The sequence below is a fragment of the Eumetopias jubatus genome, unplaced genomic scaffold (assembly GCF_037043125.1).
Source record: "Eumetopias jubatus isolate StellerSeaLion01/CBP00866 unplaced genomic scaffold, mEumJub1_p1.0 scaffold_7, whole genome shotgun sequence".
Classification (NCBI taxonomy): domain Eukaryota; kingdom Metazoa; phylum Chordata; class Mammalia; order Carnivora; family Otariidae; genus Eumetopias; species Eumetopias jubatus.
This window is the reverse complement of record NW_028274813.1, coordinates 76763167-77339882: the sequence shown is the minus strand read 5'-3', so window position 1 is coordinate 77339882 and position 576716 is coordinate 76763167. Positions and strand designations below refer to the sequence as shown.

Sequence of the window (576716 nt, the reverse complement as noted above, 5' to 3'; positions counted from 1 at the left end):
AACATTATCCACTTGGCAATTAGGAGCTGTCATAAGAAATAATTTATTTTATTTGATGAGCTACTTTTATTAGTTAATTGTAATTCTTCTTCTTCTTCTTCTTCTTCTTCTTCTTCTTCTTCTTCTTCTTCTTCTTCTTCTCCTTCTTTTGAGAGAGGAAGATAGACCACGAGGAGTGGGTGAGAGGCAGAGGGAAAGGGAGAGAGAATCTTAAGCAGGCTTCACGCCCAGTGCAGAGCCCAACTCAGGGGGCTCAATCTCATGACCCTGAGATCATGACCTGAGCCAAAATCAAGAGTCCGATGCTTAACCAACTGAACCACCCAGGAACCCCTTTTATTACTTAATTGTGATGAAATATTCAGGTTCTGAACTCTGTAAGGTCTTGGAGAGCCAATAACCTAAGCCAAAGAATAGTTGATTGCTAGGTAGTTACTAGATTCGCAGTTGATTGCTAGGTACTTACTAGATTCACAGTTGATGGCTAGGTATTTACTAGAGTCACAGACTCCCACTCTCAGCTTTTGTTTTTATTTTTATTTTTTATTTTTAAATTTTTAATTGAAGTATAGTTGACATATATTAGTTTAAGGTGTGCAACATAGTGATTTGACAATTATAAACATTACTTAATGCTCATCACGGTAAGTGTAGTTACCATCTGTCCCCATATAACATTATTACAATATTACTGACCATATTGCCTATGCTCTACTTTCATCCCTGTGACTTATTTATTTTACAAGTGGAAATTTGTCCCTCTTAATCCCTTTCACCTATTTCACCTAACTCCCCATCGCCTCCCCTCTGGCAACCACCAGTTCTCTGTATTTATGAGTCTCTTTCTATTTTTTGTTGTTGTGGTTGTTATTTTTTGGGGGGGGGTCTTTAGATTCCACAGAAGTGAAATCATACGGTATTTGTCTTTCTCCATCTGACTTATTTTAATTAGCATGATATGATACACTCTAGGTCTACCCATGTTGTCACACTTTTTTTTTAAGATTTTATTTATTTATTTGACAGAGAGAGAGACACAGCGAGAGAGGGAACACAAGCAGGGGGAGTGGGAGAGGGAGAAGCAGGCTTCCCGCCGAAAAGGGAGCCCGATGTGGGGCTCAATCCCAGGACCCCAGGATCATGACCGGAGCCGAAGGCAGACGTTTAACGACTGAGCCACCCAGATGACCCCCCCATGTTGTCACACTTGACACGATCTCATTCTTTTTTATGTCTGAGTAATATTCCATTATATATACCATCACTTCTTTATCCATTCATCTATCGATGGACACTTGGGCTACTTCCATATCTTGGCTACTGTAAATAATATCACAATAAACATAGAGGTGCATATATATTTTCACATTAGCGTTTTTGCCTTCTTTGGGTAGATACCCAAAAGTGGAGTTACTGGGTCTTGTGATACTTCTACTTTTAGGTTTCTAAGGAACTTCCATACTGTTTTACAGAGTGGTTGCACCAATTTACATTTTCACCAACAGTGCATAAGGGTTCCTTTTTCTCCGCATCCTTGCCAACACTCGTACTTCTTGTCTTTTTGATACCAGCCATTCTGACCAATTTGAGGTGATGTCTTATTGTGGTTTTGATTTGTACTTCCCTGATGATTAGTGATGTTGCCACTCTTATCTGCCTGACAGAAGTGGGGAAGACATAGGAGATACAGGGTCCTGGGTAAGAGAGTGTTCTGGAAACTCTTGTTCCTAGTTCAGCTCTTGATGTCTCAAATAAGGAGGCAAGCTCCCATCTCCAGACCTTCCATAACTTGCACTCACTATACGGTTTTTAGTTGAGAAACCAAGGGTTACAAATATTAAAAGTATTATCTGGCCTTAGTTTTGCTTTCTTCCTATGCCCTCAGAAGCCAGTTCTTTAGCCCAGCTCTGAAGGAAATGCCCAAAACCTGTTTTTCAAGGGAGGCTAGTGTGGTTGCCATGTGTTTATTTAGAAAATATCTTCACAAGAGTGGAATGGCTGTTCAAGAGCCGAGCTGCCCAGTTCAATTTTTCAGATGACTCATGTGGTAAAAGCTGAACTGACCCGTGGGCGCCAGCAACCCAGAGCAAGCCTGGTAGGTGAGGTGCTACCCTGGCATTGGTTTGGATGGGTGAATCAATGCTGTCACATCCCTTTTTTTAGGAGCCATGGAAAAGGAAAGAAATGTGGCTTCCAGAGCCACTGAACAGCATTCCTTAGGAAGTGGGGGACAATTCTATGATGGGATCATTTGGAGTCCGGCAACACAAATTGAAAAGGAAGGTCTGAGACTCATGAACTATGAAGATGCTGATAGATTGTTTTGTTGTCCTTGTTGTTAACATGTTTTGGAAATAACACTTTTTCCTTTTCTACCAATTCAAAGTAAAGTGCAGAAAAAAAGAGCAATTACAACTTACTTAGAGAAAGTGTGTGTTTATGGGGAGGAAGAAGGGGAATTAATGGCCCATTATTTTAGAGGCATATCTTATAGGGACATTATTATTTTTTAAAAATCCTGTAAATGTGAAGCCAAGTTCAAAATAACCAAATGAGAAACACCCAGTTCTTCGGGGAGACAGTCTGGTAGTGGCGATTTCTTGCGTAAATTAAAATAGATCTTAATGAATCTCAGCCACAGGGACTGGGCTATTGTTTTGTCTGAGCAATTCTGTAGAAGTTTGACATATGCTGTGGGAAATCATGATTGATGCATTTTCCCAGGTGAATTAGTGCCTGTCAAGGAATGGTACCTTTTTCTCCAGGACAGGATAATGAAAGACGTCTCCAGGATAGGAATTTTCCTCCTCAGAAGCATAATAGTCGGGATGCTGTGTTTTATGGAAAGGAGTTCACCCAATGAGGCCTTCTGTTCCCATTCATCAGGCTCCTAATATTAAGTAGCTGCTCTCTACAAGCCACTGTACTTACTGTTATGATGTGTGTCTTGGTTGAAAACCATTTTCATGGAGTCCCCTGTGATGCAACTCGTGGAGCCCAGGTCAGCCTCTGTCCTTCTGTGTGATTCAAGAACCTCTTCCACTTCTCTCTCTCAGTGCCCCCTTGTCTGCCATGACGGTGCTATTTGTCTCCCTCTCTCAGGGATATTGTTGGGAGGGAGGGAAGGAAGGCTGAGGCTAGGACACGAAGGCCCTCCAAGACGGTGACATGGGTTGCCAGGAGAAAGTCCCTTTGGCTGGAAGGCATGGCCATCGCTTTCATCCCACCTAGACAGCCTCTTCTCAGGCAGGAGGGATCAAGCAGCCTGGCATTGGGTGTGGTGCAGAAATGGTCCTGTTCTCACACAAGCTGTATTGCTGGTGTATTTACCCCCGCGTTGTTTTTTTCATCACTGGGTTTCCAGTCCCCTGGAGGTGTTCAACGAGTACTTGGTAAATAATTGAATGACTGGCTGAATGAAAATACCCTTTTGTGGACTTTAAGTGCAGGGTCCTAGATTCAGTGGCCACTCAATAAGTGGTTGATTGGTGATGTTCTATTTCAACTCATTTTACGTACAGAGCTTAGAGCCTGGTGTTGCCTGCTTTGGCATTGCATCATCTTTAAGATGAATGAGGGGTGGTGCTCAAGGCTCTCCACGTTGCCATGCTACCAGCAGCAAGGGTACAGATGTCTATGCAATGAAAGGCAGTGACATTCTGTGGGTTCACTTGGGAAGAGTGAAAGCCTGGTTATGGGTCTTCCTTCCACGTTTCTCTGGTGTAAGTGTTGAGCTTTGCAGTGAAGAGCTCTGTTGAAAAGCTAGTAACTAGGAGACAGTAGGACTTAATAAGTCCTGTTGAAATCTTCGAGGATTCTGCATCATAATGACCATGTTCATATGATGACAAAGAAGCCCCCTTAGATAAAAGCTAATGACTGAGCAAATGAGTTAATTACTGAGTAAGCAGCACAGCTGGAGGAGAGATGGGAAAGTCTGACGCCTAGTGGTCATCAGGGAGGGCCTGGCACTAACCACACATGATTCCAGAGGAAAATGTCTGAACAGCAACCCTGAATCCTAGGTCCAGAAGGGACTTAAAGAGAACCATTTCCAGCTTTAAAAAAAAAATCTTTTTAAGACACCAGATGCGAAAGCCTGTCTGGACTCTGACCACTGGGGTTGGTTAAAGCTGTGATGGAAGGGAATGATTACCAGAAAAATACAGATACATGAAAGAAATTCTAGAGCTTATAACATCACAGGCAGTACAGCTCTCTATCAGGTTGCAGACACCATCCTCCAATTTGAAGAAAGACTGAGGAGAGAGGCCCTTGAGTTCAGAAATCGCACACCTTCCTTCCTCAATTTGTCTATAAAAATAATGGACTTTGGATGGACTGATTTTAATGGGTCTCTCTATATCTAAAACATCTCAATTAACAGACGGATATGTAGGCACCTCAGTGAGTAAATGAATTATCTTCAGGGAGCCATTGAATTTTTCTATGCTGTGATCCATGGAAAAGTGAAAAGTAATTCTATTTCCCGAAGACCTTTCTGGAAGGTAATTTAGCTATAGTTGACAAAGGAGTTTAAAAGTTCAAAAACCTTTTAATCCAGAGTCTAAAAATACATCCTAAGAAAATAACCAAACAAATACTGAAAGATATACAGGGAATTGTTCATTGTAAAAAATCTTAATAACAATCTGAATGTCTATCAATAAGGAACTGATTAAATAGATCAAGTACTCCATCTAACGGAATACTATGGAGGAGTTTTTTAAGGTTTAAAGTAGGTCTGTATGTTTTAACATTATGAGATGTTAAGAATATCCTGACAAAAGCAGGCTATAAGACATGGTCATTTTTTTTTTTGCAGTATATGTTAAAATGTACAGTGAATTGTCTGAAAATCTCAGCACTGCATAGTGGGATCATTGGTGTGATCTTTTACTTTTCATGCTTTTTTGTATTGTCTGATTTATTTTTAGCAATGAGTCTATGTAACTTCACAATAAAATGATCAACAATAAAACATCTGAAAATATTCATTCCTATCATTCGATCACCAAGAAGAGGAAAAGATAAAAGGAAATAAAATATATGAAAGTGTTAAGCTTATGCTAAGGCACATGACCTCCTGACTGATAAGGTACTTTTACTTATTTGTGTTATTTGTTCTTCCCCCTGAAGTGCTTTAAAATTTGAAACTATTTGGGGCGCCTGGGTGGCTCAGTCAGTTAGGCGTCTGCCTTCGGCTCGGGTCATGATCCCGGGGTCCTGGGATCGAGCCCCACATCGGGCTCCCTGCTCCGCGGGAAGCCTGCTTCTCCCTCTCCCACGCCCCCTGCTCGTGTTCCCTCTCTCGCTGTCGCTCTGTCAAATAAATAAATAAAATCTTTAAAAAATAAATAAATAAATTTTGAAAATACCTTACCAAGGTAAGCAAGGCAAACCACAAGATTTGTCTTCCTGGGATAGAAGAATAGGAGCAAGACTGTCCCCTCTTGCTTCTGCTGTTCTGTCTTCTCGGGAGCTGTGATCCTGTTCCGGGCTACAGAGCGTGACCAGAGGCCAGCTATGAGTTCTTGGAAAAGGAAATAGGAAAACACCACCCACTGAAAATAAGTGGACTCCATTCCCGCTTCTCTATCCATCTTTCAATTAGATGCTACAACTATAGATAAAGCAGTTCCTATAGTTCTGCTCTGTCCAATAGGACAAAGGACAGCTTTTATTTATACTTTTAGTGCCAGCTACTGGGTATTTACCCCAAAGATACAAATGTAGGGATCCGAAGGGGCATGTGGACCCCAATGTTTATAGCAGCAATGTCCACAATAGCCAAACTGTGGAAAGAGCCAAGAGCCAAGATGTGCATCGACAGATGAATGGATAAAGAAGATGTGGTGTATATGTATGTATATATATATATATATATATATATATATATATATATATAATGGAATATTATGCAGCCATCAAAAAGTGAAATCTTGCCATTTGCAACGACGTGGATAGAACTAGAGGGTATTATGCTAAGTGAAATAAGTCAATCAGAGAAAGACAAGTATCATATGATCTCACTGATATGAGGAATTTGAGAAACAAGACAGAGGATCATAGGGGAGGGAAAAATGAAACAAGACAGAACCAGAGAGGGAGACAAACCATAAGAGACTCTTAATCTCAGGAAACAAACTGAGGGTTGCTGGAGTGGAGGGGGTTGGGAGGGATGGGGTGGCTGGGTGATGGACAGTGGAGAGGGTAAGTACTATGGTGAATTGTGTAAGACTGATGAATCACAGACCTGTACCCCTGAAACAAATAATACATTACATGTTAATAAAAAAATTAAATATATATATATATATTTTTTTTTTTTTTTTCTGGTGCCAGGCAGAACTTTGGTCCCTGAGTCCCAGGAGATGGCAGTTGGGTGGAAGTGGTAAGAAATAGAGAAGAGGACCCCCTCCTCACTATGAGGAGAGGAGTCTATGTGTCGATGTGATCCCTGGAAAGATGGGGTGAGTGAGATCATGACATGGAAAGTGATGACCCTGGCGGGAAGTGGGGAGGTGGAGAAATAGCCAAAGCCCAATACAGACCATCTCAAGGAGATAGAAACAAGAGGATAAAAATGACCATATAGATCACATGTGGGGAGGATCAAGGCCCATTGAGCTCTTTGCCTAGAAAGAACTGTACAGGTGAACAAAGGTGGTCTTCTGTTGTTCAACAGCTCTTTTGTGCTGGAACCTGCCCTTCCCAGGTACTTTCTTAGAAGCCCTATGTGCCACATCCTTTTCAGGGCTGTAGGGCACAGAGGAAGGACAAACACTCATGTGCAGTTCCCCTGTCTTTGCTTTTGAAGCTCTTCCTGAGCGATCTTGCTTGCTCTTAGGAGGCAGCTAATAAATAGAATCACAGGTTGCCAGGGTTGTTTTTTTTTTTTATCTCCTCTTGGTTTCTTTTTCTTTTATTTGTTTAAACATGAAGACAAGATCTGTTCACCAAAAAAAGATCACTAAGGAAAACCAAATTCTGTGAGCATTTGCAAACTTTGAGCCACAATCTACCTGTTTTTATAGGCAATGTTGGGAAAAATATTAATAATAATAATGATGATGATCCCCAGGCAGCTTGGTGAGTGCTTTTCGTAATGATGTGTTTTAACCCTTACTAAAACCTAGGACATAGGTAAATCCATTTTACAGACGAGGAAACCAAGGTCCAGAGAGTTTACCATAAGTTCTCCAAAATAACATTTGTCTCTTCTCACCCAACTCCACTCCTGACTATATTATAAACTCCTCGAGAGAAGGGCCTACATCCTATACATCTTTGAAACTTTGGACCCAACTGCTTCAAAATCACTACTTCAGTCTAAGTCAGCTGCTTTTGAACTTATGGCACCACCTCAGCAGCTAATAGTTGTTGGACAAAATGAGAGGCAATCTATAATGAGCTGGGCTTCTGAAACAAGGATTCTGGCTCCAGCACTTACTAGTTATCCAGATTTGTGCAGATTATTTAACCTCCCTGCCTCTCAATTTCCTCAGCTGAAAAATGAGGAATGGAACCCCTACCACATGAAGTTGTTATGAGGAGTCAGTGAGTTAATATCCATGAAGTACCCAACACATCCATAAACATGGACCATCCTTATTATTGTCACTACTGTGTTCTTTCTTAATTCTTAGCATTTTGCATGCATCATCTCACTGAACCCTCGCAATAAATCTATTCCAATAAGGAAGCTAAGGCTCAAGCGATTAAAACAACCAGTCAAGCAGAAGGACTAACCTGTGGGAGGGCTGGAATTCCAACTCAGGTCTGACTCCAGATCCCACCCTCTGTGGCTTTCTCAAGGTTGCTTACGTGACCAAGACAATAACAAAATACCATGGATTAGGGCAGACTATGGAATTTTCTCTCTGTGTTGTAACAGGAAGATTTGTGTTTCAGCATACGTTCTTACATGAAAATACTCAAGCTTGTTCTTGAGGCTAGCATTATGTGGTATATTTTTAAAATGCTGTCTAAGTCGGAACTTTTTTAATCTGAGTGACAGCATCCACTTTGTTGGCTCAAATGAATGAAATTAAGTGGAATGTCCAAGGAGAGACCTCCCCTACCTTCAAATGTGACTTGATTTAGGTGTTCAAGTGATACCACCATGAATATTTCTCTCTCCATTTATGAGCCATCTTTCCATCTCTGTTGACTTCTTTTTCTTTCAGGCTTTACTTTCTTAGGGGCAGGATGGCCATCAGGAGCTCTGAACATATATCTTGATAGTCACTTGTATTGAACAAGGGCTTTGTCTCCCAACTCTTCTGCCAAAAGTCCTGGATGGCATCTCATTGACTTGGAATCCAATGCCTCTCCTTGAATCAGACCTCATGGTCAGGGTGGCTGATTGCCCAGGCTTGAGTTAAGTGATACCCCCTCCAACTGCAAAAATAAAGCTGAGACACGTGGACTAAGTGTGGGGGTTGGGTGGCTCTGCAAAGGAAACATTAAGTTGTTATTACCAGAAGAAAGAGGAACGGATGCTGTGTAGGCAGAAAGGATCCATGTCCACTACCAGCTGTTCACTTGCAGAACATGGTGCCTTGCACTGGAGCGAGGAGACTGGATTCCACTGCCATCTAGCTGAGGAAACTTACACAAATCTCTTAACTCCTCACAGCTTCGGTTCTCCCATTTGTAATAACATCTGACATTTATATATGGTCCCATTGACTTGTCACAATAACCCAATACTGTAAAGACTTTCATTAGCCTGTACTTTCACCTTAGAGTTCAGAAAACAGAAGTACTGACAAATAAATCTCTTCTCCAAGTGATTCTCAAGGCCACACAGCTGGAAAGTGGCCGAGTCAGCGTTTGAACTGAGCCGGGCTGACTCCTGAGCCTCCACTCTTAACCACTAAGCACTACCGCCATGTATCTGTATAATCATGAGACTAGCCTAATTTTTTGCCTCAATATTCTGTATTTGGAAAAGGAGAAAGAGAAGGGGAGAATAATTAATAATAGGATGGAAAACCTTGAAAGCTCTACTTTACGATAAATGCTAATTTGGAGGAATAATGTAGACCCGGTCTCCTTGGTTTCTCGTGTTCTTATCTTGAGTGGATGGTCTCTGAATCCACTAACAGGCAAAGTGTTGCTCTGTGATTTCCAAATGAATTTTGAGTCTGTCTTTTATAAGAGCCAGTCCACCGAGGTCTTTATGCACTGTCAGTTTTGTTGCAGAAATATAATGATTTCCTAATGCAATTGCATAAAACACACTTACTTAATGAAAACGTAATAGTCGAATATGACTGTGAAGAAGATATTCTTCTGCCTAACAGTCACTTCTTTTTCATTGTTTCTTTGTAATGAATTATTGAGCAAACATCAAGCTGACTTAAATATTCTCCTGCTTTAAGCTGCTTATATTCAAAATCTACATCTGGAACTGTGCTTTGTCACCAGGTTACTTAAGGTAAAAGCAGTCTATAAATTAGTAACTTATATCAAAGTGAAAAGTAGCTCCTTAATGTTGAATAATGAATAAGGCAAAGCCTTTTCAGGTTGATAGTTCATGGTTAGATAAATAAAAATAGTCCTGTAATGTGGAAAGTTAACTTATGGTAGATGGTTCAATAATATCAAAGATTAAGCTATAACCTTTAGTATAAAAATGTCAACATTAAGTGTATACTATATTCATTTTTTTAACTTGTCCAACAAAAAAGGAGTCAGTGAGTTAATATCCATGGAAAGTGATGACCCTGGTGGGAAGTGGGGAGGTGGAGATATAGCCAAAGCCCAATACAGACCATCTCAAGGAGATAGAAACAGCATTAAACTTCTTGACGTCTTGAAGACATTTTCAAGTTTGAGATTGCTCTGGTGGAGGGGTGCATGCTTCAAATCATCCTCGTCTTGTTTGAGATTATTTTTTTGTTCACCAACATAACATATTATTTTTTTCTCACCAACGTAACATATTAAGATTTTTGAAAAGGTTACAACTGGTAACATGATTCTAATGAACTATATGATACTCACGTGACTTGGTCAGTACCAAGAATTTAGCAATCATGCTAATAATGTTTTTCTACTGAGTTCCCTTCCTAAAAACCCAAGTGGTAGCTGTAATAACAGCTACAAATACAATAACTGCTATTTATGTAGCATTTTCGTTGGGCCAGGCTTTGTGCTAAGTATTTTACTTACATTTAGTCATGTAATTCTAACAAGTCTATAAAGTGGATATTATTATACCTTTTTTTTTTTTAACAGTTAGGGTCAGAAAAGTTAACTAAAATTCCTCAGATCACACAGCTACTGAGTGGTAGATTTCCTCTGAGGCTAACATTTAGGATTTAGACATTGTTAAAGTCCTATTCTGAGGCTAACATCTTCCTCTCAAGTTCAGATAAATTTGAATTCTAAACACTGACACATGTACAAAGTATCCCCTTGCCACCCTGTTAAGAGCTAAAGTGTTCCTGAACAGAGAAGAATTTCTCTTTCATTGCTTCCCAAGAACTGGATCTAAAAACTACTCTGTGGAAATAATCTTGAGGGTGATAAAGGTGACCACGAATGGGGGCCCACACAGATCCTATGTCATACTGACACTGAGCTCGGATCACTGGCAAGTTTTTCTCTTTAAGCCATTGGCACTGACTTTTTTAGCACAAAACACCACATGTATTATGCTGTCATCAGAGCCATCCTCGGTGATAATTGCAACATGCCAACAATGAAAACACCCAGCCCTGGATCCCATGGCCTACTTCTGAAAGGAACTGCATGGCCTTACAATTATCACTCAGACTGGCAGGGAGAAGGGGAGGGTGGCAGAGCAGCAGGAGAAGAAATCTTTTCAATCTGGATGAACAGATCAGCTGCCTGGGACACCATGCTGTTCTGGCCAAGCCAGGGTCCCTGTGACATCATGCCCTACTCTCATACTGTCAGCAGAATCCCCTGAGGACAGCAGCTGCTGCTGCCTACAAACGACTCTCTGCTCGCTCCACTTGGGAACGCGCGCACGCCGCTTCTTCATTCCTTCTTTTCTGTGAGGCTGCTCGTGTCCTTTCTACTCACCCAAGGTGCTGAGTTCCGGGAGGATAAGGATGCTGGGAGATCATGCGTTCGTGATAGCTAGGGGACACCACAAGTGTATTATTATTACTGCTATTGTTCTTTCCTATTTATGCCAGGATGTGAAAGAGTTTGGGAAGTGCAGATAATATGATTGGAAGACACTCAAATAGTATTTCATTTATCATTAATAAAACAAAGTTAAAGTACAAAGAACTCAAGGATAGCTAAATTCTTATTTCCTGGAAAATAGGGAAAGTATGTCAGGTATCTAAATTCTGCCCCCTAATTATTCATTTTGTGATCTATGATAAGACTGTAATTATGTCCAAATAACCAGAAAATTCAAATGTCCTGGTTTTCAGGTGTCCGGGGTTTCGTGGTTCAAAGTAAAGCTCCTTAACACTAGAGTCCTGTGGGATTCTGAAGGGCCTCTGCATCATTGAAGGCTAAAATGTTCCTTGTCATTATTGGGTATTTGATTGCAATCTAATTCATCATGAAATTGCAATCCATTTATGATGTGGCATTAGAATGTTTTACAGTTTTATCACCGTAAATTTAGCTCTCCAGAGGTACTTTGACTGAGATTAAGCTAATTTACTAAATCCTCAGTAAACGAACAGGGATTGTGCCTTGGTTATGGAGTTGTAACCATAGCACCCAGATTTTTTAACTTTGTTACTTTGTCAACCAGGTTGATGGAGAGACTTGTCTTGGTGTTCTACTCATGGTCATTATCTTTCTTAAAATTAAGTGTGACACATTTCAAGATGCTATATTTTTAAGAACGATACATAAGAAGAAAGATTTAAAGAAATCAAGTCTTATACTTTCTGATAATCCTTGACTTCTACCCATTTGAGCTCCAGTCAATCTGTGTCTCTAGACCACAGTGGATTGTTTGTGTCCTTCACTCTAAAACAGATTGTTCCTGGGACTTTGTCAATAGAATCCCAGGACTCCAGACCAAGTTGGCATCAAAAGTCTCTGAGTTCACTTTCCCAGACAACAAAGCAACCCACCACCATATGTGTTTGACTCCTGGTCCTAAACCAACACTCTTGCCATTCCCTTGGTGGCCACCTTCCTTTTTTTTTTTTTTTTTTTAACCTAACTGCAAGTGTCATGACAGACTGACTTGTTAGTATGCTCTAGATATGCAATATTCTCTGATATTATCTTTTTTTGATCCAGATTTCTTCTGCTCAATTTTCAAATCCAGTTTGTTCTACTCCTTCTTTTTGCTTTCCAGAATCTAGTTGTTAAGTTGTATTTACTGGTAAAATCTGTATGTGATCATGTCCTAGCAACCAAACCTTGCCTGCGACAAAATGCTAGGCTAACAAAATCTTAAGCTACTTTGGAAGCTGTTTTCTAAAGGTGCTAGTGTTTTAAAAAATTGCTAAATAAGGATTTTAAAGCACCTCGCACATGTGGATGCTCAACAAATATTAATTTACATGTATCCAATTTATTTGACATTTCCTTTCCTGTCAATCAATAAAAAATTATTAAACTGCAGCAGCCTGCACGGAAGTCTGGGGCGAAAAGACAAAGTATTAAGTATTGTCTCTGCCCTGTTGAGTTGGCAATGAGTTGAGATTAAAGACCAACACTTGGCCAAGAGTAAAGAATACAAAAGAGTTTATGTTCAGCTACTTAAATTGTGGCAGAATGTACATATGGCAGAATGAGGAAGCATGGCTGATTTCTTGAGACGTGGGGCCGTCAAGTGTGGCCTTCTGAAGGCAGATAGCTGGGCCTGGGAGAATCTCAAACATAAGAAGTGCAGGCATTGGGACAGGAGCGCACACACAAAACACCCCAGAGATTAACCCTCTCAATACATTTGAGCTAAATTAATTTAATTCAACTAAAAAGAAAAAGACATGATTACTTTATTAGGAAGACCTTTGAAAGTCTGACTAGTGCAGCTTCTCATCTCCCAGTATGTCATCTCTTCACCCCTCCAAGCAAATACAAATTGGGGCTATTTTTAAAGACCTGCAGGCAGATTTCACAACCTTCTTAGGTGACTCGGCCTATTACCAGCCCTTGCTAAGAAGCAAGCTTACCTGTGGAGATAATGGTAATAGTCCTACCCTCCTCTAAGCCCTGCTTTCTTCCTTGTTCTGTCCTCTGTGATTTTATACAGAGTGCTGGTTACTCTTCTTTGGGTTAGAGGCCTTTTGAGTAATTAAGTCTTTGGTTTTCTCTTCTTTGTTCCCAAACTATTTCTATATTCAAACATTCTTGTTTCCCTTCCTGCAGGGTTTTTCTTTGTTCATTCTGGCCTTCTGGCAGTGAGAGGCCTGTGTCCCTTCCATTCCCTGCAGGCCTGAGGAGGAGTGGTGACCCACTTGGGTGAGGACAGCCCTCCCCCAGAGCCCCTCAGCCCACACTGTGCCAGCCTCCGTGGGCACCCAGGAAATGCAGCAGGGGAAGAGGCTAGTCTGGTTCTAGTGATGGCTATGAGGTGAATAGATTATAGCTGCATCTCATTAGCAGCCTCTGGAACATCCAGCAAACCACCTCATCGTGATCTGAGAGATGAGGGTTACAGAGAAATAAGAACTGTGAAAGGAGAGAGAACTGCTTTGCATTCCTGTTTCTGAGCTACACATCTAGCCTCAGGGATGTTCATTTTCACTACATTGTGTGTATAATGGGAGAGACGTTTCACCTTCACTAGCGATGACCACTGGTTTCTCACCCTAAAGACACGATGTTCTTCCTAGCGTTCCCCAGCTCAAGATCATGACAATGGCTTTATTTTTATTTTATTTTATTTTATTTTCCATAGCACCAACTTGGAATTCCTCTGCCTGATTTTCAAGGCATCCAGTAACCTGGCCCAGTCTACCCAACCAACCACATTTTTTCATGATTTTCTGGAGTGTTCCCTTTGCTCTATTAGAGAGATCTATTCATCCACTCCAGCATAAGCCACTCCTGTTCCTACCACTATCCTTCACTTAACATGATATGGAAAGCTATCCCTCCCTGTCTCCTCTCTACAAAAGCCAATGAATTCTTCTAGGCCCCCTTCAATTTTCTCTTAGAATTAGAGATTCTCAAAATTGGAAGGGAGCTTTAAGGTTACCCAATCCAGCACCTAGCTTATAACAGAATCCTATGGCTTGAAGAGAGGGGCATCTAGAACAATCCCAAGATATGACAATATGGAGGGGAAAATCAAACTTATTTTTATAAAGTGATGGCCAAAAGCCTGAGATGGAGTCTTCACAGTGACCACTGGATGGGCCCAGAGTAAATGTCTAACCTTCCTGAAAGTAGTACATAGCCGAGATGGGGCAAGGGAATATGTCTTGAAGGCAGATGAAGGAGGCATGTAGTTGGGAGGCTGGGGCAACTCCATGGGTTTAGGGAACTGAGCTATGGTATTGTTCTTCTGTTGAGGTTCAATGTTTAGAAAATGGTGTCTTAAGGAAGAAGGGGCCCCAAGGAAGACCACTGTTGGAAGCATTTGCCTGCCTACTTTATAGAAAGTGTTCCTCCTGGGGCATGCTCTAGGCAGCTCCAGGAGTGCTGGACAAGGCATATATGCCTAAGTTCATGTTTGGTTGTGCACATTCTGAAGTCTGTGACACCTATTGATCTATCTTTGCCCTTGAGAAAAGATTTTGCTTTGCATGCACTCCCTGAGAAGCCAGAAGATCAACGGGCATCTATGTTCGCTCCTTGAGAGAGGTCACTCTGCTTGGTGAGAGCCGATAAGTAAAAATAGACGCCCCAGTGGAGCCTCTTGGACAAATGACTTATTCATGGGTTCTAAATTATTGAGGTCATTGAAGAGAGTGCTATTTTTAATCTTTAGGAGAGGAGAAAATGGGGTGAACTGGGCTTTAGGGAAGGCTATATCTTCTTAGGACAAAAGGTGGGTGGTGTAAACAGTGACTGAAAAGAAGAGGGTGGACGCATGCACCTCGTGATGGGCACGTGCTCAGTGGTCGACCCTCGGAAGCCTTGTGTCTGTAGACAAGTCTGCTTCATTTGCAGCCACTAAGCATGAGGAAGGGCCCTTTGCAGAGCTGGGTTGGCATTGCAGGCAGGTGCTTTAGCAAGAGTGATTTTACAGGAAGAGCTCTCTGCCACATAATACTCTCCCCACCTTTTATCACTTTTCCAGAGTTTGAAGGCTTTGTTTTTCCCTTGAAATGTAAATGCTCCCTGGGAAGCTTCACACATTGAAGGTATATCAGTTGCCACCTCAATTTTTGGTGAATGCTTCTGCAAGAAAATGAATCAATAGTTGATTGAGAGAAAAATGGGATGCAAAACAGTCCTTGCAGAGAGGGTAGGGAAGGAGGGTTGCAGGAGATGAAGGGCCTGGGATGTAGAATCATAGACATGAGGACTTCGAAAGAAAGAATGGAAAAACTGACAAAGGCAATCACATATTTGAAGACCAAGTACTTTCCCTGCACTGTCCCTGAGCTCCTTAAGTCATCCTGGAAGATTTTCTCTTCTACCCATTTTTCATCTCCTTAGAACAGCTTCTTATCCAGATTTGATCAATAAGTATTTGTAGATAGCCTACAATATGTTCAGGCTTCTGTGTGGATTGCTGGTTTTTTCACTTAATATTCCTTTTTTTATTAATTTTTTTTTCGAGAGAGAGTACACAGGCAAGTGAGCAAGGGGGAGGAGCAGAGAGAGAGGGAGAGAAAGAGAATCTTAAGGAGGCTGCATGCCCAGTGAGGAGCCCATCACAGGGCTCAATCCCCCAACCCTGAGATCATGATCTGAGCTGAAATCACGAGGCGGGTGCTTAACCAACCAAGCCACCCAGGTGCCCCTTAATATTCCTTTAACCTTTATTTCTTGGTGCCCTTTACCCATTTAACATTCTTTTTGACTTCTCAGTGTCTTCCATTTCTAACACTGGGAATTCCTCAAATTTGTGAAGTTGTGCTTACCTCCAACTTGATAAGCTTCCTTGCAATTATGACATGAGCTCTAATCTACCCCAGCCCGGACATGAGCCTTCACCTGCCCCAAACATGGAAGTGGAAGCTGGTGGCCCAGGCAGACAGGGGTGCTACAGAATTCCTTCTGGGGAGAAGCAAAGTGGCATTAGCAAACTGCAGTATCTGTGCTGTCTTCATGGAACCAGCTCCGTGGACTGCCCATCCATTCCTCCTAAAAATTCAATGGGCTAACCAATATCTTCTGCTTAAATTCACAAAGGTTGATACCTGTGGTGTCAAACTTAGAGTTTTGATTTTTAAAATTTATAAGTTTTTTAATGTACCAGCACTTTACACACATTAACTCATTTCATTCTAATCACTAAGTCTCTGAAGTAGGAACGATTATTATCCCCTTTTTATAAACAGGGAAACCAAGTTACCAAGAAGATATGTAATTGGCTTTAGATGACTCTGTTGGTCAGGGGCAGACCTGGGATTCCAACCCAGGTTCTTAATCCTTCCGTTCCCCTGCCTCCCAGACAGGTCTTGCCCCATGTCTTACCCTGCAACTCTCGCCACTACCCGTATCTGCCCTTGTGCTTGGATATTCTTCCTCGGGTAATGAACCATAATGGCCAGTGTCTAGACTGACCTGGTTACTTTGCCAAACTAAGTCATTGAAACCAAGGATAGGTATTTTCCTTCTGAGACCTACAAATACTTCATGACAATTATGAGAAACAATTGTTTGTGAAAAAATATAGTGAGTGCCTCAACTAGGTAGCTGTGTGAATTCCTAATACTTTTTAGATATTAAGGAGGAAATATTGCTGTCAGGGAGCAGCAAGGCCAAAACAAATATTGATATTAATTCAAGCCAATTTATGAGACCATTCCTGGTGGGCAATAGGCTATGTTTGAAATTTTGGATAAAGCAGGCTATTTCTGTGTTGGATATTGAGAAGAAATCTGTGATAAATACCATTGCTGGTTCTGATGGGTTTTATGGTTTTTGTTTCTCACTGTCTTTGTCTTTCTCATTTCAAGCCTGCTGTCTTCATATTAATTGGTTCATGATCCTGAGCAAAGCAGTAACCGGCATCTAAAAATACATGCCTCTCACTCTTTCCCTGCAGCCGCCGAGTCGCGCGGAGGCGGAGGGTCGCGCACAGTCAAGATTCGGCTACACTTGTAATCCACCGCCATGGCCGAGGAAGGCATTGTTGCTGGAGGTGTAATGGACGTTAATACTGCTTTACAAGAGGTGCCGAAGACCGCCCTCATCCACGATGGCCTACCACGTGGAATTGGCAAAGCTGCCAAAGCCTTAGACAAGCGCCAAGCCCATCTTTGTGTGCTTGCCTCCAACTGTGATGAGCCTATGCATGTCAAGTTGGTGGAGGTCCTTTGTGCTGAACACCAAATCAACCTAATCAAGGTTCATGACAACAAGAAACTAGGGGAATGGGTAGGCCTCCGTAAAATTGACAGAGAGGGAAAACCCCATAAAGTGGTTGGTTGCAGTTGTGTGGTGGTTAAGGACTATGGCAAAGAGTCTCAGGCGAAGGATGTCATCAAGGAATACTTCAAATGCAAAAAATGAACAAATAAACTTGGTTCGTGTTTCATAAATAAAATAAATAATAAAAATACATGCCTCTCAGTGGGCAGGGAACCGAGCAAGAACTGTAGTTCCAAAGACCCATCAGTGCCATTTATTCCTTCTGAATCTGTCACAGCCTCCTCCTTCTGCTGGCTATTGCTAAGTGTCCAGGATCCCCTCTGAAGAGTATTTTAAAAAACAATGCAATTGCATCCCACTTATGTCACATATATACTTGAGAGATTTGCCGGAGGATTCTGGTATGTGAAAGGATTTTTTTTTTTTTAAATACATGAAAGGCAATAGTTGAGGATTGGTGAGAGAACAGTGGACATACACATTGGCAGTGGGGATCTGGGTAAAAAGTAGGAAGGAATGCTCAGGTGGTGAGAGTAGAAAGGCATAAATACTATAGCAAGGAGAAGTATGGAGTCTCCTTCTTGGCTTAAAGAAAAAGGAAAGTGCAGGCAATTGGAGGTTAGAACTGAGAGAGTAGCCCTGCCTCAAAGCAGGAGTGTATACATGCCATCAGGCCACCAGTGGGCTCTGACAGGCTGAGAATATAGAGGAAGCATCGAGAGGACCAGGAGGGAAGAGAAAAAGAGAAGAGAATGAAATTAGGCATATCTGTGATACCATACTCTTCAAAATTCCAAGACCTTTACAGAGTGTGTGTTTGGACTAACAAAAATGCCAATAAAGGGTAGCCAATGTGTAAGTAAACAAAAATTATAGGTTCAGGTATTCTGCAAAACGAAGAAGTATATTCTTTGACCCTAAGGATGCTTGCAGCCCACAGAAGAGGACTCTGGGTGGCATAATTAGGAGTCTCTCCATTTATCTTCCCCAGTCACATGAAACATTATTCCCTGTTTTCTCAAATCTCACTCATTCTTTAGGACCTGACCCAAACCCTGTCTCTTCCACAAAGGGGTCAATGGTAACTCTAATCTTGCTGACCAGACTTCCCTCTAAAATCCTATTACATTCAGAGTCTGTGCCACAGAGTGTAAAAAAAAAACCAGGTACTTCTAATCTGTATTGGATTGTTTCCTTGTTTGCTGTGAGTTAGTCTCTTCTATTCAGGAGCTGAGCTTCTGAAGAGGCTAATTTATCACATACTTTTATATTGAATGCTTTTATGTCTTCCAAACTCCTGGCAGAGAAGGAAGCGACTCAACTTTCAGCTGCAAATAAACAAAAACTCCAGCTCAAGCTAACTTAAACAAGAAGGACATTTCTTATCTCATGTAGTGAGAGGATCAGCAACAGGGTGAGCTCTAGGCTTTGGCATGTTGAGGTCCCAGCTCCATCTCTCTCTGTGATGCTCTACCTTCTTTTATGAGTTGATTTCACCTTCAAGCCAGTAGGAAAATGGCTGTACCCATTCCTGAGCCCCTTCAGTCATGACAATATCTGGAGAGAGAAAATGCCTACGAGAATGTGGAGACTTCTTCTATAACCTCTCCAGTAGACTCTACCTCACACCTATTAGCCAGAATTGAGTTACATGATATTTCTTCAACTATGTGAGGAGGTGGGATTACCATGATGGGCTGCAAATTGCCCCAGAACTAAGGACAAGGTCATCTTCCTCCAAGTCATGTGTGGTAAAGGAGGTGAGATATTGGAAGAGAAAGGAAAAAGGGAGGATGAGCATTGGATAGACAACAAGTGGTAGACTGGGGCTGCCTCATACAGGCCTGTAGGAGTCAACTGTTAGATTTAGTAAATTTGAACATTAGTGGTTCGACACAGTCACTATGAAAAATTAAGTTATATAAGCTTCCAATGTAAGAATATTAAAGCAGAGGTAACAAATACTCAAAAGTCATCACTTCCTAATTATTTTTACTACATCACACTATTATCTATGCTTTTGCTGTTATTTGCAGTTGCATCTGCACGGTGGAAATACCGTGTAACAGAAAGCTACTGTGCATTCTCAACCCTGCATTCAGTGACATCACACTGACCATTTGAAAAAAGCCATGGTGTGAGTATTTACACCATGGAGATAGTCGAATGATACAAACCAGGGCTTGATTATTGCTTTGCTGATTGTCTAGATTTAATGTGGTGATGGAGAAAATGTTACCAATGCAAATTAAACTTAAAAGTGTGTTATGTCTGTAGCTATTATATTATGAATAGCACAAAATGTGGAAGAAGTATTCCTCCAGGTTTCAAAAGCCGTTATTTGAATCAGTGAAGTCATTTGCGTCACTGAAAAATATCTTCCTTGTTTCACTTTCATATTACTCATTAACATAAATGAGCATATGAACCAACATTCAGATCAGAGTTACACTCATTTGTTACCTACACAGAATAATTATGGAGACAAGAGTTCAGAAAAAAATCAACAAAAGCATTCTGTGAGAATCAATTGGCTTTATGAAATTTACAATAAAAAGTATTGTATATTTTATTATTATTTATAAGCTATATGTTGCACACACTTTATATTAGTAAAATCTATAACATAAAGAAGTAATACATATAGTACATATACTATATACAGCATGTATCATTTTATATGTAAATATATATTTCGCCCCCCTGGAGAGCCTGTGATTTAGCATTTATCAGCACAACACTGGGACCACCAGTGTATTTACTAGACCACAACATCCTCAATGACCAACCAACTATAGTTAATTTTGTTTGGGTGTCACTTAGAAAATATATTGATCTGATTTTAGATTTCCTTACTAGGTCGAAAGGTAGATTCAGAATTGTTCACTAAGTTTATTTTCATGGGGATTGGGGTTTGAGTGGACACTTTCCTTTGGTTTCGTTTGCTGGAGATTTCAGCAAATCAGTGAGGTTTATTTCCCTACTGAGTCCATCGTTTGAATCCATTCAAGTTCCTGGTAATATTAAGCTGCACTGATGAAGAGATTTACCATAATCACATTATTCCCTCTGATCGTGATGAATCCCCCTGGACTTGGCACAGCCAGACATTCTGACCCCTGCTGAGGGGAAGGTGCTCAGCTCTGAGCTTATACCAAAGGAAATGAAGAACCGCATTCATAGAATGTTTCTGCCTCCTTTTTGACTTGCTTTTTCCTGAAAAACAGATCACCAGTCATCAGGGGTTCTATACCTCTATCATGTCACCCAGTGGTAGGACAAAAGAAAAGTTTTTGGCCCCTGGAAATGCATGTTAAAATTTGACTCTCTTCCTGGGCCAGATGTGATTTGGAGACGTGCCTTCCTTCTGGAAGTTGCTCTTTGGGCTTTATTCCCAAATGATGGTTTCTCTTCTCAGTAAATGTGATATATGTTGAAATGGAAAATGAAGGAAACCCAGTCATTATGGTTTCCTCCATAATCTTGTATCTCTTTATTGCTTATTTCAATCGTGCTTCTCTTTTAGGTTCTCAGTATGGTTAAACAAATTTGACCCTCATCTAAGGTTGTTTATTATTATTATTACTATTAACATAAGGGCAATGGTAGTTATTTATCGATCCTCAGCTATGTGTCAGGCAGTGGCCAAATACTTATCTACATCTTCTCTAATCCCCATAACAACTATCCAGATAGAGATAAGTATTTTTCTTTTTACAAATAAGGACACTGAAACCCAAGGAGATTTATTTTTTTTATTTTTTTAAAGATTTTATTTATTTATTTGAGACAGAGAGAATGAGAGAGAGAGAGCACATGAGAGGGGGGAGGGTCAGAGGGAGAAGCAGACTCCCCGCTGAGCAGGGAGCCTGATGTGGGACTTGATCCGGGGACTCCAGGATCATGACCTGAGCCGAAGGCAGTTGCTTAACCAACTGAGCCACCCAGGCGCCCAACCCAAGGAGATTTAATAACCAAGGTTGGAACAAGAGTCTGTCTGACACCAAAGCTCCCATGTTTTTCAGTATACCAGGACTTCTTTCCCCCCTCAATAACTCATTAGGACTTAATCCTATTGGAGAAACATATTGAATGATGACAAATTTCAAAAGTTGCATGTGGGTAGTATTAGGCAATAATCCACATTGGACATTCTGACCTCAAGCCTGACCATCTGCTAACGGATCCATTAATGGTATTGATTTGTTTAAGAATGCACTTGTGGTCTCATTACAAGTCTACAAAGTTCAAGTGGAGTCATGGCAATAAGACCTCAGAGACACATCCTGAAAACCTAGTGACAATCCGGGCACGATGAGGCATAAAGTCCTCTGTTTTGTGGGTTTTATAAACCTCTTGGTATTTGGCTCTCAGAAAGTAGGCTGACTTCAATCTCTTCAAATAGACCACGCAGAACTTTTTCAGGTTTCATTGTGTAGGTGGCATGCCATAGAGGTCCAGCAGTTCCAGAAATGAAATGTGCCCTGTCTAAAGGGACTGTTGTTTTCCTGGTGGAATCCTAGCCAGAAAAGGGCTGCATTCGGTGTAAAGCCAACCAGGTAGGAAACAAAAAGCCTTTTAGTAAAGTGATCCTTCACTGTTACAGAACATCTTTATTCTAAACCTCACATGGCACCATCAGAAGAAATAAAAGGGGGCCAAAGCATAAACATAGAACCGCAGCCATTCCTGGCATCCACAACCCAAGTGGACTCATACCTAGAGAGAGAAAGGCTATCACTGGCATCCTTTTAATACCCTGGATTGCTTCTACATATCAAAATCAAAAACAGATGGAGATGCTTTATATCACAACAGTGGAGATGCTTCATGTCATTCTAGGTCAGGATAGGTTTGTCCAAGTTTGTAAGCTCAACCCAGTCCTGAGATACACAACTCAGTTCAGCCTCACCCAAGAAAATTGTCCCTTTATCAGATCATTGGCATGATGCTCCCTTTATCAGATCATTGACATGAGCAATGAGAACAGCCTTGGAATAAAGGAAGTATCTCTAAAAGACAACATAGTCTATGGCAATGCATTCAAAATGTTTTCCTCCTGTACTTACTTAAAGAATTATGAAAAACTATATACCCCTGACATATTTTAAGTTTACAAGTTTTGCCATACATTTTTAGAGTCACAAAGGATGTAGTTTCTGACATACAGTATGTTGTATATGTGCATTCAAGATCTTTTCAACAAAACCTTCAAGTTACAGATTTAGGGAACAGCCTGGGTGGCTCAGTCAGTTAAGCAACCTACTCGTGACTTCGGTTCAGGTCATGATCTCAGGGTCGTGAGATGGAGCCGCACCTCGGGCTCCGTACTCAGTGGGGAGTCTGCTTCGCTTCTCTTCTCCCTCTAGCCCCTCCACCCTCTCTCTCTTTAAAAAAAGAAAAAAGAATTTCAGCTAAGTTATTTAATATGCACGCCCCCTTGACAACCTTCTCCTAAGCGTGAGAGAGACAATGAGAGAGAATAGAGTGTGTCACCTGGATGACATAAAGCCACTGGGCTCTTCAATATTTCTCATTCAACCCTGTTGGCTTTCTTTCAGGGGACTGTCCCTCTGGAGTGATGTGTTCCTGGTTTGACCATTTGCTTTTACTCCCAGAGCAATGGACTTGGTAAGATTAAAGATGGTTAGTGTGTCTTTCTGTTCAAACGGGAGAGCATCTCATGAAGTTGGAGGTAGCAAAGAAGAAGCTGTGGCAGCAGAGAAGTTCTAAGACAAAGTATTTAAGGAAGGATTATAGGGAAGTCAAGAGCCTGAAAGATCATCCTCTCAAAGCTTTCAATACATGTATGGCTTGGAGAGTCTTCCTTTATCCCCAGTAGTAAGCAAACCAATTTTTGAGAAAAGCCACTGTTTAAGCCATGTGCATGGAAATAGATAGGGTTTTGTGTCAGGACTCTGTGTTTATGGGTTTCTGGGTCCTTTTTCCTTCTTCCCTCCTTCCTCCCTCTCTTCCTTCATGATCTGATAGGAGCAGGGAGCACCTGTTTCTCCTCTGCTATCTGGTTCTCCTTCAGCCATTAAAAGGCCCCCATACTCAAAGGGTAGAAGTCACTCCCTATTTGCCATACCTTCGGGCTGACAAAAAGGTTTCCTCCTTATGCTGAGACATGACACAGAGAGAATTTCCCATTAAGCTCATTAAGCTGAAGTGTCAGAATCCCTTTCTTTCACAGTCTTTTCCAAGCTGTTGGGAGGGTACTTAACGTGTGTTTACAATGTCATATATACTTTTAAATTTCTCAAATAAAGTACTTTGGTGTTCTCTTACTTAAAGAGCACACTGTCCCTCAAAATGTATAAGCTTCCCACCCCATTAAGGTTTCCAGACTTAGGTGATAAAATTTCAGGATACCCAGTTACATTTAAAGTTCAGATAAACAATTAACATGTTTTATTATTCTAAATATTGAATGAGACATATACTGAAAAAAAATTTCTTGTTAATCTAAAATGTTGGCTAGCAGCAAATTTTGTTTATCCACTGCCCTACATGCCTCCAAACTTTGATCCTCCCTTGTTTGGACATTCAACGACAAGATAAGTTTTGCTGTTCTCAAATCAGTTAAATATATCTTTAGCTTTGTATTTCTAAACTCTTCTCAGACTATAATTTGAGACTTTGAAAGTCAGTCCTGACTGATCTTATGCAGCCTTATTTTTTGGCACATTTTTGCTATGGAAACACAGGTCAAAATAATTTCCCAACTCTGTGGGAAAATAAGAAACTCTGTTTCTTCTCTAGTGACAGACAAGAAAATTCTGAAATCACTGTTGGGCTTTTTTTTTTTTTTTTTTTAAAGATTTTATTTATTTATTTGAGAGAGAGAGAATGAGAGATAGAGAGCACAAGAGGGAAGAGGGTCAGAGGGAGAAGCAGACTTCCCGCTGAGCAGGGAGCCCGATGTGGGACTCGATCCCAGGACTGTTGGGCTTTATGTTGGGATCTAGCATGGAACATTTGTGTTCGTAAAGGAAACTCCTTAAGTGGCTACAGAGAAGCAACAGGCTGAGCAAGGGAGGGGAGAACTTGGCTCAAGAAGATTTTGCTGCAATAGGAAGTATTAGAGCAGTGTTTCTCAAATGTTTTGGACCCTGACCTACAGTGAGAAATACATTTTTCATAGTGACCCACAAACACACCTCCGTATATATGTGATTGAAACAAAAGTTTCATGGAACATTCACCATCACTACATGTACAAGTGTTATGTATAAGGCACACTGATATTTTCTACTCGGATTTCCCCCCCTCTCTCTCTATCAGAGCTGATTGCACTCAAATGATTTCACAACCAACTGATGGACCATGATTTGTGGTTTAGAAACCACTGCACAGAACTGCTTGGGGTGGTCTCCACCAGAAAAGGGATTTGCATCACAGTGTAAATCAATGAGCTGCTTCCTTCATTGAGAAGATCTTGCCTGGGGGCGGGGGGTGGGTGGGCCAGGGGACAATGTCAGCTGAAGGGCTCACTTAGCAACAACAGTTGGCTTATGTTTGGTGTGAGTTCCTTATCCTGTCACAAGAGGGAATATACAGTACCCAAGTGAGCACCAGTCCCTCAGATGACACTTTGAGAAGCAGTTGAAAGCTAGGGTCTGACACAGAAAAGATAAGAGAAGCCCATGGAACAGGGGTCCAGAGGAGCAGAGAGGGGCTACAGAGTATGAAGAGGATGGAAGAGCGAATGGTAAGTGCCTCTTGGAAAGCCCACGAATACACATCACTGAGACCAAGGGGCCTGACTTGGAGAAGGTATACATACTTTTCCAGGGATCCCATCTAACTGGAGGAGAAAGTCTCTTTCAGACAATTTCAGAAATTTAATCCCTCCATGCGGAGTAATGGTCGGAGGAAATGGGAAGATTTTACTGCAAAGAACTCGACTGCTTATCACCTTCTCCTGAAAAAAGTAAACTCCATCTCTCACTCTCTAGCGCCTCTGTCAGACCCTTTCCTTTCTCTCAGAGTCACCAATTCTTTCATCTGGTCCCCTCCATCTCAGCTAATGACCTTATCTTACACTTTTTAGAGAAAATAAAAGCTCTCAGAAGGGAATTCCTTCACTTTTTCTCTACTAAACCTACCAGCCTACCAGCACTGCCCTCAGTCTCCCATCCCAAAGAATGTGTTGTGTGTCAACATGAGGAATTAAGAGAACTTCCATTACCCCATGACAAGCCGGGCATACAAACCCTAGATTATATTGCTGGGTTCTACTGAAATAGGAAAACAGGGAAGAGACAGGTAAGTAACACTTAACAAAACAGATCCATCTGGCTGCCAAACAGCTTTATTCTAATTGCACTCTAAATCTCTGACTTTGAGAAGAAAATAACATGGATTATCAGGCTCTCATCTCTCTTTGGGTATAATAAATAGTTTAGCCACTCCTTCGGAAAATAGTCTCTAAGTCATACTGGTTGGCAGAAAGCTATCAACTGCCCATCCTTCCACGTGTGATCAGTTCCTGTCCCACTTGATCTTTCCGGCATTCACACTGTCAAATACCTTCTCTCTTCTGCATCTTCCATCCTTCCCTCTCTACCAGATTCTTTCCCAAACATCCAGATATGTCACAGTATATCCTGTCTTTAAAAACGTGCCTCTGTTTATTCCATGTCCTCCTCCAGGGACCGCGCTCTCTATCAGGTCCCCTTCAAAGAGAAGTTTCTCTAAGGAGTTGCCATCTGCATTTATTCTCTTTGGCTAGTCTGCCTTCAGCACCTACCACTCCACCAAAAATACTCTTGTTATAAAAGTCACCAGTGAGTTCTATATTGCTAATGCTAACAGAGACTTTTCATTTCTCACCTTCCTCAACATTTTAGCAGCCTTAGAAACAGTTCTCTCTCCCTTTTCCTTAAAAAACTGTGATCTTGGCATTCCTGATAACACACCTACTCTCTTCGCTTTTCCTCCTATTTTTCAGCCATCCCTCCTTTAGTCTTTACTGGCTTATCCATCTTGAATTGTTATTTGCCTGTTGGGATATCTCCCTCCCTTCAAGAAAAAGATACTCCCTTAATATTCCTCACTCGGGTAAATGGCAACTCCATTCATTTGATTGCTCCCAGATCAAGTCCTGTTGACTCCACCTCCAATACATATGGCAAGTCTGTTCACTTTACTCGGTCTCCATTGCTACTACCCTAGGCCAAGCCGCCATTACACTTCACCTCTACTCTTGCCCTAGTTTCCTTATTGGTTTCCCCATTTCTAATTTCATCCCTGCCTCCCCCCCCACCTAGCAACCTATTTCTCATATAGTAATCATACTAATATCTCTAAAACATAAATCAAATTATGTCACTCCCTTGTTTGAAAATAAGAAATCGTTTCCCTTTGAGCTTAAAATAAAAGTGAAGTGTTTAAAGGGTCAACAATCTTCCTCTATTATTCAGATTTAAGTTTTGCTAAGTAACTTTCCCTTGAAGCCATGAACATCCTCCCAATCACATCTCCAACCTGCTGGATGATCTGGCAAGATGCTTTGCTTCCCCGATCTTGGCCCTCAGTTTCCTTATCTGTGGAAAGAATTGGTCCAACTTGATTGTCCATAACGTTCTTTATTTTTTTTTAAGATTTTAAAAATTTATTTTATTTGAGAGAGAGAGAGAGAGAGCATGAGTGGGGTGAAGGGCAGAGGGAGAAGCAGACTCCCCGCCGAGCAAGGAGTCCGATGTGGTGCATGATCCTGGACTCCGGGATCATGACCTGAGCCGAAGGCAGACGCTTAACTGACTGAGCCATCCAGGTGCCCCTGTAATGTTCTTTAGAGAGCTCAGAAAAATCGCATGGTTCTAAATGGTTATGCATGTGAACCACATTTCTAAGTGAGTCTAAGAAGAAGGCCAGGAAAACATCATTCTAATACTTCCTTTCCTATGATTAAAGGACTCCCAGGAATTCTATTTGGGCACAAAAGGGTGAAGTAAAATGACCCTTTTGCTACAGAGTTAAGTCAGTTTTCTTTTAACCAAGGAAGGGATTTGGCATCTGAGGTTAACAGGAGACCTCATGGGTTCTCCACATGTACACCATTAGGGAAATCCAGTAACCACTTCACAGGGAAATAAGGTCACTGTTTTTAAATCAATAGGAAAAGAGCAGAACAGCAAGAGAGATGGATGATTTATCCTGTGACCAGAGTGCACAAAATTGACTGGAGAAACTAATCAAATCAGACTTGATAAAGCTGATGCTGCCTTATATCCCCTGTGCCTGGAAGCGCTGTCAGAGCTGGTCTGCCATAGATCCTGATTTAAAATACAGACTGACTCCTCCACCCCTTCCGAGTAGCAATCCAGCTGTATGCATTTCAATTATTGTTTTCTAATCATTGTTATTAAATATAATGTGAAGCTTGATGATGCTAAGTAATGGCAAATGGTGTCTCTTGACACCTGGCACCTAAGGAACCCCCAGGTAGGGCTGGTTCTGGCCTCTCAAGGGCCTCTTTCCCCTCTCCTCTTCTGCCCCTCCTCAGCCCCAAAGGCAGGAACAGCTGCTGCCAGGTTGGCTTGTTCAGCCCACTCATCGCAAGCTCCCCTGAAGCTGCAAGGCAGCAGGAAGCCAGCCTGGTGTGCTTTCTCCATTCGGCACAGCCCAGTGGGGGCTCTGCTGTGCTGCGGGCAGCCATGTTGGCATCGGGCTCAGGGAGAGGCAAGGCTGACGTCGTCCAAGTCCGGAGTGACTCGGCCCAGCTGGCTGTGGCCATGGCAGAAAATGAGGGTCAGAGCCGGGCCACCCCAGAGGGCAACTAGACGTTTGTTTGGGCCTGAACCTTTTGCTCTTTCCAGTTGGAGAATGAAGACAGTAAAGACTGGTGCTCAGAATGGTTGAATCCACCATGGATTTAATAAGTGCCTGCACCAAGGGTAGAAAGGTAAGTATGTTGGGCCAAGGGGAATAAAGACACAGTTTCTGTATTTGAAGAGTTCACAGTCTAATGTGTGAGATTTTACATGAACAACAAAACAGGATAAGTGGTAATATAAATATATGCACAGGTTGCTATGGGAGCCCAGAGGGGAAATCTTAGACCAAAAGAAGCCAGCGCATGAGCTGTGTTGTGAAGGAGGAGGAAGAGTCAGATGAAGCAGTTTAGAAAGGGAGTTGTAGGCAGAGTGATGTGCACAGAGCATCAACAATCTGGCGCAGTGGGGAAGCCCAAGCAGTTTGGTGTAGGAAGGGTGCAAAGTTGGAGACTCAGCTACAGAGGGAGGCAGCAGGGCAAGCGAGGGAGGGATTTGAAAGCCTTGGAAAGGAAACTGACTTCTGTTCTGCAGGAGTTTGGGAGCCACCAAAGGGTGCTGAGTAAGGAAATTATATGATTAATTTGCATAGATAGATCCCTCTGGTGCAGAGAGAGGGTGGGTTTAAAGAGAGTAAGACTAAAGGCAGGCAGATCCATTAAGTTTGTGCCAAGATATCAGTACTCCAAGGCAGTGGTGGTAGAGACAGAAAGGAGGGGGCGAGTCTGAGAAGTATTTAGGAGGTAAGATCAAAAGAACTAGAAGTACTTGATGATGGACTGAATACAGGAGGTGGGTTGTTGAGGGAGAAGGATTTGCCTGGGAAGGATGCCAGGTTTCTAGCCTGGGTGCAGTGGATAGAGTTGCATTTTGCAAAATATGTGCCTTGTAACACCAGCTCTACTGGATGTGTGATGGTATTGTGTCAAAACTGGCTATATCCTCAGATAAGTTTGTGAAAAGTCAACTTAAAACTAGGCCAGATATCTCTGCTGCAGGACTTCTCAGAGCCTTTAATATGTTGCAGCTGCTGCTAACAATAATAACTATCATTGTTAAGCATGTAGAGAAGTTGTACTTATTATGTGTGCTTTGAGCAATTTGGAAAGAAATAAAGTCCCTGAGAAAAGTGTTCTGAAACTTGAAAATAATCTGTGAGGAAATACACAAATATGAACCAACAATGTAGTAATATGGGTCCTGAATCGAGAAGTTCCTAGTGCAAGTGATATGAGCCAAAGGCATTGTGGGACATGGCCAGATGCAAGACTAAATATTTGATACACATTATTTTAGGTTCCCATAACAACACTGTGAGGTATGTATTTAGTACCTATCTTACACGTGGGGAAATTGGGAGTCATAAAGATTAACTAATCAAGGATTCCACACATCTAGCAAGGAATAGAATCTCACCCTTAATAATTACACCATATCATTTCCACGTGCTAATGAATATGGTGAATCTGCAAGGAAGGGAAGGCATAGCATGCCATGTCTCCCAAACTTAAGTGACCACAGAACTCTGCGTTTGTGGAGCATTACACAGGATTAGTGGTACTTGGAGTGTATTTTGTGGAGAATAATGCTATTAACTAAGATCAGGAGTACAGATTGATAAAAAGGAAATTATATCTATGCATATCATTTTCATATAAGATTGAAGCTTGCCATAATAGAAATACAGCTAACATGTTATAGAAATCCAAAGTGGGCAGAGATCATTTCCAGTATTGATGTCCAGGGAAAATACTATTTAATGTTATCAGCTGTAAGTAACAGAAAGCCCAACAAAAAAATGGCTAACCATAGAGATTTATTAAAGCACATAACAAAACCCAGAGATAGGACAATCCCATTGTTGGTTAATTCAGTGGCTCAACATCAGCATCAGGAATGCAAGATTTTTTCTGTTTTTCTCCTTTGCCATTTTCAATATGTTACCTTGTCCTCTGAGGCCTCAAGGTAGCGGGCACAGTGCCAGATGTCAGCTGCAGACAGGTGCCCTGACATGAGCATTAAGATGGCACATGGGCCTCTCACTGCGCTTTCGGCCAAGAAGGGTGAAGAAGGGAAGTATAAAGTGATGTGACTAAGAAAACATCTCTTTCTACTCCAGAAAAAAAGTGACACTTCCTGCTAAAAGCATTTCAAACATTTCTTGGGTCCATTCCCACATCGGGATTGAACCGGGCCGAGTGAACACAGACACAGAGCACTTAGCTGGGTTGAGAGGGATGAGCAGCCGTGAGCAAGCAGGCAGCTGGTGCTCAGCTGAGCACGCTCGAGGGAAGCCAAACCTCTGGGTCCTGAAAGCCCACACCACGATGACTGATAACATCGAAATAAGGGCCATCCCAGCACAAGACATGTCCTCTGCAGATGGCATAGACCAGGAGCAATGTGAGCCCAGAGACACAGAGATGATGAAGGTTTATTATTGGGGTGCCCAGGTGGCTCAGTCGGTTAAGCATCTGCCTTCGGCCTAGGTCATGATCCCAGGATCCTGGGATGGAGTCCTGCATCGGGCTCCCTGCCTCAGTGGGGAGCTTGCTTCTTTTTCTCCCTCTCCCCCTGCTCATGCTTGCTTACTCTCTCTCTCGTTCTCAAATAAATAAATAATTTTTTTAAAAAAGGAAGTTTATTATCAATTTCCTGGTGGAATTCCCTGTCACAGGCCTCAACCAGGTGGGGTGCCGAGAGTGTGCATTCCGTCAATTCTCAAAAATCCTATTGTTATCCTTATAACTGAGTGATCAAGACACTTCAGAATTTGTTATTTAGAGGTGTCTGAACTAGGCGAGACCTATCTCTGGCTCAAATTGATTCCAAGAATCAAAGTGAACAGAATTTAAGAATTCTGGTCAAAAGCACTAGGTAAAGTGTATGCCCCCAAGCAAATGGTGGCACCTATTATTCGGAAACACATTGAGTGAGATCTTGGCATGTACTTTGGAGGGAAAGAAAACAGAAAGGAAGGAAGGAAGGAGAGAAGGAAAGGGAAGGGGGATTGAAAATAGAGGAAATTTAAGAGAAAGTAAATGTGGAATAATTTAAATAATAGAAAACAGGACAATCTGACAAAGAGTATCTCTGGCGTCAGTTTTCCTGGAGATTAATTCTGTTTTTTAACAGCATCAGAGAGGGTGTAGAGCTGACATGTTCTCATTTGATGATAGGCTAGCACGCTCCAATGTAAAGGGGTATCAGGGTGCAAACGGTCAGAAGGCATCTTGCACAGCAACGTCTGGAACGGCTGTGGAGTCTAGCAGTTTGGAGTTTCAGATTTTGTGGCAGCAGATGACAGCAAAATTGCACCGAGTTCAGGCTTCATCTGCAAGTGTTGAAAGGCTGGTGGGAAAAAAATGTTATGTGGACGAGCAAAGTATTCAAGACCAGAGCAGCTCAACCTACAAAATGACGTGGGAAGGAAGTTGCAGAGAGGCAGGGGAAGGCCAAGGACCTAAAAAGAGAAAGCAGGCATGGGAGAATGGGGCTGGAGGGGCAACAAACGTGTAGGGGCCTGCAGCCGCTCTGGGAAGTGCTTTGACATGTCAAATCATTTAATCGGGAATGTTTACTTGCAAGCCCATACTTAATCTGGGGATACAAGAAGTTATTAAAAGTCTACCTTTACCAAAAAAAATCAAATAACATTTAGATTTATAAAATACAATTTATGTCGCAGGCTAAAAGTAGTATCAAGTTCTAGAGGAAACGACTCGATGGGCTCCCAAGAGACAGTGGTGGGCAGAAGGGCCATAGTAACAGTTGGTGTGACTCCCGCGAACCAGTCATTGGCCAAGTTTCAACGGGAAGGCAGTGGCTATTGGGGGTTGGGAGGAAAAGTTTATTTGGGGCCTTAAAAACAGGTTTTTGTGGGGCCTGGGGGACTCCTTCCCTGGTTTCATGGTACAAGTAGAGGAGGCTACATCTTCTTATTTCACCAATCCTTCCCTCCTCTCTCCAAGAAAGGAAGGATAGCTTATATATGATGGATGAGCTTGGGAGAAGCAAAAGGGGTCTTCTCAGCTCTTTTCGTCTTCCTCTTTGGGGATTGGCCACCCCTCAAAGAGCACACACCCCACTGTACTCCTTCATGGCACCCACAGGGGAGACCAAGAGACCTGGCACTGCCATGAACAATGGGGGCACTAAGTCTGATTCGGGGATGCCTGTTTAGGAATCATTGCTGCCACCCTCCAAATCCAACCCATGTTGCGGCAGAAATACAGGTGATATTTGTATAATCACCTGCCTGACTCCTACAGCTCTATCTCAATAGTTTCTTTCTTTTTTTTTTTTAAGATTTTATTTATTTATTTGATAGTGAGAAAGTGATCGAGAGAAACAGCATGAGCAGGGGGGGCAGAGGGAAAGGGAGAAGCGGACTCACTGCTGAACTGGGAGCCCATCACAGGGCTGAATCCCTGGACTCTGAGATCATGACTTGTGCCGAAGGCAGATGCTTAACCGACTGAGCCACCCAGGCGCCCCATCTCAATTGTTTCTAAGCTCAAGGGCACTGGCAGGGGTACTATTTCTGACCCCTTCAAACCCCAACATCAGGAAGGGAGGAAGAAAAACCAGAATCAAAACTTTTAAGAATATAAGCAAAAGGAGTGGGTTTAAACTTACTTTACCAAATAAATTCCTGATTCTATTGCCTGGCATTCAAGGCTCTTTATGATCTGAAAACCATATATCCTTGCGTGTGATCTGACACCACTTCCCCGTGGGGGTACCACCATCTAATGCACCAGACAGAAACACACTCAGCACGCCACTGTCTCTGTGCCTTCACTCAGGTTTTCCCTCCAAATGGGAAGCTCTTTCCCCCATTTTTTCCATGTCTAGATCTGACCTATTCTTCAAGGACTAGCCTAAGTGTCACCAAATCTATATGTGCCTCTGTAGCAGGTTCTCTCCAGAGGTTTCCTGCCCAAGTCACCCCAATTTCTCCTCCCCCAATTTTCTTTCATTCTCAGGTGGCCATGAACTTCAGGGGCAGCAGCACTCCTGGGAACCTAGATTATCTTAACCAAACCTGGAAGTGCTATTCCCCTTGCCAATGATTGGTTTAGGAATAAATATGTGACTAGGTTTTCATCATTCAGAAAGAAATTCAAAGCTGGGGAAACATTTTCCCCTGACTTTTGATACTCTGAAAACATTAAATAAAAATTTCCTCAACACCAGAAATTTCTCTTTTCACAGCATTTGAACGTTACTCTTTTTTCTCTCTTTAAGTTCACTACCACCCTTTCTTCTTTCCTTTTCTTGCATTTTTAAGGACATTTTATTTCATTCTTCCTTGCCCTTCTCATTTCTTTTCTCATTACCTCGACTTATAACTTTGTATCTTTCTTTTTTGTTTTGCCTTTTTTTTTTTCATCAGTGTATTTCAGTGTATTCCTCACCCAGCCAGGAATGTCTATGTTGGTCTGTAAATCCTTTGGCTCTACTCTCTTCCTTGAGAGATTTTATATACCACTTGTTCACTTGTTCCGTCTCTTGAATACCCTTTATTTCTTTTCCTATTCTAGTAGAAATGCGCTGCTGATTTCTGACAGTCTCTAACGTATCTTACATAAATATCAGATCTTGCATCAGTTCACCTAGCTCGCTCTCTTTTAATGTAAAGTACAAATGGCCAAACCACAATAAATAAGTAACCTTTCATCTTGTTGTTGACATTCTGACTCTAAATATTTGGTTCCATGGATCACTTCATTAGGTCATGTCCTTTCACTTTTGCCCAAGGATATGGTTAACAGTTTTGTTCTAAAACCACCTTCTTGATGGAAGTGGGAACAGTTCCCAAACTTCAAGTACTTGAAATCACTTTTTCAGATTTCCTTGTGGGTTGTTCATACAGATGTTGCCTCCTAATTCTCATTGCAATCCCTTATTCACAGAGGTGGGGAAAGAACAGATTTATTAATATGCGTATGTTCTCAGCTTCCCCGTGCCCTTCTCCCCTCTCCTGCTAGGACTAGGTAAAGGGGAACACACAAGCTTTCGTTAACTAAGATGGAGAATATTTAGAGATGGGAGCCTCTAGTCAAAGCTGGAGGAAAAGACAAGGACAAAGCAGAGAAGCTAAGTGATTCATAGAAGAAAGAGGTGGGTGAGAAGGAGACAAGAGTTGAAGAAAAAGCCAAACAGGAGGGAAAGAGAGAGAGAGACTGGTTTGGTGCAAGGGGTTCCAGAACACCCTCCCTCAGATGGAGAGGAGTAGCTGCGGAGAAGTTTCTGTGAGGAAATTGTCAGTAGTATAAGCACAAAGGAACTACAGAAAGTCAATAGTTAGGTGACACTTACATCAAGTCTCCGAATCAGGTCTTAATACCTAACCTAAATGCAGTTTCAACTTTCCTCAGAAATGTTGTCTTAGCTGGTCAGGAATTTTCCAGTCAGCACCAGTGAGGCAATGTGTCACGTGGGCCCTTTCTATCCCCCAAGGGAAGATGAGGTAATAGGCATGATAAGGCCCTCTGCTCTTCCTCCTGAGGGAAAGTGACCTTGCCTGGAACAATCCTTTCTTCCTTTTGCCAATAACTTCCTCACCCCACCACTCTAACTATAAAAGCCTTCCATTCTGTACAGCTCTCCCGAGTTCCCCTCTGCTTGCTAGGGGAGAGGCTGCCCCATTCATGAATCACTTAACCAAGCCAATTAGATCTTCTAATGTACTCAGTTGAATTTTTGTCCTTTAATAGATTTCTTCATCAGCCTCACTTAAAAGTAAAACACAATGGAGATATCATCAAAGCTGAAGCACTTGCCCCCCCCCCCAAATCCTCAATTTGAAAGAATTTGTGAGATTTGCATTCATTATTTTTAAATAATGAACCTTGTCCTAAGTGTGTAACATACCTTTGGGTATTCGCTAATAGTGATATAAAGTCGTCATGGCTATCTCAGTATTAAAAATATTTCTTTCATCTTTAACTCATCCCCTTGATGTGTTTGATGTAAAATGAGTGGAATATATTAATGCAAGAAAACATGTATATGACTTATAATGAAAATACAAATACACTTTGAGGGAAGTGCCCCAAATTTTGATTGATGGGGTGGGTTTGGTGCCAGGTGAACTGGAGAGATCCCAGGCCCCGGATCCTTGACCCAGCCCGTCCCAAAAGTGTCGCTGAAGGTTCCTCGGTCTTGTCTCGAGAAAGAATTCAAGGACAGGCACACAACAGAGCAGATGAGTGACGCAAGTGGGAAAGTTTATTAAAGCAAAAAGTAGGGGCGCCTGGGTGGCTCAGTTGGTTAAGCGACTGCCTTCAGCTCAGGTCATGATCCTGGAGTCCCGGGATCGAGTCCCATATCAGGCTTCCTGCTCAGCAGGGAGTCTGCTTCTCCCTCTGACCCTCTTCCCTCTCGTGCTTTCTATCTCTCATTCTCTCTCTCAAATAAATAAATAAAATCTTTAAAAAAAAAAAGCAAAAAGTATACTCGAGAGATATGAAAGCGAGCAAGCTAGAGAGAGAGCTGTGTGTCATGGAGGTTGCGTTTCTACCTTTTATTGACAGTTGTTAACTAAGGGGCAGGATATTCATTACTTGGGGGTGGGAAACAGGGTTTCCCACTTTTTCTTCCTAATGTAGTCAGGGATTTTCTGTCCTGGCACCCACCATCTTGGGCCTGTACGGTTTTGAATAAGGAAAGTGTTAAGGTATAGACAGGGAGAGGTAGGGGGCCCCTGGCTGGGCTCTGAAACTATTCCTGGCAGGCAGAAACTCTAGGACAGATTGAACAAGAGATAAGGAGGCAGACCACCTGGCCTTGGATGGTTGGGAGTATTTTTCTTTGCGGCTACAGTGTATCGTGGAAAATGGCCAAACCTCAAATAATTAAGTCATTAAGGAGGTTATCAATAGTCCATGCTCAAGCCAAGATGGCACAAGAAACTCAAGGCCACAAGTTTCCCAGTCAGTTCTCAATAAAAGACTGCCACTAGAAGCCCTCAGTGACAACCCATTTGGGACCGCTCTCCTTCCAGAGAGTTTCTTCTTTCCTTTCTGCTCTCACCTTCACTTAATAAACTTTCACTTCACTTCACCCTTTTGTGTCCGCGAGATTCATTCTTCAACTCTGTGAAACAAGAACACTGTAATCCTGTAACGGTTTGATCTGGCTTCTTGTGGAGTGCTGCCAGGACAGACCTCTGACTTTGCCGATAGGTGGCCATGACTTTGTTGCTGGCCACCAGCTATCCCATTAGAACCTAACTGACTCCCTATTCTAACAGTATCACCCTCATTGGGCAGCTGACTTGGTGGCAACCTTGACTCTCAGAGGTGTGCGGATCATCTTCCTGCTGCTCCTCAGTCTCCAGGAACGGCTGATTTGAGAAATGGGCTGATGATAATCCATAGGCATTGGAGGGACCGTGCTTTCCCTCTGGTGAGTCTTTGAATGAAGGGCTTGACTCTGAGATGCAGCTTTTTCCTGCCCTGGATGGTTGGTGTCAACAGAGGCAGAGAAAGAAGCTCTCACTGTGATTCCTTCTGCTCTAGTTGGTACTGTGTGTTGTAGACACTAACTGGGAGAGAACATGGTGCTCCCTAGTTCAGTCTTATGGGGTAAGGCATTCAAAATCTCCACATGCCTGAAAACCAGAGACTTGGTTCCTAAATAAAGTAACAGATGTTGCTTCTTTCTTTTCTGTCCGTGTCTCCTAATGTGGGTGATGGTAACCAAGTGTGACAGGTTTCAGCTTTTTATTTATAGCAATGGAAAATGGTTTTCATGTCTTTGCAGAGTTCTGGGCCTCTGAGCCTGTCTTTCTACAGCCTCAGCTCAAACTCCTGAAGGTGGAGAGTGCAAGAAACTTGAAAGTTCTAGAGGTTGGGAGCTTCATCCAAAGGAGAGAAGACAGCATGACGAATCTGACGGAACTTGCTCAGCCTTTTCACTTAAGGTAAGATACATAATGGCTTAGCTGGAAATGTGGGGCTTATTACAAAAATCTTTATCGTCATCATTTAAAGACCTCTTATTTGACACTATCAAAACTTCTAGCAAGACTGAAAACTTTCTTAAATTGGGGAGTCAAAATGAGGCTTACCTTAAACATTTTATTTTAGGTCATAGGATATATATATTCATTGACCAATCATTCGATGTAGAGTGAATGCCTTTTACTTTGAGGTGGGTCTGCTGACTATAGTTCTATTATTACCTCTCTTAAATAAATCATGTCTATAATGCATTCTCTCATTTATAATCATTTTTTTCCTCAAGTGGAAAAATAATTTTAAAACACTTGCACAGCTAAGTATGTCTTCCTTCTGGATTTTTATAAATTCTGCCCATCTACTATCATTACACATGGCCGATCTTTAATATTTGTTTCTCCTGCACCTAAATTGATAAGATTTTTTAAATAAAAATATATTTTATTAGATTATTACAAAGCAATCAACTACATTTTTATAAGATCAACATCCCTTTCTTTTTAAAAATTCCTTTTTGAAAACAATGAAGTATAACTGGCATACAATAAACTGCACATATTTAAATTGTACAAGCTAGTAAGTTTTAATATAGGTATATAACTGTGAAACCAATACCACAATCAAGATAACAAGCGTATCGATCACCTGAAAGGTTTCTTTGTGCCCCTTTGTAATTTCTCCACTCTTCCTCCCAAACCATCACCTTCTCCCCTTTCCCTAAAACCACTGATCTGCCTTCTAACACTTTAGATTAGTTTGAATTTCCTAGAGTTCTATATGAATCAAATCATACAGTATGTACTTTTTATTTTTTTTTGACTGGTTTCTCTCATTTGGCACAATTTTTTTTGAAATTTATAATGTATCAATAGTTAATTCCTTTATTACTTAGTATTTCATTTTATGAACGTACCACAATTTATTTATCCATTCATCTGATGAATATTTGGGTTGTCTCTTAGTTTGTTCAAGATGCTTTAACAAAATACTGCAGATCGGGCAACTTCTAAACACAGAATTTATTTCTCACAGTTCTGGAAGCTGGAAAGTTCCAGCATGGTTGCATCCTGGTGAGATCCCACTTTGTGGTTCATAGCCAGTACCTTCTTGCTGTGTTCTCAGATGGTGGAAGGGGCGAGAGATCTCTGCTGAGTCTCTTTTATAAGAACACTTATCCCATTCATGAAGGCTTTGCTCTCATAGGCTAAGCATTTCCCAAAAGCCACACCTCCTAATAACATCAACTTTGGAGGTTAGAATTTCAACATATGAATTGGGGGTGTGGGGGTCACAAACATTCAGACCAAAGCAGGCAGTTTTCATTTGGGGGCTATTACAAATAAAGCTGCTATGAACATTCATGTTCAAGTATTTTATAAAGATCTGCTTTAATTTCTCTTGGATAAATACCTAGGAATAGAATGATTGAGTCAAATTCTAAAAATATGCTCAACTTAAAAAAAAGGTCAAAATATTTTCCAAAGTGGATATACCATTTTACACTTCCTCCAGCACTGTATGAGTGTCCCATTTCTTCTGTATCCTCATCAACACTTGGTATGGTTAGTCTTTCTAATCTGGGCTATTCTAATAGGTGTGTAGTAGTATCTCATTGGATTTTAATTTGCATTTCCCTGATGACTAATGATGTTGAGCATCTTTGCATGCTTTTTTTTTTTGGCCATCTATATATGTCTGGGTGAAGTGTCTGTTAAAATGTTTTCCCCGGGGCACCTGGGTAGCTGAGTCGGTTAAGCATCTGCCTTCAGCTCAGGTCATGACCCCAGGGTCCTGGGATCGAGCCCCGTATTGGGCTCCTTGCTCAGGGAGAGTCTGCTTCTCCCTCTCCCTCTGCGGCTCCTCCTGCTTGTGCTCTCTCTCTGTCTCTCTCTCTGTCAAATAAATAAATTTAAAAAAATGTTTTAATGTTTTGCCCATTTGTAATTAGGTTGTTTGTTTTCTTAATATTGAGTTTTGATAACTCTTTATATATTCTGGGTATAATTCCTTTACCAGATATATGATTTGCAAATATTTTCTCCCAATCTGTGGCTTGTCTTTTTTCTAATGCAATTTTTATTAAGATAGTTGTAGACACACATGCAGTTGTAGAAATAATGCAGACAGATCTCTTGTGCACTTTACTCATTTTTCCCCAATGATAACATTTTGCAAAACTATAATACAGTATCACAATCAGGGCAGAAATCTTGGTATAATCCACCCACCTTATTCAGATTTCCTGTTCTACTTGTACACATTCATGTATGTGTGTATTAAATTCTATACAATTTTATCCTTTATGTAGATTCCTGTATCCACCACCTATCATGATATTAAACAGTTCCAACACCACAATGATCCCTCAAGTTGCCCTTTTATAACACACCCAACTCCCTCAAGCAATCCCACCCCATCTCTAATCCCTGGCAATCATTAATCTGCTCTCTATTTCTAAAGTTTTGCCATTTCAAAAATGTCCTGTAAATGGTATCATACACTATATACCCTTTTGGGATTTGCTTTTTTTATTATTCAGTATAATTCTCTGAAGATTTGTCCAGTTGTTGTGTGTATCAACAGTTAATTTCTTTTTATTGCTTTGTAATATTGCATGGTGTGTGTATACCACAATTTGTTCAAACATTCACCTGTTGAAGGATATTTGAGCCGATTCTAGTTTTTGGCTATTACAAATAAAGCTACTCTGAACATTCATTCATAAAATTTTTATGTGAACATAAGTTTCCATTTTTCTGGGATAAAGACCTCAGAGTACAATTGCTGGGTCATATGGCAATTATAGGTTTAGTTTTTTGGGGTTTTTTAAAAGATTTTATTTATTTATTCATGAGAGACAGAGGGAGAGAGAGAGAGAGAGAGAGAAGCAGAGGGAGAAGCAGGCTCCCAAGGAGCAGGGAGCCCGATGTGGGACTCAATCCCAGGACCCTGGGACCATGACCCGAGCCGAAGGCAGATGCTTAACCATCTGAGCCACCCAGGTGCCCTAGGTTTAGTTTTATTAAAAAAATTTCCACTTGTTTTCCAGAGTGGCTGCACCATTGTATGTTCCCATCTGCAATGTATGAGTGATGTATTTCCTCTGCATCCTTACCAGTATTTGGTGTTATCACTACATATTTTATTAATCTCAGCCATTTTGATAAGTGTGTGCTGATAGCTCATTGTGGTTTTAATTTGCATTTCCACAATAGCTAATAATGTTGAACATCTTTTCATGTGTTTATTTGCCATCTGTATATCAACTTCAATGAAATGTTTATTCATATCTTTTGCCCATTTTCTTTTTTTTTAAGATTATTTATTTGAGAGAGAAAGAATGAGAGAGAGAGAGAGCACACGAGATGGGGGAGGGTCAGAGGGAGAAGCAGACTCCCTGTTGAGCAGGGAGCCCGATGCGGGACTTGATCCTGGGACTCCAGGATCATGACCTGAGCCGAAGGCACCCTCTTTTGCCCATTTTCTAATTGCATTGTTTAACCTTTTTTTTTTTCATTGTTGAATTTTGAGAGTTCTTTATGTAGTCTAGATACTAGTTCTTTGTTGGGTATATGGAGTACAAATATTGTCTCCCAGTCTGTAGCTTGTCTCTTCGTCCTCTGCACATGGACTTCCTGAGAGCAAAAGTTTTTCATCTTGATGAGGTCCAATTTATCAAATTTCCTTTTCATAGATTGTGTTTTTGGTGTCATGCCTAATAACTCTCTGCCTAGCCCTAGATCCTGAAGATTTTCTCCTATGTTTTATCCTAAAAATGTTTGTATTTTTATATTTTACTTTTAAGACTGTGATCCATTTTGAATCAACTTTTATATCCCGGGGGAGGTTGAGGTTGAGGTTTATTGATCAGTCCTCCAAATGCTTCCTGTGCTCTTATCATACAGAATCACTTATAATTCTCTGGCAGGAGATAAGTCTTCCTCTAGGCCTGTGTGCATGTTTCCTCCTCCTTCCTTCTCCCCAGTTGGTTCCCTATCCATTAAGACACTACTCACTCAGGTAGCATCACCGTTATTCTGAGGAGAGAACAGTCGATAGAGGGGTGCAAAAATGCAGAGCAATAAAACCTTTAACTTGGAGAAGCAAAACCATACTCCAAGGAAGCATCATCAGCATCACCATCAGCAATACCAGCTGCCACCACCACCAATACCTGCAAATGGGCAACAAGCCAGCAACCAAAATGAAGGCTTGACTATTGACCTGAAGAATTTTAGGAAACCAGGAGAGAAGACCTTCACCCAATGTAGCCAGCTCTTTGTGGACAATCTTCCTCCTGACATCACTAGGAGGAGTAGAGGAAACCATTTGAGAAATATGGGAAGGCAGGCGAAGTCTTCATTCATAAGGATAAGGGCTTTGGCTTTATCCGCTTGGAAACACGAACCCTAGCGGAGATTGCCAAAGTAGAACTGGACAACATGCCACTCCGTGGAAAGCAGCTGTGTGTGCGCTTTGCCTGCCATAGTGCATCCCTTACAGTCCGAAACCTTCCTCAGTATGTTTCCAATGAGCTGCTGGAGGAAGCCTTTTCGGTGTTTGGCCAGGTGGAAAGGGCTGTAGTCATCGTGGATGATTGAGGAAGGCCCTAAGGAAAAGGCACTGCTGAATTCTCAGGGGAGCCAGCTGCTCAGAAAGTTCTGGACAGGTGCAGTGAAGGCTTCTTCCTGCTAACCACATTTCCTTGGCCTGTGATGGTGGAGCCCATGGACCAGTTGGATGATGAAGAGGGACTTCCAAAGAAGCTGGTTATAAAGAACCAGCAATTTCACAAGGAGTGAGAGCAGCCACCCAGATTTGCACAGCCTGGATCCTTTGAGTATGAGTATACCATGCGCTGGAAGGCACTCATTGAGATGGAGAAGCAGCAGCAGGACCAAGTGGACCGCAACATCAAGGAAGCTCGTGAGAAGCCGGAGATGGAGATGGAGGCTGCTCGCCATGAGCACCAGGTCATGCTAATGAGACAGGATTTGATGAGACGTCAAGAAGAACTCCGGAGGATGGAAGGGCTGCACAACCAAGAAGTGCAAAAACGAAAGCAACTGGAGCTCAGGCAGGAGGAGGAACGCAGGCGCCATGAGGAAGAGATGCGGCAGCAACAGGAAGAAATGATGCGGCGACAGCAGGAAGGATTCAAGGGAACATGCCCTGATGTGAGAGAACAGGAGATATGGATGGGCCAGATGGCTATGGGAGGTGCTATGGGCATCAACAACAGAGGCGCAATGTCCCCTGCTCCAGTACCAGCTGGTACCCCAGCTCCTCCAGGAACTGCTACTATGATGCCAGATAGAACCTTGGGATTGACCCCACCAACAACTGAACGCTTTGGCCAAGCTGCTACAATGGAAGGAATTGGGGCAATTGGTGGAACCCCTCCTGCATTCAACTGTGCAGCTCCTGGAGCTGAATTTGCTCCAAACAAATGTTGCTGATACTAATAAAAATTTCAATGTCTAGTTTCCCAAAAACCCTTAAAAGAAGGACCCTTTTTGGATTAGCCAGAACTCTGCCCTGGAAAAGTGTTAGGGATTCCTCCCAATAGTTAGGTTTCCCTTGCCTGAACTACTCTGAGAGAGTTTGCTGGAGGCTGAGGGCAAGGGAGGGGCAATATTTAACCATCAGTTCTGTGTGGTATATCGTTTAACTAATTGATTTGGTGTGGCGCATTCCTGAAGTCTCATGTGATTGTTGAGGGCCTGTTGGGGGGTGGGGGGAACCATGGCAAAATGGATCCAGTTAGAGCACCCATTAATCTTGATCATTTGATTCTTTGTTCTATTTGGTTTCTCATTTTACCCTCCAAACCCCTGCCACATACACCACAAAAACAAGCAACCCCCAATGACCTTAGCCCCATTGTTCCATTCACTTGCAGCTGGGAATTCAGGCAAATGTCCACAGAGGTCACAGACAACATACATACAGTTCTGTTATATCCCATATATTACCCCTTCATGTCCTAAGGAAGACATTTTCTCTTAGAGATTTTCATTTTAGTGTATCTTTAAAAAAAAAACCCTTGTGTTAATTTGCCTCCATCTTTTTTCTTGGGTTAGGACAACCCAGGACCGGCCCTTTTGTGTCTATGATGTTGCTGTTCACAGCTTTTCTTGACAGGCCTAGTACAATCTTGGGAACAGCGTTGCTGTATGCTGAAGGTCGGACAGTAGCTCTTAGCCTTGACTATCTTTGGTAGTTATGCTGTGCATTTTTTTTTATTGGTGTACCATGTTTGATTTGTCCCTGATATCTTTGGAGTTTTTCTGAGAAATGGAGCAGTAATAGAGCATCAACTTAATAAAATACGTTTTAAGCCTTTAAAAAAAAAAAAAGAAGACTCTACTCACTCTACCTGCACTCAGGACCCTACTCCTCTTGCTTCCTCAAGAACTTTGCTTTTTTAGTTGTCCCCATCTCTCTTCCTTTGCTAACTTCTCCTTTTCCTGGACCATTCCCATGACTGTACAAACATGCTTTTATATTATGCTTTAAAATGATAATAATCATCCTTCCTTGATTTCATAACTTCTTCTAGCCATCTGTCCTATTTCACTGTATTTTTCATAGTCAAACTTACTGAAAAGAATTATCTATACCTTCACTACGCCAAGCGTAATCTGTGGATTGGCAGACTACATTGGCATCCCTGGGGGCTCCAGTTGTTAGAAATGCAGAATCATGGGCCCCAACCCAGGGCTACTAGGAAATTTACATGCACTTTAAAGTTTGAGAGGCATTCAATCTATATTAAGGGTTCTCAAACTTGGCACATTGGAATCAATGGAGGAATTTTAGAAAACACTAATGCCTGGGACCTACCAACAAAGATTCTGATTTAGTTGATATTGGGTGCTGCCTGAAGCATTGGGATTTTAAAAAACTTCCCAGGTATTTTCAAATTCAGCCAGGTTTGGGAACCGTAAATCTCAATGACATACTTCCTTACTTGTTAGCCTTTTAATACATTACAATCCTGCTTTTGCCTCCACCAACAGAAATGTCTCTTCTCGAGTTTACTGACTGTGGTGGTTAATTTTATGTGTCAACTTGGCTTGGCCACAATACCCAGATATTTGTTCAAACATTATTCTAGATGTTTCATCCAGCATTTCCTCTATGAATCCTTCCCTGACTCCTCCCTCCTGGTCCACGTTAGGGGCATGTCCCATGTGTTTTCATGGTACTTTGTTTTCATAAGTAGCTTAGTACTTATTATACTATATTATAATTTGACATATTTACTTGTTTGTCCATCCTGGTAGACTAAATATTCCATAAGAGCAGCAAAAGTGTTTTTTTTATATCTTTATTCCTGGTGTTTAGCATGGTGTGTGGCACAGAATACATATTCTACAAGTAGTTGTTGAAAGTTTAGTGAATGAGGTGTGCCTGGGTGGCTCAGTCGGTTAAGTGTCTGCCTTCGGCTCAGGTCATGATTCCAGGGTCCTGGCATCGAGCCCTACATCTGGCTCCCTGCTCAAGGGGGAATCTGCTTCTCCCTCTCCTTCTGTCCCTCCCCCCTGCTCATGCTCTCTTTCTCTCTCTCTTATAAATAAATAAAATATTTTTAAAAACACACACATATTTGCAGTAGACAGCCAGTAGCTTTTGAGAAAAAAGAGTGTCTGAAAACTGAAAGGCCCTTTAGGAATGCTGACATCTCAGAACTCTTCAACACAAATTAGAGATGAAAAAGTGAAGTTGATGCTAAGTGGAAGTAGCTTCTGTACTTCAGGTCTCCAGTGTTTAATTCATACGCTCTCTGGGGCAGCTTCTGGTTCTGATCTGTCTAATTGCTTCCCCACAGAACATGCTGGCTCAGCAATGAGCTCAACCAGCAGCTGCAATAGAGCCCTCCACCCTCCAGTCAGATGGTGGGGGTGTACCTGGGGTTCGCAAGCAGATTCTACAAGATGTCTGCCCCTGTGCAAGGATTGAGAACGTCAATAAGCATCTTATGGAACTAAGCATGGAAGGTTTAGTCCCACTAAACAGGAGAATTCTGCCCTTCTTGCCCGGGTGGGAAGGCTGACTTTCTTTTAGTCCCCATATATTATACGTGATAATATAAAAGGAATTCTTTTTTTTTTCCTGATAAAAGAGGCTTTTATGCCTTTATGAGAGGATCATAATTTAACTCTTAATAAAAAATATAAATTCAAATATATATATATGAATTCAGCCTGTTTTCATTACACATGTTTGGATCTGTGTTAAGTGAAAGAAGCCATGAGGAAAAGGTGAGCACCATTCTAACCCTAGCACCTAGCAGGAATTCTACCTTGTGAATGAGGAAAAGCACCCTCTTCAGGAAGACACATTGTAAAGAGGCGCCGCCACGGGCTGTGGCGATGAGACACAGGCAGCCCTCAGATCAGTGAGACAACAGTGGCCCTTCCCGTGGGCTGCCAGGGCTTGTGGCCGGGCCCCAAGAGCAGAGGCAGAATTCAACTCCTTCCTTTTTACCTACCAGAGGGACTCAAACCTCACACTTTATCCCTCTGTGCAAAACAGTCTATTTCTTAGAACCCAACCTTCAGAGGTTAAGAATAGGAGACAGAGGGGCACCTGGGTGGCTCAGTCGGTTAAGCATCTGACTCTTGGTTTTGGCTCAGGTCTTGATCTCAGGGTCGTGCCCAAACTGGGCAACCACTGAAACACCCAGGGAACTTCTACCAGCATAGCTCCTGGGTCCTCAGATGCTCCTTGCTGTCAGCCAGGCTGAGCAACCATTAAGTTAACCAACACAGGGAAGGGAAGAAAACAGAACTGGAGATGGGGGGTCGGGGGAGCTTCCCTAAAAGGGCAGTGGGAGCCTGTTGACCTCAGGCTCTGAGAACATTGTCCTCTCTATGCACTCCCTCTACACGTCTCAGGTCTGTGTATCACCTAACATTGACGCAGCAGCAGTACCTGGGCTACTTCAGGTCGACAACCTTCAGGATGGCAGCATCATGTCAGCTGTCACTTTGGATTCACTGTAGGTCATCAGAGTAATTATCTGTGCAGAAAGGCAGCAGAATGCTCAGGACCCAGCCCCTCGTAAGGTGCCAGTTTCCAACCTCTCCTATTCGAATACAGCTTCTAAGACGAATCCCTATTTCCCCCCATCTCCCACCCCCACCCACCATCCCTGTCCTCACCCTTTGAAAATCCTCCTTCTTCCAAAAGTGCATGATTATTATAGGGTATTTCCAGGTCACAGGGATCATATCCCCCAAATTTCCTTGCTGAATAGTTTTTTGGAATAGTTTCCCAGAGAGATAATGCTTGACAGATTCTTAGATCACCCATGAAGTTCTTTTTTTTTAAAGATTTTATTTATTTATTTATTTATTTGACAGCGAGAGAGCACAAGCAGGGGGAGCAGCAGAGGGAGAGAGAGAAGCAGACTTCCCCTTGAGCAAGGAGCCCGATGCGGGGCTCGATCCCAGGACCCTGAGATCATGACCTGAGCTGAAGGCAGACGCTTAACCGACTAAGCCACCCAGGTGCCCCTAACTTCACCCATAAAGTTCTATTTAATATATAGTTAAATTAATTCATAACATTTTACTCTCTTTAGCTGCTCCTTTAACTGATGGGCAAACCCAGGCCCAGTGGAAGTGAGTTGCCAGTGAAGTGATTTGCCCTACCAAAGGCTCTCAAGAAGGATGGACTGAGGGCAAGGAGTGCTTGCTGGTTGTGTGGCAGACACAAAACGTGGCTCCAATGGACTGGAGCTCAAGCAGTGTGAACAGATTGGACACAGCTCTAAAAGGCATCAAGGGAAAAGGACAGGGTGGCCACATGGCCTATTAGCCAGAGTGCTACTTGCACAGTGTGGGAACAATCCCTCTTCCTCCCCCATCTCTCCTCTCCCCTATATTTATAAGAACAGATCATTATGTAAGCCAGCTTATACTTACTCAGAGTTCCCATTGTGTCCAGCCCTGTGCATATATACTCACAACTCCAGGAAGTTGCTACCCCTACTTTACAGATGAAGAAAGTTGAAGATGAAGAAGGCATAGAGAAGATCAATAAATAACCCAAGACTGTAGCTGATGGCTGATGGTGCCAAAATTCTTAGCTGATACACAGTACTACCCTTTTGTGTGTAGCTGATCTGGATTAATCTGCCACTACACAGCTCTCCTTAAAGATCTGGAGAGCTGCTGACAAAATGCACTGCCAGAGGCATTTAAAAAAAAACAAAAAACAAACAAGGGAAAACCCTTTTCAGTGATCCAGTAGAAGGCATTCTTCTCAGCCTGGAAACCTGGGGTTTGTCACTAATTATGTAACTAGAACAAACCATTCCACTTCTCTGGGTGCCTGTTTCTTCACCTATTAAAGGTGCCTCTTGGATGAGACGGGCACCTTCCACCTCTAAATGCTGTGTTTCTAATTTACAGGAAAAATAGGGTGTAGACAGGCTCTTGTGCCCGTCTGAATATAAATACTGCATCTACCTCTTTGTAGCCATGAGACTTCTCTAAGCCTCAGCTTACCCTCTGGAAATGGGAATAACAGTATCTACCTCTTAGGGTTACTGAGAAGATAAAACGAGAGAATAAATGTAAAGCCTTTCCTATGTGATTTGGTTTTAGCTATGTGATTAGCACATAGTACGCATTCAAGAAATGCTCCCCCCTCCTCCTCATCACCTGTATGTAGGTGCTACCTATCAAGGTGCTCCAATTCTCAAGCTCTGCATACTGCAGAAGCAATAAAGAGTTGGCAGATTTTCAGAGTTGGCAAATCTGGAACCAAGTATACTGTGTCTGCCTTCTTTTTACACTAAAAAGAAATGTATTTTTATTTGGCCTGCTCTTTTAGAACAGACATTTTGAAGACTTTGGGGAGAGTCATCACTCGCGATCAATTCCCTCGAATTAGCCCTACACACACCTGTGGCACAGTCAACGGAAGAGGAAATAATTCATTAATATCTCTAGGAATGTCCATCATAATCCTCAGCCTCCAGCACCAGACAATAGCATGCAACTCTTCAGCAGTAATTAAAGGAAGGCAGGCCCTCTTTTCTGCTTTTTGAGAAAATCTACTATGCTATATGGTGTTCCTATCATGTGTCATCTAGAAAGGCACCGAACTGGAAATGGAGTCAAGAGACTCGATTTTAATCCTCTGTTTGCCACCAAGTAGCTCTGTGACCTTGGGCAGGTCACTTCCCCTTTCCGTGTTCACTCTCCATCTGTGGAATGCTGCACCTGAGCTAGTTAGTTTTTCTGATCGCTTCCAAAGCCAAGATTTTGTGGTTGATTTTTAATCAGCTGATTCTGTTTTTCTTATGACAGACTGTCCTCTCTTCCTCTCTTTCCCCCAGCTCAAGGAACACCCAAACGCCTGAATCCGTGCCCAGAGCCCCATTCATATAGCCACCATGGGCCATCAACAAGAGGGGTGTCCTGCTCCTGCAATGGGAGCAAGGATGTCGATGTCATTGGAGCCGGAATCGCTGACCTAGAGAGTCTGTAAGAATGGATAGAATTTCAAAGCAAAATATCACAGGCTTCATTCCGCATAAGGCCATAAAAAGACCCAAAGAGTGCGGATCTAGTATGTGTAAATTGTCATGGCAACTCACATCAGGGTCATAGTATCACTGGAAAGCAAGCATCTGAGAATCGTATTGCCCGTCCTCTTGTTCTCTGGGAGGGAGCTGAGTGAGTCCTTCAGGAGAATGAGAAGGCAGCCACCCGTACAGTCACTCCAAATGTCTCCCACCCACACCACCTCCCCAGGAGTTGAAAATATCTCTTGGCTGGGCCATCTGTGACTGGACATAACCTTCCTTTGAGGGTGGAGGGGGTGTTTCTCATTTTGCCCTGATTCATGCCTAGCGTGTAGGTGTCCAGAGAGCCACGAGCCCCCTGCACTTGCAGACACACTCCCTGTGGGCCCAGGGACGACTCAGACAATGGGCGGCCAGGGCGGCCAGAGAATGTCTTCAAGTGTGCTCAGGAGGAGGTGTTGTGGGGAACATGGGATAGCCACTGTGCCATAACAGTTCTTTAATTCAGGTGGATATTCAACATGAAATGAGCCCCATGATGGGCCACGTATTTCCCCATGTTGTTTCCTTCAATGTCCTTGAAGTGTGCTTTAATTTGATTCTACCTATACGAGAGTAACTGAATCGTGGGGAGAGTGGGAGGAATAGCACGCAACTCTTGCTATCAAGAGTTGCAATGATGGGCTCCCTCCCACCATTACCTTTATAAGTGGGTATTTATTTTACCATTTTCATGTCATAAGTATATAAAGAAAGCCTGCTTTGTGCAAAACATTGTGATAAATTGTATGTTGTGGCAAGAAGCAGGAAAGCCTGCAAATATAAAAATAGTCCTTCAAAAGAGTTTGCAATTTCCATGGGGAATCAAATGTGCCTCAGTCATAAGGGGAAGTCAGGCAGAGGAATGCTGGCTATGGAAGGAGGATACAAATGGTCAGCCTTAATATCACACATTGGAATTCTGCCCCTTGGAAAGCATTTCCCCTTTCTCTCAGCCCTTCAGGTCCCATCCCCAGATGCAACCACATTTAGTTTCTTATACAGCCTTCTGTATTCTGCCAGGGTATTCTGCATATTTACTTATGTCTTTGTATTTCTTTTCCTCCTTGGTTTATTTTGCATAATGACATATCTTTGGACTCTTTCTACAGCAGTATATATAGACTTGCCTCATTCATTTAAATCAGGCTGGGCAAACTACAGCCCACAGGTCTGCACCTGTTTTTGTAAATAAAGTTTTATTGCAACACAGTCGTGCCCATTCACGTATTCACTGTCTGTGGCTACTTTTGTCCGACAATGGCAGAGTTGAGTAATTGTAACAGAGAATGGATGATCTGCAGTACTTAAGATCTTACTGTATGGCCCTTTACAGAAAAAGTTTGCTGACCCCTGCTTTAAAAGACTGCCTAATAGTCTATGTGTAAAGTGTCATAGTTTAATAGTCCCCTATTAAAGGCTATTATCAGTTATTTCTAATCTTTCATTAAAAATACTGCTGAAATTGATAATACATGTATGTCATTCTCAAATCTGTGAGAATATCTGTAGAAGTACCTAGGAGTGGGATTACTGAACAAGCAATGTCATGGGCTTTTCGTGGATGTATTTGTTAATCTGGTTCTACCAGCATTGATGATGTAATGGATGGCCACGGCCAGACGTTAGACCAATAGCAAGAATTAATTGAGAACTCCGTGCTGTGGGAGAGGAAATGAAGAACACTGTCTCAAAGGAGAGTGAGTGGTGGCTGTTTTCAGCCATAGCCCCGGAATGGGATCGTGGGAAGCTGACAGATGGTAAGTTTGTTCTGCCATTCAAATAAATTGACTGGTGTATCAGGACTGTAGAAACCAATGCAAGAGCATTCACTCCTGTTAAGGTCACACTTTGTCCTAGTTGCAAACTCCTCCCCACCTCCCTCCCTGTTCTCATTCTCTAAAAAGAGCTATCTCGCAGCCTTGGAGGCAAACATGTGTGACTGTTGGAGCTGCTGTTTTGGGGACAGCTGTGGAGATCACAGAGGTCACAGACAGTTTGACTTTGCCGGGACAGATTTGCTTGACTCTGACTTTGCTAGAATGAACAGGTCTTGGTGATGGGGCTCTGGGTTCCCCAGTCCTTGGAGGCCAGTTTGAGCTCATCTTTAGGAAGGGGGGGGGGTCTGAAATCAACAAGCTCTGGGAAGAAAGTCACCCTTAGAAGACTCAGAAGAGTTCAGATCTCTGTAGAGAATGAGAGGTGGAACCAAGAACCAGGAACAACTCAGACCTCTCCTTTCACCCACTGTGTGCTTATGGGCCAAGCCCTATGCCAAGGGTGAGTATATGGGGATGAATAAGAGAATATGGCAGCCGATCAAATGGCTACAGCCTAGTGGAAAGAAACAGATAGACTTGCAGTTCCCCAACAGTGAGCACCTTTTATATTTTCAAGAAAAGCACAGCAAGACTTGACATCTGTCAGATATGGCACAAACAACTCACTCAAAGCAGTTCATTCATAGCTTCAACATTAGATTGAAACACTCCTTTTGATAGCATTGTATCTTTTCAAAGCTAGGTCTTTGGAAGTTGCTGAGCTAAAAAGCAAGTAACACGCAAAACTCAACATGGAACAGAAAATGAGGCTGGTGGTGTCCAATTCCAAGTTCGAGAAGCCGTGCTTGTCAAACAGGTACACCCATTCCACTAGTAAGGGGTAGGGTTTCTTTAGGAATGAAATAAAATACGTTATTTTTTTCTTCCAGTTTATGTGTATTGTTTCCTCAAAATGACTACTAAGTTGTTGGGACAGAAATATTTATAAAGTTGTTTGCACCAAACTACATAATAAATGAAACTGTTGGGTGTTTCTCTCTTGGTCCAGGTGCACTGGGAAAATAGTACCGAAACACTAAGCACATTATGAACCAAAAAAGTCCGGGAACTTCTGAGATAGATACGTAGCACTACTTACCAGCATTGTGGCCTTGGGAGGTTTTAAACTTTAAGCTCCAAGAGAAGTTCCTCTATTATAAAATAGGGATAATAAGACTAACTGCTCTGAGGGCTATTGCGGAGGTTAATGAGAGAATGCAAGTCAGGCGCCCAGCGCAGGGGTAGCACTCAGTAATCCATAAACACTGGCAAATGTAGATCCACAGAATTCTGGGCACCATGGGAGAAGTAGTATTTAGTCCCTACCCTAACTACCTCAACCTCGATGCATTTGTAAGCCTACGGCTTTTCAAATGAAGTGCTGTTGCCATGGGTGATTTTTGTACTAACTGTAATATCTGGTGTCAACTAAGTCATTCTGAAAACAGAAAATTAACAGTCCCCCTGAGGTTTGTCATGGTCCCATATGAATGATTTCATTGTCAGTCTGTTAGAGCTTTCCTCCTTACACTAGTTCACAGATTGCTTATCCTGTGTGATATAAAAAATAGGGTTTTAGTAAATCTAGTGATATTTTAAGAAGTAAATTTAGGACAAATGCATCAAAACTATTCTCTGGTATCTCTGAAATATGTCTGTGTTTCAAAAAGTCATCTTGGTTTGACTAGAGTACAATTGTTTTGTGGTTTGTATTTTTTAAAAACTAATTTTGGATCTCAGGTCTTCTCCTCCAAAAGATTAATCTATAGTAAGATTCATGACTCCATATTAAAAACAAACAATAAAAACCCCTTTCATTTTGGATGCTACCTTAATTCCAAAGCATCCATGAAGATGGCAATCTTCATCATTAAACAGAGCCTTCCTGGCCTTTCTGCAAAGCTGGTAAATTTTCAGCCAGTACCAGATGGGTTTTAAGAACTTATTAGACTTGCTAATTTTAGGGAAGATAAAGCAGATTTAGATAAAGAAGAAGGAAAAAGCCACACTCTGATTGTCTAGATCAGTGCTTCTCAAATGCAAGTTGGGGGTACACACCAGGAGACATTTGGCAATGCCTACAGACATTTTTGGTTGTCCCACCTGAGGGAAGATCGGTAGTGCATACTTAAGGAGTAGAAGCCAGGGATGCTGCTAAACATCTTACAATGCACAGAACAGTTCCCCATAACCAAGAATTATCTGACCTAAAATGTTAAGATTAGTGAGGTTGTAAAGTCCATGCTGGCTTCGATGTTATTGTTTTTCTTCACTGAATCACACATCTTCTTGATTCTTCTTTCTAATACCTCTTTCTCCTGACCTAACAGGTTCTTTTGAATGATTAGCTTCTGAAATTAGCTTACCAGCAGCTGAAGAAAAATATCAAGTTTTTGTCCGAATCAGTGGTCCTTAACATTTCTACACATTAGTATCGCCCAGAGGAACTTTTAAACCATGTCAGTGCCTGGACTCCACCCTTGGACCAATTAAATCCAAATCTTCAGGGATGGGACCAGATCACAGCATGTTTTAAAATTTTCCCAAGTTGGGCGCCTGGGTGGCTCAGATGGTTAAGCGTCTGCCTTCGGCTCAGGTCATGATCCCAGGGTCCTGGGATCGAGTCCCGCATTGGGCTCCCTGCTCCTTGGGAGCCTGCTTCTCCCTCTGCTTCTCTCTCTCTCCCCCTCTGTCTCTCATGAATAAATAAATAAATAAATAAATAAATAAAATCTTTAAAAAAATAAAATAAAATTTTCCCAAGTTTAGAGTGCCTGGGTGGCTCAGTTGGTTAAGTGTCCACCTTCGGCTCAGGTCATAATCCCAGGGTCCTGGAATGGAGCCCTGCATCTGGGTCCCTGCTCTGTGGGGAGTCTGCCTCTCCCTCTCCCTCTGCACCCCACCTCCCACTCATGCTTTCTCTCTCACTCACTCTCTCAAATAAATAAATCTTTTTTAAAAAGGGAGGGGGGGTGCCTGGGTGGATCAGTTGGTTGAGCATCCGACTCTTGAGTTTCAGCTCAGCTCTTGATCTCAAGGTCCTGGGATTGAGCTCCACACTGGGCTCCATGCTCAGCGGGGAGTCGGCTTGAGGATTCTCAATCTCTCTCTCTCTCTCTCTCTCCCTCTGCTTCTTTTTCTCTCTCTCTAAAATAAATAAATAAATCTTTAAAAAAAAAAACTCAAAAAAGGGCGTCTGGGTGGCTCAGATGGTTAAGCATCTGGCTTCGGCTCGGGTCATGATCACAGGGTTCTGGGTTCGAGTCCCGCACCGGGCTCCCTGCTCAGCAAGGAGCCTGCTTCTCCCTCTCCTACTTCCCCTGCTTGTGCTCTCTCTCTGTATGTCAAATAAACAAATAAGATCTTTAAAAATAATAAAAAATAAAAATTAAAAAAAATTGTCTCCAAAAAAAACCCCGAGAAACCTTCCCAAGTGACCTTTATGTATACCCCGGCTTGGGCACCATGAATCTAAGCACACAGAAAGGTTATTTTCTGGGGTGGAGCAAGATGGCAGAGGAGTAGGAGACCTGGATTTCGTCTGGTCTCAGGAATTCAGCTGAATAGGGATCAAACCATTCTCAACACCTACGAACTCAACAGGAGACCAAAGAAGAGAGTAGCACCAATTCTCTGAACAGAGAAGCGACCACTTACTGGAAGGTAGGACGTGCAGAGAAGTGAATCCGAGGCAATATTCAGGAGGATAGACGGCGGGGGAGGGGGCCTCCGTCGGCCGCTTCTGGCAAGTGATAGAGCCGCGGAGCACAAAATCCGAACTTTTAGAAGTCGGCTCCTCTGAGGGACGTCACTCCAGTGGCTAAGCGGGAGGTGGAAACCTCGCGGGACAGTGTGGTCTCAGGACCCTCGGGGTCACAGAAAGACCAGGGGTGCCTGAGTGCAGCAGAGCTCCCAGGTATCGGAGCAGGGAAGCCGGCTGCCGAGAGGGAGCCGAGGCTCGGGCTCTCAACTTGGGGTTGCCATAAACTGTGATCCGCGGCCCACTCGGGCTACTGCTCCTCCAGCAGGGACCCAACAAGCGGCAGATCTGGGGAGACTCCCCTTCCTCCCCTGGGAGGAGCGGTGCGGGAGCGCACCACAGGGATCTGCTGGGTTTGGAGACTCGGGGTCGGGTGCCAGAGATAGAAACGCTCGGTCACAGGCCAGGTGAGCACGGAGTGCGGCCGGAGACCAGGGAGACGGGAGTGACTGCTTTTCTCTGGGGGCGCACTGAGGAGCGGGGCCCCGAGTTCTCAGCTCCTCCGGGCAGAGATTGGGAGGCCACCATTTTTGCCCTGGTCCTCCAAAGCTGTACCAAGAGCTTGCAGGGAACAAAAGCTCCTGAGAGCAAACCCGAGCAGCTTGCTTAGCCCAGACTGACAAGGGTGGGGCAATTCCGCCTCTGGCAAAGACATTTGAGAACCACAGCAACAGGCCCCTCCCCCAGAAGATCAGCACGAACAGCCAGCCAAGACCAAGTTTACCGATCAAGGAGAACGGGAGAACTCCACCGCTAGGGGAATACTGCACATAGAATTCATGGCTTTTTTACCATGATTCATTAGTTTTTCAAAGTTAATTTTTTTAACTGTTTTTTTTTTGAATTTTTCTTTTTCCCTTTTTCAACCAACATCTTATCAATCCCTTTTTTTAAAAAACATTTTTTATTTTTCATTTTTAGAATCATATTTTTTAAATTTTTTTTAAGATTTTATTTATTTCCTTGAGAGAGAGAGAGAATGAGAGATAGAAAGCACGAGAGGGAAGAGGGTCAGAGCGAGAAGCAGACTCCGTGCTGAGCAGGGAGCCCGATGTGGGACTCGATCCCGGGACTCCAGGATCATAACCTGAGCTGAAGGCAGTTGCTTAACCAACTGAGCCACCCAGGCGCCCTTAGAGTCATATTTTATCCCTCTATAGTAGTTACCCTTATTTTGGGCATATATATATATACATAAGTAGTTCTCTCTTTAAAATTTTGAGATACAGTTTCTTCTAACAGATCAAAATATACCCTAAATCACTAGTGAATGGCTTTGTTCTAGTCTCCTGCCTGATCACATTCTCTCCCTTTTTCTTTTCTTTTTTTTTAATCTTCTTTCTTTTTTCAAACAACTTCTTATCAATTCCTTTTATAAAATCTTTTATAATTTTCATCTTTACAGTCATCTTCCATCCCTTCATTGTATCAAACCTTATTTTGTACATATATAAGTCTTTCTTCCTTTAAAATTTTAGGAGGCACTTTCTTCTAACAGACCAAAATATGCCCAAAATCTATTGTGTGGCACTGATCTATGCACTAGCCTGATCATATTTGATCATATTCTGTTTTTTTGTTTTGTTCTGTTTTTGTTTGTTTTTATCTTTTTCTTTTTCTCTTTTTTTTTTTTCTCTTTCTTTTTCTTTCTTTCCCTTTCTTTTCCCCTGGCTTCAGGTCTTTTCTGAGTTGTATAGAGTATATTTGCTGGGGACGTTGTTAACCTGTTAGCATTTTGTTCTCTCATTCATCTATTCTCCTCTGGACAAAATGACAAGATGAAAAAAATCACCTCAGCAAAAAGAACAAGAGGTAGTACCGTCTGCCAGGGACCTACTCAATACAGACATTAGCATGATGTCGGACCTAGAGTTCAGAATCATGACTTTAAAGATACTAGCTGGGCTTGAAAAAAGCGTGGAAGTTATTAGAGAAACCCTTTCTGGAGAAATACAAGAACTAAAATCTAACCAAGTCGAAATCAAAAAGGCTATTGATGAGATGCAATCAAAAACTGGGGCACTAACTGCTAGGATAAATGAGGCAGAAGAGAGAATCAGCGATATAGAAGACCAAATGATGGAAAATAAAGAGGCTGAGAAAAAGAGAGAGAAACAACTACAGGATCACGAGGGCAGAATTCGAGAGATAAGCGATACGATAAGACGAAACAACATTAGAATAATTGGGATCCCAGAAGAAGAAGAAAGAGAGGGAGGGGCAGAAGGTATATTGGAGCAACTTATAGCAGAGAACTTCCCTAATGTGGGGAAGGAAACAGGCATCAAAATCCAGGAGGCACAGAGAACCCCTCTCAAAATCAATAAAAATAGGTCAACACCCCGACATCTAATAGTAAAACTTAGGAGTCTCAGAGACAAAGAGAAAATCCTGAAAGCAGCTCGGGAGAAGAGATATGTAACCTACAATGGTAGAAACATTAGATTGGCAACAGACCTATCCACAGAGACCTGGCAGGCCAGAAAGCACTGGCATGATATCTTCAGAGCACTAAACGAAAAAAAATATGCAGCCAAGAATACTATATCCAGCTAGGCTGTCATTGAAAATTGAAGGAGAGATAAAAAGCTTCCAGGACAAACAAAAACTAAAGGAATTTGCAAACACGAAACCAGCCCTCCAAGAAATATTGAAAGGGGTCCTCTAAGCAAAGAAAGAGCCTAAAAGCAGCATAGACCAGAAAGGAACACAGACAATATACAGTCACAGTCACCTTAGAGGCAATACAATGGCACTAAATTCATACCTTTCAATAGTTACCCTGAATGTAAATGGGCTAAATGCCCCAATCAAAAGACACAGGCTATCAGATTGAATTAAAAAATAAGACTCATCAACATGCTGTCTGCAAGAGACTCATTTTAGACCCAAAGACACCCCCAGATTGAAAGTGAGGGGGTGGGAAACCATTTACCATGCTAATGGACACCAAAAGAAAGCTGGGTGGCAATCCTTATATCACACAAATTAGATTTTAAAACAAAGACTGTATTAAGAGATGAGGAAGGACACTATATCCTACTTAAAGGGTCTATCCAACAAGAAGATCTAACAATTGTAAATATCTATGCCCCGAACATGGGAGCAGCCAATTATATAAGGCAATTAATAACCAAAGCAAACAACCACATCGACAACAATACAGTAATAGTGGGGGACTTTAACACCCCCCTGACTGAAATGGACAGATCATCTAAGCAAAAGATCAACAAGGAAATAAAGACTTTATATGACACACTGGACCAAATGGACTACACAGACATATTCAGAACATTCCATCCCAAGGCAACAGAATACACATTCTTCTCTAGTGCCCATGGAACATTCTCCAGAATTGATCACATCCTAGGTCACAAATCAGGTCTCAACAGGTACCAAAAGATTGGGATTATTCCCTGCATATTTTCAGACCACAATGCTTTGAAACTAGAACTCAATCACAAGAGGAAAGTCGGAAAGAACTCAAATACATGGAGGCTAAAGAGCATCCTACTAAAGAATGAATGGGTCAACCAGGGAATTAAAGAAGATTTAAAAAAAATCATGGAAATCAATGAAAATGAAGATATAACTGTTCAAAATCTTTGGGATACAGCAAAGGCAGTCCTAAGAGGAAAGTATATAGCAATACAAGCCTTTCTCAAGAAACAAGAAAGGTCTCAAATACACAACCTAACCCTACACCTAAAGGAGCTAGAGATAAAACAGCAAATAAAGCCTAAACCCAGCAGGAGAAGAGAAATAATAAAGATCAGAGCAGAAATCAATGAAATAGAAACCAAAAGAACAGTAGAACAGATCAACGAAACTAGGAGCTGGTTCTGTGAAAGAATTAACAAGATTGATAAACCCCTGGCCAGACTTATCAAAAAGAAAAGAGAAATGACCCAAATCAACAAAATCATGAATGAAAGAGGAGAGATCCCAAACAACACCAAAGAAATACAAACAATTATAAGAACATATTAGGAGTAACTCTATGCCAGCAAATTAGATAACCTGGAAGAAATGGGTGCATTCCTAGAAATGTATCAACTACCAAAATTGAACCAGGAAGAAATAGAAAACCTGAACAGACCTATAACCACTAAGGAAATTGAAGCAGTCATCAAAAGTCTCCCAAAAACAAAAGCCCAGGGCCAGACGGCTTCCCAGGGGAATTCTATCAAACATTTAAAGAAAAATCAATACCTATTCTCCTGAAACTGTTCCAAAAAATAAAAATGGAAGGAAAACTTCTAAACTCATTTTATGAGGCCACCATTACCTTGATCCCAAAACCAGACAAAGACCCCATCAAAAAGGAGAATTACAGACCAATATCCTTGATGAACATGGATGCAAAAATTCTCAACAAAATACTAGCCAATAGGATTCAACAGTACATTAAAAGGATTATTCATCATGACCAAGTGGGATTTATCCCTGGGCTGCAAGGTTGGTTCAACATCCACAAATCAATCAACGTGATACAATACATTAACAAAAGAAAGAACAAGAATCATATGATCCTCTCAGTAGATGCAGAAAAAGCATTTGACAAAGTACAGCATCCTTTCTTGATCAAAACTCTTCAGAGTATAGGGATAGAGGGTACACACCTCAATATCATAAAAGCCATCTATGAAAAACCTACAGCGAATATCATTCTCAATGGGGAAAAGCTGAGAGCTTTTCCCCTAAGGTCAGGAACGCGGCAGGGATGTCCACTATCACCACTGCTATTCAACATAGTATTAGAAGTCCTAGCCACAGCAATCAGACAACAAAAAGAAATCAAAGGCATCCAAATCGGCAAAGAGGAAGTCAAACTCTCACTCTTTGCAGATGATATGATACTGTTTGTGGAAAACCCAAAAGACTCCACCCCAAAACTGCTAGAATGCATCCAGGAATTCAGTGAAGTAGCAGGATATAAAATCAATGCACAGAAATCAGTGGCATTCCTATACACCAACAACAAGGCAGAAGAGAGACAAATCAAGGAGTCGATCCCATTTACAATTGCACCCAAAACCATAAGATACCTAGGAATAAATTTAACCAAAGAGGCAAAGGATCTGTACTCAGAAAACTATAAAATACTCATGAAAGAAATTGAGGAAGACACAAAGAAATGGAAAAACGTTCCGTGCTCATGGATTGGAAGAACAAACAGTGTGAAGATGTCCATGCTACCTAGAGCAATCTACACATTCAATGCAATCCCCATCAAAATACCATCCACTTTTTTCAAAGAAATGGAACAAAGAATCCTAAAATTTGTATGGAACCAGAAGAGACCCCGAATAGCCAGAGGAATCTTGAAAAAGAAAAGCAAAGCTGGCGGCATCACAATTCCGGACTTCCAGCTCTATTACAAAGCTGTCATCATCAAGACAGTATGGTCCTGGCACAAAAACAGACACATAGATCAATGGAATAGAATCGAGAGCCCAGAAATGGACCCTCAACTCTATGGTCAACTCATCTTGGACAAAGCAGGAAAGAATGTCCAATGGCAAAAAGACAGTCTCTTCAACAAATGGTGTTGGGAAAATTGGACAGCCACATGCAGAAGAATGAAACTGGACCATTTCCTTACACCACACACAAAAATAGACTCCAAATGGTTGAAAGACCTAAACATGAGACAGGAGTCCATCAAAATCCTAAAGGAGAACACAGGCAGCAACCTCTTCGACCTCAGCCGCAGCAACTTCTTCCTATAAACATCGCCAAAGGCAAGGGAAGCAAGGGCAAAGATGAAATATTGGGACTTCATCAAGATAAAAAGCTTTTGCACAGCAAAAGAAACAGTCCAGAAAACCAAAAGACAACTGACAGAATGGGAGAAAATATTTGCAAATGACATATCAGATAAAGGGCTAGTATCCAAAATCTATAAAGAACTTATCAAACTCAACACCCAAAGAACAAATAATCCAATCAAGAAATGGGCAGAAGACATGAACAGACATTTTTCCAAAGAAGACATCCAAATGGCCAACAGACACATGAAAAAGTGCTCAACATCGCTTGTCATCAGGGAAATCCAAATCAAAACCTCAATGAGATACCACCTCACACCAGTCAGAATGGCTAAAATTAACAAGTCAGGAGACGAGAGATGTTGGCGGGGATGCAGAGAAAGGGGAACCCTCCTACACTGTTGGTGGGAATGCAAGCTGGTGCAACCACTCTGGAAAACAGTATGGAGGTTCCTCAAACAGTTGAAAATAGAGCTACCATACGATCCAGCAATTGCAGTACGGGGTATTTACCACAAAGATACAAATGTAGGGATCCGAAGGGGTACATGCACCCCAATGTTTATAGCAGCAATGTCCACAATAGCCAAACTGTGGAAAGAGCCAAGATGTCCATCGACAGATGAATGGATAAAGAAGATGTGGTATATATACACAATGGCATATTATGCAGCCATCAAAAGGAATGAGATCTTGCCATTTGCAATGAGGTGGATGGAACTAGAGGGTGTTATGCTGAGTGAAATAAGTCAATCAGAGAAAGACATGTATCATATGACCTCACTGATATGAGGAATTCTTAATCTCAGGAAACAAACTGAGGGTTGCTGGAGTGGTGGGGGGTGGGAGGGATGGGGTGGCTGGGTGATAGACATTGGGGAGGGTATGTGCTATGGTGAGCGCTGTGAATTGTGCAAGACTGTTGAATCACGGATCTGTACCTCTGAAACAAATAATGCAATATATGTTAAGAAAAAAAAGAAGAAGAAGATAGCAGGAGGGGAAGAATGAAGGGGAGTAAGTTGGAGGGGGAGAGGAACCATGAGAGACGATGGACTCTGAAAAACAAACTGAGGGTTGGCCTGGTGATGGGTATTAAAGAGGGCACATTCTGCGTGGAGCACTGGGTGTTATGCACAAACAATGAATCATGGAACACTACATCAAAAACTAATGATGTAATGTATGGTGATTAAGATAACAATAAAAATTTAAAAAAAAAAGAAAGGTTATTTTCTATGCTAACCATGTACCTATAGACAGAGAACTCCGTTATGGGAGGGAGAGAGTGATTTCTATCAATGCAAATTAGTAATGACTTTTTTTTTCCTCGGGGTCATGTTCACTATTCAAATCAAGAGTTAATTGAGGTATTCCATTCATGTGGCTTGATCACTTGAGATATTTCACTTTTCGTGACTGATCCATGCATGTATAGATAAAATTTTACATATCTGCAAGTTCTCAAGGGTTTTCTTATTCTTTTCAAAAAATTATAAGGAAAGAGAATTTTATTCTGGTGCCCCAAGTCTTGACTTTCAGCCTTGCTTACATCTAAAGAGGACAGGAATGTTTTTTTCTATGGTTCTCATGTATCAGTTGAATCTGGATACCTCTCAGCACCCTGAAAGGCCAAAAGAAAGTTTCCCAATTTATTCTTTCTCTGTCCCTTTCACCCCTACTCCCAATCCCCCTAGCAAATACTGGTAAAGCAGATGGTTTTGGTGTGATGCCCCAGAGGTTAACAGATGTGAATTCTGATGGAGTAACAAGAGGACAGATCTTTGCCATTGCTGCATTCAGACCAAGCACATGGTCTGTCCCCCAACAAATAAATTGTGCTTTGTATGGCTGATTTTAAATACTCTGAGCCAGGGTCCGACTTTTCAGAATAAGGGGAAAAGTAAAAGTCAGTAATAAAGAACTAATTTCAACATCACAGGAAATGAACATTTTTTAGTCATTTCCCAATGGTTAGGTATTAACACGATAAGACTGGGAGCTCAGGAAATAAAAGGCTCAGCACCCAACCCTGCAGAGTAGAGGACATTTAGTGTCACCTTCTGGCCCTGCCCAGTGCCTTCCTTGAAAGACCCCGGATGTTTGGGGAACTAGGCCTCTTTCTCTTGATAGTCTTCGGTAAACTTATAAAAGTGTCTTTATCAAAATGGGGTCCAGGCCCATAGATATATCCTCAGGGGTCCAAGGGTTTTTCTTTAATAAATATTTTTAATATTACATTGTCACTTTATTCTGGACGGTATGTTTAACACAATTCCAATCATCTGAATAACTACCTTATGATTAAGATTCCACTCACTGCTGGTGCCTGAAGTTGGATTGTGTTTATACTCAAACCCTGCAAAGGGTCACTGATGTTGGAGTCCATACTGGATACCTGGTTTAATAGAAATATTTGATTATTAGTATTAGAATTCTCTGCCTTAATGTTTTTATTTTGATATATAAAAATGTATTGTTGGGCGCCTGGGTGCCTCAGATGGTTGAGCATCTGCCTTCGGCTCCGGTCATGATCCCAGGGTCCTGGGTTTGAGCCCTGCATCAGGCTCCCTGCTCAGTGGGAAGCCTGCTTCTCCCTCTCCCACTCCCCCTGCTTCCGTTCCCTCTCTCGCTGTGTCTCTTTCTGTCAAATAAATAAAGAAAATCTTAAAAAAAAAAAAATGTATTGCACTAGGGTGCCTGGGTGGCTCAGTCGGTTAAGCGTCTGCCTTCGGCTCAGGTCATGATCCCAGGGTCCTGGGATGGAGCCCTGCATCGGGCTCCCTGCTCAGCAGGGGCCCTGCTTCACCCTCTCCCTCTCCCTCTGCTTGTGCTCTCTCTCTCTCTTTCTGTCAAATAAATAAAATAATATCCTAAAAAAAATGTATCACACTAGAGGCAAATTCTTTCTAACACTAAACCCAGTATCAGCTGTTCTGCTTCTGCAAATCATTATTTGTTTTGGTTTTTATTTATCTGAGCCACAAGCATATTAATGTTTATACATAGATAACATAAAAAATGTTGGTTTGTTCAAGCACTTATTTTTTTCATTTAAAAACAATTCACCCATTGGTCACTTTGGGAAAAGCAGGACCAGATTTCTTTTAAAACCAGGCTGGTTGAAACCTCAGATTTTGACTAGATGTGAGCTGAGAGCCTGGCTGAGCCGACATAGACTTAGATTTTCCACCCCAAAGCCAGGATGAGGAGGCAGATTTTACCTGACTTCCCCTGCTTCCACCAGAAGGCTACTGGCCATATTTCTTTCCCATTGTCCCCGGTAGACTTGCTGAATACTTGCAAATAAAAACATCTGAAAATAACATTACAAATAAGAAGAATACAGATCATAAACTTTAGTTAATATTGGTATAATTTCAGAACTAATGCTCATAAACCTTTTATCTGAAATCTGCTGGGGGTGCCTGGGTGGTTCAGTTAAGCCTCTGCCTTCAGCTCAGGTTATGATCCCAGGATCATGGAATTGAGCCCCGCATTCAGCTCCTTGCTCAGCGGGAAGCCTGCTTCTCCCTCTCCCTCTGCCGTTCCCCCTGCTTGTGCTCTCTCTGGCTCTCACTCTCCAAATAAATAAATAAAATCTTTTTTAAAATAAATAAATAATAAAATCTGCTGTAACCTGTTTCACTGCATGACCCCAGCCCCCTGCAAAGTCCTCCTAACCAAATACTTTGGGGTGTATTCAGTCTCACAGTTGCTCACAAAGATGCCTGATCAGATATCATCTGTCGTTTACTGCTTCTTTCTCTGGGCCTCCTGGTAGCTCTGTAGAAACTGGTCCTCCCAGCACTGCTATCACTTTGCTGGACACTGTCCCTGACGCTCTGGCCTCTTGAGTTCCAGGCAGTGAAGTACAAGAATTGTCGTCTACCCCTTTTTTATGTAACATTGTGTTAACAAGATACCAAAAATCTTGTGCTTTAGCGTCTTACGGATTTTCTTTTTAAAGGAAAAGGAGGGAAAAAAACAGTTTTTACCTACAGTTCTCTTTCCCTTGGATCAAAAAGTAGAATTGTGGGAGCCTGGCTGGCTCAGTCAATAGAACATGAGATTCCTAATCTTGGAGTCATGAGTTCAAGCCCCACATTGGGCATAAGAGATTACTTTTTAAAAACTTTTTTTTTGTTCTCAGGCTGCCCTTTTTTTGTTGTTGTTGTTCTCATAAAAACTTTTTAAAAAAGTAGAATTGCTAGCTCAAAGGGAGGAGGGAGAAGACAGTCATCCACAAGGCAGGGAGAGGAGCCTCAGAAGATGTTGACTCTGCTCACCCTTGATCTTGGACATCTGGCCTCCGGAACTGTGAGAAAACAAATGTGTATTGTTTAAGCCACCCAATCTGTGGTACTTTGTTATGGCAGTCCTAGCAAACTAATACAGGGCAAAAGAGCTTGAGACTTTGGAAAACTGTAAGTAGTACTGAGAGTCCCATTAGGTGGTGTCAGTCTTACATTTCTTCAAAATTCTATGTGTAACCAAGTGATTCATCAACAGATTGACTTAGTAGGTAGCGAAACATTAATTCTTGCCATTTCTGCCCCACGGTCTCTGTGTTCTTGGAGTTCCCACCGGCTCCTACTTGTACTTAGGTTATAAAACTATGTCCAGCCTGTCTCTCCACCACTAGACTATGAGCCCCTCAAACGCAGGGACGAGGGAGGTATTTCAGTCTCCTTTGTACATCTGGCACCTAGCACATAGTAGGTGCTCAACAAATGTTTATGGAATAAAGGATTTAATAAATAAATAAATTGGTAGAAAAAATATAAATAATTTTTTTAAGATTTTATTTATTTATTTGTCAGAGAAAGAGAGAGCATAAGCAGGAAGAGCAGCAGGCAGAGGAGAAGCAGTCTTCCCGCGGAGCAGGCAGCCCGATGCGGGACTCGATCCCAGGACCCTATCCCAGGACCCTCGGACCATGACCCGAGCCGAAGGCAGACACCCAACGACTGAGCCACCCAGGCGCCCTGAGAAAAAATATAAATACTTTAAACCAAAAGATAACATGAGGGAGTTTTTTTTCCTAGGGGATTTACTATTTACTCATCCGTTCAGTCAACATTGAGGGGGCAGCTAGGCATCGGAGCAGAGCACCTCTGCCAACCATGAGTGAGGTAACTAACCGGTACCCTACCTCAGCAAGCATTTTGGAGGGATGAGCCAAGGTCCTGGGAAATCTTCTATGGCCTTCTATCCCTGGGATGAGCCTACTGATTAATGCCAGCAAGGAAGATGGTAACTGAAGTAAAAGCTTAGCCTATTCAGACACATTGGGTGTTAAAAGGATACATCTCTCCCTTTCCAAATCGCTTTCTCCTTAGGAGCCACTTGCCTGCTGTATAAACAGTTTACCCTAAAGGGGGCAGCAAGCGTTTTCTGTAAAGGGCCAGGTAGTAAATACTTCAGGCTTCATGGGCCCTGCGGTCAGCAGTGTGCAACTATTGAACTTTGCCCTCGTAGTGCAAAAGCAACCACAGATTTTGTGTAATGAGCGTGGCTGTGTTCTAATAAAACTGCGGACCCTGCGATTAGAATTTCATATAATTTTCACATGTCACAAAATACCCTTTTTTTTTTCCGTACCATTTAAAAACTGTAAAAAAAAAATCATTGTTGGCTCATGGGCTGTAGGAAAACAGGTGTCAGGCCAGATGTGGCCCCCCCAGGCTAAAGCTGGCCTCCTGCTGGCCCTGAACCAGTATCTTCCCCTCAACCATGTCTGTTTCCCTCTCTTGTTTATTTCCTTCCTTGTCTGCTTCCTTTTGCTCCAGTTAAACAATGATATTCAAATGTGACTATTTCTAGAAAGCAATGGACTCTCTGATCTGTCATTTACAGCTCAGTGTGAAGGAGTAAATATCAAGGGCTTGCCTCAGAGCCTGGGGAGATAGTGAAGATTAAGGATACTCCAAAAGAAGACGAAACCAAGTTTAACCCAACAAAGCCTTGTTTACAAAACAGAACTCATTTTGGTTGCTGCTCAGGAAAAGGTGATTTCCCATTGAAAAAGAATGGGTGTCTTTCTCTCATCAGAGTAGAGGCCCTTGTTTCAGATAAATCAAGGAAATTGATGATGCTGTCTTGGCTTCACACTTCTACATGTGTGATTTGCTGACCTCAAGTTGTGAAGGGCTGGTCTGGGCCATGGTGCGAGGGAAAGAGGACTCAACGACTGACATGATCTGGTGTTGTGCCAGTATGCACAGAATTAGAAGATGGATTATTGTGGATTTGTTTTCCTTTAGGAATTAGGGCTGGCACTGGCTTAGCTTCGGTGCAGCCGAGGTATTAACTGAAATGCATTTCTATCTTAACAGCCGCATCCCATTTAGCCACAGTGACTTTGGAGTGACTTCCAAAGCAATCTCAGAATGAGTCGGCAGATTAAGGCTACCTTTCATGTCAGAACTGTAGGCAAGGAGAAATGAAATGCACCACATAGGTCTTCCCGCTACAAAAAAAAAAGCCAGGTTGTGTCAGGTAGGCTAACGAATATTGGTTGAACTTTCCAATGGATCTCTTTTAGTCAACTAGCTTCAGGAAGATGCAAAGCAATATAAAACATTCAAGGCAGGTAAACACACTGCCTCTGTTGCTGGTCATGCACCATGTTGGAGGCAAGGCTAATTTGAAGTCTTTCCCCCTGTCGCCTTCCCTGTTTGCTAAGTTCACTAAGCTCGATCGGAGCAAACACGTGCACTGAGGATGGCTCCCATTATGACCCTCCTCTTCACTGAGAAGTCACCTAACCTATGGGAACCTCAGCTTCCTCATCTGCAAAATGGGGCTCAGGCTCCATATCCCAGGATTGCCATAAGGATTACACAAAGATAACACATGTGAGTTTGCCTTATAAACTCTGTACATATTGACTTCTGTTTTACCCTCTCTCCTTGCCTTGAACCCACACAGGAATGTGTCCTGGTCAGCTGCAGGGAAACTGAGGAACAGACACCCGAGTCAGCTACCTAGGCAGTCTTTTTCCCTCTTGCCCCATCAATAAGCACTTGCCAAAAGGATGTGTGACTGGGGCAGGAGACATCTGATTTACGGAAACATGAATTTCTTAAAGAGCGAGGACTGGAAATATTTTTTTTCCGATGCAATTCAATTTGTTAGGAGCCTTTCATTTTTACCTGCCGTATCCCTGCCTGGCCAATTCTGTACAGGTCACCTGTCTTTCTATCCTTCAAATACACAGAGGAAATCCCCAACATACCACCATGCAAATAGGCACCACACACATGCAGATCAGCCTTACAGATAGACAACTAGGTGGTCACCCGTATTCTGTAGTTTAAGAGTACCACTGAGGTTTCTCTGCTATAAAATGCCTCCCTATGAACTTGTGAAGCCCATGGGTCTGATAAGTCCCCTAAAGTAGGAGGCAATGGGACCTCAGCGTTCAACTCTTCCCCCTTATCATTCATGCATTCACTTAAAATGTTAATGAAGTTCCCACTGCTAACAGAGCCCTACACTAGATTCTATGGGGGTATCAGAAGTAATACAAAATGAAGCATCACCCTAAAGGAAATTACAGTTGAATGGAGGAGACAAGGCATGAAGGCAAGTCAACAAGTGTCTATTAACTGTGTATTGTGTTCCCAGAGCCTAGAGAGTAATTACAAAGCCCTATGTGTCACCGTATGATAGCACTGCATGGCTAAATGTTAAGGAGGTCCAAAATGAAGGAAAAGAGGGTATTGGGTGAGATAAATTTAGAGACTACGTCCTGGAGAAACTGATTCTTAAGCTGGGCCTTAAAAGAAACACAGGATACAGATTCTTCAGGGGAGGGAAAAGGAGGACTCTCCCAAGATCGGGGAACCTCCAGAGCAAAGACACTGAGGCAGAGGCAAACAGGCAGTGGACAAGGGACAGTTCTGAGACTGGCTTCACTCTAATTGGGGGGAAGGGGGCTCCACAATAGAGTAGCGAGAGATGAGGGTGGGGAGCACAGGGGACCCAGCATGAAGAACTCCAAGTATCAGGCTGAGGGGGTTCTGATGTAACCCCACTGAGGGTTCCTATGTGGTTGAATCACATGTCAGAGTGATATTCAGAATGATATTCAAAGGAGGCTAATCAAGGGATTGATTTGCAGTATGGCCCAGGACAAGAAGAACCCAGGATCTAACCCCTCAGGGAATGGGTAGTCATTTGGGCATGAGTGACCAAGGGCCTGGAAAAGAGCAATGGGTGTGGAATGAAGAGAAAAAAGTCAAACCACAAGAGCATATTGAAGGAAGAGTGAGGAATCCTGATAGGGTGCGGATCCAGAGGTAGAATCAAGAAAATTCTAAGACCTCCAGGAACCTGGAGAATGGTAATATGTCTGACAATCATGGAGAAAAACAAAGAAATGCCAGTCTGGGTGAAGGGGGAAGACTGGGCAGGTCAGACTTTGAAACAACCTACGTGGAAATCACAGACACCTCTTCTGTGTGACCTGCACGCCTCACCTCTGAGGACTGTAGGTGGTTCTATTCTAACTGTGAGGAGAGAAGGCGTGTTTTATGGAGAAAAGAATAATAACAGCATCTTCAGGCTCACACATTCAAAGATGAAGCCCTAAAATACTTAGGCTTCGTGCCTCAACCTGCACACTAGCCCATCGTTTCATATTAATCTCTGCCATTTGTGACCCACTTTATATTTTTCCAGAAGATTCCCCCCATATTATTTCCTGTGAGTTTATGAAACAAACCAGGCAGGCACATCTGCTGGAGACTGAGGTATAGGAAGATGAAGCTGGTCCCAAATCACATAGCTAAGACCACTGGTCTACTGATGTCTGTGGTATATTTGTGCCACGAACGTGGTTGTTGTCCCTGTACAGTGTGGTGAAACTCATCATCACCTTCCTATAGCGTTACCGAGAGCCTTGTATGGGCTGTTGCCATGCTAAACCCTTTACGTATGTCACCTCATTTAATTCTCCCACCTACTCTGCAATGTAGAGTTTATTTTTATAAAAAAACTGAAATTCAAAGGGTTTGGGTAACTTACCCAATGTCATATGCCTGGAAAATGGCAGAGGCAGGGTTGGAACCTGGCCTGACTCCAGAGTCTACGTCCTTCATCCCACACCATCCCCCAATACACCTCATCTAATAAGGTGACAGTATTCTTGTCTATATTACGGTCCCTCTTTAGCCTTCTTTCCTTGGCCAGATAAATCAAATTACTTTAGGTTTCCTCATAAATTTTGTAATACTATCCTTTAATACTACTACTTCCTGCCCTCTGAATCTTGAGATCAAGAACTCAGAAAGAACAGACCTGTACCCCTGAAACAAATAATACATTATATGTTAAAAAAAAAAGAAAAAACATTTTGTCCAATGTTCAAAAATAAAAGAACTCAGAACAAACTGTGCTAGGTTGTTAGTGAATAAGCATTGCATATATATGTATATATTTGTTTTTTATTATAGGTATATACATATATTGTTCTAGAAACTTAAAATTTCAAAATAAACAACAGATCAATAGAGGCATTTTCTTTTGTTCCTTTCATGTATGGGCCTTTATGAAGGTTAAACTTTACTGATATGTTTTAGATTGTGTGTACATTAAAATAAGCTAAGGGGCGTCTGCGTGGCTCAGATGGTTAAGCGTCTGCCTTTGGCTCAGGTCATGATCCCAGGGTACTGGGATCAAGCCCCACGTCTGGCTCCTGGCTTGGCTGGGAGCCTGCTTCTCCCTCTCCCTCTGCCTCTCTCCTGCTTATGCTCTCTCTCTCTCTATCTCTCTGTCTCAAATGAATAAATAAAATATTTTTAAAAAATAAAATAAGCTTAAAGAAGGAAAGAAAGAGAAAGAAGGTGTTAATGATGGAATAGCAGCACTGAGCTAGTCATTTTAGAAACATTACTCCATTTAATCTTTACAACAACCCTCTGACGTAGATACTGTGCTCCCCATTTTATATCGTTCCAATTTTAGTATATGTGCTGCCGAAGGGAGCACATGCTCCCCATTTTATAGATGAGGAAACCAAGGCTCATAGAAATTCAGTCATATGTACAATGACACCACCTTCAAATTAGTAACTAAAAGATGATTTTTAAAATCAGTCTGCATGACATAGTGTTATATTGTTAAATGGAGCTGGGTTCCAGAGGCCGTGCTTGGTGTACTCTATAACAAAGGTGCTCATGACTTTGGGGGATTTTTTTTTTTTTGTGATGGAGATAATGATTTTAGTTTTCCTCTTCCACAGATCAGTCCATGATACTCCCTATTGTTCTCTGTCACACTTTCCTACTCTTTCTACTACCTTCCCCAAGGTAAAGCAAAAATGTTCACCTTCAATGATTCTATCTTCTAAATTTAAAAAGGAAGGGGAGCAAAAAAAAGGTCATAGATAACTTCCTTGGCCATATGTAACTGGCATCCAAGATTCATATTCCATGAGAGGATCCGAAAAGGAAATAAAGGGTCCTCATAAGCCTGAGGGCTTTTTTTTTTTTTAAGATTTTATTTATTTATTTGACAGAGAGACAGCAAGAGAGGGAACACAGCAGGGGGAATGTGAGAGGGGAAGCAGGCTTCCTGCAGAGCAGGGAGCCCCATGCGGGGCTCGATCCCAGGACCCTGGGATCATGACCTGAGCCGAAGGTGGGGCTTAATGACTGAGCCACCCAGGCGCCCCAAGCCTGAGAACTCTTCTGATACTATAGATCTTGTTGTAATAATGACCCCCCTCCAGAATCTTTATTTCAGGCGCTTAACCGACTCAGCCACCCAGGCGTCCCAAGATTTTATTTGTTTATTTGTCAGAGAGAGAGAGAGAGAGAGAGAGAGAGCAAAGCAGGGGGAGAAACAGGCAGAAGGAGAAGCAGGCTCATCACTACAGAATCTTTATTTCTAGAATCCATCTGTCACAATTACATCCCATCTTGTGAATGGGAGCCTTCACAGGGCCCATCCTCTGACTTTTCTGTCTCTTTACACAAAAGCCTAACTAGCATATAGAACTGACTAGATGAGCCTTCCTATGATAGTGTGATGGCCTCTCTGGCTCTGCTGCTAATTGGACAAGTTGCCTTACCTCACTAAGCTTCCAAATGGGTATTATAATCCTTAGCACAGGGCCAACCACTAGGAAGCTTTCAATAAATGATCCTTACCCGGGATGCCTGGGTGGCTCAGTCGGTTAAGCGTCCGCCTTCCGCCCTGGGATTGAGTCCCACATCAGGCTCCCTGCTCAGCAGGAGGCCTGCTTCTCCCTCTGCCTGCCACTCCCCCTGCTTGTGCTCTCACTCTCTCTCTCTCTCTCTCTCTGGCAAATAAATAAATAAAATCTTTAAAAAATAAGTAAATAAATGATCCTTACCCTAAGAAAACATTAGAAAGTGGTCCCTGGGACATGGGACAAATAGCTTCAGGAACCCCCTCTCCTAATGCAGATGCCTGTTCTAAGTAGGCTTCTAGGAGTTGGGACCAGCTAGATCTGTGACAAGTAGTCCCCGTGTGGGTGCTGGTGAAGCAAATATCCCAGGGGGCTGAGTTCACATGCATAGCACAGCCTGACCCCCTTTTCTTGGAGCACAGCACAGTCAGCCCTTCCAGAGCAGGCCTGGCGACAGACTCGAGCAAGAAGCCCAAGGGCACAGTAGCTCTGTGACACCAGCCCACTTAGGGAGCTCAGGCTGCAGGAGGGCTAACACCAAACACTTCCATCATGGCTTCTGCTGAGATGAGTGGATTGAAGCCTGATCATGAATGGAGGCAACAGAGAAGCGTTTGATTTTTTAGTCAGGTTAGAAAAACCCCAGAGCTGGGGCGCCTGGGTGCCTCAGTTGGTTGGGCGACTGCCTTCGGCTCAGGTCATGATCCTGGAGTCCCAGAATCGTCTCGCATCGGGCTCCCTGCTGAGCAAGGAGTTTGCTTCTCCCTCTGACCCTCCCCCCTCTCATGCTCTCACTCTCTCATTCTCTCTCTCAAATAAATAAATAAAATCTTAAAAAAAAACAAACAAACAAACAAACAAAAAACCCCAGAGCATAAGTTGACTTTTTTAAAAAGAATTTTGAGGGTGCCTGGGTGGCTCAGCTGGTTAGGCATCTGCCTTTGGCTCAGGTCATGATCCCGGGGTGCTGGGATCGAGTCCCACATCAGGCTCCCTGCTCCTTGGGGAGTCTGCTTCTCCCTCTGCCTCTTCCTCTCTCTGTGTGTGTGTCTCTCATGAATAAATAAATAAAATTAAAAAAAAGAATTTTGAAATATCTTGCAGCTGTATCGTGGATAGAGTTAACAGAGGGCCTCCATCCCTGCGGACAGACAAACTCCAGCACAGGATTGGTACCTTTCCCACAAGGCCTGACTCAGCCCGGGGAAGCAGTCCCAGCACTTCGCTGGGGCCGGTGAGGAGACACCACCTACAGGGGCTGGGGGGGGGGGGGAGGGTGATAGCTGTCCGCCAATGTTGGGCAGTCTGGCACGTGGAAGACAGAGCGTGGCTCCAAAAGGTCAGAACCAGGATCCATGTGTTAAAATTACAGGAGGAATTTTTTTTTTTTTACTTAACCTAAGAAAGACCTTTGCGAAAGGTCTCTGGTTGCAAAAAATCCTGATTCCTTTCCAGTTTCCACTCTTTCCATCACCCTACCTGCCTTATTTACCAAGCAAAGCAGCAGCGGAACTAGGAAATGAGGATGAAAGAGTCAGCCTATCAGTACAATCTTTGCCCCAATTCAGAGATGTTTGTCTTCACAAATCCTTCTCCTTGGGAAGCCTAGGCATCTTAAGACATCTCATTTCATGGATTCCTCAGCTTAACTCGCCTTCTGGCACCAAGGCTATCTCTCCTGTCTTCCCCAGTGCCCAACTTGAACATATCAGACAAATGCAAACTTTACATAAATGCTAAATATTAACCAGGCAGAAGCTAAAAGCTGTGTTCTAAGAAAAAAGAAACAAAATCAGAACAGTTTGCTTTGTGGAGTAAGTAAGGAAACGCAGACTGGTACAGGGATGTAAATGTGCTTAATGCCAGAGAACAAAAGGGAAGAAGCGTTAACCGAAAGCCTTAGTTCCAGTCTTGTCAGCCGAATTGAGGAGCCCAATGGAGACCTCAGTCCCTTGTAGAGCATCCAAAACAAGCCCATTGTTTGTTATGGATCGGCGATTTGCCTCCAGATTCCTGGGAATTCATGAAGGCTCTTTTTGTCTAGAACAGAAGAAAACTCAAGTGGCCGGTTCCTTGACTCCTTTCCTCTGAGTCTGTTGTGGGTCTGTTCTCTCAGTCTCTCTACTCCGTGGGCCTCAGGTGCTGAGTTTCTCTTTAAGAACAGGCCACAAAGGCTCCCTTTTTCCTGGACCCCACCCTGGTCCTGCTAGGCCTCCCAGGATGGAGGGCAGGATTCCCCTACAGGGGCACAGTTGAACCTCTGTAATAGTTTCCATTAATTGAGTACTTGTCGGGCGCCTGGGTGGCTCAGTTGGTTAAGCGACTGCCTTCGGCTCAGGTCATGATCCAGGAGTCCCTGGATCGAGTCCTGCATCGGGCTCCCTGCTCGGCAGAGAGTCTGCTTCTCCCTCTGACCCTCCCCCCTCTCATGTGCTCTCTCTCTCTCTCTCTCTCTCTCATTCTCTCTGTCTCTAATAAAAAAAAAAAAATCTTAATTGAGTACTTGTCATATGCCAGACACTGTTCTTGATAGCTTTGAGACAGGGAAACTAAAGGGACCCCATGAAGAACTGCTTCTTTCTCTGCATCTATTCTGGCTAGGACCTACACCCCCGCCTTACATGCACCTGATAATGTATGTCCTCCTTATAAAGCTCAGGATTTAACGATTTCTTTGGAGTCTTTCAGCACTAAGGCCTGACAGGGAAGGTCTTCATAAAAGTTTTCCAAGACCACTGACTCATCAAGGCCCCTGGCTCCAGGGCATAAGTGACTTACAGAGGACAGGTAAACTTTCGTCTTTGTTCCTGGATTACTGAGAAGACATTGCACCAGACCACCATCCTTAATAAAAACCTCAGACCCCAAGCAAAGATGAGATTCATTCCCCTTTCCTTTCTGAGTCTCCTGCATGGTCTATATCTACACTATGTCTTTAATAAGCTCTGCTTTCACTTCCTCTCAGCTCATGTTTGATTTTCATCCTGTGCGAAGCCAAGAACCCTTTTGGCTGATCCTGAGGGGCCTTCTCTGGGGTCCTCAGACCCAGCCAGCCTGCACCGGCTTTATGTGCTTGGATTCATTTAATTCTCACATCTATCTTATGAGCCAAATACTATAATAACCAACACTTCACACATTAGTAAACTGAAGCCCACAATTAAATCACTTGTGCAAATTTAGAAAACCGGTAACTGGGAAAACTGAAACCTAAACCTTACAATCTGAATTCAGCGGCCATATTCATCTGCAACTTGGGGAAGAGAAAGAAAAGAAGATAGTGATCCCAAAATGTTTGCTCCTTAGCTCCATAGCCCATATAGGTGTGGCCAAGGATACCATGGTGTCCACATCCTGGAGTAAAACTCCTCTTCCCTCAGGTCGGCAGTGGTCTCCATACTGGGATCTGGGTGCCCTTAGGTATATGCAGAGGCTTTCCAAGACTTATGTGGGTAGTGTCAGTTTTAAGGGGACCGATTTCCAAGTCCTCACCCTCCATATGTATTTCCCTAAAATGGATCTTCTTGTGAATTTACCAGTGATAGACTGGCAGACTCTCCCTCCCACCTCACTTCCACACTAGCCCTTCTTCTCATTTACAACAGAAAAGTCCACTTGTAATCCTTCCCACAGGTTGATAAGGTGCATTGCCCCAGGTTGTAAACCTCCAGGGCACAAACAAAGGCACAGTTGGAAATTCTGGAGCTGAGAAAGTAAATAAGTCTAATGACTGCATAACATGTTCTTTTGGAAATCAAATGTTTCCAACTTTGCTTTCAAACTCAGTGACATTGCTATAATAAAACTCTTCAGATATTTGTGCAAACAAGATTATTCAGTGCTTACATCTATTACAATAGAAATAGTGTGGAACTAAATAAAGGAAGCCTCATTTAAAATGGAGTGAGGTGGGGTGGGGTTCCTGGGTGGCTCAGTCAGTTAAGCGACCAACTCTTGATTTTGGCTCTGGTCATGATCTAAGTGTCATGAGATCAAGTCTTGTGCCCTGTGTGGAACCTGCTTAAGTTTCTCTCCTTCCCCCTTCCTCTGCCCCTCCCCACTGCACAAGTGCTGTCTCTCTCTCCCTCTTGAAAAAAAAAAAAAAAAAAAAAAAATGGAGTGGGGAGGCCAGGAGGGGGAGCCCTCACACCCCACCACTCCTTGTCAATTGCAGACCCAGCAGGAAGAAAGTACCAGCAACAAGCTTAGCCAATAAGAAAATATCACAACTCAGCCTATAGGAAACCTTCACGGTCTGAACTCTGGCCTCAGCCCCTCCCAACTTTTTTTTTTTTTTCTACAAAGTGACTCTATAAAGCTCCTCTCCTTTGACTTCAGGACTTGCCTGTGGTTTGTCATAGCTTGCACTTCCTGAATTACAATTCCTCTGCTATTCCCGAATAAACCCATCTCCCTGGAAAAATAACTGGCTCTTTTACTTTTAAGTTCAACAATAGGAATATAATTTGACATTCATTTGTAGTATTCATCCATGGATACATAATACTGTTCATCCACAGGTATGTGATTAATGGGGGGGGAGGGACATTAACTAGAGATGCATTTCCAACATTTTTTACTTTTTATCCTTAGTAACTATCAAAATTAATAATATTATTAATAGTCATTGTGCTAATACATCAACCCAGAAGACTGTTTAATAACACTTACACAGAGGTTCCCAAATTTTCTTTTACAGCTCCCTTAATGAATCTGTAAATTTCCACTATGTCCCCAAACCGAAAGAAATACCTATCCATTCCATCTAGTAAGTGCTTCAGTTCAAACAATAAGTATGTATATCCTAACATAGTAGCCATGAAAGAGGACTTCAAGTCCCTCCGTGTTGACCTCAAACTTTTCTAATTAAGTTCCTCTTTTCTCCTTATCTCTTAACTCAGGCAAAGGACCCTGTGGGCAAAGCATCCCGTGGTAGGAGCAGAAACTACCCCTCAAGCAATAGGGACTGCGCTGAGTCAGCAAGACCCCGTGGAATTGACCCCAAGACAATGATCCACAGACCTTTACTGCCCACCTACAGGTACCCACCCCTCTTCATCCTACAATTTCCTTACATAAACCTCGAAGTATTTTCAGCACGTTGGAGACAGTCTTTGAGACACTAGTCTGCTGTCACTGGGCATTGGCATACTGAAATAAATTTCTTCTTTCACCAGAACACATCTCTCCGCCTTTAGATTTTGTCAGTGGCGAGTGGCCAAACCTGGTCTGTTTGGGACCCCCAGAGTCAGGTGCTCCTGCGCCCCTGTACCTCAGTTATAGCCATTTTAAAAAAAAAGAAAAACCTAAAGTGAAAGAATACATAATATTTTTGTTTCATTCTTAAATAACCACAGTTACTAATGGGATATGTGTCCCCATTGTATGCTGCGCAACTTCTCAATCCTGGGAATCAGATTCGGCCCCACCACCCTCATTTCCTCTTCCAAGCTGACTTGCTTTTTGATCATGGCAACTGCCAAAAAAAACAGCTTTGCAAAAATAAAACATCATCCAAGGAATGTAGTTCGATCTAATATGGAAGCTGTGAATGACTTCCAAACTGGTGGTTCATACTGTGTTACCTTGGAAAATTTAAAATTCCCTACAGTGCCCACTTCACTGAAGAGCCTCTGAAACATCTGCGTAAATAGTTTGGGAGTTACAGACTTAGAACCTTAGGGTCACAGGAAATATTTTTAAATTTATATATAGTTGTCATTGTTGTAGAGCAAAAGGTTGTTTAATTATAAGATTTAAAAGTATAAACTATATTACATTGGAATAGTATTCCTTGGAGGAAGTGGAATGGAAATATACTTTGTTCATGTATCTCTTATTTAAAAGGATGATGTTAGATATCAATTTGATATGGTGTGTAAATATTACTGAATACATTTAAAAGAATGATACGACTTAAATATCAGTATTCATGATATACATTACATCCTTTGCTACTGTTTAAACTTATGATGAAACATTTACATGTCCACCTAAATATGCATGAAGTGATCATCACTTTTCAAGAGTCTTTTAGGGCAAGGCTTTTCAGCCTTGGCAGCACTGGCATTTGGGGCTGGATAAGTCTGCTGTGAGAGACTGCACTATGCATGGTAGGATGTTTAGCCGCCTCCCTGTTATCTTCCCAATAATGCCAGTAGCATTTTCCCCCCAGTTGTGACAACCAAAAGTGTCTTCAGAGATTGCCAAATGTCCCTGGAGGGCAAAATCACCCCCCAGGTGAGAACCACTGTTTTAGGGGTGTTTGAGCAGAAAAGACATAAAGACCACAAGCTAGACTTATATGAGAAGCAATAAAGCATAATCCTTAGGAACTTGGCTCTTAGTACTTCTGGCTCTAGTCTTACTTGCCTTGGGCAAGATAGCTAATTTCTCCAAGCTTATCTGTTCATTGGTAAATGGGAATACATTTTATTAGCGCCTCGGAGAATAGTTGTGAGCTTAGGTAAGAATATCCATGAGAGAGCCTTAGTAGAGCCTGAAACATAGAAATCTGTTAATAAAGCTTAAGCATTATGAAAATAGATATTCCTAACACTTCAGTGTGTACTTCCTGGCAGAGGCTTCTTGTCTATTGCATCAGTTGCCTGAACTTCTCTGACCAATATTCAGATCTTTTGTAATCTGTCCTCCCACTACCTACCTAACCTTCTGTTCCAGTAAGAAAGACGCCAGACTTACAATTACGTGATCTAATTTGTTGTCTGAGTCTAGTTCCATGTTCTGTCACCAAAGAACTGTGAGTGGTGAGCCACTCTGCTATCTCCTGGTGTGTGTGGGGGGTGGGGGGGTGGGGGGGTGGGGGTGTGGGTGTGTGTGTGTGTGTGTGTGTGGGTGTGGGTGTGGGTGTAGGGGTGTGTGTGTGTGTGTGTGTGTGTGTGTGTTGAGGGAAGATGTAGTGAGACTTGGTAATCTCAATCGTCTCTTACACTCCAGAAAAAGGAGAAGGAGAAAAGGACAATGAAGAAGGAAGGATTATTCTGTAGACCTTGGCATGAAATTCTTTTCTAGGGAGACAGGACTCTCTTGCAGGCCATCCTCCCCCTGCTTTTCTGCCCCCTGTCCACCTCTCCTCCTCAACCCGCTCCGTTCACCCAGCCCACGCAGCTGTCTCTCACTTTTCTAAACCTTAGTACTTAGGGTCTATGCCATGCAGTTTAGCAGTTATGTCAACTAAAAACAGAACAGCCAGTTATTTTACCAGCGAAATGTGTCCATTCCAGAATAGTTGAGGAATTGCGAGGGAGGACATGCAAGTCTGAGGAAACAAAGGGAAGGTCAGCTTTTATCAAGTTTTAGGAGGAAATTGGAGAGGATTGTTTTGAACAAACGTTGTTTAATTTTTTTTAAAGATTTTATTTATTTGAGAGGGAGAGCAAGAGAGAGCATGAGAGTGAGAGCAGCGTGAGGGGAGAGGGAGAAGCAGACTCCCCGCCGAGCAGGGAGCTCCATGTGGGGCTCCACTGAGTCCCAGGATCATGACCTGAGCTGAAGGCAGACATTTAACCAATTGAGCTACCAAGGCGCCCTGAACAAAAGTTTTTTAGAGGACATGTTTGAGGTTGGGGTGGTTTCTCATTGGCTACAAGTGGGGCTTAGTGCAATGTTTCTTTCTTTTTTAAAAAAAATATTTTTATTTATTTATGTAATCTATACACCCAACGTGGGGCTCCAACTCATGACCCTGAGAACAAGAATCTCATGTTCTACTGACTGAGCCAGCAGGGGCACTGCCTTCTTTTTCTTAAAAGCAGGAAATAAAATCCCTATCTGAAAACTGTCTGTCCTTGTCAAGAGAAGAATTCTCTTCCTTCTTCCTGCTGGTTATAGAGGCTGAGAGGAATGGTATGAGCGTGAGTGCTCTCCCTTCAGCTCTTCCTGGCTCCATTTTAAGTGAGGTATCCTTTCCTCATTTTCACAATTATGTATTATCAGGGCACACTGGTCTCTCCACTCATTTCTTCTGTCCCTCGTGTGGTCCCATTGAGATAATGACTTCTTTAGGGCAGAGGGTCCCTCGCATCCCGTTTCAGGATGTATGTGTGACACTCGAACTACATCACACAACGTTGAACAAATACTGGCTAAACAGTTAGTTGTCCAGGTCATTATATTTTAGTGTGCTCCATATTAGGTGTGTGTCCTAGAAAAGTTTCTCTGGAAATGATGGGGTTCAAGAATAAATAGCCCCTCCAAGTTATACAAGCGTAATTAGGCAGGGCTATGTCCTGGAAATTCCCCCAGTCATTTCATCTCTAATGTGCCCTTCTGTGATGAAGAGTGATGGGAAGGACTGGGAACATTCGATACCCGAACTACTCTTGTTCATGTACTTTTATAGACTCTAAGAGTGCTCTCCTAGGTAATTCCCTCAATTGTGGTTCATTAACAGCCGTTAACAATCCCCTTCTGGCCTTAATTAATTACCTTGCCTTGGCATTGAAGAGGGAGAATGGCTGTCAAGGGCATTATTTGCTCAATTACCCAACAGCCATAGATGATGTGTGGTAATGAATTGGAAGACAGAACACCCAGCCCTTCTCCAATCCCATAGCTGTAAAACCTTGTTCTGCCCTTCAGGGTATATAACATCAGCCCTTTGAAAGAGCTTGCATTCAGGACAACCCTAAATGCAGTAAGAGGATGTAATATCTTCATTTTCCCTCCAGCAGAAACACTAAAATTCCCCCATTAATGATAAGGCTCAGCTTTCTAGATAAATCAAGGACCAGACGCTGAGGCCTCTTGCTTTTCTTTCATTGTCTACTCTTCCTCATTGCCGGCTTTTAAATCGGTCATTTCATAGCTACTTCATAGCTGACTTCGTTCTTAGATCAGTTATACCCTCTATGGTATAATTAGACTTCCAATTAGAGGGGCTTCTGTTGTAAAACTAGGTTTTACTTTTGTTTGCTTTAAAAATCATGTTCTGTTAGGCTTGGGTTTATAACTATAAAAGGAATGCTTTCTTCTTTTTTTAAAGAAAGAAGTAATCTTCATCAGGAAAGAGATAAAGCTGACCCTATTTGAGATCGTTGCTAAGGAGATACTTGGCGTCATGTCGGAAATAACAAATCTTCAGGGGGTAAAGAGCTAAGGCGAAGAGAAGCTAGAGGCCAAGTGTCTCTTCTCTAATAGGAAAAAAGAGATCATGGCCTTTCCTGTTGATACGCTTGTTTATATGCCAGAGATCTTTCTCTTTTTACTTGAACAAAGAAAATGTAAAGCAAATCTTTTTTTTTTATTAAATCACAAGTTGTCCATAGTTTGTGACTTCCTTCTACCCACCTATAACAGGTTTTGAACTGACATTGGTTTGGGGTCCCAAAATTATTTCAGTTCTAGGGTCAGTAGGGGTGGGAGGGTGGGGTTGGATTCAGCAGTGGTTGATAGCCCACTTTAAAATTCACTCTACTTGAGGGGTTCCTGGCTGGCTCAGTCAGTGAAGCATTCCATTCTTGATCTCAGGTTCTCCACCTAAGGGTCGTGAGTGCAAGCTCCATGTTGGGTGTGGAGATTACATAAAAATAAAATCTTAAAAAAACAAACAAACAAAAAGAAAAAGAAAAGAAATGCACACTACCTGAAATGTTCTGAGTATACGGGCACCTGGGTGGCTCAGTTGTTAAGCGTCTGCCTTCAGCTCGGGTCATGATCCCAGGGTCCTGGGATCGAGCCCTGCATTGGGCTCCCTGCTCAGCTGGAAGCCTGCTTCTCCCTCTCCCACTCCCCCTGCTTGTGTTCCCTCTCTCTCACTGTGTCTGTCTCTGTCGAATAAATAAATAAAATCATTAAAAAAAATGTTCTGGGTATAATTTCTTATTATAAAGAAATATTATAATATATAATATAAATATTATAAGGAGATTGTATAAGGAAATTGTTTAAAATTGTATGTTATGGGGCGCCTGGGTGGTTCAGTTGGTTAAGCGACTGCCTTCGGCTCAGGTCATGATCCTGGAGTCTCGGGATCGAGTCCCGCATCAGGCTCCCTGCCTGGCAGGGAGTCTGCTTCTCCCTCTGACCCTCTTCCCTCTCGTGCTCTCTCTCTCTCTCATTCTCTCTCTCTCAAATAAATAAATAAATAAATAAATAAAATCTTTAAAATAAAAAAGATAAAATAAAATTGTATGTTATGTATAAGAGTAGAGACATATCAACCTGCATTGCGAGTAAAAGGTCCTCAGCTTTGGCGGGGGGGTGTCGGGGGGTGGCCCGCATGGGTGTGTGGTTGGTGTGGGAGCACGTGGTACCTGTAAGTATATGTATGTGTGTGGTGTGTGTACGTGTGTGGTGGCGGTGGAGGCCGTGGCGTGTGTGTGTATGCGCACCAAAGCTTTACTGAGAAAGTAACTCCTGTACTGTCTTGAGGAATGAGTGCTCCAGGTGGGTAAGAAGGGTGAGGACCTTGAAGTGGAGTGAATCGCACTTGGGCAGTAGCGAGGCACTGAGGCCGGAGAAGCTGGATCCTGCTGAAGCGCGGTGCAGGCTGGGAGATGTCAGCGGGCTAGCAGATGCCTTGTCTACCCAGACCCGGGGAAAATTAACTGAGAGTTGAGAAAAAGGCAGCTACTTTGATCAGCGATCAGGCAACTATTAAACTGGCAATGTGGAACTTGTCCTTCTGTGCTGAGGCTTGGGAAATTGTCCCTGGATATGTCTGCTCCCTGCCCATTGCCTGAGTTTCCCTGACCCTCAGATGCTCACCTTAATTAATTTATTGAGACGCACCAGAGTCAAACTTTGGTCCGTTTCGTTGGTCTGCCTGTTTTCCCCTTTCGGCTCTGACTCCAGCTTGCTGACTCTGAATCTGTTTCTTTTCAGCTCGAAGGCACGTCTGGATCTCTCCTCAAAATGGAGATTTCCAGATCATTCCCTTTGGACATACCTCATTTCTGTATCTTTCATATATACCTCTCCAAGCAAGTGTATATTGTGGACTTTTTTTTTTTTCAGCCCATGACACAAACTTCAAATGCCTTTCCTTACCTATTCGAATGAAAGGTTTTTTTGTTTATTTTTATTTTGTCTCAAAATGCAATTGAATGAAAAATTATGTGCCCTTCCTTCCCCACTGTGGTATAAGAGGAAATATATATATATATTTTTAAAGATTTTATTTATTTATTTGAGAGAGAGAATGAGAGACAGAGAGCATGAGAGGGAGGAGGGTGAGAAGGAGAAGCAGACTCTCTGCTGAGCAGGGAGCCCGATGTGGGACTCGATCCCGGGACTCCAGGATCATGACCTGAGCCGAAGGCAGTCGCTTAACCAACTGAGCCACCCAGGCGCCCTAAGAGGAAATATATTTGGTCTTTGTCCCTGGTTCCTGGCACAAATATCCTAAAACTCCTGGGATTTCCTCAGCCATAGGAGTGTCTTTTGTCATTTACAAGGAGGCCACCCACCTGACTTTATGCTAATGAGATGACTTTGGGTGGGGCCCCTGGTGACCTCAGGATAGCGCTGGTCACCAGAAAGAGTGAATGATTCTGGAGCTAGAGCTTTTGGCCTCACTCACCTACATCTGGGAAGGGGAAGGGGGTGACTATAGACAAAGCTCTATAAAATCTCATGAACAAGAGTTGATGAGCTTCCATGTTGGTGAATTCACCCACATGTGGGAGGGTGGCACACCCCACTTCCCCAGGATTAGAAATTCCTGCACTTGGGAGCCCTCCAGTGCTTTCCCTTTGTACCTCTTCATTTGGCCGTTTATCTGTATTTTTTATAATATCCTTTATAATAAACTGGTAAAAGTAAGAAGCACAGATAGCAACCTAGGCTTGTGAATGGCATTCGAAGTGGGGACAGTCTTGTGGGGCCAAGCTCTTAACCTGTGGTATCTGATGCTATCTCTAGGTAGTAGGGTCAGAATTGAGTTAAATTATAAGACACCCAGTCAATGTCTGCTGAGAATTGGAAAATTGCTCGGTATTGAAAAACACGCACCTGACCCGCCAATCAATCCCATTTGGCCATTTAGGCCAAAAGAGCTCATCATAAGGGTTCCCCCATCCTTCCTCAGTCATGGTTTGGCACAGTCCTTCCTGAAGATCTTTCTAGATGAATTTGGAACCTATCAAAGTTCCTGCAGTTCTGATGACATCATGGTTTCATCCCTTCATTTAATTATCTGCAGCCCATAAATGCTAACAATGAAAGCTAAGTAATACCTTTTGCATTACTTCTTTTCAAATTTCTGATCCCTGTAGATCACTTTTCAGTTGATCTGATCAGAGGAAACCACGTTGACGCTCTCACGGAAAGAATGAAATGTCACCAGGAGCTCCCCAGCTGCCACCCCGTGAGGAGAATGAGTGCTGATCCACTGGCTGGCATCAAGGCATCAGCCTGGAAGGCTTGCATGGGTCTCCCTCATTCGAGGCTGTAATGAAAACAGACAGATTTTCTGACTTCAGTAAGCATTTGACATCCAAGCAACTTGACTGTAGTATTTTGAAGTGATTTCAGTCTCCCAGTTCATATTTTATTATAGCTCAGCACGTGGCTTGGTTCTGACACAATTCTGTGTCCACCTCATCCAGATTTTCCCTGTAAATCCACCTATTTGCAACTTACAAAATGATCAGATCCTGTCTTACTGTGTTCGGGCTACTATAACAAAAATATCATAAAAATATTCACTGACATTTATTTCTCACAGTCTGGAGGCTGGGAAATCCAAGATCAAGGTGCTGGCAGAGTGGGTGTCCGGTGAGTCCAATTCTTGGTTCATAAATGACTGCCTTCTTGCTCTGTCCTCACATGACAGAGAGCTGGATGGGGAAGCAGCAGTATTATGGACTGAATTGTTTCTCCCCAAAATTCATATGTTGAAGCCCTAAACCCTAGGGCCTCGGAATGTGACTGTTTCTGGAGATAAGGCCTTTAAAGAGGTAAGGAGATTAAGAGGAGGACTTTACGGTGGGCCCTAATCCAATCTGACTGGTGTCCTTACAGGACACAGAGATTACGACACAGAGAGACACTAGGGTTGCACGCGCCCAAAGGAATGACCTTGTGAGGATGCAGTGAGCAGGAGGTTATCTCAGAACAAGGAGAGAAGACTCACAGGAGACAACCCTGCTGACACATTGATCTTGGACATCCACCCTCGAGAACTGTGAGAAAATACATTTCTGTGGTTTGAGCCACCCTGCCCGTGGTACTTTGAGATGGTGGCCCTGGCACACTCATGCAGACGGTAATAAACAATTGTTAATAAAGCAGTTGAACAAGCAAAATAAGAGACTTCTTTCTGAGGCTACAGTGTGAACCAGAAATAGAATTGCCCAATGATTTTGCAGTCTCACCCTTGTTTGCAGGGTCTTTGGAGGGAAAGAGCATCCCCCCCTCCCCGAGAAACTGAAGTGGGCCGCTTCCTGATCTGGATTACTGACGATACCCAGGGGCCTAGTGGTGAATTACTGCCCATACGTCCTGGTTTTCAACAGTTGTAGATCAATTACTGTCCATTAATTCTTCTGACTTACCAATTCGACTCTGAAATGCGTCTTGGTTTATGTGAGAAGTTACATGTCATCATTTATAGGTAAAATTGGGGTACTGTGCCTCTCTACAAGAAATCTCTTTCAGGTGGGATCAGAAGACCAAGCAACAGTTTCCCAGGATGATTTGCTGAGGGAGAAAAGGAGTCAAATGTTAGTGGCTCTGTGGCAGGCTCATACCAAAAAACAAAGAAGCAAGCAAGCAAGCATGCAAATAAAAAGCAAGATTTAACATATTATTATAGTCTTTGTACCACACACACCATCAGCCTAGAAACCCTCCACAGCCTCACATCTCTTCCTCCATATTCTTTCAGAGTTTCTAAAGGATTTTAGCTTTTGTGAGTTCTCCCATTAAGCCTGCTTTTTAAAGGAATTCACTTTTATGTAGTGCCATCTGCATAAATACATATGGGCCTAGGGAGGCAGTCCCACAGTATAATAGACCTTCTCCCCTCCATTTCCTGCCTCTGCACAGAGTGAAGAAGGGTATTTCCCCTTTTCCCAAGTAAACTTGCCTTCTATCTCTCATTCTCTCTCTCTCTAATAAATAAATTTAAAAAAATTAAAAACAAACAAACAAACAAAAAAGGGCGCCTGGGTGGCTCAGTTGGTTGAGCGACTGCCTTCGGCTCAGGTCATGATCCTGGAGTCCCGGAATCGAGTCCCACATCGGGCTCCCTGCTCAGCAGGGAGTCTGCTTCTCCCTCTGACCCTCTTCCCTCTCATGCTTTCTATCTCTCATTCTCTCTAATAAATAAATTTAAAAAATTAAAAAAAAACAAGTAAACTTGCTGACAGGCAGAGCTAGATGCAAAATCAAATTTTAAAAGAACAGCTGTAAAGAGAGTAGTTCCTAAGCAGTGTTCTTAACACACACACACACAGAGTAATTATGTGAGGTGATAGATGCGTTAACTAACCTTAGTGTTGGTAATCATTCCGCAGTATAGACATGCATCAAATCATCACAGTGTTCACACCTCACACAATGTTATATGTCAATTATGTCACAATAAAGCTGGACAAATAAAAGAACAGTTCTAATGAGGAAATGGTCAGCAAGCAATAGTAGCTCAAGGAAAAATACAATCTTTATATGAAATAACAGGAATCTAGGGAAGTGGCCTCCTAGATGCTATTTTTATTTTCAGCATTTCAGGTTAACACAGATTGAGTTAATGATGTTTTTCTATAGCTCCCAGGCAACTCAGAAATGGCAGGGCTCAGACTAACAGAGAAGCACTTCCTGCAGATTTGGAAGGGATGAGAAGCCAGGCCTGCCTGGTGTTTGTGCTGCATCCCCAAGCTGCAGATATAGAGGAAAGGAGTGTTATATCAGGGATTTTTCTCTTGCACCCTAGGCACATGGCAATTTTCACAGGTCCCCTCCTTATCAGTTTCACCAGTTTGAATCAACTGCTTCAATTTCAGTGGCTAACAGGTTTTTGGTTTTTTTTTAATTGAAGTAACCCCAGAGGTTCAATGATGGAAAATGAGCCACATTAGAGTAGGGAATCATTTAAGAATCCTGAATTCCATTTTAACCCTGTTGTTTATGTTTTCCATGGGAGAGATAAAAAAATGTATAGGTTCAGAAAAAGGAAATTTCTGAAACCCTAAAGGGAATGTGTAAGATGTTTCCTGCTGTTAAAGGATCATTAAAGACCAAAAACTCCACTCAAAGGGAGGTCCACTTTTTGGACGACTGGTGATTGCTCTTTGTAGATGTCACATCAGCCTTTTTAAGTCAATAAAGATCAGTAGAGACATTTTGAAGTTCCTGCTTTACCTTCTTCTTTAGAAACAGTTTCTCAACGTAGGCCTCTTAGGGAAATATGTATTTTCTCAACATTACTTAATTATTCAAAAACCTGACTCATGAATGCGTCATGAGCTTTAACAAGTGGGGTGTGCGTCTGTGCACATACGCATGCTCATGTGCATGTGTGTATATTTTCACATGCACCCTTTGGTCAACTGTCTAAGCTTTCTAGGTAATTGCATTGGGTCATAGCATTCAGACTATAAGCTCTAAGAGAACTACTACTAGATCTGTCAGTGTTGAACTCCATCACTACGTGGTACTCAAAACATAAGCATAATGGAGGTGGTGAAAGGGTAGAGCACCTTACCTGAGAAAGGAAATGGAATTTTTTCATTATTCATACCATATTATAATCCATTCAAGCCCATTCACATTGTCATGTTTTGTTACTATATTCAAATATTATGCTGTTTATATTATAGAATTTTTTTACAAAGAAAAGCATTAAGGTAAATAATATAAATACTTTTAGGCTGATATGACCTATAAAAGCAGAAGTCATAAATGTTTAGTCTTCCTATCAAGCCCTTGGCCTCCAGACAGTATCTGTTCCATTCCAAGTATATTGTGTACTGTGCTTTTACTGATTTTTTTATATGACAAAAGCACATAACATAAAATTTACCATGTTAACTATTTTTAAGTGTACAGGTTAGTAGTGTTAAGTATATTTGCATTGATCTCCAGAACTTTTTCATATTACAGAACTGAAACTCTATATCCATTAAACAACTCCCCCTTTTCTCCTTTTCTTAGTTCCTGGTAATCACCATTCTTCTTTCTGTTTCTTTTTTTTGGTAAAGATTTTATTTATTTATTTGTCAGAGAGAGAGCGCGCACAAGCAGGGGGAGCGGCAGGCAGAGTGGGAGGGAGAAGCAGGCTCTCCACTGAGCAAGGAGCCCAATGCGGGGCTCCATCCCAGGACCCTGGGATCATTACCTGACGTGAAGGCAGACACTTAACTGACAGAGCCACCCAGGTGTTCCTCTTCTTTCTGTTTCTAAGAATTTGACTAAGAATTGATATATGTCATATGAGTAGAATAACGCAATATTTATTTTTTTGTTATTGGCTTCTTTCACTTAGCATAATGTCCTCAAATTTCATCCATATTGTAGCATGACAGGATTTCCTTCTTTTTTGAAGGCTGGATAATATCCCATTATATGTGTAAGTCATGTTTTCTTTATCCATTCATCTGTTGATGGACATTTGCCTTGCTTTCACTTCTTGGCTATTGTGAACAATGCTGCTATGAATATGGGTGTACAGATATCTCTTCAAGACCCTGCTTTCAATCTTTTTGGATATATATACCCAGAAGTGGGATTGCTGGTAGTTGTACTTTTATTTTTTTTTTAAAAAACACCATACTGTTTTCCATAGTGGTTGAGCCTTTTTGAGGTCCCACCAGTAGTGCACAAGGGTTTCGATTTCTCCACATTCTCACCAACACTTACTAGTTTCTGTTTTTCTGATAGCTGTCCTAATAGATGTGAATCTTATTGATTTTTCTTTTTTTTTAAGATTTTATTTATTTATTTATTTATTTATTTATTTATTTATTTACAGGTGGGGGTCAGAGAGAGAGGGAGAGAGAGATCGGAAGCAGACTCTGTGCTGAGCACAGAGCTTGACACAGGATCAATCCCATGAAGCTGAGATAATGACCTGAGCAAAAATCAAGACTCAGATGCTCAGCCAACTGAGCCACCCAGACACCCCAAATCTTACTGATTTTTAACTAACAGGCTACACAACTTCTATTAGGGTCTGTTTCCCTGTCCTCTAATATTCACTATTGAAATAATTTATGTTTGTTCATTCATTCACTCAATCTTTGTTTAGCACCTATATTGTGCTAGGGATAAGGGGATATAAAGACTTTTTAAAAAGGCTTCTTGCATGCCATCAGAGAGCTAACAGTTTCATCGACAGACCTGTAAATACATAATCAGTACATTACATTTACATCACATAAGTGAGTGATAAGTGTCAAAATACATTCAGGTAAAATGTGAGAGAGCACTAAGGAGGAAGTACTTAAGTACTGCCTGGGGAGAGAACCCCAAGGAGGTGATGGTTGAGCTGATTCTTAAAGCATAATGTTCTTAAGGCAGAGAAGGAGAAAGGGGAGGTCCAGGGTTTTGCATGTGTAAAGGTACAAAGGGATGGAAGAACGGTCAAGTTTAGGAAACCACAGGATATTTCTCATGGAGATGGTCAGAGCATAGAATGTGTAGTGGAATGTGATAAAGGCACAAAGGAGTGTGACAAAGCAAATAGCAGAGTTGATGCTAACATGTAGGCAAAAGCAAAATATGAAGGATTGGTATGCCATGTTCTAGAAGAAGGTGTTAATTCCTTAATGATCAGGGAAGTGAGATGGATGGGCCGGGGGGAGAGGTGGAGAGGACGAGACTGATGATAAGGAGGGCAACTGGGAAATTTAAATTGTCCTGAATACAGGTTGAATGAAATAGGGATGTTAGTGTAGGCCAGATTAAAAAGATACTTAAGAGTTGAACATGAACTCTGGTGAATGTGAACTTGGGAGGGGAATATGGGCTCTGATGAGTTGCTTGATGTGGCGCATAAGGGAAGGGAAGGCATCTGGGAATACTCAGTTCTGATTTGGGAAACTGTGTGGATGTGATGGCGTTAACTGAAATGAGACAAAAGGGTGGGAGCAAGCAGGCTGTTGGTGCTATTGAGGTAGGGGCACTAGGAGATCAAGGAGATACAGAGAGATATTTATACGGGTAGCTAGACATGAGCCTGGAGCTCCAGAATGAGGTCTGAGCCAGAACAACATAGATCTGGAAGTCACCACAGATGATTAGTGAAGCCCACAGGAGGGGATGACATCACTCAGCAGACCACAGAGCATAGGGGGAGAAGACTGAGGGTATAACTCAAGGAAGCCCAGCATTGACAGGATGAGAGAGACATGCGGAAAGGCCAGAAGAGCCAGAAGGAAAGAGTTCTCAGGTTGGCCAGAGAAGTGAGACATTGACTGAAAATTGTCCAGTGAATTTGGCAACCAGATTATTGTCACCGGGGTGAGAGCATTCTCAGTGGATTAAGGGCCGTAGGACTCAGATTGCCATGCGAGGGAGGTGAGGAGCTGAAAACCATCAATGTGGAAAGCTCGTCAGGGTTTTTGTCAAAAGGGGAGGAAAAGGGTGGGAGCGTAACTGGAGAGTTGAAAGAAAGTTTTTACTTTTTACTTTTTTTTGTTTGTTTTTTTCTGAGATGAGTATGTTTTTAGGCTGGAAATAAAAATTGGAAATAGAAGAGAAGAGGGAGAAATTGATTAAACAGAATCCTGAAGTAAAAAACTTGCAGGGCTTAGAAGTCCAAGTGGAGACATTAGCCCTGGGCAAGAGGAGGTAAGGACAGCTGTTCTGGGCACACAGCTCTCCTGTATGAGGGGAAATCATTCCTTCTCATACTTCGTAGCAAGTCTCTTAGTACTCAGCCAAGAATGAAAATCGATCAACACCTTTCTCCATTACTAAAACAACAGAAATACAAATCCTACCATCTATATTTCTAATCCTGAGTCATTTGAACTCCAATGAAATATTTTGTAAAAAAATCACCAAAAACAATAGATGGACTCTCCTAGATATTGCTTCTTATGATTTCCCAGTAAAACAGGAATCCTGAGTTTGTCGATGACAGGGTTGCTAAGCGACCATGTCACTATCTAACATTATCTACCAAAATGGCCTGACACACAAAATAACCTTATTCTAAGGGCAAACTTAACTTCATACTTCATTTTGCTCTCCCCTTCTCCCCCATAAATTTGGCGGTCTTTATGAAAGGGAAAATTTGCCATCAAACGCAGGGATAATTGTTTCCTTAACAGTGAAATTCATTTTAAGGCGTTTAGCCCACAGTGCAAAAATAGTACCTGTGTGCATTCCAGAACAGAAGCCGGGGAAATGCTTGAGTTGTTAGAGTGATTTCATTTAGAAACATTCCCACCCATTGTACATTTGCATCACGTCTGTTGCTGGAGAAAAATAGAAAAGATTTGCCTTAAAGAATTATTGATAGAATTTAAGTGTGAACATTTTTTATGAGCTTCAAGGGACTATTTTCTTGAGCACGGAACACAAGAGGGTGATAGAGAAATACAATATTTATTATTTATGTTTATATTTATTATTAAAATTCTTGATGATAATGCGCTTTGTGTAACACACTGAGATTTATAACATTTAACGCTTACCAACTGCCATTTTCTTGGAGAGTAGTATTTCTAGGATGGATTTTGATGACCGGAGAGTGGAAAGGAAGTTAATATTGGTTAGGTACCCACTGGAGCCTGGGAGACTTGCATACATATTCTCATTTATTTCCCAAACTGTGAAACAGTTATTATCCTTAGCCATTCAATACATCTACCTTTATTAATTTAGGGAGAGAGAGAAACCTACTGGAGTCACTCCCATGTGCATGTGTTAGACCCAAAACAGTGTCCTATCTTTTCTCCATGTTTTCTGGTAGGGCATCCCTTCAACTCTGGAAGACTAAGGAATCTCCACTACTTGAACCCTGCCATTACTCATCATTCCTTATAACTCATCAGGTACTGTCTAATATAGAACTGTGTTCTTATTAAGCTCTTTCTCCTACCTGGATTGCCTTTTTACTCCCCTTTTAATGCTCCTATTCTTTCCTTATCTTTGAAGCCCAGCTAACATTCCATTTTTTCATCATTCCCCAGCAGTCCTAGAATTCCTTAATTGACTGGTGTGCTGAGCTCTAAAACCCTCATCAAGACCGGGAACAAATCAAGCCTATCTTAGCAAATGACAACACATTCTGGAACCGTGGTGGGTCCATGGATGATATTATTAAGTCTTTCTATCAACACTTGATGTGCTGGGACTGGAAAACATCATATGAATAGAAGGCCTTCAAACCTGCTAAACCAGGTAAATAACATATACAGTATATTCATTAAGACAAAGAGGATGATATGACTCCTAGATCCTGTCTACAAAGCCAATGAAGACGAAACTGATGAGTGGACATTTCATGAAGTGAAATCTAAAGCTGACATTTTCCTTCTCTGGCCTAGCAGATTGGAACTCTCGGTAAGAGCACAAAACTCTTGTTACCGCTGCTAAATTAATTAGATAAAGAGACCACTGGACTGACGTGGCTCTCATGTCTTGGCAGCCTATGTAAGCGAACCCAAATCCAAGCCTGTAAATGCCTCAGGGTTACAAAATCAAAACCCAAGGACAACCAATCACAAACAGCCACCTAGGCTTTAAGCTATAGCCAATCAACAACTTCCTTCCTCTGTTTTCACCTTTTCTTTACTGAAAGTCTCTCCCGATCTCCCATCCAAGGAGCACACCTAACCATTTCCAGTTTGGCACTGCAGGATTCCAACAGATTTTTGTTCAAATACACTCTTACTTTTTTTTTTTTTAACATGTCTCAGTTTATCTTTTAACACCGCTCTAGGAGAACTATGGAATGAATGAAAAGGAAGGAGAAATTTGGTGAATAGTACCTTGGTTAAATATCAGGATCCTCATTTATTGGTGACTGGCCTTCTGTTTCCTACAAGAGACATCTCATTGCAAAATAGACTCTCATCTGTCTCTTCAACTTGTTTGCAATGGCCTCTTCAATATCTTTTTGTCTCTAATGCAGCGCAAGAATCACTTACCAGGCATTTCAGGTTGTTGACAATGAATGTGCAATCTATTCCTTCTAGGTAAGGGTTCATAATTCTAATCCACAAAGTTTCCTTCTTTCAAGATATAGGGCAAGAAAGAGGGTTTGGAACATTAACTAGCATTCATCTAGAGATTCACCTCTAGATGAGGTGAGAACTGGCTTCTCAAAGGTTGTGTGTGTGCATGTGTGTGCGCACACGCACTTCTGGTATATTTTGAATTGGCATCAGATCGTGTTCCCCCATCCACTCTTTGTCTAAGTAAAGGCTGCATATGTCTGAGGTAAAGTTTGAGCAAGTCATATTTCCATCCACCATGATATAGAGTGGTCTTAAAAAAATGCATCTCACTGGAATTTCCTTCTAAATGAATATTCCAAAATAGGCATCATGCAAAATTAAGAAAAATTTTGATTTGAGTATAGTACAATTGATTTCACTACAGCTTCAAGTGACTTGGAAAATAAAACTTCATACTTGGCAAACTTGGCCATAAACATGCACTAAAAGAGTCCATTCTTCTCATCTCTTACACCTTCCAATCAAAAAGGTCAATGCCTTTATGACCTACAGATCTGTTTGTTTGCCTCCATTACAGACTGAGATGTTCATAAAATTTAATGTATTCACGTGGATCCACTGGCTAATAAAAAGGCATGGGTTTGCCGACTTTGCTATCCTGTTTATGCACAAAACTGATCCTAAACTGAAAGGTGTTTTATGTTCCTTTACTCCCCTCTGCTGGTAAATTCTAATATAGCACTTTAAAAAAAAAGATTGCAAGTTTTTAATATAGGAGAAAATAATGTTGAAAATCACAAAAATGTATTCAATCTTTTCCTAGAAGGCAATTCTGTCAGTTTGCAATATTGACCTTATTTTCTACAACAAATCTGGTCTCATAATTTGGTCTATATAATGTGTTTCTAGTGTCCAGATACTTTTATCCCCACTTATATTTGATGAATGGTTAAGAGAATGGAGCCATGTGGAATAGGAAGAGTGAATTTGGCCACAAAAAAATGAATTCATTTACAAATTGAACTAGCACCACACCACACCTTCTTTATATTGATTCATTTACATTTCAGAGCTTTCTCCCAAACACATGTCCCTTGTCCTACAATACCATGAAATAGGTATGTACATTCTAAAATATAGTACCTACTCTTCCTAAAAAGCAAAAAAGATCACTGAGGTCAGCCTCAGGTAAAATTTTGAAACAGATTCATGTATTTGACACCTCCAACTGTTCCCTTTTTGCCATTTCCTCCATAAACCCCTCTGTCTCCTCCCCGGGTGATCCATGGTCTAATGCTATCAAGATTGCCCTTTAGAAAATAAAGTATCTGGGGGCACCTGGGTGGCTCAGTCAGTTAAGTATCCAATTCTTGATTTGGGCTTAGGTCATGATCTAGGGGTGTGAGATTGAGCCTCTCCTTGGGCTCTGTGCTGAGTGTGGAGCCTGCTTAAGATTCTCTCTTTCCCTCTCCCTCTGCCCTTCCACCCCTCTTTCTTCTCTAAAAAAAAAAGAAAAGAAAGGAAAGAAAATAAAGTATCTGAAAGATTTATTCACAGGAAGTGTCTCATCTCTCTGGATAATTTGCATTTTAAAAGAAAACCAGAACTAAAGTAACCAGCCCCTCACAGGAAATTACAGAGATTAGAGAGACATGTTTAGAAAGACAGGTTTTTAGTTGCCACTCAAATCAAAAGGTGGTGGCTTTTGAGTCAAGGCTGCTCCCAAGCTTGCTGTGTCCCCCACAGGGAAGTTGTTGCAATCAGTTTTGTGTGTGTGTTATACTGGGCATGGATTTTGGAGCCAGGCAGATCCAGATTGGAATCTCAGCTCTGCCAATTAACAGTTTAGGGTTTTGTACAATTTTCTTAACCTCTCTCAGCCTCAGCTTTCTCATCTGTAAAATAGGGATAATACCTACTTCCATAGGGCTGCTGTGAGGATTAATGTCTGGCATGTTGTATATAATCAATGCTGGTTCCCTCTGCCTCATTCCTTGATGGTGCCTCTCACATGGCAGAATAATCCGAGTTTTTCAAAGGGTTACACACTAACACCTGATAACTTCAGTGATAAGGTTGTGTGGCTGAATAAGCTCTTTCCTAGGTAATAGAAAACATTTCCTAGAACTATTTCTAAATCAGGTCCCATTCGCTGCTTCATCCAGAATTCCTTTAGGTAGTAAGGACTCTCTTCTGGATGTGAAATATCCACGTAGCTTCGTGTTTCTGTCCACTGTCTTCCTGGGCTGTGAAGCCACTATCTTTAGTTAACAACCACTTCTGCTTGGTGTGGTGCAGAGGAACAGAATCTGTGGAGAGCTGTCCCTGCTGCATGGCCAATGGAAGGACAGGTCATGCATTTGAGCCAGTCAACATCTCATGGACCCTGGGGGTCGGGTGCCCAATATCCTTGAGAAACCATCAGCACTCCCTTCACCATCGGCCTGGTCTCAAATGTGTGAGGATGTCTCATGAGCTGGTTCTATGATCACCCATCTTTTTTTCTCTCCTTTCTCTTCAAGGAAGGTGCCAAAGCAATAACTACTCCCCAAAACATTGAGTTCCATATAGACAGACTTCTATGAACACAGAAGGCAGTTCAATGAATTTAAGGCTGCTAGCAGGGGTTAAGTGAAGCCACCCTTGTTTTAATTTCGGCCATAAAAATGTAGTAAGGTAGTACATTCTGCTCATCCATAAATTCTAATCAGAAGTCTAGGCATTAAGATTTTAATGCCTCATATATTCTGTGCATTATAGTGATGATGTACTTTATTGCCATGACCTTTTCAATATTCTGTAATTTGCTTGACTGAGCCAAGAGCTCTCCTCTGTTTACAGCATTATTGACCTCCTTAAGAGATACACAAGATAAATAGATAAACACACTAAACTCTTCAAGGGAAACTTGCCAGGATGGGATGTGGGAGGATCCCACACCATCCCTGTGAATCTAGCAGGGAAATGGGAATGCTATCCTTTTCTCTTATAGTAAGCATTTGGAAGTAGAGTTCAGCAGGGACAGTCTTTGTTTCTGAGAAGCCCGGGAAAAAGGATCCCATTTGAAAGATGCTGGAGAAGAGTTCCACACACAGTGTAAAGACTTCCTCTCACCTTTTAGCATTTCATCCAGTTGTCAGAACTCCCTGACGGCTGAGACTTTTTTTTTTTTAAGATCTTATTTATTTATTTATTTATTTTGAGAGAGAGAGAGCGGCAAGCATGGGAGAGAAAGCACAATCACAGGGGAGGGGCAGAGGGAGAAGTGGACTCTTCTCTGAGTAGAGAGCCCAACGTGGGACTCGATCCTAGGACCCTGGGATCATAACGCCAGCTGAAGGCAGATGCTTAACTGACTGAGCCACCCAGGCACCCAGGGCTGAGACTTCTGACTTTGTGCCAGCTATAAGTACCTGTAATCATAATAGTTCATATTTACTGAGGTCTTCAGTGTGTCAGGCAAAATGCTAAAATTTTTAGAGTCTTGTTATTCTCATAACAACTTTCTGAGATAGATACTTTAATAATTTCCATTTTGCAGATGAGGAATTTGGAGCTCAGACAAGTTAGATAACTTTCCTATAATTAAGCGGTAGAGCTGGAATTCAAACCTTGGTCATCTGACTTCACTCCCCTTGGGGACCATAAACATTCACCCCTCAGCTTTCCCGCTGCAGGAAACATAGTTGGTGGATAGTCCCAGCTGCTGGCCCTCTGGATCCACCACGGTATTTGCACTATGGGCCACTCCCAGCCAATGACTTAGGGTTACAAGTGCTAACCCATTCCTATGGGGTATTGGATTCCTCTAACATGTGACTTTACGTGAGGAACACCCCAGCAGCCTGGCCAAAATTTCTTAGAACTGCTCTGTAGTTGGAGATTCTTCCCACCCAAACTCCCTTCCCTCTCCCTGTAGATGTGAGACCTGCATCATGATGTAAGGCTATCCCCTCACTCCTGCTTCCTCTTTTATCCTTCACAAGCTTTGCCCCCAATAAATCTCTTGCACATCTAATCATGTCTTTGTGTCTCTTTCTGGAGGGCCAAAAAAACACACTACCCCTGCCTTATTCTGACATAAACCTAGCCTTATCTGCTCACTCCAAGGGTCATGCAAGCATTGTCAGTCACATTTTATTTTATTTTTTTAAAGATATCAGTCACATTTTAGATCTATGGAATGTCTGTCTTTGAAAGACCTTTGATGATTTCAAAATATTACTTCCCTCATTCTATATTCTTTAATAAAAAAATATACATGATCTACAATTATGGTGAAATTTCTTAGATCTGAGGGACCACAAAAACATTTGGCTAAAGCTTGGAGACACAGTGTGAGTGCAGAGATAGGTAAGTGAGAAGAGCACTGAAGGGTGCTCTCAACGGGTTTATCTGAACATGGTGCAGAGTGCACCAAGGCTAATTCCCCAAACACCAGCCACCCCCCAGGCACTTTGAAATGACAGAAAAAAAAATTCAGCAAATACTGGGATATGCAGCTTAATTCCCTCCTCTTATTGGAAAGTCCCAATACACAATGGTGTGTTAAAGACCCCTAGAGATTCCCACGGCAAAGAAACTGGCTTCAATCCCCACATTCATTTGATAAGTGATCTGCTTTTTAACATTCCACAGAACTAGGGATCTGGTCTATGTATGTGTATAGGTTCCCCTGCCTTCCTCTCATCCCAAATCTAGTCTTAATTTTCAGCCTCAAGGTGTTTTCTTGCTTTTGTGTGTTAGTTTGTTTACTCTACTCTATAAGAGTGGCAGCTGAAAGATTTTCTTACTAAGAGGAATTCCTCATCCATCCATTTATCCATCTGTCCATCCATCCAAAAAGCATTCACTGAGAACTTCATTCAAAGTTGTGGGCTACACTTTGTGGGAAGTAAACATGAACCTGGCCCCTGACTTCTTGAGAGATTTAGATCTAGAGAAGGAAAGGTAAGGCATGCAAATAGATTATTCAACAGGAGCTCCTCCTGACAAGGGCTCTAGGGTTGCTCCTTGGGACTAACAAGAAACGTTTTGTGAGAAAAGTCATCTTTGTGCTGGCCTTCAAGGTTCATCTTCCTTCATATGGATTATAACTCCTAACCAACTGAGCCACCCAGGCGCCCCTAGGGAGAAGCAGGCTTCCTGCAGAACAGGAAGCCCAATGCGGGGCTCGATCCCAGGACACTGGGATCATGACCTGAGCTGAAGTCTCCAATTAATTTTCAAAATGGAAATAACTTTTAATGATTATAAAGTAACACGTGTATATTAGTTTCCTAGGGCTACCATAACAAAGTGTCACAAAACGAGTGGCTTTAAACAACAGAGATTTATTCTCTCACAATTCTGGGTACTACAAGTCTGGAATCAAGGTGTTGATTTCACTTTACCTCTTCCTAGCTTCTGGTGGGAGGCATCAAGCATCCTTTGGTGATTCCTTTTTTTTTTTTTTTAATATTTTATTTATTTGAGAGAAAGAGCACAAGCAAGGGGAGCTGCAGAGGGAGAGGGAGAAGCAGGATCCCTGCTCAGGGAGCCCAATACGGGAATTGATCCCAGGACCCAGGATCATGACCTGAGCCGAAGGCAAATGCTTAACAAACTGAGCCACCCAGGTGCCCAAATCCTTGGTGGTTCTTAGACAAAACACTCCAATCTCTTTCTCCACCATCACATGGCATTCTCACCTCACATGGCTGTGTCTTCTCTTCTTATGAGGATACTAACTTATGTTGAATTAAGGATCCACGCTATTCTAGTATGGTCTCATCTTAACTAAGTGTGTATGTCAATAAGGTCACATTTTGAAAAGCTGAGGGTTGGGACTTCAATATATCTTTTGGGGGGACAGAATTCAACCTCATATACTCATTATTAAAAAATTCAGATGATAACAGCAGAAAAGCACAAAGAAGGATGCAAAAGTCACTGCAATGATACCACTGAGAAATAAGCACTTAATAATTTTCCATTTTTCTTTGCAAACACATGTATAAAGAACAATTATATTATATATACAATTTTGTGACTTGCTTTTTCTTAAATTATATCCTGAATACTTCCAAATCAGTAAATATATATGACCCAGGTAATTGGTACACAATAATTTATCTAATCAAATCTACACTGTGATTGAAAGCACAATCATAAACTGCCCATTGTTTAGCTTCATAAAAGACCAAAAACTTCCTAAGGCTTTATATTCTTAGTTTTTATTTAGTCATTTTGGTGTATCTATCATTATCCTTTTCTGTCTCATTTTTCCTATACCTTAAAAAAAAAATTTAAAAAAGCATTCATATTTCTTGCTCCAGAACACTTATATAGTCTTGGAAAGCTATTATTCTGTTTGACATTTTCTATCAGTCATTTCAGAGTTGGGCTATGAGCCGTCAGTGGCTAACCCTCTTGCAAGTAGGGGAGCAAGGACCTCAGCTCTACAGGGGAATCTAGGTGAAGCACCAGTGTCCACTATCCTGGTGAGAGCTCCAGTGACCTGAGGAAATCATTGTATTATTTTCCACCTAGGTCAAGTCCAAATTTAAGACAGATGTTTCCTCAAATCGTTCTGTTTTATTAATAACTGAGTCATGTGCCTGTGCCATGTGTCAGGCCTCAGAGGCAGTGATTTCAAGGACAACCATTTTGGCTTTACAGAGAAAAGCTCTGCGTCTGATTTGAGAAGCTATACAAGTCACCTTTTTCGAAGCAAGGATATAGGAAGAAGTTTCAGGGAGGCAGTTTAACAGACATTTGATTGACTTCACAGAAAAGAGAGCTAAATGGGGTACTGGATAAAGAAAATGGTGTGTGCCACTAACTAAAACCAAAGTCTAATGTTTCAATAAAGATGATATCCCTTGAGCCAGTCAATGTACAGATTTTCTTCAACTTACAATGAGGTTACATTAGAATAAATTCATCAGTTAAAAATATTAAGTCAAAAATGCATTTAATACACCTAACCTACCGAACATCATAGCTTAGCCTACCTTAAGCATGCCCAGAGCCCTTATGTTAGCCTATGGTTGGGCAAAATCATCGAACACGAAGCCTATTTTATAATAAAGTGTTAAATATCTCATGTAATTTATTGAATATTGTCCTGAAAGTGAAAAACAGAATGGTTGTATGAGTACAGAATGGTAGTAGGTGTATGGGTTGTTTACGCTCATCACGGCGTGGCTGAAGGCTGCAGCTTGCTACCACTGCCCAGCATCAGGAGAGAATATCTCCCTGCGTAGTTCTAGCCCCAGGAGAGATCAAAATTCAAAATTCGAAGAATGATTTCTATCAAATGCATATGCCTTTCATATCATCATAAAATAAAAAAATTTAAGTTGAACAGTCGTAAGTTGGGGACCATCTGTACTCTATGGGGCTTTCAGCAGTAGTGTTTTGCTACTTTTGGAGGTAGGTGTGGGAGTTTGCTGAAGTAAGATAAAATAAAAATTTCTACGGTTGGGTAGCCGTATGGAAAAAGAGTAAATTCCATTCTTTATTCTACACTGGATAAATCCCAAATGGATTAGAGATATCAATACTTTTTTTAAAAAAAGAAAACCATACCAGTACTAAAAAAATAAAATGAGTGAAATCCTTTATAACCTGAGAGTTGGGTAAACATTTCTACCTATGACTCAGAACATGGAGCATTAAGGGAAGAGAATGATTACAGTTTAAACAAAAATGCAAAGCAAAAAGGTCAATAAAAGCCATTAGAAGAGTTCAACGTATTTCACATTGGGCTAATATGTAAAATGTTTCTAAAATTTTTTAGAGATCATCCCATAGAAAATAGGCCTTGCTCTCCCTCTATTGGTTACAATTTTTATTAGATTTTGGTTTACCTATTATATTTACTTTGAAAATATAAACAAGTGTCTATTTGTGTATGTATTTCTAAGCCCCCCCAACATACACAAAAAGTAGCAAACTAGACACCTTCTTTGGGGCCTAGCTTGTTCCACTTCATTTCATAGCTGTGTATCTCCCACATTCCTTAAGACTCATCATACTTCATTGTATGCACATGTCATTTGAAAAGATGCTCCACCTCACTTATAAGAAGATAAATGCAAAACTTTAATCAGATACCATTTGCCACCCATCAAATTAGCAAAAATCCACTCTGTGGAGGGGCTGTGGGGAAACAGGGGCTCTCTTACATTGCAAGTGTGAATACAAAACCATGCAACCCCTATGAAGGTGAATTTGGCAATATTAAACAAAATAACATGTTCTTTTGCCTAGCAATCCCATTTGCAGTACTCTATGCTAATAAGCCATTAGCAAAAGCATGTTGTATCATGCACAGGGAACGTTTTGTAATAGCAAAAGACTGGAAATATCCCATGTAGCAATCCATAGAGGCCTGGTTGAACAAACATCTACATATAACCAAAGAGAAGAATTACATCCAGTTCATTTAAAACACAGTACTTTGGGGGTGCCTGGGTGGCTTAGTCATTAAGCGTCTGCCTTCCGCTCAGGTCATGATCCCAGGTCCTGGGATCGAGTCCCACATTGGGCTCCCTGCTCTGCAGGAAGCCTGCTTCTCCCTCTCTCACTCCCCCTGCTGCTTCTCCCTCTCCCACTCCCCCCTGCTCTCGCTGTCTCTCTCTCTCTCTCTCTCTCTCTCTCTCTGTCAAATAAATAAATAAAATCTTAAAACAAAACAAAATAAGGTACTTTGTTAGTACATCCCTAATGGGACACAGCATGAGGACAAAAAGAAACACACTAAACTTCACTCAGCAATCTTATTTAGCATATTGTTAGTATTACTGTTTTATATATATGTATGTGTATTTACTTACGTATACATGGATAAGGCACATAAGTAATTATATTAACATCATTAAGCACCAATAATTTCATCTTAAAAGGAAGGAGACAAAAGATACAAAATCAAAGGGCCCAGCTTTGAAAAAAGGATTATGACACAGAAAAGGCACTTAATGTTCAAGAGCAGTGTCACGTCTTTAAGAAAAGGAAATCTAAAAGCCAAACAATGTGAAATTTGGGAGAGGGAGGAGGCTAAAGACAACATAAGTAATTTTTTTAACGTTAAGTAATTTTTAAAAGTTATTTCTGAAGCAAAAAGAAACGAGTAGGAGTGGGTTCAGTTTAGTCTCTGATGCACTGGTTCCTGTTAAAAATCGATGGCTTTTCTGCAGTGCTTTTGTCTCCTGAATGCTGGTCCCATTCCACCATCCCACCTTCACTTTTTACCAATTTCTACTGATTCTTCAGATTAATCATTGGTATGTTGACTCTCCGCGCATCAAGGACCTTTTATTATACCCTATCATAGAATAGTATTCCCTGCCTTCCTATACTTCTCTCAGTTGATAATTATGCCCCCCATTAATATAATTGTTTAATATTCTCCTCCCCTCCTCCCCCAATCTGTCTGGCTTTGCTCTTCATCTTATGCCATTTTGCATAGTAGGCGCTCAATAAATAGTTGTTACAATACAGCAAAACGTTTCACTTCCATTTTGCTCCCGTTTCTTCAGAGAATCTTCTTTAGATTGGCAAAGGTAGAATATCTAAGGACTGAACTCCAAAGGGGGCAAAATGATTCTAAGAAAACGTTCCCTATTTAAATTCGTTCATTTGGCAAATACTGCTAGGCGATAGGAACAGTGGAGAAGGCAGGCAAAGTTCTGTCGCTACTCTCACCGTCTACATGCGAATGAGGCGGAGTGATAGTAAATGTTCGCTCTGTTGCCTGTATTTAAATTGAGTCCAGGGCGCCTGGGTGGCTCAGTTGGTTAAGCAACTGCCTTCGGCTCAGGTCACGATCCCGGAGTCCTGGGATCGAGTCCCACATCGGGCTCCCGGCTCAGCGGGGAGCCTGCTTCTCCCTCTGACCTTCTCCCCTCTCATACTGTTTCTCTCTCTCTCTCGCTCTCAAATAAATAAATAAAATCTTTAAAAAAAAAAATTGAGTCCAAGTCTCCTGCCCTAAATGAGTTACATCCCAGAAAAAAAGAGAACATCCTGACGGGACCACTGCTGTTTGAGAATGGAAAAGCAGCCCAGGCACAAGCGTTAGGGATGTTCCGTTCTGTTCATCAACAGGATCACCAACAATTTAGCAACGGTGTGGGCATGGAGCCAAGCTCCCGACTCCAAATCCCAGTAAGTGCAGCTTCTGCAGCTGTCGCCTCCCGCGGACTTCGCAGTCCTCCCGCACTCAAGTCTCCCATGACAGGTGTTCTTTGGATATTTAACACCCTATGCGCTAAGATTTGAGCGTCACTATCAGTTCCCCAAATACGGACCGGTTTCTATAGCCGAAGTAACCTCCAAAAATCCTGCTTTAGGGCTACCAAAATCAGCGTTAATGAACCCTGACTCATGTTGTCTCACCTCGGGTTCCGTAGAACCGGTTTCTCCGTTAGGGGGCCTTCAGCCTCCACCAAGGGCTGAAAAATGAGAATGGGGTGTCTATTACATTTCCCCGAACGTATTGTCTCATTCGAAGGCCAGGTGTATTAAAATACTCTCTAAGAAGTATTTTCCTCCAAAAATATGGCTATGAAGGAGCAAGTGGAACTTAACCTTTTTTTTTTATTTCTTAGTTTTGCCCACCACGCCCTTCGTGAGCGCCTTCTTTGCCCTGGTCTCACTAGACAGGCAGCTCCTGGCCACTCTCTGAGGTCCTGATTTTGAAAAGACAAGCGGGCCAATCAGAGCGCGGAGCGCTGTTTGGCGCTGCCATTTGAGCCTGGGCTGGAAGTGAGGGTGGGACGGTCGCGGCTCCAGGGCTGGTGAGACGGTGGAGGCGGAGGCATGAGGAGAGCTGCGTCGCTTCAGTGAGCACACCGAGATGTGCAGGCCGGGGGCCGCAGGCCGGCTGCTGGGGGAGGGCAGGAGCAGCCTGTGAAACGGGGTGACGGTGGCGACCAGCCCGGGCGGGGACCGGGACTGGAAAAGGCGCCTGAGCAGCCGGCTGGTCCGGCGGCTGGGCTAGGGCTGGGGGCACCGGGACTTGAGAGACGAACGCCCGGCTGAGCCTGCCGGGGCAGGAGGGCCAAGGAGAAGGGTCTTTACCGTTGGGAAGGCACGAGGGCGAAGTGAGGTTTGGAGGAAACGGGATCTTAGGAAGTGGCCGGAAGTGGTGGTGAGAAGCTGGTAACAGGCGTCTGTACACGGAACCGAAAGAATCCGGGAGAAAGAAGGGAGGTCTGTGTAAGTAGCTGAAAGGATCAGGTGACGAGAAAGAAGGTCGGTGTAAGTGAGAGAAAGGTGAGGTGTGGCTAGATCAGAGGGAAGTAGGAGAAGGTCAGTGGAAGTGGCTAGAGGACCAAGGGAAAAGCCGTGGAAGTGGCTGGGGTCCGGAGCCGGAAAAGTGCCAGACTTGGCCAGAAGGCAGCGGAGCAGAGTGCAAACCTCAGAGTGTTTGGAAATTGGAAGACCTGGTGGCGGACGAGGGTCAGGACGCAGATCCTGCCTCGGAGAGTGGGCGACGTGTCCGGGATGTGGGATCGGAGGCTGGTAAGGTTGGCCTTGTTGCAGCAGCTTCGGGCGGTCTATGGCATTAAGGTCAAGAGTGGCCGTGGACAGTGCGATCGCAGGAGACATGAAACAGCAACCACGGAAATAGTGGTAAGTTCTGGGGAAAGAGGTTTCGGTTTAAAAAAAAAAAAAAAAAAGAGCCCACCCTGTACCATCACTTATTACAGTTCATGCTAAAATGCTCATTATGTGTGGATCCCAAAGAGAATGTGGCTCAGCGTGACTAATTCAATCCAGATGGTCGACTGCTGAAATTTAAAGAATGACATTGTTGATTCTTTACAGGGATTTTTGATCACTGAGAAAGTTGCAGGGTTTTCAACCTCACGACGTTGATATTTTGAACTAGATAATTCTTTGAGGTGGGACGTGGGGGCTGTCCTGTGCATTGTAGGATGTCTAGCAGCATCTCTGGCTTCTACCCACTAGATGCCAGTAGCATTTCCCAGTTTTGACAATTAAAAATATCTCCAGATATTATCAATTTATTGTATTTTGAGCAAGTAGCATGTGGGAAGGGAGGCAGACACTACCCACCACCACCACAGTTTTAGAATAAAATTTGTAGAGGGACAAGGGGGATCAGTAAATTTTCTAAATGAGTCAGTAGATAAAGTGTGAAAGAGCATTAGAAATAGGCTTCAGATAATACCTCTGTGTTCACTAATTTGAAAAAAACAAGCTTGCCGCTTGGTTATTTTTGAGATATAAAGCTATTTTTTTAAAGTGAGTAAATTAAGACGGCAGAGTGGAATAATTAAAAAGCCGTTGACGATCTGAGGGTGGTCGAAGTAAGGGGATTTTGAATGAAATTTTATTATCTACTGCGTCCTCAAGAATTTCATTGTGAGGGGCGCCTGGGTGGCTCAGTTGGTTAAGCGACTGCCTTCGGCTCAGGTCATGATCCCAGAGTCCTGGGATCGAGTCCCACATCGGGCTCCCGGCTCAGCGGGGAGCCTGCTTCTCCCTCTGACCTTCTCCCCTCTCATGCTGTTTCTCTCTCTCTCTCTCAAATAAATAAATAAAATCTTAAAAAAAAAAAAGAATTTCATTGTGAAAAATACAGTAAACTGAATATAAAACATTTTATTTTAAATTTATTTGCCTAATTCTATGGTATTTTTATGTATTTAGAGACGAAAACTAATAAAATGCATAGCTCTTAATTTATAATTTGTGAAAGAAAATAAGTACTTGGATAAATAAGCTACTAACAAAATTAATTTGTATACCTCTTAATACCTTATACATTCTGGAGAAAATAGTTTTTGTTGTTTGCAGCTTAATGGCAACGTATATGTTTATATTTAAAAACTAGAGTGATTTCTTCTGATTGAAAAACTGGTTTTCCAAGATCTCAAATATAGTTGGTTTTGTAAGTGTATGAAAGAATTTGAATCTGGATTTTTTTTTTTTTCACCCCTTAAGAAAATCGTTACTGGGGCACCTGGCTGGTTCAGTCAGTTAAACCTCTGCCTTTTTGGCTCAGGTCATGATCCCAGAGTCCTGGGATCAAGCCCCAAGTCACACTCCCTGCTCAGCGGGGAGCCTGCTTCTCCCTCTCCCCCTCCCCAACCCCTGCTCAGGCTCTCTCTCACTCTCTCTCTCTCTCAAATAAACAGAATCTTTAAAAAAAAACTGATACCTACTTTTAGAGTCAGACAGACCTGAGTTTGAATCCTGCTTTACTCCTACTATAGATGTGTGATCTTGGACTGTTTAATTTTCCTACGCTTCAGTTTCCTACTCTATAAAAGTGAGAATAATGGTATCTCTCCTTGGGTTATTTAGGGGATTTAAAAATGATAAGATCTGTAGATAGGACTAGCACAGTACCTGTCACATGTCACTTATTCAGCTAATGATAGTCGTTATGGTAATCAATGGTTGACATCCTCATTGGTAGTCAGGCTAGAAATCATAATAGAAATACTCAAATACAGAAGATCTTTGTGTTATGAGAATGGGAACAGGATAAGTAACTTTATTTGAAAACTAGATTTCTTTGGCTCTTTGGTGTTTGTTAGCTAATAATAGTTTTGAGTTTTTAAAGAACAGTGCTAGAAGTCTTTTGAAGATAACGTGATATTCCAGTACATAAAATTTAAAAAGCATGTTATTAGTTTTATTTTATGAGATTATGTTATTGTGAGGCCATTATTGAGAATAATACACTTGAGGAAAAACCCCTGAGTTCTAGGTATGTAAGACCTCTGTAGACTTATAATCAGCTTCAGCAACTGATTTTTGCATTTTGTTTGGTTGTACAATATCAAGAAAATTCTGATTTACCAAAAAAGGGGGTTTCCCACACTAACACATTTTTTTAACAGCTCACCTTGAAATGGCAGTCATAACAGCAACAAATATTCTTTGAATGCTTTACTCTATGTCAGAAACTAATATAAATGCTTTACATCTTTTAATTTATTTAATTTTCTCTACAACTCTGTGACTTAGGACCTACGTGAAGGTGCTGAGGCATAAAGAATTAATTTGATCAAGGTCATTCAGCTAATAAGTAGAAGAGCCAGGATTTAAAACCTGGCAACCCTATCACTAGGAGCTTGCTACCTTAAGCACTATACTGTACTGTCTTCTATATTCATCAATTAAGTGGAGCCAGATGCTTGAAAAGGACTACTAAGATTTTGTTACTCTGTTGAATAATTGTGAATGATTTCTTAACAAGTGCTTCAAGAGCATTCATGGAGAGCAGATGCATTTAAGCTAAATTAATGTTTATGAGATTAGGTATACCCACTTATTTAATTTTACATAAGCGGATATATATATATGTGTGTGTGTGAGTATATATATATATATATATGTATGTATGTATATAGGCTTGTGTTTAAGTCCAGTGCAAAACTACAACCTTCTTAATCAGTGACATGTTTTTAAGAAGTTGGAATGCATGCACAAAGATAGTGGCAGATTCTTTATTAAGAAGTGTGTAACATACAGATTTACTCTTGGGATTTTCGTTGTATTAAATTTGAGCATGAGAAATACATTTTAATAGCACCTTTTAAAAATATATTTCAAAGTAGTTAAAGAAATTTGAATTAAATGTTTGCGGAATCCCTGCCTTGGTTACCTCAGAACATAGTTTGAATAACGGTTTTCCAGAGTGTGGAAAAGAAAATCAGGTCTAAAAACCACTTCAATGTAATTTTAGGAAGTACTCAATGAATGGCATTACCAATCAACTTAGCCTTTTGTTCACGTTAGTATTTATAAGGTGACAGAAGGAAAGTATAAGGTCAATGTTTATAAGGTTACTGAAAGAAACATAGTATTTTTAGAAAAATGTTAGTGTTTTGGCCAAATTTTTTTTAAGAATTTCCTGACTAAGCACTAACTGGATTGATTTTTCATTATGGGATTGGAAACTGATGGAATGTGTTACATTGCTTTAGGGCAATGACTTTATTTAATTCCAGTACAATTAATATGCAGTGTTACATTAGTTTCAGATATACTAGTGATTCAGCAATTCTGTACTTTACTCAGTGCTCATCATGGTAAGTGTAGTCTTAATCCCCTTCACCTATCTCACCCATCCCCCCCACCCACAATGACTTTATCTTGGCCATTTTTGTGCTCCCAGTACCTAAAGGAATGTTTAGCATATAGTAGTTACTTTTTAACCAAGGTTACTTGTAATAATTATTTTCGTTGTCTTGATTATTTCTATTTTTTTAATTTCCTAAGGTTTTTAATTTGCTTAATACTTAAGAAAACTTACATTATGCCTAATATTTGTGTTGGAATAATTGAATTTGCAATTTTAGGGTAAAATATTTGGAGTACCTTTTAGTGCATTGCCCCATTCTGTTGTACCAGAATATGGACACATTCCAAGGTAAGCTAAGTTTGGGATGAAGAAAAATATTTCAAACCAGTGTCTGGGCTGTTTAAAAATAAATAGTTGAGAGGCACCTGGGTGGCTTAATTGGTTACGTGTCTGACTTTTGCTCAAGTCATGGTCTCGGGTCCTGGGACAGATTCCCACTTTGGGCTCCCTGCTCAGCGGATAGTCTGTTTGTCTCTCTCCCTCTGCCCCTCCCCCTGCTTGCTCATGCTCAGGCAATCTCTAATAAATAAATAAAATCTTTAAAAAGAATAAATTAAAAAATAGCTGATTGACTTACGCATTTGTTTTGAACTAGCAGTTTTTTCTCTAGTTAAGAGTCTGCTGTCCCCCCTCCCCCACCACCCTCTTTTTCCTTTGTGGATAAAAGACCATTTAAGCTAAGATTAAATAAAGTATTTGTAGATATAAATTATGTTAACACTCGAGCTTTACTGTGTCACTTACTATTTGAAAGTAACCTTTTGGACTAACTGCATCAGAAATTAGCAGAGAAGTTTACATCTTAAATAGTTTAAAGAAGCATGCAAAGAAACTATCTTACCTGTTACTAATTCATTTCCCCTCTATCCAAAGTTGGGTTCATTACGGCTACTCTAGTTCAGTAACCTAGGTTTTTAACTGATGCATTGTTCAAAAGCATTTATTGAATACCTTGCAACCTTAGAACAGTTTTCCCTCATTCAGCATATAGGTGTTGATTCACAATCTCCATAAGGTAAGCACTTACTATTTTGCTTTTCAAATGACCTATGAAAGGTTTGTTTATAATGATTTTCTCCCTTTAGAATTGCAAAGTTATATCTGCAGTAAAGATGACTAAATCTTTGTTGTAATTTCTTTGCCTGTTAAACAAACAAACATTAAATTCTGTCAGTTACCCCCTGTGACATTCAGTCATCGTGCATGCTATCAGTTGCTTGCTGCTGACATCCATTCTAATTTGTGGTATCAGTTGTTAACTATTAAAGCCAACATTGATGGTTAAAAGTTGTTCAATATAAAGAAATTAAGCACACACCTCTAAGTATGAGAAGGGTTGTAAGAATTAGGATATATCGGACTTTTCTGAGAGGCCGTGTTAGAGTGAGAAAAGCACAGTGCTTTATTTTTGGGCAAATGTAACAGATGGTAGATATTTAAAGCTATGGGGGCGCCTGGGTGGCTCAGTCGGTTAAGCGTCTGCCTTCAGCTCAGGTCATGATCCCAGGGTCCTGGGATTGAGTCCCGCATCGGGCTCCCTGCTCCGCGGGAGCCTGCTTCTCCCTCTTCCTTTCCCTCTGCCTGCCGCTCCCCCTGCTTGTGCGAGCACTCTCTCTCTCTCTCTCTCTCTGTCAAATAAATAAATAAAATCTTAAAAAGAGAAAAGAAAAGAAGAAGGTCTCAGGGCCCGGGGTCATACTAACATGTAGAGGTCTGACAGAAAAAGGGGAGCCAGAAAAGGAGTTTGAGAAGGAATAGTTAGGGGGACAGCAGGAAGTGTCATGAAAAAGAATATTTTCAAGAAAAGCAGGGAATGCTGCTCAGATGCTGGCAGGACAAGCGAAATGAAGACCATTGGCCATGGATTGATGACCTTAATATCTACTTAAATATCGACATGATATTTAAGATGAGAACTGTTTTGTTGTAGTAATAGGGGTGCAGGTCTGATTGGAAAGGGTTGAGGAGAGACTGGAATATGAAGTGGAGGCAGTAAAAATGACACATCTTGTGCTCTGAGTAGAAGCAGAGAAATGAAGTAGGATTGAGAAGGATGTTGGATTAAAGCAAGGTCATTGAAATTGTCATGGATAAAAAGCTGAGCCGGACAGAAGAATTTAGGAAGCAAGAAAAACAACTAGAATTAACCTTTTATCACAAAGACTGAAGAGATTTGTGATATCAGAGCTTCTGAAGGGGCTTAGTGCTTGGTCCATGTACTTTGGTAGAAGAATAGGATTTAGTAAGATGTGCATCTGGCCACCTGAAAAGATTTCTCTCTTTCAGTTTTCTTGTTGATGCTTGCACATCTTTAGAAGAGCATATTCATACAGAAGGGCTTTTTAGGAAATCAGGATCTGTTATTCGTCTAAGAGCCCTAAAGGTAAGCGTATTCTTGAACTATAATTTTTCATTTGTACTACTTTTTTATTTGGTTTTTAGAATTGAAATATTTAAACTATTGCATGAATTAACAGAAACTGAATTGCAAATAGCCTTTTCCGTGGCAGAAGAACCTTTTTTTTCTAAAAGGAGTTATACAGGGGTTCCCCTGGTGGATCTTTTTTTTAAAATGATGTATTTATTTATTTATTTGACAGAGCAAGGAAGCACAAGCAGGGGGGGCTGCAGAGGGAGAAGGAGAAGCAGGCTCCCCACTGAGCAGGGAGCCCGATGTGGGGCTCGATCCCAGGACCCAAGGATCATGACCTGAGCCAAAGACAGAAGCTTAACTGACTGAACCACCCAGGCACCCCAAGTGTCTGACTCTTGATTTCGGCTCAGGTCATGATCTCGGGGTCACGAGATCCAGCCCTGCATCCAGCCCCACATCCAGCCCCATGCTGGCTGTGGAGCCTGCTTAAGATTCTCTCTCCCTCTCCCTGTCCCCCCCCCACCACCATGCCCGAACGTGCGCTCGCTCTCTCACTCTCTCTCAAAAGAAAAAAAAGAATTATGCATTATTTAATGCTTTTTTTTCAGTTTTGAGAGATAATTGACAAATACTGTATAATTTGATGTTTTAATATATGTATATATTGTGAAATGATTGCCACAATCTATATAATGCTTTAAAAGTTAAGAGTACTTTCAAATTTGTGGTCCTTTGTTCCTATAAAGTACTATAGGAAATGAAGAAATGCTTTTTGTTTTTGTTTTTAGCCTTTTAAAATGGCATGAGGTATATTAAAACAAGAGTTAAGAAAAATTTATTAAAGCTCTCTAGAGTACAGAAAAGGGTAGCTTATTTGCAGTAAACTCTTAAGCCCTCAAATGCTCAAGATTATTATATTTATTTCAGAATAAACTGGATCATGGTGAAAGTTGCCTATCTTCTGCACCTCCTTGTGATGTTGCAGGACTTCTTAAGCAGTTTTTTAGGGAATTGCCAGAGCCCATCCTTCCAGCTGATTTGCATGAAGCACTCTTCAAAGCTCAACAGTTAGGAACAGAGGAGAAGAATAAAGCTACATTGTTACTCTCCTGTCTTATGGCTGACCACACAATTGATGTATTAAGATACTTCTTTAACTTTCTCAGGAATGTTTCACTTAGGTAAGTAATTGAAGTCTCAGGAAATGACAGGTTGTTAATTAGCTAGATGTACCTGTATAGATAATAACTTAAAATTAAATTTGGAATGGAAATTTTTCTTAATTATTTCCTTACTGTAAGAAGTGTACCCTGTATAATTTAAGGAACAGTATGCCAGATGATTTGGATTTTCTTACTGCCTTAAGGTCATCATTATGATGGCTTATTGGTGTTGATAGTATTCTTTGTCCATTGAATGACTTCGGATTACTGTGTTTTTGATATATTTGTGTTTTGCTTCTCAAATTTGTCCCCTCTCTCTGCTTGCTGTCAGTGAGCCTGCTTGTTCTAGACATACTTGCAGCCTTTTAATACAGTTTTTCTGTGTGTGGGTTTGAAAATCAAATATCCATTTGTGTGGAAAAACAAAGTGTAGGCTCTATAGTTAGTGTGGTTTTTATGATACATATTTAAACACACAGAAGCTCTTTCTGGTTCTGTCTTATTTCAAGCCAATCGTATAGATGGGTAGACAAAGGGTAGCTATTTTGACTTGTGTTTGATAAAATAAGTCTTCAGAGTGTGCTGAATATGTTATTTTACCTCTCTGTTTCTCTTTGGCTCAATCTAAGAGAACTTTGTTTCATTTAAGGTCCAGTGAGAATAAGATGGATAGCAGCAATCTTGCTGTAATATTTGCACCAAACCTTCTTCAGACAAGTGAAGGACATGAAAAGATGTCTGCTAACACAGAAAAAAAGCTACGATTACAGGCTGCTGTGGTGCAAACTCTTATTGACTATGCATCAGATATTGGTAAGATGTAGAAACATTATAAAGTAACAGGATTAGTTTAAATGAAGGAGATCCCAGCTTCCTCCAAGTGTACTATGAAGACAACTATTAGAAATATATACTATTTGAACATTTTGGTATATACTATTTGAACACTTTGAGGGAGAATAGAGGAAAAATTTTAACTCTGAACATTTTTTTAGGGCATATTCCAGATTTTATCCAGGAAAAGGTACCAGCTATGTTGGGTCTTGATGGTCTCTGTGCTACTCCATCATTAGAAGGCTTTGAAGAAGGTGAATGTGAAACTCCTGGTGATTATAAGAGAAAGCGAAGACAAAGTGTAGGAGGTAAGTGGCAATGGCAGTCTCATTTTGTGGAATTACAGCAATTTGCTTTCATCTAAAATGTGTTTAAACGTAATGAAGCATAAGCTCTGGTCTGTGCCTTTTTGGTGCTTACGGCGTAGTTGGAGAAACATGACACATGCATGTGAAAAGCAAAAATGACAATACAATCTAATATTAAATGCTAAATCTTTAGCATAAATGTGAAATGTGTTCAAAGGGGAAAAAATGTTCCCTGGGTTATGGTGATCAGGGACTCCAAAGAAGAAGTCAAACTGAACCTTCTTGAAAAATGGGTAGACTCTAGGGGACTTGGGTAGAGCGTCAGAATAGTTGTATCCTATTGTAGATAAGAGGGATACTCTAAAGAAAGATTTGTGTAGGGAAGAAATAATCTATGACTATTAGTAAATAGACTAACATGACTTGGGTGAGGGGTTTATCCTAAGGATTAGGAGGATATTATGGTGAACTGAATGTCAGGCTGAAACACTATAGCATGAAGCTGGATATTGGGTATTGGTATTGAAGGTTTACGAGTAGAGGCATAACAGGATTATAATGTTTTCAAAAATTGTCTGGTGTAAAGAATTGAGATTTGGGAATACGGAGAACAGTCAGGCATGAGATCATGATTTGAAATAGTGACATGAACTATTTAGAAGTATGAACTAACTAAAGAAGGAAACATTACCAAGGAAGAAAAAAAAGACCTAAAGCTGGTGGAATCAGTCATAAGATTTATCTTCTTCTTGATCAAGAAGACTGAGGCCATTCTTCTTCCAGTTGCCTTAGGAAATTTCTCATCTTCGGGGCATCTGGGTGGCTCAGTCATTAAGTGTCTGCCTTTGGCTCAGGTCATGATCCCAGGGTCCTGGGATGGAGCCCCGCATCGGGCTCCCTGCTCGGCAGGAAGCCTGCTTCTCCCTCTCCCACTCCCCCCTGCTTGCATTCCTGCTCTCGCTGTCTCTCTCTCTGTCAAATAAATAAATAAAATCTTAAAAAAAAAAAAAATTTCTCATTTTTTGAGTATGAGAACTAATTGTTATTTTTTTTTAATTTTATTTTATTATGCTATGTTAGTCACCGTACGTTACATCATTAGTTTTTGATGTAGTGTTCCATGATTCATTGTTTTCGTATAACACCCAGTGCTCCATGCAGAACATGCCCTCCTTAATACCCATCACCAGGCTAACCCATCCCCCCACCCCCCTCCCCTCCAGAACCCTCAGTTTGTTTCTTAGAGTCCGTAGTCTCTCATGGTTCATCTCTCCCTCCGATTTCCCCCCCTTTATTTTTCCCTTCCTTCTCCTAATGTCCTCCATGTATTCCTTATGTTCCACAAATAAGTGAAACCACATGATAATTGACTTTCTCTGCTTGACTTATTTCCCTTAGCATAATCTCCTCCAGTCCCATCCATGTTGATGTAAAAGTTGGGTATTCATCCTTTCTGATGGCTGAGTAATATTCCATTGTATATATGGACCACATCTTCTTTATCCATTCATCTGTTGAAGGGCATCTCGGCTCTTTCCACAGTTTGCCTATTGTAGACATTGCTGCTATGAACATTGGGGTGCACATGGCCCTTCTTTTCACTACATCTGTGTCTTTGGGGTAAATATCCAGTAGTGCAATTGCTGGGTCATAGGGTAGCTCTATTTTTAATTTTTTGAGGCACCTCCACACTGTTTTCCAAAGTGGCTGTACCAGCTTGTGTTCCCACCAACAGTGTAAGATGATTCCCCTTTCCCCACAACCTCTCCAGCATTTGTTGTTTCTTGCCTTGTCAATTTTTGCCATTCTGACTGGTGTAAGGTGGTATCTCAATGTGGTTTTGATTTGAATTTCCCTGATGGCTAATGATGATGAAATTTTTCCATGTGTCTGTTAGCCATTTGTATGTCTTCTTTGGAGAAGTGTCTGTTCAAGTCTTCTGCCCATTTTTTAGAACTAATTGTTATTAACTCTCTTCATTCTTGTTTGAATCTTGGCTTATATGATACAGCCTTATGTTTCTTCTTTGCCTCATTTGTAGATTCCCCTATGCCTTCTGTGTTAGTTTCCTAGGGCCACTGTAACAAAGTACCACAAATTGGGTGGCTTAAAACAACAAAAATTTATTGTCTCATAGTTCTGGAGGCTAGAAGCTAAAATCAAGCTGTTGTCTGAGCCATGTTCCCCGTGAAACTTGTAGGGGAGAATCTTGTTTTTTTCTAGCTTCTGGTGGTGATTGTTGATTGTTGGCATTCTTTGGTTTGCAGCTGCATCCGATCTCTGCCTCTGTTGTCACATGGCCTTCTCCCTGGGTGTGTCTCTGTCCAAGTTTTCATCTTCTAGTGACACCAGTTACATTGAATTAGGGCCTACCCTAATGACCTCTTCTTAAATTGAGTACATCTACAAAGACCCTAATTTCAAGTAAGGTCACATTCACAAGTATTTGGAGTTAGGACTTAAACATGTATTTTTGGAGCACATAATTCATCCCATAAACTTCCTACCCCAGATACAGATATTCTCAGACACATCTTTTTTTTTTTTTTTTTTTTTTAAGATTTTATTTATTTGAAAGAGAGAGACACAGCAAAAGAAGGAACACGAGCAGGGGGAGTGGGAGAGGGAGAAGCAGGCCTCCGGCCAAGCAGGGAACCCGATGCAGGGCTCGATCCCAGGACCCTGGGACCATGACCCAAGCCGAAGACAGACGCCTAACTGACTGAGCCACCCAGCCACCCCACAGATCCTCTTTATTACCCTCTTTTCCTTTGTGATTTCATTCATTCCTAGAGTTTCATTTATAGCATCTAAATAGGTGAACACAGGGGGAGCCTGGTGGCTCAGTCGTTGAGCGTCTGCCTTTGGCTCAGGTCATGATCCCAGGGTCCTGGGATCAAGCCCATGTCGGGCTCCCTGCTCAGCAGGAAGCCTGCTTCTCCCTCTTCCACTCCCTCTGCTTGTGTTCCCTCTCTCGCTGTGTCTCTCTCTGTCAAATAAATAAATAAAATCTTTAAAAAAAAAATAGGTAAACACTGGATCTGGATCTCTACCACTATTGTCTCGCAAATATCAGTTCCACTTTAGTAACAGCTTACTAGGCAGATATCTTCACTTCTGCCTATTTTTGATGCTTTAAGCTCAGCATTTTGAAATGATCATCTTCACCCTCTTTAAACTAGTTCTTGAATTCCTTTTTTTGTTAACAGCACCATCATTTTCTAGTCACTTGGGCTTAAATTGTGGGTGCCTAACTCTTACTGTACCATTTATATTCACAGTTTTCAGGTTCTCTAAGGCTCTCTGTGGTATTTACTGCATCATCTTTACTCTAAGAATCTCCTTATTGATCTTCATGCCTCTTTGATTCTTTTTTTTTTTAAGATTTTATTTATTTATTTGACAGAGAGAGAGACAGCAAGAGCAGGAACACAAGCAGGGGGAGTGGGAGAGGGAGAAGCAGGCTCCCCACAGAGCAGGGAGCCTGATGCGGGGCTCGATCCCAGGACCCTGGGATCATGACCTGAGCCGAAGGCAGACGCTTAACGACTGAGCCACCCAGGCACCCCATGCCTCTTTGAATCTGCCCGGCTTATTGCAGTCAAGACTGATGTTCTTCCTGTATAACTCCAATCATGTCTCCCACATACTCATCAGAAACTTTCACTGATAAAACTGATATTTATAACCTGATATTAAAGGTCTTTCATAGGATTGTTTTAGCGTGCCTTTCTACTGTTTCCTCTCTCTAATTTATGCAATGTATACTATACTTTAGTTCAATTCCATTTTTTATTTATTGTTTTTTAGACACTTTGGGCTTTTTTGCTTATCCTATTTATTGATAGAATGTTTTTACTTCCATCTACCCTTGTTCAAATTATATCCAGTTGTCAAAATTCAGTTTAAGTGTTTTGTCAGGCACGCTTCACCCTGCTGTGTTTTTAGTGGGAAAATAATCTCTTTTCTGCGCTGGCCTTCTATAATATTCTAGACTCTAACAGTTTTTATATGTTTTTATATTTACTCCTCATACATGACTCTCTTACCTATTATATTTAATGCTCTTTGGAGGTTGAGGCCATGTTTTATACATTGTATCCAGCCCAGTGTTTTTTACTTAATGGGCATAAACTGCAGAATGAATACATTAAGTCGAGTTACTAATATTTGGCTTAAACCCAGAGGTACTTTATCTGTTCAAACAGGTTAAAATAGTGTTTGTCAAGCGTCATTAAAATGCATCAATTTCAGGGGCACCTGGGTGGCTCAGTCGTTAAGCGTCTGCCTTCGGCTCGGGTCATGGTCCCTGCATCGGGCTCCCTGCTTGGCCAGAGGCCTGCTTCTCCCTCTCCCATTCCCCCTGCTCGTGTTCCTTCTCTCGCTGTTTCTCTCTCTTTCAAATAAATAAATAAATAAAATCTTAAAAAAAAAATGCATCAATTTCATTAGCAATTTGAAATTGTTGCAGAGTTCTAGACCATTAGTGTTTATCTTTTGTGTGTTATAGCTAGCCCTTTTTTTAATTTAAATTCAATTAGCCAACATATAGTACATCATTAGTTTCAGATGTAGTGTTCAGTAATTTATAAGTTGTGTATAACACCCAGTGCTCATCGCATCACATGCCCTCCTTAATGCCCATAGCCCTTTTTTGTCTTTTTTCTTCTTTTTTTTCCATTTCACTCTGAAATGCTACAAGCATCCATGTGATCTGATTACATTTGCTTTGAAGAATCTTTTGACTTTTAAATTGTAGAAAAATAGGTAACATAAAATTTATTTTAACCAGTTTTAAGTGTACAGTTCAGTACTGTTAAGTGTATTAACTTTGTTGTGCTACCATTCTCCGGGAACTTTTACTTTTATTTTTGATATTTATTCTATGACTTAGTCTAACGTAGTTTTATGCTGGGTATGGCAATTCTCAATAATTGTTTTACCCCAGAATCTATATAGTATTTTATGGGCAAACTCTTGTAATGAAAGTAATGTTTTTACCTATGTTTACAAATTTGTGTGCCCTTCTGTATTGTTATTGTGCTAAACAAATGTCTTTCATGGTCAGTGGTACAGTGTTGAGCTGATTTGACTAATATGCCCTTAATAGTCTGATACTTCCTGAAATACATATGTCATGAGACATAATTTTTCCATTTCTCTAGAAAGATGGTCTGTACTTGGGGCACCTGGGTGGCTCAGTTGGTTAAGCTGCCTTCAGCTCAGGTCATGATCCGAGGGTCCTGGGATGGAGCCCCCATCGGTCTCCCTGCTTGGCGGGAAGCCTGCTTCTCCCTTTCCCACTCCCCCTGCTTGTGTTCTTTGTCTAGCTGCCTCTCTCTCTCTGTCAGTTTATTAAAAAAAAAAAAAAAAGTTGGTCTGTACTTGCAGTGTGGCCCATGATGCCGTGATACAGTCAGGATGGTTTCAGATTATGGAGGGAATAGTTTGTCTTTCCATGCTTCTGATTTTGTTCGCAGGACCCTGGGATCATGACCTGAGCTGAAGGCAGATGCTTAACCGACTGAGCCACCCAGGCATCTCCTTTCCTGTGCTATTCTAATTGTGTGGGGTTTTTTGCTGTGGCTGAGTCTGTTGCTCAGTTGTTTCTTCTCTCTTCAGCTCTGGCTTTTGTTTTTCTTCTTTCCTTTTTTTCTCTTTTTCCTCTCCCATATTAACTTTGTCTGTCTGCTCAGGTGCCATGAAGGTTGGCTTTATAAGCCATTACCTGCCATTTAGAGCATAGCCTATTTTTGGCTCTTCATTAAGGTTTTCAGTCTTCTCTGGTTTGTACCTTTTTCACTTGAAAGGTGAAAGATTCTCAGTAATACACAAGTGGGCTATAGCTGAACTTTATTTTGAGTGATGTTTGGTGATTAATCAGGTAAACAGACATATTTAAAGAACTTTTATATTACATTGTGGCTAAAAATTAGGGGTATATTTTTGCATGAAACTAGTTGAAGTCACAGTTTCCTAATCACTAAATCCAGTGGGTACTTTTTTAGGCCTGTATCATTCAGAATCTCTTTGGCCACTTAACTATTTCCTTCCTGATTTTTTTTTTTTTAATTTACTTGGTTTTTATAACACTATGCTTTTGTTTCCCTACATCTTTAGCCACTTGTTCTGTCTTTTCTTTTAATGTTTTATTTGTTTATGAGAGAGAGAGAGCGAGCAAGCACAAGCAGGTGGAAGGGCAGAGGGTGGAGAAACAGACTCACTGCTGAGCAGGGAGCCTGACGCAGGGCTTGATCCCAGGACTCTGGGACCATGACCTGAGCCGAAGGTAGACACTTAACCGACAGAGACACCCAGGCACCTCTCCACTTGTTCTGTCTTTATGTTTTGGATTTTCTTTTTCTACCACCTCTTAATTGCTCCATTCTTCCATACTTGACTTTTCTTTTTACACTTTGCCCTCTTCCTAAATGACCTCATTCATTCTCACTTTTTAAAACCTACCATTGCTGAGCTGATGACTCTCAAACTACTTCTCCAACCCTGATCTTTCCACAAACTGATTCATATCCATTTCAGTGTTCCATAGGCATGTCTAACTTTTCCCTGCATAATTTCCTTTTCTTTGGGTGGCACCATTGTCTTTGCAATCATCAAAATCAGAATTCTAGATACTCTTATCTACTCTTTTCTCATTCCTACATCTCACTGATCACTAAATCTTGTCACTTTGAGCTCCTAAATACCTTTTTTCTACTTCCATTTGCACTCTTCCTGCCTTAGTTCAGATCTTCACCTTTTGCTTGGCTAATTGCCACTCTTCCTTTTAGATCTCAAATATCACTGCCTCAGGAGCACCTGTAACTCCCCAGTCTAAATCTGTTGTTAAATTTGTACTTCAGACTACGAATCCCATTTGTCATTATATTTCCTTGGTATTTTCATGTTTTTTTTTTCTCTGTTAGAGTAAGTTTTATAAAGGCAAGGACCATGTCTGTTTTGATCACTTTTGTATCTTCAGTGGTAGCACTGTGCTTGACACATAGTAGGCACAAAATAAATCTTTGTTGAATGACTAAATAACATACTTAGAAGAACCTTCAGCTAGTTAGCCAGCCCCCTAACTCTGTCATACTGCTCCCAGTTATTTTTTCAAAAATGCAGATCTGACAATTTTGCCCCCCCCTTTTGCCTTTGGAGAAGTTCAAGTTCTTCAAAATGATATAGAGGCCTTTTTCCATCTAATGCACAAGACTTATCTCTTACCATATCCACTGCTCTCTGTTTGCTCTAGCAGTATCAAACTACTGGTTTCTAGCATACATAAATCGTGTCGTTTCACCTACATGCTTTTGCGTATGCTATTCACCTTGCCCAAGTGCTACCTTCCTACTAAATCAACACCTACTAATGCTTCAGAACACTGTCCAGGTTTTGCTTCCCCTGCCAAGCTTTCTCTTTTCTTGCCATTTCTTCTCTTCCTCAATAGGTAGTAGGTAATGATTTTCTTTCCCATTCTCTTTCTGTACATTATACACATTTGTTTTACACACATTCTTTATTGTATGTCTTTTTTTTTGAGAGAGAAGAGATGGGCATATAAGTTGGGAATGTAATCAAAATACATCTTTTAGTTTTTTTCCTATTTTGAAATAATTTCTTCTAAATAACCTTAAGTGACTTAAAATGTAGGGCTGCCTGGGTGGCTCAGTTGGTTAAGCATCTGCCTTTGGCTCAGGTCATGATCTCAGGGTCCTGGGATTGAGCCCTGTGTTGGGCTCCCTGCTCAGCAGGGAGTCCGATTCTCCCTCTCCCTCTGCCCACCAACCCCCACTCATATTCTCTCTCAAATAAATAAAATCTTTAAAAAATAAAAATAAATGTATAAGCTGACATAAACTTAGATGCTGGAAAACCACAAACATCAATATGAATTATTGGTGAAAGATAGGTAAATGTTAAATTATAATTGATTATATGATTATATGTGTTTTGCATTTCAGATTTTGTTAGTGGAGCATTGAATAAACTTAAATCTAACAGAACACCCTCCGTTACACCTCAACAAGAAAAAATTGGTAGGTATTATATGTTTTGTATTTAAGTGAAAATTTCTGTATATTATACAGAGTAACCATTACCTAACTTATTTTGGTTTAATCAAATCCAGATATTATTTTAAATGGAGATATGGTACTATAATTGTGTTGTGACATTGCTAATTACATTGGGTATAATGAACCCAAAATTGTAGGTAAGAATTTCTTTTAGTTTGTTGTTACATCTTTAGTCTTTTAAATCATGCTTTTCTGTTGAATGTAAGTTGGATGCTGTTGAATATGTGAAAATAACTCAAATTTCCTTTTTGTTTTAGAACCAGAATTTTATTAGTGTATGTTCCCATTTTTATCTTGGTTTGCTTGTGGCTGAAATTAGTCAGGCCAATAACATAATAACAGACAATATGATCATTTGTTTTGTTTTTCAGATTGAAGAAATTAAGTGGTTAATATTTAGTTATGATGAAAAGCAAAACTTTTATGTAGATCAGTTTGTTTGATCTCCTTGATTATTATTTTATTCCATATATTAGTATTCTTTACTGTGGATTATATGCATCTTTCAGTCTATTTGGTTTAAGTCACTATTGTTAATCTTACCTCTTTGTGACTTCCCTGTTATCATTTTAAATAATTGCATGGTGTTAATTTAGTTATAACATATATTTGATAATGTAAACATATTCTTCATTCTTTGGTTAGCGCTAAGTAACAACTTTATAAGAAGAAATTACATAAAGCTTTTGTTTTTCCCACAGAGTTGATAAAATAAAACATTTTTTTTTCAGCCCAGGTATCCATGTCACCCACGATTCTTACACCAAATGCTAAGCGTAAACTGCCAGTGGATTCCTCTCATGGTTTCTCAAGTAAGAAGAGGAAGTCCATCAAGCACAATTTTAACTTTGAGTTGTTACCAACTAATCTCTTCAGTAGCAGTTCTACACCAGTATCAGGTAGCAAATAGAATTTATATAATTGGGTTGTAAACATTAACATGAAAGTGTCTATTCTGAGCAAAGTGCTATTTCGTATTAATGTCACCCCTTTTAGGAGGTATGGCTTTATTCAGTTTATCAAATCTTTTAATTTTTATAAAGTCCCCTCACTTTTAAAATAGACACTGACTCTCTATAATTAATGTGTATGTGTGTATGTTGACTGACGCTGCCTATTGAAAGTTATGATAAGTAACTTAGAATGAGAGTTTGGGCTCCTGTGTGTAGCACAGGTTTTAGGTGATTGGACATCCTGAATTCTACTTCATTACTTCCTGATCTAGAGCTAGGACTGTATTGTTATCTCCTGTTGAGGTTGCCAAAATTTGATTTTCCCTAAATGCAGAGTGGTGGGGTACTGCCATAGAGGAACCATTGTGCAGTTAAAGGGGGGGGTATTTTTTAGTTTTATACTCAAGTAGATTTTATAAAAGCTTTAATAACTTGGTTTACGCTGTTCCTTATGACACGGTTTCCAGATTCTTTACCAGCCCAGCCATTTTCTTCCAAATGACATATAAGTTCCTAATATAGCCACCCAGAGCCGCCAGAGAAAAATATAATTTTGCTAATTTGAGTACCAGATTTTTGTTAGTATGGTCTTAGATGGAGTTGGCTCCTTTAGCATGTACAGAATACAAGTTGGCCCATGGTTGATCTTACAAGTTAACGTTAGGATCAATGCAAAATGAGATGAAATCCTAACTGAGCCCAGAGTCCTCTATCTATTTGTCTCACATTTCATCAAAAGTGAGTGATCTCTAATTCTTTTAGGTTTTTATTGATTTCAGACAGTGTTGAGAGTGTTACTTTAAATTTGTTAGCTAGGTTAAGAAAAGTCTAGATTTTCCTTGTTTGTTTTATCAGAAAGTTGAACTTGTTTTTTATGGTCCTTCACAGGATCTCTCTGTGTGGTTTGCTAAATGTAATGATAAGACATATCGTTGTAATGATAAGACAAATACAGATATATTTGAAGCTATGTGTGTATTTCTTTCAGTATTCAGAGGTTGGAGACTTGAATTCTTTTAAACTAACTTAGTGTTTTCTCTCTTTCTCCTTTTTTTTTTTAGAGAGAGAGAGAAAGTGCGAGCAGAGGGGGAGGGGCAGAGGGAGATGGAGAGAGAGAATTTCGAACAGATTCAGTGTAGAGTCCGAGGCTGGGCTTGATCTCATGACCCTGAGATCATGACCTGAGCTGAAATCAAGAGCCTGAGGCTGAACCAACTGAGCCCTCCAGACGCCCCTAACTTAGTGTTTTCTTATTTTTTTCGACCTTGGAGGACTGTTTCCAAATGGCCAGTGTGAACTGTAATTCTATCTGCCTTTGTTTATTAGCATTTAATATCTGCTTCAAGAAGCGAACCTACTGATTCCTTCTCTCCAAGCTCCCAAAAAGTAGTTTAAACATTCTTGTGTTACTGGAACATTACTATGAGCCTGCTGAATCAATGATTTTTTTTTAATAAAAAAATCAGGTTCAGGGGCACCTGGGTGGCTCAGTTGGTTAGGCGTCTGCCTTCGGCTCAGGCCATGATCACAGGGTCCTAGGATCGAGCCCCACATCGGGCTCCCTGCTCGCAGGAGGCCTGCTTCTCCCTCTCCCACTCCCCGTGCTTGTGTTTCCTCTCTCATTCTCTCTCTCTCTGTCAAATAAATAAATAAAATCTTTTTAAAAAAATTTAAAAATCAAGTTCGATAACAATAATCCTGTTATTTTAACTCACCATTTTCTTTCTTTCTCTTTTCCTTCTTTCCCTCCTTCCTTCCTTCCTCTCTTCTTCTCTTTCTCCCTCTCTTTCTTTTTTTTTTTTTTTAAAGATTTTATTTATTAGAGAGAGAGAGAGAGTATGAGCAGGAGGAGGGGCAGAGGGACAAGCAGATTCCCCGCTGAGCGCAGAGCCTGGTGCATGGCTCCATCTTAGGACCCTGAGATCATGACCTGAGCCAAAGTTAGACACTTAACTGACTGAGCCACCCAGGCACTCCTGAAAAGATTCATTTTCTATATTTGTCTAATTTAATTACAAAAATTATATTTTAATATCTTAGGGAACAATAACACATAAGTCTTTATTACCAAACACTGCGTTTATATTATTAAGAAAAATAATAATATAGTTTACATTTACTGATATTTTTATCAGACCTGTGAAAAATGGGTGAGACTGGAGCCATCTTAAAACAGAGCTAGAGTGGCCATTGCAGAGAAACTGCCTTACCCACTTTTTTTTTGCTGTTTGTTTTTTTTTCCTTTTTTGTGGGTTTTTTTTTTCATTTTTAAAAAGTTTAAATTCAGTTAATTAACATATATTATTGGTTTTAAAGACAGAGGTCTTAACTTACCATTTTTCTTTGGCCTTACTTTCTCAGCCACAATTCAGTAAATTCCATCGCAAAATTGAAAATGGATTGGTTTCTAATTTTGGATAATAACAGATATGCGCTTTTTTTAATATATAAAGGCAGCTATATTAATCTACAGTTCACAGGGTACCTATTTATAATTTTTTTCCTGTATTAATCTACACTCCTTATTGAGTTTAAAGCAAAACTTTAATATAAAAATCATGTTTAATCTGACCCTTAATTGGCAGCTAAAAAGTAAGAAATTGATACTTTTTTTAAAAGGTGAATTGGGTTTATTTGGCTTCTGAAGTTGATTACCAGAAATTATGTGATTTTGTTATTGCATAGGGTTGGAAATTAAGATTTTAAGTCTAAATGCTATTAATATTTTATACTTTGGAAAGGAAGTGTGGGTGGTATATCACATGTGGTTATATTTTTATAGTTCCCTTTGATACAAGCCCAGAAGGATCATCTCAGAGTTCAGTCTCTCCTATAACCATCAGTGGAAACCGTTTGATTAGTACAGGTGTGCTAAGGCGAAGTAAGAGGATTGCAGGCAAAAAAGTTTGCAGGTAATAAATCCAGGACATTTCATTTCACTGGTATATATCGTTAATAAAATACTTCGTTTGTCTTTCTGCTGAGAATCATATTTGAGTCATAATTTTTTTTTATTTTTATTTTTTAAAGATTTTTATTTATTTATTTGACAGAGACACAGTGAAAGAGGGAACACAAGCAGGGGGAGTGGGGGAGGGAGAAGCAGGCTTCTTGCTGAGCTGGGAGCCCAATGCAGGGCTCGATCCCAGGACCCCAGGATCATGACCTGAGCCACAGACGCTTAACGACTGAGCCACCCAGGCACCCCTTGAGTCATAATTTTTAAAAATTCCCCCTGCCTTTATTATCTTATCAATCAGCTGCCCTTTATATATCCTCCAGAGAATGACTTCTAATTTGAGTCCACTTTGCTTGCTTAAAATCCTATTGTATGTCGATATGTGTAATTTTTTAATTTCCCGTTAATTTGTAGGCTAGTCTGTTCTTCTTAAAAAAAAATTTTACTGGAGGGGAGGGGGAGGGGCAGGGTGAGAGGGAGAGAAAGAATCCTCAAGCAGACTCCCTGCTGAGTGTGGAGCCAGGCATGGGACTCAATCCCAGGACCCTGAGATCATGACCTGAGCCAAAATCAAGACTGAGCCAACCCAGGCGCCCCAAGGCTAGTCTGTTCTAATGATTCTGTTTTATAAGTGACTAAGTAACTCTTGTGATAAACAGGAGAGGCCATTTTATATACAAATATAATGTATACATTAAAGCTTAACTGATTTTAGAAAATTATTACTCTGTTTAATTACTAGCAATATAATTTGCTCTGGACTTTCAAATTGCATTTTGCAAGAATGCCTCCAGTTTTTATGCTAACATTTTTTTTTTTTTTTTTGATGCTGACATTTTTAATCCCATGCTTTTTTAGAGTGGAATCAGGAAAAGCAGGCTGCTTCTCTCCTAAGATCAGTCGTAAAGAAAAGGTCCGAAGATCTCTTCGTTTGAAATTTAGTCTGGGGAAAAGTAGCAAAGACATAGTAAGTGTCTTTCACCATTTCATTGATGTTCATATTAGCATAAAGCTGTAGACTTGATGGTAAAAGACACTCTCAACCCTGCCTCTCCAGCTACTGTCTCGTTCTCTCGTTTATACCAAACTCTTACACATGAATTGATATCTACTGTTCCGTCCTCTTCTGTTCTGCTTAAATTGATTCTGATGAGGCTTTCATCCCCAACACTCAATGCAGCTGCTTTCAAGATCACTCATGAATTCAGTGATGCTCAAACCAGTGGACAAATAACAGTCCTTATTAGACTTGTCAACGGCATTTGACCTGGCTAATCACTTGCTCCTCTTTGGCATACTTTCCTTCTTTGCTTCAGGGGCACTTTACTCATGATTCTTCCTTCTTCATTGGTTACTTTCCTAATTCCTTTACATTGGAGTGCCCAAAGAGTTCCCATTTCTCTTTCTACTCACTCAAGGTGCTCATTAGCTTTAAACATCATATATTTACTTAAGACTTCCAAGTTTATATCTCTAGCCCAAAATGCTTTCCTGAACAACTTGACTATTTCTTAACATCTGCCTACTTCTTTAGTTGATGTCCATCCAATAGACATCTCAAGTGTAACCTGTCCCAAATAGAGCTCGCAAGATGCATTTCTTCACTGCTGCTATTTCTCCACTCCTCCCCCTCTCCACCAACGATATCCCCACCTATAGTCATCACCATCTCAGCTATGGCAACTCATTCTCCCAGTCACTTAGGCTAAAAACCATGTAGGCAGGGGCGCCTGGGTGGCTCAGTCGGTTAAGCGGCTGCCTTCGGCTCAGGTCATGATCCCAGGGTCCTGGGATGGAGTCCCACATCGGGCTCCCTGCTCAGCGGGGAGCCTGCTTCTCCCTCTCCCTCTGTCTGCCACTCTGCCTACTTAAGCGCTCGCTCTCTCTCTCTCTCTCTCTCTCTCTGTTAAATAAATAAATAAAAAATCTTAAAAAAAATAAAGGCCTTGTTGACAGAGAGAAACACAGCAAGAGAGGGAACACAAGCAGGGGGCGTGGGAGAGGGAGATGCAGGCTTCCCGCCGAGCAGGGAGCCCGATGTGGGGCTTGATCCCAGGACCCTGGGATCATGACCTGAGCCAAAGGCAGACCCTTAATGACTGAGCCACCCAGGCGCCCCCCCACGTAGGCATTCTTGACTCCTCACTTTCTCACACGTCCTGTGTAAACCATTAGGGAACCTTGTGTCTCCTCTGCTTTTAGAATATATCCAGACTGAACAATTCTCACTGGTACTACAGTTCTAATATTCTATAAATTCTGTCATCTCCAACTTGGTTTACTGCAATAAGCTCCTACTAGTAGGTCTACCTCTACCTTGCTGTAATACTACAGCCAAACTGATCCTTTTAAATCCCAAGTAAAGTCCTGTCACTCCTCTGCTCAGAATCCTCCAGTGACTCCTCATTTCACTCTGAAAAAAAAGACAAAGTTCTCATGTTTACATGCACCTCTCCACAGGACTGGAGCCAGCCTGCCTTTCTGAGTCCTCCTCTCACCGCCCCCTCGAGCTCACTCAGCTTCTTGCCTCCGGGCTGTTTGTCAAATGTGCCAGACCTGGTTTCAGCCTTGGACACTGCCCTGGCCTTTCTTCTCCCTGCGATAATGTTCTTTCCCCCTTTATCTTCATGGCTCCCACACATTTTTCTTTACTCACACATCATCTTCTGACCACTCTGTGTAAAATGACAGCCCACCATAGCCTTCTTACCCTGCTCTGCTTTTCTCCACAGCATTTCTCACCTTGTGTGTTGTATAATATACAGTATAATTTATGGGTGTTCTTGTCCTGCTCCAGATCTCCCCATCTAGAATGTAAATTCTGAGGGTAAGATTTTGGTCTGTTTTGTTTTGTTCACTCACTGTTGTGAGCAGGTCCTAGCATAGAGTCATCACAAAAGAAATTATTTCAGTTAATATGTGAGGTTGTTTTTACTTTAAATCATAAAATACCAAGTAATAGCCAAGTAAAATGCTTACAGTTTTCCTCAGCATGCATGCAAGTACATTTGTATTTGGTATGAAATTGTTTACTTTTATATACCTTTTTCACTCAGCTGTAGAGGATTTTGATAACTAAAAAATTTACTTTGTCTTAGTATTTGAATTAACTAGGCTTATTTCTTAACCAAAACATTTTCAATTTCTCTTTTCTGTACAGACTGGGTGTTCTGGTGTCGACAGACATGAAAATGTTGGTCGACGACTTGCAAATCAACAAAGTTTAAAAAATGGGATTGAGTCTGTAAAAACAGGTCTGCTTTTTAGCCCAGATATTGATGAAAGATTAACAAAGAAAGGTACAGTTACATGATATTTTTAGTTTTACCCAAAAAGCCTACTTTCATTGCTTTTCTGAAAAAGTTTTTCTGGCTTTCTTGAGATATAATTAGATACAATTGACATATAAGCTTCAGTTATTTTATCATAAAATATATTAATTTACTGTTCTAGAAATTAAAAATTCATGTCTGAATAGTGAAAATATTTGAATTGGCATCGTATTTTTGTCTGAACAACTGGAAGATGCTTTATAATATAAATACAAAAATGACATTTTTATATTAAAAATTATTTCTTTTAACACAAATCCTTAATTTATTGAAATTTAATGTTTAATACCTTTATCTGCCATGTGTTTGAATAATATTTCAAATATGTTTCAAATATAAATGATTAAAAAGACTGAACTGTTTTATTTTAGGTTCAAAAAAGATCCATAAATCTGACGAAAACTTATTAACTCCAGAGCGTCTAGATGGAACAAGTTACCGGATGTCTTGGACAGGACCTAGTAATTCCAGTTTTCAAGAAATTGCTGCAAATGAAGTTTCTCCGATCAAAGGAAATCTTGAGGTGAAAAGCTCTTTGGAGCGTGATACTACGGTTGAAAAGTCCCCTGTTCGTTCATGTGAACTTACCCCTTCTAACGTACACGATAAGCATAACAACAATGTAACTGGAAGCTCTCTTAGTGGGTATGAAAATAACTTGACCACAGAGACTTTGGTGAAAATTCAGAAAGCATTTTCTGAGTCTGGAAGTAATCTTCATGCATTGATAAATCACAGGCAGTCATCAATAACTAATGTGGGGAAAGTAAAGCTAAATGAAACATCCTCTACAGAATATAGCCCGGAGAAAAATCTATTTGAAACTAGTGATTTGACTGTGATAGAATCAGATGAACATCAAACTAAAACAGATGAAAATAGTTTTTCAGAACAAGACATCTCACTACATCAAACTCAAAAATCAGATGGAGAAGCAACTATAACATTTTACTCAACTCATATGAAGACTGAACATGAGAAAAGCATCCATTCAGATATACCTAGAGATCATTCAGTCAAGCCAGAATTGCCTAGTGATGAACACATAAAGAAACAGCAGTCCCCAAGGGATAAACTAAATACTCAATTAAAGGAGAATGAGAATATGATTGAAGAGAACTTCTTACTGAAATGTGCAGCTTCTAGGGAGGATGCAGCTGACCTCTCTTCCTCAGAGCAGATTACATGTAATATAACAAACTTACCAGAACCGAGGCCTGTGAGAATCATTCAGCAGCAGTCACTGGGGGGAACCTGCCATACAACCAGCCCCGAAAGCTCACAAATGACAGAACACGGGAGGGTGTCAGACCACATACAGTGGTTTAACAAGCTTTCTCTCAACGAACCAAATAGGACCAAAGTTAGGTCACCTCTTAAGTTTCAGCGTACACCTGTCCGTCAGTCTGTCAGAAGGATTAACTCCTTGTTGGAGTATAGCAGACAACCTGTAAGGCACAAATCGGCAAGTCTCGGTGATGCCGCTTCTCCTCTGGTTAAATCAGTGAGCTGTGACAGTGCCCTTTCCTCTGGTACAGAAAGTACATCAAAAGATTCGTTGATTTCAAGTACCAAATCAGGTCCTAAAGAACAGAAGTTTACAGCATGTGAACAGCCAAATGTTGATGCAATTTCAAAATCCGGCATGGAGTTAACTTACAAGTCTTTTTCAAGGATGAAGAGGTACCCAGACTCCAAGAATGCTTCTCTTGGGTCTACCAGAATTTGTAAACAGGAAGTAGTATCTGATGATCAAATTAAGGTTCCCTTGGATGACCTGACAAATCATGACATATTAAAATCTGTTGTAAATAATAATATGGGCTTTTCTCCTGGGATAAATACCAGAGTCCTTAGGAAACCGTCAGAAAAAGAAAGGGTCTGGTATAAAGGTTCTCCAAAAAATCCTATTGGCAAAGCTCAGCTACTACCAACGAGTAAACCTGTAGACTTGTAATTGATAAATGTTAATACTTGTTAATGTAAATAAAATTAGCGGTTGGTGATACGACTGGCAGGATAATCTACATGTTAGTTTGTTAGCTCAGGAAGATGAAGTGATAGATTTTAATTTCACTGCACAAGCAACTTGAATTCTTATGCTTGTATAAATGACTATTTTGTTTTTCTTAATTATGGCAGTATTTAAACTTGTGATCTCTTAAAGCAGAATTTACACTTTTTGAAAAATTGTTGGCTGGGTTTGTGAGAAATTAATTTTTGAAAATTGTATGAATTTTATATTAAGTGTGATAGGAAGAGTGGAACGAGTTACCTATTTCCTGTTATTCCTCCTAAGTCAGGTTTCTACAAGAAATTTCTTACATGTAAAGGGAAGAGATAAGCCTTATAAATCTTATTTCTTTAATTACACTGATATTTATGGCTTTTGCCAAAAATCCCTAAAAATTAACTTGTTTCAATAGCATCTTAATCCTTTACTCCTATTTGGGGCAGAGTAGTTAGGCTTATATTGTCTGTAGTTGTGTACAGTTATGTTCCCTGGGACTAAGAATTACGGCTAAAGCAGAAAAATGACTCAAGTGTCCTCTTATAGAATGATGCTGCAGAAATAATTGATGACTTTTGAGCCATACTGTTTTTAAAGTTAATTTGCACAGATACATTTGTAGCTGTTTTGTCTGATACAGAATTTAAAATTATTTAAGGAGGAATAATTAAGCTTGGAAATTTTTAATCAAGGTGATTTCTTAATATGCACACACTTGATTTTATAATTTAAAATAGTTGATGTACCTCTGTCCATTTAACTTGGATTCTTAACTTTTGATTCTTATAAAAGCCTATGATGGTTTTGTCTGGTGTGTAAATGTTATTTATTTAGCATAGACATTAAAGGTAACCTTCTGGAAAATGACTTGTCTGAATCTCTGATGAAATTCAAAGTACCTCTTAGAATTTGACCCAAATTGTCAAGCACATCTGTCTAAATTTATATTTTAAATTATTAAAAGTTACAAGTGCTTAAGGAAAGAATAATGTCAACAATGGTGGATATTCTCGAGGTTTTAGAGGAAGGAGTGTTGCAGGCAGAACGAACCACTAAAGACAGTTTTGCAGGGCAGTTATTAGAACGCCACATTCAGATAGTGGAGCAGAATGGAACAGCATTGCACATCTACTCAGAGCAGCCCATATTTACAGAGAAATTTAAAGTCATCAGATGTGTCTGCTTTACCAAGTTCTACTTGTTAGCAATACATCTGTTTTATTTCAAAGCTATTTCCTGTTTCTGTGTTACCTAGGAATCAACCGTTTCTCACTACTAGTAAGAATTTTTTTTTTAAAGAGTTTATTTATTTATTTGACAGAGAGATAGCGAGAGCACGAACACAAGCAGGGGGAGTGGGAGAGGGAGAAGCAGGCTTCCCGCAGAGCAGGGAGCCCGATGTGGGGCTGTATCCCAGGACCCTGGGATCATGACCTGAGCTGAAGGCAGACGCTTAAAAACTGAACCACCCAGGCACCCTCTCACTACTAGTAAGAATTTGACTTATATAAAGACTGAAAACCTGTAGCTATAAATATCATGTTTTATGACATCAAAACAGGTTTGTGATATAAACTGGATATGCATTTCAGGTGTTTATGATATTTCTGATAGTAAGTGGAGATAGAAAACACTCATAAACTCTGAAATATATGTTGTCTGATTCAAAGCAATTGTTTAAACTTCACCTACCCTCTGGATAAACTTAAAAATGTACTAATGTTATTTTATACCCATGGGTATGGGTGAAGTCCAGTAAGAAGGCACAGGAGATAAACTGTACAATTACCTGAATTAGTGGCTTTTCTGAGATTGATAATAATGAAAGATATTCATTAAAAAAAACAAACAGGCGCTTGGGTGGCTCAGTCGTTAAGCGTCTGCCTTCAGCTCGGGTTGTGATCCCAGGGTGCTGGGATTGAGTCCCACATCGAGCTCCTTGCACAGCAGGGAACCTGCTTCCTCTGCCTGCCGCTCCCCCTGCTTGTGCTTGCTCTTTCTCTCTGATAAACAAATAAATAAAATATTAAAAATAAATTTAAAAAAACACCCACATGTCACTCCCACTTTTGTTAGCTGAAAGCTAACAGTATAGGAGGACTATGAAGGTGAGTAGCTTGGACAGTCAGGAAAGTTAAATTTTAGAATTAATCTATTTTATATAAAAGATAATATTGCTCATGAGAGTATCTGGTCAAATGTTAGGTGAACATACTTAACACAGTTAAAAGTATGGTACATAGTCACTAACTTAAAGGATTACTTTCACTTTGGTCTTGCAAGTGTGACTAAAGATCTCATACAAATTTGTTTACCACAAGCAACAAAAAATACAATTACATAGGACTTAAGTTAGCAGGCTGGCAACATTTTATAATCACTAAGAATTTAATATTGGTGTTTGATCATCATCAAGTCCAGGATATATATGTTTTTAAAATACCAAATTTCATATGAAGCAAACCTTTTGGTGTATCTCAATTTCCTTTCAACACAAAAGCTGTAAATTGTAATGGCTTCTCCATTTTTCCAAGCACAAAACGAAGATAACAGTAAACAATGTTAAGATAAAATTCTGAATTGAAAAACTTCAGTATGTGTAAATAATATTAAACCCCAGCATGGTCTTTGAGCCTAAAACCAGTAATAGTCCGCATTTGTCCTGTTGATTTGCAAGCACTGAAACAAAAAGCTGGAAACGAGCATCCATGGAAGAAAAGACACTAGAAAGGAGGCTTGGCTTTAAGCCAAAAGGCCATGTGTCTTGGGAATGAATTTTGTGGGCCCCTCTAATTTGTACAAGATGCTACAGCTGAGCAGGATTTGCAGCATGGAGCTAGGGTAAAGAGATCTGGATTCTAGCCTCATCAAGATAGTTATTCTCTGGCCCCCAGGGTACTTTACTCATCCCCAGTTTTGAAAGAAATGTGCCATGCTCTATTTTATGGTTTTACATCTCAACTTTGTATTTGGACTAAATTCACATGTTCAAGATTGTTCCGTAAGTACTCAACAAAAAATTCTGGGTCTACCTGGATAAATTTCTGCAATGCGCAGGAAGTTCAATTTCTCTTCAGGCTAAAGAAATCTTACTTGATAGTTGGTCTGGAAGTTTAGAAATAGAACTAATGTTCCTAGAGGTTTTCATGCTTTTTGGTGTATCGCTTCTAAGAGAAGTTTCTAACACCTCGTATTAAAAATCCCCAGTTTTTCTGCTCAGTGAAAGGGCTCCTGAAACACCCTTATGATGGATACACCATCATTAAAAGTTCTTAGGACCTCTTCATCTTTTGTCTCTCCTATCATTGCCCCTTCTTCAACCTAGAAGACTTAAAAAGAAAAAAAAAAAAGATGGGAGGTGGCAAAATTAAAGATGTGGCATTGCGGGTGAAGGGCAAAAGTGGCGTGCTGACACATTGTTCAGATAATTGCTTGAGAAAAAGTGAATTACTTCCGCAAGGGTCTATAGATAAGAGTCTCCAGGACATGTGTACCTGGAATGCGTGGGTTGAACCCTGCGTGGCTCAGGGCAGGAGGCGCCAGCATCTGGGTCGCGCTCTGGGGCCTCGGAGCGGGGCGGCCTCCACCTGCTGGAGGAGCGGTGGGGGCGGAGCTAAGATGAGGAGGGAGGTGACGCACGCGCGATACGGCTCACCCGGCCCGCAGCTCGACCCCCGCCGAGGCCCAGACCGCAGCAGAATCCTCTGGCTGCCGCTCGGTGAGTCCTGCGTTGATGCCTGCTCGACCCCCTGAAGCCCACCCGAGACGCGCGGGTTTTACGGGATGGGGAGGGGAGGGAGCGTCCTGCTGAAATCCTTGAGCTGGAGGCTGGGGACAGACAAAGAGTGGGTGGGGATTAGAAGGTTTGGTTATAAATACGAGGGAAAGAGTATCGAGGGAGGAAATGGGGTAGTTCATCAAATCAGAACGGTGTTGGCCAGGGGTTTCAACGAAACAAAGACATCCTGCATTCACAGCGGGCCAGGGGAAGATGGAGATGGCTGGAGAGGTTGGTGTCTGCCTCTGGCCTTTTACGTCAGAATCGCAGCTTTTCTGTTTCAGCAATTTGGGGAACAAGGTTTCATATATAGGGGTGGCTTGGAAAAAACCTTGCCTTTACAGAGGAAAAAAAATGGGGGTTATGAATATTGCAGTTTCAAGGAAGAAAATGAATCCCCCAGTCCCCTCCGTAGAAGAATGGTCAAAAGGAGGGTTTGCACAGCCATTGCCTGAAGCGTCCATCTTAAACAGGTTCAACAGCTGCAGGGGGAAGCTGCATGAATATTTGTCCCCTTGTTCTGCAGGCTTCTGGTTCCAGAGAAGCCAACATTTAAGACAGGTTGACTCCCTGCAGCAGTTTTCTCCCTCTCCTCTCATCATGACCAGGTCTTCAAGTTCTAACCTCTAGAACCATGAGACAATATTGCCAGCATCATATTGACAGTATGGGGGCTCTGCCTGGCATTGTGCTGATGCCCACAACAACCCTATAACACAGATGCTTTCCTCATGCCCGTTTTGCAGAAGAAGCGGGGGCATTTGCCCAGGATCACTCAGCCAGTATGTGGCTGAGCAAGCTTGCCTCTTCTCCCCTAGCAGGGCAGGCCTGAGCTGGCTGTATTTTCATCCCCTTCAGGATCTCACATGTACTGGATGTCTGCTGAGCTAAGATGTTCCCTTCCACTGCTCCTAACCTTTCTGTGCTTCTTTACCATTTGTGTCTTCCTGACTCCTTCCTCGGGACCTCTTTTTTCCCCTGAGACTGGGAAAACTCCCGATGACCCTCTCCCTTTCTCTAATTTGAAGCTGGTTCTTGTTGTTGGTTTGCTTGCTTTGCTAAGAGAGGAGAGGTTGGTGGGGTTAGGGGTAATGAAGCAATTTCAGGGAGCTGCAAGGAGAAGAAAAGGAGTGAGAACGGCCATTCCTGGCTAGTCTTCCCAAGGCTGCCATGTGCAGAGGGAATTGGCTATCTTGGGTTGTTTTGTTTCTTTAATACCATTCCACAGCAGGTGTTCCACCTAGACTGGACACTTAAGGCAAGAGCAAACCCCTAAGGCTTTTTCATTGCAGCCCCCATTGGGTGGGTGGTCCTTGAATCACTCACTTGTGTGATTGATCATCACAGTCGCTGATTGTCGCCAATCGATACATGTTTGGTCTTTTTTCTGCAGGTGAAAAATGGTCTCCGTGATGGTTTCTACCATGCTCTCTGGCCTAGTGTTTTCGCTGACATTTGGATGGACTCCAACATCTGCATATAGCCCGAGGAGCCCTGACCGGGTCTCGGAAACAGATATCCAGAGACTGCTCCATGGCGTTATGGAGCAGTTGGGCATTGCCAGACCGCGGGTAGAGTATCCAGCACACCAGGCCATGAATCTTGTGGGCCCACAGAGCATCGAAGGTATTTACTGTATTCTCCCAGTTGGAAGTTTCCAGTAGTACTTAAAATAATATGTGCTGAAGAAACTTTATTTCCTCCCTCTGTTTCCCATTTCTTACTCTTCACGGTATATACATGCATGCCTCCACATAAGAATGTAACTATCAAGAGAACAGGGACCTTATCTATCTAACTCACAGCTGTAGCCCTAGCACCTCACACAAAGTCTGGTACATTAATATTTGAGTGAATAAAGGAGCATCTAGCATTGTCCCCAAAGAAAGATTAGAACCCAGACCCCGCATCTTCTCCCATACTGATCTTTAGGAAATTGTGTCCCCAGCTGGCTCCCTCTTTGAGTCACTGCCAACCAGTATTTGTAAAAAAATCCTTAAAATGTAGGACCTTTAGGATCTGACTTGATTCTTAGGGATTATGTTGTATAAACGCAAAGGAAGCTGAAAGAGGTACTGACATTGAGTTTGTGTCAAAAAATGTTTTTGGAATATTTTTAATTATTACAAATGTTAATTAAATTCTTTTAGTGTGGCAAGACCATTGCCTCCCAGAATTTTTTGAAGTTTCTGGCAATGTCATTGTAATATTTTTATTAAAAAGCAGTACTTTGTTGTTTAATGATTTATCTATAGAGAGAATCTGAATCTAGTTCTTATGAGTTGGTGACAAGCAGGTGCCTTATTTCCATGCCTTGCTTTGTATCCTCTCTGATTCTGAAACAATCTTTTTCTCCAGTGACGGGGAATCCTACAGCAGTAGCATGGTTAATTTAGGTTAGCTACAAGGGAGAACTCCAGACTTTTGCCCGTGTGAGGGGGTTCTGAGGAAAAAACATGAATTCTTTCTGAGTTTTGTCAAAATACATAACCAGCAAATGCTATTCTGTATGGATTGATGATGCATCATTTTGCCTGAGTCTGTGATTTCCTAAAAATGCTGTCTGCGCTGGAGGCCTGTAAATGCCATGGATGTGGGCAAAAAATGATTCTCATTTCTGTCTTGTTATCCACGGTTGCAAGCCATTGAGTAAAACTAACTGTGGGATTGTTGTCTGTTTAGGTTGGCATCGCATGTCAGGAATGGATTAACAGATAATTTGAATTGGCAAGCATGCAAACCTAGCACAGGGCTTAAATCAGAGCGAATCATGTCACCCCTTTAGGAAGAATCTCTGTCCTTCCCGGCACCTGCTGCCTGTCGCTCCTAGCACACCTAGCCAGTTCAGACCAGCTTTTTCGGGACAGTAAATATCTGCCCTTTTAGCGCAGTAAGTGCTTGATTAGCCACCCAGCTGTTGTCATGGAGAAGGCTTTCCGAGTTTCCGTGAATACCTGATGCCTGATCATCTGTGTGGAAGAGAAATAGCAGCTCCCTGGGCATGCGAGGCTTGTGTTTTTCCAGAGCCTCATTTTCTTTACTCGGGATCCAATTATTTAGCACCCACTCCACGCCAGCCCCGGTGCAGGGACTGGGGCAGCTGTGTCCTAAAAGAAAGATTACCACAATGCAGCCTGCATGGCAGGGTTTTGGGGAGATGTCCAGACAAGCTGCTATCATGGAAGCAAAGAATAGGAGTAATTTGTTGTGCTTGGGAGTGGATGGGCATGACTATAAGGAAATTCTTCTTTGGAGGAGCAACATTTGACTTGGGTTTGGAAGCCTGAATTGGAATTCAGCAGGAAATAATACCAAGGGAAAAGGCAAGGAAGTCTGAAAGAGCAGGACAATTAGGACAATTCAGAATGAAAAATTCTGTTTCCATTATGATCCCCTGGGATGATGTGAGGTCATGGCGATGTTAAGTCACCTCTCAAAGTGTCTGTGTAAGGGATGAAGATTGGCTTGTGTTTTAGTTTTCTATTACGCTATAACAAATTACCACAAATTTAGCATCTTGCCATAATGCCCATTTATTATCTCACGGTTTCTTTTGGTCAGGCATCTGGCTTGGGTTTGGTGGACCCTCTGCTCAGTCTCATCAGGCTGAAATTGAGGTGTTGGCAGGAGCTTGGGGTCCTTTCAAACTCATTAAGGTTGTTGGCAGAGTTCAGTTTCTTGCTGCTGTAGGACTGGGGTCCTTTCTTGCTGGCTCTCAGCCAGGGTCCCTCTCAGCTCTTAGAGGCTACCCCAGGTCGTAAGCCACAGGGCCCCAGCGCAACAGGGCAGCTTGCTTCTTCAAAGCCAGAGGGAGAATATCCCTTTAGTCTCCTAATTGTAATGATGTGAGTGGCCATTCCCATCACCTTTGTCATTTAACAAGGGACTGATACCCCATTGTATTGACAGGTCACACCCACACTCAGAAGCAGAGGATTATGCAGGGTGGCAATCCTGGGGGTCACTTCAGGATTCTGCCTTTTACAGCTTGGATGAAAGCTAATAGAAAATAGTCCAAAGACTTTGGGGGAGAAAAGAAGCAAAATAAGAAGGCTGGCTTTTTCCCAGTCCTGGACCTTGGCACTTAATTTGTTAGGTGATCTCATATTTATTTATGTGAGTGTAGCATTGTCTCAGTTCATCCATTTATTTGCATTGTCTCTGCTCATTTACTCCTGCTAATCCCCAGGCTTCTGACACATATGTGTGGTATCTTTTATATCCCTTCCAACATTTATTGTAGGATTTTATTATGAAGGACCAAGTTAGAAAAGGGTTTTTTTTTTTCCTGATTTTTATAGAAAGAATAGACATAAAGCGTGTATTCTGGTGTGAATATTAACACATGTTTAACGTAGACTATTGGCAAAGACACCTGAGTTTCAATGCCAGCAAATTACTTAACTTCTCTAAGCTTCTGTTTAGCTTGGGGATAGGATTTGAATTTACTGCCCGAATTTGAATTTATTACCTGCAAGCAGGTAATATTCCAGTTCAGAAAAAAAGGTGTTCACAGGTATAATTGCACTACTGTGAAATCATTTTTGAATGAATCATCATCACACTTTAGATGACTATTACTGGACTCTCAGTCCCTTGCAGGAAGGGCTGTTTATTACCTAATAAATGGCACATTGAAGATAATTTTCCCTTATATTGTCTCTTCTGATTAATTAATCTTGTGATCCTCAGATTAATCTCCTTAGTGAAGATATAGATTAGGTCTCAAACATAGGATTATAAGCTAGGCTTTTAGTAGAGGATATAGGATCAGTGTAAATTACCCATATATCCCATTAGAAAACTTAGCCCCTCCTTTGATCTCATACCCCTATTGTACCGTTTTTTGTGGTTTTTTTTTTGCTGCCCTTCCCAGCATCTGTTCACCGTGTACTGATGGCGCTTCCCCACCTCCCATTCTCTCCTCGTCCATGGTTCCTGCCCCTTATTTGTCAGGTCAACAAGTATTTCTTGAATGCCAGGCACTGTTTTAGATACCGGGGAAAGAAACATGCACATCAAAGATTGGCAAGACAGGAGAGATACAGTCCCTAAACAAACAGATACGTAAAATATATAATAAGTCAAATGGTTATAAGTGCTCTAAAAATATAAAGCAGAGGAGGGGGTTGGAGGAAACAACTTAAAATAGGGGAGGGGTCCCCCTCCCTGGGAAGAGAAGCCAAGCTCTGAGAGTTGGAGAGTAAGCTGTGTGGTACGTAGAGAAAGACATCCCAGGCAGAGAGCTGCCCGTGCAAAAGCAAGGAGGCTAGTGTGGCGGGAGCCCAAGACTCGGGAGCATGGTTGGAAGGAGCCTGGGTGAGGGCAGGAAGGGGAGGGTGGAGGCTGGGTGCGTGGGGACAGAGCTCCTCACAGGGTCTTCGGCTTGTCCTCTGAGTGCGTATCCTTGAAAAGGATCACTCCAGCTGCTGTACTGAAAATCATCCTGTGGGGAGAGAGGACTGGAATGGGGGAGCTCATTTAGGAGGCCTCTACAATAATCTGGGGGGGAGATATACTAGCACGATAGGTAGAGAGGTAGCGAGACATGGGCAGATTGTGGGTGTATTTTGAAGCTAGAGCCAACAGGATTTGCTGGTGGGTTGGAGGCAGGAACTGAAAGAAAGAGGAGTCAGGGGTGACACCAAGATTTTGGCCTGAGGAACTGAAAAGGAACACTTTTCTCCAAGAGGTACACACTGAGCCTCTCCAGGGGAAGAGTTCAAGTTCAGTTTTCCACAGGTTAATTTTGAGATGCCTTGGACGGGTTCTTGTCTTGCCAAATCCACCGATGTTCTGTCTTCATCCTGTTCAACCTTGGCAGCATTCGACACACTTGACTTTCTTAAAACCCTTTTCTTTCTTGGTTTTTGCACCAAGATGGCACACCGTTGGCTTTCCTCCTTTCCCTTTTCCCCGTTAACCGTTTTCTTCCCGGTCTCCCTGGCAGCTTTCTCCTTCTCCAGGGTTAAGTTCTCCAGGACTCAGTGCTGGCTCTACTTTTATTCTTCTCAATTCTCTATCTAGAGGATTTCATTTCTTCCCTTGACTCCAAATGCCATTTCTTTGCTGATGACGCCAACATTCGTATTTTCAACCCAAACTGGTTTCTTGTATATCTAGAGGCTTCTGTGAATTGCTAAATTACCATATGTCAATCCTGATCTCTCTGCCACCACCTTCCTCAACCTGATTATGTCAGTTTTTTCTGTCTAAATGAATAGTGCCACCACTTAGTCATGCATGCAGGCTAAAAACCTGGAATAATCCTTCCATTTTCTCCATTCCATGTCATACCCAAATTATTAGCAATTTATTTCATTTCTGTTTCTAAAGTACATCTGTGTTTGCCTGCCCTCTCTTTTCTCTGGCTCTGCTCCAAACAGCCTGGTTCAAGATACCATTGTGCCTGGCATGAATTTATGAAATTGTCTGTTAGAAACCACATCACTTCGACTTTCTGTTTCTTTCAAATTTTTCTCCACAGGAAAGGCAGGGTTAAACTTTAAAAATACAAGTTTAAATCCCATCAGTGTCACTCTCCAGGGTTAAAATTCAATCCGTGCCTTCCCATTGCACCTGGGTTAAAAATAACACTTCCTGCCACATCCTGCAAGGATCCACACCTGCTGCACACCCTCCTCCCTGACCTTGCTCTACCGCCCACTCCCCCCCCCCACCTCCTTTCAGCCCTGGTCATACCAGTGGGCTTACTCCACCTTCACACCATCTGTTCTTCCCACTCTGCGTGGCGTACCTTCCTCTTCAGTCTCAGTTTTAGAGTCACCTGCTCAGAGAGGGCTGCCCTGACCACACCGCTCTGAGTAGCCCCCGTTCTCCATCACGGTGTCCTTTTTTTTTTAACCCCCATAGCATCTTTTATAAGTTATCATTAGTGTTTGTTTCCTTGCTCATTTTCTGTCTGTCTCCCCACTTGGGATGTAAGCTCCATGAGATGGTTTTATTTACTACTTTGCGCCCAGACACAGAGTAGGCACACAGTAAATATTTGAAGAATGAATATATACATACTATTGGGGGGGGGAATACATATATTTAGCAGCAACAGGTAAGTAAATACTGTTTGACATCTGGATCTGTTGAGACTTCTTTCATTTCGAGGCAGATATTTCATTTCTAATCTGAGTTTAAAAAAAATCTGCCTAGAAGTTTTTGCCCAGAGCTCAGTGATATGAGCAAAAAGTCTTTACTTTGGTGGTGACTGATGAACGCCGTACAAGTTTGGTGCCCTTTGTATTCCTGCCTGTTGAGACACAGAAAGGACGTTTTGCAGTTCCAGCACTGAACCAGCAGGGGGCCAACTAGACTCTCCGTGTATCAGAGGATTCCCGGAACTTGGTAAGCAGCCTCCTGGTTAACTGCCGATTGTTAAGTCGTCAATAGGGAGGAAGCATTTGCCAAAGCCATCCGAGAGCATTGGTAGTTATTTTTTATTTCTTCATAGGCACCTTAAACTTGACTTGGTAAGGAGCATCTCTCAAATGCAGGCATTGTTAGCCCAGAGCAAAATGGAAACATAAAGATAAACGAGGATCAACTTGTGGTTTTATAGAGAAGAAAACATGGGGGTTGAGGCTTGGCCATACTGTTCACGAGCTCTCTGTGACCCTGGTAACTTCTCTGAGCCTTCGTTTTCTCCTGTGTCACCTGAGGCTTTGAGCCTGCTCGCCGGCAGTTGGCTGGTGCTGTTGGTAGCTGCACGGCAGGCCTGCCTCATCTCACTCGGTGGACTACGAACACATTTTCAGGCTTTCTGATTTCCGATGACCCATCCGGTTAGGGTACCATTCAGACGGGCTTCGGTGCATTTCAGCAGTGGCCATCCAGCCCAAAGTTGCTCACGGGTCCCTGTGACCTACCCGAATGGCTACTGTTGTTCTCTTGGCCCCGGAAACAAGTGAAGCCACCAGCCGGCCAAGGTGATTCAGAGAGCCATTTGCCAGGGGACAGAGACTCTTGGGAGTCAGGAGTGGCTCTTCCAGCTGACACTAATGTTGGCCTCGGAAGAACCCAACCAGAAAATGTGCTTTGGTTTTCAGAATGTTAATGGCCTCAGGTAAAAGAGGATCTCCTCGGCGCCACCAGTTTATTTTCCCCACAGTTCTAGGCCACCGGATGCCTAGCTCTCTGATAACACCAGATAACAAACCACTGGATAGAAATTTATGAACATGGGCATTTGATGGTTTCAGATAATTTTAAAGCCATATTGCCGAGCATAAAAATGCCAAAATTCTTTTTTACAACACTCACTTTTGGACCTCAGTTTTTTTATTTCAAAATAAAGAGAACCAAGATTGTTTTCTTTTTTTTTTTTTAAAGATTTTATTTATTTGAGAGAGAGAGAGTGAGAGAGAGAGAGCACGTGAGAGGGGAGAGGGTCAGAGGGAGAAGCAGACTCCCCGCTGAGCAAGGAGCCCGATGCGGGACTCGATCCCGGGACTCCAGGATCATGACCTGAGCCGAAGGCAGTCGCCTAACCAACTGAGCCACCCAGGCGCCCCCAAGATTGTTTTCTTAATAAATATCAAGGGGAGAAAGAGTCCTTTGTAAGGTAAAGCCTATTTGAAGGGGCCGATTCTAAGCGGCCTTAGCCAGCCTTTGGCCTCTGTGGCCAAAGGACTGCAGTGCCTCCATCTTGCCATAGGGGGCAGCAGTTGCTTCCCATTTGAAGGTTGGAGGGGAGAGCGACTTCAGCATTGAACAGCACTGGGGCCTCAGGTTCTGGCTAGCCTCTGCAGTTGGAGGAAAGAATGGGGCTGACTCTTGACCCAGATATCCTGACTAAAGTCCTTCTAGGCTTCCCCCCTTCCTGGGGGAACCAGTGAGAGCAATGGGTTGGCTCTTCGAGAGGCCAGGGCCTCCAGTTTGGCCCATGTCCTTTGGGGTTCCATTCAGCCCACCCTTAACTCAGATCCTTAAAAAAGTCCCTGGATGATTTCCAGTTTCTCATCTTGGTCAATTGCACGGATAGTGAAAAATTCAAAAGGAGAAGGGGGAGATTTGGAGTTTTGGGGGGGACGTGGAGGCAGGACAGGAAGATGAAAATAGTGGGTGTTTTTTTGTGTTGTGTTTAAGTTGCCCTGGGGCGTCCAGGGGCAGGCGTCCAGGAGGCATGTAGCTGTATATGAGGCGGGAGAGTTGCTGGGGCAAAGGGAGAGATGTCATGGTTGTCCCCATGGTCACAGTGGCTGATGCTATGGGGATGGGGGAGGTGACCCTGGGCAAGGGGCAGGGAGGAAGAGCAGAGCACCTGAGAAAAAGGCCTGAAAGACTCCCACAGGAGTGCCAGGTAGAAGAGCCTACAGGGGAAACAGAATGATTGGCCAGAAAACACCGAATGATGACGTGCACAGAAAATAAGGAAGGACTGTCTCAGGAATGGGCAGTAATCCCCATGGTAAAAATCTGCAGAGAGGTCACCTGAAACCAGGGCCACCGGGGGTAAAGGGTTCACTGGTGGAGCGGGGCATCGGGCAGAAACCATCGGGCAGGAGACAGGGAAGATGACCCAGGAGGTCAGGTAAGGGGGAGAAGACTGAGTAATCCTTATGGAGGGAATGGGGCGGGGAGTGGCATAGCTCTGAAGAAGGTTTTTGTTTAGGTTAGTTTGTCAGGATGAGAGAGATCTGAACTTGTTTAAGTGCCAATTGGCCAGAACCAGTGGAGAGGGGGTGCAGAAGACGTGGCACGAAGGGCAGATAACCGAGGGGTGAAAGCTCCTGAGCACGTGGGAGGGGATGAGAACTGGAGCACGGCTGGCCCGAGTCCAGCCCTTCCTCCGCTGGGAAGAAAGGGAAGAGGCAGAGGGGCGTCGCAGTGCGGCGAAGTTTGGAGGTTTGGGTCTCAGTATCTGCACAGTCTGTACTGTTTCAAGCCACGTGCTCAGAATTAAAATAAGAATACAAGAAGGAAATGCAGTCGGCTTCCCAAATCTCTGTTCTTTGCCATCTTATATATCTCATACACCTTGCCTATATGGTTTTTGATGTTTTAAAATATCAGATAACTTTAACTCTTTATGAATTGTATTAGAAAAACTCAGTTTTCCTACCGTGTCTCCCCTTTACTGTCCCACTGACTGATACCATACTCACGACATATCCGATCCCACATGTGATTTCCTATAGCAGGCAAGTCGGCCACACCAGCTGGATAGTCTACAATTTAACTCAATTCTGACACTACCTCCCTGGAGATACCTCCCTGCTTCTGACTGCCTGGCTTTAAATCTGAGCTCCCGCTACCCCCACCCCACCGCTTGTTTGTTGGACTGGTTTGGTAGAGCCGCTCACAGAATTCAGGGAAATACTTATATTCACTAGTTTATTAAAGGATATGTTATGGAGAGAGATGAACAGCCAGATGAAGAGATACCTAGGGCTCGGTCGGGGAGAGTCCCAAGTGAAGGAGCTTCTGTCCCCGTGGAGTTGGGGTGCATCACCCTCCCGTGTGGCTGTGTTTACTAACCTGGAAGTTCCCTGAACCCTGTACTTTTGGGGTTTTATGGAGGCTTCATTACATAGGCAGGATCAATCATTAACTCTATTTTCAGCCCCCACCCCTCTCAAGAGAATAGGGGTGGTACTGAAAATCCCAAGCTTCTAATCACGCCTTGGTCTTTCCGGTGACCATCCCTCATCTAAGAGCCACCCAGGAACCCTCCCAAAGTCATTTCATTAGAACAAAATACATTCCTGTCACCCAGGAAATTATAAGGATTTCCAGAGCCCTGTGTCAGAAACCAGAGTCAAAGACCAAACACTAGAACAAAAGATGTTCCTAGTACTCTTTATCACTCAAGAAATTACAAGGATTTCGGGAGCTCTGTGCCAGGAATGAGGGCAAAGACTAGTATATATTTTCTATTACCTTGCATGAGTATATAATCCAACTCTTAGTTATTTACTAATTATGTTACAGCATTTTTGTACTTACATTATAAAATCCCTCTGTAACTTGTAAAATATAATTCAAGATGAGAAGAGTATTGTCTTTGTTTACTTTCTTTTTTGATTGATATGATAAATGTTTCAGGGGCACCTGGGTGATGCAGTCCGTTGAGCAACCAACTCTTGGTTTCGGCTCAGGTTGTGATCTCAGGGTCATGAGATTGAGCCTCTCATTGGGCTCTGCGCTCTGTGCAGAGTCTGCTTAAGGTTCGCTCTCCTTCTCCCTTTGCCCCTCCCCCTGCATGCATGCCTGCTCTCTCTCTAAAATAAATAAATCTTTAAAAATATATAATAAATGTTGGGGTGCCTGGGTGGCTCAGTGGGTTAGGTAGCTACCTTCGGCTAGGGTTGTGATCCCAGGGCCCAGGGATCAGCCCATGTTAGCCTCCCTGCTAGTGGGGGATCTGCTTCGTCCTCTCCCTCTGCCTCTACCCACCCCCCACAACCCGTGCTCTCTCTGTCTCAAATAAATAAATAAAAACTTAAAATATATATATATATATATATATATATAATAAATGTTTCAGTGAGGCATTAACCAAAAGAATAGAAATCAATATTTCCCAGTAGGAATATTGAGCTGTTGGGGAATGTTGTGTGTGCATTTTATGCGACTTTGAAACAGTGCAGTACAAAAAATTAGTATGTGCTCACTGCCTATATACCATGAGAAGTGATGTGAATCCCCCCAAGGTAACAATTTGTCAAGGGTCACGATTTCAAAGTAGTAGGCTTAGTCATTGTACACAGTGCTTATTGCATTTTAGCTGATTTTAGCAGAAAGAGTCCTCGTCCTTGATTAGGATTGTTCTTGAGTTCTGTGAATTTTGACTCATGTTGACATGTTCAGTTCATCCCTTAAGTAAAATGTGACTGTCTTCTAATGGCAGAGAGGGACACAGAATCCGAGGTTCCGTTTACTGGATGACGACTGCTAAATGCCGTGCTGGACGTCTGACTCCAGGACCCTTGCTGTGAAGTGCTCACTTCCATACAGGCCAGAAACTGCAAGAGTCTGAGCCTCCATATATTTTCATGGAATTCAGTGGAAGTCAGATGTGTTAGGGTTTTCCAGAGAATCAGAACAAATGGTGTGTGTGCACACATGTGTATGTGTGTGTATTTATAAATAAATTATAAATTATGGATAGATACCTGTGTGTGTGTGTGTGTGTGTGTGTGTGTGTGTGTGTGTGTAGAGAGAGACAGATTTATTTCAAGGGGTTGGCTTCTGCAGTTGGGGCTGGCAAGTCTGAAATCCACAGGACTGACCTGCATGCTGGAGACCCAGGGAAGAATTGATGTTGGACCTTGAGTCTGAAGGCATCCGGAGGCAGAATTCTCTCCTCTTCAGGGGACCTTGGTCTTTTAAGGCCTTTGACTGACTGGATGAGTCCCTTCCACATTATGGAAGATGGTCTGCTTTACACAATGTCGACTGATTTCAGTGCCAACCACATCTAAAAAAGACCTTCACAATACCATGCATCTAACATCTATCTTGGTGTTTGTCCACGCAACTGGGCATATAGCCTAGCCAAGCTAACACGTTAAATTAACCACCACACCAGTGTGGAGATTAACACGGTAACACAGTTGCATCAAGCTGCTGGTTCCTAAGGAAAATGATTATAATCCACACACAATACCGTGCTTTTGGATGCCTCTATTAGATTCTGGATCTCAGATTATCTTCACGTGCGGTCTTGTGCTTACCCCTCACAATCTCTTGTTTGAGATTGGGGGGGCACATATTTCTTTTCACATTTTATGAACGTAGAAAGAGAAACTCCAAGAAGTGACTTATCTGGGGATGCAGCTACTATTTGCATGTGGATTCACAGCTTGAGCACGATCCTGGTGTTCTGTTCTGTGCAGCACAGTGGGAAGCTTCTCAGGCTACTGGATTAAAGGTTTAGATGTGGACAAGGTTGATCTTAGACCTGATGGTGAAATAAGTTTATCTTTAAAGATGATCCTTGCTCGTGGCTCCCTGTGGATCTTTCTTTGAATTTGGTGCTTATGGACTCCCCATGAACTGGCATTTATGATGGTGCGCTTCTCACCTTCCCCAGGCTGTAAGATCTGCAAGAGCAGACATGATGTCTGCCTGCTTTTCGTATCTGCAGGGCCTGAATGGGGCCTGGCACATAACAGACACCCACCCACCGAATATTTGCTAAAATCACCTTGCTTTGTTTGCTCCTTTGAAACAACGCTGACCTCCGAGACTCCAGCAAATGAAACTACTGTTATTTTAGTCAAGATCGTCCTGTAATACAACCTGTGAATACACTTGGAGCCACCCTCAGAATCCTAAATTCACTGGCTTTTCTCATACCTCCTCAGTCAGGACCCCAGCTCCCTGCAAAATGCCTCAGATATTTCTTGAGATCCCAGAGCCCGGAGCATGCATGATCCAGAACATAACGAATTGATGCACTGCCTCGGGACAGTTACCCATTTCCCCTTCTTCTCTTTGTCTCCTTCAGCTGGGCACCACCACGGCCTCCAGCCTCCAGCGGCCTCCAGCAGTCACAGCCTCAGGGAGTTCTGTTGGCATGTATTGGGCGGCAAGGCAGGGGGAGATCCCTCAGTGTACCTCGTGCCCCTAAATCCCAGAGACTTTTCAGGAAAATGGCTTTCCCTTTTATTCCTCACTGTTCTGTGCTTTTCATAGGATTCACCCGAGAGGCTGGGCGTGGAGAGAAATCTAAGCATTAGACAGCATGGGGGCTAAGAACCTTCCCTTCCTGCTGACCGCAGAGGCATGACTTATTCCTGCCTTGGCCTGGGCAGGCAGACCCGTCCTTCCTTCAGTAGGATCTGGTCCTCAGGAGGCTTCTCAGGTCCTCGTACAGATCGGCTTCTGGCAGGTGTCCTCCTAGATGTGCTGTTCTATCTGAAGTGCAGAGTAGGTTCAAGCCAGGCCCTTGTTTCCCATCACCTGGGCAAAGGGTGAGACTACAAGAAGCTTGCTGAGTCCCCAGGGAAGCCAAGTGAGCAATGTTCCAGAGATAATTGACCAAAGTGGATCACGCACATGGAGGAAATGGAGTAGTAACAGCTAATACTTTATGGTTTGCAAAAATACTTTCCTGTACTCTGTCTCCTCTGAGAGAACCTTTACAGCGGTGAAAAAGGTTTAAAGTTGCCCACAAGCACACAGCCTAATCTTTACGAGTTGGTTGGCAAGCCAACTGTGTTAGGTTTGAATGCATCTCTCCCAGCAGCACTATCCTGGTGTTCTGTCTTCTATCCCTGTAGACTTGTATAATCCTGTGATACTTAGCTGACAAGCTATAATGATGCTGGGAGTCGTGGTAAACCACATGCGGATTTAGGCGGATGGTATTTCAGGAACATGAAGCTTCAGGAAGCAAATTTTCGGACAGACTGCCCTCTTGGAACAAATTGGTGCAGATACCTTGGACACCATGGTTTGGAGAGAAAGCTATTGAAGCAGGCTGGAAGGGTTTAGCAGACCCCGGCTTGGTACCGCAGTTAAAACTAAGTGTGCATTTTTGAGCGTGGCGTGCCACAGGATTGGAGTAGTGGAAGGGGCACATGGTGTGTGTGTGTGTGGTGGGGGGAAGGTGGGCGTGTGTAACGTAGCAGGAAGCTCACCGAGGCAGGAAGCCCAGGGCTTGGTCCTGGCGGGGACCCGCTGGGTGGCACTGAGCAAGTCCCTTTAAACTCTATGAAGTTTATTTTCCCAGTCTGCCCACGGAGATAAGTGATCCAGTCCATCTTACGGGGTTGAGGCAATGGTCAAGTTAAAGAATGGATAGAAAAGTGTTTTGGACCATAGAAAGCATTACACAGATGCAAAGCATCATTCTCATGGTAGCTGCTGCTTTCATCCTCCCACGTATTTCTCCAAGTGCACCTGGCTTCGGGGGTGGAAGATGGTCCTGACGGTGGTCATAGCCTGTGTTCTCTCTTCCTTACATCCTTCTCCTAAGCGTGGCCTGGGAAAACTGCTGTCAAAAGTTGTGAATCTTTGGAGGAATGGGCTTCCTTCTGGTCTTACGAAGTGCTCTGCCCCCTCAGTGTTCACCTTAGGAGCTAGGGCCACATGACTATAGTGAGGCTGGATGGTTTCCAGAAACCCCGGTAAAGCGCAACTTCTTCATGTTCAACCACACTCTGTTCCATCTCTTGTTCTTGTGGCTGTTTAAATATTGTCTTTTGCCATGAAATAGGCTATAGAAGCATCTTTGTTTTTTTTTAAAGATTTTTTATTTAGGGCGCCTGGGTGGCTCAGTTGGTTAAGCGACTGCCTTCGGCTCAGGTCATGATCCTGGAGTCCTGGGCTCGAGTCCCGCATCGGGCTCCCTGCTCAGCGGGGAGTCTGCTTCTCCCTCTGACCCTCTTCCCTCTCGTGCTCTCTATCTCTCATTCTCTCTCTCTCAAACAAATAAATAAAATCTTTTAAAAAAAAGATTTTTTATTTATTTGTCAGAGGGAGAGAGAGAGAGAGAGCACAAGCAGGGAGAGTGGCAGGCAGAGGGAGAAGCAGGCTCCCCACTGAGCAGGGAGCCCGATGCGGGACTTGATCCCAGGACCCTGGGATCATGACCCGAGCCAAAGGCAGATGCCTAACGAACTGAGCCACCCAGGTGTTCCTAGAAGCATCTTTAAAGTCAAGAAACATATTTGGTCAGCTGCTAAGCTAAGAGCGAAGCATGCTCCTGGAGAGGTCAGAGATGTTAGCGTAAGGAAGGTGTACAGGGGAGCTGGAAATCGTGCCCTCCATGGCTGTCCACGTGTTGGCATGGCTGGGAGACAGTGATCAGTGCTTCCTCCAACCCATGGATTCTATCAAAATGTCATCTAACACCTTTCCAGTTTTGTTTATTCAATAAGTAATTATTAAGCTCCTACTACATTGCCAGGAGTTGTTGCCTTCATGCATTTTTAAAACCAGTAAGCACACCATCTAATTCATTACACGGGATCTTCATAAAATAGGCAGGAGTCAGGCATTATCTTCTTTTAACCTGTTAGTAAAGGTTAAACTCTGACTGGAGTAATTGAGTCATTTTACAGATCACCAGGATTGGAGCAGGATTAGGCTACTTTTTGCCTTATTCCTCCATCATTCCCCGGCTGCGTTTCCCATTGGTGTGTCAGTCTAAAGGCATCCAGATGTGCAGAGTGACAACACAAGAGAGATCAGGAAGGACGAGCTATGTTTCACATACCGTCTCACCCCAGTGAGGGGGCCAGCTAAATGGGCATCAGAAAAACTGGTGTCCAGGGAGCGGCAGAGAGGAGTGGCCGGGCCCATTGTCCCTTCCTGTGACTTACAGTCCTTGTTTAAGGCACCTGAAGTCTAGGTGAGGGAAAGGGACATTAAAAATTGAAAGTCCTATCTGCAATACGCTGGGACAGAAGCTGAGAGCCCAGGATACGGTCAGCACTGAGGAGCTCTGTAGAAAGGTCAGGTGTTGGCCCCCAGAAAAGACATCGCAGATGAGTTGAACTTGAGCTGGCCTTCCTTTTGGAGGCTAGGTGGTGGATCATGGGGACTCAGGTTCAGGCAGGAAGAGTAGGAAGAAATAGACTGCTTAGCTCGTATGTGTTGAATGTAGGGCAGTGATGGGGAGAGGTGGCGGCCACAGGGAAGACTGGACTCTTGTAAGAGTGTCACCGAATTTCTCTACTTAAGAGCATCTGGGGAGTAGGGGCATATGGTCAGTATTTTTCAGAGCCCTAAGATGCCCCAAGGAAGCTCTGGCCTCCCATCGCCTATCCCCTTGCCTATAGAATGTCCTGTAAGGCCTCTCTCTTTGCAGATAGAAAGGCCCCCCAAATCTGGAGAGGCTATTGGGTGGGCGCGGGGATTGGACATTTATCTTTGTGTTGGACAAATCCGTGTGCCTTTGGCGCCAACACCATTGGGGGTTCTTCCGTCACTTGGCACTTAGGGATGTCAGAAAGACGATAAAGGGAATGTGCTTTCTGCGGTGCACAGCACATGCTGAACAATCTATAAAACGGACCTTTGCCGTAACCGCCCCACCTTTTCCGTGCGGTTTTTCACTGGGACACATCTGATTATAAGGTCTCAGCAGGTCAGACTTTAGGGACTACTTGGTCCCCAGTGGGCAGTGGCACGGCGTGCGGTGGGAAGGGAAGGGTCCGATGGCGTGTGGCCTAGGTCAAGATGGGGCGAGACTTACGCAGAGCCTGGAATGACTATGGCCTTGACAGTTCATGGCACCACCGGCCGTTTCCCCCTGGTAGCCTGTCAGAGTTTGTCTTTGCACAAGACAGATTGTGGCTTAGGGGACGCTCCATCCTGGCAACTGGCCCAGGGGACCGTCCCAGTGCCACGGTCTGGTACGACAGCTCAGCAGGACTGGGCCAGCAAGCCCTACGTGGTGTGGACCCGAAGTAGGTGACTAACATTTTCCTCTCAAAACGACAGGAACGGGTGGGCCTGCTGGGAAGAATTCCTCGGCTGTCAACAATCGAGGATGCCTGTTTCCCGAACTGAATGAGCGAGTCTCTTGTCCTGTCTCTTAGTTTATTTCCGTCTAGTCGTCTTCTTTCCAGTCCTTCCCTGGATGATGGGAGGGACCATTTGTTGAGGTTGTGCAGATGCTGAATAGTCTCTGCTCACTGGAGTGTGCAAAAATATGGCAGCAGCACAGGTGCTATTGTCTGAAAGTGTTTCCAAAGGGCAGGGGAAGAGAGTTATCTGAGAGTAAGTGATGCGTTATACTAATATCACAGGGATTTTTCTTTTCTTTTTTTTTTTTTGCATGTGTGGTCAGTGAAGAGAATTTTTGGCAGTTGGCTCTCGCTAAACTAGATCTGTATACAGCACGCTGGAGCCTGGTAAGTGCCTCTGGTTTTTTTTACAGGCAGAGGTTTGGTGCCTAGGGGTCTGGGCTGTGGACAAGCAAGACGTGCCTGCAGGCAGGGAGTGCTCAGCTTGCTCCCAGCTTGCCAGAGCCAGGGCTGTGATGCTTCAGGCTGTTCACCCGGGCTCCGGGGGAGGTCACATCACCTCTCAGCCCCTCCAGGACAGCCTGGAGGGGCGTGCGTGAGTGACTGCCTTGCTCCAGTTTAGGCTAAGGAGCGAGAGACAACGGCGGGATGTCCCGTAGCTCTCCCAGACGGTGCCGACACTGTGCTGATGTAGAAGTAGTAGGAGTGAGGGTGTCTTGGGTCTAGACTTTTGGTCTCCTTAGGCTATTTTTTATTTCAATGAGCAGACTTATAAATAGAGCTGAATCATTCAGTGCAGAGGAAAAGTACAAGAAACCCAAATGGATGGATGAGAGCCAATCATTGATGTGTAGCTCTGGCTGATAATGAGAGATACACACAGGACCCCTGTGTATGTGCCCTTTGGTGCTCCACAAGCCCAGCCTTTCGATCACAGGACGGACCCAGCTGGGCAGGGTTGGACCCAGAGATCAGCTTTTCACCTATGTTAGCCCCAGAATTTAGAACATTTGCCTCCATGAGTTTTTGGTAATCGCTATTGTAGACCCAAGAATTTATTTTTTTTAATCCTCTCAACTTGAATATTGAAGCTCTAAAATCCAGGGAGAGCACCATCTATGTTTTAAATGGGTAATTGAGAAGGATTAAAAGGTTATAGGAACTTTTTTTTTTAAGATTTTATTTATTTATTTGACAGAGAGAGACACAGTGAGAGAGGGAACACAAGTAGGGGGACTGGGAGAGGGAGAAGCAGGCTTCCCGCCGAGCAGGGAGCCCAATGTGGGGCTTGATCCCAGGACCCTGGGACCATGACCTGAGCTGAAGGCAGATGCTTCATGACCAAGCCATCCAGGCACCCTGGAACTTTTTTTTTAAAATAAGTACCTAACAAAAGGAAACACTGCATTGAATAAGAGTGCTATTTCTTTAAATGTGGTTCCAGGGGGAAGAGAACTCATCCTTATATTTTATCTATTATTTGCCTGACACTTCATATATTGTTATTTAAAAATCCTCAAAAGTCGTAAGTGATGATCCCCTTTTATAAGGGCAAGTTGGGGTATAGAGGTGTGAGTGGTTGACTCAGCATTGACCAGCTATGGGAGATAGGATCTGGATTCAAATCCTGTGAGTCAGTCTCTAAAGCAAGGTTTTCACTCCCAACACTCCTGATGTTGGGCCAGAGAATTCTCTGTTATGGGGGCTGCATCCCTGGCCTCTGCCCAGAAATGGCTCCCCGATACTGTCCTCTGCCAGTGAACAACGGGGGACCGCTGCTCTAGAGGCTTAATTTTTCCTGCCATTGCACATTCAGAAAGAAGTTTGGGGGTACCCTTAAAGACTAGATGCTACGGTTCACTGATGTTTAGAGTGATTTTTCTTACTACAACCATAAAGAGTCCACTTGTGGATGATTTGGAAAAGAAATTGTTTATAGTCCCACCACGTAGAGAGACCCACTTTCAACATTTGGTGTATTTCCTTCCGGCACCTTTCTCTATGCATATATATATATGTAGTTTTAAAAAATCATACTTTAAAAAAAAGATATTTATTTACTTGAGAAAGAGAGAGAGCAGGGGGAGGGGAAGAGGGAGAGAGAGAGAATCTCAAGCAGACTGTGTGCTGAGTGCAGAGCCCAATGTGGGGCTCGATCTCACAACCCTGAGATCATGACCTGAGCCGAAACCAAGAGTCAGAGCTTAACCGACTGAGCCAGCCAGGTGTACCCAAAATCATACTTTTTTTATCTGAATGTTTATACTTAATATTTTTATCTGAATTTTATACTTTATATTATATCAAGAACTTTTTGGATTTCATTAAATAATCACTGTAATTATTTTTAGTAACTGCATTATATCCTCTTATGTTTATACCATAATTCAGGTAAGCATTACCCAAATGTTGGACATTTAGAGTTTTTCCAGTTTGTCTGCACCATAAATATTGCCTCAGTGAACATATTAGCACAGAAGTCTTTGTGTAGTTCTCTAGGCTATATATTTCTATGAAAAGAGAAATTGGGTCAAGCTCCATGCCTATTTTTAGGCTCCATTTCCTCCATATTGTTACATTGCTTTCTGTAAATGCCGGACTAACCTGGCTGTCTTCTCTTCATCTGTTCATGGAATCTTGTCTTGCTTCTTAACTATGAGTATTACCTTTTTCAATCTTTTCATTTAACAGGCAAAAATAACATTCATTGTTTTAATTTGCATTCATTTGATTACCAACAAAACGGACCGTCTTGGAGGACCTGGGTGGCGCAGTCAGTTGAGCCCCGTCTCTTGGTTTCAGCTCAGGTCGTGAGCTGGGGGTCCTGGGATGGAGCCCTGAGTTGGGCTCTGTGCTCAGTACGGTGTCTGCTAGAGATCTCTCTCTCCCTCTCCCTCTGCCCCGCCCACTCATGTGTGCTTTCCTTCTCTCTAAAACAAAGACATCGATCTTAAAAAAAAAAAACCTGAGCGTCTTCCCTTCTATTATATAGCTATTTACTTTTCTTATTCTCCAAAAATATTTGTCGATGAGATGCGTTGTTGGTTTAGTAAATCCAAATGTGTCTCACTACTTCAAGATTTGCTACTTTCTTCCTAGTTCAGACTTAACCGCTGAAGCTCCTTAAACTTTCCAAGTAGCAAGAGAGGGAGACACAGGGCAGGGGTTGGGAGAAGAGATGGAAGGGAATGCTTGTGTATAAACTGTAGATCACCTAGCTAGAATTAACTGAGCCCTGAACTTGGAAGAAGAAAAAAGGGGAGAATGGCTTGCGCCTGAGGTTCCGCAGACAGTGAATGAAGTGGTGCAGTAGTACCTGGTTGGGGAGTTCCTGTGGTGGCCACCAGGTGGTGCCATTGGCCCGGGACGATTTGGTTTCTCTGGTGTGGGAGGGCTAGGGAAGCGTATTACTAAGTGGTCACAAGGTGAGTGCGGTGATAAGGAGGCTGAGTGCCAATCACACACATAGGACATTGGCTAGTTAGGTGTTTGTAACTAACCTGCTGGTGATCACCGGTTGGCATGATGCACCTGCGTGTGTGTGTGTGTGTGTGTGTGTGTGTGTGTGTTGTGTGTGTGTGTGTGGTTTTTATCACTCTGAAAAGAAATTCCATTCCTGTGGCCATCATTCCCCCAATTTCCCCACCCCTCCCTAGCCCATCCTCCCTCCCCCTTCCCCCAGACCCTGGCAACCACTAAGCCAATTTCCGTCTCCAAGAATTTGCCTACTTTGGACATTTCATATAAATGTACAAATTTATATGCATTATAATACATGCAAGAGGTGGTCTTCTGTGATAGGGCTGTTTTCTATTACTACTTGCCCCGACCAACACTACCCCAGTTTACTTTGTGGCACGAGGCATCAGGGTAGTGAGATAGACTGATTATTTCAAGTGTTATAGCATTTTCAATCCTGTTAGGACAGAGGGAAGTACCTAGAACAGCAGTTTTCTGACCTGGGAAGCTTTTAGAAGTAATAATTCCTGGCCCCCAATATCTCCAGGAATTTAAATTTAGTGGTTCTGGGAAGTTGGGCTGCTTAGGATTTTGGGAAGGTGCGGGGCTCCAGGTGATTCTACTGAGAGTTTAGCCATCAGCAATGAGCAATGGGTGATCAAGTAGTGGAGCAAAGGAAACCTGGGTTTGAATAGAGACAGGGAATGACATGGCCCTTCGCTGCAGACTGGCTCTCTTTAGCAGCTGCAGCTTTAACTCCAGTGCCTCCTGGGAAAGCAGCTGCACCCTCATCATCTGCCACGTCGCATGCTACAGCACTGGTTCATGTCAGTGTCATCTTTGACTCAGCATGACAACAGTGCATATTTGAAGGCCAGCAAAACCAATGACATCAGCCTTATTTACTGTTCAGCTGGCAAATATGTACAATGTGGTATAGCAGAAAGAACACTGAATTAGAAGTCTGAGGCTCGCCAGAACATTGTACTGAATGCCGCCGAGGGCCGTGGTGACATCCGGTGAGAGTAGGGCATGAGATGTGGCACAGGGCATGAAGTGGGGTATTGAACCCCAGGTCAGCATGGGGCTTTAGAGAGCATCTTGTCTACCTGCTCGTTTCATAGTAGAGAAGATTGTGGCCTTGAGAGGGGAGTTCCTCGCTGCAGGTCATATACCAGCTGTTATTACAGTTGGGACTAGGGCTAGGGTCAGATCCTTTGCCTCTTTCTCTTTTCCCACTTTGCCTTACTTCTCCACATCTCTCTCTTTGGGAATCTGAAGAATCATACCCAACCACTTTTCATTTTCAGAAGTGAGGAAACCCAGGCCTAATTTGTCCAGTGTTACAGAGCTAATTGATTTAGATTTGCTTTGGATGAGTGGAAGTTGCAATGATGACAGATGAAAAATCCAGGATGGCGTTCATGGATGGCTTTTCAGAACAGCCCAGAGCAGATCCAAGTTTTGTGAGGCCTGAAGCTTATGCAGTTGAGAAACTCTCTTTAAGAAAAATAATACAAAGTTACAAATGCAAAATTAGGTCCAAGGCTTTGGAAGCCATCTGGGCAAAGGAGGGGCCCTAAATATTTTTTTAAATTTTATTTTATTATGTAAATCACGATACATTACATCATTAGTTTTTGATGTAGTGGTCCATGATTCATTGTTTGCATATAACACCCAGTGCTCCAGGCAGTACGTGCCCTCTTTAATACCCATCACCAGGCTAACCCACCCCCCTACCCCTCTCCCCTCTAGAATCCTCAGTTTGTTTCTCAGAGTCCATAGTCTCTCATGGTTCGTCTCCCCCTCTGATTTCCCCCCCTTCATTCTTCCCCTCCTGCTTTCTTCTTTTTTTTAAACATATAATGTATTATTTGTTTCAGAGGTACAGGTCTGTGATTCATCAGTCTTATACAATTCACAGTGCTCACCATAGCACATACCTTCCCCAATGTCTATCACCCAGGCACCCCATCCCTCCCACCCCCCCACCACTCAGCAACCCTCAGTTTGTTTCCTGAGATTAAGAATTCCTCATATCAGTGAGATCATATGATACATGTCTTTCTCTGATTGACTTATTTCGCTTAGCATAATACCCTCTAGTTCCATCCTCATCGTTGCAAATGGCAAGATTTCGGGGGTTTTTTGATGGCTGCATAATATTCCATTGTATATATATACCACATCTTCTTTATCCATTCATCTGTTGATGGACATCTTGGTTCTTTCCATAGTTTGGCTATTGTGGACATTGCTGCTATAAACACTGGGGTACACGTACCCCTTCGGATCACTACATTTGTATCTTTGGGGTAAATACCCAGTAGTGCAATTGCTGGGTCATACAGTAGCTCTATTTTCAACTTTTTGAGGAACCTCCATACTGTTTTCCAGAGTGGCTGCACCAGCTTGCATTCCCACCAACAGTGTAGGAGGATTAGGGGCCCTGAATCTTACACCTCATTCACCGCACTGTAAATCCACCTCTAGGAGCAGTCCTAGCAAGATCCCTGGTCATATGTGTTCTGCCAGGTTCTTTTATGTATATAAATAATGTGTATCCTGCTGAGAACCAGTTAGTTGCCTCCAGTTGTATGGAATGGAGGCCATCCTGTCAACAAATACGTGTTGAGGGTCCATTTTACATAAAGCATGCTTCAGGGGACAGAGAGAGGCTTGAACACACAGTGACCACTGGTACCAATCCTCCTCACCGGCTGTAGCACTGTGGTCTGGCCCAGGGGCACCTCACGGATCCCAGCCTCTGTTTTTGTCCCTGGTTTTGGTCTCAGAGAGTCTTCTTCCTCGGACATTCTTCTCCCTTTATCGGATGGGGAATGGACCTCAACATGAGTACAACCCTTGGGGGTTTCTGGGTGGAAACGTTGTCCAGGTTTAAATGACATTGCTATGGCTGGGCACTGCCCCCGCCCAAGTCCCTTAAATATCAAATCACCACCTTGAAATGAATTCATCAGGGCTACTTTTACCCAAAATGTACCTAATGCCATTGAAACAACTAGAACAGCATGACTATCCCGAATAACCTCTGTGCATATTCTTGAGATATTTATTTTATTTCCATTTTGGTAAGACATCTGTACACAATTCTGTTTATTTAACTGATCACATTAGCATTAGCTCCTATATTTTAAAAAACAATCCTGGTTTCTGCTACTTTCTGAGAGATACAACATGACGATAGAAATAAATCCAGCGTCAGGAGTGGAACGAGTTTAGTAGAAGGTGTTTTTGTTATGTTTGCTTTATTTCATGTTTCACAGTTAACGTTTCGTGTTTATTGAATTCCTGTGGATGAATGAAGTGCCAAAGCTGCGAGGTCGTAAGTCCCTTTCGGGAAAGCCAAGGATTGTTTGTGTCTTGCCAATATTTCCCTTTCCGTTGGTGGGAGCAATGGATGAGGCCCTCAGGATCACCCAGAACTCACTTTTGTTTTTCATGGCCATCTTACCGTCATTTGGAAACAAACCTTCTGGGACGTTAAAGCACGAAGGGGCATTAAAGCCTTAGGAGGGTTTACGACATCTTCTTGAAGGACAGTGTGGAGGGTTCCCAGCCTCGTCGAGGAGTGGCCCATCACTGCTGATGTCACAACCAATCCCGTCACCCTCAGGTCCCTCCCTGCTTTGAATCACGGATTTCAAACATCCTCAAAAGCTCTTCCCCAGTAATTCCAAAACTCTTAACAAATCAATCCTAAGGAAAAAGAAATAAACAAATATGCAAAAGAGCAGAAGGATAATTAGGGTATGGTTTTAATTAAAATTTTTAAGTGTTCCTTCTCAAAATCTTGTTTAAGCTGCTAAATATGCAAAAGCAAACTTCTGAGTGGAAAAGCAGTCAAGGCCATTACCATTAGAGATTTTGAATTCTGTAATAAACAAATAGTTTATTTCTTCTTCTCCTTCTCCTTCTTTTTCTTAACATCAAGGGAGTCGAGTCATGGCTTAAGATTTTAAACTACAGAATGGCTATCTACGGCATTAGGTGTACACAGGGATAGGTCACATAAGAGGCAGATACAGCCTCCATTGGCCTGTGGGTTGGTGAACCTGCTTCCTGTTCTGTAGCTTCTAGTAAAGGGACTACCAAAGAAACACATCTAGTGGGTACACTCAAACTGCCCGAGGTAGGTTGGAGCCATCTGGATGCTTGCTGCAACATGGTTACCTCATGACTCTGTACTTTGCCAGTTATCTGGGCCCATTTACCTCTGTTCCCGCTCCACTGGCCCTTTGGGTATTTTTCTGTTTATTGACATCTGAATCCAAGGGGAAAGAAGTGAACATTTATTAAGTGCTATGTTTGTACCAGTTAATCTTCTCAATGAAGTATTATTATCACCCGTGTTTTACAGAGAAGGAAAACAAATATTCAAATAGGTAAGACACTTTGCCCAGGATCACATAAGTTTTTAATCGTGCATTGTAAAAGGACAACCTCTTGGTATTTGCCAGACTCCATGCAAGGAGCCTTACAAGGACTATTTTATTTTATTTTATCCTCATGCCACCCCCTTAAGATTGGCATTCCTTATGTCCTCATGTTACAGACGAGGTCATGCAGCTAGGGGGAGGGAGCCAAGATTCAAACTCAGGCAGATGGATCGCAGAGCCTGTACTTCTGCCCACCAAGCCTCCTCTGTGTACCTGAGCTGTCCTGGGACACCAGCCATGTGGGGCTACTAAGCCCTTGAAATGGGACTGGTTTGAATGGTCATGTGCCCTAAGTATAAACTACACACCAGACTTTGGAAATAGTTCAACAAAAATGCACAATATCTCATCACTCATTTTTTTTAAATTACATGTTGAAATGATAATAATTTGCATGTATTGAGATAAAGTAAGTTATTAAATTTAATTTCACCCGTTTCTTTTTACTTTTTTTTTTTAAAGATTTTATTTATTTATTCATGAGAGATGGAGAGAGAGAGAGAGAGAAGCAGATGGAGAAGCAGGCTCCCAAGGAGCAGGGAGCCCGATGTGGGACTCGATCCCAGGACCCTGGGATCATGACCTGAGCCGAAGGCAGATGCCTAACCACCTGAGCCACCCAGGCACCCCTCTTTTTACTTTTTGATATGAGGGCACTAGACCATTTAAGCTCACCTGTGTGGCTCACATTATATTTTCACCTGACAGCGCCCCTTATGTACTATTCCAAGTAACAAGGGACTATGAAATTTACCCAAGCCAACAGTGTTTCTCGCCAGTAGTTCTAGTTAAAATTTTAGTTGAGAGTGAAGGTGGAGAGCTTGAAGCCATTTAAAAAATTTTTAATTATTTTTTAAAGCTATTTTTTAAAAATGTGTTAAAACATTAAGCCTTTTTTATTTGTGAATTTGAATTATGCTTTCTTTACCCCCATGACCATTTGTGGGTAAAAAAGATGGCCATTTTTAGGGTTTAAAAGAAGCATGTGAGTTACCATTTCAGAGTCTACCACATGGAGTGCTCTGCCTATCTGAGTGTGTGCTCCTGGATGCCCCTCTTCTAGATTCCGTCGAGGGGAGTTGCCTGCCACTTTCCACACAGCCTTGTGGCCGACCACCTTTGTGTCTCCTTCAACATGGCTTTGGGCCCTCAGCCCAGGTATGGTGCCTGGCACTGAGCGGACGCTCAGTGAGGAGCTTAGCGGTTTTCATTATTTTTGATGTTTTTTTATTCATAATGACTAATACCTGGCAGAGATTACATGGATACAAAAGGAAGAAGTTGGGAATATTTGTGTGCAGTGGGAAAACTACAGGCCAGAAAAACTATACCAGAGGTTTGTAGAAGTTGTCATCGGAGGGAACTCCCCACCCCCGCCCCCCACCCCCGACACACACACCACCTGCTCTCCCTTTCCGGGGCTGGAATTAAAAAAAAGAAGAAGAAGAAGAAGAAAGAAGAAGGTAATAACTACTAGAAAATCGGAAACAGAAAAGAATGTCCTATAAGGAGATCACTGTCCAAAACAAACGTTTACACTAGCTATTTATAAAAGACACTTACTTACTTATTTACAGCAGCTTTGGATGGAGAAAGGGAGGTTGGGGATCAATAATTAATGCAGGCACCAATTTGTTAGGCCAAGTAAGACCTTCTTCGTCGTGGTCCAGAAGGCCTTCCCTGACTCAACTCAAGTCCCCTCATCTTAATTTACAGAGGAGTAGAAGGAACTGCCATATGAAATAAACACGTCCCTGAGCCACGTGCCCAGCCCGGGCCAGCCCAGAACCTCGGAAAGGAGACTCTTGACAGCAAGCAGCTGACAGAAGGGGGCGCTGGGCTGGCCATCCCATCCAGCATGGGCCTGTCTCAGTGTCTGCCATGCCTTACTCACACCTTCTTCTCAGCCCTGGGTCCCCAGTGTCGTGCTTCCCTGTAAAGCCCGAGCTGGCTGAGAAAGTCCAGCCTCAGATGAAACCATAAAAGAGCTGTGAGTCGGGCCGAGGATCACTCCCGCTGCCACGCGGCTTGGTGTTGATGTCACCTATTGGCCCTCCCAGGCTTCTGCAGACCTCCTTCAACCTTTCCCTGTGTGTTGGAAGCTAGCTCCTTGCACACCCCATCACTAATTATAAACGTCCTGGCCATTTACTTGGCTCTGATCTGGCCACTGATGTTCTACTTGCGTTGATTTCTGCCTGCCTCCGGGGACCAACCCAATACTGCCCTCTCTCCTCACCCAAGAACACGTACTGTCCCGCTTGTCTCTTGAGCTGCTACACTAGGGGGCCTGGGACTCCTGTGAGGAAGTTACTGCTTTAAGTTACAGTGATTGCCCCAGAAATTGTCTAAGATGCAAATATATTACACAGGAACAGAGGACCACATAGTACTCATTACCCTGTTAGTGGAGAACCTTACCCAAAGGAATGGCACATGGGATTCAGCACATCTTCAAGAACAGAGATGTGGGGCTCTTGCTCTGGGCAAAGGACATCATCAGTAAGTGGAGTTTCGGAAAGGAAGATGAAGTCGGGAGATTTCAATAACTAGAGACAGTAGGACTCTAGACAGGACCAGGTGCTGAAGGGCCCACCCAAGTGTATATCCTTTTTTATTGTTATGTTAATCACCATACATTACATCATTAGTTTTTGATGTAGTGTTCCATGATTCATTGTTTGTGCATAACACCCAGTGCTCCACGCAGAACGTGCCCTCTTTAATACCCATCACCAGGCTAACCCATCCCCCCACCCCCCTCCCCTCTAGAACCCTCAGTTTGTTTTTCAGAGTCCATAGTCTCTCATGGTTCGTCTCCCCCTCCGGTTTACTCCCCTTCATTCTTCCCCTCCTGCTATCTTCTTCTTCTTCTTTTTCTTAACATATGTTGTATTATTTGTTTCAGAAGTACAGATCTGTGATTCAACAGTCTTGCACAATTCACAGTGCTCACCATAGCACATACCCTCCCCAATGTCTATCACCCAGCCACCCCATCCCTCCCACCCCCACCACTCCAGCAACCCTCAGTTTGTTTCCTGAGATTAAGAATTCCTCATATCAGTGAGGTCATGTGATACACGTCTTTCTCTGATTGACTTATTTCACTCAGCAGAACACCCTCCAGTTCCATCCATGTCGTTGCAAATGGCAAGATCTCATTCCTTTTTTTTTTTATGGTTTTCCCCATGTCCTCACTCAATCGAAACCCCTACAACAATTTTGTTTAAATGTCACATTATTTTTTTCAACAATAAGTGATACCTCAACTTAAACTCTACTCTGACTCCCAGTTAAGTCATATAATTTCAGCAAGAATCATAGAATAAAGGTTTTAAAGGACCCCCAATGGGCCTTAACCTCAGTACAGAAACGTACTTGGCCTCCATACAAATTGCCAGATAGAGACTTCACTTCAGGCAGCAAATAAATTTATATGAAGGGATTAAAAGTGCTGCTGCAAATTACCTGTTAAAGTGGCTTTTTTGAAAACCTACAAAATTCACAGCTATCCTCCAAGTGCCTCATTTTCAAATTAATGTATTTTATTCTAATTTTGGGTTTTGTGCAGATGCGTTGGGGAGGGGTGGGGCTTGTGGTGGCTGTAGGAGAATTAGTTAAATTTGCAGAATAAAATTTGAACTTTTGCAAATAAGCAAACAGCCAAAACAAACACCACTTTGGAAAAAAATACACATTTTCTTCTTTTGAAAAGCAAGCAATGCCTAAGCAAAATACCTTAAAAGTGAACTAAAAAGCTTTTCTAAAATAAACAACTCTGCTTGTGATCCTAAATTGGGACCATATGTAGATGTGAAAACCACAGATGCAGTGGTTCGCCTCCGAGTTTCTGCCTGCACTGTTTGCGTGCCTTCGAGTAGATGATGATAATGTTGCCTTTGGTCCCAAAGGAGCCTGAGTTTTTTAGATCCTAGTATGGGGCGGGGGCGGGGGGGGGTGTGAAGCAGAAGAGGAAAGAAAAGGAATGAAAACAAATGCCTTTCAAGACAGACTATCTGAACAATTTTATTTTGCCTATCTGCCAGGAGATTCAGCTCAGCTCAGATCTCTCCTGCACCTTTAGGGTGGTGCCAAGCGACGGGCGTGGCGTTTGCTGAGGACGCAGGCTGTGTGGGGAAGTCCCTGTGAGAGACCAGGCTGGCACTCTGAGCATTCGATGGCTCCTGCGAACTGCCTGGACCAGCCCCCTGCCCTGGGGCAAATCAATGAATAAGCCAATTCAGCAGAGATAGAATCATTTCTTTGTTTTTCTCAATTACCGAATGCTGTGTGCTTTGGGGTCACTTGTCATGGGTTTAGAGAATGTGGATGTTGCAACAGAAGTCCTCACCATTCTAAACAGCTTCAGCTGAGCTCCGTTACCAAGGAGGAGAGTTGAGGCCCCAACACCCATCTCTAACTGTAAATGATTCTGCATTCATCATCTCCTTCTAGGACACGTTTATGTGGACGTGTTTTGCCCCCTTTAACTCTGATGACAAATCCTTCAGGGAAGGAGTTCTGTCACCTGGGCAAGAATGGAGGATGCCTGCCCTGAGAAAACCGAGTAGGTTGAGTCCAGGTATTAACTTACTTAGTTTTAAGTGGGTGAAGGAGGCACTGCTGTGAAGAAAAAGCCTGGCTGTTCTGAGCCCCTTTTGCTTGCTGCCCCCAATACAGGGCTGGGATCATCAGAATGAGGAATACATAGGATTGCTAGTCTGGGCTCTGTTAATTGTGCTGTTAGGAAATACTGATGAGATAATAAAAGGAGCAAACATTTATTGAGTGCTTACTACATACCTACCAGGCAGTGAGCTAAGCATTTTGAATATAATCCCTTATTTGATCCCCCCACAAGCACACTATCCCCAAATTCAGAAGAAGGAAATTGAGATCCAGAGAGATTGGGATGTTCTCAGAAGTGTGGCAGAATGTGGACTCGAACCCAGCGTCTTAACAACAGGAAGCTATAAAAGGTTTTTTGCATAAAAGGTGCTCTCTTTTCTGTGGGTCCTCAGTAAATGAAAATCAGTTGCTTTTCCAATAATATGTTTGAATTTTGGGACTCTCACTTCTTACCAGGAATCAAGGCAAAAATGCCTTCATATATAGTTAATTTTGAGGATGGACATGTATAGAAATGACTATTTTTTTCTTCTTTTTAGCTCACTTAAATTATTTGGCCTGAGGGAAGCAGAAACATGAATATTAGACATCTAACATTTTAAAATCCCACCCTTAAGCTGGCCACTTTTTTCAGGTGTTTCCTCCCCCCTCCCCCCTCCCCACCCCCCCATAAGGGCTAAATCGTGTGTCTTTCTCTGGCCTTTTCTCCATGCTTCTGTCTTCTGTGCTCCAGTGTGAACAGTAACGTGTAGCCCAACTACCTGAGTGCTGCACCAAGGAGAAAGCTGAGGTGTGGCCTGGACAGCAGGTGACAGATCCGTCCTCCCACCTGTGAGAAGTGGTAGTACTTTGTATAACAGTGTGTGTGTTTACCTCAAGGTGGGGGGCGGGGAGAGACAAAACTTGTGGGGCCAGCCAGAGCTTCCTCAGGTTGGCCCTCAGGACTTCCTGGGATGTGGGCTCCTCTTCATCCGCTCGGGGTCAGGCCGGTGCTGCACGCTGTCTGTGTCCTGCTCATCTCCATCGGTGCCTGCTCGGCAGCCTCTGAGTCCACAGACTGCCGCCTCCTCTGTTCCAGTTTCCTTGCCCTCCTCCAGCTCCGCTCTGGCTCAGGAGTGTGAGGGGGCAAACCAAAGCAGGGCAGCGTTCATCTGAATCACCTCTCCGATGCCTCAGTGTCCCAGGCCATGAACAGCAGAGAAGCCGGTGGTGCCTCTGTAAATGATGCATGGGGACGCGCAGGAGGAACGAAGGCCCAGACTGCAGGGTATTTTTAGCGCCGGCTGTTTGTGGTGACCTAAGTGAAAACTGCTGGCTCCTGTCCCTTCAGCTGAATGGCTGGTATTCAGGAGAGTGTGCCCACTCCCTGCCAGACTCTGCCCACGGAGCTGCCTTTTTACGAGGTGGCTGACTGGCTCCTTGGCACCAGGCAGCCCTGCCACAATTCTCCTTTATTGCCCAGCGCCGGTGCCCGGTCGTGTGGGCCCATGGGCAGCCCCGGCGTGGTGCTGCGGCCGGGCGGGGGCCCGGGGGAGACTGCTGGCTGCGAGCTTGTCAGGGTTGTTACTGAATTGTGAGGCAGCGTCCGCAGGGCCGGGGCTGTGTCTGGAGGCTTGGAACCTCTGGCGTGAGGCTGGCACGCAGACACTGTGTAACCACGGTGGCGGGGACCACCGCCGGCTCCCCATCCCAGAGTCATTCTGCTGGGGCCCGGCTGTGGGGGGGAAGCTGTCCCTCCTGGTCGCAGACACTTTGGGGGCCTCAGAGGGAGCTGGAAAATATGAGAGGCCCCTGTTATTCTGACAGGTCATTCTACCAACGACTGCTCTGGAGCTAGAGCTGATCTTTGGAGGACGACTCCCCCCCACCCCCGCCCTGTAAAGGGAGTGGATGGGCTGCATAGAGCCTTTTGGGGGCTCCCCTGGTGCCACTGTGGAATGGAAACAGTGCTGGGGTCCCGGTCTCCAAATAACACTAACTGGCTGAGTGATTTCAGGCAAGTAACAATCTCCTAGGACTCCCTTTCTCACTTATGAGTAGTCACGCTTGCCTTACTGAACTCACGGAACATTTTTAATGAGGGTATAAAAGTACTTGGAAACGAACTGAAATAGTAAGAGTACAAAAGGGCGATAGGGGTGCCGGGCCCCATTTATCTTCTTCATTTCTGGCCAACCTTGACTTTTACCAAATCTGTCCCCACCAGTCCCGGCCAGGAGGGACTCTGCATTAGATGGTGTGAGGTCATCAGGCTCTGTGAAGGACGTCGCCTGTATGTGAGAACTTAACCTTCAAGATGGAGGTATTTCTAATTCTCACACAGAATTTGTTTGAATGAAAAAGGGTGCAGCGCGATCCTTTCCTTGTGAAATGTGAGCACATGCCTCTATAATTAGAATAAATCTAAATCCTTAAATAAAAGGATGTCAACGGTAGCCACAGCTCCTTTCTCTGAAACCTCAAGTGAATTTTAGAAAGCCTCTCAGCAGCCACCCTGGGATGTTGCAGGCCCACGAACCAAGATCATTACCCCAAGGTCTCTCTCAGAGATAATTTAATCTTATTTCATATATAATTTGAATAAGTCCGGCCCTCTCGTTTCTTAGCCCCTTGCTACTGAAAGTGTGGTATATGGATTGACAGCATCACCATTACCTGAGAACTTGTCAGAAAGGCAGAGTCTCAGGCCCCGCCCCTCACTTGTTAATCAGAACCCGCATTTTGACAGGATCCTCATGTGATTTATGGGTGTAGTAAAGCACATTTAGAAGAGGGGATTTGCAAGGCCTAGGCCCACTCTTTATTTATGTAAGTCCTTCATTATGAAAAGGACCTGGAGTGACTAAGATTAACAGCTGACAAGGAGGGAGGAGACGAAGAACTGTAAAAGCCATAGTAGCCGGGACCGTGTCACCGGGTGATACCACTGTGCGCCCGTCCCTGCACTGAGAACACGCTGCTGCAACACTATGTGGTCATTGATACGGCCAATAACAGTCCCAAATTATCAAGAGGAGGGAAAGTCATATTCCCAAGCTGCTGATCAAAGTCTTTACCTAAAATTCATAGTGAAACTTTTCCTTTAAAATGGTTAAATAAATGAATCTTGATGTTAAAGTGGTTGCTTCAGTGATGTGCGTACTATATGGAAAACCACATTCTCCAGGAAAAGAGGTACATGAAATGTCACTCTAACTGGAAACTTCATTCGTTTTTGTTTTTTTAATGCACTACATTTAGGAGAGTCAAATGACATCAAGATAAGGCGTGATACCAGAGGTTTACTCTACTATATAACTAAACAACTAAACAACTCAGCTGATACCACAAAAAAAAAAAAAAAAAAAAAAAACCATGACTGTTGGAAGCCAAGTAAAATTTTTTGGGTCAGTAGGTATTAAACTTTCATATTTTCATTTACTAGATACTGGCAACTGATCTTCAAAATTCTCAGGCAAGAAAATGGATTTGAAACTAAAGGGAGTTTTAAATTAACCAGAAAAGCTAGTGCCCTTTCCTGGATAAATGAGCATTGGAGGTGCAGGGCCCAGCTGGTGGTCCTTAGGAGTCTTGCTGGGAGCTGCCATGTTGAGACTGCACAAGCCTACGGGTGGCAAAGCGGGAATTGAGGTTGCCCAGATTAGCCAACTGAAACAACAGCATTGCCAATCTAAAAGGGTCTTGCAGAGGAGGGAGAATCCAAGCACAAGGCAGGGGATGGGAATGCAGAAAAGAGCTGAACGCTGTTAGAGAAATCCCCTAAGACATGGAAAAGTGCCTCAACAGGTTTTTTACGGAGGGTTTCAGTGCAGGCCAAGGAGATTTAAGAGCTCTGGCCTGGATCAGACCAATCTGGGTCTTCTTCCCCTTCTTCCCCACTCCCTGCTTCCATTGCCTCTGAACACAACTAACTGACACCTTACTGCTGTCATAATGCGAAGAAAACCTACCAGTGGCCTGGAGCTTGAGAATAAACAGCTGCACGGTACCAACTATATTAAAGAAAGCAAAGTTTATACAAACAAAACTGAGCTCGAAACCTATTTGGCAAGAATTAAATATTTTCTCTTTATTCTAGAGACATTTGTGGAGTGCTAGGGCTGTGATGGAAACAGATAATAAAGCATCATCACAGGATAGAATTAATTAATTGCCTGAAATAATTTTACAGCTGTAGTGAAAGATTCTGTCTTTACCAATGGTATTATTTTCCCTAATCAGGGGGCCTCTACACTTTGGAAACCTCATGGGCTTTGACTCATCTTCCCTTTGTGCACTGTTTGGAATCTCCTTTCTACTCATGTTGTGGCTACCCTAACCCCAATCCTCCTTTCTCCACCCCTGAGTTTCAACATTAGCCTCATAGCAGGACTTCTTAAACTTTCTTCCAATCTACCTTCATACGCGGTCTTTCGAAGGGCACTTGGATACAGTGGCTCTGGAGTAGAGGGCATTGGAATTCTTTTAAAATGCCACAAGTGAGGTGTGCCTACGTGGCTCAGTCATTAAGCGTCTGCCTTTGGCTCAGCTCAGGTCATGATCCCAGGGTCCTGGGATCGAGCCCCGCATCGGCCTGCCTGCTCAGCGGGAAGCCTGCTTCGCCCTCTCCCACTCCCCCTGCTTCTGTTCCCTCTCTCACTGTGTCTCTCTCTGTCTTATAATAAATAAATAAATCTTAAAAAAAAAGCCATAAGTGATTCTGATATGCATCTTTTGTTGGGAATAAGAGCTTTCAATTGTTGCTAAGTTAACATTCTGTGTAAAAAACATCCAATTATTACATTGCTCTCCTGCCCAGAAAGTTTGGTTGCCATTTATTCCTATGTTAATTCATACTTTTCTGCCTGGCATTGGCCTTCTCCCCTTCCATCCAGCTCCCCCCCTTCCCCAACAGTGCTCATTACGGATGCTCAAAACTTCCCTGCTTTATACCTGCCTCTGCGCTCTCACTTGTGGTTCTTCCTTTGCTACCTGTAAAGATGGATCCTGTCTTTGATGATGATTCCAACTCAAGGGTCATCTCTTTCACGGGTATTTTCTTGGCAGGTTCTCTGTTCCCTGAATTTCTACATCATTTACAATCTATACCAGAATGAATTATGTCAGGGGATGTATCTTATCATATACCACTGGCTTATTGTGTTAACCTTGAAGAACCATCTAGAATAAAGAACGAGTTAGAGAGTAGGAACCATGTCTTTTACATTTGTCTTCTGCAGCACCTAACGTAATCACTGGTATGTTGCTTCCTGCAAGAAGTCCTCCATGTCCCACATTTGGGTTAGATGTTTCTCCCCTCATGCCTGTGACATCGTGCTGTATCCCAGTTACATTAGAAGTGCATTCCAACTCTGCATTGCAAGTGTGTTCTTATCTGTGCATCTTTTGCAGACTGTAAACTGTGAAAGCAGGGCCCCCGTTTACCTGGTTCTAGCACTTAGTCCAGGTCTTGGTATGTAGTATGTAGTATGTGCTCAATACATATTTTTTAAACTGACTAATTAACGATTTTAAACTCTTTGTTTGGTTGAGACTGTGACAAATAGATGCTCTTTAGCATCCATTGCATCATAACATTTTGATTGACTTGGTTTCAGGTATAAGAAATTAACATAATCTAAACATAATGAACCCGATAACTAGCATTTGGTTGCATACTCAACTATATCATTTTCTAATTATTACCTAAATGTGGTTTCTTGTCTACAAAATTCAAGCTCCTCGAGAGAGAAGGATAGCATTTGTTACTTCCATGTATCTCCCACAGTTCTTACCTCAGTGTCTCTTGATTTGAGGTCATTAAATGTAGTTTTTAAAAGAGCCTGTGTTATAATGTATCTGCCTGGTAAGAAACATCTGCTACTCCCTAACAAGTGCTGCATTCATTTTAATGGCCCTGGTGCACAGAGGTAAACAGAGCCTTGGCAGGCCTCCGTAAAGGAAACTGTGTTTGCTTCCTTCATTAATTACTAATGGAGCATTAAGAAGACATGCATTCTCCCCTAAGCCAAGTTGGATAATTCCTGGCACTTAAGGCTAGGGTGCTTTCAAAAGTTGAGACATGTATTGACACACCAGAGAGCATGCCCTATAGCAAACGCAGTGGTGAATGCATTGCCAAGATTACACAAAGTTTCAAATGTATCAATACCATGGGCGCTGATCTGTTTAACCTTTTGCACGTCTTGGGTTAATGTGGGGTAATAAATAGGAATCCCTTGAACTTCTCTGAAAGCAGGCACCACAGGAGGAATTGGAAAATCCATCAGAAAGACACAGAAGGTTACAAATAGAAGGATGATCAAAGATTTACCCAGCAAAACAACAGAATGAAGAGCAGCAAGGCTAATGGGAGAAATATGATTTGTCAATTACAAATCATATTTGTAATCATAATTGTTTTTACTCAATAGCCAATTAATAGCACAATTAAAATGAAGAATTTATACTCTCGAACATGGCAACTCTCATATTATCAAAATGCTAAAGCAAAAACATCGAGGAATAAGAGGTTGAGAGACTTATTAGTAGTAATAGATTTTAACACATAACCATCAAATTAAGATAGGATTAAACCATCAGACTGTGATAGATACAAAATTACATCTTATTTTAAATGTTCACATGGACATTTTCCAAAAATAATACTTTTATTTTTTTTTAAGATTTTATTTATTTATTTATTTGAGAGAGCGAGAATGAGAAAGAGAGAGAGAGCACATGAGAGGGGGAAGGGTCAGAGGGAGAAGCAGACTCTCTGCTGAGCAGGGAGCCTGATGTGGGACTTGATCTGGGGACTCCAGGATCATGACCTGAGCTTAATGGCATGGCAGTCGCTTAACTGACTGAGCCACCCAGGTGCCCCCAAATAATACCTATTTTAATGCAGAAATTTTGCAGGCTACTCACTCCCATCACAAAGCAATGAAATATAATATAAATGTAAATGAAACAACCCAGCTACTTGATGATATCTATGTTTTGGGGGCTAGAGAAATTTGAAATTGAAGGAGGTACAATTATCCTTTTAAAGATCAACTTTAATCTGACGTAATAAATTAAGACAGGATGATACAAGGTCATTTCAAAGACAGTGTGAATCCCAGGACACTAAGATCTAACCATGATCCTACTGAATATATTAATATTTCCAAAGGAAAAAAATGTGTTGCTCCAAAGGGGAGCTGGTTCAGTCAAAAACGCCAAAAAAGCAGGTGTCACAGCAATAACCTTGACACATCTCATCCAGGGGAGAAGGGTGCCTCATCCAGCTGGGCTTAAATAATATAACCTATTGGCAAGATGTCCTGTGGAGGTGGACGTGTGGCTATTGTGCGAGACGAGTGCTCTAACCCTTGAGCTATGGAGCCTTCTCCTGGAAGTGTGGCTATCATAGCCTGATTTTGACTCTAAATTCATGCACACCAACCAAGGCACCTTTTGATTTTGATTTGACCCTTCATGTGTAAGATATACCTTTTGCATTAAGAGAGCTATGTCCCAATACAATTACTAGATAGGAATTCATTCCAAGAAATAGTCTGCTATAGTGCTGGTAGAGTAAGCTTCCTGAACAGGAAAGATAGGATTACTTCACTAATGCTGGTGGGATAATTGGTTAATTATTTTACATGCACTAAAAAGAAAGGAAGGAAGGAAGGAAGGAAGGAAGGAAGAAGAAAGAAAGAAAGAAAGAAAAAGAAAGAAAGAAAGAAGAGAAAGAAAGAGAAAGAGAGAGAGAAAGAAAGAAAGAAAGAAAGAAAGAAAGAAAGAAAGAAAGAAAGAAAGAAAGAAAGAAAGAAAAATAGAAAAACTAAAATATCCAAATATTGGTAGTACTCCTGAAAAGGCAACAATTTTATAAATTTATTTTTTTAATTTTTTATTTTTATAAAGATTTTGTTTATTTATTTGACAGAGAGAGAGACACAGCGAGAGAGGGAACACAAGCAGGGGGAGTGGGAGAGGGAGAAGCAGGCTTCCCGCAGAGCAGGGAGCCCGATGTGGGGCTCGATCCCAGGACCCTGGGATCATGACCTGAGCCAAAAGCAGATGCTTAACGACTGAGCCACCCAGGTGCCACCCAATTTTATAAATTTAAAAAGACAAGAAGAAATCACAAAGGAGAATAACAAGAGCATATCTGACTACATAAATATTAAAAACTTACGGTTGCAAAATATTGCTATAATAACCAGAATTCGGAATCAGAGGAAATGGGAACGTGGTTGCAGGAGATGTAACAGCCAAAGTCTTGTTATCTTTACTATGTAAACTGTTCATGCAACTTGATAAGAGAAATGATTAAAATTCCAAGAGCATAAACAGACAATTTGCATAAAGAAATTAAAGCTGGTACGGGGCACCTGGGTGATTCAGTCGGTTAAGCATCTACCTTCGGCTCAGGTCATGATCCCCGACTCCTGGGATTGAGCCCTACGTCAGGCTCCCCGCTCAGCAGGGAGTCTGCTTCTCCCTGTCACTCTCCCTCTGTGCTTTCCCTCTCTCTCAAATAAATAAATAAAATCTTAAAAAAAAAAATTAAAGCTAGTAAATAAACACATGGAAGTATATTTGACTGAGCTGGTAATCAAGGACTTTAAAAATAAGAGAGTAATTTTTCCAAACACCTTTTAAATTAGCAAGGAAAACAAAAATTATTTTTATAAAACCCAATGCTGGTAGAGATATTATAAAAATGGTATTCTCATATTTTGTTGACCTTATTTTATAAATTGGTACCTCCTTTTCCAGGTTGGAAAACAGCGTGGCAATATAATATAAAGACCTATAAAAATATTTATGGCCTTTGACCCAGTAATTTGACTTCTGGGAATCTATCCTGAGAAATATTAATCCAAAATATGGAAAAAATTAAATTCCTAAGAGTAAATTGGGAAACACTAAATGCCCCACAATAGGGGAATGATTAATAAGTTGTGGTACAGCCACTGGATAGAAAAACAACATAGCCATTTGTAATTATGTGAGGAGAGACCACGCAGCCACATGGGCAGATGCTTGTGCTTTAATATTAAATGAACATGAATAAACACTTAAGTATAAAGAGATACGCAGAAGAGAAAGGACTGAAGAAAATATACCAAATTTTAAGTTGTTCTAAGTGGCGGAGGACAGTGACTTTTTTCTTTCTTTCTTTCTTTCTTTTAAGATTTTATTTATTTATCTGACAGAGAGAGAGAGAGAGAGAGCACAAGTAGGGGGAATGGGAGAGGGAGAAGCAGGCTTCCCGCTGAACGGGGAGCCCGATGTGGGGCTCAATGGGGGGCTTGATGCGGGGCTCGATCCCAGGACACTGGGACCATGACCTGAGCTGAAGGCAGACGGTTAATGACTGAGCCATCCAGGTGCCCCTTTTCTTTCTTTTTCTGGAAATGTGTTGTCTTTCAGCCTGTTCCCATGCCTGGCAGCAGTTGCCTCCCTGTCTCTTCCTCTACCCTTCCCCCAAGTGCCACGCAAGTTCCAGCTCGTCCCGGAAGCCCTCCCCATCCTATCAGCCAAATGAAACTCTCCCTTCACCATGCTCCCATGATGCTGTATTAACATTTCTATTAGGTCTTGTATCTAATGCCTTGTGTGGAAATGGTACCTGTGGGGGCATGTGTCTGTTTCCACAACTAAAGTTTTAAGCCCTAAAGGGCAGGAACTATTCGATTTCTTATTCTCTTTCCACAGTATAGATCACAGTGCTTTGCCTGAGTACATATTAGTTGAAATGAATTTAATTGCACTGAAGTGAACTACTCTGATTCCCTGGCAGGTGGAGCCCATGAAGGTCTTCAGCACTTGGGTCCTTTTGGCAACATCCCAAACATTGTGGCAGAGTTGACTGGTGACAACATTCCTAAGGACTTTAGTGAAGATCAGGGCTACCCGGACCCTCCAAATCCCTGTCCGGCTGGAAAAACAGGTAATGGGCATGCCCTTGGGTTCTCATGGATGGTAGAGTCTTTGGGAGGAAATCTGCTACAAGTATTCTGAGAAATAGTATTTTTATCCTAATGACCCCCCCTATGTTTTGTAGGTAGATCTAATTTATTATAGAACCCTTGGTGTGTTCTGGCAGTCAGATACACCCACATAAGATTCCCTTGCCGAAGCTTTACCTTCAGTCTTTCTCCCTCTTTAGGAATTGATGCTTTTTTCTGCACTTGCTACTCTTTTAATAAAAACGGGGAAAGATTTTCTTCTTTTTGCCTTTTCTGTGATACAGCTGCTGCCCACTTTTAGTGTCTTTGGAACTTACTAGTTTGTGGATTATCCATGTCCACTGTTTTTCTTTACTTCCTTTGACAATTGACATTTTACCCATGTCACAAACAACATCAATCCTGAGATATTTCCTTGGGGTCAGGAGGTGGCATGAGAGACAGTGGGTCCAGGAAGATAAGAAGTTGGTTAAGGGAGAAGCTTGAAACTTTCCTTTGCTTCTCGTATCTCCCTTCCATTTTCCTACTCCCTGATGCCAAAGAGAATGAATGGTGAGTGGACTACCCTTATGGTGGGCCTTGAGCAGCTAACCTTGGTGGTTAAGAGTAGTGGCTTTCAACTCAGACTACCTGAATTCAAAACCAAGGTCAAGATATGTGACCTTGCACAAGCTAATTAACCAGTTTGCACCTCAGTTTCCTCATTGGCAAAATGGGAGTTGTTGTGGGAATTAAATGAAATTATCCACGTTAAGCACTCAGTGCAATGCCTTGCACAAAGTAAAGATTCATTAAATGGCATCCTGATTAGAATTAGTTTTTGCCGCTAGTAAATAACGCATCACTCTCGTTGGGCTTGTGTTAACTTCTAGCACCAGAATAATCTTTTTCCCCAAGCCTACAATAACAATAGTTGGTATTTATTACCCCTACTTTGCATGTATGGAAACTGAAGCTTAGGCCATAGCTTGTCCAAGCTTATCTTCTTAGCAAGTAGCGGAGCCAAGACTCAAACCCAGGTCTACCTGATTCAGGACGGTGTGCTCAACCACCGTGATGTCTTGCTCTGAAAATTGTGACAGTATTGGCCCCTCAGATTTTTTTTTTAAAGATTTTATTTATTTGATAGAGAGAGACACAGCAAGAGAGGGAACACAAGCAGGGGGAGTGGGAGAGGGAGAAGCAGGCTTCCTGCTGAGCAGGGAGCCCGATGCAGGGCTCGATCCCAGGACCCTGGGATCATGACCTGAGCCAAAAGCAGACGCTTAACGACTGAGCCACCCAGGCGCTCCGGCCCCTCAGATTTTCTTAAACACAATGCAGGCTTTCTCTGAAAGAAGCTTTCCCTGAAAGATACTCCTCCTTTCATTTAGGGTAGGTGTCTGTTTTCTATGGGGCACAGAGCCTCTGGAGCAACCAGAGTAGTTGGATGTAACCTAGTCAATGGAGAAATACTGGGCCGGCTGCTGGAAAACCTGAATCACTACACAGAGCCAATCACTGCAGCCACATTTTATGTGCTTGTAGGGTTTTGAATGGGTGGGAGGAAAGACCAGTCCAGAATTTGAAGAGCAACAGTCTCCATGGGGAGTTGGTTAAACTGATTAGATATAATACGATATAGTAGTTCTTAAAGTGTCGTCCCAGGTTGGTCCCAGGTTTCCGGCAGCATCAGTATCACCTGGAAACTTGTGGGAAATGCAAATTTTCAGGCTCTCCCCTAGACCCACTGAGTCATAAACTCCTGGGGTAGGTCCCAGAAACCTGCCTTCCATGCGATCTGGCACGTACTGAAGTTTGAGAACCACTGTTGTAGGAGATTGGACGGAGTTTGAGCCAAGAGATCTGAGGTCTATTCCTAACTATAGTATGTCAGTCTACTTCCCTGTGCCTCAGTTTCTTCATCAGTAAAATGAAGACATAGTCAGTGCCTTCAAAAACATAAATGCAGTTCTAGACTGTCCTAGGAAAGGAAAGAGTCCAGATCCGTGTAATCAAGCACTAGTTTTATGCACACAGGAGTTCTGAGACAGGGCAGTCCAGGAGGGCTGATACAGCTGGGTCAAATGACAACTCCCAGACTCTTCCTTGTCACACACTGTCTGCCATTTTTCTTTGCTATCCGGACACTAAGCAAACATGTTTCTCACTCTATGTTCTACCATTATTTTCACTCTAGAAAGGAAATCGTTGGCAAAATTTAGACATTATTTGTTTAGAGATTGCTTGAGATATGCCTCAATGAGAATCATGACACCGCACAGTTGAGCAATCCAAGAATAAAACCTTGGCTTCCCCCTCCCCTGCCATGCTCTCTTCTGAATTGTGGTCCAGCCACCCTGGATAGAGCAGCGGATCACAGAGAGCACATCCTCAGGCATAGGATGCGAATCCCAGGGCACGTTTTCAGGCCCTGAGATACTGCCATTCCCAGAGCAGGGCTGTATCTCTACATTGCAGTCCGGGCCCACTCGGAAGTCCTGGAGAAACAATTATGAACAGGTTGTTAAGCTGCCCTATGCAGACTGCCTGAACTCTCTGGATTGGCTGTCTCTTTCTTACATGGTAATTGCTGTAGATGAAGAAATTAGATAAGCAGTTCCGTGAAAAGTGGGGAGCCACGTTAGGGGTTTGGTCAAACCTAATGACTCCACACGAGCTTCCTCCTGTGAAGACACTGGATGCTTCAGGCTGCTGGAAGGCTTCAGAGCAGGCTCAAGAGACCGAACTATCTGGCTGGTTCTTGTGGACTCCTTTTAGCATTGACTTTGAGGCCTCATTATCCCTTTGCAAAAGGACTCTCTTTCCTCCCTCCCCAGCCCCATGCAAAATTCACACCCCCTCCTCTGCCGCCCACCCTTTGAAGCTATTGTCTAAAAGCACATTAGAGACAGAAAAAAGGGACTTAATTTCAGAGCCTCACCTCCTGTAATGATAGGGCTTAGGTCAAAGCAACAGCCAAGTGGGATAACCATTCTTGGGTTTGACTGAAAGACAAGCTTATTTCAAAGAGCTGTCAGAGTATCAATTGTCATTTAAAAAGAGATGCTGGGAAAGGAACTAAAGCAGAGTGAACCTATTATGTGCAAGGTGTTCTGTGTGTGATCATCTCTTTCTCACCGCTACCCAGTCAGGTAAGTCCTTGATTCTGCCCCTCTCGTAGATGAATGGGTTTAGAGAGACAGAGTTAATCTTCCCGAGGAATTAAGACCATCTGTCACTTACGAGCTAGGACGGGAACCGAGTGCTGGTCCGTCTGACTCCAAGCTGCCGCCATCACCACGATAACACACCTCAATATTGTCTGGTGATGTTGTCATTCTTATATAAGGGGCCTTCTCCAAGAAGCTGAAATTGTTTCTATGGAGCTCACCTAAGAGAAAACACCATGAGTCATGTGGAATTGAAGTATACTAGTTAAGGAACGATTTGCTCTTAAAACAGATAAAAATGATAGTGGTAACACAATATAAGGTTATTTATCGCTCACGTGAGGTCCTGCCAGAGGTGGGTGAGGGTGTGGCAGGGGCGGGTGGTTCAGCCACCCAAAGTGCCATCTTTCCTCTTGACCTGCGACAGTCCCAGTTGCCCTGATTGGCAGCATGTAGCAGGCAGAGCAGCCGATGAGGTGGAGGGTGGGTGGGAGCGGGGATCATATCAGAGGTTTCTATGGGCCAGGCCTGGAAATGGAATACATCACTTGTGCCCACATTCCACTGGCACACACTCAGCCATATGACTCCACCTGATTGCAGGGCAAGGCTGGGAAATTAGCTGTGTACCGAGGGGGCAAGGGAAGTGGGTTTGGCGAGTAGCCAGCCAGTCTCTGCCACAGGTGCGAGGAGGAGTGAGAGCTTGGGACTAGCAGATTCCAGAGTGACTGATGTGGACAGATGCTTACCTTGGGATTTCCGGTTGTTTTGGAATAAATTCACTCTTAGAATAACAATAGATGCCTGGGCCATTCCTCAAAAGCCTTTTGCTGTTTGCAGTAGATGACGGATGTCTAGAGAACACCCCCGACACAGCAGAGTTCAGTCGAGAATTCCAGTTGCACCAGCACCTCTTTGATCCAGAACATGACTATCCAGGCTTGGGCAAGTGGGTAAGTCCAATCTGAATGACTAGTAGATCTTACACTCTGATACTCTGAAGGTACTGATGGCAGGGATGAGCAATGCGGGTGGGGTGAGAGAAGAAAAATTGCTTGGAAGCTGATTTTTCAGGAATCTCTGGTTGAGAGGGAATTCAAGTAATTACCAAACCACATGCATGTCTAGGATGCAAGATACCAACCCATCCCAAGAGTCAGTGACCTAAACCCATCTCAGCAACTGAAGTCTCCAAAGACTTCGATTCTGATCTCCTCCACAGCCTGTGTTATAACACATACTAAAGTCTTGCCAGGGTTTCACAAAGGTCATATAGGAAGTATATGGGCTGTTTTTGTTGTTGTTGTTGTTGTTGTTTTTATTTTTTGGTAAAAAAGGATACTGAAAAAATTTGGAAATTATCTCTCTAGACTAAGGGAGATGATCTCTGTGGGACCAAGGAAAAATGATGTCAGAAACTTAGAAATGGGTGCCTGGGTGGCTCAGTCCATTGAGCGTCTGACTCTTGGTTTTGGCTCAGGTCTCAGGGTGGTAAGATTGAGCCCTGCATCAGGCTCTGCACTCAGCGTGGAGTCTGCTTGAGATTCTCTGCCTCTCCCACTCATGCTCTCTCTTTCTCTCTCTAAAATATGTAAATCTTAAAAAAAAAAAGTTTAGAAACAGACATATGTAATTCTGCTCCATGGAAAGAGAAGCAAAATTCCAAACTGTGGAGCAGTGAACTTGCTGTCAGTACAAGGCAAGAATCTCTGTCCGTTAAAGAAATTGTAGGCACTTGGAAAGAGAAATCACCACCATTTGGCATATGTTTGTTAAAAACAAGTTTTGTCAATCTGACTATACTCTTCTACTTGCCGGTATTATTCATTTACTTGTCACCTTGATGAGGGAAATGGAGTGACAATTGGTGCATTTGGACCTCAGCAAAATACTTGATGAGCTCTTTCATGATCTCCTCTTGGAATAAGTGGGGAGATGCAGCCTCGGCAAGAGAACCTCACCAAAAGGGAGCTTGTGAAAAAGTCCATGTCCATAGGGAGAGAGACCTCACATGGTATTCTGCAAGGCTTGGCGCTATCCCACTCCACATCTTTAGAAATGTTTGTAATAGAAAATATAGGACACGTACTTATCAGCTTCTCAAAAGATGACACAAAGTTAGAAGGGAGAGCACTGAATGACAAGAGTCAGGACTCAAGAAGATCCCAACAGGCTCGGACAGTGAGTCAAAGAAGATCAAACTGAATGGACACATCTATGCCCCTGTGGTCGGCCCTATGTAATCAAATGCAAAAGCCCCATGAGAAAAGTGAGAAAGTACTAAGAAGTGTTAATTCATGTGTAAGTAGCTGGTCAGTACATCTGTGGCATGAGTGAATGAGCGGATATTCCTGCCTAAGCCTTTCTAGAGTTATCGGTCCCTGCTCGGTTCATTGCTGGCAGCTGACGTTGCTTCCATCATTACTAGGGCCATCGTAGTCTTAGGACTAAAATCTCTCCCTTTCTTTTAGACTGTTTTAGAGAGAGATGCCTCTCCTCATGAGTCACCACTTTCATTTTTCCATTACCTTGCTTTAACATTGCATTGAATTGATTCCCTCTACCCTTGACGTGGACACATTTCCCATCTTCAAACACCACAGCAGCTTTAATTGTGCTTCCTCCAAAATGCATTAATTCTATTTCTCTTCTTTTTCCTAAGTGGTTCTGTTAGGAAGACTTGGTTTATGGAGCCATTCTGAAGCCTCTAGCAGAATTTAAACATGTTGAATTCCATAGGCAAACATCTATAGGTTCTGGAATAGGAGACTGAACTCATGAAAGTCTTCTGTAAAAGAGGTTATTCTGGTGGCATATGGAAGGACGGGATAGAGAAAGAACAGACTAAGGGCAAGAAAAAAATATTTGAAGTAATTCCAGTTATGAAGGCCACGAATATAGTGGATTCATGTGAGCCTCACCAATGTGATGAGAACCTATGACATTTCAAAGGCAGCTGGGGAGCTGACTAGAACTGGTATATGGAGTAAATATAGCATGAGGAGGAAAGAAGAGCTATGCCAAGTTTACGGGAAACGGCATAACTTTTCCTCTGAGGGAAGTTTTTAAAGGATGGAGTGAAGAAGGGAGGGAGGTAGGAGGGAAAAAGGGGAGCAGAGAAGGTGGGACAGAGTAGGAGGTTACAGAGGAGCCCTGGGAAGGACTCCACAACAGAGGGGCAAAGTGTTGCCGAAGAAAAGCAAAGGCCAGGGTCAGCAAAGAACAAGGGGAAGATACGGAGCCTGCTTTGTTCCAGGCGCTGTGCTCGGTGCTTGATTTACAATTGTCTTCCCGACATGGGACTGGTCATGAGCTTACCACTTCGTGGTTGAGATGAAATGCATGAAAACACAATGAATCCAACGTAGCGCTGTCCAGCTTCATAGTCTAGCTATCCCGTGAGCACCACGGCAAAGAGGGAAGAGAAGGGGAGAAGAATACCCAAGATGGAGGCCTTGCACCACCAACTGAACAACGGCCCTCGAGGAAGTGGAAGGTACCCTGAAGAACTGGTAGGCTGGAAACGACCAGAAGGAAGCAGGAGAGAGACTGAGGGCAGAGAGCCCTTTTGAGGAAGCAAGAAAGATGGAAACTTCTCTCTTGGGAACTTTCCTTGCCTCCTCTTGAAAACCTGGACAGATTACTATTACAGATCAATGACCAGGAACAATGTGTACACACCTTTTATCATTTGTAATTATGTGTTTATTTAAACTTAAGTTTCTCTCGTTTATTTTCCCATTACCGCCTGGCAGTGAAACATGATTTGCTTGATCTTTTTTTTTTTTTAAGAATTTATTTATTTGTCAGGGAGAGAGAGCGCGAGAGAGCACAAGCAGGGGGAGCAGCAGAGGGAGAGGGAGAAGCAGGCTCCCAGCTGAGCAAGGAGCCCGATGCAGACCTCGATCCCAGGACCCTGGGATCATGACCTGAGCCGAAGGCAGACGCTTAACCGACTAGGTGCCCCGATTTGCTTGATCTTCACATGGAAGTGTGAATTGAGTACAGTAGTCTTCCTTATCTGAGGGGAATTTGTTCCAAGACCCCCCGTGATTCCTGAAATTGCAGATAGTACCAAACCCTATGTATACTGTTTTTTCCTATACATACATGATAAAGTTGAATTTATAAATTAGGCACAGTAGGAAATTAACAACAGTAATTAATAATAAAATAGAGCAATTATCACAAGATACTGTAATAAAAGTTATATGAATGTGGTCTCTCTCTCTCAAAATATCTTTATTGCACCCATACTACCCTTCTTATGATGAGATGAAGTGAGGTGAATAATGTAGGCATTGTGATGTAACAGTAAGTGACCATATGTCAGAAGGAGGATCATCTGCTTCCAGACTGTGGTTGACCACCAGTAACTTAAAACCGTGGAAAACAGAATCTCGGATAAAGGGGAATTGCTGTATGTCTTGCTTTTCTATGCTGGGGTTGAGAGGCCTTCCTCCCTGTTTATAGAGAATGATCGTCTCAAGCCTCTCCTAAGCTCAGCCGGATTGTAAGTTAACAAAGTAATGGTCTTGCACAAGAGAATGGCACACAACACCGTGATTCCTTATATGCTAATAACATTTGCCTGTTTTTGACATTAGCTGGAGCTCAGCTAGGTCTTTAGCAGTGATTCATATATTATAAATATCAGCGTCTGTCTTGTTTCCTGCATTACTTTCTCTTTGTTAATGCATCAAGAGACATTTGTTAAATGCACATCACATGCCCTCCAGGCCTTCTGTTAGATGACGGGAATGAAGATGAAGAGTAATAGTCATTGTATTTTATTATATGGTAGTAAATAGTAATATTTATTGAGCACCTACTGTGTGCTAGACATTATGCTAAAAACTGTACGTGAATTATCTGATTCGATCTGCCCATCCCGATCACTCCCATTTTACAGATGAGAAAATCCAGACTTAGGGGGTGTTGGGTAGCCTACCCAACACCACAGAGCTGATGATCAGCAGAGCTGGGATTTGAACTGGACCATCTGACTCCAGGAGTTCTTTAAAAACAGATTCCTTATTGTTTTGTGGCTCATGGCTCATAATGCATCCTATACAGGGGTCTCATCGAGTCCTGTCTAGGACTGGCTGCCTTTTGGACAGTGTGTGTGCTCCCAGCGTCAAGTGGCTATACGCACAGGCTGGCCACTGTAGGTATCAGTCGCCCCCTCCTTCACACAGTAATTGCTCACTGCTACTCAGGAAAAAGTTCTCTCGAAAAGCAAATGTTTCTCTTTTCCAAGTGCTTTTCATATCTTTTCATCAGCCCGTTGGGGTGAGTAGGGTCTCTTTCTTCCCCGGAAGCAGCTGATGACAGCCAGAGCCTGAGCCAAGAAAGAAATGGGGCAACAAGGACCCTCTCTGCCTTTCTTTGTCTTTCAGGACCTCAACCCTGCTAAAGAGTCACTTGGGGTTTGCCTCATGTTTCCATGTGATTAGCCTTGAGTTATGCCTTTCTGAGATGTTCCTCTTACTGTTGACATCAGGACACATGTGATGCCACTTTGTCCCAGATTTGGTAGTGACCTGGTCTAAGTGATGTCGCCAGGTTTCTCAAGTGTAAAATTACTGTTTTTTTCCCTTTGAAAGTAATAATCCGTGGGGAGATACTTTCAGACTGTATACATGTTCTGTCCCCACTGAACTTGAGCCAACAATTTTAGTCTCCTTTGATGATACTCTCCAGAATCAATGATAACTATGGTAGTTGTCAAATGGTGATTTTCAACTCTCTTACTCATTCTACATTTATTGACTGGCATTCTACTCTAAGCAAGGGTCTCCCCTCTTCCCCCACTTATTCATTTATGTATTTAAAAACTGGTTTATTTCTTATAACTATGGATTTGTAGATTCCTATTATTACTTATTTTGGTGTTCAGACTGTCCTAGATTTAGCCAGTGGGAGTCTCCAAGCTGCCTTCTCTGTCCTTTTGACATGACTCACCACTTTCTGAGCACGTTCCTGCTTTATGGCACAATTAGATATTCCAGCTTCATTGATCCTCGTACTTTCCCTGCCCTGGCCCTGGAATCAGACATTCTCCGAGAAGTCTCCCTGGTTCCATTTAGGAATGGAATTTGAAACCAAGATCTGGGCAGTTGTCCAAAATCTTGATGGCACAATGGAAAGCCCTTTTTGTGAACTTGAACCTGCTACTCACATGGAAAACAGGCTCACCACTCCCCCATCCCCACCCCATCTACAGGGAATGGGTGTCAGGGGAGGGGGTTGCTTTCTTCTGGTTCCTTCCGTATACTTCTCTTACCCACCCGGTACCTAACAATCCTTGCCTTTAAATCCATTCAATAGCAGAGCTAGTCAGGAATGCCCCAGCCCCTTTCATGAAGGTGTGGGAAAGCATCATCCGGCTAATCCTAACCCTGGGTCTTAGACAAACCCAGGGACCATCTCTGAGAGGAAGACTTGCTAGACTTTTTGCACTTCTTTTTGAATGAAGGCTGTTCATTGGTATCATCTGCCCCACAACCTTCTAAAGGAGATGAAGGACAATGATGCTGCCTTCACCCTGCTGGTGGCACAGTGGAGCTCTGCCGTGGCGGAGGGGCTGCCCCACCCATCCTTCAGGCTCCAGGCCCCGTGCCCTCCCACCCACTCAGGCGGCAGATCCTGACGATGCACATGAAGAGCCTCTGTCCTGGCCCCCCATCTCCCAACCCCCTTCCCCGGCGTCGGCACAAGCTCCCAGACGTTCTCTGCCCAACAAGAGTTGTTACATCCATGGAGAGGCAACTACAGATGACAAGAATGAGCCTCACGGCGATGTGCTCATTCTTCTAGGGTGTGATCTGCACGTCTGCCTTTCCTCCCTTACAATATTAGAATGACCAGTTCCCCAAGTGAGCGGAGGGCTGAGGCTGCGGCCAGTACTGGCCTTTGCGGCAGTGGAGGCCCCTTCACTCCCCGGCGCCGGTCTCCCTGCATAGTTGAGGTTGGGCAAGAGATACACATTGTAAATTGTGGGTGGGGTAGATTTTAATGAACATGAAAATTATGAAGCTCATTCTTGGCATTTGTCATTTTCATTTCCAAATCTACCATTAAAAAAAAAAAAAGTCTCTAATCCAAACAGTTCAGAGGATAAAAGCGTTGTATAAACTTGTTTCTTAACAGAACTGTCATCTCTTAAAAAAAAAAACAACAGTGTCAGTATATTTTATTTAGAGTAAGATGAATCATCTCTTTTATACATTATTTCCCTTCTGATAAAAAAAAAAACAACACAAATATGTCCCCCCAATGCCCCTTCTCCCGTTCTGCCTTCAGATTAAGTGTTCTGTCTTTTATAATCTCAGTAGAAGAGAAATCTGCAGAGCATGTGTCTGATATTCTAGAGCTCATTTAAGTCCACTATGTGTTTGAAATACAGCAATATGTGGAAACACTTATACAAACTGTGGTAACAGAGCCCGTTTTTTTTTCCCCCAACATAGCTTTCCTTCTGCCAAGAAGTTTTTGGCAGTTTTTAAAAGGTTCACTCTATTAAAAATGTTACAGACCAAATGGTTTTCCGATTGTCTTGACTGGGGGCACACACTGACTGAAGCCACAGGAGGAAAGGTCGCATAAGTCAGAAGGTCTCGTTTATTGACATAGAGGATTGTTATTAATAGTCAGACACTCCTCTAGAGAACAGTTTATGTGTAAAGCTCATAAAAAGGGAGTTGGGTACAAAAGTAAAACGAGATAAAACTGTTTGTTTTAAACAAAGGCTGTTCAAAGTGAGGAGCCGAGTTTCCAGTGCCCTGTGTGTTTTAGAATGCCGTATTTTCCTGTTTATATGATTGTTGGTGACACTGGGGTGCCTCGGGGCATTGCAGAGAACTTTATTAAAAGCTACACAACCACCAGCTTTTCTCTTGTGGTCTATCTTTCTGACACGACATTCCTTTCATCTAGCTTTGTTTCCAAAATATGCGTATGCAAATATCCAGGGGGACACACCAAGTATTGCTTCTAAAATAGACGCTCACCAAATTTGATCCATACTTGTGCATTTGTGTTTTCTTTTTCTCCCCATTCTAGAACAAGAAACTCCTTTATGAGAAGATGAAGGGAGGACAGACACGAAGGCGGAGGGTAACGTGTGGTGGGCTGGGCTGTTGGTGGGACGTCTGGAGCTTTCTGAGTGTAACTCACCCTCCGTGGTCGGAAAATAGCTGAAGCCTCTCTTGTGCCATCCTGGGAGGGCACGACTGGGGTCTTGGGGAACGAGGGCCATGCCGTTGGTTCCTGCTATGGCTTGTCCACGATTTAGCGCATGGCTCTTAGCGGAGCCCCCCTTTGTGGAGATCCAGCCACCTCCACTGCGTTCGCGAAATGTGGATTGCATTCCTGCTCTGGGTGTGGGAATTCAGGGAGCACATTAGGGTGTCTTTCCTCAGAGGGGCTCTAGGCCACTGGGGGCAACTGCTCACACATTTGCACCAATTATATAAAAACACAAGACAGGAACAAGGAAGTGCTTGCTGAACTGCAAGCTCCAGGCAGTAATTTTGAAGGAATGTAGGGGTAAAAGATGAGATGACCAAACCTCATTCCTCCTACATACCTTTTTCTTCGCCTAGCCAACATGATGTACAGTCCACTAGATCTGTTATATTTGTCTGCTGGCGGGTGAATTTGCTGGCAGGCTTAGGTATTTACCATCTCAGGGCGGCCCCGGGTGGCACATTGGTCTGGGAGTCGTGCATGGAGCCGCTGTGGTGTTGCCTCTTAGAAAGCTGAATGTCAAGTTTGCTCTGAGTTTCCAGTGCATTTTATGGCCCCGAGGCTGAATCAGTGATCAGTGTCTGTTCTGATAATCCATGGGTGCCCTCGTGGACAGAGTGCCTGGCCCCCTGCCTTCTTTTTCTGATCAGGTGGAGGAGAAAGTTCAAGTCCTGTTCTTCCGCAGCATAGTGCTGCCAGAGAGTAACCACATTAGTTAGATATACAAACCAAACCGTATACCCAAAGCCACTGACTTTATTTAGAACGGCAAGTTCCTGGATCCTGGCAACATCTGGGAATCTGGACAGTGGTAGTTGCGGCCGGCCTGCATGGTTCTGCCAAATCCGGTCAGGGTGCTTGAGGAGGTGTCGATTTTCTGGATGCAGCATTAATTGACGGCCCCCGCAACAGAAAGTTCCAAGCCCCTGTGCTGCCTAACAAGATACAAATGACGCGTGGCCAGTTTTCTATTGAGAAGCAAAGTTGTCTGGAAACAGATCTTCTTCCAGAGAGTTCACAGGGTTATTAGGGTTTTAATACAGTTTCCAGTGGCAAATGGTGGCAGAAAGGGTCCGAAGGGTATAATGTGGTCTTGAGAGAACATCAAGAAATTCTATTTCAGGAGCTCAGAATACACATAATTTACCAGTAAGATCGCTTGAATATCTCCCCGTGGCACAACAAGAACATTTCCAAATAAGACCAATGACCGACCCCAGATGAATAACTTAGCACGAAGCTTTAGTTTATTTCCTGGCTCACCATTCCTTCTGCCCTGACTTGGTTAATGACCGTGGGTCAGGCTTCAGGTCATTTTTCCATGAGACCCGTGATTACCAAAACTAAGAATTCTGGCTAGGACACATGTTATAAAGGATTGTACTTTGGCCTCAACTTCCTCCACATAGGAAAGGCTTAGAATTTATGAAAATAAGGGTCATTTTGACCCAGTGGTATCAAGTTCTTCTTATTCTCAGACAGCTACAAAAACTCATGGTCATGCCATAAATCCTGGCCTTCTCAGGACTGATGGGGAAACAGAACTTGCTTCAGGTGATGCTTCCACTTAATTGAAAGCCTCAGGTGAAGTTTCCACTTAATTGAAGACTTTACTCACCTCCTCAAGTGCGCCAATCACCAAGGCTGTCTCCAGCGAAGCTCAGTATCTGCTGTGGATTTCTAAAGGACGTCAAAAGCAGGAATCTGATCCCAGTGTTTCTTCTAGTTATGAAATGGAAAAAATGTTCTCTCTGTAACCTAGCCAGTCTCTCTCACTCGGGAGAGAAGAGAAATATATAAGTGCCTTGAGTTTTTCAGAGGATAATTAAAACCAAGTATCATACTATTATTCCTCTTATGTATAGGATTCAATACTAATGAACATTTATCAAAAAAAGTTCAAGTGATTGTTCCCTCTGCTTCCTCATTAATTTACTTCCCCTGCCCTCCAATATTTGTCATTTTCTGGGTCTGGGCAGAAGGACTTGCTCCTGTGAAAATCCCTTTACGAAGACGGATCCTCCCTGGAGTTACAACAGACTCCTAGGTGGTTTTTATGTAACTTTCTGTATTCGATCAAATCCAGTTGAATTCTGAGTTGCTTCATGAGTAAAAGGTCAATTTCCCATTAAATGATCACCTTTGCAAACTATAACTGTTAAGATGTATCTTGTTAATATTTGAAATCTACTATTTATTTTATTTAAAGGGTTTATCAACTTTTTATTCCCATACATTGTTAAGTATGAAAATATCATGCCCTTTTTAATATCTCAGAATTTTCAGAATAAATATTATTACTAAAAAACAACGAAGATATTTATGGTATTGAGTACACTATTTCAGTCTACACTTGCTTCACTTACCTGGAGATTCTAACATGACTCTCTGGAGTAAGCCAGGCCATTCTAGTGGACAATCTCTGATATAAAAAGTATTTTCGTTATTCTAAGTATTTTAAGGATGCCTTCCCAGCAAAGTACTGTGTTTTTCTGACATGTCCCTTTTCAGATATGAAGGCATTGCACACTTTGTAATTCTCAGCTTGTTTGTAATGCATTTTTGCTGGATGAGTAGGGCCTTTCATGATTCATGCTTTCAGCTGTGAGAATGTGGAAGGACATTTACAAATACTAAAGTCAGGGTCCATTTCTTTTGGAGAATGACCTGCTCACCCTTCAAAAGAGCCAAGGCAGACAGTGTCTCCTTGGCGAGAGAGACCCACCTGTGAACTGCCACCCTTCATTCACGGGGCCTTGGAATTGCTGATCATTTGTAACTATAGCTTCTTCCTTATATTTTTGTTCAGTTACCGGAAGGTGACTTCAATAAACAAATATCTTCCAAAACTTTTGAAATTTTTTCTGCTTGCTAAATACTATGTTGTAAAGCTCCAATTACTAGTTCAAATCCAAACCTCAAAAAATAGAAATGTATTAGAGAAGGACTGGAAAAACCTTGACTCATTCAGAGGAGCAACAGGTAAAAGATTTCAGACTATGACGTCTTGAGTCAAGAATAAAGGCACCTTGTGTATAGCTTAGTTCTTTTCTTTAGCTTTTGAACTTGACTGAGGGAAGAATTCTAGGGACGCTGATGAATCCTCTTGAGGTAGAACACTGGCATAGAACCAGTACAGCACCGGGATGTCCTATGACCAGTCTGCAGATGCTAATTCCCTCTTGGTCCTGCTCTGTTGTCTTCTTTAGAACATTCTTATAATTTAATGCATTTCCTATGCTCTCTCCCACTAAATAAGGCCATAGAATAATAATGTTATTTTGTATGGGGCTTGGTATCTAAGTAGTGAGAACTTATTAGCTGGTTCACTCTAAATCTTTGTACCAGAAAGCAGGAGGGAGACATAGTGCATCTGATAAAGAACTCTTTGGTTGCGTGAAAGACACAATTAGACACATCTGTCAGTCAGACACCGAGGTATTGAAGATGCAGTGGAGTAATCATTTGGTAGGTGGTAAGTACCACTGTTACCTTGTTTTTATTTTTTTATTTATTTTTTTTAAAGATTTTATTTATTTGACAGAGAGAGACACAGTGAGAGAGGGAACACAAGCAGGCAGAGTGGGAGAGGGAGAAGCAGGCTTCCCGCAGAGCAGGAAGCCCGATGTGGGACTCAATCCCAGGACCCTGGGATCATGACCTGAGCCGAAGGCAGATGTTTAATGACTGAGCCACCCAGGCGCCCCTTGTTTTTAAACCCATTAGGCCAGAAGCAATTCTCACTCACGTCTTTTGTGAGATGTCTGTATCTGATGTTCAGGTATAATACCAAACTATATTTTTTTCAGAGTGTCAATCCGTATCTACAAGGACAGAGACTGGACAATGTGGTTGCCAAGAAGTCGGTCCCCCATTTTTCAGATGAGGATAAGGACCCAGAATAAAGTGAAGAACCCACATCACCCGTTAGGCCTCAGTACTGCTTATGCGCACGTGTGATTAGAGCCCCTGTGAATGGCAGCATGTTTCTAATTTAGACGAGTACGGATGAAAAGCAGCTGTATTTTAATACTGCATTGTCCTTCACACTGACAGCTCTGCTCTCTACTACTTTTTTCTTTTTAAATGTGGATCTGCGATGAACATTAAAATTAAAGTGTATATATCAACAACAGCAAAAAGCAAGACTATGAATGAAATGTCCTCAGATATCTTGCAGTTTAAAATGGTGTTTCGGGCTGCACTCTTTTGGCAAAGTCTGTAAAAAGCTGGCATTTGATTTTGATTATGTAGTTCACCCAGCCCTTGGGCGTTGTTACACATCAGTAAAGAAGATTTTACTCAAGAGGAGGAACGGACACATTTCACTTGGCTACATCTTAATAAATGTGTATGCAAGCACTGGTGTGTGAAGCTTTTTATTTAGAGCATTATAAAAACAATTTATTTGCTTACTAGAACAGACTCACAAATATGATCTTATCTGATCTTAACACTAATACAGTGAAGTAAATGGGGGCTGGCACCATATCTCCATTTTAAAATGGCAGGACCGAGACCCCTGGCTTCCATGAAAAGCTGGAACTGGTACCATCAGTACCTGGTGATTGAAGTCTTTGACTTTGAGTTATTGTGTTTATTCAGCAAATATCGGGTTTCTGCCCCATGCCAGGCACAGGGCTGGGCTCTGTGGGCACATCGGGGACTCAGGCTGATACCACAAATGTCCCCAGGCCACAGAGCCTACAATCCAGGTCACAAAGCAGCTCTTGGGGAGCAGAGAGTAGGTCAGTCAGCTCCCCTCTGCTTTTAAAGGGTGGAGCAGCAGGTGCAGGCGTGCGCTCCCCAGACTGTTTTTTGTTTTTTAAAGATTATTTATTTATTTATTTGAGAGAGAGAGAGAGCACAAGCAGAAGCAGGCTCCCCGCTGAGCAGGGAGCCCGAAGCGGGGCTCGATCCCAGGACCCTGAGATCATGACCTGAGCCGAAGGCAGACGCTTAACGACTGAGCCACCCAGGCGCCCCTAGAGTGTTCTGTTTTCCTGATTGGACCTTGCCTGATAGAGTCATCCATCGGGGGAATCAAGAATCAAGTACTGTGAGAAAAATTTAGAACGACCAAGGTGGAGAACAGATAGGATGGTACTTCTTGATCGTTCATGTGAATATGATTCACTTGGGGATATTGTTAAAAATGCACACTCTGATGCAGTAGATCCAGGATAGGCCTTAGATTTTGCATTTATTTTAAGTTTCTAGGTGATGCTGATGCTACTGGTCCATGAACAACATCTGAGTAGCACAGAAATAGGGGAGTAGGGAAAGATAAATGGAAGTGGGTGAACTGCACCGAGAGACCAGCTTAACTTAGTCTGAATTTATAAGGACGCTGTCAGCATTGCCACTCTGAGCACCTTTGGAAGAAAAGCAGAAGGCAGACAAGAGAGTGAGCCCTGTGGTAGAACATGAACAAGTCAAAGATCCTAAATCCCCAGAGAAAGCAACACTGAGATGCCCCGGTATAGATTTGAGACTTTGTTATGGATCGGGCTGAGACCAGTGATTTGAGAAGTCAAAAGAATGTAGGAAATGAGGTGGGCCAAAATAAAGTCAAGGAGTTGGCAGTTGGGGGCGGGGGGAAGCTGAGTTTGGATTCTTTTTTTTTTTTTTAAAGATTTTATTTATGGGGTGCCTGGGTGGCTCACTCGTTGGGCATCTGCCTTCGGCTCAGGTCATGATCCCAGTGTCCTGGGATGGAGCCCCGCATCAGGCTCCCTGCTCAGCAGGGGGCCTGCTTCTCTCTCTCCCTCTTCCACTCCCCCTGCTTGTGTTCCCTCTCTCGCTGTGTCTCTCTCTGTCAAAGAAATGAATAAAATCTTAAAAAAAAAAAAAAGATTTTTAGTTATTTGTCAGAGAGCACCAGCAGGGGGAGAGGCAGAGGGAGAAGCAGGCTCCCCACTGAGCAGGAAGCCTGACGTGGGACTCGATCCCAGGACCCTGGGATCATGACCTGAGCCAAAGGCAGACGCTTAACCGACTGAGCCACCCAGGCATCCCTGAGTTTGGATTCTTGACAAAGGAAAATTTTCAAGTGACAGTAAATGATGTCTCAGTTGGGACAACTACAAAAAAGTAGAATTGAGTGGAGTTAAAGACCAGTGGTCTTGAAGAAGTAGAAAAACCATGAGGTCAGGAAACAAAAGAATCATCAATGTGAGAGGTAAAGTCTTCAAGTTAGGGGAAGGTCAGGGTTACCAAGGTTCTGTACAAAGTCAAAGCTGCACCACAAGCTTGTAGAGTGCAGAGTTAACCTGAGATCCAGGATATTCTGACACTAACTGGAATTCCAAGTGCTGATACATATATGTTTTTTTCTTCTTCTTATAAAGTTCTAGATTCTCAAAGGGATCTGTGACCCTCAAAAGGTTAGAAATCACTATCAAGAGTGGTGGTGTGAGCCACGTTGGCAGTCACTGAAGAATATAAAAGTTTGTCATGAGGGGGGCCCTTGAGAAAGAGAGGATGGAATAACTTCTCTCATGTAGATTTCAAAAAGAGATCATCATGGTCAATCATTATCAATGGCTTCTACAACAGTGGATGAAAAACCAAGGAGTCAATTCCTAATGGATAGATCAGGCCAGCAGCATCTGAACCCACTGGTAAATCAGATAAAAAAAGATGGATATTATGTGCTTCCTGCTATGACTAATAAGAAACAATGTCAACAAAATATTCTTTTTTTTTAATGTTACATTAATCACCATACATTACATCATTAGTTTTTGATGTAGTGTTCCATGAGTCATTGTTTGTGTATAACACTCAGTGCTCCACGCAGAACGTGCCCTCCTTAATACCCATCACCAGGCTAACCCATCCCCCCACCTCTCTCCCCTCTAGAACCCTCAGTCTGTTTTTCAGAGTCCATCGTCTCTCATGGTTCATCTCCCCCTCCGATTTCCCCCCTTTATTCTTCTCCTCCTGCTATCTTCTTCTTTTTCTTCTTCTTCTTCTTCTTTTAACATATAATGTATTATTTGTTTCAGAGGTACAGGTCTGTGATTCAACAGACTTACACAATTCACAGCACTCACCATAGCACATACCCTCCCCAATGTCTATCACCCAGCCACCCCATCCCTTCCACCCCCCACCACTCCAGCAATCCTCAGTTTGTTTCCTGAGATTAAGAATTTCTCATATCAGTGAGGTCATATGATACATGTCTTTCTCTGATTGACTTATTTCGCTCAGCATAATACCCTCCAGTTCCATCCACGTCATTGCAAATGGCAAGATTTCATTCCTTTTAATGGCTGCATAATATTCCATTGTATATATATACCACATCTTCTTTATTCCATTCATCTGTCGATGGACATCTTGGCTCTTTCCACAGTTTGGCTATTGTGGACATTGCTGTATAAACATCGGGGTGCATGTACCCCTTCGGATCCCTACATTTGTATCTTTGGGGTAAATAGCCAGTAGTGCAATTGCTGAGTCATATGGTAGTTCTATTTTCAACTTTTTGAGGAACCTCCATAGTGTTTTCCAGAGTGGCTGTACCAGCTTGCCTTCCCACCAACAATGTAGGAGGGTTCCCCTTTCTCCGCATCCCCGCCAACATCTGTCGTTTCCTGACTTGTTAATTTTAGCCATTCTGACTGGTGTGAGGTGGTATCTCATTGAGGTTTTGATTTGGATTTCCCTGATGCCAAGCAATGTTGAGCACTTTTTCATGTGTCTCTTGGCCATTTGGATGTCTTCTTTGGAAAAATGTCTGTTCATGTCTTCTGCCCATTTCTTGATGGGATCATTTGTTCTTTGGGTGTTCAGTTTAATAAGTTCTTCATAGATTTTGGATACTAGCCCTTTATCTGTTATGTCATTTGCAAATATCTTTTGCAAATATCTCCCAGTCTTTCAGTTGTCTTTTGGTTTTGTTGACTTGATGAAGTCCCAATAGTTCATTTGCGCCCTTGCTTTCCTTGCCTTTGGCAATGTTTCTAGGAAGAAGTTGCTGGAGCTGAGGTTGAAGAGGTTGCTGCCTGTGTTCTCCTTTAGGATTTTGATGGACTCCTGTCTCACATTGGGTCTTTCAACCATTTGGAGTCTATTTTTGTGTGTGCTGTAAGGAAATGGTCCAGTTTCATTCTTCTGCATGTGGCTGTCCAATTTTCCCAACACCATTTGTTGAAGAGACTGTCTTTTTTCCATTGGACATTCTTTCCTGCTTTGTCAAAGATTAGTTGAGCATAAAGTTGAGGGTCCATTTCTGGGCTCTCTATTCTGTTCCACTGATCTTTGTGTCAGTTTTTGTGCCAGTACCATACTGTCTTGATGACAGCTTTGTGTTTTTTGTTTTTTTGTTTGTTTTTAAAGATTTTATTTATTTATTTATTTGAGAGAGAGAAAGAGAGAGAGAGCATGAGGGGGGGAGGGTCAGAGGAAGAAGCAGACTCCCCACTGAGCAGGGAGCCCGATGTGGGACTCGATCCCGGGACTCCAGGATCATGACCTGAGCCGAAGGCAGTCGCTTAACCAACAGAGCCACCCAGGCGCCCGATGATGACAGCTTTGTAATAGAGCTTGAAGTCCGGAATTTTGATGCCACCAGCTTTGCTTTTCTTTTTCAACATTCCTCTGGCTATTTGGGGTCTTTTCTGGTTCCATACGAATTTTAGGATTATTTGTTCCATTTATTTGAAAAAAGTGGATGGTATTTTGATAGGGGTTGCATTGAATGTGTAGATTGCTCTAGGTAGCATTGACATCTTCACAATATTTGTTCTTCCAATCCATAAGCATGAAACTTTTTTCCATTTCTTTGTATCTTCCTCAATTTCTTTCATGAGTATTTTATAGTTTTCTGAGTACAGATTCTTTGCCTCTTTGGTTAGATTTATTCCTAGGTATCTTATGGTTTTGGGTGCGATTGTAAACGGGATTGACTCCTTAATTTCTCTTTCTTTTGTCTTGTTGTTGGTGTATAGGAATGCCTCAACAAAATATTCTTGCCATAACAATTTAACCTGAACCTCTAGATTTAACTCTCTGCCAATAGCAAGCACAAGGAGTAGAGAAACATGTTAAACACACTGCTGAGAAGCAATCACCAAAATCTAGAATGGGGGAGACTATAGGACAAGCGACCTAGCTTTTATCAATGAATAAATGGCAGGAATTGAAACAAAAAGGGGGGCGGAGCTATTATAAATTTTAAAAGACTTAAGAGACATAACAAACCAAATAAAAGGAGTCTTATTTGTATCCTGACTCAAATCAAATTAAAAAGATATTGATGAGACAATTGACTAGTGACAGACTGGATATTGGGTGATATTTAAGTGTTACATGGTATTATGGCTATATTTTTTTAAAAAGAGCTCTCATTTCTTGGGGTAAATTCTGAATTATTTATAGATGATAAACTGTCTTGGAGTGCCTTTAAAATAATCCATTGGTAGTGATGGCGGGAGGGTTATTGGAGGTAGATCAATCAAGATTGGCCATAAATTGATCATTGTTGAGGTTGGGTCATGGTACATGGGGATTTATTGTACTTCTATCTCTACATTTGTGATTATTTGAAGTTTCTACAATACAATAACAATTAATGGTTTAAATGTAAGAGTAGGTTATGTATGGTAAGCATTGACCTAGAAATAACAATGTAGGACAAGGTATAAAGCTTTACTGGCTAGGGCTATGGAAAAGGTGAGGAACCAAACAGCAAGATTAATGAAGAGGAAATTCTGTGCAGAGACATAGCAGAGGCTTCCCAGAAGAGAAAATCTGGTGGTGGTAATGGTGAGGGGTCAGAGTCCCTGAGAGGAGATGGGATTCTCATAGAAAGAGGAAGGTGATTTGAAGCAGTAAAGGAGGGAGACCTTCATCAGACTGATAGACTCAAAAGGGCCGTTTCTTTCTGGGGGAGTCTGGGCTGCATCTACAGAAGAAACCCATCAATTCTCCTGGGAGCTGGGTCATTAACTCACCTCTGGGATCTATCAGTTTTTCTGCAATGCTCCAGCCAAGGATCTTAGAAACCAGGAAGGTTGTTTATATTTCTTCCCACCACCTACTCCCAACATACATAAGCAGTGAACTAAAGAAGACGAAAGAAAGAAGAAAAAAGAGTACTTAACACAGTGGCCATAATGTAAGGCGTAAGTGCTAGCACCATCGGCCAGAAATCCTGATTGAACTCCCATGTTCAATCTCCAGCTGCCCTGGGGAGCAGTTAATACAGCATGAGGAGGACACACAGCCCTAGCACTGGAGGAGTTTACAATGGGAACATTCTAGAAGGGAATGGCCTCCATTCTGGCTGCCAAGAGAAAGAGAGAGGACCTTTCCTATTTACTCAGGTAGACACAAAAGGCAGCAGAACCATCCTTTCCTCCACCCCCTTCCTTTGAAACCTCTCAGAGATACCAAGCTTCACTGAGAAATGTCACAGATAAGAGCCATAGCCAGAGGCATGGGGCCCCGGGACCAGAAGTCTCCAGTTCTTCTGTATCTGCCACAGCATCACACGGTGATCACTAAGGTGCCACTGCCTTGGCCCGGGGGACAAGGGAGCCAAGAAAACAGAAACGTTTATTTAAAATAGCAAATGTCAGGTAGATTGCTAGAGGAAGTCAGTCCTCCTGGGAGGACTTCGGGGCAGATGTCAGAATCCTTAGGGGGTGGTGGGTGAGGGAAGGGTGTGGTTCACCATTATACTTACGGCTTGGCTCAGGGGCATGCACAGAAAGGAAAGAAAAAATAGTAGGGGGTGTGGGTGGAAAATGGTTGAGAAGCACTCTTCCTGGGGGTTCTTCATTAAATGACTTGTAGAAAATACCGATGTAGGTATAAGGTAAGTGTGAAGGGAGAAGAGATGGTAAGACAGCGGCAGTAAAGCTAGAGCAAGGAAGCCAGTGCAGTGTGCAAAGGTGCCTGTCTCGGGGGTGGCATCACGGTATTCGATGGAGTGGTAAATACGGACGATGGAGGCAGAGGATGCCCAGCCGGCTAGGGCTGGGCAGGATGTTGTAGCAGCTCGGGTTCAAAGCCTAGTTAATTCCACATCTGTGGAAAGCCCCCATCTCTAGACCCAGTGATCTCATTATTACCACAGAACTAAAGCAAAACAAAACAGTTACTGCTCTTCCTCTGACACCCAAGAACTGCACCTGTCTAGCCAGACCTCACCTGTAGCCCTTTTCTAGGGATGGTGCTGGGAGTCAGCAAACACCTTTTTTAAGCAGAAGAAAGACCATTCATGAGAGCATCCAAACCGCAAGGAGCACCTGGTGGGCAACTGGGTTCCTCGGCACTGTGCAATCAATAAGAACACTCCATAAACCTAGTGGTCTTCTATGTTTTCAGTAATCATTCAAGCATATACCTGGCAGGTGATCCAGAATCTCCTTCCTTAGGGCTCCTCCAAACAATTGCCTAAGGACCTCAGGGTACATCATCAGTCTGGAATGGGGGAGCGGGGATTGCTCGAGCATCGTCAGCCACCGCAGGAATTTCTTTCTCTAGCGTTACTGGTGAAACTTGGCCTTGCCTAATGTCTAGACAGTTTTCTAGTGAGATGCCAGACTCAGGCCCTGGGATGGCTGACGTGGGGCTCCAGAACTGGGCTGTGAAGTTAAAACATGCTGAATGCCCAGTCACAGCTGCTTTCTAGAGTACAATCCAGTTCCAGGAGCACGCAGAACTGCTCTGGTATGTACCACCTTACCAGCTTCTTCCGTTGCCCTCCCTCCAAGGACACCTCAAAAACAGACTAGGTCTAGTTATGCCCTCTCTCAGAACACTGGGATCCGCCATACTAGAGAAGCTGGCATTGGAAATAGCCCTTCCATTAGGCACCCGGTTGACTCTCTGCAGAGGGCATTTCTGCACGTACAAGTAGAGGATAGCTGAGATTCTTTCTGAGGTTCTGTGATTCATTCACAAATACCTCATGCATCATGGCTGTGCCAGGTGGGGAGACAAAAATGACTTATGAGCCCAAGGAACCCACAATGCTGAGAGCATGATGGGGTGGCATGAGGCACGGCAGGATCTGTGCAGGTATAACAAGGACCCACAAAAGGGGCAGCTAACCCAGAATGGGTAGATCAGGAAAGGAAGCCAGAAGGTCACACCCAAGCTGAGTCTCAAAGAGTTTTTCAAAACCAAGAGGGAGAATGGAAGGCAGAACGCTTCAGGCAAAGAAACGCATGAGTGAATGTGCAAAACTATAGACAAGGGCTCATGGGGGAGTTTAGTCTGGTGGTCACCTAAAGGGTAACAGGTAGGGCAAAGCTAAGCCGGGTGACAGAGGCAGAGACTACATCGTGAGAGCCCTATGGGCCACACTGAAGGGTGTGGACTTTATCACGAAGGATGGGAGTCCCGAGAGGATTTTATAAGGGGTAGGGGCATGATCAAGTTCATATTTTAGAAAGATCACTAGGGACAGTGTGCAGACAAGGCCAAAGGCTGTTCAAGTTTGTAATCTAGACAAGAAAGAAGAGAAGGGTGAGAGCAAGGGAACTAGAAATGCTGACATTTCAGGGCATGGAGAAATTCCAGGTCTTATGAGCCCTGGAAGCTACTTGTAAGGCAGACAAACTCAATGTTGGGTGTGTGTACCATCTTTGTCTCACTGTGCCAAAATATTGAAGCTTAATTCTCGGAGGATATGAACTCCAATGCAATGGGTAGCTCTTCTTCCCAGCAGCTTTCACCTAGATATACAGTCAGGTCAGAGGTCATTCTTTCCCCCAAATCAGGTAGTGCTGACTCTCTTAGCACTCTCCTCTGTGTTCCTGTGAGACCTGATACACACTTCCACACACTCTCTGTAACAGGGCATAATAAGAAGTGTTACTATATATGCAGAGCAGGTCTTACATATGTGGTTCATTTAATCCTCCCTCCTCACATTTTTTCCATGAAGCAGGTGAGGCTGAGGGGTGACCCGACCTAACCAAGACTCCACAATTAGTAAGTGACAGAGCTGGAACTTGCCCTTAGGTGTCCCGGACACTCTTCTCCCTGTGCTCACTGCTACTCGATACTTATTTGCTTATTATGCATCTGCCTCACTCTACCAGATCATAAGCTCCTTGAGGCCATGGATTGTGCCTCATTCTTCTTTCTTTTCTGGTACCTTACTTAGGGCCTGACAAAGGCAGCAACTGCTGAATGAATGAACTCTCTGGGATGTTTTAAAGAAGTCGTAAAATGTTGATCATCTAGACTAGGTATAAAGAAGGAAGGGTGGTATTATCACCTCTTACTTTGGTAGGGTTGACAGATGAGCATGAAGTTGTGTATACGATTCTCAAGTCCTTTTAAAACCAGCCAGTAGAACTTCTCCCTTCTTTCCTGAGTCACTGCCCAATGGCAGCAGTTAAGAAGCGTCAGGGCACAGAATTCTAGCCAAATATCTCAAGTTGCTGCACTTCGGGGAGAGCTGTGCATGACCTATTTATTAGCGAATGGGACCAGATCACTGTAGTGGTCCTGCTTACCATGAGGGTGAATCCGTGGGTAGACTCTGCATTGGGTTACACCACAGGCTTTCATCTGCTGGTGAGCCTCTGACCCTGGGAATATCTGGGAACCATGTAGGCAGCAAATGGGGCATACACCGCCTTGAACTATATCAAGTGCTCCGGCAACAGCTTTGGGAATTAGAACAAAGAGACTTTGGGAAATGTTGGCCAGTCGATGGGGAACTTGCCTAGAGCCCTGGAAGAGAGCCCCAAGGAGGAGTCAGTGAAAGGAGTCTGTTCCATCCCTCCTCAAAAGAACGCCCAGGACATTCACGAGATCCACTGAAAGCCAGACCTATTTGAAGAGGCGTATATCTTGAAAAAGTAACATTCCCCGAAGCCTGGGTTTTACCAACAGCCTAAACATGGCAAGATTCGAGATGCTGGCTCTTTACATATTTAACTTCCTATTTCTAAAGGAAAAGAGACACTCTACCGAGACTTTGTGGCTGTCGGGCTGTTCTCTCCAAACAGTCTGGTGACTTCACTGTGGATGAATCAGAAACATATGGATCAAATTTCCTTCTAAAATACACTTCGGTTTGGCAATTAAAAGAAAATGTGGACAAATATAGCAGATTTGGTGGCCATGAGCCCTGCAAGAAGGGGGTGGCCCAAATTATCATAACTATTTACTGAAAGAAAACTTGATTGCTAATGGGCGCAGGAGAAACCATGGTGAAAACTGGCGAGAGATTTGTGGATGGTGCACCTTGGCTTCTAAAGCTTGTAAGCAAAGACAGGGTGTTTATAAAGATTCTAGTAGAAATAGGTCCTTGAATTTGAGTTTCGAAACATTGACTTAAAAGTTATAAAGAGAGATTCTTTTAGGAAAAGGGTGCTGGAGATTGGAATGAGATAGACCTAAGAGCTCATCCTAACAGACTGAATGTTCTATTGTTTGATGAATGTAATCATATGGCAGGAGAGCTTGTTGAGAAGCAGAAACCAACAGAAACCAAAAATGTATACACAGGAAACATAAAAATGTTTGCAATAGCTCTTAGCAGAGGCAAATGAGCACATGAAGAGTGAGAAACGTCTTAATGAAATAAATTTGGCAATTACAGTGATTTGTCCACAAGCAGGTCATCATATGAATTTTTCATTTTTTAGTGTCATTTTCCTTAGTAGGATTCATCACAATACCATTCATTTATTCATTCATTTATTCTTTCAGTAGTAACTTACCAAGGACCTATTCTAGGTGCCAAATACTGAGCTATGCTCTGGCATTTGGGAATCTTATTCAAAGATAATACAAGATACACTCTTCCCTACTGTAGTTTGTAGCAAAATACAGAAATACCTCTTTAGCTATTTGTATGCAAATCATTATGAACTTGATCCTGTACCATCACAGTTTAGCAGAGTCCTTAGGCACAAACACTTTGTAATTGTGATTTGCATTTGACCTTGGGTCCTGCTATATACAAGTTGTGTGGCCTTGAATAAGTTATTTCATCTCACTGAATTTTAGTTCTCCATTTGACAACTGGAAAAAACATAATCCCTACCTCATCAAACTGATGTGAGGATAACTTCCCTGCAATACATGCAATTTCTGAACTTGTTGAGTTTGAGATTTATTCACTACTTATGAGAGACTCAAGAAGAAATAACTAATGGGAACTTAAATAATCCAAATGTGAAATGGAGGACAATGGTCAGACCTGCATTCTAGTTTATTTATTTTTTAAAAAGAAACTTTTTTTTTTTAAAGATTTTATTTATTTATTTGACAGCACAAGTAGGTAGAGAGGCAGGCAGAGGGAGAGGGAGAAGCAGTCTCTCCACTGAGCAGGGAGCCCGACGTGGGGCTTGATCCCAGGACTCTGGGATCATGACCTGAGCCGAAGGCAGCCGCTTAACCGACTGAGCCACCCAGGCAGCCCCCTGCATTCTAGTTTAAAATATAAGATGAAGTGAGTCTAGAACATAGAAAAAATGTGTAAGAACACCCTTTCTGTTTTTTCTTCAATTTCAATACTATGATAGCTACCTAATATTAATGTCTTAAATTGTTTGATATATTTTTAATTATTAATTCAAAACTGAAGATTTTAACAACAACAACAAAAAAAACCTGAAGATTTTATGGCCATAGGTGAAAGTATGCTAGGACAAGGGTAACTCGTATTTTTTGTTGTTGTTTATATGTAAAAATAATTAAGGGGTAAACAAAGAAAACCCCAAAAAACAAACAACAACAACAAATTCCCTGCAATATAGCACCTGTATTAAACCTTGATTTGGATGCCAAATTCAGAATTAGTCAGATGTCAATGCAAGAAACAGAGACTTTACTCCAGATATCCAGGTCAAGGTGATCTAATGCAAGGAATTCGGTGCTTACAAAATTATCTGAAGATGCGGAGAGGCAAGGGGCGGGGATCCACAGCTGGGCTTACCTGGTCACCAACATAGCCAGGACCCAGAGATCAGGGAGTGCTGGCTGTTCTCACTGCAATGACTGACTGATGTATGACACCCCCCAAAGCCATTGTCTTGACTCAGGAATGCTGAGTTTGCCTGCAGCTACTGCTTCTCATAGCAGAAATAGCAGCAGAAAGAGTTTCTCTCTCTTGTCTTCCATCTTCAAAATCTTGTGGGAGTGTATGTATTTGGTGTTCTAGTTTGTTCCCAGAATCCTAGCTGCCGGGGAATCAGCTAATGTCATTTTTAGCTTTCTAGCCCTTGTAACACAAAAAGGAATATATAAGTTGATGGAAGTAAATATTGTGTGTCAGCTGACCATATCCAATATTTAAAGTATTATCACAGTGTTAACATACGGTAAGGTCTTAAATGTTAACTATGATTATAATAGATTCACAAGTGTAAGCCAGCGTTCATAAACTATTCTGAGAATTGAAGGTAGTCTATACCATATTTTCCTTCTCTACTTTGTCTAAAGTATATAATCAGGAAATCTATATTTTCCATATAGGAGTGACTGAAGCCCAAGTAAACTGAATGCTCAGTCAAAGGTCTAGCCTAGTTATTTGCATCTTAGTTCACGAATTCACCATTTTATAATAGCTCCTAAGGAGAAAGTGTGGCCAAATGGTAGACAGTGGCATTTCAGAGATTACTCTCTTTTATTTATTTATTTTTTTGGGGGGGTGGGTTTTTTTGTGGGTTTTGTTTTTGTTTTTGTTTTGTTTTGCTTTTAGCCAGGAAATGGCCTCTTTTTTTCTCTTTTCCCATAGATTGTTCTACTGCTTTCATTTGTTTGAGGTGATTCCACTTTTTTTTAAAGATTTTATTTATTAATTTGAGGTAGAGCAAGAGTGAGAGAGAGAGAGTGCAAGCATGGGGAGCAGTAGAGGGAGAGGAAGAAGCAGGCTCCCCGCTGAGCAGGGAGCTGGACGTGGGGCTCCATCCCAGGACCCTGGAATCATGACCTGAGCCAAAGGCAGATGCTTAGCATACTGACCCACCCAGGCGCCCCTGATTTCACTTATTGATTATTGAATTTGTTGCCAGTATTTCTTTTTCTTTTTTTTTTAAGATTTTATTTATTTATTTGACAGAAAGAGAGCATAAGCAGGGGGAGTGGCAGGCAGAGGGGAGGGAGAAGCAGGCTCCTTGCTGAGCAGGAGCCTAGTCTGGGGCTCGATCCCAGGACCTGAGCTGAAGGCAGAAGCTTAACCGACTGAGCTACCCAGGCGCCCCGAGATTACTCTCTTTTAAAACAATAAACCAACCTTCTTATTTGATGCAATAAAGTATGCTCTAAAGAAAATGAATAATTATAGAAAGGATGTAAATAAAACTCAAGCTTTATCACTAGTATTGACATGGGAATCACTTTCCCCCCTAGTGTAAAATGGCATGAACAAAGCAGAAGACGGAAGTTTTTCTTTTTCGTTTTTTCACTATACTTTGGCTTTTTTTGTTCTTGGGTTTTGAACTGGGCTGTTAGCTGATTTGTCCTGCGCAGCTTTTGGAAACTTTCAGATTGGAGGATGCTATTTTAGAGTGTCTGATAGGGACTAATGCATCATATTTAGATGGCAGCAGTTATTCAATGAGGTCAGATTACTTTGCAACTAGTCAATCATTTCCCAGAGAACTCTGAGAGAAGTTGGCGGGGGGTGGGGGTGGGATTTTATTGTAACAGCAGACAAACTTAGTGAAAGGTGTCAGTGAAGAGCTGGAAAGACAATGGGCAGATGCCCCAACAGTCTATTCCTTCCCATCCCCCACCAACAACCCATGAAAATTTTTCCAAATCACTTTTTACATATGCCTTGACTGTTGATTCATCAAAGATGTCTTCAATGGATTCACAACTCAAACCACATTGCCGTATTTTTTTTAATAGAGAAAAGGACTGAAAATGTGAATATAGTATTTCTTCTATTTTTACAAATGGATGTTCAATACAAAACACTGTCAGCAGCTAATACTATGTTTGTTGATATGCTCAAATCAACCGGGTACACAAGCAAAACTGTAACATTCCCAAATGAAATATGATCAAATGCTTTGACATGCAGTTTGCCTTCTTCCTTCACTTCTTAACAGAAAGAGCTTTTTTGGATACATCTTGTCAACATTGAACAGAGTAAACTGCTTTTTCAAGAGACCAGAGTGTTTTCCTTCTGATTCACTGTGGATGTCTACAAGAGTATTTCCTTTTGTTAAAGCATTTTACAAATTCTTCCTACTGAATCAATTTACATACTTTTATCACCACTATTTTTAATAAGTAACTTTTCTTACTGAAAATTCATTTCACCGTGTCCCAGACTTTCTGTGATGCTTGGAGAAAAGAAGCAGAGTTCATTTAAAACACTCTTGTTTATGATGGATGAAACCACAAACTTTTTGTGATGTTAACCCGCTCACAGAAAGAGAATCTGAACTTCAGAGTATTCTGTGTTTGGAGAGAAGGCACACCAAGGAAAATGGGCTCATTTCAATTCAATATATTATAAGAAGGAAAAGATCAAGGAAGAGCTGGTCTTAAAACTGTCAAAATATGAGAATTTGATGGGAAGAAAGAAGGAAAACAGAGCAGTTGGAAATGCAAAGATAAAAGAGTTGGATCCAGACATGTCTATGTAATTTCCCAGAAATGGAAACTATACTGGCAATTTGGAAAGAGATATCAAGAAACAATATGCATTAAATGTTGAGCGTTTCTTGTAGCAATGAACTTGGAAGGCTCTTAGAACACATAGCATCATGGGCTTATGATTCATCTACATATGGCTTTATGCTTGGTGACTGACAAAGGGAGAAACCAAGTCTTATAAGGAATTAAACGCTGAAGAGGAAGCTAAACACGATTTCAGGAAAAGACTCTGGGAAGCTTCTAGGTCATCAGCGGAGTATTAACTAGCTCAGTCTATGAAATACACATAGGGAGAGATCCCATATGTAATTCCATTTAATTCTGCAACAACTCTATTATATACGTGTCATTTCTTCTGTTTTCCTGATGGTCCAAGAGTTGACCTGTCTAAAGTTGCTTAAGTAGTTGGTGGTTGAGTTCAGGTGCATATAGAATTCTTTCCACTACACCAGTGATTCCCAATCCTGGCTACCTGTCAGAATCATCTTAAGGGTTTTGTAAAAATACAGATTCTTGGGCCCAAGCCCAAGAAATTCTGATGCAGTAGTCTACAGCAAGCTCTGAGAATCAAGTACTTTTTTAAGTTCTTCCAGTGATTCTGATACATGGTTGTCTGGGGGGAAACAATGGCTGCAGTTGCAACCAGAGAGCATGAGAATGGGTGAAGATGAGGGGCCAGGAGAGAAGGGGGTGGAATTGAGGAACAGAGGAACAAAGCTGCTGTGGGACCAGCTTGCAAAACTACACCAGCCACAAGGAGTCTCTGAAAATCCTCCTAGATCAGAAAAACAGGCTTTGGCATCACCTGCATTTATTTCTAAGACCCCAGGCCCTCCTAATCAGCCCACCTCCTCTCAGATGGCTATCAGATACTCCTGTGGTTTGAAACTATGCTTTCAGAAGCCACAACAACCACGATAAAATGCTTTTGCCACGCTGTGGATTCCCCAAGATGAATTATGATGAGATACTCAGGTCTCCATCAATAAATAGTAAAAAAAAAAAAAAAAAAAAAAAGGCATTTGAAACTATGGATGCCTTGAGTAATTACTTAGCTAGTTATGTGACCCTGTTCAAAAAGAAAACACTTAACAATAAAATCAGTAGCAAAATGTGCATCAATCCTGGCCGCATGCACAAATGTTCTTTCTTTTATTTAATATCGTCTGTCTTTTGTGCTCTATTTGATCAGGTTGTGAAAACCAAAAGATCTGCATACAAGTCTTTAAGATCTCCCAGAAACACAAGGGGAATAGTGCATTATTAATTTCTCACAAAACTTGATCGTGATATCTGTAGCAGAGTGGATACCATCTCATCTGGCAGGCCATGACATTTATTCACATCTCTGGGGTCTTTGGAATGTTGTCTCATGATTGGTTTTTACAAGAGACGTTTCTAGGGCTGCAGTAGAAGTTCCAAGAGCAAGTCTGTGCCATGATTGCTGGCTGATCCTCGATGGGTGGGGTGCACACAGAGCACAGGGATGTGCTCTCTGATTCCACAGCAGAACTAAAGACAGTGGTTCTGCTGGAGGCCTCGGATCCAGAGCCATGCCATGTTCATTTTTCCAGTGAGTTCTAGTCAAAATGTGGAAACATGAAGCAGGGACAAGGAAAGTGGGAGGTGGAGCAAGGCTTATAGCACGAAGGAGAATGATAACAACTCTGTATTTTTATGGCTTTACTCGACAAAGTTTTGTGAGCATCTAGTATGTTCCAAGCCCCCCACTAGAGGCCAGGGGGACAGCACACCAAACAGAGATGGTTCTTGCCCCACGGAACTTGCAGGCATGTGGGGGAGCCAGATGAAAACGAAGCCAACTAACAAACCAAATAATTCCGAAGTTTCATAAGAGTCAGGGAGAAAGGGTTTTAGGCAAGGGAAGGGCATGATCTGCAACGTGATTTAAGAGGGTGAGTCCACAAGCTGTGCGCCCGCATCAGTGGGACTGAAGAGAGCAGTAGAGAGGTAACTGCAGCCGTCCCGATGACACATGCCGATGGCCGGGCCCAGGGGCGGGGGCGCGGCAGTGAAGGCATGACACCCACCCAAGTACCTGAACAGCCACCACTAGAAACCACATTGTGGATGGACTCTCGCACTTCGTACTTCCGAGACAGCTCCCGCAGGTGATGCGATCAACAGGACCCTGAAGTGGAAATCATGAGCAGATTTTGAGCACTTTCATTATGATTCAACTCAGCCTCCTTTAGTTTAAGGGAAATCCTTGCTTCCAGTTCAACGAACATCTACCGAGGGAGCATCTTCTCTGTTCTGGGCACTGCGCTAGACCCTTGGGGAGCTCAAGGATGAGGGAAGAAATGGTACCAGCACTCACGCAGTCTATCTTCCACTCAAGAAGAAATGTCTAAAAGATTGTAAAAAAAAAAAAAAAAAATGACAAAAATCAAAGAAAATGCCACAGGGTCTTGAAGTAAGAGGACGAATTCAACAGGAAGAGAGGAAATCCTAAGTGGAGTAAAGCCCAGTCAAAGGCGTGGAAGTGGGGATCTGGGGGCATGTGTTCAGGGACCAGTGTGTTTGGTTCGAGTGTTGGATTTGCAGAGAGTGAGCCTGAGGGTACCCCCGGGGTAGGAGCAGACACTGACGGCTCCTTTGACATCCTTCCCAGTATTTGTGCAGCTTTGTATCTGTATCATATGTTTATATGAAAAGCAAACTCTCACTTTGAAATTCTTCTTCCCGGTGGCAGGATTCTTTCCCCTAGGTTGATAGCACAGGGCTCACATAGTACTAACTGCTATTAAAATAGATGCTCAGAACTACAGAGCTAAAGCATAGGTACCTATTAAGAGAAGCTGCTGCTTTCTGAAATAATTTGTCTCCCTTATTTGAAAGGATTGATGTCTTCCCATCCCTTCTCTCCCGCTGCCTTCCTTCTCTCCCTCCCTTTCTTCCTTTCGAGGAAGACTGGAAACATATCAAGGAGCTCAGGCTAATGTCCTGAAATTTTGGCTAGACAGGCTTTTTGAGGTTGCTGGTGCTGAGATGGGGCCACAGAGATTTGTCTAGGGCAAGTACATCCTAATCTGTCCACAGACATTCATGGATTGCTCTGCTTAGCAGAGTAGCTGCTGCAAGAATTGTTATGATTTATTTTCAGAAAGATTTTTTCTTTGGCTCTGTCACTGTGACTAAGAACCATGCTTTACAGTGTGCAGGCAGTGCTCAGCCCTGCACTTCCCGACAACAGGGTTGGCTGGTGGGCAGACAGGTGCATGCCTGTGGGACATCCTGAGATCCCCTCCCCACTCAGACGGCTGGGGAAGGCAATCATCAGGAGCCCTGTGCTGCACCTGAGTGACCCCTGGGAGATCATCTGGAAGCCAGTATCTGGGGTCACACTGCCATTTTGCCCTGTCCAAAGTATGTCCTTTTTATTTTTCTCTTTCTTGTCACACAGGTGAGTAACATAGAGTATAGAAATGTGCATTACAGACAAGGCTCCCCATCTCTGGAAATATTTCCCTCCTGCTGCGATAGCCTTCAATGTAGGGGACAATTCAGCTCTGTGCTCATCCTAGTGACTTCTGTCCGCATTCTGGAATTTCTCTTACCATTGGTCTCTGTTCTCTGATCCTCTTTCCAAAGACATATTTCTCTAGAGAGTGTGTCTCAAATGCTATATGTCTACGAAGCTCTTTACAAACATTGATAGACAAATGGTTAGTTTATATAAAGCACTCATGTATTACTCTGACGTAAGCAGTGAGGAGCCCATGGTTTACATTTTTTTTCATCTTTCTTTTAAGATGAATGAGAAATTATATTCCAGATGATCCAACCTTTCAAACCAGGGAAGGAAGGGGTGAAGAAGGAACCAAGATTTTAAAAAAGATTTAAATTTGGACCCTGGGTAAGGTCAGTGCAAATCGGCATAGGGGCTCATGTTGATCTTTAAAAGGGAAAGCAGGTCTTGAGTTTACTTTCTACGTTCAGATTCATGCTTCTCTGCTCTGAGCAGACCCCAAAATACTGAACTTCTATATGAGCTCCTAATTTAAAAAAATATACTTCTAGTGTCACTAATAACAATGATAATGGAAGTAAGGCGGGGTTTGTACAAAAGACCCAAGAAGACAGGCCATATCTGAGTTGTCAATGGCCGTGTGTTCAGAATTCTTTATAAATACAGTCATGTAGAATCCAAACTCGTAGTCCTCATATATATGTCAATATTTTATACAATCAAGTATCTTGACAGTATCAGCTATTAAATTATTAAATCACTTGACATTTCGTGTACTTTTTTTGGTGGAGTAATAATGGTGTCTGAATATGAGTTCTAACGCAGTGTATGGTGTAGACTCTAACTACGTTGTGATTGGAGTTGAAAGTAAGTGAAGGGAGCATAGGTACCAGCTGGCCACGAATTCCTCTTCTGCCTTATACACTGTGTGCCCTGGAGGGAGTGACACAACCCCCTGGACATCAGTTTCCTCACCTTTAGATAGAACAAATAATAATAGTACCTTCATAGGATTGGTGTGAGGATTCAGTTAGATAATGTAGGTAAAGCCTAGTGTTTAGTACATATTAAGTAGTGAATCAAAGCCAACTTTAACACACACACATATATGCTTCATACAGCTGGAAGGAAATCTATATGTGTATGCATATATCATATGTGTGTGTTGTATATGTGTAAACAGTGGTTATTTAGGGGGTGTACATATGTGTACTGTGTGTACATATGTATCATATGTGTACATATGTATCGTGTGTGTTGTATATGTGTAAACAGTGGTTATTTGGGGGTGTGAGATTATAGGACATTTTAATTTTCTTTGATATTCTCTATTTTCCAAGTTTCCTAGGAGTTTGTAATATATTTATAATGTCATCAAAACTTTTAAAAGATGTAATGCAGGACAAGTGACTTATTAGGACAGTTATGGCAAGAGCAAAATGACACGTAAGCTTCCATGCCTTAGAAAAGGACAAAGAAAAGTGAAAAGGTAAATCTTACAACATGGCTCCTAATGAAGAGCAGAGATCTCAAGGGAACAAAAGCTGGAAATGAGTTGAATAAGCCAAAAGTAAAAGAAGGGGCAGGGCAGCCAAAGACAATGGGGTAAAGCCCAGAGACCTTCAGTTTAATAAGCACTTCCAGCAGATCTTCTGCAAGGCACTGGCCTTTTAAGATTGTAGCAGAATGAGCTTTTCTTGGAAAGTGTACCTCAAAAGATTTAGAAAATGAAGAACCACAGCCGTTCAAGCGCCAAGGAAAAGCAGGGAATCAATAACCGATTAAAGTTCCATTTTTTTTCTAAGAGTGAAGCGGCATCAAAGAGCTCAAAACAAATAGAAACTTCCCAGACTTGGGGCGCCTGGGTGGCTCAGTTGGTTAAGCGACTGCCTTCAGCTCAGGTCATGATCTCAGGGTCCTGGGATCGAGCCCCGCATCGGGCTCCCTGCTCCGCGGGAGCCTGCTTCTCCCTCTGACCCTCCCCCTGCTTGTGTTCCCTCTCTCGCTGTCTCTCTCTCTGTGTCAATTAAATAAATAAATAAAATCTTTAAAAAAAAAAAAAAGAAACTTCCCAGACTTAAGGAGTCACCCAGCCTGCAGACAAAGGTGGGAGCCTCATTTCCAGCAGGTTCTGTTATATTTGGGCACCAGGTCTGTGAATTTTTGCTGAGAAATCCATTTACGTCTGCCTTTCTGTCTTGTTGCATTCCCACGTCTCTGCCCGGCAGCCTTCGGCATGGGAAGCCCAGCCTCTCTTGCTTCACGTTCAGGCATCTTCTGGATTCTTCCTCAGATTCTGCCCCTGCAGTGAACACGTTCTGAGAACTCTTAACTTTTGGTTAAAGTGATTCTTATGACGCAGGCAAAAGAGAGCCAGAAGGGTTTGCTGTTCTGCCTGTGCCCCTCTCTGGGGTATTTACACCATTTGCTGGTCTTACCAAAAATAGAAGTTGCTGCGCCATTTACTCGAAGGGTATCACTCCTTCCCTTCCCTCCCCACCGCTCCACTCCCGCGCCCCACCCCTCCCTTTCCTCTCTTGTCTTCCTCCCTCCCTGCCTCCTTTCCTTTCTTTCCTTCCTACATTCCTTCATCCTTTCCCTCCCTCTGTCACTGTCAGTCACTTCCTTTCCCCTAGGCATGTACTCCTTTAGTAACTTTATCAACTACCTATTATGTGCCATCCAATGCATTATGCACTGTGAGTATAAAGGTACCCAAGGCATGACCCGTGCTGATACTACATTTTCATTGTCTTTGTCTTAGCTCCCAATTACACTCTAGTATCCATGCAGTCACTCCTGTTTATTAAGCGTCTGTTGCGTGTCTGGAATTTTCACGGAACTTATTGTACTTAATTCCATCATCTACCCAGAAGTAGGTATTATTACCACCCCTATAAAACAGATGATTGAGTTTAGGCTCAGAGGGTTTAAATATCTAACCCAGGGTCACTCATTTCCTATGAGGAGGCGTCAGAAATGTATTCTGATTTTGTTTTGCCGAAAATTCCGTGCTTTTTCTGCTGGCCCTACGTATTGACTGTGAAGGACCACGTCCAGATTTTTATGGTTTTATCTTCTTCATGGGGCACTGGACATGTAGTGTAGACAATAAATACTTGTATGGAGTTAGGTCCCAATTGTATTAAAATGGTCTGCCCGATTTATTCGTTCATGTGCCTGTCTTTGGCAGCATTGTTCAGAATTTTCACATGGACATGCATCGTTCAACTGGTCAACGTTTTACTGCTTATGCACAGAAAGCAAGGGTCATAGCCAGGAGTCGACGCTGAGCTGAGACAAACAAAGGATACTGCAATGGAAGTGCTCACACAATTCTAGGCCTCATACATGTGCGCAAGTTCTTGTAAGGTGCTTCCCTGGGATTAGAATGGCTGAGAGGTATACTAGGGGCATGCTGGATTTTATCACATGTTGACAAAGTGCCTGCTTCTCCACACCCTTTTCAACACTGGATAGTGGCAGACTGCGAACTCAGCAAGGGCATCTTCTTATTTCAGTTTGCATTTTCTTGATTTATTAGTATAATCTAGGGGCTCTTCATGTTTATCGGCCCTTTGGGTTTCTTCCTTTGTGAAGTGCCCAGTCATGTGCTTTGCCAACTCCTATTGGGTGATTTGGGGAGTTTTTTTCTTATTAATGTATAAGAGAAATTCATTCTGGATATGAATCATTTAGCTGTTATTTGACCGTTGCAGTATCTTTTTCTTTAACCATTGTCAAGTTCATCATCACATTTCTTTTTTCCTTTAGGAAGGGCATACAAGGTCAGTTCCAAATGGGGAAGGGGTTTTTTTTTTCCTTAATCCAATGCAAGATAACATACATAATCTCTGCTATTAGGTGAACAGCTTTTGCAGATTTGAGCAAAAACTTCCCTACAAAGGCCTTCACGGTTCTTCCCTTGAGCCTAAACTCAAGGTTCTTCTTCAAATCTGAAGAGTAACCCCCTCTTAGCATTTTGGGAGTTAGATGGAGACAAACACACGCTACAGATAGGTGAGCAAAACAAGAGAAATAGATTCTCCTTTAATAAAACAGTAGCTGAGCAGGATCTACACTTCTCAAAACAGCCTCAGAGTAATTTGCAAGTAGTTTCTGTAAGTGACATTTATCACTTAGTGATCACTAAGTTTAGGCATCCCAGATTTAAAATTTTAACTTTGACTCCATGGAGTCCTTCTACTTCTTCCCCCTCTTACTAAGAGCAGGTTTCAATTATGTAATTATGGTTAAAGAGGCCTGAAGAGTTTTTACTCTTACGCCTTCACCCTGATTGGATAATGGTTTGCAATGACTGGTTGAGAGCTGTGGAAACACAAATATGAGGCCAAAAGCTTGGATATCTATATAAATATTTACAAATATGCTCGACTATAAACTCTGTGAGGTGAGGGCCCATGTTTACCATACTCATGATGGTTATAGCCTCAGCGTTCAGCTCAGTTGCTAATCCTAGTTAGTGGGCATGTGCTGAACATTCCCAGTTCACAACTATTTGTTGAATCCTAAGTCTGTCTTAGGCACTTTGTATTCTATGAGCTTGGTGTAATCTGAGTGACCACTATAGGCAAAGTCCCCACCATCATGAAGCCTCCATTGTAGTGGCAGGGAGAGTGAGTGAAACTAAAGAGACAGGACTCAATGAAATGGGACAGAGTTGTGGAGTGGTGGGGTGGGGGCGGGAGTGTTTCTATTGTAGAGACTGTGGTCTGAGAAGCCTCCCAAGGAGGGGTCATAGTGCTATCAACAACATTTACTAGACAGATGATAGAAACAGTCACAGAGATAGATTGAGATATATCAAACTACAGTCTCAGGGTTCCAAAACAGTTACTTCCAATTCAGAAGGTAAGCTCTGTCAATGTATTTTTATTTGGGGCCGTTTATATGAGTTTTGAAAGGGAAAAAAAAAAGGTGACCAAAACATTGATTTTAAATCAGAAGGAGTTAATGCATTTGTAAAATATGTTCCTTTCTCTTGGGGGGCATAGTTGACCCCCAGAGACAAAACTGGCTTCTACAGAAAGGTGGTGGGCTTTGGCTGGACTGTTGTCTAAGCATTCTGTGTACTTCTGACCACCCCTCATGTCCTACAGCCCACTCCACCAGCTTCAACCTTTAAGCCCTATTGAATGTTCACCTTCTGCAAGCAACTACAAACTACATGGGACGATTTAACAAAAAAATATTGGAAACGAAATTTAAAGCGGAGCACCCAGTTTACGGGTAGAAACTACAGATTGCACAAACAACGCATTCCGGTGATGAAGATTCTCTAGCTATTCATTTAATGCAGACTTCCCCCTTGTTTCATTTATTTTGAAAAATTGATTTCAAGTTCTTAAGAATATCTACTAGGTGTTCAGTGTTTCTTGCCGCCTCCCCACAATGACTGCCTCGAGAAAAAAAATCATGCTATTCTGGGGTTTTGTTTTGTTTTCTTAGCCAAATGCTTAAATCAGGACTGTTTCCTAAAGACCTTTTGTTGGGTTTCATTGTTTTGTTTATTTTGCTTTAGTGAGTACAGGCACCTTCAAATTTCCTTCCCCCCCCCCCCCCACAAGTCATCATCTGACCTGGCTGGTGGAGCCGGTCTGCAGACCTTGCAGCCGGGTTGATTTTTGCACGGGCTATAACTTCGACACACAGAATTTACGGCTTCTTTGAGGAACCAATTTTCGAGCTAAGAGAACAAATGAAAGTGTTCGCTCATCTTTCGAAAAATATTTATGCGCTTAGTATGTTCGCCACTATCCATTGGGTTCTCGGTAATAAATACAGAATGTGACGCCGGCTTTTCACGAACGGGGGGGGGGGGGTTTGTCTTCTATTGCTGGGAAGTTACTTCCTCGCCTGACGTTTTATTTTCCTGATTTATTCATCTTGAACATGCTACGGAAAGCCTCTTCTCTCATAGCTATTGTTCTCTCCCGTTTAAAGATGGCTTAGAAATGGAAACCTGGACTTCTGAGGGTCCTTTTAGGTTTATTCTCCGCTCCGTTACTCCCTTCCGTACACTCTCGGCCGAGGCCGTCAGCATCTGAGCTGAAAGAAACGGCGGCGGGCGAGGAGAGGAGGGTGTCATGTTGGAGACAGGCTCCTGCTGGCGGCCGGCGAGCCCGCCGGGGTTAACGGGGGCGCGGGGGTCAGCGCCCTCGAAGTTGGGGGCCTCTGGCCGAGCCGCGCCGGAGCCGCGGCGACCGCTCAACGAGAGCATCCTGCCGTCCCGCTCCCGCCACGGGGCAAGAATCGCCTCGTCTGTCGAGATCCCACGGAGATCTTGCTCTTTCCAGGGCAGCCTCTGCGACCGAGCGCGTTGCGGGGCCAACGCAGGCGAAGCGGGGCTGGTGAGAGGAAAAGCCCAGGCCTGGGGCGGAGGAGGAATGAGGGGCCGGGAGCCGGGGGGATTTCCTCCCGCGCTTCCCCCTCCAACGGGAGCGGAAAATGTGATTTGCTGTGCATTCCAGGCGCGGTTCCCTGGGGTGACCTCTCCCAGCCGGCCTGGGCGGGGGGAGCAGACAAAGAGGCGAGGCAGGCGGAGAGGGGGACCCCGCGGGAGGCAGGAGGGGTGCGGGGGGCGGGGGCAGTACCGGGAAAGGGGGCGGATAGCGGGTCCGGCGGCGGCGGCGGCGCCTGGCCAATCGAGAGGCGCGGCCCCGGGCGTCCGGCTCGGCTGCCGGCATTTAAACGGGAGACGGCGCGATGCCCCGCACTCGGTGCGCCCTCCGCGGACCGGGCGACCCAGTGTGCAGCGAGAGCCGTGCTCTCTGTCCGGCTGACCCCGCGCCAAGCCGGGGCGGCTCGGGCCGCGGTCGCACACCGCGCCCCGTGTCGAGAGCGCAAGCCCCGAAGACCCGCCGCACTGACAGGTGAGTGCAGAGGCTCCCGTCAGAGTGAGTGAGAGAATGAGAAAGAGAGAGAGCGCGCGCTCAGGGGTTCCCCTGCAAAAGACTCCCGCGTCCCGCTCGGTGCAGACACGCGGTAGCCCTCCAGGCGCGCAGATCGAGGCCCCGGTTCCCTAGGGTGAATTATGCCGAAAAATCCAGGGTCCTTCCCACAAGGTCTTGACTGCCGTAACCTCACCTTGCGCGGTCCTCCGGGAAAGCCTGGGAAGGAGGATGTCAAGAGCGAGAGCTACTGCCCCGCATCCCATTTCCATCTCTGGGAGGCCAGCTAACGCGCTCCTGGTGCGTGTGCCAGCCGCGCCGGCAGCTCGGAGGCGCGGAGTCCTGGTGGGCGCGTCGCGGGAGCGGTGGGGAGCAGCCGGGACCTGCGGCTCCACCCCGGACCTCCCGGCAAGCCGCACTGAGAGGGTGCCACGTGTCTGAAGCGGGGCGCTGGGGCTCGGGACGTCTGGGGGCTCCCGTCGGAGTCCCAAGAGTGATCCTGCGGTGGGCTGCAGTGTCCGGAGAATGAGCCGTGGGTCCACTGGCTCGCCCTCAAGGTGAGATGGAGACTCGGGTTTCCCCGCGGAGTTCGGCCGCGGTGGAAACCCGAGCGTCGGGTAACGGGTCAGCTGAAGGGCTGTGCGCGGTCGGGGCCTCAGAGTCCAGCGAGCCCGCAGTGCTCACACCACAAACACCGCACACATCCACCGGTTGGCTGCGCACGCGTGGGCGCTCGGTGCAGTCTTCTAGACTTCTCCCCGCCCCACGCGCGCCTCGGCTGAAGCGCCGACGGCCAGGGGCCAGGCAGCGCCAAGCCTCCGGGTCCCGTTTCCCTGGTACTCGTTAATTCGTGTCCTAGAGGCCCCCGCCCCCCTCGCTGAGTCTCGCTAGCGACGAACAACGCGGGACTGGCGGCTCAGACGCCCCGGTCGTCCCGCGTTCTCTCTCTCCGTCTCGCTGAGGCCCGGGGTCGGAGGGGCTATCACCTTGCCGGCCAGAGCGATAAGAACGGACGCGCCACTGCTCTGGCTTGGCATTGCCTTCGGATCCCAGCTCCGCCTTGGGGGCAGCCCCAGCCGGGTGTTTCCCCGCGGGGGGCTCTGGAGACAGTCCCGGGCGAGGCGGGGGCAGACAGGCGATGACCCGGCCTCTGCCGTGAAGCCCTTCCCGCGCTCCCGGAGATGGCCCGAATGGGTCTCCGGGTTGAATCCGGCTGCCGCCTTCTCCTCCTCTGTCGACTTAGAATCGCATCACTTTTACATAGAAATAAAGCCTCGACGTTAGGGGTTAAAATCTCTCCTTAAATGATACAAGGGCAGAGAGCCGACCACTGGTAGGTAATTGGATCTCCCGCTGGAAAAAGCAGATCCGAGCGGTGTGCGCGTCTGTTTATGTTCCCCCTTCGAGATGGTGCCAGGACACGAGTTGATTAAAACAATCTATTGTGTTAAGTGGGTCACGGGGATTTAAGCTGTCCCAGGGACCCCAGAGTGGTGGCTTCCTTTTGGCTGTACACACAACTTAAATAAATAGCAGAGAAGAGGTTAAAATAACCCCGATTCCAGGGTGAGGAGTCTTCTTTCACCCCAGGGCTTTTCAGCCCCGACCCCTTCCTTTCTTTTCTTTACTTTTCTCTTTTCTTTTCTTTTCCTTTCCTTTCTTTCTTTCTCTTTCTTTCTTTCTTTCTTTCTTTCTTTCTTTCTTTCTTTCTTTCTTCTTTCTTTCTTTCTTCTTTTTTTTTGGAAGCGGGGCCTAGGGGCCTTGAAGAGATGGGCATTTCAAAGCAACAAGGGAAAGATCTTAAACTACAGTCTCATCTCCCTGGCCCATGCAAGTCTACAACAGTAGGTGATTTGATTGCTATCACTGGATAAATTGCATTCCCAAGTTGTAGTATTAACTAATTATCGAACAGTTCTTTAGAACCACAGTTGCTCTCTGTGTGTGTGTTTAATGCTTAGGTCATTGTAGGAATTAAAGTCTTTTGTAAACTTCGTAATTTTACAGGTTTCCTAGTTTCTTAAAAGTCCATTTTGAGTGAAACGTTTTGGGAACCCACGATCTATAGGAAATCCTAGTTGGCTGACACAGTCTTTATGTGAATGATTAGACAGAGAAGAGTAGAAACCTACTGTGTCCTCACATCTTTGAATCAGAGCTGCCTGCCTTGTCTTCTAAACTGAAGCCCTCGGTCTTAATGTTTAAGTATCACAAGTGAAATAAGGCCAAGAAATTTTATGCCACAGACCCCTTTCCAAAGAAATGCTTGTCAACAGCGAAGCTGTGGAGCATGTCCTAGAAGAGAGAGTTAAGGACTGGTGGGAAAACCTAACCCTTTTATGTAAAGAAAAGTAGGGGGTGGGTGTTGGGGAGGTAACTGTAGCATCCAACTGAAAGGCACAGATCAGGCAAGTGTTACCAGCCCATGCCTTACATCTGCAAGGAATTTACTTTAGTTTTAACATATGCTCTTAGAAATGCAAAGTACAACAGTAATTCCTGGGACAACAGAAGTTTTTTTTTTCACATGTGAACATCAAGATACAAACTAGATAATTATTTGTCTTACAATATTCTTCAAACTGTATTGCATTAGAAACAAGTCCACGCATCCCTTGTTAAGTACTGTGCCGGGTGTCCATAGAAGAGTGGTTAAAGACACGTTTGGGGGCTAGGTAGAATGGGTCTCCAACCCTGACTCTCCAACTGAAGAGCTGTTTGACCTTGGGCAGATTCCTAACTTTTCTGACTCTGGATTCCCTGATTGATAAAAGGAAGACAATATTATCTACCTCATGTTCTATCGTGAAAAAGAAATGATAAAATATGGTCTGATTTATGCACAATGCCATGCATGCTAAGGGTTCAAAAATATAGATAACTCTTATTATTGGTGGTGGTATTGGAAGAGGCAGTAACATTATACAGCACCAGATATATTACAAGGTGGTTCTGAAATTAAATCCCAAATTCAGACTAGCACACATCTTGCATCACAATATAGAACCTATCGATTGACTCTCAATAGCGCTGCTCAGTGAATATTTATGACTTTCTAACTTGTTTCCTGTTGACCTCAAAAATTGTATACAATCATTCACTTCAGCAAAAAATCTTCCAGTGAGCATAGAGCTCCTGAGATACTTCACTGCCTGGTGGTTTCCTTTCTGTACTGTGCGATGTGGGAGGCCAGCCAGATTTAGCTTGAATGGTCTTCTGAATAAGGTGGCTGTAGTTAGGGTCTTGGAACTCATACAGGTTGAGACTTTATCCTCTACTAGTTTGCAAGCAAGTAATTCTTATCTTCTTGGTTCAACTTGTCTGGAAAAAAAAAATCGACCCCGTATATTCTTATGAAATTATCTACTTAACTTCTAAAAGTTATCTTTTTGGTGGCTCAGTCATTAAGCATCTGCCTTTGGCCCAGGTCATGATCCCAGAGTCCTGGGATTGAGCCCCCGCATTGGGCTCCTTGCTCAGCGGGAAGCCTGCTTCTCCCTCTCCCACTCCCCCTGCTTGTGTTCCTGCTCTCACTGTGTCTCTCTCTCTGTCAAATAAATAAAATCTTTAAAAAAAAAAAAGCTATCTTTTTAAAAATTCAAGATCAAGATAAAAATAACCTTTCTCTTCTCAAAGATTTAGTTCTGAGGAAAAGGAAGAAATTATTCTAAAATCTGGCCTGCATTTAGAGCATTTGCTGTCACTTTAATTATTTTCTTCTACTAGGAGAATAATTTGATGTCATGCCTGTTGAACGTCTTTCTAAAACTTAATTGATCAGGAGGAGTCGATCAGATGTTCAGGCATAGACATCTGGCTTGCTGACCATTGTCAATTCACTGTAATTCCCACTCAGCACTCCATTCAACTGATTATAAGCAGGTTGGTTAGCTAAAATGAGAAATACAGCAAGAAGAGTGCCAAAAGGAGCTGACCTAAACTTGCCCAAAGACGTTGAGAATATTGGATACTGGTCACACAGAGCATTTTTATTTCTGATTCCCTAGAGTTAGATGATTGTGTTCGTAGAGCCTTGTGAAGATTGGAATAAATCACCATGACCTACCCAGGACAGAGGTGTGGGATAAGCCACATCTCTTGATCACTATGGGAAACCAGCAGGTAGAGGAAAGCATCAGGTAGAAAAGAACTGCTTTGAGAGTATCTATGTGCTCTGGGACAAGTGGATTGGAGGGCAGGACAGTAGTGAAGGGAGAACAGGTGGGGTGGGTGGGTCTTGCTGATGGAGAGCAGTTGCAGAGAAAGCTCACCACGAAAATATCACATTACTTGGAGAAGCAGAAATGCATTAAGGAGAAGTTGAGGCAAATTTTGAAAAGAAGAATGTTGTCTGCAATGAGTGTAAAGGGAGGTCTTTTTGGGTGTCCTGATGCGCTCTGGTCCCACAAAATGCAGCTCATCCTCAATGATGTGAGTGGGTCATTTCATGAATGCAAATTACCAAAAATGTTTGCAGCTCATGGTTGGGCATGAGGGATAATTTATAGGAACCTGAGGTTTGATTAAGATTTGGATTGATTTTTGATAATGGGGCATTCTGTGAGGTGCTGATATGGAGAAGAATTGTCTCAAGAAATTTACATCTTCATGATTTCCTGCACGTTTGTGATATTTACAAAGTGCAGATTATTTGGTGGCAATACAATTGGGATTTCAAGAACAAAACAGTCCCTTTTTCTTCACTGAGTAATCATGACCAGTCTGTGGTGTGTGTGTTTGTGGGGGGAGGTTGGGTGATTGACCACAATGACTTGACAGAGCCCTGGTTCTAGAACTATTAGGGTTCTTAACCTTCTAACTCTTACTCATGTGGAATATGCAGAGTCCTTCAGAGTACCACTGTTCTTTAAGCTGAGGTCTGTGTTGATTGAGATTCCTTAAGTTGGTTTTTACTTTTCTCCAAATAACTAGTTACAAGTTTTAAAGAGTCAAAAGCCTCACAATAAGCACTAAAGATCTTAAAAAGTAGGCTTTTCTAAAAAATGAAAAAACATTTTATAACATTTTCCACACCTAATAAACCTTATTTTGAGAAAAATGTACTTTTCTTAAAAAACAAAAAAATAAGAAAACAGCCTGTCATTCCAGACCCCTTGGGCTTACAGGGTTCACACGCTCCCATAGGAACAGGAAGTCTGTCCAAATTAAAACTGAAAACCACAGTTGACTAATTTTGAATTTACTGCTTGCTTTATTGTTGGTTTCTGCCATAGTGAATACAGTGGCTTCAATTAGAAAATGAAACCCACAGCATTGTGCATGGGACCAGGTAAAAAATAGTGGCTATCTGAAGTTTCCCTAGAAAAAGAAAGACAAATATTAAGGTACTTCTAGGCTAAGAGTTTGCTATACTGTAAGTCAGAAATTAAGACGATTGTGTTAGGGGATGCCTGGGTGGCTCAATCAGCTAAGCGTCTGCCTTCTGCTCAGGTCATGATCCCAGGGTCCTAGGATGGAGCCTCGCATCGGGCTCCCTGCTCAGTGGGGAGCCTGCTTCTCCCCCTTCTTGTGCTCCCTCTCTGACATAAATAAATAAAATCTTAAAAAAAAAAGATTGTCAGGCTCGGCTGCTCATTGGCACATGTGAAGGCATTTTAAAAATGAAAACGGAGACTCTGTAAATCAGTGTGGTCCATAACAAGCATTTATTTAACAGAAGAGCACCTATTCTGCACCAGGCACTGAGGATAAGGTGATGAATAAGTCCTCATGACTCTCAGACTAGGTATTTATTTAATGACAGATGTGAAGATGCCAGGAAGGAAAAGGTGAGCATAAAAAGAATCCCATGTTGGTCTGGAGAAAGGAAATTGCCATTTTTTGGACAGATGTTTGTGGGAGGGGATGGCTTTATGACGTGAACTGTCCTATGCACACAACGTACATTCCCAGTCAGTTTCAGACTGGCCTCTGTGATGTTGGACTCAGAGGGTCTTGCTCTGGGAGGGCTGAATTGTCCTTGGGGCCATTTTCAGTAGGGAGGAGGGAAGACTGTTGGGTGTAGGCCTACGGCTATCTCATGTTCCTCTTTGAAATGGGCAGAGACTGAATTTTAGTTTAGATCCTGGCCCCCAATGGAATAAATAGCAGAAATTTGTAAAAGCGTCTCAAATTCACAATATATTTGCCTAGGAGACTGAACTGTCATGGCTCAAGTTATCCTGGTCTCTGGAGAAAATCAGCACTGTTTTATAACTGGACTTTTCTCATGAGTGATTTTTCTAAAGACAAAACAAGGAAATTAATTTTTTTGTTGTTGAGGCAAAAAAGGCTCTGTTTAAAGAACAGGGATGTTGTAACATAAACTGACAAAAGCCAGGGAGTCTACAGTCCAAAGAACAGGAGCTAAATGTCACATTATCAGTTCCAAACTTGAACTTGCCCCAAAGTATTAGGTTAATGTTGGAAAAATGGTGCCATTTAAGGATATTTTAAATTTAATATTTAATTATCTTAATTTGACATTATCCTTAGGGTTGCATAGTCTTTACTTACAGGGACTGTTGCTTAGAGAATGTAGATTCCACAGGGCCTTTGTCTTTGAAAGGTAATTGCTTTAGCTGATCATGCCAACTTGTATAGTTCCTTGGGGGGACGTGATAAGGTTACTATTAAATTGTACATTATTATATGTAATGCTGGCGTACAAAAGAGAGGAGGGAAATGGGTACTTCCCAGCGGTGCCCTTAGGTTCAGAACCATGGTGGGCATGGGGGCTGGGGGATAGGGGAAGCCTCAAGATTCAGGTCAGATTTGGTAAGATGGCCTGAGAGGGAGGCTGTGAATTTGCAATTGCACTCTTTGAAAAGAAAATCCTTCCACATTTTAATAACTCTTTTCTGTGCCTCAGGGTTGCAAGTGCTACAGGCCTTGCTACTCAAAGCTTGTTAGGAAGGCAGACCTACTGAATTAGAATGTGCAATTTAACAATACCCCCAGGCGATCATCTGCTCATTGAGGTTTGAGAGGCACTGTGTCAGGAGAATCTCAATAGCGTGATGCTTGCACTCTTCAAAAATATGCTCAGGCTTCTCCTTTTCCTCCTCTGTCCTACCTTTCCTTAACACTCTGCCTCTAGATGAGCCCTCCTTTCTCTGATTTACATTCTTCTTTCTCTCCATCTTTGCTTTCCTCTTTGTTTGTTTTGTTAGTTTTCCCTCTGCTTCCCCACTTATCTAATTTTTTTTGCCATTGTTTGTTGCCCTTCCGACCCATGTCTAACTCCAGGCCTATCCACAGTAATTCACTATCACTGATTTATTCTACATGTCCATGGCATTTATTAGTGTAAATATTTGCACATGCCTGTTTTCCTGTGCCATTTTCTACCTCCTAGATGTTACATACACAGATACACACACACACAGGTGAATGACCTATTTCACCATTTAAAAGTAGAAAAATGTATATCATGATATCATGAATGATACAAAAAATAGCTATGCCCATTTAGAAATGAGAACAGGTGAGAGGTCCAGGAGTCTTAGGAGTTAATGTGATCTTTCTGGAAAGGTAATTCATTCTGTCTGCAATCCTGCCATAGATTTGGTTAGTTCTAAAATTGCTTTCCTTTGTACCTCAAATTTGATCTGAACAGCCTATCTGGGGAGATGAGGTCTTTGTACCCGTGCTTACATGAAGTCATTTCTTGAGAAACAAAGTGATTTTCTCAAGGTCAGATAGCAAGTTGTTGCCCCAAGACTTGGACTGGAAACTCAGTCTTGATTTTGCACCCAGTGCTGCTCCTGCTAAGTGCTCTCCCTCCCTCGGCTGCTTGCCTGTCTCCTCCAGAGGTTTCCTTGCAATGCACGCTATCAGCAAACATCTCCTAAGCATCCAACCAACCGAACAAGGCACAACTCAGGAAGGGCTCAGGCCAGTTGGGGAGAAAAAGAGACTGGGAGCCTTTCCTGGCAGATGAAGCCTGGACAGTGAGGCAGATTTGTCTTGCTGTAAAACTAAATAGAAAACTGGGTTTCCCCAGAGAGGTGCAAAGGTAATTTGGCCTAATACAAGAACGAATACAATTAAGTGACCATGAGACAACTTCAGATGTGATTGGTGTCAGCAGCCAGGAAGGAATTCCGGTGGGAGGACATGCCGTGAAGAGATAGGGCCTGGCTGAGTTCAGACCTTGGCTTATTCGCAGGTGACCCTGGGCAAGGCACTTCGTGGCTTGACGGGGGGTGGGGGGGTGGGGGGTATGAGAATAATAACACCTGATTCATAGAGATATTGTGAGAAGAAAATGAAATATCTCACATAGTGTTTAACAAGTGCCTGATAAAATGTTAGCTGCTATTAATTTTCGAATTGACCTGTCCGTCTTCTGTGTTTCCCCTCTCTGTGCTTCCCTCCGATAGCATGAGCCGCACCGCCTACACTGTGGGAGCCCTGCTTCTCCTCTTGGGGACCCTGCTGCCCACCGCCGAAGGGAAAAAGAAGGGGTCCCAAGGTGCCATCCCCCCACCAGACAAGGCCCAGCACAATGACTCGGAGCAGACTCAGTCTCCGCAGCAGCCGGGCTCCAGGAACCGGGGGCGTGGCCAAGGGCGTGGCACGGCCGTGCCCGGGGAGGAGGTGCTGGAGTCCAGCCAGGAGGCCCTGCATGTGACCGAGCGCAAATACCTGAAGCGAGACTGGTGCAAAACCCAGCCGCTGAAGCAGACCATCCACGAGGAGGGCTGCAACAGCCGCACCATCATCAACCGCTTCTGCTACGGCCAGTGCAACTCCTTCTACATCCCCAGGCACATCCGGAAGGAGGAAGGCTCCTTTCAGTCCTGCTCCTTCTGCAAGCCCAAGAAGTTCACCACCATGATGGTCACACTCAACTGCCCCGAACTGCAGCCGCCCACCAAGAAGAAGAGGGTCACGCGAGTCAAGCAGTGTCGATGCATATCCATCGATTTGGATTAAGCTGGGCACACCCAGCCTGTCCTAGGGATGCAGCCCCGGGCGGGCCCAGAGCCAGACCTAAAACGACCTGATTCTTACTTGGCTTCAACCTACAGGCAAGAAGAACCGCCAGAGCTGCCTTCTGACAGGAGCCTGCTAGTGCGTAGTTTGTGTGCATGAGTGTGCATGGGTGTCTGGGGGGTTGCAGACGCCAGAGGAGGGCACTTCCTATTATGCAAACGTATCCGCTTCCATGGGGCTGGCACAGAAAGCCTACACTGGGGAGGTGGGGGGAGGCACATGAAAAGGGGCAGGGCTGCAGTCAGGTTCTGCCGGTGTATTCCATGTGCCCTTCCAGGGACCAGAATCTCCCTTCTGAATGAATGTTAACGCAAGAGGCTACTCTGAGGGCAAGAGACCTGTTTTAGTGCTGCATTCTACTTGGAAAGGGTATTTCCACCTGTGATTGCTTCTTCCCCTCCTCCTCCTCTCTTCCACAACCCATCCCTTCTTAGAATCTCAGTGACTATTTCGGTCTAATTCCCCCTCTGCCAGGGACTCGAAATTAGCTCACTTGACCATAGATGTGACTGTTTCTTATTTTGGGAAGGGTCTCCCGACTCCGGGAGCCTGGTGGGCGCGCAAAGGGCAAGAAGGACACAGGAGGGGGTGGAGGGAGGGACGGAGGGGGAGGACCAGCTGGGCACAGCACAAGTTCTGTAGGGAGACCTGCAGAGTTGTGAAAGGCCAACCCCAAAACACAGGGCGACCCATGCTTCAGCGAGTTTTTCCCTGGTATTAACCAAAACCAAGTGAACAGAGGAGAAATGAAATTGCCAAAAAATCACTAACTTTGGCTGTCACTGTGATCTGCTGAAATTGGCTGTAACCCAACACCAAACTTAAAACATAAACATCGACCACTCCTATTTTCAGAACCCCATGAGTGAGCAAAACCAAGGCGACCCCCACCCCCCGCTTCGCCCCTCAGACAGAAAATAGATGTAGTTCAGAGCACTCTATGCAGGGATAGGAAGAAAACAAACACCTCATAAGCAGAAGGTCCTCATACCTTTCCTTTTGCTTGGTTGTAATCACCTCTTTCCCAGTTCATGATTTCTGTGTAATGCTTCTGAGAGCCACAACCCTTATTATAAAGATTCTGCCTCTGCTAAGTGTCCCTGGCAGTGAAGAACCAGGCTAAGATGGGGGAGATGAGGGACTGCTTTAGTTGAGCTAGAAGTATATTGGGGGTCCTTTTGTTTTAGCTGTTGGTAGGAGATTGAGCTGGGGAGTAGAGGAGAAGAAAGAAAGAAAGGTGATTGCCTCTGGCTAAGGAGTAGTTTAATGCCTGGGAGGAGGTATAAAGGATGTGTCCTCCCCTTCTTCCTTTGCCTTCTCAGGGTCTAATGAGAAATCCCAGTTAAGAAATCAGAGCATTTGGGGAAAAAAAAAAATCCAGGCATTTGGGTGCATTAGCTGTCTCTCTACTGGTGGTGGGATTCAGGTAACATTGTAATTGTTCAGAACCTACTGGTAGACCCCTCCTCTGATTAAACTCAGGCTCCTCCCCATCCCTGCTTAGGATTTATCTAACAGTCAAAGTGCAGGGCAGGTGGACCTTACTGCATTTTGGATTTGGCTCACCTGTTCTCTTCAAGCCTGAGGTTTTCTATGTAAACCCATCCCCACGCCCCAAACACTTTTTTTTTTTTTTGCCTTGTACCTTCTCATCCTCGATAGCCAAGTCACGTGTGATATGGGAAACAAGCACCATCGACTAGCATTTTAGTTGCCCATCCAGGCGCCAGCATTGCACTAAAGAAGCTGCTTTTATTGTTTTTGTTTTTGTTTTTGTTTTTGGTGCAGCGCTCTCTCATCTAACAGCTAAGCCAGAACCATGCTTTGAGGCAGAAGTTATCTTGAACACCCAAAATATTGGGCCGAGTTTTGAAACTTTTGAACTCACTACTGATGATTCCACACGAGACAAATTTGTCCGAACACACAGTCCGTGTATTTCGTGTACACTGTATGCCCCTGCCCTAAATCTTTCTATCATCCACATCCTCCAACAATAAAGCACAGAATGGATTTAATTAAGCACACAAATACTAAGCCAGAATTTTGAGGGTGGGGGAGAGGAAAAGAAAGGGGAAGGAGCTGAACATGTGAAACCACACTAGAAGAGGAAAAATGACATTTAGAACCAGCAGACACTGTATTTCTCTTGTTGTTTTAACTCTGCCACAAGCATGCAGTTTTGTTAAAAAGAGATGACTTAAGTTGGCAGCAGTAATCTTCTTTTAGTAGCTTGTACCACAGTCTTGCATGTAAGTCAGATTTGGCTTAAGTAAAGAGAATTTCCTCAAAATTAACTTCACTGGGATAATCAACAGCCTAACTACCCTGAAAAAAAAAAAAAAAACAAAAACAAAAAACCAGCGCTAACCAAAGAGGGAAATGTCTGCTTTTCTTACTGTGCCTAAATTAAGACTAGCAAAGTATGGTGTGTCTTCCAACATTTATTGAAAGTGCCATATCTATTACATGTTGTATTGGAGTCACTGATGAAGAAGTATGTTTTTTTCATTACTATAGTAGAATTTTTTTATGGCAAGATATTTGTGATCTCAATTTTTCCTGTTAAAATAATGCCAAACACCAAATATGAATTTTATGATGTACACTTTGTGCTTGGCATTAAAAGAGAAAAACACACATCCTGCAAGTCTGTAAGTTGTTTTTTTTGTTATTGTAGTTCTTCAAAGTTAAAAATGTAAGTGAAAAATCTGGAGGAAACAATAATTTCCACTGTGTGGAATGTGAATAGTTAAACAAAAAGTTATGGTTATTTAATGTAATTATTAATTCAAATCCTTTGGTCACTGTGATTTTGAGCATTTGTTTTTTCTCCTTTATCTGACTTCCTCTGAGTTGAGCAAAGAAGAAAGTGGCACATTGTATGTTGTTGGAGGCTTTTATCAGGTCAGAGGGAAATAATAAAATCTCGACACATCTGAACATGTGTTACAAGAGTCAGGATCTGAGCTTTTGCTTTTTTTTAATCGAATGTTCCTTAAAGGTTAACATTTCTGAAGCAATATGAAGAGATATTTTAAATGTTATTTTGGAAGACTTATGACGTGTGTATACAAATAGCAGATAATAATGAATAGTTCACAAGTCCTTTTAAGGAGAAAATCTAAAATGAAAAGTGTATGTACAGAACATGTCTAAATGACCAGTTAATGCTTAAGAGTGGAAGGAGTTCTATTGATTTGTCATTCTCAAGATATTTAATATCAACTGCATTATGTATTATGTGTGCTTTAATCATTGAAAACCAACAGAGGATTATATAGACTATGATTGAGTTACTTTGTTATGTATGAGGATGAGAGGCGATTTAATAGTCTCATAAAAGTTAATTTGGTTTAAAGCAAAGTTTTATGAATTTGTAACTAGAATTTGATTTTAATCCTGATTATGTTCTATATCATCTTCCCCAAAGAGCAACCAATAAATTGCAACTTTTCTCTCTGTGTGTGTGTGTATGCATGTGTGTGTTTAACTGGTTGTGTTCACAGAACAGGGATTCACTTGTCATGGGAAGGGAGGTAGAAAAGAGATAAATAGATCTCTTGTATATCACAGGGAACTTATTTCTTCCAACTAGGCCCAGGCAGTGGCAGCTAGAGGTGGGGGGAAAGTTGGTGTACGATGGAAAGTACCAGCCTCTTCCCCAGAGCTAGAAAGAAGAGCTGGAAAGGTGTTTTGCAAACCCTTCAGTAATGGAAGAGTTGTCATGCAAAAATGATAATAGCTCAATTTTGAAGTGTTCAAGGGAAAAATGGAAGAAAGACTTGGGGCTCGCTAGAAGGAAGAAAACAATGAGGGTGATTCATCAGCACAATGAGCTGCCTTTGAGATGGTGAACTCCCTGTGCTTAGAAGTATGAAAACACATGCTGGACCTCATTTAATAGGGATGTGAGGTAAAGCCAGTTACTGTCCTGGATTTGCAATTGAATTGGCAGATTTCTGAGGTCCCTTCTTACTTGGACATAAGATACGGGATTTCTACTAGGCATTGGTGCTCTGACCATGGTGATGAAAATCCTAGCAACTATGTATGGAGTGCTTAGGCCAGACTGTGCTGAAGATTTTATTTGAATTGTTACCCACAATCTTCATAGATTGTATATATGCCATTATTATCACTGCTAGGAGGTAGTGAACTTATATAGTTTCACTGCAACACCCGTACCCTTAAGCACTAGGCAAAATTGTGATATTCTCAACTTTATCAGTTATTCTTTTAAGGACAGAACACAGCAGTTTAAAAATACGTCCAACTCTTGATTATTCACATGTAATGACTACAATCACCCTGAGGGTGTAGTTGACATCATCAGGAGCCCTAGCTGTAAAGCATTTAAAGCCTCTTTGCTACCTCTCTTTTTGTTACGGCCTCCTTGGACTTAGAGGGGAAAGATGGCAGCAAGGAGCAAGGAGAGTGTCCTCAGAAAAGCCACACCCACATCTAGGAGGCAACATCTGAACAGGGTAGTGGGACTGGATATAGAAAGGCATTTTAGATTAAAAAAACAAAGAGTACATGGTAGAATATCAGCAAAAATGTTGGAGTGAGGAGCTCTGAAAATTCTCCATAAAATCAATGAGAAATTGGCAAAAATAACCAGAACCAACATTTTAGAACTTTGAAAATTAACTAAGGGCTTGCCCCACTCTGGGGAGCGTTTATTCTAGAAAAAGGCTGAATCTCTGTAAGAACAACAAACATTGTGATATTGTAACTTGCCCTGTTCTCATCCTCCCTCTTCAGTTCTATAGAAGACTTAAAAACCAACAGCCTGCAACTACAGTGAAAACCAGCCACCTAGCAGTCCCTGGAGGGGGGTAGAAGGGGATTGGAGTTCTTTCACAGCCAAATACCCAGAGAAATGTCATTATTTGACTTGTCTGTCAGACTCTGGAGACCCCCACTTGCAAGGCTATCTTTATTTGACCTGATTGGAAGCTGCCCAGAGTGAAGAGCCTTGTTGAAAACAGTTAGAGGCAATTGATTATTTTTGTGGCTGCGTGAAGTAGAGGATAGCAGTTGGGGCAAGCAAAATGTTGAACAACACAGGGGAATGAGATTTTCTTTGGGCTTTGAAAAGCTCCAACATAGTACAGGGAATCTAGAAGGCCAAAAGCATGCATAGGGCTGTGTACATGCCCAGGGCTTTCTACCTGCCCAGGAAGAATCTGAGAAGACTGTACGCTCTTACCTCAGGCTGATCATCAGCCTCTGCATAAGCAGGAAGGGAAGGCTAAGGCCCAGTTGTCAACTGCTTGAGTATTGAAGGTGTGCTCCAAGATTTATAGAGAACCCCTTGGCAAAGACTGATAGACTTATTGGTTCCAAGCGTTTAAGGAAATCACTGTTCAGCTATTAGCTGACCACTAAACTAACCAAGCAGGGATTTCAGTGGCAACACACAACAAAAAATACAGACTTTATTGAATTAGTTCATAAAAGTTACTGTTAAACAAAGAAACAACAAACACCAACAACAATGAATCCTGGGGAGTGGGAGAGAGTCTGATTTCAAGAGTTACTACATTCTATTACTTACAATCACTTATATTTTCAGATGATATGATCGTGTACATAGAAATCCTAAGGAATCCACAAAAGAAATAATAGAGCTATCTTAGTCCATTCAGGCTATTATAACAAAAATACCATAGACAGGTAGTTTATGGAAGACAACAACAACAACAATTATTCCTCACAGTTTGGAGACTGGAAGTCTGAGATCAGGTTGCCAGCATGGTCAGGTGAAGGCATGCTTCTGGGTCCCAGATTTCTTGTTGTATCCTTACCTGGTGAAAGGGGCTAGAGATCTCTCTGGAGGCTCTTTTGTAAGGGTTCCACCCTCATGACTTAAGGACATCCCAAAGATGCCCACCTCTAAATATCATCACCTTGGGGGTTAGGATTTCAACATGAATTTTGGGGTGGATGCAACAATTCAGACCATAGCAAGAGCTTGGTAAATGAGTATATCAAGATTGCAGGACACAAGATCAATATACAAAAATTAATTGTATTCTATACACTAGCAAAGAGCAAGTCTGAAAATGAAATTAGGAAAATAATTCCTTTGCTATAGCATCAAAAATAGGAATAAATATAACAAAGGAAGTGCAAGACTTGTATATGGGAAACTATAAGACGGGTGCCTGGGTGGCTCAGTTGGTTAAGCGACTGCCTTCGGCTCAGGTCATGATCCTGGAGTCCCAGGATCGAGTCCTGAATTGGGCTCCCTGCTCAGCAGGGAGTCTGCTTCTCCCTCTGACCCTGCCCCCTCTCGTGTGCTCTCTCTCTCTCTCATTCTGTTTCTCAAATAAATAAATAAAATCTTTAAAAAAAAGAAACTATAAGACATTGTTTAAAGCAATGAAAAAAAACCAAAACAAATGGAAAGACATTCCATGTCCATGGATTAGAATTCTATTGCAGATTCAATGGAATCCCTATCAAAATCCCAACTGGCTTCTTTACCGAAATGGACAAAATCTAATCCTAAAATTTATATGAAAATGCAAGGGACCCAAAATAGCCAAAACCATCTTGAAAAAGAAGACGGAGTTGAAGCACTGACACCTCCTGATTTCAAAACTTACAGCAAAGAATTGTTGTAAGGCAGATACCCTTATAACTACCATTAGGTTAAGAAATGTATTTTTTCCCCCAGCTTTTCCAGAAGTTTTCCTAAGCCCCACCTCAATCTTAACCCTTTCCCATACCACAATTATCACACTCTCAAATTTTATAGTAATTTCTTCTTTGCATATCTTGATAGTTTCATCACCAAAGTGTGCATCTCTAACTCCATATGGTTGTCAACAGCTTAAGTGGGAAAAGATAAAGCCTTGAAGTAAGGCAGCTCTAGCCCTCCTCCTATGAACTTGATGGTGATTACCAAGTAGAGGATTACCGGTGTCCATTTCCTCCTATTGCACCAAGAAATTCAGGTTTTAAAATCACTGTTTCAAGGTATTTTATTTTATTTTATTTTATTTTATTTTATTTTATTTTACAGAGAGACATAGCAAGAGAGGGAACACAAGCAGGGGGAGTGGGAGAGGGAGAAGCAGGCTTCCTGCCGAGCAGGGAGCCCGATGAGGGGCTCGATCCCAGGACCCTGGGATCATGACCTGAGCCGAAGGCAGAAACTTAATGACTGAGCCACCCAGGAGCCCCTATTTCAAGGTATTTTAGATAATTATCCTTACTGCCACTGTTCCCCATTATCATAAAAACAAAGACTTCGATACTGATGCTCACAGAACAATTCTACTGTCTCTTATGTTTATGGCTGAAACCACTTTCTCTATCCTGTGTATTTATCATTAAACAATGTAGCAAGAGTCCATTAGAAATGGGCTTCCTGGCCTTCCAGACATTCCATTCCACCAGTGCCAATACTGACACTTTGAATGAAGAAGCTTATTATTATACCATAATGACAGCAGAGGTTATATTTGGGATGGGCTTTAAAGTAGATATGTATTGTTTTTTTACTTTTTGCATTTTCTTATCCTTAAAACTTTTATTTTTGGTGGGGAGGGGGCCCCTGGGTGGCTCAGTTGGTTAAGTGTCTGCCTTGGGCTCAGGTCATGATTCCAGAGTCCTGGGATCGAGTCCCACATTGGGATCCCTGCTGCTAGGGGAGCCTGCTTCTCCTCCCTCTGGTCCTCCATCCCCGCTTCTGTGCTCTCTTGCTCTCGTTCTGCTTTCTCTCTCCAATAAATAAATGAAATCTTTAAAAAAAGTTTTAATTTTTTTTGGATCCACCCTTCCCTCGTTCCTTGTGGTGTCACTGAGGCTTCTTACCACTGTGTGTTTTATTCCTATCCCCTCTGTAGGCATAGGGGTGACATTTGACCATATTAGAAAATCAGAATACTCATTCCACTTGACCACCATGGTTGGTTTTAAAAACAAGCTTGAAACCCAAACTGAGTCCATAATCATCTTCCTTCAGATTTGAATATGGAGGCTGGGAGAAACAAGATTTTTTCCCTCCTCTAGTATCTTAAGCCTGTAGACCAAAATCTGTTGATAGTCATCTTTTCCAGGTATATTGGATGAAGCTGTCTGAAGAACAAAGCCTCTACACACAGAAAAGCAGAGCCAAAAGATGGACTGAGTATCTTGATGAAAGAATTTTTCATACTGAATTGAGATAATGCCAGAAGTCTGGCCAACATATGAATCACCTTGTATTTGTTAGAGATTGCTCTGTAACAAATTATGCCAAAACTCAGTAGTTTAAAACAACAAACAATTATAATCTCATATATTTTTAAAAGATTTTATTTATTTATTTATGAGAGAGAGAGAGAGAGAGAATGACCAGGGGGAGAGGGGCAGCGGGAGAGGGAGAAGCAAACTTCCTGCTTCCCTGCTGAGCAGGGAGCCCTACGCCTGGCTCCGTCCATCCCAGGACCCTGAGATCCTGACCTGAGCCGAAGGCAGATGCTCAATCGACTGAGCCACCTAGGCGCCCCAATCTCACATATTTTCTGATAGGGATCTGGGAATGACTCTACTGGGTAGTTCTGGCTCAGAATTTCTCAGGAGTTTGCAGGCAAGGTGTCAGCAGGGGTTTCAGACCTCTAAAGACTTGATGGACTGGAGAACCCACTTCCATCACGGTTCACTCACATGGCTATTGGCTGGAGGCCTCAGCTCCTCACAGGGTGGACGTCTCTTCATAACACAGTAATTGGCTTCCTCCAGAGTGAATAATCCAAGAGAGAGCAAGGAAGAAGCCACAGCACCTTTCATGACTTAGCCTCCAAAGCCACAGGCCTTACTTTTGCTTTCTCTCATTTGTCAAAAGCAAGTCACTAAATTTGTCTGGAAGGTACGAGTGTTTAGCTTTCTATGCTCTATAGTTTAGGAGACAATCCAGAAGGATACTGGATTAGGAGCCGAGAGGGCAAGATGCCACATCGAAGTAATTCATGAATACAGGGGTGAAAGAAAGCAGCGTTTAAAGGCTTACAATGAAAAACATCAGTCTCTTGTCCCAGCAACTCTACTCGACTCCTTCAGTCTCATTTCTCAGAGTTGACCGCTGAAAATGTCTGTTTCTTCTGCCCTTGCATCCATCTTTCTACTCCTTACTTTTAAGTTTACATATTGTCTGCCAACATTGTGTTATGATAAAGAAGACAGGTAGTTCATTCTCCGTTTCACTCACTCCACCCTATACAATTTGTGCCACAAATTTTGATTACATCAACAATCAGAGTTTACATTGTTATGACCATCAATTACTATTGACTGCTGAATTTAGGTTTCCTTTGTCGTTCAGCTGATCCTGGAGGTAGCTATTTGATCTTTTCTCATTTAGTTATTTAAAAATATATATATATTCAAATATATACATGTACACACACACTTATCCTTATTTCCATGATGTTTTAAGTGATTTCCCCAAGAATACTATTTCCTGGTATTCATATCTTTGCACGATACCCTTCTCTGTAGTGTGGCTGGGACCTGGAAATTGCTTCTAATAAATGGAATGTGGCACAGGGGATAGGATGCATGTGATCATCATGGGAACACGATTGCATAAAAGTGTAGTTCCCATCTTGCCAGGGTCTGGCATTGCTCCATTGCTGGCTTTGAAGAAGCAAGCTGCCATGGATCTATGGCTGCAAGGAAATGAATTTTGCAAATAACTTAAAGGAGCTTAGAGGTCTTTCCCTACTCTAGCTTCTGTGAGAACCTAGTCCTGGCTGATATATTGATCATTGCCTTGTGAGACTGTGAACAGAAACCCAGCTAAGCTGTGCCCAGACTCCTGACCCACAGAAACTGTAAGATGATACATGTGTGTTGTTTTAAGCCACGAATTTGTGATAGTCTGTTTTACAGCATAGTAAACTAATGTATCTTCCCATGAATTTTAAATTTGGGCAGTCACGTTTGTTGTTGTTTCTAGAGAGTCTCTGCTTGTTGTCCTTCCCCCTCTCTGTTTTAAAATAATATTCTGAGGTGCCTGGCTGGCTCAGTTGGTAGAGCATGTGACTCTTGATCTCGAGGTCATAAGCTTGAACCCCATATTGGGCGCAGAGCCTACTTGAAAAAAAATAAGATAATATTCTGCTTTTGTTTCATGGATGTAATCTTTTTTTCCTTGTTAGTTTTTGCCCCTATTCTCTATATTGTCTCTGTTTAACTCTGGCTCTCTTAGGTGTGTATGTGTGCATTGATTTCTGGCTCTCCTAAGATATTGGTGATTCTTAGTGGTGCGTTATATTTAAGAGCTCTAACAAGCCAGTTGAGAAGATCTGTGTGCGAGAAGGTTATTAAGCTGGTATCCTTCACTGCAAGCTAATCTGGTGGTGAGGCAACCTTTTAATTGGGGGAATTCCCAAATGTCAATATTTAATGATCTTTTCTCTGGGGCTATTAAGTTTCCCAAGAGAAGAATCCACTATACATTTTTTGGGGGGAAAGCTACTAGTCTTCTATGAGGGTGAAAAATGCTGGGTGAGCTCTTTGTTCAGTATGAAGATTTTCATTTATTAGCACCATGCCTCATTTCTGTCTTTATTTGGCCTGGTTGTCCTGAAATTCAAAGATTTCTGGATTTAATTTCTTTTTCTTCCTTTCTTTCTTTCTTTCTTTCTTTCTTTCTTTCTTTCTTTCTTTCTTTTTTTTTTTTAAGATTTTATTTATTTATTCATGAGAGACAGAGAGAGAGAGAGAGAGAGGCAGAGGGAGAAGCAGGCTCCCAAGGAGCAGGGACCCCGATGCGGGACTCGATCCCAGGACCCTGGGATCATGACCTGAGCCGAAGGCAGACGCTTAACCATCTGAGCCACCCAGGCGTCCATCTTTCTTTCTTTCTTTCTTCTTTCTTTCTTTCTTTCCTTCCTTCCTTCCTTCCTTCCTTCCTTCCTTCCTTCCTTCCTTCTTTCCTTCTTTCCTTCTTTCCTTCTTCCTTTCCTAGAAATACTTGGTTCTTTGTAATCGGCTATTGATGGTATAATAAAATAAATTTAAGTGTCACCTAATTTTAACATTTAAAATAGTCCATTGAAGGATCTATAATACAGTATGTTAAGCCTAATAGTCAAAATTTTGGGCTTAATTTCGTGAAAGAATAAACTTTTTCAGTGGTCAAGTTAGGTCAGATGAGGTTAAGGTTGCCTGGTTTAACCTGGTGTTCTAGTTGTCTATTGTTGCATGAAAAACTATTCCAAAACTGAGTAGCTTAATCTTTTATTATTATTACTACCTCTCATGGTTCTGTGAGTTGACTGAACTCAGCTGAGTGGTTCTTCCTTGGCTAGAGGTTTCTCATGCTGTTGCAGTTAGACAGCACTGGGGCTGGGATCACTGGATGCTCAACAGGAGGAAATGCCCCTGATGACTCACACACAAGGTTGGTAGTCAATGCTGGCTACAGCTGGAAGCTGAGCTTCAAATACTCTCTTCATGTGTCTTAAGCTTCTGAGCCTAGTGGTTGGGTTTCAAAAACAAGTGGTCTAAGATAAAGCTGGGCCTGAAAATCTATAGTGTCAGTTGTACCATATTCAGTTGGTCAAAGGAGTCTAGACCTGCCCAGATTCAAGAAGGAGATATCCCCACCTCTTGATGAGAGAAGTGTCATGTAAGTGGCCATCTTTAACCTACCACAAAGGACATCACAGGCTGGGAGCAAGGATAGGAGGGCTCAGCTCTTCTGTAGATAAACTTTGACTCAGTCTCCTTAGGGTCAGTTTTGCAGCTCACTGTGACACCCATCTTCTGCCACACCTTACCTCTGAAACTTGATTCTCTTAGGATTTTTAAGTCAGTTTGAAACTTCCATTACACTGCCAATCCCACTCTCCACTTGTCTGCCTCCCATCTCCTAAAACATTTACTGAAATCACTCAATTGCTAGTGTCTCTTTTCCTTATTCTTTGTCCTGTATGTTCATACCTTTTAAATTCTTGACTTTGCCTTTTAGTGGAGTTCCACAAGAAAGAAACAAGAAATCCATACGGTGTATTTATCTGAGTCCAACACAAATTTATACCCATCGTAACTTGGTAACAACTTGATTTCGTAAAGTGCTTTAAAAGAGAAAAACACGCACTTTTGCAGACATCATTTTATTTGATCCTCATTAATTTTGAAAGAAAGGCAGGGCATATTTAAATGATTTCCATTTTAGAGGTGAAGAAGGTGAAAGTGGAGACAAAGTGATTTGCACAATATTGCATGAGTAATTTTCTTTCTTTTAAGTCTTCTAGGGAAATGTTCTGGAATTAAGCCTAAAGGTGATAAGGACAAGTCAAAGTAAATAAAACTTGTCTTTCTTTTTGAGGCAGAGGAGCAATGCATGGAGTTCAGAAAAACTAGCTTTGGAGCAGCCAGTTTGGAATCTGTGTGGGTTATATGTATATATGTGTGTGTGTGTGTGTGTGTGTATATATATATATATATATATATATATATATATATAATGAGCAGTTGTTGTGGTCAGGTGAGTCAGGAACCTATTTAGTGACAAACTAGGAACACTTTGGTGATCTAGCTCGGCTTCCTACTTCAGGCCACCCTGCTCATTCTGTTCACTTGATCCACATGATGGGATGTGAGACTTTTTTCCCACATCCCTTTGCAGAAGCCCGTTTTGGCCGTTCTTATGGTAGTGACTGAGTTTCAAAGAGGAAGACCCTCTAATGTCTCCCAGGCATACTACAAAGGAAATGTAAGTCATCAGATAGTAGGATCTGGATCTGCGCCAGGATAACTCAACTCTTCTTGTAGAAGGTGCCATGGGATGGAAGAAGTGGGTCCCCTCAGTTTTATGTCTGGTCTGAAATATGATAACCATGCTAATAAATTTAGTGCCACACTCTTTACAGTGTGCTCATCGGACCCCTCGAAGAAGGCAATAAACCATAATAAGGTCCATGATGCTTTCAGTTATTAGACGTTCATTTCTGCTCTACATTTTTCCTTTTCTGCCAAAGTTTGGCTTTATTGATGTGCTTTCTGGAGGCACGGGAGAGGGTAGGGGCAGAACAAAAAGGCCTACTTGTCAGAAATCTGAGAAAAAGTATATGTCTATCAAAGTAAAACCTAGGCTCCCTAATGGAGGAAGACATAACATTTCTGTCATTGTATCCCCAGTAAATACATGGACCTATCATAATGAACAAAGCCTGTTTGGAGGCACTCCTGGGTCTTTTCAGAGCCATAGGTTATTTTATGTTCTCAACACTGTAATTAAGAGAAGCATTAAGTTTTTCTTTTAGTGGTTAGTAGTTAGGGTATGTATAACCCCTACCTCTCAGGCTTTTTTGAGAGCAGGAAGGCATCTAGAAAAGTTTATGGGACATGGCAGTGAGCTCCAGAGAGAGGGGCTGTGTTTGTAAAGAAAAAACAAGAGAAAAAATAGAAGTTGGTGTAAAAGAAAATAATGGTATTTACTTTTCTTGTCCTGATAGCTGATGCTGAAAATTCACCCTTCCAGGTATTCACAGCAAGGCTGGAAAGGTTAGTTTCTTCCCTTTTGGCCTCTCCCTCTATATTTTACAAAACATTTCAAATCTCACTTCCTTTCCAGACATGCTGTCAGAACTGGAATGCCAGACTCAAACCAAAATTTCACTTCTGATGTTCACCCAGGATTCAGAACAAACTGGGCACTACTCGCCAAACAGAATTAAGGCCAGTAATTCCACTACTGGGTATTTACCCAAAGAAAAACAAAAACACCAATTCAAAAACATACATGCACCCCTATGCTTATTGTGGCCTTATTTACAATAGCCAAAATATGAAAGCCACCCAAGGGTCCATCGATAGACGAATGGATAAAGATGTGGTTATACATACAATGGAATATTTCTCAGCCGTAAAAAAAGGATAAAATCTTGCCATTTGCAACAATATGGATGGGCCCACGGGATATTATGCTCAGTGAAATGAAAAAGACAACATCATATGATTTCACTTATATGGGGAATCTAAAAAAATAAATGAAGAAACAAACAAAAAACAGAAACAGATTCACAAATACAGAAAACTGGTGGTTGCCAGAGGAAGAGTGTGAGGGGATGGGAGAAATAAGTGAAGGGGATTAAGAGGCACAAACTTCCAGTTATAAAATAAATACGTCATTGGGATGAAAAGTACAGCATGGGGAATATAGTCAATAATATTGTAATAATGCTGTATGTTGACAGATAGCGACTATGCTCATTGTGGTGAGCACTGTATCATGTTTAGAATTGTCACATCACTATGTTGTACACCTGAAACTGATATAACATTGTATGTCAACTATTCTGTGGGAAAAAAATGGAATTAAAGAGCCATTAATGTTGATGAGATGCTACATTGAAAAATCTTAATTCCAATTCCCTCCAGAAACTGAAAACCCTCAAATATCCTTCTACTCTGAGACTCTGTCATGTAATAAAATTAAAATTTCCCCATTCATTCTTACCTCTCACCAAAGATTCTTTGTATTTTGAATGACAGCCTTTCATCAGCAACAAAATGGCAATCTTAGTGATTATGGAAAAGAATCATGTCTCTTAGAGAAGATTATCAGGCTAGGATCATGCCAAATCTCTTGGTGATTTTTTCTTTCTAACTTTTGGTTGGCAGAGAACCTTTCCCCTGAAAGATTGGGGTAAGTGAGAATGGGTGAGAAGAGAAGGCTTAGGTGATAAGTAAAGAGAAGATTTTGGTTTCTTTGTAAGTTTCTGGAAGGCCTTTAATGCAGGGAGAAAACTGGAATCAGTAAAAGAAAACTGTGGGGAAACGGAAATATACAAGTGGAGCTGAGCGATGGCAAGCAATTTCTGGTGATCCTTCATTGTCCATTATATTGGAAACCTTCTCCATTATATTGGAAAGTGAGTGAACCGTATCACTGAAAGAAGAATGAGGCTGGGAGCTTTATGTGATGTCCCCAAGACAGAATTCATATTGCCATTGTCTGCATTCCTCTCTAGGCTTCTGGGGGTGAGGAATTGGTAAGGAAAGAGAGGGTTGTGTTGAGACACTGATTTACTGGAAGATGTTCTTAAATGTGGTGCTTACTTCTTTGTTCCCCTCTGAAACACTCTGAAAAACAAAACAAAACAAAAACCATATCCTGCATTTGTGCTCTTTGCTCATGAGAACAAATGAAATCAGAGCTAAGCACTGACTAAAGAGTTCCTGGTTTGGGATCTTAATAATGGCCTTTAAATTGCTACAATTCCCTCATCTATGCTACAAGGAAGATCTTATTCATGTAATTTAGAACTGGATCATGCATAGAATTTGTACAGACACTAAGTGAATTGCTAGACAAAGAGCGCAACTGACCCTTCTTTCAAAGCTGTTATTATGAAAAATTTATGGTAAGACAAATCTATCCTTTTATTACCAAAATGGAGGCAAAGCAGCACATAAGTTTTCAACTACACATTCTGTGACTCAGTTCCGAACTGTGATTTGGGCAAAACAGATTCAAATAATCACATGTGGATGTGCATTCTCAATTATGAAGTTAGATTCGCAAATCAGAAAGTTCTAGCTTTGGGGGTGGGGGTAGAGAAAAGTGGTGACAACATGGCCGTAGCTTTGAGCTCCTGAAGGCCTCACACATGACCAGAGAGGCACAGGGCAGAACTTAGGAGAACACGTTTATATAATCCTGTGGAGCTTGTTTTATTTTCAAAAGTTATCAGGAGGTCTGACTGATTCCCCTACTATGCTTCACTGGGAGCTAAAAAAGCCATATTCTCTAGACCCCCAAATTGAGAGAGTGGATGAATCTAGGGATTGGTAGGTAACGTGATCTGCCTTTTGTAGCAAGCCAGAAGCCAGATGTCCCCTCCCCTTTGATCTGAATAACACTTTAGGCTGCAGACAATAAGATTGGTTTTAAATTTATTGTCTCTTTGATTTCTGCATCCTAATGCTTTTTAAATTCTTTACACAAGACAGGGCTATATATAGGCAACTGGGGTAGTTCAATGGAGGCCAAAAAAAATGCCAGTAGCTTTTGAGAAGTGCTGGGCAGAGTCTCATGCACATTTTTCTCAAGGAAACAAAGACGACTCGGGGGCAGGAACTTTTCCCTTTCCAGTCGTTTTACTCCAAAATGAAGTTTCCGCCTCCTGGTCCTGGCCAGATTTGTGAAAAAGATTCTTTCAGAACACCCTTCTTAGCAAAATATTAAAGCAGGAAAGTCTGGTTTAAATGCAGGAACCCACCTCAGAATGTCTTCCTTCTCTACAGCCTGTAGAGCCTTCAGCCCCTTCATGTTTTCTTCTTGTCCTTGACGCAGCTCGCGTGAGGCAGCCGCTGGGGGCCAAGTGTTTGCTTTCACCAGCCCTGTTGATGGTGGAGATACAATGTCTGAATCCAACCTCACCCCCGTGAGAAGAGGTAAATGGCATCTGGGAATGTCCTTCAATTAATATGAAGGGGGCGATATTGACTGGACCCTCAGCTGAATGGGTTAAAAACATGTGGCCTAGTTCCTGCCCTCCCGGGGATCAAATCATGCACAATTGCCCCAAGAAGTCAGCCTGTTCTGGGCAGAACACTGGAAAGAAGGTAAGGAAAAGGGGTTCAAGTCTCAAACTATTTTCATTGTACCCGTGGGACCTTGAGTGAGTCATGGCTTCTCTTCATCTCCATTTCCTCTTCTGGAATCAGGCGAACTCGTCCGGACCTAGCCCTTTATTACACTGAAAAGCCTTTTCCTAGACGGAATCTTATTTGAGCCCAGTAATCACCCTGGGAGGTCGCCAGGCAGCACTGCACACATTTTAGGATGAGAAAGTTGAGCTAAGGGGTGAAGGCATTCCTGGAAGCCTCCTTACCAGTGGGAGAAAAAGGCAAGACTGGCACTCAGATCTCCTGATACCTTCTCCAGCGCTCTGGCTCATTAAGCCCCACCCTGCCTCTCTGCCTGTGAGTCGTGAAGACCCGAGTGGGGTTTTGTCTGTAAGAAGGCTTTGCAAATGGACACAGTGATTGATGAGCAGAATTCTGATCCTTCTCCCTAAGAATCCCCTGTAAACTCCCAGGAGAGGGGCTGCACCATGAAACAGCAAGGAATAAGAAACCAGTAAAAGCTGCTCTTCTCTGCATTCTGTCGTGCCACTCACCTTGGCAGCAGGCTCAGTCCCAGGGGCTGCCCTTTGTGGACACACCTCTAGCTGCTTTTCCAGCCCGTTTTCCGTCCGTTCCTCGGATATCAGGTAGTAGGCTGTAAAGCACTTTTTACGTTATGGTTATGAAATATGAATGATGGCCCAGCGGAAGCTTTTAAGTCAGATGGGGATGGCTCCCAAGAGAGGCTCTTAGAAACCTGAAGGATAGTCGGGAGAGGCTCTGGATTTAGGAGCAAAAGCAGATGCTCACCGCACCGAGTAGCCAGGTGTCCCTAATACAATTCAGCAGCGGTCACAGAGCCCCGTCCTAGAAGTTTCAAAGAAATATGAAGGAAATAGAAGACCCAGTCTATAGACCCGTTACGTTACAGATTAATTGTTAGCAGAAGCACTTGTTTTAAACGGAGGTCTCTGAAAGTGACTGCCTCAAGTCCTCTCAGACTTGGGCCCACCTGCCTCTTCTCTACTCTTTCATCCTTTTCCAAAAGACTTAGAATCCATCCCATCTGAATGGAGACTTCCAATGTGTTGAGTGAATGCCCAAGAGGTACTAATTACATGATCAAAATTACTTGAGATGGCCCGAGAAAGAACCGTATAGGGACTGTGGGATTTTATCCCAAAGGACCAGAACCTCAATTTATACTCCATTCTTGAGAATGAGCACCAGTTCTTTGTTCAGACATGCAGGCTCTCCCTGTGGCTCCCAGATGCCACTGGGTGCTGTCAAGTAGGAGGACTGGTCTGCAGGTGACCCAGTGCTTTGGGCAGGGAAGCGGGCGGCCACATCTTGGGTCCTGCATGAGGGAGAGGGCACTGCTAAGAATTGAGATTTATATTTGAGTCTGGCCTTTCCAATCCAAGAGCCCAAATGCACACAAGACTGTAGAGAAGCCTGGAAATTCCACTGTTGTCCCTTGGGCCTCGCCTGAACCAAAACATGAAGAAGGGAGCCAGGGGACACCATTTAAATATAAATCACCTGGGGTCCCTAGCCCGGGGATATTTAAACATGGCATTTAAAGAGTAAAGAATAATCCTGTCTTACAGTGGATATCTACTTTTTCTTTCTAAAGCTACTATCTGATATCATTTGATTCTCATAACTTGGTGAGGTAGGGAGGTGAATGCACATTTGGCAGATTGAGAAATCTCGATTCTGAAAGGTCCAGTGAACTTGCCTCAAGTCATAGAGCACAATTGTGACAAGAATCTGGCCTCCTGATGCCTAATTTGGTGCTTTTAAAATTATTTATTTTTTGCCACGTAGTCTGATCGGCATTAGCCTTCAAGGCTCCCTGGATTGGAATGAAATTGTGGCTCGGTATTTTGGTCCTTCTGAAGACCTCCTTTCTTTATCATGCTTTGACATATATGTACAGAAAAATACACAGTCAAGCTGATTCAATTATTAGAAAACCAGGACTCTAGATCGTTGCCAGCCGCGTGGAGGCCTTTTGTGTGCACTACCCAGGGCGGCTTCATGGATGTGCTTAGGATCCCGTGCCTAGGAGGGCTCCACATTTGGTTTAATGTTCTGTCACTCTTTTTGAAATTCTTAATAGTCTGTGAACAAGGAACCCTGTATTTTAGTTTTGCGCCGGGCCTATCAATTATGCAATTGTGCCCCTTCCCCAGATAACCATGATCCTAACTGATTTTATGATAGTCCTTCTCTTCCCTACAGTGTTATCACCTCAGTATGCATATAGAAACATTATTGTTTATTTCACTCTTTTTTGAACTTCATATACATGGAAGCATGTGGCATATGATTTTGTGTGCATCGTTTTTATGGTCTCGTTCGTGACACTTATCCACATAGTCCTTTGTAGCTCTCATTCAGTCTCCTTGCTGTATAATATTCTAATATGCAAATATATGTCACAATTTCTTTATTTGGTCTACCCTTGATGAAGATTTGAGTTGTTTCCCATTCTGATGACTATGAATAAGGCTGCTACAAACATCGGTGGATGTGCCTCTTTGTACAAAAGTGCATGCACTTCTACACTTGATCTTAGACAAAAGGCCGAGAAGCGATAAAAAGGGCAGGCACTTCTGTTGAGCATTTATTTACCTAAGAGTGAAATTGCTAGGTCATAAAGTGTGTGTTTGCTCAGTGGTAGCCGATAATGAGAAACTGTTTCTAAAGTAGCTGTCTCCATCTACATGATCTCCAACAGCGTAAGAGAGTTTCCTTGCTCTTCATCCTCACCAACACTGGGTATTGTCTGTCTTTTTAAATTTAGCCATTCTGGTGGGGATATTAAATCACAGTGATATCTTTTTGTAATTTTAATTTGGACTTCCCTGAGCAGTAATGAGAGTGAGCATCTTTTTTTGAAAATGTACTGGCCATTTGGGTGTCTTTTCCTGTCTAGTTTCTTGCTGATTTTTAAATTGTACTATTTGGGGTCTTTTCATATGAATTTATAGGGGTTCTTTCTTTTTCTTAAATATTTTTACTTATTTATTTGAGAGAGAGAGAGAGAACGTTGTGCAGGGAAAGGCAGAAGGAGAGGGAAAAGCAGTCTCCCCGCTGAGCAGGAAGCCCAATGCAGGGCTCGATCCCAGAACCTGAACCAAAGGCAGACGTCCAACTGAGTGAGCCACCCAGGTGCCCCTCTAGGGGGTCTCTATGTACATGGATGGGAATCCTTTATCAAAAACATATATTGCATACATCTTCTCCCAGGCTGTGCCTTAAAGATATCCTTCGATGAAGAGAAGCTCTTAGCTTTAAATGTAGTAAAATTTATCAATCTTTAGGTTTGGTAATTCTTTGTGTATTGTTTAAAAATCTTTCCCTTTCCCCAAATCATGAAGATAGTCTTCTAAAACCTGGATTGCTTTGCTTTTTACATTTAGATCTACAAAGTACCTGGACTGATACTTGCATATAATATTAGCGAGAGGTTGAGTTTTGCTTTTACTATATAAATATCCCATTATCCCAGCACAACTTATTGCAAACATCCTCTCCCCACTTCTCTGGAGTGCTACAGATCTGTGTCCTAGGTCATGTGTCCATATCTGAGTCTGTTTTGGGGGGCTCTCTATTCTATTCATGTTTGCCTATCCTTGCACCAATAACCACACTGCTATAATATCTATAGTTTCAAAAAATGTTTTTGCTATCTGGTAGAACATCTTTTAATTTTATTTTTTACCTTGTTCTCTTTCTCAAAAGTGTGTTGGCTATTCTTAACATTTTGCCTTCACGTTCAAATATTAGAATCAGCTTGTCAGCTTTCACAGTGAGATCTATTGGGATTTTGAATGGGATTGTACTGAATGTATTTATCAGTGAGGACTGAATTAACACCCTGAAATACTCAATGCATAAATATGCTTATGTATCTCTCTGCTTAAGGTCTTTAATCATAATGGTGATTTATAATTTTCTGTGTAGAGGTTGTGCACATATTTTGTTGTATTTGTTCTTTGGTACTTGGTATTTTGTTATGCTATTGCAAATTTTAAAAAAGTATGTGTGTATCAGCAACAGATTTTATATAAAATATGTCTTGTATTATATCCAACAGCTCTTTTATATGCTTATCAATTCTAATAATTTGTCTATAGATTGTTTCAGATTATACGTGTATGTAATATTATCTGTAAATACTAAGTTTTATATATTCCTAATTCCTACAATTTTTATATTTTTCAAAAAGATTTATTTATTTTAGAGACAGAGAGAGGCAGAGGGAGAGGGAGGAAGAAAATTAAGCAGACTCTGCACTGAGTGCAGAGCCAGACATGGGGCTCGATGTCACGAGCCTGAGATCATGACTTGAGCCGAAACCAAGTCAGACGCTTAACCAACTGTGCCACCCAGGTGCCCCAGCAATTTTTACATTTTTACTTCTTTTTCTTACGTTAATGCACTGCTTAGGACCTTTATCCAGTATAAACACGATTGGTGATGATGACGGTAGCATTCTTGTTCTCAATTTCAGAGGAAAAGCATTTTACCATTATGTATAATTCTTGCTTAGGTGTACACCATCCCCCCCCGCCCCCAGCAAAACACACATCCATCTTGATCAGATTTAGGGAGTTCTATTGTATTCCAGTTAAGAGTTTTTTTTTTCATTATTAATATATGATGCATGTCATCAAATGAGATGATCATTTTTCTCTATTCTGCTACTGTGATGGATTAAATTGCTTGATTATCCAATATTAAATAGCTACATTCTTGGAATAATAACCCCAATTTAGTCATGGTATATTATCCTTTTATACATTATTTGAATTCTGGTTGCTAATATTTTGTTTAGGGCTTTTAGATCTAAGGTTATGACTGAGTTAACCTATACTTTTCCTTTATTATATGCCTCTATTAGATTTTAGTATCAAATTCATTTTGTCATCTACCTTTTTTATTCCGTTAGAGCGTGTGAGATTGGTGTTATCTTTTCCTTAAATTGTTGATCGATTTTGCTACTGAAGGCAGTGGTTTAAAGATTCAATTATCTTCAATTTATTTAATATTTTAATAATATTCAGATATCCTATTTCTTGTTAGTTTTGGTTTATTGGATATTTTTAAAAAGAATTTTTCTATTTCATCAGAGTTTTAAAATATATTGGTATAAAGTTTTAAGATAATAAATATTCTTTTTACCTTCTACAGCCTCTGTAGTTATGTTCTGTCTTTCATTTTTTATTTTTTTATTTTTATTTTTTTTTAATTTTTTTATTGTTGTCTTTCATTTTTTATATTGGTTATTTGTCTCTCTCTGATTTGATCTAGTCAAAGTTTTAAGAAGTTTACTAGACTTTTTAAAGAATCAACTTTTGGCTTTGTTAATCCAATTTTAATTTTCTCTTCCTTCTATGTTCTTTAGATCTTATTCATCATTATTTTTCTAATTTCTTGAGATGGGTATTAGCTCATTAGTATTTACCCTTCTTTTCTGTTTATGCATTTAAGATTATAGGTTTCCTTTTAAACACTGATTTTGCTACATTCCACAAGTTTCTTCATGAATAATATTATTGTTCAGCTCAAAATATTTTCTAAATTTTTACCCACTAGTTATTTAGAAGTGTATTTTTTAATTTCCATAAATATAGAAATTTTCCAGATTAAAAAAACTTTGTTTTTAGTTTAATTGCATTCTTTTCACAGAGCATATTCAATGGATTCAGTTCCTTTAAATTTGTTGAGACTTGCTTTATGGCCCAATACATGATAAGGTTTTGAAAATGTTTTGTACCTGCTTAAAGAGCTGTCAGGTGCTGTGTTCTAATATATATCAATTAGGTCTATTTCTCAATCGTGCTATTCAAATCTCTATTTTCTTCTGTGTGTTCTATCAGTTATTCCCACAATGTTTGTCAATCTATTTCTCCATATGGTTCCCTTTTTCCTTTAAATATTCTGAGGCTATGTCATGAGGAGAATAAAATTTCAAATTGCTTTATTTTTTTTTTTTGGTAAATTATGCCTTTTCTCATTGGAAAGTGTTCCTTTAAATCCAAAGTAATGTTTTTTGCCTTAAAGTATCTTTTAAATGATATTAATGTACCTACACGGATCTTAGGGTACGGGTTCTAGTGAGAAATTCACTTTTGTGTGTTGTTTGAACACTGAACAATGCACGTCATTATCTCCCGGGATTCACTGTTTCATTTGAGCAATCAGCTGTCAATGCAATGTTTGCTATTTTAGAGGATATATGTACACTTTTCCATCCTTTTACTTTCACCCTTTTGGGATCCTTATATATCTTGTCAGTAGCTAAAGGGTTGTTTGTTTTTTTCTCAAGAAATTCTCAAGTTTGCCTTTTAATTGCCTTTTACTTTCAATGTCATGACTGAATTACCTGTGTGAGTTTAAATTTACCATTCTACTATAATGATCCTTTAATTTTAATATCTTTTTTTCTGGATGCTTTTATTTTTGTCTGAATTCCTTAAGTTTAATTATGATATGTTTAGGAGGGAATTACTTTTCATTTATACTGTGGCCGTTTCTTAACTGCTTCTTGAATCTGTTGATTCATGTCTGTCTTTAGTTTTGGGAAATTCTGTCATTAACTGTGCTAATGCTTTAAGAATTTTGTTCTCACTAGATCATCGACTTTTCTTCCCTTCTCTTCAGTGTTTCACCTGTCTGAGTTTCATTTTGGATATTTTCTTCTGATTTGTCTTCCAGTTTACCAAGTCTCTTTTGAATTATTTCTAATGTGCTGTTACACAATCCATTGCATCCTTAATTGGAATTACTGTATTTTTCAGTTCTAGAATTTTTCTTTCTCTCAAATCTGCTCTGCAATTATTTTGTGATTTTTCCTTTCTTTGTCAACATTTCCAATCTTTTATTTTTACTCCTTGAACATAGTAAGCTGATATTTCTGATATCTAGAGCCTGTTTGCTTTTATTGAACATTGTCACTACTGATTCTTTCATGATTGTTCTTTCCTTATGCTTGTTTGTCCTTGATTGTGTGACATTTTATTTGAAACACTGGTTTGTTTCTACAGATCTAGGATGATATTATATTCCTCCAGAAAGAATGTGTATGTGTATGTGTGTGTATGTGTCCAGAAAGAATTTTTGTTGTTCCTGAGAGCACTAGTATGCTGATATTATCGTATCTTGGCCCTATTGACATTTCAGGCAGGATAATTCTTTATTGTGGGGATGTTCCCTGTCTCACAGGATGTTTAGTAGTATCTCAGACTCCTTCTACTAGATATCAAGAGTACCTCTTCCCACTTCTGATAACAAAAAATGTCTTCAGATATTGTCAAATGCCCCTTGGTACTTGAGAACCCCTGTCTTAACTCCAAAACAAGGGGATTTTGATCAGCTTTTAATACGGTGGGCCCTAACTTTCACTTCTGTCCCTCTAGGACACCAAGGCTGCCCAAAGCCTAGCCTAACCTTTCAGTTATCTCCTACAGAATCCCCAGATGGAAAGCAACACCAAATACCATGTTTATCTCTCCAGTTTTTTATTTCCTCTCAAATATTATTCAGTAATTTTTACTTTGTGAGGACTTTTCTAGTCTTTCAAGTAAATTAAAAAAATTTATCCTGTTTTTCTAGTTGTCCACAGTAAACACTAGATCCAAAATTTGACATAGAGATGTATATGTACACACATTCCTGATGCTTGGAGAACACCCTGTCATGTCCTATGAATTATCTGCAACCGTGGATATAGAAATTCTATCTATATTGCCTGCTTCTCACATGGGCCATTCTACCACCTGGTAGAGGCTCTCTCTTTTCCTTTGCCATGCCAGGCTTTTTGCTATTAAAACATTCTTCAAGACAAATGTCTTCAGAACAGTCTTCAACTTTCAACTTCAATGACCCAAGCTCAGCTATTAATATGTACTCACTGCAAATGCCCATCCATTTTCATTCGTGGTGTGTTTCCTGCTTAGTATATTGTATAAGATAAGGGGTGATTTCTGTAACAGCTGCTCAGAGAGAAATCAGGGGTCCTAAAAATCCTCTAATCCAAACAGTTGTGGAAATTGAAGTGTAGTAAGTCTGTATAAATAATATATTGTCGTGGATAACTGGAACTGAAAGAATATGTTACCTCTAAGAGCCAGAATGAACCAATTCACATGCAAACCAGGTAATAAAGTGATAAAGCTTGGATTGAGGAGATGGGCAACCCTTTCCCATTGTGACTGAGAGGAGATGGTCTCGAGCAATCCTGACTGTTCCTATATGAGAGAAAGAAATGATGTTTACTGTTTTGTATTAGGAATTTCTGCTTTATTTCTTTTTACCCTTGACAACCTTATGCAATCTGTTTGAGATCTTTTTTATCTCCATGTTGAATGAGGAATCAGAGGTTTAGCATGCTGTAACGTGCTTCAAGTCACCAGGCTAGTAAATGGCCGAGCTGGAATATAAGATTGGCTCTAACCTCTAAGTCCTTAACTTTTTTTTCTTACATTTTTCTGCCACTACAGTTCTCTTAGGGTCATGACTTCTCAGTTGAGGGCATGTATTTAAAATGTGTATTTCAGAAGACCACCTTTCTCTGAGTTACCATTCAGTCTTAGGTGGGAATCCAGTGAAAAGAGGGAGTCATATCAGAAAGGGCCTCTTTGAAGAGCTGTGAGGTGGTCACTGGGAGAGTGTGGTGGGGTCAGTGTTCTCGTACCTGTCACACAAAACCAGAAGCAGAAGCTAAAGAACAGAGGGGCCTGAGTTTCTAGATTAGCACCCTCTCTCCACTTCTTAGCCCCACATTATTCTGTGCAACAAATCCCCCTAAATGCAATAGTTTCTCAAAAATGGCCAAACCATTCTGGTCTCAGGATCTAGGATGGAAATCTTTGAAGATCAGGCAAAGTATTGTACAATTTGGTAATTCTTCATGTCTTCTAGAACTTGAAGTATAAGCGAGGGCATTTTCTTTCTTGAAGGGATTTTCTCTTCTAGTTCTGGCCAGCATGAGAAAACTGAGAACGACTATCTATTCATTTGTGGTTCTTTCACTAACAATAAAATACTCTCCCAACAGAAGGATTTAATTTCAGCAGCAAATAACTTCAAAATGACTCTAAATGAGGTCCAAACGGGTCTCAATTTGACCTCAAATCAAGCAATGGACATACTACAATATTGATAGGAGACTCTGGGAAATTCTAGCACCACACAATCCAGTTTTGTTCAAACATTCTCTTTGTTGATAGGATATTGTTTTACCTTGTCAAATATATTTCCAGATTTATTCATTATGAGGTAGATTAGGTGGCAGCTTCTCTTAGTCTCACCATATTCCTCATTTGGTTCTCACCAATTCCTATTCATTTTTTGCCTTGTGTTATACTCTACTTCATGTCATGTACAGAAAGAAGAAAATTCTGGAAGGTGCATATTAGCTGTCCCTTGAAGGATACACACACACACACACACACACACACACACACACACACACAGAACTCCATGCTGTTAGTTTCTTTGGCTTTTACAGAAGTGTTGGTGACTTCAATACTCTTGGGCTAGATATTTGATAAAAAAAACTACACTAAGGTTTGAATAGGCAGCATCACATGAAAAAGAAGGATCTGTTAGAAGAACAATGTTTTTACCATATCTCAAAAATAAGATTGTAATTGCATGGGAAAGTTACCAACTTCTCTAAGCATTAGTTTTCTTATCTGCAAAATGGGGATACTAGTCATCTTTACTTCATATTAATTATTATCATGAGGATTAAACAAAGTAATGAATATAAAATGCTTAATGTAGCACCTGGCATGTAGGAAGTCCTTAATACATATACACTTTTTTTTACCATGTAAAATATACATAAAGTTTACCATTTTAACCACTTTTAAGTGTACAGTTCTGTACATTAAATACATTCTCATTGTTGTGCGACTATCATCACTGTTCATCTCCAGAATGTTTCCAGCTTCCCAAACTAAAACTGCATACTCATTGAACAAGTCCATTCCCTCTCCCCCTGACCTCCTAGAGACCATCATTCTACTTTCTATCTCTATGAATTTGACTTGGGTATTAATTTCATGTAAGTAGAATCAAACAATATTTGTTTTTTTGTGACTGAGTTATTTCACTGAGTATCATGTCTTCAAGGTTCATGCGGCTTGTAGCATGGGTCAGAATTTCCTTCCTGTTTAAGCCTGAATAATATTCCATTGTATTAATACCTATACAGTATTGTAATAGTCAGAGTTTTATTCTAGCCACCGAAAAATGTGATTTCATTTACTTACTGGCCAAAACACAGCTTCAGTGGGGATCAATATTGCTCCTAGTCAAATGATAAGAAATGCAGGCTTATGACTGAGGAGTAAAATTCTAAGGTCACCTTTAAGTTCTTTTCTCCACCAGTGTTTATAAAGTCTCAGTTAGGTCATATCTCACTTTCTTCATGGTAAAGAATGCCTATATCCAGAGGAAGAAGACAGGTATTTCTGTACTCAGATATGCAGGTAGAGGGACAATATTTGGAGAAAAAGAATAGGGAAAATTTTGAAAAAAACATCTGATGTTTAGTTTCAGAACAAAACTAAGAACAAGAGAAGGAAGAGGAAGGCCAGATAGAAAGAACAGGGCAAGCTACTTGGACAGATAATCCAAAGATGGTTGTACCAATATATCTCCCAATCTCACATTCTTTTCTTACAATGTGGTGTTTACATTCCTTCAACAAGAGGTAGGGTCTAAAAAAAAAAAAAGAGGTGGGGTCTATTTTCCTACCCCCTCAACCTGGGCAGACGTTTGTAAATGTCTCATCCAGTAGACTAAGATGAAGGTGACTGGGTGTGACTTCTGAGCTTTGGTCAAAAAAGTGTTATATGTTTTGCTTTGGATCCCTCAAGCCTGCCCTTATGGAGACACTGAGCCTAGAGCCAGCACCAGCCTGCCAGCCAAGTGAGTTGGCCATCTTGGAAATGCATGTTCCAGCCCCACTCAAGCTTTCTAGTTTTCGGAGGACTGAGAACCCAGCAGACATAGTACTACAACCTGTGAGACTCTAAAGTGCGAACTACCCAGTTGAGCTATTTCCAAACTAACAAAAACCATAAAAAATGAGAAGTGATTATTGTTGACTTTATCCACTGTTTGGGGGCATTTTTAATGCATCAATTGATAAATTATATAGTTACCTTCTCTTACCATTCAGTATCACACAATGATGGGCATGAAGTAGCTCTCTTTTGAGAAGACTTAAAGGCATCCAAAGTGATGCAGGCATCCATCGCAGGCAGGGCCAGTGCAGGCCAACTGTCAAGTCTTTTATTTCCATGAATACATCACAGGCAGGTAGAAGTGGGCAGCTGGAGTCTGAAGTGGAATATTTAGCCTCAGGAATTTATGGCCTGTTAGTTGGGCCATCAGCATACGTGGACTATTTAAAGAATAGGCAAAAAGTATACTTATAAACTCAACAGCTATCACTCAGCAAGGGAGAATAAACCTTGATTAAAATGGAGAGGAGATTCTTCCTAAGGTAGACTGATATTTTTCTTAGGTTCCTTGATACTCAGGCCTTTGCCCTCTGCTAGGTGCTCTAATTCAGAACACAACTTTATTTTTAGTTTTTTAAAAAAGCAATATTTATTTTAGAGAGAGGGAGAGTGAGCAGGGGGAGGGGCAGAGAGAGAGAGGGGGAGAGAGAATCTCAAGCAGATCCCTGCTGAGCATGGAGCCTGACACAGGGCTCAATCCTATGACCCTGAGACGTGACCTGAGCTGAAATCAAGAGTTTAACTGACTGAGTCACTCAGGCACCCCAGAACACAACTTTAATAATGGCTTCAACAAACCTTTAGGAGCATTTGGACCCTTTCTTTCAAACAACGGTTCTAGAATATTTCTCCATAATGGTGTACAGGTATCCCCCACTTTCTGAAAGTTCCTGTTACTTCCCTTTGCTTTTCACAAAAGACCTACAGTAGTACTTGGTTTCGCTTCAGAAAAAATCTGAAGATTTTCACTTTTACAAAAAAGAAAGCAAAAAGCAAAAATGGCATTTAGCATTTGTTTTGCAGTGAGCCTTACAGAGGCAGCATGTACGCAAGCGAGCTGAGAAGGGCCCCGCCAAGCTCCTTCCCCAGGAACTACACTCAGCAACTCAGCATCAAGCCATTACAGCTTTTTGAACCGTGTCTGTGAGTGTCTGTGCTTTATCTTGATTGATTTTGTGGCTCCGTTAGCAAGATGTGTCCTGAGGTATCAGAAGAGTCTGAGAGAGGTTGTTTTGGGGGTCTGGGAATGCTCAGATAATTTTCCATATAAATTTATGGTAATTGCTTCTTTGCATTATGCCATTTGGGCCTATGAAAATTTCATGAGCATACTCCATTGTCAGATAGCAGGGGGAGACCTGCATTTTGAAGAGAACAGTTTAACATGATGAAAGAGTTAAGCAGTGGGAAGGGCTTTGGCCTTGGGGTCAAGAGATTTGGATTCTAGTCTTAATGTGTTCACCAACACTAACTGTGATTTTCAGCAAGTCCCTTGGACTTCAGTTGTTTTTACTCGGTGAAATAGGAGATTTCATCCGATGTCTGAAGATTTTTGCAACTCTATGACTCTAGGATTCAGAAGATTTCCCAATGATGAAATGTCTCCCCAGACAGTAACTGTGTCTGTTCATGAAATGTATCTCTATAAATTGGGGCATATTTCAGCAAACTTCTAGACCTTAAGAGCACATGGCATTTAGGAACACCGAGTAAATAAATTTAAAAACACACAAGCACACTTTTATTGAAATTGAAGAGTGTTTTGCCCAAAGTCTTTTGGTTCTTGATCATAAATACTTGCATGTGTCCTATCATTGCTTGAAAAGGATTTGTATCTTGTGCTTAGTGCTAGAACACAATAGTTATATTTCTGTTTGGTTTCCCTGGTATATAGTTTACTAACCCATAGCTTGAAGTCATCAATACTTGTGGTCCTGCCCATACGCCCCCACCTTGGGCAATTTATCTTCAGGCAGCATTGTTTTGGTCGGCCTAGCTGAGCCAATGCCTGGCTGGGCTTGTCTGTTCCGTGTTAGCCTTGAACACCTAGCCAGATGGCTCACTGTTGGTGGGATGGAAAGGGGAGAAAGAAGGAAACAGGATGGACTTACCAAGACCCAGCTCTTGCAGCTCAGTAATAACACTGCACTTGATCAGTAAGGAACGTTTCAGATGACTGGTATTCTCCATATGAAAGTACTGTTGGGAGACAGTCCGAAGTTCTCCTGAAAACAAATCTGCACCACACACCAGCAGGCATGAAACCAAGATTTATTAAAATATTCTCATCATATTTACATTTGGAAGCCATGAGTGCAGTTCTCTGCAAATTCCAAAAAATAGAGTTCTATCTCTTTAAACAAATTACAGAAGTATCAACAGATTAGGATAAATATAATCTATCACAGAGATAGAATTCTTTGAATAGACAATCTACATTTCTTAACCAATATGTTATGTACAAAAATACACTTGATGTGGTGACCAAATAATGTCAAGGAGGAAAAAATATATATATATATATAGATACACACATATATTTTCATTATGTACAAGTCAATATTGGTTCCTTCACCCTTTCTTTTTAAAAATAAATACTTCATTTGGATGCAAATGACATTTACAAATCCAACTAATGAACATTTCTCAGCTTTGACAAAATTAAATATGCAAACAAATTAGAAATACATATTTTTAAAAATTTAAAGGGAAAAATACCTGAATCCAATTAGCTTATTATATTAAAAAAAGTCCAAGAGCATGTAATGTAAGGTTTCATGTCTTTAAAGTGCCTTCTCATTTCCCAAACTTTCTTCATTATTGCTGAAAATTTAAGATTACATCTACAGATTGATCTAATATTTAACAGAGAAGCCAAATTTTTCCAGGTCCAAAGACTGATTACTTAGGACATGCTTACCCTTTCTTTCTAAGCACTTTCAAGAGTGTAACAGTTACTGTTGATCTGAAAATAACCACAAATTGTCAACATCCTGATCCAGATTCATGTAGATGTTTGGATCATGAGTAGTAGTAAGAATGGGGTGGCAATAAAAAGCCTGTGATTCAAACTGTTTGCACAGAATTAAGACAATTTGTCCAGCAGCACAGAAAATTTCCTTCAGATTCAAAACTTTAGTCTTACGCATCCTAGATGGTGAGACTGGACTGATTTATAACTTATCAAAGGATGGTCCCTAATTAGACCTAAGGCTTAAAGTACAATCTAGAGAAATTTAAATGGCCTAGAACCCTCCCTTCAACCTTCCTAAAATAGACAATAAGATGAAAAAAGAAATGTATTTTCCATCTCTTTTATGGATTTTTCCCTCTTTGCCTAAGTGATGAGGTGATGCTGACGTTAACAGGAGGCAGTCACAGTGCTGTGTCTCACTTGGTGACAGCACAGCACCCCGTCCAAAGGGCTGGGGAATGGCGCATTGGGCTTGAGGGGAGGAAGGGAGGGGGTAATTAAGGCTGGATTCTGGAGAAACTATAAAGGTAAAGTGAGGGGAAAAGCCGTGGGCTGTGAAGGAAGGGGAGGCCGAAGCACAAATACTGAAGCGAGAAAAGTGACGTGAAGTCGGTGCCACAATGAGTTTTGGACAGGCGTAGACAAAACAGGAAGACCCATGCACAACCAGCCCCATGGGAATGAATCTGAACACAGGCCAATTTCACTAGGTACCTGCTTTTCCAGCACATTGTCAGACACTGACCAATAAGAGATACTGAACACTCTCATTTGCCTGATGAGATTCCTGGAGCTGCCACTGAAAGGTCATCCATGATATAAGCAAGGCAAAAATCAGCAGCCTCCCAACAGTGGATCAGCAAAACATGCACCCTGGCCACCGTGTTCAAAATTTCCTTCTCCCCGTCTCCTGCTCTACTCCCACATCCCATCGCTTACAATCTCCCAAGACCCTATGGAGACATCACCACATGGATCAAATGCATTTTAGGAAGCCGCGTCTGGGGTCCCTGGTGTCACTGAGAAAATTAAGCCCTAAAGGACTTGAAGTAATTTACATTTGTTAGGCCTGATTCCTATTAGGATGCTGACTGATTTCACTTAGGTTCTGGGCATGCAGCTCAGTGCTGATTTTCCAGGCCAAAGCACGATCCCCTAAATCAAAGTCCAGGGGCACCCTGCTTCCCACGCTAGTCTAAATTAAAACTCAATGAAAGGAAAAAACTATGATGAATCAATGACATGTTTTCTCTAAAAAAAAATTGCTCAATTTCAAATTTTATAAGTTTCTGCCTTTTTAGGAGGGTTTTAGACTCCTTTAAAGGGAAGTCCTTTTTTCATAATGCTTATATTCTTTGAAGATTATACATTTTACTAACAGTAGGGTCACATTATTTGTGTCTTGAGGAATTGAAACATTACAGAATTGTAAAATTAGTGATTTGGGATAGACCTATCCTTTTGGTGGACCCCCAAACCCTACATATGTCACTCTGGACAGACAGGAGAATTACACTGCTTTCCCCTCACTCACAGATTTGTTTCCAAAGGAAATGGATGTCTTTGGAAGAGTGCAGTCCCAGTGAGGCTGAAACAACCTTCTTTATGTGTTGGGGGTCAGATATGAAAAAGTAAGGTTATAGCCAGGGACAAGTTGCCAAGAAGAAAGGGAAAAAAAAATGAGCTACTTAGAGTTCACTCAAACCTATCTAAGATGTAAAGATTTTGAATCTCCTCTAGTCTCTTATTCGGAAGAATAGTACAATTTTTGTATGCTATATACCCATTTTCTTGCTTCTCATAGAACCCTGGAATTCAAAATCATCCCAAGAGTTCCCAGAGAGTTGTTCATTCCTGAACACATTTATTGTCCATGCCATGGGGAGGTAGAGAATAATTTCCTTGTATACTCAGGTGTCTTTGGAACTAGCCTTTCATTTTGGAAAGCTGGCCCAGTTCAATAAATGAAAATACATTTGTTTCATGAGACAAGAATAGAAGCAAGCTCTGGAAGAGGACAATGAAGGAAAGGAAGTACAATTTTGCCAAAGATGTTGACAAACCACAGTGAATGCATGCCTAAGAATGAATGCAGGAAAAGTACAAGATAACATATTGGGGGCTCCCACTATATATGTGCGGAGAAATACTCATTCTCTCGTAAGACCTCCTTACAGTTTCAAAGACAGAGAGCCCCTTGGTGTCTGTATAGGTGTAATTTAGGGAAATGCTCAGCCTACAAAATGGCCTAAATATAGCAGAAGTTGTTTACTCCATGGAAAAGAATGACAAATTTTTGGGAGGTGAATTTCTGCTGGAAACTATGGGCTCATTTGCATTTTTCTAGCCCAATGCTATCAAATTTCACACAAAGCATAAAAAAATAGCTCCCAGAACTATTTGGGTTAGCTTTCAGAAAAGGAGGCAGACTGGTGTTTCTTAGTACATTTAAGAGAAGATTAAAAAACAGAAAGTTATATGAGCATAGATGGAATACAGAAGGATAAGTTAGTGGTGTTAGCTACCACTTTCCTATTAAAAAAAAAATGAGATTAAGTTGGTCTTCTCCAGATCATAGAATGCAGACAAAATTCATGAACAAGTACTTCATAGATGTAATATGCAATAAAGTCTGGAGTTCATTTGAGCTCCTGACTGAAGTGAACCATCATACCAGAGAAGAGAAGGATGAAAAGGAGAAGGTTTTTTTGTGTTACTGGTTATCACCAGGCTGGTTGAGAGAGGGGCTGGAGTAGAGGGGAAGCGAACCTAGTAAGCTCTCCTTGAGGACAGTTGGTCTCCTGACTGAGGCTTGATTTGCTTCCTTAACATCTCTGCTGGTAGAAGCTGCACGAGGGTTTGAAGAGACAGAGTTAGATGGCTGCCATTTTAATATCTTCACGTTTCCAATTAAGTTGTCAACTACACAAATTTCCCAAATGCTAGGTTTATATCACAGTGTTGATTAAGAGTCTTGGCACAACTAAGGCTACTGAATTGGCTTCAACCCTGCATGTTAAAATGCTCTTGAATTCACTCCTTTGCAGCAAAGAGTCGATTTGGGTGGGTTTGGTAGATTGCCCACTCCCTGGAAGGGGAAATGAAGAATTGTGAAACTAGCATTCAGTGCTCTAACAAGGTGTCAACAACTGATGTGTGTGTAGAAATGACACAAAATGGGCCTCTTGGTCACATACAGCTGTGAGTAAGAGCCTAGTGATGCCTGGATTCAATTGCTAATGGGGTTATAAATACTGTGATGCGTGTCTGCAAGCAGCCAGCCATGCGGAGGCCAGTTTCCAAAGGTGCTTTTCTTTAAGTGACTTTTGCACCAGTAAAAGGGAAGCTTCCAAGCAGCTGGATTGTTTTTCTCTGTAGCTAGAAGGTGGAAACATAACCAAGAAGTTACTTGCATTGTGGCAAGGCTAAAAATGACTCATACTTTTCAAATATTAAATACTATTAGTTTGGCCTCATAGCCTTGTTTCTCTTGTGTTACCAATTTCTTCCTGATGACAAAGTAGCTGACGTGAAAGAAAGTTCATTCCTTCATTCGGTCCACTTTCTTCAGCTGAATTGTTCCTAAAGGTACAATAGGTGATATATGAAATGTGGTTTTGATGGCCTTCCAGATGTTCCACACATTTATCAACTGTTCTTAAGAGAATGCAGAGTAAGGATGGTGTAATGGTCTGGCCACTTCTTCCATTATATCACACCACCCTTCCTTGTATGTGGCTTTTTAAAAAGTATACTATTCAGGGAAATCTTCAACTCTTTTGAATCCAAACTCTAAAAATTGCCTGGTTGAGGCTAAAGTCTCAAGCAGGCCACAGACAGCTCTTACTTTGTCCATGCTCATCAGCCCGCACAGCTGTTCCAATTTTTCTGTGCTCAGGATTTCCACAACATTGGATTTCACAGTATGTCCATGTTTTGTGTGGTTTAGAAATTAATAAACTAATTTGCAAATTACTAAATCTGATGCTTTTTCTTTCCCTTCCAGCTTTTGGTCATTTTTTTTTTTTAAATTAGAACAGGCAGAATCAAAGAAAAATAATGCACAAATCTACTTTATAAAATGATATATTTGATATTTGGACCAGATATTTTTGGGGAAAAAAGCTATATATTTTGGACTTCTTTCTCCTCCCTGACACAGAAAGCCCCAAGTTGGTTTTATCTTTATTTGAGGAGGGGAGAGTACTACAAAATAAGCTGATTTAGGAAGTCAGGGAATGAAGAGGTTTCCCTGTTAAGGTTATAGTCTGATTACTGGGAAAGAGGCTGCAGGTCTGCATTGCTAATTCCCCTTGATACTTGGACTAGGCGCTGTCTTAGGCTATACTGCTGCATGCAATGTTGTGTGCAGTGATCTGTGTCTATGATGTCAGGCAAGGGAGAAGCAGAAACAGGAATGAGAAGATACAACATCCGAGAAAGCAAGAATATAATTAAAATGAAAATGCCCCATTGTGCACAGTATAATCTACAGAGAGATGTACAATCCCAGGCCAACAGGCAAATCTTTACCAAAAATAACATGACTCTTCTGCTCCATCCAATCCCAGTCCTTGGAAGAACCGTAGCAAGGAGGTTTCCAATACCACCCCCAGAGTTTCATTCCTTCCTTCAGTTTCTCCACCAGCATCATATAAGCTGTTCATTTAGGAAATGCCTTTCCTTATGGTGCTTAGGAAAAAAAAGAGGTGCCTAAGGGGGGCTCAGTAGCTTACTGGGGGCTAAGAGGGGTCCAAGACTAGCACCCAATCTGGCAATTGATTCCTCAACTATACTGCCATATTTGTTTTGGCTAGAACATTTAAAGATGGGTTCATTCACACAGATGGGTTTCTTTATTCTACTTCCCAGATTTCAGAAATTGTTTTTCCATTATTCCTAGGTACTTTTGGTGGGCATTTGAAGAGACATGTCAACTCAAGGATTCAAAAGGCAGCAGGTCCATCGTCATCATGATCATCTATTTCTGCTTGGCCACACTTTTCTCTTTCTGTGCCCTCCCCCCGTACCCCCACCGTTAAGCTGCCTTTTGTGTTAAAAGCCATACAGTACACCTCCTTCTAACCTCATCTTTGACGCCTCACAGCCTTGATGCTTTTTACCTAACATGTTTATATCATGTTTTAGTGTAATATATGATATACTTGCATGCTTGATGATGATTGCAGGTTACTCATGCAAGAGTCTAAACTGCTATCCAACCAACTATGTCCTCAGATGTAATGACTCCCGGCTAGGAAGAGATGATGTTGCTTCTAAGTCAAGGTTTTTCAGAGTCTGACTAGTAAAGTTGGGTGTGAGTGTCTGGTTAAACACAGAGTAGCAATACTGGCCACTCTCTCTCTTAGTTTGGGGAAGGCTGTTCTTAGAAAAGCCACTTGAACCCCGCTTGCCAAAAATGCTCAAGCTGCTTAAGTGGTACACTAACTACTTCCTCTCCATGAAACCTTTAGAGACATCTGTTGCATTTACCATAATCTCAATTGCATCTTAGAGCAGTAATTTCAAGGGGCTCCAGGTTGTTTTAGATGGCCCACCTTGAACAAGCTCTTGTGAAATTTCAGAGCATCGACTTCTGTTAGAAACAAAGGCCGTGCCAACACTGCAGTAAGTGTATGGAGGGGGCATCCAGATACACAACGCAGGACTGAAAATGGGTGAGAATAATGGAGATTCTGCCCTAGTGTCTTAATACACTAACTTATTATATTTGACTAGTCTGACAAAATCGCCAGGTTTACCAACAGAGCAGCCAAAGTATAGTCTTTAGAAATAGGCATTTTACTGCCAGTTGCTAGTCTGTCCATGTGAATGGAATCCAACTTGGGCTGCCTTTGTCTAATTCTCACATTAAATATTTCCACTCATTCTTCTTCAGCATTGGTTCCCTGAGAGCATGTTCTTGCAGGGTTATGTGGCCATAGTGACAGGCCTGTTTACTGTCAGTGATTTTCTTGTGAGTATCCTCTTTAGAGACCTGAAGTGGACCGGTGACTCCACTGAAAGCACATGCTGCGCTCGCCCATCAAGTCTGTGGGGACCAATGAGGATCTAGACATATGCTGATCTCACTGAACTCAGAGTTGGTCCCCCGAGCATGGACAAGACGGGCACTTTTTTCTGCATGATAAAATTAGAAGGAATGTCCCAGAGCACAGGATGAATGTAAGTGGAATTTGTTTTAAATCGATGAATTTCTTAGGTTTTCTTCACAGTTGAGTGAAAATGAAGAGAAACAATATAAGAAAGCAGTATGGAAAGTTTCTGGCTCACGAGCAACTTCTTTTAGTAATGTCAGCTCCTTTTGTTTTGCTTGTCTCATCTCTTAATATGAATTGGGGGGGAAAAAAAAAGACCCAACCATGCTACCATATTCCTTTCTTTTGAATTATTAGAGAAGGCAGTTAGCACCTGCACAAATATGGCTTCTGTGATTTGATGTGATCCTGACTGCATTATATTAGGATACAGGGCTGCTTTAATTAGCTGACTCTATTAGGGAGTCCCGGAGGGGACTGATGATTAGCAGGCAATCCTGGGGGGACACTCAGGTACCTGGCAAATTGAGAGGTTCTGGGAAGAGGCTGGGGCCAGGGGCAAGGCCACACATGGCAGCCCAATCAGGAAGGGTTTTAAGGTTCTTACCCACCTCCAGACTGTCGTCCACCAACTGGAGAAGGCTTGGACCTCTTTCCCTTCAAGGCCGAAAATGGATAGTCTTTGATCCTCTTCTCAATCCAACCCCAGTCCTCTCTCTTCTCCTCTCACAAGACAGATTAGAAGAGAGGTGACTTAAGGAAAAAAATGTCAGGGGAGAGGTCCAAGGTGGTTTCCCTTGTGATTCAAGGGGCAGCAATCATGTGGGCTCCCAGGGTCAGAAAAGCTGCCTGTCCATGATTTTCCACTCAAAGCTTTATATTAATGTAATCACCTTCTTTTCATTTTGATGTAAAGAATCTTTTTTGTGCTCTTAATTTTTTCAACATCAAAGACTCCTGCTTCACCCTAGGTCACATGCCTGTCAGTGTCATGATGAAAGGCTGTGAGTAGCATTTGCTCTCTTGTCTGGAAATTGCCTCCTGAGGTTGGTGGGAGAGGTACAGACACACACAGTTCCAGAACATGATGCAGAGCTCAGCTGAATGCCAACATGGCCTTACCCATTCGCAAACATTCTGAAATGTGAAATGCGCTGGGACTGGGTCACTTGCCCAAGCAGGTACTTTGACCTCCAAGCCTATGTTGGCTTGGGTATCACTGTTTCTTCCAAGAATTAAGGGTACGGAATTTCGGCTGGGCAAGGAAACCACAATGAACTCACATAAAAACAAAAGAATGGGTCTTGCTTAACAGCTGATGTCAACTCCCTGTACAGTAATTTCTTCTCCAGGATGAAGTTTATGGCTATTTAACTCCCTCTCTACCCATGTATAATTCCATTTTCTGTCCTTTCCATTATATGAACAACAACAACAACAACAACAACATAACCATTTCTCTCATCTGGAAAATCCATAGTCTTGGATGTCTTAAAAAATAATTTTGGTAAGTTTCAACATTTTTGGTGAGAAAGATACTGTAGGATCTTGCCACAACAGGATCAAAATTAAGATCAATAGTCACACCAGCAGTGTGGAAAGATCAAGGCTCGAATCCTCTCAAGGCAATTGTCATAAAAGATCCTTCTCTTTTTCTGTCACAAGTTTATATATATCAAGCTTGGATTAGAAAGCTTGAAATCTCCACTTTTAAAAACATTTGGAAAATCTTGGTATTTCTTCTGGTCTTATAATGGCATGACTTTGGACCTCTACAAGAAACAATAATCAAATATCCCTACAATGTTCCCTTAAACAGTTTCTCATTGTTCCTGTGGCTTAACAAGGGTCTCCCTTAAGAAGGCACGAGGTGCTTACTGCAATGACCTCAGAAAGAGATGAGCAACACAAACATTTGGTGACGTATCTTTCAAGAACATCCTGCAGCCCTAGTGTTGCAAAAGACGATGCAAGAAAATGCATCTTGCTGCCGTCATTCTCACATGGCTCTGTATTAGTTAGTGGTCACGCTGGCTTCCTTCTGACGCAGTCTTTCTTTCTGTTGTTTGAGGAAAAAATAGGAGTTTATTATCATTCTTTGTTCTTAATTTTCATCTTCCTCAAACTTTGATAAATTTCTCCAAGTTTTGGTCTAGAATGATGAATAGAGTGGTACTCAATGCCCTAGAAATGAGAGTAAGTCTATCCTTCTTTCCTGAAATCCTGTTCCCTGCTCCTCCCAACCTGTTCCCTTTACTTTCCAAAAACAATGAATAACCAGCTAATCAATCAACGATATCCATCTAAAAGACTGACCTTTACCATGCGAGGCTGGTCTGTTCTCTTCCTCTGTGACAAAGGTCCTAACTTTGCAGTTACTCAAAGACTCCACCTACCCCCATGCTCAGTCTACTAATGGAATTAGGGAATGCTTAAGAAATAGTTTCTGGGGAGTCCAGATAGGAAAAATCACTGTTTCCAAGCTGAATACATCTGCGTATGGTCAAGAGGGTGGAACTGAACAAAGGCTATGCAAAATGGAAGAGGAGCAGATTTAATCCATCCATGTAGCATGGAGGAAACTTCCATTTTACCATGGACGTTCGGCTCTGCTCTCCCTGAGCTTCCTGCCCAGGGATAGCCTTCTAAAGACAAAGGACATGAAAGGCCGCTGGCAAGTTATAAATACAGACAAGAAAATACAAAATAGAAGCATGGATCCTCACCATTTCTAGAACTTTAGAGAAATAAAATATTAAGCATAGTGAGAATGGGTGTATCCACTCTTTGAGTGAGCACATAAAAGGCTTTTAAAAAAGAAATGGAAGAGGTATACTCCTTTGCATGGAGCGGCCCCTTGTGAACAGAGCCTCAGCTGCTTGTGATCTCTGAGATATGATGTACTGAGTTACTAAAGTGGCCTACATATAAACTCAAGCTGGTGATTTCTAAATATTTTTTAAAAATTCTATTTATTTGACAGAGAGAGACACAGTGAGAGAGGGAACACAAGTAGGGGGAGTGGGAGAGGGAGAAGCAGGCTTCTCGCGGAGCAGGGAGCCCGATGCGGGGCTCGATCCCAGGACCCTGGGATCATGACCTGAGCCGAAGGCAGATGCTTAACAACTGAGCCACCCAGGCGCCCCTCAAGCTGGTGATTTCTAAACACCTGAGTTTGGATCCCATCTCTGAGTTGTGAACTTGAATGAGGAATCAGTTTACGAGCTCTTCCTGAATTCCCACCCAAATAAACAACAACAAAAGAAACAACCCTATCAATTGAGGACTGCAACCGGGAGCTAGCTCACAGTGGAGGTCACCTATAAAAAATGCCACAGTAGGGGCGCCTGGGTGGTTCCGTCTTTAAGCATCTGCCTTCGGCTCAGGTCATGATCCCAGCGTCCTGGGATCGAGCCCCGCATCGGGCTCCCTGCTCGGCGGGAAGCCTGCTTCTCCCTCTCCCACTCCCCCTGCATGTGTTCCCTCTCTCGCTGTGTCTCTCTCTGTCAAATCTTAAAAAAAATAAATAAAAAATGCCACAGTAAATAAACCCACTGTTTCCCCTTTGTCTCCAGGGCTGAATCCATTCTGCGTCCCTGGAAATAAGATTTGGCCATAAAAGTTAGGATAGAGGCCCAAATAAGGCGGCTGGGGAAAGGGGTGTAGGCTGACCAACAAGGAAGACAAAAGTCAGGTTTGAACCCATTGCTACCAAAAATCATACAAGTGAATGTACTGAATACACCACTGAAGGGGCACAGAGGATGTGTCCCTTCAGGAGCTACGTGCACTAACTGCAGCTTTTCCTGCTCAAGCGGTAGTACCCCGACTTCTCCACATCTCACTCAACATTCGTTTAGCTGCTGATGGGGCTGTTATGAGAGACACCCTAACCAATCAACAGAAAAAAAAAAAAAACAACTCACTTCACAACTTAAACCTCACTCAGATGGTCAAAAAGTTTAAAGAGCTGGCCAATGGTCCTTGTAACTCAAAAAGATAAAAATAAGTAGCTGTGGGATACCAGGGCACAGGGGAGGTAGGGTCTGAAAATCAAACTCAGGAGAGTGATACTCCCACTTACCACTCACTGCTGTTCTCTAGGGAAGTGCCAACCAATGCTGCCAAAATTTGTAATAACAAGAAAAACAGCCAACATTTTTAAGCTCTTATTATACGCCAGACACTTTCTATGTCTCTCCATTTCCTCAAAATCATCCTAAAGCAAAGGTAGTATTATTTTTCTCTTTTCCCAAAAGAAGCAAAGTAATTTCATGAAGGTTTTACAACTAGTAAGTGGCTAAGCTGGGATTTGAACCCCAACACTTTGGGTTCCTAGCCATTTAGCTATTCCGACTACTGTCTCTAACATATAGGTAGAGCTTCATTGTGAACCTTCCTGAATGGGACTATGGACTTCCCACAGCTGGGAAGACCAGCTAGCCTCCAAGTTTCTATCCTGGAGAGACGTCAGGGGATCAAGAGTCTGGGCTGGTTTCTGTCATTCATTTGTGAAGTGATCCTAGGTAGGCTGTATCTTTCTGCATCTCGGTTTTCCCAATTATCTAAAGAGTATAATCTCTACCCCTTTCTCAAATGCTCAACTATTTCGGGAGAAATATGCTTTGACATAAGGGGATGCTGGCCTGGGGAGTGGAAGGGTGTGAGATGGCAAGTGACTAAATTTGCTTGATCAGGAAATGATCTGTGTTGGGTTCGCTGGGAGAACACAGTAAGTCGTGTTTTGTTCCTCACTCCCTTCTTACTTAGGCTACTCTGGGATGGGAACTGAGAATCTGGATACTACTCATTCCTCTCAGTTTTATCCTTTAAATTCAGACACACTCCCGGATGCACCTCAGTTATAATGAAAAATCTTGAGGTTATGCTGAAACATGCATCTCACCAGACTAGCCGTCGGATTGATTTTCTTTGTCTCCACTTTCTTCTCTGATGTCAGTTTGCTGACTGATTCCTGAGCCATTTTTAATCTGAAATCGAAACAGGGAGTGGGTAGGGGAGAGGAGCAGGAGGGAGAGAGGGAGGGGCGGGGGAAGAGAGAGAGAGAGACCAGGTTAAACAGTATCCAAATGCTTTTGAATTAACCAACTGGCAGTTTGGAAATAAGGAATGGGTTCTCAGTGCCTTTAAATGATCAAATTTGAACTCTAATCAGATGTGAAGGCATGTTTTCTAGATGATCAAAACTGAATTTCCTTTGTTGGCCAAGGGGTTCACCTAGACAACCCCAGGTGACCAATGCAGGAGCTTCTTCGGATCTATGGAATGCTAGGTGCACTCACTTTACTCTCAGTGAACACTTCAAGGCTCTCTGGCTTGTGATCCACTCAGTAGATAATATAGAGACAATTTTGAAAACTGAAGTTTTGAGGAAACATATGAAAACTACAAATATTAAAATATACCGATTCATGTCAATAAAGTAAAAAGGCAACCCACAAGATGGGAGACAATCTTTGTAAATCATACATCCAATATGGGACTTGTATTCAGAATATATGAAGAACCCTCATAACTCAAATAAAAAGACAAACTGCCCAGTGAGAAAACAGGCCAGAGATGACATACAGAAGGCTAATAAGCCTATGAAAAGATGCTCAACATCATTAGTCATCAGGGCAATACTAATCAAAGCCACAAGATAACACTGCATAGGATGGCTGGAATTAAAAAGAAAGATAGTAACAAGTAGGTACAGAGGTGGATGAAATTGGAGCCTTCATACATTGCTGAGGGGATTATAAAATGGTGTAGTCACTTTGGCAGTGTCTCAAAATGTTAAGCATAGTTATGATATGACCCAGCAATTCCCAGCTAGGTATATAAATATATAGGCATATCCAAGAAAATGAGAATATATGTTCATACAAAAATTTTCATATGAATGTTTATAGCAACAATATTCATAATTGCCAAGAGAAGAAACAACAGAAATGGATAAACAAAATGTGGTTTATCCACACAGTGGAATATTACTGGGCCACGAAAAAGAATGAAGTGCTGATACACGCTACAGCATGGAAGAACCTCGAAAATCCACATATCATATGATTGCATTTATAGGAAATGTTGAGAATAGGCAAATCTACAGAGATTGAAACTGGATGAACAACCAGAGGTTGGGGTGGGGGACAGGAGGGACTGACTGCTAAAGGGTAAAGGGGTTTCTCCTAGAATTAGGTAGTGGTGATGGTGGCACATCCTGATGAATATACTAAAAACCACGAAATTGCACACTTTAAATGGGCAAACTTTACAGTATATGAATTATAGCATCATATTTGCACATCCAATAGTTAGACAATATCAACTCTCATTGAGGACATGGGGAAATGGGAAGCGCCAAACAGTTCATTAGGGAGGAGTGTAGATTGGCAGAGCTGGCTTGGCAATATCAGGTGAAACTGAGAACATGCACACCCTATGAGCCATCAGTTCCTTCTAGAGAGAGAACAAGAAGAAACCTACGTATGTAGACACAGGGCTTTCTCTGGGGCAATATATGCAATAATGACAAATTGGAAACAACCTAATGATTATGATCCTTAGAATAACAGATAGATGTTAATAGCCAATAATACCAGCTAACATTTATTGGGTGCTTACTCAGTGCCAGGTACCGTTCTATCTGCTTTATTGGAATTCAACCATTTAATTCTCACCTGGCCTAGTGAGATGGAAATTTCCGATATTGCTATTTTATAGGTCCTAACCACCTTATAATGCTGCTTATATACTATGCTCATTTAATGGAATATGGTATAACTGTGAAAAGGAATGAACTAGATTTACAAACTCAACAATTACAGATATCAGAAACATGGTACTGAGAGAGTGAAGAATTCTGTAGAGTGATACACTGAGGAGGCCATCTAGCATGATGGTCAAGAGCTTGGGCTCCACCATTAATGGTGGGATTAATTGTTGGCCAGGCTGTGTGACCCTGGGCAAGTAACCTCTAATAATAATAGTGCTGCTCCATAGAGTCATTGAAAGGACTGAGACTATCTCTACTGCAGCTCCAGGCACAGCGTAATCACTCACTATATAGGTTTCCTACTGTTGTTACTGTGTATGTGGTACATATACAAACAGTATTCACAAAACAATATTGTTCATGGATGTGTGCATGTGCGTATAAACACACATACAAACACCTACCTATATTTATATTTATACAGAGACTGGAAAGATACTCACTAGTTTTGTGATAGAGCTTATCACTAGAAAAAATGGAAGAAGAGATGGCATTGGGTCAAATAGAATTTCACTTTTATCTATAATACTTTGTTTTTTTTATTATAAAATATTGAATATGTAGCAAAATGTTAACAGTTAATTCTAAGTGGTGGGAATATGGATGTGTTCTATTACCCTTTGTGTTTCTTTATTTTCAAATTTTTTTCAAAAATACTTTTTAAATATTAAATAAAGATTTAGCAACCCAGACATTTAGAGAAAACACACATGCTTTTGCTTCAGGATCTCAAATGAAAATCTTTTGCTCAATATCAATCACATACTTGCTTAATATCAAAGAAGTAGCTGAGTGCCTTACTTCTTCACTTAGCTAATTTTACACAATTTACTTAAAATCCATGTTTAGTAATCTAATCTCCCTGCCCACATGCACAAGTTACAACGAATTCAACGTGCTGACTTGCGTATCAGAAACAAAATAAAAATGAGACAAAGATGAGTAATGATTTATATAACCTAAGAAATACATCTTCAGAGCTGCCTGGAGAATGGGCGCTTCTCAACACTGACATAGGTCTGAGAGGATACACCACTGAATGTTTCTAAACGTTTCTGTTTGCAGCAATCACTATGACTATACCCACACAAGAAGAGAATGCACCCAAAGGATCAAATCCAGGTCAGACTACATCGGACCCTCTGACTCTTAAGGGATCTGCAAACCAAGATGATGGTGCTCTGGATGAGGTCACAGTTTGTAGAATTGTCTCTTCTTGGCTTCTCTCTAGCAAGATGTGTTTTCAAAGAGCACATTTTATCAGTGACTGTTTAATCCCAATTCCAGTGAAATGGTTTGGAGTTACTATTGCCCCCCAGGCCTCCTTACTTTTAGGGAGCTTTTGGTGGGGGTCATCTTTTGCTTTAGTAGTTCCTTCCCCCTGAGGATTCTGGTCTCTTGTTTCGGAGTTGGTTTTGGACCATGCTCCTGCTCAGCACTGCCTTTCCCCAATTCCCACATCCCTTGGCAGCCCTGGAGGCACTCTCCATGTTCTCAGCACGTCAGAGTGATGCCAGTGGTTGGGGATGCGGAGACAGAGGGGAGGGGAGCCAACCTAAGGTCTTGTCCCCACAGCAAACATTTTGCTACTGGTCAGTGATGGCTCTGAAGGCTACAGGCAGTCACATACACACCCCAGACTTGCCAGGACACCTCTGATCCCAGTGACTCCACCCTACTCTTCCCCAAACATTCTCCTTCCATTTTATTATCTCCCTTTCACAAGGCGCTCTTAGAAGTAACAACAGGGTGGGGATAACGCACAGCTTGGTGGCACTGAACTTCGGCATCGGCGAGACTTGATTCTACCTCTCGCCAGTTATTAGAAGACTTGGAGCCACTTAATCAACATTTCTAAATTTCAGTTTCCTTATCTATAAAATGGAGGTTAATGTCAACCACACGGTATTACTGTGAAGATTAAATGAATTAATATATGCAAAACAGTTAGTATACCAGGTGTATAGCAAGTCGTCAATAAGGGGTAACCGTTATGGAATCTTCCATCACAGAGGTAAAGGAATTTCTTTAGAATGCATGACAAGAGTTTCTGACTACAAATGAAGTAAGTGGCACTATTAGCAAAGTATTATCTTGCAGGAATATCATTAAGCAAACCATTTGAAAGCAAACCAAAGAATTCATTTTAACTTTTCAGACCTGAACACAGATTCTTAAAGTCGTATCTAGGGATGCCTGGGTGGCTCAGTCAGTTAAGTGTCTGCCTTCGGCTCAGGTCATGATCCCAGGGTCCTGGGATCTAGTCCTACATTGGGCTCCTTGCTCAGCGGGGAGCCCGCTTCTCCCTCTGCCTGCCACTCTCCCTTCTTGTACTCTCTCTCTCTCTTTAAAAAATAAAAAGAATTAAAAGCCATTATCTAGAAGCTGAACTTTGGTGTAGGTATGGCAAAAATTTCTCAACCAAATAAAATAAGAGAAGCTACAGGCATACCTTGGAGATATTGTGGGTTTAGTTCCAGACCACTGCAGTAAAGCCAGTATTGTAATAGAGTCAAATCAATTTTTTGGTTTCACAGTGCATATAAAAGTTATATTTACACTATACTTTCGCCTATTGAGTGATAACATTATGTCTAAAAAATGTACATACCTTAATTAAAAAATACGTTATTGCTAAAACATGCTAACCGTTATCTGAGCTTTCAGAGAGTTGGAATCTTTGTGCTGGTGGAGGGTGTTGCCTTGATGTTGATGGCCACTGAGGGTTGGGATGGCTGTGTCAATTTCTTAAAATAAGACAACAGTAAAGCTTGGCAAATCAGTTGACTCTTCCTTTCACGAATAGTTTCTCACCAGCATGAGCTGCTGTTTGATAGCATTTGCCCACAGTAGAATTTCTTCCAAAATTAAAGTCAATCCTCCCAAACCCTGCTGCTGCTTTATCAACTAAGGTTATGTAATTTTCTAAATCCTTAGTTGTCATTTCATCAATCTTCACATAATTTTCTCCAAAAGTAGATTCCATCTCAAAAAACACTTTCTTTGCTCATCAGTAAGAAGCAACTCCTCTATCAAAACTTCATCATAAGATTGCGGCAATTCAGTGACATCTTCAGGCACCATTTCTAATTCTTGTTCTCTTGCTTTTTCTACCATATCTGCACTTACTTCCTCCACTGAAGTCTTTTTTTTTTTTTTTAAAGATTTTATTTATTTGACAGAGAGAGACACAGCGAGAGCGGGAACACAAGCAGGGGGCGTGGGAGAGGGAAAGCAGGCTTCCCGTGGAGCAGGGAGCCCGATGTGGGGCTCGATCCCAGGACCCTGGGATCAAGACCTGAGCCGAAGGCAGATGTTTAATGACTGAGCCACCCAGGCGCCCCTCCTCCACTGAAGTCTTGAACCCTCAAAGTCATCCATGAAGGTTGGAATCAACTTCTTCCAAACTCCTGTTAATGTTGGTATTTTGATCTCTTCCCATGAATCACATATATTCCTAATGGGATCTAGAATGGTGAATCCTTTCCAGAAGGTTTTCAACTCACTTTGCCCAGATCCATCAGAGGAATCACTGTCTATGGCAGCTATAGTCTTATGAAATGTATTTCTTAAATAACAAGACTTGCAAATCAAAATTACTCCTTGATCCATGGGTTGCAGAGTGGATACTGCATTAGCAGGAGTGAAAACAACATTCATCTCATTGTATAGCTCCAACAGAGTTCTTGGGTGACCAGATGCATTGTCAATGAGCAGTCATATTTTGAAAGGAATCTTTTTCCTGAACAATAGGTCTCAACAGCAGGCATAAAATATTCATTAAACCCTGTTGTAAACAGATGTGCCATCATCCAGGCTTTGTTGTTCCATTTATAGAGTACAGGTGGAGTAGATACAGCATAATTCTTAAAGGTCCTAGGGCTTTCAGAATGTTAAGTGAACAGTGGCTTTAACTTCAAGTCACCAGTGGCATTAGCCCCCAACAAGAGAGTCAGTTTCTCCTTTGAAGCTTTGAAGCCAGGCATTGGCTTTCCCTCTCAAGCTATGAAAGTCCTAGATGGCATGTTTTTCCAACAGAAGACTGTTTTATCTACAATGAAAATTTGTTGTTTAGTGTAGCCACCTTTATTAATGATCTTAGCTAGCTCTTCTAGATAACTTGCTATCCCTTCCACATCAGCACTTGCTGCTTCACCTTATCCTTTTATGTTATGGAAATGGTTTCTTTCCTGAAACCTCATGAACCAACCTCTGCCAGCTTCCAAATTTTCTTCTGTAGATCCCTCACCTCTTTCAGCCCTCATAGAATTGAAGAGAGTTAGGGTCTTGCCCTGGATTAGACTTTGACTTAGGGAGTGTTGTGACTGGTTTGGTCTTCTGTCCATACCACTCAGACTTTCTCCATATCAGCAATAAGGCTATTTCACTTTCTTATCATTCATGTGTTCACTGGAGTAGCATTTTAAATTTCCTACAAGAGCTTTTCCTTTGCATTCACAGCTTGGCTATTTGGTGCAAGAGGCCTAGCTTTTGGCCTATCTTGGCTTTTGACATGCCTTCTTCGCTAAGCTTAATCATTTCTAGCTTTTGATTTAAAGTGAGAGATGTGTGTGTGTGACTCTTCCTTTCGCTTGAACATCTAGAGGTCATGGTAGGGTTATTAATTAGCCTACTTTCAATATTGTTGCATCTCAGGGAATAGGGAGGCCTGAGGAGAGAGAGGGAGATGAGGGAACAGCTGTTTGGTAGAGTAATCAGAACACACACAACATTTATTAAGTTCACCATCTAATATGGGCATGGTCTGTGGCACCCAGAACAGTTACAATAGTAACATCAAAGATCACTGATCACAGATTACCATAACAAATATAATAGAAATGAAAAAGTTCAAAATGTGAGAAATACCAAAATGTGACACAGAGACGTGAAGTGAGCAAATGCTGTTGGAAAAATGGCACCCACAGACTTGTTATTATGATGCAAGGTTGTCAGGAGCCCTCGATTTGTAAAAACACGGTGTCTGTGAGGTGAAATAAATTATAATAAAACAAGGTGTTCCTGTATTAAAACTTCAAGACAAAGGCTGCATTTGTTCCCTCACATTTCTCTTCTTTACTTCCTGGAGGTAATAAGTATACATAAAATTTAAATTTCAAATATTAAAGAACTTCTGAGTAAGCATATTTTTTCACATTAACTTTCTTTTTCTGATCACCAGAATATTTGTTCCTTATAGAAAAATACATTCAAAAACTGTATTTTCAATTTACCATATATTTAAAAATATAAAGTTAGGCTCACTGGAAAGTTTAATATTTTTCTAAGATATTTAATATGCCAAGACCTAATTGGGCCAGATAATGAAAATTGTCACAGGCAAAGCTCTCAGCAAGGTTGTAGGTCCACGAGGGTAGAGATGATAGCTATATTTCACTGCAGAACCCCCAGCCCTTGATATGGTACCTGGCATGGATATAAGTGCCATAAATGAATGGAAACCCATAGAACAAAGCTGGGGGGAAAATCCTTTACTTTCCCCAAATACTGCTCCCTTGATCTTCTTGAAAATGCAGAGCCCATGATATGTTGCAAGGGCATTGCAGTGACATGGGGCCAACAGCTCTGCTGTCACTGGCTTGAAATTCTGAGTTTTTCAACAAGGGGCTCCACATATTAAGTAGTTGGTCCTGCCTAAGACTTTCTAGGACATTTAAAGTCATTTTATTAACGAAGTGGAATATTTTTCAACCTTTTTTTCCCCCAGGGCACACTATTACATAAAGAAAGGTAAATTTGGTTGGAGAGGGTTGGTACCTCCCCTAGAGGGATCACTCATCTCACTGAGCTGTGATCATTTTCATGCCCCACCTTGCCCTTTTACACTGGATTGGAGCTTCTCTAAAGCTTTTCTAAAGCTCCAGTCGGATGTCACTGCCTGTCTTTCCTTGGCATTTTGCACAGTGCCTGGCATATAGTAGGTGACCAACAAATACTGAATAAATGCATGACTAAGTGATTACTCTCTAAACTGTAAAAGCTCCGGCAGCAGGAAAGGTTTGAGGAAAATATTCAAGTCCATTAGGGCCCACTCAAGTAGAAAGTCCCTTCATGTCACCTGAAAAAAACATCGCCAAAGCTTAAGACTGATCCTGCAAGATATCAACCAGCAAATTCTCACTAGACTTGCTATAGGTCTTTGGCGTTAAAGCTCACCTCACTTTTAGAGGGCAAGGTGTTTGTCAGCCGCTTTTGTATCATACCTCTGATAAGAAATAAGCACTTCAATATCCCGACAATCTGGCCATGTTATGTACTATGGGACGACAGAGCATATAGGTAGGTCTTCAAAGCTGCTTTGGCCTGGTGAGTCAGTCCATCTGTCTTTCAGACGGTCTCCAAAACCTGTGGGCACCGTGTCATACTCCTACTGAAGGAGCCACAGGAGCCGCTGCCATGGAGCCTATGAAATGGACTCCGAATCGGCGTTTTGGAAATTACGTGGGCAGAGACTGCAACGCAGAGGTCTGCACTGTGATCAACTTCAGAGGGCTTTAAATAAATTTAGATGCAGTTTTCAGTCAGCCTCAGGAGGCTTAAGTAAGTTTGAATTCAGTCACTGCCGTTTGTACACGCAGAGACTTCACATACGAAGTCAGCGTTCTGACCTCTCTCACACGATTGGAAGGTATGGCAACATCGAGTGACATTTCGACACAGCTACCTCTGTTTGTGGCACTTCCTGTCACTCCCTGGCGTCCGGCAGTCCTGGGGGTCAGGCAGGGCCATCGATCAGCTTGTCCGCACAGATGGCTTTCTCACACCCAGGGCACTCCACTCACCGTTGCTGCCTGCCCGAACTCTCGAAGCTTCAAAGTTTTGGCTGGGAGACTTGCTGGAAGGCTAGTGTGACAGTCCCGGAGTAAAGGGATGAGAGCCCAGACTACTGAAATAGTCTTCTAATCGATCTAGTTCCTTCCCTCCATCCCACTGAGGAGTGGGGTCTCAATCAGTAATGCATGATCCTGAGTATGCTACTTCCCTTCTAGAAAACTTTCAGTGAGTCTCCATCAACTAGAGCCAGGGTTAGCAAAGGGTTTCTGCAGTGTGCCACATAGTAAATATTTGAAGTGTGTGTGTGTGTGTGTGTGTGTGTGTGTGTGTGTGTTGTTTTTTGTTTTTTGTTTTTTTTGGTAAGACAAGTTACTCTATTTTTCTTTAATATCTGAATTGCAGCTGTATCCCAGACAATTCCAATATAGATGATTTGGGCTACACAGGTTCTACATTTAAGATCTATAAATATCATCAAATTGCTGATTTTAAGGGTATATTGCCTTAAAAGCAGAGGTCATCCAGTTTTAAGGTTGATCTATAAAATGGAAAATAATGCAGAGCAGTTAAGATCCTTTTAAAGATTGTGAACAGGAATTAGTACTGATTTTCTATAGTTTTTTTCTAAGCATTTTCATTATTTTATTATTATTTTTATTATGCTACATGAATTTCAGGTGTACAACACAGTGTTCCAACATCTCTATTAATTACACTGTGCTCCCCACAAGTGTAGCTATCATCTGTCACCATAGGACGCTATTATAATATCATTGACTATATTCCTTATGCTGTGCCTTTTATTGCTGTGACCTATTCACTTCATAAGTGGAAGCCTGTATCTCCCCCTCCCCTTAACGCATTTTGCCCATCCCCCCATTCCCTCTCCCCTTTTGGGCTATATGATCTCTGCGACTACTCAACTCTGCTGTTGTAGTGTGGAAGGAACCATTAAAAAAAAATAGATGAATGAACAGCAGTGCAATGCTGTGTTCTCACAAACCTTACTTACAAAAACTGGTAGTGAGCCAAATTTGGCCCATAGGCCATAGTGTGCTAACCCCTGAACTACTGTATAGGATTCAAATTCCCTACCCTGGCAATCAAAGTTCCCCCTGTTCTAAACTAAGTTGCCTTGTCTATCTTACTTTTTCAGACACAGATCTGGTTTTATATTTTCCTTGGACAAATCACTTAACCCTCTGAGCCTCAACTCTGTTAAAAGCAGGAGTAATACCACACCTGCTTAACACCACTGCTGTGAACAGTGCAGAACGTATTGTATATGATTACTTATCAAATACCCTTTCCTTCCCCTCCCTCATGGGCTCCTGGTCCCAGGCAAACTATTCGCTGCTCCTTGCAGCAAGCTTTTCTCGCCTTGGCATGTTGCTCTTACTGGTCCCTCAATGACTTTCTTATTCATTTCCATGAGTTCAAATTCTTCCCATTCTTTTGCTCTCAGCTTAAGTGCCGAAGTCATGAAAGCTTCCTTCATCTCTCTTAGCCAGAAGTAATTGCTCTTTTCTCAAGTGAAAGAGCACTTTGCATCTCTCTTCAGGCACTTAAGAACTTTTCATCTTAGGACGGATAGGTGTCTGATTTCCCTTAAACCACGGGAACCACTTGAGGACAATGGTCATGCTTTGTGCTTATCTGGGTCTCCTCCCTGTTCTGACATTAAGCGCTGTGCCATGCACAAGTCAGTTGTTAGCAAATATCTACGTGACAAATGATTGGCCCACCTTAACAAGTCTAAATGTTTAGTAAATACCCAGAGTTGTAGAATAATTAGCTTTTATGTTTATCCTTTGCGGGGGGTGGGGGGTGGGGGGGTGTGGGAGTGGGGGGGTGGGTGTGGGGGGGTGGAGTAAAAACGTTGACAAATCTAGTTCTAGTTACTGATGAGCTGATAGAGTCCTGAACAAGCAAAAAGAAAGGGCGTTCAAGGCCACCCAAATGTGCTAAAATTTATACATGTAAACTTATGTATACATTCCAGGATTCCTAAAAGTACCCACATGACATCCTCCAAAAGAAGACTGAGGCTCAGAGAGGTTAATACAACTTTCTCTGAGTCTGGAATTTGCTTCTCTCACTTAGGAGGTAAGAGCTTTTCTGTTTAGTTAAAGAGAACTGGTTAGATAGTTGCTAGCCACCTACATGCTCTATCTCCCCCTTAGCTCCATTGTGTATGGACCTGGTTTTTGGTTCTGGCCTAGGTGTTGGTTCTACTTTTGTTTTTGGTCTAAATATTTACTCTAGAAAATCATACCTAGTTCCTCATGATTACCCACAGGCAAATACCTAGACTTGATCTCAAAGTTCCATGGCACTCCCTCCAAAAAACAAAAAAAAAAAACCCCAAAAAACCCTGAAATATAGGGGAAAAAATCAGACAAAGAAGTTACAGAAGGAAAATAACTATTCTTAATTCATAAATGCCTCAGTAAAATTGACTATTAAAACCCTTATCTTTTTTCTTTCTTATTATAATGAATCCCCAAAGAGTTATTGAGGGTCCTGGTAAATTTCAAATGCTGCCAAAAACTACTGAGGAAAGATGCAACTATGAAATGGGACCAGGACCCATGTCTTCTGAGGTTCCTGCTTTGTCCTTACTCTATGGATGTGATCTGCAACCTTGGTTTCATATTAGAACTATCTGGGGAGGGAAGTCTGCTTCTGCTTAGAATGTAGAAGTGTCACAGAACATCATTCCCTTCTATCACTGAAAAGAGATGGATAATCTACAAAATCATACTATTTTTTTCACCCATCAGAAATCTGGGCTCACAAGGCAGCTAAGTGCAATACAAAGAGTGACATGCCTTTCCATTCACAGGCTTGGGTTCCCCACTATCGCAAACGCATTTTCTGGGAGAGTTTAAAACTGGGTATATATGTTGGGCTTTCTACAGGCTGGTTTGTATGCCCACAGCTAAATCAAACGAAGTCAGGACCCAGCCATCGATGAGACTGAAGGAGGACAATGTCTTTATTCTTTTGACATCCAGCATTTCATTGGTTCATAGTATACAAGGCAGAAAATATTGAAATCATCATGCAGTTTATAATAACAGAAGTGCTTTCATTTATGGCCACAGGAATTGAGCACACCAGCCAATCAGGAGCTAAGTGAGAAATCCAGGAGGTGGGCTGTTTTATACTCCTTTCACTATGGGAAGACCAATACTTTAGAGCAGTGTTTTCAAACTGTCTTCCAAAAAGCCTTAACATTTAGCAAAGGTGCCTCAGGGAGAGGAGGAAGATTTAGGGGATCCTCTAGATCCCAACATCTGCAAACTCTGCTTCATCTAGAAAAGCTTCATTTTTTGTTTTGTATATGGGGGTTTCATGTGTGTTTTCATATGGACAAAAAGAGCTCAATCTAAAAAAATAGAAAACCCCAGTGTACGACTTCAACAGAACCTATCAAAGCCTCTCGGGGGAAAGAGAAAAAAAAAAAAAAGAACAACCTTCTCTCTAGAAGAATGAGCTAACAGAAGTCTTCTTCCTAAAGAACTGTCCAGGAACATGCTTGTTACTTTCCAGCTATGTTCTAAGGTGGTGCGATCAACAGTATCTGACAAATACTCACAGATAGGAACTGTGGGGAAAGATCCAGATGAGCTGAAATGCGGGGAAAAATAAGAGCCACTGGGCCACCCACTGAGTTCTTTTTCATAAAGGTAGGAGTTACCTCACATTTCAGTATGGTTCATCTTTTTTAATGGTCTTGCTTACAATTTTGCTTGATCTTCCTGATTTCAGTTCTATTCTACTCTCTAATTTCTATTTGCTTTCTTTGCTTTTAAAACCCAGAATGAAAATGAAATGGATCCATCTAATTACACCCTGCCTAATGTTCCTCCCAGTTTAATTCTGTGACTACAATTAATGTTTTATTTTTTTTTAATTTTTTTTTTTTTGGTCATCTGCTCTTTCCTGTTCCAAATAACTGTCTGAATTGTAACAAGACTGTCAACTTATTAACTTTTGAATAGCAAGTATGAGGCTAGGGTAGATGTATATATATGTATATATATATATATATATATTTTACTTGAAAGATGATTTTATCATTTTGTTTTATACTTTCAGGCATAGAATTTAATGATTCATCCCTTACATATAACACCCAGTGCTCATCACAACTGCCCTCCTTAATCCCCATCACCTATTTAACCCATCTCCCACTCACCTCCCCTCTGGTAACCATCAGTTTGTTCTCAATAGTGAAGTGAAGTCTTCTTCAAGACTTGAAGAAACAAGTCTGTTTCTTGGTTTGCCTCTCTTTTTTCCCATGTTCATTTGTTTTGTTTCTTAAATTCCACATATAAGTGAAATCATATGGTGTCTGTCTTTCTCTGGCTGACTTATTTTGCTTAGCATAATACTCTCTAGCTTCATCCACATCATTGCAAATGTCAAGATTTCATTCTTTTTATATGGCTGAGTTATATTCCACTTTATCCACTCATCAGTCATTGGGCACTTGGGCTCTTTCCATAATTTGGCTATTGTTGGTAATGCTGCTATAAACATTGCGGTGCATGTATTCCTTTGTAAAATACCTAGTAGTGCAATTGATAGATCAGAGGGTAGTTTTCTTTTTAATTTTTTGAGGAAACTTCATACTGTTCCAGAGTGGCTGCACCAGGTTTGCATTCCCACCAGCAGTGCAAGACGGGTCCTTTTCGTCCTCAGTCTCACCAACACTTGCTGTTTCCTATGTTGTTAATTTTAGTCATTTTGACAGGTGTGAGGTGATATCACATTGTAGTTTTGATTTGTATTTCCCTGATGATGAGTGACATTGAGCATCCTTTCATGTGTCTATTGGCTATCTATGTGTCTTCTTTGGGAAAATGGCTACTCATGTCTTCTGCCCTTTTTTTTAACTGGAATATTTGTTTTTTGGGCTAGGTCATATATTTTTTAAAAGATTTTATTTATTTATTTGAGAGCGAGCGAGGGCATGAGCAGGGGAGAGAGGGAGAAACAGACTCTCCCGTGGAGCAGGGAGCCTGACTCGGGGCTCGATCCCAGGGTCCTGGGATCACGACCTGAGCTGAAGGCAGATGCCCAACTGACTGACTCACCTAGGCACTTTTTTAAATGAAAAAAGTCATGCAGGCATTTAATTGGTATCTGGATATGATTGATCTCAAATCATGGCTCAGCTTGTGGTCTGTACTCTAAACAATGGGGTTAATTTTAGAGTTTAAAAATGAGGAAATGTTGGGGCACCTGGGTGGCTCAGCTGGTTAAGAATCCAACTCTTGATTTCAGCTCAGATCATGATCTCAGGGTTCCATGCTTAGTGTGGAGTCTGCTGGAGACTCTCTCTCCCTTTCCCTCTGCCCCTCCCACTCATGCTCTCTCTCAAATAAATAAATCTTTTACAAAAATGAGTAAATGTTCTGGAAAAGCAAAACTATAGAAATAGTAAAAGGCTCAGTGGTTGCCGGGTTTTGCGGGGGGAGGATGAATAGATGGAGCACAGATTTTTAGGGCAGTAAAATACTCTGTATGATATTATAATGAAGGATATATGTCATTATACATTTATCCAAATCTAGAGAAAGTACACCAACAGTGAACCCTATAGTAAACAATGGACTTTGGGTGATTATAATGTGTCAATATAGGTTCATCAGATGTAAAAATGGACCATCTGGTGAGGAACATTGATAAAGGGAGAGGCTGAGCATGTGTGGATGTAGGGGGATTATGGGAAATCTCTGTACTTCCAATTCGGCTGTGAATATAAAAGTGTTCTAAAAAAAAGTCTTAAAGGCGGAGCAAGATGGCGGAGGAGTAAGAGACCTGGATTTCATCTGGACGCAGGAATTCAGCTGAATAGGGATCAAACCATTCTCAACACCTACGAACTCAACAGGAGACCGAAAAAGAGAGTAGTAACAACTCTCTGAACAGAGAAGCGACCACTTACTGGAAGGTAGGACATGCGGAGAAGTAGATCGGAGGCGATATTCGGGAGGATAGACGGCGGGAGAGGGGGCCTCTGTCAGCCGCTACTGGCAGGTGATAGAGCCGCGGAGCACAAAATTGGAACTTTTAAAAGCCGGCTCCGCTGAGGGACGTCACTCCACTGGCTAAGCAGGGGGTGGAACCCTCACAGGACAGTGTGGTCTCAGGACCCTTGGAGTCAAGAAAGACCGGGGGTGCCCGAGTGCAGCAGAGCTCCCAGGTATCGGAGCGGGGAAGCCGGCTGCAGAGATGGAGCCGAGGCGCGGGCTCTCAGCTCGGGGTTGCCATAAACTGTGATCCGCGGCACAGTCGGGCCACTGCTCCTCCAGCAGGGACCCAACAAGCGGCAGATGCGGGGAGACTCCCCTTCCTCCCCCAGGAAGGAGCGGTGCGGGAGCACACCGCAGGGATCTGCTCGGTTTGGAGACTCCACACGGGGTCGGGAGCCAGAGATAGAAACGCTCGGTCACAGGCTGGGTGAGCACGGAGTGCGGCCAGAGACTAGGGAGACGGGAGTGACTGCTTTTCTCTGGGGGCGCACTAAGGAGCGGGGCCTGGAGTTCTCGGCTCCTCTGGGCGGAGATTGGGAGGCCACCATTTTCACTCTGGTCCTCCAAAGCTGTACCGAGAGCTTGCAGGGAACAAAAGCTCCCAAGAGCAAACCCGAGCAGACTGCTTACCCCGGACCAACAAGGGCGGGGCAATTCCGCCTCCGGCAAAGACATTTGGGAACCACAGCAACAGGCCCCTCCCCAGAAGATCAGCACGAACAGCCAGCAAGCCAAGACCAAGTTTACCGATCCCGGAGAACAGGAGAACTCCAGCGCAAGGGGAATACCGCACACAGAATTCATGGCTTTTTTACCATGATTCATTAGTTTTTCAAAGTTAATTTTTTTAATTGTTTTTTTTTTGAATTTTTCTTTTTCCCTTTTTCAACCAACATCTTATCAATCCCTTTTTTAAAAATTTTTTTTTATTTTTCTTTTTTAGAGTCATATTTTATCCCTTCATAGTAGTTACCCTTATTTTTGGCATATATATAAGTTGTTCTCTCTAAAATTTTGAGATACAGTTTCTTCTAACAGATCAAAATATACCCTAAATCACTAGTGTATGGCTTTATTCTAGTGTCCTGCCTGATCACATTCTCTCCCCCTTTTTTTTTAAATCTTCATTCTTTTTTCAAACAACTTATCTTATCAATTCCTTTTATAAAATCTTTTATAATTTTCATCTTTACAGTCATCTTGCATCCCTTCATTGTATCAACCCTTATTTTGTACATATATAAGTCTTTCTTCCTTTAAAATTTTAGGAGGCACTTTCTTCTAACAGACCAAAATATGCCCAAAATTCAGTGTGTGGCACTGATCTATGCACTAGCCTGATCATATTTGATCATATTCTGTTTTTTTCTTTTGTTCTGTTTTTGTTGGTTTTTATCTTTTTCTTTTTCTTTTTTACCTCTTTCTTTTTTCTTTCTTTCCCTTTCTTTTCCCCTGGTTTCAGGTCTTTTCTGAATTGTATACAGTATATTTGCTGGGGACGTTGTTAACCTGTTAGCATTTTGGTCTCTCATTCATCTATTCTCCTCTGGACAAAATGGCAAGACGAAAAAAATCACCTCAGCAAAAAGAACAAGGGGTAGTACCGTCTGCCAGGGACCTACTCATTACGGATATTAGTACGATGTCGGACCTAGAGTTCAGAATCATGACTTTAAAGATACTAGCTGGGCTTGAAAAAAGCGTGGAAGTTATTAGAGAAACCCTTTCTGGAGAAATACAAGAACTAAAATCTAACCAAGTTGAAATCAAAAAGGCTATTGAGGTGCAATCAAAAATGGGGGCACTAACTGCTAGGATAAATGAGGCAGAAGAGAGAATCAGCGATATAGAAGACCAAATGATGGAAAATAAAGAGGCTGAGAAAAAGAGAGATAAACAACTACAGAATCACGAGGGCAGAATTCGAGAGATAAGCGATACGATAAGACGAAACAACATTAGAATAATTGGGATCCCAGAAGAAGAAGAAAGAGAGGGAGGGGCAGAAGGTATATTGGAGCAAATAATAGCAGAGAACTTCCCTAATGTGGGGAAGGAAACAGGCATCAAAATCCAGAAGGCGCAGAGAACCCCTCTCAAAATCAATAATAATAGGTCAACACCCCGACATCTAATAGTAAAACTTACGAGTCACAGAGACAAAGAGAAAATCCTGAAAGCAGCTCGGGAGAAGAGATATGTAACTTACAATGGAACAAATATTAGATTGGCAACAGACCTATCCACAGAGACCTGGCAGGCCAGAAAGGACTGGCATGATATCTTCAGAGCACTAAACGAGAAAAATATGCAGCCAAGAATACTATATCCAGCTAGGCGGTCATTGAAAACAGAAGAAGAGATAAAAAGCTTCCAGAACAAACAGAAACTAAAGGAATTTGCAAACATGAAACAAGCCCTCCAAGAAATATTGAAAGGGGTCCTCTAAGCAAAGAGAGAGCCTAAAAGCAGCATAGATCAGAAAGGAACAGAGACAATATACAGTAACAGTCACCTTACAGGCAATACAATGGCACTAAATTCATATCTTTCAATAGTTACTCTGAATGTAAATAGGCTAAATGCCCCAATCAAAAGACACAGGCTATCAGATTGGATTAACAGACAAGACCCATCAATTTGCTGTCTGCAAGAGACTCATTTCAGAACCAAAGACACCCCTAGATTGAAAGTGAGGGGGTGGAAAACCATTTACCATGCTAATGGACACCAAAAGAAAGCTGGGGTGGCAATCATTATATCAGACAAATTAGATTTTAAACCAAAGACTGTAATAAGAGATGAAGAAGGACACTATATCCTACTTAAAGGGTCTATCCAACAAGAAGATCTAACAATTGTAAATATCTATGCCCCTAACATGGGAGCAGCCAATTTTATAAGGCAATTAATAACAAAAGCAAAGAAACACATTGACAACAATACAATAATAGTGGGGGACTTTAACACCCCCCCGACTGAAATGGACAGATCATCTAAGCAAAAGATCAAAAAGGAAATAAAGACTTTAAATGACACACTGGACCAAATGGACTTCACAGACATATTCAGAACATTCCATCCCAAAGCAATGGAATACACATTCTTCTCTAGTGCCCATGGAACATTCTCCAGAATAGATCCCATCCTAGGTCACAAATCAGGTCTCAACCGGCACCAAAAGATTGGGATCATTCCCTGCATATTTTCAGACCACACTGCTTCGAAACTAGAACTCAGTCGCAAGAGGAAAGTCGGAAAGAACTCAAATACATGGAGGCTAAAGAGCATCCTAATAAAGAATAAATGGGTCAACCAGGAAATTAAAGAAGAATTAAAAAAAATCACGGAAACCAATGAAAATGAAAACACAACTGTTCAAAATCTTTGGGATACAGCAAAGGCAGTCCTGAGAGGAAAGTGTATAGCAATACAAGCCTTTCTCAAGAAACAAGAAGGGTCTCAAAAACACAACCTAACCCTACACCTAAAGGAGCTAGAGAAAAAATAGCAAATAATGCCTAAACCCAGCAGAAGAGAAATAATAAAGACCAGAGCAGAAATCAATGAAATAGAAACCAAAAGAACAGTAGAACAAATCAACGAAACGAGGAGCTGGTTCTTTGAAAGAATTAACAAGATTGATAAACCCCTGGCCAGACTTATCAAAAAGAGAAGAGAAATGACCCAAATCAACAAAATCATGAATGAAAGAGGAGAGATCACAACCAACACCAAAGAAATAAAACAATTATAAGAACATATTATGAGCAACTCTATGCCAGCAAATTAGATAACCTGGAAGAAATGGGTGCATTCCTAGAGATGTATCAACTACCAAAATTGAACCAGGAAGAAATAGAAAACCTGAACAGACCTATAGCCACTAAGGAAATTGAAGCAGTCATCAAAAATCTCCAACAAACAAAATCCCAGGGCCAGATGGCTTCCCAGGGGAATTCTACCAGACATTTAAAGAAGAATTAATACCTATTCTCCTGAAACTGTTCCAAAAAATAGAAATGGAAGGAAAACTTCCAAACTCATTTTATGAGGCCACCATTACCTTGATCCCAAAACCAGACAAAGACCCCATCAAAAAGGAGAATTACAGACCAATATCCTTGACGAACATGGATGCAAAAATTCTCACCAAAATACTAGCCAATAGGATCCAACAGTACATTAAAAGGATTATTCACCATGACCAAGTGGGATTTATCCCTGGGCTGCAAGGATGGTTCAACATCCACAAATCAATCAACGTGATACAATCCATTAACAAAAGAAAGAACAAGAATCATATGATCCTCTCAATAGATGCAGAGAAAGCATTTGACAAAGTACAGCATCCTTTCTTGATCAAAACTCTTCAGAGTATAGGGATAGGGGGTACATACCTCAATATCATAAAAGCCATCTATGAAAAACCCACAGCGAATATCATTCTCAACGGGGAAAAGCTGAGAGCTTTTCCCCTAAGGTCAGGAATGCGGCAGGGATGTCCACTATCACCACTGCTATTCAACATAGTATTAGAAGTCCTAGCCACAGCAATCAGACAACAAAAAGAAATCAAAGGCATCCAAATCGGCAAAGAGGAAGTCAAACTCCCACTCTTTGCAGATGATATGATACTGTATGTGGAACACCCAAAAGACTCCACCCCAAAACTGCTAGAACTCATCCAGGAATTCAGTAAAGTAGCAGGATATAAAATCAATGCACAGAAATCAGTGGCATTCCTGTACACCAACAACAAGACAGAAGAGAGACAAATCAAGGAGTCTATCCCATTTACAACTGCACCCAAAACCATAAGATACCTAGGAATAAATTTAACCAAAGAGGCAAAGTATCTGTACTCAGAAAACTATAAAATACTCATGAAAGAAATTGAAGAAGACACAAAGAAATGGAAAAACGTTCCATGCTCATGGATTGGGAGAACCAACATTGTGAAGATGTCAATGCTACCTAGAGCAATCTACACATTCAATGCAATCCCTATCAAAATACCATCCACTTTTTTCCAAGAAATGGAACAAATAATCCTAAAATTTGTATGGAACCAGAAGAGACCTCGAACAGCCAGAGGAATGTTGAAAAAGAAAAGCAAAGCTGGTGGCATCACAATTCCGGACTTCCAGCTCTATTACAAAGCTGTCATCATCAAGACAGTATGGTACTGGCACAAAAACAGACACATAGATCAATGGAACAGAATAGAGAGCCCAGAAATGGACCCTCAACTCTATGGTCAACTAATCCTGACAAAGCAGGAAAGAATGTCCAATGGCAAAAAGACAGTCTCTTCAAGAAATGGTGTTGGGAAAATTGGACAGCCACATGCAGAAGAATGAAACCGGACCATTTCCTTACAGCACACACAAAAATAGACTCCAAATGGTTGAAAGACCTAAACGTGAGACAGGAGTCCATCAAAATCCTAAAGGAGAACACAGGCAGCAACCTCTTCGACCTCAGCCGCAGCAACTTCTTCCTAGAAACATCGCCAAGGGCAAGGGAAGCAAGGGCAAAAATGAACTATTGGGATTTCATCAAGATAAAAAGCTTTTGCACAGCAAAAGAAACAGTCCACAAAACCAAAAGACAACCGACTGAATGGGAGAAAATATTTGCAAATGATATATCAGATAAAGGGCTAGTATCCAAAATCTATAAAGAACTTATCAAACTCAACACCCAAAGAACAAATAATCCAGTCAAGAAATGGGCAGAAGACATGAACAGACATTTTTCCAAAGAAGACATCCAAATGGCCAACAGACACAGGAAAAAGTGCTCAACATCACTCGGCATCAGGGAAATCCAAATCAAAACCTCAATGAGATACCACCTCACACTAGTTAGAATGGCTAAAATTAACAAGTCAGGAAACGACAGATGTTGGCGGGGATGCGGAGAAAGGGGAACCGTCCTACACTGTTGGTGGGAATGCAAGCTGGTGCAGCCCCTCTGGGAAAACAGTATGGAGGTTCCTCAAACAGTTGAAAATAGAGCTACCACACAATCCAGCAATTGCACTACTGGGTATTTACCCCAAAGATCCAAATGTAGGGATCCGAAGGGGTACGTGCACCCCAATGTTTATAGTAGCAATGTCCACAATAACCAAACTGTGGAAAGAGTCATGATGTCCATCGACAGATCAATGGATAAAGAAGCAGTGGTATATATACACAATGGAATATTATGCAGCTGTCAAAAGGAATGAGATCTTGCCATTTGCAACGAAGTGGATGGAACTGGAGGGTGTTATGCTGAGTGAAATAAGTCAATCAGAGAAAGACATGTATCATATGACCTCACTGATATGAGGAATTCTTAATCTCAGGAAACAAACTGAGGGTTGCTGGAGTGGTGGGAGGTGGGAGGGAGGGGGTGGCTGGGTGATAGACATTGGGGAGGGTATGTGCTATGGTGAGAACTGTGAATTGTGCAAGACTGTTGAATCACAGATCTGTACCTCTGAAACAATGCAATATATGTTAAGAAAAAAAAAGAAGAAGAAGATAGCAGGAGGGGAAGAATGAAGGGGAGTAAGTTGGAGGGGGAGATGAACCATGAGAGACTATGGACTCTGAAAAACAAACTGAGGGTTCTAGAGGGGAGGGGGCTGGGGGGATGGGTTAGCCTGGTGATGGGTATTAAAGAGGGCACATTCTGTGTGGAGCACTGGGTGTTATGCACAAACAATGAATCATGGAACACTACATCAAAAGCTAATGATGTAATGTATGGTGATTAACATAATAATAAAAAATTTAAAAAAATAGTCTTAAAAAATCAATGACTTTGCTTAAATACAGGTTAACATTTACATGATTTGACTGATACCTGTGATTCCTTTTGGATTACGATGGGCGATCCTTGGTTAAAAAAATCTTTAGTTAAAAAAGAAGTGCCATTCTGATGAGTGATGTTGATAATGGGGGTACTATGCCTGAGTAGGGACAAGGGATATATGGAAAATCTCCGTACCTCTCAATTTTGCTGTAAATCTAAAACTGTCCTAAAAATAGAAAGTCTTTGAAAAAATGAAAACAAAAGGGTAAATGACCCCACAAAATATCATTCTGTTTTAAGTACCTATTGGTGATATTTTTTAGAAGTTCTCTTAAATGACATTGACTAATTCATTTCAGCAAATGGAAAATATATAATCTAGTAATATTACCAGGGCATACTTGTTAATACGTCACTCGCTTTTGTCGTGTAGATGACAGGACCAAGGAAGTGACTTCAGGAGTACGGAAGTAGAGTTTTTGCCTATAGTGCCACTAGCTTCAAAGAGGAAACTTTTTTAGCCATCTGGTACGGTGTGACCTAAAACATTAATCACTGCATGCAAGCACACGCCTTCAGTGAAGGCATTCAAAATCAATGGCATTGGAAGCATCGGTAGATATAGGGAAAGAAAAAAGAGGCATTGCAGGGAATACAGTTAATGAAATTCATATTGGTAAAAACACGAAATCTGACCCGCTGTAATGTGAACCTGTTTAAGGAAGACTTACTATCACTCATCACTAAAGACAGAAGGTCAAAACAGTCCAGAAAGGGAACAAGGCAGGCTCCATGCACCAGCGTGTATAGAAATGTGCCTCTACGTCAGCATGGCATAGGGAATACTCAAGTTCCCTAAAAAACTGGATTAGTAAAAGCTGAAGGTCCAAACCACTATCTAACTCGACTTACCCTAAAATTTAAGGCCATGTGAACCAGAATCTTTCTAACAAGTACAAGAACTCTTCATTCTGGTGGCTCTTCTGGAATACATGGAAGGACATGATCAATACAGGAACTTGAGAAAAACATGCCTTTGTCAGTGGCCTAGTAAATTCTGGCCTAGGAACCTCTGAATAGTGGATAAAGTTTTTGTGGGATGAAGAAGGTAGGTTTTGGCACCTACTGAAGATCACACTTATAAAATAAGTAACTTGCCAGTCTGGCTACCCAATGTGGGTTGACTTTACCAATAATTATTAGGAACAGCTTCTTCTATAAGCAAAGGATGGTATTTTTATGGTCTCCCTTTAGGAGAAAAAGTCAGGGAAAGGGTATAAGAAGCTACAAAGATGAAATACCAACTGGTGATTCACTCCTGTGCCATGATCTCCTTGCAGCCTTGAATGAAGCAGTATCAGGCCAAGGAACAAAAGAATACTACATGGTCTTTGGGGAGGTGTGGAAGTGGCTTTGTTGCTTAAGAAAGCTCAATACCACAGGGTTTATGGCACTTTGGATAGAAAAGGCACTATCTTGGTATTTTCCTCATTAGGATTACCTGCAGGATAGACAGCATTAACAGCACAGGGGTTGTTTTTAATGTGCTTTTAGAAGGACACAGCTATCAGGTTAGCCTTCCAGTCAGTGCCCAATAGCCTGGCCATCAGCAGTCAGGCTCTGTGCACTCTGTGGAGTTTGCGCAGATCTCGTGATATTCTGATATTTCTCAAGTCTCTAAAAAGTACTGTCCTCAGGTTGTTTCTCAACAACCAGGGGAAAAGGGGTTAATGACCAGCTTTGGTTCTAAATAAGTAAGGGTAATTGTGAAGACCTGCCAGGGGCTGTGGAAAGCTCCCTCATTTCTATCCGTTTTGACAATACTCCCTCACTAAGTGTTACTGAATTCTTGGTATAACTATCACACATGGGTAATATTTATGAAAGTCAATGAAATAAGTGAAGTCACTCTTCACCCTTGAAGTAAAAAACAAACGACACCAAGACCAAACTCATTAAATCCTCAACGTAAAGGGAAATTTCTTCCTCACAGCAGTAGCTGATGAAAACACCACTGACTAGTGTATGTGGAATGTTTCCAAAGGGTAAGAAAATAAAACTCAGAGAAGAGAGCAATAGACAGTATGAAATAATGAGTAACCCGCAAATCATTTATCTCAGGCAGGCCGACAGGCCAATATACTTGGACAGACCCACACTTCTCTATGCTCATTCTCTCTTCAGAGTCTGACCCTTGACCATGACTACCCCTTCACCCCCAGGGTCCCCAGGTCATTCTCACCAGTGGCCATGGTAAGACAGACCAGCAGGGAAGTAATACAGGTCTTTGACTTAAAAGATTGAGCTCCTTACACATGGGAATCTAGTCTCTAAAAGTTATCCTGCGATAAATTAGCCCATCACTTGTCCTTCCTAGGTTTGACAATTTTTCCCTACCTCCCTCCTAAGATATTTTTCTATTCATGATGAAGGAAGTCCTTTTCCAGACGGAATTTCACCAGCTACACAATCAGCCACTTCATAGTGTTTGTGGGCTATCACTTGTAGTACCCAAACATACTTTGACTTCAAATGATTAATTGCAGAACAAAGGCCTCTTCCGCTTTGCAGAGCTTCTCCCCCAGGCCACAGGGGAGTGGAAGTGGAGGGGGGAGGTGGTCCCTGGACTTGCCCTGGAATGCATGAGCAGTTAAAGCCAATCACTCTGCACTTGGTAGACGAAGCACCCTGAGCCGCCCCAGAGATGTAGGTGCAGAGTGAAAGGTAACAGCACAGTTTCCTCATTCAGGGAGGGGCATCTGGGAGACAGCTTGCAAACCGAAGCCGGCCCTGTGTCATTAATCTGCAAGTTTAATTGCAATGCACAGCTAGTCTTTGGAAGACCTTTCCAATCCTGATAATGAAGACATGCATGTGCTTGTAGACACCAACTCCCCCACTTTTTGGTTTTGGAACTATACCACTTACTAAGTTTCACAAAAACCTAGAACTGATTAGAACCTGTTGGCACAGGGTGACCGAAACAAAAAGGGTAAGGAAATAGGGAGATTGTGTGGAGCAGGGTAGCCTTTCTGGCGCCCCTCAAATCATACTACCCAGGCAGGCCCCTATTCCGTCTAGTCTCTGCCCAAGGCAGGAGCCGTCAGGAGTCCCACAGATAAGCAATTTAGATACATTCTAGCTGAATGAAGGAGACTTACTGCGGCTTTCCATTGCTGTCTGCCAAGCCAAGGAAATAGAGTGCGGACAGACGCTCTCTCAGGTTCTTATTTGAGCTCCAAAAAGGTTGGAGGCTTGGCACAGCCATGTATCCCAAGGATCTTCACTTCCTTGTTTTTTCCAGTTTTTTTTTTTTAAGATAAATTGAAAGTCATATAGTCAAGAACAGAGAAGGTGATTGTTTTACCCCATTGACTAATCTTTCTTGTTCTAAACATGTCTATCTTCTTTAACAAAGCTATTAAGATATTAGATGCTTGGGCATAAGCAACCCATATAGGATATATTTCGGGAATTCTATTACTAAAATCCAAATAAATAAGATATCTCATCTATCAATAGCAGACAGCAAATCCTGTAATCAATTTCAACAGCAAATCCTGTAATCAAATCCCGTAATCAATTTCAATTTCAAAATCAAGGCAAAGAAAACACAGGGATCATTTATTTCTTTAACAAATAGTCATTGAGGGGCGGAGCAAGATGGCGGAGGAGTAGGAGACCTAGATTTCATCTGGTCTCAGGAATTCAGCTGAATAGGGATCAAACCATTCTGAACACCTACGAATTCAACAGGAGATCGAAGAGGAGAGTAGCAACAACTCTCTGAACAGAGAAGCGACCACTTACTGGAAGGTAGGACGTGCAGAGAAGTGAATCCGAGGCGATATTCGGGAGGATAGATGGCGGGAGAGGGAGCCTCTGTCGGCCGCTTCTGGCAAGTGATAGAGCCGCGGAGCACAAAATCGGACCTTTTAGAAGTTGGCTCCGCTGAGGGACGTCGCTGCAGTGGCTAAGCGGGGGGTGGAATCCTCCCGGGAGAGTGTGGTCTCAGGACCCTTGGGGTCACAGAAAGACTGGGGGTGCCTGAGTGCAGCAGAGCTCCCAGGTATCGGAGCGGGGAAGCCGGCTGCAGAGACAGAGCCGAGGAGCGGGCTCTTGGCTCGGGGTTGCCATAAACTGTGATCCGCGGCCCAGTCGGGTCACTGCTCCTCCAGCAGGGACCCAACAAGCGGCAGATGCGGGGAGACTCCCCTTCATCCCCCGGGAGGAGCGGCGTGGGAGCGCACCGCAGGGATCTGCTGGGTTTGGAGACTCCACACGGGGTTGGGTAACAGAGATAGAATTGCTCGGTCACAGGCCGGGTGAGCACGGAGTGCGGCCGGAGACCAGGGAGACGGGAGTGACTGCTTTTCTCTGGGGGCGCACTGAGCAGCGGGGCCCCGAGTTCTCAGCTCCTCCGGGTGGAGATTGGGAGGCCACCATTTTCGCCCTGGTCCTCCTAAGCTGTACTGAGAGCTTGCAGGGAACAAAAGCTCCCGAGAGCAAACCCGAACAGCTTGCTTAGCCCCGACCGACAAGGGTGGGGCAATTCTGCCTCCGGCAAAGACATTTGGGAACCACGGCAACAGGCCCCTCCCCCAGAAGATCAGCACGAACAGCCAGCAAGCCAAGACCAAGTTTACCGATCAAGGAGAATGGGAGAACTCCAGCGCTAGGGGAATACTGCACAAAGAATTCATGGCTTTTTTTTTTTACCATGATTCATTAGTTCATCAACGTTAATTTTTTTTAACTTTTTTTTAATTTTACTTTTTCCCTTTTTCAACCAACAGCTTATCAATCCCTTTTTAAAAAAAAAACATTTTTTATTTTTCATTTTTAGAGTCATATTTTATCCCTTCATAGTAGTTACCCTTATTTTTGGCATATATATATATAAGTTGTTCTCTCTTTAAAATTTTGAGATACAGTTTCTTCTAACAGATCAAAATATACCCTAAATCACTAGTGTATGGCTCTGTTCTAGTCTCCTGCCTGATCACATTCTCTCCCTTTTATTTTTTTTAAATCTTCTTTTTTCAAACAACTTACCTTATCAATTCCTTTTATAAAATCTTTTATAATTTTCATCTTTACAGTCATCTTCCATCCTTTCATTGTATCAACCCTTGTTTTGTACATATATGTCTTTCTTCCTTTAAAATTTTAGGAGGCACTTTTTTCTAACAGACCAAAATACGCCCCAAATCTAGTGTGTGGCACTGATCTATGCACTAGCCTGATCATATTTGATCATATTCTGCTTTTTTTGTATTTTTCTGTTTTTGTTTTTATCTTTTTTTTTTTCTCTTTCTTTTTTCTTTCCCCTTCTTTTCCCCTGGTTTCAGGTCTTTTCTGATTTGTATACAGTATATTTGCTGGGGACGTTGTTAACCTGTTAGCATTTTGGTCTCTCATTCATCTATTCTCCTCTGGACAAAAAGACAAGACGAAAAAAATCACCTTAGCAAAAAGAACAAGGGGTAGTACTGTCAGCCAGGGACCTACTCAATACGGACATTAGTATGATGTCGGACCTAGAGTTCAGAATCATGACTTTAAAGATACTAGCTGGGCTTGAAAAAAGCGTGGAAGTTATTAGAGAAACCCTTTCTGGAGAAATACAAGAACTAAAATCTAACCAAGTTGAAATCAAAAAGGCTATTGATGAGGTGCAATAAAAAATGGGGGCATTAACTGCTAGGATAAATGAGGCAGAAGAGAGAATCAGCGATATAGAAGACCAAATGATGGAAAATAAAGAGGCTGAGAAAAAGAGAGATAAACAACTACAGGATCACGAGGGCAGAATTCGAGAGATAAGTGATACGATAAGACGAAACAACATTAGAATAATTGGGATCCCAGAAGAAGAAGAAAGAGAGGGAGGGGCAGAAGGTATATTGGAGCAAATTATAGCAGAGAACTTCCCTAATGTGAGGAAGGAAACAGACATCAAATCCAGGAGGCACAGAGAACCCCTCTCAAAATCAATAATAATAGGTCAACACCCCGACATCTAATAGTAAAACTTACGAGTCTCAGAGACAAAGAGAAAATCCTGAAAGCAGCTCGGGAGAAGAGATATGTAACCTACAATGGTAGAAATATTAGATTGGCAACAGACCTATCCACAGAGACCTGGCAGGCCAGAAAGCACTGGCATGATATCTTCAGAGCACTAAACGAGAAAAATATGCAGCCAAGAATATTATATCCAGCTAGGCGGTCATTGAAAATAGAAGGAGAGATAAAAGGCTTCCAGAACAAACAAACACTAAAGGAATTTGCAAACACGAAACCAGCCCTCCAAGAAATATTGAAAGGGGTCCTCTAAGCAAAGAGAGAGCCTAAAAGCAGCATAGATCAGAAAGGAACAGAGGCAATATATAGTAACAGTCACCTTACAGGCAATACAATGGCACTAAATTCATACCTTTCAATAGTTACCCTGAATGTAAATGGGCTCAATGCCCCAATCAAAAGACAGAGGCTATCAGATTAGATTAAAAAACAAGACCCATCAATTTGCTGTCTGCAAGAGACTCGTTTTAGAACCAAAGACACCCCCAGATTGAAAGTGAGGGGGTGGAAAACCATTTACCATGCTAATGGACACCAAAAGAAAGCTGGGGTGGCAATCATTATATCAGACAAATTAGATTTTAAACCAAAGACTGTAATAAGAGATGAGGAAGGACACTATATCCTACTTAAAGGGTCTATCTAACAAGATCTAACAATTGTAAATATCTATGCCCCTAACATGGGAGCAGCCAATTATATAAGGCAATTAATAACAGAAGCAAAGAAACACATTGACAACAATACAATAATAGTGGGGGACTTTAACACCCCCCTGACTGAAATGGACAGATCATCTAAGCAAAAGATCAACAAGGAAATAAAGACTTTATATGACACACTGGACCAAATGGACTTCACAGACATATTCAGAACATTCCATCCCAAAGCAACGGAATAAACGTTCTTCTCTAGTGCCCATGGAACATTGTCCAGAATTGATCACATCCAGGGTCACAAATCAGGTCTCAACCGGTACCAAAAGACTGGGATCATTCCCTGCATATTTTCAGACCACACTGCTTCGAAACTAGAACTCAGTCACAAGAGGAAAGTCGGAAAGAACTCAAATACATGGAGGCTAAAGAGCATCCTAATAAAGAATAAATGGGTCAACCAGGAAATTAAAGAAGAATTAAAAAAATTCATGGAAACCAATGAAAATGAAAACACAACTGTTCAAAATCTTTGGGATACAGCAAAGGCAGTCCTGAGAGGAAAGTGTATAGCAATACAAGCCTTTCTCAAGAAACAAGAAAGGTCTCAAAAACACAACCTAACCCTACACCTAAAGGAGCTAGAGAAAAAAGCCAGAGAAAAAACCCTACACCTAAAGGAGCTAGAGAAAAGCAAATAATGCCTAAACCCAGCAGGAGAAGAGAAATAATAAAGACCAGAGCAGAAATCAATGAAATAGAAACCAAAAGAACAGTAGAACAAATCAACGAAACGAGGAGCTGGTTCTTTGAAAGAATTAACAAGATTGATAAACCCCTGGCCAGACTTATCAAAAAGAGAAGAGAAATGACCCAAATCAACAAAATCATGAATGAAAGAGGAGAGATCACAACCAACACCAAAGAAATAAAACAATTATAAGAACATATTATGAGCAACTCTATGCCAGCAAATTAGATAACCTGGAAGAAATGGGTGCACTCCTAGAGATGTATCAACTACCAAAATTGAACCAGGAAGAAATAGAAAACCTGAACAGACCTATAGCCACTAAGGAAATTGAAGCAGTCATCAAAAATCTCCAACAAACAAAATCCCAGGGCCAGATGGCTTCCCAGGGGAATTCTACCAGACATTTAAAGAAGAATTAATACCTATTCTCCTGAAACTGTTCCAAAAAATAGAAATGGAAGGAAAACTTCCAAACTCATTTTATGAGGCCACCATTACCTTGATCCCAAAACCAGACAAAGACCCCATCAAAAAGGAGAATTACAGACCAATATCCTTGACGAACATGGATGCAAAAATTCTCACCAAAATACTAGCCAATAGGATCCAACAGTACATTAAAAGGATTATTCACCATGACCAAGTGGGATTTATCCCTGGGCTGCAAGGATGGTTCAACATCCACAAATCAATCAACGTGATACAATCCATTAACAAAAGAAAGAACAAGAATCATATGATCCTCTCAATAGATGCAGAGAAAGCATTTGACAAAGTACAGCATCCTTTCTTGATCAAAACTCTTCAGAGTATAGGGATAGGGGGTACATACCTCAATATCATAAAAGCCATCTATGAAAAACCCACAGCGAATATCATTCTCAACGGGGAAAAGCTGAGAGCTTTTCCCCTAAGGTCAGGAATGCGGCAGGGATGTCCACTATCACCACTGCTATTCAACATAGTATTAGAAGTCCTAGCCACAGCAATCAGACAACAAAAAGAAATCAAAGGCATCCAAATCGGCAAAGAGGAAGTCAAACTCCCACTCTTTGCAGATGATATGATACTGTATGTGGAACACCCAAAAGACTCCACCCCAAAACTGCTAGAACTCATCCAGGAATTCAGTAAAGTAGCAGGATATAAAATCAATGCACAGAAATCAGTGGCATTCCTGTACACCAACAACAAGACAGAAGAGAGACAAATCAAGGAGTCTATCCCATTTACAACTGCACCCAAAACCATAAGATACCTAGGAATAAATTTAACCAAAGAGGCAAAGTATCTGTACTCAGAAAACTATAAAATACTCATGAAAGAAATTGAAGAAGACACAAAGAAATGGAAAAACGTTCCATGCTCATGGATTGGGAGAACCAACATTGTGAAGATGTCAATGCTACCTAGAGCAATCTACACATTCAATGCAATCCCTATCAAAATACCATCCACTTTTTTCCAAGAAATGGAACAAATAATCCTAAAATTTGTATGGAACCAGAAGAGACCTCGAACAGCCAGAGGAATGTTGAAAAAGAAAAGCAAAGCTGGTGGCATCACAATTCCGGACTTCCAGCTCTATTACAAAGCTGTCATCATCAAGACAGTATGGTACTGGCACAAAAACAGACACATAGATCAATGGAACAGAATAGAGAGCCCAGAAATGGACCCTCAACTCTATGGTCAACTAATCCTGACAAAGCAGGAAAGAATGTCCAATGGCAAAAAGACAGTCTCTTCAAGAAATGGTGTTGGGAAAATTGGACAGCCACATGCAGAAGAATGAAACCGGACCATTTCCTTACAGCACACACAAAAATAGACTCCAAATGGTTGAAAGACCTAAACGTGAGACAGGAGTCCATCAAAATCCTAAAGGAGAACACAGGCAGCAACCTCTTCGACCTCAGCCGCAGCAACTTCTTCCTAGAAACATCGCCAAGGGCAAGGGAAGCAAGGGCAAAAATGAACTATTGGGATTTCATCAAGATAAAAAGCTTTTGCACAGCAAAAGAAACAGTCCACAAAACCAAAAGACAACCGACTGAATGGGAGAAAATATTTGCAAATGATATATCAGATAAAGGGCTAGTATCCAAAATCTATAAAGAACTTATCAAACTCAACACCCAAAGAACAAATAATCCAGTCAAGAAATGGGCAGAAGACATGAACAGACATTTTTCCAAAGAAGACATCCAAATGGCCAACAGACACAGGAAAAAGTGCTCAACATCGCTCGGCATCAGGGAAATCCAAATCAAAGCCTGAATGAGATACCACCTCACAGCAGTCAGAATGGCTAAAATTAACAAGTCAGGAAACGACAGATGTTGGCGGGGATGCGGAGAAAGGGGAACCGTCCTACACTGTTGGTGGGAATGCAAGCTGGTGCAACCCCTCTGGAAAACAGTATGGAGGTTCCTCAAACAGTTGAAAATAGAGCTATCATTCGATCCAGCAATTGCACTACTGGGTATTTACCCCAAAGATCCAAATGTAGGGATCCGAAGGGGTACGTGCACCCCAATGTTTATAGCAGCAATGTCCACAATAGCCAAACTGTGGAAAGAGCCAAGAAGTCCATCAACAGATGAATGGATAAAGAAGCAGTGGTATATATACACAATGGAATAGTATGCAGCCGTCAAAAGGAATGAGATCCTGCCATTTGCAACGACGTGGATGGAACTGGAGGGTGTTATGCTGAGGGAAATAAGTCCATCAGAGAAAGACATGTATCATATGACCTCACTGATATGAGGAATTCTTAATCTCAGGAAACAAACTGAGGGTTGCTGGAGTGGTGGGGGATGGGAGGGATGGGGTGGCTGGGTGATAGACACTGGGTAGGGTATGTGCTATGGTGAGCGCTGTGAATTGTGCAAGACTGTTGAATCACAGATCTGTACTTCTGCAACCAATAATGCAACATATGTTAAGAAAAAAGAAAAAGAAGAAGATGGCAGGAGGGGAAGAATGAGGGGGAGTAAGTCAGAGGGGAAGATGAACCATGAGAGACGATGGACTCTGAAAAACAAACTGAGGGTTCTAGAGGGGAGGGGGGTGGGGGGATGCATTAACCTGGTGATGGGTATTAAAGAGGGCACATTCTGCATGGAGCACTGGGTGTTATGCACAAACAATGAATCATGGAACACTACATCAAAAACTAATGATGTAATATATGATGAGTAACATAACAATAAAAAAAACCCAAAAAACAAATAGTCATTGAGCACCTACTATGTATAAGGAAACACCAGGTGCAAGAGAGAAAACAAAGAAGCATAAGACACTGCACTTGTCTTCTAGGGCTCACGATTCATTTAAGGGAGAAAATGTCTATAACTAAATGAATGTAAAAGAAATCACTAATGACAAAACTGAAGGGACGGTAGGTAACCCCTCCAGAGTTGTGGTGAAAAGATAACTCACAGAGATTGGGGAATACTTCATGAAGGAGGCAATATGTGATCAGTAGATTAAATCCTTTCAGAATAGGGTCACATAAGTTGTATAGCATTAAAGACGTAATAGATATTTTAAAAGTACATGTTAAAATCAAGCTGATTATATGCTATAATTCTGTACTATGAGAGACAGATGTGGACTAAGTACCCAGAGAAGGACACGCAGGAAAGATGGCACTTAGGCTGGCCCCAGAAATCACGCTGTGTGATTCCTCCAAAATGGGTCCTAAGACTCCCAAGTCCAGGTCTTTGCCATGTGATTCCCAGAATGTCCTTACCCCTTTCCTCTCTAAGCATCTTAATTCATCTGCTCTGTCAATGCCCAGCTCATTTTCTACCTAACATCACAGGACGTCAGGGTTGGAGCATACCTTCAAGATCTCCTAAGTCTAGCAGTTCCTAAACTTGGCTGAACATAGTAAAAACCAACACAGAACAATGTAAGGGAGCAGTCCTCTCTCCCACTTCCAAAGCTCACCGCATATATTTAAGCAAGGGATGGGTGAAGCCAAGGCATTTATTGAAGCAACCAAATACAGAATGAGTTCCTGCTCTGCCCTCACTGTAGGGAGCTCACTGAAACTGCAGATTGCTGGGTTCCACCCCACTTGGATTCTGATGTGGTTGATCTATTTCCTTTTTGACAAAGCTCTCCAGGTGATTTGAAAGATCTAGCAGATTTAGGAGCAGCTGATCTCCAACCTTCTTCTACCGGTTTCTGAATCCCCTCTACAATTTTCTGCTCAGTGTGGTCCTGACATCTTCCTAAAGTCCTCCCTAACTTCCACATTTCTTGGGGAGTACTTCCTCCCCCCAAATTCTTACACCACCCCAGATCTTCAATTTCCACTTACTATCATGTTGTACAATGTTGTGAAGTCCCTTCTAGGCCAATAAACAATTTTTCGGCTCTGTGCTGGAGAGTGCACCATAGAACATATACAAGGAATGGGTTTATGTCCTAGAGGTGGGAAAAGACGCATAAACTGCTAAAATAAAAGTTGGAATGAATTAGGTTCTAAAGGATGTTAAAAAACAAAAACCAAAAATAAAAACATGGGGTCAGAGACAAGAGGAAGAAGTAGTTTTTTTACTTAGAGGCATTTCAGAAACTTTCTAGAGAAGCTGGTTTTGAAGGTAGTCTTTAACAAATGACTACATTTTGAGCCCCCATTTAACCAGTAGGAAATAACTGGGGACAATACAGTGTAAAGAAATTATCCAATGAGAACACAAGGCAAGAATGTGCAGGTGCGAGAAACAGTGAGTCGTCAGGGTGGGGACATGCGGGATGAGGCTACAGGAAATGAGGTTGGAAAGTGAATTAAAGGCAAGTGGTTTGAAGACTCATGCTCTAATTTGGGAGAGAATATGGAATACTTGAAAGAGCTCAAGCTTAGGGTGCCTGGGCAGCTCAGTCAGCTGAGCCTACGATTCTTGATTTCGGCTCAGGTCATGATCTCAGGGTTGTGAGATCAAGGCCCACATCGGGCTGCACACTCAGCGGGGTGTCTGCTTGAGATTTTCTCTCTCCCTCTCCCACTGCCCCTTTCCCACCCATGTGCACATGCACACTCTCTCTTTCTCTCTCTCTCTCAAATAAATCTTTTTTTAAAAAAAGAGCTCAAGCTTTAGTGCCAAAGAAGACCTCCATCTTTTATTCACATTCTGTTGCTTCCTAGTGAAACTGTGATGCTGGCAATTGATTTACTCTCTTCTGTGTTCCTGTATGGAATAGTAATATACCCTCTTCTCCGGGCTGTTATAAGGACACAACAAGTTAATGAATATAAGTGCCAACTATGGCCAATTCTCTTCCCTTTATTTTGTCAGTAATAGAAAACCACAGACTATGTTTAAACAAATAGATGTAATCTAACTTCTGTTTTAGGAAGAGAACTGGATATAATATTAAGGGACATTAGAGAGGAAACAGAAAACACATAGGTAGAGAGAACAGAAGGCTGTTCCAATAATCCAGGTGACAGCTGAGGTCCTGAACGAGGGCAGAGCCACTGTGAAAACAAGGTACAGAAGATTAACCACTGAAGAGGCAAAACGGAGAGGTCAGCAACAGGTGGAAAATGACCACGTGGAGTTGAGGATGAATCAGGTTTTCATCCTGCTTTTGGCTGCTAAGAAGGAGGACAGTGATGCAGACAAAAGTGTTGGGAACCCGACAGGAGCAGGCCTCAGGTGAGAGAGAATACATTCCAACGGGGACTTACTGAATTGCAGGTGGAGGCTGGGCATCCTGTGGGAATGGTTGGTGTGCAGCAGATTTGGGTCTGAGACTTGGAAGTCAGAGTTTGGGTCTGGGGAAGAAGACTTGGGAGGGGCTGGCAGAGCCGGTAGGGGAAGCTATGAAAATAGATGGGACTAGCTAGGGAGAGGGTGCCAAGCAGAACAGAGGAACACTGACATGTGGACCTCGGGAAAGGTTCGCTCCTGAGGAATAAAAGAAAATGAGGAGCTAATGAAGGAGATGGAGGAAGAGTGGTTGCTCTCATAGATTTTTATGCAAAAGGAAAATAAGTTTTTCTTGTTTAAGCAACCATTATTTTGGCCTTTGCTATGGCAGCTGAGGCTCTACCCTTACTGATACAGGAAGAAGGCAGTGTGTGCCAACAAAAAAGAAGTAAGAATAAACAAAAAACTCCTCGTTTAAGAAGCTAGAAGGGAAAGGAAAGAGATGGAATGGTAGTTTCCAGAAGGCAGAGGGTCAAAAGAGGTGTGTTAGTTTTTTTCAAATCAATGCTCCTATACTTGTTACTATTTTTAAGTCTCCCATCTCCTCTCTTTATTCATGGAATATTCTGCCGAAGTAGTTTTAAATTTATTGCTTGGGCAATAAGCAGGTTTTATTCTTCGTGGTTATGATAATTCTGTTTATAAGTCAGCTCTTTGGGACATTTACTGTTTGTATATTTGTACAGAACTGTCTCCCAATGTGACTTATGAATAGAAAAATGCAAAGTTTTGCCAATTTACTAGGGGGTGATTATTTGTATTATTGCAGCGGTCCTTCAAAATACGAAGCTTCTTAGCAGGTAAGTGTACACAGACCCTTTGACCATACAACAGAGGGCTAGGGAAGAGAATGTTAACTTGTTACAAGTTACTGTAATGACCATGTATGCATGTCAGTAGGAAAGCAGAATTCAATAAATAAAAATTTTTGTTTATGGAACTTTTTCCAGGAAAAACTTTATCATATAAAGAGAGGAATTTCTGCAACATCTACACTGTGATCAATGGCTCCTTTGTGGGCTGAGTGACGGTCTAAGTTTCCAACTCCTGGTCCTAAAGTGACCTGAGCAGTAGGGAGCTGTGAGGACAGCTTTTGGGATAACCCCACAACAGCTCTGAACTATCTGCTGTCAAGAGTATGCCAACTGCATAATCAACCATAATCACGGCAAGTAATATACTTAGAACAGAAACCCCGTTGGTATTTAGCTGAACTAAAAATGAGAAAGTAACCATCCATTCCCCCATAGTGTAAATTTTAGCTATGTGTATAATGAGATTTCTTATTTGCATTTTTCATAAAACTCACCAAACTCCTTATTCACTCATTACTTACCCATTATGGGTTTTTTAAATGGCACTTTGAAGGTTTGCTTTGGCTCAGAGTGAATTATTTGCCAAGATTTTATTCCTGGAGTCATGAATCCCCTGAGACTTCTTCACCTTTTGCAAATTCATAGCTCATTTTGTGGGTCCTAGTGGTTTGTGGTCTCTATGCGTGCATGTGTGGGCATGTGTGGGGAGCCGTCTTAAGATACCCTAAGTAGTGAAACATTTCATAAGAAAGGGTCCTATATCCTGGAGTAATTAAACAAAAAAAAATGAAAAAGCAGAAAATGAGTAAAGAGTAGTTTATAAAAGTAGCAAACATTAGGTTACCTCCTTGTCTTATGCATATGCTTGGATAATCTATTGATTTAATAGGTGGAAGAAATGTGTGCTACAAAAATTCATTGAGTGTTTGGATATCAAGAAGTACAAATACAAAAGTACATGAAAAGGTAAAATGAGGCAAAGCTGCCTCTGAGAGTAAAAATTTTAATGAACTTTAATAAACCACTAAATGCAATGTTAGATACACATGAGAAGAGGAAAACATTTTTGTGTGCATACTTAAAAAAAAAAAATGTTTTCTCCAAGACCAACATTACTATTGCAGGGGAAGAACTTGGGGCACAAGGCAAGTTGGCTACAGACATTTACCAATCAAGAGGGCAAGGAAAATTCTCCCTGCTCCCAGATCTCTTTGTAGCTTACTGCCAGACCTTGGCTAGAAATGTCTTCCAATACAGTCCCTAATGAGCTGAAGAGTAAAGGTGGGAGACATTATCTCAGAAATGAAATATATTGCTTCTAGGAATATTAGAAAAGTAGTTTTTAGATTCATAGAGATTACTAGCTAGAAGAGATCATCCCAATACATATATTTAACAGATGTGACAATTATGTCCCCTACACAATAAGCAACTGGCCCAAGATCACATAGCAAATTATTGGTATAAAAATGTTGATTTTCAACTCTCCACCTAGAGGTTTTCTTTTTGCACTACTGAGCATTCCCTGTAATCAGAAGGGGTAAAAGAGAAGCCTGGTACATTTCACTGCAGGGATAAGTTCCAGTATTTGGGACAGCATGAGAAGAGGGTGGGCCATAGACCGAAGGTCTAGGGACTGGGGCATTCTGGATTTGTGCCTGGACACAGAAGTTGCTATTTTGCCTAATACTGGCTTAAATGCCAAGGACAATTTAATGACATTAATATACCATCATATAGTAGCTTGCTCTTCTACTGATATACTTACTCTGCAGGTAAATCATATCTCTAGTGAAATACTATGTCTCCTCTACTCAAAAACAGAATTGCATCCCGACCCCAGCTTAATACTACAGCTTATCATTCACTCACAAGGTACAAAAACATTGGATGTTTTTATAAGATAGTCATTTGTGTGTTTAGATATTATTCTGGGTTTTATGAGGGGGCAATTGTCACCCTGTTATGAAGCTGCATCCATTTCAATTTTGCATCAAGCTAATGTGTATTGATGGAAACCATGTTAAGCAGAACAAGAAGTAAATATTCTCTACCACCACAAATTGATTACAAGTGGCCTAAAGTAGTTCTCAACACTTCCATTTCATTTGGAAGTGAATTTACACCTTTGAAAATATTACTTCTCCTTAATTTGTCCCAGTGATTTTTGGGATTTTAATTGGCCTTCGAATATATTTAAAAATCAAATAGGTGAAATTTCTTCTGAAGGAATCCCAAACTACAGCTTTTTTTTTTTCCTAATAATTACAAGCTCTCAGGTTTTCATTTGGTTTTGAATTTCCTTTTTGAGGATGTCTTTGTATTATGTGATGTTACCTCCTGATGTTTAGTTTTATTGGGATTTCTTGGAAAAGTATAATAAAAATTAATAATAATGGACATGATTAAATGGGTGTCAAGACAAAGCGATCATGTTGTTTCTCATGTAATTATAATGGAAGAATTCAAGTTAATTTGCTTATTTTAGCATAATGAATATGTGATTCCAACAGTTTAAAAGCTAAAATCTTTAGCAGGTAGAGGACAATGAAAAAAAAATCATCACATCACAAGAAAACCCTGGATATTAATCAGTTTGTTTAACCGGATGAACAGTTGTATACATAATGTGCTAACATTTCTTAACAAGTAGATTTCTGTAAACAAACTGCTTCCAAAAATATTTTATGAGCTGTCATTAACTTCGGAGATGTTTTTCTAGTTTGGCAACCTTGGTGATCCATCTCGCAAAAGCACGGCTGGAATGGAGAGACCCCTGAAATTGCTAAGTGAGGAGAACTGAGAAGGGTCCTGCGAAGTCATGACCCTTGAAAGGTGTTGGTTTACAGAGTGTGAAGCAGGCAATTCCCTAGCTGCACCCAGGAAGCAGCGCTGGACGGGCCGGTGGCTAGCAGGGAGCAGCACTTTGAAGGACGGGAGGATCCCACCGCCACATCAGACTCACAGTTTGCTTTAACTTCTATGATGGGGGAAAACTCCTTAATTTGGACAACAGTTCAATATTTCAACAGAAGATTCTTAAACTAAAAAGCAATTAATTACCCCCCCTTTTTTTTTCTGGGACTGTTTCTTTAGGGCTCCAACTAGAAGGACAAATTCACTAAGGATGATGCTCAGAATCTGAGGCACAAGATCTTATGCAAAGGCTGTCCATTCTGGACGCCCTGCTGGACTACCTGGCTTTCGGGTGTGGGCGCGGAGAGCTGCCTGCTGAGCAGCTGCTGCAGGAACTTGGCTCTATCACTTTCCTATGGGGCTCACAGCACAGAATTTGTGCCACAGGAGCTTAGGTAAGCTGAAAAGGCCAAATAAGCAACTGCGGGGCAAGAGCAAGAAGTCAGACTCCAAGAGTTTTAGGGTTTTTTCTTCCACATCATTATTATTGTTGTTGTTGTCATTATTATTATTTTAAAGATTTTATTTATTTGACAGAGAGCGCACAAGCAGGGGGAGCGGCAGGCAGAGGCAGAGGGAGAAGCAGGCTCCCCGCTGAGCTGCGAGCCCAGTGCTGGGCTTGATCCCAGCGCTCTGGGATCAAGACCGGAGCCGAAGGCAGATGCTTAACCGACCCAGGCATCCCTCCTCCACATTATTATTAACAATCTATTTTCTTAACAATGTCACAACTATTTTTTTGCTTCACTTTATCTATATAATGGATCTACTCACTTTAATTCCCATGTTTTCAAAGAAGTAATGGTGGAAGAGAAATGCTGATAAGCATTTTTAAAGGTCTTTGGCTTCCTCAGAAAAAAAAAAACCCTGAGGAAAATATTTAGATACTCAGGAATACTGGGTCAAAGATCTCTAAACCTTCATCCCTTTAAAAATAGCTTTTTAAGGTGAAACATATTAGTGTATTGTATGTGTGAGTGTGCACGTGTAGATATATCATGTATATGCCTTTTCTCTGATCACGAAGTAAAGAACAAAAATACTGAATTACGGAATTCGAGGTCTCAATGTTTAGTGAGATATGGATGCTATAGATAAGCCATTTCCCTTAATTCGTAGTTTTTTTTTTTGTCTCCTACTCCGCTTTGAATGACACTCTCATACATCTGTTCTGCAGCAGTAGTACAGCAAGACCTTTTTGAAGTTTAAATGCATGACACCCTTTGTAGAACAGTGGTGACCTGATCAAAACAGTGATCAAGCAGAAATGCTTTTTTTTTTTTTTTTCTGATAAGCAGGGCAAAAGTTAGTCTCTTTCTAAGCAGAATGAACTCCCTCTCTCTCTCTCCCTCTTTCCCCTTGTATTCAGAGTGGAGATTTTTCTTCTACCCCCAGCTAATAAAATCAGGAGGCTGCAATGAGGCTGAGCGGCAAGCAGTTTGATGTCCTCAGCAGGATACGAGGAGTCAGAAGTGGCGCTGTAAATCCAGAGCGGGGCTTCAACACTGTGTTAAGTGTGGCCTGAGTCTCAGAGATTTCCTTTTGATGCAAGTTCAGTATATTAATGGGAAAAGCATTCACTTTTATTTGTCTGTACTGTCTGCGACAGCAAGGCTGCCTCATTTAGCCTGGGCCAACGTGAAAATACACAGAGAAGCAATCTGTTGCAAATTAGCACAGCTCCGCTTTCATTTACTAGCTAGTAATTGGAAGGGGTTAAGAAAGTGTAACTTATCAGACCACGTGAGCTATCTGCTTGTGTGGATTTCCCCGTGAGCCCCCAGGCAATAATCTTTTCTCAATGTCCACTTGATCTGAAAGAAAATCCTGATGCATGTAAAATGCGCTCCCTCGGTGAGGTTTGACAAGGCAGTTTCCCCTACTCCTGAAAGGGGTATTCATATGACTCCATTAGAACCTTACCTTTCTTTAGATATAGTTTTACTCTCCCGCTTCCAAATGGTCTTGAAGTCACTGCAGAATTCGTACCATACCATAAACACATAGTTGGGTGTGATTTCCTTCTCACCGGACTTTGGCTTCATCCCAAAATATCCTACTGTTGTTTCAAAACTGCAACAGGTAGGGGGAAAAAACAGAGTGAGGTGGGGGGTGAGAAACTGTCTATACCCTCAGGGTGGGATTGCTGGGGGGGGGGGCATTTCCTATATATTCATTCTCTAAGACAGAAGCCCAGCCTCATAGTGACTGTGGCTTATCCAGAGCCTCAGAAAACCTATTTACTTAAACCACTTCTCCAAGAAATTCAATCTGATACTCCCGGTCACATCTTATGTGTATAAAAGTGATCAAGTCTGATTCCAGGGGGTATGCAAGTAAAGCTACGAGTTTGCTCTTCATCTCAAATCCACATCATTTACCAGCTCTTCATATTACGTTTAATGAGTACATGGACATATAATGATGACATATTGATTCTGCAGCCTTAGCAGTGGTCAGTTAGACAGCCCATGAGGAATAATTAATCTGCTGAGCACTTCATGGAAAATCCAGAGACTATGCTATCCTTATTCTGCCATCCGCTGGCTTTGGGATCTTGGGTCAATCACTCAGCATCAGACTCTCCATTTTCTCAAGGGTAAAATAAGACTTAGAATAGATGATCTCTAAGAAGGTTACATTTTAAAGCTTGATATGCTATAAGAATACAAACCACCGAGGCATAAAAAGAGATATAACCGAAGGCATGGCAAGGTTTGGGTGAAAAACCATCTTTGATCCAGGAAAGACGATCTCTAATCTGATCAGGAAAGGATCCAGGTTTTCCAAAGTCGATTCTCAGGCATTGCTCCGAATCTCCTGACCTACCCCATGGAGGCTCACTGCACACCAGACTGCTCAGGCCTCCCAAGCAGCCCTTCTTGGAGGCTCTAGCTTTGTAGCGATTTATAGCTCTGCACTTAGTCCCCCACCCCCAACCTTCACCCACCCAAAGACTCACAAGCTCATTTGCCATGAGCAAGAACACTTAAATAAATGGCCCCTTTTTCTAGGGTGTTGGAAACTAATCAAAGCAGGAATGGCTGGCCACGTTTACTACTCAGTGCTCTATCATCTGTTCAGACACAGCGTTTTTTTTTTTTTTTTTTTTTTTGTGGCCATCCTGAATCCTGAGTTTCTAATGGAGCTCCATTCAATGGCAATTGTAAAACCCTGAAGCCCCGTCACTATTATGGAGAATACTTTCATCTCGTTCTCAGTTATTGGGCAATATGTATCTCATAAGATTTTATCACATTTCACAGATGAACTGTTAATTGATTCCATGGCTATGATTAGGTGAGATCCAAGCTGGAGCTGCAGCTCTGAGTCCCATAAATTCTTTGTGCTTCTGTAAATAATAAATCTGTTTTTAATGCAAATTAAAACTACTGGCCAGGGAATTTTGGCTCCCAGTTATTAAAAGATTGGAAGTGCATAAGTGGAGAAAGGCAATAACTGCACTCATTTCTTAAGGGACTCTCTTCTAATTCCAAACATACATAATTTGGAACAAAACCAGTAATGGAAGAAAGTCGCAATGTCAGGCAACGCCTAACTGTGGCAGTCAAAATACCGATAAAACCAAATGTATGCTCTATGGCATATACTTTTATTTCATTCAAAATGAAAATTATATTGACTGTGGTGTGGAAATACACAAGTAGAGGGTTCTGTGACCCATGGGAAGAGGCCATGAATTTCTTAGAGAGTCATGGGGCTTTCAAACTGGAAGGGATGTAAGAGGTCAACTCATTCAAGGTTCTCATTTTAGAGATGAGAAAACAGAGACCTGGAAAGACTGAATGACTTTATTCATTGGCAGCGTTGGGCCTACCTCTTGGGTCCCCCAGTTCTCATTGAAATGATTTTTCCACCCTTCTGTTGCTTGTGCTCATTGACACAGGCATTTTTTTTTTTTTTTTTCTGTTTCCACTTTAGACACAGTTGCCCCCCAGGAGCACCGCCCCCCAGCAGAGCACATCATCATCGTTTTTCTCTTCCTTATGGTCACCTTCGATACAGAAACATACTTATTTGTGCATTAATAGAGAAGAGAAAGTCCTTCCCTCTTAGTGTTCAGAGGAGCAAATGATTTCCCAGCAGGATATAGTGAAGAGGACAGAAACTCCAGTCCCTGTGCCTCACGGATCACCCCAGCAGCCCTCGCAATATCTGGAGTCTAGATCCTGAGACCCAGATGCTGCAAATACCAGTGACTGTTCACAGAATGCCAGTGTTGTTCAGTGGCTTATCACAGAGCTTCAGAAAAGCACATCATCATCCTGGAGGCCTCACTTTTCCCAATCTACACTGGAGCTAACCATGTACCCTCACCACCTCTCACCCTGGGGGTTTGTGAGGCCTTGCTTGCGAACCCTCGAAGGGGACAGAGACTAAAGGAAATACTGAATTTCAGCATTCCCTCCCCCCCCCCCCGTGTGTTTTAGAAACTAAGAAAGCAAGTGAACCTCTTCAGAAGAACCAGAGCAAAAACAAAGTCCCAGGGGATGGCCTGGCTTTGGCACTCTGCAACTTCGACAAAGAGGAAGTTGCTCTGAGGATGTGCCTTATTTGACTTTGGGGTTATCCCTTCATTCAAGGAGAAGCTAAAGGGCTAGAATATGAGCCTACGATTACTTCATAAGGTTAGACTACTGTCCTCCTGAAAACTGCTGATATTTAACAGCCAGGCTAATATTCTCCAACGGACAAAGGGGCCATCGTGCTTTCTGAAATTTCTATTTGTCAGCAGATAACTCTCAAATAGCTTTCAACTTTCAAAAGACTGATTTCTAATCATATGTTACGTTTCGTAAAACTTGTTTCCTTCATTCTATTCCCTTTTTTTCTCTCTGCTCCAATTCCTTATCTGATTCCTATCTTTATAATTCGGCTAAATACCTTTAAAGCACAGACAACAATGACACTATCAAAGAGCTGGTAACAACGTGAGCAGTTTTACTTTTTAGTGTGGAGGAGCCAAAGCGGGACATGTCCCCTCACTGTTTCACATGCATGCCTTTAGAAACTGCTTAAGAAAAGCAAACATGTCGTGGCCTCAGAGTAAATTGTTTCTCTTGAGAATAAAACAGAAGAATTTACCAAATCTCACACGAATATTGCAACACTGACCAACAACCTCCTTAAAAAGTGCAAGCAAACAACTGTGGTTTCTACATTAAAGATGGGATCTAACATATTTCATGTATGACATGAAAGCTACACTACCTTCACCACAAAGTCACGGAAAACGCTGACAACCAAAATTTATAACCCCCCTCAGCATAGCTAATGCACAGCAGCAGCTTCGACCCCTCGAAGGTGGGCCCCCTTTTCCTTCAGCAAGAATCTTGAAGAAATATTAGAAATTTGACATCCACCCTGGAAACCCAAATTTCTGTTTGACCTGACATCAAGGGGTGGATGTCTCTTCAGAACGTAACATAGACATACTTGTTTTATACACAGAGGGAGGGAAAAACTTAATATAGGGATAAGGCCAATCAAGGGGCACAAAAATCTTTAAAAACATCATCATGGGATTGCTTTGGTTTTTAAAGATGATCATGCTTACTTGATAATCCTGACTCAAGAACATGCCTGCAATTAGAAAAATGCAGGATTTGCCTCAACTTCACTTTCATCTGCATTTTAATTTGATTGGCAGTTGGAAGCAGGGCAAGATGTTGGCACCCGCCGAAGCAGAGCTGACAGCACTGTCTGTAGGCTTTAAGAACTCTTGGAAATTGTAGCTAGACAGAAGGAAATGGTTTGTTTCTAGAGTTTGTTCAGTTGCATTTAATGAACTCCTCTCCTCACACATTTGTAAAGCTCGTTATCCTTATAGGCTACTTCCTACCCCTACCTCTCATTTAACTTTCTAGTCCTTCTAGAATTAGCACCAGCAAAATGTATCTCAGTTCTCTGGGCTGAAAATGAGAATGCCTCAGTATATTCTCACTCACCCTTTTAAGAGCAGAGGCCTAGCCAAGCTGACTAACCTGGTCAGCTGACAAAAATAAAATCCTCTATCAGGGACCAGAGCCACTGATTACTGGGTGAACTGGATGGTTCCGTTCTTCTGTCTATTAAGAGAGAGAAGACCAAAGAAGAGGCCTGAAGTGGGTGACAGGTAGAACAGAAGACTTCCGAGGTCTCTTCCAATTTCAGAGGCACTTTTTATATATAGGGGTCAGTCCCTCCTCCCCACTTGCCCCTTGTTTACCGTATCCTCTCAGATCTGAGGAAAGACATAATAAGTCTCTTAGATATTTGCCATAATTCGTTTAATCTAGTTGTAATGCTAAGAAGGATCACATTGTTCCTAACTTCCATAAAGTGGCTCAGGAGCAGAGAAATGGAGGAGAGGCAGAGAGTGTCATGACGTGATGCTTGTGAATCACTTCTGAATGGTTCTGTGCTCTTTGAGGAGAAATGTTTCCAAGTCGTATCATAGTGTCTCCCTTCACCTCCCAATAGAATCTTACTGCTCACGGATGTATAGTCTCAACAAATGGGACCAAAAGAATGGCTAGTCAGACATTATGCTAAGTAAAATAAGCCAGTCATAAAATGAAAAATGCTGTATTGATTCCACTTATATGAGGTATCTAGAGTAGTCAAAGTCACAGAGACAGGAAGTAGAATAATGGTTGCCAGGAGCCGGGGTAAGGGAGGAGAACAGGGGAGTTACGGTTTAATGGGTACAGAGTTCCATTTGGAGATGAGTTCGTTCTGAAGACAGATGGTGGTGATGGTTGCAGAGCAAAATGACTGCCCTTAATAATAACACTCATAAAAACGAACAGCTAGCCAAAGAAAGGACTAAGGCCAAGTCAGAGCCACTTACCTTTTCTGTGCATTCTCCAAGTGACTTTCTTCCATTTTATGCTCATTTTTGGCTGTGAACGAGAAATAATTATTATTAAAACAGTGTTTTCTTCCATCATATCTTTTGGGTAATCTTCTAACTTTGATTACACCCATGGGTTATCAAAATAATTCTGAATGCAGGGGTTGGCAGCCCCTACCACATGTCCTGGAGATAGTTCTCAACTGGCTACATCTCCCACCCTTGCTTTCTTGAGAATAGCTAGAGCTAATGGTGGCCATATAATTTACTGTTCTCACTGGGACACTCTTGAGAGTGAAAGAAGGTGATAACTAATAATTACATAATTGGAGCAATCCACAATTGGACAGATTGGTACATGTGGTCACCCCAGCTACGGCTGGCCTCTTTGTGAGCTTTGGCACATACTTGGTTGGCACTCTCCCCACCCTTCCCCAAACATCAGAAACCCAGAACCATGTACAGCAGTTCTACTTGGGTTCACACAAATTCACTGGAACACTTGCACACACTATCTCTACACCCAGAGGCTCCTTTGGCAGTCTGGGGAAGCCTATGGTCTCCTTTCTCAAAATACTGTTTTTAAATGCTTTCAAAAATAAATACTTAAGACTACTAAGGAAATCCATGATACTGAGATACAACTCTGAATTTACAGATCAAGAACCAGTGTTCTGTAGGAACTATTTATTTAGGAGGTTTCATTTTTGGGTGGTGCTTTTACATATCATTCTCTCTAATCAGAAGATATTATTATGCATGATAATAACACTTCTTCACTTTAAAAATGTCTAGAAAAATAGGCAAGTCATAATCTACATAAGCCTTAAGGTTCCTTCCATTTAAGGCTAGAGTGATATAAAATGAACAAGAAAAGAAAATCAGTCTTATCTACTAAGGCCTATGATGTGATACTTCATGAAAGACATTAAAGGATTTTTTAAAAAGATTTTATTTATTTATCTGAGAGAGAGAGAAAGTGCACGAGCAGGGGGGAGGGGCAGAGGGAGACAGAGAAGCAGACTCCCTGCTGACCAGGGAGCCCGATGTGGGACTCAATCCCAGGACCCTGGGATCATGACCTGAGCCGAAGGCAGATGCTTGACCTACTAAGCCACCCAGGCACCTGATATTAAAGGATTTTAAAATACCACTATTTTACTAAGCTTAGCTCTGCCATGTACTACCTGTGTGACTGTGGTCAATTTACTCATGACCAACTGCATAGTTATTGACTCATCTGTCCTATACGAATAGCCACAGTGACTACCGTCATACTACACCATACAAGATTAAATTAGATAATATATATCAAGTGCTTGGCACACAATATATGATCAATAAACAACATGAAAGGTATCATTAGTACCTCACCATCAATTTCATCATTGATTTTAAAATGTCAATTTTATCAAGTTACTCCCCAACTCAAAACCTTCCAAAGGCTTATCATCACCTTTAATACAACCTTTAATATCTTCATAATGTCCCATGAGGCCCTGCAGGTCTGCTCACTGGCTCCTCTGTGACATCACTTCCTCGCTCCCATGCTCATTTCTTTCCAGTCTCTCTGCCAGCTTGCTGGTGCTTGAGCACACTGAGCATGCGCATTGTGGGGTCTCTGCACTTGCTGCACCCTGCCCACAGTCTGTGCATGACTGGCTCCCTTACTGTTTTCAGGTTTCAGCTCAGATATTACCCTCTCTGACTTCACTTAATAAAAGATCACCCCTTGCTACATATCCCTGTCCCCTCCCTCAATTCTCTCAGCCTCCACACATTACCTTTTTTCCTGCCCAGCCTCTATCTACCTGGCAGACTATTCATTTTCTCATGTGTTTATTATATGACAATTGAAGGTAAGCTCAAGGAGAGAAGCAACTTCAGCTGGCTTGTTTTCTGCTGAGCCTTAAACACAGGAAGAGTGCCTATATATTAAACAACTTATTTTAGTTGAAAAATGCATATGCTGGACAAATATTGCTTAAAAAGAAAGCTACTAGGTTTCCTAAAAAGAAAACTTGATATTTTATTTATTTATTTATTTACTTACTTATTTACTTACTTATCAGAGAGAGAGAGAAAGAACACAAGCAGGGGGAGGGCAGGCAGAGGGAGAAGCAGACTCCCCACTGAGCAAGGAGCCCAATGTGGGACTCGATCCCAGGACCCTGGGATCATGACCTGAGCCCAAGGCAGACACTTAACCGACTGAGCCACTCAGGCGTCCCAAAACGTGATATTTATTTATTTTTTTTTAAAGATTTTATTTATTTGTTTGAGAGAGAGAATGAGAGAGAGAGAGAGAGAGCATGAGAGGGGGGAGGGTCAGAGGGAGAAGCAGACTCCCTGCTGAGCAGGGAGCCCGATGCGGGACTCGATCCTGGGACTCCAGGATCATGACCTGAGCCGAAGGCAGTTGCTTAACCAACTGAGGCACCCAGGCGCCCCCAAAACGTGATATTTAGAATACAAACATAGACTCAATAAGAATGTCAGGCTAAAGTTATATACTATTACCTCAAAGTCCAATAATTGTCAATTAACAAAAATGATTTTTTTTTATGTTAAAATAATTCTGCTTTGGGTGCCTGGGTGGCTCAGTCGTTAAGCGTCTGCCTTCGGCTCAGGTCGTGATCCCAGGGTCCTGGGATGGAGCCCCACATCGGGCTCTCTGCTCCGCGGGAAGCCTGCTTCTCCCTCTCCCACTCCCCCTGCTTATGTTCCCTCTCTCACTGTCTCTCTCTCTCTGTCAAATAAATAAATAAAATCTTTAAAAAAATAATTCTGCTTTGATAACGACACCATTTTAGGTAAAATCATAGTTATGGTCATCTTTTGCAGTATGATTTCCCCCATCCTCCTCGTGGGAGTCTCTGTGAATTAGTCTCATTCTTAGCCAGTCAGACACAGAGAAGTGACCTATGTCTCTCCTACTACCAAGTCCTCCAAAATGTGAAACAAACAAGTAGTTTGTTCTTAGCCAGTGATTCTTAATTATGTGCATGGCCAAACACAAGGAAAAATTCCTTTGAGGCCTGATTGATCTTCCTGGAGCACCTTTGCTGTTCTCCCTCACCAGGTAGTTTCTAACCGGCTACTTCAGGCGGTGAGTAGAACTATAGTCAAGCGGTCGTTGCATATAAATTCACTGATGAGAAATACCCTTTCCACAAGGAATTAAGCATTCAGTAAGATTTTGGAATGGCCCTCTAAATATGGGTATTTGGAAAAAAAAAAAAAGCATCCAAAATGTAAAAAGAGGTGTTACTAAGAGGCCCAATGCATACTGTAGAACTTCTGAGGGTTTGGGAGGAAAGAGCCTTCAGGAAAATGAGAAGAACCTAGAGATCTTAATTTTTCCTAAGCAGAGGGCCTGTGTACAGATAGAAAAGGCAGCCACTTCCATGGTGTGATGTGGAAGCTCTACCAGCCTAAAATATTTCTCCCATCAAAATGTGTGACATTTCTGACCATGTCATTATACATTTTCATTCTTCAAAGTGCTCTAAGCAAAACAAAAACACATTACCTGGAAGGAAAATGTTTAAAGACTGGAGTCACAAACTCAAATTCTAGTATCAGCAGCAAATAAGGCAACTGTAGGCCAAGTAGAAGAATCCTAACATTCTCAAATTCTATCCCTTGCTTCTCAATACTGGAACTGACAGTCTCAGTGTAGGTAAGCCAACAGGCCGTGGTAGGAAAATGGGAAGGCCATGCCCCATGTAAGGGAGGGAAGGCACTTGCCATTGTTACCAGATCTTCCACCTTTTTCAGAGATGCTAAGATTTTTAAATGAATGGTCCCGGCTTAAAAAAAAATTTCTTTTTTCAAATACTCTGTAGGACAAAGGGACTATTCCTGTTGGCCATATCTGGTTCTGCAAGCTCTGACTTAAGCCATTAGTAGCAACTGACATAATGACATAGGTAGATTTGTTCTTTTGTTCTATGTGCCAGACCCTATTCTAGGTGTTTGGGATCCCCCAGTGAAGAAAGCAAAGATCCTTATAGAACTTCCATTCTAGTTGGGGAAGACAGGCAATTAAACCTGAGCAAATAAGATCCAGTATAAGTGATTTCTGATAAGGGGTAGCAACAAATATTTCCAGAGCATGGCTTGTTGTCTGTAGGACACTTTATATGGATTATTGAATTAAGGTGCCTGGGCCAGCCACAGCATGTCACACAGGTAACTAGGTACCCCAAAGGGAAACGATGTCTAAATGGAAGATGGTAAGTCTTAGGTGCAAATTGTCTTTACCCTACAGCTTTGACTAGCAGTGGCCTTGAAAATATGTGTGGGATTTACTTAGTCTTCTATTCTACAAAGCCCCATGGACATTAGCTTTTAGGTGCTTCCTTTTAGTTTACATTTCCTACTACATGTGTGGTGGGGGTTAGGTAGGCTTCTTAGAAGAGTTAAGTTTGGAGGAGTTGTCAGATACTGACACGGCCCAGGGAGGTAGAGAAATAACAGGCATCCCCAAACTTGCTCTTCTCTCTTCTCTTTCTGCCACAAGAGGCTGTCTCACTGTCTCCAATGAATTAAATATGATGATTTTACAAATCAGAGGAATAAAGTAGTTGCTTAAGATGATGACAGTCTCACATTTTAAGATAATACAAGCAATAAGGAAAACAAATCAGAGTACTAAAAATGAGAAGCTTCACTCCACATCAACTCTGTCTTCCAAACTTCTTTATCTAGGCTGTGGACACACTGTAATGATGTGAATTTCTGGAAGTCCTTGGAGAAGAGTGAGTGGCAAGTTTGCTTGGCGACCTACCTACACATACTATAATTTTTCTGTCATCGGTAGAACTGTGTTGCTTTTCTTAAACTCCAACTCTCTCCTTTAAAGAACAGTATTTTTCATAATTCTATGTCATGGAGAGAAAGCAACATGACTTCTTTGGAAGACATTTTGTTTGTTTGTTTGTTTAAGAGATATGAGGATTTTATTTAATGCAGGCTTTACTGAATAAAGACCATTTGCTTTTGTGTAAAGCTTTACTACCTTGGAATTTTGTTTCCTGGAATTTTGTTTTCACTGATAGCCATTGTCTCATTAGTTATCATAAAGTCACGCCATATAATAACCACTGTGAAACTCCTCAGTACTGTGGCCAACTAAGTGAGGCAGAACTCAGCATAAATTCCAACTTTTAAGCCCAGCTCTGCCACTTAAGTGTCATGGACAAGTCTCACGTTTCAGTTCCCATCTCTGCAAAATAAAGATGATGATGCCTAGGTGCACCAATATATGAAAGCTACATGAAAAGGGGCCGAAGCTTGCTTGAATCAGAATCTCTCCAAGTCAGACCTCTGATGGCTCCATGTCCTGTTGAGACTTCTGGGGGTTCAAGCTTCCAGTGGGATGGCTGTTTTGACCATGTTAAACGCAGATGTAGCATAGTGGAAAGAAGTTGGGCTTTGTGTCAGGTAGGTCTGGGTTGAATTTGTGCCCTGTCACTTATTAACCGAAAGACCCTGGGGAAGTCACTTAACTCCTCTGAGCCTTACTCATAAAACTGGAATGATAAGATCTACGCCGTAAGGTGGTTGTGACCCTTGGAGGTACTGAACACAAGAGGTTAACATAGCGACTAATGTACTCTAGGCACTCAAAAATGGTAGCCATTTATTATTTGATTGGCTAGAAGGAAATGTTAGTAGTCATTATTCCAGCTGTCTGACTTTGGAATGAGTAATACAAAATTTCAAGCAAATGTTCCTTTCTTTCTTAAGAATGTCTACAACCACCCTCAGTAGAGGATAATTTTGCTTGTGATCATTTCCGTGTCAGATCCTCACTATTCTCCCATTTTACTCACAAAGCTGATGTCCTTACCACGGTGCCTAAGGCTTGTCTTCAGGAGGGTGTTTCCTATGTTGGACCTAAAGTCATTTTATTTGCTGTTTCAGCCCATTTTGGTTTTATTTAATCCTCAGGAAAGAAAGACAGAAACTGATATATAATTTTGCAAATTTACCTGGGAGTCAGGTGGGTAGGGGTGAGGTGCTTATGATTTTTTCCCTTTCGTCATTGTTGAGTTCTCAAACTTTGACCTGATTAACTCTACCACCTCTCATATACTAAGTGCAAGATAATGATGTTGGGGTCTACTTTAAAAAGGTAGTTTTCTGAGAGCAAAGATACCTTCTTTAACCTCTAGGCTCTTTGATCTATAACAGGTTCCTTGCATGGCACAGGAAACCCGGTTCTCTGCATTGCATCTGAACTGCCAACTTAAAAGGCAAACTGAACTATGCCACTGCTGTGCTTATGTGCTCATCAGCTTCCCCTCTGTCCAGGATGAAGTACGCTCACGTTGCACAGTAAGCCCTTCACAACCTGGCTCCTTCTACTTCCCACAACACGTGCTATGCTCCTGGCAAGTGGGACTCCTTGCTGTTCCCGCCAGTCAACCTGTTTTTTTTTTTTTTTGGTGTACCTTTATTTTTAGGGACACTGTTTCTTCTGCTCTGAATTCCTCCTCCTCCCTGCCTTCTCCTTCCTAAACACTCCCACTGTAAACATCTTTTCTTCCTTCAAAAACTAAGCTTTAAAAAGTTATGTCTTTCATGAAGACCTCCACGGGGGCCTTTCCTTCACTGAGTGGTGAGTGGCTCTTTCTGTGCAGCTCCCACAAAACCATGTTCACATATGCGGGGCACAGTACTGACATCATTTGCTGGCAGTCTGCTTTTCTGATTAGACTCGGTGCTTCTTGAGGGCAGCAACCAAAATCTATTTCATAATGGAATTTCAAAATCTGTGTCTCTCAACTTTAATGCCTTTCAGGTACTCCACTTATTTGACAGGTGAATAAAGTGACAGCAAGGGACCCACACCAGCAGATCACAGCCCCTGCTCATTACCTCCCCACTGGGGGATCAGAGCCCATTTCCTGCCACACAATTTCTAATCTTTGTTTTCTTTTTTCAACAAAGTAGAAGAGAGTCCAATAGAATCAACCAGTGAGAGAGTACTGATTTTCATCCAGATCTTATTTAGGATGATCGATTGCAGATACAAAGAACACTGACCCTTGAGTTTTGTCTGTATCAGACTTACAATTTTAAAATAGAGTAATTACGAAAAATGTAAAGTTTCTATAAATGCCACTTCCAGAAAGCATTCTGGCCATGAACAACACTTATCATCTAAATGTACCAAAATATTCAAGGTTTAATCCTCAAGAGGGTGGTATTCATGCACAGAAAGTGGCTGAAGAAGGACGTCACTCTTCAAAGAAAGTGGGGGTTTTATGCCAAACATAATTAAGTCATATTTATGGATACCCATCTGGGAGGTAGTAAAGTGTGGAATGAGGGCAAGGGATAAAGGTTGGAATATCTTCCCAGTATTCTTTACACAGTCTATTACACTTTAATATACCATGGTTTATGGACCTGACATGGTTGGTATAAACCAACAGGACGCACAGTAAAGAAGCTGTTTTTATTGCAGCTCTACAAATAGAGGAACCAGGTGATGCTAACAAGGAAACAAAGGGACCGCACTTCACTTCATGTGCTATCCATCTGATGCGAACAGGGCAGTCAGATTTTCTTAGAAAATCACCCTGTCATGCACTTTCCAGGAGAAAAGAATGCTTTCACCAACAGAGGTAACAGCACGTGGACACTGGAAAGAGGGAAGACTTTTTAACATTTGAGAGGAGGGGGAAATTATTTGGATATGGAACCACTGAGTTATGGGGGAAGTGGTCTTATACTGACATATTTCCCCTCAGTATGCTTGCTCATGAAGGATGCTATCCTCCTATCCAAACTTCTTGTTTTATTAACTTTTCCTGGTTGTGGTTAAATTAGACGGAGGATCATTTCTGGTCTGTCATAGACTTTACATTTGCAAATAACGAGTTGGGTGGTAAAGTTGAGGAGCATAAAGGGTCATCTGTGAGAATTTCTGTCTAAATTGGTGTGGGACTGGGTGAAGGCATGCTATCAAGGATCCCAGGATCTGGGTATCATTTGATTTCCAGGTCACCTGTCTAGGGCTAAAGTGGAGTAGAAAACTCACACTTTTGATGAAAGCACTAAGCAAAAGCCATTGTATTAGAAGACTTTGAAGAGGTCTTTCGAGTCATAAAATCAAAGGAACCCAGATACAAGGAGTCTTAAACGTCATTTAGTCCAACCCTTGGGCTGATGTTTGAGTCGGGATCCTCCTGTGTTCAATCAGACTTTGTAGATCTCATCTTCTTCACCATTTTTATCTGCCATTTTTAGTTGCCTTTATAACTGAACTGAATATTTTTATGGACATCAAAGAAAAACTAAATGCTGGTATCATCTAACTTGGGCACCTGAGGCTTTTCTCAGCCAAGTTTCTTCATCTGAACTGTAGAATGTGAAAGGTGATTTGACCAACTATTCTCTCGGTCTTCCTCATCTTGTGAACAGAAGTAGCACCATTCTAGATGGTAGGGAGATGTCCATTCATTACACTCAACAATGGCCTTAGGGTAACAGGGCTTGATTCTCTCATAAATGGTTGAAAAGCCCTGAGTCTTGATGCAATCAAGCTTACAAATGACTTATGATCTTATGTCATTTATATTTTTATATTTTGAAACCTAGGCATAATATTCAATACCTCAGAAAATATCTTATTGGTATAATAATTTGGATTAGAAAAATCTCCCTGGCTCTATAATGAAAAGAACTAAATGATTCTTTTATATTCTGGGATGACTAGTAATTATTTGTGTAGGTGAGGAGTGTAGTTTAAGAGATCACAGTATAATTCTAAGTGCTCATCAGATTATGCCTCTGGTTTGTTCTCTATAGTAATTATTACAAAAGTAAATATTTTATCCATTTACAATTCTAGAAGGTAATCAGACTAAGAGTGTAATTGGGATCTAAATGAAATAAATTTATCCACCATTCATAAGTCAACCCACTGTAAAACTTTACAACTTTTTTTTTCTCCAATATAGCTTCACCTTAGATGAGACTTTTGCCCCCACAGGTAAGTTTTTAACCACTCACAATATGGACATAACATTCAATCTTTAGACTGTCTGAGGAATTCTGCTCAATCTTCTTAAAGGCAACCATTTATTTACTGTTAATAGTCTATGGTCTTTTTTCCTGTTTCTGTATAGCCCAGTGAAGTCCTTCAATTCTGTACAACTATCTGTACACAGTAATTTTTTTTTGGCATCAAGATGATACAGATACAATTACTTGAGAAAGTTCATCAGACAATATTATCTATAACCTAACTATAACCTAGTCCAACAGTTTAATGTTATAGAAATGAGAAAGTGAACACCCAAGTTGATGAAATGACTTTCCTGCATCCAGGTCTCTTGACTCATAATCCAGTATTTCCAATGCCCCCTGCTGCTCCCCAACAGGCTATATTTCTCTCTAGAATTCTCAAATACTTAGGTGGTATCTTGAAGCTGCACTATACTGCACATTTTTCATAGGAGTATATACATCAGAGAGAAAGTGCCAAGATGGAATTTCAGCTTTCATTCTAAATTTCCTGACTCTTGATGCTTTAAACCAGACCATGGGGGTAAAATTTTAGAATGATCCAGTGAGAGGCTCATTAACATTAATGGGAGTCAGGTGGTTGCATTCTCAAATAGGGCCTGAAATTCTCCATGTTATCTCATCTCGTAGGCCCATATATACCTTTAACTTATCAGCATTAATAGAAATGACATCTCTTTTGAAAAAAAAAATGCTTTTACTTGGAATTATTTCTTCACAAATACTTCTAAACAAACATAAAATATAATTTTCATTTAGAGAACTTACATAACTCCTGTTTCCTGTAGTGTCTACCCTGTCTCCCTGGCATCTCATTCCCAGTGGGAAGGCTCATCCCTTCCACAATGCTTTAGAATTTTTTCAAGGGTCATGTAGGGGTAATGAATTCTGTAGTCTCATCATTCAGGGATAAGTCACCAAATGAATCATCATTTAGAAAATCTTAGGAATTACAAAGAAGCTAGATTTACGAGAGGGCTGTCCCCATTTTGTTTCATCAAGAACCTTGATGACATTTCAAAGACAATGGGGTTCAGAGTCGCAAGGCTCTAAATAATCATTTGGTGATAAGTTGCAGGTATATTAACAATGGAAGAAGTTCTCCTTTACCAAACAACTCTGTCCTATCTTGATATTAGCACTAGCCTAAAGGTGTATAATTTCTGGAAGGCATGGACTGTGCTTTTTAAAAAAATTTATATTCAAAATGTTTAGCATTTGAGACTACAAACTTAGTGTTTATAAATAAGTAATTTGTTGCTTCATGGATTGGTGAGAATTAACCACAAAAGCAGCTGCTAGTTTGAATCTGTAAGCAAGTTCATAAGCAATGTGGTAATAGGCTCCATGCTCATTTTTCTCTCCGATTTAAAGTGGTGCTCTTCAAAAGCAAGGGCCTCTTTTTTTATTTCATAGCATTTTAGTACTTGATTTTCAACAGATATTTCTTTAAGCACTTCATTAACAAATGGAAAAAATTGGTACCAAGTGGCTTCTTGGGGTTTCCCATAACTGCCTCTGATGACTGTCTGTTATTGAGAGCCGTCACTTGATTCTTCATATCTCAACCTGTCCATCTGTACATTGGATAAAATGAAACCTTACAGCTGAGAACTAGCTAGGAGAAACTTAAGAAATTAGCCAGTGTAAACCTCTCATGCTACAGTTTATAAGTGAGTGAAGTTAAATAGTAGGGTACTGAATAAATGTTGATTTTATGATACTAGGACAGTGTACTGAACTGTGACCCCTTCACCCCACCAGTCACAGCTAATGGGATCCGAGGGCAGTCAGGCCACTTGCTGATCAGTTGCTGATGAAGCAGTTTAATACAGTCGGCTGGAATAATCAGACTGATGGTCGTGGTGGCGGTGATGAAGATGAGGATGAGTATGAAAATTCACTGAGTACTCAGTGTGTGTCAGGTAATATGCTAAGGGTTTTACATAGATCATTTAACCTTCCCAACTCATATCAGAGTTCTACATGGTGGATAATAGTGGAAGCAAAGCTTCAAATTGCTCCATTACTTTCCAGCTGGTGGCCTTGGGCAAGTTGTTTCACTTGGCTAACGCTGAGTTTTCTAATCTATAAATGGAGGTAGTAATAGGACCTATATTAGACAGTTGTAATAATTAAATGAGATGTTTGTGAAGGTGCTCAGCCATTGTACTTGGCGCATTAACTCAGTAAATGCCAATTATTGCAATCATTACAACCACCACCACAACAATTCTCAGTTGTCCAGTGATGTTTGCTTGTTTAAGTTGTCCCGGGCTCCCATGAGACTAGTCTTGAGTAGTTGAGCATCCTGTTCTTTTAGTAACGTGTCTATCCCTACAATGAACTCCCTGAGACCTGAAGCAAATGCACTAGATCCAAATATCCCACAAATTGGGTTTTCAAAGGATATCATAGGGAAATGCTGTGACAGTTATAAGTGATAAAACTCAGAATACAAAGCAGGAAATATGGTGTGACTGAAATTATGTTAAAATGTATATCACAGAAATAAATTATGTATCTATTAAAAATACCAGAAAGTAATATATCAAAATATCACAGTTGCTGTTTCTGCCTCTCTGGTCGATAGGCTTTTTGTTTTTAACACGCTTTTAACTGTTTTTTGAAGAGTTAGCATCATTCAATATAATCAGAGAAAGAAACCACTGATGGTATTTGGAAGTAGCAGTTGAGCACACTGAAAGTGAGTGACTTGCGTAAGGTCATATTACTAGTTTGGGGGCAAAAAGAACTTGTGCCCTTATTCAGTACAGGTGTCACTAAACTGCATTGTTATTCTTTACGTGTTCCTGCTTAAAAACTATAAAACTGTCATATCATCATAGACCAGAAAATTAGAGAAGTCATACGTGGAGAAGGAAGCATTTGAATAAGTTAAATTTAAAGGCCTAGCCACCTACATTAAAGTCCTAAAGCCCTTTATATATATCTTATACACACATACAAATGTAAATTTTACAATTTCTATAAAGTAACCATCCCACATATTTTTATGAATTGTCCAGAAATATATACAATATGAAGAGTGGTTTTAATCACATTATAAAGATGAAAATGCAGATAAAAGCCGTTATGCATGGTCAGAGAGCTTAACAGATTAAGGCTGATTTTAAGTAATCAAAAATGAAGAGAGGAAAAAAAAGCCATACTGAGAGATCAGATAAAATAATACATGGCCCCCATACCTTTACAAAGGAGATTTCCTCTTCATCTAGATTTATTTATACTAAACCTCTTACATCTTTGTGGCATAAGACATTTGTTAAATAACTGAAACCCTCCCTTTGGAAAAATAAGCATTCAGATATTTAATGATGAAAAGAAATGCACCACAAGAAGGCCCATAAGTAATCACAGAATGCCCATTGCTATCCTTAGGTCAGTCTTCTTTTAGAACCCTGGCAAAGGCTAAGTGTACTTGGGAAACCAGATTTCCAGGGCGACTGAAAAACTGAAAAAATTCTAACCATCCTGATAGCTGTTACTGCTTTGAACATCAAAATACTTTATCTCATTTTCTTTCTCAGGGTCAAGAATTTGTCATAGTTGGGGATTTAAATTGGTCCGCTAGAAGTGGTACCAGAGAATTACCCTAACTTCAATAGTTGTGATGCTACCAAGAATCTAGGCGCAAGGAAGGCAGTGATAGTGTGTTTCTCTAGAGATGTGTCCAAGAAAGAAAAGTACTGGAGAACTGGGATTCCCAAAGAAGACACTGTAGGAGATATTTCCCACATGAAAGCACATTTAATTTGCTCTGTCAGTACAAGTTATGCAGAAAGACTATTAGCACAAGTGATTGTTATTGGAGTCGGTAAAAGGGGACCAAGAAATGAGGTCTGGTTTTAAAATTGACCACACCGTGCTTCTAAGTGTGCTGATGGTGAGTTTAATAGAATTTGAGGTGGTACCTCTGGAGTCACCTTTCAACAATAATTGTCATCTTCCTCCTCCTCCCCTTTTATTGAATCTTTATAATTTCCCCCAGATTAAAAATAACTCCTCACTGTAGGACACATGGATAACTGAGGGGGAAAAAAAAGAAAAAAACATAAACATAGTGCAGAAGGCTTTCTTATGTAATGGCCTCTGCTAATATTTTGACTCATTTCCATAAATGTAGGTGTATGTTTATAATCACAAAGCCATTTGTGTTTTATATAGTCGAGGTCATACTGAATATATAACCTACTTTCTTGCTTTTTCATTTAATGTGTTGAAGCAGAGGTCAACTTTTAAATGAATCCTTTAAAGACAATTTATCATTTATCATTTAATTGGTAATGACTGAAAATAATTGTTGAAAAACAAGCCTTTCTTTCAAAGTGGGTATGAAACCTATTCAAATAAAATAATTTTCTAGAAACCCAAGAAAACATTTCCAAAATAATTTCTGACAACGTTTCTTCAATAAGATCTTGTAGGGGAAAAATGTTTGGTTATGAAGGACTATTAAAGTATTATCAAATATAATTAAAGCAGAGTTTTACTTTTTGATTCAACTTGGAAATAATCTGTTGCTTTACCGCTTCAGTCTTCTGCTTTCTGTAGGTTAGAAATGTTTTAGATGGCCACAAGTATTAAAATCATGTCCTATGACACAAAATAAGCTAAAATTTCTTTCCACTATGGTTAAACCCAATATATCTGTTCTGTATTTGGAAAATACAAAATAAAGAAAATATCCTCAATAGGAAAAAATATTGAGGGTCAGTATATGCTTGGAAGCAAGTGTGAGGTCTCTGACTATAGAAGACACACACACACACACACACACACGTGCGCGCACGCACGCACCCTCAGTAGGAAACAGACCTCCCTTAAAATCTGAGAGAGGAGGAAACGTTCAAATATTAGGTAAATTGGAGAAGTGCCACTGTGTCCTTTAGGCAGGAAGCTAATTGCACAAGTGGCAAAAGCTGATTTCAGAAAGGAGAAAGAAAAAAAAAGAAAAAAGAAAAGAAGAAAGAAAGAAAGAAAAGAAAAGAAAAGAAGAAAAAGAAAGAGAAAGAAAGAGAGAGAGGAAAGAAAAGAAAGGAAGAAAGGGAAGGAAGAAAGGGAAGGAAGGAAGGAAGGAAAGAAGGAAGGAAGAAAGAAAAGAAAGAAAAGCTCCTGAAACCAGAGGCTTGAAATGTTTTACTGGAGAAAAACCATAGCATTACCTCCTCCTGTGGGATGATAACAATGATTTATGAAGCTGAAGTCATTTCTTGTGATTGTGCTTCGGGGAGATTGGTTTCACATGATCTGCGAAGCCAGGCAATGCAAGCTCAAGAACCACCCCACATGTTCAACTCAGGCTCGGATCTGCCCTCTTCAAGGGGATTCCAGAGCTCCGCGGAGGGGGAGGAAAAGCTATTGCTTTCTGATCCATGAACCACCCTCTCCCCTCCCACAAGCTCATTAGGTGTACACACGGCTCTCTTATTCTCTCTCCTTTTAAAAGTATTACTACTCCTGCATTGTAAATGCGCAGCAGGATAGTAGCAAAGCTGAGATTAATTCCCTATGGATTTATATGGCTCGTTCTCACCCACGATGACTTGCACCTTTTCAAAGGTGCTTATGCTGCTGTTTTTATGGCTGGTCACTAACTTTACTCTGGCATATGGCTGTTGGCGCCATGACACGGAGTGAACATTTTATACCTGAATTAAAGTGGATATTTGACAGTTTCTGTCAGAAAGTTCAGAGCAAAGAATTTGTGGGACAAGATTTATTGCATATTTTATATGGGATACATCTGTTTCTTTGCTAGCTTTGGTCCTTCCCTTAAAAAAATTTAAAGAAGTTTCCTAAAGAAATATAATGACTGACAGGAAAAAGAAAAGCCAAAGCAGAAGAAAAATATGGTCAAAAGTTGGGTATTTAGAACATCGCTTTAAAAAACAAACCAAAAAAACAAACCAAAAAATACCACTTCTCATTCTGAGGAGGAAAAATGACTCAGAGTCATGAATAAAAGCTCAGGGAAACAATGCTGTTATCATTGGCAATTATTTTATGGCTGGTTTAATGCCACTTATATAATGAAGTTAAAAGTTTAAGTGCATAACCTACCATTTTCTGCAGGCCTGAAACAGGACTGGAAAAAATAATCTGCCTTTGATGTACTTCTTAAGATTTCACCATCCCAAATGGTGAGCTAAATTAAGTCCAACCACATCAGCGTTAAACAACAACAAAATTACAGATATTTAAACATTTAAAATTGATATGCCTAAAGATAAATGCAGATAATTTCCAACCAAAATCCATCACGACCATGTCAAGGATGTATATAAACTTCATCTTCATCTAAAAACCTTTCCTAGGTAGCAAGTGAGCACCGTGACAGAGATTCATAATTACATAAACACGGGGCTCAACCTGGAATCCCGTAAGACAAGACAAGCTACTTTTTCTTGTAACTGCTGTGGGAGAGCCTTTGATTCTGAATACTGCAAAACTGAAAATAAAACTTCCCCTCTTAAGGGTTTTGAAAAGTTAATTTTTAATTACTTTAGGTAACATGCATTCTTCTTGTAAAACTATGAAACATTACAGAGAAAGCCTTTGTCAGTGGCCCTCTGCACCCCACCCCCTGCCTCCCCCAACACACATTCTTGTCCTCTCCCAAGACTCAATTACTATTACCGGTTTATCCTTCCAGAACTTCTCCTGAGTGTCCTGTGCAAATGCGCAAGGTTCTTCTCAGACATATGGAAGTAGGCGTGCTTGCTCATCAAGGATGCATGGCTTGAATTTTAGTTGACACTGTCAAATATTCCTCACAGCCAATAACTGATAATACCAAACTCTGTAATTTTTGCAAATCACCTAGATTTTGATATAAATCCTTACTGCCTATATTTAACTTTCCCCATGGTTTTGCTTGTCTTTTGACTCAGTTTACAATATCTTTCATTTATAAATTTCATTTTGAAGTAGTCAGTAAATACTTCATATATATACGTATCTACACATGCATACATACATTTTTTTCTCTTTGCCTTTTGCCTTTTTATATTTAGGTCACGAATCATTTGGCATTGTGTGGGGTAGGAGTCTTTTTTTTTTCGGAAATGGATAAGACGGTTCAAAACAGCATTGATGTTCTAAAAGATAATCAGAGTATGCAAATAATGGCAGTTTTGTCTTGTCTGTCATATTTAAACATGTTATTTCTTTTCCCTTCATGTTGCCCTGGCTAGGGCTTTCTGTCTCTGCATCAAGTTGACACATTCATGTTTATCATGATTACAAATGTATTTGTATATATCTCCATCGTATTTACTTTTTCACTTTTATTTACCAGGCTTTGCAGCTATTTCCCATTCCCCCTTTCCTCAATTTTATTGGCTTCAAATCGCCTTTGCTTCATTTTTCCTTCTTGGTTTGAAAATGATCATTTTAACTTTCTGATCAGTGAATACGTTTAAGTTTCAACATCCATGACACAAATATCTGCGATGCTAAGAGTATCTAGAGTTAGTTATAGCTCTACACCCTAACTCTGAGCGACCTAAGAATGCTCAGCTTCTCCTCTCCCCCGGCCAAATCTCAGGGCCACATTCCATGCCACATCCTGGGTTGCTATCATCTGCAACTTTACGTCCAGATTACAAAAAAAAAAAAAAAGTTCTTGTGACTACTACTTAAGCATCTTTTTATGAATTTATTTGTTCATTACACATTTTGCTACTCCCATTCTTCCTGTATTCATTTTCTTATTGGAGGAGTACAACCTTGAGAGAGGATTTATGAATAATCAACTTCCTACGCTCTGTGCATCGCAAAAGAATTCACTTGTCCCTTTCATTTTCATGATGGTTTGACTAAACGTAGAATTCCAGCTTGGAAAATATTTTTCTTTGGAATTTTCCATCTAATGCGCCATTGTTCTCTTGCATCCAGTGTTGCTGCTGAGAAGTTTGTTATTTCGCCCCCAGAATTTTTCCAAATCCTTGTTTCTCAAATTTGACTATAAAGAGTTAATAGTATGTACACTTGTGCATTTATCATTTGGTACCTGAGAGACTCTTTCAATAAAAGATGCAATGTCGTTCTCTTCATTTCTAGGAAGTAATCTCATATGGTTTGAATATTTCTTCCTCTCTTGTATTAAGTAGATATTGGGTTAAATAGACTAAGTTTCTAAATACAGTTTTTATATCTCAGCATTTCTCTATGCTTTTGGTATATTTCTCTCTTCATTGGGAATCTAGAAGATTCCCTTGACTTGATCTATCTTTGAATTCACTAATTTGTTTTCAGTGATGTCTACTTTACTATTCTGTGCATTCACTGATTTTTTTTTTAATTACCAACCCCAATTTTCATTTCTGTTCTCTACTGGATTCTTTTATGTGGAGTGGTGGCCTCTTGTAATTCCCTGGGATTATAAAACACATGTTCTGAAGACCTGCTCGGCCTACAAGTGTATTTTCTCAGGTGTAAGCTCTGCTTGTTGTGTTTGTTGACTTTCCTCAATTGTTGATCCTGGATAGTGAGCCAGTCTTTGTAGCTGAATCTCACCATTAGATAGAGGAGTGGGATATTATGCTGCAGCTTATATTCTAGTTGTTCGGGGGAACAGAGAGGAGGGGCAGAATATTTCATGAGGCAGGGTACTCTGTCATATCCCGAGACAGTATCAGCTACCCAAGATAGTACTCTGTCTCTCCCACCCAGGAGCCCTTTCGTGGCCCTGTCTCAGAAGTAGATACTTCCTATTTTAGTTGTCCACTCCAGGGTGTGGCCAAAGGTGCTGCTCTGCAAAATAAGGCTTCCCCAAGGGTTGTAATTCTAAGGGACTGCTTAAATGTCAAAATTCAAAGTTCTGCATTTCTCTCCCCACAGATTTATGATGATAAGAGAGATCACGCACATTTTTCTAGGTTTAAAACCAAATAATACGAAAAAAGCCAAGATGTCCATCAACAGATGAATCGATAAAAAAGATGTGATATATATATACAATGGAATATTATGCAGCCATCAAAAAAACCCCGAAATCTTGCCATTTGCAATGACGTGGATGGAACTAGAGGGTATTATGCTAAGTGAAATAAGTCAAGCAGAGAAAGACATGTATCATATGATCTCACTGATATGAGGAATTCTTAACCTCAGGAAACAAACTGAGGGTTGCTGGAGTGGAGAGGGGTAGGAGGGATGGGGTGGCTGGGTGATAGACACTGGGGAAGTTATGTGCCATGGTGAGAACTGTGAATTGTGTAAGACTGTTGAATCAGAGACCTGTACCTCTGAAACAAATAATACATTATATGTTTAAAAAAAAAAAAGATAGTAGGACTCTGAGAAACAAACTGAGGGTTCTAGAGGGGAAGGGGGTGGGGGGATGGGTTAGCCCGGTGATGGGTATTAAAGAGGGCACATTCTGCATGGAACACTGGGTGTTATACACAAACAATGAATCATGGAACACTACATCAAAAACTAATGATGTAATGTGTGGTGATTAACATAACATAATAAAATAAAATTTAAAAAACAATCAAACAAAAAAACCAGATAAAATGCCAAAGTAGAAATCTCGCTATTATTATCACAAGTAATGATGTGGGGACATAAAAAAAATCATAATTAACCACTCGAGCATGAAGATCTATTTTAAAGCAGCTACGTGGAAAGAAAGCCACACAGATGGTACACAGAAGTCTAGCCACACAGATGGTACAGAATGCTTTACAGGTAACTTTCCCATTTTCAGAGTTTTCTTCACAGAGTGAAGTTCTCTGAACTTACAAGGGAGAGGCACAGTGCCTGGAGCTGTAACCTCCTACTGCAAAAATAGTGGAAGGCCATGTTGGATCTGCGTGCCCCCGCCAGAAGCCAAGTGCTTCCTTTTTTACAGTTCTATAAAATGGCATCTGCGAATAAATAAGATTTCATTTAAGTGCTAGAAGCCACACACAGTTGGAGAACAAGGGCTCGGGGATGGCAGCACATACTATATTGCAGTCATGGGGAGGACCGGGGGTAGGAGTATGAGCATGAGTGGGTAAGGAAGGAATTGTTAAAAATCCTGGGTCACTTTATTATTGATCATATTAAATACATTTGAACATCATTTGAAAAGGGACATCTCCCATTTCCTTCATGTCACGAAATGCAAGTCAACTTGGGCAGGATGTGGAGTCTTACAGTGATTTGCAGAGGCTCAGATTCTTACGTAGTTTCCTTACTTCCAATATATCATACATTACTGATGTATTAGTTACATATAGGTAATGCTCTGTATTTAATCACACATTTTCAGAAACAGTGAGTGTTATCATGAAAGACAAAGTATTTATCAGTGGCAAGCCAGACAATATTGTCCATGTTCCATATTGGTCAATACCTCAACCGTTCTGATCACTTTCTCCATCTCTTCCATTGGCTCTTGTTCTTCTTCTCCCTCTTGCACTCTGAATATATCCAGCTCCCAAGGGTGTCCTGTGGCTCTCCTCACTTCTCTCTTAATATAATTAGCTAGACACACAGCTACCGTTCTTCTGCTGATGAATCTCGGGTTTCTATTGTCAGCTCCAAACTACGTTCTCAACGGCCAGATTTGCATTTCTCTTGCTCTGCTGGACACCATGACGCGAACAGCTGTCCAGGAATTCAAATTATCCCTGAGTCCCACCCCCTGCCCCATAACACAAACCTATTCCTTTCATAGTCTTTTTTGTTTTGTTTCAAAATTTTATTTAAACTCTAGTTAGTTAACATATAGTGTAATATTGGTTTCAGGAGTAGAATTAAGGGATTCATCACTTATATATAACACCCAGTGCTCATCACAAGTGCCCTCCTTAAAACCCATCACCCATCTAGCCTTTCATAGTCTTCCACAACTCCGTAAATAACATCACCAGTCACTTAGATGATCAAAACCCGGAAATTATTTTTGGTCCCTCCTTTGCTTCAACGCCAAGGTCGAAATCATTACCAAATCCCTGTCTTTTCTACTTCCCAAATCTACCACATTTTCTATCTCAACATCCATCACTCTGGCCCAAAGTGCTATTGTTTTTCACCTGAGTTACTTCAATAACCTCCTTAAATCTACTCTTGCCCACTTCCATTTATTTTCTACAGAGCAATCAGAATAATCTTTTAAAACACAAATGCAGTCTTTTTACTTTCATTTTACAAACTCTTCTAAGGCTTCCCACTGAATCGTGAATGAAATCCCAATCCCTTTTCATGGTCATCAGGACTCTGCATGTACAGCATGTGTCAGTCCCCGTGGTTCTAGCCCATTCTGGTTTCTTTGTATGCCAAGCTCTCACCCACCTCAGGTCTGCCACCCGTGATATTCCTTCTGCCTGTGGTGTTTTTCTTCCTACATTTCCCATGATTAGATCCTGCCCTGGCTGAAATGTCACCATGGAAGAGAGCTGTTTCCACTCTTTTAAAGCAGATTTCTTAAAGCTCTGCCCCGCCCCCAACCAAACCTAAACATCCCACAATCTATAAAACACAATATTACAATGTAATATACATTGGGCTAGTTATTTGCTTTTTTATTTATTTCTCTTCTTAATCATAAGTTGATCTATTCTGTTCATGACTATATATATAAACTGTGCCTGGCACAGAACCTGACTCAGTGTAGGCATTCAACGTTGGTTGAATGAATTTTTTCTACTATTCTATGCATGGTAATTGCCCTCCCATAGTCACATCTGTTTAGGATTGGCTCTCTAGCCTATGCTGTGAGAGCCAGGGAACTGTCTCTTGCCTTTGCTTGGCACAATATCCAACACGTGGGCCTATACATAATGAATGAATGGTTATGATTAGGCACTCAGTAATCTTTTTTTCAAATCATATTAGACCTGACACACAAAATCAACTTGGAAGATGTTGTTTAGAGTAAGTAGTCTTGAGAGGTTAAAAAAAATTGGTAATAATCAGAGGCCAAGGAAATCATGGATAAGGTCTTTTTGGATAACAAACTTGAATGATGGAAAATGATGGAAAGTTTGAAATAGTAGTCAGAAATAACTCCAAGAGAGACCCAAGGGAGCTAATTCTCTGTTTGGATGTCTAAATTTATCACTGATGTGGCAGTGTGATCCCTGGAAAAGGAGCATCTCTCGAGGATCCTTTCCCTCAGCTGTCAAGAGGGCCTGATGTTTGCTTCTTTCACAAGGATAGAAGGACAGAGGAGGTGGCATAATGTCAAATGCCCTGCAGTCCACTGGAGATAAAGCACTCTATGAGTGGAAGACAGTCTGGGGACCCTGCTTACTGCAGCCTGAGAGGCTATAGGCCAATGGCAAAGGTGTTGAACAAGGCTGAGGTTGAATTCCCTAGGGAAAAAAAAAAATTGTTTCCCTGATATTAAGAAAAAGAAAAACAGACCAACAGGGTATGCTCAGAAACTGATGGAAAGAGTTGATGCCATCAAATCAAGCTGTAGGAAGATTTCATGAAAACAGAGCAAAAACAGAATCAAAGGATTCTAGGGAAGGATATGCCAATTTCATAAGAAATAGGGAAGGTGTAAGAGAAACAAGGGTGGTTTCCTTGACATCCTTCCTCATCCACTGTTGAGTCCAGTCTGAGTCCAGTCGAAGACGGGACTGCTTTGTTCCATGTCTAACTCATGCCCAACCTATGAGTTTACTTTTGTGTAGGAACCAAGAGAGATCTACCTTATATTAGAATACTAGGTGTATCCCATAGAAGAGTTTCATTAAAATGTTCCAGGTAGTTTCCAAATAGCAACAAAGTTGTGAAAATACTATTCTGTATGCCCTTCCCAGTTTTCTTAGTTCTGGCTCTTTCCAGAGTTATTCATTCTTATCTTTTTCAACTACTTTCTGAATAAACAAGTTCAGAAAACATAAATGTCTGCCTACGACTGATGCCTTCACCGTGTCCTGAAACTAAATAAAGCTACAAGGGAATTAAAAGAGAGGCTGAAGGGATGGCATTTCCCTCAGGCTTGTTGCCATGTCTCCATTAGGTTCTGGGGGTATGTGCTTATTTTTATAGCTCTTTTGTGAATAGATGGTGTGAGACAGAAGTCCTATTTCCAACGCTCATTTTACTGAGCAGCCCACAGTCAGACTTTCCAAGAAGAAAGATGGAAAATTATGGTCCAAGCAGCATTACTGTCCATCGAGGGACCAAGGAGAATCCTGGACCTCATCCACTACAGCAGCTTAAACTATCATTTATGAGCAGCAAAATGACTGTTTCTGGGTCTCAGCAACATTATTTTGGGCTGAGTTTGTGGCATTGAGGCCCAGTTAACCATAAATGATTTATTTTTACATTCCCATCACTTTCACATATGGATGATCACCATTGCATTATTTACAAAAAAAAAAAAAAAAAAAGAATGCTTGAGGACTCCTGTCCTTCTAGAATGGAAAGCACAATGTGTAAGAAAGTAGAATTAGTTTTAATTCTTGTCCTACTTCATAACAAAAGGGTTCTAGTCATTTCATGTTATTGTCTTGTTTAGCTTTCCAAAGTCCCAGTGAAGAAGAGAGGATATACTGATTACTGGCTCTTCTCTCGAGTGGACTTCCAGACAGATGTAACTGACTTAATGACAGAAAGGGAAAGGGGTATTGGAGAAAGAAAAATATGGCCTACTCAAGCAATGGAAAAATCTATAGCAGTTAAAAGAATTAGATCCATACATACCAATATGGGCAGGTTTTCAAGCAACCTTGAGTGAAAAATTGGGATGCAGAATGGTAAACCCAGTAAGGATCCATCCTTTCTATTGTACTTTCACTGCCTTCCTAAAGAAAGTCTGGATTTCTGATTCTTAATTTGGTAAATTTTGATCACTGAAAGCCATCCAAGAGGAATTTCAATTCTCTAAATTAATAGCACTAATAAAAATAAAAGCGATGCCTTAATTTCTTATCATTTAAAATTTTCTTTCCACACCGGGTTTTTGTAACAGTGAATGGAGTTTAGTCTGGCTGTAAGCTCTAACAATTTGGATACTAGCTCTGCATAGCATCTACTGTATTCTGCCGAGGATGATCCAAAGAGGCTACCCGTCTCCAATGAGAATGAAAGATAAATATTTGTGGTTACAATGGTGTCATGATTCTCAGATAAAAGGAGGGAGTTAGGTCTACCACTTGGCTCATGCTCCCTCCTAAGCAAACCACGAAAGTTTAGTGACCTAAAAATTATTGGGGAGACAAAGCATGCTCTCTCTGCAGTCTCTGACTACTAGGAATATTGACACAATAAACACTTTGGGAGTTTCAGCGTCTTTTGTTTAAGGATTTCAGAATTCCTCCCTCTGCAACTTTATGGCATTTCCAATGAACAGGGAGACAGACAGGTAAAATACAGTATTTCTTGGGAGATGACCCAAGGCAAATCTCGTTATTTGCTGGCACCTTTACACATGTGCTACACGTCAAATGCTTTGTCACCCCTTAAAGGAAAGGCCCTGGTAGATGGCAAGCATGCCAATAATTGCTTTCTTGTAGGAAGAGCTACCTGGTTGCAAACTCAAGATACAATTTGTAAGAACACAGAATTGGACAGGAAAACACCAGCCAATGGAAGAAAACTTCCCACTCTGCTTCCTCAAGGTCTACTCTAACTTAATATTGATGTAAATAGCTAAATATCCAAGAACAAAAATTTGTTATGCAATATCTAATCTATGGCGATGCACCAATTAATGAGACTCACTAAATCTTCCCACTAAGTCAAAAACAGACATCTAGGCAAACGTTCTGTCCATGCTATGGGTCTTCTGAGTCAGGAGCCAGGAGGACTGGACAAACCACCTTCTGCTTTCTAGCTGCTAGTGTTTCCAGCTGGTAAATAACACCTGAGCTGAAGGCAGACGCTTAACGACTGAGCCACCCAGGCGGCCCACCAAGACACTTTATTTGGCATTGTTATGGACTGGACCTACTGTCTCAGCTTACAAAAACAGTAAGGATCTTCAGACCCCTGCCAGTCTGTGGAAATCACCCTTTCATCTGGGTAAAGACTAGGGTCCACGAGTGGTGAAAATAGTTAACACTGTTCTGTTGCCAGCATATAAAACCAGGTTCTACATCTAGGTACAACTCCCCAAGGTCTGGGACCTCAGTGGTGGAAGGGAGGAGAGATTTAGACCAATACTCCCGTGGAAATGAAGGGGGGGGCACGTTTCTCCCATGTGACAAAGTTAGGGGGTACCAAATCCAAATTCTGTACCTGTGGAGGTATCTTGTATTGACCGAAGAGAGATAACTAGATAAGAATTACTTTCATCTGCAACTCATTTTAGTGTTTCCTTTCCATTGGACAAGTGAAGGGAGCTTCTGCATTTCTCTAGGTAACACGGGATCCTATACTCAGGTTACCCAAAGTTTGGGGGAAGCTGTAAGGCGAAAGACTAGCTCCAAAGTTATTAGACACGGACTGTCTAACAAATGACAAGAGATATGAAAATCTCATAATCCTTGTATCTGACTAGTTTCTGGTCTTTAGAAAAAGATTGATTTTTTTTAAAGATTTTTATTTATCTATTTGACAAAGACAGAGAGAGACACAGCAAGAGAGGGAACACAAGTAAGGGGAGTGGGAGAGGGAGAAGCAGGCTTCCCGCTGAGCAGGAAGCCCGATGCAGAGCTCCATCTCAGGACCCCAGGATCATGACCGAAGGCAGACGCTTAATGATTGAGCTACCCAGGAGCCCAGACTTTTTTTTTTTTAATCACCCTGGCTAAGTGTTCATTGCAGACACTCCTGGCTCAGTGTCTTCCATTCTGCTTAAGTTTGTTGTTTTCTTCCCCGATCATATTTTTGACCTTGCTCTTTTGGTTAGATACGTAGGAAGAGTTTTTAGATCTTGTTTTTAAGATCTTATAAAATCTCATTTTCATCTCTAAAGGCATTCCATTCCATTTATGATTTAAATGAGGAGGAACAGTTTTAAATGCTCCTTTACTTTTTTGGACAAATTCTATCTGTATTCCTGAGCACCCACTTCATGCTAAGTGGTGGAGATTCTAAGATGAGCAAAATAGACACCTGCCCTCTCTTATTAGCCATGTAATTTCTCAAATATTTAAAAATTTCTCAAACCCTTGCAAAGTGACATGGAGGAAATGATGACAATTGCATTAATAATAACAGAGAGGATCTTATTCTCACAGGGGTGTGTCTAAGGAAAGCCCTTCCTCTCTTGAGGAGTGGCTTCTACCATCCAAATACCTCTCCTTTTGAGCCCCCTCTCTACTTTTCCGCCCACTCCAATCCAAGCCACCAGAATCCCACAATGAATTCTTAACTTGTTCTCATTGGAGTCTTCCTTTTACATCAGACAGGACTAGTCTTGAGTTCAGTTTCCACAGTTGCCAAATGGAGGTGAAACAGTGCTTTCCTAAGGGTTTTTAAAATGAGAACTGAATGAGACTATGCTTAGTATCAGGCTCAGAGTATTAAATAAATGCTAGCTAATGCTATTTTTATTACTCTTAATAATAAATCATAAATATTATAGGAACTTGGGAAATCCTACACAAGTGGGACTTGAGGACAGTTTTGAGGGCGGGTGTTACCTTGGCTAGAAAAAAAGGAAGTAGAGCTTGGCCCCCAGGCTCAAGCTGAAACTTCTATTTCCTCAATGTGAGCAAGAGCCTAAGCAGGGCTGGAGGGGAAGAGTGGCGGGTGGTGGTGGGGGGTGTTTGTGTGTTGAGGGGTGTTGCAGGGGTCAGGGAGTCAATAACAGAACTCACTAGACTGGGGGAAAAATCTTTTGTGGGAGCAGTAAGCCTGGACAACTAGAATAGAGACCAGGAATAGAACCTCTCATGGCGCCTGGGTGGCTCAGTCGTTAAGCGTCCGCCTTCGGCTCAGGTCAAGCCCTGCATCGGGCTCCCTGCTCGGTGGGAGGCCTGCTTCTCCCTCTCCCACCTCCCCTGCTTGTGTTCCCTCTCTCGCTGTGTCTCTCGCTGTCAAATAAATAAATAAATGAATAAATCTTAAAAAAAGAAAAAAAAGGAATAGAACCTCTCAGAGAGTGACGCAAACAATCCACTCATGCAAATAATCTCCAAGAATGTAGCATTCTTTTTAGGAACTTCTGATCCCACTGGTGAAGAAGAGGGGCAGAGAAGGAATGCTTGTTCCTGGTGTCAGTAAATAGAATCTTCTGGCAAGGAAGTACTTTGAATATATTTGCAAGAGAAGTTCAATGCTTTCCAAAGTTGGAAAAACTAAGCACCAGGGATTTCCATGTATCTGCCTAGAAAATACTGGGCTTCAATCTATGGCCAATTGGAATTTTTGCAACTCTCAAAAACATCATCATTCCTGAGGGAGTTCAGGCTCTGTTGAAAAGCTTTTCTGTTCCATAGGTTAGCACCAGGCTAACAATACAGAGTTCCTGAGACCACTTAGGATTTAAAACACAAACTCAGCTTTTGCATGTTTTTAAAACATCCCTTTAACTATGGGTTGTTTAAAAATAGCTATACCCCAAAGAGTTTATTTCCAACATCTGACATGATTGCATTTTGCAGTCATTTGTTATATAAATAATGGTAGCAGAGGAGAAATATGAAAAAACATTGCCCCTTCTCAAAGCCCGATGGATTTAATGCTTTTGTTAACTCTGGATTCCAAATCTGGAGGTTGTTTGTCTGTTTGCGGTGTGTAAAATAAAATACTCTAAGCCTGCCTCAGCTTTTCTTCTGATGTAGCAGCAATTTGCAAAGGAGCTATTGTTCCTGTAAGGCTTCTGCGACTTTTCTTCACTGACAACTGTGCATCGGTGTGGAGAGGGGTTTCAGTGTGGTGGCTGCTGAGATGATGTGAATATTTTCAGAGCAAAGGGAATTGCTTTTTGAGATGATGACTCAAGCAGTGGTTCAAACTGCCGATAATTCAAGGCTTGGTAATATGTAAGGCATTTGCTGGGGCTCCTATTTCTCCATCTCTTCGGCTCTGATCCAGAGTTACCTGAATAGAGTACTCTTGGCGTGTGCGCGCACACACGCGCGTGTGTGTAAGACAGCAGGCAAGGCAATTTATTATGCTTAGAATGGGCAGTGAGAGAAAAGCAAGGAACAGATTATTTTGCCCCAATTCTGTTTTACTTCTAGAACATTATCTTCCCCTTCTCCATTTTACTACCTCTCCTGTCTCCTCTCCCCTGCCCCCCATCATATATTGAATGTTTACTATATGCTATCTTTCTAATTTCCTCATCTCTAATGGTCGCATTTTAAGATGTGGTCCTTCTAATGGCTGCTACCTCTTCTAAAGCAATCCCACTCTGTAATTCTTCACTTAGAGTAGAAGTAGGAAAGACATCGTAAGGGGAAAGAAAAGGATTTTGGTCTTTAGTTCATGAAACTGATGGGGAGGTAAGGCTTGGGTTATGGGAATGTCTTTTGAAACAATGGTTGTTTTGTAAGGGTCTCATCTGGAAAAGTAGGATGTATGCCATATTGATGAAGGAAAAGACCCACAGAAAGCCAACTGTCACCAAAACAGTCTTGAAAGCCAAGGGCCAAGTGAGCCTTCTGACTAAGCTCATCCAATATGCCCGAAATTAGCCCATAGAAGAGATGGAACAACAGCCTAGGGAATGGTTTGCCACCCGTATCACTGACCCTAAAGTGTAATGGACTTGGCAATGTGATGAACTGACTACCCCAAGCCCTTAAACTCTTAGCAAATAACCTTAAATTTTAAACATATTAAAGACCTAACTCAAGTTCAAGATCAACCTCTGAAATCCACGGAGAAAAGGAATGTGGGCATCTCATTTAATTAAATATGAATTTTCTTACTCCATTCTCACTTTCTTGGGCTCCTTCATAAGCTCATATTTTATACTAAGAGGCAGATACCTCTCACTCCATAGAGGGATTTTGAGAGTGATAGCCCTGTATAATTTCTACCCTGACCTTCCTCCTTTCTTTCTAGTTCTTAGAAACTCCTGAGATTTATTTCCAACCCAGTTCTATTTGTTCTCAACTATCTCTAGTTAGTTGAGACCAGCCCCCAACATGCCCATTTTGCCAGATCCTGCTGAAAACCAAATTAAATCCTTGCATGGTGAACTGCTTTTTTTTTTTTTTTTTTAGGTTTTATTCATTTATTTGGGTGGGGGGCTTGGGTGAGTGGGGGGTGAGGGGCAGAGGGGTAAGGACAGGGACAAGCAGACCCCATACTGAGCACAGAGCCCGATACAGGGTTCGATCTCATGACCCTGAGATCATGACCTGAACTGAAACCAAGAATCGTTTACTTAACCCACTGAGCCACCCAGGCGCCCCTGAACCACTCTTCTTAAACTTTTTTTTTTCCTTCAGAAACATTAGAAAAATTATATTTGTACCATGTCAACATGGTATTGAGCCCAGCTCAGGATCCTCTGTCCCTTGACTACCAAGCTGATGAGATTGCCTAGCTCATTTGAGTCAATCGCCTTCTCTCACACAGCTTCTGGAATCGGGCTTTGGTAGTGGCAAATTGAGGAACTGAAACCTTTAATCATAGACAGATATGTTTCTCACTCTAAGCTAACTCACTCTAAGGCCCCCTGCCCTTTCTTTTCAGGATGCCTCAAAGGGAAAAAATAGAGACACAAAACACAAAGGCCCAAGTCAAGACTCAATATTTGTTTCCCCAAAGAAAGAAACCACAGAGCCACTGCCTAGGCTTTACTCGGCTGGTTGCTCCTCTCCCCCAAGTGTGGACAAAACTCACCTCCCTGCCAGCCTCTCTCATTCCCACCATTATTACTTTCAGTCATTTTCCCCCCTCCAAGAAAAGCCAGCATCATGAAAAGTGAGCAGATAAAGGTAATCCAGGTACCACCTTTCTCTGAACATTCATCTTTTTCTTATGCCTGTTGATCCTGAAAATGGAATCACTCTTCAAAGGGGGACCCCTCACCATCGCTGATCACCTTGGTTAATTCCAGAGCAGGTGCTCCACAGTCATTGACTTCCTAGGCAGAAGCTTTCTTTTAAAGCCCTTCACAATGCTAACATCATACTACCAAAACGTTCGACCAAAATATGGCACTGTGGCTTTGGGACATTCTCAGGGGAATGGCATTACCTCTGTTACAGTTTGTGAATTTGAATTATGTAGGGTTGGTCTGGAAGCAGAGTAGCATCTGGGAATCCAATCCCTTTCTTCCTAAAAGTACCCAGCTGCTGGAGAGCCCACAAGGAAGGGCTGGAGGAGAGGGCAGAGGGCATGCATGTCGCCCAACCTGCCTGGCTGCATGTCCGGTCCTGACCACATACTCATAGATACTCATGTATAAGGGATAGCAAATCATTCAGATACAATTAAAATGGACCGACTGTAAATACAAGGCATCCCTTATTTTAGTCAATTTTTTTTCTAAACCATGACCTTAAAACATAAACCTAGAGTTATTTTCCTCTTCCAAACTGGAATATCACTTTCCTTTCCAGCCCAGAAACTAGGTTTCTGCCACTGGAAGTAGGGAAAGTACTAGATATTCTGTGAGGAAGCCTGCCCTAGTCTTCCAATTTCCAAGCCAAAGACACAGATGGCAGGCATATTTTTCCCCCACGGTCTAAGTTACAACCTTAAACAATTTGGCAGCTTTTTCATTCTGGACTGTGATTTAAATGATGTGAAGGTTCACAAGGGTTTTGTTTTCAAACAGATATTATGGGTAATTCCATGGGCATCCCATCTCAATCCCCTTGAATTGATACCTTCCCCTCCTGAGTGTGACCTTGGTGTTCAGATAACCTTGGGACACAGACAAGGAGGAGTCCCGGGAAATGTCCATCCGATGCATGGATAGAGGAAGCACGGGGAGGAAGTGAACCTTGTGAACTGATGAATAAAACACACAGGGTTCTTGTGCAGTCCTGCTCACTGCTCCTCATTTTACTTTTATTTAGGAGTATGGTAATGTTCACATCCCTATTTCATTGGTTCTATTTATTGTAACTTACAGCAACAGTAATGCATACTTTCTAAAAAAATTTTTTTAAAGATTTTTATTTGAGAAAAAGTGAATGAGAGAGAGAGAGAGAGAGAGAGAGAGAGAGAGTGCATGAGCAGGGTGAGAGGCAGGCAGAGGGAGAAGCAGGCTCCCTTTTGAGTAGGGAGCCCAATGTGGGGCTTAGATCCCAGGACCCTGGGACCATGACCTGAGCAGAAGGTAAATGCTTAACTGATTGAGCCACTCAGGCACCCCGGCTCCCCTAGTAATTCATATTCTAATTCAGCTTTACTTTAGCCACTCCTTTCCCCTCAGATGTTGGGTTTCAACATTATATATAAATGCCCCAATGCTTTCTCCCCAGAACCAATCCCTTCACATTTTTCTACCTAAACTGTATACATCACACAAACTTTGCACTTAATGAATACAAAACTGTCCCCCTCATTTGGTGAAGAAAATGACATACCCATTGTTTGAGTGCATGTCTTGCTGGTCTCTTCATTGTACACTTAATCAAGAAGGAAATCTCAAGCTTTTATATACCTCAGAAATCCTGACAATGAGTGCAAAAGGGCTTCCATTAAGCAACACGAGGAAAATAAGAACTGTATGGGTTTGCTGTGATAGGGCGTTTTAGGGACAGGGTGAGTAATGACAGGGTGCAGCTGGTGCCCATGCCACAGGGCTATGTGCCAGAACACTCCTGGCTTTTCCAGCTCCTCTCCTAAGCCCCTCCTAATTGTGCACTCACATGACAGAATCAGAATGGTAGCCTTGTCTGTTTTTCCAGGCTTGGTAATAATGTAACAGTAGACAAATGCTTTATCATTGTAAAAAGTCTGTGTTGAGATGGGCAAGCTTGGGTCTGAGATCCAAATACGTGGTTGACCAAGGTATACGGGGATGGCTATGGGACTATTAAAGAATGATGTGATTTGGACATTGCCTCCTGGAGCCACTTTCAGTATTGCACCATGGCAAGTCTGTCACCTCGTGGTCCCTTCTGATCACTGGACTCCATTCTCTTCATGCATGGTTTGACTTTTTTGGCCTTTCGATACTCAACCCCTTCAGCCTCTTTATAAGAGTTAACATCAGCTCCTTGGAATTCTCTTCCCTTAGCTTGAGTGCTGTGTACTATCAGGGCTTCTCCTATTTCTTCAGATTTTTTTTCCTTCTGTCTATCTCTATGGTATGTTGCCCTCCGCCCCCCCCGCCACCCAATTCTCTCCATTGCTTGCTTTTCCCTCTACTTTCTCTCCATTTTCTTTTTTTTTTTTAAGATTTTATTTATTTATTTGAGAGAGAGAGAATGAGAGAGAGAGCACATGAGAGTGGGGAGGGTCAGAGGGAGAAGCAGACTCCCCGTTGAGCAGGGAGCCCGATGCGGGACTCGATCCCGAGACTCCAGGATCATGACCTGAGCTGAAGGCAGTCGCTTAACCAACTGAGCCACCCAGGCGCCCTCCATTTTCTATCTCTTTACAGTTTTATCAATTGCTGCTTTGTGGCTATTTCCCAGCTATGAGTGCTTAGACTCAAATCTCCATCCCCTGCTGGACACATCATTCAGGTTTACACCCCATATGTTCTAGGGTGAAGTCTAGGTCTTCAGGACATGTTCACCTTGCAGTGTTCACTTCCTGTAAGGGCACTCTCTTCTTTCTGTCACTTAAGCTCTGGGTCTCACTGTCATCTTAAATTTCTACTCTTCCACTTCCAATTACTCAGATTTATCCACCAGCAAATATTTAGGGTGCACCCATTATGTGCTGGGTCCTGGGGACTGAGCAGTGAACACAACTGAGGTGGTCTCTGCTTTCATGGCGCTTATATTCTATCAGCTGCCTAAATCCTGGAGACCCGGCTTAGGTAATGTCATCCATATTTAACTTCTCATATCTTTTCCCATAAAATACCCCCTAGTTCAGATCCTTATCACTTCTCCCTTCTGTTACCACATTGCTTCTTAAATGGTCACCTCTAGTTCCTGTCCCCCTGCCTCCGGTTCACTGTATACATTGTAGACAGAATCACCTTTTTATTCCACAGCTCTTAATCACATCACTTTGATGCTCAAATCCTCAACCCAATGTAAAATGGGGCACTCGGGTGGCATTTACAGAGGGTAGAACTTAGGTGAATGGAAAGCTCCTGATCAATCCAGATATAGCATATCATTTTTTTAAATTTTTCGTCTTTAGAAGTGTATCTGTGTGACTACCAACCATCTCTGCCCACTGATTCAATCTCCACTGCCTCTTTATATCTCTAACTTCCTTGCACTCTCCCCAAAGAGATTCTGCAGGTGATTGTGCCAGGAACACCTCCCAGTTCTATCAGCAGCCCCTCCTCCCCAACCCTGCTACCTTCCTTTGGTCTAGTACTGGCTGGTCAGAAATCTGATCTACATAAGATAGGTACACCTAGTCAGAGTGGTCAGGAGCATGGTTAGAATTACCTGGCATCCTGATCGCTCCTGGGCAACTGGGACATTATATTTATCACTCAACCTTACAATGGATATATTTACTATAGCTGTTATATGTTTCATGGAGTCAATTCAATTCCCTTGGAATATTCTTCACATTCCATACATCAATGCTTGGCTCATAACCTACCTTCTTTCTCTTCCCTCTGAGCTACATGGTGGCTTTTACGCATATCCTTGAAAAGACGTCTTCTGTTCATTAATTCAAAAATATTGATAGCATGCCTACCGGTATTGTAAGCAGTGAGTAGAACAGAATCTCTGACCTCAAGAAGCATACTTCTTATGGAAGCAGACAGAAAACAATGAACACATGATATTTCAAGTATAGATGAAGTGCTACGAAGCTCTATAAAGCAGAGAAATGAGAGGAGACAATAACAGAGTCTGAGGCAGGTGTTATTTGGCAGGGTGTTCTCTGATATTGGAGCAAGGGCCAGAATGAAGTAAAGGAGCCTGCCATGCAGATATCTGGGGAAAGCACATTCCGACCAGAGGAAGAGCCACTATGCTTCCCACAGCGGAAGTATGTTGGCCAGCCCCACAGCTTGGCAGGAAGGCTGTAGGGACCAGAGAGAACAAGGCAGGGAATGATAACAATTGAGAACAGTGAGGTGGTGAGAGTCAGATCACACAGAGCCTTGTAGGTTCGGTAAAGACTTTGAATTTCATGATGAATGAAATGGAAAGTCTCTGGAGGGTTTTAAGAAAATGAGTGGCCTAATCTTACATTCACTTTATTTTTATTTATTTATTTCTTTTAAAGATTTTATTTATTTATTTGACAGAGAGAGACACGGCGAGAGAGGGAACACAAGCAGGGGCAGTGGGAGAGGGAGAAGCAGCCTTCCCGCGGAGCGGGGAGCCCGATGCGGGACTCGATCCCAGCACCCTGGGATCAGGACCTGAGCCGAAGGCAGACACTTAACGACTGAGCCACTCAGGCGCCCCTCTTACATTCACTTTAAAAGGATCTGAGGGGTAAGGCTGGAAGCAGGAAGAGCGCTTGGAAGCTATTACAATAGTCCAGGTGAGAAATGATGACAGCTTGAACCAATGTAGTAGCAGGAGAAGTGGAAAGGAGTTGTCAGATCCTGGATATATTCTGAAGGAAGAGCTGATGGAATTTGCTGATGGCCAGGTTGCTCAGTGAGAGAGAAGACAGGAGGTAAGTTTCCAAGATTTTTGGCTTGAGCACCTTGAAGCAGGGTGGTTCCATTTGCTGGTGGAAAGCACATGTGTGAGGATGATGGGGGTAAAGTGGGGAAATCAAAGTCTGGTGTGGGACACCAAGTTGAGATCCACCCAAGTGAAGACATTGAACCAGCAGCTGGACATACAAATTTGGAATGCAGGGGAGAGGTACGGGCTAGAGGTAAAAATTTGGGAGTCATCAGAATATAGATGGCTATTTAAAGCCTTGATGAGATCACAGCTGGTAAGTGAGCAGAGCTAGAGAGGGAGAAAGCCATGGGCTGAGTCCTGAAGCCTCCCCAAGTAGAGATCAGGAGGGTGAGGAACCGGCGTAGAAGACATCATGGAGTGTCCATGAAGTAGAGAGAGGACAAAAGAGAATGCTGCCTAAAGCCAAGAGAAGGAATTTTCTAAAGGATGGGTTAATCAACTCCATCAGAGGCTGCTGAAAGGTGGAGTGAGATTTCTGTCAGAGCTATAGGGTCCCTGAGGCTAGGATTCATATCTTATTCGTCATTCTTTCTCAGGGCCTCACACAGAGCTGATAGCCCATAAATGCTGAAGAAATGCCTAACAAAGAACAGTTGTGATTGGACACAGAGAACAGGGTGTGCTCCATCAGCAGATGCCTGTCCTGGGGCAAAATGGGGAAAAGATGTCCACTCTACAGATGTCACACTGAAAGGATCCCTGAGTGCTCTTGCCTCATCTCTGTGGCTCGACGTGGAGACACTCCCAGTCTGAAGAACTTCCAAGGTTGTAGGAGGTAGAGGTGGAGGGCTGGGAAAGGAATGAATGCAAGAGGGAAAGTGGTAAGGAAGAAGCAAAAAGACCAGAATGGTCGGAATGACACTGGGCAAAGATAGCGATGTGTGAATCAGAAAGAATCTGAAGAGCATATTCTAAGAAATCAAAAAGATAAAGGGGGGGGAGGGGGAGGCAGAGGGAAAACAGAAAGCTACAGAAGAAAGGCAGAGAAAACTGAGGTAGGAGGGCAAAGACAATCAAAAGCATAAGGAGACAAAGTAAAAACCCGAGGAGGGGATGCCAGTGTCCAGAGAAGGAACAAAGAGAACAATGCGGTGGGCTTATGCTGAGACTGGCCTGGGGACTGGGGGACTGGTGTCTGATTTCTGTGTGCCTCAAGAAAAGATAAATGGTAAATTCGGGGGAGCCCTCCCCAAAGCCTCTGGGTGTTTGAATCCAAGAAGAAACACGCTGGCCAGGGTGAAGTGCTCAAGTAGACACAAACTACAATAGCCCTGGGGTGACAAGTGACTTGACTGCGAGCTTGACAAGGCCACGGGCGGCTGAGCAGCCCAGGAGGTTCCAGCCTGTTCCTGGCTTCCAGTCGGTGTGTACAACACACATGGCCATTTCAAGGGGAGAAGGAAAAAAAAAACAAAAAACTGCGTTCAACTGGGTGACCTCTCTTGTCAGCATTTGGCTAATTAAGGAAAGATATTACCTACAGATCTCTAGGTCTCAGTCCTATTTCCTGCTCATTAAAAAATGGTTTAATGAGAAAAAAAAAATCAAGGGAGGAGAATTGAAATTATTTTCTTTTCCCCAAATGCGCTGAGTGGCCGTGGTAGCTTTGCCAAAAATGCTTGAATAATAGGATTTTGACCCAAAGCCTGAAATCTAAACAGCATGAAGAAATCTCGAAAGCCAAGCAGTCCCCATTATCTCATGCTTGCACGACTACAGTCCAAAAGATGAGTGATGATTCTACGTTTGTGCAAGCGGAGTGGTGGGCCAAGGCCCTGACACAGCCACTAATTGTCCATCTGCTTGTTTACACAGACCAGGGATGGTGGCCGGCCGGACAAACAGCTCATTTCCCTTGAAACTGGACCAAACTGGGGGGAGCCTGTCATATGTGACAGAGGAGGAGCCAGCAGAACTCTCATGGGAGCACGATTCTGAATCAAAGCCAGCAACCAGTGAGCTGAACAAAGACTGGTTCGAGTAGCTGGCTTTCCTAGGTAGTGTTCAGCCCACCAGCTGCCGCATCCTATCCACCCACACCAGCGCGCCCTGAGGTCAGGCAATTCTGAGATACTTAGATCCAAGAATCAACCAGAGTGTCACCACCAAGCTCTGAGGCGAGGTTCTGCCGGGAAGAGGACTCTCCCAGTGAGCTACTTTGCCCTTTCAGGCTTCACTTGACACTTAGTATGTAACATGCTATATAACTGCTTACTACTGGGTTGTCCTCCTTGTCTCCTCGGCTAGACTGTGAGCCACTTGAGGATGAGAACCGGAAGCCCCTGGATCCCACAGCAGGACACTTTACATGTGAAGAGCCATTAGCCAGAAAATGCCTATGGTTGTTAATGATGATTAGCAGCTCTTGACACAGTTTTCGTTCATTTACATCAGAAGATAGGTTTTCTTGAGACAAGAGGTCCAGACCTCCTGGTGATGCCATCAGCTGACTATAGACATCAGTAATGCTTGGCTTATATCAGACTTCTGGAAATAAGACCGAGAAGACTGTCTTAAGGACCTAGTTCTCCTCAAAATGAGAATGGGCTTAAAAAAAAATCTATGTCTCTACTGCTCATACATAGTGAGAGCTAATGTGCAGCAATATGGCCATGAAGTAGGAATTATCCAGAACTTACTAGAGGTACACCAAAGACTATATACTTAAAGGGAGGGAGACTGACATTAGTAAGTCAACCAAACAAATTTCAGATTTGGCCCTCTGAGCATTTAGAGTACCACATGTTGGAAACTTAATAAAACTCGTGTTGAATAAACCTGAGAAGGGACCAATCCTCCCGAGGAGGACAGCAGCCCCGGGATCCCCAGTGACGGGTCTGTGGGCCAAGCTCAGCAGTCCCACCACAGTGCACCACTCACCCATGACCTCAGCTTTCTGCCTATCAATGCTGTGTCCCAGCCCTTGGTGAGCACCGGTGTGGCTCAGGCTCTACCATTGGAGCTGCTGTGTCAGTGGCAGGGCAGAGAAAAGCCAGAAGAAGCAGAGCCATCTTTTTCCCAAAAAGGGCTGAGAACAGCTCACCTTTAGGATGCTTGTATTCTCAAGAGGAGCTAGGATACTGTTCGAATATCTGGCTGGTGACAGTTCTATTTTTCCCAGATCAGTAAGAGAAGAGTGGCAACATTTGGTATCAGCACATTAAAAATACTCCTAAGGAGCTTACAGCATGGTTAAAAATACTACTAAGGAGTTAATCTCCACGGATAACTGCATGCAAGTGACTAAAACCGTTTTGCTTGAAAAGCAGAGTAGGTATGTGGAAGGCGTTCTAGATGATGGGGGATCCCATGTGTAGGCAAATTACCGGGATCCTGGCGGCTTGGGTATATCATCGGGCATCAGAGCAGAGGTGGCTGCTTGGGGAAAAAGCTATCCTCTGGGCAGTGGAGCAATCTTTGGGGTGACTAGGACAGCCACCTAAGAGGGAGGCAGAACATGTGAGAATGGTACAAACACAGGAAAAATTGTACCAGAGGATCTGCATGTCCCATTCGTACAATAAGTGGACTGTAACTTTGGACAACTGGGGTCCTGGAAAAAGCATGCCTACAACTGGTTAATTCTGCAAGAGTGGGAGAAAGAGTTGTTTAAAGAAGAAAAGAGGACTTCCTCACCCCACCCTCCCACTCTCTGGAAGATACACGCAGATGAGTGTCGCACAGCACAAAAGGTTTGTATTACACACTGAAACTGTTGCTCAAAGAGGGACTTACACATAGGAACAAAATTTAAAAACAAACAAACCACCACCATTTATCACAGTTTATCCAGCCAGTGGTTTTCCTGATCCCTTTGGCTATTACTTTAGATATTTTTGCTTGGAATTTGTTTGTTTTTTTTTTTTCCTTTTTCCTGACAGCTCATTGATCTTGGTTGCGTTTGGATGATCACAGTTTGAGAGAAACAATCTAGGCTACTTTCCTAGATTATTTCCTCCTTAGATGCTTCTTGGATGTTGTTCATTTAATATTTTTGAGAAATCTGTCTGTCTCTCTGTTTCTGTTTCCCCCTCTATATATAGACACACACAGGGTATTTTAGTCCCAGAGTATGTGAAGTGTGCCCCTGGAGAAGAAGTTACATAAATCCAAGGAAACAATGCCATTATTTTAAATTAAGACAGGCAGAGTTTCAAATTGATCTACCTGGAAGATGTAATCAAAACCTAAGAACTTTAATATAAATTCCATATTCTGGTTTCTTACCTACATTCTTACCTAGCAATTGAAAAAAATATTATTTTCAATGTGATTTAGAAGTGGCTTAAATTTATACATTCTATACATTGTTATCAGCCACTCCCTCGGCCCCAACCCTATCACAAAGCATTTTAAAGCCTATCTATTCATGGTACAATTGGTCAGATCTATTTGCTCCATTATTCAGTAGCTCATAATTAAGACTGTCATCTATAACCACCTCGACAAGTACAACAAGAACTCATACATGTACAAAGGACATATCCTGATCTCATGTGACTACACTGTCTGCTGTAGCTAACAAGAGTCTCCACGAGTCTTTAAAACATACTTCTTGGGAAAAAAACTCAACTCTGTGGATTCACATAAGATTCAAATATGCCAGCAAATGCTTTTCTGGCAGGAGAATACCACTTGATCTTCAGCAGTATCAGAGTGAGCCTAACTAACCTGGACACAGAGGGACCAGAGAGCAAATCATGATCCACTAGAAAGGCATGCAGAACTTATAACCAGGCTTCAGAGTAAGCAGTTTCACTGAAGGTAAGAATACAGGAAAAGAAACACTCATGTTCCTAATTCTTTTTTTTTCTTTTTTTTAAAGATTTTATTTATTTATTTGTCAGAGAGAGAGAGCACACACAAGCAGGCTCCCTGCAAGGAGCCCGATGTGGGACTCGATCACAGGGCCCTGGGATCATGACCTGAGCCGAAGGCAGACGCTTAACAGACTGAGTCACACAGGCATCCCCCGTGTTTCCAGTTCTGTCACTTTTTTGAGAAGTTATCCCTTTGAAAGGTATAAAAATAGTTAAATCCACGCCTTAAATTGAGCATTTATATTGACAGTAAGAATGTGGCAGCTTAAACTTTCTCTTCTCTCTTACAGCTTGTGCTGGAAAAGCAAGTGACTTTCGTGCTTTTTGATTTTTCAAGGCACTGCACCATAATTAAAATAAGATGAAGAGAAGATTGTAGAAGGGCCCAGGAGAGGAAGTTCAAGGCCATCTGTCCCTGGGAAAAGGAAGGAGGAAAGGCTTTAACGTGTCAAGTGCACAAAGTATTTAGTTCTCAGAGGGCTAATTTGTTAGGCTCCAACTCCAAGGACAAAAAATCTCAAAAGAAGTGGAGTAGAAACTGTAGCAAATGGGACTTTATATTGAGTCCCAGGAAATCTGATGGTGATGGTTCTCATGTGCTAAAATAGGCATGTAACATGTGAGTCCTATGGTAGAGTGACTGTATTTGTGAGGCTACTACTTATGAGGCTGTGTATTTCTTCCCATGTAGTAACACACAGAAATAAAGAGTTTTCTTTAGAGGGACATTGTAGAGAATGACAAAACCTCATCCCCTGGAAACACCATCTGTCATTCATTCATTCATTCATTCATTCATTTATTTATCTGAGAGACAGCGCGCACATGAGAGGGGGAAGGGTCAGAGGGCGAAGCAGACTCCCTGCTGAGCAGGGAGCCCGATGGGGGACTCGATCCCGGGACTCCAGGATCATGACCTGAGCTGAAGGCAGTCGCTTAACCGACTGAGCCAACCAGGCGCCCCGAAACACCATCTGTCTTAAAGAAGTCATAAGGACCAGAGCAAACACGTCTATAGTTGTCTAAAGGCAACAAAGATGCCTTTTCCTAGGGCAAGCACCGATGGTCAGCTTTGCAAATCCCGATGGACTAAGTCAAATAAAAGCCCACATCTACTAGTTAAGAGTCTAGATATCAAGGGCCATGAAACTGAGGAACCATCAATTAAACATAGCAGTAGCTTGTCTTCAGGATGGCCACCATCAATTTTTTCCTTCCTTGACTATCAGCATTGTTCTCCACTGAGAGCTGGTGTCTATTGTTCCACTCCCTTGAAACTGGGCTGGCTTGTGACTTCTTTGACCAAAAGTGACACGATGCCTTATCCCTAGACTTTAAGAGGATTGGAAGTTTCTGCTTCCCTTTTCTTGGAACGTTTTCCCTGGAAAGAGCTAGCCACTACAGAAGTCAGTCTAACTACCCGGAAACCACCGGGCCGTGAAGAAGCCCAAGCCATGTGGAGAGGTCGCATGGATTCAGATATCCAGCCAACCCCCACCTGTACCATCCATCCCAGCCCAGGATCTAGACATGTGCATGAAGAAGTCATCAGATGCTTCCAAAACCAGCCACCTCTGACTCCAACCTTATGGAAACCCAGAATAAGAACTACTCAGTTCAGTCCAAACAACCCACAGAACTGTGGGAGACAGCAATACATTGTCGATCTAAGCTACCAAATTTTGAAGTGGTTGGTTATAAAGCAAGACGTAACCAGAATACACCCTATGGATTTCTAATGCCACCAGGCTATAATCTCCATTAGTAAATATAAATTTCAGAGGCAAGGTTGTGTTCATCTTGCTCATCCTGCATCAGTAGCAAGTAGCACAGTGCCTAGAACAGAATAAGAGCTGAATTAAATTGATATTTAATGAACAGTTTGAACAGCTGTATCTTTGTTAGTATGGTAAAAGAAAGACCATGGTCAACAAAGTATCTTAGATGAAACTAAATCTGACTTGGCTTAAGAAATAAAAATCACAGCAAAGCACAAGGGAACATAAGGAGAGGGTAAAGGGAAGGCAGAGAATATTTATACATATGATTATGCTGGATATTGTACTGGATGGCTGACATCTGGTAACTGTTGATTTGATTTTCCCAGTAACCTTACAGTATTGGTGTTATCATCTGTCTTTGAGATGAGAGAACTCGGCCTTGTTTCGATAAAATAAGTTTCCCAAGGTCAGATAGTTAGAGAAGAGATTTGAATACAAGTTTGTGTAGTTCTAAAGCCAGCCCTCTTTTCACTACAGTCTCCCTGGAGATTATAAAATAGAAACAATAAGAAAACAGTTTGAAAGAGATGCAAAACCCATCCCTTGAATCTTACCCAGGACTATCTGCTCCATTAATTGCTGGCAACATGTTGGAACCGACTTCACCACATGAAGCTCAGACCAATTACAATTAATGCCACAGCCCTGAGTACAAGCTGGGAACCATGCCAGAGGAAACTTAAGTTTAAGAAAGCAGATGATCATGCACACATATTATGTAGCAATGAAGCTTAATCCTAGAATCATGAAACCGAAGGGAAGATGGTAAGGGAAGGAGAGTGCCCTCCTGGGAAGAGTAGCAATCCCGATTTCTTCGGGGATTCCTACATTACCTACTTGAATATATGCCACTTCCCTAGAATGATTACAATTGCTCCATATTTCATTTATTTCAACAAGGACCTGGGATGGTGGGATGAGCTCAGTAGGCAAATGGTTTCAATGAATAATGTGAATGTCAACAAGTTGGTAGACGCTAGGGGGAGAGAGGAAATGGTAAATAACAAAGGTTCTGGTGCCAGACTTAGAAGTGGAGAAAGGGTGTGCTATCAAGGATCAGCACTTCAAGAAGCTAAGCACTTGAGTTTTGCTGACTTTATGAAGAGACATGAACTGACACTGCATATTTCCTATAGTGAAAAAACCATTGTTTATCCCTGTTGATCTACTCAAATGCACATTTTTAACTTTCAGAAGAAAAAGAGTAGAAACCAATCAAAACTGAAATATAAAAACCGGTAGAGAAAGGTAGATATATTTCTTCTCAATTCAAAAGAGTAATAAAAGGATTAAAAAATTAAATGATCACATTCTCTAGCCTCAGCTCGTAACCTTTCAAAGTCTCACAATTCTCCCATCTGCTATAAAACAGAGTTTGAATGTTCCAGTAATTAACAGTTATCAAAGATAAAGTCGTTTACTCTAGCGGTGTTTACTCTCATCTTCAATTTCAGCCACTGAGACAAGGCACTCGGACTCTGTGGGTCTCAAGGATCATGTGTTTGCAGTGCAGCTCAGTGGCCACTAGGTGGTAATGTTGTTGATTGGGGTAGCCATGACATGAGATCCATAAGGCATGCCATCTTCAGTGGAATTATTTGAATACTTTCCACCAATAAGATGTAACTATAGAAATTACATTTACACTTAAAAAATATTTTAATGGTGAAAGAATACAATCCCGTAGAAAACCATTGCTTTTGACTTACTTTTAGAGGAGATGGACAAGATGCATGTGATCTTCCCTCTAGTACTTAAGACTTCACTGGAATTATTTATCATTTGCCGCTTGAATTCGGAACTGTAGCTATTCACACCACTGAGGGAGTAAAACTTTTGTGATTGACTTTCCTTGCTCCCCTCTCTGAACCATCTGATAAGACTGTGATAAAATGACTGAAAATGCAACAGTAGCAGCAGGTACTGACAAATAGAGTGCCAGGCTCTGTGCTAAATGCTCCCCACACATTATCGCATTCAGTCCTGAGCTCCTACTAGCGCTCCACCATTCTTCTACGGCAAAACGGACTCAGCAGAAGAAACAGACCTGTATTATTTGAAAGAATGAAGAGATCTTTCCAGAGTCATACATTATCTGCAGAATCACTTATTATATGATACGTATTCAGCAAAACAACTCTCAGAAGGCAGTGTAGGTGTCAAGTTGTTCCGGCATGAAGACGACACTGAGTAATTCAAAGAGAAGTCACATGATGGCAATTGCAATCAATCACTGATTAAAACCTTGCTGATAGTTGTCAAGAATCCAGAGAGGAAGTCGTGGCGGTGCCAACAATTACATGAAGCAATTTATCATGAAAACAACTATTATGCAAGAATGCAGAGCTCAAGACTGATTCCATAAAATACTTAACTACTTGTCACCACAATTCTTTCCAAAGCACAGATGACACTTCTTGTTGCTGCTGGGGAAGGTAGAATGAGGGCTTTCTATTAGGACTCCAGGAACAGGAGTCCCTCGGGGGTAGGCTGTGGCAGGCAAGTCTGCTCCTCTCATGTTTTTCTCATTTAGATGGTGAGAGAAAATAGTTATTTCTAGTTACCTGCAAGGGTCTTGGGACCCAGAGAAAATGAGTGATTTTCCAAATTATTAGGAGGGCACAGTATAAACAGTGGGACTGAGATCACACTGACATTGAGTAAGCTACTGAAATCCTCACAGTGTCCTTATCTGGAAAGTCAGTAATAACAAAATCAGCTTCAAAGAACTGCCATGGGGATTAAGTTGAAGCACTGTGCTTCAACTGTCGAAGTCAAGAAGCATCCTCCCAACTCCCTGTCTGAACTGAACCCTTGAGGGTAACTTTCAACCGACTGGTGTTTCTCACAGGAGGCAGGGGTGGGATAATAATTATGCTCTAAAAATAACATTGTATTTATTAATGCCCTATAGTCATATGACCCAGCAGCTTGGTCTCCTAAGTTTGGAGCTGTTGCAGCCGGCGGCACATGTGCGCACACGCATGCGCACGTCTGTCTAAATAGCTGCAGCTCTAGAGAAGACCCAGGAAGAGTTAATAATACTCATCCTACACTTCGCTCCAAACCACCACCCACCTCTCTCCCACTAACACGTAGTTCCGAGACACTGCTTAAAAACAGCAGACAAAGCTATTCTTTCAAAAATTACAGATAAAGCTTAAAATACATGCATCCATGGAAGAGGTCCGATCCTGAAAATCATCTTAAGATATAAATGAATGAGAACTGGTGCTACCCTGTGGTTTAGAAGGTGGCCTGTTTCAGGGTAATCTGAAATGTAGATCCTTACACTCTCACTGTATGTTCAGGAAAGAGTTCATCGAAAGACTTAAGATATCTATATAATGGTGAGGTAAGAGGACCCAAATATAATAGAAAACAGGACTATGGAAACAGAAAACAAAAGATGAGAGAAAAGTAAAACGCCCTACATATCCGAGCAAAGAGGCCTCTTCATGGACATTTCAGTTAGAGCCATCCTAAGAGTGTGACTGAACCGTGAGCGAAATGAGTGATGGCAATCTAAGTCCAGAAGAAAGCACTTGAGGGACGTGTGTGTGTGTGTGTGTGTGTGTGTGTGTGTATGTGTGTGTCTGCACACATATAGGCTAGGAGGACTCCACTGTCCAGAGCTGCTGTGCAAGGGTGTTGAGGAGGAGACGGTTAGGAAAGAAAGCCAAGGTATTAGCTCATAGATCTGCCTCTCCTTTCATGAGAGAGGGAAAATACAAAAAGGCCCTCCTCAAATTTCCCCCTTCTAAGTGGTCCAGTCCAGTCTTCAGTGGAGGGAAAGAGGCTGTGAATCAGAGCATTTAATTTCTAATTCCTTGGAAAATGAACGTGAAGGGCTAGGTGCAGCAGGCTAAGGGGCCCCAATTCATACCACAGTGGGAAAACCTAAGAGGAGAAGCAGTCTTGAAAGAAAAAAATGTAAGTGCAAAGTACCAAAGATGTTTGTTTTAAAAAATTAGTTGTTTAATTTTTTGAAGAGGTACACATTGATTAAAAGATTTATGAAAAGTCTGCATGTCATTTCTGAACCCCATCCATCCATTTTCTACCTTCTCCATAATGAACCCATCTGGTCATTTTCAGGGGTAATATTTTAACTATTTAACAACAGCCTGGGTACCAACTAAACAGGACGGACAACCTGCATGGCTGATACGGTAAGAACCAGCTAAATATCAGTCCCAGATTAGATTCCTATTTATCCTCAGAGATTTCTGTCAAGTAGTATCCATTTTTCTTCTTCTTCTTTACTTATAATGGTAATATGCCTACTCTTCTCACCCTTGTTTTCCACTTAAAACTTGCCCTAGAGATTCTTCCATGTCAATGCATAAAGACTTCCTCATTTTTTTTTAAGCAGATGCTTAGTATTCCATCATATGGAACTATAACTTGACATTTTCCTCATTGAGGTTGTCACCAATCTTTTTTGCTGCTACCAACAATGTCTCAATAAGTAGCATGGTACAGAAATCAGTTTGCATGTGTAAGCATCTGAGGGTTTGTATCCAGAAGTAGAACTGACAAGTCAAAAGGCACAGTGCATATGTAACTTTAATAGATACTACTAAATAGACCTCCACACGGATTGTAACAGTTTACACTTCTACAAACAATGGAGGACAGGGGTTTACTGTACCACACCACCAATGGAGTTTGTTATCAAACTTTTGTAATTTTGCCAATCCTGTAAATGGAAAATGGAATTTCAATGCAAATTCTTTTGTACTTCTTTTATTTTGAGAGTGGCATCTTCTCATACGTTTGAAGAACAGTTTCTGTCACTATTCATATTATTTGCCTGTGTATTGAATGTTGGTCTTATTTCTTAACAATGTCTCAGACCTCTTATATATTAGGTACACTGATCTTTTGTTTATGATATAAGTTGCGAATCTGAGGCTGACACGTTAAATTTTATTATAATAAGGAAGGCTATGGTACTTAATGTTTTATCCAGCTTTAAATAAAGAATGGATGTTGAATTTTGTCAAGTGCCTTTTTTAGCTTCTAAAGAGATGATCATAGGTGTTTTCTTGTTAGAGCTATTAACAGTGGTGAGTTATGTTAATAGACTTCCCAATATCCTATCATCTTTACATTGTGGGAATAAACTCCATTTGGTCATGAAATGTGCCGTTGTATTTAAAAATTTAAAACTAAGTAAGATTGGCCTGTAGTTTTCTTTCTTTTGGGGGAGTGGGTATAATCTTTTCCAGTATTTCTATCAGTTTTATACACACACAAAATTAATTTAGACATTTTTCTTCTTCTTGTGAAATTTTCATTGGAGAGAAAGGAAAAGAAAAAGAGAACTAGAGTTTTGGGAAAGACAATTGGATGTTTGGCCAAAAAAAGAAAAATTGAGTAAATTAAAGACATAAAGCGGGGGCGTGAGTAGGGAGGAAAGAGAGAGAGAAGGAAGGGGAGAGAGGAAGAGAGAATCTAACTTTGAGATGCGGGGGGATTGTGCTCTTTGTAGAAATTTCTGGGAAGGAAAAAAACCAAAATAAACGGATTCAAACTAACCCTTTCAGAAAAGACTCTACTTAATAAATTTTTGATAAAAAATTTATCAAAATTTTGGAAAATCACTTTCCAAAGATTACTACTGTGTTACTTCAGTGACCCAGAAATCACAACGGACTGTCTTAATTCTTGACCATCTGGTGTTATTTGGAGCCAGCCCTGCTGGTCTTTTTTGAACGTGAGGTGTACAGGAAGACGGTTTGTCCCACAGAGAGTGCACGTTCCCCCAGTCAGAGTTCTTCCTTCCATAAGCTCTGTAAAGGATGTAAGAATTATTGCTTCTCACAGGTTACACCGTCCAGATCATTGGTTCTTCCTCTTCTCTGTAAGCTTAACGCTTGAATAGGCTGGGGGTTGAAGAGATTAGTCTAGAGTTTGAGGTTCAGTTATGGACTTTGTCAAACTAATCTAAGTATTTATTAAGAAGGGACTGTATGCATATTTGTGACATAGAAAGATGTTTTGATATCCAGGAGGTTTGACAACCACAGATGTGCATTATAGACCAAAAGTGCACCTCACCAAATTCTGGCATGATTTACTAGTTCTGAAAGAATTTAAACAGGAAACTCACAGAGAAAAAAAAAAAAAAAGCCTCCAGGCACCTTATAAGATTCAGGCTGTTTGTTCATTAATTCCACAAGTAATTATTAACACTGAATATGGGCCAGGCTGAGCCTCCATTATGTCGGGATGAGAGAGTGAATAGGACCAGTCTCAGCTGTCATGGGGTAGTTAGCTATTTAGGTAATCCTTTCTGCATTCAGTGCGGGAAATCAGAGTTGTTGTTTTGTCTGTTTTTTAGTTTTGTAAATTTATCTATTTACTTTCTACTGGAAAAGTTTCTTGACATAAAGAACATGTCTAATCTCATCTGCTCAAAGAACCTTGGAGGATCGTTCGAGGAAGGAGAACTAGCATGGCTCATTCAGATTCACTGTGATCTGGTTCCACTCATGGATGCCGAGTAAAACTGATGCAGAATGAGATGGGGCCAAGTGTGGGAGCGTGCTGGTCTTAGCACCAGTTTAGGTTCCAGCCCTCCCTGCCAAAGCTATAAATACAAATGACCAATTTAACAGCATGCAAAGACCACCTACAAGATCTATACCTGGGATCTAATCAGTTGCTCTGCGCCTTCTTTCAATTACAGGATCCCTGCCATGTTTACGGGGACTTTTAATGTGAGCATCACATTTTTGAAGGCCATATCATTATGACTATGTTTGATCTGAGGGTGGGAAAACATGAGCTCAAATAATGCCTGCACAAGGTTACTCTGAACTGAGCTGTAAATTGGAATCAACAAGAGCCTACTGTGGGAAAGAAAAACCACGTAAGGAAAAAGGCTCAGAACCATGGATTGTAACTCTGAAAGATGGAGCCATTAAAATTACTTTCTATTCTGCCCAGGAAATGAAATTAGTTAAGAACATGCCCCAAAGTTTGGTCAAGTAACTATTTAAGGGCATTCTGAGAAGGGAAGGATGACACAAGGACAAACACATCATCTCCACTTGAGTGTGGCAACAGGATATGATTTAGAAAAGAAAAATTAAATCGTCATGACTGTTAGAAGAACTGAATTGTAGCTCATACAAAAATTAGCCTATGAATCAACTGAGTCACCATGCATGTATGTGACTTCTCAGGAATAAAGAACTCAATTGCTTAAGACTTTATGAGTGATAAGACATCTAATAGATAATTGGCTTTCCCGCCAAATACTCAAATATTATGAAAGTATGGAAGTACCTTTTCTCAATTATGGTTATTATATTATGTCCTGTGCTTAGAAACTCCAATACTACTGGAAGTTCTCATTTTACCCTTTCTTTGGGCTCTCTCATTCATTCCTCTGACTTGAACTTCTACCCTCTGTGAGACTGTAGTCTCATCCAGTGCTCTCCCATGAACCCAACGTCTCTCCCAGGGTATCTCATTCGTATGTCAAATCAACATGTTCAAAGTTTACTGTGTTGCTTTCCGTCCCAAATCTGGTTCTCCTCATCAGTATCAAGACAGTTACCCAAGCAAGAAAAAGGGGGAGTGATCCTTTGCTCCTATTTCTGTACTTCAACTGGGTTATCTAGTCTTGTAACTCCTAAAAGCTTCATAAATATGTCCCTTCCTTTGTTATTTTTCTGTGATTGCTTTTGTTCTTACCATCATTTGCCTGGACTACTGCAGAAAAACTCGATAGACTACCTCCTGGTCTTTTGCTATCCCAACTCTTCTTCATATTGCTCTTGGTTATAATGTGTATTTCTTAACAACAAAAAGCAAAGGATCCCATGCACCAAAACAAAACAAACCCAATGTGACCATGTCACTCCCATACATGGTACTTTTCAAAGGCTCCCTGTTGCCTATAAGACTAAGTTCAGATTGCTTAGCAAGTCTTATTGTGACTCTCCTCCCCGTTTTGGTCTTGTGTTCTTCCCATATGCCCTGTGATCTAGCCACGCCAGGTCTCTTGCCATTCCCCAAATACTTCATGTCTTTCATCCTGAGATTTGCAGTGTTTTCCTCTGCTTGGAATGCCCTTCATAACCTGTCTGCTGAGAATTTCTAATCCTCAATTTCCTTGTCTGTACAACAGGGTGATAATAGTGATGATTCCAGAGGGTTGTCACGAGGACTAAACAAGAAAGAAGATCTTCTCCCCACAGTGTCTGGGGTACGGCAGCACTCTGCAAATGTGAGCTCTCATCCACTGATCTGCTGTCACCGCCATCATTATCAGTAGCTTGGCTTTTTTTTTTTTTTTTTTGGTCCAATCTGACCAAAAACATCTTTGTTCAAAGTCTTTCCTGACTTACCTGGAAGTGTTAGGCATTCCTCCTCCCTAATACTATATGCCTCATTATGGTACCGTATTACATCAACTTCAAACTTGATGTAATTTTCATATTTTAGCACCTGCTTTTGAGGTACATCTTATCATCTATGACACATCATGGCTTAACTGCCAACAGTTTTTCTTTCTTAGTAGTGCTTGTAATAATGATGTTTCTTACAATGAATGGCACATTTAGATGAGATCCTATACTTAACACTGTATAATTGCCATATTATACTGCATATGTATGGTGGAAGGAAAATCCTTCCTTCAGTGAAACACCTACATAAAAAAGATCCTACTGTTTAGAACTCCATAGTAGCCAAGAGATGTTCCATTTGTATATTCTGCAACATGGCAGAGTCCCACCTGTTGCGCCACAGGGGAGCAGCTTGATGAAGTAGCACGCTGTCATCTCCTTCAGTTAAGCAACCTCCCCCCCAACCTGTGAGCCAAACAATGGTCAGCACCGGAGCAGAAGTGGGGAAGGCTAGCTCTGGAAACTGCATTCCAGTAACCCAGGCTTCAAGCTGAGCGAGAACATGAAGAGGGGAGTGAAGGAATAACACGCAAAAGGCCAAGGGACCAGGTGTCTAGACTAGTATTGATCAATAGAAGTATATTGTGAACCACATATATCATTTTAAATTTTCTAGTAGCCATGCTTAAAACCTAAAACAGGTAAGTTAATCTTAATAATAATCTCTTATTTTAAAACCCAGCATATTCAAAATAGCATTTTACTGTGTAATCAATGTAAAAAATCAGAAATATTTTGTGTTTTTTTTTCACTACGTCTTCAAAATCCGCTGTGTGATCTCATCCTGGATCAGCCACATTTCAATTGCTCCACAGCTTCATATGGGTAGTGCCTGCCATTTACATTGGACAGTACAATTCTAGATTGATTTTTGACCAACTCTGTTAAGTAGTAAGATGACAGTGACAGGCTATTTCAACAGTGGCTCTTTTCACCACACAATATTAGGAATGTTTAAGATTCCAATGATATTACATTTTATTTTTATATTTAAAAATTCTGTACAAATGGTAGCTTTCCTTTAAATTCTTTCTGTGCTTTGCTTTAGCTGTTTTTGTTTTAAGCATGATTGGAGGTTATTTCTAATGTCCTTCCCATCTTCCTTTCACTATGTTGGTTCAGGGAGAACTGACTCCTTTATTCAGTTGGAGATCTTTTTCCAGTAAGACAGTCCCTGAGAGAGGAACAAGGAGTGCCTGAGGTACAGCAGACTCTTGAATAAATACTTTTTTTAAGTTTAAGTAGCCTCCATGCCTAATGTGGGGCTTGAACTCACAACCCTGAGAGTAAGAGTCATGCTCCACCGACGAAGCCAGTCAGGTGCCCTGAATAAACATCTTTGAAGACATACTGAATGGTGACCTAAGCTGGACCACAGAGGTTCTCAACCTGAACTACACACTGGAATCACCTGGGGAGTAAATTAATAATGCTAATGCCTGGTCCCACCCCCAGAGATGCTGACAGGAGGTCTGGAGTTCGGTCTGGGTATCAAAATGTTTAAAAAATCTCCCCCCAGGTGATTCTAGTCTACAGCCAAGGTTGAGAATTACTGCTGTAGGGTTTTCCTAGAACATCTTACTGTGGCCACACCCTTGCCTCGCTGACATATGGTCCAGACAGCCTCAACTCAATTTCCTCTATCAGAACAGACCAGAAGTTTCTTGAGAAACCTAACAGAGAAGAAGCAAACACATAACCCCAAACAGTGGTTTGCAAATTCCTTTTCTAAGGCACTGAAGATTTTCAAGGTTCTAAATCTATTTGTACTTTCTCTTTTTCCAACAACAACAAAAATTAAGATTTGCAATATAAGTTTTAAGACACTAGCTGGTTCCAAGAGAAAGGAGGGAGGGCCATCATAGCATACAGGCTGGTAATACCTACATATATACAGTGCGGAATTTTGCAGATATAGAATAATAACAATTAAAAATAAAAACAGAATCTAAGTACATATAAGCTTCATATCAAGTTAGTTCTACATATGTCAAAAACAGAAATGATTAATTGGGGATCTGCAAAAGGAAATCCTTCGCGCTTTTTCTTCAGGCCATTTAGGTTACATTTACATGGCATGATCCTAAAGCAATGCATCTACTTTGAAAAATCACATATAAAGCATACCTAATTTTAGTCACATAACACATAAGGGGTAGGATCACTGCTCTTTAGATGGCACTTTGTCGGATGACATTGTTTCCGTCATATATGAGGTTCAGCAGTGGCCAAGAGAGAACGCCTGACTTCCGCTTCAACACAAACAAGCCCTCATCAAGGAGGAGGGAACAATGATCTCTGCACCAAAGGAATAGCTGGAACAGAGTTCGTCTGACTCATGGACTGAGAATCTTCCTGCCAATTCCCAAGGTGGTTTGGCCATACTTTATGGATTCACCCTGCTTAAATGGTCTTTTGTTGATGATGTGGTATCATATGGCCTTATTAATAAATAGAAAGAGCATGTTGATACCTCCCCAAAGGTTCCTACATGTAGTTCCTCTTTCTAGCAAAAACAAAAGCTCCCTCTAACTACCCCATGCTTTTTTTATTGATATAATTGACACATAACATATTAGTTTCAGATGTACAACATGATCATTTATGTATATATTGCAAAATGATCATCATAGTAAGTCTAGTTAACATCCATCACCACACAGTTACAACATTTTTTTCTTGTGATGAGAACTTTTAAGATCTACTCTCTTCTCAACTTTCAAATATACCATGTTGTATATTTAACTAGGGTCACCATGCTGTACATTACATCCCCATGACTTACTTATTTTATAACAGCAAGTTTGTCCCTCACACTTATTTTTGTTTCACATCGTAAACTGGATTTGACAAATTAGAATAGGGAATATCCAAAGGCATTAAATGTCTATGTTCAATAATAGAGATCAACCAAAGTTCCCTACCCCTGCCAAAATCATGGAGGAAGGAACATAGCCTCATAAGATTTCTAAATAAGTGTGTCAGTGCACAAAGTGGTCTCATGCATATCACTTCCATCTACCAACCCCAAAAGGCTAACGAGTGCCAAATGATTGGATGTGTGACATTCACCTGGCCCCAATTTCCCATTCAGAAAAGGAATAAAAAATACTATACAAGTTTCCAAGATGCTACACTGATAAACCAGGGTTAGGATCACCATCCACCTGTTCGGGCTGACCACAAATCTGAAAGGCATGACTATATAAACTCTGAACCTACATCGTTTGTCAGGGAACATGTACTGAGGATCCTCTTGGGCTCCATGAAGAGACAGAGAAAAAGTCTTCCCTCAAAAGGTTTATAAGAACAGGAGTAATGGAGGGCGCCTGGGTGGCTCAGATGGTTAAGCATCTGCCTTCGGCTCAGGTCATGATCCCAGGGTCCTGGGATCGAGTCCCGCATCGGGCCTCCTGCTCCTTGGGAGCCTGCTTCTCTCTCTCTCTCTCCCTCTCTCTCTCATGAATCAATAAAGAAAATCTTTAAAAAAAAAAAAAAAAAGAATCTCTTATGACTTGCCTCCTTCTCTTAAAAAAAAAAAAAAAAAAGAACAGGAGTAATGGATTACTCCTATTTTTAGGAGATTTAGATTAAAGGATTTGATATTAAAAAGGGTTTGAAAGGTGATATGAAAAGTGGCAGAAAATGCTATCTGCACTGAGTACGTTATCATGATGGGACGGTAGGCTGGTGGAATCCTTGGAGCTGCCGGTGGTTGGCAGGGATGCAAGGGGTTGTGGGCCTTAGGGAAAGATCCAGTGAGTGGGGGATGTGGCAGAGTTTTGTGTATGCGCAGCTGACACCGTTCCCTACCTTTCTGGAAGAACTCTTCTAGTTTGTCCTTGAAAGGCTGGAGATACTCCTTTGGTGACTCCTTGCATACCACGATCATCTGTTTCTCACTTGCTGTGAAGGAAAGTTTGGAATTAGATTTCCTTAAGAACATGTATTTGCTAAGCTTACACTCTCTGCTACGCTCTTCAGTATTAATTGTGCAAAATCCTTATCAATCACGGTTTATCTAAATTTCAGGGGAAAAAAAGAAAACAGAAACAACACACACAGACATAGTTAGCTCACTCCACACCTTTCTTCAGGAACAAAGAAACGTATCACCTTCAACTTTCCTTTTAGAGATGCAGAAAAACCTCTGGCTTGGGATAAGAAAAGAATTAAAAACTACCAAATTCCCAGGGAATTAAAGGCCCTGATCCTCTTCAGATTCATACTCCAGAAAGAGAGCTTGAAATAGATTTTGCAGCAATTCCCAGGCATCCGAGTTGCCTGGAGCCACCCACATGCCAGCAGGAGGGGCAAGCCCAGTTCAGGGAGGTCTGCATCTCTCCCTTCCTGCTTCCCATTCACCCACCCTTCCTGTTAATACTCCCCTAACACACGGTGAAATTGTTCTCCATGTGATTTACTTCAGATAGAATTTACAGACAGATTGATAATTTCTCATATATAATAGGTAACTTATAATAGAGTGCTTTTTTGACAAACATGCCCCCCTCAAATCAGAGAGTTCTGATTTGGTGATATGGAAACCACCCAAAACCCAGAGTTCGCCATCCCAGGGGGAATGGCTGGAAGTGCCATTTACCGAGATGGGAAGAGTGGAAAGTGTGATCTTTTTGTTGTTCTAAGGGAGAGAAGATCAAGGGTGAACTCTGAGGCTTGTTAAGTTTTCTTTGGTCCATGTGAATTACAAGGCAAAATCGTTCAGTAAAAACAAAGTAGAGGAGATACAAGACAAGATAAAACCATGAGTGGGTGCTCTTTGCTAATTAAATTCAAACTCCAGGTCATTTCCATCACGGTACCATTTCTACCTTTCAGCTCTATTTCCCACCTAGATTTGACCAACCAAACCAAAATTCTGCAGTGTTTCTAAATGACATCAGCCAACATTCCCACTTCCATGTCTGTGTTCGTGTGGTTCTCTGCCCAATCTGTTCACGTCTCATACATACTTACCACTGCATTTGACAGAGTCCCGCTCATGCTAAAAAGTCTGACATGCTGCCACTACCATAAAGCTCTTTCCAATCCAAAGTTTTTGCAGCCTTCAAATTTCTCTAGTACCTTCTGTATGACATTTATGCTTTACCTTTAATCATATTTATTTGTGTACTCGTATTAATCCCTGTGAAGCCATCATGCAGGTTTCATTAACTTGTCCCCAAACTTCTCTAGAGAGTTCCATGCATATCTGGCCAAAATCTGGCCAAAAGTATGATTTCCTCATCTTAACTACATTCTTATGTGAAGGAAGGTTAAAAAAAATTAGCAATGTTGACCCAAACTCAGAGTGGGCTTTCCAGGAGTGCAGTGTGACTTCCTCATCTTTTCCCTCCTTCCTCCCTTTCTAGGACAGGTATACCAAGGGTCCCTTGGTGTCCCTTGGTACTCTGAAACACTGTGATTGTCCCAAGCTGATTTGAAAGGGCTCAGTGTCTTCTAAAGACCTCCCAAAACATCTACTACTTAATGGCGCAAGGCGCAGGCAAAGTCGCCAGGATGACCCTCCAGACTGGGTCGTTCTGAAGGTAGGCCTAGAAGCAGGAGACTGGTCTGAGAAACTTTGGAAGATGTCTGCTTTCAAGAATTGGCATTTTTTCCAGGAACTTTCATGGCCACATGAACTTTCCTGATGATATCCAGCTACGATTCTGGGAACACAGGTAGCCATGTTTAAAAGAAACCTGGAATCTCTTACAGTATAAATTGGGAGAATCTTCTAAATCCTTTAACTAGGGATGCTTGGGTGGCTCAGTCATTAAGCATCTGCCTTCGGCTCAAGTCATGATCCCAGAGTCCTGGGATCGAGCCCCGCGTCGGGGTCCCTGCTCCGCGGGAAGCCTGCCTCTCCCTCTCCAACTCCCACTGCTTGTGTTCCCTCTCTCGCTGTGTCTCTCTCTGTCAAATAAATAAATAAAATATAAAAAATAAATAAATCCTTTAACTAGCCCTCTACTACATTCAAATCCCAACAATTCCATTTAGAGAGAACTATTTTTCACAAACAGAAATAATACATGGTAAGGCATGCCTGTACTTTGGTAATAGGACATAATTGAACCCAAGACAATAATTTTTTGAAGTTTGCTTCTCCCTAGCCAAAGCAAAGCCAAAGGCAGAGCTTATCTTCCCAATAAACAAAACTTCCACTTCTACCTGAATTAAAAAGATTGATCATTGTGGCTCTCCCTTTGTCCTGGCTGTGGTGACAGAGCCCACGGGGTCCATCAAATAGTTCAGATGTTATGAGGTCCTAGGGTGATGTTGTAAAGGGCTTGTGCTTGGATCAAGAGTCCTACCCGGGCTCAGGTAGACTGTGGCTTGTTTCTCTCATCTGCAAAATGGGGACCCCCTGACTGATATGAAATCAGAATTAAGTGAGATAACACACATAAAATGGTGTGCACAATGCCTGGCACTGGCAAGGGGCCTCACAAAGATTATTTGTTATTTTTATGATTTAGCAAAATTGGTTAGGAAACACGTCACAACCAGAATGGCAAGGGAGTCATGGCTGAGAATCAGTGACTACAAAGGCCCCACACTATATTTATAGAAACGTGGCCCCGTGCGAGTCTCCTGTTTAGAACACAGGGATAATAATTTCTGTTGCCCTGCTGAACTTGTACCACCCACTGTTAGGATTCACTGAAGAAACTCCTGAGAAAGATAAAGCAAATATGAAGCAAGAGCCCTAGGCAGCTGAGCCTCACGGTTCTGAAATCAGAACCTGAAGCCAGCCCGCACAAGAGCAGCTCCCCTGCTGTGGAGCTGGGAGGTCCTCCCTGCACCCTGACAGGCCCAGCCTCCCACGGGGCCTGTTGGAAGGAAACTTCTCTCCGTGATCAGAGCAGGGGTCTGCCCTCTGACCAACGCACCGGACGGTCTCGGCACAGTGGCACGTTCCAGTGGCCAGGCAGCTCGCCTGCTCCCACTTATTCACATGGTGTAGCCGAGAGACTTTCTGGCAGACAAATGGGAGACCTGAAGACTAATTAACAATGACACCAGAGACCGGCGGTGCACAAAGGAGAGAGGTCACTGGCAAATCCACAAATGTCGTTTATTGTCCAACCGGAGGGCACATATTCAATGTTGTTAGACCACCAAGGTTGCCTTGGACGCAGGCTGTACCCAGAGTTCCAATGTTTAAAGGCAAAGTCAGCCTACATTCACTTTCTTGTTACCTATTACATTTTTGGCAGAATTGAAAATATATTTATACCTGAAGTTAGCTACTAAATGGTCATCGTGAGAGATAGATTAAATATGGAAAACCAAAACATAATGGAATAATAGATACTAGAGTTGAGAGAGTTATTTTAACTCATTGAAAAGTTAAGTGCTTGTGAAGCATTTTAGTGAAAGATAGGGCCTTGAGTGTTTTAAGATTTCAGGTATTAGACTGCTAAGGCCATAGGTGGCTGTCTGCATTTTTGTTTTTAACACCTAAGAACAAGGAATAAAGTTTGCTGGAGCCCCTCAAAAAGCACGGGTAGGTTACAAGGATAAAGAGGCAAGCCCCAGATATAATTAATCAAAACCTAAGACATATTGAATTGCTCAAAAGTACGTGGGCAGTTTTTAGAACCTAGAGCATGTTTCTCTCTGTGAGTTGAAGGACCTGTGGGCTTAGTGGAGTCAGAATACATTTTTAGAGGAAAGGAGAGATTTATCTGGACTCTGCTTTCTCAGCCTGGAATTCTCTCTTCTCTGCTTACCTAATTCCTACCTCACGCCCTCCATGGTTCTGGGCCAGTTCTACCTCTCCCTCAGTTTTATGAGATGCCCATCCTTTTCCAAAAGCCCCAAGCTTCAAGGCCCATGATAGAGGATTGTTGTAGCAACATACAGAACTGTGACTAGAGCAAATTTTTAAGTTTATCACTGGGGTTTACGTGAGAGATACTAATCAGAATCAGATATGAAGGGCACAGAATGCTGGGTTGAGGAGTTTATCCTCAAGGAATTCACTCAACAAATACATCAATTCGCCAAATATCCCCGTGTGTGCCAATTATGCACCACAACTTGTACTTGATACTGAGGATGTATCAGTGACAAAAAACAGACTAAAATCTCTGCCCTCAGACATCATAGTGAATAGGTCAGCAACAACGGTTTGTTAATGGGTAGGGCACATAGCAATTTCTGTTTCTAGTAATTTGGACCGCATGCAAACAATGTGAATCATTACCTTCCATATTAACATACTGTACTGCAGTGTCTCTTTTTAGTAAAACCAGGACAGTATAGTGTCCTTCCTAGTGCTTTCCATGTGAAACACACATGTGTACACACACAGATACAAACACAAACACACACATAGAGCTTTTAGTTTTCTACCCCAAAACACACTTTTATCAAAAGAAACTAAAGACAAAATTCAGAAATCAAAAGCACAATATTGGCACAATAAACCTACACAGTTCTTTTTCATGGTGTTGGCCTTGGACTGAATGGCTAGGGAGTTATATTAAATTCAATGCATTAAAATAGTAAAATAAAAACAGCTTTTGCCCAGCTACAATTCAGGGATTTCTATGGAAGGGGAAATTTATATATACAGCTAATAAAATATTAAGAATTTTTAAACTTTGGTTAGTAAAGGTAGGCACAAAAGAGAATGTACTATTTTGTGGTTATTTTCCATACATTTTGTTTTTTAAAGCTACAGGAAGGAAGACTTCATGTTGATTTAAGTCAAACACAAATGATAAAAGATTGAAATTTAAAAAATGCATATTTCAAGTTCCTGAGCTCTGATGCTAAATGCAGAGGGGGGACATTTTAAGGCTTAGCATGGTGAGTGGTGAGTGGTATCAGAGGAAAATCCTGGGCGGGGGAGGGGGGGAATAGAAAATCTACTCTAGAAGAGACCTACATAGATTATATTCCATAGGGGACTGCCAGACACATTCTGCTAAAGAACCCCACTACAGCCAGGTATCTGGGCTTGAATCAGACAACTATACATATATGACCCTGGTGTGGACAACCTATATATATGTAATCAAAGGTGTTTTCATTCTTTACCCTTTGTTTGGGAATTCAACTGATATAATTATTACGTCTAAATCATTCCTCTTAGCGACTGTATTCGTCCAAAGGAAAAAGTCTGTACCCAGAATGGTCAAAAAACTTGGCTGGGCAACTGGGTATTAGGAACAAAACCATAGGCCTTACATACCTCGTACTTGGGTCAGAATGTTACCTCAGAATAATGTAGATCACAGGTGGACTGACACACACCAGTGCTGGTTTGCATCTGGACATACACAGGGTTTATCCCTCCAAAGCCAATTAGAACATTATGCTGAGTGAAGGAAGCCCATCACAAAGAACTGCATATTGTATAATTCCATTTACATGAAATGACCAGAATAAGCAAATCGAGAGAGACAGAAAGTAGATCATGGTTGCCTAGGGCTGGGGGAGGGAAGGATGGAGAGATTGAGGGGGTGATGAGGTTTCTTTTTGGGGTAATGAAAATTGTTTGTGGTGATGGTTGCACGACTGTGAACACACCAAAAATCATTAAGTTGTACCTTTTAAATGGGTGAATTATGTGGAATGTGATTATATCTCAATAAAGCCACTTTTAAAAAAACTAATTAGAAACTCTTGAGTCTCAAACTGGAACTATAATGATCAAATAAGTGAAGAATGTCCTACTTGTGCTTTTTTTTGTAGGGTAGAGCGATTTTTCAACTCTTAGATGTGACTATGTCTTCAACAGTCATCTTTATTAAACCATGGATCTGAATTGGGAAATGAGTTTGAAACATACCTGTACTTGAGAAATCAAACACATTCAGCTTCAAAAGGTACCAATAAATGTTATCAAAATAAAAAACCCATTAAATAAATAATTAGACTTAAGACAAATACTAGCAAGACACTTAAGAATTTGCTAACTTTCAAAAAAATTTCAAACAAAAGCTTTCGTATTTTCTTATAGTATAATGCTTACATATATGAGTGTATCTACAGTGTCTACATACATATCAACAAACAATACTTCAGAAAATCGTCTTCCTTGAAGTACTCTTAATCTGAAGATACATTTATTTCTTCATTTTCCATACCCTTTATTAACTGGGAAAGTTATTAAATACCTCTCTGACTCTTAGTTTCTTGACATATAAAATTTATGAGGACTAAACAAAATGCACACAAAAAGCCCTTTGTATATTGAACAGTAAAATGCTATCTGCCATATTCTTTACCTGTTTGAAATATTCAAACACTGCTAAGCCCAGCTAGATAGCATATTGTACACGGCTTTCCTCTTTTCATTTCCAGTAACAAGGGAACAATAACAACCACCCCACAAACTCTTTGAATTACATGGACATTCCTAATATTTATATGTTTAGTAAATAAATCATTATGCTCTAAATACCCTAATCCCTTTCACAGTCAAACCATCTTTTACAAATTGGTTCAGCTCACTTTTTCTATTTCTCACTCACTGCACACTTCCAGACCCATTGAAATTCACCTCATCCCTATGATGACAAGGAGAAAATGCTCTCAAGTCACCAAGGAACCCATCCTACCCACACTACCTTTTTTTTTTTTTTTTTTTTTGCTTTTTAATCTCATCCTGGCTCACTGTGCAGCAGGATTCCACTGTGTGGAACACTTGCTCTTTCTGAAATACTTTGTCCCCTAGCTCTGTGCCCCCACTCCTGGCTTTCCTCCTACCTCTGACCATCTTGGCTCCTTTGCAGCCTCATCCTTCTGTATTCAACCATTAAACGGGAAAGTTCTTTACCATTTCTTTTCTTCTCATGCTGTGCTCTCTACTTCAAGAAAATCTCATGCAGCTCAACGCTGCAATAACCATCACTAGAGCTGCGACTCCCCAGGTGACAAGTCTAGACCATTGTTTCACCTCCAAAAGAGCTCTTGAATCTGTCACTCCCCGCCAGGCTGCCTTACTACCTTCTTACCTGGTCTTCCCACATCTACCCTTGCCTCCTTCTGATTTGTTCCTCACAGTGAAGTCAGTGATCTTTATAAAATATACATCAGATTATACCAATCCCCTGTTTGAACCTGCCAGTGGCTTCCATTACTCCTACAGATTGGCCCTTCCAATGTCCTGCACGGGCTGGCTCATTCTACTGTCCTGGCCACACTCTGTGCTCTAACCACATGGTCCTCTCCCAGTTCCTCAGACATGATCAATTCCCTCCTACCGTCAGTGTGTTCCTTCGCCAGTGACATTCTCCTCTACCCCTAGTAACCAGGCCTAGTGAGTGGCTAGTCATTGTTTTGATCTCAGCTCAAAGGTCACTTCATCAGTATTTCTTTTCAACCCTCCACTCTACACTAACGAGGTCTCCTTTGTTACAGTCTCCTAGCACAGTATATTTCTCCTTGGTAATTATAACTTTCATGACTGACCATCTCTCTTGTTAGGCAGAAAGAGATACTATTCTATCCCCAGCATCTACTATAATGTCTAGCCCATAGAAGATACTCAGTGAGCATTTGCTAAATAAATGAATACATTATCAAAGGAGTAGAGGGAGATCTTATACACTACACACGCAGTACAAATCTTAGTGCCTTGATAGCTTTTGGCTCTAGTATCACACACACATACACAGACATGTATATATACACAGATACATGAAAAATATATGTCTTTATGTGTATATGTATAATCCATGTAGATAGATGTAGGGGCTGGAGAAAACACAAGTAGACTAGATATCATGCCATTTTCATTCACATTCATTCATTCAGATATGAGATACCAGGTTTTTTTTTTTTAAATCTCAAAAGCTAAATTCAGAATTCTTAGACAGGAAATAGTTATTATTGGAAACACAAATCTTTAATTCTTGGGGTCAAGCACCCCACCATCCCCAGATGAGGGCTTGGGTGGGTGTTATCTAAGACTCTGGCTTCAGGGATGCTGTCTTTCATAAGAGAGGAAGAAGAGTTTGGGTCTCTTTCAGAAGGACAGATGGATACAGAGAAAGGATAGCAAGAGAGAAATAAATGAATTGGTGATGTCTGGCCTCTGGGGCACCCCCACAGTTTCAGTAAAGCTCCTGAACTCACGGTGCTTGCTGTGGGCATGGGCTATGAATACTAAAGAAAGGGCTGAGTTTTACACCAACTTTGGACCTCGCACAGAGCAAAGACCCCTTACGAGGAGGTAGAGGTGCTCCCATGCACCCCTCCGATCCTCTTTCTGTCAAATGTTACAGATAGCTTTGTTTTTCTACAGAGATGGGATTTTGGAGTAAATTGTTCTTAGATCATAGGAGACAGGGTGGTTTCTAGCACTAATATGCCTTTACATGGGTTATACAAATATTCATGCATTCAAAATATTGAGTACCTACACTAGGGCACTATGTTAAATGTTGAGGGGCAAACTATTTAACCAGACCTATTAGTCATCTCTCTTCTAAAAATTTTCATAAGAATCTAGAAGCAGAGACAGACAAGGAAACCAACAAATTGTAATATAGTGCAGTGTCACGGGACTCTGGGTAGGGGCTTCCAACTCAGATTGGGGTTGGGAGGTGGTGGCCAGGGAAAGTTCTCCAACATAGATAAGTCATGAGTTCAATTACAAAGGTCAGGAGGAGTTAGCTAGCCAGCCAAGGAGGAATGAAGGAAGAGGGAAATAGTTTCAGAAAGAGGAAATTCGATGAGTAAAAGTAAAGCATGATAGGAATGCATAGGTCTCCCGGGATAAGTTAAGTGGTAAGAGATAGTTATTGACTGTACATCAGGGACATAGAGCTGTTCTTCTTCCCAGATCTTCAATGTCCTGTGGCTAGATCGTGATTCAAAGGAACTAGATTCAAGGAACTTGATTCAAAGGAGCTGGAACCACCCTGATTGGGGGAAAGGAGGTCACAAAGTGCCAGAGAAGCAGGAGGCTTGTCATTTTAAATACAGTGGTCAGGAAAAGTCTCACTGTGAGGATATTTGGCTAGAGACAAGACCAGAGTAAGGGAGAGAGTCATGAGTAAGTTTGAGGGAAATCAAGAGGGTTATTTAGGGCATGTTAAGTCTGAGATGTCAATTAGGTACTCCCGTTTTATATCAAAGCCTGCAGTTTCAGCTGCATGGTTGGGATAGAAGAATGTAGCCAGAGAAGGGGTTGCAGGACAAACCCTGGGGCACACAGGCAATGGAGGAGAAGCCAGCAAGGGATGGAGGTGAGCAGCTGGATAGAAAAGTAGGGGTATGGAGTGACATGATCTGAGAGGATCCCAGCACTGCAAGAAAAAAAAAAGAGCAGTCAGCTCTGTGCAGTACTGTTGAAAGGTCAAGTAGAAGACAGAGAAGTGACCGCTGATTCTAGCAACATGGAGGTCTCTGTTCTTCTCAAAAGCAGTTTCAGGACCCAGAGGATGGAAGGAGGAAGCCAAATTGGGGAGGGGTGAGGTAAATACAGACAGATTCTGTAGCCACTTGTTTAAGAAGTGAAGCTAGAGAAAAAATAGCACAATGAAGAAAATCCTTCCATCCAAGAAGATATTGTCTACAGATACTCTGATCAAGACTGGGCACCCCTTTCCCCAGAGGAATGTTGTGTAAAAATAAACCCACCAGGAAGCTTTAGCCCAGGGGAATCCCATGATGCTGATTCACTTCACAGAGGGAGGCTGCCCAAGATCAAATTCACCTTAATGTCCCATGATCATGAGTATTCTCCATGAAAAAATTTAAGCAGAAGTGACAGGGCCAAGTGAGGACATGCCAACATGCTTTAGGACTTTTGGAAAGCCTCTGCGAAGCTGGGCCACTGACCACAGCCTTTGCATGGAATTGTCTAAAGCACATTCAAAAGTCCCTCCTGTCAAACATCACAGCTGAGTCAGAATTTGCACTGTGATGATTATGTGGTTATAGACACAGACTTGGTCTGTGAGACATTAGTATGAAAAATATTCATTAATCACCTACCCATGACCAGGCTTAAATATAGATGGATTGGGCATGACTTGATTTATAGGGTGTTAAGTGATCCATTCGTTTATTTAAAAATATCCCTTCGCATGGTTCCCCATGAAAAGCATCACCACCAGAAGCTTTCCCTTGAACTGAAGATGCTAACTCTCAGAAGTTCTGAAGAGCTCTTCAGACATGAATATTTATTAGTTAAAAAAGAAAACACTATCAAAGAAGAATTCATTAACACTTTAGTATAAATTTATTTCTTAGACTGGATTGAAAAGGCTAGGGATTTCAAGCAGTAGATGGAGAAGTTGTGTTATATGGGGAAAAAAGGCACATTCAGCAAGGTTCTGATCTCAGGTAGACTGTATTATTGAGAAGCCTTAGGCAGGGAGCCCCAAACACAAAGTTCCTGAGCATCTGAAGGACAAGGGAACTCATCTTGGGGAGGAGAGCAGCAAGTCCCTTCCAAAATGTATTACAAAGCTAACACACATATAAAGAAATGTGAAAAATATTTACCAAAAAAAAAAAAGTAGGAAAAAAGTCATTCCTGATACCATGAACAAGAACAGTCACCATTTAATACTTGGGTACATTTTTTTAAGTGTCTTGGCCTCTATATCACACACCCCTGTCCATAATTTTACAAGGGCTGCCTCTATATATTATTATATTATTTTTATACACTTTTATTTGATACAGAAATTTATGTACCTTTATCCTATTAAAGAAAGTATGTGTGATCACATACTTTCTCATATTATTTCACAAAATTCACAGGCACTGTGTTTAACAGCCATATCAAATCTCATCGAGTGAATGTCCCCCAGTTTATCTATTAGTGCCCCTGCAGTGGAACAGTAAAGTCCCTTCTACCTTATTCTTATAGTCACTCAGGCTTTAAGTCACATCTGTGCCCATAAAAACTTACTCCATTTAAGATTGCTTCTTTAGGGTAGATTTGAGAAGTGGAATTCCAGGTGAAACAGGAAAAATGTTAGGGTTCTTGATACATATGGTACCAAACTGCTTTTGGTACAACATGGATTATACCAAAATGGGAAAGATGAAAGAGAGAGATTTTTGAAAATAAAATTGTGCCTTCTCTACTATTTTGCAGAAGTGGCTGGCTACCCGTAAGCGAGAATTGTGCCCATCATTGTGATACGGTGGCTATGGTCCCTGCAGTGGAAGTGATTACACTCTAGAATGGAAAACAGTGAGATGACCATCCATGCTTTGAAGGAGTTTACTCAAAGGTGACAGTAACTGGTGACATACAAAAGTTGGTACAAAATAATCTGGGATTAACCACAATATAAGGTGAGGTTTGGGGCCTGTGCATGAAAGCAGCATTTTTGAAAAGGCTTTCAAATGGTCTGGACATGTGATTAAAATCCAAGCCATTTGTGGAGAAGAGAGAGAACTTACATTTTCGGACAAACCAACGAGTATTGCATTAAGGAGTGTCTTCAGTGAAAATTAAGAGGTTGCTGGTGGAATCAGAGCAAAGCCCCGTTGGATAGTATGCCTCATTCTCACAGAAATTATATGTGTGGCCAAGCAATACATCCTGCCCATTGCTCAAATCAGGAAAATGGTTTCCCCATAGAAATGCTTAAATTAAAACAAAACAAAACAAAACAAAAAAACCCACCTCAGGAGCCAAAATGCTTATTACATGGTAGTTTTTACTAAAATTACGGGACAGATTCTCTCATACATATAAATCTTGAAGGCAACAGGTCTGCCTCTTTCTGATTCAAGGAATCAGTTAAGGGGAAGAGGGAACAATGCTGATCTTAGGACTATTTCCTCCCAGCAGTGCAATCGTTGGCTACAAAGAGACCAGTGATTAAGATTAGCAGAAAGCAACCTGTTTCCACATGGCTCTCCCAGGACAGCTGCAAGCCTTCCTCAATGTCTCTGACCCCTTGGGCCCACGTTCCCTCTTCGGCCTCTCTGCGTTAGTCACATTAACCGTAATTTTCTACTCTGGAGAGTGTTTACATCTAGATAAACCATGAAGAAATAATAATAATAAAAAAAAAGATGGAAAGGCATACGAAGAAGAAAGAAAAGGATGGAAAGTTATTTTAAAAACACACAACCTAAACTGGCGGTTGGATTCTGGTATCTATTCTTGGCTACAGGAATCACTGGCAAAGCATGAAGCTGGCAACGACTGCTAATCAGTTTGCCACTGTTTTCAGATTTAATGCAATATTTGGCTCAGACGTTTAAAGAAAAAAATCCCCTATTCCAGCTAAAATATTTACACAGTCCTATGTGTCTCACTTAATGCCTGTTAAGCAATCGTCTTTTAAAACTCCACAGACACTTGTAAATCTGTCGGGAGAATTGTGGCCTATAAACAAGGCTTCATATAAAGAGGGCTGCATTGTCAGTTTGCTGGGAGTCAGGATTCCTTAGGATGTGTTTGAAAATGAAGTTGAAGATCAGAAATAGCTTAGAGTGGGTAACAGAGTGGCCGATAGGCTGCCTGGTGGGATGCTGTTCGTGGTATTAACGGGAAGCCACCAGACACGGACCTCAGCTATTTAAAGTCCTGCTCTCCTGTAAACCTGTCATTGATCCTACCTCTCTGTTGAGTTATGGCGCAGGGAAAGTTCCTAGCCCAGCAGTCCCTGTGGTCTGCATCCCAGGGCCTGGCGGGTTAGAGAGGTGAGCTGGTGAGGTCTCTAACGGGGCTGTTACTCAGTTACACGTCTACGTAGGAGTGCATCAGGAAGGATGGGGACTCTTAGAGGAAAAGGGGAAATTCTGGGCAGGGCTGAAATGGTGGGGGGGGGGGGAGGAGAGAGCAGAAATCGTGAGGAAGAAGCATTATCCCCTGGGAGAGGCTAGGTATAACAGATTCTGAAATGCCTATTAGACTCCCTGAAGTCTTCAGCGCTGATGTCATGGAAAGGCGAAGGGAGGCCTACGTGAAGCCAGCTCCTGCCAGCCTGGGGGGCCCCGGGAACTTGTCTGTGTCTTCCCGATGAGTCAGGTACTTGTGACAGGGCTGTGTTCAACTGTTTAATTATTCCTATTAGCTTAGCTGCCTTTTTAGTTTTACTCCGCGTCACTGACTTCAACATGCCGTTGATTGTGATTCACAATCAACTTTATAATAGCTTTAAAGAAGAGAAAAGAATACATTAAATGTATATACCAGTTTAACAACTCAGCCCCGGCTTAAATCACTCAATTTGAGGTGGGGAGAGCAGGTCATTAGGGGAAAGATGTGTCCTGGAATGAGAAAACAAATGAGGTATTTGTAGCTCCCAGGTCTCGGGCCTTGAACAGGAGGTGGCAAGGCTCTGTTGATTCTCTTTATGATATCACAATCAGGAAGGGCTTTGCAAATGCTTTCCTGAATCTGCGGAACAGCTCGCTGGAGGGAAAACTCTGCTCACCTTCTCCACCCCTGTCAGACAGCAAGTTTTAATCACTGTTCTTAGGGACAGATTCCTGTGCGTGAGAGAAGAGAAATCAGAAGACTGAGTAGGGATACATCTCTCCCCTCAGAAAATGAGGGTAACACTTGCTCTTAAAATGTGTTTATAAATGATTTGATATTTCAGTTAGTTTATTTAAAATTAGCAGCTAACTCAGGGCTTCGAATAAATATTTGCTAAACAAATGAACTGATTGAAAAGGTCAAACAAGGCCCGCCTCATATTTTGGAGGTTTTTTTTTTTTTTTTCTTTTTTTGATACCTGGAAATTTGCTAGTGTTTTTCAAGTTTGCCAAAACAGTCAAGAAAAACATTGTAAAAACAACAGTCAAATTAGCAGTTTTAGCACATTAGCCATTATAGATTTTCCTTGGGCTTTCTTCTTTCTGTAAGTTTTGGCACAGGGGAAGTTACTGGTTTAATGGTGCCTGGTTGTCTACACAGAGTTGGACATAATGCTTTTTATCTCTGTACCCAATAATTCCCTGAAAATTAGATCAAGTTCTCGAAGTCTATGACTGATAACAAATGGCCCTCAATGGCCAAAGGTGTCTTGGACCTTAGTCTGCCTTATGTGTCTCATTTTATTCCTTACAAGAATTCTATGAGCTCAGTCCCGCTATTATCCCCTTTGTTAGGTAAGGATGAGTAAAGTTTCACAGATATTGTGGCTGAGTCAGACTCTGAACCCAGGAATGTCAGACCCGCTGGCCTTGTGCTCTCCAGCCTCTGACACCAACCATTTACAGGGAAGTTCTAGAAACAATGTGAAATAACCATGAAAGTTAAGGAATAAGGCAATGAAAGCTGAAAATCACCCAGTGCCACCAGTGGGACCCCTTCATATTAAATGGAGAAACAGAAGCCCAGGGGAGGTTAGCTGGAAGTTATGTTATTAAATGGCACAGAGGAGACCCAGAGCAGGGCTGGGGCTCCCAGGCAGGTCACTGATCTCTCCATGGGTACCTAAAGAGTAGAGTCACAGTCCATGACCTCTATCTATTCTTAGACATGTGCTAAGGCCAAGAAATCTGGGAAGAAATCTGGAAGAGATAAGGACATTGGCAAAAACTCCAGTCCCCTTCACTGGGGCTGAAGAGGTCTCCCTCCAACCTCACTCGTTTCACTGTCTGACATGAAAAGAATCCATTTGTGGATTGTGAATCTTCCACAGGGTCCAAGATACACAATTTACTTGGGCAGGAAAATATTTTGATATTCACAAAACCACCCACAAATCTCTTTCTGTGAAGAAATGTTTTGACCTGACACAAGTTTTTGATTAATGTAGCATCAGCTCTGGCTCAGTAATCAAAAGACCCAAGTTCTAGGCCAGCCATTCTGCTTGCTATCTTGGAGACTCATCTTCTCCGCTATGTTGGCCTGCCCTAACTGCTTCAAAGGATGAAGCTACCTACACAGGTGGGGTATTACCATTATAACTACACCAATACCTCTTTCTTTTTTCAAATGGGAATGTAAAAGGCACTTCATTAATGGACTTGCCAAATCAATGCTACTTTCTGTTCCTCCTGCCTGGTTCCCACAGCACGCTGAAAGCTTGCAGCTGAAAGGCCACTCTCTGGCTTCCCCGAGCAATTCTCCCCACTGTTGAGTAGAATCCCAATCAAGAACAGTTGTGTTTTTTTTCCAAACCTGTTTATGCAAGTTGTTCTTTTTAACAACACAGTTTAAAAAAAAATTTTTTTTTTAAGATTTCATTTTTAAGTAATCTCTACACCCAACGTGAGGCTTGAGCTCACAACCTCGAGATCAAGCGTCGCATTGCTCTCCCGACTGAGCCAGTCAGGCGCCCCTGTAATTACATAATTTAATGCTTGATGGTGCACTGTAGCAATATGAGTGTGAAAAAGCATTTTTTCTGCAAATTTAAGTAGAAGCAGCTAAAATATTGCTGTTAACTGTAGCTATGAGAGAACACTGGAGTCAAGGGAAACATGGCAACTCAGTGCAATGTGGTACTTGGGTTTGGGTCCTGGAACAGAAAGAGGACATTAGTGGAAAAAACTGGTGAAATCCAAAGAGATACTAGAATTTAGTTAATTGAAATGTATCAGTGCCAGTTTCTTCCTTTTGATGAATACATCACAACAACGTAAGATGTTGTTAACATAACAATAACACTGGGGAAACCGGATAAGGGCTCTATGAGCACTCTCTACTATTGCTGCAACTTTTCTGTAAACCTAACACGGTTCCAAACTAAAAATAAAAAGTTCAGTCTTAAAAAGGTATGGGAATGATGCTATATTTAACTTGTTTTAAATTAAAGATTAACGGACCCAAGTATCATTTTCTATGATTCTTGAATTGGGCCAACTTTTTTCATGAACTGACCACATTGGATAGGAGTTCTACTCTATAATGATTACTTCTAGGTGCTATCAATGCCAGGATTTTTGAGGCATGGGTTAATTCAAGAGCAGATCCTTGAGAGCCATTTAGAAAGAGAATACCCGAGATCCAAACCTGATATAATTTTACAGCTGACTTTTATATCCTATATCCTGTCAGTGGCCAGAATTCCAGGGATTCTTAGCTGTTCAATTAACAAAGTCTAGGGGAGAAACCAGTAACCCTTACTGAATAAGAACTGTAGAAGACACTGAAATAGCATAGTAATAATCGTCTTAGAAACTCAGAGTTGAAATTCACTTTCAGCATCATCTAGCACAAATCCCCTTCCTTAATGGCACCATGCCACCCTACCCACTTACTGTAACACAATCTTCCAATCAGAAGACAGGAAGGCGCCCACTACTCTCATGGCCATGAGTTCTCCCTTTGTACAGTTTTAAAATACATCTCCCTAAAGTTTCTATCTATTTATGCACATGTGACATCTTTGCCCATAAGGAAATAATCTAATTGCTCACTAATAGCAAGAAGTTGAGTGTTTTCTACCATTTTTTAATTTGCTCGTTCATCCACTCAACTCTGTGGCAGGTACTGACGGACACAGTAGGTAGAAATACTAAAAAGGTCATTAGATCTCTGCCTTCATGGAGCAGGGGCCGAGGGAGGGCAGGGAAACATTTACAAATAAAATAGAAAATAATAGCCCTATCAAAATGGGGAGTCCTAATGCAGAGTCACCGTTCACAGTGGCTGCCATAGTTTGGGTGAACAGGGAAGGCCCAAGGCATGGGAATATTTAATATAAGGGCATTCTGGGCCGAGGGTCCTAAAGCAGAAACAAGCTTATTGGTTTGGAACACACAGGCCTGTGAGGCTGGGGTTTAGTGGCCAGGAGGGGGTGGGGTACCATGAGCCGAGACAGCAGAGGTAGAAGTAGTCAAACCATGGAGAAACTTGGAAGGCATGGTGACGGGTTTTGAGGCTGGATTTTATTCCAAGAGCTATGAATATGAAACAGGTGGCCTGACTTGTCTGATGAGCAGAGACTGGATTAAAGGGAAGGCAAGCATGGAAGCAGGGACCCCGGTGAGAAAAGGTGCTAGTTTGGACTAGAAATGTGCCGTGGATATGGAGAGCACCGAATGGACGCAAGGCCCGTCTTGGAGAACGGATCAACAAGATTTGCTCTTGGACTAGATATCAGAAATGAGGGCATAAAGGGAATCAGGGAAAAGTATTATACATTTTGCTGATTTTCTTGTTTTGTTAAAGATTTTATTTATTTGTGAGAGAGAGAGATAACGAAAGCATCAGCAGGAGGTGGAGTGGGGTGGATGGGGGCAGAAGAAGAGGGAGAAGCAGGCTCCCCGCTGAGCAGGGAGCCCGATGTGGGACTCGATCCCAGGACCCAGAGATCATGACTTGAGCCGAAAGCAGACACTTCACCGACTGAGACATCCAGGCACCCCACATTTTGCTGATATCCTGCGAAGGGATCTCCTTCATATGACCCCGGCCCCTCCTCTAAATCAGCAAGACAGACAGTGACACCTGCCTTTCTACACGAGGACACGGAGCTGTGGAGGGATGACACGATGAGCCAGGGTCTCATGGCTTGTGGAGCAAGGATCTGAACTCAGGGCCTGTGACTCAGCCTGTTTCATGACAGTAGCTTTCATTTCAGTGTTTTACGTTTCTTGTCAGAGAAAAGAAAAACAAATTCTATTAACTGTGTTGATTTATAAACAAAGGGTAGAAGCAGAGGGAGAGCTGAGAGGACCTCCGTGGGACATAACTCATCCTTCCCACCTAGAGATGTCACAACCGCGGCTTCAAAGGAAAACACAAACTTCTTTTCCATTAATTAAACGAATGAATCAGGTTTCAGTTTCCGTATCCTCTCTCCTTTCTGTACGACTCGTCTTTGAAGGCATTCCGTTTGGGAAACGGGTGACCTTTACCCACCACGCCGCACTTAATTGAATGCTTTGCATCAGAAGTCACCGTGCTGATCAACATTTTACACCCACTGACTTCCTGAAGTACTTACCCCAGGCCCTCATGTCTGTTTGGTTGAAATCGCTTTACAAAAATAAATCGAAGCAAAAGTTTTTCTTTTATTATTTCTAAAACTTCGCTTGCAAAACTAAATATTTTTAACACCATGGCAACACGGTCAGGACTCTGGCTAATGTATCCAGCCCCCTTCCAGAGTTCAGGCTTAGTAAAACTATTGCCTCGGACAAATGGGCCGCGAAGGAGGAAAGAGCTAATAAATTAGGCATGGTCAATAGTCATTCAAGTCATGTCTTCTGGAGCTTCCTTAAAGGTGATAAATTAGCCACGCAGTCCTAATGGCTGATTCCTGCACTGCCCCCCCCTCCTTCTTCTTGGGCATACCAAGACATGTGGAGCAAACTGTGGATTGCATGGCTTCTGAATGTGTTTAAAGAAAACCTCCCACACTTCCCCAAGTACTTCCTCCGACTTTTGCTCCTCTGACCCAGACAGCATCCCTGGAGTGGGGCAGGCTAGGATGATCAACCGCAGCATCTCACCTGAGGCACACAGAGCTTAACTGACCTGTCAGAGTTGCAATGGCTTCTCACGTGGTGTGTAAGATGCAGAACTAAGTGTTTAAACTGCATCTCCTGAATCCCAAGCTAAGACTACTTTCCATACGCCAGCTTCTGACCCTGAGAACTTACAAATGCTTTGGTGTGTTGTTGTTGTTGTGTTGGTGTATTTATCAAAGTTGCACCTGTGCAGAGTTCAAAGCACCCATGCATCCTATGTGCTCCAGGAAAAGCAGTTCCCCGTTTCCATCCACAAATTTCACCCAGTTCCTTCCTCCCCAGAGGCAGTGACTTGTGCCAATTTGACCTGATTAGCTTAACTGCATGTCTCTAACAAGCTCCTATAAGCACTCTTGGATTTTATTTTTCTTTCTGCAGTATAGATGATGTAGTTCTCTGTCCTTCCCCCACACCCAGCACACATGAGCCCCCTCCCAGTATAGCATACCATGGTTGGACCACACTAGCATCCTGTGTGAACACCAACCAGTAGGACTTTGCAAAAACCAGCTCCCAGTCCCAGCTGATTCATAAATTCTAATTCGCCTTTCCTAAACGTCCTCCTCAAACTCCCTCAGTCTCACCCTCATAATATTTTTTTTTCCTAATTCCCTGTTTTCTATGTGCTTATCACTAAATGAACTCCAAACTTGTCGCTAGTTGTGAAACTCTTGTCAAAACATTCACGATACATCAGATACATGAACTGCATATCCCTCAGGGATCTTCTCCATGATTCTTTTGACCTAACCCAATCTGGACTGTTTGCTCTCTGTGCCTGGCTATCATCCTAGGCTGTCTATCCTGGAGTAACTCTTCACCTCCTTTCTCCACTGGATCTGTAATTTCCTGTCATCTTTGTCTTCCCATTTCATGATAAAGCACATTCTCTTGTAGCATCCTGAAGACGGTTGCATGGGAGGTAAATTTTTTGATAACTTACATGTTTGCAAACAACTTTTCATTTGCCTTCATATTTGATTGATAATTTGGTGAATATAAAATTCTGGATTGGGAATAATTTTCCTTCAGAATTCTGATCCATTTCTAGCTTCTAGTGCTGCTGTTAAAAAGTCTGAAGCCATTCTGCTTCCTGATTCTGGGTAATTTGTTTCCACATCTCACCCCATCTCCTTCTAGAAGCATACAAGCTTTTCTTTTTGACCTGAGTATTCTGAAATGTTCTAACAATGGTGTGGATCTATTCTATTCCACTGTGCTGGAATCTCTTTGGACCTTTTATTTATTTTATTTATTTTTTAAAGATTTTATTTATTTGAGAGAGAGAGAATGGCATGAATGGGGCGGGGTGGGGGAGGAGAGGCAGAGAGAAGCAGACTCCCCACTGAGCAGGGAGCCTGACATGGGGCTCGATCTCAGGACCTGGAGACCATGACCTGAGCCGAAAGCAGCCACTTAACTGACTGAGCCACACAGGTGCCCCTCTTTGGGCCTTTTAAAATTAGAAACTTGCGTCCATCATTTTGAGAAATTTTCTTGAATGATTTCATTGATTTACTTATGTATGACTATATATGAATGTTGATGTATATGTATGAATTTGCATATGAATTTGTGGTATGTATGAATCGCGTGGTAAAAATCAGATTGCTTCTCACCTTTCTCCACTCCTGGATTAGAATTCCACTTTATCGTTTGGTGGATTCATTTACCACTTGTCCATCTATTTTGTAAGCTTCTGAAATTTTGTGGTTATGGTTTTCTCTTTCATTCTGTGCTCTTGACTTTATGCTTCCAAAGAATTCTCTTTACTATCTTTAAAATAATTTTCAGGAGGAACTGAAATCCTACCTGAGTGTTCAATACAAATGAGCTTTCTACTGGACATCTTTCTCAGAAGTCCTCCAAAAGTCTTTGGAAGTCTTCCTTCTCTCCTCACTAGAGCCATACTGTTTATAGACCATGCTCAGTGAGTAATTAAAGAAAACATTCATGGGCCCCTGGGTGGCTCAGTCAGTTGGGTGTCTGATTCTTGATTTAGGCTCAGGTCATGATCTCAGGGTTGTGAGACAGAGCCCCATGTTGAGCTCCGCGCTGGGCATGGAGCCTGCTTAAGATTCTCTCTCCCTCTTCTTCTGCCCCTCCCCACCGCCCTCCTCTCTTTCCCTTCCTTCTCTAAAAAAAACAAAAGCAAAAACAAAAAAGAACATTCATTCTCATGGTGAGATCTAGTTTTTTCTTTTCTTTTCTTTCTCTCTTAAAGTACACTTACACTCTTGTGAAGAGAAAGCTACTTGATAGAAGTCTTTTATGCTGCACAGTCAGGGCTGGTCCAGAGCACAGAAACAACAGTCTGCTCTGCTGTGTGACTTGACAGGTTCCCTTAATTTCTCATCTATGCCAGAACCACATTACATGTAATTTCCACAAACCGATAACAAAGGAGTCAAAACCACGCGGGTTGCCTTGGGTGGCCGTTGCTATTCATCTGGCTACCCACATCACACCAGTGTGCTCACCTTCTGAGTCATAAAGGAATAGAACACGGTCTAGGCAATTTTCAGAGAGAAACTGAGAAAGAGAGTGTCAGAGAGACCAAAATAAACTGATAGAGAAGTGGTAGGAGGATAGAGATTGCGACAGGTAGATTAGTTTGAGTAGTTATGGGTAGACACCAAAAAAGCTTAAAGCCAATCCAATTATTACATGTAATGCCTTTAGAAGATGAACTAGAAAAATAAGTGGGGCTTACTCTTCAAGCTTTCTCATTTTAGATCATATTGTTAGTGTCTGAGGGGTGGGTCCATAAACAGTCGAAGAATAAAGCATGGTGTTGTGTAACGAATATGAGCTTTGTAATCAGATAAACCTGCATCTGATCTCAGCTTCATCATAGCAAAGCTGCTTCAACTTCCTTACAGTTAAAATGCAGGTAGTACTTACTTGGAGGTAGTTTTAAGAAACAGAAATGATGTGAGCAAATTTGCAGGTATTTAGTAAGCGCTCATTAAACAGCAACCACAGTCATTAGCGATGGTGGAAATGGATATGCCCTGTACCTTGGAACATACCATGCCTGGGTCCACCATCCATCCTTGAAGGGAAAATTTAATCCCTGAGATTGTTTAGAATTGCCAGTGCTTAGCAGTAATAAAAAGGAAAACAACTTTTAGTTGCCTTTCTTATTGCTTTTAAATTTTCTATAGACATACTAGATAAAAGAACACCAAGTTAAATTTGAGATAAACAAGGAATCTTTTTTTTAGTCTAAGTGTATCCTGTGCGATATTTGAGAACTACTCCTGCTAAAAAAAAAAAAAAAAAAAAAAAAGTCTTATTGATCTGAAATTCAGATTTAACTGGGCCTCCTGCATTTTATTTAATCAATCTGGCAACTCTAAGGATACCCCCATATTGCCACACTGGGGACAGAACTGTAGCCATTATAGCCTCCTACCCCCTGACTGTGTCTATTGCAAATTCAAAGGAATAGTCATTACAGACCTTCTTTAAATCATCTTCTTTGCTTCCTGCGATAAGCTCAGTAGGTAATCACTTTTCTTAAATTCTGCTTTGGGCTCAGTAGTACTAACTGACTCGGTGTGTGAAAGGCCCTACTTTCATTTAAGCAGGGGACAGATATGTAGATTCCTGGCTGAGGAGAAACCAACATGCTTGTGAGAAAGATGGAGTCAGAGAGGATCGTGGTGACTGAAAGTGGCACTGCAGAACTGGACAGTGGTGTCTGGACAGGATCCTTCCCAATGCCCCCAATAATGCAAAATTCTTTGTCCACCAGTAGATCCACAACACCAGTTATTAGCATTTCTCCTTACTTTTCATAGCCAAATCTTAATTAACTACAGTATTAAGAAGAGGAAAGGACACTCCACACCACCCCAAATCCACATGTGAAAAATAAAAAATCTCGGTCAAGGGCAAGATTAAGGGCAGTTCTGCTGATTAGCCCTCCTGCCTTCTTCTCTCCTGACATCTCTCACTCCATTACTGGGGACGCCAGCTCTCCTGCAGGCAGCTTCCCTTCCTGATGCCATCAGTGCTCAGAGCCTCAAACCCCGCCTCACACACCTCACCCTCCAGCACCTCACAAATACTAGCTCATCAACGTATTTGCCCAAACAGTTAATTTGTTCATTATATTAAATGAGCTAAATGGCAAAGAATAGGACTGTTTCTACCTTGCAGGAGAAATAATAGGTAGTCTATTGCTTACCATGTAGTTTCCAGCATGCAAATAGTATAGCTGACTCATTGATTGTTAAAAATAATATATTAACTTTGAAAGAAAAAACTATGGCTAATCCTTAACCTTACTAATCTACCTATCACTGAGAGTTGACTATAACTTATGTTTTTAAATCTAGTTTTAATTGTAAAAAATGTCATGTACATATCCAAATAGCTAAACAATTTTGCCTCTACATCAGGCTCTGCCTAGGGCCATGAGAAACTGCCGGGTGAAAATGTTCTCATTGCCTGCTTTTATGGGTAGATGTGTGTGGTTCCCTCCTTAATTCCTCTTCTTTTAGCTGATTATACTGGTATTGACTGTATGCCTCTAAAAAACTTGAGTATTAATTTTGGGGTGGACTTTTAACAGGGATTGGAGCTAAATGAGTGAATTCAATCTGCCTTCTATATCTGGAAGACATATTGACTCTAGTTTGGGAAATCTATAAACAACAACAACAACAAAAGCCTACAATAAAAAGCCTTGAACTGTTACTTTCATGTATGTATGAATTAATTTTCTCCTGTACTTTATATTTTGAAGTAGAATGTTCAGGTCCTAGTGTTGTATAAAACAGAGGTTCATCAAGATGGCTCTGAGCTAATTTGGTCACTCCATCAGAATAAGGACGCCGGGATTGAAAATGCCTAAAGATGTGACGGAGGTACTTTAACGTAAAGTTAGTTTGGAAATACTGCTACTATTCAAACTTAGAATGAAGATTTTTAGCAGTTACTGAATGCCCGGACTATGCATTTTACACAGCATCTCATTTAGAGAAAGCTTAAAAAAAGTTAACATTTTAGGATAAATATTTATAGGATAAACATTTATAGAGTGATAACAGATATCAAAAAGTCAACAGAGGCTCTTGCCTTTCCTAAACTGCTGTATTCCCAAATATTTCTAAATGGTTCAAAACAAAGGACATGTTCAAATACATATTCTTAAATATTTAGAGAAGAGGACATCATGAGAGTTATCTTAAAACACACACACACTTGCATCTCAACCAACATTCTCAAACAAGTTTGAATATCTTACACTGAGGGCTAACTACCAATTACATTTTCCCTATTTATGGGGTAACAGGGCTAATAATGCATCATTTTCAAGGCAAGACTAAGTATATATCTAGTTGATGAAATAGCCTACTTTCAATGATAGGGGCTACTGAGTAACTACTGTTAGCTAATAAGAGTGACTTAATTTTGTTCTTCAACTCTTCCGAACATGCTGACTTCTCAACAGCTATCTGAAGAGTTCCTGTCTCATTTTCCAGCAACCAAAAATTAATTCAGCTTTCCTACTTTCATAGCCACAGTGAACTTTTCATAATAAAATACTACCAGAGGGTCATATCAAATCAATATGGATTTGGGGTTGGTGATGCCAGAGTAATTTTGAATGACACTAAGGTTATTCCTTTTGGCTTCCAGGCATCAAGACATCAGAGAGGATTTGGCCCATTCTATTTGTGTCCATGGAGAACAAATTCGGGGTGGGGGACAGTGTAGCCAGGATAACGGAGAGCAGTACTAAAGGGCATAGGTCATAATTGTGCATCGCAGCTCCTCCTATTGTTACCCTATAGTGACCACTGAACCAACAACGGCATTCTTTATATTAAAAATGTGATAGTAATATCAACATCCTTTCTTATACTGTATCTCACAGACTGCATGTTCTGCAACACATTACTAAGTACTCAGTGAAAGAGTACTAAAGAAAAACCAATGTATTAGGTTTTAAGTTGAGAAATGCTTTGAACAGAGTTGAACCATTTTTGTTTTTTTCACCTCAGGACTTCCCAGAGCCTTTAAATAAGCTCATGTGCACCGTGAATCTCTAGGACATGATTTTAGTAGAGAGCAGCTCTGGGTTTATTTGACTATAGACTCTTTGTCAGAGAGCACCAATTCACATTCCATGCCACACTGGGGAGTGCCCCTACTTGAGAAATCGTACATCTTATGGCATCAGCAATGGGGTGTGTGTGTGTATGCGTGTGTGTGTGTGTGTGTGTGTGTGTGTGTGTGTGTGTCTCACTGGCTTGACTGATACAATCAGGACGGATACATTGCACAGTACATTTGTTCTTATTGCTACTCTAACAAATCATCACAGACTTAAGTGGCTTCAAACAACACAAATGTAATAACCTCATAGTTCTATGTGTTAGAAGTCTAACAGGGGTTTGTTGGGCTGAAATCAAGGTGTGTTGACAGGGCTGCATTCCCTGCTGGGGGCTCCAGGGGAGAATCTGCTCCTTGCCTTTTCTAGTTTTAGAGGTTTCCCACATTCCTTGGTCTGTTGCCCACTTCCTCCATCTGCAAAGCCCACAACATTGCATCTCTCTGATCATTCTACTGTACTATCTCCTGCTGGCCACAGACAAGGAAAATTCTCAGGTTTTAAAGATTCATTTTAAAGATCCATGTGATTAGATTAGACCCACTTGGATAGTCCAAGATAATCTCCCCATCTCTACGTTGGCAAAGTTCCCTTTTGCCATGTAAGGTAATATATTTCAGGGATTAGGGTCTGGACATTTTGGGGAGCCATTATTCTGCCTACCACATATGGGTTGGTAAGAATATCTTGAGAGTTCTGGCCAGCAAACAAGGTCAACAAATAAGAAGGAGAGCAACTCTTCCTATCAGTTGTTTTTTCCTAATTATTACTATCACGGTATTAGGGGAGTTAATATTATTATCTCATTAAGGGATATAGAACAGTAAACAAAATACGGAACATGTTCCCAAGCACCAAGAATTTGGTTCTGTCTCCACAAGGTAGAGAAGAGAGCACAAGTGCTCTGGGAATCAGATTCTCCACAAACTCATCCAGCAGGCCTCTCAGCGATATGGGCCTGATTCGACAAGGTGTACATTTTCCAGGAAAAGGTACATACCCCTAATCAGCTTTGCTGAAGTTTTCTTTACTAGCAGGCCATGCATTCATTACCTCCTCTGACATAGGCACTCTAATTGTCTCATTTAACCCTCTTTATGGTTTTGTTACCTGACAAGACCTTGCTTCTACCAAACCGGTAAAAAGTACATCAGCTGATACCAAAGCCCGAGTTCTTAACCCTACACAATAACTTTGTTCACTTTTGCGTGTGTATGTGTCTATTCATTTTTATGACCCATCTCTCCCATATGTCTTCCCTTCCCCATCCCCAGCCCGAAGTAAATTCTTTCCTCTCTCTCTCTCTGATCTGAGGGTCTACAAGTGTGGCTCTAAGGGTGTGTGCATGTGCATATGCATGCACTCAGGAACTCTCTTTCTGTCCCTGGTACCTTCATGAGGCTTTATGCCTTGAATACCTAACCTTCTGTTTTGATCTGTGATCGGATACGGAGACCTCTGGGTCACAGGCAGGATGCATCACAAGTACATGCCTTAGAGTCCTATCTAGCTTCAAAATGTGGCTAGGTCATCACCTGGAACTTGGCAAATTATGTGAGCACCATGAACTTTAGTTGCCTCCTCCTGTGAGAGACTGATAAAATAGCTTCAGAGGGTCATTGTAAAGATTAAAAGAGATGATTATGTAAAACATCTGATAGATAATAGTCGCACAATAAACTGTAGCTGATACTATTATCAACTACCTGTTCTGTTTGCTTACATAAAAGTGCTCTGCAAAGGTCTTGTTGCTATGAAAGGTGCTTACTGGCCACATCTGTCTTTATCAGTGATATTTGCACAACCAACAAACTCTTGTTTAATTGACACCCTATTGCTAAGGTGGGGTTCAAACCAGTTTTCTTTTCAAGGGCTGTGCCTGCCTGGAGAAAGGGGGCCTGAGATGTCTTGAAATTTGCTAATCACATCTGGTTTAGCTTTAGACATTTTCTGGGGTTTTGCCAGCAGCCACGACATTTTAATGGCTACAATAAACCTCAAAGCCTCATCAAATCTTTGCTGTATGTGTGAAAATTATGTCCTCTTCAATTAAACATTCAATCTAGGCTCACACCAAGGCCTTATGGAAAAGTACGTGGAACCTGAATGGGAAAGGAGATGAAACGGACCGCCACGACTCTGGCCATCTTGCCAGATGGCATTTAGGAGAAAAAGAAATTCATTAGAGAACCAACAGTCTGTATTTTCTTTAAATATTTACTAGGTACCTTTCATGTGTTAAAAACACTGGCATCTCTAAAGATTAGCAGGGCGTTTTTGTTTAAGTATCCAGTGTGGGGGCGGGGGCCGGGTCCCACTTCTCCCTCTTCCCTTGTGGTACCTCACATCTTCTGGTGTAGTCCAATCCAAAGAAGAAAAAACTGTTGAGGCAATGTTTGGTTTTCCCTCATTTTAAGGGAGGTCCTCCAGCTTCAGAAGTTTTTTCAGTCCCTTAAAATTGACTAAGGACAAGGCTCAGTGGAGCACCGAGAGCTGTGGAATGGCACGTGGGATCCCCCTTCAGTGCACCAAAGCGGGGGCCTTTGTGGGAACACCTGCCTCTCTACTGTCCTCCCAATTCACGCTTGCCATCCCCTTGGTTATGAACCGCCAAACACTTGCAGATGTCAAAGGGAGGTCGGCCCAGTCCGGGTGCCCGAGACAGGCAGCCCCAGGAAGGAAGGCAGGAGAAGAGGAAAGATCCCGCGTACATCAGGTTTCTTCTCGAAAAAGTCCACAGGACGGCAAAGGGCCGGGAGACCAGTGGGGATGTGTATTCAGGGGCGGCCGCAGCGTGAACCAGCATGACTTTTCTTGGCTGCAGTGAACCTTGCAGCCAGACTGAGGGCCCGCCTGCGCGCTAATGCTGCCCCTGGAGAGCGCCAGGAAAAACTGCCACAGGGATGGCTCACACGGTTTCATGACAGTAAGAATCAAGCCCCTCGTCTTAGGCAAGGATACAATTGGCGGTGTTTTAGGAGAGGGAAAAGAATAACCGCAGGTTCATATATCACACTCCTAAACGAAACATCCACTCGGTTGAATGCATGCTCTTAACCACATCAACGGGAGGGGAAAAGAAAGGCAACATGTTCCTTTAAAAACAATTTACAAGGTAGAAATATTCACTTGTAACCCCTCTCCTTATTTAAGTGAGTTTTATGCCCAGAGTAAAAACTAAATGGCTCTCTCCCTGCCACCAGGAGATCTGTCCCACTTCACTTCCCTTTCCAGGCTGCTCTGTCTGTCTCAGACTTGGGTCTCTGAGCACTCTTTCACAATAAACATTTTAAAAATGTTTATTTTATGTCTTAGTGTAAAAATATTCCTGGTTCAAGCTCTTCATTTCCTCAAACTCTCCTTTTGGCACTCTGCGCTCCATTTCCACATTAGCACGCTCCCTAAATCCTCTGTGCAGCTCTGCATTTGGAGTTACATAAGGTCCAATGCACGTATTTATATACTTGGATAAAGAGATGTCTCCACAGTGAAAACACAGGACTCGAGCAATGCCAAAGGAAAATTCCTGCTCAAGAGAGACATAGTTTCACCTTTTACAAAAAGCCAGAAAGGGCTGTCAGCATTTTGTTGTGAATAATTAAAAATGTAAATTCAACTAAAATAGACTGCTTACGATGGGTCCTGCCATCTTTATTAGACTCGTACACATAAACCAAGTATTTGGGGGGGGGGGGTGTGCACGGGTGAGTATGTGTGTGCATATGTCGGATACGTATAAGGCAGCATAGTCAACTAGCTTAGAATCTGCATGAGTTCTAATCAGATAGGCCTGATGAGAGCCCAGTAAATGGGCCTCCCATGGGCTGTGTGAACCTACCTTCCCTAAACCTCATTTTTCTCATCTGCAAAATGGAGTTAGTATAGTTCCTGCTTATTAGGGTTGTTGTAATAATTATATGAGACAACAGTAAGCATTCAGTGAAAAGGGTTGCTGCTATTATTATTAAGATGACTATGTTGGAAAATGTAGATGTAAAAGATGTCGATATAAAAAGCACAAAATAACACTAATCAAAGAAAGGGATATGCAAATACAGTGCCTCCAAATAGAGCCTAAGAGATGGAAAGTTTCACGGGGGCTGCGGTGTTACCATAGCTGAGCTCTGCACCAATTTCATCCTGTGAACCAGACATAAATAATCCTCTTCAATCATTTAAAAAAAAAAAAAAGCTTAGCTATTATCATAATAACAGAACAGTTCCTGTTACCTTCTAGTTGTCTCTTCAGTTTTCTCAAATCTTTTATGAGGTCTTCAAACTTGACTTGGGAAGCCAGAAAGAAATCTTGTGGTTCAGGCAGAGGGAAAATACTCTTTTCTGTTCCTGCTTCCTAAAAGACACGGTTAACAAAAGTACATTATACTTCCCAACTGTCACTTTCAATTGCAATTCCAAAGCATCTTTTATTGGATGTGCAAATAAGAATCAGAGAAATTCTCTTCTGCTATTCCTAAATTTGGACTGGTTACTCTGAAATGCTTTTGTGTCTTCTACAATATCACTTTGGTCTTACTGCCACTGAGGTTGGCTCTGGCTGTGGCATGGGTTTCGCTCTATTTTGCCTCATGAATCAAAGAGAAAGTTGTCAGGTATGTCCCGATCTTGGACACCCTACTGCCATGGAAAAAGGCACAGGAGGAACACATGAAAGTACTTAAATTTCAAGTCCTTGTTGGAGTTTCACATGGTAGCAATTAGCTAACTCATCTTTGGGGTGTGCCAATGGGTGTGAATCGGAAGGTTCTGGACAAGACAGCACTGCAATGGAAGAATCACCCTCCCTCCCTTATGCTGTTACCTACCGGCCACTGCAGCTGAAAGCTCCAGAGGGGTGTCTGTGTGACAGCAAATTCTTCACGTATTTGTAAAGACTTTCCAAATGTTGTTTGGCTTCTCTTAGTAGACACTTGCTGAGGGCATGGTTGGCCATAGTTTTGGACAAGCTCCCCAACTATGCCTAGTAGAGGATCTAAGCTGGGAAATCACTTGAGAGACACAAGCTTCGGGCACACTGAAAGATAAGCTGGGCCTCAAATATCTTTTCCAGCCTGCTTTCTCCCTGAGTTGTTTAACATAAGCTCTGCATCTTGCATATCTCAGGCAGTCTTCGGTTCTTCCTCTCTCCACACAGGCTACTTTGCCAGCCCTCCTTCACATTCCATCTTTCCTACTGCCATTAGGACTCATTCCAAACTCTGAAACTGCTTTATAAGGCACTTTATGATCTGGCCTCTGTCTACACCCTCAGCCTTCTTCCATCTTCCCCTATCTCTACGTCCCTCCCCTAAACGTTCATAAAGGAACAGAACAGGCCACAATCTCTTGTGTCTGGACTTTTGTCTATAAAACTGTCCCTTTGTAACTCTTCTACACGAACTCTTCATGCTTCCTTGTTCATATCGTTCTTCAAGTCTCGAGACAGCTATCACTTCCTCAAAGATTGCCCCTAACCCCCCAGCACACGGGTGTTTCCAAGAGCCCCTGGTGTGTACTGTTATCCCCAGCACTTACCAACATTCATTTCAAAATTGCAGAGTTAGCTTATGTGTTTCCTCCGCTAGACTACAAACACTGTGAAGGCAGGAAGTGTGTCTTATTCTTGGTACAGCATGCAACATCTGGCACATCAAACTTTGCTCGGCACCCTTGCATAGAACCCATAAAAGGCCATTCTGAAAAGTGTGTACCTTTAGCAGGAGACATCTACCTTACTGTCCTTTCTTGTGGTTTCATGAATGCGCTGGACCCATCCCCTTCCTTTAGGATCTTTAGCTTCACTTGAGATGCTAAGGAAGGGTGGTTTTTCCTCATTTTATTGAAACCTTTTACACACTCAGTGTACTTTCCCTCTATCTCCCTATAATTATTTTACTACTTTCAAAACAGTGGAAGCAGTACTGGAGTCTGAGCACCAAGGTGGAACACCATCTAAGATGCTTATCACAGAACTCCACAGCAACCTACATTGGAAGAACTCATGTATATTACCTCCTACTCTTTTCTAAAGCTTTATCACATTCAGTCCTGGCTTCGATTTTCTTTTTGTTTTTAAGCTAGAAAATGAGAAAATGCTGCTGAGCAAATGAGCCTGGTAGCAGCTCTTGAGAAAGCTGCTCAATTGGAATTCAAAAGACATGGCTTTAGATGGATTTCTGTAAACTTCGCAGACTTAGACTTGGACCAAAACCCAGCATGCGTGGAAGGAGGCTTGGAACAGGAGTCACCTTTCTTCAGCTAATTGCTCATCACCACTAACCACAAAAATCATCACTTATGCTCCTACGGGGAGGGGATAGCTTAATAAATCACATAATTCTATACTCTTGCTGAGTGAAATGAATTTTTGCACTGTGAAAACCGGGAGAGCACCACACAAACGTTGATTCCTGATTTTTCCCAAACTGGGCCATCCCAGGCTTGAAGCTATTCTTACTGTGAGATTTTTCCTAGGTGAAGTCGATTCTACTGCGCTCAGTTCTCTTCAAGAGTCACGTTTCACTGGCAAATTTCAGCCCTCCGACACAATGCACTGGACTTGGTTGAGGTAGGCACTACAAGATACATCTGCTTATGCTAATCCTAGATTAGAAATGTGACCTCTCGAGATTCTTTGGGATAATTCTTCTGTCACACTGGTACCTGCTGTCAGAACTTCTGGGTATCTACCTATCACCTGAAGCCCACCCCATTCTACTGGATAAAAGCTCTCACCTCTTTGCACCTAGTTATCTACAGATACCACTCACTGCACTCTTGTAGATATTTACAGTAGATTCAACCTAGTAAGTATCTGTCAGACACCTAAATTACAGACACTAAAAAACAGACAACGATGAGTTCTGGACCTCAAGGAGCAATGCCAAGCTAACGGGTAATTGCTCACTGATTATCTACATGCAAGGTGGGATAAGGCATATCACGACAGAGGTTCAACCCAAGTGCTCCCAGGCCTCAAAGGAGCACAAGATGAGGAAGTAAACAAAGGCTTCATGGAAGAAGGGCCACGTAAGACTGCACTAGTTTTTTTTTTAATTTTATTTTTATTTATTTATTTATTTATTTTCCCTTTTACAAGGTGACTCAGGCTCCTTATGTCTAATTGAAAGACAGAAGAAAGTAAAAATCTCTTCCAGTCCTACCACCCAGAGATAATCAAACATTTTTACATATATCTGATATTCCAGGTTTTTCTGTGTGTTTATGTATATTTATATTTATATATTTGAAATTGGATTATATATTATTTTAAACACGTTTGTAATATAAAAGCAGATCAAGAGTATTTTTCAATGTCACTAAATTTTCTGCTATATACTTTCCATGGCAGTATATTATTCCACTTCAGAACACCAGCATAACTTGTTTGACCTTGGTCTCTACCTTTGGACATCTACCAAAAATTTTGCTATACTTTGTTATTACAAATGATTTTAAGTAAAATAGTGATACATGTCCTTATTTATTTCCTTAGGATAAAATTTCCTAGAAAGAGTATACATATTTCTAGGGCTTCTGATCTAGAAAGGTCAAAGTCTTGCTAACCCATACTGCCCATTTGCATGAATGAGGAAAGGGTGTCCCCTATAAATAGGCACAGCACCCTGGGGAGACAGCTTGACAAGCACATGACCCCTTCACGTGAATTTTTTTGAAGGTATCCTTTATAGAACACAGTTTGGTGAGTCAAGGGCAGTCAAGATACGGGTCCCATTATACCTAGAGATCTTAAACAGAGAATAACTCAGTCAGCCATTCGTGATAGTCCTGAGAAAGATTTGATCCATTTATATTGCTAGCTCTATATATCTAGTTGGCAATTTATGCCTTCTATTTGGTTTTGTTGTTGCTGCTGCTGTTGTTGCTGTTGTTTTGGTAAATTACCTGCAGTCTCTTATGCCACTTTTTTTTTTTTTTTTAAATGAAAGGAGACCAGTTGTCCTTTCCATGTTGATTCTGAAAAGCATGTCACCTATTATGTTGCAAATATATATATGTTGCTACTGGGAGCTTTTCCCAAAAGGCCTTTTAATTGATTATTTCAAGAGAGTATTAATAACACAAAACAAAAGATCTATAAAAAGGCTAGTGACAAAGATAGTTCCAGTTAGAATGAACATCAGATGAAAAAAACACATCAGTGAGAAAACCACAGGGTGTGTTTGGAAAACACTGGGTCTTGAGATGGATCACAGAGTATGTGTAGGGGGAAGGTCATAAAAGCATGGTTGTAAAAGACTGGAATTAAATTGGTTTGAGTTTAATTCACTTTTTGAAAATGGGGATCCATTTCTGTTTTTGCATAAAACAGTGATGCAATATGGCCAGAACTATAAAAACTGGTGGGGCCTCGGGTGTGGGATGGACTGGAGGGGGAGTGATGGACGAGAGGTGGGGAGACCGGCTGGGAAGCAACAGGAATACTCCAGGTGAGTTACCTTAAGGTCTGGATTAGTGGGGCATAGGGATGAAAAACAGGGAAGAAACACAAGAAACAATCTAGCTGAAGAACAGAGAGACGCCAAAGAAGAGGATGAGCTTCATGCCTGAATGACCAAAACGGTAATGTCCTCAGCAGAAACAGAAGTTTGAGGAGGGGGTGGGGGATGATTCATTGCAGATACACTGAGAAGGGTTAGATGAGAAGGGGAGGAGACAAGGTGGTAGACTTCATCAGTGCTTCGCTTGTCTTCTGGAGGGAATTATAGGCCTTTGGAGAACAAGGCCCTGGAACCTTTACTTTTCTTCCCGTGCTGCCTAGGAAAAACCCTGCTCGCATGGACAGCTACGCAGGAGTCCTGACAACAGTTTCCTGAGACTTTTCCCCTTCATATTGATTGCTAGATTTCCCAACACCTTACAACAGTACCTCTTTCTTTGCAAAGTTAGGACTCCTTGTTCTCAATTTAATGAGAAGGAATAAAACATAGAAATTTCTGCTCAGGTGGACTCCCACCGAAATTTTTATTTCTCATTGCAAATGTAACTGAAGCAGAGAGGATGGATTTCAAATTCCATTTCTTCGACTTGTTCACAGATGAGCACTACTGATAAGGTATTTGGGTATTACTGCCTCTTAATTTCCTAAATTTTGGTCTGCAGCCCAGAACTAATTTCAAATACAACCAATTACTGAATGGATATAGATTTCACAGAGACCCTCACGATCTGGTCAGAAGGCACCCAGACAACTGAGGGTCTCTCTAAAACTGCATTATATAGCAAATTAAGAGGCAGTAGATTGAGAGGCAATGAATAATGCTTCTCTTTACAAGAGTCAACTAAACTTTCTTGGCTTCAGCATTCCCATCTGTAAACCAAGGAGGCTGGAGAGCTCTCAAATTCTATGTTGGACTTGAAATCCATCCATCCATCCATCATCCAATTTCTGAATGCCAACAACGTGTAAGAGTTGAAACCCCATTAGTGTAGTTTTCCACATAATTCCATTTCTTACCTGATCATAGTAACGCAGGTAATATTTCACGACATAGTCCACCAGATTAATCCCATTATCCTAGGTTTAAAAGAGAAGCTTAAATGAAAATCATTCACATGAGACTGCCATATTATATAGTTGAGTACTGAAATCTCAGTTTGTGACCCTAATACTTTTCATTTGTGATACCTGGTCCTGATTCTGTTTGTGACTGGCAAGATTTTTTTCTCTCCTCTTTGTCCCATCATTTTTTTAAAAATGGCATCTATACAAAGAAATGATACTCCGCTATTCTTTGTGGGGGGAGAAAAGCCAAACAGATAATCCATGAGACCTCTGAGGTAATGGCTAAAACAAACAAACAAATACACACACTGTCTCATTATTTTCTGGCAGAAAGCCAAGACAGGAGGGAGTGGGGGAGTGCCAAAGGGAACCAGGGACTAGAACAGAAAACCATCCCTCCCTTCCCACCTTTCAAAAAAATGTGTGTTCTTAATGGCGTGAAAAACAATCAGGACAGCTTAAAAGGAACGCCATGCCACTTTATGACCCTAGGAGGCCAGGGGCAAGCAGGCCCTCCCACAAGGCAGCCTTTGTGTCTTGTTCACATGGGTCTAATTCTAATTTGCCTGTGTGTTTCCCCTCCCTTCGCTCCCCCTGCTCCCCGTGGGACGCCTAGATATGGGCTGGTTGTTTCCAAAGAGGGAGCTCTGCAGGGGTGTGGAGCCAAATGATAATCAGGCTCAGAGAGTTTGACAGTAGACCCCCAGCCCAATTGTTGTGGGCAAAAGAATAATTCAAATGCTCAGCTCAACTGGTGATTCAACATTGCTCCCTACTCATGAATGAGTAAATTACAAGTAGCCAACACTAAATTCAAACAGACGCCCAAGCCTTGTGCTCTGATACTGCGTGCTATTTTCTTCCCTCATTACAGTTCAACATCCAACTGTGTTCTTTTAGAGCAAACCAATATTGGGGATTTTGTCATCTCAGTAAGATCAAACATGAAAAACCTATCTTTATTCAAAAATCAAAAGAAAGCAAAGAAAAAATGTATTGTTAGAGGGAGAAAGGAGATGAATGGAGCAAGCAAGAATTTTTTAATTAAAGGTATAGAAGGAATACAATGGCAAATCATGGAAACTAGTTATGAAAAATAAATACCCGACTTTTGACGTCCTTGAGTTTGGGCAGAATTTCTAAGCTATATCCATCCGCTTGTCCCCGAGTCCTATTTCCTCCATTCATATAATTTCCAAAAGCAAGAATGAGAGCTAAAATATCCTTCACACTCTTCATGTGCAGCAAACCCTGTGACGGCAAACACCAATTATTACGGAGCTGAACTTCAAAGGCACCTATATTCATTCAACAACAAATATTTACTGAGTACCCATCAGGCTGTTTGGTGGCATGGTGCCAACTGGACTGGCAGCTGGTGAAATGGAAAATACACTTTATTAAGACATAAGAGTCTTAAAGAAATACATTAATCAGACATTTTCTATCCTTTCAATGAATTATGAACTGTGCATGTCTTAATATTGCGGATTAAATATTAGTATTTATATTTTTACTTCAGCCAGTTTTATTTTTTAAAATACTAACTTAAAAATATTTGTGAGTTGCAAAAAGAGTTGCTATAGTCAGACTTTACATTTGGTGACTTCTAAGCAGAAAGGTTTCGTTTAATATCATTTAAGGATCTGTTTTTGGACAATGTATCTATATAAACAATACAGTTAAATGTAGGATAGGTTTAAGAGCAAGTCTATTCTTCTTTATCCCTGGGTATACTCCTCAGAGGTGAACTACAATGATGTATTTCTTTTTTTTTAAAGATTTTATTTATTTATTTATTTGACAGAGAGAGACACAGCGAGAGAGCGAACACAAGCAGAGGAAGCAGGAGAGGGAGAAGCAGGAGAGGGAGAAGCAGGCTTCCCGCCGAGCAGGGAGCCCGATGTGGGGCTCGATCCCAGGACCCTGGGATCATGACCTGAGCTGAAGGCAGCCGCTTAATGACTGAGCCACCCAGGCGCCCCTACAATAATGTATTTCAAGGCCATAGGCTATGTTTATTAAGTATTAGCTGATATGTCTATTACCTTAAAAAATTTCAATCTGCTTAGGCTTTTCTTCACATCCTTATCCCATTTATTTTCCCTCTTATTCCCTCAAAGTGCAAATTTTTAAAATTGATACTTCCTCCCCTCCCCCCCTTCTCTAGGGTCTTAGTTGACTTCATTTTCTTTTATCTTAGGCTAAAGAAGGAAAGGCAAATGCAGCTCTAGGCCAACCTCTCTTTTTGCCCTTTAGGATGTTATTAGAGGGTGTATATGATACCTGGGAAGTATTTTTACTTTCTTTATTGAAATCTTTTGTATTTTGGAAGGTAAAGAGTCATGCCTTCAGGTAAGAACTAAATACTACAGTATGTGAGGAGAGGATTATCATGTTCTTAAGGACATGGGTCATTGTGAGAAAGAACAAGTATTAGAATTGGTGTAGTAAAGCCAACAAAAATGTATTTGCCCGCCACCCATTATCATAATCATTTATTTTACTTATCAAGTCTCCAGAATCCTTATTTCACTATGTAGACACATTTCAGATGATCAGGTGCATGGGTCTAACGCAAAATCTCTTGCAACCCAGTCAGTCGAGGAGCAGACAAACTACACTAGTTAGGTTGGTTTTAAGTGGCCAGTATGTACATTAGAAGGTATCTGGAATATCTAAGAAGACATCTATAGAAGTGTCATTTCTTCCTCTTTCTCCCCATCAGTCTGCATCTGACTCTCTCTCTCTCTCTCTCCCTCACTCATCTGCACGCGCACACATACTCACACTTAGGATAATCATCACAGCTATTCTTAAAAAAAACACACAATCTTAAGTTCAAAGGTTTTCTACAAAGGGACTCCAGTTGATTCTCCCACTCCCTACTTGCTCCTGTACCCTAAGGCAAAACTGGCCTCTTAAATTAGACAGCAAACATACCTTAGAAGCTCTTGTGACGATCTCTACCTTTCGGTGCAAGGAGGAGATACTCTCCGAAAAGACAGATCTGAAGATTATGCACTGGGCCCGTTCAGCAAAATTCGGGATCTGGGCTAACTCATGTAAAAATCTGCAGAAATGAATAATGAATCATCTAGCTTCATATACAATCACAAAGAAAAAAAAAAAAAAGACAGCTGAAAAAGATCCACCATGGCAGCATTCCTTACCTGGCAATATCAATTCAACAATTATAAAATGTTGGCACACTTAAGGAACTCCAAGGGTCTGTGTTCTATTATTGACAGCAAAGCCATTTTTATTTCTCTTATTATTTTCATGGGTTTCTATGATGGCATATAAATGTATGGTGTATAAGTCACTTTAGGAACAGAAAGTCAATGCAATTATACTGAACCACAACGAGTTATCTCCTGCTATGCAAATAGGAGATTAAACCCAATTTACTGGCAACTGAGCCTGAGCACATCACCTCACTGGGACAACACAACGGTCCTCTTTGCTGTCAGTGATAGCTAGGCACTACCTTTAGCGTATGAAAATAAATACATAATGAACTCCCTTTATCATGCAGCATTCTCTAAGGGTCTATTTCACACAGGCAAAGTTAAGTGAAGGCTGGAGGCAAATGTCTGCAGAGATATGACAAAATATTTCTTCCTGAAGGGAGACAACTACTATTTCTTGCTCCCTGAATTAGATAATAGTCTATAATAGAGATCCTCTTCTACAGATAGTTGTTTACTTTTCCACATCAGCTTACCTAGGAAGACAGAGTTCACAGCTCAGTGTGTGGAACAAAGCAGGCACTCATTAAGTGGACATCAATCTTAAAAACTATGGTAAAACACATTTTTAAAGCTAAAGGTGTAGGCTAACCTACACACAGAAGCTCACTGTCAGCAACTGGGCCCTGGTGCCCTTTGCAAAATTAAGTTGGAAGAGCTACATACTTTCCAGGCCAACCACCAGAAGAGGGGGCACAAACTAAAATGGGCAGAAAGAGTTGGGCATGAATTTAGAGAAGGAGAGAATCCACTAACAGCTATTAAATTCATTTTGGGGCTGAAATGATGATTACCTGATATTTCTGAAAGTCTCGGTCAGCACATAACATCATTACTTTGACATTTTGCAATCTCTCACCAAGAGTGCTTTTCCATAGGAGCAAAGCTGAACCCTTCTTTCCATACCCAAAGAAGTTTCCTTAGCTTATACTCCGTGCCTCTTTTACTTTGTTTTAAGGGAGACTTGGGTTTTAATAAGATTCTAATTACCAGCTTTAAAAAAAAAAAAAAGCTTATCCTACATCCAGGTCATAATCTTTTTTCTTTTCTTTCCTCTTCCTTTTTTTTTTTTTTTTAAAGTAAACTCTACGCCCGATGTGGGGCTTGAACTCAAGAACCTGAGATCAAGAGTCGCCTGCTGTACTGACTGAGCCAGCCAGGTGCCCCCTTCTTCTTCTTCTTTTTTTTTCCATGACACTGAGATGAAGGAAGGAATGCCCATAAAAGTAAACATACCTTTGTTTTGAAGTTCTGTAACTCTGATTATTATGAAAACCATGTGATGGGATATAAAAGTGGAAACCCACAGGAATTCTGAGTTAAGATGAGGTTGTGTCCTCAATCTAGGCTACAAAAAGCATGTGTTTGGCCTAATGAAACCCGCTAGAGCCTCCCCTCCCCTCACCACCATCCCAAGGCAGAATGCAAAGAGTTGAGGGCCATCCTTGGAGGGAGTGGCTCTCAGACAGCCCGGGCCCGAGTAGATGACACCTCTATGGGAAGTGGCATTCTCAATCTGGCACTGGGCTGCAAGAAAGCTGATGAGGTGAGGGATGGGACCACCCTCTCCATGCTATGATTTATAGGACTGGACATCACAGGGATCTTAGGAAATCGCAATGTTGAAACTATAAATGATTCATATTTTCCAGTATGTAAAACATGCTTATAGTCAACTAACTTGGAGCCGATGGCAAGCAAGTTGCCAGGAAATCGGACTCTGGCTAAAATCAAACAAATGCTGCACTATGCAGGAGGTCAAGGGCAAAGGTGAAATGCACTCAGGCTTGAAGCCCCAACCTCTGTGTACCTCACCCTCCAGCAACTGAGCCTGAGCACATCACCTCACTGGGACAACACGACGGTCCTCTTTGCTGTCAGTGATAGCTAGGCATCTTTGGGAAGCCATCGCCATGACGATTTTCAAACTTTGAAAATGCTCCCTTATCCAGGTCATCCCGTAGAGAAAGCAGGAATCATAAATTTATCTGTTAATTACCTGCCACCATTATTCTGTGTCCTGGCAATCAGTCTTCAAAAATAATGCTAGAAAGACATAAACCCAAAAGGAAAAGGGGAACACTTCCAGTAACAGAAACCCACTCTTCATTTCACGGGGTCAGCCACTCCCAGGGCATGGAGAAGGAGGTGGCAAATTATAGCCCACAGGCCAAATTCAGTTCCTCACTCATTTCTGGATGGCCCACCAACTAAGAATGGTTTTTGTATTTTTAAATGAGTGAAAAAGAATCAAAAGAAAGATAACATTTTATGACGTCTACACAAATAACATTCCAATTTCAGGGTCCCTAAATAAAATTCCACTGATACACAGTCATGTCCATTTGTTTACATGTTGTCTATGGTTTACGTACTTCCAACAAAGCCTAAAATACTCTATGATCTCTTACATGAAAGGTATGTGAGCTCTAGGCTGAGAGATCATTGCTCAGTGTAGCATAGCCAGCACAACCCAAATGCTTGATATGCCCTATTGTCCCTGTTAAGGACTGAATGTTTATGCTCCCCCAAAATTTGTATGTTGAAGTCCTAACCCTCAATGTGATGGTTTAAGGGGGCTGGGCCTTTGGGAGGGAATTAAGTCATGAGCCTTGAGCCCTTATGAGTGAAGTTAGTGCCCTTAGGAGAAGAGACATGAGAGCTTGCTTCCTTCTCTTTGCCTTCTGTCATGTGAGGATACCAAGAAAAGTTGGCAGTCTGCCTGGAAGAGGGTTCTCACCAAGACCAAACCATAATGGCACCCCAATCTCAGACTTCCAATCTCTAGAACTATGAGAGATAAATCTCTGTTGTTTCTAAGTCACCCTGCTTGGGGTACTTTGTTATAGCCACCAAGCTAACTAAGACAGTCTTCAAATACTCCCCATGGCCTTGTCGGTATCTAAATATCCCAGGATGAGTCACTTCATGTTCAGTTGTTAGCACCTTAGTGGGAATTAATTTATTATTAGGAAACATGACCTGGGAGTGGACCACAGGACTGGTCAGGGGCAGGAACTGGTAGGGAGGGTAGCTCAAACTGATGGGCCAGAAGGGCAGCAGAACCCCCTTTGCACTGATTCACAAGATTCCTAGCCTTCGTGAACTAACTTGGGGCAGGGTGGGGGTGGGGTAGAGAGTGGTTCCTGGCCTCTGTTCCATGTGAGAACAATTCATCTAACGTTCCCAAAATTATCACAAAGGCTTGCCAATAACTGAGTAAACCTAGAAATCCCCCACCCAGTCATTTTGTCCAGGCAATCCAAGGGGAGTGGGGCATTCTAGTGGACCCAAGGGCAAGCCATGAAAGTTTCAATACAAGCCACGGAAACTTAGATGTCTCTAGGGCTCACTTGTTGCCCTAAACCTGACTTCTTAGTTTCTGCTGTGTTTTCTATCCCCTGCCTCATCTCTAGACTGAGGGGAGTGGCCTGAATTGGACATGAATGAAGCATTCAAGGTGGTGACAGGCAAAGGATCCCTCTCTCCACTCTAGACCCATTCCACATCCTCAGTCCTGGGCCATGAAAATGTAGTTGGGGTCCAGGGGCTACAGAGTCCCATACACTTATCTGTGGTGTGCAGACCCCAAGAGCCCAGCCAAGGCAAGAGCCACTCTGTTCCTCATCAGAGGTCTAGGTTTTCAAAGGCCATGGCTCGACAGCCCAAACCGTAGAGCAAACAACTCTAGACGGAGAGAAAAATGAGCAGATGTGAAAAGGATGAAAAGGTCACCTGTCAATTGGGCAGAGCAGGTGGAGGGATTTGGGAGAAAGCCGGCAAGTTCAGGCTACGTTTACTGGATACATTTAGGAAAACCAATTTGAATTCTGTGAGTCTGCCATTGTCTTTTTAACTGCATCAGCAGAACCTTAAACAGAGCAATGCTTTCCTTCCTCAGTTACCCTTTTGGCTAGAATGTTTAGTCTAGGAGGAATTAACAAGCTGCTAGAACGAGAAAGGGGAATCATGAGGGGTGGGGAGAGAGGTTCAGACATATTAGATCCAGCAGCACAAATCCCCGGGCTGCCTTTCCTGGAAGCCAGGTCATTCAGCTGCGTGCAGGAGGTCACGGGGATGATGGTGCTATGACTTAGCTCACTGCACAGTTTAGGTGCGATTACTCAGAGCGGGGAGGCAGGGAGACAGAGATCGTGCTTGTTCTTTTGGCCTAACGGAGAAGTGTTCAAGCGTCCTTACTGCTCAGGTTTATCCAGCAACTTCAATTCTTCTTCTTTGGATGTCTCGTAATACTTCCTTATTTTAACCAGTTCATCCTCTTGTGCTCTCTGGGTTGAGACAGGAATCAAACAAAGCACACAAAAAATGAACAATGAAAATCTGTCTAAAGCAATGTGTCTCCAAGTGTGGTCTCTGCACCAGCAGCATTGGCATCACCCACCTGTTTCTAGTTAGAAATGCAAATGATTGGCTCTAACCTGGTCATAAGAAGCTGGGGCAGGGGGTGCGGGGCAACAAGCCCTCCAGGAGATTCTGACGCATGCTAACATTGGAGAACCACTGGCTAAAGCAAACGGTCATAACAAGAGACTGTAGGGGGATCCAGAAGTCAGGACGTTGGATTGCCACCTTTGAAGCCCCGTCTCTTCCCATGTAAGCAGGTTATCAATCCACTGTCCTTAGCATTTGTTTCCTGACCCTTAGAACAGCCCCTCTAGCTTATGTATGCTCCTGACTTTTTCATTTCTAGTCTCCACCTTTTCTTTTTCTGAATTTGGTAAACACTCATCTGCACTGCTTCTTTTGGCATTTAGTTACCTCATTTTCTCAATCTACCCAGCTAATGAGTACGGCCCCCGTGCACAGTCCTGAGCTCACGGGAACAACAAAAAGCACCTAGAAGGCACTCTGCCTTTTACAAAGTCCTTCAATATCAATTATTGTATCTTCGTATTTCAGATGATCCTACCAAGGCTCATACTGAATATTGGATAAAGGGCCTGACTCAGAATCTCTTTCTCTCATCACACCACGCTGCCTTCCAGGTACTCCACAAATGTACTGTTAGCTCCCAATGGCCTGGCATTTGTGCACCTTCCTGTCTATTAACAAAAGCTTTACTGATGGAACGTGAGAAGTTCCCACCCAGTTGTACTAAACAGCTCCTGATATATATAAAGAATGTGAAAATGTGTAGGGAAGTAGCAATCCCACGAGGTTGGATTATTGCACTCTGGAAATTTTCTATAAGGGACTTAAGGTCCCAGGAGATGTAGCATTGAAATGAATCATTTTTTTTTTTTTTTTTTAACTTGCTGACCGGAGAATACTATAGAGCTCCAGGCAGCTCCCAGGGAAATACTCCTACTTCAATAAAGAGAATCTGGTTCACTCTATTTTCAAATCCTAACAGTCAATGAATCAGAAATGTTAAAAACCATGGGAATTTTAACTCTCCTGTGTCATCCTCTCAAGAGAGCCTGCCAATTCTGCTGGTTATTCCACATATAGCCTAAATTTAAAGACCACATATGTGTACAGCGCTGTGTATTTTCAAAATATATTGCTACTGCTGCCTATATTGAATTCTGTTTAATACAAAAATCACATAGAGCCCTTTATAATCCCCATTGTACTGATGATCAAACAGACTTAAGGAATTTAACTGGTCCAAAGTTACTCAGCAGTCAACAGTAGAGTGGGACCTCAAATCTAAAATTATCTGACTCTAAAGCCAAAGCACACACCTACCATCTTATACTACTTCCCACATTCAATGTCATGAGCTCATCTGATTTGAAAGTAATCATCCGAGCTGGTATTAGTATTCCCATTCCCGAGGAAGCACTGGTGTACACCTACAGTAAGCTGGTAGTTTAGCTTCACTTACTCCGACAGTAAGCCGCAGGGCTGGGTTCCACGGCCTAGAAAGGGTCTCTACCTTGAACCACCCTCCCACGCAGGCGTGCAAAGAGACCACAGTGGGGTCAGAACTCAGTGCTTTTCTCACATTTGCTCTCATTTGAATGTATGTTTATAGAAAATATACCTTAATCTCTCCCATGCTATATCAAAATCCTCACGGCCAAAGAAGTGAATGGCTTAACAATTGGGGGAGGGGAGCAGAAGGAGTCACATATAACCATCTTTTAGACCTTAACATTTTTTTTATTAGTGAAGATATAAAAATCTGAAAACTCTGCCTCTGTATGTCTTTGATACTTACATTTTCATATAAGGCTGCCAGAGTCTCCAGATCAACCACAGAGTCATCCACATTGAAAATGGCTGCCAAGCACCCAAAAAGAGAGAGGGAAAAAAAAGATAAGAGGTTTAATTAGACTCCCCTACACTAATGAGCTAGCCACACTCCACGTCTAGCTTCCAGGCAATATAACACTGCACTTCTTTTACACAAGTTGTATCTTTCAGCCTGTTCTTGCTCCCTTTCCTTTTGCGCCAGGGGGGCTCCGATGAAAGAAACCAAAATGGTTCCTATCACTGGCCTGAGCCTTGGCCCTGCCTGGTTTAATTCCTCAAGTTCTGTGTCCTTTCTGCAGTTTAATTTCGGCTCCACAGGAGAAGGGTTTGTGCTTTAAAACTAAATCAGTCTGTAGGTTTGAAGCACAATTTTAAATCTTTCTTCCCGGCTGGTAATTGAAGAGATTTAGTACCTAATGTACCAGAACTGACTCTTGCCCATTACCAGGAAGAGAGAAAAAAAGACAATGTTGGCAAATTAAATGAATTCAGGCATGTGATTTTAGGCACCTTTCCATGGCCACTGCAAACATCTTGTTTGGATTAAAAAGACAAGAAAGAGCAATAATTGCATCAATGGCAAATTAAGATTATGGAAACCTCCCATGAGTTAGTCTTAAGGCAAGTTCTCATTCCCATGGTTTTATTAGGATTCTACTTGTTGTTCTGTATCTTTAAGTCATTTAGCTGTTCACTAATATGATTATGATTTCACCTGGGGAGATTCCTTCCCATATATACTGGGATACAAACATTGAGATTGTAAAGCCTTAATGGATTTGGCAATCAAAGTGTTTGAAATAGGCAGCTCCACATCTTTAAATAATTATTCAAAACTAATAAGGTTTGTTCTCTCAACCCCACCTCCCTTCTCTGACTTTACATTGTGAAATTAACCAGCACGCTAGTAAATTTTCTCCGTGGCAGGCTAATTAATTTTATTAAACCAACCAGTGATATTTAGAATGCCCTAAAATTTTGCTCGTCAACCATTATTCTGTTCATTGCCATTACACCATGGTTTTTGGAGAAGGTAGGGATCAAGGTAAAGGGCAGTTTCCTTTCAAATTGTTTTGCACCTTCTGTAGTCGAATCGTAAGGACCCCCTTATACAATTTTAACAAAGTTAATTAACTGAGCTAAGATCATGTAACTTCACAGAACACCGAGAAATGTACTTAAAATTCCTTCGCAGGCCACCTTCTCTAACTTAGGGTTACTCAGCAAGCTATTCTTAGATATAAGAGAGTGGGGGAAAGAAGAGGTTAACATGCTAGTGACAAAGTCAGCTCAGATTCCACTAAGACAAAGGGAAATCACATTTCTAAAAAGTCCAATCTGAAACCACAAAAGAAAAATGGAGCTCGAGGAAAGAATGAAAGAATTTACCCTCCGAGGATGGTTATTTTGTATGTGGAGACCATATGAATTCACAAATTTACTAGAAAGACCATGAATTTCTGTATGTCTGGTGCTTTAAAAAAAAATAGCCAGGAACAATGCCTCATTTATGTCAATTCCAATATTCTCCTACAAAAACTGGCCAACAGGAATGCAGTAAGAAAAGGTAAAGTTCTACAAACAGTTCCTCAGACAAGTTCTGTCCTAAATTAATCCTACGTTGTAGGTACTCTATCTGAACTGCAAGCTTAGATGTAACGGAGTTATCTTAACCAATGAGAAACAGAATGACCTGTGGGTTGTTTTTCTCATGAGTAAATGTTTGGTTTTTAAAAGTTAATCAGTCTGGGTCCCAGATACATGGTTTGACAGGTAGTATGGTCAGCCAATTCTTCTCCAGTGTGCTAGGCAGCAGCAAGGAAACATCTAGAGGATGGGACTGGAGAACAAATATGGGGCTCTGGAGACACTGATTCATTCATTCACCCAGCACTGAACTAAATATTTGTTGAATGTGTATTAAGTAGTAGAAACTGTTCTAAAATTTTGATTATATAAATCAAAAGTGTGTGAGAAGTCCAAAACACTTAATCTCATGAAATTTATACTCTAGCCAAGGAGACAGAAAATAAACAAGTAAATGATTTCAGATAATATACAGCGAAGAAAGTAAAGAAATGAGCAGCATTAGATAGGATGGGTGATGAAGGTTTCTTTGAGGAGGCAACATTTAAGCTAAGAGCTGAAGAGGTCAGTTCTGTAAATGTCTGGGAGAAGAACTTTCCAGGGAGAGGTAACTGAGCAAGGAAGTTTCTTTTTCTGGTGAAGGAATAAGCTTAAGGTATAGAAAAAGACCAAGACTGTCACAGAAGGATCAAAACTTACACACTATGTGATCCTGGCCGAGCCTCAGCACATCCATAAAAACATGGGTCTAATATCACGTGCTAAAAATATTAAATGAGGGAATATGTATGCTTGGCATAGCACCTAGACCATGGTATGAACTCAAAATGGTACCAATGAACGATGACTATTATGATTTCAAATATACACATGGTTAATGTGTTTTAATGCTTGTTAATGCCTTATCTCCTTTAACATCTGGAAAGAATTAGAGAAAGCAGGCTACAGAGTAGTTTGTGCTATAAATGAAACTTGCAGAATTCAGGAGTGTTTCAGATAGGAGTCGTTGCTATTAAACCCATTTGGTCCTTCACAAAACCCTGCTTGAAGCATAACCTCAGGAAGCATTATTAATAGTCAAGGTATATACACAAATAGTTGTAATTACAGAAAATAATGCCTCAAATGTCTTAAGAGAAATACAAGGTACCTTTGGGTCCATTCAGAAAGTCAACCTCATCTGCATCTCCAACTTCCATCTTTCCTACCAATCTACCATTCATAGTACCAACGTTATTTTTCTAAACCACGGGTCTCAACATTTTACTTTGATGTTTGCAATACCTCTTATGTCTTTCCTTTAAATAGCAGGTAAAGTCCAAATGCCTTGGCCTGATGTTTAAGCCCAGTCCTTTCTGGCCCCAAACTACACTTCCAATCTCATCTCCTACCCCCTGCACTTCTCCCAGATACCTTGTGCTCCAGCCTCTTGGGGCAACATAACCATGACTTCTTCCCTTCCTATGCCTCCTCACCCCCGAAAGGCCTCGGGGAGAGGTTTCCTGCCCTGGAAGGAACTCCTTGACCTTCAGATTCTTACATCCTCATTCTTTTCCTCTTCCGTGGCCCTGCATGTGTATTTTACACAAGGGAAGAGAGTCTAATAAAGGACCCGTACTACGGTGTGTAGCAGAACAGTTTCCCTCCTCTGTCGGACCGCAAAAATCCTGTAATCATGGATCATTTATATGCATCTTGATGACCCCAGCACCCGGCCATGGCACCTGGGGTGTGACAGCGATAAAAGTGTGTGGATGGGATAGAGGCCACAGGAATCCCCCCAAATGGAGTCCTCCTGTTGGGTATCAGGAAAAGTGTTTTGATAAAGAGAGCATGGGGTCTTGCTCTCTTTATCAAAAGAGAGCAGAAACTTTAAAGAAAGTTTCTTTAAAGAAACTTTAAAAAGGGATAGGATTTTGGCAGGTGAAAATGTCTTATGAGAGGTGTATCTGAATTAGGGTAATTTGCTCAGCCCCATTAGTCCCTGGTTAAAAAAAAAAAAAATCAAGGTTTAGTTGGTTGAGTTGTGTTATCACACCCTCATCCACACACTCAGTATAGATACACTGCTTGCCCTAAATAGTCCATAGTAAAAACTGATTAAGTTTCACAAGTAAATTTTCTCATTTTCAAAGAAAGAATGAGGAGAATAGCTTTCCCTTCATTCTTAACCTCCAGAAATGTTTTAAACAGCACTATCACCTTAGGTAGAAAGGTTACGAGTAAAAATTCACCAGTTATATTGCTTCAGGCAAACTTGTGAAATACCCATTTATTAATTACCATTAATTGCGCCAAATTTATTCCGAGCAAGGACAATCTGTAAATTTATAACAAATGCCAGTGAACACCAACAGGAAGGATGTGAGACGTTTCAAATGGAAGAAGCAGATGCAGACAGTCTCGTGGAAGGTGCAGGCAATGGCAGGTAGTTCACGTTTGGCTTGAGGAGAGCATTAATTCTACTTTGGAGCCAAAGACTGGTGAATTCTGAACGCCATGATGAGGAGCCTGTAACGCGCTCCCTATCCAGCAGGGAGGCACTGAGCAGCTAGGAGCAGCAGAGTGAACTGAACAAGAGTTATATTCCATAGGACATGTCGAAATTTGGAAAAACTGGTTTTAAGAACCTATTCTGGTGAGCGAATGGTAGCAAATACTGTGGATAGAAGGCACGGGACAGAGAAGCAGGACACGAGAGAGCTACAGAGTGGTATCACTAACTAGCTACGGGATTGAAGAAAGTGGAGTTAAAACCACCTCAGGGTTTGGGGCGCCTGGGTGGCTCAGTCAGTTAAGCATCTGCCTTCGGCTCAGGTCATGGTCCCAGGGTCTTGGGATCGAGCCCTGCATCGGGCTCCCTGCTCGGCAGAGAGCCTGCTTCTCTCTCTCCCTCTGCTGTTCCCCCTGCTTGTGCTTTCTCTGTCAAATAAATAAATAAAATCTTAAAAAAAAAAAAAACCCACAAAAAACCAGAGGCTTTGCATCTAGATTTGGAGGAAGAGCTTTGCGCCACCCCCAGAAATAGGCAGAGGGCCTTAAGAGCTGGATAGGCCTGTTGATCTTACACCAAGGACCTGGAGGGAGGAACAGGAGAGAGGAAAACTACTCGTGAAGGAAGAATTAGATAGACTAATTTAGGGTCAATGCCAAGTATTCCACTGAGGTTTTCCCTCTTCCATGTAAAGATCTTAAAAACACAAATAAAAAAGGAAAATAAAATTCAGAGGTAGAAGAAGCATTATGAAGAGATATCCTGGTTGAGCCCAGGAGCTTAAGGAAATTATTAGAATTCTCTTATTTCTCTTCTACAGAGTAGCCAAGGAAGGTTAGATTACCGGTCAAAGTTCTACAAAGTAAAATGGCAGAGTTACTAGGACTCCTAGGAGAGCTGTTTTGCGTGGACATAATTCTGCCTCCTATTCCCCAAGAACACTTTAGGTTCCTACACAGGGTTGGAATCAATACCTGATAATTCTGTTCCCCAAATACTGGTATGATGTATTAGAGAATCGATTCTTAAAGGCTCTTATCATCAAACTTAGAAGCCTTATGTGAACCCATTTAATTAGTTAACCATACAATAGAGAAAGAAACCAGTCATAGATTAAATTATTTTTGGAGTTGCCTGGGATTGGGTAGCTCCCTTCATTTTATACTTTAAAAAAACACTGTCTTTCTTGCTCTGTGTCACACACACACACACACACACACACACACACACACACACACCCCACACAACTTTTATCTTATAAGCTGGATAAGCAAATACCAGCCTACACAATTCTACAGCATGCCTCGAAGCCCTGATACAGTAGTTCCAAGCCATGCTAGCTTTTGTTCCCATCTGTCTAGGACTCATTATACCAACACTCCTGCAGATGGTGTCAGAAAGGTGAAGTGTCAAATCCACAAAGGGGAGACCCCAACAACTCACTGCTACTGCAATATCAATCATTGCTGGTGGTTTTTACTTTTATCTCCCTCTCTCCTTAGTTATCCCCACTCACACTGTCAGTTCGGTTAGAATATTTCACCTACACCTCACAATATGTCGAAAGGAAATAGACACACGCTGTGAAAAGCTGGTAATTTTATTGGGTTCCTTTACCTTTAAAAATCTGTTACTTGGTCAAGTCTGGTTTCTGGGCCCCCCTTTTTTTTTTTGCAGGGAAATTGAGGCAAACATTTTTATGTGGTCCTCTGGTGCCTGCTCTGTACTCCAAGAATTACATACACAAGGATCATTAGAGTAGAGTTTTGCCCATTAAGATATAATAACCGTCAGCAGGGACAAAAAGCAGATCAGTATCACAGATTGAAACTACCAGGCGCACATAAAAACTACGTGCCTGCTTCAGGCACATGCACGGGGTCAGGGTCTCACACGATAGGTAAATTCCCTCTCCGGGTCGGAGGCAGCTTTTCACAGGACCAGGGTAAGGAGAGAGAACATGCCAGAATTCTCTCAGCCCTCCAGCCATTTTTAACCCTGAACGCTTTTCTATCCCTGAGTGCGCCACTTCCAAATAAACCAAAAATGACTGTGCTTGCTGTCCAATGGGCTTCTAATTGGTAAGAAACAAGCAATTACTTAAAGGAGCTGATCTTTTCGACCAAAGGAGGACCTTTGGGCAAGAAGGAAAGGCACACTCCTTGGTCTGTTAGATGAGCCAAAGTCAATCTGGCTGTCCAAGGTGTGACCTCTCTACAGCCCAGTTTACGCCTCCTTGCATTTCCTTCAATAAGTAGTTGGCATGAACATCTTGCACAAAGTGGGTGTTTAATAATTGTTTGCAAATGGACTAGATTTATTCTCAGCCCGTGAAAGCAAAGATTAATAGGATTATTTGACTCTATTAGTAGAGATTATTTTCTTAACAATGTTAACTTCCAAATGGCCAATGTGAAACTTGGCTGTTTTGCCCAAATGACTGATATTCTTAGGGCTTGCTAAATGATTCAACTTGTAAGGGAAAGAGAATGAAATGGGGACCGTATCAAAGAAGGCTTTGGGTTTTTAAAACTCTCAGGTAACCTACCCCTCAACACTCCCACAGAGCAACTACCTTGACCTCTACCAAGGAAAAGGCAAGGATGTGGGGTCAAGGAACGAGGCAGTGGTAGAATCTGAGAGCTGAGGAAAGGTACAACAGGAACATTTCCCCACAGGCTTACCTCATAACAACAAGGCTGTCACGGAGAGGGATGACCAAATTCATGATAAAACTGGGCACAAGGTGGAAAGAAGGGGGCCTGGCAGGGAGAAGGGTGGAGGGGGGAGAACTTGCCTCCACTGAGTGCTCTGGAACTAGGTCTCTTCGCCATTGTCAATGGGCCTTCCGTTTCCCTACTAGCCACTACGCCCTGCCTCTAGCACCAGGCACACCTGTGCGGATAGAGGTTCACACAAAGCCTAGCTCTCTACACCTATCCACATGAAATGCTAAGGACACCAATTATTAAAGCAGCTTAAAATAATCTCTGTCTACTACACCAGACGGTGGGTATAGTAGGCAGACGTTACTGGGGATGAATACTTAATAAATTAATTTCTGCATTTATTGGGGGCTTCCTGTGTTGTTCTAAGTATTTTACATTTAATTGTAGGAGATGGGTGCTATTGCTGTCCCTAGTTTTACAGATGATGAAACTAATGCATGAAGTCACACAGCCTGATTTCCCAAGCTCAGCTCCATAATTAAATTTACTGGACTATGATTGCACTTATATTTTTTTAAGATTTATTTATTTATTGGAGAGAGAGGGGGGAGAAAGCGCACATGCATGTGAGTGGGGGGAGGGGCAGAGGGAGAGAATCTCAAGCAGACTCCCTGTTGAGTGTGGAGCCCAATGCCCAGGGCTGGATCCCAGGACCCACGAGATCATGACCTGAGCAGAAACCAAGAGTTGGGCGCTCAATCGACTGAGCCACCCAGGCGCCCCTGATTGCACTTCTTTTATCCTTTGTAAGTGTTGGGCTATAAATAATCACTCCACCTAAAATCCTCACCCTCTTAAAAAAACAAACAAAAAAATCAGTGAACCAGCTACCCACAATAGCCTATATTGACACTTGTCTCTAAATGGCATTGCATGCTTTTTACATTCATCAGCAGCCTCCTACCGGGAACTATATATAGCCCATGCTACAAAAATTTCATTTGTATATTACAGACATCCATAACCTCACCATTATTTATCACTTAAACTTAATTCATTTCTAATATGCTATCTCAATATGCATAATAAAACAATCCTCCCAACTTTAATCTTTGTCAGCTATTTGCAGTTATTCAAAATAATCAGTATTGCAGTTAAAATCATAGCAAAAAGAATTTCTAAAAAATAGAAATGTGGAAACTGAAAAGGCATTGTCTTAAAAGAAAATGTAAATATAGGTTATCTGGGTGGCTCAGTCAGTTGGGCATCTGCCTTCTGTTCAGGTCATGACCCTGGGGGTCCTGGGATCGAGCCCCTCATCGGGCTCCCAGCTCAGCGGGGAGTCTGCTTCTCCCTCCCCTTCTGTCTGATGCTCCCCCCCCCTTGTGCTCTCTCTCTGCCAAATAAATAAAATCTCAAAAAAAAGAAAATGTAAATATAAAAAGAAAATAAACTCTAGAGTAATATAAAGTCTAATTTTCTTGAAAAGATATGAATAAGTGCAATTTTATACTGCATGCCAGAGCAGACTAAAAAGGGAAGCAAAGGCATGGAGCATGAAGAAACACAAACAAAAGTTGCCTCCAGACCCATAAAGAACAAGAACTATCAAGGGACCGTATGTACAGTCTTCCCTACATTGCCAAATGCCTGCTAGTGTGGCATGTTAGTTGGTACAGACCTTAATTCGGGCTTTGATGGAAATGGGAGGCAGGTGTAGATGACCCAGTGAGCAGGAACTGGCTGGAAGGTGGAAGAAACAACAGTCCCAAAAGGGATACTTATCTAATCTGTTCCAAACACTCACAGTCGCTCAATCTTATAAAGCAAAACTCCCAATTCTCACCCAAGTGCGGGCATTACTATGCATGCCTCAAGGTGCCCACAGTGCCATTTTACAGGTGCAATTAAAATTGTCCATGGTTCAAACCTCAAAGAAGGGCACAGGCAGAGAATTCCCAAAACCTCGCCTCCGTCATCCCCTCTATTCTCTGTAGGGCAGTGGAATGAGAAACAGTTTGGGTTAAGCTGCTTCTGTTCTTCTATTAGTTCTGGTTCTTTTAAGCCAAAATTACATTCCAGGCAGATTGGATGGTCTCAGCAGTTGCCTGAAGGTAAAGTACAAAGAATTGCCACCCTGTGCTTTCTGGACTCAGCTCGGTGAGTGAAGGAATGTACCGTGGCTCAGAAAGAGGTGGGTGGGAACCCTGCCGCTCGGGTGTTTTAGACTCAGGAGGAGGAAGGAAAAGGTAAAAAGGGAAGGGAAGGATCGGAGCTATTGTTTTGATTCATCGGGCCATCCTTTTTAAAAATTGAGCTCTCTCAGTATTTAATAAATTGATTGACCCTGGCACCTTCATTCAGTAGGTCCGAAGGTAAGGAGCACATGTCCTCTTTGTAAATTCCTTACATGGCATCCTCACTTGCTCTTTTGCTTTCAACATCCTCCGATTTTGGGGGGCCCAAATAAATGAAGTTTTCTGATTCTAAAATCTGGTTTTAACTAAACTAAACTTGACAAAATAAACAAGTTGGCTTCCAAAGATTCCTGCAGGGAAACCCCAGAAGACAACCCATCTACAATAAGAAAATGGCAGAGCAGACACTTTCACTGCCAGTTCAAGTTCTCCCTCAGCTGTGGAAGGAGTTAAAGAGCAAGGATAGTTGAATCGGATTTGCCAAGACACTGATCTCCATAAATTATAAGAGAATTTATCAAGGGGCTATTTGAAATGTGGATTTAGATACACTATTGTTAATAGTGATTTGCACCCTATTGATATATTGAGCTGTGAGACATTAGCCAATGAGAACCCAAAGCCATCAAAATTAAAATTAGCAAGACATTTAGAAATAATATTAGTCTCACTTGAGTTCATATTTTGGCATGTGTTTTATAATGTGAATATTAGTTCTGTCACACGTTTACATGATATACATGTTTCAGAGAACACAGTTTGAGAAGCAGGTCCCGAATCTTTTTACTGGTAGGGGTGCACCATAAAAATTTCAGAGACCACATGCCTTCAGTATAGAGTCTTCCAGGCTAGACTTAGAACGTTCCTCAGGAAAATCCTAGACGATTCATGGTGCATTTCAGAGGCCTGGTAAAATTCATTCTGTTTTAGCCACCTGGCATTAGCCTTGACAGCGATGTCTAGAAATAATTAGGTAAAAGGGAGCAAAGTCGAGGGAACATTCTGATCTTCCCAGCACATAACTAACTAGCATGCTCTCACATTTTGATCTGAGATTCCTAAACAGAAAGATAGTCTTTGATGCAACCGAACTCCCAAACTGAGATTCTGGGCTGGTAGGAACTAAGCTGAAAAATGTTTTATTTTGATGTTAGATTAAATATTATAAATACAAATTGTGAGTGTACGGGAAATTCCAAATGAATGCCAGGAGGTTTCTGGCACCTCGTCTGTTGCAAGGCATACGGAGGTTTATGTCAAGAACAGTCAACAGCAATTTTCCATCTCCCCTGGGAAAAGAATGAGAGGAAATCACTAACGTGGAATGAAAACACTAATTTGCAATCATGTAGGCAGTCTCTGTGTCCAAGGATGCCAAAATGCTTTTAAATACAAGTCATCAAGTTTAGCAGATGGAAAGCCAGCAAGAAGTAAATCACTTATTCAGAGTCTCTCCTGGACCAAATACAAGTGCTGTGGGGATTATGGTCAGTCTCCTGAAACCATTCTTCCCCCACAACCAAGGTCCTGCCGTGAGTCATGCAGTGCTTTAAACTTCGGTCCATTTAGGGACTTGGCTTTCTTCTACAAGATATCCAGCATCATCTTGGGTAGAGAGAAACAGATACCTTTGTGGCGATGTTCTGTCTCCAACAGAGCCCTACCTACTTCACATCAGGCTAGACTTTTCAGATGCTCATTGAACACGTTAGCTTCAATATCTCCAGTTGTTTCAGATTCAAATCATCTAAAACAGAATTGATCTTCCTGCTTTTACCTGTGCTTTTTCTCCTACCTTTCTGTTTATGTTTTGGTACCATTCATTATTGCATTCTTGTTGAAGCCAGAAATCCAAGGTGCATAAAGACTTCTTCTCCATCACTGCTTGCCTTTGATGTGGCTAAATGGAGGAATTCTCTCTCCAAATAGCCCTTGTATATGGTCTCCCCTATATTTCTATAGACACAGCCTTAGTTCTGGCCTTCACCATTTATTATCTCAATCATCACAATCCCTTTCTAACAGATTTATCCACCTTTGGTATGATTTCTGTTTCTCCATTCAACAGACCCTTGAAGATCATCACCCAGGTGCCAGGCACATTGCAAGGTACTAGTGACACAGCACTGAGCAATCTCCCTCTTGGAACTTATACTCTGGTGATGGGTGTAAATGGAAACATAAGCAGAGGAACAAATGAAGTATTAAGTGTTGGGTAGAATAGAAGAGAATTGACTTAGGGTAGCTTACATTCAGGAGGGTCTCTGAGGTGTCCTCTGTGCCAAAACCTAGCAAAGAAAAGGAGCTCACTCTAGTGGGGTAGAAAAGCATTTCAAACAGAGGGAATGTGAAATGCTGCTCACAAAGTGCTACACTTTCATAGACACAGGAAAAGAAAAGAACTTGGCCTTTTTAAGGAGTCAAGGAGGACTGCTGTGGTTAGCGTTCAGGGAGACAGGAAGCAAGCACGACCAAGTGAAGTCGAAGGTACCGGCTGGCACCAGAGGACGCAAGGTCTTGGAGGCCTGTCTTCCACAGCCTGAGAGGTATTCTGTACTCGGACTTGGATCACAGCATTGACACTCTTAAATCGTGTCTCCCAGTTACTGATAATGTCCAAAGTTTGTATGATGTTCAGGGCCCTTCCTGGTCTGGATGCCACTTGCCTTCTAGCCCCAGGCCCTGAAACAGCCCGCAGTCATGTGTCATCTATACATCCTAGCAGAGCTCCTCTTCACATGCCTTCTGTCTTGCACGTGATGACCACTGTTTCATCTTCTAAGACTCATCTTAAGTTTCACAGGAGGAGTCAAGATACGCCTCTCTGTTATTTCAAGGGCAACTCTACTGTCGCCTTGGAGGCTGTTTTTGTATGTTTCTCCCACCATCCTGCGCACTCCTGAGAATGTGAGAGTCTGGATCTTACATGTTGGGGTGGTCATGGTGCCTGATACAGAACTGGCATTCAATCCATGTTTCCTGAGGGAGGGAAGGCAGGAAGGCAGGAGGAAAGGAAGAAAGTTTTGCCCAAATGCACTGGAGTGGGACACATGACATTCTGATTCCATCTATTCTAAGGTTCAGTCTATTTTTTTAAATCAAATTAAATTTTAAAGAAAAAACGAGTGGCTTTTATATGTGATATGTTAGCCCGATTAGTTGTAAACAAGGTTTAATTATCAGAGAAATTCTTAGAAAAAAAAAAAAAACACAACAGGACATAAAGGAGCAAACTTGTTATCCGTAAGACCTGGAGGTACAGAGCTTCAAAATTCCACTTCTTGAATAGACATCATAGGCAGTGTCTCGTGGACAAGAGAAAAGTGACCACCTTTACAAAGGAGGATGGCAAGATTACTTCTTAAGAGTCGAACCAGGAAAAAAGTGGATTATCCAGCTATGGGAGGTAACATATGTGAACGGACATACCCAAAGCTATTATCAAGGTGACCACACTGTCATCCCAGCAAGGGGGAAAAGAGCATCAACAAATACAGTGAGAGGAGAGGCAAGTGATAGGGATGCAACGATGAACCGATGTGACAGTTTCATCATGACAAAGGAAAATTCTTTTCCCTCAGTGACTATGCTTGCTTTCTGGTTTATACATCAGCTCCTTGTGAGTTCGGGAAATGCAAGTCAGTGCGTCTGTCTTTGGGCACTGACAATGACGACCGTATGACCACAGGCTGAAGAACAGCCTCGGCACTGGGGTCATTTCACTAGGGCTGATGTGCTGTGTGACCTTGCCTGGCTCCCAGCTGGCCAGCCCCAGGTGGGGCTCACTGCAGCCCCTCTCACATCCAAACACGTGCTCTCGGCCAACAGCAGCACAGGGAGTCCTTTCATCAGGATGACAATACAAGGCCAAGTGCATTCCATTCACGACCAGACATAGGCTCAGCACGAAATGTAACTGACACAGCTTGGGCTCCTAAGTGACCTTCGGATGCCAGTGTGAGTCACATGATTCTAAAGCAAAATTAAGCTTGGGTTCTATTCATCTGGAATGCATTACTAAATGAAGACATGGAATAGAGGTGACTTTTTTTTTTTTTTTTTTTTTAGAACTTAGGAGCCAACTCTGTGGTGGGGACCGGAGGTGCTTGGAACAGGAGAAAGAACTAAAATGGTGCCCACAAGTCCAAGAAAGCTGCGATGTTATGACATTTCCAACGCTGACATGTAAATTCCCTACGGCTTCATGAAAGCACATTCTTGTCTAGAGGAGAGTACTGGAAAAGGTGTGGGGGAACTAATCTCTCAGCTCACTCACAGTGAACATTCGCTCCAATGAGGCTGGGGTGCTATGGGAAGGAGGTTTATAGTCCGGAGTTGGTAACTGGAATACCACACGGCTGGAAGGACTTACGTCACACGGCAGCCTGATACACTACAGTGCGATGTGCCCAAAAAGAACTGAATTGAGTCTCAGGTGCTGCCTCCATTATGAAGACTCATATCCACAGTGCTGCACATCATGGTGATGAAATCAGGCATACCTGGTTTCCACCAAACTTTGGAGGAGTGGTGTTGCTTAGGATACCACTCTGTCGCTAGAGCTGGAGAATTCCTTTCCAAACTCAGACTACATCAAAAAAGCTCATCTCTTTGACAAAAGACGATCAGCTTTCCTGCTGATATATCTGTTTCATTTCTTTCAATTTTCCTTTCCTGTGTCACGTCACAGTTCCCTGGTTTGAATTTACCAGAAACTCAATTTTTCTAGAAAATCTAGCTCCTAAAAATCACTGAAGAATCCCTTTCTCATATTTTGATGGTGGATCCCTTCAGCTGCCCCTGCCCAAATTCAAATCCCTTGCTGCAACATCTTTTGAGGTTTAATATTCATCCTTAAATATTTAGTTCCACTTAATTAAGCTAAAGTATTATAAATAGCTTGTTTGCATCCTCTGTGACCATCAGCTAATTCAGAATATCTTTAGTTTTATGGGGAGTTTTTTTATGTTTGCAATAAAGCAAAATTTTAAACCGTTAGTGTGTATATCTCGGTATCTTTTGGTTCAGGACCTCTGCAAGTCTTCTGCTGTGTACCTGGGTAAAACAACCTTGAGGCAAAACAGAGTAAAAACCTGAAGGGCAATGAGGTCTGAGAGAGTCTCCACTGTTAAGCCCATGCTGAATTCGACTGAAACCATCCACGGGAGATTGTATTACTACTCAGAAAATATCAATGACATGTCAAAATAAAGATTTATATTTAATTGGTTACTGAGAAAGGGGAGTATTGTTCTCATGCAAGACACAGATTTCAAAAAGGTAAGATGGTTTTTGATCTCTTTTTCTAGAGACTAAGAAAAATATATGTAAGTAAAATTTCCTTTTTTTTTAAATGTTGTATTTCAAACTGAGCCAAAGATAACCAAACTGAAATAGCATCATTTGAAAAAAAGAAGGGATTAAGGAACAATGACATAACCAAGTAGACGAAGAAGCAAAGTGTTTCACCATAGAAGTATTCCAGCTAATGAAGAAGAAATGATGGAGTTGGTGTATCATTATTTTGCAAACTTCTAATGAAATAATGAATCTAGGCAAAGATCTTTAGTGTCCACTAACAACATAAAGAAACAAATAGATATTATGTATTTCTTGATACAATATGCAATAGCATTTATGAAGTACTCTTCCCCTACTGGGATCAAGTCTGTAGATCAAACTGTTTACATAATAAATGAAAACATGGCAATGCAATCAGAAAATCTAAAATGTGGGAAACTCCACAGGACAAATGACCTGGTGTCTTAAAAAAATTAATTACAAAGGAAAAAAAGAAATAAGATGGAGTACAGAAATTTCTAGATTAAAAGAAAACTGAGAGACACCCAACAAAGGCAATGCATGAAAGTTGTCTGGATCTTCAAACTAATTATAAACAAATGAATGAATTAGTGAATGTACAATCAGGGAAATTAGAACTATGTATATGATAATACTGAAAAATTATTGTAAATGTTTTTAAATGCATGACAACTGCTCTGGAATTATGCTTGAAAAAGCATCCTTAACTTTTTATCAGTGTCCTGACATTTTTAACAGATGAATTATAAAATGTCTAGGATTTGCTTTAAAATAGTCTAGCTGGTGAGGGAGGGTATTTCAGATGAAACAAGAGTGGATTGGTGGTTTTGTAGCTGGATATTGGGTACATGGGATTTATTATGGCATTCTAATCATTTATATGCTTGAAATTTCATGATAAAATGTTGCAAAATGTTAAAGTTGGAAAAAAAAAGTGATGGAGAAGACTTACCCTGCTGGATATCCTTCATTTCTAAATGCAAACTAGATATCAAGATTCCCACAGTTTGAGATCGTTTTCCATCCAATAACTTGATGATCTGGAATTTAAAAATAAAATCAATACAAGCTCAAATGACCATACAATCTTTCAGAAGCATATCAAAAGCATTAAGATTTTTAGATACTCTGATGAACTAAACTGATGTTACAGTCACTCTATTTTAATGGTACTTTAATTTGAAAGTGACTTATCTAAAACTATAGATATTTTAGAAAATAAAGGAAAAACACCACCCCAAACTCTGCCCATCTAATATAAGCACTAAAATCTTTATGTACTGTATTCCGATCTTTTTATTCAAACACTTAACTCTAATTGCAACATATGTACATTTTATATCCAACTTTTCCACTTATCCTTGGCACATTTCCGTATTGCTACTTCTTAGATCACTTCAGAGCCTCCAGTCTTTTTGGCTGTGTCATCTGCCCAGTGGTTTAGGGGAAAGATCAGCGTGACCTCAACTCAGCTGTCTACCAGTGATGCAGCCTTGGAAAAGGCCAATTTCTTCATCATGGAGTAGGGCTGACTATATTTAATCTGTACATTTATTCTAAAAATTACAGGACATAATATATGTAAAGCGCTCGTATAATATATTCTTAACACAGATTATTTAAATAAAATTTTCTTGTCTTAGAGAATTGAGTGGCTTCATATTTGTGCTATTTTTAATATAAACAATAAAATACTTTGTACATTAAGCCTTAATTTTAACTGCTTAAAATTGTTCTTTTATAATAATATAGATACGTCAAAACTTTACAGTCTTCTTATAAACTCCAAATACCTCATTGCCAATTATGGAAAGAGAGCTCTTCATAGTTTTGGTTTCTCTAAACCTAGTAAGCCAAATCAGTTCCTTCTAACACATCACACAGTGGTCACTAAGGGGGAAAAAAATGATCTTTTCTCTCATGTGACACAGCTACAAAAATCAATAGGGCATGCACACAGAATATCACCAAATCTTAAGTTTTTTAATGCATTTGCTGGGTAAAATACAAGTGAAACTAAACAGCTATGTTTCTCCTTCCACCTAGGTACTTATAAACTCACCAAAATATACTGAAGATACAGTTAGACAGTAATTTGCATTTATATTGGTTTAGTAAAATTTAGTAAAATGCATTTATATTGGTACTTAAACTAGCTGAGTTGCTTGCTGGTTGAACAATAAGGAATAACGGAGTTTGCTCCAAGATTGTCTAATTACCAATCTATCAGTCAATCCTGAATCAGTTACAGCCTGCCCTTTACCTTTCCTTTCCCTGCTCAGAATGGCTACTTTTATATAACTATTAAACCTAAAATATAGTAAATACCAAGCTTTTATCAAGATAAAAGGAAATCTGATCTTTTAGTCCAATGTGTTTAATAATTTCAACATTAGTCTTAAAGATTCTTGAGGAAGACAGAATTTCAAGAGTTTTTGAAAGAAATAAGAAGGTAGGTACTTGGTCTTTTAATTTTTTTTATATGAAAGCAAAAGAGAAAGAGATTATCTATAATCAAATAGTTTCTTTAAAAATGCAATTTCTGGCTTTTTCTTAGATTGAGAACACAAATTTAAAATGAAATGATTTTTAAAAAGTCCAATACAAAATTAAGAAAAACCACATAAGTTTCATGTAAATATTCATTCGTTCATTCATTCATTCAACAAATACCTGCTGTAACTCTTTTATGTGCCTAGCACCACTGTGGACTCTGAGCATACAGAGGTGACCCAGACAGATCAAGTCTTTGCTTGCCCTTGTGAAGTCTGTGGAGCTTAGTGACCTAAGAAAACCACTTTGGCTTTGTTTTTCTTTCTCAAGACTGCTTTGGCTATTTGAGGTCTTTCGTGGTTTCATACACATTTTAGGATTATTTGTTCTATTTCTTTGAAAAAAATGACATTGGGACTTTGATAGGGATTGCACTGAACCTGTACATTGCTTTGGGTAGCACAGATATTTTGACAATATTAATTCTTCCAATCCATAAGCACAGAGTATATTTCCATTTAATTGTGCCTTTCTGGAGCGCCTGGGTGGCTCAGTTGTTAAACGTCTGCCTTCGGCTCAGGTCATGGTCCCAGGGTCCTGGGATCAAGCCCCGCGTCGGGCTCCCTGCTCAGCGGGAAGCCTGCTTCTCCCTCTCCCACGCCCCCTGCTTGTTCCCTCTCTTGCTGTGTCTCTCTCTGTCAAATAAATAAATAAAATCTTTAAAAAAAATAATTGTGCCTTTCTTTTATCCGTGTCTTAAACTTTTCAGTATACAGGTCTGTCTCCTACCTCCTTATTTAAACGTATTCCTAGATACTTTATTCTTTTTGATACAACTGTAAATGGGATTATTTTCTTAATTTCTGGGATCATTTACTGCTAGTATATAGAAATGCAACAGATTTTTCTCTATTTCATAACCTGAAACTTCACTGAATTCATTTATTAGTTCTAACAGTTTTGAGGTAGAGTCTTTAGGGTTTTCCATATATAAATCAAGGTTATCTGTAAATAGTGACAGTTTTACTTCTTCCTTGCCATTCTGGATGCCTTTTATTTCTTTTTCTTGACTAATTTCTCTGGATAGTTCTTCCAGTACTATGTTGAATAAAAGTGGCAAGAGAGGACATCCTTGTCTTGATCCTGATCTTAGAGGAAAAGCTTTTAGCTTTTCAGCCTTGAGTATGATGTTAGTGGTGGGCTTGTCATATGTGGCCTTTATTATGTTGAGGTATGGTCCTTTTTAACCCATTTTGTTGATAGTTTTTATCATATATGGTTGTTGAATTTTGTCAAATGTTTTCTCTGCATCTATTGAGATGATGACTTTTATCTTTCACTTTGTTAATAAGATGTATTGCATTGACTGATTTATAGATATTGAACTACCCTTGCATCCCTGGAATGGAATAAATCCCACTTGATCATGATATCTGATCCTTTTAATGTATTGTTGAATTTGGTTTGCTAATATTTTATCAAGGATTTTTGCATCTATGTTCATCAGAGATATTGGGCTGCAGTTTTCTTTTTCTGGTGGTGCCCATGTCTGGTTTCAGTATCAGGGTAATGCTGGGCTTATAAAATGAGTTTGGAAGCATTCCTTCCTCTAATTTTTTGGAAGTTAGAGAAGGATAGGTATTAAATCTTCTTTGAATGTTTGGTAGAATTCACAGTGATGTCATATGGTCTTGGCTTTTGTTTGTTGGCAGGTTTTTGATTACTCATTGAATCTCCTTACTAGTAATCAGTCTATTCAGATTTACTATGATTCAGTCTTAGGAGGTTGGGTTTCTAGTGATTTTTCGATTTCATCTAGAATGTCCAACTTGTTGGCATATAGTTGTTCAAAGTAATCTCTTATATTCCTTTGTATTTCTGTGGTATCAATTGTAACTTCTTTTCTATTTTTAATTTTACTTACTTGAAACTTCTCTCTTTTTTTCTTGGTGAGTCTAGCTAAAGATTTGTCAATTTTATTTATCTTTTCAAAGAACCAGCCTTTAATTTCATTGATCTTTTCTATTGTCTCTTTAGTCTCTGTTTCATTTATTTCTACTCTGGTCTTTGTTATTTTGTTCTTTCTACTAACTTTAGACTTTGTTCTTTTTCTAGTTCCTTCAGGTATGAATTTTGATTATTTGAGATTTTTCTTGTTTCTTAAGGTAGGTCTGTATCCTTATGAAATTTCCCCTTAGAACTACTTTTGCTGCATCCTATCGATTTTTGTATGTTCTATTCCTATTTTCATTTGTCTCAAGGTATTCTTTTTTTTTTTTAAGATTTTTTAATTTACTCATTTGAGACACACACACACACACACACACACACACAGAGCATGAGCAGGGCAGAGAGGCAGAGGGAGAGGGAGAAGCAGACTCCTCGCTGAGCCAGAAACCTGACACAGGACTCGATCCCATGGGATCATGACCTGAGCTGAAGGCAGATGCTTAACCAACTGAGCCACCCAGGTGCCCCTCAAAGTATTCTTTTATTTCTCCTTTGATTTCTTTGTTGACCCAGAGGTTATTCAGCAGCATGTTGTTTAATCTCCACTTATTTGTGATTTTTCCACTTTTCCTCTTATAATTGATTTCTAGTTTCATACTCTTGTAGTCACAAAAGATGCTTGATATGATTTCAATCATCTTAAATTTATTGAGACTTGTTTTATGGCCTAACATGTGATCTACTTTGGAGAATGTTCCATGTGCACTTGAAAAAACTATATATTCTATTATTTTTGGATGGAATGTTCTATGTATATCTGTTAAGTCCATCTGGTCTAATATGTCATTTAAAGCCAATGTTACCTTATTCCAGCAATTTTACTACTAGGTATTTATCTGAAGAAAACAAAAACACTAACTTGAAAAGATATATACATCCCATTTTCATTGCAACATTATTTATAATAGCCAAGATATGGAAACAACCCAAGTGCCCATTGGTGGATGTACAGATGAAGATGTGGTCTATATATACAATGGAATACTACTCATCCATAAAAAAGAATGAAATCTTGCCATGAGCAACAACATGGATGGATTGGGGGGGTATTATGCTAAGTGAAATAAGCCAGACAGAGAAAGACAAACATCATATGAGTTCACTTATATGTGGAATCTAAAAAACAAAACAAAACTCATCATAAAAAAAAACAACTCATTGATACAGAGAACAGGATGGTATTTGCTAGAGTGGAGGAAGGTTGGAGGAAGACAAAAATGGATGAAGGATGTCAAGAGATATAAACTTCCAATTATAAAATAAATAAGCCATGGTAACATAATGTACAACATGGTGACCATAGTCAATAATGCTATAGTACATACTTGAAAGTTTTGAAGAGAGCAAATCCTGTAAGTTCTCATCACAAGAAAAAAAATGTTTTGTAAGTTTGTATGTTGATAGTAACTACGCTTATTGTGGTAATCATTTTGCAGTGTGTACAAATATTGAATAATTACACTGTACACCTAAAACAAGTGTTATCTATCAATTATACCTCCATAAAAATCACTTTGGTAAATTGCTGAAAAGAACCAAAAAGGCAATTAAAACATTACCTGAACTGACTGCAAAGAAAATTCAAAAGAAGAAAGGCTTTGGAAATTGACTAGATTTATTCTTGTGTCCAGAATAGTTATTGATGAAACCTTGGTCATGACATACACACTGACATCAAGGAGACAGGCATGGAAATCAAATTTATGACAAGATCACAAATGGGGAGCACCAATTTCTTCAAACATTCACCAAGCTATCCAGGTAGGGTTCTGAAAACTATGAATAACACATTCTACCTACAGGAAAGACAAAGTTTAAATGGAAGTTCTTCTAATAGCTAATTAAAAGAAGGCAAGAGAAGAACAAATAATCCAATCAAGAAATGGGCAGAAGACACGAACAGACATTTTTCCAAAGAAGACATCCAAATGGCCAACAGACACATGAAAAAGTGCTCAACATCACTCGGCATCAGGGAAATCCAAATCAAAACCTCAATGAGATACCACCTCACACCAGTCAGAATGGCTAAAATTAACAAGTCAGGAAATGACAGATGTTGGCGGGGATGCGGAGAAAGGGGAACCCCCCTACACTGTTGGTGGGAATGCAAGCTGGTGCAGCCCCTCTGGAAAACAGTATGGAGGTTCCTCAAATAGTTGAAAATAGAGTTACCGTACGATCTAGCAATTGCACTACTGGGTATTTACCTCAAAGATACAAATGTAGGGATCCGAAGGGGTACGTGCACCCCAATGTTTATAGCAGCAATGTCCACAATAGCCAAACTGTGGAAAGAGCCAAGATGTCCATCGACAGATGAATGGATAAAGAAGCAGTGGTATATATACACAACAGAATATTATGCAGCCATCAAAAGGAATGAGATCTTGCCATTTGCAACGACGTGGATGGAACTGGAGGGTGTTATGCTGAGTGAAATAAGTCAATCAGAGAAAGACATGTATCATATGACCTCACTGATATGAGGAATTCTTAATCTCAGGAAACAAACTGAGTGTTACTGGAGTGGTTGGGGGTGGGAGGGATGGGGGGGCTGGGTGATAGACATTGGGGAGGGTATGTGCTATGGTGAGCGCTGTGAATTGTACAAGACTGTTGAATCACAGATCTGTACTTCTGAAACAAATAATGCAACATATGTTAAGAAAAAAGGAAAAGAAGAAGATAGCAGGAGGGGAAGAATGGAGGGGAGTAAGTCGGAGGGGGAGACGAACCATGAGAGACGATGGACTCTGAAAAACAAACTGAGGGTTCTAGAGGGGAGAGGGTGGGGGGATGGGTTAGCCTGGTGATGGGTATTAAAGAGGGCACGTTCTGCGTGGAGCACTGGGTGTTATGCACAAACAATGAATCATGGAACACTACATCAAGAACTAATGATGTAATGTATGGTGATTAACATAACAATAAAAAAATTTAAAAAAAAGAAGGCAAGAGAGCTATCAGAAGGGAACTGAGAGAGAGAGAGGAAAGGATTGAGACTAAGATTGCCTGTCATTGGGAAAAATGAGCATATCTATCCCTTCAGTGTTCATCCAGGCTGAAATATGGAAAGAATGTCACCACAGTCAGCCATCCCTGAAGTTTTCTCTAATGAGTTGACATGGCAAGTGTTTGAAAGAGAGTGTTTATTACCTTAAGCTGGACTAAAACCTTAAGAGTTGTATGAAATGTAGTGCTACCTCCCAAAAGGGAGATAGGCAGTGGTAAAATCAGAGCATTTGTATTCTCTTCCCTGTTTGTGTCAAATTCTCTGTCCACCTCTGACTAGACCTTTAAAAAGAGACCTCTAACTTTCCATGTAGTCTCTCTTCAATTGTGGAATCATACGAGGTTTCTTTAAAAAGCATCCAAAAGCAGTCTTAAGCCCTCTTTGTTTGCTTGTTTCTTTCTTCCCTCCCCTCCCTTCCCCTTCCTTCCTTCCTTCCTTCCTTCCTTCTAGATTGGAAGGTTTAATAATAATAATAATAAAAGAACATAACATGAAATCTACCCTATTAACAAATATTTAAATGTTCAGTACAATATTGTTTACTATACCACATTGTTGTATAGCAGATCTCTAGAATTTTTTCATACTTATGATGCAAACTCTATACCCATTGAACAACTACTCCCCATATTTCCTTCTCCCCTCAACCCCTGGCAGTTATCTGCTTCTACTTTCTACTTCTATGAGCTTGACTACTTTAGATACCTCATATAAGTGGAATCATGCAGTAGTTGTCCTTCTGTAACTGGGCTGATATCACTTAGCATAATTTCCTCAAAGTTAATCCATATTGTAGCATGTGACATAATTTCCTTAAGGCTGAATAATATGCCTACACACACACACACACACACACACACACACACACACACACACACACACACACACCACATTGTCATTACCTATTCATTGATGGGCATTTATGTTATTTCCACTTCTTGCCTATTGTGAATACTGCTTCAGTGAACAAGGGTGTGCAATTATCTCTTTGAGATCCTGTTTTCAATTCTTTTGGCCCAATTCTTGGCCAGAAATGAGGCTGCTGGATCATGTCATAGTTCCATTTTTAATTTTGGGGGGAAACTCCATACTGTTTTTTACAGTAGCTGTACCATTTTACATTCCCACCAAAAATGCAAAGGAGTTTCAATTTTTCCACACCTTTGCCCACACTTGTTTTCTCTTTTTCTTTTCCTTTTTAAAAAAATATAGCTATTCTAACAGATGTGAGGTGATACCTCATCGTGGTGTTGATTTGCATTTCCCTGATGATTCATGATGTTGAACATCTTTTCATAGACCTTGGCCATCTTTAGGTCTTCTTTGGAGAAATGTCTATTCAAGTCCTCTGTCCATTTTTCAATTGGGTTTCTTGTATTGAGTTGTAGGCATTCCTTATATGTTTTGGGACATTAATACCTCATCAGATATATGGTTTGCAAATATTTTCTCCCACTCCATAGGTTACCTCTTCACTCTGTTGTTTCCTCTGTTATGCACAAACTTCAGTTTGATGTAGTCCCACTTGTCTATTTTTGCTTTTGTTGCCTGTGCTTTGGTGTCCTATCCAGGAAATAATTCTAAGACCAATGTGATGAAGCTTTCCCCCTATGTTTTCTTCTAGGAATTTTATAGTTTCAGATCTTACATTTAAGTCTTTAATCCATTTTGAGTAGATTTCTGTTTATGCTATAAGACAAGGGTCCAATTTCATTCTTTGGCATGTGGATATCTAGCTTTTTTGAGGAGCCCATCCTTTCTCTGTTTTGTTGTCTTGGCACCCTTGTTGAAGATCATTTGACCATATATGTGTGGGTTTATTTTTGGGCTCTCTATTCTTTTCCATTGGTCTAATAGTTTGTCTTGATTCCAATACCATACTGTTTTGAATACTGTAGCTTATAATACGTTTTGAAGTTAGGAAGTGGGGGATAATACCAAACAAATCACAAGGAGAAAATTAGAAGTAAAGGGAAGGTTAAGAAAAAGAGCAGAATATATATTTTAAAATATCCTTAAGTCCAATATGTAAAATGACTAAAAGGAAACATGTGGAGAAATATATCACACTGATAAACAAACCAAGTGAGAGTTCAGGTGACTAACAAAGCTGGCCCAAGACTTCAGGATCTATTCAGGTCTTTCTGAAACCGGTTAATGATTGGGCTGAGCAGGATGTGAGGAGACGGTGTCGGCAAGAGGGAGGAGGAGGAAAAAGGAAGAGAGGTGCTCTCTGGGCTCTTTGGTCATATTTTACAAGCTTCTGCCCAATTCTTGGCCAATGTGGTCATGGGAACGCAAAATGGACTAAGCAAGGGTTCCTTTGTTTAACACACATTTAACACACACATCAAGTGACTCCCATTTGCCAGGTATTGAGCTGGGGACTGAAGATTAGTGTAAAGTTTGGTCTTTGGAGAGTTGTCAAGTTTACAGGAATATTTGTTCTGTTATTTTTGTTCATTCTCTTTTTGTGAGTTTGTTACTTGTAGTTACAAAAGCAACAAATGCTTACTGTAATAAAAAATCTATAAACTATAAAGAATGCAAAAAAGTAAAAAGTGAAATATTCTCTCATCTCCCAATCCCACTGCCCCGTTATCACCACCAGTAATGGGGGTTTGTCTCCTTCCAGATCTAAACATGTGTGTATGCCCACATATGTGTAGGGTTTTAGCTTTATAAAAATGACAAACAATACATTTTGTTCTGCAACTTTTCCCCCTTGTTCTGAATAATTCTTTTTCTTTTATAAATATATTGCTGATACCTTCCCTGTCAGTATGGGCAGAGCTACTTTAAATATACTTTAAATATAAATAAATATAAGTATTCCTCTATTGATGGACATTCAGGAGTTCTCCAAAATTTGTCAATTATTAACCATGCTGCAATGAGCAACCACACAGATGTATTCTTAGTCACTCAAGCTTAGATTTCTAGAGAAGAGATTTACAGAAGTTGTTCAAACAATATGTCCATTTTTAATTTTGATAGATATTGCCAAATTGTTTCTAACAGATGCTACCAATTTACACTCCTGACAAGTATTGGAGAGTGATTGTTTTCCTAGTTCCTCACACTCTGGGTATTATCAGTTTAAAAGATTTTGGCCAATATGATAGATAAAATGTTTTTTTCACTATTCTACATTGCTAGTGATTTAATAGTAAGGTTAAACATTTGGTTATTGGCTACCTGTTCTTGAGGATTTTCTTTGTATCCTTTTTACTATGTTTTTCGATTACTAGATCTATTAGGCTGATATAGAGAAAGAAATTTAAATGAGGACAGAGCTGAAGAGCAAAAAGAAAGAGATTTACACAGAGATTATTGTGGAGAGGGGGCATTTTCTAAGGGAAGAAGAGGGTTGAGAACTACCTTTCACTGTACCCCTACTTTGCACTAGGTATTATGCTAGCTCTGCACACAAGCCAGTCCAAATGGACAGTTGTGAATTGGGGGCAGTGAGCACCAGGATACTGTAAACTTTTATTCCTTTAGATTTCCAGAGAGAATGATAATTTATGCTCACAAGGCCTATAAAGTAAGTGTAGTCACTTCATTGGTAGGGCATTAAAGCAAGAGACACAAAAACAGAACACTTTGTTCTGCTAACCCAACACTTTGTTCTCCTTCTGATATTTGTGATCAAATCTCATAACTCCTTATCCGGATATACACCTGTTATCTGAGGCATTTACTTTCATAGCAGAGTAGCTAGGAAGAAAATCTGAAGGAGGGAAGAAGAGTAAAGAAAGCTCATGGAGAAAATAAAGAGAAGAAAGGAGAACAAAGATTTAGAACATGCTAAAAGATTTTTTTTTCTTAAAGATGATCATCTGGTTATCAACCAATAATTGTGACATTGTTTTTAAAATAACTTTCTAGAATCATGCTCAAGTTTCAAATAACCAGGTCCAATTTGTGTAGAACCCTCTATTAACTGAAAATTTCCCTTGTTTTTCTTTTATTGCACCACTATATGCATTCTTGGTAAGGTAACTCCTAGATGGATAAAGTGAACTTCAAAAATTCTTCTCTGAAGAGAAAGAACACATGACAAGAAGATAAACTACTATTGGGTGTTTATTCTCCCCCATCCGCTAGCTTCTCTAATATATCCTGGGCTTGGAAGAAAGCAAACTCAATCATCTACTCCTTCCATATTTGCATTACTGAAAAGTGTGGACTGGTAACCATAATGATTATCTGGTAAATTTTTAGAACCTTAATGTTCCTGAAGTTGTCAGATATTTCATTGCCCTTTTCATAGTAGGAAATTAAACTGATACATTTTTAAAAATAGCCACAGGATTTAAAATACAAAAGTTTTATCGAAACATTTATTCATTAAACAATTTAATTAATCAGCACCAACCCATTCTTTAAGCCTGCTGGTTGTTATTATCCTGTGCCATTTTAACAATTTTTAAAAGTTGTCTGACCCAAGTCAAAGGTTCCCAACAATGTAACAATCTAAGTAGAAACACAAATACAACTAAGGACTACAGCCATAAATACAATGGTCCTTTCCCCTTTTAGCTTTAGCATGCTGAGCTGCCACAGCCTCTTGGGCAGCTATGAAAAGTCATCAGCATCATCGTCTGAGACCAGCCTTCTATTTCTAGACCTTCCCTGACTCATCCTTACATCAGTGCTGAAATGTAGTCTGTCCAATTCAACAAAACTCCAACATGCAAACTCCTGTGTTGGTGTACTACTGCAAAGGGTGTAAAGATTTATATTTATACACACACACACACACACACACACACACACACACACACACACACACACAGCAATGATATATATATCATTGTTCAGTGCGAGTTCAAAGACTAGTTTAAAGGGAAACTCCTATAAATAAGTCTGATACAAGGGAGTTATTAACAGGGATCAGTGGAATATAAAGAGATTCTAATTGTTCCTCTTATATGACCCTCTGTATATGCCCTTCGTATATGAGGCAGGACTCACTGAAAATGGGGTTTTTGAAGGAGATTGCTGTTTGGGGCCCAATCTTCCTCTGGGTAACCTGAGAGCTCCCCAAAGTGACACTCAGTGCCCTTCTCCTGAAACAAAAATCCAGGTGCCACGTTTGGAAAACTATTCCGTGAAGGAGATTTGAGAGATGATAAGCTCTGCAGATCATGAGCCACCAAACGCCACCGTGAATCATGTTCTGCTTAGCCATATAGAGAGGGGCTCTTTCCATCCTGCACGACTACTGGCATTAGGACAAACAAGCAGCAGGGGCTTTCAGATGGCCGACAACCTTGAAGCCAGGGCACTGCATTTGATTGTGGATACTGGTAGGCTTCCCGACTTTATTAGTCCATAGCTTCATAATGTGAGTGTCAAACAAATGGTTTTCCATGTGTACATGGAGCCAGTAGGCAGAATGATGCCTTGGAGTTCCCAATGTGACTTTCTCCCAGGCAGGCTCTTAGGAAATCAGTGCCTACCCCAAGCTGTTCAAGAAAGATACTTCGGAGAATATTTATGAGACAGTATGAGTACCTGTAAAAGTCTGCTCATGCAGTGCATATACTAGTTGAAGTGGGCTTGGGGATCATTTACCCTTAGCATTGAAGAAACTCGAAAATGTTGTCCAACTTAACCTTCTGCCTTTGGGTAGGGCCAGAAATTAAAGATGGACCTTACTTTACAAGGAGGTCATACTTTCAGAAATTATTAAGGTTATCTTCATACAATGCACACATATTTAGGGCCATTTTCTCTCATCAAACACAGTGGAACCTCAGCTAATTGTAAACACAGCCTAAACCTTTCATCCTATTCCTCTTCTATGACTACTCTCAATGCCCATTTTTCATTCTTCTTTGTCCTCATGTGCATACTACTTGATTTGTCATAATCTTCAAAATCATTTTCTAGTATTAAGTAACTTTTGGCCCCAGAGAGTTTCACTTAATGTCTGACTCAAATTCCTCATGCTTCCATTTCAAATAATCTTTTTTTTGCTCCCAGGGAAGGCAGACAATAGCTGGTCTCACCATCCTCTACACAAAGCTCCTTCACAAACCTTAAGACGGTCACTTATTATTATTTTTAAACAAGAGATGCTTTCTATCAAATCTTTGAAATCAGTTTTTGAGAAATGTTAGCAAGCCCTCAGTTTATCTTGGTCCTATCTGGAGTCAGCTGAACTTGGCAGCACATAGCTTTCTCCTAGGTATAATTACAGTCTGGAGGAGAATGCAATTTGTGCAGCATTCCACTGACCTACAAGCTGACCTTGTGCAGGGGCAAATTCACAGGTTGCGTTAAACCCTATTAGACATGCCTAGTTTAAGGCGAAGCCTTTCCAGACCCCCGTCGCATGCTGGATTAGGGCAGTCACACATGCGTACTATTACCTTGCCTAAGGAGCTCTTGCAATGCCCTCCAGAGAGGGTGTAAGCAGGCCAGCGTCCCACACTGCCTAATCCTGCACCTTGAGCTGGTGTGTCCAAATGATTATTATTTCTTACATATGTGGATTTTTAGAAGAACCTGCCTCTTTGAATAAGAATTAAGACAGAAATGGGAAGACAGATTTGCTACACTGGAAAAAAACCACACCCTGACTACTCAGCTAGAAAAGTCTTGCCAGACAGACTGAGAAAGAACTCCTGCCAGGCCCAGTGGGATTTTTCACATCTACATAAAATCCACATATATTTCAGCTTTCTGCCTGAGCTTGGCAGACGTGGCCAGAAGTAAAAATAAAAATAAATGGTCTGAATAGACCATGAATGCTGGAAGCATACTTGGCCAAGTGAATTCGGCAGAGCTACAAAACTAAGAGAATTACAGAAGCCTTCTTCTTCCAGGGAGCCTTCCCTGTCTGAAACTGAAGATGATGAATTTCTCCACCTATACCTTCCCTGGACATCAAACACAATCAAACCTATACCAGATCAGGTAGGTACTCTGTTCTTTGGCTTAGTCCTCACATTTGAAATTTCTCAGTTTCAGTCATAAGATTCCCATCTTCAGTGAAGTTGGTTTTATCACAGAACAGGCACCCTATCTAGTTAAATACAGCCACATATGTTATTGCCAACAAACATCTCCTGGGCACTTTAGGCAAATAAAGACATGTTAAAGTTGCAGCCTTTCCTGTCTGAATCACCCTCCCTCCACCAAAAACAAACAAATAAATGAAGGATCCACAGACATGGGCAGATACTTCCTTACGTGACAAGGATATATTTCAAATATCCATGCGTGAGTCATGTTTGACTCTGTAGAAGAAATGAGTCTGTGGTTTGCCTCTCTCAAGGAAACTGAAGATGGCGGAGAATACACAGAAAGGAGACAATCTGCCTCTCCAAAGCAAAATTCTAAAAAATCATTATTTCTATTTTTGTGCCCTCAGACTGGTGATCTTTGGCTTATGCTTCATATCAGTACTCACTGACTGCCATTATTTGGCAAAACCACAGACATTAAGAGGCTGGTATAAAGCCCATGCACTACTAATAAGAAGGCAGCTTGTCTCATTGACAGGAATCTCTTGCTTTTCTAAGCCACTGGCTGCCAAAGGGATCCAGGTGCTTTCATAAGGACTGTTGCATTTACCTCGAAGGCATTCTTGTGGACTAAGTTGGTAGGCAGACAGAACCCTACGTTAGAGACATAGAAATTGATGAACCTATCCTACAGGCTACAAGCTCTGATAGTCAAGCTGAAAACCTGCTCTGGATACATCCAAATCATAAATTCGTGTGGAGTCCTGACCGGCTGGATTGGAGAGCAGCATCTTCTGCGGACGAGATATGATATAACATGGAACCCTTAGTTTTAGTGCTCCCTTACTGAACTGTCACCCACTCGCAGCCCCTCCAGCACCAAACTGCAAGTTCTTACTTTATAATCAATAGAAATCTAATTTGGAAGAAAGAGTGAGAATTTCCCAAGGGAATTCTAAGAAGTGATACAAGATAATACAAGGCCATGAAGCATAATAGCCCATGGATGCAGGCCTTATACACAAAATTAAAAAAAAAAATTCATGGGACAAAACAACGGACACAATCTCACTTCCTATTCTTGTGCCCTCCCTGCCATTTCTAGTGTGGCAGTGACTGGAGATGAGACAGGTAAGCGACTCCTCCTCCCAGCCGATGCCAAGGAGCAAGGGCCAGCTGGAGGGGACCGGCAAGACCAGAGCTGGCTGTCATCTTGCTCTCTCTCTCTCTCTCCTCAGGGAGAGGGAACACTTCCTTGGAAACATGCAATTGTTTCTTGGCAGGTGCCCAGGAAAATAAATGCTGACTCAGGTTCCTTGTTCCGTCTCTTGTGTTCTACCCCCCGCCACTCTTTGGCATCACCGCCAGAGGAGTCGGTTGGCTGGCTCCCATGGTGCCATATTATGAAGTGTCACCTGATTTGGTACAAACAAGCTAATAGGTCAGCAGTGGCCAGGTAGGCTTCTGGGTAGCGGCCTCTGTCAACTGGCCTGATGAGGCCATTAAAACAAGCTTTCCACACACAGCCTGATTATCTGTCCTGCTAAATGTTTCAAGGAAAACTAAGCTTCACTGTTCTGTCAGACTGCTAGGTCTGAATCTCTTCCATGGCCTTATTTTTGGGGACACATAAAATTGCTCAGATGAAGTTTACTTTAAGGATTTAGGCTTTTCACCAAGAAATGTGAAAAGGCGAATTGTCATCCTGTCTTGCGTCTGAGAACATATTTGGCATCCCATACCCTTACTGATGAGACAGAAAAGCCCTTTTATTGGTTTTCAGACCAGTGAATTCTGTTCAGAAAGCAAATGGAGAGAAGACCACAGCAGGTGAAGGCCGGGACTGGGACAGGGTGAGGGGCACCATGGGGTGAAGGGAGACAGGAATATGGGCAGGAGATAATTCTGGTGGTTTGGAAGTTTTTGTGTCAAAACAAAATCACATGCATTTTCCCCCTGATCAGAGATTCAGGAGAGAAAATGACCAAGAGACATCAGTGCATTCATTGCCCTGTCTTCAGGCTGGGCCAAAGTACTGTCACACAAAGGTACAGGTGAGAAATGCCATCCTATTGTCTCTGAGAGCTCAAGGCCCCTCCAGGGGTGTTGGCTGTAATGAACATGAAACAGTTCTAAGCCACTGACAGCAGACCTGGGGAGAAGCAACTAGACAGAGGGCTATGTGGCCAAAGGAAAATGAAAAAAGAAAACAGGAGACTATGAAAAGATCCAGCCTCTAGTAAAACATAAAACCGAACCAAAACAAAACACAGGCCCAGCTGTCCAAGACTCTGCCTTTTAAACTTATGGTGTGCATGCTAAGCTATGGTGGTCCAAGAGTGAGACGAAAGAGGGACTCTCTTTGTGACAGATGTTAATAGCATCAGGATAACCCAAGAAAATTCAATTCCATGCCTTCAGGTGGCCTCCAACCATCATGGCTCAAACCCTCCCAAGGCCAGGAACTTATTCCATATGTATAACTTGGCCTTTAACCGCTGGATGGAGAATTTATTTACTCTCTGTTTTAGGAGGGATGGGAGTACAGTGGCTCACCCCTCAAGATATACCAGAGGCATGGAGCTTTAAGTCATGTTTTATTGTTTTGTTTTAAATTTCTGTATTTATAACCCTACTTTAAAATCCCATCCCAACAAGCAATCTGCATGGCTACCAAAACAAGTAGAGGAAATGCTCCCTCTCTTCCCCTTCTCTCCCCACTGGACCTAGCACTGAGGAGAAGGATGAAAGCTTTCTTTCAGTCATTCCTAAATTGCATGGGACTGCATGGGGTGGGGATCCTACATACTTCTACAAACTGTAGGCAAAGCCTGCAGTTGCCTATAGAAAGCTGTCTATAGTATAAGGCAATTAAGAATTTGTGGGATATCCTCTAGAAGTTTAGTGTGCACGTGAATTACCAGGGACCTTGTTAAAAATATAGATTCTTATCCACTAGGAATGAGATTCAGTTTGGGATAGAACTGTATTCCTTCTACAAAAGATAGGTTGAAGTCCTCATCTCCAGTACCTCCGAATGTGACCTTATTTGGAAATGGGGTTACTGCAGGTGTAATTAACACAGATGAGGTCACACTGGAGTTGCATGGGCCCCTAATCCAATGTGGCTGGTGTCCTCATAAGAAAATGGCCATGGGAAGACACAGAGACATGGAGGGAGAATGCCAAGTGATGACAAAGGCAGAGAATGGAATTACGATGCTGCATGCCAAGGAATGCCAAAGATTGCCAGCAAGGCACCAGCAGATGGGAAGAGGTGAAGGATTCCCCGACCAGTTTCATGGGGAGGATGGCTCTTTCCAATACCTTGATTTCAGACGCCTAGTCTCCAGAACTATGAGACAATAAATTTGTGTTGTTTTTAGTCACCTGGTATGTTGAGGAAGGCCCAGGAAACTAACCCAGGGCCTGAGGGTCTTATATTTCTAGTAAGCTCCCAGGTAATGCATATGCTGCTGCCCCAGGGGCCACACTCTGGAGTCAGGTGACCTCAAATGAACATATTCTGTTGTTCACTCTCATCGGCACTTAGCACAATGTCTGACATATATGCATATATGTTTATACAATCCCCAATTCCCAGATTTTTTTTGGACTAACCACCTGGAAATGTGCCCCTGTCCCTCTCTGTCTCCTGAAGGTATGTGCCCAGTCAAGAATGACAAGAATGACTGCTTTCTTATATAAGGCCAAGACCAGCAACACAGATAAGCCATGCCAGCCTGTTAAGGATTCTAAATAATAAAGTTTGTAAGACCTTGGGACTCCCTGTCTTAGCAATATTCCTCATTTAATATTAAAACACTGAACCCAGCGTGGAGCACTGGGTGTTATGCACAAACAATGAATCATGGAACACTACATCAAAAACTAATGATGTAATGTATGGTGATTAACATAACAATAAAAAAGTATAAAAATAAAACACTGAACCCAGTCTCCTATATATTCTCGGCGACCCCGATAGGGCTTTTTCTCTCCAAAGTTTAGAGTGTTAGGCTTTTGAGAAGAACACGTGCTAATAATTACTCCAAGCTGGGTAGTGATGATGGACAACAGAAATCTTATTATCTTCAATGTCATCATGTGTCTTTGATATGATAATCACTGCGTTCAAGATATCAGAAATGATGGATGGCCTTTGATTCAGAGTGTACCACGATGCAAATTACCTGGCTTTTTTCCACTCCTGCTCGGACAGTGAAGAGCTAGTGACAGTGGGCTCTCCTAGCTTCAGGCCTTGAGCTACCAGGAGGCAAAATCTGGGGCAAAACCCAAAGAGGAACACTCCCTTCTTTAAGGACGCCTGAGGCGACTTTAGTTTTCCCTTTTATGGACATGCTTCACCTAGAACAATGTGCAGCCATTGCTGTAATGTACGGCTATTTACGACCCAAGTCCTTTTACTCTGTTCACCTTCTGAGCAACAACAGGAGACGTATCACACCACTTCTAGTAGGCTCACTGAGTTCGTTCTAGAAACATGACACGAGGATTCCAGGAAATTCTAACAAGGGAGGAAAGATGAAAGAGCACTGTGTATATGTACTTTAAAACTGCTAGGAGATTCTGTCAGGGCTGAGGGCATATAACCCAGCACATTTCCCCCAGTTAGTAGTTAGTCTTTATCATCCTCCTCGCGTTCAATGCGCACGCAGCGAGCACACGCTATATGCTATCCTTCAGGCGTCCATGTGAATGGGATAACAGAGCAATCCAAAATATTTACTATCATCCATGAAGAGTGAGCCCTTATGTCCATCCTGACTAGAGTCATCAGCGTAAGTACCCTGAGGTTCTCATATGGACGAATCACCCCCTAAGAGCACAAGTGCAAAAGGCACACGGTAGGTGATTTGCCCAGAGTCACCAGACGTCTGACTACTTGTCCTGTATGCTTTCCCTTGAAACACATCTCATTCCTGCAAGGATGTACATGCCCCATCACCCGTGTTGCAACAAGGCAATAGCCTCTAAAATGTGAAAATCAAGACGCACTTGAGTTGTCGGGTAGCAGAGGAAAGGCCTTTCACTTCCTTTTCTCCTATAAAACCAGCCACAAATAATGGGACTGAGTTTCAAAACCAAAATCTATCTTCAGTGAAATTAGTAGACCCCCTGCAATTTCAAAACAGAAAATGTGAAGGCAGAAGTAGTTGAAAGAGTAGTAAATGCCATGGCACTATGGAAGGACAAATCTCATTGTCTGCTGGGCAAGGGAGAACCTTGGACATGTATGCATTAGAGGGATCATGTGCTTGGGAAGGCAACAGCAAGGGAGGTAGCGAAAAATAAGGGGATGATTTAAAAGTTGGTATATAGTGCAATTAGGTGCCAGTGTATAATCTCACCTATATGCTCAAGAAATACAGTTTCTAGAGAAATTCAACCAGACAGACTTGGGGTTCATGGACACCAGGCAGAGCAGATGGTGGGGTGGAGGTCTTGTAGTGGAATGGAGTAATTATCAAAATTCTACATCCTTTCTTAGGCTTTCTGTTAGAATGCTAGCAGTCAAGCTGATGCATCACTCCCCAGCCCCAATCAGGTGTCTGGAGAAATCCATCTGGAAAAACAGATCAGTCTAAAAGCAAAGACAAGGGGCCCCCTGGGTGGCTCTATTGGTTAAGTGTCTGCCTTCAGCTCAGGTCATGAACCCAGGGTCCTGGGATCGAGTCCCGAGTCGGGCTCCCTGCTCAGTGGGGACCCTGCTTCTTCCTCTCCCTTTGCCCCTCCCCCCCTCAAATAAATAAAATCATTATATAAAATAAAATAACAAACTGTAGAAATGATCCCTGAAAGTATAGTCATGGAACACTACCTCAAAAACTAATGATGTAATGTATGGTGATTAACATAACATAATAAAAAAATAATAAAAAATAAAATAAAATAAAAGCAAAGACAAACTCCCAACTGAAATAAATGGCTGGCCTGCAACTGTTAAGCCCACGGTGAGACCCACCAATGGGCAAACCTTGTCCATTTCTACTGAGCTTCCATCCAGGTTTATCTTGCCTCAATCTTATATATGATATAGCAGCCAATGGCCACCAACTATTTGAAAAATCCTTGAACTTGAAATACAGATGTCAGAACAAAAAAAATATTAAAAAGGAACTTGGAAGATGGAACAGAAAGAAAGTAGTAAGCAAAAAAAATATGTAAAGAAACTATAATTTATGAATTTATAAATTATGAACTCAAGAAGTTAATTATATTCTTTTAAAAAAGAAGTAAAATGAGCTTTTATAAATTAAAATATAATTCTGAAATACAAAAATCTTTGTCTATCAAAATAGGAAGTCCATAGTGACTAAGAAAGTGAGAACTACTAATACCTTTGGAAGCCCTCTAGCTTCCCCAAATCTTCCTCCAAAGGACCCATTCTTCTGATTTTATGTTTATTATTCCCTTGCTTTTATTTTTTTTATAAAAATCATTTTGTCACAAATGTATGATTCCATCAACTTTGTAGGCTTTTACATTTTTGACCTCCAGACAAATGGAATCATTCATGACTTTTTTCACTTGACATCTCATTTAAAAATCATCTTTGTGAATGCATGGAGCGATAGCTAACTCCTTTTCAAAGCTGTATAGTATTCTTTTTTTTTTAAAAGATTTTATTTATTTATTTGATAGAGAGATAGCGAGAGCAGGAACACAAGCAGGGGGAGTGGGAGAGGGAGAAGCAGGCTGCCCATGGAGCAGGGAGCCTGATGTGGGGCTCGATCCCAGGACCCTGGGATCATGACCTGAGCTGAAGGCAGACGCTTAACGACTGAGCCACCCAGGCGCCCCAAAGCTGTACAGTATTCTGTTCGGTGACTTGACCTCAGTCCATTTGTCTACTCTAATGATAGTGTCATTTTCAGATTTTTGCTATTATAAACAAAGCTTTCACAAACATTCTCATATGAGTCTTTCTGGCACAAATGTGGCAGAAGTTTGAACAGAGGGCATACACATGTTCATATGAACTAGGTAAAGCCAAATTGCTTTCCAAGTATATGGAGCAACTGACCTCCCAGTTAGCACAATGAGAACTCCTACCATTCCATACCCTCCCGATATTTCACAGTTATACTTATTAATTTTTGCCAAGCTGGTGGGTCTAAAATGAGATCTCTGCATTTCCTAGTTCTGACTTGTTGATCATCTCTTCACATTTATTGACCATTCATTCCATGACAAGCCTCTTCATGTGTTTTGCCTATCTTTCTAACAGAAGGTGACCAACTTATTATTGATCAGTAAAAATTCTGTATGTATCTTGGAGAGTAATTCTTCTTCAGTTATATATGTTATGAATGTCTTCCCCAAGCTTGTGGCTTATCTTTTCATACTCTTTGTGCTATCTTTTGATGAACTAGAGTTTTTTATTTTAATGTACATTGTTTCTTATTTGATTTATACTTTTTGTGTCTTTTCCATGTAAGGTTAAAACATAGGCTCCTATATTCTTTTTTAAAAACTATTAACTTTTCCCTTTCATGTACTTGATACATCTGGAATGGATTTTTATTCATGATACGAGGGAGGGATCTTTTTTCTTTCCTTTGGGCCATATATATATATATATATATGTATTCAATTTTTAAAATATTTTTAAGAGTCAATTTTGCCCACTGATCTGAGATACCATATTTATCATCTATTAGTTTGCATATAATACATTGATCTTGCTGCTGAACCCTCAACTCTTTCTATTAATCTTTGTTTTGTTGTTTTCTGTGCCAATTAGTACCATACCATACTTATCTTACTTTATTTTTCTTGACATGAGGTAGAATACGTATCCTCCTGATTTTTCTTTTTCAGATTTTTTTTTCTGAACTTTATGTTTGTTATTCCTTTGCTTAAAAAAATAGTTTTGCCACAGATATGTGATTCCATAAAATTCCTTGGATTTTCATGTGTTTAACTTCAGATCAATGGAATCATTTTTTTGTGTGTGGGGCTTTTTTTACTAACCATCACATTTAAGGTTGTTTCTGTAAGGTTATTTTTGAACCTCTGCTCTTCCGTACAAATTTTTAGAATAAGTTTGTCAAATTCCAAATAATCCTATTTAGATTTTGATCAGAATTACTATGAAACTAGAAATCAACCCGGGGTTAACTGACATCTTTATAATACTGGTTTTCCTATTCATAAACAGAATAGCTCTCCTTTTATTTAGGTCTGCTTTAATGCTTTCAATACAGTAGTTTTTATCTATTGCTGGATTTAATTAGCTAATCCTCTGTTTAGGATCTTCACATCTATATTAGAGAAACTAGACTGTAATGTTTCTGTACTTCCTGCCCTTGTCTGATGGTGCTATCAAGACTATATACCAGCTCCAAGTGTAACATCATTTTCTAGTCTCTAAAGCATTTTGGGTAAGAAGGAAATATTTGGTGTAATAAAACCATCCGGTACTTTGTGGGAAGATTTTAAACCACTGATCGAATTGCCTTAATAGTTATAGGCATTCAGGTGTTCTGTTTCTTCTGAGCTCAGATTTGGTAATTCATATTTTTCTAGGAAGTTGTTTATTTCGTGTTTTTTATTTCATGTTCTTTAATTGGCAAAAGTTTACTCATGGTATTCTCATTTATCTTGTACATTGCTATTGCATCTTGCAATTATAGTCACTTTTACCTTCCTAATATTTTTATATATGTTTCTTTTGCTCAATCCTGCCAAAAGTGTGTGAATTTTATTGTTTTCAAAGAACAAACTTTTAACTTTATTGATCTTTTGTACTGTGTTTTAAAATTTCTTTTAAATTCCCATTCTCATCTTTTAAACTGTATTTGGTTGAATCAAATGAAACTGTAAATATTTGATCACATTTGACCTAAAAACCTAACATTTTTTTCTAATTTCTTTGTTTTTTTGTTTTTTGGGTTTTTTTGGCTATTAATTTTGGAAGCTAGCTTTTTTTTGACCTTTTTTTCCCCTAATATAAACATTCATAACCATACATTTAGTTACATCCTAGGAGTCTTGATAAACAATATTTTTATTTTTTGAGTTAAAAGTGTTTTCTGCTTACTGTCCATCACTCAGGAAGCAGAAATGAGCACTGGGTATTATATAAGACTGATGAATCACTGACCTCTACCTCTGAAACCAGTATTACATTATATGTTAATTAATTGAATTTAAATTAAAAAAAGTTTTCTCTGAGTCCCATTATAACTTCTTTCTTACTCTATGAGTTATTTACAGTATGAGTATAAATTTTAAAAGGCAAGGAGGTTTCTGTTATTGACATATTTATCTTTCTGTTTTTATACATAATTTCAGTTTGATTAGAGAATGTAGTCTGTATGAAAAATTGTTTGAAATTTGTTGATATTTGCAGAATCTTTTCATTTTCTTAAGGCTTTTAATACTCCTTAATTCTCTCTCTCTCTCTTTTTTTTTTTTTTTGAGAGGGGGAAAAAGAGAGAAGGGGCAAAAGGGGAGAGGGAGAGAGAGAATCTCAAGCAGGCTCCATGACCAGCATGGAGCCGGATGTGGGGCTCAAGTGCACAACCCCAAGATCACAACCTGAGCCGAAATCATGAGTTGGACGCTTAACTGACTGAGCCACCCAGGTGCCCCCGTAATATCGCTTAAGTCTTAAAATTATATCCATGTATGATGCTGATGAAAATTTAAATAAAGTATAATAGCTAATTCAGTCTATTTCATTAATATGGAAACCAACCTAAAATATCATACTTTGAATTCCATCATCACCCAAATCAGCCATTCTAGACATATTTATATTTATTTGTAGCTTACCATGCTCTAAAAGGATTCCAGGAGGCCACCTATGTCACTGCCAGCAGCTGACATATTTAAAATTGTATCACAAACACAGATTCCCATGAAAGCCAAACAAAAATAGTTCTAGAAAATGGAGACACTTTTTTTTTTACCTTTTTGTTCTATTCCACTGTTTTCTCTTGGCACACCTCAAGGACATTCATCTCTGAGCATCCAGCTTAAAAGCATTTTTTAAAAAATGACATAGTCGTGTCCCCACGGGACACGCAAAGAAAGGACAGAGTAAAAGGGACCTCCTGTAGCTCTCTGTGGGCTCAGAAGCCATGACTGAAGGAGAAATGGGGCCTCTGGTTGAGTCCAACCTTCTGTTCTCCTTGGGGGTGACACTAGAGGATTCTCATTGTTCTTATTCCTACTCCTCATGGTAATGATGATGGTGCCAAGAGTATGGCGGCAGCAGCAAACATCTGTGCACCAGGCACCAAGCTAAACACAGAGATTATTTTAATTCTCATAGTCACCCTTTGAAGTAGGTACTATTATTACTCTCACTTTACAGATGAGGAAACCGTATGGAGGAGCCTTAGAGGGATGAAGAGCCTTGTCCCATGAACACAGTGATGAGTCAGAAAGAAACCCATGTTGAACTACTACACTACCCCCTTCCATCCTCAGACTAGTTGTGACTCTCGGTGCACTGGGTGTACTGGAGGAAATAGTTGCTCGGAGGCCTGGAGCTCAGGCCTCTATGATAGCCTTGCCCCTGGCTTCTTGGTGGCTCTGGGACAAACCCCAAGATCTCAGCTGAGAGGACTCGCAGACCAGTGCAGGGAGTCTGTACCTATCTCCTTCCACATATACCTTCAGCCTCAGAGGCTTACCCCTTCCTTTGGTGGCAAATGAATGGCTGTGTCCCACAGGGCTGAGTTGTGTGGATATCACCACACCCCAAGAGGGGACGTAATCCACAACAAAGACATTGCATGGTCCAGTTTCTCCAAGGTCTTACTAAATCAGTCTAAACATCGTATGCTTTAGACATTTTGCTGCTACATTCTGAATCACATTCTTCTCTAAGCAACCATCTCAATGTCTAATTTTTTCCATTAGTAAGATGATTATAGTACAGAGTGAACTATCTATAATGAGCCCCAGCTCAAGTAATGTGGCTTTCAGTTGGCTACATTCTAAATAAATCTTTCTTTGTTAATTAATGCACCTTATCCCAGTGTTGTAAGTAACACTGATGTTCCTAAATTGGACAGGGAAGAAGAGAACCACACCCAGAGAGGAGGATCCAAAATCCTCAAAATCAGTATGAATGCAATAACCATTTGAAAGCAAAGTTTAAAAAGTTAGTTTTTGTGCTTGCTGTAAACTAAGGAAGTTGTACAAGAGTCTACGAGAGAGTAAAAAGTGATGTGATAATTAGGTCATGAATTAACCCCTTGGTACTTGCAGCTCTAAATTATTTTTAAAGACCCCCTTCTCACCTCCTAGGATATTTTGCACATGCAAAATGCCTAATTGACTAATAAGGTACCTAGCATAAAAGCTAATTAATGAAAATGAAAACACTAAAACTCAGGTTATTTAGTAACCAGAGCCTGAAGCCAGATCCCAATTAAACCACTCTTGGGTGGAGGAAGGGATCGGAATGCCCAATAGGTTCCATCTGGCTGCTTCGGTGGGTCAATCTAGCGCCTCATGTTCTTCTCAAATAAGCCTTTCCACCCTCTCCTTTCCATTGCAATGAGGAGCTAGGACAGTCCTCTTCACACTGCACTGGGGAACTCCCAGGCTCTCCCACTCACATGTAAGGGGCTTGGCAGCTAAGGAATCCAGCTGGAAGCAAGCATGATTCACTAGCTCCTCTCAGCCCAATCCCTTTTGTCATTCATCCCATTGGAGGGGCCCCTAACCTTCCAATCTCATTTGTACCCCACCCAGGAGATCTGATAATAGTCCTGGCAAAGCTGTGGCTTTTCATAACTTCTGGCAGGGGCCTCGCTGACCCATAACATGGCTACACACATGATTTCTTCTCATACTGTCTTTGTAAATTGACCATGGCTAACCTTGCTGCCCTAATCAGATCAATCAGAATAACATTTCTTTAGCTGCTGCACGCTGGCAGCCTCCCGGGCTGAGGCGTGACTCAGAGTCAGGCTCAGATACCGAAGGCGGGTTTTGGAGTTTCCAGTGGTCTCAGGTTTCCTTTGCTTTTATCACAGTTGGTGAGCTTTGTAAGGCCCGTGTTTACAGCCATGCAAATTAGCCTCAGCTGGAGAGAAATCAGGTCAGGCCTAACTGAAATCAAGCTCTGGGCCAAAAGGTATTTTATCAAAAATTGGAAGTGTGGCCATAGTAGTGGGGTCAAGCCAGACTGTAGAAACACGTGGACAGCTTTGTCTGCTGTAACCTGAACTCTTAGCTGGCCTCTGGACCCTGGAAACTCTGAAAGACGGAGGAGGAGAGGATGGTGAAGGGCCACACCGGCTGATGGGGGCTGGCCAGTCTGACCAAAGGCTGATGCTGCCAAATGCATTTTTTGTTAAGTAGAGACAAGTATGAGAAGGGAAACATGGCATCTTTGAAGGAAGAAAACTGTGCTGTGAGGCTGGTTTGCGTTATATACCACGTTCCTCACTGACCAAGCAAGGTCCGATTTTGCAGTTTCTTTCTACTCACACACTTGTCTATACTCAGTTTGTAAAATGTGTGTGTGAAGGTGTTCACACAGATATGATCTGATATTCTGCATCTGGAAAGCATCTTTAAACACATCCACTTCGGATGCCATGACAGTTACAGAAACTAAGGCCGGAGATGTTACGTGCCTGGACACACCGCAACTGCTAACTACTCGCCTTGAAGACAAGATCTCTGGCGCCTCTTCGTTGTGGTCTTCCCCCATCATATTCCCCGTCTGTCAGTACCCCAGTACATTAAAAAAAACTTGGTTTCTTTTAAGAGAATTCTCCAGTCCATTTGTGTCTCTTAAGATTGGGGTTATCGACAATTATCCCCTGAGCTCCCACATATCTACGACTCTTACAACATGGTGTGATGGTATCAAGCAGCTCAATCTATCAGATGGTGCCTGGGGCTGAGTGTGGAGATGTTGGTTCACATCTTAAGTCCCTTGTCTACCTTCTCTCTAATAAGTAAAGCGGAAGTTGGTGGATCTTGAGTGCCCCTATTTGCAAGGTGGAAGTAATGACCGGATCGTTGTAATTCATCTAATTAAAGTTTGCGTCTTTTGACAGATGAGACCTGAGAGCCAGAGAATTTAAAGAACTTGCCCAAGATTCAATAGTTGGCTAAGGTCAGAGCCAGAAGTAGAAACCAGGTCTACTGACACCAAAGCTCGTACTTCTTTCACTAATCAATGACCAAGGAATATTCAGCCTTGAAGTGTACTTCAAGCCAGGACATGTAGTTAAACTGAGTTCAACAGACCATTTTGTCAAGTAATTAAGAGCACAAGCTCTGGAGTTGTTGTTAGCTCCATTTCCTTACCACTTCTGTGCAATGGTGGGCAAGTCATGTAACCCCTTTGGGCTGAAGATTCCTCACTTACGAAATGCGAATAATAGCAGTAACCATCTTACTGGGTTCTTGTGTCGATTAGATAAGTTAATAGATGCCGAGCACTCAACCCAAAACCACGTACTTAGCATTAACTATTATCATCGCTATTGAAATCCTTGTCATCTTCACTTGATACACATAACCTAAATGCAAGGTTCTTAAGACTTATCTCTCCACATTAAGCATGTCCTTGTGCGAACCCACGACCTTTGTGCATGTTGGAGTTGTGTGCACTTTGCAAACCATTTATGAGTTCAGCTGCGAACGCATCCAGTGACCTGATTTTTGTGACTTAAATGCACATATAAGATCTTTGCCTATTCTTGTTATATCCTCACATACTTCTAGCTCAGCAGTGGAGGCCAGAGGGGTCAATGCATCTGCACCCATCCTCAAATCCCTGTCTAGCTCCAGCCCATGTCATAGTCTTAGAAAAGGGCCAGAATACGGCATAAATGAGAGGTCCAGAAAAACAGGCAACAAATCAAAACTTTCTTCAGCCAGGCGAAAGGATACTTTTTAAAAATATAAATATTTAGAATGATTTTCTCATAGCCTATCTTGTCATATCTAATATTTTTTTGTTTTTCAAAACAAAATCTATATTCAAATAACTCTTCATTCTCTTAAAAAAACAAACAAATTCCCTTCCCTTTAGATATGGAAGATTTAAAAAGCTGTGTATATGTGTGTGTTTGCGCACACATGCAGGCCGTGGAGGTAATTCTAGGATCAGTTACATGGGGACTAATCCTAACTTTATGCATTTTTACATTACAGTCATTCATTCTAAGCACTGGAACTATGTCAAATAGTAATTTCTATTCTACTAATACCTACAGGACTTTCTCACATGCACTTGGCTCCCAGCACTTTGTGTGGATGATGTGCTGTCATGGTCCACAATGAAGAGACTTAAGGAGACTAAGGAGGGTGCTGAGGGCCAGTTACTCTTCTGTAGTTTGCACACTTCTCCCAGCTCCAAGAAGCTGATGTAGCTTTGAGTCGGCATTCTTAGGTGCCCTCTTGTGGTTGGGGGAGGTAATGAGCATCTTAATGATTCTGCGGCTGGCTGGAGGCAGAGTCCAGATTGTTACTATTTAACAGCCAACAGAGAAATGTAGCTGAACTCCAAGAATAATATTCAGATTTCACTTTCTGAAAGAATCATTGATATCCCTACTTGACAAGCTCTAGCCACCTTTTTTTTTTTTAAATAAGCAAATAAAGTAAAAGTACAACTTAACTTTGGGGGCTACCTTATCTCCAAATAAACTTTGCAAGGCACAACTTTTGTAAATTGGTGACTATCGTGGGGTAGAGCTCCCGTTTGCTTTTGGTCTGGCAGGTCAGGGGCCTTTAAGCTGAAGAACAGGAAAGCCCTTATCAATCCAGATATCACTTAAGGAATCTGGATATAGCACTAATGACCTCAAGGTCATATATATTGGTGCAATCAACACATGGGCAAGTTATTTCACTCATTTCTATAGATGATAACCCCTAACCTCACCACTCATTTTTCAAACACATGAGAAATACAAAGGGGTTGGCAAATCATTCCCGCTCTTGGGGGAGAAAATAATGCCATACCTTACCAAGGCAGCCCAGAAACATTATCTCTGTATACAAAAGCTGAAATTATATAAACTTGGAAGGCAACAGGTTATGAAAACCCTATAAATTTATGTTCAGGCTTCCAAACAACATTCTCCTTCTAACCTTCTCCCCTCCCCACTAAACTGAGACACCAAGTCTGGGATTTAAGAATTACAGCTATGATCCTCGCCAAAGTGACCAAGTTACAACTGAAGGCTCTTGGCTCCAGGAAGTTTCAACAGAATAGTGTCTGCTGAAGCATCACAACCCCTCCCCAGCTTGTCCCCCCCAGTGCTCAGGGAATAGTCTTTATCTCATTAATTCTTAAGAAATATCTATTAAAAAGGCAGAGGGAGAGGAATGATTTTATGCATCTCACAGAGGAGGGAACAAGTCCAGAGATTATTTATAATTCAAAGTGAGATCTTGGCATTTCAAGAGAGGAAGAATAGTGACAGGTCATGCCAATTTTCTGCAAGTTGTAGGGTGAGTTTGGGAAGCAACTGGAAAGTTTATCAGAGCAGTCACTTCCTTGACAGGTACCAGGAGGAAGACTCTCACACGACGAAGGCAGATTCCTAGCTCCATGTCAAGGTGCCAACCTACCTTTCCCAGGAACAAATGAAACTTAGAGACCGTATAAGTATGGGCATATTGACAGTGGAAACTCTGTTTTACAGTGCAAAAGACTATATTTACACCAGTGTAAGATGAACTACCAGATGTCTGCATGTGGCATTTAGGAAGTTGTGGAATTCTATAAATCCTGAAAAACAAGAATGCTCTAGAGATCACCATTTGCAAATAGTTTCAGCGATGGACATACTAATGTTTTAAGACTCCTTAATGACCTTGGGGATCAATGACATTCAAGAATTTCTTCATAAAACTTTATCATTAGTTCATAGACTAAAAGAATTAATACATAGTTCTAGGAAATACTTAAAAGTACTTTCATCACGGGGCGCCTGGGTGGCTCAGTCGTTGAGCATCCGCCTTCGGCTCAGGTCATGATCCCAGGGTCCTGGGATCGAGCCCCGCATCGGGCTCCCTGCTCGGCAGGAAGCCTGCTTCTCCCTCTCCCACTCCCCCTGCTTGTGTTCCCTCTCTCGCTGTGTCTCTCTCTGTCAAATAAATAAATAAATAAATAAAATCTTTAAAAAAAAAAGTACTTTCATCACCATGATTTCATTTTATCCTCATAACAAGCCTGTAAAGGGTAGCTATTCCCCATTTTATAGAAAAGGAATCTGTGTGGGAAAGTGAAACAACGTGCTCTGAGGTTATCAGGAACCAAAAAAAAAACAAGAAGTAGGAGAGAGTACTGAGTGTTGGTGGTGCCAACAGGAGCTGATGTTTTCAGCTCCGGTTCTCAATTCAGTGACTGCTATGTCTGTAGTGGCAGAATGGTTTGGTGTCACAAATGAGGATGGCACATGCCTGAGTATGGAATACAAATCTGTCTTAGTATTACAGCTAATACTTAAAATGGTTGATAGAGTCAAAGGAAAACAGCTCTCAATCTACATATATTGTTGGAGTTACACCCAAAGCATCCTTTTTTTCAAAGATTTAGCTTCCTACTGAAAGAGTGACTCAAAAAAAAAAAACCCCAAAAAACAACAAAAAAAAACCCCAAACTTGGGATACTTTTCTAATATAGGAAATATTTTGGATTTGTACAAGTGTAGCTGTATTTTGTTGGTGATTTTACTAATGACCACTCTCATTTATAAATGTCAGCTCAGTCATCCCAGTAAAATTTATGACCATCATCCATGCGGCAAATCCATGTTTAAATGAAGGGGAAATGAAGACACATTTGAGGCTCTTGTACATCCTCTCAAGTGTCTGTCGTTATTGGCGTCTTCCCAGTCACCAATGTACAAACCCGAGAAGTCACGTCATCTTTCTAGGTCTCAGTTTCTTTTGTACCAAAATTTGCTGCACTGGAAAATTCATGTACTGAATTTGCTGACTGGTAAGGTTCCTTCCAACTCTCAGATGATAAGATATTATGGAACAGGATCCCTGCCCAAAGAATATATGTATCTGCTTACTGATAACCACTGCCAGTGACAGGAACTTCAAATGCTACTATAGAAGATGAAATAGAAACTAGTGTCCAAGTTCAGCAGGATTTTGGCGATTCTGACAGTTACTTCTGAACTAGAAATGTAGATGCCACAGAGGAATGAAGACCAGCTCCGCTTAAGAGGTACTCACATGTAGGTCTCAGCGTGCTGGCTGAACCCCCACAGCCAAGACTCATAATGCTTGATGTTTAAATCTCCAACATACCCTCCACTCCAATCATTAGAAATGAGACCCATCTGACCAATGTTCTTCCTGGTTGCCTTGCGTGAGAATCATTCTGCGGTTAAGCTGATGAAGTTGGCCGCCGATGCTGTAAACTCCCCCAGCTGCTCAAAACCTCTGCAATTTACCTTCACTTTCATTTTAAGAGCAACAGCAACAAAAATCTGGCTCTCGGAAGAGACATCCATCTCAAAGTGTGAAATGTGACTACGGGTGCGGGGGGAAGCTCATAAGGGACAGGCTTAGATTTTTCTGGCATTGACTCAGCTTGTTTTTTTCTATAAAACTTAAAATCTCAGCTCTCACATGGGCCACAAGCTCACTGAAAACTTCCAACCAGTCACGAGACCGTAAAGCCCAGTCGATTCACAGGTTTGCCTCCACTTGAAGAGAGATGTGGAGACTACACATATTCGCGGGTTCTACGGGGCGACGGCAATCTCGCTGCTCAGAAAGATTGAAGAGTTCAAATGAAGTATATTTTTCCCCTCAGACGGGGAAACAAAATAAACATATCAAGCACTAACTGCCTTAGTGGAAATCCTCTGTTGCACAGGCAAACAATTATAAGATAAGAAATAAGAATAAACAACCAAATGCTTTGATGTTTTAAAAACAAATTCTTTGATGTTTTAAAAATACTCATTTGCCAAAACAGAAGTAATTCATTTTATGAGTAAACAACATGTTACCAAGCATCCAGAGGGAGAAAAAAAAAGAAAGGGGTAATACCGATCTGAGAAGAAAGAGAGGACAAAAGTTTAATATGATATTGCATAAGAAAACATTCAGTGGAGTTCCTGGTTAGCCAGAAGCGGCTTCCTGGAAGAGGCAAATCGAGGCTAGCTTTGGAATACAGAAATTATTCTTTTGCTTTTCAGCCAGAAAAGGAGTCTTCTGTGTCTATAGATGGCATGTAATAAGCCAGCTGGCCCATGGAGCACACTTACTTCTGTCTCGTATGAACCTCACACTGCATGGGAATATATAGCCGTTGAAAACTTCAAATTGTTTCATGCAATATGTCCTCTTAAGAGATTTGGTCTCGGGGCACCTGGGTGGCTCAGTCGTTAAGCATCTGCCTTCAGCTCAGGTCATGATCCCGGTGTCCTGAGATCGAGCCCTGCATCGGGCTCCCTGCTCTGTGGGGAGCCTGCTTCTCCCTCTCCCGCTTACCCCTGCTTGTGTTGCCCCTCCCGCTGTGTCTCTCTCTGTCAAATAAATAAATAAAATCTAAAAAAAAAAAAAAAGAGAGAGAGAAAGATTTGGTCTGATATTTGATTATTTTTGGTGTCACATTTTTCTCATGAAAACATAATTCCCATGTGCTTGAGTGGTAAAAAAAAGAAAAAACTTTGATGATGATTTTCATTCATAATTCAAGTCAGTGGGAGAACCTGATTCGATTAACAGAAAACTGCATTCAGGCGTTTGTCATTTTTGCCCCTCTAAAGGCACAGCTGATTTCATAATCATAATGTTCCTTGAGATATGAATCAATGCATGTGAAGCCCGCTAAATAATTTAAGAATAAAGGGTTGATGATAATATCATTCAGTATAACACTTCTCAAAACATTTCCTTCACACCCTCTTAGATTCAATTTCACAGCATCCTGGTGGGTCAGGTAGACTCAGATTTTTATAGAAAAGGAGGAAATATGGCCTAGGCAATACAGACGAGCAGCCCAAGCTCACACAGCAAATCAAGAGCAGAAGCATAGATGCATTATACTTTTTCCTCAGCACCATCTATGCTATTATCAAAATGCTAATGCTGAGAATTTGCAGCAGTAACATCAACAGTAACAAAATGAGAGCTGATGGCTTCAGACACTGTGCTAAGCATGATATATCAATTACCTCATTTAATAACTACTTAGAATAATAATATGAGTAGTCATTATCTCAGGTTACAGTGAGGGGATGGAGGCAAAGAGAGGAAGAACTTTGACCTAAGTCATGCAGCCTGTGCATGGCTCAGCTGCCATTCAACTTCACATCTGCCCGAAAGCTTGGGGAATCTTGAACTTGCTCTCTGATGTATGGCTGGTGGTCTCTGACTTCAAGTCCTCAAGTCTTTGCTCAGAAGTCAACTTCTCCATGAGGACTACTCTGAACACTCCACTTAAAACTGCAGCCCTGGGGCGCCTGGGTGGCTCAGTCAGTTAAGCGTCTACCTCCGGCTCGGGTTATGATCCCGAGGTCCTGGGATCGAGCCCCGCATCGGGCTCCCTGCTCGGCAGGAAGCCTGCTTCTCCCTCTCCCACTCCCCCTGCTTGTGTTCCCTCTCTCGCTGTCTCTCTCTCTGTCAAATAAATAAATAAAATCTTTAAAAACAAAACAAAACAAAACAAAAACCCCTGCAGCCCTGCCCCCACCCTGCCAAAATCCATATTCCTTACCCTGCTTTTTCGAGTGGTTTAATGTTTTGTTTCTAACGCTGATTTTTAACGTAAGTACCACAGGGCAAAGGTCTTTGGGGATTTCTCACCAACACATCCCAGGTGTCAGACTGTGTTACCCAATAAAACTTTTATAATGACTTTTTTTTTTTTTAATCTGTGCTATATGGTAGCCACTAGCCACAAAAACAAAACTGAAAAGTGGCGAATGCCACTGAAGGACTGAATTTTTAATTTATCTAATTTATCTAATTGTATTACTTAAACAGCCACATGTAGCTAACGGTTACCACACTGGACCACAAGGGCCTAAAACAAAACCCAGCATAAATATACTCCCAATAAATGTTTGTTAAATGAATGCATTTATAAATAAGTGAATGAGTAAGACATATTTTCCATATAATTACTTTCACTAATTACAAGTTAAATTTTATATTTTTTTCAATACAATTATTAGCTGAAAAAAGTCCAGATCAAATTAAGAAGCTAGTTTGAAAATTCAGATATGACTGAAAGCACAAGCACAGATTTCTTAAACTACTGACTCCCTTTTGTCATCAGGGACTTAAAACCTTCCAAAACATTTTTGGAAAACAGATAGCAAACCAGCAGCACATAATGAATTCCCATGTATGACAAAAAAATACAGTGATTACTATAGTCATTCAGTACCTTTTTGACCTTGTTCTTTTTCTCATAGGTCTCTGACAGAGGTTTTTTCTTCTGCTGAGTTGTGTCTTTGGAGAATAAATACTCAAATTCACTAGTATCCCGAATATCAGGTTCTTCTAAGGAATCCCATAAGGTTGGTGTAGCATTTTGGCTTAAAAGAGAAAATGGTAGGTTAAACATTAAAATCAAAACAGTGAAGAGAACAGAATATAATGAAATCTCTAATTCACTTTATAACTCATTTAAGATTATATTTTTAAATTTTATTTTATTAAGTTAATCACCATACATTACATCATTAGTTTTTGATGCAGTGTTCCATGATTCACTGGTTGCGTATAACACCCAGTGCTCCATTCAATACGTGCCCTCTTTAATACCCATCACCGGGCTAGCCCATCCCCCCACCTGCATCCCCTCTAGAACCCTCAGTTTGTTTATATTTATATATGTATGTTTATATATATCTCCTTCTAATAAAGCTTGAAGAAAAGCTTTTCATGTTACACCTTTTATTTTAAAAGTCAAAATATACTATAGAACATCAAAGCTAACAACCCATTTCCAAAACCAAATGACCATTAGATACAATCAAAGAGAGAAAGAGAGATTTAGAGAAACCAAGTGGGACCAGAAATCCTGCGATTCACATGACTGAGGCCAGATAAGCTGTTCCTCCCTCAGTCTATGGTGTTTCCATCATGGGTAAAAATGGGCATCATATAAATGCTGAAAAGATAACCAATTCTGAGATATTGATGGGATAATTCTTAATAAACATTCTTAAAAAGAAAAAAATTCTTCACCTTCTACTAAGGTAAAGATTTACCCTCACTTCGGGCTTTTTCTAATACTTTTAAAAATGGTTTTTAGGATTAGCTCATGTCAACTCAGGGCAAGACCCATAATTTGTGAACAGACTGAGCTCATTTAGAAATACTTGATTTAGAACACTCCGCCCCAACAACAGTATTTAACAATGAAAACAAACCAAAAAACTTCACTGCGCCAGCCCCTGAAGAGATTTCAACTAAAGCAGCCATGGGGAGGCTGTACTTTTTGTTTCTAGGGTTTTTTTTTTTTTTATCTTCAAAAAACAGGGGCACTAGTTTTGAAACATAGAGAAGATGTGGAAAATCAGGTATAAAAGAACTGCCTCTGAGACCAAACTTGGAAGGGTTACCATCCAGGCTTCCTTCAGTCAGAACACATTTTCCCCCAAGTGTCTACTTTCTTAAATTACTTTTAAACACTCTTAATACCCATAGACAGAAAAAAATAATGTTTCATCTACACATTTATTATTTTTCAAATATATGTATATATTATGATCCATAATATCTGTAAGTATCTACCTTTGTTTTAATATGTATTTTTTCTGTCACTGAAAACTAAAAGAACTTTTATTATATGGGGTAGTCCACAAAATGTTTTGATGCTAAAAGGCGACTTTCATATTCAAAACAGATGGGAAGACTGACTTCTCGGATCTGTGTGTTCACATTTTGCTTCATGTCTGCCTTTCCCATGAAATATGAACATTTTGGTCTGTTCAGATTCACTTCTCTCCACTTTTTTATAATATAATATTTGAGCCATTTAAGAGTATATGTGTGACATGTATAACGTATAATGAATACCTGTGAAATCATCACCCAAGATCTAGAACACTTCCAATGAGGTACATCCATCCCTGTGCTCCTGCCTCAGCTGCCCACCTCTGCCACTCACTTAACTTCCATTTGAAACACGAACACTGTTAAGTGCTTATCTCAGCTGCACTTAGGAAGGGGGATCTTGATGGCAGAAGAGAGCCAGGGAATTTTGGAGCATGCAGTCTGTTAAGGGCTGCTGGTCTGGGCCTCCTGAAGGTTCTGGGAAGCTGAGGAGAGGGTGTGTAGAGGGAGGTGGTGTGATGCGTAGGGGGGTTGTTCAGACCCATCCATCCCCCACCACCCCAGCCCCCATCCCTTCACCTGTACTGCTTGGCCCCGGCTCCAAGGACTCTGAGTTCAGGCTAGTATGAGTAGGCTGCAACTCACTCCTATTCTAGAGTAAATTGGCTTTGATACGTTGAACACTTCATCACCATTTACTACATTGTTCTATGGGAAAAGGCGTTTCCAATAATGAATAAAAGAATTTTGGAATACTACCTCTCAGCGAGTTGGGGACAGCAGGCATTGGGTTGGGCAATAACAAGGACTCGCTCACAATAGACCATCTCCTCTGTTATAATGGTCACTTCCTCTCTGACCACTGAACATACAAATCCAGCTCACAAGAAGAGGAAGAGGAGGTAGAAGGAGGAGGAAAGAGAGACTGGAGAGGGAAGAAATGGGAGAGGGAGGAGGGAGGAAGGAGGAGAAGATACTCACTAGGAAAACGTATTTATTAGGAAGCCAAAAAAGTAGACAGATTAGGATTTCTTTTTCTTTAACTAAATGTCTCTTCCCTATTCTAGAAGTCAGAAAACAGACACTGAAGAATGCAAAATGGCAAAAGTTAAAAATCAGTTCATGTTAGTAACAAAAACAATCAGGTGGGTGAGAGGCAGTACATATATAATGGAGAAAATTCGTATTTTACTCCTAGGTCCCCAGAAGACCAAGACCAAAATTTACCATGGGTACATTAGACACAGGGCTTACCCTCCTGGTTGTACAAAATACTAAAATACCATTTCCTCTCTTTTTAAAAAACACACCCTAAATAATTTTAGTTTTGTACATAAATAGATACTACATGGAAAATCTACAGCCTTTTAGTTTAAAAGAAGTACTCATGCTCTGAGGGTACAAAACCATTTTGAGGGACCCATAAGAGAGACTAAATGTGTGGAGCAGCGGGAAGCGGCCATATTGCAGTCTTCATGCTGGAAACTCAGTACACTCATCTACTTTTCATTTTGCTTAAAACTGAAGCCCTAAACTTATAGTGAAACTAATAAGAGCTCGAGTATGTAATTGTTTTCCTTCTCAAAATGGCCAACTACACAAGGAGTGAAAAACATAACGATTATCTCCAGCTTGACTTTGTCCCACCTTGAACAGTGGGCAAACGGCCATATCTCCCAGCGGTACTGTTATACCACTACTATGGTCTAGGATATTGGTTGCTTATGGAGTCCTGAGGGGAATAGAGTAGAGGCAGGCTAGTGAGACACAGGTGTGGAACAGTTCCATGTGCTGTCAGAACACACTACCCCAGGGCTGACAGGTGGGATTCATCACTCTGGAATGTCTGTACATTAATTTTTGAGAACACTAATAAGGGAACACAGCTCCATATAAATATTCTGGGAAACTATTTCTTAGGAAATGTCATCTGAGTCTTGAATGGGACAAAAAGGACTATTAGTACTGCAATTAATTGTTAGGAGCTATTTTGGGATCTTCTCTCTCTCTCTCTCTCTTTTATTAACCATTCATTTGGGAAATAATAAAGCATCAGCATTTTAAAAAGCATCAAGATTTCCACACATAAACTCTTGGTCCTTATTTTTTTGGTTAGAGGAAAGGGGCCAATATGAAGCACATAATCAACTTAGTTCACCATATGCGTAGCTTGAAGGTAATCCCCACTCCTCCTATAGGGATTTCCAGTTGCTTTATAATTGTGAATTTCATGTTATTTTGCTTAATATCCTGCCTTCCACATACAAAATGTTATGTAAATTGAAAGATTCACCACCACACAATGATTTGGGGAATAAGTTCAAAAATTTATGTTTAAAAATGTGTTCTCTATTTGCTGTTCTTTGCAAACAAATGAACTTCAAATCTAGAGATTGTCAACATCTCTCTCATTGTCCTCTTGACAGACTCTGAAATGAGGCAGAAGAAATTAAATTCAAATATGTCTGAATGGAAGTTTCTAACCAACCTATCTTGCTGCCATACAGACCCAGCTTAACAAGCTATACAAATGTTAGATGTACTCTACTGGCACTTTCTCTGAGCAACAAGGTATAAGATGTGGGGGCATTTAACAGTTAGGGGAATGAGAGTTCAAGCAGAGATTTTCTGTTTTTTGACTCCCTTCTGACCTAAAGAGCTAAGGACTCAGCTATGTCTGGCTCTTCTAATAAAACCTGAAAAATTACACATACCTGTTAAGTATCCAGATCATAAGGTTGATGATCCCATCGAAAGACAAGACAGATATTCTAAAAATCTTCAGTGAACCTAGGTATAGTTCAGGCTCTATGTCGGTACGATTACTTGCTAGCTGTAGGGATGTTGGAGAAGGCTCCAACTTAGACCAGGGCTCTTCTCTAAGAAGAGTCTGTAAAATGGAACCTTTATCTTAGAGAAGGATCTGACATTGCACACACTGTTCTCCCAGCATCAGTCCATAGCAAATACAGACAAGACCTGGTAGAGACAGACATTCTCCCTCTAAACACTCCAACATTGTTTATCCAAGGTACTCACTATACTGCATCTGAGAAATGAATGTCACAGTACACAGATATCCAACTGGTAAGAATAAAATGTCACTTGTGCAAAATCCTGGGAATTCACAACCTGAGAATGGGCCAGAGGAGTTGGGCTTACCTTTTATCACTTATTTGTATTCTAGTCCAGTATAAAGGCTTCATGGGGCAACTCGGCTCAATGGCTGGCTTCCGAGGACATTGGCTAGAAGAAGGGCCAACTCCAAAGAAGAGTCCAGGAGGAGGTGGGGGTGCAAGTCCTGGAGGTGTTGGAGCAGGAGGAGGCCCCCCACTGGTGGGCAGAGCAGGGGAATTGGGAAGTGGTGGTGGAGGAGGAGGCGGAGGAGGCCCGGCACTTGGAGGCAGAGGAGGGGGCGGAGGGGGTGGCGGTCCAGCACTCATAGGTGGTGGCGGAGGTACTGGTGGCAAAGGTCCAAGTCCAGGTGGGAGGGGAGGAGGGGGAGGGATGGCTGCTGGTAGGGGTGGTGCAGGAGGGGGAGGCGATGCCTTTTGCTGACTTGGTGAGAGGCCTTCCACAGACTGAAGTGGTACATGGGTGTCTTTGTTGTCATTTGGGGGAGAGAGCTGACTTAAAGAGGAGATATTCAGCTTTTTGGGTATTATCTGGTTGCTTCTGGTTGTCTTGCCTTCACCTTCACAGGGTTTGAGAAAAGTCTCTCTGTCTGTCTGGATGCACACATTTCTGTAGGTCTTTGGAGGACAGTCATCGTCAGTGGAGATACACGCATCTCTCATCTCTTCACGTCCTCCTCGCCATCGGTGTTCTGTCTCCCGTTTGAGAGTTTCAATGGTTTCTTCTAGTCTTGCCGTAACCACCGCGTGCTCCCCCCGGATATGAAATGCCTGGAGTTCAAACTGAGCCTGTAGAGACAGCGGTGGGAAAGAAAGTAAAGAATTTATAAAACAACAACAACAACAACAATATCCGAAATAAAAACTTCAGTATCATCCCTGTACCACCATAGCCCAGCCCACATCAACACAGGGAAACACAGAGACGTTCTTTTGAGGATATGACAGGGTATAAATTTCACTTTAGGAATTTTTCAAAGACTTAAACCGTTGGAGTAGAAGCATAATTTCAGCCAATCTGACCTCATGGGGAATAATTACCATGGATTAAGGCTTACAGTAAAACTCTCCCCTAAGAACTTTCACCCCGTTCTGATATCAAAAGCAAAACAAAGTGTTCATAAAAATTTGAACATGCTTGAATATATCTTTTATTACTTTTAGTTTGGGATTGGAAAAATAAAACTGTAAGAAAAAAATGGAGATTCTTCTGGCTATCCTCACAGTCTCCCTTAGAATACCTCTTCTTTGGGGTTTCTGGGCCAACACAGCAGAAACAAAAGGTGTGAGAAGAAGCTATCACACGTGTATTTTCTAGAAGTTTCCATATTAAAGCTGTCCCTGATCAATATTTGGGTCTGTTTCATAATTTTTCATAATATAGTAATAAATAAGCAATACAAATGCACAGAAAATGAGAATATTAAGATTTGCTATTTTTATCTTCCACATACTCAGTATTTTATTTTATTTTTTTTTTAAAGATTTTATTTATTTATTTGAGAGAGAGAGAATGAGAGATAGAGAGCACGAGAGGGAAGAGGGTCAGAGGGAGAAGCAGACTCCCCGCCGAGCAGGGAGCCCGATGCGGGACTCGATCCCGGGACTCCAGGATCATGACCTGAGCTGAAGGCAGTTGCTCAACCAACTGAGCCACCCAGGCGCCCCATACTCAGTATTTTAAACTATATTTTATAAGACATTTACCTTTTTTTCTATTTCAATTTTTTATTTAGATTCTAGTTAACATATAGTATAACATTGGTTTCAGGAGTAGAACTGAGTGATTCCTCACTTACATATAACACCCAGTGCTCAGCACAAGAAGTGCCCTCCTTAATACCGATCACCCAGTTAGCCCATCCTCCACCCACCTCCCTCCATCAACCCTCAGATTGTCCTCTGTAGTTAGGTAAGAGTCTCTTATGGTTTGCTTCCCTCTTTTTAGCCCTTCCCCTATGTTCAACTGTTTTGTTTCTTAAATGCCACATATCAGTGAAATCATCTGGTTTCGGTCTCTCTCTGATTGACTTATTTCACTTGCACGATATACTCTAGCTCCATCCATGTCTTTGCAAATGGCAAGATTTCATTCTTTTTGATGTCTGAGTGATATTCCACTCTCTCTATATACCACCTCTTCTTTATCCATCCATCCGGGTTCTCTCCATAATTTGGCTATTGTTGATAATGCTGCTTTTATAAACATCGCGGGGTATGCGCCCCTTCAAATCAGTATTTTTGTGTCTTTTGGGTAAATATCTAGTGGTACAATTCCTGGGTCATAGGGTAGTTCTATTTTTAACTTTTTGAGGAACATCCAAACTGTTCTCCAGAGTGGCTGCATCAGTTTGCATTCCCACCAACAGCATAAAAGGGCCCCCCTTTCTCCGCATCCTTGCCAACATCTGTTGTTTCCTGTGTTAATTTGAGATACCACAGGTGTGGGATGGTATCTCATTGTGGTTTTGACTTGTATTTCCCTGATGATGAGTGATGTTGGGCCTCTTTTCATGTGTGTATTAGCCATCTGGATGTCTTCTTTGAAAAAACGTCTGTTCGGGGCACCTGGGTGGCTCAGTCGTTAAGCGTCTGCTTTTGGCTCAGGTCATGGTCCCAGGGTCCTGGGATCGAGCCCTGCATCGGGCTCCCTGCTCAGCGGGAAGCCTGCTTCTCCCTCTCCCACTCCCCCTGCTTGTGTTCCCTCTCTCGCTGTGTCTCTCTCTGTCAAATAAATAAATAGAATCTTAAAAAAAAAAGAAAGAAAAAATGTCTGTTCATGTCTTCTGCCCATTTCTTTATTATTTATTTTGGGGGCGTGTTAAGTTTTATAAGTTCTTTATATATATATATCCCTTTATGAGATATGTCATTTGCAAATATCTTCTTCCATTCCATAGGTTGTCTTTTAGTTTTGTTGATTGTTTCCCTCACTGTGCAGAAGCTTTCCATCTTGATGAAGTCCTAATAGTTCATATTTGCTTTTGTTTCCCTTGTGTCCGGAGACATGTCTAGTAAGAAGCTGCAATGGCCAAGGTCAAAGAGGTTGCTACCTGTGTTCTCTAGGATTTTGATGGAGTCCTGTCTCACATTTAGGCCTTTCATCCATTTTGAATTTACTTTTGTGTATGGTGTAAGAAAATAAGTTTTCCCAACACCATTTGTTGAAGAGACTATCTTTTTTTCCATTGGATAGTCTTTCCTGCTTTGTCAAAGATGAGTTGACCATAGAGTTGTGGGTCCATTTCTGGGTTTTCTATTCTGTTTCATTGAGCGATGTGTCTGTCTTTATGCCAGTACCATACTGTCTTAATGAATACAGCTTTGTAATAGAGCTGGAAGTCCAGAATTGTGATGCCGCCCAGCTCTGCTTTTCAAGAGTGCTTTGGCTATTCAGGGTCTTTTGAGGTTCCATACAAATTTTAGGATTGTTCGTTCTAGCTCTGTGAAAAATGGTGGTGGTATTTTGATAGGGACTGCATTAAATGTGTAGATTACTTTGTAGAAAACATATATTTTAACAACATATGTTCTTCCAATCCATAAGCATGGAATATTTTTCCATTTCTTTGTGTCCTCTTCAGTTTCTTTTCTTAGTGTTCTATAGTTTTCACAGGCCAGATCTTTTAGCTCTTTGGTTAGGTTTATTCCTAAGTATCTTATAGTTTTTGGTGCACTTGTAAATGGGAAGGACGTTTACCTTTTTAACACTTATCTTGTCAGTTATTTCAATGCCTCAAATCTATGGTTTTACACTTAATAGCACAGAGCTGACACGCTCTCGGTCATTAACCAGTCTATTTCCCAGCCTTCAAAGCCATTTAGCCTATTTTGATGAACTGGAAAACAGTCAAATTCATGACGTTATTAGGGTTTCCAGAATCCAGTTTCATGGTAATTAAATATTTCTGGTGACCTCATTTAATTTCTGCCTTTCTCATCAGATCACACATTCCCATGAGATGGAATCAGGGAGGGTACCATCCTTCACCTCTCCATTCCAGCAGCTAGCACGACAGGTAGTAGATAGAGATGACCACAGCAACAGTTCTAACCGGTCGTTGTCCTGCGGGCCTTCCTGAAGCCTAACAAAACTCTCTTCACTGTAATTTCAGCCCACAAATGTCTGGAACACCAAAGTGTACACAAACGCAGATCCCTTTTGCATTGAAAAGGTAAAGAAATATTTGTAATGACCTCATCGGAGAAGGTAAAGACATGTGAAGGTTCTCCACATTCATTAAGACACCTTATAACTATATTTATACTAGCCTTTTTCCCTTAGGAACCAACCCCCAAGTAACTATGGTTAGTAGAACTAGAGGCAAGGTTTTTCTAAAGTTGATTTTCTCACATGTGAACATGGCAGCCTGATGCAACTCTGAAAAAACAGGCAAAATCTGGACACCATCTATTTCATATACAGCACAGAGGGTTAGGCACCTGAGCTCTGGATTCATACTACCTGATTTGCATCCCAGCTTAGCCACTTGCTAGCTTTACAACCTTGGGCAAGGGACTTTGTGTCTCCAAGTCTGAGTTTCCCCAAGTGTCAAGTGAGGATGATTATGAGCCAGCTCTAGGGTTTTTAGAAATGTACATGACATCTGAATAAATGTTACTCTTAGGTACTCTTGCTAATGATAATATTAGAAGAAAAGACTAACAGATTTGTGATTATTCTTTCACATTTCCAAATAATGCCACCTTTGTGGAATGATGGGCACAAAACCAGGAAAAGCTTCAGCAAGTCTGGATAAACAAGGTAGTACAAATACAAAACTTTACCCAATCTTTCAGGAGTTCTACTACCAAATGCCTGAATATAATTTCAAGTTTCATTCAACTATGTGATCAAGATAATCTGTTTCAACATCCTGTCCGTCACCATCTCCCCCTCCCTCTCTTGCCCACCTCTACCTACAGCCCAGCCCTGATGTCCACAGAGTCGCTTGCCAACATGTCAATTTCATTACAGTGACTAGTTCAGTTCTGCCACAACAAACTAACTCTGGCGTGTTGTTCCCAACTAACCTTCTTCCAAGAAAGTTAAGAGTCAAATAACATTGATGAGCCAATAATTTTCAACTTCTTAATAATAGGAAAAAGCTGCAAAGACATGTTCCACAGAGAGACGTCCCCTTTATCACACAACTAACCTGTATCTACAGCAAACACCTTGGTCTTGTCCCACGCCCTTCCCATCTACCTCTTAACCAATGATCTTCCGAAGCTGCTGAAGCTGATATATGTACCTATACATTGTTTCGGTGACTCAGTAATGCATTTGCTTAGTGCAGTGGGTAGGGCATAAATTGGGTAGGTTATTTAACTTCTCTGGACCTCAGTGTTCTCATAAGTAAAACGGGCATACTAACAGATTCCACCTCATAAGGCAGCTGAGAAGTAGATGAATTAATATATACAAAACAACATATAGAGGAGTGTTTGGAACATAGTAGGTGCCACATAAGTTTGCTACCATTATTACTGTCTCTTTGACACTGTTCTAGAGGCCAGTGGCCACGCCACCTTGCTTTCAGCTCTCAGCGGGCTCCCCGCATCATGCTCTATCCATCTAAAGCAAAAATAAAGATACTTTATTTATTTTTTAAGAGAGAGTGTGTGTGAGTGGGAGGAGGGGCAAAGGGAGAGGGAGAATCTCAAGCAGACTCCCCACTGAGCAGGGAGCCTGACATGGGGCTCAGTCTCAGGACCCTGAGATCATGACCTGAGCCAAAACCAACAGTCGGATGCTTAACCAACTAAGCTACCCAGGTGCCCCTAAAGATACCTTCTTTAATCTGTTCTGTTGCCCTTTCTTCCTCACTGTCTCTTTTTCACAGCAGAATTTTTGGGGAAAAAAGCATACAACTCTTGCTTGATCTACTTTCTCATCCATTCTCCTTTCAAACAATTATAATTGGCTTCTGTCCCTGGCCCCACCCCCAACTCATGGAAATCCTGCAATTTGAGTGTTACATTTGGTCAGCACTTTGCTGTGATCTTGCCCTGTAAGTTGCAGTGTTGACTGTTGCCTGGGCCTTGAAATTCTCCCTGCTTCCTTAACTCCTGATATACTTTCTCTACCCACCCCCAACTTCCTCCCACTTTTCAGCTCTCTCCAGTCAATCTGTGGACTCCTCTCCCTCCATTCATCCCTTAAATGTTGTTCCCTAGGGATCTTGCTTGCCATTTTACCTTTCTCACACTACATAATCTCTGGACCATCTTGTATACTTATAGGGTACAGCAACACTCATTTACTATACACTATTACTTCCAAAATGGCACCTTAAAGCCCTAATTCCAAACATCCTCCTGATTGATCTACCTGCATGTTTAATCAGCCACCTCAAACCTAACATGTCTGAACTCATCATGAGCTCATCACTGCCCAACCTCAATCTGTTCCTCCTCTGAAATGCCTTCTTGCAGTTAATGGCATCTTCATCTTCCCAGTCATCACATTCAGAAACCTGGGTGTCATAATGGATTTTTTGCTTTCTCTCTCTCATTCCCAACATACTATTTATTAATAAGCCTCACTGGTTTCTCTGATTCATTCCCTTCCTTCCATTCCCACTGACTCAACTTTTCAGTTGGTCCTCTTTATCTAGACAATGGCAACAACCACCTAACTAATTTTCCTGACCACAGTTTAGCCACAATGATTCCAGGAGAATTTTTAAATAAATGCAGATTTTTATTCTTTAATATCTCTTCAATAATTGGCCATTATTTACAGACTGACACTGAACTTTTTTTTTTTTTTAAGATTTTATTTATTTGAGAGAGAGAGTCACAGCAAGAGAGGGAACACAAGCAGGGGGAGTGGGAGAGGGAGAAGCAGGCTTCCTGCTGAGCAGGGAGCCCAATGCAGGGCTCGATCCCAGGACCCTGCGATCATGACCTGAGCCAAAGGCAGATGCTTAACGACTAAGCCACCCAGGCGCCCCGACACTGAACCTTTTTAGCATGGACACACCAGAGTCTCCTTTGATCTGTTTTCTGTCAACTTTCTCCACTTTTGGCTCCTGCCTCTTCCCCAGATAGGCCCTGGATTCCACTCTTGCATAGCATCTTGCCTCTCCCAGGACCATGCTCATTCATGCATCTGGGCCTTTGCAAATGCCATCTTCTCTCAACACCCCTTCTCTCCTGCAAATGCCCAAAGTAAGGGGACAGATCACTAAGCATGGATTCCATGAATGGCTTCCTCACAATTCGTATCCACTGATCTGAAGAATTCCCAAATAAGAAAGAAATACTGAATTTCCATATACTCCATACTGATATACTGGGATTATAATAAGAAACCCTAAAAATTGAACCTTTGGCAAAGCTAGTTTTTAACCCTGTTTTCCTCTCTACTTTCTGTTAAGTGCCCCTTCCACTTGGCATATGTGAAACTATGTGCTGTTTCCTCTCTTTACCTAGAGCCACAGCTAGAAGGACTGCTAGTGATTTGGTGAATCAAACCCAGAGTATTCGGTCAGATAATCATATACTCCTTCCTGGACAAAGTTTGCCTAAGATCCTGGGAATCTTTATGAAATACCAAGCCCAGTTCCTTCCAGCCAAAACTACAGAGGAGGCTGGGTCAAGGGAACATAATGCTTTGGAACCCTTGGTGACTCTCTTTTCAGGCTCCTTTACTTTCACACTGAACATGACGCTTGTACATGGGAGACAAAATAGTTGTAAACCTTCCATTTATTCCTAGTTAAATGATCTTTAGGTCATATGAAGTACTAGCAGTTTCCCCTCTCCCTGCCCCTCCCTGCTGAAAATCTTTTTTCTGCATTCATCCCAATATCCCATTTGAAAGGAGACAGGTGCTGATGTTTGACATCTTTCCAGTCTTCCTCAAGTTTTATCTATGTTTATCCATGTTTTATCCACCTTCCTTGACTCATAACTTGATTGCTTCTACTGCTTTCATTTTTAAGTGCATCCTCTTCCCATTTACAATAGCCTAGTGAACTATATCTCCTGCTAAGAAAGATGCAAATTCACAATCCTTAAGAGAACAATCCCAATTAAACCATTTTGTTTTAATCTTCCTTTTCCTTACTGGCACTACTTTTATCTGTCTCTTGTCATGCTTCTCAGCCTGCTCTCCATTAGAAACACCTAGAGAGCTCTGTAAAAAAATACCCATGGGCAGGACCATTCCCAGAGATCTGAGATGGTGTCCTTGCCCTGACATCCTTAAAGCTCGCCAAGGGATTCCGAAGGGCATCCAGAGTTGAAATCAACAGCCACTGTCCTTAATCTTTACTCTGCTCCAAGCACAGCTGAGACAGTATGAAACTACAGTATCAGTGGATTCTTTCTGGCAATGACTTACACTTGGGTTGTTTCAGAATTGCCGAAGGAACGTGTGCTATTTGGAAAAGCCCCTTCCTGATTCTGATATGTCCCCATAAGGGGAATACCCCTTCATTACCTATATTGAAAATAGTTACTCCACACGGCAGATAAGTCTATTCTTTCCATGATGCCTCATGGCTCCTTAAAACCTGGCCTCTGCTAACTTTTCCAGATACTTCTCTATACTTTCCTTGTGCTGCACCACTACAGAATCAGCTTATGTTCAACCCTTTTTATGCTTTTACACATGCTATTTGCACTACTTAAAACACCTTTTCTGTCCATTTCCACCTAGCATAAGCCCTAAAGGAAAATTCAGTCAAATTCAGCATTGTAGTCATTTATGCTTATCTTATTTGTAAATCTAAAAGCTCCAGGCAGTTGGGGACTGTGCCTTTTTCATGTTTGAACGTCCAGAACATTGCATATTGCTTGTCTTGTTAGTGATCCATAAATGCTTATGGAATTGAATTATTTCCTTAGTTTTAAATATCAAGACTTCCTTGTGCCTCTGTATTACCCACCCAACTAGACTTGCAGCTTCAAAAAAATTTTTAAAGAGAGGTACATGTGGTCACTTCCCCTTTGATAGTCCCATGCACAACATAAAACTATGAGATTTCATAGTTGTTATTGCCTACAAAATTCAAAAAAAAATCTAGGGCTTTTGGTTTTTTTTTTTTTTTAAGTATGGGTATTTCTAAAAGTTGACATTCGTTTAATTTTAACAATTCAAAATATTGTAGATTAGTGTGCTTTCCACAACAAGCTTAAAGGCTGTTCCCATAAGTATAATAAACTACCCAGTAGAATCGAACCACATTTGTGATTTTAATCTGATTAGGGACTGGACTCTAGGCAACTCCCCCAGCCTCCTCAGGGGCTCGTCCTTCCTTCCCCTTACCAAATCCTCATTATTTTTTAATATCCTTCACATTACCACTGCTCAGAGATATCATCGAAGGAACACACTGTACTGAAACCCAAGCAACAGAGGGAGACTTTTGCTTGTCTGGTCCCCACAAACACGTCTGTCAAAAAGAACGTGGAAAAGTGCCTGCTGATGAAAGACATCATGATGGTGCCAAGCGATGTGGAAAAATCATCTGTTAGCATTTTGTTGTTACGAACAATCTCTCCCAGTGGTGCTGCCAGGGCCAGTAAAAATTCAGGTTATCTGCTGTACAACTTGAGTCAGTCAACCTTTCCCAGGGACTCTTCCAAATTCTACATTTGAGGCGGGGGCAAGCTAGAATATTCCCAGGGACGGCATAGAAGCACAATGAAGCTTCACCACTTCAGAGAAGTGCAGTCTGAGCAGACGGAAAGAAATAAAGGCAGGAGGTGGGGGGCGGGGGGGGGCTCAAGGGCATCAAGTGCCTCAAAGGGATGGAATTGGGGCCTTATAGAGTGAGGTTAAGGGGGAAGACAGTGGTTCTATGGCTTTGGATGTGGGCATCCTGGCTTTCCTGTTTTGTTTTTGAAGGCTGTACAAAGGCTTCAGTAATTCCCTGTGTAATTAACTTACACTTGTTACTATAAAAACAAGTCTCTATTAATAAAAAGAATGGCACTGGGCTTGATAAAACTCCCAGAGGTTAACAATAGCTGGTTTTAATCAACTATTATTAATAATTTTTTTTTGTTCTTATCAGAAATAAATCACATCATGTTACAACTAAGAGGCCATCTCAGGGACACTCAGAAACATGAGGCACATCTGATACATCAATGTAATAAGAACTTGCTAGGAGGAATAAATAAAGAAACTGGGCAGGAAAAGGAGTAAAGAGCAATCAAAAGATAAAATAGCACTTAAGTTGACTTGGGAGTAAAACCCAACACATGCAAGGCTGTCGAGTACAAAGTTAAATTACACACGTGTAAAAATGGTGCTATCTCCAGGGATCATCTGCCATACTGATGTTCAGTCAAGATAGTGAGAGAAAAGAAACCAACATAAAGTAAGTGTGCTAGACCCCATGCGAGATGCCTTAATTTAATCCTTGCAACTCTGTAAGGCAGACATTCTGGGGGATGTGTTAACTTCTGTAAGACCCCATGCCTGGAAAATGGTGACAAAGAAACTTAAATCTGGTTGATATTAAATGCATGCTCTTTCCACTTTACCATTTTTGAATTGATAGTAGCTAAAATAATAGTATTTCATAATAATGTTTAAAATTGAAGAATAGCTGACACACAATGTGATGTTAGTTTCAGGTGTACAACATAGTGATTCAACAACACTGTATGTTATGCTGTGCTCACCACAAGTGTGTAGCTGCCATCTGTCACCATACAATACTTCTTACAATACCACTGACTATATTCCCTATGTCATACCTTTCACCCTTCTGACTGGTTTATTCCATTACTGGAAGCCTGTACCTCCCACTCCCCTTCACCCATTTTACCCATCCCCTGCCCCAAACCCTTCCCTCTGGTAACCACAGGCTTGTTCTCTGTATTTATGGGTCTGTTTGGTTTTTGTTTTGTTTTTTAGATTTGACATATAAATAAAATTATATGGTATTTATCTTTCTCTGACTTACTTCACTTAGCATAACCTTAGCATGGACCTCTAGGTCCATCCATGTTGTCACAAATGCCAAGGTCTAGTTAATTTTTATGGCTAATATTCCTGTATGTGTGTGTGTGTGTGTGTATGTATCTCACATCTTCTTTATTCATCTATTGATGGACACTTGGGATGCTTCTACATCTCTGCTGTTAGTTGTTTTGTTCTTTCTGGTATTTCTATTTTTAATTTTCTGAGGAAACCCCATACTGTTTTCCTATACTGGTTGCACCCATTTACATCCTTGCCAACAGTGCACAAGGGTTCCTTTCTGTCCACATCCTCACCAACACTTGTTGTTTCTTGTCTTTTTTGATTCTAGTCATTCTGACGGGCATGAGGTGATAGCTCATTGTGGTTTTGATTTGCATCTCCCTGATGTTGAGCAACTTTTCATGTGTCTGTTGGCTAGCTGTAGGTCTTCTCTGGGAAAATGTCTATTCGGGTTCTCTGCCCATTTTTAAGTCAGATTATTTGGGGTTTTTTTTGGTGTTGAGTTATATAAGTTCTTTATATATATTTTTATATTAACCCTTATTGTATACATCATTTGCAAATATCTTCTCTCATTCAGTAGGTTGCCTTTTCTTTTTATTGATGGTTTCCTTCACTGTGCAGAAGCTTTTTATTTTGGTGTAGTCTCAATGGTGTATTTTTGCTTTTGTTCCCCTTGCCTGAGGAGTCATATCTAGAAAAGTGTTGCTAAGGCCGATGTCCAAGAGATTACTATGTTTTCTTTAAGAAGTTTTATGGTTTCATGTCTCACATTTAGGTCTTTAACCCATTTTGAACTTATTTTTTATTTTGGCGTAAGAAAGCGGTCATAATAATTACTGACTAACAACATTACATACAATCTATGGCTTACAATGCATTTGTATTACATTAATGTTTATAATTATGGCAACAACTCTGACAAGGCTTGTACTGTAACTGTTTTTAAGATGAAGAGGGGCATAGAGACAGTAAGTAAATTGCCAGTGAGATAGATTCAAATCCAGATCTTTTCACTTTAGAGAGTTTTTCACCTTATCCCAGATCCTCAGTTATTAATAATCCTTCCCATTCAGTACTCTGAAATCAGAATGCCAACACAAAAATAGAGATACTTTCTGACAAAAGATGCTTTCTTTAAAATATTTGCCCTCCATCCTTCTGGAAAAGAACTGGAGTCACTGGGTAAGTAATAGATCTGAAGTTTTTTGGTTCCTATGTAAATGGAAAGCACTGGCTGAGGGTCAAAAGATCTGGATTCTACTCCTGGTTATTTCAGTCATGAGCTACTTGGACTTCCAGAATTTTTTACTTCCTGTAATCCTCATTTTATTAATATCTAAAATGAGAGATCTAAAATACTTAGTAAGTTTTCCTTTAGTTCGAAAATGCTAATAATTTCCACACCCAAGACTTCATCATATCTCTTCCTCTCAAAACTTCCTAGGATACAGCTCTGCTCATGAAAGCTTGATAAAGATTTAAAGCACAATATTGTCTAAGTCATATAGAGGACACAGAGTCCCAAACTCTCATTATTAAGCAAAGGTACACACAAGTTCAAACAGACTCATTAAGGTGCTCTGAAAACACACCAGTGGCTCAGTTTGCTGTTTAGATAAAGTCATGCATTATTTTTGCCATCTGATAGTTTTTATGAGGATTCAGGAATATACTTCAAAAATAAACAAATATAACCATGGATCATCATCCAAGGAAATAGTGGGGAAGTAAAACAGAAGAAGTTTTGAAATCTGGACTGAGGTTCCTACCTGGGAAACAAAACAAAACAACACTTATTTGTAGCCAGAGTGCTTTTGTGGAATAAAAAAAAAAAAAAAAAAATCATTACTCACAGGGGATTCTGGTAACATTTTATTCCTAAGTTATTAGTAACACTAAATGTAGTGTAAGTCACAGAATAGATGTACCTTGGGATATCCATGAAAATGATTTTCAGACTTCATTTTTGCAAAAAGTAATTCTAAACCTAATGAGCAAACCCAAGACTGCACAGTTTTAGGCAATGAGCCAACACACTAACTCCTCTCTTAAGAGAGAGGACGTAGAATTTCATGTTGTATTGTTAACACCACTGGAACTACAGCTAGTCCAATAAAGTATGTATGACCATTGCAGAGTACCTGTGAGCTAGAAGCAACAAATGGTAAATCCTGGTCCCCAATGTGGCAACAAACTGAGGTACTTAAGTAATTACAGCAATTACTTCAATATTTCCTTCTCAACTCATGCACTGTCTATGAAGGGACACCATCCTATGGCTGATGCCAACCTGTCTCATAGTATCATTTTGGAAACTGTCACGTGGATTCCCCAGTTACATTTGCCTCACATACTCCCAAACTTTGTATTTTTTTCTTGAAGTGAGAAGTCGTATTAGGTCACTTAAATAGCATTATCAAATGGGAGCACGTGAGGAGGGACTAGTTGTTGAGTTCTGTCTGGTACTGAAAGTAAAGGTGACTCGCATAAACTCTGGGATTACTGATTAGAAAAAAGTTTCCACCTCTTTCCCAAAGTCATAGCTCTCTGGTAGCAAGAATATGATCAGGGGAGAGACTGTGACAAATTCCTACTTATGGACTTACTCTTCATAGTGTTATATGAACCAGAGAGACTGGAAACAAGTCTTATCTCTTGTTGACTTATACCAAAGTCTCTCTACCATCTAATGTTCAAATAAGCTTTAATGAGCATCTATAATGCATGAGATCTTGTGAAAAGTGTCAGAGAAATGATAATAATTAAGAAACAATCCATACTTTGAGACATTCTAGCTGAGAAGAGATATTTGTCAGTTTCAATCTTCAAGACAGCTGAGCTATATGGATTTTACATTATTATTATGGACACATAACATTTTCCTTGAGAACTGAAGAAAACCAAGACCACACCGGTTGATTTGTCCAGCAAAGATATCCCAAGTTATTCATGTTGCTTCTACTACACAGGAACAGGCCACTCCAGGCCCAAACACTTATAACTAACCTCCCTGAATATATTTCCAATGGGTAATCAAGGAGGTATTTGGCTTCCTACCTTAACATTTTTGAATAAATGACCAATGATGTGTGCCTAGGCCACAACCACCTTCTCCTTGCCACTTTGAGTCTTCCTAGGGATTAGTCACTTGATAAATCTGCCATTGAATGGATTTAAAATTATAGGCTAATCGACAAGGAAAACAAACAAGAGGGTTTATATGTTTTTCATTAAGATCTGGGCTCTGGTCTAGGACATGTCCTCTAAGGAAGCTAGGAAGGGAAATGTCTTAAATTTCCAAAAATTGCTCACCCCAGCCAAAAGGCACACTCATTGTACAAGATATACATTGAGATGCCAGAAAAGGGCTCACAAAATTAAGCATAGTCTTTATTCTCTAAGTAATGGACCCAAGGAGAAATATTTTCTATGATAATTGGAGAGACTGGGTCAGGTAATGGAAAAAACACTAAAATAGTGGTCAGAGTGCCTGGATTTAGTTCAGCATAAGACTGCAGTACGACCTCAAATTTCCTTCTTATCTCTGGCTATTGTCTTCATCTGTAAAATAAGCAGGTTAGAAAAAGATCAGAAAGCTTACAAACCAGGTGTCTCGGGATCCATGGAGTATCTGAGCAGTTCTGCAAACACTTAGTTTTAATGTTATTTTAAAAGGATATTTAACCTAAAAACAACAAGGACTTTAAGAAATACAGAAAGTTATATAAAAAATACACATTTCAATACCAACAGCACATCTAGTACTAAGGTATTTGGCTTTGTTTATGTTTTTCTCTTTGGTTTTTCTGGCAATCTGGAATTTTACAAAGTTTTCCCTGACATGTTTTGGGATCTATTTGGATGTTCTGAAGACAAATTTCATTGATTAGGAAAGTTATAACTCTACACTGGTCTCTTTCTTTTTTAAAATTCAGGCTTGCCCTTATACATATAAGTATATTGCTGCAGCACGGATACCATATTCAATGAAGCACAGCCAAGGCTCAGGTTCATCTGCTCTGTGCAGGCCCCTACTATGGCAAAATAGTTTGTTGTGTGATAACCAGCAAAGAATGAGGAGAAAAACAGGTGATTTTGGCATTTAATTTTATACTTGATGTGTTTTGACAGAGTAATGTGTATGATTAAAAATCATTGCAGCCAGGGACGCCTGGGTGGCTCAGTCGGTTAAGTGTCTGCCTTCGGCTCAGGTCAGGATCCCAGGGTCCTGGGATCGAGTCCTGCATCGGGATCCTTGCTCAGCGGGGATACTGCTTCTCCCTCTCCCTCTGCCCCCCTCATTTGTGCTTTCTCTCTGTCTCTCTCTCTCTCTCTCTGACAAATAAATAACATCTTTAAAAAAGAAAAAAAAATTTAAAAAAGGGGTGCCTGGGTGGCTCAGTCGTTAAGTGTTGGATCCCAGGGTCCTGGGATCAAGCCCCACATCGGGCTCTCTGCTTAGCAGGAAGCCTGCTTCTCCCTCTCCCACTCTCCCTGCTTGTGTTCCCTCTCTGTGTCTCTCTCTGTCAAAAAAAAAAAAAAAAAAAAGCAGGATGCAAAAAATTAAAAAATTAAAAAAATTAAAATAAAAAAATAAAAATATTTGCAGCCATTCTTGTTATTAATTTGACATAAAAATTTCCTATAATACATGTTTCAATCTTAAGGATTGTTTTAACTGAATACAACCTTAGGATTTTAAGGGAAAAAAGTTTTTAATTCCATTTTTAACTATATATTTTATAAAATGTGATTTTTGTGACTTTCTTCTAGTAAAATAAAGTAATTGGATGCTGTGGCTTATTGAAAACTCTAAATTTAAAACTCCTAAATTCAAATTTGTTTTTATCAAAAAAGCATCTTCATGAAAACATATGAGAGGACCTTTATGACCTTGGTGTAGGCAGAGTTCTTTTACTTTTTTTAAAAAAATTGAAGTATAAGTAACATGCAGTGTTAATTTCAGGTGTACAATATAGTGATTCAACAATTCTATACATTACTCAGTGCTCAACACATTAAGTGTACTCTTAATGAGTTCTTAAATATGCCATCAAAAGCACAATCCATCACAAAAATTGATAAATTGGATTTTTTCAAAAGTCCAATTTTGGCAAGGCACTGTTAAAATAAAACATAAACCTCAGACTGGGAGAAAATTATCCACAAAATACGTATCTGACAAAGAACTTGTACCCAGAACATAAAAAGAACTCTGTTAAAACAAAAATTTAAAAAACAACCTCCTCCTTCCAAAATGGGCAAATGATTCAAATGTGCTCATGAAAGAAGATATATGGATAACATTTAAGCACATAAAAAAGATGTTTGACATCCCTTAAACCAAACCACAATGAGATACCACTACATATTTATTGAAAGGAAGGGAGGGGGAGAGAGGAAAACTGACCCATCTGACAATACCAAGGGCTCGGGAGGATGTGGAGCAACTGGAACTCTCCTAGGTGACCAATGGGAATGTAAAATGGCACGGCTACTTGAGAAAACAATTTGGCTATTTCTTATAAAGCTAAATACACACTTGCCATGTGACCCAACAATCCCACTTCTAAGTATTTGCCCAAGTGAATTAAAACATGTTCACATGGGGGGGGGCGGAAGTGGCGGCAGCTGTGACGGCGGTGGCTGTCAGACCTGGAGAGGGGCCAGGGCAGAGCGGTAATGGAGGGTCAGCACTGGCCCCTACTGGAGGCCAATCCCGAGGTCACCAACCAGTTTCTCAAACAATTAGGTCTACATCCTAACTGGCAGTTTGTTGATGTATATGGAATGGATCCTGAACTCCTTAGCATGGTACCAAGACCAGTGTGTGCAGTGTTACTTCTCTTCCCTATTACAGAAAAGTATGAAGTATTCAGAACAGAGGAGGAGGAAAAAATAAAATCTCAGGGACAAGATGTTACATCATCAGTATATTTCATGAAGCAGACAATCAGCAATGCCTGTGGAACAATTGGACTGATCCATGCTATTGCCAACAATAATAAAGACAAGATGCACTTTGAATCTGGATCAACCTTGAAAAAATTCCTTGAGGAGTCTGTGTCAATGAGTCCTGAAGAACGAGCCAGATACCTAGAGAACTATGACACTATTCGAGTCACTCATGAGACCAGTGCCCATGAAGGTGAGACTGAGGCACCAAGTATAGATGAAAAAGTAGATCTTCATTTTATTGCATTAGTTCGTGTAGGGGGCATCTCTATGAATTAGATGCACGGAAACAGTTTCCAATTAACCATGGGGAAACTAGCGATGAAACTTTATTAGAGGATGCCATAGAAGTTTGCAAGAAGTTTATGGAACGTGACCCTGATGAACTGAGATTCAGTGCCATTGCTCTATCTGCAGCATAGCTTGTCAGTGATGGAAACACCAAATACTGTATTGTTTGCAACAAAAATTAAATTTCTGCTGCCATACACTAACTCAAAAATTTTGATATTTTCATTAACTTGACTGATTAAACTTTATGTGAATTAAAAAAGAACATGTTCACATGACAATCCATACACATACGTTTTTAGCAGTTTTATTAATAATCACCCATGAGGGTTAATTTTGTGTGTCAACCTGACTGGGCCACTGGGTGTTCTTTGAGGGTGTTTTTAGATGAGATTAACATTTGAATCAATCAGTAGACTGAGTAAAGAAGATTGCTCTCCCTAATGGGGGTGGGTACCATCCAATCAGTTGAAGACCTGAATAGAACAAAAAGGTTCACTCTCCTGCTAAGAAAAAACTCCTCCTGCCTAACTTCCTTTGAACTGAGACATTAGTTTCTTCCTGCCATGGAATGAAATCATCAACACTGGCTCCTCCTAGGTCTCAAGATTTTTGGCCTTCAGGCTCGAGCTACAGCACCCACTCTCCTGGATCTCCAGCGTGTCAACTCACCTGGGAGATCTTGGGACTTGTCAGGCTCCATAACTGCATGAGCCATTCCTTAAAATAAATCCCTCTCTCTCTCTCTCTCTCTCTCTAGAGAGAGAGTTTAGTTTAATCCTATTAGTTTAATTTTTTTTTTTTTTTTTTTTTTGTGGAGGACCCAATTGCCAAAATTGGAAGCCACCCACATGTTCTTCAACTGGGAAAGGATAAACAAATGGTGGTACATGCACAAAGTAAAATCTAATTAGAAATAATATGGATGAATCTCAAATGTGTTAAGAAACTGGACTCAAAAGGCCACATACTCTACCATATGATTCCATTCATATCACATTCTGGGCAAGTCAGAGCTATAGGGAAAGAAAAAGCAGGAATGGTTGCCAGGGGCCTGAGGTCAGGAGAGAGGATGTCTTCCAAGGGACACAGGAATTTTTTATGGTGATGGAATGTTCTATGTCCTGATTGTGGTTATGGTTACATGACTGCATGGATTTGTCAAAACTTGTACACTATCAAGGGTGATTTTTATTGTGCATAAAATAATCTCAATTAAAAAAAAAGCAGTTACAGATTGATATTATAGTAAGTAATATGTATACATGTGTATAAATTTAAGGCTGTAAAATAAATACACACTAATAAAATGCCACTTAACAGTTGGACTTCCAAGCAAGAGTTTGTTTGCAACAAAATCTCTCTTTTGAGAAAACTCATTACAACAGACACAGAGTAAGATGAGTCCCAAAAGCATCTAAAGAAGTACCTAGAACAAAGTCCAGCTTCCCTAACATAAAAGTTTAAACTTTCTCATCAATGTTATAGCATTTTCACATCTGTGGCCCAGGTTCTGAAACTTTCTCTGTCTAGGTCAGATCTGGGATGGGGTTAGTGGTGACCAGCTAAGACAGTGCGGCCACATTCAGCATCACTCTCACATCACCACTAAGTGACAACATGGCCAGGGAGTGAACAACATCTACTAAGAGCTCAGAGTGCTAGGCAGGATGTTACGTTGCCTTTAACACTGTGATGTCTCATTACTTCTCCTCTGTCAGTCTCTTTCCTATCACGTTATTTATGACGAGTCTGATGTTCTCATTGTAGTTGATCACCAAGTGTTTTCAAGGATACAAGGTCCTGCTTCTCTGCTTCTGTAAGTAAAAAGGATCTAACATCTTCTATTCCCAGGCCAACTTGAAGAGTTTTCTCTATTAATGTTTTTCTAAACAAGCCTCCAAAGCAAGTTTCAAGGTATTAGGTTAAAAGTGTGCCTTGGGTTTGTGATAGATTGATAGGTGGTGTCTCTGTTACTAGGGGGGAAAAAAAAAACACAAAACTATCAAAACAGTCTATTCCACAGGGCAATTAGAGTAGTTTCCTCCTATCCTCACAGGGTCTCCAAGGTGTAGGAGGCCTATTATTCCAACAGCGTTGTAGGCTGCAAATTCTATTCTGTAAAACGAGGATGACATTATCTATCTTGCTTTCTAATATACTTTTCATGGAAGGTGAAAGATCTCAGAATAATGTACTGAGAAGAAATCAAGAAAAACTCTGACTGAAAAATACTGCAGAGTTTATTTACTATTGGATGCAATTAATAGTAACTAGCTGGGTTTATAGTGCATTGTCAGTTGGAAGCTACTAGCACAACCCATGTGTCTCCTGTATATAAGTTGATATATAAGCTTAAATGGTGGCCTTAGAGAAAAAGGTGAACTTAATGCGGTTAAATAAAAGTCAACCTTTCTTTCTAAATAAAATGCATTAGGTAGGAGCCAAATACCCTGAGAATGCACATTCAATACACTAGAATCGTATCATACAATGAAAAGCTAGGATATAGCTTATGTACAAGACACAATGTTTATGTGCCAAAATTCTTCTCAAGCAATATTTTACATGTTCATTGACAGGTATCTCTCTTGCCTTTTACCCCCACCTAAAAAGTGCTTGAGTCCTTCTTCTCACATCTGCCCCCTCACAAAAAATGAGAACACCTGCCTTAACCCTGCCCCATCCTCAAGAAAAAATCTCCCATTATGTTTGTTGACAAGTGTTGCTCTAAAAGATTTGTGGTTATCTTCTGTCTTTGCATTTTTACCATACCCTTTGTGTAATTTCTGAAAAATCCAGTCTAAATCACCACCATTTTACTGAAAAGGCTCACAAAAACCACGTTGAATGGCTTCCTGAGTTACCCAGTTTGGTGGGTTTTTCCTCATTCCCCTTTGGGACTCTGCAGCTGAACTTGAGAACTGCCCCTCTTGTTTTCTCTGAGAGTATAGCACCCTGGTCCTCTTCCTACCTTGCAATTACTCTGCCTACTGCCACCTTCCCTTCCTCCTTCCATCTTCCAAATACCTCAATTACAAGCTAAGAGGACTCATGTTTTGTCTCCCTTGTTCACTGATGTAGTCCTAGAAGCATGAAGAGCGCCTGGTCTGTAAAGGCATTCAGAGAGTTGTTGAATAAATGAATTTTCCAATGTCCCCAGCCAAGAAGTCCCTGAGGCTATTGTGCCTATAAAACTTCTGCATTCAGTTAGCAAAGGGAAGAGCAAGAGGAAGGAATTACTGAGCAGTGCCCATGCAGGGCCTGTTACAAATGTGATGAAAGCCCCCTGATTTGTAGGATTACTGCTATCGCCCCTTAAGTAGGTCCTAGCTGATAAGTGCATATCCGATGTGAGACTGTATTCTTTCCAACAAGCTTCATGAAATTCCCAAGTCCAAAGTTACAGGTCCATCTCCATCCAGATCTGGTTAACTTTGTCTCATTCAGTGGACCTCCAGACTGAGTAACTTTACAATATGCACAGGACCTAGATGAGAGTTGACAAACTGACCCCAAATTAGTCAAAATAAACATTCTATCCCAAAGACATTAATAATGCCATTATTTTGAATACACCCACTTTTATTGGCATGAATTTTTATAGTTCCTAATAATATTTACACTTTAAAATCATTGAGAAAGTCACAAATGTGAGTTATTCCATGTGGATTCAAGTGTTATGATTTATTTTCCAACCTTCCTTCACTGGGACAGACACCAAAGTGACTGGAAAAGGAGTCACAGAAATGCCTTGATTGACAAAAAGCCTTGAAACAGCACCTGTGACAACGTGGGTGACTGCTTTATTCTTCAAGACGGCTAGGCTCTTTCTGAGTTTCTGTACCTAAGCAATCAAGTTTAATAATAAACATCTCCAGTTACAGACCTATCTTGGAAGAGGCAGAAATGTTTCTAGAGCTATGCTTGCTTCATTTGGAGTCCTTGCAATTGAGGATGCATATAGGTTGACAGTAAACAAGTGACAAAGTACATCTGTAGTACCTATTCTTGAAAGCAGAGAGGCCTAGAATAATGGTCAGGGAATTCTAAAACTGCAAAGAAGGCTCCCTGACCATAGGGCATCAATACACATCATTTTTAGAAACAGTTTTGGCAAAGTATCACACTGATTAATTTGAGCTCACAAAGATCTGATGTAATATTTAAAAACTGATCTCTTCTTTGTGTAAACATGGATTAAGAAAAATGTAAATCCCCTATGTGGGTTTATTTTTTAATAGGAATATTAATTATATATTTATAAATCTAGGGTGCTCACTGCCTTTAAGAGTTAAGACAATAAATGGAATTTGGCAGAACATTTATTCTGATTACTAGATTTTTCATGATACTTGGAACATCAGGATGCATGTGAAATTACACTCAAGTATGATGCACACAATAACTTGGAAAAGATCAGGTCTCATTTTGACTTGATTCTTTTCTCCTGGAATATAGACAAACCACATTCTTGTTTTCCTCCTGCAGTACCCCTTCTAACCTTAGATTAAACTATATTACGTTGGACTGATATTCATCTCCATAATTCGGGCTTTTCGAAAGGATCATTGTTACAAGAATCACATTTTTTCAGCTTTCCAGTAATTGCAAGATACAAATTTAAATAAGAATTCTCATTTCCTAAGTGATCAAACATTGAGCATCACTCATGAAATATTTGCAAAATAAATGTTTAACTATTCTGTGCAAAGTTTAAATGTCTCTTCAAATTTATTTTGACAGAGAGGTTGAGATGGCTGTAATTTTCTCTCCACCAATTTTTCTGTTTTAAATGTTACAGCTGCACATATTAATGATGTGAAAAGACAGGGGCACTATTACCTGAAAATTCCTACATAATTTCTTCACAAGTCATTCAAAACTGAGTAATGAAATACACAGGTGAATGACGATACAGGGCCAGCTATATAATGTCTGTCAAACTCCATGCCTGCTGGAGGGTTTTATACCAACAACGTGCTGCTGTCTCATGGATTGTATCTGCCAGCTACAAGAGTTTCAGCCTGCCGGCTTTGTGCCATGCACCCTTCATGAAAGGAATGAACTGGCTCCAGTGCCCACAGCAGTCATCCATTCTCAATAACTACAAACTACATACACATAAATATTTAGATTACGAGGAATCTCAGTGTTGGACCATCACCTTTCCCTCACCCACACATCAGAGCAGTAGAAAGCTCTCTGACTGCATGTCCTTGAATACAGTGTTAATACACATATGAAACAGATTAGAGTCATGGAGGTGTTTGAAAGAAAGGAATTTTGGTTTTTATAAAGATGGGACATGAAGATCATTTTTCTTGGTCCAATTTTACTATGTTAAAACATCCTGCAATCGAATGGAGCACTGGGTGTTATACGCAAACAATGAATCATGGAACACTACATCAAAAACTAATGGTGTAATATATGGTGATTAACATAATAAAATAAAATTAAAAAAAAATCCTGCAATCTCAACTATAGTTGTCAAATATAAAAGCAAATGCCTGTTTCCTTCTCGATCACCTTCTTTTATTTTTCTTTCACGTGCTTTTCATATTTTCATATGAGCATAACATAGGTAAGAATAAAAGTGCAGAATTAAACCCAAATATGATGTACCTGTGATGAAAGCACCCAACAGTCCAATACTAAAAGATGGAGTGTATAAAGAAGGAAACATTTGTCTTTCTGTTTCTGGATATAATTGGTTTTAAAAGCCAATTTTTAAGGGGTTTGCTATGCAAAATCCTCCAGCAGCATTCACAGCTTCTCAGTAATCGTATTTAAAAATAATCTTTTGTTATGGGTGGTATTTGGTTGCAGGTTGGAGGAAAAAATTGTAAAATCACTCCAAGAGATACTCCTGATAGCTGGCAGCCTCTGTCTCTCCATTTTTTTTTTAAAGGTAATTAGATTGCTAATGAGCAAGAAATGAGTGATGATGTAGGAGTCCAATATTTGAGTCTAGGTCACAAAAGAGTCACTTTGGACACTGATCCATATCTCTCAAGTCTAGGAAAATCTCATCTGAAAAAAATGAATCTCTCAAGCTCTATTTATAAATCCTGGATGCAATTTGAAATCTTGCAGAGACAAGAGAGAGGAAAGGAGCAGAAAAGTATTAGACAACCTTATGACCTTGAAAAGGTGATGGGCAGGCAAAAATGTTGAAATTGAATGAGATACTTGGAAGAGGGGGCCTTATTTTCCTCCCATTGCTTTGCACATTCCTAAAAGAATCGTGTTTAATTTTGTTGGTGTGTTCAAAGATTTTTGGTTTTAAACATGTTAAACCTCTGCCTGTGCTCAGTACCAGCCACCATGCATGTGCTGCATGATGGTTTTCCTGCCCACCACTTAAATCGTGGTTTGCACTTTCTCCACCTTTGGCAGAGGGATCTCCACACGGCTTACGTGATAGAGCACTGGCCTGGGAGAAGACCTCACTTCTAGTCAAGGTACTTCTATCAGCAGCCTGCATGGGCTTGGGCCCTTTAACTCCTAAGGAGTAGCAACCAGAAGGTGAATCTCCATGCGTGGTGGACTTCACTGGTTGTAAGGAGCCCTGTCCTGCTGGGAGCACGGTGCCTCCTTTAGGCGCACTGAGGAAGAAAATGTGAGAACCATTAAACTCGATTTTAAGATCAGCTCTTTCAGTATGTGGTTCCTCATCTATAAAATGAAAAGGTTTACAGATTATCACACATTCATATGAGTCCAAGGTGATTTCACCTCAACTAATACAACTGATTGCTCACTCACCGTAAGTCGTCTTAACATGCAACATCTGATAAATGTCCATTTAATACAACAAGAAACAAAGAGTATTCTTGCTGTCAAAATTATCTTTTAAAAAACTTCCAAGAACATAGTTTTCCTACTATAATTCTCCCGTGTCTCTAAATGTGAAAACCACTGCCTGTAAGATCACTTTGGTTAAAATCTAGTTTCCATTACAAAGGAAGAAAAAGGGAAAACCAATCAGTGGTTAATTTATGCGCTAATGCATGTATTACCATGATAGAAGTTTCATCTGTTTGCTATTTATTGAAGGTTCCCGTCCATCTTATGTTCGGCAGTGAAGGAGAGGGACAACACCTCTGCTTTCAAGACTGTAATATGAGAAAAGGGCTTGCTAAGTGCTGGAGTCGGGTGGAGAGCCAAGTGTCAGAGCAGGGAGCCTTGGGACATCAAGATATGGTTTCATACATGATGGGGATCCCTTGGTGTGCCACAAAGGATTGACAAAGTTGGAGTGGCAGAATAAGCCAAGTAAAAGAAGAAGGCAGAGTGATGGGAAAGCATAGGAAAATAATGGAAGAAAAGACTAGTTAGAAGTTTGAATCTGATTTTAGAAGGTCTTAAATACCACACTAAGACTTTGAACTTAACTGGATAAGCAATAGTGAGCCAATAAAGGTGGGTAAGAGAGAGAAAAACAATCTCTAAGTAATTTATAACATGGCTTGAATTTGGCAAGACCTAAGGGCCTAAATTAGAATGACAGCAGCAGAGTGTTAAGGAACAAGTGTATGTGAGGGACCATGCAGCTAAAATGATCATAACTTGGCAATCCACAAGATACAGAAGCTAAGGGTGAGGCTGCCAAAGATGGCTGAGATTTTTAGCCTGGACTTTCACTCTTAGGAGAACAGTGGAACCTTAAATATATAGGACAGTCCCAAAAAAGACTGTTGTGTGCTATGTTTATATTGGGTGGGGGAAAAGTCAGGAGACAAGTAGACAAGTCTTTTCAACCCTGGGATTATAAGAATTTTTGATGCTCTGGCTTCAGAAATTTTAAATTTTGAGATGCTGAAAACAGTTCCCAGGGTGGATTTTTCTAGCAAAAATGAGAACTGTTCCTGGAGCTGGAACTCAGGGAAACATTTGAATCCAAACAAATAACTCTGAAAAGCCTTTACATAGAGAAAACAATCAATGAAATCTTCAAGAGACAACACATGGAAAGTCAGGAAACTAAAGGCTACCTTTCGCAAGGTCCCATTTGGGGGGTGCCGCGGAGGCCAGGATGAGGGGGAAGCAGAGAAGACACAGAAGCACACTCAGAAGAGAATTCAGTGTCCTAGTCATCAAGGGAGGAGATCTGAGAAGGATTTCAACACTGAGGCTCCATCTAGAATCCAAGCCAATGAAGACCAAGAGGGGACCAACAGCACACGAGATAACTGCGTCCCCTGCGGTCTTAGCTGTTTCTGTACAAAGGTAACAAAAGGCAAGTGGTAGGAGGATTGGCTACATGTGACTAATGTTGGAGAACTTTGCCAGTGAAAGGAGGGACGGAAGCTCAAAGAAGCAGTATCATCAAGAGAAGAGATTTTGAAGTAAAGGATAGCTGAAATTATTATGAGAAATGGGGGAGGGCAACGGCCAAAAAGAGAACAAGGAACAGGGAGAGGTGCAGAAGAGGTGCTAGAAGAGAACACCAAAGAGATCAGGTGGCAAAATATTGGGTGCTTTAGTTTCTTTTCGTAGGCATGGGGCCTAAATTTAAAAACAAAGCAAAGAAATAAAGGTGTTAATAGTCTAGAGACAAAGGCACTCATTCTTTTTTATTTTCTTCTTATCTTAAAAGAAATGAGCCTCCCCTTTTCCCCAGAGCTAATTCAACCTCCTGGGTCTCTGCTTTCACCCTTTTCTGTGTTCTACAGGAACAGTTTTTTAATTTGCTCCTCGCCGGCTGGCTCTTCCCTATACCTACTCAGGTCTCCTGTTGGAACCACAGGACTACTCAGGCTGGTTCTGTGCATAATCTATGCCTAGTGCATATCCATTCTTCTTGCTGCATGGCAACTTCACAAACATTAGCCTATGTAATCTGAACAGCCCTGTGGTGAAGGTGGGATCCCCATTTTATGGACTGTCCCAAACCACAATCCTAGGAGGCGTCTGCTAGGACTCAACACTGGATCTTCTGGCTGTCAAGGCTCATGTTCTTTCTCCTATGCAGAGCCGTCTCCAGATATGTGTCAAGATGCCGGCGGTAGACTCCGTTTCTGTCTAAACATTACAAAGTACCTGGTTTGCTGTCAGAGACCAAACTCTAAATGGCTGAAATAGCTTGATAGATTGTGTGAAAATTTTATGGTCCTTCCGTCAGACACCGTAATTTACTATCACATAATACACAGAAGACTCAAAAGAAACCATCCCACAAGGGCAAACAAAATGGAGGCGGTGGCCCTTTGACACTCTAAGGCCAGAGGCATTATATGGATCCAATAAGAAAGCTGCTTCTACGAGCGAGAGAACAACCTCTTGATCTTGCAAAATGTTTTTGGACACCTAAAGGCTCTTTTATTACTGAGGCTGATTAAAATGAAAAGCTTCAATGACTAAAATGTTCTTTTTGATGAGTTTTTGCCATGAACCTTGGACCCTGTAGTCCATTGGGATTGGAGCCCTTTGATCCTGGGCACTCACATAAATTCAGAGTCATAAAACAACATTGGATTTGATTTTACTAGTGTGGCTGATGTTGCCAGATTTGTAATGCAATCTTGTTTTCTCCCCTCCACATTTTTGGGCCCATCCACCATTATTTTATAGCCAGAGGACAGGAGTTTCCATTTGTTTTTGGCAATCAAGCTTCAAGACTGAGCCACTACTCTAGAATGCTGGAATCCCAGAGAAAAATAAATGATACTGTATTATATTCATCAACATGAGACGAATCACTGTTATTTTATGTGCTGAAAGTAAAATATCAAAAAGAAAACCCCTTTTCTGGATGAAAATACAGATTTTCACTACTTAAGAGTTTTAAGATGATGTGGCTGAGAACTATACTACAAGTCTGAAGTAGGAAAAGTATCAGATTTAGTGTTCATAAATCTCTAGCAAGACTAATTGAAAATTAATTTTTTAAAAAATCAAAAGACCCCCCCCAGGTTATGTATTAATGAGTGGCAGACCCTATCTTAGTTTTCAAACTTCATTTACCTAAAACAAAAACAAAAACAAAAAACCTGCTATCTGTGGGAGAAGTAAAGGAAATATTCAACAAGACATTTAACAAAAAACTCACCATAAATATAACTTAGATGTTTAATTCACTTCCTTTCCCAATCTTCTAATCATTTTCCTATGTATCTGTACCACAATATTCCTATAACTTCCAATTCCAGAAATGAAAGTTTTAATGTAAAAGGTCTATGAAGGAAGAAAAGCACAAACACTTTTAAAGAGACTTGTATCACACAGACCAAATGATCAATAGTGGGTCACAACTATTCATTTTTTATGGAGTAAAACATCAGTTTGAGCTCACTGAGAAAGATCAATGATATACTTAGCCTGTTCACTAAACCAGGCAATACTAATTTAAGTTGGATAAACAGTTTTCAGTAATTTTTCATGGCTCGCCTGAAGGCTGGGAAATTGTTCACCAGGATAATTCTGTATGTGACATGGGGCATAAGGGTCACGATAGGTCTCAGTAATTCCACTTTGAAAACAGTGACCACAGAATACATGTGTCACTATCCAATGGGCAGTGCCTCATGACATTTTCAGCTGAGTTTCTTTTTTTTTTTTACATTTTTAAAAGTTTTATTATTTTTTTTAAAAGATTTTATTTATTTATTTGACAGAGAGAGAGAGACAGTGAGAGAGGGAACACAAGCAGGGGGAGCAGGAGAAGGAGAAGAAGGCTTCCCGCCGAACAGGAAGCCCGATGCAGGGCTCGATCCCAGGACCCTGAGACCACGACCTGAGCCGAAGGCAGATGCTTAACGACTGAGCCACCCAGGCTCAGCTGAGTTTCTCAATCCCTGCCTGAGGCTCCAGTGAACATTTCAGAGGATGGTCCAGCTAGAGGAATAGAATTCCAACACACATTCACCTCCTTGCTTGTGTGAATATGTTAGATTAAACATAACTGAATTTGCCATTTTATAAGTCAAAATAGGCCAAATATCAACAATTTCCTATGGTTCAACTTATAAACCTCATCCAAATTTGAAAAAAATTATTCTGTTTCATCAATTAATACTTTAAATTACATGCATGTTTCTTTGCAGCAGATATGATTCATGCCATATGTTTAATATTATTATTAATAAACAGAACTGTATTAAACAGATACCCACAACAGCTTCTGGAGTATAAGAAACTGTCACTTATTTGTAGAGAAGAGTGATTGTCTTGGTGTTGTGCATATATTCAGTCATGATGAGGGGAGGGTATGCAGATACCAAGAAAGAGCGCTCTCATTTCACGCTTGAAAACATAGCATTATTGTCAGCACCCTCTGCCTCCCTATGATTTACTAATTTAAAAAATATTGATTGTGTACTTACAATGTTCCAGTAGTGGTCTAGGTACCCAAGGGAGAATCAAGCTGTGCAAACATGTACAGGGAAGCAACAATGGTGGTTTCAGTAACTCCAGCTTTAGCAGAAGCAACCATCAGCGCTGGAGAAGGTCCGCGCTTCCTGTCGGAGAGCGCGAATTCTCTCTCCCACCCCTAACTTAGGCCAAGCCAGTATCATCTCCTACCTGCAGGCCGGCAACACTTGCCTGTTGTCCTCCCCACTTCCACTCTGGCTCCCCTACATCTACCCTCTACCACAGCCTAGAGGGGAGGGCATCTCTTGAAAAGGCAAATCTTTTCATGTCTCACACTTCTCTGCTCTGAACCAGTAGATTCTCACTGTTCTGAGGATGAAATCACAAAACCTTAAGGACCAACAAGGCCCTTCCCGATTATGGCCTCTCTTGCCCTCCTCCGTGGCAGTGCTTCTCAAACCCTGGTCCATGATCCAGCAATGGGATAGAAGTCAATTTATGCTTTACCACCACCATTTTTTTTTTTTTAAATACAAGAGAGTTAAATATATCAGAATACATTCATATGAAATCAGTTCTGTTTAAGAGAACTCTTATTTCTCACTCATGCAAAAACACGTAATCTGGGTTTCAATGGAAAATGCATTGTTTATTCCAAGATACAGTTTAAAACGCTTGAAAACCACTACTCCAGATCTTCATCCCCAACCTTTCTCCTCTGTCTAGTCACACTGGCCCTCCCCAGAGTCCTTCAAACCAGCCAAGCTCCTCTTCACCCTTCAGGCCTCTGCTTAAATGGCACTTGCTAAAAGAATCCTTCCCTGACTTCAAATCTAAACTGTATCCTATCACAGCATCCTATACTATATTTCTCTCCACAGTAATATTATACTTCCTGAGGGATTATTTTTATCAATATCTGTCTCTCTGACTGGACTACAAGCTCCCAGAGAGTAGGAACCATGTCTATTCTATTCCATCCAGCATCCAGCACAGCACCTGACACCCAATAGGCTCTTTTATTTTCATGCCTCAAACTACTTTTTATTTGCAACTACATGATTTCACGCAATTCTTCTAAACAATGACATAAAATAGATTTCCTTGTGTATAAATAACTTACACACTTTCCATAAAGTAAATGCTCAAAGGTGCTAGAACAGATCGTCTGCTGCTACAGTGTTCTCGTATCCAACAGAGTTGATGCACAATATATAAATACAAGTCCAATATTAAAAACTTAGGCACTTGACTAACTTAATAAAGTTTCTCAAACTACATCAATATATCTAAAGTGCATATATATTTTTAAGAAAGATTATTATCAATAACTTTTCTATAAAAATAAGTTTGACAGTTTGGCTCATCTAACTTTACTACTATGAGTATGAACTTTTAACTTTTAATGTGGTCAGGCTTATTCTACCTTCTCTCAACACTGACACCAACAGAATCAAAAGCAGCTAGTGAGGTGCTAACATGTGAGGATTAATCCAGTGATTCCGGTCACAATGTATTCCAGGAGGTACCCATGTTACTGGAATTGGGCAATACGGTTTATTCTTTCTTCCCTGATTTGGATAACCAAATGGAATAGCAGGAGGGTAGTGATTCTGATGACCATTCCCTCCGTACATTCCTGGCTTTTTTCTGGGCAAAGGGTGCCACACTGGAAGAGGAGGGAATATCAATTCTGAAATCTGGTACACAGGGCTTGGGGTCACAGTCACCAAACTGGGCTTCACTTCTACTTCCTTACTTGTTTCTTCATCTGAAGAAGAGGAACCTGAATGATAATCAGAGGTAACCTTATCAGGGGCCCTGGTAACTTTCTTGGAGATTTCATCCTTGTTCTCATCCTCATTTTCAAAGCTGGCAACAATGAATGCATTGCTTTTCTCTCCATACCAACAGCACACCTCACACAGATCCACCCACAGAGTGAGCTCCTTTGGTAAGCCTAGATCACTGTACAAGATGCAGCTCTTCTCACAGGCTTTCAGGACATCAGGATCAACTCTCTGAAACTTATTGACACGAACGCATCTGTAGGCCTGCCCTTTTGAAGGTTTTTCTGGATACCAGTGATTTTTATATTTTTCTTGAAGTATAAGAGTCAATTTCTCAGCAAACCTCTCAACTGCCTCTTTTTTCAACTTGTCATGTTTTCGAACTAGCCTTGTGACAAAGAAGACAACAGCAGCAATTTCGTTCTTCATCTTTCCCGCCGCCGCCGCCGCCGCCGCCGCCGCCGCCGCCGCCGCCGTGGGGCCGCAGATTTGGCGGTCCCGACAGTCTCCGGGCCGGGAACCCAGCGCGCCGCCGCAGCGGGCCGGCATTCGGCGGCAGCGAGCGCGGCAAGCCTAGTCCGGAGCGTGGGGCTCCCGCGTCATCGGGCGACTGAGCGCGCGCTGAGAGGGCGGGCGGACCCAGTAGGCTCTTAATACGTAGTGAATGATAGAGAGAAATCTAATTGCCTCTTAATAATCCCATCTGATGAAACAGAGATGACCAATTTCATAAGGCACTGCTTTCTGGTGGCTCTTTTTCTTTTCTCAGATAGAATGTACATGCATATATGTAACCATAAACACATCGCGCATTACTTCTGTAAATGCATGGAGCCTTATGCCTGTGAGCACAGGTACATGCCTGTATGCATATATCTGTGCGTGTTCTGGGAACGAAACTAAGAGCGGTTTTATTCCTCATGTATTTAAGGCAAAGTTCTGAACTGGAAATCTGCTTCAATACTAAGAAAATCTACTTGAAGCTTATTAAGAGAAAAAAGGGTCAAGCTGACCTCCAGTGGTAAGATTAGGGAATGGATTCTAAAATAACTGTAGAACACCCAAGTTATCTGTCACAAACCCATATATCTATGTGATACACCTTTCTTTATGTGTATTATATGTATTTGCAACAAAGAGGGGTGATACCATATAAAATATGAATAAGTGTATTACAGAAACACAGCAGCTTTTAGAGACAGGAAAAACAACTGCCACTCATTTATGGCAATCAGAAAATCTGAGACTTGATAATTCTCTTAGCTGACATGTAAAATCTGAAATTCTCAAACTCCATTAAAAGTAGATAATATTTAAAAAAAAAAAAAAGCAGATGCTAACACTCATATAGTCCTTCCCTTCATTAGTCTCTAGATAACACTAGTACTTATTTTAAGCTGTCTGTTGTTATTTGACCTTTATGGCATATATTCTATTTTTCTAACTAGATAGTAAATCCTCTGAGTAAAGAATTTATGTGAGGGTTAAATAAAATAATCCAAAGGATGCACTAAGTAGAGTGTCTGGCATATGCTAATACAGTAATGTAGTAAATGTTAGCTGCTGTTGTTATAATTATTAAATGACGTTTTATCTCTAGCGCATCTCATGTTTGACGGGTACGCAATTGGTATTTGATTATAAAAAGCAGAATTACGGTAGCTCAAAAAAAAGGCAGAATTACATATATGAAATTCTATTTTAGCAAGTGCTTATCTTGAAAGCAAAAACAATTTTGAAATGCAACATCTTACTTAGGTTTCCCCCCCCCCGGCCAAATCTATGCTGTCCCTCGTGGGGTGATTTTACATATTCAAATATTTCTTTCACAAAAGCACAGTAGCATCAATACTTCCATTAAGGGGAGGTCATGGAAACGAGAGCATCACACTTTTATGACAAAAATATTAAAAGCAATGCTTTTTGGAACATTAGGTGTAACATTAATTTCAGAATGTTTTTATTTTATATAGGTACAGGTTTTATATTATAAGAGCTTTACCACCAAAAACTAAACTTCAACAGCCACTGACTTAAACTAAGCATGCTGGTCATCAGGAGAGATACAGTAATTATCATTTATTGGCCATCTACTGCATGCCATTGTACTTGCAATCCCATACCTAACTACCACAGTACTTGCACTCAGCATACGCATCAACCAAGTTACAATATCATCACAACCTCTTTCTAATGAGAAACTGAAGCTCATAAGGGTTTAAGTAATTTGTTCAAGACAACATATGTCGTATATAGTGAAGCTAAGATTAGAACTCAAGGAAGATTCCACATCTGGATTTTTATCCAGCTCTCTTGCCTGGAATTAAGTTGCATATCATCCAACAAATGGTTAGTTGACTTCACCATACAGATTCTTTTTCAACAAGTTCTGCTCCTAAGGCCTACCACTCTTAAGGACTGATATTCTACCCAAGGATAGATCAAAGGCAAGGGTCAGACCAGAAACAAGGTCCTGTCATGAATACTCTCTGGCAAGGACTTTCGAGGTGTAAGAATTTTCAGAGGTAGTTCAGGTGGCGGTTAGGAGTGTGCCACCTCATAGAATTGGTGTAGTAACACAACTAATTCTCATATATAAAGACTGGCACATAGTAAATGCTCAATAAACACCAGCTATTATTATTATTATTGTTCTCTCTCTACTAGGACACAGAGCAAGCTAGAAGAACTTGGAGTGAAAAGGTCAGAATATACACATGCATATGTGTGCACACACACAAACATGCAATATATTCACACTATGGATTCCAAAGCCCACATGAGGCTGGACTTATTAGAAGAGGCAACAGGCACCATGTATCACACATGGGCACATCCTACAAATAGGTGACAACATAGAGAATAGCCACATCATTCCATGTGCTTAAGGGATCAGTAATGCTGGGTTTCAGAAGCTGTGTTGGGGAAGATAAGGTTTGAGAATAGCTAAGGAAACCTGCAGAAATCAATGCAGTAACTAGCTGGCAGAATGCGTAGAAGTTTTGCCCCCATATTTTCTGACTTGGTGGTCTTGACAAATTGATTTGAGACTCAAGTTTCAAATCTCTATGATGAATATAGACAATTACCAAGAATATGGTGAGAAATATCAGAGTCTCCTCTTCAAACTGGGCTCAGAACCAGCTGTGAGCAATGAAGTTGAAGAGGACAATTTCTACCTGCTCCTTCCTTCTGTACTTTGGTGGGAAGAACAGCAGAACAGCTTGGGACTTCTGAAACCAGTGAGATAAGAGACCTCTTCCCCAACACCACAAAAATGTCCCCACTGTTTTTTTGAACCACATGAAGAGCTTGTATAGGATAAGAATAAGGGGTGATCTGCAGAAGTCTCTGTCACAGGATGAGGGGAAGGAAAATGAAAACTAAGAAAACCATTATACTAGAGAAAATGAATCAAATCAGTTGACAAGTTGACTGTGGAGAGGAGCCGATTTGGAAATCAGACACACCTAGTCAGTAAATCTTGCCATCACAGTAACCAGCTGTGAAAACTCAGGACAGGCCCTTACGTCTCCTGAGTCTCGGTTGATTAGAAATTATGTATATGAAGCACTGAGCACAGTACCTGGCATAGAGTTAGTAGTTCGTATTCAATAACTGATGGTAACCATCTCATCAAGTCAGAAAGCAAAGGGTACTCAGCAGTCAAACTCTACAATCAAACAAAATTTCTTCCCATCCCTTCCTAAAATGTCCTAGACCATACCCAATATTTTGCACTAAGAGCTTATTTTTCACGTACCTTCCAACACTGCTGCCCTCTCTATTCCATCAGTAGCCCTTTCAGGAAAAGACCGGAGGCAGGAAGAAAGGGGATGAGGAAGGAAGGAAAAAGAAAAGGAAAAGAAATATAAAAGTCCACAAAGATCTAAGAGCTCAAGGGTCTCTTGAACACCCATGGAGAAAGAGGATGAGGACATTCTTACTCAGCTCTTCTTTGCTCCACACCAGGGTCGTCAACTGATGTCTCCACACCAGGCAATCAACATAAACAAGTAAAGGAGTCCAGATTTTAGGAGGAAGGGAAGATGGCAGCAAAGCAGGAAGACCCTACGCTCCCTTCCTCCCAGGAATGCAAATAGATAACTATCAAATCATTCTAACTACCCAGGAAATCAACCTGAAGACTGGCAGAACAAACTCCCCAACTAAAGGTAGAAAAAAGGACACATCAAAGAAAGTATGAAGTGCAGATATGTGGCTTGAGAGAGAAAAAGACCATGGTCACTGCAGTGGGGAGGGAGCAGCAGTCATGGAGAAGAGCAAGAGATAGACTAGCACACAGGGGAGCACACACGGAAAAGACAATTCCCCATAGCAACCGGCTTGGAAAGGGAAAGGGCGCAAATTTCATGAGTTCTTGCAACCAGGGGGACTTAAAGACTGGAATTTTAAAAGTCAGCATGCTTCTCGGAGAACCAGAGGCATTGGGGCTGCTCTTGGAGAAAAGGCAGGCAAATAACCCACTAATTTACAGCATGCAAAGAGTGATCTGAAGAGTGCCTGGGCACAGTAGGTTAGTTGCTCATCTTGGAGCATGTCCCAGACAGGCAGCATTCACAGAGAGACCCCTCAGGGAACAAAGGAAATGGCAGATGTCATTTCCCTCCCCCCATGCCTTAGCATAAGCACAGGGCCACCTCTGGGAACCAGTGCAGCCCCAACACTTGCTACCTAACTTGCTCACACCAAGGCCCACGCCCTGGACTCTGGTGAAACTGCCCCTTCCAGTCATGCTTGCCTCAGTCCCAGCAAGAAATGTCCCCTCCCCCAGAAGACAGGCCCAATCCCTGCTTTTACAGTGTCTCCCAATGTGGGAGTTTTACAGAGCCTTGATTCTGGTGGCAGTGGTGACAGGTCTCATTTCACAAACAGACCAGAGCACACCTAGATAAAATGTCACATTCAGGTCAGGGACCAAACAGTGTCCACGACAGGCAAAGAGAGCCTCTGCATATGACTGGCCTGAAGGATAAAGTGGCCAGGACAAAACAGCAGAGCACATGTTGAAGACACTCCCAGAAGTGCCAGGACTTGGGGAACAGGGGACACTATACGGCAGGGCACTACAGGACCTCTTCTTCATAAGGCCATTACCCTCAAGAACAGGAGACATAGCTGACTTTCCTAAAACACAGAAACAGGCACAGAGACTTAGACAAAATGACAAGACAGAGAAATTTATCCCAAATGAAAGAACAGGACAAGACCAGGGCCAGAGATCTAAGCAAAACAAATGTAAGTAATATGCCTAATGGAGTATTTAAAGTAATGATCATAAAGATTCTCACTGGACTTAAGAGTGGAAGACGTTTGTGAGACCCTTAACACAGAGATAAGGAATAACATAGCAGAGATAAAGGGCTCGATAAATGAAATGAGAAACATGCTTGATGGGATGAATAGCAGGCTGGAAGAAGCAGAGGAACAAATTAATGACCCAGAAGAAAGAGTAATGGAAAGTAATGAAGCTGAACGAAGGAAAGAAAAAGAATTATGCATAATGACAACAGACTTAGGGAACTCAGTGGCTCCATCAAACATAGTAACATTCATATTTTAAGAGTCCCAGAAAAAGAAGAGAGAGAAAAGGGGGAAGAAAACTTATTTGAAGAAATAACAGCTGAAAACTTCCCTATTCTGGGGAAGGAAAACAAATATCCATATCCAGAAGGCAGAAAACACCCAACAATATCAACAAAAGCAGATATGGACCAAGACATATTGTAATTAAACTGGCAAAATATAGTGATAAAGAAAAAAATTTTAAAAAGCAGCAAGACAAAAGAAGGTAGTAACATGCAAGGGAAACCCCATAAGGCAAGCAGGAGATTTTTCAACAGAAACTTTACAAATCAGAAGGGATTGGCATGATATATTCAAAGTGCTGATTGTGAAAAATCTGTAGCCAAGAATACTCTAACATTCAGAATAGAAGGAGAGTTAAAGAATTTCCTAGACAAACAAGAACTGAAGGAGTTCATGACCAAAAACTAGCCCTGCAAGAAATATTAAAAGGGACTCTTTGCGTGGAAAAGAGAGACCAAAAATGAGAGTATGGAGGTAGGAAACACAAAAGCTGTATCAATGAATATTTTTTTTCTTTCCTTTTTTAAAAAAGATTATTTATTTATTTATTTATTTGAGAGAGAGAGAGAGAGAGCACAAGCAGGGAGACTGACAGGCAGAGGGAGAGGAAGAAGCAGGCTCTCTGCCGAGCAGGGAGCCCAATGTGGGGCTCAATCCCAGGACCCTGATATCATGACCTGAGTCGAAGGTTCAGTCATGATATTCAGCTTAACCAACTGAGCCACCCAGGTGCCCCTACAATGAATATTTCTGTAAAATATCAGTCAAGAACTCACAGAACAAAATGATGTAAAATACGACATTTACCTAAAACATGGGGAGGAGAGGACAAAAGAATGGGTTCAAACTTAAATGACCATCAACTTAATACAGACTGCTTTATGCAAAGAGGTCATAAACAAACCCAAAGGTAATCATATATCAAAAGCCACTAATAAATATGCAACGATAAAGAGAAAGAAATCCAAATATGTCACTAAAGAAATAAAGACAAGAGGGGCGCCTGGGTGGCTCAGTCATTAAGCGTCTGCCTTCGGCTCAGGTCATGATCCCAGCGTCCTGGGATCGAGCTCCATTTGGGGCTCCCTGCTCTGCGGGAAGCCTACTTCTCCCTCTCCCACTCCCCCTGCTTGTGTTCCCTCTCTTGCTGTGTCTCTCTCTGTCAAATAAATAAATAAAATCTTTAAAAAAAAGAAAGAAAGACAAGAAAGGATCAGAGAAAATCTTCAGAAAAAACACAAAATAATATGACAATAAATATATATCAATTATTACTTTGAATGTAAATGGACTAATTGTTCCAATCAAAAGACACAGGGTACCAGAATGGATAAAAAAAACCAAGACCCATCTATATACTGCCTAGAAGAGACTCGTTTTAGCCTTAAGACACCTGCAGACTGAAAGTTAGGGGATGAAGAAATATCTATCATGCAAATGGATGTCAAAAGAAAGCCAGAGTAGTAATACTTATATTGGACAAAATAGACTTTATTTTATTTTTTAAAGACTTTATTCAATTTATTTGAGAGAGGGAGTGTGCACAAGAGAGCAGGAGCAGGGGGCAGAGGGAGAGGGAGAAGCAGGCTCCCCACTGAGCAGGGAACCTGACTTGGGGCTCGATCCCAGGACCCTGGGATCATGACCTGAACCAAAGACAGACACTTAACCAGGTGCACCTGAACAAAACTGACTTTAAAACAAAGACTGTAACAAGAGACAAAAAAGGGCACTATGTAATCATATGGGGGACAATCCAATACTAGCAATTGTTAATATTTATGCACCCAACATAGGAGCACCCAAATATATAAAACAGTTAATAACAAACAGAAAGGAAATAATCAATAATAATACAATAATAACAGGGGACTTTAAAACCCCCACTTACATCAATGGACAGATTATCTAAACAGAAAATCAACAAGAAAACAATGGCTTTGAATGACACATTGGACTAGATGGATTTAACAGGTATATTCAGAACATTCCATTCTAAAACATCAGAATACACATTCAAATGCACATAGAACATTCTCCAGAATAGATCGCATATTAGGCCACCAAACAAGCCTCAACAAATTTAAGAAGATCAAAGTCATATCATGCATCTTTTCTGACCACAATGCTGTGAAACTAGAAGTCAACCACAAGAAAAAATCTGCAAAGAGGATTATGAAGGTTAAATAACATGCTACTAAACGATGAATGGGCCAACCAGGAAATAAAAGAAGACATAAAAAAGTACACGGAAACAAATGAAAATGAAAACACAATGGTCTAAAACCTCTGGGATGCAGCAAAAGCAGTTCAAAGGGGGAAGTTCATATCAATACGGGCTTACCTCAAGAAGCAAGAAAAATCTCAAACAATCTAACCTTATACCTAAAGGAGCTGAAAAAAGGACAACAAACAAAAGCTAAAGCCAGCAGAAGGAAGGAAATAATAAAGATTAGCACAGAAATAAATGCTATAGTAACTGAAAAAACAATAGAACAGATCAATGAAACCAGAAGCTGGTTCTTTGAAAAAAAAAAACAAAACAATAAAATTAATAAAACTTCTACTTACCAAGAAAAAAAGAGAAAGGACTAAAATAAATAAAATCACAAATGAGAGGAGAAATAACAACCAACACCACAGAAATACAAATAATTATAATATTACGAAAAGCTATACCCCAACAACTTGGACAATCTAGAAGAAATGGATAAATTCCCAGAAACATATAACCTCCTAAAACTGAAACAGGAAGAAATAGAAAATTTGAACAGACTGATAACTAGCAAAGATATTGAATCAGTAATCAAAAAACTCCCAACAAACAAAAGTCCAGGACAAGATGTGGCTTTGCAGGCGAAATCTACCAAACATTTAAAGAAGAGTTAATACCTATTCTTCTCAAACTATTCCACAAAATAGAAAAGGAAGGAAAACTTCCAAATTCATCTTATGAGGCCAGAAGTACCCTGATACCAAAACCAGATAAAGACACCACTAAAAAAGAGAACAATTTGCCAATATCCCTGACGAACACAGATGTGATATCTGTGGACTTCCAGGAAGCCAAGAGCCTAAGAAATATCTAAACCCCACCAAACAAGCAAATCTGCTAAACTCATAACATTGTATTCTATACCCACAGTGAAACAATGAATTAAAATACTTCTCAACATTTAAAATTTTGTCTTATTTTTTGACATCTCAGTAATGAATTATACTAATACCAGCATGTAGGGGAATACCATGAGGGTTTAATGAAATCATCATATTTCATAATTGTGAAGGTTTTGTTTATCCCTCTACAAATGACTCCCTTTCCCTCACAGTATTCCTCACAAGGAACTAATAGATTTAAATGTATTGTGTTGATAACAAAGAACATAACAAATGGAAACAGCTCAGGATTTATGTATCTTCTTTTTTTTAGGATGTATGTATCTTTATAAGTTTAGCTGTATCAGCTCAAGTGTAGTTTGTAATCAATTTTGTGTCAACAGCATGTGTAAACTATTAGAAATGGACATGTGGGGTGGGCTGGAGAGAGAAAAGGAAGTCTACAAGTTTTGTTTAACGGAGGCCAACATACCATTTAGTTCTCTTGGGGACTACAAGGTACAATGTAAGTCAATTTCTAGTTTGGCCTCTGTCCCTGGATCATTTCACAGTGGGAGTTACCATATTAGAAATGTGACTGCATTGCACAATGAGCAGGGGCCTGCCAGAGGCCATTGCTCAGTCAAGTTTCCCCTCAGTTATGGGCTATGCACGTGATGAATGGGATAAATGAGAAAGTTTCCCGTAAAGGAAATGTCACTGTTGGCTAGTTCTTTCTTCTGTCCTACAGTGCAAAGAACATTAGGTAAAAAGAGATAAAACAATCTGTCATTTCCATGGCTCCTACTTCCAAACTGATGAAAGTGCTGGTGAAAAACAACATTCTTAAATCATCCAGAGCTCCTCAAAAGCCAGATGGAGGGCACGCATTTCCCCCCAACTTGCCCTGACTTTCAAAATTGAAGAAGCAGAGAGCCAAAGAAGTCCTAGCCATCCCATCCTCGTGCTTTCCCCCTGTCATAAAGAAGAGCAGGCCCTCCTGTAAAAGTTTCATTTATCATTCTAGGAGTTGCAGCCTTCACTGAGTCAGGCATCTGAAAAAGCACCAGGATGCTAGCATGCAGAGTATTACTGAAACATGAACACACTGCTCCACAAAGACAAGCAGAGTGGAGAAGAGAGCCCATGTTAGAGGAACCTCCCAAAGAAACTAAAAGAATAAAAGGGCATGTGTAAAGAATGGGGATTTAGAGATTCTGAGTTAGATAACCCCAAGTCTAAAAGGACAATGTGAAAAAAAATGGATAAAAATATGGAAAAAAAAGTTGTGGAAAAAAATGGATAAAAATAAAAAAAATGGATAAAATGAACTTTTTTTCCAAGCATGGTGGGGCCAATAATAAAATTCAAAGGCACTGTTAGAAATTATATGGCCTGGCCCCTCATTTTAGATATTAGGAAACTGAGCTGAAAGCACTCACATTGTTCATTGCCCCAAACCCAAGACCACAATCCAGACCTGATTCTGGATCCACTGTTCTTTCCAGTAATGCTACACCAATTAATGTAAAGGGTCAGACAGGTCTAGGTGGATTCAAATTCAGGTTCTCCCACTGACTAGTCCAGGACTTCTGACCAGTGAGTCTCTGGGAAATTCATGTTTTATCATCTATAAAATGGTGACAAATCTATTACTTAGCTTATATTTCTACATTTATGCTTTATAATACTAATGTTAAATACCTAGAACAAAGGTTGGCACAGTGTAGGGATTTGATTAAATTTAGGTACTATTATTTTTCAATCACGGGTTGTTATTTAAGAAATGTTTGTGCATCATCTATGTGGCCAAGCACTTTGCTACATACTTGCAAAGAGAGGGGGAAAAAATCATTGCTCTCTCCAAGGTGCCTAGAATCAGCAGATTCATAAACAAGACTTTGACAGTATGAAAAGAGTAATGAAACCATTCGAAGAATTTAACTTGAACTTAAGGAAGTGGATTATACATTGAGATAAGATTATATGAATCACAAAAACAGACACATAGACCAATGGAACAGAATAGAGAGCCCAGAAACGGACCCTCAACTCTATGGTCAACTAATCTTCGACAAAGCAGGCAAGAATGCCCAGTGGAAAAAAGACAGTCTCTTCAACAAATGGTGTTGGGAAAAATGGACAGCCACATGCAGAAGAATGAAACTGGACCATTTCCTTACAACCACACACAAAAATAGACTCCAAATGGTTGAAAGACCTCAATGTGAGACAGGAGTCCATCAAAATCCTAAAGGAGAACACAGGCAGCAACCTCTTTGACCTCAGCCACAGCAACTTCTTCCTAGAAACATCGCCAAAGGGCAAGGGAAACAAGGGCAAAAATGAACGATTGGGACTTTATCAAGATAAAAAGCTTTTGCACAGCAAAAGAAACAGTCCACAAAACCAAAAGACAACCGACAGAATGGAAGAAGATATTTGCAAATGACAGATCAGATAAACGGCTAGTATCCAAAATCTATAAAGAACTTAAACTCAACACCCAAAGAACAAATGATCCAATCAAGAAATGGGCAGAAGACATGAACAGACATTTTTCCAAAGAAGACATCCAAATGGCCAACAGGCACGTGAAAAAGTGCTCAACATTGCTCAACATCAGGGAAATCCAAATCAAAACCTCAATGAGATACCACCTCACACCAGTCAGAATGGCTAAAATTAACAAGTCAGGAAACGACAGATGTTGGCGGGGATGTGGAGAAAGGGGAACCCCCCTACACTGTTGGTGGGAATGCAAGCTGGTGCAGCCACTCTGGAAAACAGTATGGAGGTTCCTCAAAAAGTTGAAAATAGAGCTACCATACGATCCAGCAATTGCAACACTGGGTATTTACCCCAAAGATACAAATGTAGGAATCCAAAGGGGTATGTGTACCCCGATGTTTATAGCAGCAATGTCCACAATAGGCAAACTATGGAAAAAGCCAGGATGTCCATTGACAGATGAATGGATAAAGAAGATGTGGTATAGATATACCATGGAATATTATGCAGCCATCAAAAGGAATGAAATCTTGCCATTTGCAATGACATGGACATTCTATCCATGTCATGACTGAGCGAAATAAGTCAATCAGAGAAAGACATGTATCATATGACCTCACTGATATGAGGAATTCTTAATCTCAGGAAACAAACTGAGGGTTTCTGGAGTGGTGGGGGATGGGAGGGATGGGGTGGCTGGGTGATAGACACTGGGGAGGGTATGTGCTATGGCGAGCACTGTGAATTGTCATAAGTCTGTTGTATCACGGGACCTGTACTTCTGAAACAAATAATACATTATATGTTAAAAAAAAAAAAGAAGAAGATAGCAGGAAGGGAAGAATGAAGGGGGGGAAATTGGAGAGGGAGACAAACCATGAGAGACTATGGACTCTGGGAAACAAACTGAGGGTTCTAGAGGGGAGGGGAGTGGGGAGATGGGTTAGCCTGGTGATGGGTATTAAGGAGGGCACGTACTGCATGGAGCACTGGCTGTTATACGCAAACAATGAATCATGGAACACTACATTAAAACTAATGATGCAATGTATGGTGATTAACATAACATAATAAAAAAATGAAGGAAAAAAAACAAAAACCTTTAAATATTTGAAATCAAAAAAAAAAGATTATATGAATCAATATAGAACAATCTTCAAAAAAAATCTTGATCCTAGGAATCTCAGAGAAGTAACTCTTCATTTGTACCATGGGAGAATTAGTTTTATCATGTGCCTTAAAAGGGCAGGTCAGAAAAACATTTCTACCCAATAGTCATGAACTTGGGTAATGGCAACCCCAGGCAAAAATTTCTCAGATAAGTGAGAACCTGTAAAGGTAAGGTGTTGTCTTTTTAAACAGCTGGTTGAAGTCAGGAAAATAAGCCCACTGTTGCCAGATTTTCTAATTTTTTTTTTAGAAACTCCTCCATATTTTTAAAATGTGTATTCCTAATTCAATCTTTAAAATGCTGTGTTTGCCCAAGAACACTTCTCTAGGTCAGATCAGGGATAAGAGTTGCCAGTTTCCTATTGAGGGTTGTCAGCCTGTGATTGCTGCAAATAGTTCCAAAGTACAGGTAAGTGTATGGATTGGGTACACCACCCCCAACCTGATGGCAGGAGTGTGTCATGGCCACAGGGTTTCAGCAATTTTATATGAATCATAAATATGATACAAAAAGAAATTAAGTTTACTAACAGCATCCCAGAGAACGGATAATCCTTTCACAGACAAAGAAAACTAGATACAATTAGGAACACTTTTTCACCTTTATTATTATCGATCAAATCTTGATTTAACTTTTATTTTAACTGGAGATCATGATTGCAATATACTTTCTCTCCTTCCATTTACTCTTCTTTTCCTTCTCCAACCTTTCCTTAGTTTGAGATATAAGATCATTGGACTTTTGTGGAGATGACACAAGATACTATATGTAATATCCTTGGAACAATGCCCAGCACAAAGTAAGAACTCAAAAACAGTAATAGCCTGCAGTTACCATGAATATTATTTAGCTATCAAAGCCTCACAGGGCTGCTCTAAAACCCGGAGAAGCCAATGTCAACTTACAACTGAGCTCTTACACAAAACTTCTGCTCACAGAATCACTTCTGTGCCTACCCTCTTTAGCAATCTGTTTCTTAAATTAATCCCCATTTCACTTCCTCTGAGACAGCTGAGAATCTATCGCACACCAGAACAAAGAAGAGAGGTCTCTGTAGAGCATTTTGCAACAAAAGACCTAAGGGCCTCCACCTCTCTTTTCCCCCTAGGAGACAGAGGTACTTTTCCAGTTTTGGTTGTTTGTTTCTTTGTGAAATGGACTCATTCTCCCTTCCAAACTGCTTAAAACAAGCTGAATTTATACACCACCTAACCTATTTAATAATCTTTTTTGCTATTTGCAATGGCTTGACCTATAATCCAATATAGTGTCTCAGTTATGTTAAAAAAGCACATTATCACTTATTGGAAAGAAGAATATTTGATCCACAAATTCATTAAATTAGCAAGTAATGAGTTAGCACCAAACAAACACCAAGTTTTATTTAAATTTTGCTCTTGTCCTCTAAGGTATGGGTCAACCCAGCCATCAGGAAACCAGAATCAGTGCTCGATTCAATATTTAGTTATCTGAAATTAGAACTCTACAACTTTCTGTCATAGGCACTACAAGCAAAGACCAAACATTAAGGGAAGGACAATTAGATAGTGGGAGGAAGTAAATAATCCCTCAGTCTTTCTGGGATCAAGTCAGCAATTTCCAAGCACTCCCTGGGGATAGAGAATGGATGGCTCAGCACAACTCTGGCTCCTACCAGGACCACTTCCCTAAGTGCCTTGATCTGCATGACATCATATTTCAGGGATGTCCTGAGAAGGACAGATACAAATACATGAATGGGAGTAAGCCAAACAAAATAGTTTACAGCGTGCATAGGAAAAATAGGTTTTCAAAGACTTCTTACAAAGAGTATAAGTCTAACTACTCTCTCTTGTTTCCTGCTTTTCAAATAAAACCAATGTCTTCTCCAAGCATATCATTTTCCCAGTCAAAGGCACTTGCATTTCTTAAAAATAGGAATTGAATTATATTAAAAATGGAGTGCAAGTTTTCCCTCCGCAGGATAAACGCAGTGCCTGCTGGCAGGTACCAGCTGCAGATGCTGTCTAAGCAAATATGGCAACAAAAGGGGAATATTTACTTCGGCACATGAGAAAACGAAGTAGCAGTCTCAATAACCAGTTCAGGAGAATCAAAGAGATATACCTGTAGGTTTTCAATTTCTTCTTTGTGTTCCCTCTTCAAGTGTAAAATAGCAGCTTGGTATTCTGTAAGATCACAAAAGAAGCCGATTACAAAAAAGCACAAAATTATGCACAAAATTCAAGTGAGCATCTCCAAGATGCCAGAGTCCCTCCTGCAAATAAACTAAGTCAATAAACACCACAGTTTGACATTAACCTGACAAGAGATGTTGAAAATTGGGACAAGAAAGGACAAGGCGCTTAGAATAGAAGGGAAATTTCCTTCCATTTGGCAAACCCCGAATTATGAGAGGCCCCAAATTAAGCAGAGAGGATAGGGTTAAAAAAAAGCATGATGAGTGTTCCAGATAAAGACTGGGTCAGGTGTTTGTCTTTAAGGAGGAGTTGGAAGCTCAGGCAGCACTGAGAACAAATACAGACGTGTTAAGAGCAGACACACGGGAAATAAAACTGTATGTGAGATCAGAGAACTCTATTTTTAACTGCTTAAAAAAAAAATCTCCATTTGAATGCAAGGCTAAGCAAGCACCCAGGGCTGACTTTAATCTTTAGATCGCTTCAGAAAGTCAAAACCATTTGTCATTTGGATGAGATAATCTAGGGTGAGTTGAGGTTGAAAGGAGGACAAAAATAAATTTCTGATCCAATTTTAGCCTGGGTCTAATAATGTTTATTCCCACAAAAAGTCCCAACTGTACACAAGAACTCCAGCCAACAACTAAAGCTACCAGCCCAGTGGCTAAGCATGAAGCGGCTCAGACAACTTTATTTCCAGCAGGACAACTAAGTATGTGGGGTCATAGAATTATACAGACTGGAGGACCACAAAGCAAAATGCTATGGAAAAACATTTTTGTGGGATAAGTTGTTACCTTAACAATGTGTTTGGGGTTGTGAGTATGAGTACTAAAGAAGCAGCTTTATGTCATTTAAAAAATGTATGAAAGGATATGGGGTGCCTGGATGGCTCAGTTGGTTAAGCATCTGCCTTCGGCTCAGGTCATGGTCCCAGGGTCCCGGGATGGAGCCCTGCATCAGGCTCCCTGCCTCAGTGGGGAGCTTGCTTCTTTTTCTCCCACTCCCCCTGCTTGTGTTCCCTCTCTAGCTGTCTCTCTCTCTCTCTCTCTCTCTCTATCAAATAAATAAATAAATAAAATCTTAAAAAATAAATAAATAAAAATAAAAAAATAAAAAATATATGAAGGGATAGACTATTTCTTCAAGTGGATTTCAGAAATCAGGCATGAAAATTTAGGTGTCAATTCAAAATTGGATGAGGGAAATCTTTGGTAAAGCCACACAGGACAGGAGTGTTGCTGTTATTATAAATGGTCACACTGCTGTTCTTATGGGGAATGTGTTACATTGAGCTATGAATCTGTCAGCAAATTCTGTGAATTTTTACATCCAAACCATACTTTGAATCAAACCACTTCTCACCATCCCCACACTCACCAACCACCACTATGGTCCAAGCCAGCACAGTCTTCTCCTCGACCTCTGCAATAACCTAGAAAGGTTGCCTGCTTTGACTCTTACCACCACCACCTTACCCATTCTTCTACAGCAGTCTGAATAATCTAGTAAAGGCATGAACCAGATCATGTCTTATCCCGGGCTTTCCAATGCACTTAGAGTGAAATCCCAACTCTACTGCAGCCCATAACACCTTCACAACATGGCACCTACATGCCTCTCCCTGTCTTTGCCTTGTTTGTTACAGACCAGGCACTCTGGCTTTCTTGCTATTCCTTGAACTTGTCAAGTTTTTTCCTACCTCAAAATCTTTACTAATTTTGGAAACAATGATATGGATTGTATTTATTGAGCATTTACTATATATGAGGCATTATTTAAGTACTTCATATGTATTGACTCATTTTTCCTCCCACAATAACCCTGTCACGTAGGTACATTATCCCCATTAATGAGGAAGAAGTCAATGCATAAAGAAGTTAAGCAGCTTTCTTATTTAAGAAAGATGAATAAATTACAGAGCTAGAAAATATATGTAATTCAAGAGTGAATGTATAAACAAATTGTGGTATAGCTATAGAATGGAATACTACTCAGCAATACTAAGGAATTACTATTGATACATAACATCAACATATATCAATCTCAAGATATTATGCAGAGTGAAAAAGTCTCAGAAGTCTAATTATTGTTTAATTCCATTTATATGACATTCCGGAAAAGACAAAACCATAGGGATAAAAACAGATCACAGCAGCAGTAGCCAAGGTTGGGGGGGTGCTAGTATTTGATTACGAAGGGGCAGCACACAAAGGAATTTTGGGGGTGATGTAACATTTCTCTATCCTGATTACTGTGGTGGGTACATGAATTTGCACATGAGTTAAAACTCATGGAACTGTGCACCAAAAAGAAAAAGTTAATTTTATAGTATGTTAATTTCTTAAAAATCTACATCAAATGTTTTACTTTTAAACCTTTTCCCTAGGAGACTCAGTCTAACTCAAGAACACCTGTTACTACTATTTCTATTCATTATTTTCCTAAGGGTACTAGTGGATGCAATAGGATGAGAAAAAAGAAAACATGGGTGCACACACATGCACACACACATTTATATATAAAAATAAAGGAAAAAATTAAGCTGTTATTCACTATGAACATTTATTTAGAAAAATTCAAAAGACTGCCTGCAGATAACATACTGAAATTAATATATAGTTTAGTAAAGTTGCTGGATATAAAATCAGTATACAAAAATCCTGATGCCAGCAACAGTTTCGAAAAGAAAACTTAACATTCACAGTACCCCTAAAAACATAAAGTACTTAGAAAAACCTTATAAATTTTTAAGACCTCATGAGAAAACAGAAACATTATGTTGAAATGTATTACCAAGAAAGAGACAGAGAGTAAGCCATGTTTTTGATAAGACTCAATATTGTAAAGATGTTAATTTTCCCAAGTTGATCCATTGATTCAGTGCAATCCTGTTAAGCATTTCTAAGAGTTTGGAGGGTTTTTTTGAACAAGGAGTTCATTCTAATATATATATTGAAACACAGATGTGCAAAAAGCCAATAAGAGCCCAGATACTTGAAAATATAAAGATAACTTGCCTTACCATTTAACAAGAATTATTTTTAATTATCACAACATAATTAAAATAGCATAGTGCTGAAAGAGGGATAACATAATAGAATAAAGGACTCAGAAAGACACGGCAAATTCATGGTCTCTTTATAGGACGGAAGTATCATGGAAGATCTTTGTTTATACTAAGAATGGTTTTTCTAATAATTATTGATTGGGAAATGTGGATATGTATATGGAAAAACGAAAACTGGCTCCCAACTTTATACCAGATAATAATCTATATTAAGTTGCTTAAAAGCTAAATTGTAAAAAGTAAAACTACAAATGTTTAGTATGACAATACAGCATAATATTTTTATAATTTCAGGTTAGGAAAAACTTAAGATTCAAAAAGCATTACATATAAAGGAAAGAAAATGGATAAATTTGACTACATTAAAATAAAGAACTTCTTTTCACAATATGTCATAAAAAGAGGGAAAAGGCAAGGCCAAGGGTTGGGAAAATACACTTAAATAATTAAAGATCGTGGGTGTGTGCGTGTGCATGTGTACTCCTACAAAACTACAGAAAACAAAAAATGTCAAAAGCACTCTAAAAAGACAACATACAAGTAACAATTATATTCAAAGGTGCTCATTCTCATTAGTAATCAGGAATATTGAAAGTCTGACAAAACTGAGTGTTGGCGTAGATGTGGAACAATGGAATGCTCACATAATTGTGGCAGGAGTGCAAACTGGTACAATCACTATGAAAAGTGTTTAGCATTTTCTAATAAAGTTGAAGCTACTCATACCTCCCTACCCAACAATCCTTCTCCTGGCTACACACAAATGGAAAAAAATGACAAAAGGAAAGCAAATAATAGTAACTAAAGTCAGGATAACGGTGGGATCCAGGAGAAGACAAATTGAGTTGGGTTATGAGCAAGGTGGCATCATATGAGTGTTCAATGAAAAATTATTCTTTAACTTCTATGTGTTCTATGTCATTTTCTTTCTATATACCTAACATTAAAATGTAAGAAAAAAAGAATAATCAAAAATCAATTCCAGGCCTTTACAAAGCAGGCAAATTGTAGCTAAACCAACCTTCTTACAAAACTGATGCTCCTTGGAAATAACATCAACATTCTAAATAGAAATTACACATAGACTATATTTTGAAATGATTCATTTTGTGTAAATTGTACCCGTAAGGGTGTGACAGAGTCATGACTAATTTACAGATTAATGAAGGAGACCATTGCAAAGCTAACATCCAGCAAATCATGACTCATCTCTTCTTCAAATATTTTTGCCCATGGTCCCAGTGTAACAAAGGACACACCCCCATTATGGAAGAAGGATAAGATGGAATCTGTAGGCAACACGTAAAAGGGAGAAGTTAATGCCTTCACTGGTGGAAGGCTCATGCCACGGGCTCACAAGAGAATGCTAAGAGAGTATAAAGGTTACAGAATTGTGAGTCTAAGCTAGGTTGGTGGTTTCCAAATATGTCTTGTTAGGGGCAGTCCCCTCCCTCCATGTTTTCTAAGTTTGCAAATGCAAGAGGAGAGCCCCGCTCACATGGAGGTGAGGATGGTGAGGAAGAGGTCTCAGTTCAGGACTAAGGATGTTTTTGTTTGTTAAAAAGAGAATTTCACCCTGGTATTCAGTAGCTCTGGGAATAATGCATGAAGAGGAGAAATCAAGATTTTGAGTATCACGGCTTGAAAAGGGCAGACCACTTTGAAGCTACATTAGCCCCAAAGGAAATTAACAAATAAATTCAATTAATCTAGCCCCCAGAAAAGAAACTTCAAGACTGCCTTTTAAGAAAATAAAATATTGGGGAGCCTGGGTGGCTCAGTCAGTTAAGTGTCTGCCTTCGGCTCAGGTCATGATCCCAGGGTCCTGGGATCGAGTCCCGCATCGGGCTCCCTGCTCAGCGGGGAGTCTGCTTCTCCCTCTCCCTCTGCCTCCCGTTCTGTCTGCTCTCTCTCTCATTTCTCTCTCTCTCTCTCAAATAAACAAATAAAATCTTAAAAAAAAGAAAATAACATATTCTATTAAAAGACAAAAATAGGAAAAGGATCCTGACCGGCAGGATTCAACATGTGGGGAAAAAATATGTAAGAACTTTCCTCCCTAAAAATAAAACTCTTTCTAGTCGAGTACTTAATCGAATTGATACATCTCCCTTTTGTAGTACAAATCTTCTTCTTTTGTTTTTTAATCAGCTCACAATAACAAAACAGCCCTTCTGCCAGGTATCATTAGAGCCTTGTCTTCCGATTCACCAAGAGCGGCACTGAAGGTGAGCTCACTATCATGGGAAGGCATGTAGTAACCAGAGCCACAGTTCACACTGGCTCAGTTTCTGTTAATTATATATGGATACAGGGCACACTGAGTGCTATTTCTCAGCACTCTACACAGATTAATATATGCCATCCTCACATCACCCTTACAAGGTGGATGCTATATCATCCCAAGGTCCACTTTACAGATAAGGAAACTGAGGTACACAGGTTAAACAACTTTCCCCAAAACACAAGCTAGTAAGTGCCAACAAATTCATTCAGGCCCAAAGAACCTGTGATTTTTACCCTGTAGAGTTTCTTGTTTGTTTGCTACTGCTGTTCTTACGGTTGTGTAAGCTTCAGGTATAACCCAAACTCCAAGTTCCTAGGCACTTAAAGGTTGCTGGCTTCACCCAATCACTAGAATCACTAGTAAACTCGGTAAATCTTTTCCATAACTCTTTAAAAGGAGTCTGGGGTATTATTCATCCCAGGGAGGTTCCATGAGCCTGGGGTTAACATGAATAGTGTGAGTGACAATGGCTGGTCCCATCAAGTTATGTGACTATGATTCATCTATTTTCTCTATGAGGACTTCCAGAACTACAGTCACCAGTTTGTGGTTGTGTCTGGTTTTCATTTATACTCTCTCACACGTATCCAAGTCCCTCCCCTACACACACACACACACACACACCACACTGGCAGAAACAGATTATGCACAGTTGGGGAACTAGAGAATTCCTGATTTCCCTAATGGATGAAAACCATGGCTCTCTTCGTGCTCATGGATTCTAATTTGTACTGCCTTTGCCTTTCATTGGCTTTACCCATTGCCTCACGTTGCTTCACACAGGGTTAGCACATACCTTCAATCTTAAAGGCAAAGGATCCTTCCTCTGAATTAAACTTGGAGAATACTCAGTATTTCCAAAGCTTTTGCAGGCATAGCAATGAGGTCATTCTTTTGGTAATAGACAGCTGGACTTTATTTTAACGGTTGAATATTTATCTTAATGTATGTTAGGAAAAAAATCAAACTAGCACATAAAACCCATGACCTCATGAATATTACTGTTATAAGATAGTGTTGGTCAAAGTTTAGTCCCTGAAACTAAAGATCACCTGGAATTTCTTAGAAATGCTAATTCTCAGGCCCACCCCAGACTTAATAAGAAACTTGGAGGATGCTTTAATAAGTCTTCCAAGTGATTATGACACATTCTAAAGTTGAGAACCAGTGCTTTTGAAGGTAAGTTACTTTTTCACGCAAAAAGCACCACACAAACCAAAAAAGCTTAAAAATTTTAAAATAGTAAAAATGTATAAATATATGCTCCGTATCATGGGGTTGGTACATAAGAGATGTGAATTTGGGAAAACACAGTAATTACTGACAGATGAATATACATTCAAACAAAGTTATCCATGAACAAATGCAGAAACTTTCTCCAACTATTTCTTACATTAACGAAAACAATGCTGGTCATAGAAGGCAAAATCACATACAATTTACTTCAATACCTAAGAATAAAATCAAATTTGAGCTCTCATGTTTATTTATTTTTCTTTTTTTTTAAAGATTTATTTCTTCCAGAGAGAAAAAGAGAGAGCATGCAAGTGGCAGGAGAGGCAGAGGGAGAGGGAGAATCTCAAGCAGACTCCACACCGAGTGTGGAGGACCCTGAGATCATGACCCGAGCCGAAATCAAGAGTCAGACGCTTAACCGACTGAGCCACCAGGTGCCCCTGAGCTCTCATATTTAATATGCTTATGAGGGTGAAGTGTATGGCCTGCTCTTGGTACCCAGTAGGTCCTCTAGATCTGTTTCCTCGCCAGGTATCTATAAGCAATGCAGTTTGGAAAAGGGATAGCTGCCTTGGTATCCATTAGCAACAATCAAGGAAGATTCAAAGTCAGTGAAGTCCAGAGAAAAAGTGGGCTATAATCAAAATCAATAGTGGCCAGGAGGTCTATCACCTGAAATGTCAACACAACACCTCTTTATCAGTGGGCCTTCAACAATCACAGTATAAGCGTATAAGGAGCCCAATTATTTCTTCTGATGTTGGACTGCAGATAACACCTCTCCCTCTTCCCCTCTGCCCCACAACTGGACAATCTAAATACGAAGCCTTTTTTTAAAAAAAAGATTTTATTTATTCATTTGAGAGAGAGAGAGACAGAGAGAGCACACAAGCAGGGCAAGAGGCAGAGGGAGAGGGAGAAGCAGACCTCCTGCTTAGCCAGCCAGGAGCCCAATGCGGGGCTTGATCCCAGGACCTGGAGATCGTGATCTGAGCCGAAGACAGATACCCAACCATCTGAGCCACCCAGGTGACCCTCAAAGCCTTTGACACTAAGCACAAGCCACTGTCCACAAGTGGGGATCCTCAGCCCAACCTTATCCCCTAAATACCGTAAAACCCCAAGCCAGTCTCCTTCCTTTCCTTTTTCAAGGCATTTTCTATGCAGCTTCAGAGGCCTCCCCTCTTCTCCCCAGAAGTCTCACTATTTTAGTAAACCTTTTCATACCCTCTTTTGTGGGTGATGTATGTATGTAGTCATCAATCTTAGCATCTGAATCTAATTTGGATAGAGAACTGTCCTGTCTCTTCAAAAAGGATGAGGCCAGGGGCTCCTGGGTGGCTCAAGTCGGTTAAGCAGCTGCCGTCGGCTCAGGTCATGATCCCAGAGTCCTGGGATCGAGCCCCACGTCCTCAGGGGGGAGTCTGCTTCTGCCTCTGACCCTCCCCTCCGCTTGTGCTCTCTCTCTGGCCCTCTCTCTCTTTCTCTCAAATAAATAAACAAATACAATCTTTAAAAAAAAAGGATGAGGCCATGTAGAAGTTATGTGAATAATCAATGAATGTAGCTATTATTTTGTTCTATATATGTATAAAAAGGAGATGACTAGTTTCCTTTATCAGAAAAATACACGATTGGACAATAGCTGGGAGAAATCCCATGAGTTTAGGACCTTATCTTTCAATCGCTCTCCTTGGTTAAGAACATTTAGGATTTTCTCAGGCAGAAATATAAAAATGCCAGTATTAAAAGATGGGGAAAATATCCCAACTCTCCAAGCCCACCAGTTTCTCACCAAACCTGGTAGCGCTTTCATTCATGTGTTTACTATCTCCACAAGCCAGGCACTGTACTAGGCAGTGGGTATAAGAAAATGAACAGCACGCATTTCCACCCCGAAGGCTTCTCAAGGTGAACCTCTTGGAATGTCTTAGAAGCTTCTTGCACTTACACTTAAGTATTAACAAATTAAGCTTTTGTTTTCTTAAAAAAGATTTGACTTCATTCAATTATTTTATGTGGAGTTGTCAGAGGCTGGAACACGGCTCAGCAAATATTCATCCACTCCCACCTCGGGGTACAGAGTACCTCCTAGGACTTTTGGCTTTGGCTAGTGCCATGCGAACGGACACGATGCAAGGAAAGGATTTATATTTGCTTGCACACAGTTTGGCTTCCCTCTTTCACTCCTGCTCCTTCACAAAAGAATGTACCCTAGGTAGCCACTACTCAGTCAGGCTGGGTCCGCCAGTGCAGACCTGTCCCTTAGCCACGGTCAGCAGCCCAGTCCAGTCTGTGCACAGTGTGAAACAGCCCAGCCGGGCTCAGCTGAACCACAGAGGACCTTGGCACCTGTGCAAATAAATGCTTGTTACTGAAAACTACTAGATTGTAAGCATGGTTTGTTACATGGCATTACTGCAGTAATAGCTGATAAATATGCTCAGTTTCCAGCCAAGTTTACTATGTGGAGATTCATACCATTTCAGAGGCTTTAAATAACTGGGATGGGGTCTCGTTCACCAATATAGACAGAAAAGAGCTTCAGCAAGAGGATAAATTGAAGGTGGATGGGGATGATCAAGGAATGTATATCCTTTAATACTCAGCAATTGAGTCTTTATGTCCTGAAGTGATGGTATAAAATAGGTACAAAGGTCAGCAAATTCATGGCTATGTGTCTTTGCCTCTACCCAGATGCCCAAGGTAAATATTCAGGGCCAGGCCCCAGGTGACAAACAGCTTACCATGAGGACAACATCCATTCAATGAAATTCTAGCTGCCAGTGCTAGGTAACTAGCCTTTTCGTGGGATCCTCTTCTGTCACCCTTATTTTCTCTCCTGTTAAAGGGGAGATGCTAAACAGTTTAGAACTCCAGGAACATAAGCTCCCTAAAACTTATATTTCCCTTTCTATCCATGTAGCATTTAAAAGCCAAGAAACAAATCATCTACAGAGGCACACACTTGTCAGAATAAAATTTAGGCTCTGGCTGAAAGTACCTGATGGCTGCCATTAGGTGGCAGTCACAATACTTCGTATTTAAACTTGAACCTTGCTACTAGTGGCATAGTAACACTTGAAGGGTTCCCTAAGGGGTGGGGAGGTGGGGAGAGAAGAGGGTGGACCAGAGCTCTGAAATGAACACTTCTCTTTACTATGAAAGACGGACTAGGATGGATATGGTAACTATAGGAGACAAACTGGAACAAGTGAGGGATATTTCCAACCACGTTTCCAAAAAGTTAAGTGACCCAACAGACCTCCAGTTATTATAGGTTCACATTTTTTACTTCCTCCTAAACCTGCTTAATAATGAAATCTAAAATCTAAAGCAAGAAAGCTAGAAGTCATAGGCGAGAACAAAAATAGAATAACATCTTGGAGAAACAGAAATGGAATAGAACAGCCAAGTGGTGCTTTGGACCCAAAGCTCTGGGCCTGCTGTGCCGCAGTTCCAGAGACAGGCAGGATGGCCTGGAGTTAGGTTTCTGCAGAGCTATGGGGGCTGAAAGGGCCCCCTGTGGGGCAGGAAACCAGGGCTAGGCTTGCTGCTAAGAAAAAAGGAGAGGGGCACCTAGGTGGCACAGTTGGTTACATGCTTGACTCTTGGTTTCTGCTTGGGTCCTGATCTCAGGGTGGTGCATTGGAGCCCCACCTCAGGCTCCGTGCTCAACACGGAGTCTGCTTGGGATTCTCTCTCTCCTCCCTCTGCCCCTTCTCACTGTGCTCATGTGCTCTCTCTCAAGTAAATAAATCTAAAAAAAAAAAAAAAAAGAAGAAGATGAAGAAAGAAAGGAAGAATAGGAAAAGAGAGAGAGGAGGGGTTCCCAGATGGTCGGTAAAGGAAAGAAGTAAGAAGTTGCTGCCAACTGCTGTCTGGGGCTTGAACTAGAGGGTACAGACAGGGATTAAGACCAAACTCCAAACCCTGCCCACCCCTGTCCCCAGTAAATAGATCTGTAACATCCATATCACCACCTTGGACAGGGTACCCCAAACACCATTGGTAAGCCCAGCTTCTGATCTGGGGGCCTTGCAAGGACCAGGTGAGACAACTGCGAAATAGACAAGTGTAAAGGGTGAGGGAAGACTTTTCTTTCTTCTTTTTTCTTTTAAAGCAACCTATAGATCAAGATCCTTCAAACCAAGCTGCCAGTACACGTGAAGAAAGCTAAATGTCAACATAGGCAACAAGATCAAATATTGACACATGAAATCACACAATACAAATTTTAAATATTAAACATGTTACAAGTATTCTAGTCATGTTTAGAATCTTCACCAAGATAAATAACAACCATTATAAACAATGACAGTCACAGCACACTAATAAGAATATTAGGTAACCAAAGAATTTATAAATATTCTACATGTAACATATACTCATTGAAATTAAAAGTTTAAGAGCTGGATAAGCTGACACAGTGAAGGAAATAATATGTGAAAGATAACACTGAGTAGTTAACTAAAAATGCAGCATGGAACAAGACAAGGATAATAAAAAAGTCATAATTGAGGAACTCTGGCATTGGTACATAGACAACAAAATAGACCATATAAAATAGGAAATAAAGTCTATAAATAGAGCCACTCACATATGGAAACTGGATGTGTGATTGGAGGGTATATTGAAACTTGTGGGGAAAGGATAGATTATTTCTAAATTAAAATATAAGAAGTATCCATACTTCAAACCATACACAAGAATCAATTCCAGTGGATAAAAAGTCTAAATGTGAAAAGCATAAGAGAAAAAAAACCTTGGGAGAATCTTAGAGTATCTTTATGAAACTGGGGTTCAGAAAAAAATTTTTTTAGAAGAGGAAAACATTTTTTTTAAATTCAGTTGCATTAAAATTACCAAAATGACGTATGTTAAAAGAAGTCACTAGGAAGTGATAAGCTATATACGCAGATAAGACATTTGCAAAGCATACGACCAACAAAAGATTGGCATCCGGGACAAACAAGTACCAGAAAGAAATAAGAGCTGGTATCTCAATGTGGTTTTAATTTGAATTTCCCTGATGGCTACTGATGATGTGAAATAAGTCAAGTACAGAAAGCCAATTATCACATGGTTTCACTTATTTGTGGACCATAAGGAATAGCAGGGAGGACATTAGGAGAAGGAAGGGAAAAATGAAGAGGGGAAATCAGAGGGAGAGATGAACCATGAGAGACTATGGACTCTGAGGAACAAACAGGGTTCTAGAGGGGAGGGTGTTGGGGGGATGGGTTAGCCCGGTGATGGGTATTAAGGAGGGCACGTACTGCACGTAGCACTGGGTGTCATACGAAAACAATGGATCGTGGATCACTACATCAAAAACTGATGATGTAATGTATGGTGATTAACATAATAAAATTTTAAAAAAAGGAAAGAAAGAAATAAGAGAAGCAACCAATTAAAAAAAAAAGAGCAAATGGACAGTAAATTCTGGAAAAGGAGCTCCAAATGAGCAATTTATTATATGCTAATAAACATATAAAAGAACAAACTCACTTGTCTTCAAGACGATGCAAATTAAAACTATAGTGGGAAACTATGATCGCACACATCAGATTTGGAATTGTTACAAAGCCGGCTAATACTAACTGCTGGTGAGAGAGAAGAATGAGAATTCCACACTGTTGATGGGAGTATTAACTGCTACAGTTGCTCTAAAGGTCATTTTGTCAATATTGAATTTACAGGTATACATCAATAAAACCAAAACTTCTACCTCAAGTTTACCCCTGGTGAAGCATTCACATATGAACACAAGTGTTAAAAAGAACATTTATAGAAGTATTGTTCCTAAACCATGAAAAATGGGAAAAATTTAAATTTCTATCAACAATACAGATAAGCAAATATTGAGTGATATATTCAAAGCGATACCATGCAGACATTAAAATGAATGAACTAGAGCTATACATACTGACACAGGTTATCTAACAAATCATTCTGAGAGAAAAAGTCACTGAAAATACACATAGTAGGATGCCATTTTTATAGACTTTTAAAACACATAACCATTTTATATATTGTTTGGGGATTTTATACCTAAGTATAAAGAAGTACACGGGATTAATAAACAATTTCACCTAAGGGGATGGTAAAGGGCATACAAAATGCTTCAAATGCATTTGTAATGTTTTATTTCTTACGTGGTGGGTATAATCATGACCTTGAACAGGGGCGCCTGGGTGGCTCAGTCGGTTAAGTGTCTGCCTTTGGCTCAGGTCATGATCCCAGGGTTTTAGGATTGAGCCCCGCGTCGCATCATCGGGCTCCCTGCTCAGCAGGAAGCCTGCTTCTCCCTCTCCTCCCGGCTCATGTTCTCTGTTGCTGTCTCTGTCTCTCTCTCTCTCAAATAAATAAATAAAATCTTTTTAAAAAAATCATGACCTTGAATGTAACTAACATTAAAATATTAAAATATATAAAGCAAAACCTTAAAATATATAAAGCAAAAACTGACAGAAATAAGTAAAATAGCTCATACCCCTCTATCATAAATTGATAAATACAGCAAATAAAAACACTAACTGACACCATTAACAACCCTGATTATATATAATCCAGAGCCCAACAAATCGACCATATGCATCCTTTTTAGGTACATATATTTGCAAAAATTGATGATTCATCTTAAAAATCTCTTTAAAATTTCAAAGTAATGCTATCATACAGACCGTGTTCTCTTTCTATAATGCAATTAAAAATAAAAAAAGGATAAACTAAAAATAAAAAAAAACAAAATTAGCAATGCTAATTCAGTGATTTGTGAAAATAAACCATGCAACTATGCAGAGTTTATTATAAGAATGCAAGAGTTATATACCATCTGAAAATTTATCAGTGATATCTACCACAATATACTAAAGGAGAAAAACTATATCTCAAAAATCTCAAAACAATACAGAACACAGAAAAATATCTTAATAAAGCTCAACATTCATTCTTAGAAGGGAATCAAATTCATGATATCTATCAAGAATTTTCAGCAAACTTCAAATATAATAATGAAAACTTCAGGAAGCAAGATTAAGAATGCCCACCATCACCCTTACTTTCCTACATTATGCTAGAGGTCTGGGACAAGGTGGGAAGAAATGAGATGAAAGCATTTAGAAAGGAAGAGACAAAACTGGTATTATTTACAATAATATAATTGTCAAAATTTATACATCGATACTGTTTGTACAGGGTTCAAAATACCCATGATACATATTGCCTAGGAACACACAGATATGCCTAATTGTGAATGGCATCTCCTATCGTTCTGCATTGTGGTGTCCCCCATACCAACTTTGGGAATGCGGCTATCTCTAGGGAGACAAGCAGAGAAACTGGATTAAGGAAGGTTACAAAAGGGGCCTCAGCACTGGATTTTAAAAGTCTGAAGAAATTATGGCAAAGTGTTTCGATACAGATGGTATACAAATACATCCTTTTTGATATTTTTCTATTAGTTTGAAATGATTCAGGATTCAGGAATGTCTTCTATAAATGATAATGGCTATCTCCAAAATATCACGGTATAGTCTATGTGCCCATAAGACTAGGTTTAGCTTTATAGTCAGTGAGAAAAATTGCCTCCCTCAAACAAAATGAATATACAAAGTACCAGTAAGAGGAAACACACACACACTTCCTCTCTCTCTCTCTATATATATATATATAGGTGGCACATATAACAATTCATTGACTTGAGAGAAAACTTTGGGAGAAGTTCCAGTTTGTGCCTCCACTCAACTGACAGAGCCCTTTATTTAAGGCCAACAAAATGAACCTCAGGAGAGGGGGGTGAAGGTCAGTCTCTGGAGAGGCAGGTGAAAGCTAGCCAGCTTTAACTTGATTGAGAGTGGAATTTTCTAGTAAACCAGGTCAGACAAGTACCCAGGAGGCCAGGCACCTGCCCAGGTTTCTAAGGGAGACAGGATACTTTCGTCTCCCAAATGATGGAAAAATACTCAAATACATCACGCTGCACCTGCTACAGGGGTTACTGCCCAGAAGTAGAAGGTCTTAACTTGCATCGCTTCTACCATTCAGAATTTAAGCACTGATGTGTGTGTGTGTGTGTGTGTGTAGTTCTTTTCTACATCTCTCAGTCCTAACACCAAAGATGGGAAAACCTATCAGACATATAGGAAGACAGCAGAGTAAGAGTTTGGGTTGGAGAGCTGAGCAGCAGCTTCTCTGCAGGAATACAGTGAGAGGCAAGGAGGCAAGGTCGCATCAAGGAGGCCCAGCCCAGAAAAACTAGACAGTGCTCTGGCCCACCATCCAGCCCACACCTCCATGGACTTGCCAGATTTAGAAAATAAAAATACAGGATACTCAGATGTGAACTTTAGATAAACAACAGATAACTCTTTTAGTGTGTCTCATGTAATATTTAAGACCTATTTATACTAAGTAATTATTCATTGTTTATTTGAAGTTCACATTTAAATGGACAACCTATATTTTATCTGGCAATCGTACTTTAGGATCTCTAAGCATTCTTAGTGTGAACTGTGTTCAAAGGGCCAGTAATGTATAGATATTGGGAGAACGTGTATGCACACAAGTAGAAACTGGCATGCCAGCCTTGTCAACCAGCCAGAAACATTGGTTCTAGACATTTCTGTTTAGCATGTCTCTTTAAAAATCTTCTGGATATTGTTTTAGTTTCACAATGATAGTTTTAGTTTTGTTTTTCCCCAAGTAATCTGACCTTTTCAGATAATTTCTCACCAAAAGTTATGATGAAGTCAATTATCAAGTCTTCAAAGTGAACGGAACAAACAGTAACATACTAAATAAAACAGAGACAAGATATATATAAACACAAATACACACATCACCCACTTTCTCTTCTTGTAGAGACTTTGGAATACCATTGACGAGAGCATATGAAGAGAAGCCTGCACTGATTCACAGGCAAAATACAGTCACTACTCAGAGGCTGTAACACACTTTGGAAAATCAGTCATGTGTAGCTGACCACCTCTGATCTTGCTGCATTGTTACTAAAGTAAAAATCAGCAAAGATAAACAGGAGACACAACCAGCTCACTTGGGAATGCCGAAATTCTTCATCGGCCAACTAATTTAGTCCCCTTACTCAGTGCTTCTCAGCTGTGGCTACATAATAGAATCACCTAATATGTAGGTGGCTTAAAGACTACTTATGCATGGATCCCAGCCCAGAGACAGATTTAATTGGTATGAGATGCATGTTGGGCACTAGAGTGATTCTAATATACAGCCAAGCTCAAGAACCATGGCATTTGTGAGTTTATCCCCAAACAATGATGTCTGGCAAGGCTAGAAAGTGACACATATATCAAGACTGTAAAAAGTATGCTCCTCCATTGGCTGCTACCTCCAAGCGCTCCTCTATCCAAGCTAACCAGGCCACGAAAGCTAACTGCATTGAGCCAACAGCTATTATACAGGAACTGGGTTCTTCCCTGCTGCATGTTGTTCCCCTGAAATTCTAGCATCCAAAAACAATGCTCAAATGTTGGGAATACATACAAGGGATGGAACTGGGTTCTTCCTTGCTGCACTATTGTTCCCCTGAAATTCAAGCATCCAAAAACAATGCTCAAATGTTGGGAATACATAGAAGGGACGGCAGATGGGAAAAAATAAGCATAAAAAAGGCAAGATCTTTTAGGCAATTCCACTTAACTGGTAAATCTCAACGTAACCTGCCAGATTATCATTTAGAAATGCACCATCTGGGCAGCATGAGAAATTATCAATTGATTTCATAGCAATGCTTAGCTCAGTCTGGCAGCAAATCTCCCAGGACTGCAATGTCAACACACCCCTACCACTCTTCAGGTAGAACCTGGTGAGGAAACACATCTTTCTTCCTCAAAGCCCCACTCTGAGATTCAAGGCCAAGTCTTTTTTTTTTTTTAAGATTTTATTTATTTGTTTGTTTGTTTTCGAGAGAGAGCGCTTGCAAGCGCATGCACAGATATGCCAGCTGGGGGAGGAGCAGAGGGGAGGGAGAGGGAGGGGGAAAGAATCTCAAGCAGACTTGTGCTGAGCATGGACCCATCTCATGACCCTGAGACCATGAAGCCAGCCAAAACCAAGAGTCAGAGGCTGAACTGACTGAACCACCCAGGCTTCCCAAGGTCAAGTCTTCATTAACTATTACAGAAACAAGACACTCCTCGAGTTTCTCCTCCTTCCTATGACTAGAGTGATAGGTCAAACCATAAGAAGTAATTTTCACAAATTCAAGAATAGTAATATAAAAAAGGATAAATTTACCATCATAAGAGGTAACAGGACTTCCTAGATTTTGTGACAAGTGAGAATTTTCATGATTTACCCAACGAAATGACATCAGAAGTCATCTGCTTCAGCAAGTTAAAGCTAGTTTTATTATTTTTATTTTTTTGACAGAGACAGAGAGTGTACAAACAGGGGAAGCATCAGGCAGAGGGAGAGGGAGAAGCAGGCTCCCCGCTCAGCAGGGAGCCCGACGTGGGGCTCGATCCCAGGACCCTGGGATCATGACCTGAGCTGAAGGCAGATGCTTAACCGTCTGAGCCACCCAGGTGCCCCTTAAAGCTAGTTTTAAAAGATATATAAAACCTAAATCATAAAATCACAGAATCTTAAAGATAGAATCTCAGAAGTCATTTAGGCTAGCCCCTCTACCTCCTCAAAGTACATAGGAAGAAACTAATACCCAAATAAAATGACTCACTTGCCGTATAGCATAGAAAATCTCAATCAGCAGGCAAAAACACATTTTATGACTGAGGGAGGAAAATAAGTCACATGGCTATTCAGGAGAACACAGGTCTCCTGACTACTTTTTTTTTTTAAGATTTTATTTATGTATTTGACAGAGAGACAGAGCGAGAGAGGGAACACAAGCAGGGGGAGTGGGAGAGGGAGAAGCAGGCTTCCAGGCGAGCAGTGAGCCCGATGCGGGGCTTGATCCCAGGACCCTGAGATCGTGACCTGAGCCTAAGGCAGACGTTTAAACAACTGAGCCACCCAGGCATTCCCTGACTACTTCTTCTTCTTCTCCTTTTTTTTTTTTTTTAAGATTTTTCTTTCTTTCTTTCTTTCTTTGAGAGAGAGAGAGAGCACAAGGAGGGGAAACAGCAGGCAGAGGGAGAAGCAGGTCCCCCACTGAGCAAGAAGCCAGATGCAGGGTTCGATCCCAGGACCCCAAGATCATGACCTAAGCCGAAGGCAGACACTTAACCAACTGAGCCACCCAGGTGTCCCCTTTCCTGACGACTTCTAATATGTTTTCTACCATACGTTGAAGCCTCATTATGGCTTTGAAATGAAGTCAAACGTTCGGAATAAAGGGAGAGGAAAAGAACTAGAGGTTATGAAGGAGATGGAAAATATTTGCAGCAGCAGCTACTGTGAACAGAAGAGCCCAGACCAGGAACACATATCAGAGCTACTGGACAGCATGGAGGTCCTGCTTGTCATCAGAGACCACAGTCACAGCGGCAGGGCCTGGACAGTCAGTCGTATCCTTTCTTCCAACAGCTTCTGCAGTCCAGGTAGAGGTAGGAAGAAACAAATATGTGAATCTCTCCAGGGCTGGGGATTAGTCAGATGGGTGCTACTAAAGGTGATTGGTAAAGAAACCAAGGACATCACCAAGAATATGACTGAAGGGAGAGAATCTCAACGCCCTAAGAAGGAAGTGAAGGCAGGAGAGGCTGACAGACATGAAGAAAGATATTTGGAGTCCAGCCCGTGAGGAAGAGAAGGGGTCTGTGTTTTTGGAGAATGGAGGGGAAAGCTGGAATGACAGAAAGTGGTGGACAGAAATGGAGACATTATAATTCAGTTTCAAAATGAAAGCTCTCTTGAGGAAAAATAAGGTCCAGGATATAGAGCATAGCTGGCTGCAGAGAATCCCCCTGGAAGGGAGGAGAGGCCAGGATTTGAAATGGGCTGTCCGCATGGTCATGAAAGGAAAGCAGAGGGTATGACCTGGGAGGTCAAGGGATGAGCATCTCAAGAAAAGTAGCCTTAAGTCACGTAATAACATCCCTGAAGCCCCAAAGGACCAAAAGACCATGTGACTCGTTATGGGTTGATATTCTGACTTATTTGGATTTTTGTTTTGCTTTTCAGAGCTCTCACTGTACAAGGATTAGGAACTTGCAATAAAAATATCCTTATGGGTTTAGTGGAATCATTAGGATCTGGTTGTGATTATAAAACCAAATAAATGACGTATATAGCATTTTCTGTTACCAAGCCACGTTTAATGATGTACTAATACACTTATTTCCTCAAATACAAGGCACCCATTGATTCTAAGATTTATCAGTATTTATATACCACTAAGAAAGAAGAAAATGCTACCAATAAGAACTGTAAAATATCATCAACTGTAAAATATACCATAATTTCAGAACTGGAAAATGTGTATCATACATTAGGTGTAATATATTTTTAACTCACTTAATCTTCATAAAAGTTTTATGTGGGAGGTACTGTTATTACCCCCATATTAGAGATAAAGAAACCAAGACACAGATTAAGTACTTGCCTACATTCATAGGAATACAGCCAGGATTTGAACCCAGAAAGCCTGGTGATAGAATCCACTCTTAACCCTAGCCCAGCTCAAGAGATATTCATTGAAGAGGACAAAAAAATATCACGATACACCAACCTAAGCTTTCTACCATCATTACCAGAAGGAGCCAGCATTATGGAGTATCTGTTGCTGATACAGCCTGAGGACATGGACTTCCTCAGAGAGGAGTCACATTCCACAGAGCAGATCTGACTCAGACCCAGTTCTCTCCAGGAGATCCACCCCAATTAGTGGTTTCCTGAAATCCAGTGCTTATGGTACCGACTAATCAGTACCAACTCATCCTCACAGGTCCACAGGTTTTTTTCCCCGGGGCCATTATTGTGCCCACTCCTTTTTAGCGACATTTATTCTTCCCCTTTTCCAATTGTCATCATGTGCTTCATTTCATTTAGATTCCTGGAGCCACATCCATGGCTGTTCCTAATAGAGAAGCTACAGCTGAACAAGCAACCATATGCACCCAGCCATCCAGCCTCCACCTGCTCCATCCCCTTTGGCTCTCACAACCAATAAGCTGGAGGCCAGGCTCATGAATCCATGCATTCCCTTTACAGCTCACTGCCCCAGTTGCTGTGGGAACAGATGTCATAGAAATAGAAAGTCAGAGTTGCTGTTTCCATGTCTTACAAACATAGTAACAAGTTTTCAACCTTGCTGGTAATCAAAGAAATATTAACAAAGCTCCAGATACCATTTTTGTCCCTCTATTTGAAAAACACTTTTAAATCATGAAACTTAATGTTGTCTAAAAAGCAATAAATAGAATCATAAAGTATAGACCTCATCATTATCAACAAAAAAATTACTGCTGCTAGAACTATTGTTAGTATCAACATTTACTATCTTCTATGAACCAGGCAATGTGCTAAGCATTTTATCTTACTTTTTCTAATCCTTAGAGGTAGGAGTACAATATTCCACCTTGTAAGACACAGGAGGTCACTGGTTAAGAAAGATAAATGGGTACTACCTTTTGGAAGGTCAGTCTAGCAATGGGTATCACTGTGATTGAGAGAGCAGACTCTAGATCCAGAAGGCCTGGGTTGAATTCTAGCTCTGCCAGTGGGACCTGGGTCAAATTATTTCACCTTCTGTGTCTTTGTTTCCTCATCTGTAAAAGGGGATAATGAAGATTCCTCCTTGACAAGGTTGTTGTGAAGGTGAGAGTTAACATTTGCACAGTGCTTAGAGCGGCACCTGGCATAGGAATGTATTTTTAGCTGTTATTACAATTATTATTATTTCATCTTAACTGCTAATGTTGCTTCCTGCTTCACTGACAATACTGAACTTCCACATCCTCCCACCAAGCAGCACTGACACCCACATTCTCTGCCCCTGAATCTATTACTAAAGAGGATTTTCCACGCTCCTACCAAAGCCAGCCTCTCTGCTAGTACACAAGACCTCTACCCTACTCACATGCTTAAAGAGATCACTCCAGCAACTCTTTCTTCATCCTACATCAAAGTTCCCCTTTCTACTGGAACTCTTTCTTTGGCATAAAAAATGCTATTATTTTTCCCATCCTAATTAGGACAAAATGAAATCATTCTTTTAATCCCGTGTGCCCTGTCAGCTGCTACCCCAATTGTGTTTCTTTCACAACAAAACTCCTCAAAAAATTGCCTACATACTGTCTCCAATTGTCATTTTCTCTTCAAGCCACTCCAATTTAGACTTTTGCCCCCTCCCCTGCCAGTAACCTCCAATATCTTCTTTGTTTCTAAATTCAGTGGCCAATTCTCAGTCCTTACTTTACTTGCTCTACCATTTGGCACATTCCTTCTCTCTTGTTATTTTTTTTTTTTTTTTCACTTAGGATGCAGGACCCCGGGATCTTGTTTTTCCCGCTATCTCACTGGAAGCTCCTTCTCAGTTTACTTTGCTCATTCCTTCTCTTGGTCTCAGTCTCTTCCTGTTGGAGTTCTCCAGGGTCACTCCTGGTTCCCCTTTTCCATCTACACTCAGCATTTCATTCAGCCTGAGTTTTAAATACCAACTTCTACATGTACAAATGACTCCCAATATGTATCTACAGCCTCTCCCCCATCCCACACTCATATCCAAATGCCTGCTAACACTTCCTTGTGCGTGTCGTATCAATATCTCAAGGTTAATATTAGAAACAATGCCAAAAAACCCCAAAAACAAACAAACAAAAAAACCCAACACCTGATATTCCTTCTACCACCCAGTCTTCTCCCACAGTCCATGGCAATTCAATCGTTCCATTGCTCAAGTCAAAAACCCTGACATCATCCCTGACTGCTCTTCCTCACATCTAATCTATCGGTAAATCCTGATGGTTCTATCTCCAAAACAAATCCAAAATCCAATTACTTTTTATTGCCTCCCCTGCTAACTACCATAGTCCAAGCTACCATCTCCTGAGCAAGTATCATCTCTTGTCTGAATCACCATGATAACCCAATAACTGTGACCCTGGGTCTCCCTGCCGCCTGACTCCTGCCCTGGTCTGGAGTTGAACACAGTAGCCAGAGTGAGCTTTTGCAAACACAAGGCGAAGCATATCCTGCTCTGCTCAAAATTCTCTACCAGCTCCCCAATTCCATTCTCAGCACAGAGGCCAGGGTCAAACAATGTCCTGCTCTGGCCAACAGTGTGGCACATCAGGGGTTCCTTAATCTTTTTCTGTGTGTGTGCCACGGACCCCTTTGGCAGTTGGCAAAGTCTATGGGCCCTTTCTCAGAACAATACTTTTAAATGTATAAAGTAAAATACAATAGATTACAAAGGAAACCAACTCCATTGTCAAAATATTTTTAAGTGTAATACAGTAACAAATGCACTCCTTTATTAGTCCATTAAATAATAAGATCGAGTGGCAGGCCTAACTACTAACATAATTTTGATGTGATGTGGTGATGGACACAACCATATCTTAAGACATTCACAACAGCTATAATGTAATGTGATACTACCTGTGATTTCTATTGCCGACAAGGTCATAGGTTCTACTGAGTTACAGAGGTTTTTCAACTACATTCATGATGGAAAGAAATGTTCAATTTCATTTAGATGTTATAATTAAAGATAAAAATGAAATGCTTTTCTCATCCAAGTTCATAACCCCCTGAATTCTATCCCAGATCCTTTAGAGGTCCTTAGACCCCAGGCTAGGAACCTCTTCTTGGGGCTAGTGGCTTAACCTCTCCAGTTACATGGCCACACGGTACCCATCCTGTACTTAGAGTCCTCACACTGGCCCTTCCCTCTCTGGCACTCCCTTATCTCTTTCCCTTGCCTTGTATCTTTGCGCAAACGGTGTCTTCTCAGTGAGCCCTGCCCTAATCACTCTATCTAAAACGGCGACCAACCCTTCCACCACAGTCCAAGTGCTTCCTCTCTGGCTTTTCTTTCCCATAGCATTTATCACCATCTACTACACTATATATTTACCATAGTTCTTTATTATCCGTATTCAACACTGTTCCCATCCCCCCTCCACCCCCATGCAAGCTCCTTGAGAGCAGGAACTTTTTTCTGTTTTGACTCAACTGATGTAATTCAGATGCCTAAAAACATGGCAGGCGTGTAGGAAGTGTTCAAGCAATACCACAGAACAATTTTATTTGAAATGCGTACACTTATTTGAATGTCTATTATGTTAAACACTTCACAATTTAAGAACACAATATTAAGAGATTTTATCCATTCATTATCACTGTATATCCCCTATTTATTTCTTCCCATTCATTCCAAAGTGAATCCCCATTTCTTAGAAATGTTCCTTTATTTATCTTGAAAGGAGACAGGATCCTGTGAGCTGACATGTCTGTCAGTTTAATAGCACAAAATATTGGTTCTGGAGCCAACTGCCAGGGTTCAAGTACCGGCTCCTCTCTTCACTAGTTTTGTAAAGCCCGAGAAAAGTATATAACTTTTATAAGCCACAATATTCTCATCAGTAAAATAAGAATTATCTACTTCACAGCATTATAATAAGCATTAAAATTTAATTATTTAATCCATGTATAGCATTTAGTTCGTTTCTACATATCTTGGCAGATATAAAAAAAATCATTATTGTTATTATCAGTAAGATACGGAAATTCCTTCTTCTAATACAAGTTGCAGAGTAACCATTTGTACCCTTCATGAGTGCCTAATATCCCCTCTCTCACCGAGAATAATTTAGAAAAGACTTCTAAATTGTCAAGACAATAGAAGCATGCTTATGTTTAGGATTAGAGTTTAGGAAACAAAGGAAAATCCACTCCTTGAAGACAACCACTGTTTGCATTTTGCTGTATTTCCTTCTGTTCTTTGTCCTAGATATCTTATCAGGGTTGTAACCATTCACATCTATCTTTTTTTTTTAAATGACTTTGAACTTTGTAGTAACTGATTCATTTAACTTCTGATCCATAGTAAAATTAAGAGATAAAGTAAGACAGAAACCACACTCCCTTCTTGCTGACTTCCCAGAGACCAGTCTTAGAGTTCTGGAAGATTAGCTCATACCCCGGACACAGAAGCTGTGGATGGTTCTCCAGGGACAGCACAACAGGACTGAACCTCTGTTCCAGGCAGAGACAGCTACCTTCCCACTCTCCTTCAAACAGCCCACAGCTGATCTGAGTGTGAGTGAGCGTCCTCTCAGCGTCTCTAAAGACCAACTGATTCCGCAGGTGCAGGGGTAGCAGGGGAGGGGAGCAAGCTCTCTGAGCAGACTCAGATGTGAGGGAAGTGTCCTTTGTAACCTTAGTCTCCAGTTATAGCCACTAAAAACCAGGCAGTAAGCCACAGGGAACGGAGCTCTGCCATGCCCTCAGGAAAGACAAACACTACTGACACGTTTTGTAGAAATGAACCCGCCACTTTCACTTGACACTCAGAACTAAATAAATGTCAGCTATTATCATGTATGTTATCATTCCTGGATCAGGCTGCATAATCTACAGTTTTAACTTGGTCACAGGTGATTCTGATGCAGTATTTCTCAAAGTGTAAATGAGAGTGCTCCTCAAACTCTTTTGCACAAGCTGACACCGGGCAACCTACACCACCCCCCTCCCCGCCTCCTGGGTGGGACCTGTGTGACTTTCTCCTGGAAGCTCCCAACTGTCTTCATGTTAATGGCTTGCAAGAGGGGAAAACAACCTTAACTTGACAATGGCAAAGGCTTCCAGTGTCCTGTAGGTCCTCTTTAGCATGAGAAAGTTCTTTTGAAAACATCCTTTCTCCCTACCCCCAACTCCGAAATACATCATCAGCCACCCTTCACAAACCAGGGCCGCAGCTCTTTCTGCCCACGGGGCCTGTCCCCATGCTTTCATAACACCACCATTTTGCACCAAATATGTCTCAAGAATTCTTTCTTGGTCGTCGGCTCCGGGCCTCACCCCACCAAACCTCACCTATATTCCAAAACTACATCACACCCACTACAATTTTTCCAAAATAATAACATACTCCTTGTACATTTTGCAACTGAAATCTAAAATTTTTCGTTGTAAGCTTAAACAGTTACAAAGGACAGATGCTGAGGAGTTTGTCAATATTGGGATCTTAAAAATAAACCCATTACACTTTAAAATGTAGCTAATGGAATGTAATAACACTATGACTTGCCACTCAGCATTACCTGTTTAAAAAGGCTGTGAACAAACTGCTTTTAACCTTCGGAAATTTTACACAGTTCCTTTTCATCCTTTCCAACATTTCAATTTCTTTTTTTTTTTTTTTCAGAATTTATCCAATGTAATACGGTTCTATGTTTAAATGCCTATCATTTTTCACCCTCATAATTTCCATGGAACAAAAATATAAAAATAATTTGACTTTTTAAAAGTTTTCTGGGATCACAAGAATTTTAGTTCCAGGTTTACTATTGGGCAGAGTTATCAAAATTTTTTATTAATTCCTAGTACCTGAAAACACATTCATGTGATTATTAAACATTAAAATTTAATTGGAAATGTATCCCTTACCAGAATGAATAGGATGGATTTTTTTTGATGCTCTAATAAAGAAGGCTTCCCAGATACCATTATTTGGAATTATCCTTTGATACCCTGGAGGTTTTTACACTTGAGGAAGGTACAGCAAGACTTAGAATAGGTGAGACTTATGCCTTTCCTTTAAAAATTGGGTGAAAGTCTCATTTGTTACGAGGACTCATGAAAGCTGAGAATCTGGAAAGTAAGTTGCTCAAAATTAACCTATCCCCCCCCACTATACTCCTTAGAAGGTCCTTCGATGTCCACTTTGAAGACTGCTGATCCGAACTGACTCTCTTGAGAAAAAGACAGACTCGTGGGCCTACTCCAGATATCTGAATTGGTAGGCTCTCCCGATTGTCCTCCCCACCCCCTCACACACTCAAGATCGAGAAGGACTTAATTGGGGGATAAAACAAACACATAAAATGTTAAACAATATTAAGATTTGGAAACTCAACCATAAAAGACCTATCATAAGCTGTCCCTGGCAGCCAAGGAATTCAGAAAGTCTCCTGAGAGTGGGAGTCAAAGGCTTTCTGAAGGAAGCAGTGCTGGGACTGGGGAGGGGGGTGGGGCGATGGCTAGAATTTGAAAGATAAAAAGGCGGAATCAAACAGTTTACCAAGTTTGAAAGCTATGATATTGATTTTGTTGGCAAGGAAGGAGCAATTGACGTCTTCAGAAAATAAGTGGCTCATTATAGAGACTCTGGGGGGATGGCAATGGGTTATTTTGTCTGAGTGTTGCCATCAGGACAATTGCTTACTATTTAAAATAGAAATAGATTGTTGAGAATATTAATTTTTTTTAAAGATTTATTTATTTGACAGAGAGAGACACAGCGAGAGAGGGAACACAAGCAGGGGGCGTGGGAGAGGGAGAAGCAGGCTTTCCGTGGAGCAGGGAGCCCGATGCGGGGCTCCATCCCAGGACCTGAGCCGAAGGCAGACACTTAATGACTGAGCCACCCAGGGGCCCCGAGAATATTAATTTAGGTAAATTGCTTTTATGCAACTGATTTTACATGAGTTAGTTTTAGGCAAATTGACCTAGAGCTGAACATATTTTATCCACAAACTGGGTAATCTATAAATATAATAAAGATTAACATATATCACTCTTAAGTCCCACATTCATTCCAGGCTGGAAAAAGAAGATTTTAATTCAAATTATCTCATTTTATTCTTTTACTAGCCCTGGAAATAGGTTTAGCAAGAGGTATAAGTCATCACCTAAAGTGAAACCAAAGTGTCTACTGATTTTTATTAACTCTGATTCCTTAGTCACTCAGTATCACAAATAAAGATTTTTCAATGTATCCATTCACAAGAAGATAGAAATCTATGATTGCCTTTACCATCCATTCTCTGGACCATAACAAGGAATTCCAAACTGGTCGTCCTGCTTCCCCACAGCAACCTCTCACTTTCATCCCACTTTCATAATCAGCCTCAATACCTCTAGAGCAATCTTAAAAAACCCATATTTGGTCCTGTTATTCCCCTGCCTAAAACCTCTCAATGGCTCCTCCCATAATCAACAGCCCAGCTTCCTACATAATTTCTCTCCCCCAAAGATCTAGCCTCCTCCAAGTCTACAGGCTTGACACCCTTGCGTATCATTTCCTTTGTTTTATCTATCAGGCATAATAAACTACTTGCAATTCTTCAAACAAACCCTGCTCTGTCTTTCCTTTGCATGTTTGGTCTACCTTGCTTCCTCCTGACTTATCCAGCCCACTGTCTTCCAAATCTGCTCAGAAGGCCCGTCCTAATTACTCTAGGTAGGATTGATCATACTTTTCTATGTGGTCTACTATAAGTATTATAAATACATAATATATTGTACATACATAATGTGTATGTGTATGTATGGTGGAATATATATATCCCTCAGTAAGAGCATAGAATGTTTGTTGTACTCATTTGCATACATTTCACCTCTCTGCCACCCCACTCTGTCACCTACCTTCTGCCCCTCCACCAAAAAAGGAAAAAAAAGAACCATGAATTGATTGAATGCAAGGATCTTGTCTTATTCATCTTTGTATTCTAAGCACCTATCACACTTACCAGTACATAGTAGATGCTCAGTAAACATTTGCTAAATGAATAAATGAATACATTATCATTTGTAATTTGTGCGATTAATAACACCAATGAATTCAACACTAATCATGTGCTTGATGCTACTAAATATGAGTTAGATACAATCTAAGAGCATCAGTAACTCTGATGTCACAGCCATTTACCTGCACCTTCTAAGATTACAATACAAGATAGAATATGTGCTCTAAGTAAGTCAAGAGAAATCCCTTAGAGGAGTCATCCTAGCCATGTCAGGTAGCTCAACACACAATAGCAGCTTTTTTCAAAGTTCCCTTCTACTTATTTGATTGGTGGTACACTGAAGAAGAAATCTTCACATTTAGGAAAAGACAACATCAGAATAAAACAAGCGGCAGATCATCTGAAAACCATTTGGTTGTTATTTCTATTGTAACAAATCTAGAGCTTTGCTGCAGTTACCATATACTTTGCTAATTAAAATGTAGGAAATGTCTCCATAGTTCCCTTTTTTCCTTATCATGAATTCACAGAATTTATTATTTTTGGCTAAGACTTTTCCTTATTTAAAATAACGGGAAAATCAGCAAACCAAATTCAGTATATCTTTTTTCTTTAAGATTTTATTTATTTGGGGCGCCTGGGTAGCTGTCAGTTAAGTGTCTGCCTTCCCTCTTTCACTGTGTCTCTCTGTATCAATTGCCAATTTTTTTTTTAAGATTTTATTTATTTATTTGACAGAGAGACACACCGAGAGAGGGAACCCAAGCAGGGGGAGTGGGAGAGGGAGAAGCAGGCCTCCTGCTGAGCAGGGAGCCCGATGCGGGGCTCAATCCTAGGACCCTGGGAACATGACCTGAGCCGAAGGCAGACGCTTAAGGACTGAGCCACCCAGGCATCCCCCAAATTCAGTATTTCATCATGATGAAATAGGACTATCCCAAGAATATTGAAATAGTTCCACACTAACAAATCTAAAATATTATCACTAGATAATCAGAATAAAGAAAATCACATGAATCAAATGATCGTTTCAATATACCCCTGAATTTAATACAGCAAATTCAAATCACTTTTTGTGATATTAACACTTAGAAACCCCAGTCTATAAAGAATGTGCCTTAACTTGATAAATGTTATTGACCAAAAATCTGCGACCAACATAATGCTTAACTGTAAACATTAGAAGGAAGCCTATAAAATCAGGAATAATACAACAAAGTCTACTATTCACTATTTTTCCAGCTTTGTTTTGGAGGTCATAGGCAGTAGAAAAGGACTAGAAAAATGATAGGTAACAACTTGTGTTTTATTTTCTACCGTTAAAAACTTGATTGAAAATGGGCAGGGAATTTGAATGGACATTTTCCCAAAGAAGATACACAAGTGACTAGTTGGCACATGAAGACTCTGATCATTAGAGAAATGCAAATCAAAACTACAATGAGATGCTACTTCACACCGATCAGAGTAGCTACTATTAAAAAACAAGCAAAAAATTAGCAAGTGTTGGCAAGAATGTGGGGAAAGCAGAACCTCTGTGTACTCTTGGAAGGAATGTAGAGCAATGTAACAGCTGTGCAAAACAGTAAGGAGTTTCCACAAAAAATAAAAGAATTACCATATGATCCAGCAATGCCACTTCTGGGTATACTCCCAAAAGAATTGAAACCAGGATCTCAAGGAGATATTTGTATACCAATGTTCATAGCAGCATTATTCACAATAGCCAAAAAGTAGAAGCAACCCAAGTGCCCATCAGTGGATGAATGATCAACAAAATGCCGTATATACATACAATGGAATATTATTCAGCCCTTAAAAAGGAAACTCTGATACATGTCACAACATAGATGAATCTTGAGAACATCATGCTAAGTAAAATAAGCGAGTCACAAAAGACAAATACTGTATGGTTGCACTTATATGGGGGTACTTAGAGTAGTCAAATTCATAGAAACGGAAAGTAGGATGGTGGCTACCAGAGTCTGAGGGAAGGGGGAAAATGGGGAGTTGTGTTGTGGGTATAGTTTCAGTTTTGCAAGATGAAAAACTTCTGGAGATCCACTGTACAACATGAATATACTTAACACTATTGAACTGTACTTAAAAATGGTTAACGCCTATTCATCTATTATGTAAACCATTATATGCTACATATACAAAGGGTGAATAAATGCTTTTGAATGAACAAAATGATAAAAAGTTTTTAATGGCTAAGATGGTAAATTTTATGTTATGTATATTTTACAATTAAAAAAACACAAATTGTCATGATTTATCTAAAAAAAAAAATCCAAGTCTCTCAACTGAAAAACTAGTAGAACCAAGATGAGTATAAAGTTAGAATTAGAAACATGGAAATCACTTTTTTATACTAACAAAACCAATTTTAAAACATGAGAAATGGATCCCATTTATTATCAAATACGCAGAAATTTAAATTTGCATAAACTATAAGAAAACTGTACAACTTTACTGAAGAACATAAAAGAAATCCTGAACAAGATCAAGAGATAAATTATGTTACTGGATAGGAAGACTCAGTATTATCAGGCCCCCTAATATTGATCTGTACTTTAATATAATTAAACATAATAATGTAATATAAAATTCAAATGGGATCATTTCACAGATCTTGAGAAACGGACTTTCCAGTTCACACACAAGAGTGTATGTACACAACTACCCAAACAAAATTTAGACGGAAAAAAAAGAATTGAGGTGATTTGAATTGCCAGACAACTAAATAACTTTAAAACTACACCAACTACAAAGACATAAAAATTGGCACAAGGCCTGATAAACATAACAACAAAAATATTAAAGGATCTAGAAATAGGTTCGTATACAGAAAGGAATTTATATATGTGAGAGTGGGCACTCCACATCTGCAGAGCAATAACTATTTATTAAACGGTATTGGAGGGGCGCCTGGGTGGCTCAGTCAGTTAAGCGTCTGCCTTCGGCTCAGGTCATGATCCCAGGGTCCTGGGATCGAGCCCCACATTGGGGTCCCTGCTCAGTGGGAAGCCTGCTTCTCCCTCTCCCACTCCCCCTGCTTGTGTTTCCTCTCTCGCTGTGTCTCTCTCTGTCAAATAAATAAATAATATCTTAAAAAAAAAAACTTTCTCTAAATGCATTAGTTCTTAGACTACTAAAACAACTTAAAACACACACACACACACAAACAAGGACACTAAGGCATAAATAGGTAATTAGTTTGCCCAGTAATTTGCCCAGTAAAGGTAATTAACTGAAGCCTAAAATTCAACCCCATGACATTAGATGCCACAGCCCAAGCTCCCTAATCATTACAGCAGATGGCCAAGCTTGACACCCCCTTATCTCTACCACACACAAAAACAAATTCTAGATTGAAAAAAAAAATCTCAACATATATGTGTATTAGCCAAAGTATACATATTGTTACAGCTTAGGTTAGAGAAATCTTCCTTAAAACCGTCACCAACAACAAATCCAGAAAAGACAGGACTACAACTACATAAAACAAAATTCCCATATAATGAAAGACGAGAGAAGGCAAAAAACATGGCAAGCTGGAGACTATGACTGCCAATACATACAACAGTCAAGAGACTAATTCCTTTAATATATAAAAAGCTCCTTCAAATAAGTAATAATAAAGACTAATGACCCAATTTACAAAAGGGAAAAGAAGAGCAGAAAGGAAGTCACAGAAGAAAAAATGAAAAGATGTCCAACTATTCTAGTATCAGAGAAATACAAATTAAAAACAATACTATGCATTTTTGACATCAGGTTGGCAAAAATTAAATGAATATTGGTGAAGTGTGAATAATGGACATTCTTGTTTTAGTTTAGTATTAATTGATTCAATATTTTAAGAGGGCAATTTTGTCCTATCTACCAGTGTTTGTAAGGGGCAAGGACTCTGACACAGCAATCCTAATTCTATCCTATCAAAGTCCTTACAGGTACGCACAACATAGACACAAAGATGCTTCCATGAAATTGCTGTACAACAGTGAAAGATTCTAAGTAATAAAAAGATCAATAAGACAATAGTTCAGTAAGTTATTACAGCTACTATTTTACTGACTACTCTGCAGCCATTAAAAAAAATGAGGTAGAATGAAAATGCTCTGTATGGACTATCATGGAAAGATCTCCTTATTTTTCTGAAATAAAAGCAGCCATGCGGTAGCAAGTTTGCAAGATACAAAGTTGAATACAAGGTCAATGAGAGAGAGAGAGAGAGAGAGAGATTCTAACAAAAAAGTCAGAAAATGGAATTTTAAAAAACATGCGCGACTGCATCAAAAATTTGAGAATACTTAGGAATAAATTTGAGTTTAAAGGAAATTGTGTAAAACCTCTACACTAAAACTGTAACATTGAGAAAAATTAGAGAAGACTGTATTCAAGTAAGTATTTTATTATGGAAAGATATATTTATGGAATTAAAAACTCAGTACTATAAAGAAGTCAATATCATCAAAATCATGTCAAATTTGATAAAAATTCTTAAAAGGCATATAGAAAGACAAAGAGCTGAGAATGACCAAGGTAAGAGAACACACTAGCAGACCATGACTTACTACAAATTTATAGTCATTAACACAGTGTTCGACTGTTACAAGGTTAGATACACTTAGAGAATAGTGGAACAGAATAAAGAGCTAGTGTGGTCGGGGGAAGGTGGGTTTTTCAGGAAAAACTTTGAGATAATTTGGGTATGGGAAAAACAAACTTGATGACCCCCCCCAACACATACACAAAAACTAATGCTCAGAATATTGTAGGTCTAAATGTCAAAGGAAGAGCACTAATGCCTTTCTAAGATAACTTAAGACAACTTATTTTCGTGACAGAGTTAGGGAAGGATTCCTTTAAGGTGGCTCAAAATGCCCTAACAATAAGGACAAGACTGTACTAAAACTGAGAATCTCTTCATCAAAAGGCCCCATTAAGAGAGAAAAAAGATAACCCACAAAGTGGAAGAAAACACTTCCAACACAATTAACCAAAGGACTCACATGCAGCATATAAAAAGAACTGCTTTACAACATAATAAAAGATGGACAACTTATGAAAGTCGGACATGTGACTTGAACAGTGACCTTGAATACCCAATGGGCCAAAGAGCATATCAAAGAATGCTTGATCAGGAAACACAAATTAAAACCAGAATGGCTCAAATTAGAAAGACCAACCACACTAAATGTTGGCAAAGATATGGAGCAGCCAGAACTGTGATGTGCTGGAGGTTGGAGTGTAAATTGTTATCATCGTGAAAACAAATATAAGAAAGTGATACTGGAAAGCCTTAAAAATGAACAATCCAATCAAAAAAGAAAATTACTGAGAATAAGGTGATGTAATTGTAGAACAGGACCCATGGTGAGTCACTAGGTAAGGCTATATGTAAATATAGCTTTGGGAATGATTGAAGACAGCATTTGGTTAAAGAATATTTTTAAAATCAATTTATAAGGTATAACATAACGTTCAACTTTAGGTGTACAGTTTGGTTAGTTTTGACAAATGAATCCCAGGGTTCAACCTCATAATCAGATATGTCCCCCCAAAATGTTCCCTCACATCCCTGTGCAGTCAATTCCTCTACTCTATATGATTTTTGTGACTATTGGTTAGTTTTGCTTATTCTAGTAAATCTGACGAATGGAAATGTATGGTATGAACTCCTGTGTATCTGGCTACTTTTGTTCAGCATAAGGGTTTTGAGATTAATCCATGCAATTGAGTGTATCAGTGGTTATTGCTGAGAAGCATCCTATTACCTGTTGTACATACTACAGTTTATCCTTTCACCTGATGATGGACATTTGGGTTTGTTCCATGGCCGTTATGAATAAAGCTGCTGCATTTGCATAAGAAAATAAATGTTACCATCACTTTGGGAAACTGATGGTATCATCTACTGACGTTAAATTCAGACATACTTTGTGACCAACAGTTCCACTCCCAAGTATATACCTAAGAGAAATTGTTCCTATGTGCACCAAAGGACATGTACAAGAAATTTTACAGCAACATATTCATAACAGCCCAAACCTGGGGACAACACCAATGTCCATCATCATTAGAATGAAGAAATTAGGATATATTCACACAATGAAATCCTAGAAGGCACTGAAAATAACCGAATTATAGGTACACACAACAACGTGTCCAGTTCTCCCAAGTGTAATGTTGAAGGAAAGAAGCCATATGCAAAAGGAGTCAGTTTCTATGAGGGTCAAAAGCAGATGAAACTAATCTGTTGTGTTAGAAGTCAGGAACATGGTTTCTTCTGAAGAAGGGTTAGTTGTGGTTACCAGAAGAGGGCAAGGTGGGGGCTTCTGGGAGGTAGGTAATATACTATTTCCTGATTTGCATGTTTATTTTGTTACCACTCAGAGCCATACACTTCAAATTTGAGCAGTTTTCCATATACATGTTATGCTTCAATAAAAAATAATAAAAAACATTTAAAAACTGGCTTTAAAAGAGTCAATATATAGGGGCGCCTGGGTGGCTCAGTCAGTTAAGTGTCTGCCTTCAGCTCAGGTGAGTCCCACATCAGACTCCTTGCTTGGTGGGGAGCCTGCTGCTCCCCCTGCTCGTGCTCTCTCTCTCTCCCCCTCTCTCTCTCTCCCCTCCTCTGACAAATAAATAAAATCTTAAAAAAAGAAAAATAAATTAAAAAGAGTCAATAGATAAATTTCAGTGGTATCACAATGATCTCAATTTATCTGTACAATAGTTATTTACAATTATTATCACTGTCCTCACTTTTATACATGAGGATAGCAACTCTGGTCAGAGCTACAAGACAGAGTCAAGCTACACGCTCAAGGCCCCGTAATGCGCAAACTCATGAAACCAGCAGCAAAGGTTTCATTCCAAACTTAGATATGTCCTCAAGATTTCCCTGCTCAATTTCTGTCTGAGACAGTTCACTTTTCTCATTGTATGTTCTCGCTCTCTCATCCAGTGTCTCCCTTTATCTGGAGGGGAAATGCTCAAGAGTTTAGACATTGAAACCTCGTGTTTAGTTATTTCTCAGGAAGACAGTAATTTGTTCTTTCTGTAGAACAGGAAAAATTTTACTTTTTTTTTAAGATTTTATTTATTTATTTGACAGAGAGACAGCGGGAGCAGGAACACAAGCAGGGGGAGTGGGAGAGGGAGAAGCAGGCTTCCTGCTGAGCAGGGAGTCTGATATGGGGTTCGATCCCAGGACCCTGGAATCATGACCCAAGCCAAAGGCAGACGCTTCATGACTGAGCCACCCAGGCACCCCAAATTTTAGTTTTGCAGCTGCTTTCTATGAAGGAGTGTGAGCCCTGTCTTCGCTGAGCTAGTTGATGGCTATGAGCCCACCAACAGGGGACAAGAAGAAGGAACCCAAAGGGGTTGCAGATGGAAAGGTGTGGTGGCGAGCTGGAAGGGAGGATGCTGAGGCAGGGCTTGCAGTGGCTGCTTGGTGGACCGGCCAGAGAAAGAACACTTGGCAGCTGTAAATAGACGGAGATTGGAGAAAGAAAAGAAAAATGGAACCACCTGGGTAGGTTTTTAAGGAAGAAGAAAAATATTGGCAGGAGGGATGTGTAAAGATCTGGCATAGGATATGGTATAAACTTCATTCTCATCTTCCCAAAAGAAGCTTCAAAGTAGATTTGAGTGCTTGTTTTATTTTCTCTATGACAATAAAATAAAACTACCGATATATATACAACCATTAAAATAAAAATGTTTATTCAAGTATCTCCTAAAATCAAATACATGTCCACCATGTACTTTAGCACATAAACTATCACCCAACAATGAGCTCCACCTGAACTTTGCAAGAATCTGCAAACCAGAGCATTTTTTTTTCTAAGCATCACTTTTATTGGCTTTCAGTAGCTTCTGTGAGCCTTGGAAGTGTTAAAAACACCATTAAAACTCCCCTTTTTAAATGTTTAGGAGTCAAATTGGCAACAAGAAATGACCTAGTCAATTTTTGTGGCTATGAGCTGGTATGGTACGCCTATGATCTCTTTTATTATACAGACTGACTCACTCAGGTCCCATCTTTTTTTTTTTTTTTTTAAATAACCATCATAATTCTTAAGTGCTCCTGGTCCCCATGTGTTTCTCTTGCTGGATCTTTAAATGTTAGTACATTGGCAGGAGAAAAAAAAAAAAAAACATCACTCTCCAGCCCCTCCCTGACTTGAAGTAGCCATTCTTCTCTTCCCATTGTAATCCCAACTCTTATTAATTATGTGTATCTTGGGGCGCCTGGGTGGCTCAGTCCGGTAAGCAGCTGCCTTCAGCTCAGGTCATGATCCTAGGGTCCTGGGATCGGGTCCCACGTCTGGCTCCCTGCTCAGCGGAGAGCCTGCTTCTCCCTCTCCCTCTGCCTGCCATTCTGCCTACTTGTGCTCTCTATCTATCTGTCAAATAAATAAATAAAATCTTTTGAAAAAATTATGCGTATCTTTCAGGAAGTCACGACCCCTTTGGCTCTCGTATGTAAAATGAATACGATGAACTAAATGATTTCTAAAATGTTTGCAGCTGTCAGTTTTTAATGTTGTAAAATTTCAGATTCTATATTTTAATCTCTTGCCTCTACTCCCCTGAGCCAAAGACCTTTACTAATAGTTCCTGGAAAACAACATGAAATTCCTCAGACACTGGTCCTCATTTTGGGATTCCCTCTGCTTCATATCAAGCTTTAGCTCTCATTTGTGTTGGAAGAGTCCATCTCTCTCCCCACAGCTCCCAGCTATGTAGCAAGTAGAAGCCTAACACACATTCCAATCACCTCTCATTTCCCAGTACATCCTATTTCTATGGCCACAAAAATACAAGACTTTCCTGCTTCTTAGTCTGTACAGCTTCCAATTTTCTGGACTATCACCATAACTCCATGCAAGTGATGGTGACATGTCACAAAGGCCTATAAAATAAATACACAATGAACAAACCTATTGTCTAGACTGTGAAAGAAGACACTTGGGATCATTTATCTAGATACAGGACATTAAAGGAAAATCTATTCATAGCTAATACAGCCTGTTAGCTATGAATGGAGAAGTTTTTTAAAGTACAGTAAGCCAATAAAATATTCAAAGATATTTATAGCTCTCCCTTGCTGGTGAGGCAAGGATGTCTGACTCACTAGGAAGGGTAGCGAACAGCTCTATCCTTTATAACCAAGGGAACCCAAATTAGAAACAAACCAGAGGGGCTCCTGGGTGGTTCAGTTGTTAAGCATCTGCCTTTGGCTCAGGTCATGATCCCAGGGTCCTGGGATCGAGCCCCGCATCGGGCTCCCTGCTCCGCAGGAAGCCTGCTTCTCCCTCTCCCACTCCCCCTGCTTGTGTTCCCTCTCTCGCTGTCTCTCTCTGTCAAATAAATAAATAAAATCTTAAAAAAAAAAAAACAAAAAACAGAAAGGAGGAGGATCTTTATTAAGTTGAGGGATGGATTATTTCCCTATCTGAACCAAAATATTCTAAAGAGGAATGTTCCCAAGCTACTCTAAGGTTCTGAGTGGTGTGAGTAAGCCCCAAGAAATGCCACATGTGGCAACAGCTTGCTCACTCCCAATACCCATGATGCCATGCTAGGTTGGTTCTCTTTTCTACCAAAGCCATAGTGCTCACTCTCAGCAGGGCAGCCCACGAGCCATCCCCCCAGCCCCAGGCTGGGTCTGAGCTGCAGCCAGTGGAGGGAAGAGCTTTTCCAGATGCATATTGGAAGAGAAACCAAAAAAGCATAGTTCACTTTGTTTCAGAAAAAATAAGTGCTTTTCTTCGGTGTATTTTCTCCTTCCATGGGTAATTAAGTCACTGCCAGTTTCCCAAATAGTATCATTTTAATGTACAACACCATTTTAATGTAAAACTCACAATAATTCACTTCACTTCCTCTCAGGATGCTGAGGCACACACCATGATAATAGGTCTTTACATTTCCTAATAAATAATCAGATGTTTCAGGTCCACCTTCATAATATAAAATATGAGATGAGCAGGAAAGGAAGCCCAGCTCTGGGCTGAGCTTCTGAATCAAAGGTTCACCTAACCCTGGGGAGGTGAGAGGTGGGGAGGAGGGGGGAGGGAGGTAAGGGTAAGTCCAGGGATGGCACTAGGGTAGGCGTAGGAGAGTCTGAATTGAATACAAAATTAACTGCAGTGTCTTCTTCCATACCTTTCTATCTTTGTTAGATTTTTAAAAGGAGCCTCGGAATATTCAGAATCACTAACCAGAGTAAAACAGAGGTAAGGTTCCCCTGGTATCAGCCAGCCAGCCAGTCAGTCGATCAGTCAGTCGATCAGTCAGTTGGTCCAAAATGTGGCCTTCACTCAGTCCAGCCCTGGCCTCAGAGCTGGTGTTCCTTGAGCCACTAGATTCTTAGGAATGCATCTGACTTTTAGGAAAAATAAATCATGAGCTACAAATTCATATCATGTTTTTTTTTTAAAAGATAACATGCCTAGGAATATATTTAGAAAAAATTCAGGCAATATTTTTTACCGAGTCAAAAAAGAAAATTTGAATAGTTTTGGAAGATATGTTCTGGAATAGAAATACTAAGCATTCTCAAGATCTCAGTTCTCATTTCTACCTTCACATTAATTCATAAATTGATGCAATCTCAGTAAAAATACCAAACAGATCCTTTCGAAACCAAGGTAAACTAAGGTTTTCTGGAAGAATAAGCAATCCAAAACATTTTTTTTTAAGTTGCATAAAAACTTGAGCAGATCCTGAGATGTATTTTAATGCTGAAATAATTAAGACACCCATACAAAATACTACAGAAGGCCCAAAACAGTCCCAAGCTTAGCATAGAGAGTAACTATGCTAGAAGCCTGCTGTAACATTAGCACCTTGAGGGGAAAAAATTGGTCTTAGATTTCTACCTCAAGCTATGCACCAAAATCAATTTTTGATATAAAATGGAAGGAAAGAAGGAAAAGTTAGAAAAAAATCACTTAATTTGAAAATATAGGTGCTCTGAGTAGGAGAGGACTTCTTAAGCCAAAAAAGAAAAGTTATATATTAAAATGAAAATAGATTTGACTATACAAATATTTAAAATGTTTTCACACTGGACAAGACAAGTAAAATTAAAAATAAATAATAAAGACAGAAACTTTTTTTCATTGTTTTAAAAGTACTGTTTTCAGGGCACCTAGGTGGCTCAGTTGGTTAAGCGTCTGCCTTCAGCTCAGGTCTTGATCCCAGGGTCCTGGGACTGAGCCCCATGCAGGGATCCCTGCTCAGTGGGGAGCCTGCTTCTACCTCCTCCCCTCCCCCACCCCGGCTTGTGCTCTCTCTCTTGCTCTCTCTCAAATAAATGAACAAAAATCTTAAAGAAAAAAGTACTGTTTTCATACTGAATATATTTACATAAAAATTAACTTTGATAATTAATATACATTGAAAACATTAAGGCATATACCCTTTCATTTAGCAATTCTACCACAAGAAATTTATCCTAATGAAACATTTATGAGCAAAAATACTTACAGAAGTGTTGTTTCCATTTTTACATTATTTTTAATACCTTGAAAAACTAAATCTCTATAAATATAATCATGGTTAAAATGTAGTCAAAAAGTACAGTCACATTTTCAAGTGTGAAAAGCAGCCTATACAAGATGATCAAAAAGTTTTTAAGTGGACGTCTGGGTGGTTCAGTCAGTTAAGCGTCTGCCTTCAGCTCAGGTCATAATCCCGGTGTCCTGGGATTGAGTCCCACATCGGGCTCCCTGCTCAGTGGGGGGTCTGCTTCTCCCTCTCCCTCTGCCTGCCACTCTGTCTACTTGTGCTGTCTCTGTCAAATAAATAAATAAATCTAAAAAAAAAATTAAAAACAAAGTTTTCAAGTGTTCAATTCACATAGGCCTTTCATAATCCAAAATGTTGGCAATGATTTCCCTGTGAAATAGAATTACAGAAAGTTTCTTTTGCTTTGGGATATTTCTGGTTATTTCCAAAATTCATTATTTTATTTTGTAATATAGGGAAACATTTAATACTTAGATCAGTAAATAAACTGAGATCAGTAAATAAACTCTCTACATTAAGGTGATGAAGGTATTCACAGAGCAAGGCTCTGAAGGATGGCCATTATATTTTCTATGAATCGATTAAAGCAAAAGACATAATCCTCCCACAGGATAAAAAACAGGACTTTTTCTTCATGCCATTGTATTAGAACCTTGTGTGGTCAGGTGTAATGGAAATAAATGTGTGCCAATTCTTCATGCCGACTGAGAGGTTGAGGAACCTCTCTAACCTGGAGTCTGCTGGGAGTGTAACTGTGCTCGGTATCCTGTATTTGCTGCTCCAGATCCACACTTCCCCTTTTGGTGCCCTATGCTGGACCCTGTTGTCCTAAAGGAATGGCATAAAGTGGCTCCCAGTCCTTGGACTTGTCTTTGGATTTGGCCAATGGCAGTGATGGGGCAGACAAGACAAAGAAGAGAGTCGGGCTCTTTACTTCCGAGCTCCTTTCCTGTCAAGCCCTGTGGATCGGCTTCATCCCTCTCCTGAGGGCCACAACTCCTATTGGGCAGCCCTCACCATACCACTCAGCCTCCCTCTAAAATTCTGGGTTTCCCCAGTGGCTTCTCCTACCCTTGCCCCTTCAAGTCTAGGGCTTTAAAAGCCTCTGTTAGTAGCACCAGATGTTGCCCCAGCTCTTAGTGCTTTCCCTAAGCCCTGCCCACAACTTTGTAATGAGTTCTAATAAATTCTCAATCAAATCATCCAGTTTGAGTTGGTCACCTGATTCTTGAAAGCACCCTGGTTGATATATTAATATATGTAATTATCCAAAAGAATAATAAGGCTAAGTGCATTTATCCTTCAAAAACCAAAAAGAAAACAAAAGTGACATAATATGGCTTAAATTTTTTCATGCTTGAGATAAAAAATAAGTTCAACCCTGTGTTAATGCTATGATTCGATGATTCTATGATACCAGGATCCTTGTGCTTTCCAGTTTTGTTTTGTTTTGTTTTGCAAGTTACTAACCCTTATATCACCTCGCCAGGTACAGAACAGCATATTAGAAGAGAAATAGCAGAGGGAGAACACTGGTTATCTATTTCTCACAAGACGAATTGCTTTGGCCACATCAAATATAAAGGTAGACATTTTTCTTAGGTACCCCCTTGTATGTTTCACAACACACCTTTTCACTTTGCTGTGACTGAGTTTTACTTTGCCCCAAGCTTTAAAATCTAATCAAGTTTACTGCATCCAGATGTTTCTGGTTTTGCAGCACAGTAAAGTAGCATGGACGCAACTGATTAACCATTTAAGTTGATTAACCATTTAAGGATATGAGGAGCTCACTGAAAGAGATTTCTCCTTAAAAAAACGAGATCATCCCACAAGGTTGTTTCAAGAGCCAACTCCTACACCCAAAGAAGGAAAGACAATTCTGAGAAGAATATGGGATCTGTCCATCAGATTGTCCCAATCCCATTTCCCAGGACTGGGGGGAGAGGTCGTGCTCTTTTCACTCCAAATTATTGCGAGGCATCCCAAACACAAAGCAGGATTGCATAGATAATAGTATAAGAAAGCACAGCACAAGAGATGGGAGAAAGCAATGCACTCTCATTTGAGGAAAGAAGTTCAGGCTCAGTGAATTAATACGGGAGCCCCTCAATGAGTAGAAGAGGTCAACTTCAGCACCAGTGACAAGTCCCCTGCACGATGGCTCTGATAGGGGCTGGTGATTCTCTTAGCTGGCACATCACCAAAGTTCCAAGAGCTCATATATTGGCAGTGGAAGTGCCTTTGATGGTGAGCGCAGTGTGATCAGAATGTCACTGGAAGCTCTGGGGGGCCAGAGGCTTTACCCGCCAAGGGTGGTAGTTACAGTGTCAGCAGCTACAGATGAGGCTGATGGCTTTGGAAGTGGCAGAGAGAGCCTCCTTAGCAGTGGGCACCAGCAACAGCAGTCAGTTACCCTCACATGAGTAAGAGAACTTCGGAAGACATAGTTTAAAGGGACAGGTTCTCTGATATCAGCTTTCTTTTTATCCATGAACAAAAGGTCAGTTTATAGTATTAGGTGGTCTCTTAAGCCCTCAGGAAGAAAAATCACTGAACGACAGTGTTATAAAGGAAAATCCAAACAGCGGCAAGTCTGAAGTGGCTGGGGCAGCACAAGGACAATGGGGGACGCATGATGACAAACATGATCTCGCTCCCAGCTCTGCCAAGGACTGGGCTTAAATGTTGATAGCACAGAATTCCAACAACACACTTGAAATAGGAACACTAGATTCTTGTATACCCCAGGAAAAATAAAGAGAATCGGGGCACCTGGGTGGCTCAGTCGTTAAGTGTCTGCCTTCGGCTCAGGTCATGATCCCAGGGTCCTGGGATCGAGCACCACATCGGGCTCCCTGCTCGGCAGGAGGCCTGCTTCTCCCTTTCCCACTCCCCCTGCTTGTGTTCCCTCTCTCGCTGTGTCTCTCTCTGTCAAATAAATAAAATCTTTAAAAAAAAAAAAAAGAGCATCGAAGATAGAAAAGCATAAGACTTTAAACCCTTTGAAATATGTTGATTCTAATTTCACTGTTTCTGTTCTCTCTACAGAGTGGCAAATTTTGTATGTCTCCCTAAAGGCAGGGAAACCAATGGAAATACCACAAAATGCTTTAAATAATAAACCAACAGTTGTCCCAACAACAATTGAAGAAAATCACAAGGAAAGTGTTAACTTCCTCAAAATTAGCAATAAATGACAAGGCAACCCTATGCTGGTATCAAGTAATGGGGTAATAAAAAGTTTACTGCAGGTGCAGGGGTATCTTAGTCTTATCTGATACCCACCAAACGGACATCAGCAGAGTAAGGAGCTCCCAGAAGGCTCTCAGGAAGCAGAGCACCAGCCCAGGGAGCATGGTAAGGAACACAGCCACAGTGGGAACTGGTTAGGGACTTGGATGTCTTCTTCAGACCACAGCCAGCCCACTCGGTCACTGTACTATCACAGCTCATTCCACAGCACTATCATTATCTGTCCTGCCCTCCCCCCCATCTCATCCAAGACCTTAGAAAGCTCTGAGAATACAGATCATGACAAGCCAAGACTGGGAAAGCCACTGATGAGGTCAACTACAGTGTTCCTCTGAGCTTCTGGAATAAGGAATTTTTGCAGAGGTATAAATGCCCCACAAATATTACTTGAAGTGGGCTGAAAAATCATTTATGACATTGAGTCGTAACTTCTCTAACTTCTTTACTCAGCAAATGCTCATCATTACAAGGAAGACTGCTACAATCTACTCGTAGGAACAGGACTTAGGTCACCAATATAAACTAGGAATAAGAAACTCATAGAATTTGGTTTTTCATTAAAGCAAACTTCAGTACTTTTAAGTGTTCAAACTGTGCCTGATCATGAGAAAGAATTTGGCAGGTGGTTCAATGATTGTAACAACAAGCACTCCAATTTTGGAAAAATCAACTGTAAGTAAGAAGACTGGATCAGCTATATATTGTTTTTCACTAAGGCCAAGATACTTTTCATTCTAAAAGTCAAGCACTGCAGAAAACAAATGCTGTGAAGTAGTCTTGGGATAGTCAGAAGTCTGCAATTGCATAAATCAAGGCTAAAAGCCATCAGGTTGTAGAACTGAAGATTCATTGCCACCTCAAAACGCATCTGTGTTCTCAATCACTGAAGTAACAAGATACTGCAGAAAAACCACGTATTACTAACCCACCCCAAATTTGATCCATTTATGTCTGTCAGTGAATAGGAATGGAAAGCACTTTTCTCTAAATGGATAGACTGATCCTTATATACACACATACCCTAAGACAACCAGAAAAATATGTCTGCATAGGTAATCTTGAAATATCAGGAAGAAGACAAAGAGGTTTCACCAGAGATACATAAACACATGTATTCATTTAAGACACACCATCCTCTAATTCTTGTTTTTTTATTTCATGTGAACCTTTCAGGTAGAGTAAAAATATCTAAATGCCCATTCCATCTTAATATATTCAAGCAAAGCTCCTGGGAAGTTTTCCAAAGAGTTAGATTGCTTTAAAATTGGCCCATGCATTAAATAAAGCTTTGTCTCACAAAAGGGAACGAGTAACTGATACAGTCTCTGTACATTCACTCCACACAAGGTTCCTGTAGCTGGAAAGCATTCTCAAAGACAAACAACAAATCAGATCGCAGCTCTGGAGACTCATAGGCTGCCTCTTCAAGCAAACCTGCCGGCTCGCAACAGTATGAGGGCCCACCATCTGCTTCCCGAGGAATGTGTAATCTACCTGCTCTGTTAGTCCCCCAAAGGTTCTCCTACTTTCCACACCGGCCGCCCTTCATTCATTCCATGGCCTTTACCTTTCATCTCTAAGAAATGCATCAATGATAATTGTGCAAAGTTTCCCTTGAACAGCACAACCAAAAAAAAGCCTTACATTTTGCAGAGAAACAAAAACTCAAATTCTGGGAGGACTGAACTGGCACTAAAAGCCACGGCAGCAAAGGATTCGTTCCACGGGTACCTGGCTTCTTTTCACATTACCTGCTTCGGTGTACTTCAATCCCACTTTTTCTTCTGTGTCTTTTGTCTTCGGGGGTGGCCAGACAGCTTGGAGTCTGCCTGGAGTCCTATCGTCCTGCTCAGTGGGGCTGTGGTCCGGCTGTTGAAAAGCAGGTAAAGAAAAGAATATGTTACATGAAATGTGGCCAGAGCGAATTAACCCCTGAAAACGTGCTACCTGTAACTCCAAAATTAATTTTAATGGCCAGATGCACATTGCGCTTATTCACTATAATTGAAACATCTCCCTACAGAGTGACCCTTTTCCAGAAAGGTAAAGTGATCTGTAAGGGTGGAAAAAACAACAAAAAACAAAACAAAACAAAACAAAACCCTCAAGGCCAAGTACGATACAACCATTAATAGATGATGTTTATCATGTAACTATTTTTTTTTCATAAATCACAAACTTTGAGCTGAAGATACAGATATAAACGCACTACGATCAGGTACATTTATAGGAATGATTATACATGTATCCCAAACAACTCCAGGGTATTTTATAATATAAAGACTAGTTTTGCATCTTCCGTGATCAATAGCTGTAGGTCAAGATAAATTTCTCTAAGCACTCGACATTGTTGATTTCAACTGGTTTTTCTTTCCTTTAAATAAATGACATAGGGCACCTGGGTGGCTCAGTTGGTTAAGCGACTGCCTTCGGCTCAGGTCATGATCCTGGAGTCCCAGGATCGAGTCCCACATCGGGCTCCCTGCTCAGCAGTGAGTCTGCTTCTCCCTCGGACCCTCCCCCAGCTCATGCTCTATCTCATTCTCTCTCTCAAATAAATAAATAAAATCTTTTAAATAAATAAATAAATAAATAAATAAATAAATAAATGACATAGGCTTCATATTCAAGCCTATGGGTTGATTTTTACAACTAGGAGAATGCTGTATTGTGTTTAATTTTCAACTACATCCTAAGAATGTTTCCAAAAGATTTTTAAATTTTTAACGCCTTAACTGATCAACTATATAAGAGGGAATGGTAATTACAAGCTGAGGAAATACTAAAATTCTATTGTTGTTATGAACATTTAAGATCTACTGGACAGGTGTTTGCTAGTCTTTATAAATTACCTGAATTAATTCTCCTAATAGTAACACTAATCCACTAATTAGATGGTTACCATGTGCTAACTTCACTTACTCTTCACAACTACCGTATAAGGTAAGGGTTATTTTCTTCATTTTGTGGATGAAGGGATGGAGGCTCTGAGGTGATCAAGGTCAGCCAGCCAGTAAATGGCAGAATTAGAATTTAAACCAGGTCTCATTCTAAACCCAGTGATCAGGATGCCTTGTAACGAACACGGAACATTTTAATGATATCACAAACACATATTTCGCCAAAGGGCAGACTTTCAAAGTTAAAATAGAGTTTATGCAGAGGTATAATTAAGAGGTGAGGAAATGTGGGTTCTATCTCCCTATTGCATTGCTTCCGCGTGCTGTTTAGTTTTTTATAAGAACATGTACTATTGGGGCACCTGGGTGGCTCAGTCATTTAAGAGGCTGCCTTCAGCTCAGGTCATGATCCCAGGGTCCTGGGATCGAGCCCCACATCAGGATCCCTGCTTCTCCCTCTCCACCGCTTGTGTTCTCTCATGTTCTCTCTCTCAAATAAATAAATAAAATCTTAAAAAAGAAAAGAACATCTACTATTAATGTTTAAACTCAGAGTGACAGTTTTCCCTTTCTGCCCTCACATCTTTATGTATATCCCTCTTTTGACACTCCAGAAAAATATAAGGAAGACAGAAATCGCTAGTTTAACTGCATACTCCTTGCAAGGACGATTTGATCATAATCCTCTTTCACCTAGAAGAGATTCACTAACAATAGGTAACTGGGATTCACTTTGACAGGAAACCTGAAAAAAAAAAAATACAGCAGCATTGCATCTTACGACAAAACCCCAAACCCAATTCTACATACGCTTTTGGAATCAGAGGGGCCGTCCCCTGGCCTTGACCTGGATCTTTCAAACACAGCTCTTAAGGACTCCTTCTCATGCTTCATCTTACGCTTGAGAGCTTCCAGCTCAGAGGTGTCAGCTGTGGTCCCCTTTTTGGGGGGGCGAACGAATATGGCTTTAAAGGCCTCGAGGGCTGTCTCTGGAGGCTTTGGCTTGACCTCTCCACCCCGGGTCTGGGCTCCACTGGGGCCACTCTGGCTCTCCTGGGCAGCACTGCAGCCCATCTCCTCCTTCCTGGGCTGCTCGGGGTCTTCTGCCTTCACTTCCGCTTTGGGCATGTCAAGGATGAACAGCTGAGAGAGCTGCTCCAGGAGAGTGGGAGTGGCCTTCGCGTCAGTTGTCTTCTCCCCAGTCTTCACTGTCTGAGGCCCTGCCTGGGCTAAGGACTTCTGAACAGGCTGTGTCAATTTGAGCAAAGCCAGGTCGCCATCCTTTGGTTTAATTTCAGTGATGGTCTCCCCTCCCTCACCTGTAGCCCCCTTCTTGAGCACACGAAGCCCGCTAAAAAAGGCTGGAAGCTGCAATGACTTCTCTCCGGGGACTTCTTTTTTAGATGAGGCATTCTTGGTGACACCGACACTCAAGTTCTGGTCTGTTACCGTGGGGAGGACTGGGGAACTTTCTTCTGCAGCTTGTCCTTGGATGGGGCTGTGCTCTGTCTGAAGGCTACCATCACCAGGTTGTGGTTTGCTACTTATCTCAGATGGAGTCCTCTGAGGATCTTCTGCACAGAGCTCTGCATCCTCCCTTTCCCCAGTGGTGCTATTTTCCCTACGATCACGTGGCTTTTCTTTGGGATCCTGAGATGGCTCAGATAAAACACTGGAGGACGGTGGGCGGCTGGTGTTGCTTCCCTCTTCTGGCTGCTGGCCACCATCATCAGAGTCGGAATCACTGGTGGTGTTCACAAGGGTCCCACGGACCATAATGACATCGTCTCTGTCCACACTCTGAGTACTGAGTGGGAGCAGCTCTTGCCCAGGGAGAGAAATCCCTGCCCCTGCTAGTCCCTGATTTCCCTCTGACTCCGGCTCCACCCCCGCAGTCTTGCCATCATTTCCAAGGTCAGGTAGAACCCGCGCCTCTGCCGCCTGCCAATCCGAGCCCTGGCTGCGATCATCCCGCTGAGGTACTGGATCCAAAGCTAAACTGTGGAATGCCTTCAGTACCGCGTCTTTCTCATCAGGCTTCACAGAGTCCAACTTACTTGTAAACCCAAACAAAGTTTTCATAGAGAACTTGCTCAGGATCGACTGAGCCACTTCAAGTCTGGCTTCAGGTTTTTCTGGTTCCGAGACATCATCACTGCCGTTCAGAGAGTCTCCAGCGTCCTCCATGTCTCGGCAATGCCCTTGGTGCAGGTTCTGACTTTTGTCACTTTTCCCTGCTCGCTCAGTTTATCCACACCATCGGCTCTGAACTTACAGGACAGAGAGCAACAGTACCCGGCAGCCTGACTCAGCCGCAGAGCAAGCACACTTGGTCTCTTTCAGGTCACTTGCTGGGCCCTCCTTCCGGAGTGTGGGCGAGGATGGTATGCCCGGGCCAGCTGTGAGAAGTCCGCGGAGCTTTATGCCCAGACGCCGCTGAGGCTGCACACCTTACTACACACGAACTGGGGAGGCTGCTCCTCTGGGACTTCCGTATTTATTCCCGTGGACAAAAGGGTTTTTGTTGGAGGGAAAGTCAGCCTGCCCCCAGTCATCCCGGCCCAGGACTTCGCTGTGAGCTCCGCCCAAGTGCCTCCCGGTAGCTTTCAACTTCCTCATTGGTGAGCAAGGGAGGCTCCAGAGCGTGCTGAGCCGGCAAGCAGATCCTGACAGCCCTTGACCCCCCACACCCCACCCCCCTTCGCCCAGCAGCCCAAGAGATTCAAAAGTGAATCAGCAGAAATTGACTGAAACGCTTTTGAGGAGCTCCCTTTTGCCATCTAAATTTTGGTCGGAAGCCTGGGCCCCATTCCAGCCAAAAAACCTAGCAGCACACACAGATCAACAGTCACTTACAAAACCCAAAGCAAAGAAAAGCAAGTAAAGAAACAGAGGATCTCAAAATGCCCAGAACTCTCAAAAGCAGTAATTTACTGCTCTTGAAACTTTTTTTTTTTTTTTTTTTTAATGCTTTCTTCCGCTTCCCTGCAGGTCTCATCTGGAATGCAGATTTTAGCTGCCGGGGCCAGGGGTGAGGGGGAACCAACAGGACTGGTTTCAGATTACTGCTGTTTTAGCTCTGCCCTGGTGTCTCACTGTTCTACAAACAGGTACTGAGGCTAGCACGCCCACCACGCCCAGTGTCCACCAGCCTTAGGCCGGCAGAGTAAACAGCCCCAGCCCGGCAGGAATGATTACCCTCCACACGCTCTGTGCCAACCTCAGGCTTCTGCTCAGCAGCTCTAACTTCCTGGTTTCCTTAGGAATCCTGGTGGCCGAAGGGCACCCCTCTCTGCTTCAGCGATCCAACCAACTAAGTGAAACCTGGCTTGCTACAAGGTAACACACAACCTGCCTTGTTAGGCAAAGCGATTCAGCAAAGGTCCCCAAGGAGCCACATTCCCCTAAAGAGCAAGACATCTGAAAGCTCTCTGTCAGTCAGGTTTCTATCACAGACCCAATTTGCCTAAAACAAGAACAGGACGGACCAAATCACCATCAAACATCAGCTCAAGGTAGTTTCCAACCCTCTGATTATATGCTGGGAACCTGGCAACCAAGGACATGGAAAAATTACGGCTCTGTTTCCTGGCTGCATAGCTAACTGCCTCTTGGGACAGCTTCCTGTCCTACCTGAAGGTCTCAGTGTTTTTCAAATCTGGTCCCGTCAGCAGGCATTTAGCAAGCACCCGCGATGGACAAGTTACTGCGCTGGATCAGGACAGTCAAACTGGCTTAAAAGTAATCACTGGCTCTCTGAGCAAAGCTGCAGGAAGACGGAGCCCAAGTGTTAAACACAAACAGCAATTTACTCTGCAAAAGAGAAGCTGTAGCCACAAGCAAAACAACAGTCTTTGTTGGTCTGCATCAGGGAACGGCTGTGAATATCATCACACTGATGACTTGAATCATGTTCCCCCAAAAGTATTAATACTGAGAAATTCTGATTGCAACACATTTCTAGCAATGCATTCAAAAGGAACCCTCACACACAAAAGAATACATATTATAATATCCCACCAACCCCTAGGGGAAAGTTAAGAGGTCACTTCCTGGTCCCTGATTTGACCTTGTGTCTAAATGGAGACTTTCCCACTTGCTCCTGAGGCTAGTGGGTTTGGGATTACTAATTAGGGACCACTTAATCAAAAGGCCACCATGACACACAGAAAACTTTATTGGCACCATTTAAGTCTTAGAACAGCTTCCTGTCCAGAGGAAATGCCCATCAATAAAAATCAGACTCCTTCTGCTTCTTCAAGTCTGAGGAAAAAAGGAATCACCACACCAGATCATAAGATCTGTCTTCTTAAGCCCTACACAGAGCATCCAACACAGGAGTGTGAAGAAGAGATGTGACACCTATTTTGTGTCAGCCTTTTCAACTGAAAGGCTCCATTTTCTCAGACCTAACTAATTATTGATTTCCAGAATAAGTTTCTGAGCTGGCTTGTATACTAGTTTCAGATAAGACACAGAGTCCTCTAGACTGAAACACAGTAAGAGGCTCTCCCCATAAAATTCTCCTCCATTTATGAAACATAATTCTATTACAAAGATGTAGTCATCCAACCATCGTTTTTACGCACCAACTATGTACAAGGCTCCGGGGATATAAAGATGAAGAAAACTCCAGCCCTCCTTGTTCGTGAAACATGAAGTTTAAGAGGGGAAATCAGCCAAGAAAGAGGCGACACTTTGTTCTTACACTGTAAGTACTTCATACTCTAAACTCAGAATAGCGATAGATGGACCATAAGACAATTCTGAATGAAAGCAAGCAGGGACCATCTAAATAAGATGAGTAAGAAAGAACATCATGGTAATTCAAATAGATCTTTGAATATAGACTCTCTCACACTATGAGAAATGTTACTGTTGCTGGTCATTTAAGGAATTGGAAAATGTTTGACCATAATGTTCAAATAAGAAGGCTGCAAATGTTTTAAATCATTTTACTTTATTTTTCATCATGACAAGTGTACTCTTTAATTCCCATCCACCGTTTCCCCCATCCTCCCACCCACCAACCCTCTGGTTACCAATAGTTTATTCTCTATAGTTAAGAGGCTGTTTCTTAGTTTATGTTTCTCTCTCTGGGTGTCTCTCTCTTTCCTTTGCTCATTTGTTTTGTTTCTTAAATTCCACATGAGGGAAATCATATGGTATTTGTCTTTCTCTAACAGATTTATTTTGTTTAGCATTATACTCTCTAGCTCTATCCATGTTGCAAATGGCAAAATTTCATGCTTTTCTATGGCTGAAATATACATATAACAGAATATTTATATTTACATATATATACACCATATATATGGTATATATACCACAAAACATATCTTTTATATATGTATCTATACCATATATATTAATGGATAAAAAAGTGGTATATCTATGCCCCTAACATGATATATCTATGCCCCTAACATGGGAGCAGCCAATTATATAAGCCAATTAATAACAAAAGCAAAGAAATACATCGACAACAATATGTAGGGGACTTTAACACCCCCCTCACTGAAATGGACAGATCATCTAAGCAAAAGATCAACAAGGAAATAAAGACTTTAAATGACACACTGGACCAAATGGACTTCACAGATATATTCAGAACATTCCATCCCAGAGCAACAGAATACACCTTCTTCTCTAGTGTCCATGGAACATTCTCCAGAATAGATCACATCCTAGGTCACAGATCAGGTCTCAACCAGTACCAAAAGATTGGGATCATTCCCTGCATATTTTCAGACCACACTGCTTTGAAACTAGAACTCAATCACAAGAGGAAAGTCGGAAAGAACTCAAATACATGGAAGCTAAAGGGCATCCTACTAAAGAATGAATGGGTCAACCAGGGAATTAAAGAAGAATTTAAAAAATTCATGGAAACAACTGAAAAGGAAAACACAACTGTTCAAAATCTTTGGGATGCAGCAAAGGCAGTCCTAAGTGGAAAGTATATAGAAATACAAGCCTTTCTCAAGAAACAAGAAAGGTCTCAAATACACAACCTAACCCTTCACCTAAAGGAGCTAGATAAAGAACAGCAAATAAAGCCTAAACCCGGCAGGAGAAGAGAAATAATAAAGATCAGAGCAGAAATCAATGAAATAGAAATCAAAAGAACAGTAGAACAGATCAATGAAACTAGGAGCTGGTTCTTTGAAAGAATTAACAAGATTGATAAACCCCTGGCCAGACTTATCAAAAAGAAAAGAGAAATGACCCAAATAAATAAAATCATGAATGAAAGAGGAGAGATCGCAACCAACAGCAAAGAAATACAAACAATTATAAGAACATATTATGAGCAACTATACGCCAGCAAATTAGATAATCTGGAAGAAATGGATGCATTCCTAGAGATGTATCAACGACCAAAACTGAACCAGGAAGAAGTAGAAAGCCTGAACAGACCTATAACCACTAAGGAAATTGAAGCAGGATTCAAAAATCTCCCAAAACACAAAAGCCCAGGGCCAGATGGCTTCCCAGGGGAATTCTACCACACATTAAAAGAAGAATTAATACCTATTCTTCTGAAACTGTTCCAAAAAATAGAAATGGAAGGAAAACTTCCAAACTTGTTTTAGGAGGCCACCATTACCTTGATCCCAAAACGAGACAAAGACCCCATCAAAAAGGAGAATTATAGACCAATACCCTTGATGAACATGGATGCAAAAATTCTCACCAAAATACTAGCCAATAGGATCCAACAGTACATTAAAAGGAGTATTCACCACGACCAAGTGGGATTTATCCTTGGGCTGCAAGTTTGGTTCAACATCCGCAAATCAATCAATGTGATACAATACATTAATAAAAGAAAGAACAAGAACCATACGATCCTCTCAATAGACGCAGAAAAAGCATTTGGCAAAGTACAGCGTCCTTTCTTGATCAAAACTCTTCAGAATATATGGATAGAGGATACATACCTCAATATCATAAAGGCCATCTATGAAAAACCCACAGTGAATATCATTCTCCATGAGGAAAAACTGAGCGCTTTCCCCCTGAGGTCAGGAATGCAGCAGGGATGTCCACTATCACCACTGCTATTCAACATAGTGCTAGAAGTCCTAGCCTCAGCAATCAGACAACAAAAAGAAATAAAAGGCATCCGAATCGGCAAAAAAGAAGTCAAACTCTCACTCTTTGCAGATGATATCATACTTTATGTGGAAAACCCAAAAGACTCTACCCCAAAACTGCTAGAACTCATACAGGAATTCAGTAAAGTGGCAGGATATAAAATCAATGCACAGAAATCAGTGGCATTCCTATACACCAACAAGACAGAAGAGAGAGAATTTAAGGAGTTGATCCCATTTACAATTGCACCCAAAACAATAAGATACCTAGGAACAAATCTAACCAAAGAGGCAAAGGATCTGTACTCAAAAAACTATAAAATATTCATGAAAGAAATTGAGGAAGACACAAAGAAATTGAAAAACATTCCACGCTCATGGATTGGAAGAACAAATATTGTGAAGATGTCAATGCTATCTAGAGCAATCTACACATTTAAAGCAATCCCTATCAAAATACCATGAACTTTTTTCAAAGAAATGAAACAAATACTCCTAAAATTTGTATGGAACCAGAAAAGACCCCGAATAGCCAGAGGAATGTTGAAAAAGAAAAGCAAAGCTGGCGGCATCACAATTCCAGACTTCAAGCACTATTACAAAGATGTAATCATCAAGACAGTATGGTACTGGCACAAAAACAGACACATAGATCAATGCAACAGAATAGAGAACCCAGAAATGGACCCTCAACTTTATGGTCAACTAATCTTCGACAAAGCAGGAAAGAATGTCCAATGGAAAAAAGACAGTCTCTTCAACAAATGGTGTTGGGAAAATTGGACAGCCACATGCAGAAGAATGAAACTGGACCATTTCCTTACGCCACACACAAAAATAGACTCAAAATGGTTGAAAGACCTCAATGTGAGACAGGAGTCCATCAAAATCCTAAAGGAGAACACAGGCAGCAACCTCTTCGACCTCAGCCACAGCAACTTCTTCCTAGAAACATCGCCAAAGGCAAGGGAAGCAAGGGCAAAAATGAACGATTGGGACTTCAGCAAGATAAAAAGCTTTTGCACAGCAAAAGAAACAGTCAACAAAACCAAAAGACAACCGATATAATGGAAGAAGATATTTGCAAATGACAGATCAGATAAAGGGCTAGTACCCAAAATCTATAAAGAACTTCTTAAACTCAACACCTAAAGAACAAATGATCCAATCAAGAAATGGGCAGAAGACATAAAAAGACATTTTTCCAAAGAAGACATCCAAATGGCCAACAGACACATGAAAAAGTGATCAACATCACTCGGCATCAGGGTAATCCAAATCAAAACCTCAATGAGATATCACCTCACACCAGTCAGAATGGCTAAAATTAACAAGTCAGAAAACAACAGATGTTGCCAAGGATGTGAAGAAAGGGGAACCCTCCAACACTGTTGGTGGGAAGGCAAGCTGGGGCAGCCACTCTGGAAAACAGTATGGAGGTTCCTCAGAAAGTTGAAAATAGAGCTGCCCTACGACCCAGCGATTACACTGCTGGCTTTTTACCCCAAAGATACCAATGTAGGGATCCAAAAGGGTACGTGCACCCCGATGTTTATAGCAGCAATGTCCACAATAGCCAAACTATGGAAAGAGCCAAGATGTCCATCGACAGATGAATGGATAAAGAAGATGTGGTATAGATATACCGTGGAATATTATGCAGCCATCAAAAAAACCCAAAATCTTGCCATTTGCAATGACGTGGATGGAACTGGAAGGTATTATGCTGAGTGAAATAAGTCAAGCAGAGAAAGACATGTATCATATGATCTCACTGATATGAGGAATTCTTAATCTCAGGAAACAAAATGAGGGTTGCTGGAGTGGTGGGGGATGGGAGGGATGGGGTGGCTGGGTGATAGACATTGGGGAGGGTATGTGCTATGGTGAGCACTGTGAATTGTGTAAGTCTGTTGAATCACAGACCTGTACCTCTGGACAAATAATACATTATATGTTAAAAAAAAAAAAAAAAGAAGATAGTAGGAAGGGAAAAATGAAGGGGGGGAATCGGAGGGGGAGATGAACTATGAGAGACTATGGACTCTGAGAAACAAACTGAGGGTTCTAGAGGGGAGGGGAGTGGGGGGATGGGTTAGCCTGGTGATGGGTATTAAGGAGGGCACGTACTGCATGGAGCACTGGCTGTTATACGCAAACAATGAATCATGGAACACTACATCAAAAACTAATGATGTGGGGCACCTGGGTGGCTCAGATGGTTAAGCGTCCGCCTTCGGCTCAGGTCCTGATCCCAGGGTCCTGGGATCGATTCCCGCATCGGGCTCCCTGCTAGGCGGGGAGCCTGCTTCTCCCTCTGCCTCTGCCTCTCTCTCTCTCTCTCTCTCTGACTCTCATGAATAAATAAATAAAACATTAAAAAAAACCTAATGATGTAATGTATGGTGATTAACATAACATAATAAAATTTAAAAAATGTAAAAAAAGAAGTGTTATATATATTTATAAATATAAATAAATTATATACACACGCACACACCTCACTTCTTTATCCATCAATCTATCGATGCACACTAGGTCTGCTTTCATATCTTGGCTATTGTAAATAATGCTGTGATAAACATAGAGATGCTTGCATCCCTTTGAGTTAGCGTTTTTGTATTTGGGGGGGAAATACCCAGTGGTGCGATTCCTGGATTGTAGGGTAGTTCTATTTTTAACTTTTTGGGGAACCTCCATACTGTTTTCTACAAGGCTATACCAATTTGCATTCCCACCAACAGTTCAAGAGGGTTTCTTTTCTCCACAGCCTCGCCAACACTTCTTGTTTCTTGTGTTGTTGATTTTAGCCATTCTGACAAGTGTGAGGTGATATCTGATTATAGTTTTGATTTGCACTTCCCTGCTGATGAGTGATGTTGAGCATCTTTTTGTGTGTCTTTTGGCCATGTGTATGTCTTCTTTGGAGAAATGTCTGTTCATGTGTTCTGCACATTTTTAATCAGATTATTTGGTGTTTTTTGGGTGTTGCGTTGTATCAGCTCTTCGTATGTTTTGGATATCAACCTTTTATTGGATATGTCATTTGCAAATATCTCCTCCCGTTCAGTAGGTTGTCTTTTAGTTTTATTGATTGTCTCTTTCACTGTGCAGAAACCTTTTATTTTGACATAGTCCCAAAAGTTTATTTTTGCTTTTATGTCCCTTGCCTTAGGAGACATATCTAGAAATATACTATTACGGTCAACATCAGAGACATTACTGCCTGTGCTCTCTTCTACGATTTTTAAGAAGACTGCAAATTTGATCTTAGTTGATTGGTCTTGAAAAATGAAATTTTTAATGCTTTAACATTTTCAGGGGGGAAAATAATCACTTCTCCTGGACATCACTTATCTCAGTGTCTTACTCTGTGATACATACTTATTAAATAACTACTACACAAAACCAGTACCAGCCAAGACTTTCTCCTTTACAACCTCTCCTGAATCTCTTTTGTTCTGTATGTGCCAAGGGCAGGCCACCCCAAGATGGGCCACCATGGCATGAAGATTATTTTGTGTTGAAGGCAATTGAGACTTTGAAGGCTCGAGAGAAGTTTTGCCCCTCCCTTAACCACTCAGAAGAATCTGAATTGGGGGTCTTCCCCAGAATAATGGTTATTACCAGTGATAAATTTTATCTGAGTGACCCATCTGTATGGCAGGACAAACATCTAGTTACCAAACATCCGCTCTTATTTCCCTGTGAATTGTATTCCTTCCTTTCAAAGTCCCAGACCCCTACCCCTTTCTCCTTAGTTTAGGATAACATATATACCCCATTTTGCTTATCTTTGGAATTTCCATGTCTTTGTGGATTCCCTGTATGTATGAAATTAAATTTGATTTTTCCTGTTAATCTGTCTCCTGTCCATCTGATTCTTAGTCCAGCTAGAAGAGGACAGGAAACTCACGCTCCTTGAGAGTTCTGACGTCAAGACCCTCAAGCCCTATAATAGCTATATCTGTGCAAGAGGCCAGATAAAGTGACCCACCTTAGACAACTAAGTTAAAACACATAGTATTTGACCCATGTGATGTTCTTTGTAACTATTTGTTAAAAACACTTGGTACCCAGGGGCACCTGGGTGGCTCAGTCAGTTAAGCATCTGCCTTCTGCTCAGGTCATGATCTCAGGGCCCTGGGATCAAGTCCCACATTGGGCTCCCTGCTTAGCGGGGAGCCTGCTTCTCCCTCTCCTTCTGCACCTCCCCCTCACTTGTGCTCACTCTTTCAAATAAATAAATAAAATCTCAAAAAAAAAAAAAGAAAAACAACTGCTACCCAGCTACTTGAGAACTGGACAGATATTTGTGTGGAGAATTTACTAGCAGTGAATTCTCCAAGTTTCTCTTATCTCACCATCCTCTCAGACTGAGGCGGAAGGCACCTGTACTTCACGACAATAAGAACATCAGTCCAACAAACTATTTCACCTGGTGAAAGAAGCCTACAAGAATGATTGCAAGAGAAAAGGCCCATTGCCTGAGAGCATCAGTAGAACCTTCTTGGCTCTCATAAGATTAGAGGAATCAGCATTAAAAAGTACTAAGTCAACTTGTAGAAATTGGACATTGCCTAAAAGAAAAACCTCCTAAAGTCCTCCCAACCTCTACTCTTTACAGCCCTCCCCCACATCATTCAGTTTAGATAATTCCTTCCCCACATTCTCATAAAACCCCAGAAAGGCAAGGGAAAAGTAAAGCAAGTGAGATTAATTTCACAGTGTGAGGCTACATGAGTCTCCTCCTGTTTCTCTTACCTAATTTACTTCAAGTTCTGGGCCTGTTTTTAATGACTAATCGCTTCCAGCTTCTAAAGTGGTTCAACTAGCTTCATGTGATGATTACTTGAGGAAAGTAGAAAGGAGCTAAAATTACTAAGGGTAAGTAAGGGTGTAGAAACTATTGCTGTGGAGGACAAGTTTAGACCAGTGGACTGGGGAGAGTAAGTAAACTGTGGATACAGATGTGAGTGGTATAATGGGTGGAAATGGGGTTTGGAGTTTTATCTTAGTACATGAAGTCTGATACCAATGGTGAGACCTGAGGAAATTGTGATATCACAAGCACTCAAGGACACTTGTTAAATGAACGACATCCTATGGAAGGAGATTAGGATTATGGAAAAATGTGGGTAGAATCAAAGTGCTGGGAAGCTGAACAGGACTTCAGAAATATTAGAAATCAACTACTTTGGGGCACCTGGGTGACTCAGTGGTTAAGTGTCTGCCTTTGGCTCAGGTCATGATCCCAGATTCCTGGGATCGAGCTCCACATCCGGCTCCCTGCTCAGCAGGAAGCCTGCTTCTCCCTCTCCTGCTCCCCCTGCTTCTGTTCCCTCTCTCACTGTGTCTCTGTCAAATAAATAAATAAAATCTTTAAAAAAAAAGAATAAGAAAAGTCTTTAAAAAAATCAACTATTTCAACATTCTTATTTTATTTTTTATTTTTTAAAATTATGATAGCACTCTTTTTTTAAAAATTTTATTATGTTATGTTAGTCACCATACAGTACATCATTAGTTTTTGATGTAGTGTTCCATGATCCATTGTTTTCATATAACACCCAGTGCTCCATGCAGTACGTGCCCTCCTTAATACCCATCACCGGGCTAACCCATCCCCCCGCCCCCCTCTCCTCTAGAACCCTCAGTTTGTTTCTCAGAGTCCATAGTCTCTCATGGTTCATCTCTCCTTCCAATTCCCCCCCCTCATTTTTCCCTTCCTTCTCCTAATGTCCTCCATGCTCTTCCTTATGGTCCACAAATAAGTGAAACCATATGACGATTGACTTTCTCTGCTTGACTTATTTCACGTAGCATAATCTCCTCCAGTCCCATCCATGTTGATGTAAAAGTTGGGTATTCATCCTTTCCGATGGCTGAGTAATATTCCATTGTATATATGGACCACATCTTCTTTATCCATTCATTTGTTGAAGGGCATCTTGGCTCTTTCCACAGTTTGGCTATTGCAGACATTGCTGCTATGAACATTGGGGTGCATATGGCCCTTCTTTTCACTACATCTGTGTCTTTGGGGTAAATACCCAGGAGTGTAATTGCTGGGTCATAGGGTAGCTCTATTTTTAAATTTTTGAGGAACCTCCACACTGTTTACCAATGTGGCTGTACCAACTTGCATTCCCACCAACAGTGTAAGAGGCTTCTCGTTTCTCCACAACCTCTCCAACATTTGTTGTTTCTTTCCCTGTCCATTTTTGCCATTCTAACTGGTGTAAGGTGGTATCTCAGTGTGGTTTTGATTTGAATTTCCCTGATGGCTAATGATGATGAACATTTTTTCATGTGTCTGTCAGCCATTTGTGTGTCTTCTTCAGAGAAGTGTCTTTTCATATCTTCTGCCCACTTTTTGACTCGATTATTTGTTTTTTGGGTGTTGAGTTTGAGAAGATCTTTATAGATCTTGGATACCAGCCCTTTATCTGTAGTGTCATTTGCAAATACCTTCTCCCATTCTGTGGGTTGCCTCTTTGTTTTGTTGACTGTTTCCTTTGCTGTGCAGAAGCTTTTTATCTTGATGAAGTCCCAAAAGTTCATTTTTGCTTTTGTTTCACTAGCTTTTGGAGATGTATCTTGAAAGAAGTTGCTGTGGCTGATGTCAAAGAGGTTACTGCCTATGTTCTCCTCTAGGATTTTGATGGATTCCTGTCTCACATTGAGGTCTTTCATCCACTTTGAGTTTATCTTTGTGAATGGTGTGAGAGAATGGTCAAGTTTCATTCTTCTGCATGTGGCTGTCCAATTTTCCCAGCACCATTTATTGAAGAGACTGTCTTTTTTCCATTGCATGTTTTTAGCTGCTTTGTCAAAGATTATTTGACCATAGAGTTGAGGGTCCATATCTGGGCTCTCTATTCTGTTCCATTGGTCTATATGTCTGTTTTTGTGCAGTACCATGCTCTCTTGGTGATCACAGCTTTGTAATATAGCTTGAAATCGGGCAACGTGATGCCCCCAGCTTTGTTTTTTCTTTTTCAACATTTCCTTGGTGATTCAGGGTCTTTTCTGATTCCATACAAATTTTAGGATTGTTTGTTCCAGCACTTTGAAAAATGTCATTGGAATTTTGATCGGGATGGCATTGAAGGTATAGATTGCTCTGGGTAGCATAGACATTTTAACAAAGTTTATTTTTCCGATCCATGAGCATGGAATAGTTTTCCATCTTTTTGTGTCTTCTTCAATTTCTTTCATGAGTGTTCTGTAGTTCCTAGAGTATAGATCCTTTACCTCTTTGGTTAGGTTTATTCTGAGGTATCTTAAGGTTTTTGTTGCTATTGTAAATGGAATCGTTTCTCTAATTTCTCTTTCTACAGTTGCGTTGTTAGCATATAAGAAAGCAACTGATTTCTGTGCATTGATTTTGTATCCTGCCACATTACTGAATTGCTGTATGAGTTCTAGTAATTTGGGGGTGGAGTCTTTTGGGTTTTCCACATAAAGTATCATGTCGTCTGTGAAAAGAGAGAGTTTGACTTCTTCTTTGCCAATTTGAATACTTTTATTTCTTTTTGTTGTCCGATTGCTGTTGCTAGGACTTCTAGTACTATGTTGAACAATAGTGGCGAGAGTGGGCATCCTTGATCTTAAGGGAAAGGCTCTCAGCTTTTCCCCATTGAGGATGATATTCACTGTGGGTTTTTCATAGATGGATTTTATGAACTTGAGGAATGTTCCCTCTATCCCTATACTCTGAAGAGTTTTAATCAGGAAAGGATGTTGTATTTTGTCAAATGCTTTTTCTGCATCAATTGAGAGGACCCTATGGTTCTTCTCCCTCCTATTAATGTGTTCTATCACATTGATTGATTTGCGAATGTTCAACCACCCTTGCAACCTGGGGAGAAATCCCACTCAGTCGTGGTGGATGATCCTTTTAATGTATTGTTGGATCCTATTAGCTAGGATTTTGTTGAGGATTTTGGAATCCATATTCATCAGGGATATCAGTTTGAAATTCTCCTTTTTGATGGGGTCTTTGCCTGGTTTGGGGATTAAGGTTATGCTGGCCTCATAGAATGAGTTTGGAAGTTTTCCTTCTGTTTCTATTTTTTGAAACAGCTTCAGTAGAATAGGTATTATTTCTTCTTTGAATGTTTGGTAGAATTCTGCAGGGAATCCATCAGGCCCTAGGCTCTTGTTTTTTGGGAGGTTTTTGATCACTGCTTCAATCTCGTTACTGGTTATTGGCCTATTCAGGTTGTCAATTTCTTCCTGTTTCAGTCTTGGCAGCTTTTAGGTTTCCAGGAAGGCATCCATTTCATCCAGATTGCTCAGTTTATTGGCATATAGTTGTTGATAATAATTTCTAATAATTGTTTCTATTTCCTTGGTGTTAGTCGTGATCTCTCCCCTTTCATTCATAATTTTATTAATTTGGGTCCTTTCTCTTTTCTTTTGGATAAGTCTGGCCAGTGGTTTATTGATCTTATTAATTCTTTCAAAGAACCAACTTCTAGTTTCATTGATCTGATCTACTGTGTTTCTGGTTTCTAATTCATTGATCTCTGCTTTAATTTTAATTATTTCTGTTCTAATTCATGGCTTAGGCATCGTTTGTTGCTTTTTCTCTAGTTCTTTAAGGTGTAGAGTTAGTTGGTGAAATTGGGATTTTTCTGGTTTTTTTTGAGTGAGGCTTGGATGGCTATGTATTTCCCGCTTATGACCGCCTTTGCAGTATCCCATAGGTTTTGGACTGATGTGTTTTCGTTCTCATTGGTTTCCATGAATTGTTTAAGTTCTTCTTTGATTTCCTGGTTGACCCAAACATTCTTGAGCAGAGTGGTCTTTAGCTTCCAAGTGTTTGAATTTCTGCCAAATTTTTTCTTGTGAATGAGTTCCAGTTTTAAAAGCATTGTGGTCTCAGAATATGCAGGGAATAATCTCAATCTTTTGGTATCAGTTGAGACCTGATTTGTGACCCAGTATGTGGTCTATTCTGGAGAAAGTTCCATGTGCGCTCGAGAAGAATGAGTATTCTGTTGTTTTAGGGTGGAATGTTCTGTAAATATCTATGAGGTCCATCTGATCCAGTGTATCATTCAAAGCTCTTGTTTCCTTGTTGATTTTCTGCTTAGATGATCTGTCCATTGCTGAGAGTGGAGTATTGAGGTCTCCTACAATTAACGTATTGTTATCAATATGACTCTTTATTTTGGTTAACAGTTGGCTTATGTAGATGGCTGCTCCCATGTTGGGGGCAGAGATATTTACAATTGTTAGATCTTCTTGTTGGATAGACCCTTTAAGAATGATAGAGTGTCCTTCTGTGTCTCTAATTACAGACTTTAGTTTAAAATCTAATTTGTCTGATATAAGAATTGCTATCCCAAATTTCTTTTGAGGTCCGCTGGCATGGAAGATGGATCTCCATCCCTTCACTTTCAGTCTGGATGTAGCTTTAGGTTCCAAATGAGTCTCTTGTAGGCAGCATATGGATGGGTCCTGTCTTTTTATCCAAATCTGCAACCCTGTGCCATTTTATGGGAGCATTTAGGCCATTCACATTGAGAGTGATTATTGAAAGATATGAATTAATTGTCATCAGGTTGCCTGTAAAGACATTGTTTTTATAGATTGTCCCTGTAAATTTCTGTTATATATCACTCTTGGGGTCTTTCTCCTTTGATAGAACCCCCCCTTAATATTTCTTTCAGGGCCGGCTTAGTGGTCACATATTCTTTCAGGTTCTGCCAGTCGTGGAAGCTCTGCATCTCTCCATCCATTCTAAATGAAAGCCTTGCCAGATAAAGTATTCTTGGCGGCATGTTCTTCTCATTTAGTACCCTGAATATGTCTTGCCAGGCCTTTCCGGCTTGCCAGGTCTCTGTGGATAGGTTTGACGTTATTCTGATGTTCCTCCCTCTGTACGTAAGGAATCTCTTCCCCCTAACTGCCCTTAAGATGGTTTCCTTGGTTCTAAGATTTGCAAGTTTTACTATTACATGCTGGGGCATTGGCCTGTTTTCCTTGATCTTGGGAGGGGTCCTCTCTGCCTCTAAGACGCGAATGTTTGTTTCATTCCTCAGATTAGGGAAGTTCTCAGCTATGATTTGCTCAAATACATCTTCTAGTCCTCTCTCTCTCCATTCCCTCCAGGATTCCAATTATTCTGACATTGGAATGCTTCATGGTGTCACTTATTTCTCTGATTCTATTTTCATGGATTCTGAGTTGTTTTTCCCTGGCCTCCTCTTTTCCCTTTTTATCTATTATACTGTCTTCCAGGTCACTTATTTGTTCTTCTGCCTCAGTTACCCTAGCTGTTAGATTATCTAGATTGGATTGGATCTCACTGATAGCATTTTTAAGTTCTGCCAATTCAGCTTTCATTTCTGTCGCTAGAGACTCTATGTTGCCATTAATTGATTTCTCCATTCTAGCTATTGTCTTCACAATTGCTAGCCTGAATTCCATCTCCGACATCTCGGTTATATCTGCATCCATTTGTAAATCTACAGCATAAGTCATAATCTCTGAGTCTTTTCTATTTTGGGGGCTCCTCCTCCTAGTCATTCTGTTGATGGGTGTTTGAGGGAATGTATAGAGTCCAAATTATTGACCAGAACCCAAGCAAGATGCACCTGTTTTCTTGGAACCTTAGGGTTGCTGGCCTCTTGTTTTTCCAGCCTGTCTTCTGGGGGAGGGGCCTGCCGCGCTGTTACTCAGGCAACCCTGTTTGGGTGGAGTTGCCCTGCCCCCCTGTGGCGGGGGATGGGCTCCGCGGGAATCAGTTTTTGGGGCTTTTGTTCTCTGGCGGCTTTGCATCTCTTCCATGAGTCAGAGAGGAGAGACCGCAGTCTGTTCTTCAGTGAGCTCTCCAGGCCACACTGTCTCCGTTTCTGTCCATGCTCCTATAAACTGCAGCGTCCTGGGTTGTGCGCCCCTCCGCAGCGCCCCCAGTCCTGCCTCGAGGTCGGCCGGTCTCTGCTCTTTGTGCTTCTAAAACCGCCAGCCGCCCCCAGATCGCACGTGCGACCACGCTGCTCCGGGGTTTCCGCCCCAGGGGCTGCCCTAAAGTCCTTTCCCGTCACTACCCCAGCACGTGAGGCTGCTGCTCACCAGCGGTGTAGGATCCCCACGGCCAGGTACCCTCCCACTGCCATTTATCCTCTGATATCTGCCTGCGGAATCAGGGATCCCCGCTTTGTACCTCAAAATCGCCTGGGATATTCAGTTTGTAGAGATCTGGATCTTCTTACATCTCAGGCTGGTTTCATGGGTGCTCAGAGTGGTCTGGTAGATATCCAGCTCAATTCCGGGGACCGGTTGAACTAGGGTCCCCTACTCCTTCGCCATCTTTCCTAGTCTCCAGCATTGTTTTTTCTTAAGATTTTTTTAATTTATTTGACACACAGAGAGAGATAGTGAGAGAGAGAGAGAGAGAGAGAGCACAAGCAGGGGGAGCAGCACGGCAGGCAGAGGCAGAGGGAGAAGCAGACGCCCCGCTGAGCTAGGAGCCTGATGCGGGGCTCAATCCCAGGACCCCGGGATCATGACCTGAGCTGAAGGCAGACGCTTAATGGACTGATCCACCCAGGTGCCCCAACATTCTTGTTTTAAAGATGAAGCCATTTGAAGTCAGGCGAAGCTAAGGAACTGGTAGCAGTTCACCCTGCTCAAGTGCAGCAACAAGATGGGAAACGAGGTATCCTAACTCCTGTTCACCTCCCATCTCCCTACTGCTCCTGGCCTGCGAGCCTACCTTCTTCCCAAACAGCATCCTTCTTATGTTTGTTTTCCACATCTTCAAAATGGAGTCATGAGAACAAATAAAAGACAAAGTCAGAGACCTCCTTAAGCTTCCCTTTCTATTTCAGGTTTGTAGCATCTTCCCTGCCTTCATGGTGCGGCTTCCCTCTGCTCACTGACACAACACTTATAACAGCCCCGCTGGATCAACCTATGAGAAGCCAGCAACTGTTTTTACTCTTGTCTTTTAAAAAAATAACAGGCTGCACGACCCCATTGCAAGGGCAGGTCTCAGTGATTACCGCTTTTTTCCACTGAGCAGTCTTAGTGTAAAATGTTTCTAAGACTGGTTCCACTGAGCAGTATCAAATCTTCAGAGGAAATGGGTTGAATATTGGTAACAAACTAGAAGACTCAAAGTTAAGAAGAGAGGCTGGGGCATACTTGTGAGGATGGAAGCAAATAAGAGAGCAGTGTGTCTGTGGTCTTTCAATGATCAGGAACCCCCAGGGCAGTGTGTACTGTTAAGATCCCGGCCTTGAGTCTTGAGCTCACATGCTACTCTGCTCCTTCAAGAAGCTTGATGCTGGGTAAGCAACCTATGCCTCAGCTTCCTCACCAGGATACTGGGAATAAGAAAAGTACCTACTTCATGGGTTGTTAGGAGCATTAAGTGAGCTAATATATTTGACACTCTCATCAATGCCTGGCACATAGTAGGTACTGTATCGGTGTAATATATTTTCTTAGCAAAGCAACAACCTTCTTAGAGCCATCAACCAGCATCTAAAAGATTTTTTTTAACCTTGTCAATATGAAACAAGTATGTACTGATGAGATGACAGCCCAAGCAGGAAGCTGCCCCTCCCAATTCCTTCTACCTATGCACTTGGGCAGAGGAGCCTTTTGGTTTGAACAGGATCATGCCTACTAAATACAACACCTAACCATGCCACAGCTGTGCCAAGAGTGAATAGAGTGTCAAAGAAAACTCTTTCAAGGGATCCCTTTGGGTGGTTCAGGGCCAAGACTCTCTGGATTTGTTTTGTCCACCTGTATCACCTAAAGGGAGTAAATTACTTTAAAATTCTCCCAGATGGCCACTGTAGGAGACAAAGTTCATCACGTTCTTTATTACTTTTCCTGTTCCCCAAGATGATTCTTTTAAAAGATTTTATTTATTTATTTGAGAGAGAGAGAGAACATGGACATGCATGTATGATTTGGGGGAGGGACAGAGGGAGAGAATTCTAAGCAGACTCCCCAGTGAGCATGAGGCCAGACCTGGGACTCGATCTCACAACCCTGAGATCATCACCTGAGCTGAAATCAAGTCCGATGCATATCGGACAGAGCAACTCAGGCGCCCCCTCCAAGATGATTTTTAAACCAACTCAATCATTTCAGAAAAAAAATAATCCACGAATTTAGATTTTTTCCAGAAAATCCTTTTCTCAAGAATCTATTGACACATGCTGCTGCTGAACCTCAGAGTGTGGTCCCTTAGCACCGTGACTTCCCCCCACTGTGGGGAAAGGGTACTCCCAGACAGTGGCCAGTCTGGAAAGTGCCCAGGTCAGCAACAGCACAGTACTGACCATTTTCTTGTTTTGTTTTAAGGCCAACTCATTAGGCATCAAAAGTGTTAGTTCATTTAAAGTTTCCTTACTCTTACAAATACAAAAATCAAGTCTGAAAATAGTTATTACATTACAGGTGAGGGTCTTCCTATCAAATATTTCAAAGATTAATTCCACCAAACAGTACCCAAGGTTCTCTGGAAATGGATTCAATGTCCATGACAAAATAAAATAATGTAAGGGGGAGAAGGAATGGCTGAGACTCATTATGAAGCTGGAGGGGAAGGGAGGGAGAAAATGAGCATTCTTTAAGGTACAGAATTTCCTGGGACGTGTTTCTGAAGGTTTTTGAGCTTTTCTAAAATAAATAGTATTTATGCTCTACATGGACAACCACTCCAGAAAGTATGGAGTCCATAAAGAAAGTATTTCATTATGGTTAAAGTTGTAGATCGGACTCTAATAAACCATATATACCTATTGCTGCTTATAGTCTCCTTCTTCCCAAAGAATAAAAACTAGACAGCCATTGGCTATGCTATAGCTGCGTATCTTTTTCTTTTCCTTCCTTAATTTCTTTTAGATACAAGTTATCTTGAGAATATTAATTCAAACACCAAAGATCCAGGTATTATTTTTAAATATTTTTTTATACTTAAAGGAGGCAATTGAAAAATTAGAAGGTATGGATTTACCTAAAACAAAATGAAAGTAGATGTTAATACTGAGGTTCAAAGAAATTAGGTCAAATCTATTATACAACCAATGAGTGGCAAAGCCAGGATTTGAACTACATCAATCTGATTCTAAAAGTTCATTCTTTTCGTTACCATAAAGTCAAACAATGCTAGTATTTTGTAACAGTTCTCCTTCACATTGAAAAGTCAGAATGGAGACAAAATACGTCACTTCATTACTGGAACCAATGGCTACTGAAACTAGAAGGAATCTGCCGAGGACAGAAAGGAAACAAAGATTATGAGCCCTGATTTGATCAGCAATGATTCCTTTAAGTTAATACTCACAATTTAGTCGTATTAAAAGAAAAATATGGAAACAAATGTAAATGCCTTAAAATTACAAAGAAGAAAAGTAGGCATCATCACAGCTATGATTCTATCCTTAAACATAGTTAAAGAGAAGGCAAGGCGGGGGGCAAGAACTATGGTTTTGAAATGAGACATATTTGGGTTCAATATGAAATATTACTTATTGGTCACATACTAGCTGTGTCACTTAGGCACTTAAAGAACTTCTATGAACCAGTACCTACATTTATAAAATGGGGAAAATAATATTTAACTCATAGGACTGTTCTAAGAATTAAATGTGCACATTTTCCTAATCCAGTCTTCCTTGATCACCAAAGATACTCAATAAATAGGGGCTGGGGTGCCTGGGTCGCTCAGTTGGTTAAGTGTCTGCCTTCAGCTAGGTCATGATCCTGGGGGGCGGGGTCCTGGGATTGAGCCCCACATCGGGAGGGTTCCCTGCTCAGGAGGAAGGCTGATTCTCCCTCTCCCTCTCCCACTCCCCCTGCTTGTGTTCCCTCTCTCGCTATGTCTCTATCTGTCAAATAAATAAATAAAATCTTTAAAAAACTGAATAAATAAATAGGGGCTGTCATTGTGGCGTGCGGTTAGTTTCAGGGATCAGTGGGTAAGAGAATCACATTTCCATAGTTTTGAAATATATTCACCATTGCCTCCACTTTATACATCATTTTTTTAAGACTTTATTTGACAGAGAGAAAGAGAGTATGAGTGGGGGGAGGGGCAGAGGGAGAAGCAGCCCGAAGTGGGGGCTCAATCCCAGGACCCTGAAATCATGACTTGAGCCCAAGGCAGACGTTTAACCAACTGAGCCACCCAGTCGCCCCTATACATCATTTTAATTTGGGATTTAAACAAAAGTATAAAGAGTACTACTGTCACATTCAACACTTTAAAAAGTATCATGAAATATTCTGAAGGAATGTTTTAATCTTTCCTAGAATCAAGGTCATTTACTTTCTATAGGCGGAGGGGGAAGTTTATGATACATGTTATCACAGGACATTTATGGAGTAGCTGCAATTCTTAAAGCAATTTAGAAATAATGAGAATAATAAATCAAGATGGCTTAATTAAAGTCTATAAAAATCTAAAGGCAAGAGAAAAGTAACTAGGCCATTCCAGCTGAAACCTCATGTTAACACTACCTCAACATTCTCTAGCCAAAGACTACTGCATTTAAAATTCTAATTGTGTCATACGGGATTGTCATTTTAACCACAAACGTCCATCTATATCCTGGAGAGATAAGGGAAATACTTTCCTGAAATACACACATGGAACATAGATGATACATGGAGAATCCAGAGACCAAGGTTTAAAGAGACCATGTGAGGCTCGCAGCACTCAGTCAGATGAGTACATACAGAGCTTCAGTTTTTCAGGCAGAAAAGGCAGACTTAAAACATGGAACTTGTTCAAAGGGGGGCAAAAAAAAAAGCAATTATCTGAATTTTAGGGAAACCAAATAAAATACTTCAGCAGCAATATACCAATGCATTTAAATAAAATTCCTAGGCAAATTTCTCACTATTTTTACACAACTCCATTCTAGTCTATGTTCTCCCAGGCTTTAAAAGCATAATACAGAGGCACCTGGGTGGCTCAGTTGGTTAAACATCTGTCTTCAGTTCAGATCATGATCTCAGGGTCCTGGGATGGAGCCCAAATTCAGTCTCCCTGCTCAGTGGGGAGTCTGCTTCTCCCTCTGCCCCTCCCCCCACTCATACTCTCTCTCTCTCTCTCTCTCTCTTTCAAATAAGTAAAATCTTTTTTAAAAAAGCATAATACAAACGTTTCTCTGTACACTCTCATGAGTCCAAAAATTTTTTTAAAGATTTTATTTATTTATATGACAGAGAGAGAGCACACAAGCAGAGGGAACAGCAGAGGGAGGGGGAGAAGTAGGCTCCCCGCTGAGCAAGGAGCCCGATGTGGGGCTCAATCCCAGGACCCTGAGATCATGAACTGAGCTGAAAGCAGATGCTTAACCGACTGAGCCACCTAGGCACCCCAAGAGTCCAAATTTTATATGCACAGCTATCATAGTGCATGTTGGAACAGACAAAAAGGAAATAAGTACAGTAAGTGTTAACAAGATCCAAGAAAAGCAAATTTCACAGTTCCATTAACCATTAACGTGGTTCAATGGGTAAGCCAAGTTCTTTTCGTTTTATAAAGAAATGTGAGACATTACTAGACTTGTCATTATCTTGCAGTACATACAGAGGACAGGAGGATGTCAAGGGAAGTGTGGGAAATGGCATAAGAACTGAACTTGATGACTGGCATTAACAAGGATTTCTATTTAAATAAGATAACTTTCCACACCAATTTCAAAATTGGAACTAATTTGAGAGATAAACTGGTTAAATTTCATGGGGCTTAGGAGTAGAATCAGATAACCCCTTTTCACCTGCTTTATCATGATTCAAAGCGATGCGGCATTTGTAAGGGAAAAAAAAGGCAATTTTCCATTTCAACACATAATTCATCACTTTCACCTCTTCTCATTACCTGGATCACTTCTTGATCATTTATCCACCAGCCAACAGGTACATGTTCTCTGTCTTGCTCTTTCTCTGTCTTTCTCACTCTTTCTCTCTTTCACACACACTTACACTCACACATATGTACTCACATATACAAATAAACATGCTCCTTCAGGAAACAAACTACCCTGATATTTCTGAATTCACTTGCAAATACAGGCCCACTGTCATGGTGATGCTACTCATTTGGGTGAGTCAACCTGTGGCCCTGAGCTTTAAGAGGTAGGCTCTCACTGGCTTCCAAGAAAACCAGACAAGGATGTGGCCTTTTCCGGGGACTGCAAAGGCACCGTGCATTCTTTGTTGTTGAATCTAAATTATGCTCTGGAGTCTACCATTTAGGAGTGGGGTGCAAGGAATGACATCATCTCAGGTTCTCCTCAGTACTTCCCCTTTAATTCTAGAGACCAAGGTCTTAAAGGCCCTGGCATCTGGTCTCCCACGTTAGCAGCTGCAGAATCTTCACTAGATTGAGTTCTGTGGGGTGATTTTGACTGTGGTTCTAGCTTCTAATGCTGAGCCTGGTTCTCATTCCTTCTCACTGATTATGGGAGAGAACTTACATCCACTAAATGACTTTCTTTGTTTTATTTCTGAAGTTAAAAACAAAACAAAAAGCAAAGAGACAAAGAAGCAGCCAAAGTAGTGGAGAGAAAGAGGAGTTTAACATTGAAGCCCTTAGGTCTAGGGTCAGACACACCTGGTTTCCAATCCTTGCCCCTGACTTGGCTGAACCTCTCTCCTTATTGTAAAATTGATATAATAATACCTCAAAGGATGGTGCCTGGCATTTCAGAGGTGATCAATACATGGAAGTTTTTGTTATGGTTTAGATACTTAAGGTGGGGTATGGCCTTGGTAATTTTATCCTTACATTCTTAAGATGCAATTACTTGGGAGCAGATGTTGTGTCCTCCCCAGCCAATAAGCCAATTCAGTAGGGAGAAATCAGGGCCGTACAGGTGAGAAGGTGATTGAGAAGATCCCTGGAGACTAAAATCACCAAGAAGAGTTCCGTTTGTATTTTCAAAGCCGGTGTGCAAAATTCTACTTTCAGAATTCGTGCAACCAATATACAACCCTGATGACTGCTTACCTTTTTTGCATTTTATATCTTTTTTTCAATCTCAGTCCACAGTCCTTTTAGTGTTTTTTCTACCCCAACCTTGTCCTGTGTTTATAGACATTTTATAAACCATCCCCCATGGTGAACATTTCTCTCAAATGGAATGTTTAAGAGTTTGCCCCTGCTCTCTAGTCTGTCCATAGTGAGTTGCCTTCGACACATCTTGTTCAAGGTGTACTAGAAACTGAAGAACGTGGCCAATGATGGCTCCTACTTTGGTAGAATTAAGATACTGCCCTTTGAAGCTGACTTTGTAACGTTCATACTCTAAATGGGCACTCTGGGGTGAGTGAGGGTTTTTCATGTATAGATGCTACCCCAGGACAATTCACACATTTGGTGCATTTGGATACTGCCCAAAAATTGATACCTAGATTTGCTAGATTTCATAAATAAGACACAGGACAACCAGTTAAATCTGAATTTCAGACAAACAACAAATATTTTTTCACTCTAAGTATGTCCTGCGAAATATTTAGCAACCTCCTGACCCAGAAGTGGAACTAACTGCACATTGAGTTTAGTCTTTCAGGAGTTTTGTAGATCAACCAGAATGGCCCACAGAATTTGTCTGAGGAGGACAGAAGATAATCACCCCAATAGAATCTCTCTGCACAGCAGTCTGGCTGACATTCAGCCAAGTGATGCTAAGACAGAGGCACTGGCTGCTTAAACATCAAAATACATACTGGTTGGAAAATTACATGGTGCTCTAAGCCTGCCTAGTATCTACCCTACACCAGCCTTACCTCCTGCCTTCCCCAAAGGAACCTCTGTATCCTCTCACAATTCAGTAACTAAAGATGAATATGGCATGTGACAATATGGATGGACCTGGAGGGCATCATGCTAAATGAGATAAGACAGAGAAAGACACATATCTTCCGTTCTCACTTATATGTAGAATCTAAAATAAAACCTGAACTCACAAAAACAGAGGACAGATTGGCAGTTACCAATAAATAAATAAAATCTAAGGCAGGGAATGGGGAGAGGGGGAAACAGGTGGAGGTGGTCAAAAGGTACAGACTTCCAGTTATGAGACTGATAAATTCTGGAGATGTAATGTACAGCAGGGTGACTAGAGTTAACAATACTCTATTGCATATTTGGAAGTTGCAAAGAGAGTAGATCTTAAAGTTTTTGTCACAAGAAAAAAAATGTGTAATTATGTGAGGTGATAGATGTTAACTAAACTTGTTACAGTAATCATTTCATAATCTATGCACACATCAAATCACTATGTTGTACACCTGAAACTTATACAATATACAACTTATATGTCAAGGTACCTCAAAAAAACTGGGGGAGGAGGGAAGGTTAGCACTGGAGAGACAGAAAGTTGTATGAGCCTTCAAATAGAGTTAGGAGACAAATTTTGGTCTTGCAATCAGAGTTGTGACATGGTTCCTCATATTAGGACATAGAGTGCACATTGAGAATAAGACGATCTATTTGTTTTCTTTAAATAATTCCCATTCCCCATATATTAACATTGCCTGGGCTGACTTATGCTCCTGTAAGAGCATCGGGAAATTTAATATTATAGCACTTCATTTCATCTGTTCCTATTCCTCTCCATTCTGTCAAAACACACTTGATAAAGAAACTGAACATAAGCAAGTGCCCACAGTCCTGTAGCTGATCAGTGGTCGAGCTGAGAGTGAAAGTGAAGGAGATCTCCATCTCTTGGTCTAGAGCAGAAGTTGGCAAACTGCAAATCTGGCCCATGGCCTGTTTTTGAATGACTCATAAACTAAGAATGATCTTTACATTTTTACACAGTGGGGGGAAAAATCAAAAGATGAATATTTCTTGATATGTGAAAATTAGATGAAATTCAAATTTCAGCATCTATAAACTTTAACTGGAGCACAAGCTCACTCATTTACATATGTATTCTTCATGGCTGTTTTCTGTTTGGTTTTGTTTTCTTCTGTTTTAGATTTCATTTATTTATTAGAGAAAGAGAGACAGAGATAGTGAGAGAGAGCAGGAGCAGGGAGGAGAGGGAGAAGCAGGCCCCCTGCTGAGCAGGGAGCCTAATGCGGGGCTCGATCCCAGCACCCAGGGATCATGACCTGAGCCGAAGGCAGACGCCCAACCAACTGAGCCACCCAGGCGACCCTCTATGGTTGTTTTTATCATCAGAGTTGAGTAGTTACAACATAGACTAATGGGCCCCAAGGTCTAAAATATTTCCTCTCCAGTTCTATTTAAAAAACAAAAACAAAAAACTAAATCAATACACAGCTAAATAAGAGAACTTAATAGCAGCCCCAGCCCGAATGCCAGTGGCCCTTCTGATTTCTGGGTGTCAAACTC

The 576716-nt window shown here is 41.3% G+C and overlaps 4 protein-coding genes and 5 pseudogenes across 7 annotated transcripts; 6 read left to right on the top strand and 3 right to left on the bottom strand.

The window, feature by feature from the left end:
- Nucleotides 1–17192: 17192 nt before the first annotated feature.
- LOC114221450 (small ribosomal subunit protein eS12 pseudogene) lies at nucleotides 17193–17598 on the top strand (annotated as a pseudogene).
- A 23675-nt stretch (nucleotides 17599–41273) lies between these two features.
- Nucleotides 41274–42666, top strand: LOC114221377 (non-POU domain-containing octamer-binding protein pseudogene; annotated as a pseudogene).
- Nucleotides 42667–103725: 61059 nt separating this feature from the next.
- On the top strand, nucleotides 103726–130275 carry ARHGAP11A (Rho GTPase activating protein 11A). Its single transcript, XM_028119398.2, has 12 exons — nucleotides 103726–104017; nucleotides 107725–107795; nucleotides 109794–109890; nucleotides 110809–111062; nucleotides 111694–111857; nucleotides 112040–112186; nucleotides 120151–120225; nucleotides 120996–121163; nucleotides 124000–124129; nucleotides 125035–125143; nucleotides 127337–127475; nucleotides 127880–130275. Exons 1-12 carry the CDS (start codon nucleotides 103889–103891, stop codon nucleotides 129463–129465), a joined length of 3069 nt encoding a protein of 1022 aa, XP_027975199.1. The 5' UTR covers nucleotides 103726–103888; the 3' UTR covers nucleotides 129466–130275.
- Nucleotides 130276–133159: 2884 nt separating this feature from the next.
- On the top strand, nucleotides 133160–189000 carry SCG5 (secretogranin V). Of its 2 annotated transcripts, none has more exons than XM_028119578.2 (6): nucleotides 133160–133237; nucleotides 134691–134923; nucleotides 173068–173217; nucleotides 177232–177341; nucleotides 184453–184506; nucleotides 188448–189000. In XM_028119578.2, the coding sequence occupies exons 2-6, from the start codon at nucleotides 134698–134700 to the stop codon at nucleotides 188541–188543; spliced, it is 636 nt and encodes a 211-aa protein (XP_027975379.1). In that variant the 5' UTR covers nucleotides 133160–133237; nucleotides 134691–134697; the 3' UTR covers nucleotides 188544–189000. The 2 variants fall into 2 exon arrangements, with proteins under 2 accessions (XP_027975379.1, XP_027975378.1); XM_028119577.2 differs by having other exon boundaries at nucleotides 177229–177341.
- Nucleotides 189001–213454: 24454 nt separating this feature from the next.
- On the top strand, nucleotides 213455–222579 carry GREM1 (gremlin 1, DAN family BMP antagonist). Of its 3 annotated transcripts, none has more exons than XM_028119392.2 (2): nucleotides 213455–213621; nucleotides 222024–222579. In XM_028119392.2, the coding sequence occupies exons 1-2, from the start codon at nucleotides 213455–213457 to the stop codon at nucleotides 222577–222579; spliced, it is 723 nt and encodes a 240-aa protein (XP_027975193.1). The 3 variants fall into 3 exon arrangements, with proteins under 3 accessions (XP_027975193.1, XP_027975196.1, XP_027975195.1); XM_028119395.2 differs by lacking the exon at nucleotides 213455–213621 and having other exon boundaries at nucleotides 222025–222051; nucleotides 222262–222579; XM_028119394.2 differs by lacking the exon at nucleotides 213455–213621 and having other exon boundaries at nucleotides 222025–222138; nucleotides 222262–222579.
- Nucleotides 222580–261321: 38742 nt separating this feature from the next.
- LOC114221356 (formin-1-like) lies at nucleotides 261322–551450 on the bottom strand. The gene is made up of 17 exons (XM_028119472.2): nucleotides 550074–551450; nucleotides 548115–548232; nucleotides 504247–504308; nucleotides 459472–460232; nucleotides 454913–455063; nucleotides 420986–421073; nucleotides 405729–405790; nucleotides 403742–403830; nucleotides 399234–399363; nucleotides 397395–397541; nucleotides 396243–396302; nucleotides 390998–391118; nucleotides 362074–362166; nucleotides 309551–309602; nucleotides 304621–304770; nucleotides 264214–264298; nucleotides 261322–261366 (listed from the first exon to the last, which is right to left on the bottom strand). Exons 1-17 carry the CDS (start codon nucleotides 551448–551450, stop codon nucleotides 261322–261324), a joined length of 3591 nt encoding a protein of 1196 aa, XP_027975273.1.
- On the bottom strand, nucleotides 440193–440364 carry LOC114221489 (small nucleolar RNA U3; annotated as a pseudogene).
- On the top strand, nucleotides 476080–476798 carry LOC114221358 (ubiquitin carboxyl-terminal hydrolase isozyme L3 pseudogene; annotated as a pseudogene).
- LOC114221357 (protein BTG3 pseudogene) lies at nucleotides 489357–490181 on the bottom strand (annotated as a pseudogene).
- Nucleotides 551451–576716: the final 25266 nt, after the last annotated feature.

Excerpts from the sequence above, each read along its gene's own strand:
- LOC114221356 (XM_028119472.2), bottom strand. The coding sequence starts at position 551,450 with ATGGAGGACGCTGGAGACTCTCTGAACGGCAGTGATGATGTCTCGGAA. Across the intron at positions 391,119-396,242 it reads ACCTGCGTTACTATGATCAG|GAAGCAGGAACAGAAAAGAG; the intron begins GTAAGAAATGGA and ends CGTGTCTTTTAG. Across the intron at positions 264,299-304,620 it reads AAAACTATATCTAAAGAAAG|ATTAAAAATGGCTCAGGAAT; the intron begins GTAAGGTTCTAA and ends TTTCGATTTCAG.
- GREM1 (XM_028119392.2), top strand. The coding sequence starts at position 213,455 with ATGCCCCGCACTCGGTGCGCCCTCCGCGGACCGGGCGACCCAGTGTGC. Across the intron at positions 213,622-222,023 it reads AAGACCCGCCGCACTGACAG|CATGAGCCGCACCGCCTACA; the intron begins GTGAGTGCAGAG and ends TCCCTCCGATAG.
- SCG5 (XM_028119577.2), top strand. The coding sequence starts at position 134,698 with ATGGTCTCCGTGATGGTTTCTACCATGCTCTCTGGCCTAGTGTTTTCG. Across the intron at positions 134,924-173,067 it reads GGGCCCACAGAGCATCGAAG|GTGGAGCCCATGAAGGTCTT; the intron begins GTATTTACTGTA and ends ATTCCCTGGCAG. Across the intron at positions 184,507-188,447 it reads GACAGACACGAAGGCGGAGG|AGTGTCAATCCGTATCTACA; the intron begins GTAACGTGTGGT and ends TATTTTTTTCAG.
- ARHGAP11A (XM_028119398.2), top strand. The coding sequence starts at position 103,889 with ATGTGGGATCGGAGGCTGGTAAGGTTGGCCTTGTTGCAGCAGCTTCGG. Across the intron at positions 104,018-107,724 it reads CAGCAACCACGGAAATAGTG|GGTAAAATATTTGGAGTACC; the intron begins GTAAGTTCTGGG and ends TTGCAATTTTAG. Across the intron at positions 111,063-111,693 it reads CTCAGGAATGTTTCACTTAG|GTCCAGTGAGAATAAGATGG; the intron begins GTAAGTAATTGA and ends GTTTCATTTAAG.